General features: G+C 47.7%; 1 protein-coding gene across 1 annotated transcript; it reads left to right on the forward strand.

The window, feature by feature from the left end:
* Nucleotides 1–29,461: 29,461 nt before the first annotated feature.
* Nucleotides 29,462–454,709, forward strand: NOL11 (nucleolar protein 11). The gene is made up of 18 exons (XM_069199905.1): nucleotides 29,462–29,659; nucleotides 39,597–39,710; nucleotides 40,135–40,191; nucleotides 48,042–48,190; nucleotides 67,838–67,895; nucleotides 76,051–76,192; nucleotides 112,206–112,391; nucleotides 118,955–119,031; nucleotides 179,215–179,338; nucleotides 222,063–222,166; nucleotides 234,048–234,125; nucleotides 234,214–234,398; nucleotides 315,863–315,988; nucleotides 359,298–359,525; nucleotides 391,022–391,100; nucleotides 446,647–446,739; nucleotides 454,208–454,315; nucleotides 454,553–454,709. The coding sequence occupies exons 1-18, from the start codon at nucleotides 29,474–29,476 to the stop codon at nucleotides 454,667–454,669; spliced, it is 2,211 nt and encodes a 736-aa protein (XP_069056006.1). The 5' UTR covers nucleotides 29,462–29,473; the 3' UTR covers nucleotides 454,670–454,709.
* Nucleotides 454,710–576,716: the final 122,007 nt, after the last annotated feature.

The raw sequence follows: 576,716 nt of genomic DNA on the forward strand, positions 1-576,716 counted from the left end.
GGCATTGGAAACTGGAGTGTCCACTGGTAAATCAGGGAGGTGTTGTTCAGCAAGTGAATGATGTCAATCCTTTCAGAATGTAAAAGGACAAAGAAAGAGAGGTCAAAATAAAAAAAATCAGAATAACGTAAATCCAATGCAGGGTTTCCAACCTTTACAGCCCATGCAAACTGTATAGCCATTACAAGTACAAATGCCCCAGGTTCAAATGGTGTCTGGACAACAAATTCAAATGCCTAGATAGCAAATGCAGATACCTCAAGCCCCTATGGATCAGCAGCAGGTGATGCTTTCTCAAACGGTCATAACTCAAAGAGTGAACCAGAGTAACAATACTGTACAACAATTTCCACTACACAGTGAGGATGAAATGATGCCTGGGTGTCTGAGAGTTCAGATGAGGAAGAATGTGTATTGGCTGCTTCTTTAGATGTGGATCAAAAAGGTCATTATGTCAAGGGAAAGTTGAACGTTCACAAAGTCTCGTTTTTGGTTGACACTGGAGCTTCACCCTCGACAGTTAGATCTACAGAGGAACCAGACCTGCCCTTATCAGGGAAGACAGTCAAGATTGTAGGAGTTGCTAATCAATATTTGACAAACCCGATTATGGAACCAGTCTTGGTTAAAATTGGCAATTTTAAGGGTTTGCACAAATTTGTAGTTGTGATTCAAGTCCTGTGTCCTTACTGGGAAGGTATTTATTGTACAAAAGAAGATGCTTAATTATCTGTTCAAATGAGGGCATTGAAATTCAACAAACAGTGATGATGAAGAAGACCCGATACTTACTGTTAACAATGAGTCAGTGACCGAAGAATTTCCTTTGATCAGTTTCGATGAGCCAGTGAATGAGGAAGCTCCTTTGATTATTTTATTTCCAGTTTTTGCAATGAAAGATTTTCCTCCTGATTTACAGAAAAGTGTCATGACTAATGTTTGGGATCTTTCAGGAAAGGACTTTGGGTTGATAAAAAGAGCTGAGCCAGTTAGTGTTGCTGGTAATCCGAATGCAGTTTTCTCCCAGACCACACAATATCTGATGGCAAAAGATATAATCGAGGGTGTGAAATGGTTAATAGGAGAGTTTGTGGAGAAAGGAATTTTAAAAGAAGTGTTGAGCAGCCCGTGCAATTCACCAATAATGGGATTGTGCAAGCCCTGCGGGAAAATTCGACTTTTGAGAAAAATGTAATTACATAGTGGTTAAGTGTGGCCCAGTAGTACCAAATTCAGCTATATGTTTCAGATCCCATGCGATACTGAATGGTTCACTGTGGTGGACCTATGTCAGGCATTCTTTTCTGTGCCTCTTCAGGAGGGCAGCAGATATCTCTTTTGTTTTAAGTTATTAAACAGGTTTTACTGTTGGTGTAGAATTCCACAAGGGTTTTCAGAGTCACCATCTATTTTCAATCAGATCTTGAAAAAGAATTTGGAATCATTAGTGATCCCATATCAGTCAACATTGGTCCAATACACTGATGATCTGCTGATCACATCCAGGACTAGAGAAGGGTGCAAGTATGAAACGATTGCATTGTTAAACTTTTGGGGAGACAATGGTCATAAAGTGTACCTGGCAAAATTGCAATATTGTCAGAAAGGAGTTAAATACTTGGGTCATTTGATTGAGAAAGGAACTAGGAAATTTCCAGAGAGAGGGTTGCAACTATTTTGCAAATGCCAGCACCAACTACTCAGAAAGATGTGAGAATGTTCTTGGGAATGGTGTGTTAATGTGGCCAGTAGATCCCAAATTTTTCAGTTCTCTCAAAGCCCTTAGAGAAGCTGACTCATAAGGATGTTTCCGATCCTATAGTCTCGATGAAGCCTGTGTGAAAGCATTTACAGATTTGAAAGAGAGTTTGTGCCAAGTTCAAGCTCTGGGAATGCCTGATTACACAAAACCTTTTCTGTTGTTCTGTCATGAACATGATGCATGTTCTTTGTCTATTTTGACTCAAACTCATGGCGGTGTGAATCGCTCGGTGGCATATTTTTGAGCCACTTTGGATCCGGTCGCAGCAGCTTTTCCAGGTTGTTTGCTGTTCGTTGCAGCAGTTGAGCAGAGCCTCGCTCAGAACGAGAGCACAGTATTGGGTTATCCCCTTACCATGAAGGTTCTCCATTCAATTGAGATTGTATCTGACCAGCTCTAGATTGACCAGATGTGAATCAGTAATCCTGGGATCACCTAATGTAACTATTAAGAGATGTACAGTGCTTAACCCAGCAACTTTACTTCCAAATGAGAATGTAGATATTGATAAATTGGATGACATTGAATATGACTGTCTGGAAATTACAGAATCATGGGCCAACCCCAGAGCCGATATTAGAGATACTTACCTGGAAGAGAATGACCAAATTATTTTTGTTGATGGTTCCTGTCTAAGAGATAATGTGGGCAAATTGAGAGCAGGATACCCAGTGTGCAGTATCGTGGGAATACTGGAAGCTTCATGGCTTCAAAGAGTGTTTTCTGCACAAGTGGCAGAACTGGTGGCTCCTACTAGAGCATGCCACATTTCAACTCAATTGAAAGTCACTATTTACACAGACAGTCAATATGGATTTGGCATTGTGCATGACTTTGGCCAATTGTGGTCACAGAGAGGTTTCCTGACCACTTCTGGCTCACCAATAAGAAATGGTGAAAGAATACATAATTTGTTAAAAGCCATTCAAATGCCTGACAAGATTGCTGTTGTGAAATGCAGTATACATCAGAGATAACAGGATTACATGTCAATGGGTAATGCATATGCGGACCAAGTCAGAACGTTTTGTGCCTTGAACGGCAAATCCTACAAAGGAGAATGGGAATAGTTACCTGAAAATGATGAGACCTATGCAAATTATGTGATGCATGTTATTGACACTTTGTAGGAGTTGAAAACTCTTCAAGATACTGTATCAAAGGATGAAAATGAAATGTGTCCAAATGGATGATGATGTGTGGGTTTCGGGAGAAGGGAAGGTAGCTCTGCCCAACAGTCTACTGACTCAGATGGCCACATACTATCATGGTCAGGCTCATGTGGGAAGAGATGCCATGGTCAGGCTGTTCAAGCAGTTTTGGTTCAATTCAAAATGTAGACAGGTTCTGAAACAGTTTGCCACAGATGCATCATCTGCCAGCAGATGAACATGAGCAAAGGAACAGTTGTCAATATGTGACATGTTGGCATGGCTGGAGGACCATTCAGCAGAATGCACATGGATTTCATTGAGATGCCTGCATGTGCTGGTTTGAAATATGTGTTGGTGATTGTGTGCATTTTCAGTCATTGGGTTGAGGCTTACCCTACAAGGAGAAATGACAGTCTCACAGAAGCAAAGTTACTGCTTAGGGAGTTAATTCCACCTTTCAGTTTCCTGGTCTCTTTAGAATCAGATAGAGGAAGCCACTTCAACAATGAGGTGATTAAGTTGCTATGTTCAGCTTTAAACATTGAGCAGAAGCTTCATTGTAGTTACCGCCTAGAAGCCTCAGGTCTTGTAGAACAGATGAATGGTACTTTGAAGTCGAGATTGGCAAAAATGTGTGCATCCAGAGTCTGAAATGGCCAGATGCCTTGCCATTGGTTCTAATGTCAATGAGAAGCATCCCTGACAAGAAAACAGGATTGTCACCCCATGAAATCATCATGGGAAAAGCAATGAGATAGACAGCTGTACCTGCCAATGCTCTTGTAAACATTACAGATGATATGGTATTGGGCAACTGCAACAGTCTAGCTGATGTGGTTCACTCTTTCTCTCATTAGGTGGAAGCTACGACACTACAACCGCCCAAGAGACAAAGACACAACCTGAAAGCAGCTGATTAGGTTGTGATTCGAAAGCACATGAGAAAATTGTTTGTGGAAGAGTCCTTACCAGGTGGTATTGATCACTACCTTGGCTGTGAAGTGTGCTGGACTTCCAAACTGGATCCACGAAAGCCCCACTAACGGTGAATAGTCCAACAGAACAAGAAGAGGAGCTGTTGAGATTACCACCACCTAGACGTATTCCAGGACAAGACAGAAGAAGAAGTAAGCTAGAGACAGAGCCTGAACATATTCCAGTTGACTTGCCCACTCCTGTGACAGACGACGTGGAAGGAATCCTGGAAGATGAGGTTGAGACATCCTCAATTGAAACAGTAAAAGAACCGGTTCAGACAGAACAGGAAGCAGAACCATCCAGAGGGAACCTGTTCAGAGAGGGCATCCTCAGAAGCAAATGGTCTGAGGAACCAAACTGAACAAGTGACTGCCCCCAGCGGGAAAGGAGTTGAGGCAGATCTAAGTGAAAAGGATTTGACTCCTCCTGAGCCGGTTGCGGGAACGTCAAAGGAGAAGAACCCATGTCCAATACTGAAAAGAGCATTAACAAGAAAACCTCTGAAAGGTGACAACTGGCCAGAAACAAGATCAAAAACAAAGAAGACAAATCTGGTGCCAACAATTCAGGAAGAATTCGATACCACCAGAAAAGAAGATCTGAGTGATGGTGAATCAAGTGATGGTCGGAGATTGAAAAGAAAGAGTATTGCCAATCAAAGATTTTCAGGTCCTGATTGGGCATATCTAGCTACCAAAGAATGGCAACATGAATTTTTTAATTTTTGTTTTGATAGAGACATTCTGGGTCTATATTTTGGCACATGAAGAAAATTGATGAAAATCTGTTTGAAAAATTGTGAATTTGAAAAATAAAATGAAAAAGACTCTGTTAAAAATATTTTTGAAAATACTTTGATAACATAATTTTGACAAGTTGCTAAACTGAACTTTACTGCTTTTTTACAGAGGGTCATGTGTGAATGAAGCTGAAGCTGAAACTTTAAAAAAGGAGGGATTGAAGTTTATTGAAGATTGAAGACTTAAAAATGTTTTGTTTTTTGTTTTTTTGAAGTTTTGATTTTTGCTGCATAGCCATATTTTTGTATTTGTTTCTACTCTCTGATTCTTTACAGACTATGGGTAACCACAACCAGCAGAACACTAAAAACAGATGCTGTAAATACATGGGTATAGGTTTGGTAATTGTTTGTGCAGTTGTATGTTTGTTATTGATTGTGGGTGTGATTGTCTTTGATAAGAATGGAGCCAACCATACCATAGCTGTAGAAACAACATCTTCAGAATTAGCACCTACTCTTTCAGCAATAGATAGATTTAAAAGAGATGAGAAATACTTTCATACACAGGGAGAAATTTCTTCTAATGTCTCTATCACTTATTCCATGAGTATGTTGATACAATCGATGCAAGAGCTTGTTATGTTTGCACACAGATTCCAGCCTCTGTTGAGGAGGGAATAGCCTATCACAGTCTGCCGCTAATGTATGGCATAAGTTGTAGTCTTTTACTAACAAGATTTTATAACCAAGTCCAGTATTTCTACTCAAATTGTTATGTAGTGTTTTCTTTTGTTCCTATAATTAGGCATCTTAATAAGGTAGCTAATGACAATAATATAGTAATAATAATAATGAGGGATTTCTTTGAGTCTACATTAACATTTGGGACCATTCATGCTCACATAAATAATTTAACCTGTTTACTTTCACCTTCCGAAAAGAGCTTTGTAGAAAACACATAAGAAAGGAGAAGGACAATGAAAGCTCATGTAGATAAGAGATTAGTTCTAAATAGACCTGGTAATTACTATGTATTTACTGACATTAGTAAACAAGGGAGACTAACTTTAGATGCACAACACGTAGGAAAGCTTTATATATATATGTATATATATATATATATATAGGCCACAAACTAAGGTTGATAAAATATTTATGGGAACGAGTGAATGCAGACATGTTTTTGTTTGAGTATAAATGGACATTTATGTTGAATGGTCAGGACCCACCAGTGCCTGGTATTTATTAAATTTGTGGGAAAAATGCATATTACCGTCTTCCTAAAGGATGGTATGGCACATGTTATTTGGGAATAGTTTTCCCGAGAATGTGCCAACTTGATGACTTGAGTAAATTTTCTAACATGACTGAATTACAACCAGAGAGACAAAAGCGAGAATCAGTTTCTAGCACTGTTGGAGACATATTTGGAGTAATAATTCCTTTAGTGGGATTTCTTCTGAATTCTATTAAAATTCAACGGTTGTCTACAGTTGTGGATAACATGCTGACAGGTTATTCAGGACCCATTATCATTTTGGATACTGAAATGGCTGCAGTAAAAGCTATGACTCTTCAGACCCGCCTTACGATGGACATTCTCTTAGCAAAAGAGTACAGAGTTTGTAAATTGCTAGGTCCGCGTCATTGTTGTCCATATATTCTGGACAACAGTAAAGCAGTTACAGGCTTGATTAACAATATAACAAAAGATGAAACTGAATAAAAAGAACTAACTGAGCTCACTGTTTGGGAAAAGGCTGGCAAAGGGATGACTGCTGTGGGAAACTGGATCGGCAATCTGGGAAAAGGGATGTTAATGAAAATAATGCAAGAGGTTTCGGTTACAGTGATTTGTCTAATTGGAATATGGGGATTGTGTAAATTGTAAAAGGTGCTCAAAAAGAGAAAATTAGAAAAGAACTGAGGAGGGTAGAATTTCAGTAAGAAAGATTATATAGGGAACATTTAGAAAAACTGTGTAATGAAATAAATAAATGTATTTGAGATGTAAGTGTGATGACATATATAGTCATCAGAGGAGGGATTGTGAGTGCTAAAATTAACACTAATAATGATTTTGCATTTGTTTGAATATATAAGATGTATTAACATTGAAATTAGTAACTTGTTACACATAGGCCATTATGACACTGGCGGTAAATCCCGCTTACTGCCACGCTGACGGCTGCCAACATACCACCGAAGTGGCGGATATTCATCCACCATATTATGACACACACACATCAATCTGACAGAATACAGCCACATACACTAATCGGCCAGACCAAAGGTGAGTGATAAAGTGGCGGTCCCAAAACCCATACCGTTACGCCAACAAAACAACGCCTATGACATTATGACCCACAAATCACCACGGGGGACATTCAACAGCAGTAAACCATTGGCGGTACGTACCGCTGAGTTCAAAATGGACAATCACATACAAAAGAACACTACATTGGCCAATATCAAAAACACACACTGACACCCACACACATACCACACCCATACATCCACACCACTAAAAAACACACACCCACATTACCCACAACTCCTTATGAACAATAATAGCCACCAGGAGACTGAGAAGAAGAGCACAGAGACAACTAGACACATACACCACTTACACCCATACACCCCTCACACACATCACACACACCCCCACATTACCCAACACATCCTCACCAACACACATCACACAACACCCATGGCACCACAAAGGCACTCCTGTTTCACTGAGGAGGAGTTAAGGGTCATGTGGAGGAAATTGTTAGGGTAGAGCCACAGCTCTTTGGAGCACAGGTACAGCAGATATCTAAAGCAAGGAAGATTGAGCTATGGTGGAGAATCGTGGACAGGGTCAATGCTGTGGGATAGCACCCAAGAACAAGCAATGACATCAGGAAGAGGTGGAATGACCTACGGGGAAGGTACGTTCCATAACAGCAAGCCACCAACTCGCCATACAGAGGACTAGCGGTGGATCCCCACTTCCTCCCCCACAGCTCACAGCATGGGAGGAGCAGGTACTGGCAATACTGCATCCTGAGGGACTCGCTGGGGTTGCCGGATGACTGGACACTGGTAAGTCAATATTTACTGCCTATCACACCCCCAATACCTGCATGCCATCTCACACCCACACCCTCACTCCCTTCACTCCACTCCATCCCACACACTGCACCAACACATCTCATTAACCCCAATGCCAAGCCCTGCATGCCATACCAATGCATGGACACCCCTCCCAGCCCTGCATGGACACCCATTGGGAAACTAACATAACCACAATACATCACCATACAAAAGCAAAAGCAGGCAGGGCAACACCAGCCATATAGGGGAAGCTAGGGAAGTACAAATGTCATAAACCTGAAGCAAAATGCATCATTTGCATCCCCACAGGTACCTCAGCCAATGTCAGTGGAGAGGAGGTGCCACCATTATCCAGTCCCCCAACAGGAGAGGCCCCCAATGATGACAGCAACTCAGGACTTCTGGATCTGGAGGACCTACCTGGCCCATCAGGGACCACTGGACAGTCGGTCAACCAAGCCCACTCACAGACCACCACAGAGCCTCCCCCATCAGGACCCAGCACCACAGCACCCACCCAGTGTAACCAAACCTCTGTCCCCAGGACACGTCAATCAGCAGTGTGCCCGCCTGTACAGGGACCCCAGGCCACACCTCACCCCCAAGACAATCAGGGACCTGGGGTCCGTGGCAGTGGGCACACCGTTCAGGGGACAGGGGCACAGGCCAACAGGGAAACTGGGAGGACTGCTGTGCGCCAGGGGGGTGACAGTAGCAGGGAGCCGACTCTCCAGGAGGCACTCTCCAAGATCCTGGGACCCTACCAACATTCCCAGGATACGATGGGGCAGATCCTAGACAGAGTGCAGGAGAACAGACAGCTGCAGGGGGGTCAGTATCAGGGGATCAGGGAGGACTTGCAGGCAATTAACAACACCCTGATCTCCATAGCAGGGGTGCTGGCAGACATGGCCAACATCATGTGGGAGGCATCAACACACCAGTGAGCCTCTACCACTAGCCAGCCAACTGAACAGCTCTCCACTGCTGCTAGTGGCCAGGAGGCCCTGCTACAGGACCCACAGGCCACCAGCATCCCCCCCCCCTGCAGAAGGTGAACCACCCCGCATTTGTTCCCCGTGAACCAGACAGAAGCCAGAGACACTTGCCAAGACCACTGCCAGAAAATGAGACTCTCCTGATTGTCCCCCTTGTGTCCCACTCAGTCACCTTGTCCACCTTGAACTGCCATTGCTCCCCATCCTATGCCCCCTTAGACACTGCACCTGTGCTACAAACAGACTGGAACAATACTCTGGACTTTCCTCCATCATCACCACATTCAATTGCACTTTCCCTTCTTTTTCTTAGCACTACAATAAACACCCTTGGGTAAAACTTGACTACTGGTATTTCATGTATTGCAAATTTGTATTGATTGAAACAGCTACATCCATTGCAAATGAACTGTACATAGTGAGAGCATAGAATGAATGACTAGTTGCTGGCTGTAGTGATCACATCAGGACATTGTTGTCATATCCCCATCTGTAAAATGATAATCCATAGGTGACAGTAAGTAGAGGTAACACGTGGGTAATGCCAGCATGCCACTGCCACACAGAATACAACAGTCATAGAAATGTGAAGTTGCACTGTCTCACCTGTGTGTCATAGGACGTACTGACAGATCACTGATTTTCTTTTGTCCACATCCTCATCCTCTGCCTCCTCTTCCTCACTGTCCTCAGGTTCCACTGCTGCCACAGGGGCATCTCCAGTCTCCTCCTCCTGCAGAAAAAGTACATGACGTCTGAGGGCCAGGTTGTGCAACATGCAGCATGCCACTACTATCTGGCAGACCTTCTCGGGTGAGTAGCACAGGGATTGTGACAGATCGAACAGTATAAAGGCAGCGGAGAGGCGGTGGTATTGCTCAGGTAAGTGGTTTATTTAAATTAAATGGGGAAAAAGAAATGTTTATAATGAAGGTGGGGTTCGTTTCCCGAATTTGTGGCCTTGTTCGTCTTCTTTTCCTGACTGGTGATTTCCTCTGTTTCTCTTGTTTTCTCTTTCAGGTGGATTGCCGATTTGTTCTCTCGGGTGGTTCCAGGGCGGTACCGGAAACAGAAGAACAGAAAACGCTATGGTAAGTATGGTGGTCTATGACGGGGCTTTCTCTCTCTCTATTATCACTGACTGGGAAAAAGGTAAGAACAAAAGGATGGGGTTGGTGTCAGTGAGGAGTTGGGGAATGACCTGACCATAGTCTAGGACTGGTGGGGGGGGGAAAAAAAGTGTCTCCCATGTGGTGGTCGCGGTGCCCCTTTTAATTCCTCCCTTTCCACCCCTCCTCTATATCCCCTCCCCAGTCCCCTTTAGAATTGTGCCCCTTTTCTGAGTCCAAAAGGACCGTACCTTGGTTAGCCACGACCCTCCGGGGTCGTGGCTGGCGTGGGGGCGGTCCTCCTGTTGATCTCTCCTGGCAGGGTTATCCAGTTCCGGTTCCTCGTTGTGCCCAGGATCTCCTCGTCCTCCCGTCCTCGTCGGTTCTTCTCTCTGGTTCTCCTCCTCCTTGGGTGTCTCCTCCGGGCTCCTCTCCTCTCCTCTCTCCACGGGGTTCTCCTCTTGCTCCGGCGCGTTCCTGCTTTCTACTCTGCCGTGCCGGAAAACCGCATTGGTTTCCCCGGCAACGGCATCCCGCTAGCCTCGTTCCAGTCGCGTTTCCCCGACAACAGGGAAACGCGGAGGTGACGTATCGGAGGGTTCCGATACGTCACTCGGAGTACTCTGTGCCGGAGTGAACGGGGACACCCGGTCACACACCTCTCCCCATGAACGGTCCTGTTCGAGGACCGTAGTAGTGTCCGGGAACCGGGACAAATAATCAGCCGGGGCCTGTTGGGGTCCTGGTATGTGGCGGACCTGAAAGGAAAATGGTTGGAGTTCAAGGAACCATCTCAGAATCCGGGAATTTGTATCTTTATGAGCGGACAACCAAGTGAGGGGAGCATGATCCGTAAAAAGAATAAAAGGTTGACCTAAAAGGTAATACTGTAAAGTGTCCACGGCCCATTTAATGGCCAAACATTCTCTTTCGATGGTAGGATAGTGACGTTCCCGGGGAAACAATTTCCTACTGACATATACTACGGGGTGATCCCTACCTTCCTCGTCAGGTTGGGCCAGAACTCCCCCCAATCCTACATCAGAGGCATCTGAGTATAGATGGAAAGGTTTCGAGAAATCCGGGCACTGTAGTATTAGGTCTTTGGTCAGATAGGACTTCAGTTGCTCAAAGATAGCCTTCTGGTGATCCGAAAAAGGTGCTAACCGGTTAGGATGGGATTTAGACAAAAGATCCGTGAGGGGTGCGGCAAGGGTGGAATATTCAGGTAGGAACCTTCGATAGTAGCCTACTAACCCTAGGAACGAGCGTAAATCTTTTTTTGTTTTAGGGTTAGGTGCATTTAGAATGGCGTCTACTTTCTTAATTTGAGGTTGTAGATTCCCTTGACCGATTTTGTATCCTAAGTATGATATGTCGGGTTTTCCTATAACGCACTTTTTGGGGTTGGCAGTTAAACCCGCGTTTGTGAGAGTATGGAAAATCTGTCGTAAATGGATTAGATGATCATCCCAGGTTTCACTAAAGATAACTACGTCATCTAGGTAGGCTGCTGCAAAAGTTTGAAATGGTTTTAAGAGCCTATCCATTAACCGTTTGGAACGTAGCTGGTGCTCCATGAAGTCCGAATGGTAGCACAGTGAAATGATAAAGACCGGACTGAGTGGCAAAAGCCGTTTTTTCTTTATCCTCTGGGGCTAATGGAATCTGCCAATACCCTTTAGTCAAGTCTAATGTGGACATATATTTTGCCTTTCCCAGCTTTTCTAGGACGTCATCTACTCTAGGGATTGGATATGTGTCAAACATTGAATTTTCGTTAAGCTTCCAGAAGTCAATACAGAATCTGATAGTACCGTCAGGTTTTGGCACCAGGACGACTGGGGAACACCAGGGACTAGTCGAAGGCTCCACCACCCCTAGTTCTAGCATTTTCTGTATTTCGTCCTCCATAATCTGTTTCCTTGCCTCGGGATACGATACGGCCGTAACCTAACAATTTTACCCGGTGTTGTCCTTATTTTATGGTTTATCAAGGTGGTTTTACCCGGCACTACTGAAAAGAAGTTTCGGAAGTGCTCTAGTAAGCTATATACCTGTTCCTTTTCTGGTGTCGTTAAGGCTTCATTTACTGCTGGTAGCTTCTCCCCATCTTTGTGTTCGGTTGGACAAAACTCGATATGCAGGTTTTTGCTAGGACATAGGAATCGACCCATTTCTCCGGAAACGTCGGAGTTGTCTGGTTCTTCCCATTTTTTAAAGAGATTTATATGATAAATCTGGGTTTTCTTAGGATTGACCGAGATTTCAATCAGATAGGTGATAGGAGAAACGGCTCGCAATACCCTATATGGACCCTGCCATCTTGCAATCAGTTTTTGTTCAGACGTGGGACGCATTATTAGTACCTGATCCCCTGGTTGTAAAACCCTTATCTTACTTCCTCTGTCATAATACTGTTTTTGGGTTTGTTGAGCTTGTTCCATATTTACTCTAACCGTTTCCCATAAACTTTGTAGCTGAGACCGTAAGTTGTGGGCATATTCTAATAATGGTCTTCCCCCTTCTTCCGCCTCTTCTTCCCATGTTTCAATGGCCATGTCTAAAAGGGATCGAGGCTGTCTTCCGAACACCAACTCAAAAGGGCTATGGCCTGTTGAGGCCTGTTCATGGGTTCGTATAGCGTACAACACTAATGGTAATTTTTGATCCCAGTCTCTTCCTGAGTCCTGTACTACTTTTCTCAATAGGGTTTTTATTGTTTGGTTGTACCGTTCCACTAATCCATCCGTCTGTGGATGGTACACTGAAGTTCGTATTTGGGAAATACCTAATGTCTTACACACCTGTTTCATGAGCGTAGACATAAAGGGGGTTCCCTGGTCGGTGAGTATTTCATGAGGAAACCCAACTCGAGAGAAGACGTTTATCATTGCTTGGGCAACTGTTTTGATTGTCATACTTTACAGAGGAATAGCCTCGGGGTATCCGGTGGCATAATCAACCATAACTAGGATATACGTGTGACCTTTCGTTGAGGGTACTATAGGTCCAATCAGATCCATCCCCATCCTACTAAAAGGGATGTCTATGATGGGTAGGGGCATTAGAGGGGCTTTCTTAGGTCTACCCGGTTCGGTAAGTTGGCACCTGGGACATTGGGAACAAAATTTTCGTATGTGGGCAAAAACTCCTGGCCAATAAAACCGCCTGAGAAGGTACTCTTCGTTTTTTTCCCTCCCATAATGATCCCCACCTGGTTGATTATGAGCCAGAGTTAGGACGTGATCTCTATAATGCTCGGGTACCAATAGTTGTTGTTTATGTTCCCCCGTACGAGTAGTGGTTATCCTGTATAAGAGGTTTTTCTTAATTAGGAAGTAAGGACCCACCTCCTCGGTTTCTTCAGATTTTGCGGACTTCCAAGCTTGCGCAAGAGAAGGATCTTCTCTCTGTTGCTGGGGAAAACTGACAGGTGCCTCATGGGTTTCGGCTATAATGCCCTGACCTTGACCTGGCGCCTCATTTCCCCGGTGATACTCTTTTCCTGCCCGTTTTTCTCTACGTGATAATTTCCTACGGGCTATCGGGCATTCAATAACACTGTCAGAAAAGGGAGCTTCCCTCCACCAGTCCTGTGTCAGTTTGGGTTTTCTAACATGATCCAGGATCTCATGAAAATGTTCATAATCAGTCCCGATGATACATTCCTCAATCAGTTCTGTCATTATTCCCATAGGTAGGACATCCCGGTAATTTCCCCACTCCATTGTTAGTTTATGCAAAGGGTATTGCTCTTTGTCTCCGTGAATACAGCAAATATTCACCCATCGCTCTACTTCCTTGTCTGCTAGGTTTACTATGGGGGTGATTCTAAGTCTGGCGGGCGGCGGAGGCCGCCCGCCAGACTTCCCCCACCAAAATACCGCTCCGCAGTCGAAAGACCGCTGAGGGTATTTTGGGATTTGCCCTGGGCTGGCGGGCGACCGCCAAAAGGCCGCCCGCCAGCCCAGGGCAAATCAACCTTCCCACGATGACGCCGGCTCAGAATTGAGCCAGCGTAGTGGGAAGGTGCGACGGGTGCAGTGGCACCCGTCGCGTATTTCAGTGTCTGCAAAGCAGACACTGAAATACAAAGTGGGGCCCTCTTACGGGTGCCCCTGCAGTGCCCATGCCACTGGCATGGGCACTGCAGGGGCCCCCAGGGGCCCCGCAGCACCCCCTACCGCCATCCTGTTCCTGGCGGGAGACCCGCCAGGAACAGGATGGCGGTAGGGGGTGTCAGAATCCCCATGGCGGCGGAGCGCGCTCCGCCGCCATGGAGGATTCACAGGGGCAGCGGAAAACCGGCGGGAGACCGCCGGTTTTCCTTGTCTGACCGCGGCCGAACCGCCGCGGTCAGAATGCCCTGCGGGGCACCGCCGGTCTGTCGGCGGTGCTCCCGCCGACCCTGCGCCGGGGTCAGAATGACCCCCTATATCTTTTCTCACTACAGATTGGCTACAACCTGAATCAATGACAGCCCATACCGCTCGTCCATTGATGTTCATGGTCTGTTTGAACTTCATGTTACCTCTTCCTGTACACAGTACCCTTCGCCGAGTTATTCCGATCTCCATCGGCTCACTACTATCATGTTTCCTCGGACACATGCGGGCTATGTGTCCCCATTCCCCACAGTTGTAACATTGGGGTCCTGGTACCGGTGGACTGTCGGTTAGTCTGCGAAGAACTGGCTCATCGGGAAGGGCTCTGGAAGCAATTTTTGGGTTGGATACCCCTGGTTTTATGCTGGGTCGGGTGGTACACTCCTTACATCCAACGAGCGATGATAGGCACATGCTAAATCGATCGCCATATCGGTATTCACTTTTGGATGTTGGCGGATCCAGTTTTTCGTAGCCGTAGGCAAGGCATCTAAATATTGTTCGAGAACGATTGTTTGTATCACTTCCTCCCGGCTATTCCCGGAAGGACCCAACCATTTCAAAGCCAAATCCTTTACACGGTAATAAAAGGTTCGGGGGTCTTCATTCGGTCCCCATTTGATTTTCCGGAATTTGACCCTATAGTATTCGGTTTCATGTCCCACACGTTCTAAGATACTAGTCTTTATCTCTTGGTATGGTGTGATACCCCCCGGGTTTGCTGCTTGATATGCTGCTTGTAATATCCCCGTAAGTAAGGGTGCGACATACTGACCCCATCTATCCTCAGGCCATTGGGCTGACGAAGCAACTCTCTCAAAGTTAGTGAAAAAAGATTCGGGGTCTTCGCCTTCTTGATATTTCTGCAACACAGAACTTGGGACATTGGGGTGGACCTTACTGACTGCAATGGTCTCGGTTAATTTCTTCATGGACGTCTCGTGAACCAGTTGATTGTTTGCAAGGATTGTTGCTTGGCTTTTCAAAGCCGACTGTAAGGCTTCCCTGTCCTCTTTTGCTTCTCGTTGGTGTGCCTCCCATACCAACTGCAGATGTCGCTGGCCTTCTGCCAGTTGTTTTATCATATCCTCCAACAATGGGGCGTCACTAATTATGTATACTGTTCGGTTGTCTGGGAGGGGTCCCAACAGATCCCACTTCTGACACCACTGTGACAGATCGAACAGTATAAAGGCAGCGGAGAGGCGGTGGTATTGCTCAGGTAAGTGGTTTATTTAAATTAAATGGGGAAAAAGAAATGTTTATAATGAAGGTGGGGTTCGTTTCCCGAATTTGTGGCCTTGTTCGTCTTCTTTTCCTGACTGGTGATTTCCTCTGTTTCTCTTGTTTTCTCTTTCAGGTGGATTGCCGATTTGTTCTCTCGGGTGGTTCCAGGGCGGTACCGGAAACAGAAGGACAGAAAACACTATGGTAAGTATGGTGGTCTATGACGGGGCTTTCTCTCTCTCTATTATCACTGACTGGGAAAAGGTAAGAACAAAAGGATGGGGTTGGTGTCAGTGAGGAGTTGGGGAATGACCTGACCATAGTCTAGGACTGGTGGGGGGGAAAAAAAAGTGTCTCCCATGTGGTGGTCGCGGTGCCCCTTTTAATTCCTCCCTTTCCACTCCTCCTCTATATCCCCTCCCCAGTCCCCTTTAGAATTGTGCCCCTTTTCTGAGTCCAAAAGGACCGTACCTTGGTTAGCCACGACCCTCCGGGGTCGTGGCTGGCATGGGGGCGGTCCTCCTGTTGATCTCTCCTGGCAGGGTTATCCAGTTCCGGTTCCTCGTTGTGCCCAGGATCTCCTCGTCCTCCCGTCCTCGTCGGTTCTTCTCTCTGGTTCTCCTCCTCCTTGGGTGTCTCCTCCGGGCTCCTCTCCTCTCCTCTCTCCACGGGGTTCTCCTCTTGCTCCGGCGCCTTCCTGCTTTCTACTCTGCCGTGCCGGAAAACCGCATTGGTTTCCCCGGCAACGGCATCCCGCCAGCCTCGTTCCAGTCGCGTTTCCCCAACAACGGGGAAACGCAGAGGTGACGTATCGGAGGGTTCCGATACGTCACTCGGAGTACTCTGTGCCGGAGTGAACGGGGACACCCGGTCACAGGGATCCACCTGTTAGATGGAGGTACCCGAACCTGGCCTTCAGGAGGCCGAAGGTCCTCTCAATGATCCTTCTGGTTCACCCATGTGCCTCATTATAACGTTCTTCAGCACTTGTCCTGGCATTCCTCACAGGGGTCAGCAGCCACGATAGGTTTGGGTAGCCAGAGTCACCTGCAAGTATAGAGGGACAACATTTAGCCACACACTATCCTATTTGGTTAACAGCAGAGGCATACTCTAACATACACTGGGTAGGGACCAAGGCTCACCTATAAGCCACACCCTCTGCCTCTGTAGTTGGCCCATCACATTTAGGATGCCGCTATTCCTCAGAACAAAGGCATCATGCACCGCCCCAGGATATTTGGCATTGACATGGGAGATGTACTGGTCCACCAGGCACACCATCTGCACATTCAAGGAATTCATTACGATTCCTGAACACCTGTTTAGTTTTCCGGGAGGGGATGCATGCAATATGTGTTCCATCAATCGCCCCAATAATATTGGGTATATGTTCTATTGCATAGAATCCGGCCTTCACTGTGGCCAAATCTTCCACCTGGGGGAAAGCAATGTAGCTGCACATGTGTTTTACCAGAGCAGACAACACTCTTGCCAGCACGATTGAGAGCATTGGCTGTGACATTCCTGCTTCCAAGCCCACTGTCAATTGGAAAGAACCAGTTGCCAGGAAATGGAGCACTGATAGAACCTGCACAAGAGGGGGGATCCCAGTCAGATGACGGATAGCTGAGATCAAGGCAGGCTCCAACTGGGCACACAGCTCTGTGATTGCGGTCCTGTCCAATTTATAGGTGAGTATAATGTGCCTGTCCTCCAGTGTAGCTAAGTCCACTAGGGGTCTCCATCTCCTATTCATCTGCAGCAGTAGGTACGTAAGGGGCACAAGAGTGAGTAGGCTGTCACAACTGGAACAGCTATACCACAACAGCAGTCCACATCGTGCAATTATGTATTGGGACAGTGTAATTTTCAAAGTTTGTGCCTATTTATCCTGTGACGTAGCAATTATTGATAGGCCTTTTCACTCACCCCTGAAATGGCGACCGCCTGTCCTGTGTGGAGGGACAGGTGGAAGGGAGGTAATTCCGCCGTCGTGGCGGTAGGCGGTCGTGAACAGCCATGCAATTCCTCATTGGCTAATATTGGGCCCTATGGGGTACAGTGGCCAATGGGGATGTATGCCAGCGGTGACGGTGTACACTGCTGCAGATGTGACCGCCATTTTCTAAATCATTCCTCACTTGTTTCCTGACCTCCTACAGGAGAAGACCTACACTGCATGTGCTGCTGTGACCTGTGTCTGGAACCTACCATGGCCCGTGTGACTGGGGAAAAGGGCCCCAGCCTTCACTTCGGAGGAGTTGGAGTGACTGGTGGATGGGGCCTACCCCAGTACAGACTGCTGTATGGGCCTCCAGACCAACACGTGAGTACACTGAGTGCACAATGCATGTGGCATGGATGCACTGGGATGTGTGCGAAGGCATTGTGTAAGGGGGGATTATTTGTTGGTGGTGTGCATGCCGTGCGCTGGGCAATGTGTGTGCCAATGGTGATGGAAACGGGCATGGTGGGTCATGTCTGTGACAGCCTAGACTGTTAGTTTAATGGTGTTTTCCTGTCTTTATTGCTTCTGCAGGCCAGCGCCCATCAAAAGAAGGGAATATGGCGTGCCATTGCCAAGGAGGTGCGGACCCTGGGGGTCTATGGCAGGCAGAGCACCCACTGTTGGAAACGGTGGGAGGACCTGAGATGCTGGGCACGGAAGACTGTGGAGGCCCAGCTGGGGATGGCCTCCCATTGAACCCTGACCCCCCTGATGGTCCGCATACTGGCGGTGGCATACCCTGAGCTGGATGGGCACTTGAGGGAATCCCAGCAGCCACAAGGGACTGAGTACTGTGGGTATCATTACAACTTTTGGCTGGTGGAGTGGCATCCGGGTGGTGGTTGTGTGTTAGTTGGTGCCCCTAAGGCCAGGCCAGGCCAGACATTGCAACGAGGGTCCTCTGAAGGGTAATGGTTGCATGGCAAATACAAGTAACCTAGCTTGTTTGTAGTCACTTCTAGGCAGGGCTGCGTGGGTCCCAGGAGTGCTGCAGTTGGCGGTGTGTGCTCCTCCTCAGGCCTTGGTGACTAGCCAGGTCACTGGTAGTGCAATGCATAGTGCATAGGCCTGTTCCCTGTGTGTAAGGGTGCTGTGTACTCCAACTTTGGTGTTGGCGCAGTCATTGATCCAGTGTATCTTTTGTCTCTCTCCCCCCTTTCTTGTTTTGTCATCCTGTCCTTGTGTGCATTAGCATCATCTGGCAGAGGAGCAGGGGCACCGGCGACAGAGGGAGCTGCATCCTACATGACCCTGGAGGCAGAGTCTACCGACGCCGAGGGAACCAGTGGGATAGAGGGCGAGGGGAGCACCACGGCGGAGACAGGAGGTGACAACACAGACTCAGATACCTCCTCCAATGGGAGCTCTATGGTGATGGCGGACACCTCTGTGACCACCCCAGCTGCAGGTACAGCCTCCACTCCCCTATACCAGCACTGCCCTCCCAGTAGCCCCTCAGCGAGTTGCCCGTGCCCGCTCACCCAGGAGGGTGGGCATGTCCTTCGTCACAGGCCCCTCAGGCCATGCCCCAGTGAGCCCTGCTGCCCTGAGTGAGGAGGCTATTGACCTCCTCAGATCCACCTCTGTAGGGCAGTCAACCATTGTGAATGCCATCCAGGGGCTGGCATCCCAGATGCAGCAATGAAATTCATTCCTGGAGGGCATTCACAGTGGATTGGCGCCCGAACAGAGATCGATTCAGGCTCTGGCCTCCTCTCTGATGTCAGCCATTGTCCCTGTTTCTACCGTCCCCCTCCAACTTCCACTTCCCAGTCCCATTCTCCTCAATCCCAACCCATCCCAAGCACACATACAGACGAGCATACACACAAGGCAACACACAAGAGTGGCACAGGCAAACACAAGCACCACACTTCATCCCACAGGCACTCACACAAACACCATACTGTTGCAGACACAACAACATCCACTGCCTCCACTGTCTCCCCTCCTCCTCCTCCACCTCCCTCCCAGTCACGTCTACACTCACACCTGCATGCACTACAGATTCATCCACTATCAGCATCACCACACCAAGCAGAACACATACCTCACTGGCAGACACCTCCACAACAGCCATGCATGCGTCCCCTGTGTCCTCTCCCACTGTGTCTGTCCCCCCCAAAGGACACAAACGCAAGCACTCAGACACCCAACAGCCATCCACCTCATCACATCAGCATACAGCCCATGCACCTGCACCCAAATCTAGCAGACAAACACCTCCAACAACCACTCCCTCATCCTCCCCTCCCATTACTCCTCCCTCCTCGCACCCCAACATCCCTAAAAAGCTTTTCCTTTCCCAAATTGACCTCTTCCCTATCCTTCCCCACCTGTCCTGCACATAAGGGCAGGGTACCAAGGACACAGCCCAGCACCTCAGCCAAACAGTCCACAGGGACAGTGGTAGCACCACTTACTTGTGGTGGTAAGGATGCCAGACCTATAACACAGACGGGGAAGGAGCCAGCACCACCAGGGGAGAAAGGGAAGAGTCCTGCACCAGCTGTGAAGAAGGGGAAGGGGCCTGCACCAGCTGTGAAGAAAGGGAAGGAGCCTGCACCAGCTGTGAAGAAGGGGAAGGACCCTGCAACAGCTGTGAAGAAGGAGAAGGAGCCTGCACCAGTTGTGAAGAAGGGGAAGGAGCTTGCACCACCAGACAGAGAGGGTAGGAGCCCATCCACCCCTGCCAGGAAGGGTAAGGGATCCACAACCCATGGACAGGAGGAGACGAGGCACTCTACACCAGCGGAAGCTGTCGGGCTAACACCGCCACCACCAGCTGTCACGGGACCCCCACCCCCAGCTGTGGAAGTGCAGCCATCAGGGAGTGCAGGGGCTGGCCAGGAGACTCTATCAACCACCACCACAATGCAGCCATCATTGAGAGCAGGGGCTGCCCAGGATGCTCCTCCAACCACCACCAAAGTGCAGCCGTCACCATCGGCGGATGCCATGTGGGCCACCCTCCAGGGGCTACTGTGCCAGCTGCCCCCTCCAGACCCAGTGGGCAAGTCACCCATTCCAGAGACTGTGGCCTTGCACTCCCCAGGACCAAGCAATGGGCATGTTGCCCCCTCCAGAACCAGTGGGCAAGTCACCCACCTGAGAGACTGTGGCCTTGCACTCCCCAGGACAAAGCAAAGGGCATGTTGCCCCATCCAGAACCAGTGGGGACGTTCCCGTATTCGGCTGAGGTGCTCCTCCATCCCCCTGAGGTGCCTTCCCACTTGCTAAATGATGTCTCTGCAGTATTCTCTCCGGCTGTGTCAGGAAACATGTTGGGCCTTGGACTGTGCCCTGTGGCCTTATGTGCCCTCATGACTTTGGACTGGGCATTGGCCCTTGATGGACATTTGTATATATTTGGTTCATGTGGTGGATTTTGCTATGCTAATACATTGTCGTTACTCCAGCATTATGGTCTGTGTTTTATTATGCCGTGTGTTTTGTGCGATTGGTTTAAGTGTGCAGCTGGTTGTGTGTATGGTGTGCATGTGTCTGGTGTGTGTTGTGCGTGTGTGTGTCACTCACTTTTTCCTCCCACCCTCCCCTGACTGCTAGGTGGGTATACTCACCCTCGTCGACTTCGTCGGCTTTGGTGTTTCAGGTGGAGCATGACGTAGAAGATCATCGGGAAAACTTGCAGTTCGGGTTCCATAGCGGCGTGGTTCTTCCCTGTGTCTCCAACGGTGAGTCCTTTCACTTCTGAGCTCTGTTTCCGCCAGGCTTTTGTTGGGGTTGGTAATGCCCCAGAAAAGGTGGCGGTTTGCAGTGTCATGAGATGATGGGCGGTACTTTGTCTCCCGTCTGGCTGTTGATGGCTACCACTGTGGTGACTGTTGTTTCCACCCTGGCGGTTGGTGTGGTACATTGGCTGTCTATGGGAGTTATCACCGCCAGGGTCATAATTTGGCGGTATTTACCGCCAGCCTGTTGGCGGTATTACCGCCACTTTATCACTCATCACCAGGGTCGTAATGAGGGCCATAATGGGCCTACTGGATTTGCCACCATCATATGAAAGTATATGGTCTTTTCACAAACTACTGTATTAATGTACTAATGTACTATATTGTATTGTATTGAGCATCATAATCGTTTTCAAAATGCCTTGCTTGGTTACATTAATGGTTAAAATAATGTGAGTTTTATTTTTACGAACTGCAGAGCCACAAGCAAGCATGTCTACTGTGAAAGTTATTTGCCTGCCAAAGTGCTAGAAGAAGTAACTTATGAAATCATTAGTTGTCCGTTGTATAACAGATTATATTGTTTCAGTTGCATATCTGTCTAGAAGCTTGCACTAATAAAATGTATTTTTGGGGGAACTGACGTGTTTTTGAAGCTTTCTGCAGTTTCTGTAACCATTGTCTAGCAGCATATTTGGAATGTGCCAAACAAAAGGGCCTACTGATCGCAGATGTAAGGAAGAGCACGAGGATACATTTAGTATAGTTTGGAGGTACGCAAATGGAGAAGACCTAATCATCATGCTGCCAATGTGCTGTAGTTGGATGTTCTTTCTTCACTTGATGTTTCTGACCAATAGCAAACGTGTGTTGGATTTGATTTAACAACTGTGTGCTGGGAGTTTTGGGGCTCTTATCATTCCGATTCTCATGGTGACCTGTCACTTTGACACTTCGTGACTTGCCAGTCAGTCTACTGACATTCTGGTACTTTATTATTTTCTGAGTTTACTATGCCTGTTCAATGCTGTACTAATGCTCTGATGGTTTAGTGATCTTAAAGTCCAAATTCTAAACCGCCCCCCTTTCCTTGTTCCTGACCTGCTGCTGATGCTGCTGTCCCCCTGATGAAGCTGAAGCTGTTTTACTGATTCCCTACTGATAGGTAATATGAATGATCTGTGCATTGTTGTTTCTCCTTTGTTTTTCAGGTACCAACTGCTACTATTTTGATACTGCTGCTGTTTTGATAGCAACGTAGCTAGATGCTTTCTAAATTAGTGTTACTAAAACTTTTGCATGAAGCCTAACATGCTAATGGTAATCTGAAGTTAGTGAGGTGTTTCCTCTATACCTATGAACTGACATCCTTCTAGTATTGAACAAATGTATGTTATTTCTCTTTCTCAAATATTGCTGCTATTAATGAGCGTTTCCGCTATTGGAATTATAATTCTTATTGCTTTAAGTTGAGATTCTTTAGAAGGTTTGGTCAACCTGTGTTGTTTCTTTACTTGTACCATTTGGTGTTGAGACTCATTTTTGTGACCCTGGCATTGTTAATATAGGGAAATAAACCTTTTAATTGTTACTAAAAGGTGTGGTTATTCATAGCCAAATGGGTCATGATGCGATTTTTACTGACTACCTAATGATTTGTATTGTTTGATACTATTGTGCCTTATAACTAACAAATTTTATGACAAGAACGTAGGCTCTTATTATGCTTTTCTTGTCTTGTTTATTTATATTGCAGCGCAGTCAAGAAACTACAAATCCCATAAGGTGAACAATGGGAAACAAAACGTAGTCCACAGAGTCCCACCAATCACCAACCAGACAACTCCCCTAGTAGATATTTTGTCCGTGAACAGCCCTCTTTTCTTGCTGCTTGCGGTCAAGATAAGTACTTTCATAACGTTTACAAACAATTTGTCTTATTGTTGGCATAATATTATTGTTGTTTGCATATTTGGGCTTAACTGCTGCTTTCTCTAATGCGCGCTCTCCTTCACAGTCGGCTTGTAGCCGCATGCTTGTTTCTTTGTTGCGCTTCGCTCGCACTCACAGTCCTGAATACGACATTCTCCTCAACTTACGCTTGCCATTTTGGATGACGGTTGAGGTAGACATCATGTTTTTTTTACCTGCTCCTGCTTATATTCTGGTTTCACGCAGCGTTTCATAGTTTCTTCAGCTGTTTTCCCTCGTGTGGGTTACGAAAAAGATCCTTCGTCTCTCAAGGGATTTCCAACTTCCTGGCTTCAAGTCACTTCTTTTTCCCTGCCCATAGACGAAGTTGAGCTCTTCTGTGCTCTCAAGCTCAAAAAATGAACCCCTTCTTTACCGTTTTTTCCAGACAGCATTTTCTAATCGTTTTTACAATGGAGATTGACAGTTCTCCTATTTCTCGCAATTTAGATGAGGAGGAAGAGTCCATCAAGGACAATTTGAGTGCCTTTATACAAGTCTCGGTGGAACAGCCAGTTTCTTCCTCTATGAACAAATTATTTAAAAAATTAGAAAAATCAGTGTTTAATCTGGTATCTAAGACGATTTCTGCCCAGTCTGCAGGGGATAGCAGAAAGCGCCTTTTCCTAAAAAAAGTCTCAAAGGTGGTGCTGTTGGTTGGTTAGAATTCCTCACAGCAGGCGGAGGACATGGCTCCTCACAGGCCTCCTTTAAGGGACGGGAATACAAACATCAAATCATCTCCTAAATGTACTACAAAGTCCAAACATATATCGTCCCCTATAATTATTTCAATGATACTAGACACTGATGATGACTTGGGTGATGCAGTTTCAGACACTGGTAAGTCCGATGATGACAATGGGGACCTTTTTGTCTCCCCTCCTCCAAAGAAATCCAAACTTTCATCTTAAGACATTTCCAAAATTGTCACAGTCTCCCTCTCTTAAGGGGTCCCCATGTTCGACCCGAATTAAATCCATCACCCTCACTCAATGGAACGGTTTCCAGCAGACCATGTTGGATAATATGTTGCCTCACGTCTGCACACTCCTCTGGATAAACAGACTTGGACGAAATTATGTTCTGAATGTCCTTGGCCCTCTCTTCAGTCCAAAATGACTGTAACACCTACTATTGACCCTTCACTCCTTACCTTTTCCACAAAATTTGGCAAAGATCCACACATAGGAGTGGATAAGGCATGGTCCACATGCCAGACAAGCTCTTAGATGTGGTGGGGCCATTAACACGCATCTTTGATTTAGCTGAGTCAGCCAGGCTGGAACATGTCTCTATTTTCCCAGATGAGTTATCTTTATAGGTCCAACATGCTGTCTGTCTGCTGGGCAATGCCAATGCTGCAATAACGCATGAGTACAGAAAGGGGCTCCTGTTCAAACTGGATCACAAGTTGGTGAACCTGGCGGACTCGGATCCAGGTATCAGGGCAGAAGGCATCTGTTTGCAGACTCTTTTATCAAGGAGCTTAGCAAATATGTAGCTACTTTCGCGTTACTAGGTAAGGCACAGCAATCTTTGAAAAATATATTTTCTAGTCGGGTTTTCTCCAGGGCCGGAAAAGGTAGGAACCGCTTTGTCAGCTGTTCATACAACGTCCACGGTTCCTGTGATGCTTCCCAATCCTCATTCCAGGAGTACAGACCTCAGTTTTATTTGGAGAGAAGTCGTGGATTTCGCAGCAGAGGAAATAGAAGTTCCAGATATACCTCTCAAGCAGGTCAGGCACTCTTCTGGCCTTCCTATTGTAGGAGGTCACCTATTGCATTTTCTTCCAAAATGCCAGTTGATTACTGCGGATCCATGGGTATTGAACACTGTTCAGGGTTATGTGATAAAACTCTATTCAGAACCTTTTCAGGCGATGCTTCCCCACCCTCCCCCAGTTTTCTGCAGAAATGACAAACCTAATCTCGTTGGAGGTCCAAGCTCTTCTTCAAAAACAGGCTATTGTCCCTTGTCATGTGGATTCTGCAGGTTTCCTCAGTTCGGTATTCCTAGCTCAAAAGAAAAACCAAAAAATGCATTCAGTTATCAATTTAAAACAGTTCAATCACTTTGTCATTTATCGCCATTTCAAAATGGAGACTATCTTCCACCTCAGAGATTCTCTCTTACAGGGAGATTGGATGGTTTGTTTGGATCTTCAGGATGGGTATCTCACCGTACCCACACATCCGCAATTCAGGAAACTCTTACAATTCCAGTGGCTAAACCAGACTTTTCATTTTTCCTCTTTTCCCTTTGGTCTATCTTGTGCGCCAAGGTGTTTTACAAAACTCCTGAAACCAGTAGTAGCTTTTCTCAAAGCTCAAGGAGTCAGACTGTTCATTTACTTGGACGACATTCTGATTATGAATCAAAATCTTCCCTCCCTTCAATTCCAGGTCCATTTAACTTGTTCTCTCCTATCAGACCTTAGTTTTATCATCAATCTAGAAAAATCTTCCTTAATTCCAGTACAGCAAATAGAATTTCTAGGCTTCCTCGTAGACTCCGTCTCCGCTTCTCTTCAGTTGTCCTCAGCAAACGTAAAGTCTATCAAATCCAAAATCCTTTATATTTTTTCGCACGGATCAGTTTTCTATCAGAACTCCAGCAAGGATAGAAGGTCTTCTGTCTTCTTCGATTCAAGCCATTTTTCCAGGCCCACTTCACTATCGGGCTTTTCAAAGACCAAAGATTGGACATCTACATAAAAAGGTCTTGTTTATTCAGACGTTATTTCCCTAGATCAAGAATCTCAAATAGAGTTACAATGGTGGATAGACCATTTGGACACTTGGAATGGCAGAACCCTTTTTGCATCTGCCCCAGCTCTTGTATTAGAATCGGACGCAAGTCGTTCGGGTTGGGGTGCCCGGTGTGGCCCGATTTCGACTGGAGCTACAAAGTCACTAGAGGAGTCCAGGTTGCATATCAATTGTTTAGAGATGCTTGCCGGCTCCTTTGCAATCAAAAGCTTTCAATTTGCAATCCTTTGCAATCAAAAGCCTCGCAAAAGACAGAGGGGGTCATTCCGACCCTGGCGGTCCATGACCGCCAAGGCCGTGGACCACGGAAGCACCGCCAACAGGCTGGCGGTGCTTCCTGGGCTATTCTGACCGCTGTGGTAAAGCCGCGGTCAGAAAAGGGGAACCGGCGGTTTCCCCCTGGCCCAGGGAATCCTCCATGGCGGCGCTGCTTGCAGCACCGCCATGGGAATTCCGACCCCCTTCCCGCCAGCCTATTTCTGGCGGTTTTCACCGCCAGAACCAGGATGGCGGGAACGGGTGTCGTGGGGCCCCTGGGGGCCCCTGCACTGCCCATGCCACTGGCATGGGCAGTGCAGGGGCCCCCTCACAGGGCCCCATACAGATTTTCACTGTCTGCTTTGCAGACAGTGAAAATCGCGACGGGTGCCACTGCACCTGTCGCACCCCTGCAACTCCGCCGGCTTCCTCGTTGCAGGGGCTTTCCCGCTGGGCCGGCGGGCGGCCTTTTAGCGGTCGCCCGCCGGCCCAGCGGGAAAGTTGGAATGGCCGCCGCGGTCTTTTGACCGCGGGCGGTCATTCGGCGGTAACCGCATGGCGGGCTGCGACCGCCGCCCGCCGCGGTCAGAATGACCGCCAGAGTTTGTTGTTCTATCCTTCTCAGAATGGACAATATTTCGGCGGTCTGTTACATCAACCATTTGGGAGGCACAAAATCCAAACCTTTGGCGGATCTAGCAAAGAGTTTCTGAGATTTTTGCCTCCAAAACAGAATCTCTGTACATGCAGAGTATTTACCGGGTGATCTAAACTCAGTGGCAGATTGGCACTCTCGCCATTCCAAGACTCAAACGATTGGAAGCTCCAACCCGACATATTCAACTCTATTCATCACAAATGGGGTCCTTTCCAAATAGATCTTTTTGCTTCTCGTCTCAATGCCCAACTTTCCCAATTCTTCAGTTGGCGCCCAGATCCATTAGCCTTGGCTTCTGATGCTTTTTCTCATGATTGGTCAACCTCTCTCAATTATGCTCTCCCTCTGTTCATTATGATCAGCAGATTACTAACCCAAGTAAGACGCCAAGGGGCAGTTGTGGTTCCCATAGCTCCCTTCTGGCAATCTCGGGTGTGGTTCCCTACTCTTCTGGAACTCTCAATAGAATCCCTGTTTCTTCTTCATTCATTCCCACATCTTCTTTTGAATCCTCAAGGTCTTCTACACAGCATGATCACAGAAAATGTTCTTACTCTCTCAGCTTGGAAAATCCTAGGGATTCCCATTCAATCCCGTTTATTTCGACAGAAGCTTCAAAACTCATTAACCAATCATGGGCTCCAGGAACAAAAAATGCATACAGATCAGCATGGCCCTTATGGGATAGCTGGCGCATGGGCAAACATATTGATTCCTTTTCAGCGGATGTAACCTCTATAGTTAATTTTCTGGCTGCAGAAGCTAGCAAAGGTAAAACTTACCGCACCATAAACTTATATAGGTCGGCCATCTCCTCTTGCCATCCTTACATCAAGGAAAAACCAGTGGGAGAACACCCTTTAGTCTGCCGTCTAATAAAGGGAGTCACATTTTGTAATCCTCCTTTACCAAGGTATAATTCTGTGTGGGATGTTAATTTGGTACTAAATCTATTTTTATTGTGGCCTGATAATACAGTTCTTTCATTGAAATATTGTCTGCAAAACTTACCATGTTGTTATGTCTTGTTTCTATCAAAAGACTTTCAGTTGTTAAAGCGCTCAACATTACCACTCGTCAATTGACTCCTTCAGGTGTTTTGTTTACAGTTCATAGACGTACCAAAACTAATTTGTCTACAGTGTTTTATCCCTATTTCCCTGACCTTCCTAAGTTATGTGTAGGTCAAAGCTTAAAGGTTTATAATCAAAGGACAGTCGATTTGAGATCATTCTCAGCATCCCAACTCCTCATTTCCTTCAGGAAAACTTTCAAGCCTGTATCATCTCCAACCCTCGTTCGTTGGGTTAAGTGGGTTATGTCCTTAGCGGGCATTGATACTTCCTCTTTTGGATTCATTCGGCCAGGGGAGGTATGGCTGTTAAGGCATTTTAAGCTGGTTCTCGGCTGGACGATATTCTCAAATCGGCTGATTGGTCAAACGATAATGTTTTTAAAGCATTTTATTGTAAGCCTGAACAACATGCTTCTTTAACGGTGATTAATTCCCTTTTAAAAAGATAATAAGAGCCTCTGTTCTTGTCAGAAAATGTAGACTTTCCTAGTAAGTTATGAAGGAAAGTCTTAATTTTCCCCAGGAACTTTTCTCGGTTCTAATGGCTTGTTGCATCATTTTCTCATTTGTTCCTATGTTCATTACTATTTGATCACTTGCACAAGAAAAGAGGGCTGTTCACTGACAAAATAACTACTGGGGGGTTGTCTGGTTGGTGATTGGTGGACTCTGTGGACTACGTTTTGTTTCCCATTGGCTGCCATTATTCGCCTTATGGGATTTGAAGTTTCTTGACTGCGCTGCTATTTAAATAAACAAGAAAAGAAAGGCATAATACTCGCCTCTGTGTCTTTAATAAAATTAAGACTTTCCTTCATAACTCACCAGGAAAATCTACATTATACATTATAACGAGTCAAATGGCAATCTTAAGGGATGAGTCTGCTTACTATTATCATAACAAAATAGATAAGTTGAGGGTGCCTTCATAACTGGAATTCTGACTCCGACTTCTGATGCTGCTTACACCTACCGTGGCCCTTTCATCATTTTGTAACATTAGAAAACATTCTCTGTACCCAGTTCTTTTCAAATATATGGCAATCTGTACGTGCCCATAATTTACACCTCCACGCCTCTAAGACCCAGCATTTCTGAAAATGATTTAAATTATCGTGCTTGGCGTACGAGTGGAGTTATTGCAAGTGGGATGGACCAATGTGCCAGGTCTGCTCCACGGTATATTTTCGCCATTCCAATTATGTTTACTCTGCATATTTGCCTCGCACTAAAGTATTGACAACTCCGCCCTCTAGTGCGCGCTTTCGGTACATTTTCAGTAGCACAGCACAGTCATCAAATTCGCCAAATGGAAGGTATTTATTTGCATTTTGCTGCTTTTAACAGAATGTCAGAAAAAATAGAGTTTATTCTTCTGCGCTGTGTTTTCACCAAATTGAAAGCAAAATGTCGCGTTTTAAAGGTAACGCCCAAGTTCTCTGCTTAAAAAGAAACTTTTCTGATTGTAATATTTACAGCTATGTCTTTTATTTCAAAGAACCCAGATCACTTCCTAGTTTGTCCACCTACAGTGTCTACCATTCTTTAAGTAACGTGCTGTACGTGTTGACGTCATGTTTTCGCTGTGGCTTGTGGGAGTCTATTCCAGCATGGCTTCCTTCGTGTCTGAGTTTTGCTTGTGCAGCCTTGTGTCAGGTCCAAACCGTAGACCCGATGTGGTCCTTGGGGTGGAAGCCGGTGGGGAGGAGGCCGATCGGCTCCTGGTGACGACCCAGGGTCGTACGGTGACCCTGTACAAGGTTAGTGGTTTGTAACAGGTCTGTTTGGATGGAGTGGAGATCCTTCTTCCCATCTTTTTCATCGACAACATTCTTCATTAGTTTGCTCTCAGTCAGTGTTTGCTTTGCAGATTTTTCATTTGTAATCATATTTTTCCTCTTGTTGCCGTGCTCCTCTTTCCAGAATATCCGTTAATGCGCGATGCCTTCATTTTAAGTTGCACTGCACCTCATTTGTAAGATGAGTACCTGGTTGTCCGATAATGTTACAAGATGAGTCTGTGTCACCAAGGTCCAGTGCTTCAGTTCTGTGTTTGCCTTTAGAAATTAGCTTAACTTCTAGAATCAACCTCACGAATGCTCAGTGTGATTGATATATATATCTTCATGCTTTGTGGATATACCGCGCGTTTTTTTTTGTAGCTTAATATATTGTTCTTTTTTACTTACCATCTCAAAATGGAATACCGTATCACGCCATATATTTTTCTTTTTTTGATTTTCTCTGCTCTAATAATTAAAGAAATGAAGAAATAAATGCTTTCGTGTGTGCCAGTTAAGTTAGTTACACTGAAGTGAACCAGAAGTTATAAAATACATCAAGTTGTGTATCGAAAACCGCGGATTGAATCTTGTGGTTCTTGCTGACCAGTTGATCTGGTAACCTTATTGACTGAGAGCAGTGCTGACTACTCTTGTGAATGAACTTCACTAACCAATCTAGTGTCTCGAGGGACCGTGTGGTAACTTTTGTGTGTGGGGTAAGGTTATGATGCTAATGCGTGGGCAGTGCCTATTCCCTGTGTGCTGAAAGCTTGTATTACTTCAAACTCGATGTCTGTTATGTGTTTGCAAGGGAAACTGTCATGCTAATGTACAGGTGGTACCTGTTATGTGCCATGGCAGGCCCACTTCTGTGTAGTTGTTGCTGGGTCAGGACAGTAATTCACTTCTAGTGAAGAGAAGCTTGTTCTTTAAGCTCCCCATTGAGCACTGTTTTCCCTTTCTATCTTATCCCACCTCACACTAGTTTTACTCATATAATGTTGTAAAGCACATGAGCTTCTCTAACACAAGTACCAGTTACAAGATGTGTCGCAGCAGTGTGTGTGCGCGCGCTTTGGCGTACACACATGTAATTTCTCATACTGTTAAATTAATTCTCTTTATATAGAATTAGAACTCCTACCAGTTCCATGATATAGTTGCCTATGATTGGTAATAAGGCAGATTCCCTTGCTGCAGTCTAGTCAACTGCAGAAAAGCAGGGAAGTTTGAACAATCGGTTGAAATATCTTCCTGTAACATGGGCAGTGGATCAGCTTTAACCAATTGCAAAAACAACAGATGATTGAAGCAATGCAGAACAAATCAAACATTGACTCCCAGTCACAGATCTGGATTAAATCCATCAGTTTTTTTTTTTGCTTGCCATGTGTAAAGAAATGGCTCCCTGTTGCAGTTACCCCCCACTTTTTGCCTGATACTGATGCTGACTTGACTGAGAAGTGTACTGGGACCCTGCTAACCAGGCCCCAGCACCAGTGTTCTTTCACCTAAAATGTACCATTGTCTCCACAATTGGCACAACCCTGGCACCTAGGTAAGTCCCTTGTAACTGGTACCCCTGGTACCAAGGGCCCTGATGCCAGGGAAGGTTTCTAAGGGCTGCAGCATGTCTTATGCCACCCTAGGGACCCCTCACTCAGCACAGACACACTGCTTGCCAGCTTGTGTGTGCTGGTGGGGAGAAAATGACTAAGTCGACATGACACTCCCCCCAGGGTGCCATGCCAACCTCACACTGCCTGTGGCATAGGTAAGTCACCCCTCTAGCAGGCCTTACAGCCCTAAGGCAGGGTGCAGTATACCACAGGTGAGGGCATATGTGCATGAGCACTATGCCCCTACAGTGTCTAAGCAAAACCTTAGACATTGTAAGTGCAGGGTAGCCATAAGAGTATATGGTCTGGGAGTCTGTCAAAAACGAACTCCACAGCTCCATAATGGCTACACTGAATACTGGGAAGTTTAGTATCAAACTTCTCAGAATAATAAACCCACACTGATGCCAGTGTTGGATTTATTAAAAAATGCACACAGAGGGCATCTTAGAAATGCCCCCTGTATTTTACCCAATTGTTCAGTGCAGGACTGACTAGTCTCTGCCAGCCTTCTGCTGAGAGACGAGTTTCTGACCCCATGCGGCGAGAGCCTTTGTGCTCTCTGAGGACAGAAACAAAGCCTGCTCTGGGTGGAGGTGCTTCACACCTCCCCCCTGCAGGAACTGTAACACCTAGCAGTGAGCTTCAAAGGCTCAAGCTTCGTGTTACAATGCCCCAGGGCACTCCAGCTAGTGGAGATGCCCGCCCCCTGGACCCAGCCCCCACTTTTAGCGGCAAGTCCAGGAGAGATAATGGGAAAAACAAGGAGTCGTCACTGGCCAGTCAGGACAGCCCCTAAGGTGTCCTGAGCTGAGGTGACTCTGACTTTTAGAAATCCTCCATCTTGTAGAAGAAGGATTCCCCCAATAGGAATAGGGATGTGCCCCCCTCCCCTCAGGGAGGCGGCACAAAGAGGGTGTACCCACCCTCAAGGACAGTAGCCATTGGCTACTGCCCTCACAGACCTAAACACACCCCTAAATTCACTATTTAGGGGCTCCCCAGAACCTAGGAACTCAGATTCCTGCAACCTAAGAAGAAGAGGACTGCTGAGCTGAAAAACCCTGCAAAGAAGACGGAGACACCAACTGCCTTGGCCCCAGCTCTACCGGCCTGTCTCCCCCCTTCGGAAGAAAACTGCTCCAGCGACGCTTTCCCCAGGACCAGTGACCTCTGAATCCTCAGAGGACTGCCCTGCTCTAAAAGGACCAAGAAACTCCCGAGAACAGCGGCCCTGTTCACCCAAGACTGCAACTTTGTTTCCAAAGGAGCAACTTAAAGACAACAGCGTTTCCCGCCAGAAGCGTGAGACTTGCAACCCGGCGACCCCAACTCGACTGGTGGAGAAACAACACTTCAGGGAGGACCCCCCGGTGACTCCGAGACTGTGAGTAACCAAAGTTGTCCCCCCCTGAGCCCCCACAGCGACGCCTGCAGAGGGAATCCCGAGGCTCCCCCTGACCGCGACTGCCTGACTCTCAGATCCCGACGCCTGGAAAAGACCCTGCACCCGCAGTCCTCAGGACCTAAAGGATCGGAACTCCAGTGCAGGAGTGAGCCCCCCCCCCCCTTGCCTGCCTGCATCGCTGAAGAGACCCCTTGGTCTCCCATTGATTTCAACGACAAACCCGACGCGTGTTTGCACACTGCACCCGGCCGCCCCCGTGCTGCTGAGGGTGTACTTTCTGTGCTAACTTGTTCCCCCCCCCCCCCGGTGCCCTACAAAACCCCCCTGGTCTGCCCTCCGAAGACGCGGGTACTTACCTGCTGGCAGACTGGAACCGGGGCACCCCCTTCTCCATTGAAGCCTATGCGTTTTGGGCACCACTTTGAACTCTGCACCTGACCGGCCCTGAGCTGCTGGTATGGTAACTTTGGGGTTGCTCTGAACCCCCAACGGTGGGCTACCTTGGACCCAAACTTGAACCCCGTAGGTGGTTTACTTACCCGCAAGAACTAACAATTACTTACCTCCCCTAGGAACTGTGAAAATTGCACTAAGTGTCTAGTTTTAAAATAGCTATATGTGTTTTATTTGAAAAGTATATATGCTATTGTGATTATTCAAAGTTCCTAAAGTACTTACCTGCAATACCTTTCATTCAAAGTATTACATGTAGAATTTGAACCTGTGGTTCTTAAAATAAACTAAGAAAAGATATGTTTCTTTACAAAAACCTATTGGCCTGGAATTGTCTCCGAGTGTGTGTTCCTCATTTATTGCCTGTGTGTATGTATAACAAATGCTTAACACTACTCCTTTGATAAGCCTACTGCTCGACCACACTACCACAAAATAGAGCATCAGTATTCTCTTTTTGCCACTATCTTACCTCTAAGGGGAACCCTTGGACCGTGTGCATACTATTCCTTACTTTGAAATAGTGCATACAGAGCCATCTTCCTACACCACGCCATTCCAGTTTGAACCCAGCCATAAGCAAATCAGTCTTGACCTTGTTCCCCATTGGACAGTCCAGCCCAAGCTGCCAGGCCAAGTCCTTCCTGGAGCAGAAACTAGGATCCTGGGACCGGTTTCAGGGTATACCCCTTCATTAGCCAGGCTAGCTTGAATCGGGTGGCATAACAAGCACAGGATTCTGTTTTACTTTTCACTAATGACCAAGCTGAAATACTCATACACTGACAAAAAAATATCTGGAATGCACTTCTTAGTCCAAAGAAGACATTCATTATTTCACTACGCAGGGTTCCTAAAAGGAGATTAGCATGTTGAAAGCGCACGTTTAAAAATAGTTGCAACAAGGAAATGAAAACATTCACGACTGATTCTCCACTGCAATATACATGGCAAATATATGTATCTATATTGTAATGCAAAGCAAATAATTAATAAAAATGCATCCCTGTAGGTCCTGTCAGGTGCTTCATCTTTCTCCTGCCAGCAAGCCGATGACCCCGTTTGACTGTGAAAGAGAAAGGGAGATCTCTACCCTCACGGGAAATCTATATCAGGCATCCGACGTCTGAATCCTGATTGAGGTCTTTGAATCTCCTACTGTCGAACTGGGCCTGTTTTATATCTTAAAAAAAAACAAAGAAGGAGCTTTATGGAAAAACCCCTCCTGTTGCACAAGAAGTATTCAAACATGCTGGCTAGTTTAGGTATGCTTTGAAAATAACAGGTTGGGATTTGGCCATAATCAAAGCAAGACCGTTCCCTGCCATCTGAGTACATTCTTATCAACCAAAGCCCTTGGTGAAAAAAAAAGCACGAAAACAGACAGACAACGTGGAAAATCACTGGCATCCTTCAACATGGCAGTGTCTAATGCTACGATAAAGTCAAGAGGCAGAATGAAGCTAGGGCTAAACTGAATACAAAATGGAGTCTGTAACTGGTGAACACCGGACAGCTAGGCCAGGTGCAGGGTGGCGCAACACGAAGTCAGTGGTCAAAACACATATTTAACTACAGGTCCACCTCTGGGCATACCCATCCCACTTAGGGTGACAGATGCAAAAACAACAGATGATGGATGGAATGCAGAACAAATCAAACATTCACCCCCCAGTAACAGATCTGGGTTTACTATATCAGTTTTCTTGCTGACCATGCCACTCCAGTTTGAACCCAGCCATGTGCAAATCAGTCTTGACTCTGTTCACCTTGAAAACAGTCCAGCTCCCACTGCCAGGCCAAGTCCTCCCTGGACCATAAGCAAGCATCCTGGGACCGATTTCAGGGTATCACCCTTCATCATTAAGGCTAGCTTGAATCTGGTTTCATAGCAAGCATGGGACCCACGCCTGGGCATACCCTTCCCACTTAGGCTGATAAGTGATTCAGCCAGTTATCGTAAATCATAATTTAAGTATTTAAAATTGTGAAGAGTTATCCCAGAGGGTGTAATCTACTTGCAAAAACTACCCATTAGTTTATTTTGGCTGGTATTCCTGAACATCTTGGACATGAGATAATTAAATGATCTACAAGAAGTTAGATGCTTTCTGTAAGTAAACAAAACATCTAGTGATGCATTAATTTAGATGTCTGTTGCATCTAAATTAATTTATGCAAATTATGGATGTTAGCACAACGAGACAACAATTTGAAACAATACATGGAGAGTTTTTGGGTTGTAGTGAATCCTAGTTTGTTTTAATGGGATTAAAGGAGTTAACTTTGCCTTTGGCTTGCAGACTCGTGCCCCCGTCACCTAGTGACTTTTAACCTACTTAGCTTGCTCTGTCTTAGCCCATTTAATTAATCTAAGATGGCTGCCTTGTTTATAGTTAGGCCACTTGTTATGCTTTGCATTATCAGTGCCACCATGCTAAGACGTCAAGATCAAGCAACAAAGACAAACGCACAGTAGGTGTTCACACTTATGGATTTTCCCTCTCTATACTTTCGAGGGATTTGTTTATAATTGCCGTCCCAAGCATGTCTGTTATCTATTGTTTGGGAACACGCCTACGTCAGGGGGCCTGGTAGATCTGTATAAATACATCGCACTTTAGACAGATAATCAGAGGGATTCCAACCAGAGGGCATCTCCACCATCGCTGATACCGATGCTGCACGTCGTCTTGACACTGACCCAGTCTTCGTGTCCCTGCGGAGTCTGAGATAGAGACCTCATTCAAAGGTAACAAGGGTTTGGGGCTCCTCTCATGGACATGGCATTGGCAGATTAGGTTTAGCAAACCCAGCTCTCCTTTAGGTAGGATGTTAGGCCTATCACATTAGGGTATTAGGGCATATTACATCTCATATTTCTTTTACATTCATTGCAAGATGGTGGGGGTCTTTGTAATAATGATTCTCGTCTTCACAATTCTGTTTCTTGCACTATTCATTATCCTAATCATTGCAGCCCATGCAACATGTCACAAATTGCAGTTGTGTTAAATAAAAACTACTGAAACTTTACTGCATCTTTGTCATTGCCTGTGTTTGTATGATGCATGATATGTCTGTGAGAAAGGGGTAATCTCCGTTTAACCACGACATTCCCTGAGATGTCTTATTCTCGAGTCCATGCGTAAAGGCTGCCGCAAATCACCTTTTACTATTGTGTTTCTGGTGAGGTACTGTTATTTTTGCAGTTTAGTTGGAAGATGTGGATTTAGAAGATATATAATGCGGTACAGTAGAAAAGAGTATTGCCTCCTAAGAAACAGTTAATAAACCTTGATATCTTAAAAAAAAAAAAAAAGTGCAATAAAATAAGCTTTAATGAACTAATAGAGCTCGATATTTTAAACAGTAAACATGAGGAAATACTGTGGTAGTGAGAGTGATCAAGTCTTGTAAGGAAATGCCTCCTTGGCATGGTTGCCCCCTGACTTTTTGCCTTTGCTGATGCTATGTTTACAATTGAAAGTGTGCTGAGGCCTGCTAACCAGGCCCCAGCACCAGTGTTCTTTCCCTAACCTGTACTTTTGTATCCACAATTGGCAGACCCTGGCATCCAGATAAGTCCCTTGTAACTGGTACTTCTAGTACCAAGGGCCCTGATGCCAAGGAAGGTCTCTAAGGGCTGCAGCATGTCTTATGCCACCCTGGAGACCTCTCACTCAGCACAGACACACTGCTTGCCAGCTTGTGTGTGCTAGTGAGAACAAAACGAGTAAGTCGACATGGCACTCCCCTCAGGGTGCCATGCCAGCCTCTCACTGCCTATGCAAGTATAGGTCAGTCACCCCTCTAGCAGGCCTTACAGCCCTAAGGCAGGGTGCACTATACCATAGGTGAGGGTACCAGTGCATGAGCACTGTGCCCCTACAGTGTCTAAGCAAAACCTTAGACATTGTAAGTGCAGGGTAGCCATAAGAGTATATGGTCTGGGAGTCTGTTTTACACGAACTCCACAGCACCATAATGGCTACACTGAAAACTGGGAAGTTTGGTATCAAACTTCTCAGCACAATAAATGCACACTGATGCCAGTGTACATTTTATTGTAAAATACACCACAGAGGGCACCTTAGAGGTGCCCCCTGAAACTTAACCGACTGTCTGTGTAGGCTGACTAGTTCCAGCAGCCTGCCACACTAGAGACATGTTGCTGGCCTCATGGGGAGAGTGCCTTTGTCACTCTGAGGCCAGTAACAAAGCCTGCACTGGGTGGAGATGCTAACACCTCCCCCAGGCAGGAGCTGTAACACCTGGCGGTGAGCCTCAAAGGCTCACCCCTTTGTCACAGCCCAGCAGGGCACTCCAGCTTAGTGGAGTTGCCCGCCCCCTCCGGCCACGGCCCCCACTTTTGGCGGCAAGGCTGGAGGGAACAAAGAAAGCTACAAGGAGGAGTCACTGGCCAGTCAGGACAGCCCCTAAGGTGTCCTGAGCTGAGGTGACTCTAACTTTTAGAAATCCTCCATCTTGCAGATGGAGGATTCCCCCAATAGGATTAGGGATGTGACCCCCTCCCCTTGGGAGGAGGCACAAAGAGGGTGTACCCACCCTCAGGGCTAGTAGCCATTGGCTACTAACCCCCCAGACCTAAACACGCCCTTAAATTTAGTATTTAAGGGCTACCCTGAACCCTAGAAAATTAGATTCCTGCAACAACAAGAAGAAGGACTGCCTAGCTGAAAACCCCTGCAGAGGAAGACCAGAAGACAACAACTGCCTTGGCTCCAGAAACTCACCGGCCTGTCTCCTGCCTTCCAAAGAACTCTGCTCCAGCGACGCCTTCCAAAGGGACCAGCGACCTCTGAATCCTCTGAGGACTGCCCTGCTTCGACGACGACAAGAAACTCCCGAGGACAGCGGACCTGCTCCAAAAAGACTGCAACTTTATCCAAAGGAGCAGCTTTAAAGACCCCTGCAATCTCCCCGCAAGAAGCGTGAGACTTGCAACACTGCACCCGGCGACCCCGACTCGGCTGGTGGAGAACCAACACCTCAGGGAGGACCCCCGGACTACTCTACGACTGTGAGTACCAAAACCTGTCCCCCCTGAGCCCCCCCAGCACCGCCTGCAGAGGGAATCCCGAGGCTTCCCCTGACCGCGACTCTCTGAAACCTAAGTCCCGACGCCTGCAAAAGACCCTGCACCCGCAGCCCCCAGGACCTGAAGGACCGGACTTTCACTGCAGAAGTGACCCCCAGGAGTCCCTCTCCCTTGCCCAAGTGGAGGTTTCCCCGAGGAAGCCCCCCCTTGCCTGCCTGCAGCGCTGAAGAGATCCCTTGATCTCTCATTGACTTCCATTGCGAACCCGACGCTTGTTCTAACACTGCACCCGGCCGCCCCGCGCCGCTGAGTGTGAAATTTCTGTGTGGGCTTGTGTTTCCCCCGGTGCCCTACAAAACCCCCCTGGTCTGCCCTCCGAAGACGCGGGTACTTACCTGCTGGCAGACTGGAACCGGGGCACCCTCTTCTCTCCATTGAAGCCTATGCGTTTTGGGCACCACTTTGAACTCTGCACCTGAGCTGCTGGTGTGGTAACTTTGGGGTTGCTCTGAACCCCCAACGGTGGGCTACCTTGGACCAAGAACTGAACCCTGTAAGTGTCGTACTTACCTGGTAAAACTAACAAAAACTTACCTCCCCCAGGAACTGTGAAAATTGCACTGTGTCCACTTTTAAAATAGCTATTTGTGAATAACATGAACAGTATACATGCAATTGAAATGATTCAAAGTTCCTAATGTACTTACCTGCAATACCTTTCAAACAAGATATTACATGTTAAATTTGAACCTGTGGTTCTTAAAATAAACTAAGAAAAGATATTTTTCTATAACAAAACCTATTGGCTGGATTTGTCTCTGAGTGTGTGTACCTCATTTATTGTCTATGTGTATGTACAACAAATGCTTAACACTACTCCTTGGATAAGCCTACTGCTCGACCACACTACCACAAAATAGAGCATTAGTATTATCTATTTTTACCACTATTTTACCTCTAAGGGGAACCCTTGGACTCTGTGCATGCTATTCCTTACTTTGAAATAGCACATACAGAGCCAACTTCCTACAAGTCTGCACTGGGCTGGAATTTCTAATAAGGAAGGAGTGTGTGCGCATTGAAGTGGCAGCGTGCAAAATGAAGTGGACCCCCAAGGAGAGTGCAACCTGAGCATGTGTGACTTGATTGAATATAGACTTGTTCCTAATGAAGGGCATTGCTGCTGAATGAATTTGTGGTTTTGTTGCTTCTTTTAAGTGACCCCTGGAGACACGTTATTACTTTGCAGTAGATTTTTATAGATTTGTTACTACAAAATGCAGTTTCCTTCCTTGTTTGCTATGTAAATTCATTTTGTGCTTCTTTTGGTGTAAAGTATTTTGAAAAAATATCTGTTTCTTGCTTACTTAGGTATCAGATCAAAAACCACTGGGCAGTTGGACAGTAAAACAAGGGCAGACCATAACGTCCCCTGCTGTATACAACTTTGCAACTGGAGAGTATGTTGCAGTTCATGATAACAAGGTGGTAATCTTTTTACTATTTTAAAATTAATGACGTGCTTTATGTGTGAATATTAAAAATGTCAGGGTTTTCATACCACATTAAGCTCAATATATTTGTATCCCTTAAAAAATGCAGTTATCATGTTTCAGAGTAATTTGCAAGTATGCAATTGAGATCTTGAATATCTTGCTACCTCTGAATTTTGTTGCTTGTATTGTGTGATAACCTCTAAGATATTCATACTTGCAGGAATAGCCTAAAGGGGGTTATAATATGACTAAAACAATCTGAAATTCGAATTGAGCTTCGTACTCTTTATATAAATAAATTCCTGTTTGTTGTAACATTCCTTCTAGTTTTGTTTGGCATTGTGTAAACTTGTGAACATCATCTTCTTCCCTTTTTTTTTGCAGTCAAGACTAAATTATTTTCCATTTTCCAGGTTCTAAGAATATGGAAAGATGACAATGTTAATTTAGAAAAAGTATTTAAATCAACGGTATGTCTTTTTCTAAATTTGTTTGCTTTTGAACATTTGTTTTGAATGTAATTTAAAAAAAAATGTTTTTTCTTCCTTTCTTTCTTTTGCTTACTCTTTTTATGCCGCTCCTCTGTGTCTTGAAATCAGTGTGTTTTTTAAATCACGCAACCACAAACCTCATGGTAGAACAAATGCACCACAATTTGCACAGTAGAATAAATGCATTTTATTAAGATGCTAGCAGCAATGTCCCGATATGCACGTGTGTTACTTAGTTTTTAATGTTGCTTGTTTTTAGCAAATGTGCAATATAAGATTTCCACCTCCATTTTATGAAGTTCGGAGACGCAAAGTTACTTAATTTAATTTCCATTTTCATTTTGATGTTTTTTATTTTTTTTATTAACAAGACCAGTTTTCACACCTGCTTGAGATTGTTTTGCAGACTTGTAGTATGTAATCGATAATGCACAATTTTAGTAGTAGTTGCCATGTTCTACCAAGTACTTTGAGAGTCTTCCAGAAGTTAGCAGGCATCTTACACTTTCTGCTGCTACTTTCACTACATCAAAATATGGGTTTGGCCATATATGTTTCTGAACATCCCTGTATGTTTTCCTAGTGCTTTCCATATTCGTTCAAGTGCTTTTCGAAATGCTCCATTTGATTCATGTTTTTGTTGACATCAGAAATTAACTTTGATGTCCGTGAGATAACCAAAATGTACATACTTCTTTTTGAGTCATAATGGCAACCGTTGTCTTTACCCACACTGTGGCAAATCATGGTTGTGGCAGCAAATTGTAGTCAAGGCAATGTCTTCTACCTGTACTCCTGTGATAAAGTTTTCTTCAAGCTCTCCCGTGGAACAAGTCCATTCACTCCCTATATAATTAATATTCATGGCATTCATCATGTATGAAGGATGCCTTTGCTATTTGTGTGTTTGTGTATGCATAGTGCAAATCTGGCGAGCATTAGAGTCCACGGGACCCCACATGTGTGCTTCACCAGATGGTGATCTTCTTTGTACAGGGTTGGTGATGCTCATTTCAGATATCCAAGTGTGCACATACACTCTTTTGCCCTCTGATCTAAAGAGATGTACCTGATGGATGGGGAAGATAGCCAGACCATTCCCTTTGCCTCTAGTGCAGGTTCACCCTATATGAGTGAAACCAACCCCTCTTCTTTTTACGATGCTGTGGCCATCTATTCTGACAACCACTCTCCAGATTGTGACCAATTCGCTTAGTTTGAATACCTATTAATTTGAGCAGCCATGAATTGTTGGTAAGGAGATTTTTGGTGGTGGGCTCCCCTTAATATTTCATTTCTTTGCCCCCTCCAGTGGAGCAAGTGGAGAGCTCTGGGGAGTTTGAATCAAACTGTAATCTTGAAAATAATCTTACATGGAGTCTTACATTTGTGTCCATGAAGATACATGTCATGAAAACTCTTGTTATGTGATGGAAGTCAGATGACATGGATTGTGTTCCAAAGATTTTGTTTGAACATAGTTGGGGAGAAAAAAAGAGGCCGTATTGCTGAATGCGCAATGGAGGAGACAATCTCATTGTTTAAAAAAAGAAGAGAGAAAAATAAGCTCCATACTTCAAGAAAAAAGTGTGGATGAGATTGTTGGTATTCTAAGTTTTTGTGTTAAGCTAGATAATTCACTTTAAGAGGTACTCCGAAAGAACATGCCTGAAAGTCACTAGTATGCCCATGTATCCTTGATCCAGGGAGCAAACAAATTAACAAAGTAGGCATAGTTAGACAGTGGAGCACCCGTAGTCCTTGATTACCTAAAGGGACATGTCACAATTCTCATATGTATTGGATCATGGTTTAATAGACCCTTTTGGAGGAGGCAACTCGAATTGACACTTCAGTCGATCATATTTCATAGGGTTAACGTTTATATGTAATTGGCTCTGTTAAAAAGACAGAAAAGACTTATTAAAAGCCTATCTTTCTATGAAATGCTTTTAAGAAAATAATATCTTATGCTGGTTTGTTTCAGATCCTGCCACAGTTGGATATATTATGTTTTTGACTGTCATAAAAATCTTAGATGGTGAAAAAGAAAATTTGGTGGAATACTCAGACACTGATTTTCAGTGTGTGAGTTTTGAACATTTTCTCAAGCTACTCTGCTGTGCATGATTGAAAAACTCTTGCACACCCCAAGCTATAAAATGCCAAGCTTCTGTTCGCTCTGCAGTTATCGAAGGGTGTCACTCTCCATTAGTTGGTTTTTCCAAGGCTTGGAAAATCATAGAGGGCTGGCTATAGATTGGCATAAACAGCACTGGCATAACTCTTTTGGTGACTGGCTCAAAACTGCAAAAGACTTTCAGTGAGGAGTGCCAGCTTGAAGATGCGGTTGATCCTAAATATTGAAAGTTTCACTTTTGTGCTTTGCTGAAGTTCCCCTGCATTTTTTTGCAATCTGTCAAATTTATTCTGTGACAAACACTCTTCTGTATTGTTTTCTGCTCACAGTCGGCAGTATATTTAACTTAAACTCATTAGGCACTGCTAGGAAGTCTGGCTTTGCTGACTAGTGTGCCGGTTGAAAAACCATGGTGGAGAGAGGCAGAGCTACGCAGCTAGTACTGCACTGCGATTTGCCACAAGACTGTTCTTAAGCAGGAAGGGTGTTTGAGTGGTGTGATGACAAAACACTCAGTCATTGTTCTAGATGGACTGAAGGCTGGCCACACAGCTCAGTTTTCATTTGCTTGTGAAATACTTTAATTTTAAATTATCAATGCTTGGTAATTTATTTTTACCTAGAATCACTTGAAGATATATCATCCTTTGATGGGTGTCACTTGGAATCTGTGCACTTGATGTTTTGTACAGTTTCAAATTAAATGCTTTTACCATAAATTCTGGTCGTCATCAGTGCTTCCTTTGATCCTAGCTTTGACAAATTTGAGATCTGTGTTAGGTTCTGAAGGAAACCATGATCTTAAACTGAGGGTGGGTTGAGATAATGCTGAAATATGTCAGCAAGCTACATCTGCCTCAAAGTTTATTTCTGCAGGTAACAAAGAACATAATACTAGTGAAAGTGTTGGGGGGGGGGGTTGAGGGGAGTGGAAGAGTGGTAATAGGGTGGCACTTGGTTGGGGGGGGAGGGGTGGTGTGTTGAATGAAGATGGCATTTCAATATGCACTGTAACTATACTCCTGAGCCACAACTTCTACACTGAATAAACTTGATGCTCAAGTAGAACTGCCGCAAATACGTGTAGGCTTCTTTTTGTCACTAGAGTGTCACTTGTGGCTGAGCATGAGTCAGACTGGCGTCAGCCCGTCGGTAACCATGTTCCTGGTGGACATGACAGTCTCCTGGCGGTCGAACCGCCAGCGTTGTTATGTGGCGGTTGGCCCGCCTGGAGTGCGTTGATCTGACTGCCACCACGAGGCTAGCAATGTCAAGACCGCCAGCCTCCTAATGAGGCCCTTAGTATCTTAATTCAGTAAATCATGCATTTGGCTAATTAAAATGTTGCATAAACCTGAGATGGGCAGTTTCTGGATGGCTGCAAGAATTATTGTATGTATACAGCGCTTACTACCCCAGACGAGACGCCGAAGCGATTTTCGGCGAGTAGCACACTACTCCAGAACCCAAAAGGATTAGTCGTGAATTAGTATGGGGAAATAGGAGTACAGTATTAGTATAGGGAGGTATGGGTTAATTTGAGCGGAGGGCCTGCAAATCTGTTAGACGGATTGAATAGAATAATGGAGGGATAGAGGAGGGAAGAATCCAAAAGTGTTAATTGGGAGATCATAGTAGTAAGATGAGGTTTGGGATGAGTCACAGGAGAGATAAATGAGGGAGAATTTAGTAGGGTTATTTGGGAGTTCATAATAGTAAACTGAGGTTTGGGTGAGCCAGGAGAGGTAGAAGAGTGAGGAGTCTAGGAAGGGTTATTTTGGAAATCACAGTAGTTGAATGATTTTGGGATTAGTCTTGAGAGTGGGGATAGAATATAGATTGATAGAGGGATAGGGTGATGGAGAGTGTGTAAAGCTTTCCGCAGAGTATTTTTTTTCTTCTCTTGTACAGTGGGCCTAAAATTATAAATGTATAGATGCATGATTGCATAGTAAGGGAATATACGTGTAAGAAATATAATAGATTGAGATTTAACACACACACTTTCAAGAGGCGCAGTATTTGAAGTTAATTTATTTGTGGACTTTTCTAACATTATTTTATCTTTCCTCAATATTTCAAGTAGTGAAATGCTTGTAGATAAAGATTTAAAATAATATTTACCTATTGTGATGGAGTAGTAACAGACTCATAAGTGTCTAATCAAACAAGTCATATAGAAACTATGAAATGACCTATTAACATGTTAAGTGTAGAATAACGTGTGTATGTGTATATATATATATGTGTGTGTGTGTGTGTATATATATATATATATATATATATATATATATATATATATATATATATATATATATTCATTCACTGGAAAAAAACAAAGGTCACAGGGATGCCACAGGTAGGTTCTGAATTTCCTCGCACAAAACCACAAACTCAGCTCAGTCCTGGTCAACTCACACCCCCGCCCTGCACAGTTTTCTCATCAATAATTTTATTGCAAATGTTGCAGTAATAAGATCAGTGATGCCATAGAAGGTGTCATCAGTGGTGTAATACGTGGAGTAATTAGCTGTGCATGACGAAGGCGCAAGTTATACTTACCTTAGTGCGTGAGCCATAGTTATTTGAGCCAACCAGAGCTGCAACTGCTGAATCTCCACGGCCATGTGCGTGGAAATCCAGAACCCAACCACAACATCCCTGCAAACTCTTGGCCTCTTCAGTGAACTTCTGTGTTTTTTTTATTTTTTTTTCTTTTGTTTTTTTTTTTAGTATGCACACACGTAAATATTAGCCTCACTGTGCACAGCCTTCAGCGCAGTGGGGGTTGGTCGCGGGGCTGGCCTATGGCCAACCCTCCTGCATGCACCCAAACCCAAGTTGCGCACAGCCTTCGCCGGTGCACATCGTGAGGTTGGATGCCGTGGGTGTTCAAATTTTTTATTTTCTGGATCTACCTGTGGTACTGCAGATCAAACAGAAAGAAAGGGCAATTTTGTGCCCACGAGGGGTCCCTGAGGGACCACTATGTATCCTATGGGGTTAGGATACCTGTATCCTTACACCTAATGTGTTTTTACTCTCTTTTCCCACTCCAGAGCCCATGTGACAAAATGGCACTTGCAACTTTTCTGTCTGGTTGTGGCCAGCCAGTCAAGGCCTTGCTTTTCACCTGGATCTGCGGATCCAAATTAATCTGAATCCGTGGAGGATCCGCTGCCCTATATATCTGTATTTTTAAAACTCTAATATCTCATAAACTACTGAACAGATTTTCACCAAATCATATTTAGGAGTAGGCCAGCAGCCGCTTTCTGAATGTGTTGTAGTTTTTTCGTAGTAGATAGAGATGATCCACGGTAGAGGCCGTTGGCGTAATCCAGTTACGATAGTAGCCTGCACTTTGTGTGGAAATCCGAGGTTTGGGAGGATGCGTTACAGAGTTTTTATGGTGATGAAGCTTGCTCTTGCTAATTTGCCCACTTCAGCATTCATTGTTAACTTGGAGTCCATGGTAATTCCAAGGTTTCTAACTTCCTTAGATACTTTGTGAGGTGGTTCCAGATCATCAGGCCATGTACACAGTGGGTCATAATTTTTTCAGTTGCCACGTGAGTATTTTCGTTGTGGAAGAATTCAGTTTGAGATGGCTCCATGTCATACACTGATCAATGACTCTGAGGCATCTGAAGATTGTGAGTTTCCAGCATCTTTGGGGGCGCTCCAGCTTAAGGAGTATTTGTGTTATCTGTATAGTTGTAGCATGTGAGTTGAAATTCATTGATAATTGCCAGTATTGACATCATACAGATATTGAAAAGCATGGGTGAGATTGAGCCTTGAGGTACCCCTGCTTTTGTGAAGTAGGGTTTGGACAAGAGAGAGGGAGTATGGATGACATTTGTTCTGTTTTGAAGGTAGGATGTGATCTAGTTAAGAGCAGTCCCCTCTATACTGACCTCATAGAGTCTTTGTATTAGGGTGTCATGGTCATCTGTGTCAAAAGCAGCTGAGAGGTCCATGAGAAGTAATGCAGCAACTCCAGTGCAGTCTATTGTGTATGAAGATCATCCCTGTTGGCGAAGTGGGCAGATTCAGTACCTCTTCCTGGGCGAGATCCAGTTTGGTAGTCTGAAAGTATGGCGTTATCTTCAACGAATTGTGACATTTGGGCGAATGCTGCTCTTTCCATCAGTTTGCCCAGGAAAGGTCCATTTGAAATTAGTCTGTAGTTGTTTGGGTCATGCGGGTCCAGGTTTGTTTTCTTCAATAATGGGTGTATGTATGCCTTTTCTTTCTATTTTTTTAAGGTCTTCAGGAAAGATTCCTGTAGTTAAAGAAATTGATGATCCTTTTTACAAGTGTGACAGTAGCGGTAGATATGAGAATATTCTTGAAGACGTGTGGTAGACAAGGCGTTAAAAAGGCCTGCTTGCTTTGACCAGATCCATTAATTCACTTAGTAATATTTGTTTGAAGGAGTGTAGAGACTGGGTTGGCTTACTCTTGAAGGGGATTTTTGGAAACGGGTTGGTGCTGGTAGTTCTCCTATGTTTTAAATAGGAGTCCAATGTGCCTGCCTTGGTTGTGTAATGATTTTCCAGTTTGTCAATGAATTCTTGAGTAATGGGATGAGTTCATTCCATGCATTTAGGTTTTCAAAATTCGTTGAGAATTGTATAAAATTATTTATTTGCAGTGATAGCATTTTTAATTTTGAGGAGTAACTTTTTTTTAGCTTTTTTGTTTGAAGATTTGTGTATTTTGTTAAGCTTGCCTAGGTGAATTTTGTCTTGAATGTTGATTGTTTTGTGCTAGATTTGTTGTAGCCTTCTGATTTGTTGTTTCATCTTTTTAGTTCTGTATTTCTACAAGGTGCTTGTTTTCTTTTGTCCTGTTTTGTTTTTTGGGGCGGTATTAGGATATTGAAAGCTTCTTGTAGCCGCTCTACCTCTGTTTGCTGTTGGTTGTGTTTCTAAATATTCAAAATTGAGTTTGTTCCTTGGTCAGTAGGTGGATGTATGAAAAGTGGTCTTGGGTGTATTGACTTGTGGTGTTTTATGTTGGTAAGTAACGAAAAGCTAAAATAGTTGAAGGCTAAACAGCTGAAAAGGGCTTGGTATAGCATATCTTTGTAAGAGTGTAGCTTTCCTCTTAGAAAGATATGCTATACCAAGCCTTTTTTTTTAGCCGTTTAGCCTTCAGAAGTATCAGTCAAACATCATGAATATAGCAATGAGAGTAAAACATAATTGCATGCGTGTTTTTTGCCATAGCCTAGTAAACATTTCAAAAGATTTAAGAGGAATTGGTAGGGAAATGCAAGCTGTGTTTAGAGCCTAGTGAAAATTTGTTAGACCTCTCTTTTTAGGGAATGAGTCACGCACGTGTCAAGAAGCGATAGAGTTGTGAGCTTTCAATTGTGTTGCAAAGGGTTGTCAAATATATTGAAATTGTTGCTAAAATGCCCATTTTAACTTTTTATGTAGATTTTAGATTTTTATAAATTTTTATTATAATGCAATTTGTCCTGACTAACTTAACTGTGATTAACTAGTGTTTTGCATTTTGTTCAGTTGTCCATGCGGGTAATTTTGAGTTATGAGGGAATTTTGTGTGATGATTTTAAATAGTTACATTTTTACTTACTGGAAAAAAGTAGACTCTCTTGAGCCTTGGTTGAAATTCGGACACACTTCTAACTAAAGATCGTACCCTTTTGTTGCAGCTGTCAGAGGATGTATACCATATACATTCAGTTCCTAACATTGAGCCATTGGTGCTGTTCAAGAAAGGAGCTATCCGATTTCTGGACACGTTATTGGCCTCACCCCAACAAGAAATTCCAGACACCATCTCGGAGGGAGAGGTCATTCGGTGAGTTGTAATAATTATTTTGAAAACAACTGGCCATGCTTAGTTTAGTAAAACTTTCTGCTGGAGAAACGAAATGCTGCTATGCATGTGTCTGTGTTTTGGGAATTTGCCTTTGAGGCAGCCTTTACCCAAATGTTGTTCATCTGTTAGTGTATACCATACTCCAGTTATGTCAAACTTTAGTCAGGCCAGTTGACCATTCCACTGGTTGACTTTACATTTAGAAAATGTCAGTCTTAGGTTGGATTTATTTGGTATGTCTTGTTTACACAACAAAATGCATAACCTTGAGAAATGTTTTCATATTGAAGATTTTTGCTTCTATCATGGTTCTAATCTTTTCCGTCTTCCTATAGAGGAGACTACCCCTTTTTATGGCAACCCACCCAAGTAGATTTCCATTTATCCTTGTGTTGAAGCATTTTTTAAACATTTACATTTTTGGTGCAAAATAAGTGATGTTGAAAAATGAATTTTATGATGGATCAAATACAGAAATGTAAAAAAAAATGAGTACACTTGAAATGAGTTTAGCAAGTGTGTTTATAAACATATTTGGATTAGGGCACTTTTTGCTGAAATCTCCATTTTATTTAATGTGGATGTTGCTTGCCTCTCACTCCTGTTTCTTCCCCCTCCCATTTTTCTTTGACATAGCTGCAGTAACTTTCCTAATATACACGTATTGTGAATGAACTTTTCAACGTTTCTAATCATGCAAAGTGCCCAAGGTTTCTTGTGCTGTTGTTCCACTGTTGGGTTTGTACTGGTGTGTAGTCCGATGTTTAGAAATGTTGCATATTAGCTGACAATACGGTGCTGAGGCTGTTCAATGCTTACTTAGAAATGGGATAGATTTATAGGCCTTTTGATGGCTACACAGTCTGTGATTTGTCTCATATTGTTTGCTTTTAGTGATGTCACAGTGAAACTGCAGATCTTTCTAATTTCCTATGCAGGAATTATGCATAGGGGGGTTAGCGAGACACTTTAACTTTTCTACCAGAAATGCTGGTGCATTTTTCTAATGATTTTGCTGTTCACTTGGGACTTAAAATAATTCTGACTTTTTATTATCTACTCTGCAATTGAGTCTTAGTGACTTTTAATCTAATTTCTGTACTGCTTGATTTTTGAGATTTTTAAGTAAAATCCTTTCTTTTTCCGGATATAGGACCCAGTTGTTGAGTGGTTCCAGTTACTTATTTGCTACTTTGCTAAATTTATGTTGAGTCTGTTAATGGGGAGGGTGCCTCTTAAAGCACGATCAACCCGGGAGAAGCAGAATTTGGGGTATTTTTGGTTCTTGGGGTGTCTAGAACCTGGGGTTCTGTGTTCCTCTCACTGTAGTCCTTTGTATCTCTTGTTTTTAACAATTTCAGGTGCAAAAGAACACACTCACTTTACTCTTTATCCAAGTGTATCCCAGTAAGAGAAATGCAGCATGTCTTTCATTTGCCAGATGTGCTGTTTTCTTCACAAGAACTTGTTTATCTGGAAGGACCTTAAAGTTTTTTTTCCACACTACTTGGCAGTTCTGTTTTTACTGGTGAAGATCCATAAAAAATTATGCAGTTGAAAAAATGGGACATAGGATTTACAGTGCCATATGCTGATCTTGTTTCTGCTGTCTTTTGTGTACATTACACTGTCATATTGTACATGAGCTTAGAACAGTCCCAGGTTTAGGGAGTAAACCATGCCTTTCTGAGGATCCAGGGGTTATTCCTCACCATCCCTATCATTTTCTTTGTCTCCATAAACTTCTCCTCCTACATAACTAGTAAGTTGGCTATAATGCTTCTGAAGCAAATTAAGGAGATGACTGCTAAAAGTAAATGCGGATTAATAAGACTGTATCTGCCACAATGCTGCTTGGTATTATTGAAGGCAGACGCTTATGAAAAGGGTATATCCTCAAAAGCTAAACAAAAACATCTAAAATAATTCTCAATTTATTATTTTTAAAGATGAATACCTGGAAAAAAGAACACTTCCCAAAGTATTTGTTCCCAAAGTAAATTGAAGTAAGAAAGGTTTGAAAGGGTTAGGGACATAGGGTGTAGGGCAGTGGTTCCCAACCTGTGGTCTGGGGACCCATGGGGGTCCGTGAAGCTTTCTCAGGGGGTCCACAACTGCTTAAAAATTTTAAAACTATTAACAGATTAGGTCCCCAGCTTTCAGTAAAGACTCATTTGGAGGTCCCCGGATTCCAATAATAAATCAGTGGGGGTCCCCGGGTTCTAGTAATGATAAAGTGGGGTTCACAGAAGTCAAAAGTTTGGGAACCACTGGTGTAGGTGTTAAGGATGTCAGTTTAGGAGTTTGAGGTAGAAAGGTCAAGAGTTTGTGGTTAAGGATTTGGAGTAGGTATGGTAAGGGTTAGAAGTAAATTACAGATTGATTTTAGTCATTCCTAAAGTGATCGTTGTATAATTTGTTTTTTTTGCAAAAAAAATTCTGCACATGCAGTTTTTGACTTCTGGTGTATGTGTTGCATTTTTTGGCTTATTTTACTTTTTTCTTGACAGTTAAAACTATATTGTATTATATTTATGATATGGTAAATTTAGGGACGAGGTCCAAGAGCTCTTTCGAAGGAAGCAGTCAATAACATGCGCTTGGTAGTAGTTGATTACAGATTATGGCAAATAAATTAAGAAACAGTCAACTAAAATCAAACAGTAATACAACACTGATGTGTATACAAAAATACAGATTAGCATATATGCAGACTATATGGTTTTCATACATGAGTGAAATAAAACATTCACATACATTTCAGTGTTAAGATTGGAACAAGGCTCAGAAATTAAGCAATGAGAAGAACAACATGGTTGGCTCTAGTATGCAGTTTAAATGGACATGAGTGAACAGATGAAGAACAGAGTTGCATTTTAGTGTCATTAGAAAAGAATACTTCTAGTATCCTTTTTGAAAGCAGAATAGGTAGTGTTAGTGTGGATAGGTCAAATAGTAAAATCCCATATCTCAGATGTGCTTGCTGAGAAGAGCTGAGTTGCCTTGTTTTTTCATGACAGAGTCATAATTCCAGTATATTGAACCATGCAATTTGGGTGCCGCAGCGAAGAGCTTTGTGTACAATACAGGTCATATCCTATACAGTTGCCCAAACAAGTGGTGCTTTGGCACATTGTATTTCAGGATAGCTTTTTATTGGGATGCACAGCACTATTTTCCATCTCGGGGTACATGCTTCCTCTCACACTCGTAGCCACCCATCCAAATGAAAAGAAAATGGTTGTTTTCAAAAGGAACTTTTAATGTTATTTTCACTCACTGTTCGGGAGTGGCGCCCTTAGACACTAAAAGCAATTTTACCATTGGTTCCAACAAGATTTTTCCAACTTGGAGTTTAAAGTTGGTTTCTGTTGTTTAGCAGTGTTTTTTCTATTTTATGTTATTGTTATCATAAACGCTTGTCCTTAAATATCTAGTGAAAACTTTATTTCCTGCGTTTGAGTGTTATAAAATGAAGAGTAAACTCTATTCAGTTGGTTGGAAACTTTGCATTTGATTCCAGTCACAATTTATCCTAAAAAATCTATTTGAAAATAAGCGTAACTTGATTACAGTTCTGCTCCATACTCTTGGAGGTTTCAAAAATGGTTTGCCTTGGGTTGCAGATTTGCATTTAGGGTATTAAGTAATGGCATTTTCAGAAGATGCCACTTCTGAACTAAACTTGAATACTTTTTTTAAACATCTTTATTTAATTTAAATATTTTAGGTTAATATCAGAGAAAGCACCAACTGTAAACACTTAACGAACATGGCTGTCTCAAGTCCTCTCCTTCCCCTGCCCCCACAGTACTCAAATAGGTGCAAGAAACGTCCACGATGTTGCACACTCCAGTTCTCTCAGCTGGATATCTCAGCCTGTATGTCCCCATGAAGGTGTTGCCAGTTAACCAGAGTACAATCTGCCTCCTTAAAAGAGGCATTACTACCATTGCCTCCCAGATCTTAGGCTGGTGTGCTCCAGCAGCATTGTACACTGACAATTCTCATTCCCCCTCAGGACTCCCTCCGTACCTGACGGAGGCAGCAAACTCAGAGGCCCAGCTGACTCTTCCCTCATACCTCCACTTGGCAGTAACCCAAAACTGAGTGCAAACGCCTTTCAGTCAGAGCCCTCTACTCCCAGCTGAGGAAATCATGAATGATCTGGGCCCAGGTCGCTAGGTCTTACTGTGGCTTATCGTCGTGCTTGGTCCCTTTGAGCTATAGTTTCTCAGTCAAGTCCCATTCCACCACGTCCCTTGTCTTTAACTTGCAACTAGGCTCCCTTGTCCTCAGCCACTGGCTTGAACTCATTTTTACTAAGAAAAAAGCAGTCTGGTTCCAAAAATGTTGTGCCTCTTGAAGCAAATGTAGTTAGCAAAATGTTTCCAGCCCCTAGTCTTCCACAAAAGGTGGGGTTGACTTTGAGGCTGCTGTGGCTTTGATGTAGAAAGCTAAAGTGTGTTTTCTTTTTGATTTGGCTTTTGGAGCTGTTGCTTTGAGTGCCTTGATCAGAGAACGTTTATGCTTGTATGAGTCTTATCTGAACCTCTTTTTCTCTTAGAACTGCTTTATTTTTTATTCAACTTTTGATCGTCCATATACTGGCACTGGTGGATTTGATGCAGCTATACTTTGAGCTGAGGGCATAGATGCAACATATTTTTCTGTTTATGCCTCCTTCTAGTCAAAGAAGGTAACACAAAGTTTGCATTATAGCCCCACAGAAAGTCGTTAGCAACTGTAAGGAAATGCCTCCTTGGCATGGTTGCCCCCTGACTTTTTGCCTTTGCTGATGCTATGTTTACAATTGAAAGTGTGCTGAGGCCTGCTAACCAGGCCCCAGCACCAGTGTTCTTTCCCTAACCTGTACTTTTGTATCCACAATTGGCAGACCCTGGCATCCAGATAAGTCCCTTGTAACTGGTACTTCTAGTACCAAGGGCCCTGATGCCAAGGAAGGTCTCTAAGGGCTGCAGCATGTCTTATGCCACCCTGGAGACCTCTCACTCAGCACAGACACACTGCTTGCCAGCTTGTGTGTGCTAGTGAGGACAAAACGAGTAAGTCGACATGGCACTCCCCTCAGGGTGCCATGCCATCCTCTCACTGCCTATGCAGTATAGGTAAGCCACCCCTCTAGCAGGCCTTACAGCCCTAAGGCAGGGTGCACTATACCATAGGTGAGGGTACCAGTGCATGAGCATGGTACCCCTACAGTGTCTAAACAAAACCTTAGACATTGTAAGTGCAGGGTAGCCATAAGAGTATATGGTCTGGGAGTCTGTCAAACACGAACTCCACAGCACCATAATGGCTACACTGAAAACTGGGAAGTTTGGTATCAAACTTCTCAGCACAATAAATGCACACTGATGCCAGTGTACATTTTATTGTAAAATACACCACAGAGGGCACCTTAGAGGTGCCCCCTGAAACTTAACCGACTGTCTGTGTAGGCTGACTAGTTCCAGCAGCCTGCCCCACTAGAGACATGTTGCTGGCCCCATGGGGAGAGTGCCTTTGTCACTCTGAGGCCAGTAACAAAGCCTGCACTGGGTGGAGATGCTAACACCTCCCCCAGGCAGGAGCTGTAACACCTGGCGGTGAGCCTCAAAGGCTCACCCCTTTGTCACAGCCCAGCAGGGCACTCCAGCTTAGTGGAGTTGCCCGCCCCCTCCGGCCACGGCCCCCACTTTTGGCGGCAAGGCTGGAGGGAACAAAGAAAGCAACAAGGAGGAGTCACTGGCCAGTCAGGACAGCCCCTAAGGTGTCCTGAGCTGAGGTGACTCTAACTTTTAGAAATCCTCCATCTTGCAGATGGAGGATTCCCCCAATAGGGTTAGGATTGTGACCCCCTCCCCTTGGGAGGAGGCACAAAGAGGGTGTACCCACCCTCAGGGCTAGTAGCCATTGGCTACTAACCCCCCAGACCTAAACACGCCCTTAAATTTAGTATTTAAGGGCTACCCTGAACCCTAGAAGATTGGATTCCTGCAACTACAAGAAGAAGGACTGCCTAGCTGAAAACCCCTGCAGAGGAAGACCAGAAGACGACAACTGCCTTGGCTCCAGAAACTCACCGGCCTGTCTCCTGCCTTCCAAAGATCCTGCTCCAGCGACGCCTTCCAAAGGGACCAGCGACCTCGACATCCTCTGAGGACTGCCCCTGCTTCGAAAAGATAAGAAACTCCCGAGGACAGCGGACCTGCTCCAAGAAAAGCTGCAACTTTGTTTCCAGCAGCTTTAAAGAACCCTGCAAGCTCCCCGCAAGAAGCGTGAGACTTGCAACACTGCACCCGGCGACCCCGACTCGGCTGGTGGCGATCCAACACCTCAGGAGGGACCCCAGGACTACTCTAAGACTGTGAGTACAAAAACCTGTCCCCCCTGAGCCCCCACAGCGCCGCCTGCAGAGGGAATCCCGAGGCTTCCCCTGACCGCGACTCTTTGAATCCAAAGTCCCGACACCTGGGAGAGACCCTGCACCCGCAGCCCCCAGGACCTGAAGGTCCGGACTTTCACTGGAGGAGTGACCCCCAGGAGTCCCTCTCCCTTGATCAAGTGGAGGTTTCCCCGAGGAACCCCCCCCCCTTGCCTGCCTGCAGCGCTGAAGAGATCCCGAGATCTCTCATAGACTAACATTGCGAACCCGACGCTTGTTTCTACACTGCACCCGGCCGCCCCCGCGCCGCTGAGGGTGAAATTTCTGTGTGGGCTTGTGTCCCCCCCGGTGCCCTACAAAACCCCCCTGGTCTGCCCTCCGAAGACGCGGGTACTTACCTGCAAGCAGACCGGAACCGGCCACCCCCTTCTCTCCATTCTAGCCTATGTGTTTTGGGCACCACTTTGAACTCTGCACCTGACCGGCCCTGAGCTGCTGGTGTGGTGACTTTGGGGTTGCTCTGAACCCCCAACGGTGGGCTACCTTGGACCAAGAACTAAGCCCTGTAAGTGTCTTACTTACCTGGTTAACCTAACAAATACTTACCTCCCCTAGGAACTGTGAAAATTGCACTAAGTGTCCACTTTTAAAACAGCTATTTGTGAATAACTTGAAAAGTATACATGCAATTTTGATGATTTGAAGTTCCTAAAGTACTTACCTGCAATACCTTTCGAATGAGATATTACATGTAGAATTTGAACCTGTGGTTCTTAAAATAAACTAAGAAAAGATATTTTTCTATATAAAAACCTATTGGCTGGATTTGTCTCTGAGTGTGTGTACCTCATTTATTGTCTATGTGTATGTACAACAAATGCTTAACACTACTCCTTGGATAAGCCTACTGCTCGACCACACTACCACAAAATAGAGCATTAGTATTATCTCTTTTTGCCACTATCTTACCTCTAAGGGGAACCCTTGGACTCTGTGCATGCTATTCCTTACTTTGAAATAGCACATACAGAGCCAACCTCCTACATCAACTACTTGCCCCCAGAATGCTAATCTTAGGGCTTTTCTGCAGGATATTTGTTTTTTATTTTAATTTTGGAAACTATGCCTCAAACAAAGACCAAATCTCCCAATGAAAACATAACAGTATTGTTAATGGAAAGAGGACTCTTCAAGAGTTAGCGTGATGTTTCTTGTTGTTAAAAGAATGGAAATTAAATTCACATCCCTGGTTCACAGGAGTATGCTTTTCATGTTCAGGTATTGATTTTTAAAAGAGTTTTCTTTGAGGGCCTCTAAATGTAGGTAACATGACCAACAAAGTACATTTATTTATTTATAAATATGTACAGCTTCCGGGCATCCCAGGTTCAGGTGAGATGCATTTTCTCTGAGGTATCCTTATCAGTGATGCAGCAGAACTTTCAGTAAAATTTTTTACTTTGGCTTGTACGAAAGCAGCCACAAATAATTTCACACCCAATGGCAGCAGTGAACATCTCATAGGGACCTATAAACACATCTGTTTGGAAAGTATACATACTGGTGCAATTTGAAGTATGTGACCTGCTCTTGTTCCTAAATTTACCATATCAGATGCACGATGAACAGCAGAAGTACTTGCAGTGCAGCAATATTGACTTAATGTTAAGTTCGAGAACTGGCTTCTGCCAACTCCCATCAAAGTTTTTCATCCATTGGAAAATAGATGCAAAGCGTAGGCTTTAGGATGGAAGCTCTCTGCATGGCTTTGCAAAACTGTGTCACCCAGTCATCGTCAGACCTGCCAACTTAGTATTCATTTTCATGTGCAGTGTTCTCAGAGAGGAGGAGGAGAGGCTTTGGAAGGGGTGCTATGTGAGAAAGGGCCAGAGCCTTAAAGCTCCAACTTCCAGAGCATCTTAGCTACCCTTTTCAACATCACAAATAAAAGCATCTTGGGCTGTCTTCCATGGAATTGGGGATACTGCAAAACTTGCAGTGGTGTAGGACACTGTAGTGCCTTCATACGCAAGTAAGACATTTTTTTCTGTATACATGAGTGCCAAAAACCATATGATACAGGTGGTCCAGCATCAATTGGCAGGTGTTTTTGAGTCGCTCTCTTTTTCTTTCCTCCGGTAAGCTTGGTAGCCGAGCAAGTCCAGTGGAGGGTTATTCAGGTAAATTTTAGGTCTCACATTACATTGTCTATTGTTGAAATATCTGTTGTGGACAATACCAATACGTACAGTTTTAAGTCAGCTTATTGCTTGCCATTGGTTGAGTTGCTTGTCAGTCTCTAATTCTAATCAGATTGTGTACTTCCTCTATATTTTATTGTTTCTCCCCTGGAGAATAGCTTTTTTACAGTGTTTCTGATTGGATGAGTTGTTTCCTTCCAATGCCTACATTCCGGGAACTACAGTTTTATTTTGCTTGCAGCACTCCATGGGAGTACGTGTGTTTTCTTCCTCTCTACACTCTACTTTCTTTGACCATTCCATGCCATAGCACACTTCTGCTTTTAACAAGTCTTTTCATGGAAATGTGTGTGCTTGGAATGCTGTTTATTGTTTACAAGTTAGCTCACATCTGTCATTGCCAAATCATAAACCATTTTCTAATAATATATTTAGCAAGAGCAAAGCTCTGTACTGACAATAGACTTATACTTGGGTGTGTGAATTGTACTTATTAAGGTAATGCCAGGCAGCCTCCAAGGATGCTCCAAAAGCGTTTCATAATATTATTTCATTTTATACAAGGGTTTATTTTTTGTGTTACTTGACCATGACTTTCCCTGTAATTGATGGCGCTACCTTAGTACCCTTAGGGAATTCAGCTTGTTGGATTTTGAACACCACCGGTGTAAGGAAATGCCTCCTTGGCATGGTTACCCCCTAACTTTTTGCCTTTGCTGATGCTAAGTTATTATTTGAAAGTGTGCTGGGACCCTGCTAACCAGGCCCCAGCACCAGTGTTATTTCCCTAAACTGTACCTTTGTCTCCACAATTGGCACAACCCTGGCACTCATGTAAGTCCCTTGTAACTGGTACCCCTGGTACCAAGGGCCCTGATGCCAGGGAAGGTCTCTAAAGGCTGCAGCATGTCTTATGCCACCCTGGGGACCACTCACTCAGCACATGCACACTGCCTCACAGCTTGTGTGTGCTAGTCTGGAGAAAATGACTAGTTGACATGGCACTCCCCTCAGAGTGCCATGCCAACCTCACACTGCCTGTGGCATAGGTAAGTCACCCCACTAGCAGGCCTTACAGCCCTAAGGCAGGGTGCACTATACCACAGGTGAGGGCATATGTGCATGAGCACTACGCCCCTACATTGTCTAAGCAAAACCTTAGGCATTGTAAGTGCAGGGTAGCCATAAGAGTATATGGGCTGGGAGTTTGTCAAACACCAACTCCACAGTTCTATAATGGCTACACTGAGAACTGGGAGGTTTGGTATCAAACTTCTCCGCACAATAAATGCACACTGATGCCAGTGTGCAATTGTAGGAAGTTGGCTCTGTATGTGCTATTTCAAAGTAAGGAATAGCATGCACAGAGTCCAAGGGTTCCCCTTAGAGGTAAAATAGTGGTAAAAAGAGATAATACTAATGCTCTATTTTGTGGTAGTGTGGTCGAGCAGTAGGCTTATCCAAGGAGTAGTGTTAAGCATTTGTTGTACATACACATAGACAATAAATGAGGTACTCGCACTCAGAGACAAATCCAGCCAATAGGTTTTTATATAGAAAAATATCTTTTCTTAGTTTATTTTAAGAACCACAGGTTCAAATTTAACATGTAATATCTTGTTTGAAAGGTATTGCAGGTAAGTACATTAGGAACTTTGAATCATTTCAATTGCATGTATACTTTTCAAGTTATTGACAAATAGCTACTTTAAAAGTGGACACTTAGTGCAATTTTCACAGTTCCTGGGGGAGGTAAGTTTTTGTTAGTTTTACCAGGTAAGTAAGACACTTACAGAGTTCAGTTCTTGGTCCAAGGTAGCCCACCGTTGGGGGTTCAGAGCAACCCCAAAGTCACCACACCAGCAGCTCAGGGCCGGTCAGGTGCAGAGTTCAAAGTGGTGCCCAAAACGCATAGGCTAGAATGGAGAGAAGGGGGTGCCCCGGTTCCGGTCTGCTTGCAGGTAAGTACCCGCGTCTTCGGAGGGCAGACCAGGGGGGTTTTGTAGGGCACCGGGGGGGACACAAGCCCACACCGAAATTTCACCCTCAGCAGCGCGGGGGCGGCCGGGTGCAGTGTAGAAACAAGCGTCGGTTTTGCAATGTTAGTCTATGAGAGATCAACGGATCTCTTCAGCGCTGCAGGCAGGTAAGGGGGGGCTTCCTCGGGGAAACCTCCACTTGGGCAAGGGAGAGGGACTCCTGGGGGTCACTTCTCCAGTGAAAGTCCGGTCCTTCAGGTCCTGGGGGCTGCGGGTGCAGGGTCTTTTCCAGGCGTCGGGACTTAGGTTTCAGAGAGTCGCGGTCAGGGGAAGCCTCGGGATTCCCTCTGCAGGCGGCGCTGTGGGGGCTCAGGGGGGACAGGGTTTGGTACTCACAGTCGGAGAGAAGTCCGGGGGTCCTCCCTGAGGTGTTGGTTCTCCACCAGCCGAGTCGGGGTCGCCGGGTGCAGTGTTGCAAGTCTCACGCTTCTTGCGGGGAGTTGCAGGGGTCTTTAAAGCTGCTCCTTGAAACAAAGTTGCAGTCTTTTTGGAGCAGGTCCGCTGTCCTCGGGAGTTTCTGGTCGTCGTCGAAGCAGGGCAGTCCTCAGAGGATTCAGAGGTCGCTGGTCCCTTTGGAAGGCGTCGCTGGAGCAGAGTTCTTTGGAAGGCAGGAGACAGGCCGGTGAGTTTCTGGAGCCAAGGCAGTTGTTGTCTTCTGGTCTTCCTCTGCAGGGGTTTTCAGCTGGGCAGTCCTTCTTCTTGTTGTCGCAGGAATCTAATTTTCTATGGTTCAGGGTAGCCCTTAAATACTAAATTTAAGGGCGTGTTTAGGTCTGGGGGGTTAGTAGCCAATGGCTACTAGCCCTGAGGGTGGGTACACCCTCTTTGTGCCTCCTCCCAAGGGGAGGGGGTCACAATCCTAACCCTATTGGGGGAATCCTCCATCTGCAAGATGGAGGATTTCTAAAAGTTAGAGTCACCTCAGCTCAGGACACCTTAGGGGCTGTCCTGACTGGCCAGTGACTCCTCCTTGTTATTCTCATTATTTTCTCCGGCCTTGCCGCCAAAAGTGGGGGCCGGGGCCGGAGGGGGCGGGCAACTCCACTAGCTGGAGTGTCCTGCGGTGCTGTGACAAAGGGGTGAGCCTTTGAGGCTCACCGCCAGGTGTTACAGCTCCTGCCTGGGGGAGGTGTTAGCATCTCCACCCAGTGCAGGCTTTGTTACTGGCCTCAGAGTGACAAAGGCATTCTCCCCATGGGGCCAGCAACATGTCTCTAGTGTGGCAGGCTGCTGGAACTAGTCAGCCTACACAGATAGTCGGTTAAGTTTCAGGGGGCACCTCTAAGGTGCCCTCTGGGGTGTATTTTGCAATAAAAGGTACACTGGCATCAGTGTGCATTTATTGTGCTGAGAAGTTTGATACCAAACTTCCCAGTTTTCAGTGTAGCCATTATGGTGCTGTGGAGTTCGTGTTTGACAAACTCCCAGACCATATACTCTTATGGCTACCCTGCACTTACAATGTCTAAGGTTTTGTTTAGACACTGTAGGGGTACCATGCTCATGCACTGGTACCCTCACCTATGGTATAGTGCACCCTGCCTTAGGGCTGTAAGGCCTGCTAGAGGGGTGTCTTACCTATACTGCATAGGCAGTGAGAGGCTGGCATGGCACCCTGAGGGGGGTGCCATGTCGACTTACTCGTTTTGTCCTCACTAGCACACACAAGCTGGCAAGCAGTGTGTCTGTGCTGAGTGAGAGGTCTCCAGGGTGGCATAAGACATGCTGCAGCCCTTAGAGACCTTCCTTGGCATCAGGGCCCTTGGTACTAGAAGTACCAGTTACAAGGGACTTATCTGGATGCCAGGGTCTGCCAATTGTGGATACAAAAGTACAGGTTAGGGAAAGAACACTGGTGCTGGGGCCTGGTTAGCAGGCCTCAGCACACTTTCAATTGTAAACATAGCATCAGCAAAGGCAAAAAGTCAGGGGGCAACCATGCCAAGGAGGCATTTCCTTACAGCAATGTATTGTAACATACACCCAGAGGGCATCTTAGAGGTTCCCCCTGAATACCTACCCGACTTCTAGTGTAGGCTGACCAGTTCCTGCCAGCCTGACACACACCAGACATGTTGCTGGCCACATGGGGAGAGTGCCTTTGTCACTCTGTGGCCAGGAACAAAGCCTGTACTGGGTGGAGGTGCTTCTCACCTCAACCTGCAGGAATTAGAACACCTGGCGGTGAGCCTCAAAGGCTCACCCCTTTTGTTACAGCGCCCCAGGGCATCCCAGCTAGTGGAGATGCTCGCCCCTCCGGCCACTGCCCCCACTTTTGGCTGCAAGGCTGGAGGAGATAATGAGAAAAACAAGGAGGAGTCACCCACCAGTCAGGACAGCCCCTAAGGTGTCCTGAGCTGAGGTGACCCCTACCTTTAGAAATCCTCCATCTCGAGTTTGGAGGATTCCCCCAATAGGATGAGGGATGTGCCCCCCTCCCCACAGGGAGGAGGCACAAAGAGGTTGTAGCCACCCTCAAGGACAGTAGCCATTGGCTACTGCCCTCCCAGACCTAAACACCCCCTAAATTCAGTATTTAGGAGCACCCCACAACCTAGGAAACTAGATTCCTGCAACCTGAAGAAACAAGAAGGACTGCTGACCTACAAGCCTGCAGAAAAGGAGGAAGACTACAACTGCTTTGACCCCAGCCCTACCGGCCTATCTCCATCTTCGAAAACCTGCTCCAGCGACGCATCCGACAGGGACCAACGACCTCTGAATCCTCAGAGGACTGCCCTGGACTAAAGGACCAAGAAACTCCTGTGAACAGCGGCCCTGTTCAAAACCAGCTACTTCTTTGCAACAAAGAAGCAACTTCCAAAGACTTCACGTTTCCCGCCGGAAGCGTGAGTCTTCCCACTCTGCACCGACGCCCCTGGCTCGAGATCCAGAGAACCAACACCTCAGGGAGGACTCCCCGGCGACTGCGAGCCCGTGAGTAACCAGAGACGACCCCCCTGAGCCCCGACAGTGATGCCTGCAGAGAGAATCCAGAGGCTCCCACTGACCGCGACTGCCTGTAACAAGGGACCCGAAGCCTGGAACCAACACTGCACCGCAGCCCCCAGGACCTGAAGGAACCGAACTTCAATGCAGGAGTGACCCCCAGGCGACCCTCTGCCTTGCCCAGGTGGTGGCTGTCCCGAGAACCCCCCCCCCACCCCCCCCAGTGCCTGCCTGCACTGCTAGAGTGACCCCCGGGTCCCTCCGTTGAAACCTATACAAAACCAGACGCCTGCTTTGCACACTGCACCCGGCTGCCCCTGTGCTGCTGAGGGTGTTTTTTCTGTGCCTACTTGTGTCCCCCCCGAGGATGCAGGTGCTTACCTGCTGGCAGACTGGAACCAGAACACCCCTGTTCTCCATAGGCACCTATGTGTTTTGGGCACCTCTTGGACCTCTGCACCTGACCGGCCCTGAGCTGCTGGTGTGGTAACTTTGGGTTTGCCTTGAACCCCCAACGGTGGGCTGCCTATGCCCCGGGACTGAGACTTGTAAGTGTTTTACTTACCTCCTAATCTAACCTTTACTTACCTTCCCCAGGAACTATTGATTTTTGCACTGTGTCCACTTTGAAAATAGCTTATTGCCATTTTTACAAAGACTGTATGTGATATTGCTTTCATTCAAAGTTCTAAAGTATCTAAGTGAAGTACCTTACATTTAAAGTATTAACTGTAAATCTTGAACCTGTGGTTCTTAAAATAAACTAAGAAAATATATTTTTCAATATAAAAACCTATTGGCCCGGACCACACTACCACAAAATAGAGCATTAGAATTATCTACTTTTGCCACTATCTTACCTCTAAGGGGAACCCTTGGACTCTGTGCACACTATTTCTTACTTTGAAATAGTATATACAGAGCCAACTTCCTACAGCCGGTATGTCTTTTTTCCACCCTCTGTGACCTCTTCACTTTGTATTGCACCTGGAGACGTGTGCTTTTTTTGCGGGTTGCAATACTTTAAGGTTAGATGTTGTAATCTACCTTTGGTTTTCATCATGTATTGCTTCCTCCCTGGCACATGGGATTACAGAATATTCTTCACTGCATATCTGTGTACATCCCTGGTCTGTTTTGTGATGCATTTTGTCTTCTCATGGACAGCGATGTTGTCATATACCAGCTGTGTCTGGACTCATTTTGACAGTTTTTATATAATTCTATGTAGGAAGTTGGCTCTGTATGTGCTATTTCAAAGTAAGGAATAGCATGCACAGAGTCCAAGGGTTCCCCTTAGAGGTAAGATAGTGGCAAAAAGAGATAATACTAATGCTCTATTTTGTGGTAGTGTGGTCGAGCAGTAGGCTTATCCAAGGAGTAGTGTTAAGCATTTGTTGTACATACACATAGACAATAAATGAGGTACACACACTCAGAGACAAATCCAGCCAATAGGTTTTTATATAGAAAAATATCTTTTCTTAGTTTATTTTAAGAACCACAGGTTCAAATTCTCCATGTAATATCTCATTCGAAAGGTATTGCAGGTAAGTACTTTAGGAACTTCAAATCATCACAATTGCATGTATACTTTTCAAGTTATTCACAAATAGCTGGTTTAAAAGTGGACACTTAGTGCAATTTTCACAGTTCCTAGGGGAGGTAAGTATTTGTTAGGTTAACCAGGTAAGTAAGACACTTACAGGGCTTAGTTCTTGGTCCAAGGTAGCCCACCGTTGGGGGTTCAGAGCAACCCCAAAGTCACCACACCAGCAGCTCAGGGCCGGTCAGGTGCAGAGATCAAAGTGGTGCCCAAAACGCATAGGCTAGAATGGAGAGAAGGGGGTGCCCCGGTTCCGGTCTGCTTGCAGGTAAGTACCCGCGTCTTCGGAGGGCAGACCAGGGGGGTTTTGTAGGGCACCGGGGGGGACACAAGTCCACACAGAAATTTCACCCTCAGCAGCGCGGGGGCGGCCGGGTGCAGTGTAGAAACAGGCGTCGGGTTCGCAATGTTAGTCTATGAGAGATCTCGGGATCTCTTCAGCGCTGCAGGCAGGCAAGGGGGGGATTCCTCGGAGAAACCTCCACTTGGGAGAGGGACTCCTGGGGGTCACTCCTCCAGTGAAAGTCCGGTCCTTCAGGTCCTGGGGGCTGCGGGTGCAGGGTCTCTCCCAGGCGTCGGGACTTTAAGTTCAAAGAGTCGCGGTCAGGGGAAGCCTCGGGATTCCCTCTGCAGGCGGCGCTGTGGGGGCTCAGGGGGGACAGGTTTTGGTACTCACAGTATCAGAGTAGTCCTGGGGTCCCTCCTGAGGTGTTGGATCGCCACCAGCCGAGTCGGGGTCGCCGGGTGCAGTGTTGCAAGTCTCACGCTTCTTGCGGGGAGCTTGCAGGGTTCTTTAAAGCTGCTGGAAACAAAGTTGCAGCTTTTCTTGGAGCAGGTCCGCTGTCCTCGGGAGTTTCTTGTCTTTTCGAAGCAGGGGCAGTCCTCAGAGGATGTCGAGGTCGCTGGTCCCTTTGGAAGGCGTCGCTGGAGCAGGATCTTTGGAAGGCAGGAGACAGGCCGGTGAGTTTCTGGAGCCAAGGCAGTTGTCGTCTTCTGGTCTTCCTCTGCAGGGGTTTTCAGCTAGGCAGTCCTTCTTCTTGTAGTTGCAGGAATCTAATTTTCTAGGGTTCAGGGTAGCCCTTAAATACTAAATTTAAGGGCGTGTTTAGGTCTGGGGGGGTTAGTAGCCAATGGCTACTAGCCCTGAGGGTGGGTACACCCTCTTTGTGCCTCCTCCCAAGGGGAGGGGGTCACAATCCTAACCCTATTGGGGGAATCCTCCATCTGCAAGATGGAGGATTTCTAAAAGTTAGAGTCACCTCAGCTCAGGACACCTTAGGGGCTGTCCTGACTGGCCAGTGACTCCTCCTTGTTGCTTTCTTTGTTCCCTCCAGCCTTGCCGCCAAAAGTGGGGGCCGTGGCCGGAGGGGGCGGGCAACTCCACTAAGCTGGAGTGCCCTGCTGGGCTGTGACAAAGGGGTGAGCCTTTGAGGCTCACCGCCAGGTGTCACAGCTCCTGCCTGGGGGAGGTGTTAGCATCTCCACCCAGTGCAGGCTTTGTTACTGGCCTCAGAGTGACAAAGGCACTCTCCCCATGGGGCCAGCAACATGTCTCTAGTGTGGCAGGCTGCTGGAACTAGTCAGCCTACACAGACAGTCGGTTAAGTTTCAGGGGGCACCTCTAAGGTGCCCTCTGGGGTGTATTTTGCAATAAAATGTACACTGGCATCAGTGTGCATTTATTGTGCTGAGAAGTTTGATACCAAACTTCCCAGTTTTCAGTGTAGCCATTATGGTGCTGTGGAGTTCGTGTTTGACAGACTCCCATACCATATACTCTTATGGCTACCCTGCACTTACAATGTCTAAGGTTTTGTTTAGACACTGTAGGGGCACCATGCTCATGCACTGGTACCCTCACCTATGGTATAGTGCACCCTGCCTTAGGGCTGTAAGGCCTGCTAGAGGGGTGTCTTACCTATACTGCATAGGCAGTGAGAGGCTGGCATGGCACCCTGAGGGGAGTGCCATGTCGACTTACTCGTTTTGTCCTCACTAGCACACACAAGCTGGCAAGCAGTGTGTCTGTGCTGAGTGAGAGGTCTCCAGGGTGGCATAAGACATGCTGCAGCCCTTAGAGACCTTCCTTGGCATCAGGGCCCTTGGTACTAGAAGTACCAGTTACAAGGGACTTATCTGGATGCCAGGGTCTGCCAATTGTGGATACAAAAGTACAGGTTAGGGAAAGAACACTGGTGCTGGGGCCTGGTTAGCAGGCCTCAGCACACTTTCAATTGTAAACATAGCATCAGCAAAGGCAAAAAGTCAGGGGGCAACCATGCCAAGGAGGCATTTCCTTACATTCTATAATAGCTTCCACACACACCACACCATCTCCAGGCTGTTTTGTAGTTTGCACACTTTTGCTTTGGTAATCCTGGGTTTTCTTACTATAGGTAAAATATTTCCCTTTATATGGCATTAGTCAGCCATTTTTGTTCTCTTGATAATGCATTGATACATGTTCCTTTATTGGTCAAGCATCATATGGCATATTCCACCTGAATTAAATTATTTTTCTCTATTTATTCTCTATTTCTTTGATCTTTTTCTGGGTTGCTACCAGTTTGTCCTGAGGAACATCTACATTAAGTGATTAAGGGACTGAAACTTCGACTTTTCAGTCTTAACCACTTTATTATTGGTTGCTGGACTTTGAGAAACCTATTAATTTTTTTTTTGAGGTTCTATTTCATATTTTTTTTCTGATGCTTAAGACATTTGGTGATTATGCGCACTGTTTGTTGTTCGAACATTGCTCACTTATTTTGGTATCTCACTGCCCCATCACCTTCTGCACCTTTTCACATCTAATAGTTCTTCAAACCTTTATTGCAATAGCAGGGTCATTGAATGTGATTAGTCCTGCAAATGTACTAAATACTCTTGAGTGTTTTCTATTGGAACATTGTTGTACATAAGGAGGTATACTGAGCATATTCGATTGACCTGATCTTGGGAATCTGTCTAGAAGGATCTGCGTAAGACACCTCTGTGAGTCAGTGTGCCCTGACCTCATCTTGTACCTTTATCCCTATTGTTTATTCCCAGATGAAATAAGAGCTAGTATGTTGTGCGGTCTGGTATCACTTACCTAAGGAGATGGTTCTCATTCCATGCCCATTGAAACAATCTTTTTAGTCATTAGTGTTTTAGGGATATCACTGGTAGAAAACACCTTGCCGAACCCTAAACTGACCAGTTGCTGATTGTGACTGGTTCCTTTGGTGATCAGTGGTTGCCCCTGATCCCCAAGGTGCCCTCTACACCTGAATTTGTTGATTACAACTGGCAGATTCGGAGAAGCAGGTTCCTAATGAAAATCCTCCCTTAAACTCAAGTGCGGCAAGTGCCATACTGTTTCTTCCATAAAAACCATAGGAACCACTTGACTGATTCCTGGACTTAAGTTGACTGAACACTATTACCAGGACATCACTTCCCAGAAGCACTAGGTACGCCAAAGAGGTTGTTGGGTGGGATCTTAGCTTTGTGACGTATTTTGGACTTAATGAGTGTACACCTTTTATTCTCTTCCCTAACTGTTTTTACAAGTGACATATCCCTGCACTCATTGATACCCAGGGACCAGGAGTTGTTTCGAATTCCATCAGAGTCTCATAAGAAAGTTTAGCTCCTGCTGAAAACCAGAGAACTGAGCTCTTCCCTGAGATGAGTTAAGCCAAGTATCATTGTATATCATTATTTTCACAGCCTGTTTACCAGAAATTGAGCCCCTGGAGCTAAGGAAGTATAATACAATTTGGGATGGTATGTTGGCCCTGGTTGGTGCTGGGGACTTCTACTACTGTATTTGAAATATAGTCTGTTAAATAACGTTATTTTAAAGAAAAGTAATGTCTAGATTGTGTTACTGCGTCCAAATGAGTTTGGTTTTTGAACATTTAAGAGTCTTAGCTAATCAACTTGTGTATATTGCTATTGTGGGCCTGGACCAAAAGTTGTAAACAGTACCGACACAAAAATATATCGTCTAGTAGCCTCTGGACTTACGACCCCAAGAACAGGCATTATGATAGATTTCCACTCCTTCGAGGGTAAGACGTTCTGTAAGATATTGTGATATTATTTGATACCCCAAAGATGGTTATAACTAAGGCTTTCAGACTTTTTTTTTTTTTTTCTTTTTTTCTTCAGCCACCAGTGGCTTGGTTTTGTTACCATTTTTGCTTTGGTCATGTCATGCACTGTTACGCTTGTGAAAGTAGCTGTAACAGCAAGAATATATATATATAATAAAAACAACTTATTTTTAGATTAATAATATTCATGTACAGTGAAAATGTCTTTCTAGTTAAGAATGAAATGGGTGTTTTTTATGTTTTATTTCAACTTAAGTTATCCTTAGTTGTGATTTAAATTGGAAATGTAGGTATACATTAGTTGTATACATTTAAGTTTTACTGTGATTTTTACTTCTAGGTGGTCTGAGGTGTTTGTGGATGGTGAACAGACGGTATTAATATTTATTGCAGAAATTGTAAGTAGACTGAAAACTTAACACGTTCTGTAAGCTAATCATGTTTACTATGTCACCTGCATTTACATTGTGCACATCTATCCTAGGTCTGTTGTGAACAAGTTTTTATGTTTATTGTGTCCTTGAGACAAGTAGGCCCATCCCCCTTGCAAGACAACCCCTTTGTCTGCCAGTTTACAGTACATTTTGTGTCTTTATGTTACTGCTGTTCGAACTTGTATTTATGGTTTAATAATGCAAAGTCATTATTAAGGTGTGCAGACAAAGGAAATACTGTAATCTCAGACTGCCCTTCTGACAGGAGTTCCAGCATAAAAATGTGTACTCACGTTTGCAAAGTTTAAAAATACGAAGCTATGTATAATGCTCCTAGAATGCTCTCTGTTTAGATGCAGATAGTAGAGAAGCTTGAAATTGAGACTGATGATTTGTTGCTTTCAAAGTAAAATGTTAAAAAAAAAATGCAACTGGGTAAACTACTGTGAAACTTTAGGTACTGTAGGAAGCTGGTTGGTGTGTGGTTGGTACCTAAGGTACTTACACCTTATATCAGGTCCAGGTATCCCCTATTAGTGTAGTGTAGTGTAGTGTATGCAGTGTCGAGAAGCCAATCTCTCTAGAGGTAGCTGTGGATGAGCAGCCAAGGCTTATCTAGGAGACATGCAAAGCTCATGCAATACCGCTGTAGTCACACATCACTTACACACATGAAAGAAAACACTTGGTGTTACAAAACTAAAGGTACTTTATTTTTTTTACACAATTACCAAAAAGTACTAGATAGGTAACCCTCCAAAGGGAGAAAAGTAATACACTAGCTATGTACACTAGTAATGAGAAATAGGCATAGATAGTAGAAAACAGTGCAATAGTAATAGACAACAGTGACCCTAGGAAGAGCCCAAATCATACACTAAAAAGAATTGAATGCGAATGCAGGAACCCCACCCAGGTAAGTGGAATCTGTAGAGGGAAGCTGGGGGAACTAGGAACCCCAAAGGGTAAGTACCACAGTGCCCCCCAGCGACCAGGAAGCAAGAAGTAAGTTACTGAATTTTCCCTAAACCAGCAAAAGGACTAACAAGAGGAATAATGCACCACCCAGACAAGACTGCTTTAAACCAGCGGTGGATTCCTGAAGAGGAAGACCTGAAAAAGAAGGGAACCAAGGCCTGAAGTTGCAGGAGTGTCCGGTGGTGGCAGGAGCCACTACCTACCCATCTGTGGTTGCAGGAGTTGGTCGACAGTAGGATGAAGACAGTTAGCAGTGCAGCCCTGGAGTCGGTGAAGAGTTCCTGGCGAATGCAGTTGACGTCCCACGCCGGGTGGGATAGCAGTCTGCCTCTGGGGTGGAAAAGCCACCAACAAGCCTTGGCAAAGGCAAGAGTTGCGGTAGAGGGAAAGTAAAGCTGCTGGGGACTAGCAAGGTCCAGGAGGACTCAACCCACGAAGAGGAGTCCCAGGGACCCTCAGCAATGCAGAGAGTCCACAGAAGAGGAGGCAAACCCCCCCCCCCACACACACACACACAGGATACCCACTGGAAGAGGACCCAGGAGTCGCAGAGGAGCGCATGCAGCACAACTGTAGAAGGGTCCCACGCCACAGGAAAAGCAGTCGGAGGGCTGTGCGTCACAGGGAGGAGTGATGTGGGCTGCGGCTACGCAAATCCTGAAGATCCCTTGAAGGAGCTGTCAACAAGCCTTGGTTAGCTGCAAGAAACGTAGTGCATGGGGGTACTGTCCTGGGTGGAAAGGCAAGGGCTTACCTTCACCAATGTTGGACAGCTGGCAGAGAGGACCCAGGGAACCACTCCAGACCACCACCCATAATGCTGAATTCACGCAGCTCAGGATGAGAGGAGATCCACGCAGCCGGTTGTCGTTGCAGTTGGTGCCTGTGGATGCAGGAGAGTGACTCCTTCACTCCAAGGGAGATTTCCTTCTTCCTTCTCATGCAGACTGAAGACTTGCCGTCATCAGGAGATGCACATCCAGGGAAATGTTGCAGAAGCTGGAAGGAGCCGTGCAAACAATGTTGCAAGCAGCGTCTTTATCAGGGATGCAGATTTTTGGTTCCTGGAGGGTCCAGTCACAGTTCCAGTGCCCAGAAGTCAAAGTAGAGGTTGCAGAGTAGTCCTGTTGGAATCCTGCAAGGCGAGTCTGAGGACCCACCCAAGAGAGAGACCCTAAATAGCCCTGGAAGGGGGATTGATCACCTAACCAGGTGACCACCTATCAGGAGGGGGCTCTGACGTCACCTGACTGACTTGGCCACTCAGATGCTCCCAGAGGCCTCTACCTACCTTGGATTCAAGATCACAGTATCTAGGGACCCTCTGGAGGAGCTCTGGGCACCACCCCTGGGGTGGTGATGGACAGGGGAGTGGTCACTCCCCTTTCCATTGCCCAGTTTTGCGCCAGATCGCGGACTGGAGGTCCCTGAACCAGTGGATACTAGTTTGTGCAAGGAGAGCACCGAATGTACCCTTCAAAGCATACCACTGGCTTGGGGAGGCTACCCCTCCCAAGCCATGTAACACCTATTTCCAAAGGGAAAGGGGGTCACTCCCCTCTCCCAGAGTAAATTATTTATTCTGCCTTCCTGCAGCAGGAAGGTAGAAACCTGTCTGAGGGGTGGCAGCAGCTTGGGCTGCCCGAAACACCCTAGAAAGCTGGTAGGAGCCCTGCTGGGGGTCCTCTAAGGTGCCCCCGTAATGCATGGAAACATACTTCCCATACTGGCAACAGTATTGGGGTATGATTCAGACATGTTTGATACCAAAGTTACCATTATGTAGCTGGACATAGGTGGTGACCTATGCCCTGTACACGCATAAAATGGTGTCCCCGCACTCACAAAGTCCACGACAATGGAACTGGAGTTCGTGGGTGCAACTCTGCTAGTGCAAGGGTGCCCTCACACACAGGTACTTGCCCTCTGGGCTAGGAGGGCTTACCATAGGGGTGACTTACAGTGTCCTGGTGCAGTGACCTGTAGTGAAAAGGGTGCATGCACCCTTTCATGCACGTTGCAATGGCAGGCCTGCAGATACACTTTGCATTAGCTCCCATGTGTGGCATAATACATGCTGCAGCCCATGGGGGATCCCTGGTACCCAAATGCCCTCGGTACCTGAGTAACATATACTAGGGACTTACAAGGGGGCACCAATATGCCAAATGTGGGGTGTGTGTGTTCCAAGCAATCAAGTTTAAACGGAGAGAGCATAGTCACTGGGGTCCTGGTTAGCAGGATCCCAGTGAACACAGTCAAAACATACTGACAGGCAAAAAGTGGGTGTAACCATGCCAGAAAGAGGGTACTTTCCTACAGGTTTTATTTCTTTGACACGCCATTTAGTAAAACGTGTTGATGCATGCTAGTATTTGCAGTAAACATTCATAATGGAAAATCAGTTTAACCAGTTTCAACAAGACAATAGGAAGCATGAAAATAAGCAAGCATTAGCAAAGCCAATAGGTCAACATTTGTGGTCAACCTTTTGTTTTGTCAATGCGTGTCTTGTTTTGCTTGTGAGAGCTGCCAGACCCTAACAATCATTAAAAAAAAAACATCTGCAAAAGAAAAAAAATATTTTTTGGGTCTCAAAAAGCATACATTTCCACAATAGGTCCCCGTACTGAACAGAATTACTGTGTGTGCTGATATGATTCTTGTGTAAGAGCAGAATGTTTTCACTCGCAGTGGAGCCCGCTGATAGACTGTTTTTTATTAAAATTCTAACTAAGGTCTTGGTTAATGCCAGGCGTAACTAGGGGCCCATTTCTTAAAGAAAATCACAAAAGTGCACACATAGTATATGTCCTTGAATTAGTGCAGATTGGTACCTGACCTGAATTCACACGAATTTACATAAGTTTGCAAGAAAATTGTACCTCTAGGACATACTTATGAACTGCATTTTAGGACAAGTAAATACAAACCTGTAAATTTGCTCACACGAAAATCTGTTCAGCGTTTACAAGTTCACTTTTCCTTTAACCAGTTTTTTCCTAATCCTGGAAGAAGTCTTAATTCTGCCCTTGGTCAGGAGTCAATTTCGAAACTTTCTCAGTATAGGAAAGGGTTAGAGAAGAGCTGGTGAAAACCCCTAAAACATACAAGTTAGGTTTGCATAGACTCAAAAGGGCATTCCAACCCTCAAACTATTATTTACCACTATTGCCAGCCCCAATATGTAGATCTGCTGAAAGGTGGTAAAATAATGGAACTGGTAATATTCAAACCTTACTATAGTATACGCCCATGCATAATCAGAGGGGCTACTATCAGAGCTCTTATATAATGAAATTGCTGCCATAATTTGTCGTTGCACTACGTAGCACCATAGGGACAAGTGGATTTGTTTTTTACAGGACTAATAGATTTATGACGCAATCTGCCCCATGGGCAAGTAGATACTTTATTAAATTCCACACCTCTGATGCTGGTATACAGCACATATCTGATTGGTAAATGGCTATCTTTTTCATTCTTAGCTGACTAGCAATTGTTGAAATTTAATTTGCATTGTTAACAGATTTATTGGCACTCTGACACACCAGTCTCTGAAATCCTACACTAAAATCACTACTTCATCATTGTGGCCTCCTGGAAGAGACATCAGTTTTATATATATATGTGAGTGCTGTGTAAAACGAAGACCTGCATTCAGAGGCTAGTTGATATTAAGGTCAAGACTAGAGCTAGACGATCCTCCAAACAGTTTTTGCAAGCAGAGTTGTAGAAATTCTTTAACGTTCAGCGGTAGCAAACTGTAGGAAGTTGGCTCTGTATGTGCTATTTCAAAGTAAGGAATAGCATGCACAGAGTCCAAGGGTTCCCCTTAGAGGTAAAATAGTGGTAAAAAGAGATAATACTAATGCTCTATTTTGTGGTAGTGTGGTCGAGCAGTAGGCTTATCCAAGGAGTAGTGTTAAGCATTTGTTGTACATACACATAGACAATAAATGAGGTACACACACTCAGAGACAAATCCAGCCAATAGGGTTTGTTATAGAAAAATATATTTTCTTAGTTTATTTTAAGAACCACAGGTTCAAATTTAACAGGTAATATCTTGTTTGAAAGGTATTGCAGGTAAGTACATTAGGAACTTTGAATCATTTCAATTGCATGTATACTTTTCAAGTTATTGACAAATAGCTATTTCAAAAGTGGACACAGTGCAATTTTCACAGTTCCTGGGGGAGGTAAGTTTTTGTTAGTTTTACCAGGTAAGTAAGACACTTACAGGGTTCAGTTCTTGGTCCAAGGTAGCCCACCGTTGGGGGTTCAGAGCAACCCCAAAGTCACCACACCAGCAGCTCAGGGCCGGTCAGGTGCAGAGTTCAAAGTGGTGCCCAAAACGCATAGGCTAGAATGGAGAGAAGGGGGTGCCCCGGTTCCGGTCTGCTTGCAGGTAAGTACCCGCGTCTTCGGAGGGCAGACCAGGGGGGTTTTGTAGGGCACCGGGGGGACACAAGCCCACACAGAAATTTCACCCTCAGCAGCGCGGGGGCGGCCGGGTGCAGTGTAGAAACAAGCGTCGGGTTTGCAATGTTAGTCTATGAGAGATGAACGGATCTCTTCAGCGCTGCAGGCAGGCAAGGGGGGGCTTCCTCGGGGAAACCTCCACTTGGGCAAGGGAGAGGGACTCCTGGGGGTCACTTCTCCAGTGAAAGTCCGGTCCTTCAGGTCCTGGGGGCTGCGGGTGCAGGGTCTTTTCCAGGCGTCGGGACTTAGGTTTCAGAGAGTCGCGGTCAGGGGAAGCCTCGGGATTCCCTCTGCAGGCGGCGCTGTGGGGGCTCAGGGGGGACAGGTTTTGGTACTCACAGTCGGAGAGTAGTCCGGGGGTCCTCCCTGAGGTGTTGGTTCTCCACCAGCCGAGTCGGGGTCGCCGGGTGCAGTGTTGCAAGTCTCACGCTTCTTGCGGGGAGTTGCAGGGTTCTTTAAAGCTGCTTCTTGAGACAAAGTTGCAGTCTTTTTGGAGCAGGTCCGCATGTCCTCGGGAGTTTCTTGTCGTCGTCGAAGCAGGGCAGTCCTCAGAGGATTCAGAGGTCGCTGGTCCCTTTGGAAGGCGTCGCTGGAGCAGAGTTCTTTGGAAGGCAGGAGACAGGCCGGTGAGTTTCTGGAGCCAAGGCAGTTGTTGTCTTCTGGTCTTCCTCTGCAGGGGTTTTCAGCTGGGCAGTCCTTCTTCTTGTTGTTGCAGGAATCTAATTTTCTAGGGTTCTGGGTAGCCCTTAAATACTAAATTTAAGGGCGTGTTTAGGTCTGGGGGGTTAGTAGCCAATGGCTACTAGCCCTGAGGGTGGGTACACCCTCTTTGTGCCTCCTCCCAAGGGGAGGGGGTCACAATCCTAACCCTATTGGGGGAATCCTCCATCTGCAAGATGGAGGATTTCTAAAAGTTAGTCACCTCAGCTCAGGACACCTTAGGGGCTGTCCTGACTGGCCAGTGACTCCTCCTTGTTATTCTCATTATTTTCTCCGGCCTTGCCGCCAAAAGTGGGGGCCGGGGCCGGAGGGGGCGGGCAACTCCACTAGCTGGAGTGTCCTGCGGTGCTGTGACAAAGGGGTGAGCCTTTGAGGCTCACCGCCAGGTGTTACAGCTCCTGCCTGGGGGAGGTGTTAGCATCTCCACCCAGTGCAGGCTTTGTTACTGGCCTCAGAGTGACAAAGGCACTCTCCCCATGGGGCCAGCAACATGTCTCTAGTGTGGCAGGCTGCTGGAACTAGTCAGCCTACACAGATAGTCGGTTAAGTTTCAGGGGGCACCTCTAAGGTGCCCTCTGGGGTGTATTTTGCAATAAAATGTACACTGGCATCAGTGTGCATTTATTGTGCTGAGAAGTTTGATACCAAACTTCCCAGTTTTCAGTGTAGCCATTATGGTGCTGTGGAGTTCGTGTTTGACAAACTCCCAGACCATATACTCTTATGGCTACCCTGCACTTACAATGTCTAAGGTTTTGTTTAGACACTGTAGGGGTACCATGCTCATGCACTGGTACCCTCACCTATGGTATAGTGCACCCTGCATTAGGGCTGTAAGGCCTGCTAGAGGGGTGTCTTACCTATACTGCATAGGCAGTGAGAGGCTGGCATGGCACCCTGAGGGGAGTGCCATGTCGACTTACTCGTTTTGTCCTCACTAGCACACACAAGCTGGCAAGCAGTGGGTCTGTGCTGAGTGAGAGGTCTCCAGGGTGGCATAAGATATGCTGCAGCCCTTAGAGACCTTCCTTGGCATCAGGGCCCTTGGTACTAGCAGTACCAGTTACAAGGGACTTATCTGGATGCCAGGGTCTGCCAATTGTGGATACAAAAGTACAGGTTAGGGAAAGAACACTGGTGCTGGGGCCTGGTTAGCAGGCCTCAGCACACTTTCAATTGTAAACATAGCATCAGCAAAGGCAAAAAGTCAGGGGGCAACCATGCCAAGGAGGCATTTCCTTACACAAACCCTGTTCACTATTTGACAGTCTCCTTTTGTCAGTTGGTAGGTTCTGAAGATGTGTGTGGAAAATAACATCTAAAAAGCACTGAATATTTGGTCAGTCCATAATCGTGAACATTTTGAAACACTGTGCATTATGGTAGGATGAAGTCTCTTAAGTTATGAGTTAACAAACAATTTATTGCATTTAGTGGGATGTTTCAAAGGTACCCTAACTCAGCCTTTGACAACAATCTATAAAAACGAGACCTCGCTCATCATTCTGTACCATGCCAGATGAATGCAGAAAGGTGTTACAGGGACTTTATGGAGTTTATTTTGTGCTAGGCTATAAACATATTGCATATATGCCTCTGCTTTGTATTTATCTTTATTTCAATTTGAACCATCCCTCCCTAAGTTAATCTTGATCCGTCCTGCTCTTCCACAATTTGTCTTGCTCCTTCCTTGTCTTTACTCAGCATCATTATTTTTTCACACCAATTTTATTTTTTTATTTTTCTTTTTGTCATACATCTTAAACTATGTTCTCAGAGTATTTAAGCGAAAATTGGTTAAGTTTAGTTCAATCTTAATCATTCTAACCCTTGGAGATTTGTTTACTTTCTGGACCTACATTTGAATCCTTGTTCTGCACTGCTATTGTCTGGACCTCGCAATATGATAAAGCCCAACCCTCTTTTTCTTTTTTAGGATGAGGATTTGTTCATTTATGTTAACAACTTGAAGTTGAACAGCCTGTTGAGGTTTAAACTCCTGCAGGAAAAAGAAACCTCTGTTCCCGTAAGCTACACTGCACATTTTGGAAATCCGTTCATCACACTGCTTTCATTGTGTAAGTTTATCTGGTTGGTCTGGGATCACTTTAAATGTATATTTTATGTTGAGCTAGATACTTGTTTTACAGCGTGTAGGAAGTTGGCTCTGTATGTGCTATTTCAAAGTAAGGAATAGCATGCACAGAGTCCAAGGGTTCCCCTTAGAGGTAAAATAGTGGTAAAAAGAGATAATACTAATGCTCTATTTTGTGGTAGTGTGGTCGAGCAGTAGGCTTATCCAAGGAGTAGTGTTAAGCATTTGTTGTACATACACATAGACAATAAATGAGGTACACACACTCGGAGACAAATCCAGCCAATAGGTTTTGTTATAGAAAAATATATTTTCTTAGTTTATTTTAAGAACCACAGGTTCAAATTTTACATGTAATATCTCATTTGAAAGGTATGCAGGTAAGTACTCTAGGAACTTTGAATCATTACTTTAGCATGTATACTTTTTACATAAAACACAATAAGCTGTTTTAAAAGTGGACACAGTGCAATTTTCACAGTTCCTGGGGGAGGTAAGTTATTGTTAGTTTCAACAGGTAAGTAAGTCACTTACAGGTTTCAGTTTTTGGTCCAAGGTAGCCCACCGTTGGGGGTTCAGAGCAACCCCAAAGTTATCACACCAGCAGCTCGGGGCCGGTCAGGTGCAAAGGTCAAAGAGGTGCCCAAAACGCATAGGCTTCAATGGAGAGAAGGGGGTGCCCCGGTTCCAGTCTGCCAGCAGGTAAGTACCCGCGTCTTCGGAGGGCAGACCAGGGGGGTTTTGTAGGGCACCTGGGGGGACACAAGTCAGCACAAAAAGTACACCCTCAGCAGCGCGGGGGCGGCCGGGTGCAGTGTGCAAACACGCGTCGGGTTTCCTTCAGTTTTCAATGGGAGACCAAGGGGTCTCTTCAGCGATGCAGGCAAGGGGGGGGGCTCCTCGGGGTAGCCACCACCTGGGCAAGGGAGAGGGCCTCCTGGGGGTCACTCCTGCACAGAAGTTCCGTTTCTTTAGGGGCTGGGGGCTGCGGGTGCAGGGTCTTTTCCAGCCGTCGGGAAATGGAGTTCAGACAGTCGCGGTCAGGGGGAGCCTGGGGATTCCCTCTGCAGGCGTCGCTGTGGGGGCTCAGGGGGGACAACTTTGGTTACTCACAGTCGTAGAGTCGCCGGAGGGTCCTCCCTGAGTTGGTTGTTCTCCACCAGTCGAGTCGGGGTCGCCGGGTGCAGTGTTGCAAGTCTCACGCTTCTTGCGGGGAGTTGCAGGGGTCTTTAAATCTGCTCCTTGTAACAAAGTTGCAGTTCTTTTGGAGCAGTGCCGCTGTCCTCGGGAGTTTCTTGTCTTTTTCGAAGCAGGGCAGTCCTCAGAGGATTCAAAGGTCGCAGGTCCCTTGGAAAGCGTCGCTGGAGCAGGTTTCTTTGGAAGGCAGGAGACAGGCCGGTAAGTCTGGGGCCAAGGCAGTTGGTGTCTTCTGTTCTTCCTCTGCAGGGGTTTGTCAGCTCAGCAGTCCTTCTTCTTGTAGTTGCAGGAATCTAAATTCTAGGTTCAGGGAAAGCCCTTAAATACTAAATTTAAGGGCGTGTTTAGGTCTGGGGGGTTAGTAGCCAATGGCTACTAGCCCTGAGGGTGGGTACACCCTCTTTGTGCCTCCTCCCAAGGGGAGGGGGTCACATCCCTAATCCTATTGGGGGAATCCTCCATCTGCAAGATGGAAGATTTCTAAAAGTTAGTCACCTCAGCTCAGGACACCTTAGGGGCTGTCCTGACTGGCCAGTGACTCCTCCTTGTTATTCTCATTATTTTCTCCGGCCTTGCCGCCAAAAGTGGGGGCCGGGGCCGGAGGGGGCGGGCAACTCCACTAGCTGGAGTGTCCTGCGGTGCTGTGACAAAGGGGTGAGCCTTTGAGGCTCACCGCCAGGTGTTACAGCTCCTGCCTGGGGGAGGTGTTAGCATCTCCACCCAGTGCAGGCTTTGTTACTGGCCTCAGAGTGACAAAGGCACTCTCCCCATGGGGCCAGCAACATGTCTCTAGTGTGGCAGGCTGCTGGAACCAGTCAGCCTACACAGATAGTCGGTTAAGTTTCAGGGGGCACCTCTAAGGTGCCCTCTGTGGTGTATTTTACAATAAAATGTACACTGGCATCAGTGTGCATTTATTGTGCTGAGAAGTTTGATACCAAACTTCCCAGTTTTCAGTGTAGCCATTATGGTGCTGTGGAGTTCGTGTTTGACAGACTCCCAGACCATATACTCTTATGGCTACCCTGCACTTACAATGTCTAAGGTATTGCTCAGACACTGTAGGGGCACAGTGCTCATGCACTGGTGCCCTCACCTATGGTATAGTGCACCCTGCCTTAGGGCTGTAAGGCCTGCTAGAGGGGTGTCTTACCTATACTGCATAGGCAGTGAGAGGCTGGCATGGCACCCTGAGGGGAGTGCCATGTCGATTTACTCATTTTGTTCTCACTAGCACACACAAGCTGGTAAGCAGTGTGTCTGTGCTGAGTGAGGGGTCTCTAGGGTGGCATAATACATTCTGCAGCCCTTAGAGACCTTCCCTGGCATCAGGGCCCTTGGTACCAGGGGTACCAGTTACAAGGGACTTATCTGGGTGCCAGGGTGTGCCAATTGTGGAATCAAAAGTACAGGTTAGGGAAAGAACACTGGTGCTGGGGCCTGGTTAGCAGGCCTCAGCACACTTTCAATTCAAAACATAGCATCAGCAAAGGCAAAAAGTCAGGGGGTAACCATGCCAAGGAGGCATTTCCTTACACAGCGAGATTAGTAAAACATACTGTAATACAATAAAATAACGTTTATAGATGCCTAGAATCATTGATTTATTTTAAGGCTGTGTTTTGGGATGTTGTCAGTCACAACAGGGCTTTGAATGTTAGTTAAGATTTGGATGTTCTATCTAGAAGAGCAATGTATTATTTCATTTTCTGGTGTGTGAGGAAAGAGGATTTTATAGGAGGACTTATTTTGACATTGCAACTTTAAACTAGGGTGTGTAAATCACAAAGTCGGTTGCTTTCGTAATGGTAATTACTATCTTGTCCTTCTTCTTTTTCCCCTGTCCTTAGATTTTGAGAGAATCAGACCTCACATCAGGTCCCTTTTAAAATTAGTAGACTTTAGTTGATGTTGTAGATTTACAAAAAAAATAAAAAAAAGACTTCCTGCAGGTATAATAGTAACACAAAGAAATATGAAGTCCTGCTTTTATTGCATATGAGACTTGGTTTGGTGAATGTAGTGTTGGTAAGTTACACATATTTTGGTTTTCAGTAGAAAGCTGCTATCTAATCATCTCCTTTAAAGAAAAACATATTCATACACTATTTTCCCTTTCTGAGTAAGGCCTTTTCCAAGTCCTAGTCATCCTGTGACTGCTCGATTCTCAGACTGCCTGTCTTTGGACTGTATCTCCGAAGTCCCTTTCACTTCGACTTTCAATCGATTGTGGAGGAGGGAGATTGTCTTGATATTCAAAGTGGTCTGTGTAGAAAAATGGCTCTGTACACTATACCAAAATGAGGTATAGTGTGCACAGAGGTCGGTGGTTCCCCAGAGGTTTAAAAGAGGCTAAAGTAGATAATACTAATGCTCTCTTTTGTGGTAGTGTGGTCGAGCAATTAGGCTAATCAGAGGGTAGGGCAAAGCATTTGTTGTTTACACACAGTCAAGAAATGAGGCACAGAGACACAGAAACACTCGCTAACTAAAGGCCAATGATTTTTATGTAGCAAAAATGTATTTTGTTACTTTATTACTAGAACCAGAAGAACTTTGTTGCAGGTAAGTACAGTTGTCAATAGGTATCAGGCATATGTATCAAATGTACTTTGATTTTTGTAAATGAAGCAGTTTATAAGTAAGTAGCAATTTTCTTTTTCAAAAGTTGAGACAGTGCAATTTCCCATCGAAGTCCATAGAGTCCTTTTGGGGGGGGGGAGAGGTGAGGGATGTTGGGTCCTATGAGGACTGGGGATGCTTGGGAAAGATCAGTTTGTGGGTAAGTACCCCTCAGCCCCAGTGGCGGCCGGGTGCGAACACAAGCCATGGCGCCCAATACTTTCCAATAGGGGGACCTCAGGGTCACAAAAGATGCTGAAGGCTGGGTCCAGGAGGTCAGTTCCAGAAAACCATCGTCTTGACCAGAGGGCCGCCGGCTGAATGCCCCTGGACCGTTGCTCAGATTCCGCAAGGCCTGGTGGTTACAGGTGCAGTGGTACCTTTAGGTGTTGGGAATCTTCGTCGGAACCGTTCATAGGTGGGGTGGGGGGTCCTCTGGTTTAGGCTGCATGCGTTGTTGTGTTGGCCACGAGGAGTCAACCCAGGGTGGACACAAGGTCATAATCACCTGTGGATCTGCTCTGGACCGGTGGGCCACCTGGACCCTGGCCGTGGGCGTCAGGTGCAGAGTGGACAGGGCTCGCACATCTGGGGTGGCTCTGGAGTTCTTTGTCCTCTTCTGGGCAGACATATCCTTTGGGGGTTTGTAGAGGTCGCTGGTTCTGCAGGGTACGCTGCCTTTTTGGTACAGGAGTCTTTGAAGCTGCAGACAGGCCGGTAGGGCTGGGGCCAACTCAGTTAGTCTCTGGGGTCCTCTCTGCTGGCTGGGCTTAGCAGTCCTTCTTCTTGCTTCTTTTCTTCTTGAGTTCACCAGGAATCCTAGATTTAGGGGTGTTACAGGGATCAGAGAGCAGTAGCCAATCGCTACTGTCCCTGACGGTGGCTACACCCTTCCTGTGCCCACTCCATTTGGGGGGGGGGGGGGCACATTCTGAACCCTATTGGCCCATGTCTTCCAAACAAAGATGGAGATTGTGCAGGGGGTGGGAGGGGGGTTACTCGAGGTCTGGACACCTTAGTGGGGGTTCTAGCTGGAGTGGTCACTCCTACCTGTTTTACCTCATTTTCTAGCCAGGCTTGCTGCCAAAAGTGGGGCTTGGTCCAGCATCTCCAGTAGCTGGAGTGCCCTGGGGGCACTGTAACTAGAGGCCTGAGCCTTTGAGGCTCACCTCCTAGTGTTGCATTTCCTGCAGGGTGAAGGTGTGAAGCACCTTCACCCAGAGCAGGCTTTGTTCCTGACTGCAGAGAGCACAAAGGCTCTCACCCCATGGGGTCAGAAACTTGTCTTTTATTGGCAGTCTGACACAGACTGGTCAGCCTTACACTAAAGGGTGCATTGTACAATAAATTCAACTCTGACATTAGTGTGGGTTTATTTTGCTGAGAAGTTTGATACCTGTAAGTAAGTAGCCTCTTTCTAGTTTGGTTACCCCCATGTAAGGAAATGCCTCCTTGGCATGGTTACCCCCTGACTTTTTGCCTTTGCTGATGCTATGTTTTGATTTGAAAGTGTGCTGAGGCCTGCTAACCAGGCCCCAGCACCAGTGTTCTTTCCCTAACCTGTACTTTTGTTTTACACAATTGGCACACCCTGTCATCCAGGTAAGTCCCTTGTAACTGGTACCCCTGGTACCAAGGGCCCTGATGCCAGGGACGGTCTCTAAGGGCTGCAGCATATCTTATGCCACCCTGGGGACCCCTCACTCAGCACAGACACACTGCTTGCCACCTCGTGTGTGCTGGTGAGAACAAAACGAGTAAGTCGACATGGCACTCCCCTCAGGGTGCCATGCCAACCTCACACTGCCTATGCAGTATAGATAAGTCACCCCTCTAGCAGGCCTTACAGCCCTAAGGCAGGGTGCACTATACCATAGGTGAGGGCACCAGGGCATGCGCACTGTGCCCCTACAGTGTCTAAGCAAAACCTTAGACATTGTAAGTGCAGGGTAGCCATAAGAGTATATGGTCTGGGAGTCTGTTTTACACGAACTCCACAGCTCCATAATGGCTACACTGAAAACTGGGAAGTTTGGTATCAAACTTCTCAGCACAATAAATGCACACTGATGCCAGTGTACATTTTATTGTAAAATACACCCCAGAGGGCACCTTAGAGGTGCCTTTGTCACTCTGAGGCCAGTAACAAAGCCTGCACTGGGTGGAGATGCTAACACCTCCCCCAGGCAGGAGCTGTAACACCTGGCGGTGAGCCTCAAAGACTCACCCCCTTTGTTCCAGGACCGCAGGGCACTCCAGCTAGTGGAGTTGCCCGCCCCTCCGGCCACGGCCCCACTTTTGGCGGCAAGGCCGGAGGAAATAATGAGAATAACAAGGAGGAGTCACTGGCCAGTCAGGACAGCCCCTAAGGTGTCCTGAGCTGAAGTGACTCTAACTTTTAGAAATCCTCCATCTTGCAGATGGAGGATTCCCCCAATAGGGATAGGATTGTGACCCCCTCCCCTTGGGAGGAGGCACAAAGAGGGTGTACCCACCCTCCGGGCTAGTAGCCATTGGCTACTAACCCCCCAGACCTAAACACGCCCTTAAATTTAGTATTTAAGGGCTTCCCTGAACCTAAGAATTTAGATTCCTGCAACTTACCGAAGAAGAAGACTGCTGAGCTGAAAACCCCTGCAGAAGAAGAAAGAAGACACCAACTGCTTTGGCCCCAGTCCTACCGGCCTGTCTCCTGCCTTCTAAAGAAACCTGCTCCAGCGACGCTTTCTCCAGGACCAGCGACCTCTGAATCCTCAGAGGACTGCCCTGCTTCAAGAGGAACAAGAAACTCCCGAGGACAGCGGCCCTGTTCCAAAAAGACTGCAGCTTGGTTTCAGAGGAGCAGATTTAGAGACCCCTGCAATCCCCACAAGAAGCGTGAGACTTGCAACACTGCACCCGGCGACCCCGACTCGACTGGTGGAGAACCAACACCTCAGGGAGGACCCTCCGGCGACCCCGAGACTGTGAGTAACCAAAGTTGTCCCCCCTGAGCCCCCACAGCGACGCCTACAGAGGGAATCCCCAGGCTCCCCCTGACCGCGACTGTCCGACTCTAAAATCCCAACGGCTGGGAAAGACCCTGCACACGCAGCCCCCAGCACCTGAAGGATCGGAACTCCAGCGCAGGAGTGACCCCCAGGAGGCCCTCTCCCTTGCCCAGGTGGTGGCTACCCCGAGGAGCCCCCCCCTTGCCTGCCTGCACTGCTGAAGAGACCCCTTGGTCTCCCATTGGAAACCCGACGCTTGTTTGCACACCGCGCTGCTGAGGGTGTACTTTTTGTGTGGACTTGTGTTCCCCCCCCCCCCCCCCCCCCCGGTGCCCTACAAACCCCTCCCCCCCCCCCCCGGTCTGCCCTCCGAAGACGCGGGTACTTACCTGCTGGCAGACTGGAACCGGGGCACCCCCTTCTCTCCATTGAAGCCTATGCGTTTTGGGCACCACTTTGAACTCTGCACCTGACCGGCCCTGAGCTGCTGGTGTGGTGACTTTGGGGTTGCTCTGAACCCCCAGCGGTGGGCTACCTTGGACCCCAATCTTAACCCCGTAGGTGGTTTACTTACCTGCAAAAACTAACATTACTTTACCTCCCCCAGGAACTGTGAAAATTGCACTGTGTCCACTTTTAAAACAGCTAAATGTGTTTTATGTAAAAAGTATATATGCTATTGTGATTATTCAAAGTTCCTAAAGTACTTACCTGCAATACCTTTCAAATGAGATATTACATGTAGAATTTGAACCTGTGGTTCTTAAAATAAACTAAGAAAAGATATCTTTCTATAACAAAAACCTATTGGCCTGGAATTGTTTCTGAGTGTGTGTTCCTGTAGGAAGTTGGCTCTGTATGTGCTATTTCAAAGTAAGGAATAGCATGCACAGAGTCCAAGGGTTCCCCTTAGAGGTAAAATAGTGGTAAAAATAGATAATACTAATGCTCTATTTTGTGGTAGTGTGGTCGAGCAGTAGGCTTATCCAAGGAGTAGTGTTAAGCATTTGTTGTACATACACATAGACAATAAATGAGGTACACACACTCAGAGACAAATCCAGCCAATAGGTTTTTATATAGAAAAATATCGTTTCTTAGTTTATTTTAAGAACCACAGGTTCAAACTCTACATGTAATATCTCATTCGAAAGGTATTGCAGGTAAGTACTTTAGGAACTTCAAATCATCAAAATTGCATGTATACTTTTCAAGTTATTCACAAATAGCTGTTTTAAAAGTGGACACTTAGTGCAATTTTCACAGTTCCTAGGGGAGGTAAGTATTTGTTAGGTTAACCAGGTAAGTAAGACACTTACAGGGCTTAGTTCTTGGTCCAAGGTAGCCCACCGTTGGGGGTTCAGAGCAACCCCAAAGTCACCACACCAGCAGCTCAGGGCCGGTCAGGTGCAGAGTTCAAAGTGGTGCCCAAAACACATAGGCTAGAATGGAGAGAAGGGGGTGCCCCGGTTCCGGTCTGCTTGCAGGTAAGTACCCGCGTCTTCGGAGGGCAGACCAGGGGGGTTTTGTAGGGCACCGGGGGGGACACAAGTCCACACAGAAATTTCACCCTCAGCAGCGCGGGGGCGGCCGGGTGCAGTGTAGAAACAAGCGTCGGGTTTTCAATGTTAGTCTATGAGAGATCTCTGGATCTCTTCAGCGCTGCAGGCAGGCAAGGGGGGGGTTCCTCGGGGAAACCTCCACTTGGGCAAGGGAGAGGGACTCCTGGGGGTCACTTCTCTAGTGAAAGTCCGGTCCTTCAGGTCCTGGGGGCTGCGGGTGCAGGGTCTCTCCCAGGCGTCGGGACTTTAGGTTCAAAGAGTCGCGGTCAGGGGAAGCCTCGGGATTCCCTCTGAAGGCGGCGCTGTGGGGGCTCAGGGGGGACAGGTTTTGGTACTCACAGTATCAGAGTAGTCCTGGGGTCCCTCCTGAGGTGTTGGATCGCCACCAGCCGAGTCGGGGTCGCCGGGTGCAGTGTTGCAAGTCTCACGCTTCTTGCGGGGAGCTTGCAGGGTTCTTTAAAGCTGCTGGAAACAAAGTTGCAGCTTTTCTTGGAGCAGGTCCGCTGTCCTCGGGAGTTTCTTGTCTTTTCGAAGCAGGGGCAGTCCTCAGAGGATGTCGAGGTCGCTGGTCCCTTTGGAAGGCGTCGCTGGAGCAGGATCTTTGGAAGGCAGGAGACAGGCCGGTGAGTTTCTGGAGCCAAGGCAGTTGTCGTCTTCTGGTCTTCCTCTGCAGGGGTTTTCAGCTAGGCAGTCCGTCTTCTTGTAGTTGCAGGAATCTAATTTTCTAGGGTTCAGGGTAGCCCTTAAATACTAAATTTAAGGGCGTGTTTAGGTCTGGGGGGGTTAGTAGCCAATGGCTACTAGCCCTGAGGGTGGGTACACCCTCTTTGTGCCTCCTCCCAAGGGGAGGGGGTCACAATCCTAACCCTATTGGGGGAATCCTCCATCTGCAAGATGGAGGATTTCTAAAAGTTAGAGTCACTTCAGCTCAGGACACCTTAGGGGCTGTCCTGACTGGCCAGTGACTCCTCCTTGTTGCTTTCTTTGTTCCCTCCAGCCTTGCCGCCAAAAGTGGGGGCCGTGGCCGGAGGGGGCGGGCAACTCCACTAAGCTGGAGTGCCCTGCTGGGCTGTGACAAAGGGGTGAGCCTTTGAGGCTCACCGCCAGGTGTCACAGCTCCTGCCTGGGGGAGGTGTTAGCATCTCCACCCAGTGCAGGCTTTGTTACTGGCCTCAGAGTGACAAAGGCACTCTCCCCATGGGGCCAGCAACATGTCTCTGGTGTGGCAGGCTGCTGGAACTAGTCAGCCTACACAGATAGTCGGTTAAGTTTCAGGGGGCACCTCTAAGGTGCCCTCTGGGGTGTATTTTACAATAAAATGTACACTGGCATCAGTGTGCATTTATTGTGCTGAGAAGTTTGATACCAAACTTCTCAGTTTTCAGTGTAGCCATTATGGTGCTGTGGAGTTCGTGTTTGACAAACTCCCAGACCATATACTCTTATGGCTACCCTGCACTTACAATGTCTAAGGTTTTGTTTAGACACTGTAGGGGTACCATGCTCATGCACTGGTACCCTCACCTATGGTATAGTGCACCCTGCCTTAGGGCTGTAAGGCCTGCTAGAGGGGTGTCTTACCTATACTGCATAGGCAGTGAGAGGCTGGCATGGCACCCTGAGGGGAGTGCCATGTCGACTTACTCGTTTTGTCCTCACTAGCACACACAAGCTGGCAAGCAGTGTGTCTGTGCTGAGTGAGAGGTCTCCAGGGTGGCATAAGACATGCTGCAGCCCTTAGAGACCTTCCTTGGCATCAGGGCCCTTGGTACTAGAAGTACCAGTTACAAGGGACTTATCTGGCTGCCAGGGTCTGCCAATTGTGGATACAAAAGTACAGGTTAGGGAAAGAACACTGGTGCTGGGGCCTGGTTAGCAGGCCTCAGCACACTTTCAATTGTAAACATAGCATCAGCAAAGGCAAAAAGTCAGGGGGCAACCATGCCAAGGAGGCATTTCCTTACACAACCCCCCCCCCCAAACGAAAGAGGATGAGACTAACCTTTCCCAAGAGAGTCTTCATTTTCTAAGTGGAAGAATCTGGAAAGGCCATCTGCATTGGCATGGGCAGTCCCAGGTCTGTGTTCCACTATAAAGTCCATTCCCTGTAGGGAGATGGACCACCTCAACAGTTTAGGATTTTCACCTTTCATTTGCATCAGCCATTTGAGAGGTCTGTGGTCAGTTTGAACTAGGAAGTGAGTCCCAAAGAGGTATGGTCTCAGCTTCTTCAGGGACCAAACCACAGCAAAGGCCTCCCTCTCAATGGCACTCCAACGCTGCTCCCTGGGGAGTAACCTCCTGCTAATGAAAGCAACAGGCTGGTCAAGGCCATCATCATTTGTTTGGGACAAAACTGCCCCTATCCCATGTTCAGAGGCATCAGTCTGCACAATGAACTGCTTAGAATAATCTGGAGCTTTGAGAACTGGTGCTGAGCACATTGCCTGTTTCAGGGTGTCAAAGGCCTGTTGGCATTCCACAGTCCAGTTCACTTTCTTGGGCATTTTCTTGGAGGTGAGTTCAGTGAGGGCTGTCACAATGGATCCATATCCCTTCACAAACCTCCTGTAATACCCAGTCAAGCCAAGGAATGCCCTGACTTGAGTCTGGGTTTTTGGAGCTACCCAGTCCAGAATAGTCTGGATCTTGGGTTGGAGTGGCTGAACTTGGCCTCCACCTACAAGGTGTCCCAAGTAAACCACAGTTCCCTGCCCTATCTGGCATTTGGATGCCTTGATAGAGAGGCCTGCAGATTGCAGAGCCTTCAAAACCTTCTTCAGGTGGACCAGGTGATCCTGCCAGGTGGAGCTAAAGACAGCAATATCATCAAGATAAGCTGTGCTAAAGGACTCCAAGCCAGCAAGGACTTGATTCACCAACCTTTGGAAGGTGGCAGGGGCATTCTTTAAACCAAAGGGCATAACAGTAAACTGATAATGCCCATCAGGTGTGGAGAATGCTGTTTTCTCTTTTGCTCCAGGTGCCATTTTTATTTGCCAGTACCCTGCTGTCAAGTCAAAGGTACTTAAGAATTTGGCAGCACCTAATTTGTCTATGAGCTCATCAGCTCTTGGAATTGGATGAGCATCTGTCTTGGTGACAGAATTGAGCCCTCTGTAGTCCACACAAAACCTCATCTCTTTCTTTCCATCTTTGGTGTGAGGTTTGGGGACTAAGACCACTGGGCTAGCCCAGGGGCTGTCAGACCGCTCAATTACTCCCAATTCCAGCATCTTGTGGACTTCCACCTTGATGCTTTCCTTAACATGGTCAGATTGTCTAAAGATTTTGTTCTTGACAGGCATGCTGTCTCCTGTGTCCACATCATGGGTACACAGGTGTGTCTGACCAGGGGTTAAGGAGAAGAGTTCAGGAAACTGTTGTAGGACTCTCCTACAATCAGCTTGCTGTTGGCCAGAGAGGGTGTCTGAGTAGATCACTCCATCTACTGTGCCATCTTTTGGGTCTGATGACAGAAGATCAGGGAGAGGTTCACTCTCTGCCTCCTGATCCTCATCTGTTACCATCAACAGATTCACATCAGCCCTGTCATGGAAGAGCTTAAGGCGGTTCACATGGATCACCCTCTTGGGGCTCCTGCTTGTGCCCAGGTCCACCAGGTAGGTGACCTGACTCTTCCTTTCTAGTACTGGGTAAGGGCCACTCCATTTGTCCTGGAGTGCCCTGGGAGCCACAGGCTCCAGAACCCAGACTTTCTGCCCTGGTTGGAACTCAACCAGTGCAGCCTTTTGGTCATACCAAAACTTCTGGAGCTGTTGGCTGGCCTCAAGGTTTTTGGTTGCCTTTTCCATGTACTCTGCCATTCTAGAGCGAAGGCCAAGTACATAGTCCACTATGTCTTGTTTAGGCTCATGGAGAGGTCTCTCCCAGCCTTCTTTAACAAGAGCAAGTGGTCCCCTTACAGGATGACCAAACAGAAGTTCAAAGGGTGAGAATCCTACTCCCTTCTGTGGCACCTCTCTGTAAGCGAAAAGCAGACATGGCAAGAGGACATCCCATCTCCTTTTGAGTTTTTCTGGGAGCCCCATGATCATGCCTTTTAATGTCTTGTTGAATCTCTCAACCAAGCCATTAGTTTGTGGATGGTATGGTGTAGTGAATTTATAAGTCACCCCACACTCATTCCACATGTGCTTTAGGTATGCTGACATGAAGTTGGTACCTCTGTCAGACACCACCTCCTTAGGGAAACCCACTCTGGTAAAGATACCAATGAGGGCCTTGGCTACTGCAGGGGCAGTAGTCGACCTAAGGGGAATAGCTTCAGGATACCTGGTAGCATGATCCACTACTACCAGGATATACATATTTCCTGAGGCTGTGGGAGGTTCTAGTGGACCAACTATGTCCACACCCACTCTTTCAAAGGGAACCCCCACCACTGGAAGTGGAATGAGGGGGGCCTTTGGGTGCCCACCTGTCTTACCACTGGCTTGACAGGTGGGGCAGGAGAGGCAAAACTCCTTAACCATGTTGGACATATTGGGCCAGTAGAAGTGGTTGACTAACCTCTCCCACGTCTTGGTTTGTCCCAAATGTCCAGCAAGGGGAATGTCATGGGCCAATGTTAGGATGAACTTCCTGAACAGCTGATTCACTACCACTCTCCTAGTGGCACCAGGTTTGGGGTCTCTGGCCTCAGTGTACAGGAGTCCATCTTCCCAATAGACCCTATGTGTTCCATTTTTCTTGCCTTTGGACTCTTCAGCAGCTTGCTGCCTAAGGCCTTCAAGAGAGGGACAGGTTTCTTGTCCCTTACACAGCTCCTCCCTTGAGGGTCCCCCTGGGCCCAAGAGCTCAACCTGGTAAGGTTCAAGCTCCAAAGGCTCAGTTCCCTCAGAGGGCAGAACTTCTTCCTGAGAAGAGAGGTTCCCTTTCTTTTGCTGTGTTGCAGTTGGTTTCCCAACTGACTTTCCTGTTCTCTTGGTAGGCTGGGCCATTCTTCCAGACTCCAGCTCTACTTGTTCACCCTGTGCCTTGCATTGTGCTCTTGTTTTCACACACACCAGTTCAGGGATACCCAGCATTGCTGCATGGGTTTTTAGTTCTACCTCAGCCCATGCTGAGGACTCCAGGTCATTTCCAAGCAGACAGTCCACTGGGATATTTGAGGAGACCACCACCTGTTTCAGGCCATTGACCCCTCCCCATTCTAAAGTAACCATTGCCATGGGATGTACTTTTCTCTGATTGTCAGCGTTGGTGACTGTGTAAGTTTTTCCAGTCAGGTATTGGCCAGGGGAAACCAGTTTCTCTGTCACCATGGTGACACTGGCACCTGTATCCCTCAGGCCCTCTATTCTAGTCCCATTAATTAAGAGTTGCTGTCTGTATTTTTGCATGTTAGGCGGCCAGACAGCTAGTGTGGCTAAATCCACCCCACCCTCAGAAACTAGAGTAGCTTCAGTGTGGACCCTGATTTGCTCTGGGCACACTGTTGATCCCACTTGGAGACTGGCCATACCAGTGTTACCTGGATGGGAGTTTGGAGTGGAACCTTTCTTGGGACAGGCCTTGTCTCCAGTTTGGTGTCCATGCTGTTTACAGCTATGACACCAGGCCTTTTTGGGATCAAAGTTTTTACCCTTGTACCCATTGTTTTGTGAAGAGGCTCTGGGCCCACCCTCCTGTGCAGGTTTTTGGGGGCCTGTAGAAGACTCTTTACTATTTTTAGTTTTGGTTGTCTCATCACCCTTCCCCTGGGGAGTCTTTGTGACCCCTTTCTTTTGGTCACCCCCTGTTGAAGTCTTGGACACCCTTGTCTTGACCCAATGGTCCGCCTTCTTTCCCAATTCTTGGGGAGAAATTGGTCCTAGGTCTACCAGATGCTGATGCAGTTTATCATTGAAACAATTACTTAACAGGTGTTCTTTCACAAATAAATTGTACAGCCCATCATAATTACTTACACCACTGCCTTGAATCCAACCATCTAGTGTTTTCACTGAGTAGTCAACAAAGTCAACCCAGGTCTGGCTCGAGGATTTTTGAGCCCCCCTGAACCTAATCCTGTACTCCTCAGTGGAGAATCCAAAGCCCTCAATCAGGGTACCCTTCATGAGGTCATAAGATTCTGCATCTTGTCCAGAGAGTGTGAGGAGTCTATCCCTACACTTTCCTGTGAACATTTCCCAAAGGAGAGCACCCCAGTGAGATCTGTTCACTTTTCTGGTTACACAAGCCCTCTCAAAAGCTGTGAACCATTTGGTGATGTCATCACCATCTTCATATTTAGTTACAATCCCTTTAGGGATTTTCAACATGTCAGGAGAATCTCTGACCCTATTTATGTTGCTGCCACCATTGATGGGTCCTAGGCCCATCTCTTGTCTTTCCCTCTCTATGGCTAGGATCTGTCTTTCCAAAGCCAATCTTTTGGCCATCCTGGCTAACTGGATGTCCTCTTCACTGGGGCTATCCTCAGTGATTTCAGAGGTGTTGGTCTCTCTTGTGAGGGAACCAGCATCTCTGACTATTATTTTTGGAGTCAGGGTTTGAGGGACCCTGTTCTCCCTAGATAGGACTGGTAGGGGGGAATTTTCCTCCAAGTCACTATCCTCTTCCTCTGAGTTGCCACCCTCAGAGGGGTTGGCCTTTTCAAACTCTGCCAAAAGCTCCTGGAGCTGTATTTTGGTAGGTTTGGGGCCCATTGTTATTTTCTTTATTTTACAGAGTGACCTTAGCTCCCTCATCTTAAGATGGAGGTAAGGTGTGGTGTCGAGTTCCACCACAGTCACATCTGTGCTAGACATTTTGCTTCTAAAAGTTGGAATACTTTTTAAGAATCTACAACTAGTTCTAGGTTCTAATTCAAACTTTTACAAACTTTTAAACTCTAAAAGAAATGCTAAACAGGATCTAACACAAGGCCCTAGCAGGTCTTTTAAGAATTTAGAAAACTTTTCAAATTGCAAAAATCAATTTCTAATGACAATTTTGGAATTTGTCGTGTGATCAGGTATTGGCTGAGTAGTCCAGCAAATGCAAAGTCTTGTACCCCACCGCTGATCCACCAATGTAGGAAGTTGGCTCTGTATGTGCTATTTCAAAGTAAGGAATAGCATGCACAGAGTCCAAGGGTTCCCCTTAGAGGTAAAATAGTGGTAATAATAGATAATACTAATGCTCTATTTTGTGGTAGTGTGGTCGAGCAGTAGGCTTATCCAAGGAGTAGTGTTAAGCATTTGTTGTACATACACATAGACAATAAATGAGGTACACACACTCAGAGACAAATCCAGCCAATAGGTTTTTATATAGAAAAATATCGTTTCTTAGTTTATTTTAAGAACCACAGGTTCAAACTCTACATGTAATATCTCATTCGAAAGGTATTGCAGGTAAGTACTTTAGGAACTTCAAATCATCAAAATTGCATGTATACTTTTCAAGTTATTCACAAATAGCTGTTTTAAAAGTGGACACTTAGTGCAATTTTCACAGTTCCTAGGGGAGGTAAGTATTTGTTAGGTTAACCAGGTAAGTAAGACACTTACAGGGCTTAGTTCTTGGTCCAAGGTAGCCCACCGTTGGGGGTTCAGAGCAACCCCAAAGTCACCACACCAGCAGCTCAGGGCCGGTCAGGTGCAGAGTTCAAAGTGGTGCCCAAAACACATAGGCTAGAATGGAGAGAAGGGGGTGCCCCGGTTCCGGTCTGCTTGCAGGTAAGTACCCGCGTCTTCGGAGGGCAGACCAGGGGGGTTTTGTAGGGCACCGGGGGGGACACAAGTCCACACAGAAATTTCACCCTCAGCAGCGCGGGGGCGGCCGGGTGCAGTGTAGAAACAAGCGTCGGGTTTTCAATGTTAGTCTATGAGAGATCTCGGGATCTCTTCAGCGCTGCAGGCAGGCAAGGGGGAGGTTCCTCGGGGAAACCTCCACTTGGGCAAGGGAGAGGGACTCCTGGGGGTCACTTCTCTAGTGAAAGTCCGGTCCTTCAGGTCCTGGGGGCTGCGGGTGCAGGGTCTCTCCCAGGCGTCGGGACTTTAGGTTCAAAGAGTCGCGGTCAGGGGAAGCCTCGGGATTCCCTCTGCAGGCGGCGCTGTGGGGGCTCAGGGGGGACAGGTTTTGGTACTCACAGTATCAGAGTAGTCCTGGGGTCCCTCCTGAGGTGTTGGATCGCCACCAGCCGAGTCGGGGTCGCCGGGTGCAGTGTTGCAAGTCTCACGCTTCTTGCGGGGAGCTTGCAGGGTTCTTTAAAGCTGCTGGAAACAAAGTTGCAGCTTTTCTTGGAGCAGGTCCGCTGTCCTCGGGAGTTTCTTGTCTTTTCGAAGCAGGGGCAGTCCTCAGAGGATGTCGAGGTCGCTGGTCCCTTTGGAAGGCGTCGCTGGAGCAGGATCTTTGGAAGGCAGGAGACAGGCCGGTGAGTTTCTGGAGCCAAGGCAGTTGTCGTCTTCTGGTCTTCCTCTGCAGGGGTTTTCAGCTAGGCAGTCCGTCTTCTTGTAGTTGCAGGAATCTAATTTTCTAGGGTTCAGGGTAGCCCTTAAATACTAAATTTAAGGGCGTGTTTAGGTCTGGGGGGTTAGTAGCCAATGGCTACTAGCCCTGAGGGTGGGTACACCCTCTTTGTGCCTCCTCCCAAGGGGAGGGGGTCACAATCCTAACCCTATTGGGGGAATCCTCCATCTGCAAGATGGAGGATTTCTAAAAGTTAGAGTCACTTCAGCTCAGGACACCTTAGGGGCTGTCCTGACTGGCCAGTGACTCCTCCTTGTTGCTTTCTTTGTTCCCTCCAGCCTTGCCGCCAAAAGTGGGGGCCGTGGCCGGAGGGGGCGGGCAACTCCACTAAGCTGGAGTGCCCTGCTGGGCTGTGACAAAGGGGTGAGCCTTTGAGGCTCACCGCCAGGTGTCACAGCTCCTGCCTGGGGGAGGTGTTAGCATCTCCACCCAGTGCAGGCTTTGTTACTGGCCTCAGAGTGACAAAGGCACTCTCCCCATGGGGCCAGCAACATGTCTCTGGTGTGGCAGGCTGCTGGAACTAGTCAGCCTACACAGATAGTCGGTTAAGTTTCAGGGGGCACCTCTAAGGTGCCCTCTGGGGTGTATTTTACAATAAAATGTACACTGGCATCAGTGTGCATTTATTGTGCTGAGAAGTTTGATACCAAACTTCTCAGTTTTCAGTGTAGCCATTATGGTGCTGTGGAGTTCGTGTTTGACAAACTCCCAGACCATATACTCTTATGGCTACCCTGCACTTACAATGTCTAAGGTTTTGTTTAGACACTGTAGGGGTACCATGCTCATGCACTGGTACCCTCACCTATGGTATAGTGCACCCTGCCTTAGGGCTGTAAGGCCTGCTAGAGGGGTGTCTTACCTATACTGCATAGGCAGTGAGAGGCTGGCATGGCACCCTGAGGGGAGTGCCATGTTGACTTACTCGTTTTGTCCTCACTAGCACACACAAGCTGGCAAGCAGTGTGTCTGTGCTGAGTGAGAGGTCTCCAGGGTGGCATAAGACATGCTGCAGCCCTTAGAGACCTTCCTTGGCATCAGGGCCCTTGGTACTAGAAGTACCAGTTACAAGGGACTTATCTGGCTGCCAGGGTCTGCCAATTGTGGATACAAAAGTACAGGTTAGGGAAAGAACACTGGTGCTGGGGCCTGGTTAGCAGGCCTCAGCACACTTTCAATTGTAAACATAGCATCAGCAAAGGCAAAAAGTCAGGGGGCAACCATGCCAAGGAGGCATTTCCTTACAGTTCCTCATTTATTGCCTGTGTGTTTGTACAACAAATGCTTAACACTACTCCTTTGATAAGCCTACTGCTCGACCACACTACCACAAAATAGAGTATTAGTATTATCTCTTTTTGCCACTATCTTACCTCTAAGGGGATCCCTTGGACTCTGTGCATACTATTCCTTACTTTGAAATAGTGCATACAGAGCCAACTTCCTACACCCCGCTTTTGGCCTGTTTGTCAGCGTGTTTGACTGTGTTCACTGGGATCCTGCTAAACAGGACCCCAGTAACTGTGCGCTCTCCTCCTCAATTTGTTTTCTGGTAACTTTTTATCATACTGGTTCCCCCATGTGTTTTGCTTTACTTTTGACTGAGCCAAAATATACACACTGAAAGAAGTCGAAAAGATTCTCTGGAATGCACTTCTTAATCTGAAGAAGATATTTATTATAGCTTTTCTAAGGGCTCGTGAAGGAAAGCTTGAATAGCCAAAAGTGTACTTTTAAAAAGTTTAACAATGAAGTAAGACCACGTATAAAGAATCTTCAATCTATAAATAGCAAATATATACATGCAAGGATACAAGCACTTCTATTGATATATGTATACTTATATTCATACACAATGCAAAGCAAATAATTAATAAAAATGCATCACTATAGGGCCTGTCAGGTGCTTCATCTTTCTCCTGCCAGAAAGCCGATGACCCCGTTCGACTGCGAGAAAGAGAGATCTCTACCCTCATAGGAAATATATCAGGCAATTCGATGTCTAAAATCCTAATTGAGGTCTCTGAATCTCCTACTGTCGATCTGGGTTTCTTTTATATCTTAAAAAAACGAAGAAGGGGCTTTCTGGAAAACCCTCCTGCTTGCGCAAGAAGTATTAAAAAAAAATATGCTGGCTATTTTAGGTCCGGGTTGGAAGAAACAGGTTGGAACTGGCCAGTTTCCCAAGGTGCCTCTCCCAAGCCTAAGCCGTTCCCTGTTGTACCACCCTTATCATTCTGACTGACTAACTTCTCCATATTATGTCCTAGCTCTTCAGTGAGAAAGGGAACACGCAGAATAGAAAACACGTTGCATAACATGTTTGTACGGAAAACTACTCGTACCCTTAACTTGGCAGTGAAGGTAAGGCTGAGCTGAATACAAAATGGAGTCTGTAACTGGTGATCACTAGTGTGACGGTGGACAGCCAAGCCAAGTGCAAAGCGGTGCGACACGTGGTAAAAATACAAATATGACTACACCATGTAAGTCCCTAGTATAGGGTACCTAGGTACCCAGGGCATTGGGGTTCCAGGGGATCCCTATGGGCTGCAGCAGTTATTCTGCCACCCATAGGGAGCCCATGCAAAGGGTTCTGCAGGCCTGCCATTGCAGTCTACGTGAACCGGGTGTACGCACCCAGTTTTCACTACAGGTCACTACTACAGGTCCCACTGTAAGTCATCCCTATGGTAGGCCCTCTCAGCCCAGAGGGCAGGGTGCAGGTACCTGCGGGTAAGGGCACCCCTGCATTAGCAGAGGTGCCCCCCACAACCTCCATTCCCATTTTTGTGAGTGTGGGGGACACCATTTTATATGTGTACATGACATAGGTCACTACCTATGTCCAGCTACATATTAGTAACTTCAAACCTGCGCATGTTTGGTATCAAACATGTCAGAATCATACCCTAATACTGTTTCAAGTATTGGAAGTATGATTCCATGCACTCTGGGGGCTCCTTAGAGGACCCCCAGCATTGCTAAAATCAGTCTTATAGGGTTTTCCGGGCAGCCCAACTGCTGCCACCCCTCAGACAGGTTTCTGCTCTTCTGTTGCTTGATCTGATCAAGCCCAGGAAGGCAGAACAAAGGGTTTCCTTTTGGAGAGGGAGGTAACACACTCTCCCTTTGGGAATAGGTGTGACTGACTTGGCACGGGTAGCCTCCCCAAGCCACTGGTTTGCTTTGGAGGGCACATTTGGTGCCCTCTGTGCATAAACCAGTCTACACCAGTTCAGGGTCCCCCAGCCTCTTCTCTGGCGCGAACCTGGACAATGGAAAGGGGAGTGACTGCTCTCCTGTCCATCACCACCCCTGGGGTGGTGCCTCAAGCTCCTCCAGAGGGTCCCTGGGTTTTGCCATCTTGTTTCCAAGGTTGGCAGGGAACTCTGGGAGCATCTGAGTGGCCAGGCCCGGCAGGTGACATCAGTGCCCCCCTCCTGATAGGTGCTTGCCTGGTTAGGTGACCAGTCCCCCTTCCAGGGCTATTTAGGGTCTCTCTCTTGGGTGGGTCCTCAGATTCGGCTTGCAAGATTCCAGCAGGACTCCCTCTGCAACCCTTACTTCGACTTCTGGAACTGCGGCTGGAACATCTAGGACCCAACAAGCTGCTTCCAAGAAGAAAGGACCCTTCAGCAACATTGTTTCCAGGGTCCCTGCGGGCTTTGCAACAATTTCCTTGCCCTGCTTTCTAAGAAGACTGCAACTCTCAGCCTGCACAAGAAGAAAAAGGAATCTCCCTTGGAGTGAAGGAGTCACTTCCCTGCAGCCACAGGCACCTACAACAAGCGATGACCACCTGCGTGGATCCCCCTCTCCTGCTGAGCTGCGTGGATCCTGCATCACAGGTGGTGGTCCAGAGTAGTCCTGTTCGTCCTCTCTGTCAGCTGTCTAACTATTGATGGAGGTAAGCCTTTACCTTCCCATGCACCACGTCTCATGCAGCTGCCAAGGCTTGTTTGCATCTTCTTCAAGGGATCTTCAGGCTACGTGTAGCTCCAGTCCCCAGCTCCATCCTGCAAAGCACAGCCTCCTGCGGCGTGGGATCCACTTCTGTAGTGCTGCGTGGGCTCTTTCTGCAACTCCTGTATCCCTGTCCTGTGGGACTCTTGCGGGTGCTGCCTCTGCTCCTGTGGCCCCTCTGCTACGGTGAGGGTCGCCTGTGAATCCCCCTCCTTGGTTGAGTCCTGCTGGGCCTGACTGAGCCCAGGCAGCACCTCTTTTCCACTAACCACAAGTTTGCCTTTGCCAAGGCTTGTTGGTGGGAATCCTGCACCGACTCCCATCTGCAATCTTCCTTCCGGCGTGGGACACCTTCTGCATCCATCTGGAACTCTTCTCTGGCTCCTGGGCTGCAGTGCTGGCCTGCTTTTCAGAACCGTCAACCAACTCCTGCATCCACAGTTGGGTGGGTAGTACCTCCTACTGCTCCTGGACTTCACTGTGACTCTTGAACTTGATCCGCTTTCTCCACAGGTCTTCTTTCTTCAGGAATCCACCACTGGTTTTCTTGCAGTCTTCTCTGGGTGTCTTCTTTTTCTTCCTTTCCTCCTTTTGTGTGGTTTGGGGAAAATCCAATGTTTTACTCTTGGATTCCTGGACACTGGAGTGGTACTGTGTTACTTACCTTTGTGGTTTTCTAGTACTCCCAGCTCCGCTCTACACATCTTACTTACTTAGGTGGGGGTACCTAGTTTGCATTCCACTTTTTTTTTTTTAGTAAATGGGTTTTGCTCCCCTAGGGTCACTCTTGCTTATTACTGTTTGCACTGTTTTCTAACCTTTTCTATGCCTATTTCTGATTGCTAGTGTATATATTTATTTAGTTATTACTTACCTCCTAAGGGTGGGTCATGTGTCTAGTAATTTGTGGTGATTTGTTCCAAAAATAAAGTACCTTTGTTTTTGTACAACTGAGTGTTATCTTTCATGTTTGTGAGTACTGTTTGACTACAGTGGTATTGCATGAGCTTTGCATGCCTTTGCTGCTCATCCACAGCTACCTCTAGAGAGCCTGGCTTCTAGGCACTGCCTACACTTCACTAAGAGGAGATGCGTGTGTAAGGAAATGCCTCCTTGGCATGGTTACCCCCTGACGTTTTGCCTTTGCTGATGCTAAGTTTTGATTTGAAAGTGCGCTGAGGCCTGCTAACGAGGCCCCAGCACCAGTGTTCTTTCCCTAACCTGTACTTGTGTTTCCACAATTGGCACCACCTGGCATCCAGGTAAGTCCCTTGTAACTGGTACCCCTGGTACCAAGGGCCCTGATGCCAGGGAAGGTCTCTAAGGGATGCAGCATGTCTTATGCCACCCTGGGGACCCCTCACTCAGCCCAGACAAACTGCTTGCCAGCTTGTGTGTGCTAGTGAGGACAAAACAACTAAGTTGACATGGCACTCCCCTCAGGGTGCCATGCCAACCTCACTCTGCCTACGAAGTATAGATAAGTCACCCCTCTAGCAGGCCTTACAGCCCTAAGGCAGGGTGCACTATACCATAGGTGAGGGCACAAGTGCATGAGCACTGTCCCCCTACAGTGTCTAAGCAAAACCTTAGACATTGTAAGTGCAGGGTAGCCAAAGAGTATATGGTCTGGGAGTCTGTCATGCACGAACTCCACAGCACCATAATGGCTACACTGAAAACTGTGAAGTTTGGTATTGTAAGGAAATGCCTCCTTGGCATGGTTGCCCCCTGACTTTTTGCCTTTGCTGATGCTATGTTTACAATTGAAAGTGTGCTGAGGCCTGCTAACCAGGCCCCAGCACCAGTGTTCTTTCCCTAACCTGTACTTTTGTATCCACAATTGGCAGACCCTGGCATCCAGATAAGTCCCTTGTAACTGGTACTTCTAGTACCAAGGGCCCTGATGCCAAGGAAGGTCTCTAAGGGCTGCAGCATGTCTTATGCCACCCTGGAGACCTCTCACTCAGCACAGACACCCTGCTTGCCAGCTTGTGTGTGCTAGTGAGAACAAAACGAGTAAGTCGACATGGCACTCCCCTCAGGGTGCCATGCCAGCCTCTCACTGCCTATGCAGTATAGGTAAGACACCCCTCTAGCAGGCCTTACAGCCCTAAGGCAGGGTGCACTATACCATAGGTGAGGGTACCAGTGCATGAGCACTGTACCCCTACAGTGTCTAAGCAAAACCTTAGACATTGTAAGTGCAGGGTAGCCATAAGAGTATATGGTCTGGGAGTCTGTTTTACACGAACTCCACAGCACCATAATGGCTACACTGAAAACTGGGAAGTTTGGTATCAAACTTCTCAGCACAATAAATGCACACTGATGCCAGTGTACATTTTATTGCAAAATACACCCCAGAGGGCACCTTAGAGGTGCCCCCTGAAACTTAACCGACTATCTGTGTAGGCTGACTAGTTCCAGCAGCCTGCCACACTAGAGAGATGTTGCTGGCCCCATGGGGAGAGTGCCTTTGTCACTCTGAGGCCAGTAACAAAGCCTGCACTGGGTGGAGATGCTAACACCTCCCCCAGGCAGGAGCTGTAACACCTGGCGGTGAGCCTCAAAGGCTCACCCCTTTGTCACAGCACCGCAGGACACTCCAGCTAGTGGAGTTGCCCGCCCCCTCCGGCCCGGCCCCCACTTTTGGCGGCAAGGCCGGAGAAAATAATGAGAATAACAAGGAGGAGTCACTGGCCAGTCAGGACAGCCCCTAAGGTGTCCTGAGCTGAGGTGACTCTAACTTTTAGAAATCCTCCATCTTGCAGATGGAGGATTCCCCCAATAGGGTTAGGATTGTGACCCCCTCCCCTTGGGAGGAGGCACAAAGAGGGTGTACCCACCCTCAGGGCTAGTAGCCATTGGCTACTAACCCCCCAGACCTAAACACGCCCTTAAATTTAGTATTTAAGGGCTACCCTGAACCCTAGAAAATTAGATTCCTGCAACAAGAAGAAGGACTGCCCAGCTGAAAACCCCTGCAGAGGAAGACCAGAAGACAACAACTGCCTTGGCTCCAGAAACTCACCGGCCTGTCTCCTGCCTTCCAAAGAACTCTGCTCCAGCGACGCCTTCCAAAGGGACCAGCGACCTCTGAATCCTCTGAGGACTGCCCTGCTTCGACGACGACAAGAAACTCCCGAGGACAGCGGACCTGCTCCAAAAAGACTGCGACTTTGTTTCAAGAAGCAGCTTTAAAGAACCCTGCAACTCCCCGCAAGAAGCGTGAGACTTGCAACACTGCACCCGGCGACCCCGACTCGGCTGGTGGAGAACCAACACCTCAGGGAGGACCCCCGGACTACTCTACGACTGTGAGTACCAAAACCTGTCCCCCCCTGAGCCCCCACAGCGCCGCCTGCAGAGGGAATCCCGAGGCTTCCCCTGACCGCGACTCTCTGAAACCTAAGTCCCGACGCCTGGAAAAGACCCTGCACCCGCAGCCCCCAGGACCTGAAGGACCGGACTTTCACTGCAGAAGTGACCCCCAGGATTCCCTCTCCCTTGCCCAAGTGGAGGTTTCCCCGAGGAAGCCCCCCCTTGCCTGCCTGCAGCGCTGAAGAGATCCTGTGATCTCTCATTGACTTACATTGCGAACCCGACGCTTGTTCTAACACTGCACCCGGCCGCCCCCGCGCCGCTGAGGGTGAAATTTCTGTGTGGGCTTGTGTCCCCCCCCGGTGCCCTACAAAACCTCCCTGGTCTGCCCTCCGAAGACGCGGGTACTTACCTGCAAGCAGACCGGAACCGGGGCACCCCCTTCTCTCCATTCTAGCCTATGCGTTTTGGGCACCACTTTGAACTCTACACCTGACCGGCCCTGAGCTGCTGGTGTGGTGACTTTGGGGTTGCTCTGAACCCCCAACGGTGGGCTACCTTGGACCAAGAACTGAACCCTGTAAGTGTCTTACTTACCTGGTAAAACTAGCAAAAACTTACCTCCCCCAGGAACTGTGAAAATTGCACTGTGTCCACTTTTAAAGTAGCTATTTGTGAATAACTTGAAAAGTATACATGCAATTGAAATGATTCAAAGTTCCTAATGTACTTACCTGCAATACCTTTCAAACAAGATATTACATGTTAAATTTGAACCTGTGGTTCTTAAAATAAACTAAGAAAATATATTTTTCTATAACAAAACCTATTGGCTGGATTTGTCTCTGAGTGTGTGTACCTCATTTATTGTCTATGTGTATGTACAACAAATGCTTAACACTACTCCTTGGATAAGCCTACTGCTCGACCACACTACCACAAAATAGAGCATTAGTATTATCTATTTCTACCACTATTTTACCTCTAAGGGGAACCCTTGGACTCTGTGCATGCTATTCCTTACTTTGAAATAGCACATACAGAGCCAACTTCCTACAGGTATCAAACTTCTCAGCACAATAAATGCACACTAATGCCAGTGTACATTTTATTGTAACATACACCCCAGAGGGCACCTTAGAGGTGCCCCCTGAAACCTTAACCGACTACCCGTGTAGGCTGACTGGTTTTTACAGCCTGCCACACACCAGACATGTTGCTTGCCACATGGGGAGAGTGCCTTTGTCACTCTGTGGCTAGTAACAAAGCCTGTACTGGGTGGAGGTGCTTCACACCTCCCCCCGCAGGAAATGTAACACCTGGCGGTGAGCCTCAAAGGCTCACCCCCTTCGTTACAGCACCACAGGGCACTCCAGCTAGTGGAGTTGGCCGCCCCCTCCGGCCACGGCCCCACTTTTAGTGGCAAGGCCGGAGGAGATAATGAGAAAAACAAGGAGGAGTCACTGGCCAGTCAGGACAGCCCCTAAGGTGTCCTGAGCTGAGGTGACTGACTTTTAGAAATCCTCCATCTTGCATATGGAGGATTCCCCCAATAGGATTAGGAATGTGCCCCCCTCCCCTCAGGGAGGAGGCACAAAGAGGGTGTAGCCACCCTCAGGGCTAGTAGCCATTGGCTACTCACCCCCCAGACCTAAACACACCCCTAAATTCAGTATTTAGGGGCTCCCCAGAACTTAGGAACTCCGATTCCTGCAACCTAAGAAGAAGAGGACTGCTAAGCTGAAAAACCCTGCAGAGAAGATGGAGACACCAACTGCTATGGCCCCAGCTCTACCGGCCTGTCTCCCCACTTCTAAAGACACTGCTCCAGCGACGCTCTCCACAGGGACCAGCGACCTCTGAAGCCTCAGAGGACTGCCCTGCATCTAGAAGGACCAAGAACTCCAAAGGATAGCGGCTCTGTTCACCAAAGACTGCAACTTTGCAACAAAGAAGCAACTTTGAAACAACTTGCGTTTCCCGCCGGAAGCGTGAGACTTGACACTCTGCACCCGACGCCCCCGGCTCAACTTGTGGAGAACAATCACTTCAGGGAGGACTCCCGGCGACTGCGAGACCGTGAGTAGCCAGAGTTGACCCCCCTGAGCCCCCACAGCGACGCCTGCAGAGGGAATCCAGAGGCTCCCACTGCACCCGGCCGCCCCGTGCTGCTGAGGATGTACTTTCTGTGTGGACTTGTGTCCCCCCCGGTGCCCTACAAAACCCCCTTGGTCTGCCCTCCGAAGACGCGGGTACTTACCTGCTGGCAGACTGGAACTGGGGCACCCCCTTCTCTCCATTGAAGCCTATGTGTTTTGGGCACCTCTTTGACCTTTGCACCTGACCGGCCCTGAGCTGCTGGTGTGATAACTTTGGGGTTGCTCTGAACCCCCAACGGTGGGCTACCTTGGACCAAAAACTGAAACCTGTAAGTGACTTACTTACCTGTTAAAACTAACATTACTTTACCTCCCCCAGGAACTGTGAAAATTGCACTGCGTCCACTTTTAAAACAGCTTATTGTGTTTTATGTAAAAAGTATACATGCTAATGAAATGATTCAAAGTTCCTAAAGTACTTACCTGCAATACCTTTCAAATGAGATATTACATGTAGAATTTGAACCTGTGGTTCTTAAAATAAACTAAGAAAATATATTTTTCTATAACAAAACCTATTGGCTGGATTTGTCTCTGAGTGTGTGTTCCTCATTTATTGCCTGTGTGTATGTACAACAAATGCTTAACACTACTCCTTTGATAAGCCTACTGCTCGACCACACTACCACAAAATAGAGCATTAGTATTATCTCTTTTTGCCACTATCTTACCTCTAAGGGGAACCCTTGGACTCTGTGCATACTATTCCTTACTTTGAAATAGTGCATACAGAGCCAACTTCTTACAATACAGAGCCAACTTCCTACAGCGTGGACCTGGTATAAGGTGTAAGTACCATAGGTACCCACCACACACCAGGCCAGCTTCCTACAATACTAAACTTGCCAGCCCTCAGTAAAGCCATCATGGAGCTGTGGCGTTCGTAATGTCAGACTCCCAGACCATGTACTTTAATATGGCCACACTGCACTTACAATGTCTAAGAATGTACGTAGACACTGTAGGGGCATATTGCTCATGCAGCTGTGACCTCACCTGTGGTATAGTGCACCCTGTGTTAGGGCTGTAAGGCCTGCTAGAGTGGTGACATACCTATGCCACAGGCAGTGGTTGTGGGCATGGCACTCTGAGAGGGATGCCAAGTCGACTTTACCTTTTTTCCCCCACCAGCACGCACAATCTGCCATGGCAGTGTGCATGTGCTTGGTGAGGGGTCCCTCAGAGTGACACAATACATGCTTCAGCCCTTAGGGACCCTCCCTAGTCATAGAGCCCTTGGTACCACTGGTACCTTTTACAAGGGACTTAGCTGTGTGCCCTGGTTGTGCCAGTTGTGGGAACAATCGTACAGTTCAGGGAAAGAACACTGGTGCTGGGGCCTAGTTAGCAGATTCCTAGCACACTCTGTCAAGTCAGCATCAATATCAGGCACAAAGTGGAGGGGTAACCATGCCAAAAGGGGCACATTCATACAGTCTGTTCCATGGTAAGTTAGTCTTCTGTTAAATTGTTTACCTTTTAAAAAAATATACATTTTTTTATTGAGTTTTTGCAACACATAAAAAAACCAGTGTGCATAAAAACATGCAGTTTTAACTCTGACACAAGACAACCGTAGTCGGATACAATAATGAAGATACAGTGATTGGCAACAAGAGCATCAAAACATCCAACAGAGGGAAATCACCCCTTTAGAAAGGGGTTGAGGGGCCCACAGTAAGATAAGCCACAACATATAGACAAAGTCAAGCAAGGTCTTCCCCTCCCAGATCAGTGTCCTCCACTCACAACAGGTGAGTACAAACAGCAACGAAACAGAGAGTTAAAGGCCGCAAAGGACGGTCAGCTAGAGCCGAACTCTGCGCCCCAGCATCTGAAATGGACACAGATCTGCCAGCAGAGGATCCATCCACAAGCACCTGGCCCCTTATCCATTTGCAGGCATGCCTATAGAATGGCGTCCTAGGCGGGCAACATTGGTACTTTCTGAACCCCCTGAGTTTTCTCCCCACTAATAGCTTCCCTTTTGCAGTCTTCCCAGTTCGTCAACTCCAACCACCAGCGATAAGCATCAGAGCCCTTGGCCGACGTGCAGCTCATGGACGGCTGCCTGCGAGCAAGGACCAAGGCTGTCCGCTGCCTGCGAGCAAGGACCAAGGCCAAATGTAAAAACTGATTGGTAGCCTTCCTAGCCGCCGAATGTTCATAGAGGCCAAGCAAGCAAAGGTGAGGGCTCAGGAAAGTCTGTGTCCGTGGCCTTCCGAAACACAAGGAGGACCGTTGTCTGATTGGGTAATAAGACCAGGCAAGAACAGACCAAGTGGAAAAAATCTGTGCCCTCAATGGTGCACCGGGGGCAATCTGAGGTCACTTCCGGGAATATGGCATGCATTCTTTGGGTGATCAAATAGGCCCAATGCAAAAAAAGAAAAATTGAATACTTTTGAAGTGGGCATTTTTAGGCACCTTAAAACAAGTTTCAAGTATCTTCCTTCAAGAGGAAACACACGGAGACGCCCACAAGACTGCCTCCGAATGGAACCAGAGGGTTATAAAAGCCTGTCGCGCCCCCTCCAGCAAAGCCCTCTAAAGCAATGTAATCACTTTTGTCTGGCCCATAATAAGAAAAGGCCCCAGCTCTCTCCCCCCCACAACCCGGGAATCCCCAAAGCCAAATTACCATTAGAGGGAGATAAGAGCAGTTCATAGTTGGCATACAAGTCCATTGTAAGGCCTGAGCCCAAACATAACACACAGTCCTAACCAAGGTATTCGAGGACAATACTCTGGAAGCAGGAGTGAGCTTCAGTAGAAAACCCAATAAGCAATCCTTGGAAGGAACGACACACTCAGCCGTCCCCTCACCATCCCATAGAAAGGCCCACTGTAAAGAAATGGCTCCCTGTTGCAGTTACCCCCCACTTTTTGCCTGATACTGATGCTGACTTGACTGAGAAGTGTGCTGGGACCCTGCTAACCAGGCCCCAGCACCAGTGTTCCTTCACCTAAAATGTACCATTGTGTCCACAATTGGCACACCCTGGCATTCAGATAAGTCCCTTGTAACTGGTACTTCTAGTACCAAGGGCCCTGATGCCAAGAAAGGTCTCTAAGGGCTGCAGCATGTCTTATGCCACCCTAGAGACCCCTCACTCAGCACAGACACACTGCTTACAAGCCTGTGTGTGCTAGTGAGAACAAAATGAGTAAGTCGACATGGCACTCCCCTCAGGGTGCCATGCCAGCCTCTCACTGCCTATGCAGTATAGGTAAGACACCCCTCTAGCAGGCCTTACAGCCCTAAGGCAGGGTGCACTATACCATAGGTGAGGGTACCAGTGCATGAGCATGGTACCCCTACAGTGTCTAAACAAAACCTTAGACATTGTAAGTGCAGGGTAGCCATAAGAGTATATGGTCTGGGAGTTTGTCAAACACGAACTCCACAGCACCATAATGGCTACACTGAAAACTGGGAAGTTTGGTATCAAACTTCTCAGCACAATAAATGCACACTGATGCCAGTGTACATTTTATTGTAAAATACACCCCAGAGGGCACCTTAGAGGTGCCCCCTGAAACTTAACCGACTATCTGTGTAGGCTGACTAGTTTTAGCAGCCTGCCACAAACCGAGACATGTTGCTGGCCCCATGGGGAGAGTGCCTTTGTCACTCTGAGGCCAGTAACAAAGCCTGCACTGGGTGGAGATGCTAACACCTCCCCCAGGCAGGAATTGTCACACCTGGCGGTGAGCCTCAAAGGCTCACCTCCTTTGTGCCAACCCAGCAGGACACTCCAGCTAGTGGAGTTGCCCGCCCCCTCCGGCCAGGCCCCACTTTTGGCGGCAAGGCCGGAGAAAATAATGAGAAAAACAAGGAGGAGTCACTGGCCAGTCAGGACAGCCCCTAAGGTGTCCTGAGCTGAAGTGACTCTAACTTTTAGAAATCCTCCATCTTGCAGATGGAGGATTCCCCAATAGGATTAGGGATGTGACCCCCTCCCTCTGGGAGGAGGCACAAAGAGGGTGTACCCACCCTCAGGGCTAGTAGCCATTGGCTACTAACCCCCCAGACCTAAACACGCCCTTAAATTTAGTATTTAAGGGCTTCCCTGAACCTAAAGATTTAGATTCCTGCAACTACAAGAAGAAGGACTGCCTAGCTGAAAACCCCTGCAGAGGAAGACCAGAAGACGACAACTGCCTTGGCTCCAGAAACTCACCGGCCTGTCTCCTGCCTTCCAAAGATCCTGCTCCAGCGACGCCTTCCAAAGGGACCAGCGACCTCGACATCCTCTGAGGACTGCCCCTGCTTCGAAGAGACAAGAAACTCCCGAGGACAGCGGACCTGCTCCAAGAAAAGCTGCAACTTTGTTTCCAGCAGCTTTAAAGAACCCTGCAAGCTCCCCGCAAGAAGCGTGAGACTTGCAACACTGCACCCGGCGACCCCGACTCGGCTGGTGGCGATCCAACACCTCAGGAGGGACCCCAGGACTACTCTAAGACTGTGAGTACCAAAACCTGTCCCCCCTGAGCCCCCACAGCGCCGCCTGCAGAGGGAATCCCGAGGCTTCCCCTGACCGCGACTCTTTGAACCTAAAGTCCCGACGCCTGGGAGAGACCCTGCACCCGCAGCCCCCAGGACCTGAAGGACCGGACTTTCACTGGAGAAGTGACCCCCAGGAGTCCCTCTCCCTTGCACAAGTGGAGGTTTCCCCGAGGAACCCCCCCTTGCCTGCCTGCAGCGCTGAAGAGATCCCGAGATCTCTCATAGACTAACATTGCGAACCCGACGCTTGTTTCTACACTGCACCCGGCCGCCCCCGCGCCGCTGAGGGTGAAATTTCTGTGTGGGCTTGTGTCCCCCCCGGTGCCCTACAAAACCCCCCTGGTCTGCCCTCCGAAGACGCGGGTACTTACCTGCAAGCAGACCGGAACCGGGGCACCCCCTTCTCTCCATTCTAGCCTATGTGTTTTGGGCACCACTTTGAACTCTGCACCTGACCGGCCCTGAGCTGCTGGTGTGGTGACTTTGGGGTTGCTCTGAACCCCCAACGGTGGGCTACCTTGGACCAAGAACTAAGCCCTGTAAGTGTCTTACTTACCTGGTTAACCTAACAAATACTTACCTCCCCTAGGAACTGTGAAAAGTGTCCACTTTTAAAACAGCTATTTGTGAATAACTTGAAAAGTATACATGCAATTTTGATGATTTGAAGTTCCTAAAGTACTTACCTGCAATACCTTTCGAATGAGATATTACATGTAGAATTTGAACCTGTGGTTCTTAAAATAAACTAAGAAAAGATATTTTTCTATATAAAAACCTATTGGCTGGATTTGTCCCTGAGTGTGTGTACCTCATTTATTGTCTATGTGTATGTGTATGTGTATGTACAACAAATGCTTAACACTACTCCTTGGATAAGCCTATTGCTCGACCACACTACCACAAAATAGAGCATTAGTATTATCTATTTTTACCACTATTTTACCTCTAAGGGGAACCCTTGGACTCTGTGCATGCTATTCCTTACTTTGAAATAGCACATACAGAGCCAACTTCCTACACCCACCAATGCGCTAGCCATTGAAGCTGTGCAGCTAAGTATTATAATTCCAAGTCAGAAGAAGCTACTCCCCCCTCGGTCACAGATAAAAGCAACTTCCAGAGGGCAATGCAAAACACCCCAGTAGAGTGAAAGAAGCAGGCTGTCCAGCTCCTGATTTTTTTGGGGGGTTAACTCCAAGAGTGGTGCTGCAAACAAATAGAGTAGACACGGTGATATAGTCATCTTAGAAGCCACCGACAGAGAGGAAAAGTAGTCCAGAAGGCATCGGACTGCCACAGGCCAGGCAACATACACCCAAAGTTTGCCTCCTACAACAATTTTGGGTACCGGTGAACAACCACTCCAAAATTCTAAACTGCATCATGTTTCCACCTCAGCTCTGGAGCTGTGGAGAGAATACCACACTCAGGGGTATCTCCTCTCACGGGTTAAATACATGACTTGCTCCAGTTGACCACAGGTCTGACAATGCTGCCACCGCCCCCAGGAGGTCAGCGCCCCTCCCCCTATGATACAATAACTGGTCATCCGCATACAGAGAAAGATAGATACAGTTAGAGACAAAGCTCAGGACTTGATAGAGTAATCCCCAGCGAACCGTGCAGGCAAAGGGCTCCGTAGCTAACACAAATAACAAAGAGAGGGGGGCATCCCTGATATCAAAGCACCAGTACGTTTCCTGGCTAGAGGGCCAGTGTAAAGAAGCTTCGTCCACTTGAGGAAGGGAAGACCCAAGCCCATCCTAAGCATCATAGCATATTGGAATTCCCAGTGGGCTTAGTCAAACACCTTCCTAATGTCTCCCGAGGTAACCAGGGTTTTCAGTGGGAGGTGCTCCAGTTGGTTTAGGGCTAGGAAAAACTGCTGGGATTTAGACATACTACTACATGTAGGAATGAAGCCTGTTAATCCGGATGGACCAAAGAGCACATATGTGGAAGTAACTGAATTGCCAAGATTTTACTTGAAAGTTTGTAATCTGCATTAAGCATAGATAGGGGTTGGTAAGAATCAAGAAAAAGAGGGAGTGACCCAGGTGCTGCATCCTACAGCAAGGGCCACAAGTCTAAGAACAAGATTAGATGCAAAGGCCACATAAAATTCTATAGGAAGCCAGTCGAGACCAGGCACCTTACTCCTCGCCGTCTCCTTAATTGTTTTACACACCTTCTGCTCTAAACCATCCATACCTAGCTGATCTGTCCCTGCCAACTCAAGGGACTCCCCAGAGGCATCTGCAACTTAATTTAGCATTTCCCTCTCATCACTTGCCACCTCAGACGAATACAACATAGTGCCACAGGAAAACTGCATTGATCTCCTCCTGCATAAATACATCATGCCCCGAGCGATCATGTATCTGACGCACAATGTGACCGCCCCCAACATCATTCAAAGCCAAGCCAGAATCCTACCCAACTTATCCTGTGCTTCATGTGCATTAACTGCAAATGCCTTATGACCAAAGCAGCAAAGGCACTCCAGGAGTTCAAGCTTCTCCCGCTCTTCCCCCTGCTATGTATGGTCCCTTCCAGCCTGCCTGGAAGTCCATCACAGCCGCCTCTTGTCTTTGAATATCTGTAAGCAGCTGGGTACGGAGCCCCCACTCTGCTAGCAATAAAATATCACTGCATCACAGCTTTCATAGCGTCCCATTCCATCCCCACCAGTGAAGGCGAACCAGTGTTATCAGTCCAGTACGTAGAGATGTGCTCCCCCAATAAAACGCAGAAGGCCTGGGTGTCAAGAAGCGCCAGATCAAAGCGGCAGGTAGTTTGATTAATTTGTGGTCTATTTCAGCAAATCCTACAACTGCGAGCTACCCGTCTTGAGTGCTTCATGAAATCGTCATCCGTAAGGTAGATATAATCTAACTAGGACAACTCCTGGTGGTTGTCAGAGATTGATGTTATATGTGCTGAGAACAGTCAAGGACAACAGAGGCAGTCTGATGAAGGCAGAGGAGTCGTCAGGTCTCAGCAGAAACATCAAGTTCAGCATGCAGCATACAATTGCAGTTGGCTGGAATTCCCCTCTATCATACAGGGGGTAGTGATGTTTTTAATAATAAAACATTTGACGTTCTGAGAAACTGCCCTGACGTGCCAACACGTGTATGAGGTGAGTATATAATGAACGCTTTGTGCCGGCAATAACTCGTAAACTTGTCACGTTCAGCCTTGAGTGATGCACCGAGTGAAAATGTGCACAGAAATGAAGAACAGAATTCTGCATGAAAGAGCAACTGATAAGATAACAAAAACATCTCCAATAAAATGAAGCTTTTGCTAAAATAATAAAGAATAAAATGCAATGTATCTAAGTAAAAGTGCAAAAGCTGTAGGCCTAAGCTAAAATAATGTGCATGTGTAAATGCTAAAGTAACCTCACATCACTCCCTCCCCTTAACCAAAAGAAAGGTGCTGAAGGTTGGGGTCCCTGGGGCCAAAGAGGATCGGAGAGGAAGGATGCATGACCTTTTCCCAAGTAAATATATAGTAATAGGCACCAAAATTAATAGGAACTGAGCATAAGGAGGTGTTGTTTTTAATTCTTCAGTTTATTTGCATTGCTCTCCAATAGGCAGCAGCATTATTGCCATAATACACTTTTTAGTGGGGGCTAATTTCCTTCGCGAAGGCTTGGTTTTTACCAAGATTACGGGTGAATAAAGGAGCAAGAGTACGTCTCATTTGTAGTTCTAGCTTTCATTAGCTATTCCACTAAGTCCATTTTAAATGATGCTTTTTTCAGTTGGAATAATTCTGTATTTGTGTTGGGGGGTGCATGTTTTATTGTCTTGGTTTGTTAATGGACTTTGCGTGTGTTTGTGTGCTTCATTAGTGCTGTTTCTACAGGTGCCTTTCAGCTGCAATAGAAGTTAACTGAATGATATGCTACTTTATTGCTGCTGTGATAAGCACATACATGGGTTTGGTGATAAGAGACATAATGAATTTAACATGTTCTGTTTTGTGAGTAATTGAGGAGGCATTTTCTGACCTGGACTTCCCTGATGAATCCTTCATCCATCATGGAACGCACTGAGAAATGAGGACAGTCCTTGGTCGGCTTTTCCTGACAGACTTCTGACTCTTTTCAGGAAACCCCTCCCTCCCCTACACTAGTCCATTCTAATGTATTCTGTATGTAGTGACGATGTCAAGTGCTCCATCCCACTATCTCCCACTCCCTCCCCCTCACCCCCCATCCTTCAGCAAACCCTCCTGTCTCCTGACCTCCTCACATACACTGGTTTACAGAAGTTTTTTGGGCACCTCATGGTGGCTAGGATTAGCTGTTAGCTAAGGGACAGAGCACTGTGATCTTCAGCTGGAGTGCAAGGCCCTCTTGCAGATGTTTTTAAGATTGCATTTTCTGGGCCAAAACATTTTAAAAGAAATCCTGGAGATAATTTAATGAAAAATTAAAAACAGTTTCTCCGACTATTTATTTTAACATTATTCACCCACAAAATGTAATGATTAAAATCTATATTTGAAGAAAGAGTGGCAGACATTTTTTTTAATTAAAACTTTATTAAAACATTATTAATAATAATCCGTATTAATAAACACTGCATGAATTACTGACGTATTCTTACAATTAAAAATATTCGGGATTTTTGTAGAAAGGTGATAGATCTACTTTATAAATACATGGAAATGCTCATCCCTTAGCAATAGGCTAGCTTTTTATATTGTGTGGTTGTGACTCTTTGACATTAAGTGTGGCTGAGTTCCAGTGGGCACGCGTATGAGGTTATGGTGTCAGTTAGTCAGGTTGGCGGACCTGCAAGACCAATCACATGCTGTGAATGCCAGAAGGCTGTGCATGACATAGAGTTGGCTGTTTGCAGGCCCTTCAGCCAACCTCTCCACGCTCAGAACTGCTCTCCTTGTCAACAACATGTTACTTGTACTTCAAATTATGGTAAAAGTGGTGTGATAATAGATGATGAACTTCAGACAACTTTTAAAAGACTACTAGATATGTAGCACAGAGTGTCCTGGTTTCCTGCATTGAACATCCCTCTAGAGTATAAGCCTAAGCGTTAGTTCCAATGATTTGGCTATGTGGAAGCAAAACCTAGAGAATCTCCACAGAGCACGAAAAAGGAATCAAGCTGTTTATTTTATTTTTACTTTTTTCGTTGAACAGATCCCAGTGGACACGTGTATGAGGTTACGGTGCCAGTTCATCAGGCTGAGTTGGCAGAAGAGCAGGTTCTGTCCATATCAATTCGACTAAAACTTCCAGCATCTAGTAACACAGCGGTCACCATCCTCGATAAAACCCATGTTGCTGTGTTAGGAGTATTGACTGCTGGACAAAATTCTGCAAAAGGTAAGTTTACCACTTCCTTCGCTTATTAGCTTGCTGCTGTAAGATAAGTTGTTCTGCATTACATTTTGTGTTTCTCAGCAAAAATGAAAAACTGGTCAGTAGAAAACTCTTAGGTGAGTTAACATTAGCTGGGCAATACACAGTGTTCTTGATATGATCCTTTCTACGTCTCCTTCCTGTCTTTTCCTGTACATGAATACGTGCTCCAGGCAGCACCACTCTGCTGGGGTGTGACATAACTGTCAGTGATGGCAGCTGTAACTTGATCTGCATAATCCTGCTTTGATGAGCTTAGTTGCTGTAGTTAAACTGCAAAATCCTGCTGTTTTGAGAGCTAGGTAGGCCTTTTCTTGCATTGTTGAAGTACCTCTGGAGCTGCAAGGCGCCATGGAGGCAAAGCATGCCACAGATGAGGGTCGCATAGCTTTGGTAGGCTTCAGCTGGGATACCTGGGCTCAATCGGAGCTTTGGAGGTTTGTTGTGGCTAGCCTTCAACTATGAGCGAGGCCACCCAGGGTTCAGTGGAGGGATGCTGGCAACCGCATAGCTAGGATGGCCATGTTTTGAGAATGGGTGAGGGTGCTGCTTTGCTACCACACAGAGTATTAAACAAAATCTCCTAACTGGGGTCTGTCAATCGGCCCCTCCCATCTTTCTGGATGTTGTGAGAGGGGGGTCAACCTTGCTCTGTGTAGTTAGGACCAAACAGATGGTCCCTGACATCACCTGTCATTTGTGCGATAGAAAAGCCCCACCAGTCTCCAGCGAGGGGTAGATCAGTTTAATTGGGCACACCCGGACTCGCAGCATAATGACTGGGTGGAAGATGGGCAAGGTAAAGTGTCTGGGTGCCCCTTAACCGGCCAAAAAAGAGAAGTACTCAAAACTGCCATTACCCATGTTCTCCCCCCAAAGGACAGGTTGCGCATCCCATAAAACCTGGGGAATATCCTAAGATGGGTGGGAAACCTTGAAGGATGGAGAGTGCTAGACCTGACAAGTTTTTAACACCTGGGCTTAAATCAGGGATTCCAGGCACCAACATGTCTATGATTTTGTGCTGGAAAGAACCCACAGAGCTTTAACTTCTAGGCCCACTCGGAGTTTCCCTCTGTGGCCTATAATTGTCAGGGACTTGAAAGATGTGGCTAAGACAGGCCTCTTCACAGTATCCTGGCAGAAACAGGACATTTGCTTTGAGCAAAATCTTAATTTTTCCCGACTATGTGGCAAAGGTGCAGTGTCAATAGTTTCCCTTCAATGAAGTGAAGTAGAAACTCGGAGCTATGTAACTTCAGTACATGTTATGCCTGGCCAAGTTAAAGATTCTCCACAAATCTTGCTGGTGGTCTCAAATTCACCAGAAACAGTAGGAGCCAGGGGGCCAGGCTCCCCTCTGAGTCTGGTGTAGGGAAACAAGGTCATAGTGTTTCTCCACTGTGCTGACGGTAACACACAATCCATGATATGACAGCTTACGGCGCAGTGTCCACAGTTGAGTTAGGTTCAGAAATGTAAAGTGGGTGGGAGTTGTGAATGGGAAATCATTGACAAACTACAACAGGACACATGGCACCAGGGTTCCACCATGGCAAGGCAGTTAGCATGTAAACCGATCGCCTGGATTGTGAATGGTATAAGTAACAAGTTTAAGCAAGGAGCACTCCTACAGTATGTTAGGCTTTCCCTGGTTGTGGTCCTCCTACAACTTCCTGAGCTGGCACGAGTACAGTAACTGTTCCATAAGTCCTTTGTTTAGGAAACTGGACTTCTTTGCAGATGTCCCCCACTTTTTGTCCCCAGTTGAACTGCTAGATTCTGGTTTTCGACTGACATTGCACTGAAGCCTGCTAACCAGGCTCCAGTGCCAGCGTTCTTTCCCCTAAAAGCAAACTACTCATTTGTAAAACAATTGGCAGGACTTTAGCACCCCTACAAGACCCTAGTAAATGGTACCCCGGTACCTAGGCCATGGGTACTAAATAGGGTCCCTAAGTGCTGCAGCTTGAGAATCCAAGTTCATTGTGCCCGTTTAGGGCTGCACACGGGGTCTGTACCTGAGACAGCTTTTTTTCCACTTGGGGAGACTTGCAAAATCAGTTAGAATAAGATCAAAACAACAAAAATCCAATCAATATTTCTCAAGTGATACTTAAAAGCAAGTATGCAAACGTAGCACTTTAAAAACATGCACTTCTCTTAGGTTGATTAAGATAGTTCTAGTCCCACATACACTGGGCTCCGCAAGGTGATCGGACAGCAGGACTGTTCCATGGTAAGTAGTGTTAGGAAAAGGGCCTTCCTGGCCGCCTGTGATACGCCGATCGGCAGTAAGAACCACACATTTTTACGGTACCTGAGCTATTGCTGGAGCACGAAGATGTCTGTCTCCTAAATCGGGGTTGGTGACATGGCAGTCCCCCTGAGTTGAGTTCTGACCTCATGGCAGTGGAGCAGATTAGCAGACGGAAGGCAAACAAGCCCATCAGCCCGAGCGAGTTGCAGGGTTTCAATGCAGCAGTCTTACTCACATTTGACCCCCCTCTCCTGAGTTTGGTGTCGGCAGGCACTCCGTCATGGTGAGAATCCCTGGTTGTCAAGGTGACTCTGGAGTCCGCGCACAAAGACTTCCCTCGGCACTGGGGTGTCAGCTCACACACAGAGTGGTTGCTATTGGTGCAGAGTGCAGGTTGTTGGAGCCCTTGGAGTTTTCTTGGGTAGCAAAAATGTTGTAGAAGGCAGTGTCGATCCTCCCTTACTGCCAATAGTAGCAGGCAACAGGCCAGCACAGCAGATCAAGTTGCAGAGCGGTACTCCCTCCTGGCAGCACAACAAACAGCCAGCAGTAGGCCAACACAGCAAATTGAGTAGCAAAGTGGCAGTCCCTCCTGGCAACACAGCTCCTCTTCTTGGCAGAGGCTCCTCAGGACCCAAAAGTGAACTGATTTGTTGGGGTTTGGGGTCCAGTACTTATACCAAAATGTGTCTTCGAAGTGGGGAGACTTCAAAGAGGGCTTTGAAGATCAGAGTCTCTTCTCTTTATACCCTGGCTCCAGACACTCTGCACGGAGATATGCAGCCCTTTGTGTTTGGAGAGTCACAGCCCTATTCAGGTATAGGTGTGAGCCCATCAGCCAGGTGGTAGGTAATCAGGATGCAAATGTCACACTCAGGCTCCATTTGTGTGACTGTCTAGAGGGAATCCACAAGGCCCAGCTGTCATCAACCCCAGCTATGTATTCAGAGACAGGCTGAGGGGCACAGAAAGATTAAAGTAATAACATTTCAACTTTTTAACAGTGACAGATTTAGAATTTAAAATCCAACTTCACCATAAGTTGTGATTTTATGTTGTGAGTTCAGAGATGCCAAGCTCCAAATTTCTATCTCTTCTCAATTGGAAGTTACACTTGAAGGATGCTCCAAGATAACTCAGAGTGGCCAGGCCCTTTAACACCTCTTTAAGTCCCTAGTAAATGGTACCCCTGGTACCTAAGGCATCGGTATGGAAGAGGGCCCCTAAGAGCTACAGCACAACTTGTGCCACTCTAAGGGACCCAACACCAACCTCATGCAGACTGCCATTGCAGGCTGTGGGAGAAGGTGTTCCCTAAAAGTGAAAACACAACACGGTTACAGCCTGTGTGCCATGCTCCCTAAACACTGCATGTACTCTTTGAGTCACCCCTACTGCTGGCCTTACAGCTCTAAGGCATGTTGCATTATATTACAGGTGTAGATATATCAACAAGTGTGGATATGCACCTGCTACTTTTTAGTCGATTCTCAGAAGTAATTTAACAGGGAAGCCATTTTAAATATATGTGCTGGACACTGTTCAATATGAGTTCCCCTGCTAGATGAAAGCTTCACTGAAAATAGGGATGTTTGGTATCAAACATCTCATCTTAATAAACCCTCACTGCTTCCAGTGAAAGATTTATTAATACATGCAACCAGAGAGCAACTTAGAGGTACCTCCTAAAAACCTACCAACTGCTGGTAAGCTCACTGATTAGTTCTAGATGTTCTTCTGCCAACAGTTGAGAGTCTAACCCCCGAAGGTGAGAGCCTTTGCTCTCTGGTTCTCAGACACAAAACACTGCTCTTGCAAGGGTGGTAACCCACCCCTCCCAACAGCATGACCTGCAAATCCTCATTCCTGGGCAGGAGGCTTTAAAGAAGCCCACCTCCCTTGGTATGCGGAACTGGCCTTCCTCGGAAGAAGATGCTGCCCAAACTCGCCCTTACCCCAAAAGGAAGATGCTGCCCAAAGCCCCACTCCCTCCCTCAGCAGGGGCCAGCTGGACAGACTGGGAGATTAAACTATACAGGAGGTGTTTTGCCTTTCCAGGCTGGATGCTCCTCTAGGGTGACCAGCCTGAAATGCACAAAGCCTTAGAAATTCTGCCATATTGTGTGTGGTAGAATTAGAAATTCTTGGACAGTGTGATTTCAATGCACAAAGGAACTGGCCATCTAGGGTGTAGTGACCCAAAAGGTAAGTATCCCATTGACTACAACCCTTCACTCCCCTTAAGGCACCCTAAATTGAGTATTTAGGGGACCCCTGATACCAGATCCTCAGATCATTGCTTGACACAAAAGGAGTGGGCAAGAAGCCTGCTGAACCCGAGGATCAAGGAGCACGACAGATTTGGCACCAACTCTGCTAGCCTGCCTACTGCACCCAAACCTCGAGGAGCAACTAACCTGTCCTGTCGCTGCAGCCTCCCAAGAAACCGGGAGAGCTGCCAGTGCTTTGCAAATCGCCAAGAGAAACTCCCTTGAATCAAAGGAGCTGCTTCCCTCCCACTGCAGTCACCCATGGAAAGAAGTGTGAGAATCAGGACAGCTGCTGGACAGCACCACTGCACCTGAGCCGCTTAGCCTGCGCTGAAGTGGCCCAACTATGCCAGTGTGGTTCCCAGGCCCTCCAGAGACAAAGACCACTCCGAGCTTGCCCTCTGTGAACTTCCTGATGACGTCTGAAGCCTCTTTATGCAGACTCCCCCAGCAACCGCTAGTGACCAAAAGACAAAGACCCGACACCTTGGGAAACCTCTGCACCCGTCCATCCTGAACCGAGAAGAGGACCAAGGTTGCCCCTACATCTCCCCGCCTTGTGAGACCTGAGCCCATTTGTTGGCTTGGTCAGACTGGGGACCCCAGGGAGAAGTGGACCAACGGTGTCCCTTCATGCCAGAGGACCTCAAGGGCCTGCTCACCCCGTCCCCCCCCCCCCCCCCCCCTCCCATGAGCTCCCCTGGACTGACCTTCCAGTCCCAACCTACAGCAACTTCTTGACAGCACCATTTCACATTGAAGTGAATGGGACACCTGACGCCGTAACACACCTCTGCACCTAGATGCCCTAAAGCCTCGTAAGGTGACCAGTTGGTAAGGCCTTGGACCCTGCCCCATACTCACCTTAAGTCCTGGAGAGCAGTCCCGTAAGCCGCTGTGAAGTGTACGAATGTAGTCCATGTTTTTCCCGATAGGATAACATTACAGCACCTAAAAACTGGAGAAAAAAAAATCCAACCTCGAATAGTACTCACCTAATTCTGATGATCTTGGTATCAAAGTTCATATAAAAATGTTATTTTTATAAATTGGTATCGGATTTCTTTGAGTGTGTCTCTCACTTATTGTAGGAGTGTGTGCCTTACATGCTTAGGACTACCCTCTGATATGCCTAACTGCTCGACCACACTACCACAGAAGAGAGCATTTGGGATGGCATTTGTGCCTCTGTGATACCTCTAGGGTTTGCCTGGACTCTTTGCACAGTGTACCTCATTTTGGCCCACTATATAAAGAGCCAGCTTTCTATACACTGCACCATGCCTTTGGAGCTGACTAGGGCCTACCTTAGGACTGACTTGTATGTAATAAAAAAGAAAACTGTGTGCCTAGCAAGTAGATACTCTTGCCAAGTCGACATAACTGCGTGCACACACAGGTTCTGTAGTGGCGGGCCTCTGACATGTTTGGGCTACTGTAGCGGGTGGCACAATCAGTGCTGCAGGCACAGGGGTAACTTTTAATTTACAGGCCCTGGGCACATATAGTGCACTTCACTAGGGACTCACTAGTAAATTAAACATTTCAGTTTTGGGTAAGCCAAAATTACCACAGTTTAGAGTACAGAGCACCTGCACTTTAGCACTGGTCAGCAGTGGTAAAGTGCCCAGAATCTTAAAAGCCAGCAAAAATGAAGTCAGAAAACAGGAGATGAGAGGACAAAAAGTTAAGGGAAACCACTCCAAGGATGCCAGGGATAACAGTGATCTACTGACCCTTCACGAGTTAAGTTCCACTTCATCTCGATAGACCCTTGTGCTAAGACATACTGAGCGTGTTGAGAACATGTATGTAGGATGGATTTGTAGCAAATGCTTGGTAACAAGATTCCGTGCATGTTGAGTGTCTGAGCGCTAGGACCCATGTTGTATACTGTAGTTGTTGCATACTGTTTGTTTCTAGTTAGTTGGTATGCTAATCATTGGCTGAGGTTAGTAACTTGCAGTATGAACTGCATTTCTTTTATTGCTTTGTAGAATACCTTTCCATATGGAACACAAAGTTTCAAACTCTTCAGAGTTCTAAAGAGCTGCCACAGGGAACCAGTGGTCAAGTAAGTATTGTCTTGAAAATGTTCTAGTTTGTAGACTATGTATACTTTTTCACCATCCATCTGGCCTTCTTTTTCAAATCTAATTTCAGGTGACAACCTCTAATGCATAATAATCTGTAAGATGTTGTAACCCCCCCTAACCCAAAGCAGATCATTAAGGGCTAATCGTCTTTAAAAACAAAAGTTTAATGCTGTTTTACAGCTCACAGATTAGTAGCTCAGTATTGTTCATGTTCTCACAATAGGAACTTTGTTGAAAGCCAGGACAAGTTGTAGTTATGTGAAAGGGTTCTTTTAGAGTTAACTTGCTTAGTTCATAAGTAAAGGTCTTCTCATCTGTAGGAAATTGGCTCTGTATATACTATCTCAAAGTGAGAGATAGAGTCCAAGGGTTGCCCTTAGAGCTTGATAGTGGCAAAATTAGACACTACTAATGCTCTATTTTGTGGTATTGTGGTCAAGCAGTAGGCTTATCAGAGGGTAGTGTTAAGCATTTGTTGCACACACACAGGCAATAAATGAGGAACACACACTCAAACACAACTCAAGGCCAATAGGTTTTTATATAGAAAAATATTATTTTCTTAATGTATTTTAGAACCACAAGATTCAGAATTCAAGTAAATACATAAATTGTAAGGTACTTGGCATAGGTAAGTATAGAAATTTGAAAGAAAACAGTAAGGTACACAGTTTTGACAAAAATGGCAATAAGCTATTTTAAAAGTGGACACTGCAAAAATCAACAGTTCCTGGGGGAGGTAAGTACTAGTTAGTTTATCAGATAAGGAAAGCACTTAAAAGTTCAGTCTCCGGGGCGTAGGCAGCCCACCGTTGGGGTTCAAGGCAATCCCAAACACCCAGCACCAGTAACTCAGGGCCGGTCAGGTGCAGAGGTCAAAGGAGGGCCCAAATAAAATAGGGACCTATGGAGACTAGGGGTGCTCCGGTTCCAGTCTGCTAGCAGGTAAGTGCAAGCGTCCTCGGGGAGCAGACCAGGGTTTTTTAGTTGAGCACTGGGGGCGGGGGGGTCATAAGCACACAAAATATTCCCTCAGCTGCACAAGGGCGGCCGGGTGCAGTGTGCAAAGTAGGTGTCTGGTTTTAGATAGGAATTAATACAGGGACCCAGGGGTCACTCTGGCGATGCAGGCAGGGCACAGGGGGGCTTCTCGGGCCAGCCACCGCCTGGGCAGCGATGAGGGCCGCCTGCTGGTCACTCCTGCACCGGTAGTTGGTTTCTCTCAGGCTTGGGGGCTGCGAGTGCAGTGCTTCTTCCAGGCGTTGGGTTCTTTGTTACTGGGAAGTCGCGGTCAGGGGGAGCCTCCGGGTTCTCTCTGCAAGCGTCGCCGTGGGGTTGCAAGGAGGTCATCTCAGGGTGTCCATGTCGTGGGAGTCACCTGGGGGTCCTCGCTGCAGTGTTGGTTTCTCTGGACACGAGCCAGGGGTGTCAGGTGCAGTGTTAGAGACTCGCGCTTCCGGAGTGAGACTCGAGTCCCTTAAAGATAGTTTCTTCCTGGATGTTCAGAGAGCCTCTGTCCTCAGAAGTTTCTTGGTTCTTTGGGTTGCAGAGCAATCCTCCGAGTTGGCAGAAGTCGCTGGTCCCGCTGTGTAAGGAAATGCCTCCTTGGCATGGTTGCCCCCTGACTTTTTGCCTTTGCTGATGCTATGTTTACAATTGAAAGTGTGCTGAGGCCTGCTAACCAGGCCCCAGCACCAGTGTTCTTTCCCTAACCTGTACTTTTGTATCCACAATTGGCAGACCCTGGCATCCAGATAAGTCCCTTGTAACTGGTACTTCTAGTACCAAGGGCCCTGATGCCAAGGAAGGTCTCTAAGGGCTGCAGCATGTCTTATGCCACCCTGGAGACCTCTCACTCAGCACAGACACACTGCTTACCAGCTTGTGTGTGCTAGTGAGGACAAAACGAGTAAGTCGACATGGCACTCCCCTCAGGGTGCCATGCCAGCCTCTCACTGCCTATGCAGTATAGGTAAGACACCCCTCTAGCAGGCCTTACAGCCCTAAGGCAGGGTGCACTATACCATAGGTGAGGGTACCAGTGCATGAGCATGGTACCCCTACAGTGTCTAAACAAAACCTTAGACATTGTAAGTGCAGAGTAGCCATAAGAGTATATGGTCTGGGAGTCTGTCAAACACGAACTCCACAGCACCATAATGGCTACACTGAAAACTGGGAAGTTTGGTATCAAACTTCTCAGCACAATAAATGCACACTGATGCCAGTGTACATTTTATTGTACAATACACCACAGAGGGCACCTTAGAGGTGCCCCCTGAAACTTAACCGACTATCTGTGTAGGCTGACTAGTTTTAGCAGCCTGCCACAAACCGAGACATGTTGCTGGCCCCATGGGGAGAGTGCCTTTGTCACTCTGAGGCCAGTAACAAAGCCTGCACTGGGTGGAGATGCTAACACCTCTCCCAGGCAGGAATTGTCACACCTGGCGGTGAGCCTCAAAGGCTCACCTCCTTTGTGCCAACCCAGCAGGACACTCCAGCTAGTGGAGTTGCCCGCCCCCTCCGGCCAGGCCCCACTTTTGGCGGCAAGGCCGGAGAAAATAATGAGAAAAACAAGGAGGAGTCACTGGCCAGTCAGGACAGCCCCTAAGGTGTCCTGAGCTGAGGTGACTCTAACTTTTAGAAATCCTCCATCTTGCAGATGGAGGATTCCCCCAATAGGGTTAGGATTGTGACCCCCTCCCCTTGGGAGGAGGCACAAAGAGGGTGTACCCACCCTCAGGGCTAGTAGCCATTGGCTACTAACCCCCCAGACCTAAACACGCCCTTAAATTTAGTATTTAAGGGCTACCCTGAACCCTAGAAAATTAGATTCCTGCAACTACAAGAAGAAGGACTGCCCAGCTGAAAACCCCTGCAGCGGAAGACCAGAAGACGACAACTGCCTTGGCTCCAGAAACTCACCGGCCTGTCTCCTGCCTTCCAAAGATCCTGCTCCAGCGACGCCTTCCAAAGGGACCAGCGACCTCGACATCCTCTGAGGACTGCCCCTGCTTCGAAAAGACAAGAAACTCCCGAGGACAGCGGACCTGCTCCAAGAAAAGCTGCAACTTTGTTTCCAGCAGCTTTAAAGAACCCTGCAAGCTCCCCGCAAGAAGCGTGAGACTGGCAACACTGCACCCGGCGACCCCGACTCGGCTGGTGGCGATCCAACACCTCAGGAGGGACCCCAGGACCACTCTGATACTGTGAGTACCAAAACCTGTCCCCCCTGAGCCCCCACAGCGCCGCCTGCAGAGGGAATCCCGAGGCTTCCCCTGACCGCGACTCTTTGAACCTAAAGTCCCGACGCCTGGGAGAGACCCTGCACCCGCAGCCCCCAGGGCCTGAAGGACCGGACTTTCACTGGAGAAGTGACCCCCAGGAGTCCCTCTCCCTTGCCCAAGTGGAGGTTTCCCCGAGGAATCCCCCCCTTGCCTGCCTGCAGCGCTGAAGAGATCCCGAGATCTCTCATAGACTAACATTGAAAACCCGACGCTTGTTTCTACACTGCACCCGGCCGCCCCCGCGCTGCTGAGGGTGAAATTTCTGTGTGGACTTGTGTCCCCTCCGGTGCCCTACAAAACCCCCCTGGTCTGCCCTCCGAAGACGCGGGTACTTACCTGCAAGCAGACCGGAACCGGGGCACCCCCTTCTCTCCATTCTAGCCTATGTGTTTTGGGCACCACTTTGAACTCTGCACCTGACCGGCCCTGAGCTGCTGGTGTGGTGACTTTGGGGTTGCTCTGAACCCCCAACGGTGGGCTACCTTGGACCCAGAACTGAACCCTGTAAGTGTCCTACTTACCTGGTAAAACTAACAAAGACTTACCTCCCCCAGGAACTGTGAAAATTGCACTAAGTGTCCACTTTTAAAACAGCTATTTGTCAATAACTTGAAAAGTATACATGCAATTTTGATGATTTGAAGTTCCTAAAGTACTTACCTGCAATACCCTTCGAATGAGATATTACATGTAGAATTTGAACCTGTGGTTCTTAAAATAAACTAAGAAAAGATATTTTTCTATATAAAAACCTATTGGCTGGATTTGTCTCTGAGTGTGTGTACCTCATTTATTGTCTTGTGTATGTACAACAAATGCTTAACACTACTCCTTGGATAAGCCTACTGCTCGACCACACTACCACAAAATAGAGCATTAGTATTATCTATTTTTACCACTATTTTACCTCTAAGGGGAACCCTTGGACTCTGTGCATGCTATTCCTTACTTTGAAATAGCACATACAGAGCCAACTTCCTACATTGGTGGATCAGCGGTGGGGTACAAGACTTTGCATTTGCTGGACTACTCAGCCAATACCTGATCACACGACAAATTCCAAAATTGTCATTAGAAATTGATTTTTGCAATTTGAAAAGTTTTCTAAATTCTTAAAAGTCCTGCTAGGGCCTTGTGTGTTAAGTCCCTGTTTAGCATTGTCCTTTAGAGTTTAAAAAGTTTGTAAAAGTTTGAATTAGATTCTAGAACCAGTTTTAGTTTCTTAAAAAGTATTCCAACTTTTAGAAGCATAATGTCTAGCACAGATGTGAATGTGGTGGAACTCGACACCACACCTTACCTCCATCTACAGATGAGAGAGCTAAGGTCACTCTGTAAACTAAAGAAAATAGCAATGGGCCCCAAACCTACCAAAGTACAGCTCCAGGAGCTTTTGGCAGAGTTTGAAAAGGCCAACCCCTCTGAGGATGGCAACTCAGAGGATGAAGATAGTGACTTGGAGGGAAATTCCCCCCCTCCAGTCCTACTTAGGGAGAGCAGGGCTTCTCAAGCCCTGACTCCACAAATAATAGTCAGAGATGCTGGTTCCCTCACAGGAGGGACCAACAACTCTGAAATCACTGAGGATAACTCCAGTGAAGAGGACATCCAGTTAGCCAGGATGGCCAAAAGATTGGCTTTGGAAAGACAGATCCTAGCCATAGAGAGGGAAAGACAAGAGATGGGCCTAGGACCCATCAATGGTGGCAGCAACATAAATAGGGTCAGAGATTCTCCTGACATGTTGAAAATCCCCAAAGGGATTGTAACTAAATATGAAGATGGTGATGACATCACCAAATGGTTCACAGCTTTTGAGAGGGCTTGTGTAACCAGAAAAGTGAACAGATCTCACTGGGGTGCTCTCCTTTGGGAAATGTTCACAGGAAAGTGTAGGGATAGACTCCTCACACTCTCTGGACAAGATGCAGAATCTTATGACCTCATGAAGGGTACCCTGATTGAGGGCTTTGGATTCTCCACTGAGGAGTACAGGATTAGGTTCAGGGGGGCTCAAAAATCCTCGAGCCAGACCTGGGTTGACTTTGTTGACTACTCAGTGAAAACACTAGATGGTTGGATTCAAGGCAGTGGTGTAAGTAATTATGATGGGCTGTACAATTTATTTGTGAAAGAACACCTGTTAAGTAATTGTGTCAATGATAAACTGCATCAGCATCTGGTAGACCTAGGACCAATTTCTCCCCAAGAATTGGGAAAGAAGGCGGACCATTGGGTCAAGACAAGGGTGTCCAAGACTTCAACAGGGGGTGACCAAAAGAAAGGGGTCACAAAGACTCCCCAGCAGAAGGGTGATGAGACAACCAAAACTAAAAATAGTAAAGAGTCTTCTACAGGCCCCCAAAAACCTGCACAGGAGGGTGGGCCCAGAGCCTCTTCACAAAACAATGGGTACAAGGGTAAAAACTTTGATCCCAAAAAGGCCTGGTGTCATAGCTGTAAACAGCATGGACACCAAACTGGAGACAAGGCCTGTCCCAAGAAAGGTTCCACTCCAAACTCCCATCCAGGTAACACTGGTATGGCTAGTCTCCAAGTGGGATCAACAGTGTGCCCAGAGCAAATCAGGGTTCACACTGAAGCTACTCTAGTTTCTGAGGGTGGGGTGGATTTAGCCACACTAGCTGTCTGGCCGCCTAACATGCAAAAATACAGACAACAACTCTTAATTAATGGGACTAGAATAGAGGGCCTGAGGGATACAGGTGCCAGTGTCACCATGGTGACAGAGAAACTGGTTTCCCCTGGCCAATACCTGACTGGAAAAACTTACACAGTCACCAACGCTGACAATCAGAGAAAAGTACATCCCATGGCAATGGTTACTTTAGAATGGGGAGGGGTCAATGGCCTGAAACAGGTGGTGGTCTCCTCAAATATCCCAGTGGACTGTCTGCTTGGAAATGACCTGGAGTCCTCAGCATGGGCTGAGGTAGAGCTAAAAACCCATGCAGCAATGCTGGGTATCCCTGAACTGGTGTGTGTGAAAACAAGAGCACAATGCAAGGCACAGGGTGAAAAAGTAGAGCTGGAGTCTGGAAAAATGGCCCAGCCTACCAAGAGAACAGGAAAGTCAGTTGGGAAACCAACTGCAACACAGCAAAAGAAAGGGAACCTCTCTTCTCAGGAAGAAGTTCTGCCCTCTGAGGGAACTGAGCCTTTGGAGCTTGAACCTTATCAGGTTGAGCTCTTAGGCCCAGGGGGACCCTCAAGGGAAGAGCTGTGTAAGGGACAAGAAACCTGTCCCTCTCTGGAAGGCCTTAGGCAGCAAGCTGCTGAAGAGTCCAAAGGCAAGAAAAATGGAACACATAGGGTCTATTGGGAAGATGGACTCCTGTACACTGAGGCCAGAGACCCCAAACCTGGTGCCACTAGGAGAGTGGTAGTGCCTCAGCTGTTCAGAGAGTTCATCCTAACATTGGCCCATGACATCCCCCTTGCTGGACATTTGGGACAAACCAAGACGTGGGAGAGGTTAGTCAACCACTTCTACTGGCCCAATATGTCCAACATGGTTAAGGAGTTTTGCCTCTCCTGCCCCACCTGTCAAGCCAGTGGTAAGACAGGTGGGCATCCAAAGGCCCCCCTCATTCCACTTCCAGTGGTGGGGGTGCCCTTTGAAAGAGTGGGTGTGGACATAGTTGGTCCACTGGAACCTCCCACAGCCTCAGGAAATATGTATATCCTGGTAGTAGTGGATCATGCTACCAGGTATCCTGAAGCTATTCCCCTTAGGTCGACTACTGCCCCTGCAGTAGCCAAGGCCCTCATTGGTATCTTTACCAGAGTGGGTTTCCCTAAGGAGGTGGTGTCTGACAGAGGTACCAACTTCATGTCAGCCTACCTAAAGCACATGTGGAATGAGTGTGGAGTGACTTATAAATTCACTACACCATACCATCCACAAACTAATGGCTTAGTTGAGAGATTCAACAAGACATTAAAAGGCATGATCATGGGGCTCCCAGAAAAACTCAAAAGGAGATGGGATGTCCTCCTGCCATGTCTGCTTTTCGCTTACAGGGAGGTACCACAGAAGGGAGTAGGGTTCTCACCCTTTGAACTTCTGTTTGGTCATCCTGTAAGGGGACCACTTGCCCTTGTTAAAGAAGGCTGGGAGAGACCTCCATGAGCCTAAACAGGACATAGTGGACTATGTACTTGGCCTTCGCTCTAGAATGGCAGAGTACATGGAAAAGGCAACCAAAAACCTTGAGGCCAGCCAACAGCTCCAGAAGTTTTGGTATGACCAAAAGGCTGCACTGGTTGAGTTCCAACCAGGGCAGAAAGTCTGGGTTCTGGAGCCTGTGGCTCCCAGGGCGCTCCAGGACAAATGGAGTGGCCCTTACCCAGTACTAGAGAGGAAGAGTCAGGTCACCTACTTGGTGGACCTGGGCACAAGCAGGAGCCCCAAAAGGGTGATCCATGTAAACCGCCTTAAGCTCTTCCACGACAGGGCTGATGTCAATCTGTTGATGGTAACAGATGAGGATCAGGAGGCAGAGAGTGAACCTCTCCCTGATCTTCTGTCATCAGACCCAAAAGATGGTACAGTAGATGGAGTGATCTACTCAGACACCCTCTCTGGCCAACAGCAAGCTGATTGTAGGAGAGTCCTACAACAGTTCCCTGAACTCTTCTCCTTAACCCCTGGTCAGACACACCTGTGTACCCATGATGTGGACACAGGAGACAGCATGCCTGTCAAGAACAAAATCTTTAGACAGTCTGACCATGTTAAGGAAAGCATCAAGGTGGAAGTCCACAAGATGCTGGAATTGGGAGTCATTGAGCGCTCTGACAGCCCCTGGGCTAGCCCAGTGGTCTTAGTCCCCAAACCTCACACCACAGATGGAAAGAAAGAGATGAGGTTTTGTGTGGACTACAGAGGGCTCAATTCTGTCACCAAGACAGATGCTCATCCAATTCCAAGAGCTGATGAGCTCATTGATAAATTAGGTGCTGCCAAATTTCTAAGTACCTTTGACTTGACAGCAGGGTACTGGCAAATAAAAATGGCACCTGGAGCAAAAGAAAAGACAGCATTCTCCACACCTGATGGGCATTATCAGTTTACTGTTATGCCCTTTGGTTTAAAGAATGCCCCTGCCACCTTCCAAAGGTTGGTGAATCAAGTCCTTGCTGGCTTGGAGTCCTTTAGCACAGCTTATCTTGATGATATTGCTGTCTTTAGCTCCACCTGGCAGGATCACCTGGTCCACCTGAGGAAGGTTTTGAAGGCTCTGCAATCTGCAGGCCTCTCTATCAAAGCATCCAAATGCCAGATAGGGCAGGGAACTGTGGTTTACTTGGGACACCTTGTAGGTGGAGGCCAAGTTCAGCCACTCCAACCCAAGATCCAGACTATTCTGGACTGGGTAGCTCCAAAAACCCAGACTCAAGTCAGGGCATTCCTTGGCTTGACTGGGTACTACAGGAGGTTTGTGAAGGGATATGGATCCATTGTGACAGCCCTCACTGAGCTCACCTCCAAGAAAATGCCCAAGAAAGTGAACTGGACTGTGGACTGCCAACAGGCCTTTGACACCCTGAAACAGGCAATGTGCTCAGCACCAGTTCTCAAAGCTCCAGATTATTCTAAGCAGTTCATTGTGCAGACTGATGCCTCTGAACATGGGATAGGGGCAGTTTTGTCCCAAACAAATGATGATGGCCTTGACCAGCCTGTTGCTTTCATTAGCAGGAGGTTACTCCCCAGGGAGCAGCGTTGGAGTGCCATTGAGAGGGAGGCCTTTGCTGTGGTTTGGTCCCTGAAGAAGCTGAGACCATACCTCTTTGGGACTCACTTCCTAGTTCAAACTGACCACAGACCTCTCAAATGGCTAATGCAAATGAAAGGTGAAAATCCTAAACTGTTGAGGTGGTCCATCTCCCTACAGGGAATGGACTTTATAGTGGAACACAGACCTGGGACTGCCCATGCCAATGCAGATGGCCTTTCCAGGTTCTTCCACTTAGAAAATGAAGACTCTCTTGGGAAAGGTTAGTCTCATCCTCTTTCGTTTGGGGGGGGGTTGTGTAAGGAAATGCCTCCTTGGCATGGTTGCCCCCTGACTTTTTGCCTTTGCTGATGCTATGTTTACAATTGAAAGTGTGCTGAGGCCTGCTAACCAGGCCCCAGCACCAGTGTTCTTTCCCTAACCTGTACTTTTGTATCCACAATTGGCAGACCCTGGCATCCAGATAAGTCCCTTGTAACTGGTACTTCTAGTACCAAGGGCCCTGATGCCAAGGAAGGTCTCTAAGGGCTGCAGCATGTCTTATGCCACCCTGGAGACCTCTCACTCAGCACAGACACACTGCTTACCAGCTTGTGTGTGCTAGTGAGGACAAAACGAGTAAGTCGACATGGCACTCCCCTCAGGGTGCCATGCCAGCCTCTCACTGCCTATGCAGTATAGGTAAGACACCCCTCTAGCAGGCCTTACAGCCCTAAGGCAGGGTGCACTATACCATAGGTGAGGGTACCAGTGCATGAGCATGGTACCCCTACAGTGTCTAAACAAAACCTTAGACATTGTAAGTGCAGAGTAGCCATAAGAGTATATGGTCTGGGAGTCTGTCAAACACGAACTCCACAGCACCATAATGGCTACACTGAAAACTGGGAAGTTTGGTATCAAACTTCTCAGCACAATAAATGCACACTGATGCCAGTGTACATTTTATTGTACAATACACCACAGAGGGCACCTTAGAGGTGCCCCCTGAAACTTAACCGACTATCTGTGTAGGCTGACTAGTTTTAGCAGCCTGCCACAAACCGAGACATGTTGCTGGCCCCATGGGGAGAGTGCCTTTGTCACTCTGAGGCCAGTAACAAAGCCTGCACTGGGTGGAGATGCTAACACCTCTCCCAGGCAGGAATTGTCACACCTGGCGGTGAGCCTCAAAGGCTCACCTCCTTTGTGCCAACCCAGCAGGACACTCCAGCTAGTGGAGTTGCCCGCCCCCTCCGGCCAGGCCCCACTTTTGGCGGCAAGGCCGGAGAAAATAATGAGAAAAACAAGGAGGAGTCACTGGCCAGTCAGGACAGCCCCTAAGGTGTCCTGAGCTGAGGTGACTCTAACTTTTAGAAATCCTCCATCTTGCAGATGGAGGATTCCCCCAATAGGGTTAGGATTGTGACCCCCTCCCCTTGGGAGGAGGCACAAAGAGGGTGTACCCACCCTCAGGGCTAGTAGCCATTGGCTACTAACCCCCCAGACCTAAACACGCCCTTAAATTTAGTATTTAAGGGCTACCCTGAACCCTAGAAAATTAGATTCCTGCAACTACAAGAAGAAGGACTGCCCAGCTGAAAACCCCTGCAGCGGAAGACCAGAAGACGACAACTGCCTTGGCTCCAGAAACTCACCGGCCTGTCTCCTGCCTTCCAAAGATCCTGCTCCAGCGACGCCTTCCAAAGGGACCAGCGACCTCGACATCCTCTGAGGACTGCCCCTGCTTCGAAAAGACAAGAAACTCCCGAGGACAGCGGACCTGCTCCAAGAAAAGCTGCAACTTTGTTTCCAGCAGCTTTAAAGAACCCTGCAAGCTCCCCGCAAGAAGCGTGAGACTGGCAACACTGCACCCGGCGACCCCGACTCGGCTGGTGGCGATCCAACACCTCAGGAGGGACCCCAGGACCACTCTGATACTGTGAGTACCAAAACCTGTCCCCCCTGAGCCCCCACAGCGCCGCCTGCAGAGGGAATCCCGAGGCTTCCCCTGACCGCGACTCTTTGAACCTAAAGTCCCGACGCCTGGGAGAGACCCTGCACCCGCAGCCCCCAGGGCCTGAAGGACCGGACTTTCACTGGAGAAGTGACCCCCAGGAGTCCCTCTCCCTTGCCCAAGTGGAGGTTTCCCCGAGGAATCCCCCCCTTGCCTGCCTGCAGCGCTGAAGAGATCCCGAGATCTCTCATAGACTAACATTGAAAACCCGACGCTTGTTTCTACACTGCACCCGGCCGCCCCCGCGCTGCTGAGGGTGAAATTTCTGTGTGGACTTGTGTCCCCTCCGGTGCCCTACAAAACCCCCCTGGTCTGCCCTCCGAAGACGCGGGTACTTACCTGCAAGCAGACCGGAACCGGGGCACCCCCTTCTCTCCATTCTAGCCTATGTGTTTTGGGCACCACTTTGAACTCTGCACCTGACCGGCCCTGAGCTGCTGGTGTGGTGACTTTGGGGTTGCTCTGAACCCCCAACGGTGGGCTACCTTGGACCCAGAACTGAACCCTGTAAGTGTCCTACTTACCTGGTAAAACTAACAAAGACTTACCTCCCCCAGGAACTGTGAAAATTGCACTAAGTGTCCACTTTTAAAACAGCTATTTGTCAATAACTTGAAAAGTATACATGCAATTTTGATGATTTGAAGTTCCTAAAGTACTTACCTGCAATACCCTTCGAATGAGATATTACATGTAGAATTTGAACCTGTGGTTCTTAAAATAAACTAAGAAAAGATATTTTTCTATATAAAAACCTATTGGCTGGATTTGTCTCTGAGTGTGTGTACCTCATTTATTGTCTTGTGTATGTACAACAAATGCTTAACACTACTCCTTGGATAAGCCTACTGCTCGACCACACTACCACAAAATAGAGCATTAGTATTATCTATTTTTACCACTATTTTACCTCTAAGGGGAACCCTTGGACTCTGTGCATGCTATTCCTTACTTTGAAATAGCACATACAGAGCCAACTTCCTACATTGGTGGATCAGCGGTGGGGTACAAGACTTTGCATTTGCTGGACTACTCAGCCAATACCTGATCACACGACAAATTCCAAAATTGTCATTAGAAATTGATTTTTGCAATTTGAAAAGTTTTCTAAATTCTTAAAAGTCCTGCTAGGGCCTTGTGTGTTAAGTCCCTGTTTAGCATTGTCCTTTAGAGTTTAAAAAGTTTGTAAAAGTTTGAATTAGATTCTAGAACCAGTTTTAGTTTCTTAAAAAGTATTCCAACTTTTAGAAGCATAATGTCTAGCACAGATGTGAATGTGGTGGAACTCGACACCACACCTTACCTCCATCTACAGATGAGAGAGCTAAGGTCACTCTGTAAACTAAAGAAAATAGCAATGGGCCCCAAACCTACCAAAGTACAGCTCCAGGAGCTTTTGGCAGAGTTTGAAAAGGCCAACCCCTCTGAGGATGGCAACTCAGAGGATGAAGATAGTGACTTGGAGGGAAATTCCCCCCCTCCAGTCCTACTTAGGGAGAGCAGGGCTTCTCAAGCCCTGACTCCACAAATAATAGTCAGAGATGCTGGTTCCCTCACAGGAGGGACCAACAACTCTGAAATCACTGAGGATAACTCCAGTGAAGAGGACATCCAGTTAGCCAGGATGGCCAAAAGATTGGCTTTGGAAAGACAGATCCTAGCCATAGAGAGGGAAAGACAAGAGATGGGCCTAGGACCCATCAATGGTGGCAGCAACATAAATAGGGTCAGAGATTCTCCTGACATGTTGAAAATCCCCAAAGGGATTGTAACTAAATATGAAGATGGTGATGACATCACCAAATGGTTCACAGCTTTTGAGAGGGCTTGTGTAACCAGAAAAGTGAACAGATCTCACTGGGGTGCTCTCCTTTGGGAAATGTTCACAGGAAAGTGTAGGGATAGACTCCTCACACTCTCTGGACAAGATGCAGAATCTTATGACCTCATGAAGGGTACCCTGATTGAGGGCTTTGGATTCTCCACTGAGGAGTACAGGATTAGGTTCAGGGGGGCTCAAAAATCCTCGAGCCAGACCTGGGTTGACTTTGTTGACTACTCAGTGAAAACACTAGATGGTTGGATTCAAGGCAGTGGTGTAAGTAATTATGATGGGCTGTACAATTTATTTGTGAAAGAACACCTGTTAAGTAATTGTGTCAATGATAAACTGCATCAGCATCTGGTAGACCTAGGACCAATTTCTCCCCAAGAATTGGGAAAGAAGGCGGACCATTGGGTCAAGACAAGGGTGTCCAAGACTTCAACAGGGGGTGACCAAAAGAAAGGGGTCACAAAGACTCCCCAGCAGAAGGGTGATGAGACAACCAAAACTAAAAATAGTAAAGAGTCTTCTACAGGCCCCCAAAAACCTGCACAGGAGGGTGGGCCCAGAGCCTCTTCACAAAACAATGGGTACAAGGGTAAAAACTTTGATCCCAAAAAGGCCTGGTGTCATAGCTGTAAACAGCATGGACACCAAACTGGAGACAAGGCCTGTCCCAAGAAAGGTTCCACTCCAAACTCCCATCCAGGTAACACTGGTATGGCTAGTCTCCAAGTGGGATCAACAGTGTGCCCAGAGCAAATCAGGGTTCACACTGAAGCTACTCTAGTTTCTGAGGGTGGGGTGGATTTAGCCACACTAGCTGTCTGGCCGCCTAACATGCAAAAATACAGACAACAACTCTTAATTAATGGGACTAGAATAGAGGGCCTGAGGGATACAGGTGCCAGTGTCACCATGGTGACAGAGAAACTGGTTTCCCCTGGCCAATACCTGACTGGAAAAACTTACACAGTCACCAACGCTGACAATCAGAGAAAAGTACATCCCATGGCAATGGTTACTTTAGAATGGGGAGGGGTCAATGGCCTGAAACAGGTGGTGGTCTCCTCAAATATCCCAGTGGACTGTCTGCTTGGAAATGACCTGGAGTCCTCAGCATGGGCTGAGGTAGAGCTAAAAACCCATGCAGCAATGCTGGGTATCCCTGAACTGGTGTGTGTGAAAACAAGAGCACAATGCAAGGCACAGGGTGAAAAAGTAGAGCTGGAGTCTGGAAAAATGGCCCAGCCTACCAAGAGAACAGGAAAGTCAGTTGGGAAACCAACTGCAACACAGCAAAAGAAAGGGAACCTCTCTTCTCAGGAAGAAGTTCTGCCCTCTGAGGGAACTGAGCCTTTGGAGCTTGAACCTTATCAGGTTGAGCTCTTAGGCCCAGGGGGACCCTCAAGGGAAGAGCTGTGTAAGGGACAAGAAACCTGTCCCTCTCTGGAAGGCCTTAGGCAGCAAGCTGCTGAAGAGTCCAAAGGCAAGAAAAATGGAACACATAGGGTCTATTGGGAAGATGGACTCCTGTACACTGAGGCCAGAGACCCCAAACCTGGTGCCACTAGGAGAGTGGTAGTGCCTCAGCTGTTCAGAGAGTTCATCCTAACATTGGCCCATGACATCCCCCTTGCTGGACATTTGGGACAAACCAAGACGTGGGAGAGGTTAGTCAACCACTTCTACTGGCCCAATATGTCCAACATGGTTAAGGAGTTTTGCCTCTCCTGCCCCACCTGTCAAGCCAGTGGTAAGACAGGTGGGCATCCAAAGGCCCCCCTCATTCCACTTCCAGTGGTGGGGGTGCCCTTTGAAAGAGTGGGTGTGGACATAGTTGGTCCACTGGAACCTCCCACAGCCTCAGGAAATATGTATATCCTGGTAGTAGTGGATCATGCTACCAGGTATCCTGAAGCTATTCCCCTTAGGTCGACTACTGCCCCTGCAGTAGCCAAGGCCCTCATTGGTATCTTTACCAGAGTGGGTTTCCCTAAGGAGGTGGTGTCTGACAGAGGTACCAACTTCATGTCAGCCTACCTAAAGCACATGTGGAATGAGTGTGGAGTGACTTATAAATTCACTACACCATACCATCCACAAACTAATGGCTTAGTTGAGAGATTCAACAAGACATTAAAAGGCATGATCATGGGGCTCCCAGAAAAACTCAAAAGGAGATGGGATGTCCTCCTGCCATGTCTGCTTTTCGCTTACAGGGAGGTACCACAGAAGGGAGTAGGGTTCTCACCCTTTGAACTTCTGTTTGGTCATCCTGTAAGGGGACCACTTGCCCTTGTTAAAGAAGGCTGGGAGAGACCTCCATGAGCCTAAACAGGACATAGTGGACTATGTACTTGGCCTTCGCTCTAGAATGGCAGAGTACATGGAAAAGGCAACCAAAAACCTTGAGGCCAGCCAACAGCTCCAGAAGTTTTGGTATGACCAAAAGGCTGCACTGGTTGAGTTCCAACCAGGGCAGAAAGTCTGGGTTCTGGAGCCTGTGGCTCCCAGGGCGCTCCAGGACAAATGGAGTGGCCCTTACCCAGTACTAGAGAGGAAGAGTCAGGTCACCTACTTGGTGGACCTGGGCACAAGCAGGAGCCCCAAAAGGGTGATCCATGTAAACCGCCTTAAGCTCTTCCACGACAGGGCTGATGTCAATCTGTTGATGGTAACAGATGAGGATCAGGAGGCAGAGAGTGAACCTCTCCCTGATCTTCTGTCATCAGACCCAAAAGATGGTACAGTAGATGGAGTGATCTACTCAGACACCCTCTCTGGCCAACAGCAAGCTGATTGTAGGAGAGTCCTACAACAGTTCCCTGAACTCTTCTCCTTAACCCCTGGTCAGACACACCTGTGTACCCATGATGTGGACACAGGAGACAGCATGCCTGTCAAGAACAAAATCTTTAGACAGTCTGACCATGTTAAGGAAAGCATCAAGGTGGAAGTCCACAAGATGCTGGAATTGGGAGTCATTGAGCGCTCTGACAGCCCCTGGGCTAGCCCAGTGGTCTTAGTCCCCAAACCTCACACCACAGATGGAAAGAAAGAGATGAGGTTTTGTGTGGACTACAGAGGGCTCAATTCTGTCACCAAGACAGATGCTCATCCAATTCCAAGAGCTGATGAGCTCATTGATAAATTAGGTGCTGCCAAATTTCTAAGTACCTTTGACTTGACAGCAGGGTACTGGCAAATAAAAATGGCACCTGGAGCAAAAGAAAAGACAGCATTCTCCACACCTGATGGGCATTATCAGTTTACTGTTATGCCCTTTGGTTTAAAGAATGCCCCTGCCACCTTCCAAAGGTTGGTGAATCAAGTCCTTGCTGGCTTGGAGTCCTTTAGCACAGCTTATCTTGATGATATTGCTGTCTTTAGCTCCACCTGGCAGGATCACCTGGTCCACCTGAGGAAGGTTTTGAAGGCTCTGCAATCTGCAGGCCTCTCTATCAAAGCATCCAAATGCCAGATAGGGCAGGGAACTGTGGTTTACTTGGGACACCTTGTAGGTGGAGGCCAAGTTCAGCCACTCCAACCCAAGATCCAGACTATTCTGGACTGGGTAGCTCCAAAAACCCAGACTCAAGTCAGGGCATTCCTTGGCTTGACTGGGTACTACAGGAGGTTTGTGAAGGGATATGGATCCATTGTGACAGCCCTCACTGAGCTCACCTCCAAGAAAATGCCCAAGAAAGTGAACTGGACTGTGGACTGCCAACAGGCCTTTGACACCCTGAAACAGGCAATGTGCTCAGCACCAGTTCTCAAAGCTCCAGATTATTCTAAGCAGTTCATTGTGCAGACTGATGCCTCTGAACATGGGATAGGGGCAGTTTTGTCCCAAACAAATGATGATGGCCTTGACCAGCCTGTTGCTTTCATTAGCAGGAGGTTACTCCCCAGGGAGCAGCGTTGGAGTGCCATTGAGAGGGAGGCCTTTGCTGTGGTTTGGTCCCTGAAGAAGCTGAGACCATACCTCTTTGGGACTCACTTCCTAGTTCAAACTGACCACAGACCTCTCAAATGGCTAATGCAAATGAAAGGTGAAAATCCTAAACTGTTGAGGTGGTCCATCTCCCTACAGGGAATGGACTTTATAGTGGAACACAGACCTGGGACTGCCCATGCCAATGCAGATGGCCTTTCCAGGTTCTTCCACTTAGAAAATGAAGACTCTCTTGGGAAAGGTTAGTCTCATCCTCTTTCGTTTGGGGGGGGGTTGTGTAAGGAAATGCCTCCTTGGCATGGTTGCCCCCTGACTTTTTGCCTTTGCTGATGCTATGTTTACAATTGAAAGTGTGCTGAGGCCTGCTAACCAGGCCCCAGCACCAGTGTTCTTTCCCTAACCTGTACTTTTGTATCCACAATTGGCAGACCCTGGCATCCAGATAAGTCCCTTGTAACTGGTACTTCTAGTACCAAGGGCCCTGATGCCAAGGAAGGTCTCTAAGGGCTGCAGCATGTCTTATGCCACCCTGGAGACCTCTCACTCAGCACAGACACACTGCTTACCAGCTTGTGTGTGCTAGTGAGGACAAAACGAGTAAGTCGACATGGCACTCCCCTCAGGGTGCCATGCCAGCCTCTCACTGCCTATGCAGTATAGGTAAGACACCCCTCTAGCAGGCCTTACAGCCCTAAGGCAGGGTGCACTATACCATAGGTGAGGGTACCAGTGCATGAGCATGGTACCCCTACAGTGTCTAAACAAAACCTTAGACATTGTAAGTGCAGAGTAGCCATAAGAGTATATGGTCTGGGAGTCTGTCAAACACGAACTCCACAGCACCATAATGGCTACACTGAAAACTGGGAAGTTTGGTATCAAACTTCTCAGCACAATAAATGCACACTGATGCCAGTGTACATTTTATTGTACAATACACCACAGAGGGCACCTTAGAGGTGCCCCCTGAAACTTAACCGACTATCTGTGTAGGCTGACTAGTTTTAGCAGCCTGCCACAAACCGAGACATGTTGCTGGCCCCATGGGGAGAGTGCCTTTGTCACTCTGAGGCCAGTAACAAAGCCTGCACTGGGTGGAGATGCTAACACCTCTCCCAGGCAGGAATTGTCACACCTGGCGGTGAGCCTCAAAGGCTCACCTCCTTTGTGCCAACCCAGCAGGACACTCCAGCTAGTGGAGTTGCCCGCCCCCTCCGGCCAGGCCCCACTTTTGGCGGCAAGGCCGGAGAAAATAATGAGAAAAACAAGGAGGAGTCACTGGCCAGTCAGGACAGCCCCTAAGGTGTCCTGAGCTGAGGTGACTCTAACTTTTAGAAATCCTCCATCTTGCAGATGGAGGATTCCCCCAATAGGGTTAGGATTGTGACCCCCTCCCCTTGGGAGGAGGCACAAAGAGGGTGTACCCACCCTCAGGGCTAGTAGCCATTGGCTACTAACCCCCCAGACCTAAACACGCCCTTAAATTTAGTATTTAAGGGCTACCCTGAACCCTAGAAAATTAGATTCCTGCAACTACAAGAAGAAGGACTGCCCAGCTGAAAACCCCTGCAGCGGAAGACCAGAAGACGACAACTGCCTTGGCTCCAGAAACTCACCGGCCTGTCTCCTGCCTTCCAAAGATCCTGCTCCAGCGACGCCTTCCAAAGGGACCAGCGACCTCGACATCCTCTGAGGACTGCCCCTGCTTCGAAAAGACAAGAAACTCCCGAGGACAGCGGACCTGCTCCAAGAAAAGCTGCAACTTTGTTTCCAGCAGCTTTAAAGAACCCTGCAAGCTCCCCGCAAGAAGCGTGAGACTGGCAACACTGCACCCGGCGACCCCGACTCGGCTGGTGGCGATCCAACACCTCAGGAGGGACCCCAGGACCACTCTGATACTGTGAGTACCAAAACCTGTCCCCCCTGAGCCCCCACAGCGCCGCCTGCAGAGGGAATCCCGAGGCTTCCCCTGACCGCGACTCTTTGAACCTAAAGTCCCGACGCCTGGGAGAGACCCTGCACCCGCAGCCCCCAGGGCCTGAAGGACCGGACTTTCACTGGAGAAGTGACCCCCAGGAGTCCCTCTCCCTTGCCCAAGTGGAGGTTTCCCCGAGGAATCCCCCCCTTGCCTGCCTGCAGCGCTGAAGAGATCCCGAGATCTCTCATAGACTAACATTGAAAACCCGACGCTTGTTTCTACACTGCACCCGGCCGCCCCCGCGCTGCTGAGGGTGAAATTTCTGTGTGGACTTGTGTCCCCCCCGGTGCCCTACAAAACCCCCCTGGTCTGCCCTCCGAAGACGCGGGTACTTACCTGCAAGCAGACCGGAACCGGGGCACCCCCTTCTCTCCATTCTAGCCTATGTGTTTTGGGCACCACTTTGAACTCTGCACCTGACCGGCCCTGAGCTGCTGGTGTGGTGACTTTGGGGTTGCTCTGAACCCCCAACGGTGGGCTACCTTGGACCCAGAACTGAACCCTGTAAGTGTCCTACTTACCTGGTAAAACTAACAAAGACTTACCTCCCCCAGGAACTGTGAAAATTGCACTAAGTGTCCACTTTTAAAACAGCTATTTGTCAATAACTTGAAAAGTATACATGCAATTTTGATGATTTGAAGTTCCTAAAGTACTTACCTGCAATACCCTTCGAATGAGATATTACATGTAGAATTTGAACCTGTGGTTCTTAAAATAAACTAAGAAAAGATATTTTTCTATATAAAAACCTATTGGCTGGATTTGTCTCTGAGTGTGTGTACCTCATTTATTGTCTTGTGTATGTACAACAAATGCTTAACACTACTCCTTGGATAAGCCTACTGCTCGACCACACTACCACAAAATAGAGCATTAGTATTATCTATTTTTACCACTATTTTACCTCTAAGGGGAACCCTTGGACTCTGTGCATGCTATTCCTTACTTTGAAATAGCACATACAGAGCCAACTTCCTACACGCTGGATGAGTCTCTTCTGGACGCAGTCCGGTAGGGCTGGGGCCAAGTCAGTTGTTGTCTCCGTCATTACTGTGGGAATTTCAGGTCGGCAGTCCTTCTTCTTGTTTCAGGTCGTCAGGAATCTGTTTTCCTGGGTTCGGGGTCGCCCTTAAATACTCAATTTAGGGGTGTTTCTGTCCCTGAAGGTGGCTACACCCTCCTTGTGCCCCCTCCCTGTGGGGAGGGGGCACATCCCTAACCCTATTGGGGGAAATCCTCCAAAGCAAGATGGAGGATTTTCTAAGGTAGGGGGTCACCTCAGCTTAGGACACCTTAGGGGCTGTCTGTACGGTGGTGACTCCTTGTTTTTCTCATTATCTCCTCCGGACTTGCTGCCAAAAGTGGGGTCTGCGTCCGTGGGGGGCGGGCATCTCCACTAGCTGGAGTGCCCTGGGGTGCTGTAACACCATGCTTGAGCTTTGAGGATCATCACCAGTTGTTACAGTTCCTGCAGGGTGAGGTGTGAAGCAGCTCCACCCTGTACAGGCTTTGTTCCTGGTAACGGAGTGCACAAAGGCACTCACCCCATGTGGCCAGAAACCCGTCTGGATGTGGCAGGCTGGCAGAAACTGGTCAGCCTAGCACTAGTAGTTGGGCTGGTATACAGAGGGCATCTCTAAGATGCCCTCTGTGTGCATTTCTCAATAAATCTCACACTGGCATCAGTGTGGATTTATTTTGCTGAAAAGTTTGATACCAAACTTTCCAGTATTCAGTGTAGCCATTATGGAACTGTGGAGTTCGTGTTTGACAGACTCCTAGACCATATACTCTTTATGGCTACCCTGCACTTACAATGTCTCTAAGAATTGACTTATACACTGTAGGGGCATAGTGTTCATGCAGCTATGCCCACACCTGTGGTATAGTGCACCCTGCCTTAGGGCTGTGAGGCCTGCTAGAGGGGTGACTTACCTATGCCACAGGCAGAGGGTTGTGGGCATGGCACCCTAAGGGGAGTGCCATATCGACTTAGTATTTTTCTCCCCACCAGCACACACAAGCTGTGAGGCAGTGTGCATGTGCTGAGTGAGGGGTCCCCAGTCTGGCATAATACATGCTGCAGCCCTTAGAGAAGTTCCCTGGCCACAGGGCCCTTGGTACCAGGGGTACCAGTTACAAGGGACTTATCTGAGTGCCAGGGCTGTGCCAATTGTGGAGACAAAGGTACAGTTTTAGGGAAAGAACACTGGTGCTGGGGCCTGGTTAGCAGGGTCCCAGTACACTTTCAATCATAACTAGCATCAACAAAAGGCAAGAAGTTATGAGGTAACCATGCCAACAGTGGCATTTTCCTACATCATCTTTGATCACTGTAATCATAATCTGTTGTATACATACTTGATATACAAGAATCTTTGCAGCTTAGAAAGGAACTACTTAATCGGTTGTTAAAAATAAAATACAAGACATGGGGAGGCTCACAAGTCTAACATCATGGGTGACTGGTGCATAGGTGTCCTTAGGTGTCTGGTTTTCTTCACTGCAGTGGTTGCTGTGAAGGGGGAGGGGGAGGTCTGCGTGCAGAGGCTGCAGGCGTCGTCGGCTAGTCCAGGAGGGGTGAAACCACAATGGGCTTGGACTGTGGAGGGCTGGGGAACCTTGTTGGCTCTGGTGGTCCACTTCAACTCTGGTCAGAGAAAGTGGATGCAGTGGTGACTTCAGGTGTTTGGTTTGGTGGTTCCAGAGCCTTCAGAGTCCTTCTTTTGGAGTTTGCTGAAGAAAAGGTCAGCTGCTCATGGGCTCTTGAGTCTTTATTGAAGGCAGGCAGTCCTCCTGGGTTTATGGGGTCACAGCTGCAGGACGAGTCAACTTTGGTTCAGATTTCAATGAGGGATGCATAAAGGCCGACAGGGTTGGTTCCAGTTCAACTGCTTCTTTTCTTCTACTTTTGCAGCACTTCTGTGCCCTTGGTTGTCTTCGGTCATCAGGATGTGGTTCTCTGGTGTCAGTGGCTCCCCTAAATACTGAATTTGGAGGTGTTAGGGGCGTGTAGGGAAGTAGTCAATGGGCTAGTCAATTAGCTTCCTCTCATGTGAGTCTGAACCAGATTTACATTTCTAAGGTGGCATCCCTTTTGAGGTTTGCTGCCTTAAGAAGGCTAATCAGCAGGTCATCCTGTGGGAGGGGGTGTTACACCATCTTCCCTGACAGGCTTTTGTTCCGGGCCTCCTGAAAGCCGAAGGCTCTCACTCTAGGGGGCCAAAACCTTGTCTTGGGTGGCTGGCTGGCAGAAACCAGTCAGCAAGCACACCAGAGGCTAGTAGCGTTTCAAGGGGCACCTCTAAGGTGCCCTCTGGGTGCATGTATTGGTAAATTCAACAATGGCATCAGTTTGGGTACACCAATATGAGATGTTTGAAACCAAACATCCCTATTGTAAGGAAATGCCTCCTTGGCATGGTTACCCCCTGACTTTTTTTGCCTTTGCTGATGCTATGTTTTGAATTGAAAGTGTGCTGAGGCCTGCTAACCAGACCCCAGCACCAGTGTTCTTTCCCTAACCTGTACTTTTGATTCCACAATTGGCACACCCTGGCATCCAGGTAAGTCCCTTGTAACTGGTACCCCTGGTACCAAGGGCCCTGATGCCAGGGAAGGTCTCTAAGGGCTGCAGCATATCTTAGGCCACCCTGGGGACCCCTCACTCAGTACAGACACACTGCTTGCCAGCTTGTGTGTGCTGGTGAGAACAAAACGAGTAAGTCGACATGGCACTCCCCTCAGGGTGCCATGCCAACCTCACACTGCCTATGCAGTATAGATAAGTCACCCCTCTAGTAGGCCTTACAGCCCTAAGGCAGGGTGCACTATACCATAGGTGAGGGCACCAGTACATGAGTACTGTGCCCCTACAGTGTCTAAGCCAAACCTTAGACATTGTAAGTGCAGGGTAGCCATGAGAGTATATGGTCTGGGAGTCTGTCAAACACAGACTCCACAGCACCATAATGGCTACACTGAAAACTGGGAAGTTTGGTACTAAACTTCTCAGCACAATAAATGCACACTGATGCCAGTGTACATTTTATTGTGAAATACACCCCAGAGGGCACCTTAGAGGTGCCCCCTGAAACCTTACCCGACTATCTGTGTAGGCTGACTGGTTCCAGCAGCCTGCCACAACCGAGACATGTTGCTGGCCCCATGGGGAGAGTGCCTTTGTCACTCTGAGGCCAGTAACAAAGCCTGCACTGGGTGGAGATGCTAACACCTCCCCCAGGCAGGAGCTGTCACACCTGGCGGTGAGCCTCAAAGGCTCACCCCTTTGTGCCAGCACCGCAGGACACTCCAGCTAGTGGAGTTGCCCGCCCCCTCCGGCCAAGGCCCCAGGCCCCACTTTTGGCGGCAAGGCCGGAGGAAATAATGAGAATAACAAGGAGGAGTCACTGGCCAGTCAGGACAGCCCCTAAGGTGTCCTGAGCTGAAGTGACTCTAACTTTTAGAAATCCTCCATCTTGCAGATGGAGGATTCCCCAATATGATTAGGGATGTGACCCCCTCCCCTTGGGAGGAGGCACAAAGAGGGTGTACCCACCCTCCGGGCTAGTAGCCATTGGCTACTAACCCCCCAGACCTAAACACGCCCTTAAATTTAGTATTTAAGGGCTCCCCTGAACCTAAGAATTTAGATTCCTGAAACTTACCGAAGAAGAAGACTGCTGAGCTGAAAACCCCTGCAGAAGAAGAAAGAAGACACCAACTGCTTTGGCCCCAGTCCTACCGGCCTGTCTCCTGCCTTCTAAAGAACCCTGCTCCAGCGACGCTTTCTCCAGGACCAGCGACCTCTGAATCCTCAGAGGACTGCCCTGCTTCCAAGAGACCAAGAAACTCCCGAGGACAGCGGCACTGCTCCAAAAGAACTGCAACTTTGTTTCAAGGAGCAGATTTAAAGACCCCTGCAACTCCCCGCAAGAAGCGTGAGACTTGCAACACTGCACCCGGCGACCCCGACTCGACTGGTGGAGAACCAACACCTCAGGGAGGATCCTCCGGCAACTCTTAGTCCGCGAGTAACCAAAGTTGTCCCCCCCCCCCCCCCCCCGAGTCCCCACAGCGACTCCTGCAGAGGGAATCCCGAGGCTCCCCCTGACCTGACCGCGACTGCCTGAACTCCATTTCCCGACGGCTGGAAAAGACCCTGCACCCGCAGCCCCCGGCACCTAAAGGAACGGAACTCCTGTGCAGGAGTGACCCCCAGGAAGCCCTCTCCCTTGCCCAGGTGGTGGCTACCCTGAGGAGCCCCCCCCCCTTGCCTGCCTGCACCGCTGAAGAGATCCCTTGATCTCTCATTGATTTCCATTGAAAACCCGACGCTTGTTTCTACACTGCACCCGGCCGCCCCAGGGCCGCTGAGGGTGTACTTTTTGTGTGGACTTGTGTCCCCCTGGTGCCCTACAAAACCCCCCTGGTCTGCCCTCCGAAGACGCGGGTACTTACCTGCTGGCAGACCGGAACCGGGGCACCCCCTTCTCTCCATTGAAGCCTATGCGTTTTGGGCACCACTTTGACCTCTGCACATAACCGGCCCTGAGCTGCTGGTGTGGTAACTTTGGGGTTGCTCTTAACCCCCAACGGTGGGCTACCTTGGACCCAAACCTGAGACTTGTAAGTGATTTACTTACCTGACAAAACTAACAAAAACTTACCTCCCCCAGGAACTGTGAAAATTGCACTAAGTGTCCACTTTTAAAACACTTATTGTGTTTTATGTAAAAAGTATACATGCTAATGTAATGATTCAAAGTTCCTAAAGTACTTACCTGCAATACCTTTCAAATGAGATATTACATGTAGAATTTGAACCTGTTGTTCTTAAAATAAACTAAGAAAAGATATTTTTCTATAACAAAACCTATTGGCTGGATTTGTCTCTGAGTGTGTGTTCCTCATTTATTGCCTGTGTGTATGTACAACAAATGCTTAACACTACTCCTTGGATAAGCCTACTGCTCGACCACACTACCACAAAATAGAGCATTAGTATTATCTCTTTTTGCCACTATCTTACCTCTAAGGGGAACCCTTGGACTCTGTGCATGCTATTCCTTACTTTGAAATAGCACATACAGAGCCAACTTCCTACACCTATCTTCAGTGAAGCCATCATGTAGCTGGGGAACTCATATTGACCAATGTCCAGCACAAGCATTTAAAATGGCTTCCCTGGCCACTTGCTATGTCTTACGGTTGACTAAGACATAACAGGGACATATCTGCTCTTGCAGCTATGCCCTCACATGTAATATAATGCGCACCCTACCTTAGGGCTGTCAGGCTTGCTGTAGGTGTGACTTACATATATTGAATACAGTGTTAGGGGACATGGCACACAGGCCATGTACCATGTCGTGTTCTCACTTTTGTCTGCACCAAGACGCGCAGCCTGCAATGGCAGCCTGTCATTCATCATGTGCTTGGTGAGGGGTTTCCTAGGGTGGCACAATTCATCCCTTAGGGACCCTCTTTAGCACCTCAAGCTCTGGGTACCAGGGGTACCATTTACTAGGGACTTAAAGTGCTAAAGGATTTGCCAATTGTGGAAACAATTGTACAGTTATGGAAATAGATCTGACACTGGGGACCGAAATTTCCCCATGCAGGGATGTACTTTGCCACTGGAGATGTAATTTCAATCGAAATTACATCGAATATCAGGCAACAAGTAGGGGATAACCATGTGAAAAGAAGAGCTTTCCTTCAGTAATAGTTACAGAAAAATGGATTATTATGTGGTGTGGTTTAGAGACCACTCACCATGTAATAATGTCTTAGTTCGATGGCATCTGTCGCTGTAGATACGCATGTTTTGCAATAGCTCGCCATCTGGTGTTGGGCCGGAGTGTTATTATTTATCAGGTCCAGTTAGGTTTCTATGATAAAACCTTTAGCTCAGTCATGGTTACTTGTGGCACTGATAAGTCAGGCTTAATCAAAGGAAAACGTGTAAACCATTTAGAAACACCAAAGCAGTCAGTAAGTAAGAAACTCAACCCAAAAATGTGATGCTAATTTATAAAAGCTTGCATTTTTAGCTCTTAATAGGTTTTTGTTGTTTTGTTGTCTATCAAGGGCAGTATGATTTTTCAAAGATCACTAAAATGACCTTAATGTAGCCTTTTTATGCCATAAGTTGTTGCAAGCGGTTTGTAACCACTGGATGAAATGCCTGTTAAAATTTACTGAGACTTGCCACAGTGAGTTGAGAGCCAGTCACAGGGACCATCCAGGTCCAGGAGTACAGTTACTTGACGCTTCTAGCAGCTTTAGGGCCCTCAGTGCGCTTTTCTCGTGTCGCACGGTCCAGCCAAGAACTGTTCCTGTGGCCCGGGATGCAGGATGTTGAGATGCTGGAGATAGAGGATGCTGGCAAGATGTGGTGAGCTTTCCTGGGGCCACTCTGAAGTCGGCTACTTTAGGGGTCATCTCTGGTTTCAGGACTCGATCTCCCATGATGCACTGTTCGACTCCAGTGCTGGCTCAGTCGACACTGGTTTACTGATCTCCCAGTCACAGCAGTTAATTACATGTGAGTAATTCTTTTTCTGGGGGAACCAGAGTGTGGACTTACGAGTACCTCGTGAATGACCGTGCTCACTCTCCCAGTAGGCACTTTCACGTCCAGTGGCAAACGGGTTCCTGGGCAGCTGTGCTCTCGAGTGCAGGCTTCCTGCAACTTTTGGGTCCTTGGTGCTGAGCATGGGGCCAGCCAACTATCCCTTGGAATCACTTCTTCAGTCCTGGCACCAGTGAAGCTCTTTTCCATGAGTGAGCACAGCAGGCACAGTCCTCTTTGCAGGTCTCTCTGATGCAACAGGTGCAGTCCAGTCTATGATGCAGCGCCTCTTTGCTTGGTTCATGGAGCAGCAGGGCAGTTCTTCTGTCTTCCTTCTAGTCTAGCAGTTATCTGAAGACATTGGGCCATGTTGCCCCTTATATTCCACCTTCGAGTTTGTGTAAGAGTGGGACTCACTGGCTGTTTGAGCAACAGTTGCGACAGGGCTACCTTCTCACTTCACATTACTTCCTAGGAGGTTGGTTAAAAGCTATCCTGGAATACCTTTTCTCACCTGAATTCAAGATGGCTCATGGCTTCTTCCCCTTTGAGGAGCTATGTGCAAACCCCTAAGATGCACAACAAGTCTTTACTGATGGAAAACTGCAATAGGTTTTCCCTTTCTGGAGGCAATGCCAGTCTGCCTACTGAGACAAAGGAGTGGGCAGGCATAGGTTTGATCGGCAATTGCTTCACTGAGGTGCCAGCCTGGTTTGAGCTGCGCAATCTGTGGCCACCACCAAACATTTTGTCCTGCTGGAGGAGGTCACTCCTCCTCCCATACCAACACATTGTTCCAAATAGTGCTTCCCACTTCGGGGTGGGGGTGGAGAGGGAATGTTGGAGTGTCATTGGAGCAGCTTGTTGTCTCTGACAACGGCTGCAGACGCATTCAGCAAAGGCTATCGGGGTTGGGCAACAAATGGGTGATCTTCTAAAGTCACTATGTTTTTAAAAGTTACTTTAATTCTGATTTCAGCAAAGAGCTGGGTTTAATGTAACAATTGCTTTGAATCCTTTTGTATGTGTCCATAGATGGCAGGAACAAGTACTTCATAAAGTCTGCCTTGTTATTCGGTGCCTTTAGTTGTTGAAACCACTATCGTAAATGTAGTAACTGAAGCATTGAAGGTTACATTTGTCCTTCAATAATTAAATTGTGAATGCAAATCATATAATAGTATAAGCAAAATGCTATTAAAACAAGATGATGGAATGTTCAAGAATCGATATAATGTGCAATAAGTGCAAGATACATTTAAAGCAAGGTTTATGCATTCATTTAATCACTTTATTTTCTCCCTGGTCTGTAGTTTGGGATTTATGTATTGATAACTTCAGCAAAAACATATTGTGAGGCTGGGAAGGTAGATTCAGAACCTGAGTAAGCCGGTGTGGGATATGGAAGCTAGGAAGTTGGTTGCTTTTCGTTCTGGCTGCCTTGGCAAGATTATTATGGACGTCCCACAATAACATCTTTCTGGTTCATCCTTTGGTCTGTAGATCGAGACACTTACACTCAGAAAGAGCTTATCCTCAATTCTACAGTAGAAGCTGAAATGAGCAGGTGTAAAAGAACTATCTTCCAATCAACAAATGCTATGCATGCTAACTTCAGCCATATGTACAAACCATCAGGCCACTTCCGACCACAAAAATGCTTTTACATATGTACAAAACACAAATTTAGATTTTGTAACACGTTACAGAATCGCAGTTTGTGTTTGCGATTAGGTATTTGGAAACTGAATGTTTAGGGTGTCCCTTCCACATATAGAATTGGAATGGAAAGTATGAGAATTTTGCGACCGAATTATAATTGCAGAACCTTCATATTTTACCGACTCCTTGAAAGAGGTGATAACCCATTCACAATGGGAAGTTGTCCTCAAGGGACCCCACCCCGTTTGAGAATGGAAATCAAATATTTTTTAAGAGCAGTCAGTGGTCCTGTGGACTACTGCCTACTCATCAAAACTGAAATTTAAAAGTTATATTTTTTTATTTTTAAACGCATGCTATTTTCCTTTGAGAAAAAAGGGCTGTGTTTAATAAAAAAAAAAAATAATAATAATAATAAGATTACCTTTAAATAAAGCAGTCACAGGCATGGTGGTCTACTGACCCCCGCAGGCTGCCATTCCTGAGATGGCTATGATTCCTAATGAGTCGCAAATTGTGGCGTATCTCATCAATATTTATGAGAGGTCTATTTGTGATCTACTAGTAATTGCAAATGAAACTTAAAAGCGTTTCATGCATGTGAAATAGCAATTTCCTAATTGCGATTCACAGGAAATCCGAATTAGGAAAAGGCTATTTCAGTATTTGTATATGTAGTCCTAACAATATTGATATGATGGTGAAAGCTGTGCAAGAAGAAGTGGAAAGCCTTTCGTCTTGGATGGTGCAGTAGGAAAGATTTGGTAACCACAACTAAGGGAGGGAGCGGAGAGCCAAAGAGACACTCCACTAAATGAATACCATTTGGAATTATGTGGAATTAACAATTTGCCAAAAAATACACATCTACCACTACTGAATCCTGTGGAGTTCATTTCAGATGTAGTTGGAAAATTGCTATACAAAGTTTTGCAACTTTAGGGAATGAATAACAAGAAATGTTTTATGAAGGCATAACATTTTTCCAGGAGTCCTTACATGACAGACTACTTCTGGTGGTGGGACTGTTAATAAACTGTGCAGTGTACTGATTTGTGAAGAAAATAATGTCTCTTGAAATACAAGGCAAAATAAGCTCTTTTCTCTGACTTGTGTTTCTTGTGAATGGACTTCTCTATACTGTTCTATTCTAGATTCACATTCTGTACATTATTCTGCCCTCTAGTGGTGAATGATCTTCTTTCAAGTCCATTTTAGTGCTCGGCTCTAGACTGCGCATGCCGCCCCTGCCCATTTTCTGCTCATTTCTTGCCATCTGTTTGTGTCTTTCTGCTCACTTCTTACCCTCTGTGTGCTTCTGCTCGTTTCCTCCCCTCTGTTTGTGCCTTTCTGCCCATTTTCTGCTCGTTGTTAAGTATGATTTCTGAAACCGGATGTCCCTTCCAGTTAAAACAAGCAATGGCAAAGCCAGTAGATCTTGGCAATCAGAGACCTGTAGAGGTTGGCAATGTAAATGCATTTGTGTACAGCAGTGGGGCTGTTTTTATTGCTATACACAACAGTGTCAACGTCTATAGCTCTCAGATTGCCAAGACCTATTGGCTTTGCCAATGCTTGTCTTTTGTGTGGGCATAGTTTTCAACCATATGGTGCTGTGTCTCTCATCACGCAATGTCAGACGTAAGCACAGGAAACCCCTCAGAGTATTCGCCATTGTTGTTTTGTTTTTTGTCCCCACCATTATGTGCAGAAGCAAAGTTTGGCTTCCCACAAAAGCTCATAGGAAATTGCAATGTACTGCTCAATAGCATGTACCATCAGCAGTGGAAGAAGCAGTGGCCATCAGCAGTGGAAGAAGATGGTGGGGATAATGCAGCACCTCCCCAGAGGTATATAAAAAGAGGGAAAAGCCTGTAAACAAGATGGAAAAAAAACCATCTCTGATACCTGCCTGAAGTCAGCACAGGATGCTTCAGATCGAGGCAGCAGACAGGTGTGTGTTGACAAAACAAAAAAAGAAGTCCCTTCTGGTGTGACTGAGTTTAAGTACGAGGTTCAGGCTGCAATAATAAAAATACCCTTCACGGGGAAACAGTTTTTAGAAAGGCAGTAATTTACCCAATCAGGAGGACAAAGAAGGACAATAACACCACTAAAGCAATAGAGACTATACTCTTCAGAGATTCATTCAGAGAGGAACTTCACTTAGCAAGAGAATCCCCACAAACAGAGGTTTCCAGTCCTCTACCCAGCATACCTCCTTTATAGCAGATCAGTGCAGAGAGCCACATTGGCAATACCCACTTCAAATAAGTAACTTGTTGAAGGATGCCCTCCCCCATATGACACCAGTAGAGAGTAGAATGGGATGATTGCTCCAAGAACGAAGAACAATTACCTCCAACAAATAGCTACTTATCATAATGTAATATGGCTACTGTACAGAATTTGTGCAAAGATCAAGGCCAAGAGTACAAGCCTTCAGCAAGGAAGAAACTACCTTCCTAAAGCATCAGGTCAAACGTCTTCTAAACAGGTAGGCAACAGAGAAAACACTAAAAAGGTGATCAACCAGTGAAGGTTACTGTGTAAGTGGGTTTTTTGTGTGCCAAAACTGGACAAGACCCGCCCGGAGTCCTATACAGAAGATTCAAGATGGCTTCACTAAAAGAAATCAGCCAACTCCCGCGAAGATGTCAACCATTGACTTTAAAAGTGCATAGCTGAATGTATGGATGAACAGTGTACATAAGAAGTTGCTCATGTTTGTCATGGACAGGCTGCATTATCCATTCCGGGTACTTCCTTTTGAGATAAAATCAACACCAAGGTTATTCACAAAGTGACATGAAGTGGCGAAAGGGCACTTGAAGGCCAGTGGTATAACTTTAGGGCCCGAAGCAATCTGGCATTGTGATATCCCAATGGGAATAAGTGTCTGTGCGTTAGAAATAACCTAAAATAAATTAGATTGGGTAAGGTAATTTTTCATACGCCTTCCTCCATCTCACTGACACCGCTGGTACTCAACAAGCCTGTAGCTCCACAGTGGGTCATGCAGAGATGGTACTTGAATTTTGTGGAGATATCACAGGGCAAGGTGGTGGTGTTGCCTTCCTTGCAGTACATGGTAATAATGCAGGAAGGACAGATATTGCATTCTGAGCCAGAAAGTTTCAACTTAGAAACACAACCCTTGAAGACCCAGAATTCAGGCATTTAAGACTCCCCTGAGGATGTATGGAAGTCCTGAGAGAGCCTAGAAAACTAACAAATACACAAGTGTTATACCGCTAAACAGAACAGATTCTTCCACTGGTGTAGTAGCTAAGGACTGCTAGACAGGACATGAAACACTACTATTGTCAAATACCTAAAGTACACCTCTCAGTGATAGTGGCATTCACAACTGGTACACTAGGAAGGTGTTTCTAAATAAAAAGTTTCTTGGAGGGATCAAAGAAGGTAGTGCCGCTGAGATTCCTACCCACTCCAAAATATGAGGCTACGTTTCAAACCCATCCGCAAAACAAGACTCACATTATTGACAATCAAAACAGGCGCTTAGTGCATTGGATTGTAGGCACTCAAAATACAAGAGACTTAACCACATCTTCATAATTATATGGTAGTTATGTTGACTAATCCACAGTTTCATCCAAAAGTAGTGTTACACTCCTATGAGAAGCAGACCATCCAGCTACTAGCCTTCTTCCACAACCTAAAACAGAGGCAGAAGCTCTCAACACACTTTGAAAATCAGAAATGAAGTTATTTATTAAATGCAGTAAATAAAACTGCTGGGGAAAGGAAACCAATTCCATATTGTAAGGAAATGCCTCCTTGGCATGGTTACCCCCTGACTTTTTGCCTTTGCTGATGCTATGTTTTGAATTGAAAGTGTGCTGAGGCCTGCTGACCAGGCCCCAGCACCAGTGTTCTTTCCCTAACCTGTACTTTTGATTCCACAATTGGCACACCCTGGCAACCAGATAAGTCCCTTGTAACTGGTACCTCTGGTACCAAGGGCCCTGATGCCAGGGAAGGTCTCTAAGGGCTGCAGCATGTATTATGCCACCCTAGAGACCCCTCACTCAGCACAGACACACTGCTTACCAGCTTGTGTGTGCTAGTGAGAACAAAATGAGTAAGTCGACATGGCACTCCCCTCAGGGTGCCATGCCAGCCTCTCACTGCCTATGCAGTATAGGTAAGACACCCCTCTAGCAGGCCTTACAGCCCTAAGGCAGGGTGCACTATACCATAGGTGAGGGTACCAGTGCATGAGCACTGTGCCCCTACAGTGTCTAAGCAAAACCTTAGACATTGTAAGTGCAGGGTAGCCATAAGAGTATATGGTCTGGGATCTGTTTTACACGAACTCCACAGCACCATAATGGCTGCACTGAAAACTGGGAAGTTTGGTATCAAACTTCTCAGCACAATAAATGCACACTGATGCCAGTGTACATTTTATTGTAAAATACACCACAGAGGGCACCTTAGAGGTGCCCCCTGAAACTTAACCGACCATCTGTGTAGGCTGACTGGTTCCAGCAGCCTGCCACACTAGAGACATGTTGCTGGCCCCATGAGGAGAGTGCCTTTGTCACTCTGAGGCCAGTAACAAAGCCTGCACTGGGTGGAGATGCTAACACCTCCCCCAGACAGGAGCTGTAACACCTGGCGGTGAGCCTCAAAGGCTCACCCCTTTGTCACAGCACCGCAGGACACTCCAGCTAGTGGAGTTGCCCGCCCCCTCCGGCCCCGGCCCCCACTTTTGGCGGCAAGGCCGGAGAAAATAATGAGAATAACAAGGAGGAGTCACTGGCCAGTCAGGACAGCCCCTAAGGTGTCCTGAGCTGAGGTGACTCTAACTTTTAGAAATCCTCCATCTTGCAGATGGAGGATTCCCCCAATAGGATTAGGGATGTGACCCCCTCCCCTTGGGAGGAGGCACAAAGAGGGTGTACTCACCCTCAGAGCTAGTAGCCATTGGCTACTAACCCCCCAGACCTAAACACGCCCTTACATTTAGTATTTAAGGGCTCTCCCTGAACCTAGAAACTAGATTCCTGAAACTACAAGAAGAAGAGGACTGCTGAGCTGAAAAACCCCTGCAGAGGAAGAACAGAAGACACCAACTGCCTTGGCCCCAGACTTACCGGCCTGTCTCCTGCCTTCCAAAGAAACCTTCTCCAGCGACGCTTTCCAAGGGACCAGCGACCTCTGAATCCTCTGAGGACTGCCCTGCTTCAAGAAAGACAAGAAACTCCCGAGGACAGCGGCACTGCTCCAAAAGAACTGCAACTTTGTATCAAGGAGCAGATTTAAAGACCCCTGCAACTCCCCGCAAGAAGCGTGAGACTTGCAACACTGCACCCAGCGACCCCGACTCGACTGGTGGAGAACCAACACCTCAGGGAGGACCCTCCGGCGACTCCAAGACTGTGAGTAACCAAAAGTTGTCCCCCCTGAGCCCCCACAGCGACGCCTGCAGAGGGAATCCCGAGGCTCCCCCTGACCGCGACTGCCTGAACTCCATTTCCCGACGGCTGGAAAAGACCCTGCACCCGCAGCCCCCAGCACCTGAAGGAACGGAACTCCTGTGCATTAGTGACCCCCAGGAGGCCCTCTCCCTTGCCCAGGTGGTGGCTATCCCGAGGAGCCCCCCCCTTGCCTGCCTGCATCACTGAAGAGACCCCTTGGTCTCCCATAGGAAACTATTGGAAACCCGACGCGTGTTTACACACTGCACCCGGCCGCCCCCGCGCTGCTGAGGGTGTACTTTTTGTGCTGACTCGTGTCCCCCCCCCCCCCCCCGGTGCCCTACAAAACCCCCCTGGTCTGCCCTCCGAAGACGCGGGTACTTACCTGCTGGCAGACTGGAACCGGGGCACCCCCTTCTCTCCATTGAAGCCTATGTGTTTTGGGCACCTCTTTGACCTTTGCACCTGACCGGCCCTGAGCTACTGGTGTGATAACTTTGGGGTTGCTCTGAACCCCCAACGGTGGGCTACTTTGGACCCCAATCTCAAACCTGTAGGTAATTTACTTACCTGCTAAAACTAACATTACTTTACCTCCCCCAGGAACTGTGAAAATTGCACTGTGTCCACTTTTAAAACAGCTAAATGTGTTTTATGTAAAAAGTATACATGCTAATGAAATGATTCAAAGTTCCTAAAGTACTTACCTGGAATACCTTTCAAACAAGATATTACATGTTAAATTTGAACCTGTGGTTCTTAAAATAAACTAAGAAAATATATTTTTCTATAACAAAACCTATTGGCTGGATTTGTCTCTGAGTGTGTGTACCTCATTTATTGTCTATGTGTATGTACAACAAATGCTTAACACTACTCCTTGGATAAGCCTACTGCTCGACCACACTACCACAAAATAGAGCATTAGTATTATCTCTTTTTACCACTATTTTACCTCTAAGGGGAACCCTTGGACTCTGTGCATGCTATTCCTTACTTTGAAATAGCACATACAGAGCCAACTTCCTACACATATCTTTTTTTTGCATCAGTGGCAACTAAGAGTTCGCCATTCACACAGAGGACCATTGCAAGATAGAACAAACAGTATTACCAAGTTAGCAGGGGGTGTTCCTTGGGTGGAAAATCCTAAAGCACTCTTAGAGGAAGCTGGCTATTTTTCTGATATATCACTAAGAGGTTATATCGTGCAGAGTCCAGAGACTCCCCCCGAAGTGTCCAGGGCCCATTGTAAACTTAAAGTGCTCTATTTGTAGTAGTGTGGTCGAGCATCCTAACACAGAGGAGTGTAAGACAGTTGTTATACTCACAGTGACTAATAAATGACACACTCCTCAAATTGGAGATCCACACCAGTTTTAGAAAAATAAGCTTCTTTCAAGATATATTTTAAGACCAAGAAATGTGTAAAAAGAGAAGTACTATTTTCAGGAAAAATACTTTTCACCTAGATAGGTGGACACAGTGCAAGTTTTAGTTCAGCAATGTTAACTATGGGAGGAAACAAGAATGTGGTTTTGTAGATTAAGTATACAACCCAGTCTCCAGGGTTTAAGGAAGCCCGGGGGTAAGGGAGAGGGGTCGGTCCACAAGGCATCACCAATCTTACACTCTCAGTGGCACTGGGGCGGCCGGGTGTAGAGTACCAACACAGCGTCGGACGCCAAGTGCAATCCAGTGGGGGGGAGAGAACAGTTTCAAAAACAGGCTGCAGGCTCTGGCTAGGAGGCTGGAAGAAGACAACCCACAGCTGCCCAGGTAACTAGAGATGCTGGGGGACTTAGGGCCACTGTTAATCATGCTCCCCAAGTTCCAGGGGCTTCGGTTGCAGGGGTGTCCTTAGGTTTCAGAAAAGTCACAGCAGGTCGTGGTGAGGGTGAGTCTTCAGGTTGAGGCTGCAAGCGTTCCTGTGGAGTCCGGCTGGGGTCAGCCTACAGTGGACGTTTGCTCAGAAGCGCTGGCGAACCTCCATAGGACTGATGAGCTACTTGGACTCTGGCCTCGCCGAGTGCAGATGTGGGTCTGGCGGTGGCTTCTCAATTTCTCAGAGCAGAGTTCTTCGTACTTTTAGGTTGGTTTCTTCTGGATAGGTCTGCTGTCCATAGGAGATCTTGGTCTTTGTCGAAGGCAGGCAGTCCTCCCAAGGCTTTGGAGGTCTATGGGCTGCAGGACAGGTCGTCTTTTGTTGCAGAATCCTCGAGGGCTGCAGACAGGCCGGTAGTGCTGGGGCCAAGTCAGTTGGTGTCTGCAGTCTTGTCTGCTTGTGCGACTCTGTAGGGTCAGGCTCTTCTTAGGTGTAGGAAGTTGGCTCTGTATGCACTATTTCAAAGTAAGGAATAGTATGCACAGAGTCCAAGGGTTCCCCTTAGAGGTAAGATAGTGGCAAAAAGAGATAATACTAATGCTCTATTTTGTGGTAGTGTGGTCGAGCAGTAGGCTTATCAGAGGAGTAGTGTTAAGCATTTGTTGTACATACACACAGGCAATAAATGAGGAACACACACTCGGAGACAAATCCAGCCAATAGGTTTTGTTATAGAAAAATATATTTTCTTAGTTTATTTTAAGAACCACAGGTTCAAATTCTACATGTAATACTTTGCATGAAAGGTATTGCAGGTAAGTACTTTAGGAACTTTGAATAATCACAATAGCATATATACTTTTCAAATAAAACACATATAGCTATTTTAAAACTAGACACAGTGCAATTTTCACAGTTCCTAGCGGGAGGTAAGTTATTGTTAGTTCTTGCAGGTAAGTAAACCACCTACGGGGTTCAAGTTTGGGTCCAAGGTAGCCCACCGTTGGGGGTTCTGAGCAACCCCAAAGTTACCACACCAGCAGCTCAGGGCCGGTCAGGTGCAGAGTTCAAAGTGGTGCCCAAAACACATAGGCTTCAATGGAGAAGGGGGTGCCCCGGTTCCAGTCTGCCAGCAGGTAAGTACCCGTGTCTTCGGAGGGCAGACCAGGGGGGTTTTGTAGGGCGCCGGGGGGGACACAAGTTAGCACAGAAAGTACACCCTCAGCAGCACGGGGGCAGCCAGGTGCAGTGTGCAAACACACGTCGGGTTTTCAATTGGAATCAATGGGAGACCAAGGGGTCTCTTCAGCGATGCAGGCAAGGGGGGGCTCCTCGGGGTAGCCACCACCTGGGCAAGGGAGAGGGCCTCCTGGGGGTCACTCCTGCACTGGAGTTCCGATCCTTCAGGCCCTGGGGGCTGGGGGTGCAGGGTCTTTTCCAGGCGTCGGGATCTGAGAGTCAGGCAGTCGCGGTCAGGGGGAGCCTCGGGATTCCCTCTGCAGGCGTCACTGTGGGGGATCAGGGGGGGGCAACTCTGGCTACTCACTGTCTCGTAGTCGCCGGGGAGTCCTCCCTGAAGTGTTGTTTCTCCACAAGTCGAGCCGGGGGCGTCGGGTGCAGAGTTGCAAGTCTCACGCTTCTGGTGGGAAACGCATTTTGTCTTTAAGTTGCTCCTTTGGAAACAAAGTTGCAGTCTTGGGTGAACAGGGCCGCTGTTCTCGGGAGTTTCTTGGTCCTTCTAGAGCAGGGCAGTCCTCTGAGGATTCAGAGGTCGCTGGTCCTGGAGAAAGCGTCGCTGTAGCAGTTTTCTTCCGAAGGGGGGAGACAGGCCGGTAGGGCTGGGACCAAAGCAGTTGGTGTCTCCGTCTTCTCTGCAGGGTTTTTCAGCTCAGCAGTCCTCTTCTTCTTTAGGTTGCAGGAATCTAAGTTCCTAGGTTCAGGGGAGCCCTTAAATACTAAATTTAAGGGCGTGTTTAGGTCTGGGGGGTTAGTAGCCAATGGCTACTAGCCCTGAGGGTGGGTACACCCTCTTTGTGCCTCCTCCCAAGGGGAGGGGGTCACATTCCTATCCCTATTGGGGGAATCCTCCATCTGCAAGATGGAGGATTTCTAAAAGTTAGTCACCTCAGCTCAGGACACCTTAGGGGCTGTCCTGACTGGCCAGTGACTCCTCCTTGTTTTTCTCATTATCTCCTCCGGCCTTGCCGCCAAAAGTGGGGCCGTGGCTGGAGGGGGCGGGCAACTCCACTAGCTGGAGTGCCCTGTGGTGCTTGAACAAAAGGGGGTGAGCCTTTGAGGCTCCCCGCCAGGTGTTACAGCTCCTGCCTGGGGGAGGTGATAGCATCTCCACCCAGTGCAGGCTTTGTTACTAGCCACAGAGTGACAAAGGCACTCTCCCCATGTGGCCAGCAACATGTCTCGAGTGTGGCAGGCTGCTTAAACCAGTCAGCCTACACAGGTAGTTGGTTAAGGTTTCAGGGGGCACCTCTAAGGTGCCCTCTGGGGTGTATTTTACAATAAAATGTACACTGGCATCAGTGTGCATTTATTGTGCTGAGAAGTTTGATACCAAACTTCCCAGTTTTCAGTGTAGCCATTATGGTGCTGTGGAGTTCGTGTTTGACAGACTCCCAGACCATATACTCTTATGGCTACCCTGCACTTACAATGTCTAAGGTTTTGCTTAGACACTGTAGGGGCACAGTGCTCATGCACTGGTGCCCTCACCTATGGTATAGTGCACCCTGCCTTAGGGCTGTAAGGCCTGCTAGAGGGGTGACTTATCTATACTGTATAGGCAGTGTGAGGTTGGCATGGCACCCTGAGGGGAGTGCCATGTCGACTTACTCCTTTTGTCCTCACCAGCACACACAAGCTGGCAAGCAGTGTGTCTGTGCTGAATGAGGGGTCCCCAGGGTGGCATAAGATATGCTGCAGCCCTTAGAGACCTTCCCTGGCATCAGGCCCCTTGGTACCAGAGGTACCAGTTAGAAGGGACTTACCTGGATGCCAGGGTGTGCCAATTGTGAAAACAAAAGTACAGGTTAGGGAAAGAACACTGGTGCTGGGCCTGGTTAGCAGGCCTCAGCACACTTTCAATTCAAAACATAGCATCAGCAAAGGCAAAAAGTCAGGGGGTAACCATGCCAAGGAGGCATTTCCTTACATTAGGTCATCAGGAATCTAGTTTCATGGTCTCAGGGAGCCACCTAAATACTAGATGTAGGGATGTTACAGGGGAGTAACAGTTAAGGACCAATGGATACCTTACCTGGGGTGTCTACACCCACTATTAGGCCACTTTCCTGTGTGTGGGGGGTGGAGGGGGTGGGGAGGAGATAGTCCTAGCCCTGAGTGGTTAAGTCCTACCATCTTCTAGATGGTGGGCACTGAAAAATGTGCTTCACTTTGCCTACAGCACTTGAGGGGTGGAGTTGGCGAAGGTGGGCAAAGGTGGATTTTGAACTGGGGCGGACATCTGCTGCTAGCAGCAGAGGCTGTGGTCTCATTACAAAGGAGGCAGGCCTTTGAAGCGTCCCCGTCATGCACTGTGCCTTCCTGGGGGGCTCTCCCCCCCCCCACCCCCACCATGATTCCAGAAACCAGTCTGTCTGTGGCAGACTGGCTACAACTGGGTCCAGTGTGGGTTTAATGAGAGCAGTTGTTTGGTACCAAACACTCAAGGGTTCAGTGAAGCCATCAAGGTGCTGGAGAACTCAAGTTGTCTGGTTTCCATCACATGTGCTCTCTATGGCTTCACTGGAACTTATAAATATTAAGAATAGGCTTAGATATTGCTCATGCAGATATGCTCTCACCTGAGATATGGTGCACCCTGCCTTGACTAGTAAGGCCTGCTACAGGGGTGACTTAGGCAGTGATGCTGGACAGGGCACACAGCCAGTGATGCCAGCTGGGGTGGCATGGCGTTGGTGAGGGGTTCCCTATGGGACTTTTTTCAGTCCCCATGCCCTAGGTACCAAAGGTACCATTTACTAGGGACGTATAGGGGTGTCTGAGGTTGTGCCCGTCGTGGTGCAGTTTTAGGGAAGAAGCACTGGCACAGGGGACCTGGTTGGCAGGGACCAGATGCACTCAATCAAAAGCACATCATTTGAAGGCAAAAAGTGGGGAGCTAACCATGTTAAAAGAGGCACTTTCTCACAACTCGCCGCAAGCAAAAAGGAGTATTTTTAGCATTCATTGCAAATTTTTCACTAAATGACCACTGCATGGCAACCACTTGATCATTTATACATACCTTCACAAAACACTGTGGACAAGAGCAGGAGGGATTGAAAGAAAAACACCTGCTTTCACATATACACTAGTTTCAACCGATTCTCTCAAAGAGATGGAATACAGCTGCAAAATCTGTGAATGGCTTGTGGATCCAGAAAAGATTAATGCTGAAAAACTAATTGATTACTTAATAGTAGGAGTAGTTTTGCAGCCGGAAGAAGTTTTTGAATTCACATGCACCCTTCCTGCCTCTTCAAAATGAGGTCAGTTGTAATACAGAGGTAGACTGAGTATGTGTCCAAGTAGCCCACAAGGGGGATTAAAAGAATCTGAAGATTGTGACCACACAGAGGTGCCTCTGGGGTGTCTATCTGACATCATATGAGGGGAGATGAAACACTAAATGGTTGACTACACCGCCCACAAGGAAAAGTAAGGACCAGAAAGAAGAGCATTTTGGACCTGACCACTAGGTAACAGAATTATGCACAACATGTAAATCCAGAAGGTTCTTTCAGCTGATAAACTATTCTTACAGGTGAGTAACCATTTAATTTTTCACCTCAACAGAAACTGTTGTTAAAAAGAACAAATAAACATCGGTGCCATCTCATGTAACTGTTCTTTAACACACAGTCATCTCCAGGTTTGTAACCGTAGCTCAACACCCCAGACTATTCTCCATCCTAAGTTAGCTCCTTTTGAAAATTATAGTCGCAGCATCTGCTTGAGTAATATCAAGCTGGTACTATTACTAGCTTGGTTGTCCTATCTTGTGGGCTGTTCCTGCAGTGATCATTTACACCTCTTTTCACATACCCTTGCTATTATCATTTGATATGGGTGAGGCTTTGACCTGGCACCCCTTTCCATGTGCAACCTTTATGACATCATCTTTTAAATCTGTTGCTCTCTCCGGCCAGTGACCGCCAGATCTTCCCTTGTTAAGACCTACTCCAGGCACCTTTGGCTGACTGACTTTCCGTTTTCCGAAACTCATGGATACAATCTCTCTAAAGAAGTCATCCATCTACCTTCACTCCCTTTATTGCCACCTGTGCTCGCTACCCTCTGCTCCAAATATACAAAACTATCACCTTACTTTCAATGCTGTCAAAACACTTAATTACTCCAATGTGTAGAAAGCAGAACTGCAACAGTCTCCATTTAGGCCCACAACATTACTTATTTACAACCTTTGAAGAAAAATGGCTTTGGCAACTCCAGTAGGTATGACATTGGCTGCTAGCCTTTTGGCTTTCCAATAATTGTTTTGTTATGATTTTTACAATTGTTATTGTTGTTGAAGTTGCCGGGCCCTCCTCCAACTACAAAAGAAGATTTATTGAAAGCAAAAATAGTTTTGGTCTTAAGAAAGTATATATTGCCATAGTATTCCTTAGCATTGTAGGGAACTACTTTGTGTGGCTGTGCTCCTTGTGAAAGGGCAATATACCGTCACTCACAGTGACGTTGGCCAATGGATATTGTGGGCTGACCGATTGCCCCAATCACAGAGCAGTAGAACAATGGATGGGGAGGGCTGGTTAACAGCCCCTTGATAAGTTTAAAATATATACATATATAGTGGCGACCACCACTAGGATGCACAGAGTCCAAGCCTTAGAGGTTGATAGTGGCAAAATTAAATAATACTAATGCTCTATTTTGTGGTAGTGTTGTCGAGCAGTAGACGTATCAGAGGGTAGTGTTAAGCATTTGTTGTACACACACAGGCAATAAATGAGGAACACCCACTCAGACTTAACTCCAAACCAATAGGTTTTTATATAGAAAAATACATTTTCTTTATTTTTAGAACCACAAGATTCAAATTTGAGGTAAGTACATAAATTGCAAGGTACTTCACACAAGTAAGTATAGAACATTGATTTAAAACAGTAGTACACACAGTTTTGGTTAAAATGACAAATAGCTATTTTAAAGGTGGACACTGCAAAAATCAACAGTTCCTGGGGGAGGTAAGTAAATGTTAGTTTCTCAGGTAAGTAAAGCACTTACACAGTCAGTCTCCTGGGCATAGGCAGCCCGCCGTTGGGGGTTCAAGGCAACCCCAAAGCCACAGCACTAGCAACACAGGGCCGGTCCGGTGCAGAGGTCAAAGGAGGGCCCAAAACTCATAGGCGCCCATGGAGAACAGGGGCGCTCCGGTTCCAGTCCGCTAGCAGGTAATAACCTGCGTCCTCAGGGAGCAGACCAGGGGGGTTTTGTAAAGCACTGGGGGCACCCTCAGCGGCACAGGTGCGGCCGGGTGCAGTGTGCAAAGTAGGTGTTGGGTTTTGCGTTGAAAGCAATAGAGGGACGCGGGGGTCACTCTGACAATGCAGGCAGGGCACAGGGGGGCTTCTCAGGCCATCTACTGACTGGGCTAGGATGAGGACTGCCTGCTGGTCACTCCTGCACTGTAAATTGGTGGTCCCTCTCAGTCCTGGGGGCTGCGGGTGCAGTGCTTGGTCCAGGCGTCGGGTTCCTTTGTTACCAGGCAGTCTCGGTCAGGGGGAGCCTCAGGATCGTCTCTGCAGGCATCGCTGTGGGGGTGCAGGGAGGTCGACTCAGGGTGTCCACGTGGTTGAAGTCGCCTGGGAGTCCTCTCTGCGGTGTTTGTTGTCCTGAACTCGAGCCGCGGGAGTTGGGTGCAGAGTGTGAAGACTCACGCTTCTGGCGGGAAGTGAGAGTCTCGTTAAAATTACTGTGTTGTTGCCGTTGCTGGACAGAGCCACTGTCCTCAGGAGGTTCTTGGTCCTTTAGGTGCAGGTCAGTCCTCTTGAGTCCTCAGAGGTCGCTGGATGCGTCGCTGAGCAGGTTCTTTGGAGACCGGCTGGCAGGGCTGGGGCCAAGTCAGTTTTAGTCTCCGTCATCTCTGCGGGGCTTTCAGGTCAGCAGTCCTTCTTGTTGTAGGTTGCAAGAATCTGATTTCCTGGGTTCAGGGTCGCCCCTAAATACTGAATTTAGGGCTGTGTTTAGGTCTGGGGGGGGCAGTAGCCAGTGGCTACTGCCCAGGAGGGTGGCAACACCCTCTTTGTGCTTCCTCCCTGAGGGGAGGGGGGCACATCCCTATTCCTATTGGGGGAATCCTCCAAGACGGAGGATTTCTTAAGGCAGGGGTCACCTCAGCTCCGGACACCTTGGGGGCTGTCCTGACTGGTGGGTGACTCCTCCTTGTTTTTCTCATTATCTCCTCCAGCCTTGCCGCCAAAAGTGGGGGCAGTGGCCGGAGGGTTTGTTCCTGGCCGCAGAGTGACAAAGGCACTCACCCCATGTGGCCAGAAACTCATCTGGTTGTGGCAGGCTAGCAGGAACTGGTCAGCCTAACAATAGGAAGTTTGACTGGTATACAGGGGGCATCGCTAAGATGCCCTCTGTGTGCGTTTTTCAATAAATCCCACACTAACATCAGTGTGCATTTATTGTGCTGAGAAGTTTGATACCAAACTTCCCAGATTTCAGTGTAGCCATTATGGAACTGTGGAGTTCGTAATTGACAGACTCCCAGACTGTAAGGAAATGCCTCCTTGGCATGGTTACCCCCTGACTTTTTGCCTTTGCTGATGCTATGTTTTGAATTGAAAGTGTGCTGAGGCCTGCTAACCAGGCCCCAGCACCAGTGTTCTTTCCCTAACCTGTACTTTTGATTCCACAATTGGCACACCCTGGCATCCAGATAAGTCCCTTGTAACTGGTACCTCTGGTACCAAGGGCCCTGATGCCAGGGAAGGTCTCTAAGGGCTGCAGCATGTATTATGCCACCCTAAGAGACCCCTCACTCAGCACAGACACACTGCTTACCAGCTTGTGTGTGCTAGTGAGAACAAAATGAGTAAGTCGACATGGCACTCCCCTCAGGGTGCCATGCCAGCCTCTCACTGCCTATGCAGTATAGGTAAGACACCCCTCTAGCAGGCCTTACAGCCCTAAGGCAGGGTGCACTATACCATAGGTGAGGGTACCAGTGCATGAGCACTGTGCCCCTACAGTGTCCAAGCAAAACCTTAGACATTGTAAGTGCAGGGTAGCCATAAGAGTATATGGTCTGGGAGTCTGTTTTACACGAACTCCACAGCACCATAATGGCTACACTGAAAACTGGGAAGTTTGGTATCAAACTTCTCAGCACAATAAATGCACACTGATGCCAGTGTACATTTTATTGTAAAATACCCCACAGAGGGCACCTTAGAGGTGCCCCCCTGAAACTTAACCAACTATCTGTGTAGGCTGACTGGTTCCAGCAGCCTGCCACACTAGAGACATGTTGCTGGCCCCATGGGGAGAGTGCCTTTGTCACTCTGAGGCCAGTAACAAAGCCTGCACTGGGTGGAGATGCTATCACCTCCCCCAGGCAGGAGCTGTAACACCTGGCGGTGAGCCTCAAAGGCTCACCCCTTTGTCACAGCACCGCAGGACACTCCAGCTAGTGGAGTTGCCCGCCCCCTCCGGCCCCGGCCCCCACTTTTGGCGGCAAGGCCGGAGAAAATAATGAGAATAACAAGGAGGAGTCACTGGCCAGTCAGGACAGCCCCTAAGGTGTCCTGAGCTGAGGTGACTCTAACTTTTAGAAATCCTCCATCTTGCAGATGGAGGATTCCCCCAATAGGATTAGGGATGTGACCCCCTCCCCTTGGGAGGAGGCACAAAGAGGGTGTACCCACCCTCAGGGCTAGTAGCCATTGGCTACTAACCCCCCAGACCTAAACACGCCCTTAAACTTAGTATTTAAGGGCTCTCCCTGAACCTAGAAACTAGATTCCTGCAACAACAAGAAGAAGGACTGCCTAGCTGAAAACCCCTGCAGAGGAAGACCAGAAGACAACAACTGCCTTGGCTCCAGAAACTCACCGGCCTGTCTCCTGCCTTCCAAAGAACTCTGCTCCAGCGACGCCTTCCAAAGGGACCAGAGACCTCTGCATCCTCTGAGGACTGCCCTGCTTCGACGACGACAAGAAACTCCCGAGGACAGCGGACCTGCTCCAAAAAGACTGCAACTTTATCCAAAGGAGCAGCTTTAAAGAACCCTGCAATCTCCCCGCAAGAAGCGTGAGACTTGCAACACTGCACCCGGCGACCCCGACTCGGCTGGTGGAGAACCAACACCTCAGGGAAGACCCCCGGACTAATCTACGACTGTGAGTACCAAAACCTGTCCCCCCTGAGCCCCCACAGCGCCGCCTGCAGAGGGAATCCCGAGGCTTCCCCTGACCGCGACTCTCTGAAACCTAAGTCCCGACGCCTGGAAAAGACCCTGCACCCGCAGCTCCCAGGACCTGAAGGACCGGACTTTCACTGCAGAAGTGACCCCCAGGAGTCCCTCTCCCTTGCCCAAGTGGAGGTTTCCCCGAGGAAGCCCCCCCCTTGCCTGCCTGCAGCGCTGAAGAGATCCCTTGATCTCTCATTGACTTCCATTGCGAACCCGACGCTTGTTCTAACACTGCACCCGGCCGCCCCCGCGCTGCTGAGGATGAAATTTCTGTGTGGGCTTGTGTCCCCCCCGGTGCCCTACAAAACCCCCCTGGTCTGCCCTCCGAAGACGCGGGTACTTACCTGCTGGCAGACTGGAACCGGGGCACCCCCTTCTCTCCATTGAAGCCTATGCGTTTTGGGCACCACTTTGAACTCTGCACCTGACCGGCCCTGAGCTGCTGGTGTGGTAACTTTGGGGTTGCTCTGAACCCCCAACGGTGGGCTACCTTGGACCAAGAACTGAACCCTGTAAGTGTCTTACTTACCTGGTAAAACTAAAAAAAACTTACCTCCCCCAGGAACTGTGAAAATTGCACTGTGTCCACTTTTAAAACCGCTTATTGTGTTTTATGACAAAAGTATTCATGCTAATGTAATGATCCAAAGTTCCTAGAGTACTTACCTGCAATACCTTCCAAACAAGCTATTACATGTGAAATTTGAACCTGTGGTTCTTAAAATAAACTAAGAAAAGATATTTTTCTATAACAAAACCTATTGGCTGGATTTGTCTCTGAGTGTGTGTACCTCATTTATTGTCTATGTGTATGTACAACAAATGCTTAACACTACTCCTTGGATAAGCCTACTGCTCGACCACACTACCACAAAATAGAGCATTAGTATTATCTCTTTTTGCCACTATCTTACCTCTAAGGGGAACCCTTGGACTCTGTGCATGCTATTCCTTACTTTGAAATAGCACATACAGAGCCAACTTCCTACATTGGTGGATCAGCGGTGGGGTACAAGACTTTGCATTTGCTGGACTACTCAGCCAATACCTGATCACACGACAAATTCCAAAATTGTCATTAGAAATTGTTTTTTGCAATTTGAAAAGTTTTCTAAATTCTTTAAAGTCCTGCTAGGGCCTTGTGTTAGTCCCTGTTAGCATTTCTTTTAGAGTTTAAAAGTTTGTAAAAGTTTGAATTAGATTCTAGAACCAGTTTAGTTTCTTAAAAAGTATTCCAACTTTTAGAAGCATAATGTCTAGCACAGATGTGAATGTGGTGGAACTCGACACCACACCTTACCTCCATCTCCAGATGAGAGAGCTAAGGTCACTCTGTAACATAAGAAAAATAACAATGGGCTCCAGACCTACCAAAGCACAGCTCCAGGAGCTGTTGGCAGAGTATGATAGAGCCAACCCCTCTGTGGATAACACAGAGGAGGATGATAGTGAACTGGAGGAAGAATCCCCTCCACCAGTCCTATCTAGGGAGAACAGGGCTTCTCAAGCCCTGACTCCAAAAATAATAGTCAGAGATGCTGGCTCCCTCACAGGAGGGTCCAGCCTCTCTGAAATCACTGAGGATAACTCCAGTGAAGAGGACATCCAGTTAGCCAGGATGGCCAAAAGATTGGCTTTGGAAAAACAGATCCTAGCCATAGAAAGGGAAAGACAAGAGATGGGCCTAGGACCCATCAATGGTGGCAGCAACATAACTAGGGTCAGAGATTCTCCTGACATGTTGAAAATCCCCAAAGGGATTGTAACTAAATATGAAGATGGTGATGATATCACCAAATGGTTCACAGCTTTTGAGAGGGCTTGTGAAACCAGAAAAGTGAACAAATCTCACTGGGGTGCTCTCCTTTGGGAAATGTTCACAGGAAAGTGTAGGGATAGACTCCTCACACTCTCTAAAAAAGATGCAGAATCTTATGACCTCATGAAGGGTACCCTGATTGAGGGCTTTGGATTCTCCACTGAGGAGTATAGGATTAGATTCAGGGGGGCTCAAAAATCCTCGAGCCAGACCTGGGTTGACTTTGTAGACTACTCAGTAAAAACACTAGATGGTTGGATTCAAGGAAATGGTGTGAATGATTATGATGGGCTGTACAATTTATTTGTGAAAGAACACCTATTAAGTAATTGTTTCAATGATAAACTGCATCAGCATCTGGTGGACCTAGGACCAATTTCTCCCCAAGAATTGGGAAAGAAGGCGGGCCATTGGGTCAAGACTAGGGTGTCCAAAACTTCCACAGGGGGTGACCAAAAGAAAGGGGTCACAAAACCTCCCCAGGGGAAAGGTGGTGAGACAGCCAAAAATAAAAATAGTAAAGAGTCTTCTACAGGCCCCCAAAAACCTGCACAGGAGGGTGGGCCCAGAGCCTCTTCACAAAACAATCCTGGATACAAGGGTAAAAACTTTGATCCCAAAAAGGCCTGGTGTCGAAACTGTAGTCAGTCTGGACACCAAACTGGAGACAAGGCCTGTCCCAAGAAAGATACCACTTCTAACTCCCATCCAGCTAAAACTGGAATGGCCAGTCTCCAAGTGGGATCAACAGTGTGCCCAGAGCAAATCAGGTGTCACACTGAAGCTACATTAGTCTCTGAGGGTGGGGTGGATTTAGCCACACTGGCTGCCTGGCCCCCTAACATGCAAAAATACAGGCAGCAGCTCTTAATTAATGGGACAAGTGTAGAGGGCCTGAGGGATACAGGTGCCAGTGTCACTATGGTGACAGAGAAACTGGTTTCCCCTGGCCAATACCTGACTGGACAAACTTATCCAGTCACCAACGCTGACAATCAGACTAAAGTACATCCCATGGCTATGGTAACTTTAGAGTGGGGAGGGGTCAATGGCCTGAAACAGGTGGTGTTCTCCTTAAATATCCCAGTAGACTGTTTGCTTGGAAATGACCTGGAGTCCTCAGCATGGGCTGAGGTAGAACTGAAAACCCATGCAGCCATGCTGGGTATCCCTGAACTGGTGTGTGTCAAGACTAGGGCACAGTGCAAGGCACAGGGTGAAAAAGTAGAGCTGGAGTCTGGAAAAATGGCCCAGCCTACCAAGAGACAAGGAAAGTCAGCTGGGAAACCAGCTGCAACACAACACCAAAAAGAGAACCTCTCTTCTCAGGAAGAAGTTCTGCCCTCTGAGGGAACTGAGCCTATGGAGCTGGAACCTTATCAGGTTGAGCTCTTGGGCCCAGGGGGATCCTCAAGAGAAGAGTTGTGTAAGGGACAAGAAACCGGTCCCTCTCTTGAAGGCCTTAGGCAGCAAGCTGCTGAAGAGTCCAAAGGCAAGAAAAATGGAACACATAGGGTCTATTGGGAAGATGGACTCCTGTACACTGAGGCAAGAGATCCCAAACCTGGTGCCACTAGGAGAGTGGTAGTGCCTCAGGGTTTCAGAGAGTTTATTCTGACCTTAGCCCATGATATTCCCCTTGCTGGGCATTTGGGACAAACCAAGACGTGGGAGAGGTTAGTCAACCACTTCTACTGGCCCAATATGTCCCAGAAGGTTAAGGAGTTTTGCCTCTCCTGCCCCACCTGTCAAGCCAGTGGTAAGACAGGTGGGCATCCAAAGGCCCCCCTCATTCCACTTCCAGTGGTGGGGGTCCCCTTTGAAAGAGTGGGTGTGGACATAGTTGGTCCACTAGAACCTCCCACAGCCTCAGGAAATATGTACATCCTAGTAGTAGTAGATCATGCTACTAGGTATCCTGAAGCTATTCCCCTTAGGTCGACTACTGCCCCTGCAGTAGCCAAGGCCCTCATTGGTATCTTTACCAGAGTGGGTTTCCCTAAGGAGGTGGTTTCTGACAGAGGTACCAACTTCATGTCAGCTTACCTAAAACACATGTGGAATGAGTGTGGAGTGACTTATAAATTCACTACACCATATCATCCACAAACTAATGGCCTTGTTGAGAGATTCAACAAGACATTAAAGGGCATGATCATGGGGCTCCCAGAAAAACTCAAAAGGAGATGGGATGTCCTCCTGCCATGTCTGCTTTTCGCTTACAGAGAGGTGCCTCAGAAGGGAGTAGGATTCTCACCCTTTGAACTTCTGTTTGGCCACCCTGTAAGGGGACCACTTGCTCTTGTTAAAGAAGGCTGGGAGAGACCTCTTCATGAGCCTAAACAAGACATAGTGGACTATGTACTTGGCCTTCGCTCAAGGATGGCAGAGTACATGGAAAAGGCAAGTAAAAACCTTGAGGCCAGCCAACAACTCCAGAAGTTGTGGTATGACCAAAAGGCTGCACTGGTTGAATTTCAACCAGGGCAGAAAGTCTGGGTTCTGGAGCCTGTGGCTCCCAGGGCACTCCAGGACAAATGGAGTGGCCCTTACCCAGTACTAGAGAGGAAGAGTCAGGTCACCTACCTGGTGGACCTGGGCACAAGCAGGAGCCCCAAGAGGGTGATCCATGTGAACCGCCTTAAGCTCTTCCATGACAGGGCTGATGTAAATCTGTTGATGGTAACAGATGAGGACCAGGAAGCCGAGAGTGAACCTCTCCCTGATCTCCTCTCATCAGACCCTAAAGATGGCTCAGTAGATGGAGTGATCTACTCAGACACCCTCTCTAGCCAACAGCAGTCTGTCTGCAGGAAGGTCCTGCAGCAGTTTGCTGAACTATTTTCCCTAACCCCTGGTCAGACACACCTGTGTACCCATGATGTGGACACAGGAGACAGCATGCCTGTCAAAAACAAAATATTTAGACAGTCTGACCAAGTTAAGGAAAGCATCAAGGTGGAAGTCCACAAGATGCTGGAATTGGGAGTAATTGAGTACTCTGACAGCCCCTGGGCTAGCCCAGTGGTCTTAGTCCCCAAACCTCACACCAAAGAAGGAAAGAGAGAGATGAGGTTTTGTGTGGACTACAGAGGTCTCAACTCTGTCACCAAGACAGATGCCCATCCCATTCCTAGAGCTGATGAGCTAATAGACAAATTAGGGGCTGCCAAATTCTTAAGTACCTTTGACTTAACAGCAGGGTACTGGCAAATCAAAATGGCCCCTGGAGCAAAAGAAAAGACAGCATTCTCCACACCGGATGGGCATTATCAGTTCACTGTTATGCCTTTTGGTTTAAAGAATGCCCCTGCCACCTTCCAAAGGTTGGTGAATCAAGTCCTTGCTGGGCTGGAATCCTTTAGTGCAGCTTATCTTGATGATATTGCTGTCTTCAGCTCCACCTGGCAGGATCACCTGATCCACCTGAAGAAGGTTTTGAAGGCTCTGCAATCTGCAGGCCTCTCTATCAAGGCATCCAAATGCCAGATAGGGCAGGGAACTGTGGTTTACTTGGGACACCTTGTAGGTGGAGGCCAAGTTCAGCCACTCCAGCCTAAGAGCCAGACTATTCTGGACTGGGCAGCTCCAAAAACCCAGACTCAAGTCAGGGCATTCCTTGGCTTGACTGGGTACTACAGGAGGTTTGTGAAGGGATATGGATCCATTGTGACAGCCCTCACAGAACTCACCTCCAAGAAAATGCCCAAGAAAGTAAACTGGACTGTAGAATGCCAACAGGCCTTTGACACCCTGAAACAAGCTATGTGCACAGCACCAGTTCTAAAAGCTCCAGATTACTCCAAGCAGTTCGTTGTTCAAACAGATGCCTCTGAACATGGGATAGGGGCAGTTTTGTCCCAAACAAATGATGATGGCCTTGACCAGCCTGTTCCTTTCATTAGCAGGAGGTTACTCCCCAGGGAGCAGCGTTGGAGTGCCATTGAGAGGGAGGCCTTTGCTGTGGTTTGGTCCCTGAAGAAGCTGAGACCATACCTCTTTGGTACTCACTTCCTAGTTCAGACTGACCACAGACCTCTCAGATGGCTGATGCAAATGAAAGGTGAAAATCCAAAACTGTTGAGGTGGTCCATCTCCCTACAGGGAATGGACTTTATAGTGGAACACAGACCTGGGACTGCCCATGTGTAGGAAGTTGGCTCTGTATGTGCTATTTCAAAGTAAGGAATAGCATGCACAGAGTCCAAGGGTTCCCCTTAGAGGTAAGATAGTGGCAAAAAGAGATAATACTAATGCTCTATTTTGTGGTAGTGTGGTCGAGCAGTAGGCTTATCCAAGGAGTAGTGTTAAGCATTTGTTGTACATACACATAGACAATAAATGAGGTACACACACTCAGAGACAAATCCAGCCAATAGGTTTTTGTATAGAAAAATATATTTTCTTAGTTTATTTTAAGAACCACAGGTTCAAATTTTACATGTAATATCTCATTCGAAAGGTATTGCAGGTAAGTACTTTAGGAACTTCAAATCATCGAAATTGCATGTATACTTTTCAAGTTATTCACAAATAGCTGTTTTAAAAGTGGACACAGTGCAATTTTCACAGTTCCTAGGGGAGGTAAGTATTTGTTAGGTTAACCAGGTAAGTAAGACACTTACAGGGCTTAGTTCTTGGTCCAAGGTAGCCCACCGTTGGGGGTTCAGAGCAACCCCAAAGTCACCACACCAGCAGCTCAGGGCCGGTCAGGTGCAGAGTTCAAAGTGGTGCCCAAAACGCATAGGCTAGAATGGAGAGAAGGGGGTGCCCCGGTTCCGGTCTGCTTGCAGGTAAGTACCCGCGTCTTCGGAGGGCAGACCAGGGGGGTTTTGTAGGGCACCGGGGGGGACACAAGTCCACACAGAAATTTCACCCTCAGCGGCGCGGGGGCGGCCGGGTGCAGTGTAGAAACAAGCGTCGGGTTCGCAATGTTAGTCTATGAGAGATCTCGGGATCTCTTCAGCGCTGCAGGCAGGCAAGGGGGGGATTCCTCGGGGAAACCTCCACTTGGGCAAGGGAGAGGGACTCCTGGGGGTCACTTCTCCAGTGAAAGTCCGGTCCTTCAGGTCCTGGGGGCTGCGGGTGCAGGGTCTCTCCCAGGCGTCGGGACTTTAGGTTCAAAGAGTCGCGGTCAGGGGAAGCCTCGGGATTCCCTCTGCAGGCGGCGCTGTGGGGGCTCAGGGGGGACAGGTTTTGGTACTCACAGTATCAGAGTAGTCCTGGGGTCCCTCCTGAGGTGTTGGATCGCCACCAGCCGAGTCGGGGTCGCCGGGTGCAGTGTTGCAAGTCTCACGCTTCTTGCGGGGAGCTTGCAGGGTTCTTTAAAGTTGCTGGAAACAAAGTTGCAGCTTTTCTTGGAGCAGGTCCGCTGTCCTCGGGAGTTTCTTGTCTTTTCGAAGCAGGGGCAGTCCTCAGAGGATGTCGAGGTCGCTGGTCCCTTTGGAAGGCGTCGCTGGAGCAGGATCTTTGGAAGGCAGGAGACAGGCCGGTGAGTTTCTGGAGCCAAGGCAGTTGTCGTCTTCTGGTCTTCCGCTGCAGGGGTTTTCAGCTGGGCAGTCCTTCTTCTTGTAGTTGCAGGAATCTAATTTTCTAGGGTTCAGGGTAGCCCTTAAATACTAAATTTAAGGGCGTGTTTAGGTCTGGGGTGTTAGTAGCCAATGGCTACTAGCCCTGAGGGTGGGTACACCCTCTTTGTGCCTCCTCCCAAGGGGAGGGGGTCACGATCCTAACCCTATTGGGGGAATCCTCCATCTGCAAGATGGAGGATTTCTAAAAGTTAGAGTCACTTCAGCTCAGGACACCTTAGGGGCTGTCCTGACTGGCCAGTGACTCCTCCTTGTTTTTCTCATTATTTTCTCCGGCCTTGCCGCCAAAAGTGGGGCCTGGCCGGAGGGGGCGGGCAACTCCACTAGCTGGAGTGTCCTGCTGGGTTGGCACAAAGGAGGTGAGCCTTTGAGGCTCACCGCCAGGTGTGACAATTCCTGCCTGGGGGAGGTGTTAGCATCTCCACCCAGTGCAGGCTTTGTTACTGGCCTCAGAGTGACAAAGGCACTCTCCCCATGGGGCCAGCAACATGTCTCGGTTTGTGGCAGGCTGCTAAAACTAGTCAGCCTACACAGATAGTCGGTTAAGTTTCAGGGGGCACCTCTAAGGTGCCCTCTGGGGTGTATTTGACAATAAAATGTACACTGGCATCAGTGTGCATTTATTGTGCTGAGAAGTTTGATACCAAACTTCCCAGTTTTCAGTGTAGCCATTATGGTGCTGTGGAGTTCGTGTTTGACAAACTCCCAGACCATATACTCTTATGGCTACCCTGCACTTACAATGTCTAAGGTTTTGTTTAGACACTGTAGGGGTACCATGCTCATGCACTGGTACCCTCACCTATGGTATAGTGCACCCTGCCTTAGGGCTGTAAGGCCTGCTAGAGGGGTGTCTTACCTATACTGCATAGGCAGTGAGAGGCTGGCATGGCACCCTGAGGGGAGTGCCATGTCGACTTACTCGTTTTGTCCTCACTAGCACACACAAGCTGGCAAGCAGTGTGTCTGTGCTGAGTGAGAGGTCTCCAGGGTGGCATAAGACATGCTGCAGCCCTTAGAGACCTTCCTTGGCATCAGGGCCCTTGGTACTAGAAGTACCAGTTACAAGGGACTTATCTGGATGCCAGGGTCTGCCAATTGTGGATACAAAAGTACAGGTTAGGGAAAGAACACTGGTGCTGGGGCCTGGTTAGCAGGCCTCAGCACACTTTCAATTGTAAACATAGCATCAGCAAAGGCAAAAAGTCAGGGGGCAACCATGCCAAGGAGGCATTTCCTTACACCATGCCAATGCAGATGGCCTTTCAAGGTTCTTCCACTTAGAAAATGAAGACTCTCTTGGGAAAGGTTAGTCTCATCCTCTTTCGTTTGGGGGGGGGGGGGGGGGGGTTGTGTAAGGAAATGCCTCCTTGGCATGGTTACCCCCTGACTTTTTGCCTTTGCTGATGCTATGTTTTGAATTGAAAGTGTGCTGAGGCCTGCTAACCAGGCCCCAGCACCAGTGTTCTTTGCCTAACCTGTACTTTTGATTCCACAATTGGCACACCCTGGCATCCAGATAAGTCCCTTGTAACTGGTACCTCTGGTACCAAGGGCCCTGATGCCAGGGAAGGTCTCTAAGGGCTGCAGCATGTATTATGCCACCCTAAGAGACCCCTCACTCAGCACAGACACACTGCTTACCAGCTTGTGTGTGCTAGTGAGAACAAAATGAGTAAGTCGACATGGCACTCCCCTCAGGGTGCCATGCCAGCCTCTCACTGCCTATGCAGTATAGGTAAGACACCCCTCTAGCAGGCCTTACAGCCCTAAGGCAGGGTGCACTATACCATAGGTGAGGGTACCAGTGCATGAGCACTGTGCCCCTACAGTGTCCAAGCAAAACCTTAGACATTGTAAGTGCAGGGTAGCCATAAGAGTATATGGTCTGGGAGTCTGTTTTACACGAACTCCACAGCACCATAATGGCTACACTGAAAACTGGGAAGTTTGGTATCAAACTTCTCAGCACAATAAATGCACACTGATGCCAGTGTACATTTTATTGTAAAATACACCACAGAGGGCACCTTAGAGGTGCCCCCTGAAACTTAACCGACTATCTGTGTAGGCTGACTGGTTCCAGCAGCCTGCCACACTAGAGACAGGTTGCTGGCCCCATGGGGAGAGTGCCTTTGTCACTCTGAGGCCAGTAACAAAGCCTGCACTGGGTGGAGATGCTAACACCTCCCCCAGGCAGGAGCTGTAACACCTGGCGGTGAGCCTCAAAGGCTCACCCCTTTGTCACAGCACCGCAGGACACTCCAGCTAGTGGAGTTGCCCGCCCCCTCCGGCCCCGGCCCCCACTTTTGGCGGCAAGGCCGGAGAAAATAATGAGAATAACAAGGAGGAGTCACTGGCCAGTCAGGACAGCCCCTAAGGTGTCCTGAGCTGAGGTGACTCTAACTTTTAGAAATCCTCCATCTTGCAGATGGAGGATTCCCCCAATAGGATTAGGGATGTGACCCCCTCCCCTTGGGAGGAGGCACAAAGAGGGTGTACCCACCCTCGGGGCTAGTAGCCATTGGCTACTAACCCCCCAGACCTAAACACGCCCTTAAACTTAGTATTTAAGGGCTCTCCCTGAACCTAGAAACTAGATTCCTGCAACAACAACAAGAAGGACTGCCTAGCTGAAAACCCCTGCAGAGGAAGACCAGAAGACAACAACTGCCTTGGCTCCAGAAACTCACCGGCCTGTCTCCTGCCTTCCAAAGAACTCTGCTCCAGCGACGCCTTCCAAAGGGACCAGCGACCTCTGCATCCTCTGAGGACTGCCCTGCTTCGACGACGACAAGAAACTCCAGAGGACAGCGGACCTGCTCCAAAAAGACTGTAACTTTATCCAAAGGAGCAGCTTTAAAGAACCCTGCAATCTCCCCGCAAGAAGCGTGAGACTTGCAACACTGCACCCGGCGACCCCGACTCGGCTGGTGGAGAACCAAACCTCAGGGAGGACCCCCGGACTACTCTACGACTGTGAGTACCAAAACCTGTCCCCCCTGACCCCCCACAGTGCCGCCTGCAGAGGGAATCCCGAGGCTTCCCCTGACCGCGACTCTCTGAAACCTAAGTCCCGACGCCTGGAAAAGACCCTGCACCCGCAGCCCCCAGGACCTGAAGGACCGGACTTTCACTGCAGAAGTGACCCCCAGGAGTCCCTCTCCCTTGCCCAAGTGGAGGTTTCCCCGAGGAAGCCCCCCCTTGCCTGCCTGCAGCGCTGAAGAGATCCCTTGATCTCTCATTGACTTCCATTGCGAACCCAACGCTTGTTCTAACACTGCACCCGGCCGCCCCCGCGCCGCTGAGGGTGAAATTTCTGTGTGGGCTTGTGTCCCCCCCGGTGCCCTACAAACCCCCCCTGGTCTGCCCTCCGAAGACGCGGGTACTTACCTGCTGGCAGACTGGAACCGGGGCACCCCCTTCTCTCCATTGAAGCCTATGCGTTTTGGGCACCAATTTGAACTCTGCACCTGACCGGCCCTGAGCTGCTGGTGTGGTAACTTTGGGGTTGCTCTGAACCCCCAACGGTGGGCTACCTTGGACCAAGAACTGAACCCTGTAAGTGTCGTACTTACCTGGTAAAACTAACAAAAACTTACCTCCCCCAGGAACTGTGAAAATTGCAGTGTCCACTTTTAAAATAGCTATTTGTGAATAACTTGAAAAGTATACATGCAATTGAAATGATTCAAAGTTCCTAATGTACTTACCTGCAATACCTTTCAAACAAGATATTACATGTTAAATTTGAACCTGTGGTTCTTAAAATAAACTAAGAAAAGATATTTTTCTATAACAAAACCTATTGGCTGGATTTGTCTCTGAGTGTGTGTACCTCATTTATTGTCTATGTGTATGTACAACAAATGCTTAACACTACTCCTTGGATAAGCCTACTGCTCGACCACACTACCACAAAATAGAGCATTAGTATTATCTCTTTTTACCACTATTTTACCTCTAAGGGGAACCCTTGGACTCTGTGCATGCTATTCCTTACTTTGAAATAGCACATACAGAGCCAACTTCCTACACAGACCATATACTCTTTATGGCTGCCCTGCACTTACAATGTCTAAGGTTTGTCTTAGACACTGTAGGGGCATAGTGATGCTGCAACTATGCCCTCACCTTTGGTATAGTGCACCCTGCCTTAGGGCTTGTAAGGCCTGCTAGAGGGGTGACTTACCTATGCCACAGGCAGTGGGTGGAGGGCATGGCACTCTGAGGGGAGTGCCATGTCGACTTAGTCATTTTCTCCCCACCAGCACACACAAGCTGTGAAGCAGTGTACGTGTGCTGAGTGAAGAGTCCACAGGGTGGCATAATACATGCTGCAGCCCGTAGAGACCTTCCCTGGCCACAGGGCCCTTGGTACCAGGGGTACCAGTTAAGAGGGACTTATCTGAGTGCCAGAAGCAAAGGCCAGTTTAGGGAAAGCACACTGGTGCTGGGGCCTGGTTAGCAGGGTCCCAGCACACTTTCAGTCAAAACTGTCAGGGGGGTGGGGGGGGTAACCATGCCAAGGAGGGATTTCCTTGCACTTTACATTTAAAAAACAGAAATTCACTGAAAAAAACAAAGGTTACAGGGATATTATAGTTAGGGTCTGAATTTACTTGTACAAAACCATAGAAACTCAGAAGTTATAGTTAGTTATTTCAAGTAACTATAACTTGCGCCCTAAAGTAACTATTATTCACAGCTACGGCATTCATAGCATATTACTCCACATATTAGATCATTAATGAGATCTTATGTGGCATCTTTGATATTATCACTGCCACATTTGGAATAAAATTATTGATAAGAAAACTGTTCATGCCAAGGGCGCGAGTTATAGTTACCCTAGGGCGCTAGTTATAGTTACTTGAAAGGGCTTTAACTATAACTGCTGAATTGCTATGGTTTTGTATAGGTAAATTCAGACCTTAACTATAATGTCCCTGTAACCTTTGTTGTTTTCCAGTGAATGAAGGAAGCTGGCCTCATGTTTGGTGGGTACCTAAGGTACTTACACCTTCTTCCAGGTATCTCCTATTAGTGTAGCGTAGGCAGTGTCTAGAAGCCAGGCTCTCTAGAGGTAGCTGTAGATGAGCAGCCAAGGCTCATCTAGGAGACATGCAAAGCTTATGCAATACCACTGTAGTCACACAGCACTCACACACATGAAAAAAACCACTCCGTTACAAAAATAAAGGTACTTTATTTTAGTGACGCAGTTACCAAAAAGTACTAAAGAGGCAACCTTCCAGTAGTAGGTTAGTAACACACTAGATATGAATCTAGTAATCCGAAATAGGCAACATAAAGTGATAGAAAACCGTGCAATAGCAAATAGGCAATAGTGACGCTAGGGGGAGCTTTAACCATATACTAAAAAAATTGAATGTGAATGCAGGACCCCACCTAGGTAAGTGGAATGTGTAGAGGGGAGCCTGGGGGAGTAGCAACCCCCAAAGGGAAGCACCACAGTGCCTCCCAGTGGCCAGGAAGAAAGGAGTAAGTTTCTGGATTTTCCCCAAACCACTCAAAAGGAAGAAAAATAAGAAAATGCAACACCCAGACAAGACTGCAAAAAAACAGCGGTGGATTCCTGAAGAGGAAGATCTGTGGAAGAAGGGGACCAAGTCCAGAAGTCACAGAAGAGGCCAGTGGGGTCAGGAGTCACTACCCACCCAGCTGTGGTTGCAGCAGGTGGTCGATGGTAGGATGAAGACGGTCAGGAAAGCAGCCCTGGAGCAGGTGAAGAGATCCTAGAGAATGCAGTTGACGGCCCACGGTGGACGGAAGATTTCAGTCGGTCAGTGGCATGGACAGGCCACCAACAAGCCTTGGCAAAGGCAGAAGGCACAGTGAAGTAAAAGTAGAGCTGCCAGGGAGTTGCAAGGTCTAGGAGGACTCAACTCACGGGGGCAGCCCTGAGGGGACCCTCAGTAAGACAGAGTTCACAGAATTAAAGGCAGCCCCCACAGGAGACCCACTGGAAGAGGAACCAGGACTGGCAGAAGAGCTCACACAGCACAACTGGAGAAGGGCCCCATGCCGCATGAGAAGCATGCGGAGGACTGTGCGTCGCAGGGAAGAGTGCTGGGGGCTAGGGCTACACGGAGCCTAAAGATCCCTTGGAGGAGATGCCAACAAGCTTTGGTAGCTGCAAGAGATGCAGTGCACGAGGGTATTGTCCTATGTGAGAATGCAAGGGCTTACCTCCACCAAAGTTGGAGAGCTGGCAGAGAGGACCAAGAGGACTACTTCGGATCACCTCGAGTGATGCAGGATCCAAGCAGTTTATGATGAGAGGAGATCCACGCAGCCAGTAGTCATTGCAGTTGGTGCCTGCTGATGCAGGAGACTGACTCCTTCACTCCAAGGGAGATTCCTTCTTCCTTCTTGTGCAGACTGAAGACTTGCTGCTTTCAAGGGATGCACAGCCGGGGAAATGTTGCAGAAGCTGGAAGAAGCAGTGGAAACAATGTTGCAAGTAGAGTCTTCGTCTTGGGTGCAGATTGCCGGTTCCTGGAGGGTCCAGTTGTGGTTCCAGTGGCTAGAAGTCGAAGTAGAGGTTGCAGAGGAGTCCTGCTGGAATCTTGCATGCTGAATCTGAGGACCCAACCAAGAACGAGACCCTAAATAGCCCTGAAAGGGAGATATTGGTCACCTACCAAGGTGCCACCTATCAGGTGGGGGGGGGGGGTCTGACATCACCTGCCTGACCTGGCCACTCAGATGCTCCCAGAGGCCCTTGCCCACCTTGGATTCAAGATGGCAGAATCGAGGGACCTTCTGGAGGAGGTCTGGGCACCACCCCTGGGGTGGTGATGGACAGGGGAGTGGTCACTCCCCTTTCCACTATCCAGTTTTGTGCCAGAGCAGGGACATAGGAAGGGGGTGGGGGGCGGGGGGGTGTATCTGAACCGGTGTAGACAGGCTTATGCACAGAACACACATAAATGGCGTCCCCGTACTCACAAAGTCCATGACAATGGAACTGGAGTTCATGGGGGCAACTCTGCTAGTGCAGGGGTGCCCTCACACCCGGGTACTTGCACCCTGCCCTCTGGGCTAGGAGGGCCTACCATAGGAGTGATTTACAGTGACCTGGTGCAGAGACCTGTAGTGAAAAGGGTGCATGCGCTCTTTCACGCAGGCTGCAATGGCAGGCCTGCAGATACACTTTCACTTTGCATGGGCTCCCCATGGGTGGCATAATACATGCTGCAACCATGGGGATCCCCTGGTACCCCAATGCCCTGGGTACCATATACTAGGGGCTTACATGGTGGCACCTGTATGCCAAATGTGGGGTGTATGTGGGTTAAGTAACCCAAGTTTAAAGGGACTCTGCAGCGTCTCATGCCATGAACAGATGTACACTGGGTAAGTGACATTTTCCATTTATATATATATATATATATATATATATATAACTTGGCTAATGCCAGACCTAAAATCCAAAACAAACCTACGCAGAACCACCAAATGTATTTTAACAGGCATCAAGCCACTGGGCTTTGTATAAATTCCTTGTTCTGCTATTGCCATCTTTTCAACTTTGACACCCTCCCAACCCACCCACCCACTCACTTACTTCCCTTACTTTGTACAGACCCTTTCTTTCTACACATCCCAAGCCTCACCACCGCTTATTCTTCTTGGATGCTTATATTTTATAATTTGATCTCCCTTAACTTCCACCCTGGAACACCCCCCGTTCTTAGACTGTTCTTCCAGACTCCCTCCTACTCTAATAATCATCAAAGTAGGCATTAAATATAGTCTTTTTTAAATCAAAGATTTCTTTCTGATACCACACTAATATTTATTTTTGAAACCTGTGATAGATTTTGTATAGCTTCCGAGAAATATGGAAAAGACTACATTTATTTTTGTTGCTCTTTTAGTGGGCCTTGTGTGTCCTGGATAACATGGTAACATATATGGCAACATCTTTTCCATTTTGCAGCTATGGTGTTCTGGTGGAAGACTGTACGTCCCACATGGGAAAGTGCTAGCTGTCATCCCTTATCATTGTGAAACATCATCTTTAGCCACGGCTCTTGGGAAGCTTAAGGATATCCAAGACTCTGGTAGGAACCTAATTATAAACTTCATTTGTCAAAAAAGGCCGTTACAAGTCTGAAAATCTAACCAATGATTCTAAATTACTGCACATGTTAAGGTTTTTTAATAATGTCTGCTGCACTGCTTGCCCTTACATGGTTACTAAAATAAGGCTATCTTATTGTAGATTTACTAGCAAGAAATGGATTAGTGCATTGGACAGTGTTCTACTTTTAATTATATATTTCATACGTTTGATTTATCCTATGTATTTTTGCATTTACGCACATTCACAAATTGTTGCCTGCTTTTCCTGTATTATTAGTCGTCCCATGTCTGAGCTATCTAATTATAGTGCAAACATTTCAATATGTTTGAAAAATACATAGGGTTGTTTTCAAGTGGTCCCTCTGGCAAGCAATCTAATTTTATAGGGTGAAGACTCCCAAAATGCAGCACCCCTGTGGGAAAATGTACCTCAAACACATTTGCATTGAACAGTTTGGACTGTTGAAAAAACTATAAACTTGACATGGTATTTTTGAGATGTGCTTGTGGGAAAAGAGGCCAGGATGGGAGCTCTAAGTGCATGTACAGGCAGATAAACATGATATATATGTGCACAGGACGGTGGTCCTGTTTCTCTTGTATTAAAAATAAGCAAACTAGGTTGCTACATACCAGTTAGTCTAGTTGACTTCAAAAAGAAAGTCTTTAAAAAAAAGAAAATTCTTAAGCACTTAAATGTGTGGGGTGAAGAAAAAAACGTTTTTATAACTGTATTTCTTATATTTTGATAAGACCTAAAACAAACGACTTCCACATTAATACAATAGAGCTCCACAGACCTATCTGTTGTGAGAGTCAATTAATCATCCTTTACCACCTCCCCCTTTAAAACAGCTGCTGGGATCACAATCTTTGGTAGGGTTGGGAGGCTCTTTGCTCCTCATTTATAACATTCTTCAGTGTATCCAAGGTAGTGCATGGTCATAGTGACCTGTTGCAGATGAGCCCATAGTGCGCTCTACATCCTCCCTTGATTTTGTTGAACTTCCCTGGGCATCTGCTTCCTGCACAGGTTGTTCTTTCTACTGCCTTGTATAAGATCATACCAGTGATAAATAGCTTTTTGGGTGGGTCCTGATGCTTTCCCCACAATTTGGTAGTATTCCTTTTTGCTACCATGAAACCCAAGGTTACAAAATATCAGTTTAGTAAGATCCACATCACTTTGTTTACCTAAAATAATGTAGTGAGGTTTGAAAGTAATTTTTGATTCTACTGTTTCTTCAAGCTACCTGATAATTGTGCACTAATACCATCCGATGACCAGGACTTCCCAGAGAGTATGTAGGGAAGTTCCTACAGCTGTGTTAAATTTTGAGGCAGGCCGAGTGTGGGGCCTTGCCCCTAGTAAAGAGGCTGCTCCTGTTACAACAAATTTTAATTGAATTAAATTCAGTTAGGATTTGACTGCCAACTCTCGAGGGAGCATCACTGCAACCTCGTAATCTTGATTTTCCATTGGACCGATGTCATTTTTCTCAAGTTTCCTGAAGATTTTATTTTGTATCTGGCTTGTTATTAATTATGGAATTGTGTTGCAGTATATTTGTGATAGTGCCTTCTCCTTGATTTGTTCTACAGGCCTACCTTTAGGAGGGCTACATTCGGGATCCTGCCCCCAATCTATCACCTGTACTTATAATTAGATATCAATTTCAACATGAATTAAATCTGTGAATGGGTCGGTGTTCATATTCGTTTTGGGTGATTTTAAAGGATTTAAGACCCCCAGGATTCACCTCTCCTTTTATGGTGAAAATGCCTGTCATCTTATTGCCGAAACCCCAACAGTTTCTCAACTTCTTTCAGTGTGTGCCCCTTCAACATGTATTTTGGGGGTCATTATGACCCTGGCGGTAGGCGGAGAAGCGGCTGTAAGACCGCCAACAGGCTGGCGGTCTTTTTTTTTTTTTTTGTATTATGACCATGGCGGTTACCGCCATGGTCATCCGCTGGTTCTCCTTTCCGCCCGCCAGGGCAGAGACGACCGCCGGGCTGGAGACCAGGGTCTCCAGCCCGGCGGCCGTCACTATAACGCCGGCGGTATTTGGACCCGGCTGACTGCAATGGATTTCATGGGGTTTGAAACCGCCATGAAATCCATGGCGGTAAGCACTATCAGTGCCAGGGAATTCCTTCCCTGGCACTGATAGGGGTCTCCCCCACCCCCCACCACCACCCCGACTCCTTCCCCTACCCCCCCACCACCCCTGCCACCCCCCAAAGATGGCAGGACCCCCCTCCCCACCCCAACCCCCAACATAACATCACTCATACACACAACACTCACGCAGGCACCACCAACACACATACACGCACACACACCGACATACATGCAAACATCCACACACAGTCAGATACGCACATCCACATTCAAACATACACGCACACATCCATACAGACATACCTACAGACATACACGCACTCATTCCCAAACACACAACACCCCCGCAAGCATACATGCACTCACACACCCCCTCTACATACACACACGCACACCCCCATGCACGCACACAACACACAACACCCCCCCTCCCCTCACGGACGATCGACTTACCTGGTCCGCCGATCCTCCGGGAGGGGACGGGAGCCATGGGGGCTGCTCCGCCGATACCACACCGCCAACAGAACACCGCCACGCCGAATCACAGGATGTGATTCGCTGGGCGGGGTTCTGTTGGCGTGGCGGTGGAGCAACCTCCACTTGCCTGCCAGTATGGCTGTTGTCGGCTCTCCGTCCGTAAAAGGACGGAGAGCTGCCAACGATCATAATAGGCCTAGCGGCAAACCGCCAACACTGGCGGTCTTCCGCACGGCGGTCCCTCGGCGGTCTTGGAAAAAGACCGCCGAGATCAAAATGACCCCCTTTGTGTCTTACACCAGGAGTCTTAAGGTGCCCCACGTGGGCTCCATCAACTGGCTTCTGTTGGTCCTGCCATACAAATAATGAATGTGTATATGTGTTTCCAATTTCAGTCTCTCTTATCTCCTTGCTATGTCGTCTTTTAGGGGAAGCCTCCTTGCCCCCAATTCAGTGACAATCTGGAGTTGAGAAGCCCACACATGTATGCTCTCACATCTGGGAGGACGATTCCTCCATTGTATACCATTCTTTGCAAGGATCGTAGTGCAATCCTGGGTATACCCTTTTTCATAATATGGTTTAGGAGTCCTTTCAGTCTTATCAGAGTAGAAAATCTGGTATTGTAAATGGGGTATTTTGCAACACACATAACGTGGGTAGTGCAACCCTTTTAATTAGTGCTGCCCTCCTCATTAGGTGCAACAAAAGCCTCCTCCATCTTTCAACGGCTAACTGAAATTACTTTTTTGTTGAAGATTTCTATTAGTTTAAAACCAACATGTAAACTTTAAACACAGGACCGCAGCATGCATAAACACCCCCAGCCTTACTGAAATTCTTGTAGGTCTAACCCTACGTTTTTATCCTGGAATTATGGATTGTAATCAGTCTCTTGAAACCAAGCGTTTAGGATAGGTGTCTCCTAAGTGCCCCACAAGTGCCCATTGTACAAAGCACTGACTTAGTCCAGATTATGCTGTGTACCCAATTCTGAGTCTGAGAGTTACTTAAGAAATTAGTACGCTTAAGTGCTCTGTTCACAAGACGATGAGCAAGGGAGAAGAGGGCATCCCTGCCTAGTTCACTTCCCCAATGGGAATGATCTTGACATCACTCTGCTTACTCTCAAAGTGACTGTTGGAGCCTTGTATAGTAGCGATACCCATGTACAAAAATTGGTACCAAACCTGAATGCTTTCAGCTTTTGTAGTAGGTAGACCCAGTCTATAGAGTCAAACATTTTTTCTGTGTCTAGTCACAGTATGACCAAAGGCTGCTGTGTGCCTCTCATGTCCTTAGCCAGTTGTGCAGTCTTCTGAGGCTTAGTCTGGTTTTTCTACCTGGCATAAACACAGTTTGGTCTGTGTGCACTAGGGTGCCAATTACCCCGGCGAGGCAGGTTGCCAGTAGTTTGGCCAGCAACTTTACAGCTGTATTGATGTATTGTATTGTATTGTAATCGTATTTATATAGCGCTTACTACCCCTGACGAGGCGTCGAAGCGCTTTTCGATGAGTAGCACGCTACTCCGGAACCCAACAAGAATTAGTGATGGATTAGTATCATTTAATAATGAGTACAGTTTTAGTATTATTATGAGTTAATTTGAGCCGCGGATATGAGAGTTTGTTAGTTAGATTGACTGGAGTTAGGGAGGGGTGGAGGAGGAAAGAAATCCAGAAGTGTTAATTGGGAGTATATCCTTCATTTACTCAACCCAAAGGCTTGGGATGAATAAAGGGGGTCGGAGGGGGAAGAGTGTGTGGAAGGGTTAGGGAGAGCATAGTAGCAGGGTGAGATGAGTGCAGGAGAATTTAGTAGGGTTGTGTGGGAGGTCACAGAGGTAGAGTGAGGTTCGTTGAGTTAGATGTGGAGGTGAAGGGAAGAGCTTAGGCAGAGATATTTAGGAGATAAAAGTGGTAGAAGGGATTTGGGATGAGACAGAGTGAGAATGGAGGATAGTTTGATAGAGACATGACATAATAGTGATGAGTAGATAAGTGTGATAAGATGAGAGCAGGAATTCATAGATATCTAGTATAACAACCCAAAAAAACCAGGAGCCATGCAATGATCCACAAACATGCCAAGCACAGAAACATATATATATATGCAGTGCAGTGGTTCTATAAGTAGTACAGGTATCTCTGGGTTTTCCTGATTTAGGTATGGCTACTATGGTTGTGTGACAGAGACTGACAGGGAACGCCACCTTTTCCCTAGTGGCCTTGAACTTATTTAGCATATGTGTCCCTAAGACAGGGAACTTTTCTGGTATAGTTCTACTGGAAACCCATTGGTTCCTGTTGCTTTTCTGTTGGGCTTAGACAAGTCTTTTCCTAAGCTCCACCATGGAGAGTTCCCCCTCCAGGATTGTTTCAACTTCCCTGGTCAACTGTGACTCTTGGGAGCCTGTCTCAAGGTAGAGTGGCTCTCTGTCTTTAAAGCTCCTCTTCCAGAGCTACTGATTTCTTTCACCTGCATCTTTTACATTGAACAATGAGGTTTTGGGCCCTGTTCCTAAGAACAGTCTTTTTACCCTCCCTCAATGTCACCTGTGATTTCACCAACCTGTTGTTTTCCTCAGATACAGCTTATAGTCACCTTATAGCCCCCTTACCACCTCTCTGTTCGGCAGCTCCCATGCATTTAATCTCCACATGTGTCCCCATTGCTCTTCTTTCATTTTCCCTTATATAATTTTCAAGGGTGAATGGTCTAAGATGCCTTCTGTACCACTTTAAGTATCCAAGGGTCCACTTTAGTCAAAGGGTAAAGGGAATCTTCATCTCTCCAACTAACTAAATACAACTTAAATCTCTGCTGATGTCATCAGCAGTAACTTTCCATAGTTCATGTACAGTTTGAAATGTGCAACTCCGTTAGCTTTTCATCTCTGTCCAAGCATCAGTATGACCTTTGATCACTCTGGTGTCCAGTAATCCAGAGGGGCGTTCTTCATAGCTTCTCGTTAACACTCCTCGTTCTTGGCAACCCATCTTCCCATACCCATTTTTCTGCAACTAACAATAAGGTCTTAATTAACTGAAGACTTGTGCAGCCGCACGTGCAAATAAAGAAATATACAACAAAAGTAAAACTCAATTTTGAAGATTAAACACAGAAAAAACATTTCAGGCCTCCACTCCAGTGAGCTTAACATAGAACCCAAAGCACATTAGAGTACATGATTATACGTGCTTCTCTCATAAGCACAATAAATGAAGAATATCTATGAAAATATAACTTAACTAAGCGTTCACAGTACCAACACATTAGAATAAAGTTGCATATATGTGACTTACATATAATTTTTCTGCATTTCTACTTATAACTCCACTTTAATTATATGACTTTCCACTGCACTATGTTTACATAAATACATTTGAACACTAAATATATATATATATATCTCATGAATAGATTTTCATTCACATTTCTGGAATGCATAATAGTGCAGCAGAGGTATACTTTCTCTGTACCAAATACTGCCTACCTGCTGCTGCCCCTCCAGTCACCCGGACCCGACTCGCCCTGCAATTGTGCACCTTCCAAAAGTCTCAGAAGGTTGCCAGCAGTTCGCCAGCCAGCCACCATTTCCCTTGGATTGGAGGAGTTACTTCAAGTGCCCGATGACATATTAAGTCTTCACGAACGTACTCCTTTCTTCAGTGAGACTCTCTAGAACTTTATCGTTTTCATCCAATTTTATCTACACTCATCCAGATGTTTCATATCATCACAATATTTACACTGACTATTCCCCAGCTCAAAATCCACTCTCTTTCTCTTGTATTTGCTTTCTCAGCCTTCGTTCCCTGCAACACTTTATATCCTATTATCAGAACTATTGCACATATGGCAATAACCAACATCTTTAAAATAAAACCTACAATTCCACTTTCTAAGTTTCCAAGCCCTCTGCCTTACTGCAGAAAACCCATTTCCTATTGTTTTCCATGCGCCTGTCGCTTCCAACTCTTTCAGGACCTTTATCAACCCAGAAATGTTCCAAATATACCTATCTTCCTCCCACTGCAGAAAAGTGCAAATGACTTTTAATAATCAGTCATTGCCAAAGCCGGGGCACAACAGAGACTTTCTCTCAGCTCTAGGAAGGCAATCAGACAATCGTTATCCCAGGGTACTAGATCAGAATATCCTCTGTAAAGGTTTGGCCACTATGGAAAAGTTGGGTATCCACCTGCGCCAGTAGCCCACTATTCCCAAAAACATCCTGACACCTCCCTGTGTGGTTGGCAGGCTTATTTTCAGAATGGCTGAAATTGTCTCTTTTGACACTTCCCTTGCTCCTTACTCAATGTGATGTCCAAGATATTGATTATCTTTCTGACAGCAACCTTCCTGGGGATACTTTATGTCCATTCTCAGATAGGTGGTTAAACAGTGCAACTGCATCTTGTTTGCAAGCGTCCTGAATGTTCAACGCCACTATAGATTGTCAATATATTGTATCAAAAGTGAGTTACAAAGTATGACCAGGGACTCCAGATTTTTCTTAAGAATCTGGTTGAAAACAGAAGGTCTTTCAGTATACCCTTGTGGGACTCGGCACCATGGCAGAACAAGATTTCCAAACCGAAATGTGAAAAGGAATTGGCTATCCTCGTGCAATAGAATAGAGAAAAATGTTTTAAATAAATCATTGATAGTGAACCGCTTAGCCGTACATGGTATCTGAAACAATATCACAGCTGGATCCGGCACCACGCAACACAAGGAACAACAATGTTGTTCACCCTTCGCAGGTCCTGTACAGTCCTGTTCTTTGCATGCGGCTTCTGCAAGCCCATAATGGGAGAATCACAAGTGTAGGAAAGTACCTTCTTTTTGGTATGGTTACCCCCACTTTTTGTCTGCTGACAGGATGTTTTTGACTTTGGATCATTGTAAGGAAATGCCTCCTTGGCATGGTTGCCCCCTGACTTTTTGCCTTTGCTGATGCTATGTTTACAATTGAAAGTGTGCTGAGGCCTGCTAACCAGGCCCCAGCACCAGTGTTCTTTCCCTAACCTGTACTTTTGTATCCACAATTGGCAGACCCTGGCATCCAGATAAGTCCCTTGTAACTGGTACTTCTAGTACCAAGGGCCCTGATGCCAAGGAAGGTCTCTAAGGGCTGCAGCATGTCTTATGCCACCCTAGAGACCTCTCACTCAGCACAGACACACTGCTTGCCAGCTTGTGTGTGCTAGTGAGGACAAAACGAGTAAGTCGACATGGCACTCCCCTCAGGGTGCCATGCCAGCCTCTCACTGCCTATGCAGTATAGGTAAGCCACCCCTCTAGCAGGCCTTACAGCCCTAAGGCAGGGTGCACTATACCATAGGTGAGGGTACCAGTGCATGAGCATGGTACCCCTACAGTGTCTAAACAAAACCTTAGACATTGTAAGTGCAGGGTAGCCATAAGAGTATATGGTCTGGGAGTCTGTCAAACACGAACTCCACAGCACCATAATGGCTACACTGAAAACTGGGAAGTTTGGTATCAAACTTCTCAGCACAATAAATGCACACTGATGCCAGTGTACATTTTATTGTAAAATACACCACAGAGGGCACCTTAGAGGTGCCCCCTGAAACTTAACCGACTGTCTGTGTAGGCTGACTAGTTCCAGTAGCCTGCCACACCAGAGACATGTTGCTGGCCCCATGGGGAGAGTGCCTTTGTCACTCTGAGGCCAGTAACAAAGCCTGCACTGGGTGGAGATGCTAACACCTCCCCCAGGCAGGAGCTGTGACACCTGGCGGTGAGCCTCAAAGGCTCACCCCTTTGTCACAGCCCAGCAGGGCACTCCAGCTTAGTGGAGTTGCCCGCCCCCTCCGGCCACGGCCCCCACTTTTGGCGGCAAGGCTGGAGGGAACAAAGAAAGCAACAAGGAGGAGTCACTGGCCAGTCAGGACAGCCCCTAAGGTGTCCTGAGCTGAGGTGACTCTGACTTTTAGAAATCCTCCATCTTGCAGATGGAGGATTCCCCCAATAGGGTTAGGATTGTGACCCCCTCCCCTTGGGAGGAGGCACAAAGAGGGTGTACCCACCCTCAGGGCTAGTAGCCATTGGCTACTAACCCCCCAGACCTAAACACGCCCTTAAATTTAGTATTTAAGGGCTACCCTGAACCCTAGAAAATTAGATTCCTGCAACTACAAGAAGAAGGACTGCCTAGCTGAAAACCCCTGCAGCGGAAGACCAGAAGACGACAACTGCCTTGGCTCCAGAAACTCACCTGCCTGTCTCCTGCCTTCCAAAGATCCTGCTCCAGCGACGCCTTCCAAAGGGACCAGCGACCTCGACATCCTCTGAGGACTGCCCCTGCTTCGAAAAGACAAGAAACTCCCGAGGACAGCGGACCTGCTCCAAGAAAAGCTGCAACTTTGTTTCCAGCAGCTTTAAAGAACCCTGCAAGCTCCCCGCAAGAAGCGTGAGACTTGCAACACTGCACCCGGCGACCCCGACTCGGCTGGTGGAGAACCGACACCTCAGGAGGGACCCCAGGACTACTCTGATACTGTGAGTACCAAAACCTGTCCCCCCTGAGCCCCCACAGCGCCGCCTGCAGAGGGAATCCCGAGGCTTCCCCTGACCGCGACTCTTTGAATCCAAAGTCCCGACACCTGGGAGAGACCCTGCACCCGCAGCCCCCAGGACCTGAAGGACCGGACTTTCACTGGAGAAGTGACCCCCAGGAGTCCCTCTCCCTTGCCCAAGTGGAGGTTTCCCCGAGGAACCCCCCCCCTTGCCTGCCTGCAGCGCTGAAGAGATCCCGAGATCTCTCATAGACTAACATTGCGAACCCGACGCTTGTTTCTACACTGCACCCGGCCGCCCCCGCGCCGCTGAGGGTGAAATTTCTGTGTGGGCTTGTGTCCCCCCCGGTGCCCTACAAAACCCCCCTGGTCTGCCCTCCGAAGACGCGGGTACTTACCTGCAAGCAGACCGGAACCGGGGCACCCCCTTCTCTCCATTCTAGCCTATGTGTTTTGGGCACCACTTTGAACTCTGCACCTGACCGGCCCTGAGCTGCTGGTGTGGTGACTTTGGGGTTGCTCTGAACCCCCAACGGTGGGCTACCTTGGACCAAGAACTGAGCCCTGTAAGTGTCTTACTTACCTGGTTAACCTAACAAATACTTACCTCCCCTAGGAACTGTGAAAATTGCACTAAGTGTCCACTTTTAAAACAGCTATTTGTGAATAACTTGAAAAGTATACATGCAATTTTGATGATTTGAAGTTCCTAAAGTACTTACCTGCAATACCTTTCGAATGAGATATTACATGTAGAATTTGAACCTGTGGTTCTTAAAATAAACTAAGAAAAGATATTTTTCTATACAAAAACCTATTGGCTGGATTTGTCTCTGAGTGTGTGTACCTCATTTATTGTCTATGTGTATGTACAACAAATGCTTAACACTACTCCTTGGATAAGCCTACTGCTCGACCACACTACCACAAAATAGAGCATTAGTATTATCTATTTTTACCACTATTTTACCTCTAAGGGGAACCCTTGGACTCTGTGCATGCTATTCCTTACTTTGAAATAGCACATACAGAGCCAACTTCCTACATTGGTGGATCAGCGGTGGGATACAAGACTTTGCATTTGCTGGACTACTCAGCCAATACCTGATCACACGACAAATTCCAAAATTGTCATTAGAAATTGATTTTTGCAATTTGAAAAGTTTTCTAAATTCTTAAAAGACCTGCTAGGGCCTTGTGTTAGATCCTGTTTAGCATTTCTTTTAGAGTTTAAAAGTTTGTAAAAGTTTGAATTAGATTCTAGAACCAGTTGTAGATTCTTAAAAAGTATTCCAACTTTTAGAAGCAAAATGTCTAGCACAGATGTGACTGTGGTGGAACTCGACACCACACCTTACCTCCATCTTAAGATGAGGGAGCTAAGGTCACTCTGTAAAATAAAGAAAATAACAATGGGCCCCAAACCTACCAAAATACAGCTCCAGGAGCTTTTGGCAGAGTTTGAAAAGGCCAACCCCTCTGAGGGTGGCAACTCAGAGGAAGAGGATAGTGACTTGGAGGAAAATTCCCCCCTACCAATCCTATCTAGGGAGAACAGGGTCCCTCAAACCCTGACTCCAAAAATAATAGTCAGAGATGCTGGTTCCCTCACAGGAGAGACCAACACCTCTGAAATCACTGAGGATAACCCCAGTGAAGAGGACATCCAGTTAGCCAGGATGGCCAAAAGATTGGCTTTGGAAAGACAGATCCTAGCCATAGAGAGGGAAAGACAAGAGATGGGCCTAGGACCCATCAATGGTGGCAGCAACATAAATAGGGTCAGAGATTCTCCTGACATGTTGAAAATCCCTAAAGGGATTGTAACTAAATATGAAGATGGTGATGACATCACCAAATGGTTCACAGCTTTTGAGAGGGCTTGTGTAACCAGAAAAGTGAACAGATCTCACTGGGGTGCTCTCCTTTGGGAAATGTTCACAGGAAAGTGTAGGGATAGACTCCTCACACTCTCTGGACAAGATGCAGAATCCTATGACCTCATGAAGGGTACCCTGATTGAGGGCTTTGGATTCTCCACTGAGGAGTATAGGATTAGATTCAGGGGGGCTCAAAAATCCTCGAGCCAGACCTGGGTTGACTTTGTAGACTACTCAGTGAAAACACTAGATGGTTGGATTCAAGGCAGTGGTGTAAGTAATTATGATGGGCTGTACAATTTATTTGTGAAAGAGCACCTATTGAGTAATTGTTTCAATGATAAACTGCATCAGCATCTGGTAGACCTAGGACCAATTTCTCCCCAAGAATTGGGAAAGAAGGCGGACCATTGGGTCAAGACAAGGGTGTCCAAGACTTCAACAGGGGGTGACCACAAGAAAGGGGTCACAAAGACTCCCCAGGGGAAGGGTGATGAGACAACCAAAACTAAAAATAGTAAAGAGTCTTCTACAGGCCCCCAAAAACCTGCACAGGAGGGTGGGCCCAGAGCCTCTTCACAAAACAATGGGTACAAGGGTAAAAACTTTGATCCCAAAAAGGCCTGGTGTCATAGCTGTAAACAGCATGGACACCAAACTGGAGACAAGGCCTGTCCCAAGAAAGGTTCCACTCCAAACTCCCATCCAGGTAACACTGGTATGGCTAGTCTCCAAGTGGGATCAACAGTGTGCCCAGAGCAAATCAGGGTCCACACTGAAGCTACTCTAGTTTCTGAGGGTGGGGTGGATTTAGCCACACTAGCTGTCTGGCCGCCTAACATGCAAAAATACAGACAGCAACTCTTAATTAATGGGACTAGAATAGAGGGCCTGAGGGATACAGGTGCCAGTGTCACCATGGTGACAGAGAAACTGGTTTCCCCTGGCCAATACCTGACTGGAAAAACTTACACAGTCACCAACGCTGACAATCAGAAAAAAGTACATCCCATGGCAATGGTTACTTCAGAATGGGGAGGGGTCAATGGCCTGAAACAGGTGGTGGTCTCCTCAAATATCCCAGTGGACTGTCTGCTTGGAAATGACCTGGAGTCCTCAGCATGGGCTGAGGTAGAACTAAAAACCCATGCAGCAATGCTGGGTATCCCTGAACTGGTGTGTGTGAAAACAAGAGCACAATGCAAGGCACAGGGTGAACAAGTAGAGCTGGAGTCTGGAAGAATGGCCCAGCCTACCAAGAGAACAGGAAAGTCAGCTGGGAAACCAACTGCAACACAGCAAAAGAAAGGGAACCTCTCTTCTCAGGAAGAAGTTCTGCCCTCTGAGGGAACTGAGCCTTTGGAGCTTGAACCTTATCAGGTTGAGCTCTTAGGCCCAGGGGGACCCTCAAGGGAGGAGCTGTGTAAGGGACAAGAAACCTGTCCCTCTCTTGAAGGCCTTAGGCAGCAAGCTGCTGAAGAGTCCAAAGGCAAGAAAAATGGAACGCATAGGGTCTATTGGGAAGATGGACTCCTGTACACTGAGGCCAGAGACCCCAAACCTGGTGCCACTAGGAGAGTGGTAGTGCCTCAGCTGTTCAGGAAGTTCATCCTAACATTGGCCCATGACATTCCCCTTGCTGGACATTTGGGACAAACCAAGACGTGGGAGAGGTTAGTCAACCACTTCTACTGGCCCAATATGTCCAACATGGTTAAGGAGTTTTGCCTCTCCTGCCCCACCTGTCAAGCCAGTGGTAAGACAGGTGGGCATCCAAAGGCCCCCCTCATTCCACTTCCAGTGGTGGGGGTGCCCTTTGAAAGAGTGGGTGTGGACATAGTTGGTCCACTAGAACCTCCCACAGCCTCAGGAAATATGTATATCCTGGTAGTAGTGGATCATGCTACCAGGTATCCTGAAGCTATTCCCCTTAGGTCGACTACTGCCCCTGCAGTAGCCAAGGCCCTCATTGGTATCTTTACCAGAGTGGGTTTCCCTAAGGAGGTGGTGTCTGACAGAGGTACCAACTTCATGTCAGCATACCTAAAGCACATGTGGAATGAGTGTGGGGTGACTTATAAATTCACTACACCATACCATCCACAAACTAATGGCTTAGTTGAGAGATTCAACAAGACATTAAAGGGCATGATCATGGGGCTCCCAGAAAAACTCAAAAGGAGATGGGATGTCCTCTTGCCATGTCTGCTTTTCGCTTACAGAGAGGTGCCACAGAAGGGAGTAGGATTCTCACCCTTTGAACTTCTGTTTGGTCATCCTGTAAGGGGACCACTTGCCCTTGTTAAAGAAGGCTGGGAGAGACCTCTCCATGAGCCTAAACAGGACATAGTGGACTATGTACTTGGCCTTCGCTCTAGAATGGCAGAGTACATGGAAAAGGCAACCAAAAACCTTGAGGCCAGCCAACAGCTCCAGAAGTTTTGGTATGACCAAAAGGCTGCACTGGTTGAGTTCCAACCAGGGCAGAAAGTCTGGGTTCTGGAGCCTGTGGCTCCCAGGGCACTCCAGGACAAATGGAGTGGCCCTTACCCAGTACTAGAAAGGAAGAGTCAGGTCACCTACCTGGTGGACCTGGGCACAAGCAGGAGCCCCAAGAGGGTGATCCATGTGAACCGCCTTAAGTTCTTCCATGACAGGGCTGATGTCAATCTGTTGATGGTAACAGATGAGGATCAGGAGGCAGAGAGTGAACCTCTCCCTGATCTTCTGTCATCAGACCCAAAAGATGGCACAGTAGATGGAGTGATCTACTCAGACACCCTCTCTGGCCAACAGCAAGCTGATTGTAGGAGAGTCCTACAACAGTTTCCTGAACTCTTCTCCTTAACCCCTGGTCAGACACACCTGTGTACCCATGATGTGGACACAGGAGACAGCATGCCTGTCAAGAACAAAATCTTTAGACAGTCTGACCATGTTAAGGAAAGCATCAAGGTGGAAGTCCACAAGATGCTGGAATTGGGAGTAATTGAGCGCTCTGACAGCCCCTGGGCTAGCCCAGTGGTCTTAGTCCCCAAACCTCACACCAAAGATGGAAAGAAAGAGATGAGGTTTTGTGTGGACTACAGAGGGCTCAATTCTGTCACCAAGACAGATGCCCATCCAATTCCAAGAGCTGATGAGCTCATTGATAAATTAGGTGCTGCCAAATTTCTAAGTACCTTTGACTTGACAGCAGGGTACTGGCAAATAAAAATGGCACCTGGAGCAAAAGAAAAGACAGCATTCTCCACACCTGATGGGCATTATCAGTTTACTGTTATGTCCTTTGGTTTAAAGAATGCCCCTGCCACCTTCCAAAGGTTGGTGAATCAAGTCCTTGCTGGCTTGGAGTCCTTTAGCACAGCTTATCTTGATGATATTGCTGTCTTTAGCTCCACCTGGCAGGATCACCTGGTCCACCTGAAGAAGGTTTTGAAGGCTCTGCAATCTGCAGGCCTCTCTATCAAGGCATCCAAATGCCAGATAGGGCAGGGAACTGTGGTTTACTTGGGACACCTTGTAGGTGGAGGCCAAGTTCAGCCACTCCAACCCAAGATCCAGACTATTCTGGACTGGGTAGCTCCAAAAACCCAGACTCAAGTCAGGGCATTCCTTGGCTTGACTGGGTATTACAGGAGGTTTGTGAAGGGATATGGATCCATTGTGACAGCCCTCACTGAACTCACCTCCAAGAAAATGTCCAAGAAAGTGAACTGGACTGTGGAATGCCAACAGGCCTTTGACACCCTGAAACAAGCAATGTGCTCAGCACCAGTTCTAAAAGCTCCAGATTATTCTAAGCAGTTCATTGTGCAGACTGATGCCTCTGAACATGGGATAGGGGCAGTTTTGTCCCAAACAAATGATGATGGCCTTGACCAGCCTGTTGCTTTCATTAGCAGGAGGTTACTCCCCAGGGAGCAGCATTGGAGTGCCATTGAGAGGGAGGCCTTTGCTGTGGTTTGGTCCCTGAAGAAGCTGAGACCATACCTCTTTGGGACTCACTTCCTAGTTCAAACTGACCACAGACCTCTCAAATGGCTGATGCAAATGAAAGGTGAAAATCCTAAACTGTTGAGGTGGTCCATCTCCCTACAGGGAATGGACTTTATAGTGGAACACAGACCTGGGACTGCCCATGCCAATGCAGATGGCCTTTCCAGGTTCTTCCACTTAGAAAATGAAGACTCTCTTGGGAAAGGTTAGTCTCATCCTCTTTCGTTTGGGGGGGGGTTGTGTAAGGAAATGCCTCCTTGGCATGGTTGCCCCCTGACTTTTTGCCTTTGCTGATGCTATGTTTACAATTGAAAGTGTGCTGAGGCCTGCTAACCAGGCCCCAGCACCAGTGTTCTTTCCCTAACCTGTACTTTTGTATCCACAATTGGCAGACCCTGGCATCCAGATAAGTCCCTTGTAACTGGTACTTCTAGTACCAAGGGCCCTGATGCCAAGGAAGGTCTCTAAGGGCTGCAGCATGTCTTATGCCACCCTAGAGACCTCTCACTCAGCACAGACACACTGCTTGCCAGCTTGTGTGTGCTAGTGAGGACAAAACGAGTAAGTCAACATGGCACTCCCCTCAGGGTGCCATGCCAGCCTCTCACTGCCTATGCAGTATAGGTAAGCCACCCCTCTAGCAGGCCTTACAGCCCTAAGGCAGGGTGCACTATACCATAGGTGAGGGTACCAGTGCATGAGCATGGTACCCCTACAGTGTCTAAACAAAACCTTAGACATTGTAAGTGCAGGGTAGCCATAAGAGTATATGGTCTGGGAGTCTGTCAAACACGAACTCCACAGCACCATAATGGCTACACTGAAAACTGGGAAGTTTGGTATCAAACTTCTCAGCACAATAAATGCACACTGATGCCAGTGTACATTTTATTGTAAAATACACCACAGAGGGCACCTTAGAGGTGCCCCCTGAAACTTAACCGACTGTCTGTGTAGGCTGACTAGTTCCAGCAGCCTGCCACACCAGAGACATGTTGCTGGCCCCATGGGGAGAGTGCCTTTGTCACTCTGAGGCCAGTAACAAAGCCTGCACTGGGTGGAGATGCTAACACCTCCCCCAGGCAGGAGCTGTGACACCTGGCGGTGAGCCTCAAAGGCTCACCCCTTTGTCACAGCCCAGCAGGGCACTCCAGCTTAGTGGAGTTGCCCGCCCCCTCCGGCCACGGCCCCCACTTTTGGCGGCAAGGCTGGAGGGAACAAAGAAAGCAACAAGGAGGAGTCACTGGCCAGTCAGGACAGCCCCTAAGGTGTCCTGAGCTGAGGTGACTCTGACTTTTAGAAATCCTCCATCTTGCAGATGGAGGATTCCCCCAATAGGGTTAGGATTGTGACCCCCTCCCCTTGGGAGGAGGCACAAAGAGGGTGTACCCACCCTCAGGGCTAGTAGCCATTGGCTACTAACCCCCCAGACCTAAACACGCCCTTAAATTTAGTATTTAAGGGCTACCCTGAACCCTAGAAAATTAGATTCCTGCAACTACAAGAAGAAGGACTGCCTAGCTGAAAACCCCTGCAGCGGAAGACCAGAAGACGACAACTGCCTTGGCTCCAGAAACTCACCGGCCTGTCTCCTGCCTTCCAAAGATCCTGCTCCAGCGACGCCTTCCAAAGGGACCAGCGACCTCGACATCCTCTGAGGACTGCCCCTGCTTCGAAAAGACAAGAAACTCCCGAGGACAGCGGACCTGCTCCAAGAAAAGCTGCAACTTTGTTTCCAGCAGCTTTAAAGAACCCTGCAAGCTCCCCGCAAGAAGCGTGAGACTTGCAACACTGCACCCGGCGACCCCGACTCGGCTGGTGGAGAACCGACACCTCAGGAGGGACCCCAGGACTACTCTGATACTGTGAGTACCAAAACCTGTCCCCCCTGAGCCCCCACAGCGCCGCCTGCAGAGGGAATCCCGAGGCTTCCCCTGACCGCGACTCTTTGAATCCAAAGTCCCGACACCTGGGAGAGACCCTGCACCCGCAGCCCCCAGGACCTGAAGGACCGGACTTTCACTGGAGAAGTGACCCCCAGGAGTCCCTCTCCCTTGCCCAAGTGGAGGTTTCCCCGAGGAACCCCCCCCTTGCCTGCCTGCAGCGCTGAAGAGATCCCGAGATCTCTCATAGACTAACATTGCGAACCCGACGCTTGTTTCTACACTGCACCCGGCCGCCCCCGCGCCGCTGAGGGTGAAATTTCTGTGTGGGCTTGTGTCCCCCCCGGTGCCCTACAAAACCCCCCTGGTCTGCCCTCCGAAGACGCGGGTACTTACCTGCAAGCAGACCGGAACCGGGGCACCCCCTTCTCTCCATTCTAGCCTATGTGTTTTGGGCACCACTTTGAACTCTGCACCTGACCGGCCCTGAGCTGCTGGTGTGGTGACTTTGGGGTTGCTCTGAACCCCCAACGGTGGGCTACCTTGGACCAAGAACTGAGCCCTGTAAGTGTCTTACTTACCTGGTTAACCTAACAAATACTTACCTCCCCTAGGAACTGTGAAAATTGCACTAAGTGTCCACTTTTAAAACAGCTATTTGTGAATAACTTGAAAAGTATACATGCAATTTTGATGATTTGAAGTTCCTAAAGTACTTACCTGCAATACCTTTCGAATGAGATATTACATGTAGAATTTGAACCTGTGGTTCTTAAAATAAACTAAGAAAAGATATTTTTCTATACAAAAACCTATTGGCTGGATTTGTCTCTGAGTGTGTGTACCTCATTTATTGTCTATGTGTATGTACAACAAATGCTTAACACTACTCCTTGGATAAGCCTACTGCTCGACCACACTACCACAAAATAGAGCATTAGTATTATCTATTTTTACCACTATTTTACCTCTAAGGGGAACCCTTGGACTCTGTGCATGCTATTCCTTACTTTGAAATAGCACATACAGAGCCAACTTCCTACAATCATGCTAACCAGTACTCTGCTCTCTCCCTCTTATTTTGGTTGTCTCTGACTTCCTGCACCCCACAATTGGCATGCTGGTGCCCCATGTTAGTCCCTAGTATATGGTACCTAGGTACCCAGGGCATTGGGGCACCAGAGGTTTCCCCATGGGCTGCAGCATGTGTTATGGCACCCATGGGAACCCATGCAAAATGTGTCTGCAGGCCTGCTGTTGCAGCCTGATTGAAAAGGTGCATTCACCCTTTCACTACAGGTCACTGCACCAGGCCACTGAAAGTCACCCCTCTGGCAGGCCTTCCTAGCCCAGAGGGCAGGGTGCAAGTGCTTGTGTGAGGACACCCCTGCGTGAGCAGAGGTGCCCCCACGAACTCCAGCTCCATTTTCCTGGACTTCGTGAGTGCAGAGAAGCCATTTTACCCGTGTACTGGACATAGGTCACTGCCTATGTCCAGGTTCATAATGGTAACTCCGAACCGATGCATGTTTGGTATCACACATGTCTGAATCATACCCTAATACTGTTGCCAGTATTAGTGGTATGATTCTACACTCTGGGAGCTCCGTAGAGGACCCCCAGCTTTGCTTTTACCAGTTTGCAGGGTTTTCCCGGCTAGCCCGCGCTGCTGCCATCCTGCAGACAGGTTTCTGCCCTCCTGCGGCTTGAAAAGCCCATGGCCAGGAAGGCAGAACAAAGAATTTCCTTTGGGAGAGGAAGGCAACACCCCTCTCCCTTTGGAAATAGGTGGTTCGATGGCATCTGTCGCTGTAGATACGCATGTTTTGCATAGCTCGCCATCTGGTGTTGGGTCGGAGTGTTACAAGTTGTTTTTCTTCGAAGAAGTCTTTCGAGTCACGGGACCGAGTGACTCATCCTTTTGTCTCCATTTCGCATGGGCGTCGACTCCATCTTCGATTGTTTTTTTTCCGCCATCGGGTTCGGACGTGTTCCTGTCGCTCCGAGTTTCGGAACGGAAAAACAGCTAAATTTCGGAAGATTTTCGTCGGTATTGTTGCGTTCGGGATAGGCGTAGTCAGAATCAACACCGCATCGAAGATCGAAGAGCTCCGGAGCCCTTCGGGGTAGTTTTCGATCCCCGTCGGGGCCTGCTCGGCCCGACCGCGTGTAGAAGAATGCCGATGGAACGGACCCCGTTCCGTTTCTGTCCCAAATGCCACAAAAAATACCCCTATTCAGACCAACACTTGGTCTGTAACCTGTGCCTATCACCTGAGCACAGTGAAGACACTTGCGAGGCCTGTCGTGCGTTCCGGTCCCGAAAAACACTCCGAGACCGTCGAGCAAGAATACTCCAAATGGCGTCCACGCCGACAGCGCACCGAGAGTTCGAGGTTCAGGAAGAGGAAGAAACCTTTTCGATACACGAATCGGACTCCGAGGAATTCGACGATCCACGAACCGTGAGTAAGACGTCGAAAAGCACTCATAAGAAGATTGTCAAGGCCCAGGGGACGCCACTGCCACCAGGCCATGGCTCCACCCATAAATTCGGTGACCGACCGTCGGCACCGAAAAAGGCCCAATCAGTGCCGAGACCGTCCGACTCCGGTCGAGACACCGGCACGCAGCCTTCTCGGGACCGAGAAAGTGCTGGAGACATACATCGACACCGAGATAGCGGTGTAGACACGGCTCGACGCCGAGACAGCGGCACCAATGAAGATCGACGCCGAGATGTTTCGACTCCGAAAAAGAAAAAAGCCACCTCGGAGCCGAAAAAAGATGCAGACAGGGTTTCGGTGCCGAAACAACCTGCAACCGACCCAGTTTCAGGCTCTTATACCGAAGAGCAATCAATGACCTCCCAAATGCGAAAGCATAGGTTTGAGGAAGACCTGCAATCCACCGATGTAGACCATACGCAAAAACGTATTTTTATACAGCAGGGGACAGGAAAGATAAGCACCCTTCCCCCTATTAGGAGAAAGAGAAGACTGGAATTTCAAACTGACCAAACACCACAAACAAAAATGGTGAAAAGGGTTACTCCGCCACCCTCTCCTCCACCTATAATTCACGTCTTGCCAGCACAAACTCCATCACATTCCCCGGCTCACACCACCATGAGCCAAGGTGACCAGGATCAGGACGCATGGGACTTATACGACGCCCCTGTGTCAGATAACAGTCCGGAGGCATACCCTACAAAGCCATCACCACCAGAGGACAGTACTGCATATTCTCAGGTGGTGGCTAGAGCAGCACAATTCCACAATGTAAGCCTCCACTCAGAACAAGTCGAGGATGACTTTCTATTCAACACCCTCTCTGCCACCCACAGCTCCTACCAAAGCCTGCCTATGCTCCCTGGTATGCTTCGGCACGCAAAAGACATCTTTAAGGAGCCGGTCAAAAGTAGGGCAATCACACCAAGGGTGGAAAAAAAGTATAAAGCGCCTCCTACAGACCCTATTTTAATAACTTCGCAGCTGCCACCAGATTCTGTCGTTGTAGGAGCAGCTAGGAAAAGGGCCAACTCCCACACATCTGGGGACGCACCACCCCCAGATAAGGAAAGCCGCAAGTTCGATGCAGCTGGAAAGAGAGTCGCAGCACAAGCTGCAAACCAGTGGCGCATCGCTAACTCACAGGCACTTCTTGCGCGCTATGACAGAGCCCATTGGGATGAGATGCAACATCTCATTGAACATCTACCCAAAGACCTACAAAAGAGGGCAAAGCAAGTGGTTGAAGAAGGACAGAACATTTCAAACAACCAGATACGCTCCTCCATGGACGCAGCAGACACAGCTGCAAGAACAATAAATACATCTGTGACCATCAGAAGGCATGCATGGCTACGAACGTCTGGGTTTAAACCAGAGATTCAGCAGGCAGTTCTCAATATGCCATTCAACGAAAAAGAACTGTTCGGTCCAGAAGTGGACACGGCGATTGAGAAACTTAAAAAGGACACGGACACTGCTAAAGCCATGGGCGCACTCTACTCCCCGCAAAGCAGAGGAAATTACAGCACTTTCCGCAAAACACCCTTTAGAGGGGGGTTTCGGGGTCTCAGGCCACACAAGCCAGCACCTCACAGGCAACACCATCCAGTTACCAGGGACAGTACAGGGGAGGCTTTCGGGGCCAATATAGAGGAGGGCAATTCCCTAGGAATAGGGGAAAATTTCAAAGCCCCAAAACCCCTACAACTAAGCAGTGACTCACATGTCACTCACCCCCTCCACACAACACCAGTGGGGGGAAGAATAGGTCATTATTACAATGCATGGGAGGAAATCACTACAGACACTTGGGTTCTAGCAATTATCCAAAATGGTTATTGCATAGAATTTCTACAATTCCCTCCAAACATACCACCAAGAGCACAAAATTTGTCAAAACATCATTCCGAGCTCCTGGAGATAGAAGTTCAAGCACTATTGCAAAAGAACGCAATCGAGTTAGTACCAAACACACAAATAAACACAGGAGTTTATTCACTGTACTTCTTAATACCAAAGAAGGACAAAACGCTAAGACCAGTCCTAGACCTAAGAATACTAAACACATACATCAAATCAGACCACTTTCACATGGTCACACTACAAGAAGTGTTACCATTGCTGAAACTACACGACTACATGACAACATTAGACCTCAAAGACGCGTATTTCCATATACCAATACATCCATCGCACAGGAAATACCTAAGGTTTGTATTCAAAGGAATACACTACCAATTCAAGGTACTGCCTTTCGATTTAACAACCGCACCAAGAGTCTTTACCAAATGTCTAGCAGTAGTCGCTGCACACATCAGAAGGCAGCAAATACATGTATTCCCGTATCTAGACGACTGGCTAATCAAGACCCATTCGTTAATAACGTGCTCACAACACACAAATCAAATCATACAAACCCTCTACAAACTAGGGTTCACAGTCAACTTCGCAAAATCCAACATTCTGCCGCGCAAGGTACAACAATACCTAGGAGCCATAATAAACACAACAATAGGAGTAGCCACTCCAAGCCCACAAAGAATTCAAAATTTCAACAACATCATACAACGCATGTATCCAACACAAAAAATACAAGCAAAGATGATATTACAACTCCTAGGCATGATGTCTTCATGCATAGCCATTGTACCAAACGCAAGACTGCACATGAGGCCCTTACAACAGTGCCTAGCATCACAGTGGTCACAAGCACAGGGTCACCTTACAGATCTGGTGTTAATAGACCGCCAAACTTATCTCTCGCTTCTATGGTGGAACAATATAAATTTAAACAAAGGACGGCCTTTCCAAGACCCAGTGCCACAATACGTAATAACAACAGATGCTTCCATGACAGGGTGGGGAGCACACCTCGATCAACACACCATACAAGGACAATGGAACGTACATCAAACAAAACTGCATATAAATCACCTAGAACTGCTAGCAGTTTTCCAAGCACTAAAGGCTTTTCAACCAATAATAGTTCACAAATACATTCTCGTCAAAACAGACAACATGACAACAATGTATTATCTAAACAAACAAGGGGGGACGCACTCAACGCAATTGAGCCTGCTGGCACAAAAGATATGGCGTTGGGCAATTCACAACCAAATTCGCCTAATAGCACAATTTATCCCAGGAATTCAGAATCAACTCGCAGACAATCTCTCTCGAGATCACCAACAGGTCCACGAATGGGAAATTCACCCCCAAATTCTGAACACTTACTTCACGCTCTGGGGAACACCTCAAATAGACTTGTTTGCGACAAAAGAGAACGCAAAATGCCAAAACTTCGCATCCAGATACCCACACAGGCAGTCCCACGGCAATGCCCTATGGATCAACTGGTCAGGGATATTTGCCTACGCTTTTCCTCCTCTCCCTCTCCTTCCTTATCTGGTAAACAAACTCATTCAAAACAAACTCAAACTCATATTAATAGCACCAACTTGGGCAAGGCAACCCTGGTACACAACGCTGCTAGACCTATCAGTAGTACCCCACATCAAACTGCCCAACAGGCCGGATCTGTTAACACAACACAACCAAACGATCAGACACCCAGATCCAGCATCGCTGAATCTAGCAATCTGGCTCCTGAAATCCTAGAATTCGGACACTTACAACTTACCCAAGAATGTATGGAAGTCATAAAGCAAGCCAGAAGGCCATCCGCCAGGCACTGCTATGCCAGTAAATGGAAAAGGTTTGTTTGCTACTGCCATATTAATCAAATCCAACCATTACACGCAACCCCAAAACATATAGTGGGTTACTTGCTTCACTTACAAAAATCTAACCTAGCTTTCTCTTCCATTAAAATACACCTTGCAGCAATATCTGCATACCTGCAGCCTACCTATTCAACTTCCCTATATAGGATACCAGTCATTAAAGCATTCATGGAGGGCCTTAAAAGAATTATTCCACCAAGAACACCACCTGTTCCTTCATGGAACCTAAATGTTGTCTTAACTAGACTTATGGGTCCACCTTTTGAACCCATGCACTCCTGCGAAATACAGTTCCTAACATGGAAGGTTGCATTTCTCATCGCCATTACCTCTCTAAGAAGAGTAAGCGAGATTCAGGCGTTTACAATACAAGAACCTTTTATACAACTACACAAAAATAGTTGTGTAAGGACTAATCCTAAATTTCTACCAAAAGTTATTTCACCGTTCCATCTAAATCAAACAGTGGAACTTCCAGTGTTCTTCCCACAGCCAGATTCCGTAGCTGAGAGGGCACTACATACTTTAGATGTCAAAAGAGCATTAATGTATTACATTGACAGAACAAAGAGCATCAGGAAAACTAAACAGCTATTTATTGCATTCCAAAAACCTCATGCAGGAAACCCAATATCAAAACAAGGTATAGCCAGATGGATAGTTAAATGCATCCAAATCTGCTACCTTAAAGCTAAACGACAACTGCCCATTACACCAAGGGCACACTCAACCAGAAAGAAAGGTGCTACCATGGCCTTTCTAGGAAACATCCCAATGCAAGAAATATGTAAGGCAGCCACATGGTCTACGCCTCACACATTCACCAAGCACTACTGTGTAGACGTGTTATCCGCACAACAAGCCACAGTAGGTCAAGCCGTATTAAGAACATTGTTTCAGACTACTCCCACTCCTACAGGCTGAGCCACCGCTTTGGGGAGATAACTGCTTACTAGTCTATGCAAAACATGCGTATCTACAGCTACAGATGCCATCGAACTGAAAATGTCACTTACCCAGTGTACATCTGTTCGTGGCATCAGTCGCTGTAGATTCGCATGTGCCCACCCGCCTCCCCGGGAGCCTGTAGCAGTTCGGAAGGTACCTTCAACTATTTGTATATATATTATCTTAACCTTAAATAGGTACATACTTAGTCACTCCATTGCATGGCCACTATTACTACAATACAACTCCTACCTCACCCTCTGCGGGGAAAAACAATCGAAGATGGAGTCGACGCCCATGCGCAATGGAGACAAAAGGAGGAGTCACTCGGTCCTGTGACTCGAAAGACTTCTTCGAAGAAAAACAACTTGTAACACTCCGACCCAACACCAGATGGCGAGCTATGCAAAACATGCGAATCTACAGCGACTGATGCCACGAACAGATGTACACTGGGTAAGTGACATTTTCATTACATGGCTAGGGAGGGTAGCCTCCCCAAGCCACTGGTATGCTTTGAAGGGCACATTTGGTGCCTTCCTTGCATAAATTGGTTTGCACCAGTCTAGGGACCCCCGGTCCCTGCTCTGGCGCAAAACTGGACAGTTAGAAGGGGAGTTACCACTCCCCTGTCCATCACCACCCCAGGGGTTGTGCCCAGAGCTCCTCCAGGAGGCCATTTGATTCTGCCATCTTGAATCCAAGGTTGGGCAGAGGCCTCAGGGAGCATCTGAGTGGCCAGGTCACGTAGATGACGTCACAGGCCCCTCTTGATAGGTGGTCACCCTCCTAGGTGACCTTTCCCCCTTTTAGGGCTATTTAGTGTCTCCCTCTTGGGTGGGTCCTCAGATTCGACGCATAAGATTCCAGCACAACTCCTCTGCAAAGTTTATTTCAACTTCTGGCCACTGGAACCGCAACTGGACTTTACATGAACTTACAATCTGCATCTCTAGCGACGACTTCACTCTGCAACATTGTTTTCCCGGCTCCTTCCAGCAACTGCAACATTTCCCCGGCTGTGCATCTTCTGAGGGCGGCAAGTCTTCAGTCTGCTCTAAGAAGCAAGAAGGAATCTCCCTTGGAGTGAAGGAGTCACTTCCCTGCATCCACAGGCACCAACTGCATTGATGATCGGCCTCGCCGATCCTCTCTCTCTTGCAACTTTGCGTGGATCCTGCAACACAGGTGGTGATCATGAGTGGTCCCCTCGGTCCATTATACCAGCTGTCCAACTTGGGAGGTTGTGAGTCTTTGCCTCTCCTTGCAGAACAGTACCCCTGTGCACCGCTACTCTTGCAGCTACCAAGGCTTGTTGGCTCTTCCAAGGGATCTTCAGGCTCCGTGTAGCCCTGGCCTCCAGCACTCTTCTCTGCAACGTGTAGGCTCCTGCCTGCTGCTCCAGCTACATGGGACTCCTTTACAGTTGTACTGAGCAGGCCTCACTGCAACTCCTGTGCCTGCTGCCTGTGAGTTGCCTGTGGGGCCTGCATCCTTGACTTCAGGCTCTCCTCACTGCTGAGGGTTGCCTTGGGACTCTCCTTCTTGGGTTGAATCCCCTCAGTCCTTCCTGGTCCCCAGCAGCTCTGCAAATCTTCTTTTGTTACTTTTGCCTTTGCCAAGGCTTGTTGGTGGTTTTTCCACATCACTGACGGACTGCAACTCTTCTTCCAATGTGGAACAATCAACTGCATCAGTTCTGTAACTCTTCTTCTGCTCCTGTGCTGAACAGCCAACTCCTGGTCTTCACATCGACTCAGCCTGCATCCCCAGAAGGGTGGATAGTGGCTTCTGCCCCAACCGGATATTCCAACTGGAACTGTACTTGGTCCCCTTCATTTGCAGGTCCTCTTCTGTCAGGATCCATCTTCTGTTTCTTTCAGTCTTGCTTGGGTCTTGCACAGTCCTTTTACAAAGTTTATCTGTGGGTTTGGGAAAGACCAGGTAGTTACCTCTTTCTCTCCTGGTCGCTGTGGGTCACTCTGGTAGTTCCTAGTTTCTCCAGCTCCTCTCCACAGATCGAACTTGCCTGGGTGGGGGTCTGCCTTTCGCATTCCTTTTTTAAAAATATATGGTTTGGTCTCCCCCCGGGTCTACATTGTTTACTGTAATTTCACTGTTCTCTATTGCTTTCTGGTTACTAAGGTATATAATGGTGTGTTTACTCACCTGCTAGTAGAGTACTGTCTATACAGTATTTGTGTTACCATAATAAAGTACCTTTATGTTCGATGGCATCTGTTGCTGCAGATACACATGTTGTGCACAGTCCGCCATCTGGTGTTGGGTCGGAGTGTTACAAGTTGTTTTTCTTCGAAGAAGTCTTTCGAGTCACTAGACCGAGGAACTCCTCCTCTTTGCTTCCATTGCGCATGGGCGTCGGCTCCATCTTAGATTGTTTTTTTTCCGCCCTCGGGTTCGGACGTGTTCCTTTTCGCTCCGGGTTTCGGGACGGAAAGATAGTGAAAACTTCGAAAAATTACGTCGGTATTGTTTCGCTCGGGATAGTTAGAATCGACACCGAATCGTGAAGAGCTCCGGTAGCCCTTCGGGGTAATTTCGATCCCCCGTCGGGGCCTGGTCGGCCCGACCGCGTGTAACATCGACACCGATGGAACGTACCCCGTTCCGATTCTGTCCTAAATGCCACAATAAATATCCATATACGGACCAACATTTGGTCTGTAACTTGTGCCTGTCGCTCGAGCACAAAGAAGAATCTTGTGAGGCCTGTCGTGCGTTCCGGTCCCGAAAAACGCTCCGTGACCGTCGAGCCAGAAGACTACAGATGGCGTCCACGCCGACAGAACACCGAGAGTTCGAGGAACAAGGAGAAGAGGAGGAAGCCTTCTCCATCCATGAAACGGACTCAGATGAATTCGACGTCGACGAAACTGTGAGTAAGACGTCGAAAAGCACACAGCACAAGAAAATAGACAAGGCCCAGGGGACGCCACTGCCAACTGGCCATGGCTCGACCCATAAAGGTGACCGTCCATCGGCACCGAAAAAGGCCGAACTGGTGCCCAGATCGTCCGACTCGGGTCGAGACACAGGCACGCAACACTCTCGGGACCGAGAAAGTGTTGCCGAAAAAGATTGACGCCGAGAAGGCGGAGCCGACGCTGCTCGACGCAGAGACAGCGGCACCGAGGATGATCGACGCCGAGAAGGCTCGACTCCGAAAAAGAAGAGATTCGCCTCGGAGCCGAAAACAAAAAAGGACAAAATTTTGGTGCCAAAACAACCAGCAACCGAAACCACTACCGGCTCATATTCAGAGGAACATTCATTGTCCTCTCAAATGCGTAAGCACAGGTTTGAAGAGGAGCTAAAGACTACTGATGTAGACCATACACAAAAGAGGATCTTAATCCAGAGTGGAACGGGGAAGATTAGCACTCTTCCACCAATCAAGAGAAAAAGGAGACTAGAGTTCCAAACTGAACAACTAACACCACAAGCAAAGGTGGCAAAGAAAGCAACTCCGCCACCCTCTCCTCCACCTGTAACTCCAATATCACCGGCACAAACTCCGTCACATTCACCGGCTCACACCACCATGAGCCAAGATGACCAAGATGCTTGGGACCTATACGACGCACCAGTGTCAGACAATAGCCCAGAGTCATACCCTACCAAGCCATCACCACCCGAGGACAGCACAGCGTATGCGCAGGTGGTAGCTAGGGCAGCAGAATTCCACAACATGGCGTTACACACAGAACCTGTCGAGGATGACTTCCTTTTTAACACCCTCTCCTCCACCCACAGCAACTACCAAAGCCTGCCTATGCTTCCGGGAATGCTAAGGGACGCGAAGCAAATCTTCAAAGACCCCGTCAAGAGTAGAGCAATCACTCCAAGGGTAGAGAAGAAATATAAAGCACCTCCCACAGACCCTGCTTTTATCACCTCTCAACTGCCACCAGACTCAGTCGTGGTAGGAGCAGCTCGCAAAAGAGCCAATTCACACACATCCGGCGATGCACCACCCCCGGATAAGGAAAGCCGAAAATTCGACGCAGCTGGGAAAAGAGTCGCTGTACAAGCTGCCAGCCAGTGGCGCATCGCCAACTCTCAGGCGCTCCTAGCGCGCTATGACAGAGCCCATTGGGATGAGATGCAGCATCTCATAGAGCATCTACCCAAGGAATTTCAGAAGCAGGCAAAACAAGTGGTTGAGGAGGGACAAAACATCTCCAATAACCAAATACGCTCCTCTATGGATGCAGCGGACACAGCTGCAAGAACAATAAACACTGCAGTTACCATCAGAAGGCACGCATGGTTGCGCACATCTGGCTTTAAGCCAGAAATACAGCAAGCGGTACTCAACATGCCTGTAGGAAGTTGGCTCTGTATGTGCTATTTCAAAGTAAGGAATAGCATGCACAGAGTCCAAGGGTTCCCCTTAGAGGTAAAATAGTGGTAAAAATAGATAATACTAATGCTCTATTTTGTGGTAGTGTGGTCGAGCAGTAGGCTTATCCAAGGAGTAGTGTTAAGCATTTGTTGTACATACACATAGACAATAAATGAGGTACACACACTCAGAGACAAATCCAGCCAATAGGTTTTTATATAGAAAAATATCTTTTCTTAGTTTATTTTAAGAACCACAGGTTCAAGTTCTACATGTAATAGCTCATTCGAAAGGTATTGCAGGTAAGTACTTTAGGAACTTCAAATCATCAAAATTGCATGTATACTTTTCAAGTTATTGACAAATAGCTGTTTTAAAAGTGGACACTTAGTGCAATTTTCACAGTTCCTAGGGGAGGTAAGTATTTGTTAGTTTTACCAGGTAAGTAAGACACTTACAGGGTTCAGTTCTTGGTCCAAGATAGCCCACCGTTGGGGGTTCAGAGCAACCCCAAAGTCACCACACCAGCAGCTCAGGGCCGGTCAGGTGCAGAGTTCAAAGTGGTGCCCAAAACACATAGGCTAGAATGGAGAGAAGGGGGTGCCCCGGTTCCGGTCTGCTTGCAGGTAAGTACCCGCGTCTTCGGAGGGCAGACCAGGGGGGTTTTGTAGGGCACCGGGGGGGACACAAGTCCACACAGAAATTTCACCCTCAGCAGCGCGGGGGCGGCCGGGTGCAGTGTAGAAACAAGCGTCGGGTTTGTAATGGAAGTCAATGGGAGATCTAGGGATCTCTTCAGCGCTGCAGGCAGGCAAGGGGGGGGTTCCTCGGGGAAACCTCCACTTGGGCAAGGGAGAGGGACTCCTGGGGGTCACTCCTCCAGTGAAAGTCCGGTCCTTCAGGTCCTGGGGGCTGCGGGTGCAGGGTCTCTCCCAGGTGTCGGGACTTTGGTTTCAAAGAGTCGCGGTCAGGGGAAGCCTCGGGATTCCCTCTGCAGGCGGCGCTGTGGGGGCTCAGGGGGGACAGGTTTTGGTACTCACAGTATCAGAGTAGTCCTGGGGTCCCTCCTGAGGTGTTGGATCGCCACCAGCCGAGTCGGGGTCGCCGGGTGCAGTGTTGCAAGTCTCACGCTTCTTGCGGGGAGCTTGCAGGGATCTTTAAAGTTGCTGGAAACAAAGTTGCAGCTTTTCTTGGAGCAGGTCCGCTGTCCTCGGGAGTTTCTTGTCTTTTCGAAGCAGGGGCAGTCCTCAGAGGATGTCGAGGTCGCTGGTCCCTTCGGAAGGCGTCGCTGGAGCAGGATCTTTGGAAGGCAGGAGACAGGCCGGTGAGTTTCTGGAGCCAAGGCAGTTGTCGTCTTCTGGTCTTCCGCTGCAGGGGTTTTCAGCTGGGCAGTCCTTCTTCTTGTTGCAGGAATCTAATTTTCTAGGGTTCAGGGTAGCCCTTAAATACTAAATTTAAGGGCGTGTTTAGGTCTGGGGGGTTAGTAGCCAATGGCTACTAGCCCTGAGGGTAGGTACACCCTCTTTGTGCCTCCTCCCAAGGGGAGGGGGTCACATTCCTATCCCTATTGGGGGAATCCTCCTTCTACAAGATGGAGGATTTCTAAAAGTTAGAGTCACCTCAGCTCAGGACACCTTAGGGGCTGTCCTGACTGGCCAGTGACTCCTCCTTGTTATTCTCATTATTTTCTCCGGCCTTGCCGCCAAAAAGTGGGGCCTGGCCGGAGGGGGCGGGCAACTCCACTAGCTGGAGTGTCCTGCTGGGTTGTCACAAAGGAGGTGAGCCTTTGAGGCTCACCGCCAGGTGTGACAATTCCTGCCTGGGAGAGGTGTTAGCATCTCCACCCAGTGCAGGCTTTGTTACTGGCCTCAGAGTGACAAAGGCACTCTCCCCATGGGGCCAGCAACATGTCTCGGTTTGTGGCAGGCTGCTAAAACTAGTCAGCCTACACAGATAGTCGGTTAAGTTTCAGGGGGCACCTCTAAGGTGCCCTCTGTGGTGTATTTTACAATAAAATGTACACTGGCATCAGTGTGCATTTATTGTGCTGAGAAGTTTGATACCAAACTTCCCAGTTTTCAGTGTAGCCATTATGGTGCTGTGGAGTTCGGGTTTGACAGACTCCCAGACCATATACTCTTATGGCTACCCTGCACTTACAATGTCTAAGGTTTTGTTTAGACACTGTAGGGGTACCATGCTCATGCACTGGTACCCTCACCTATGGTATAGTGCACCCTGCCTTAGGGCTGTAAGGCCTGCTAGAGGGGTGTCCTACCTATACTGCATAGGCAGTGAGAGGCTGGCATGGCACCCTGAGGGGAGTGCCATGTCGACTTACTCGTTTTGTCCTCACTAGCACACACAAGCTGGTAAGCAGTGTGTCTGTGCTGAGTGAGAGGTCTCCAGGGTGGCATAAGACATGCTGCAGCCCTTAGAGACCTTCCTTGGCATCAGGGCCCTTGGTACTAGAAGTACCAGTTACAAGGGACTTATCTGGATGCCAGGGTCTGCCAATTGTGGATACAAAAGTACAGGTTAGGGAAAGAACACTGGTGCTGGGGCCTGGTTAGCAGGCCTCAGCACACTTTCAATTGTAAACATAGCATCAGCAAAGGCAAAAAGTCAGGGGGCAACCATGTCAAGGAGGCATTTCCTTACACAACCCCCCCCCAAACGAAAGAGGATGAGACTAACCTTTCCCAAGAGAGTCTTCATTTTCTAAGTGGAAGAACCTGGAAAGGCCATCTGCATTGGCATGGGCAGTCCCAGGTCTGTGTTCCACTATAAAGTCCATTCCCTGTAGGGAGATGGACCACCTCAACAGTTTAGGATTTTCACCTTTCATTTGCATCAGCCATTTGAGAGGTCTGTGGTCAGTTTGAACTAGGAAGTGAGTCCCAAAGAGGTATGGTCTCAGCTTCTTCAGGGACCAGACCACAGCAAAGGCCTCCCTCTCAATGGCACTCCAACGCTGCTCCCTGGGGAGTAACCTCCTGCTAATGAAAGCAACAGGCTGGTCAATGCCATCATCATTTGTTTGGGACAAAACTGCCCCTATCCCATGTTCAGAGGCATCAGTCTGCACAATGAACTGCTTAGAATAATCTGGAGCTTTGAGAACTGGTGCTGAGCACATTGCCTGTTTCAGGGTGTCAAAGGCCTGTTGGCAGTCCACAGTCCAGTTTACTTTCTTGGGCATTTTCTTGGAGGTGAGTTCAGTGAGGGCTGTCACAATGGATCCATATCCCTTCACAAACCTCCTGTAATACCCAGTCAAGCCAAGGAATGCCCTGACTTGAGTCTGGGTTTTTGGAGCTACCCAGTCCAGAATAGTCTGGATCTTGGGTTGGAGTGGCTGAACTTGGCCTCCACCTACAAGGTGTCCCAAGTAAACCACAGTTCCCTGCCCTATCTGGCATTTGGATGCCTTGATAGAGAGGCCTGCAGATTGCAGAGCCTTCAAAACCTTCCTCAGGTGGACCAGGTGATCCTGCCAGGTGGAGCTAAAGACAGCAATATCATCAAGATAAGCTGTGCTAAAGGACTCCAAGCCAGCAAGGACTTGATTCACCAACCTTTGGAAGGTGGCAGGGGCATTCTTTAAACCAAAGGGCATAACAGTAAACTGATAATGCCCATCAGGTGTGGAGAATGCTGTCTTTTCTTTTGCTCCAGGTGCCATTTTTATTTGCCAGTACCCTGCTGTCAAGTCAAAGGTACTTAGAAATTTGGCAGCACCTAATTTATCAATGAGCTCATCAGCTCTTGGAATTGGATGGGCATCTGTCTTGGTGACAGAATTGAGCCCTCTGTAGTCCACACAAAACCTCATCTCTTTCTTTCCATCTTTGGTGTGAGGTTTGGGGACTAAGACCACTGGGCTAGCCCAGGGGCTGTCAGAGCGCTCAATGACTCCCAATTCCAGCATCTTGTGGACTTCCACCTTGATGCTTTCTTTAACATGGTCAGATTGTCTAAAGATTTTGTTCTTGACAGGCATGCTGTCTCCTGTGTCCACATCATGGGTACACAGGTGTGTCTGACCAGGGGTTAAGGAGAAGAGTTCAGGAAACTGTTGTAGGACTCTCCTACAATCAGCTTGCTGTTGGCCAGAGAGGGTGTCTGAGTAGATCACTCCATCTACTGTACCATCTTTTGGGTCTGATGACAGAAGATCAGGGAGAGGTTCACTCTCTGCCTCCTGATCCTCATCTGTTACCATCAACAGATTGACATCAGCCCTGTCGTGGAAGAGCTTAAGCCGGTTTACATGGATCACCCTTTTGGGGCTCCTGCTTGTGCCCAGGTCCACCAAGTAGGTGACCTGACTCTTCCTCTCTAGTACTGGGTAAGGGCCACTCCATTTGTCCTGGAGTGCCCTGGGAGCCACAGGCTCCAGAACCCAGACCTTCTGCCCTGGTTGGAACTCAACCAGTGCAGCCTTTTGGTCATACCAAAACCTCTGGAGCTGTTGGCTGGCCTCAAGGTTTTTGGTTGCCTTTTCCATGTACTCTGCCATTCTAGAGCGAAGGCCAAGTACATAGTCCACTATGTCCTGTTTAGGCTCATGGAGAGGTCTCTCCCAGCCTTCTTTAACAAGGGCAAGTGGTCCCCTTACAGGATGACCAAACAGAAGTTCAAAGGGTGAGAACCCTACTCCCTTCTGTGGTACCTCCCTGTAAGCGAAAAGCAGACATGGCAGGAGGACATCCCATCTCCTTTTGAGTTTTTCTGGGAGCCCCATGATCATGCCCTTTAATGTCTTGTTGAATCTCTCAACCAAGCCATTAGTTTGTGGATGGTATGGTGTAGTGAATTTATAAGTCACTCCACACTCATTCCACATGTGCTTTAGGTATGCTGACATGAAGTTGGTACCTCGGTCAGACACCACCTCCTTAGGGAAACCCACTCTGGTAAAGATACCAATGAGGGCCTTGGCTACTGCAGGGGCAGTAGTTGACCTAAGGGGAATAGCTTCAGGATACCTGGTAGCATGATCCACTACTACCAGGATATACATATTTCCTGAGGCTGTGGGAGGTTCCAGTGGACCAACTATGTCCACACCCACTCTTTCAAAGGGCACCCCCACCACTGGAAGTGGAATGAGGGGGGCCTTTGGATGCCCACCTGTCTTACCACTGGCTTGACAGGTGGGGCAGGAGAGGCAAAACTCCTTAACCATGCTGGACATATTGGGCCAGTAGAAGTGGTTGACTAACCTCTCCCACGTCTTGGTTTGTCCCAAATGTCCAGCAAGGGGAATGTCATGGGCCAATGTTAGGATGAACTCTCTGAACAGCTGAGGCACTACCACTCTCCTAGTGGCACCAGGTTTGGGGTCTCTGGCCTCAGTGTACAGGAGCCCATCTTCCCAATAGACCCTATGTGTTCCATTTTTCTTGCCTTTGGACTCTTCAGCAGCTTGCTGCCTAAGGCCTTCAAGAGAGGGACAGGTTTCTTGTCCCTTACACAGCTCTTCCCTTGAGGGTCCCCCTGGGCCTAAGAGCTCAACCTGATAAGGTTCAAGCTCCAAAGGCTCAGTTCCCTCAGAGGGCAGAACTTCTTCCTGAGAAGAGAGGTTCCCTTTCTTTTGCTGTGTTGCAGTTGGTTTCCCAACTGACTTTCCTGTTCTCTTGGTAGGCTGGGCCATCTTTCCAGACTCCAGCTCTACTTTTTCACCCTGTGCCTTGCACTGTGCTCTTGTTTTCACACACACCAGTTCAGGGATACCCAGCATTGCTGCATGGGTTTTTAGCTCTACCTCAGCCCATGCTGAGGACTCCAGGTCATTTCCAAGCAGACAGTCCACTGGGATATTTGAGGAGACCACCACCTGTTTCAGGCCATTGACCCCTCCCCATTCTAAAGTAACCATTGCCATGGGATGTACTTTTCTCTGATTGTCAGCGTTGGTGACTGTGTAAGTTTTTCCAGTCAGGTATTGGCCAGGGGAAACCAGTTTCTCTGTCACCATGGTGACACTGGCACCTGTATCCCTCAGGCCCTCTATTCTAGTCCCATTAATTAAGAGTTGCTGTCTGTATTTTTGCATGTTAGGCGGCCAGACAGCTAGTGTGGCTAAATCCACCCCACCCTCAGAAACTAGAGTAGCTTCAGTGTGAACCCTGATTTGCTCTGGGCACACTGTTGATCCCACTTGGAGACTAGCCATACCAGTGTTACCTGGATGGGAGTTTGGAGTGGAACCTTTCTTGGGACAGGCCTTGTCTCCAGTTTGGTGTCCATGCTGTTTACAGCTATGACACCAGGCCTTTTTGGGATCAAAGTTTTTACCCTTGTACCCATTGTTTTGTGAAGAGGCTCTGGGCCCACCCTCCTGTGCAGGTTTTTGGGGGCCTGTAGAAGACTCTTTACTATTTTTAGTTTTGGTTGTCTCATCACCCTTCTGCTGGGGAGTCTTTGTGACCCCTTTCTTTTGGTCACCCCCTGTTGAAGTCTTGGACACCCTTGTCTTGACCCAATGGTCCGCCTTCTTTCCCAATTCTTGGGGAGAAATTGGTCCTAGGTCTACCAGATGCTGATGCAGTTTATCATTGAAACAATTACTTAACAGGTGTTCTTTCACAAATAAATTGTACAGCCCATCATAATTACTTACACCACTGCCTTGAATCCAACCATCTAGTGTTTTCACTGAGTAGTCAACAAAGTCAACCCAGGTCTGGCTCGAGGATTTTTGAGCCCCCCTGAACCTAATCCTGTACTCCTCAGTGGAGAATCCAAAGCCCTCAATCAGGGTACCCTTCATGAGGTCATAAGATTCTGCATCTTGTCCAGAGAGTGTGAGGAGTCTATCCCTACACTTTCCTGTGAACATTTCCCAAATGAGAGCACCCCAGTGAGATCTGTTCACTTTTCTGGTTACACAAGCCCTCTCAAAAGCTGTGAACCATTTGGTGATGTCATCACCATCTTCATATTTAGTTACAATCCCTTTGGGGATTTTCAACATGTCAGGAGAATCTCTGACCCTATTTATGTTGCTGCCACCATTGATGGGTCCTAGGCCCATCTCTTGTCTTTCCCTCTCTATGGCTAGGATCTGTCTTTCCAAAGCCAACCTTTTGGCCATCCTGGCTAACTGGATGTCCTCTTCACTGGAGTTATCCTCAGTGATTTCAGAGTTGTGGGTCCCTCCTGTGAGGGAACCAGCATCCCTGACTATTATTTGTGGAGTCAGGGCTTGAGAAGCCCTGCTCTCCCTAAGTAGGACTGGAGGGGGGGAATTTCCCTCCAAGTCACTATCTTCATCCTCTGAGTTGCCATCCTCAGAGGGGTTGGCCTTTTCAAACTCTGCCAAAAGCTCCTGGAGCTGTACTTTGGTAGGTTTGGGGCCCATTGCTATTTTCTTTAGTTTACAGAGTGACCTTAGCTCTCTCATCTGTAGATGGAGGTAAGGTGTGGTGTCGAGTTCCACCACATTCACATCTGTGCTAGACATTATGCTTCTAAAAGTTGGAATACTTTTTAAGAAACTAAAACTGGTTCTAGAATCTAATTCAAACTTTTAACAAACTTTTAAACTCTAAAAGAAATGCTAAACAGGATCTAACACAAGGCCCTAGCAGGTCTTTTAAGAATTTAGAAAACTTTTCAAATTGCAAAAATCAATTTCTAATGACAATTTTGGAATTTGTCGTGTGATCAGGTATTGGCTGAGTAGTCCAGCAAATGCAAAGTCTTGTACCCCACCGCTGATCCACCAATGTAGGAAGTTGGCTCTGTATGTGCTATTTCAAAGTAAGGAATAGCATGCACAGAGTCCAAGGGTTCCCCTTAGAGGTAAAATAGTGGTAAAAATAGATAATACTAATGCTCTATTTTGTGGTAGTGTGGTCGAGCAGTAGGCTTATCCAAGGAGTAGTGTTAAGCATTTGTTGTACATACACATAGACAATAAATGAGGTACACACACTCAGAGACAAATCCAGCCAATAGGTTTTTATATAGAAAAATATCTTTTCTTAGTTTATTTTAAGAACCACAGGTTCAAGTTCTACATGTAATAGCTCATTCGAAAGGTATTGCAGGTAAGTACTTTAGGAACTTCAAATCATCAAAATTGCATGTATACTTTTCAAGTTATTGACAAATAGCTGTTTTAAAAGTGGACACTTAGTGCAATTTTCACAGTTCCTAGGGGAGGTAAGTATTTGTTAGTTTTACCAGGTAAGTAAGACACTTACAGGGTTCAGTTCTTGGTCCAAGATAGCCCACCGTTGGGGGTTCAGAGCAACCCCAAAGTCACCACACCAGCAGCTCAGGGCCGGTCAGGTGCAGAGTTCAAAGTGGTGCCCAAAACACATAGGCTAGAATGGAGAGAAGGGGGTGCCCCGGTTCCGGTCTGCTTGCAGGTAAGTACCCGCGTCTTCGGAGGGCAGACCAGGGGGGTTTTGTAGGGCACCGGGGGGGACACAAGTCCACACAGAAATTTCACCCTCAGCAGCGCGGGGGCGGCCGGGTGCAGTGTAGAAACAAGCGTCGGGTTTGTAATGGAAGTCAATGGGAGATCTAGGGATCTCTTCAGCGCTGCAGGCAGGCAAGGGGGGGGTTCCTCGGGGAAACCTCCACTTGGGCAAGGGAGAGGGACTCCTGGGGGTCACTCCTCCAGTGAAAGTCCGGTCCTTCAGGTCCTGGGGGCTGCGGGTGCAGGGTCTCTCCCAGGTGTCGGGACTTTGGTTTCAAAGAGTCGCGGTCAGGGGAAGCCTCGGGATTCCCTCTGCAGGCGGCGCTGTGGGGGCTCAGGGGGGACAGGTTTTGGTACTCACAGTATCAGAGTAGTCCTGGGGTCCCTCCTGAGGTGTTGGATCGCCACCAGCCGAGTCGGGGTCGCCGGGTGCAGTGTTGCAAGTCTCACGCTTCTTGCGGGGAGCTTGCAGGGATCTTTAAAGTTGCTGGAAACAAAGTTGCAGCTTTTCTTGGAGCAGGTCCGCTGTCCTCGGGAGTTTCTTGTCTTTTCGAAGCAGGGGCAGTCCTCAGAGGATGTCGAGGTCGCTGGTCCCTTCGGAAGGCGTCGCTGGAGCAGGATCTTTGGAAGGCAGGAGACAGGCCGGTGAGTTTCTGGAGCCAAGGCAGTTGTCGTCTTCTGGTCTTCCGCTGCAGGGGTTTTCAGCTGGGCAGTCCTTCTTCTTGTTGCAGGAATCTAATTTTCTAGGGTTCAGGGTAGCCCTTAAATACTAAATTTAAGGGCGTGTTTAGGTCTGGGGGGTTAGTAGCCAATGGCTACTAGCCCTGAGGGTAGGTACACCCTCTTTGTGCCTCCTCCCAAGGGGAGGGGGTCACATTCCTATCCCTATTGGGGGAATCCTCCTTCTACAAGATGGAGGATTTCTAAAAGTTAGAGTCACCTCAGCTCAGGACACCTTAGGGGCTGTCCTGACTGGCCAGTGACTCCTCCTTGTTATTCTCATTATTTTCTCCGGCCTTGCCGCCAAAAAGTGGGGCCTGGCCGGAGGGGGCGGGCAACTCCACTAGCTGGAGTGTCCTGCTGGGTTGTCACAAAGGAGGTGAGCCTTTGAGGCTCACCGCCAGGTGTGACAATTCCTGCCTGGGAGAGGTGTTAGCATCTCCACCCAGTGCAGGCTTTGTTACTGGCCTCAGAGTGACAAAGGCACTCTCCCCATGGGGCCAGCAACATGTCTCGGTTTGTGGCAGGCTGCTAAAACTAGTCAGCCTACACAGATAGTCGGTTAAGTTTCAGGGGGCACCTCTAAGGTGCCCTCTGTGGTGTATTTTACAATAAAATGTACACTGGCATCAGTGTGCATTTATTGTGCTGAGAAGTTTGATACCAAACTTCCCAGTTTTCAGTGTAGCCATTATGGTGCTGTGGAGTTCGGGTTTGACAGACTCCCAGACCATATACTCTTATGGCTACCCTGCACTTACAATGTCTAAGGTTTTGTTTAGACACTGTAGGGGTACCATGCTCATGCACTGGTACCCTCACCTATGGTATAGTGCACCCTGCCTTAGGGCTGTAAGGCCTGCTAGAGGGGTGTCCTACCTATACTGCATAGGCAGTGAGAGGCTGGCATGGCACCCTGAGGGGAGTGCCATGTCGACTTACTCGTTTTGTCCTCACTAGCACACACAAGCTGGTAAGCAGTGTGTCTGTGCTGAGTGAGAGGTCTCCAGGGTGGCATAAGACATGCTGCAGCCCTTAGAGACCTTCCTTGGCATCAGGGCCCTTGGTACTAGAAGTACCAGTTACAAGGGACTTATCTGGATGCCAGGGTCTGCCAATTGTGGATACAAAAGTACAGGTTAGGGAAAGAACACTGGTGCTGGGGCCTGGTTAGCAGGCCTCAGCACACTTTCAATTGTAAACATAGCATCAGCAAAGGCAAAAAGTCAGGGGGCAACCATGCCAAGGAGGCATTTCCTTACAATGCCGTTCAACGAACAACAATTGTTCGGACCAGAGGTTGACACGGTGTAGGAAGTTGGCTCTGTATGTGCTATTTCAAAGTAAGGAATAGCATGCACAGAGTCCAAGGGTTCCCCTTAGAGGTAAAATAGTGGTAAAAATAGATAATACTAATGCTCTATTTTGTGGTAGTGTGGTCGAGCAGTAGGCTTATCCAAGGAGTAGTGTTAAGCATTTGTTGTACATACACATAGACAATAAATGAGGTACACACACTCTGAGACAAATCCAGCCAATAGGTTTTGTATAGAAAAATATCTTTTCTTAGTTTATTTTAAGAACCACAGGTTCAAATTTAACATGTAATATCTTGTTTGAAAGGTATTGCAGGTAAGTACATTAGGAACTTTGAATCATTTCAATTGCATGTATACTTTTCAAGTTATTCACAAATAGCTACTTTAAAAGTGGACACTTAGTGCAATTTTCACAGTTCCTGGGGGAGGTAAGTTTTTGTTAGTTTTACCAGGTAAGTAAGACACTTACAGGGTTCAGTTCTTGGTCCAAGGTAGCCCACCGTTGGGGGTTCAGAGCAACCCCAAAGTCACCACACCAGCAGCTCAGGGCCGGTCAGGTGCAGAGTTCAAAGTGGTGCCCAAAACGCATAGGCTAGAATGGAGAGAAGGGGGTGCCCCGGTTCTGGTCTGCTTGCAGGTAAGTACCCGCGTCTTCGGAGGGCAGACCAGGGGGGTTTTGTAGGGCACCGGGGGGGACACAAGCCCACACAGAAATTTCACCCTCAGCAGCGCGGGGGCGGCCGGGTGCAGTGTAGAAACAAGCGTCGGGTTTTCAATGTTAGTCTATGAGAGATCAGGGGATCTCTTTAGCGCTGCAGGCAGGCAAGGGGGGGCTTCCTCGGGGAAACCTCCACTTGGGCAAGGGAGAGGGACTCCTGGGGGTCACTTCTCCAGTGAAAGTCCGGTCCTTCAGGTCCTGGGGGCTGCGGGTGCAGGGTCTTTTCCAGGCGTCGGGACTTAGGTTTCAGAGAGTCGCGGTCAGGGGAAGCCTCGGGATTCCCTCTGCAGGCGGCGCTGTGGGAGCTCAGGGGGGACAGGTTTTGGTACTCACAGTCGTAGAGTAGTCCGGGGGTCCTCCCTGAGGTGTTGGTTCTCCACCAGCCGAGTCGGGGTCGCCGGGTGCAGTGTTGCAAGTCTCACGCTTCTTGCAGGGAGTTGCAGGGTTCTTTAAAGCTGCTTCTGGAAACAAAGTTGCAGTCTTTTTGGAGCAGGTCCGCTGTCCTCAGGAGTTTCTTGTCGTCGTCGAAGCAGGGCAGTCCTCAGAGGATTCAGAGGTCGCTGGTCCCTTTGGAAGGCGTCGCTGGAGCAGAGTTCTTTGGAAGGCAGGAGACAGGCCGGTGAGTTTCTGGAGCCAAGGCAGTTGTTGTCTTCTGGTCTTCCTCTGCAGGGGTTTTCAGCTGGGCAGTCCTTCTTCTTGTAGTTGCAGGAATCTAATTTTCTAGGGTTCAGGGTAGCCCTTAAATACTAAATTTAAGGGCGTGTTTAGGTCTGGGGGGTTAGTAGCCAATGGCTACTAGCCCTGAGAGTGAGTACACCCTCTTTGTGCCTCCTCCCAAGGGGAGGGGGTCACAATCCTAACCCTATTGGGGGAATCCTCCATCTGCAAGATGGAGGATTTCTAAAAGTTAGAGTCACCTCAGCTCAGGACACCTTAGGGGCTGTCCTGACTGGCCAGTGACTCCTCCTTGTTATTCTCATTATTTTCTCCGGCCTTGCCGCCAAAAGTGGGGGCCGGGCCGGAGGGGGCGGGCAACTCCACTAGCTGGAGTGTCCTGCGGTGCTGTGACAAAGGGGTGAGCCTTTGAGGCTCACCGCCAGGTGTTACAGCTCCTGCCTGGGGGAGGTGTTAGCATCTCCACCCAGTGCAGGCTTTGTTACTGGCCTCAGAGTGACAAAGGCACTCTCCCCATGGGGCCAGCAACATGTCTCTAGTGTGGCAGGCTGCTGGAACTAGTCAGCCTACACAGATAGTCGGTTAAGTTTCAGGGGGCACCTCTAAGGTGCCCTCTGGGGTGTATTTTGCAATAAAATGTACACTGGCATCAGTGTGCATTTATTGTGCTGAGAAGTTTGATACCAAACTTCCCAGTTTTCAGTGTAGCCATTATGGTGCTGTGGAGTTCGTGTTTGACAAACTCCCAGACCATATACTCTTATGGCTACCCTGCACTTACAATGTCTAAGGTTTTGTTTAGACACTGTAGGGGTACCATGCTCATGCACTGGTACCCTCACCTATGGTATAGTGCACCCTGCCTTAGGGCTGTAAGGCCTGCTAGAGGGGTGTCTTACCTATACTGCATAGGCAGTGAGAGGCTGGCATGGCACCCTGAGGGGAGTGCCATGTCGACTTACTCGTTTTGTCCTCACTAGCACACACAAGCTGGCAAGCAGTGTGTCTGTGCTGAGTGAGAGGTCTCTAGGGTGGCATAAGACATGCTGCAGCCCTTAGAGACCTTCCTTGGCATCAGGGCCCTTGGTACTAACAGTACCAGTTACAAGGGACTTATCTGGATGCCAGGGTCTGCCAATTGTGGATACAAAAGTACAGGTTAGGGAAAGAACACTGGTGCTGGGGCCTGGTTAGCAGGCCTCAGCACACTTTCAATTGTAAACATAGCATCAGCAAAGGCAAAAAGTCAGGGGGCAACCATGCCAAGGAGGCATTTCCTTACATCAACCATAATACTTTCTTTTGTAGTTTGCCAGATCCTTGCTCCCGGTCGCACCAGAGAGTCCTCACTGACATTTTGATGTTTCCTGGTGTAATTGATTTGATTACGTAGTTAATCTGCTACGCTTCTTCCGCAGCCAAGTGCTTGCCCAGTATCTCCTGAGGATTGTCACAAAGGGTGTGTAATTCACAGCTGCCTTGATATCCTCCTTTCTGTTCTTGTTTCTTTCTCCACAAACCGCATCCTACATTTTTCTGGTATAGACTCGATAGAACCTGCGTCTAATGCTAGAGTGTTACGCAAGAGTGGTACACTCTATATTTAAATCCATCTTTTCCATCTAAGGATGCCCTGACAAACTTTGTAATACCATACAACCTGTCTCTGTTTTGCTCTTGTAATGACTGCTTTTCAGAAGCTCTCTCTTCAAGCTTTCAGTGGTTTCCCAGAGGGCAAAGGGCTTTGGGTTTGAAGTAAGTAGACAGGAGTGCCCTTGGGGGGGGGTAAACAAAAAAAAAATATGTAAATCTATCTACTGATCATTTAAAGGAAGTGGGGAATATAACCAAATGTGCAAAAACATCACTGTTGTGAGTAACGTACACTTCCACGGATCCAAAGAAAGCCCAAGAGGCAGTACCATGGGTGTGCAAAGATCCGTATATGTTGTATGTGTCCTTCTGTGGCATGTAGTGCATTAAATATTTTTTCATAAATCTCACCTAATCTTTTTCTCTGTCGCAACTCATCACTCGGACATATTTTATTAGTCACTTTTGTTATTTCTATTTTATTTTGCACATTACTTGTGATGACTGTGATGTTCAAATATGATTATTTTTCAGAGTGTTTATTCTTGTTTGTTTTTGTGTATTGCTTTTTTTATGCACTATTTACCCTTTGCTTAGTACATTTAGACACAGAAAGGTGGCTAGATCTAATCGGCTAATTATGACTTAGTTGAGATTTGTTTTAATGTATCTAGCCATAAGCCACTGAACTCAGAAAAAGGGCTAATTTCAGCAAAGAAACTGTTATTTTCTTCTTTTTTTCTTTTCTTTAGAGATTGAAACAGCCCCTGTTCTGAATTGGAGTTCATTTCTGGAAAATGTTTCAGGGCACCCATTGCAGCAGTCATCAGCAGCAAAAGGAGAGACAAGGAAAAGTGTAGGTGTCAAACTATGTCCATTTAAAATGTGAAGTCTCCATTCCCATGTCATGACCATATTGAGCTACATAAGTGTTTTTAACCTCTGTAGAGGTGATAACTTGACCGCCGTGCACTTCCAAACACTTGCCTGTTTCAGAATGTACATGTTTCGTGCAAGGCATGTGTCATTCTAAACAACCAACACCTGAAAGGCCTGTGTACCTCAGCAGCTAAACCTCAAAACGGCTGCTAAAACGTATGAATTTTGTATTTAAAAAAGAAATCTGCTTAACTGTTTTCAAACTTTGCTCACATTTGTCACTTTCAGGATACGTGCTTCGTGCGACTCGCGTGTCATTTAACCAACACTTGACAAGCCAGTAAACCTATACTGCTAAAACTCAAAATTCGCTGCTAACACATATGAATTGCATTTTAATTTGCGTCGCCATCTTTGGACATGTCCACATGTGGTACTGTTGGGTTACTTGATTGCCCCTCACAACCTGACGTTGCTGCACTAGTTGCTTGTGCTCAGTAGTGCGGAGTGCAAGGCGTGATCGCATCCAGCTTTATGTTTAGGCCCACATCAAAAATGCCCAGTGGGCGCACCAAAGGCAAGCCCTTCTGCAGCCACCCACTATGACCGAACCAATTCAGGTAAAGACCTGTCCCCCGAATTCATAAGATGTCTTATTAAAAAGCACTCACCTAATTGCCATGTCTGGGGCCCTACTCTCTTAATTGGCCCAGTATCTTGTATCGGCTGCTGGGGCCAGTTTGGTTGTACCTACGCGTTGTCTCCTGCCCTCCTACATACTCCTGTACAATCCCCCACATTCCTCTCTGGAGGGCTCATAAACTCACGCTCCTTGAGCAAACACACACAAAAAGTTATTGACCTAACCACAGACCTTCAGCTTGACTTCTTATTTATCACCGAAACCTGGCTTAAGCCTTGGTGTAATCCTGACATAATCACCCCGCTTCATTATTTTTAGTGATACTTTCCAATGTAGCTCCTTTGACTTAGATTCCTTTAAAGGAGCAGGAAGCCTAGGCTTCTGCCTAAAATTATCAACCCGTCCCAATCTTTCACTGACTGCCTACTTTGTCGACCTTCTGGCCCTGGGCCTAGCTTCCCAACCACTTTCGGGGAGGCACTCACCACCCCCTTTCTACTTAGCTATGCTAATTTCACCACCATGAGAGACTTAGTTTTCATTTTCACAACCCAGACAATTCAGAAACTAGTAACCTGCTAGAACACTCTAAAGATAATAGGGCTTCCTAGCTGCCTCCCCTCATTCAGTGGGACACACCCTAAATGGGATTTGTACCAACCATCCTGGGTTATCACCTGGTGCTCCTATTATCCAATCTTGGTCGGATCCCTGCTTAGTGCCCTTCAATTTGTCTATCAAGACTCAGGACCCCTCTCAGCACTCTAAAATAAACCCTACCGTGTGATGAAATCAACCCCAAACCTCAGCACTCGACTGTCCAACACTGCCCCAACTCTCAATGGAAGGCTAGTTAAAGATCTAAATTCCTTCAACACACCGATTACCCACACAGCCAACAAATTAGCACCTCTTGCCCGCCCCAATATTTGTTGTCAGAAGCAATCCACACCGTGGTTCACCCCGGCCCTAGTAGAATATGGCCACTCCAAAAAGCTTGTACCCAGATGGCTCCAGGCCTACTTGTCCCTCTTTAGAGAGGACCATAAATCTTATCACAAATCTATCAAGGATAAAAAAAAATCATATTTTTGCTACTAAAATCAAAGAGGCTCATCATGATCCAAATATATTTTCCAACATCTCCAAAGCTTTTCTTCAGCCTAAGACCTTTCAAGGGAAATTCCTCCATCCCAGGCACTCTGCGACCACAATCGACTCTGTTATCACCCCCTTAAAGACTTCCACAACACTACCAATGTGGGATTAACTGCATTCTGAGGAAATCCTCTTAACCCAATCTCAACAAACCATTCTCTTTTGCAAGTCCGGATCACCCTACAATCCCTGCCCGCCAGCCATATTGCATGAGGCCATAGACATTGTCAACCGGCTCATTAATCAGATTCTTAATATTTCCCTAACCACAGCAGAAGTCCCCTCAGACTGGAAACCTGTAGTGGTAAAATATTTACAAAAAAAAAACCTCTAGCAGATCCCACCACTTTGTCCAACCTAAGGCCATTTACTCTTCTACCTGCCTTTACCAAAATAACTGGAAGAAGTTGTAAACCAGCAACTCATCACCTTCCTAGAAAACTCCAATTCAGTTTACATCAGGCTATCGGGTATCTGACTTCAACATTCCACAGAATCCGCCCTACTTGAGGTCTCAGAAACCATTAAAATTACACTAGATGCAGGAAACAATGCAGTGCTGTTTTGATACCATCTCACATGCTGGCCTTCTCCAGCGGATCCAGGACATAGGAGTCTCTCACAAAGCCCCATCTTGGATTAAAACATTACTGACAGATAGAAGACAAATAATTGTCTTAGGAAATTCCTCATCAATAGAAAGACCAGTCACTATGGGAGTACTTCAGATGTTTCATCTCTTAGCCCTGTCTTTTTTAATATCTGTGGCTTCCTCATCTCCCTGATCACCTCCTACGGTATTGTTACCACTTCATACACAGATGATACACAGTTGATCCTCTCACTCACTGGACTGGACTCAACTTTCAACACTGTCTCTTCATCATTATCCTGTGGATGCAAAACAACCACCTCAAATGCAACTCAGAAAAAAACGAAATTCTACTTTTCAGTAAATCAAATGTATTCTCTCACACACAACGGTGGCCAAACTCCATCCCTCCACGCCCACCCAACCCATCCCCTGCCACTGTAAAGGTAACTAACAATATGGGGTTTAAATTCGACGTCAATCTACTTACTTTAGTACACAACTTTAGTCCACAAGCCTCTGCGGTGGCAGGCATGTGTTTCAATCTGGTTAAATCTCTAAAAACAATTCTTTAACTCCTTGTACCCCTCTGCCGCGAGGAAAACTATAGCTTTTGCTTTAATCACATTGAGACTTTAGTATTGCAATAGGCTTTATGCAGGTTTCTAATTCATAGAGTCCAGATGGTGCAACATGTGGCAGCTAGATTGGTGCTGCAACTTACAAAGCGGAGCTCCACTTCGACAGCCCTAAAAAAAAAACTCCACTGGCTACCCATCCATGAAAAAATTCTATTAAAGATACTATTGTTAGTCTTTAGAGCCTTCAAGTCCACTGGCGCTATATAGCTCACAAGCCGTTTTTGCCACTACAAGACCCACAGAACGTTGAGATCCTCCAAAGCAAATCTACTGAGGTCCCATTCCTTCAGGTTAAAAACTCAAGGTGGAAACTCCTTTATTGTCCTTGGCACAAATCATGGAGTCAACTCCCCAACTCTCTCTGATTGATAAAATCTGAAGCAACCTTAAAAAATATTTTAAGGCCTGGCTCTTTATTGGCATTGGCTCTCTGTGCCACTCTCTTATCTAACCTACACTAAGATTCCACATAGGGATTCCTGTTATTCCCTAGCATAGTGCCAGGATGCTCAATTTCGAGTGACAGTGCACTCTACAAGTGATATATTTATCCATTCATTGAACTATTGATGTACGACCACAATTTGTCTATATTGCTGTGACAGATGTATGTTTGTGCATTTTTTTGTCGTTGAATCTTTCCGTGTAAGAACAACAGACAGTTTAACAGAGTGACTGGGTTTGGGTAGTTGTGGATTAGAAAGATCGAGCATAGATTCAACAATTGTTTATCATATTGTAGGAAGTTGGCTCTGTATGCACTATTTCAAAGTAAGGAATAGTATGCACAGAGTCCAAGGGTTCCCCTTAGAGGTAAGATAGTGGCAAAAAGAGATAATACTAATGCTCTATTTTGTGGTAGTGTGGTCGAGCAGTAGGCTTATCAAAGGAGTAGTGTTAAGCATTTGTTGTACATACACACAGGCAATAAATGAGGAACACACACTCAGAGACAAATCCAGCCAATAGGTTTTGTTATAGAAAAATATCTTTTCTTAGTTTATTTTAAGAACCACAGGTTCAAATTCTACATGTAATATCTCATTTGAAAGGTATTGCAGGTAAGTACTTTAGGAACTTTGAATAATCACAGTAGCATATATACTTTTCACATAAAACACAAATAGCTGTTTTAAAAGTGGACACAGTGCAATTTTCACAGTTCCTGAGGGAGGTAAAGTATTGTTAGATTTAGCAGGTAAGTAAATTACCTACAGGGTTCAGTTTTGGGTCCAAGGTAGCCCACCGTTGGGGGTTCAGAGCAACCCCAAAGTTACCACACCAGCAGCTCAGGGCCGGTCAGGTGCAGAGGTCAAAGAGGTGCCCAAAACACATAGGCTTCAATGGAGAGAAGGGGGTGCCCCGGTTCCAGTCTGCCAGCAGGTAAGTACCCGCGTCTTCGGAGGGCAGACCAGGGGGGTTTTGTAGGGAACCGGGGGGGGACACAGGTCCACACAAAAAGTACACCCTCAGCAGCGCGGGGGCGGCCGGGTGCAGTGTGCAAACAAGCGTCAGGTTCTCTGTAGGTTTCAATGGGAGACCAAGGGGTCTCTTCAGCGGTGCAGGCAGGCAAGGGGGGGGTCCTCGGGGTAGCCACCACCTGGGCAAGGGAGAGGGCCTCCTGGGGGTCACTCCTGCACAGAAGTTCCGATCCTTCAGGTGCTGGGGGCTGCGGGTGCAGGGTCTTTTCCAGCCGTCGGGAAATTAGAGTTCAGGCAGTCGCGGTCAGGGGGAGCCTCGGGATTGTCGCTGTAGGGGCTCAGGGGGGACAACTTTGGTTACTCACGGTCTTTGAGTCGCCTCAGGGTCCTCCCTGAGGTGTTGGTTCTCCACCAGTCGAGTGGGGGTCGCCGGGTGCAGTGTTGCAATTCTCACGCTTCTTGCGGGGAGTTGCAGGGGTCTTTAAATCTGCTCCTTTGAAACAAAGTTGCAGTTCTTTTGGAGCAGTGCCGCTGTCCTCGGGAGTTTCTTGTCTTTCTTGAAGCAGGGCAGTCCTCTGAGGATTCAGAGGTCGCTGGTCCTTGGGAAAGCGTCGCTGGAGCAGGTTTCTTTGGAAGGCAGGAGACAGGCCGGTAGGTCTGGGGCCAAAGCAGTTGGAGTCTTCTTTTCTTCCTCTGCAGGGGTCTTTCAGCTCAGCAGTCCTCTTCTTCTTGTAAGTTGCAGGAATCTAAATTCTTAGGTTCAAGGGAGCCCTTAAATACTAAATTTAAGGGCGTGTTTAGGTCTGGGGGGTTAGTAGCCAATGGCTACTAGCCCTGAGGGTGGGTACACCCTCTTTGTGCCTCCTCCCAAGGGGAGGGGGCCACATTCCTATCCCTATTGGGGGAATCCTCCTTCTACAAGATGGAGGATTTCTAAAAGTCAGAGTCACCTCAGCTCAGGACACCTTAGGGGCTGTCCTGACTGGCCAGTGACTCCTCCTTGTTATTCTCATTATTTCTCCTGGACTTGCCGCCAAAAGTGGGGGCTGTGTCCAGGGGGCGGGCATCTCCACTAGCTGGAGTGCCCTGGGGCATTGTAACACAAAGCTTGAGCCTTTGAAGCTCACTGCTAGGTGTTACAGTTCCTGCAGGGGGGAGGTGTGAAGCACCTCCACCCAGAGCAGGCTTTGTTTCTGTCCTCAGAGCACAAAGGCTCTCACCGCATGAGGTCAGACACTCGTCTCTCAGCAGCAGGCTGGCACACACCAGTCAGTCCTGCACTGAACAATTGGGTAAAATACAGGGGGTATCTCTAAGATGCCCTCTGTGTGCATTTTTTTATAAATCCAACACTGGCATCAGTGTGGGTTTATTATTCTGAGAAGTTTGATACCAAACTTCCCAGTATTCAGTGTAGCCATTATGGTGCTGTGGAGTTCGTTTTTGACAGACTCCCAGACCATATATTCTTATGGTTACCCTGCACTTACAATGTCTAAGGTTTTGCTTAGACACTGTAGGGGCATAGTGCTCATGCACTGGTGCCCTCACCTATGGTATAGTGCACCCTGCCTTAGGGCTGTAAGGCCTACTAGAGGGGTGAATTATCTATACTGCATAGGCAGTGTGAGGTTGGCATGGCACCCTGAGGGGAGTGCCATGTCGACTTACTCGTTTTGTTCTCATCAGCACACACAAGCTGGCAAGCAGTGTGTCTGTGCTGGGTGAGGGGTCCCCAGGGTGGCATAAGATATGCTGCAGCCCTTAGAGACCTTCCCTGGCATCGGGGCCCTTGGTACCAGGGGTACCAGTTACAAGGGACTTACCTGGATGCCAGGGTGTGCCAATTGTGGAATCAAAAGTACATTTTAGGTGAAAGAACACTGGTGCTGGGGCCTGGTTAGCAGGGTCCCAGCACACTTCTCAGTCAAGTCAGTATCAGGCAAAAAGTGGGGGGTAACTGCAACAGGGAGCCATTTCTTTACAGGTAGCCACCTACAGCCAGGCAGAAGTAAAAGTACTGCCCACTATATTAGGACATCGCAAACAACCAGGATTTCCGGTGTGGTAGCAATGCTATCAAAAGCCTGGCGGAAACACATCACAGAAACAAAAGACTAATCTTCAGGAACAAAGAGGACTCCGCGGCCGATGCTCTACCACATCATGGCCATCCTGGAGCGCCGACGACGGTGAGTACAGCCGCCTAGCACACAAGGGAGGGAGGGAGGAAAAGGAGAGTGACACACACATGCACAAAAAACAACACACACACACACACACACACACACACACACACACACACACACACACACACACACACACACACACACACACACACACACACACACACACACACACACACACACACACACACACACACACACACACACACACACACACACACACACACACACACACACACACACACACACACGTTCCAGGACCCACGAGCAAATAATGCAAGGACAAAAACCTGAAGTACGAACACTGTAATTTGCTGCCAAGAGACACCATAATGAATAATGAAATCAAAATGTAGATGTCTGTAAGGAAATGCCTCTTTGGCATGGTTACCCCCTGACTTTTTGCCTTTGCTGATGCTATGTTTTGAATTGAAAGTGTGCTGAGGCCTGCTAACCAGGCCCCAGCACCAGTGTTCATTCCCTAACCTGTACTTTTGTTTTCACAATTGGCACACCCTGGTATCCAGGTAAGTCCCTTGTAACTGGTACCAAGGGCCCTGATGCCAGGGAAGGTCTCTAAGGGCTGCAGCATATCTTATGCCACCCTGGGGACCCCTCACTCTGCACAGACACACTGCTTGCCAGCTTGTGTGTGCTGGTGAGGACAAAACGAGTAAGTCGACATGGCACTCCCCTCAGGGTGCCATGCCAACCTCACACTGCCTATGCAGTATAGATAAGTCACCCCTCTAGCAGGCCTTACAGCCCTAAGGCATGGTGCACTATACCATAGGTGAGGGCACCAGTGCATGAGCACTGTGCCCCTACAGTGTCTAAGCAAAACCTTAGACATTGTAAGTGCAGGGTAGCCATAAGAGTATATGGTCTGGGAGTCTGTCAAACAAGAACTCCACAGCACCATAATGGCTACACTGAAAACTGGGAAGTTTGGTATCAAACTTCTCAGCACAATAAATGCACACTGATGCCAGTGTAAATTTTATTGTAAACTTTTTTATTGCCACTTTTGGCGGCAAGGCCGGGTGAAATAATGAGAATAACAAGGAGGAGTCACTGGCCAGTCAGGACAGACCCTAAGGTGTCCTGAGCTGAAGTGACTCTAACTTTTAGAAATCCTCCATCTTGCAGATGGAGGATTCCCCCAATAGGGATAGGAATGCGACCCCCTCCCCTTGGGAGGAGGCACAAAGAGGGTGTACCCACCCTCAGGGCTAGTAGCCATTGGCTACTAACCCCCCAGACCTAAACACGCCCTTAAATTTAGTATTTAAGGGCTCCCCTGAACCTAGGAACTTAGATTCCTGCTACTTACGAAGAGGACTGCTGAGCTGAAAAACCCCTGCAGAGAAGACGGAGACACCAACTGCTTTGGCCCCAGCCCTCCGGCCTGTCTCCCTCCTTCAGAAGAAAACTGCTCCAGCGACGCTTTCCCCAGGACCAGCGATCTCTGAATCCTCAGAGGACTGCCCTGCTTCCAAAAGACCAAGAAACTCCTGAGGACAGCCGCCCTGTTCAACAAAGACTGCAACTTTGTATCCAGAGGAGCAGATTTAAAGACCCCTGCAATCCCCGCAAGAAGCGTGAGACTTGCAACACTGCACCCGGCGACTCCCACTCGACTGGTGGAGAAACAACGCTACAGGGAGGACCCCCCGGCGACTCCGAGACTGTGAGTAGCCAAAGTTGTCCCCCCTGAGCGCCCACAGCAACACCTGCAGAGGGAATCCCGAGGCTCCCCCTGACCGCGACTGTCTGAATCCAAAATCCCGATGCCTGGAAAAGACCCTGCACCCGCAGCCCCCAGGACATGAAGGATCGGAACTCCAGTGCAGGAGTGACCCCCAGGAGGCCCTCTCCCTTGCCCAGGTGGTGGCTACCCCGAGGAGCCCCCCCCTTGCCTGCCTGCATAGCTAGAGAGACCCCTTGGTCTCCCATTGAAACCTATTGAAAACCCGCCGCGTGTTTGCACACTGCACCCGGCCGCCCCAGTGCCGCTGAGGGTGTACTTTCTGTGCTGACTTGTGTCCCCCCCGGTGCCCTACAAAACCCCCCTGGTCTGCCCTCCGAAGACGCGGGTACTTACCTGCTGGCAGACTGGAACCGGGGCACCCCCTTCTCTCCATTGAAGCCTATGCGTTTTGGGCACCACTTTGAACTCTGCACCTGACCGGCCCTGAGCTGCTGGTGTGGTAACTTTGGGGTTGCTCTGAACCCCCAACGGTGGGCTACCTTGGACTCCAATTTGAACCCCGTAGGTGGTTTACTTACCTGCAAGAACTAACATTACTTTACCTCCCCCAGTAACTGTGAAAAGTGCACTGTGTCCACTTTTAAAACAGCTAAATGTGTTTTATGTAAAAGGTATATATGCTATTGTGATTGTTCAAAGTTCCTAGAGTACTTACCTGCAATGCCTTTCAAATGAGATATTACATGTAGAATTTGAACCTGTGGTTCTTGAAATAAACTAAGAAAATATATTTTTCTATAACAAAAACCTATTGGCCTGGAATTGTCTCTGAGTGTGTGTTCCTCATTTTTTGCCTGTGTGTGTGTACAACAAATGCTTAACACTACTCCTTTGATAAGCCTACTGCTCGACCACACTACAACAAAATAGAGCATTAGAATTATCTCTTTTTGCCACTATCTTACCTCTAAGGGGAACCCTTGGACTCTGTGCATACTATTCCTTACTTTGAAATAGTGCATACAGAGCCAACTTCCTACACTCTGCCCTTGTTGCTTTAATTAAGCCTCAGTTGCTTGTGCTACAGGTACCCAGGACTGAACTAAAGATTTTCATAAAGAACCTAACTGGACCTGATAGAAATAGTAACAATATTACATGGTGAGGTCTCAGTCGCGCCACGTAATAATCCACTTTCCTACAATGACTAATGGAAACTCATCCAGAATTACACTGTATCCTTAGTTCAAAACATACATGCGCCCGGAAAACAAACCCAAACATTGGCTTAAATCCAGTCTGTCTTCTCATAGTAACTTTGGATGGCGGCCAAGGTATTCTAACAAGAACGACACAGTGGATGTATTTTTGTTCTAAAATATCAAACAGTAATTGTGTTAGCATGGTTGGTTAAGGCAGCCAAGACCACACAACCACTACCAGTACTACATTTTAAAACTACATGTATAAAATTGGTTGTTTAGGCTGCAATAGCTTTATCATGCGAATTTAAACTTTAGTGTGAGTTCACAGCACCTCTCTCTGAGCATTCTGTGCTCTCCCCACTTGCTCTCCTCCAAGTGTGCTACTTTCCATTTGACCACCTTTTAACTTGCTCCATGTTGTTCTGTCCTCCCCCTACCCTGACCATTTTTTCCTTCTCATTACCTTTTTTAATTCATTCTCCCCCACCAGTCTATCGCTCCCCCTGCCTTTTGCTTCCCTCCCACTGCCTCCTTCATTTCTTCCCTACCCCTTCTGGCCATTAAAAAAACAAAATATATAGTTTTTTGAGTGCCCAAAAGGTGCTGTGTGCCCAAGTATGTTTGCTTCTAAAAGGCAAGTTCGCAGAGGTGAATAATATTGGTTGTTTTTATTTACCCTCAAAGTGGGGTTCATCATCTGGGATCTGTAAATAATAATTTTAAAAAATGGCACCCATGCCTATAAGCTGGCCCACTCATGTATAGTAATACCTGTACATGCCTATTGAATGACTTGGCACCAGGGCATCATGTGACATATGCCTATATTGTATTTGGTTACTTTTTTTCTTTATTACAGTAAGAAGTATTCAGCTTATTACTAACACTATACCGGTTAGCCCAGCAACATTTGAATAGATAATGGGTAACAAAGGTGAGCCCTATTGGCATTGCCAGTGCTTGACTTTACCTAAAAAGTTCTTACCACTTAGGTATAAAACAAAACACGCAGCCTTTAAAGAAGTATCATGCCCTAAGAGACTCACATCACTAAACATAATAAAGAAATCTAAAATAGAGCTATATTATATAAGAAAAATACAAGAACAATATGCCAATTAATCTGTCTAGCCGGCAATACTGGAGCAAGAGATTTAGAAGGAAGGTTCAACCAGTGTATGTGTGTGGGTGGGGGATGCAGAGCTTGGATAGGAAATTCTGAAAAGGGGAGGGTGGAGGGAAGGAAGGCAGAGGTAGAGGTATTTTTGAAATATCTAATGTTTACTGCTATGAAATACAAATATAAATGTATTTAAAGTTAAGAAAGATAACACTAAAGCTGACAACATTATTCAGCCACAAAGCATGATTCATGGGTTAGTTTTTTCTAAACTATCCCAAACGCAACCATAAATTAGTCATTTTCAGATTACCTACCCTTCATTCCTGTAATCCTTAGGGAAATATCCTCAAAATCTACCTCTACTGCTCATACTACATGATAGAAACAGTACAGTTGATAGTACGTAATGACCATTATAACCCAGCTAGCAGATACATCCTGCTTCTGTTTACTACTTGACATTAGTGCCATTTAGTCCATGCTAGACTACTTGTCTCTGTAGAGACACTTAATGAGTAGCAGGGACAATTTAAATCTCACTTTACTTCCCAGCTTTTTTTTTATTTTTACCAAAAGTGGTTTAGTTTCCTGCCTAGTTCCACAAGGCCAAGTCAATCACAATCAAATGCAGATTGCTGCAGAATTGCATACTGTCCTTAATCTCATTCAGTACATACATGTGCACCTGCTCACCAACTATCTTAACATACCAGATGACTTCCACTGCATCCCAATTTAGTGAAATTAAATCAATTATATGTAATCATTTTAAATATTGCAATGAAATGAGGTACTTAGCCCACCAAACAGTCACAGTGGTACTTTTCTGTATCCACCAAATAGTAAATTATTTGTTTCTGGGTGGCCAGGATAAATCCCCCAAACATCTTGCCACATGTATGCATATAGCAGGCTCCTAGGAGAACATAAGTTTACTACTTACCCTAACTACCATGATGTCTAATGTTTAACCTAGCATTTGCAAAAAAAACGTTAGCTACCAATCTTGAGTGAAAAAATAAAGTATAGAAATTAGGTGTAAATTAATAAGGCGGTGTTGCTTCATCTTTGGTATTTACTAATTCCAGTCTTTTACAGTGCAAATTGTTTGAACACTTTGCTTTTCACCTTTTTTCACTGATGCCATTTTATTGAACAGTTTTTTTTTATTCAAATAGCTCAGAACAAAAAAGAACAACAATGTAATTGGAGAGCTACAGAAGACAGGAGTTGAAAAACTGCTTTATGATTGCAAGGTGAGTAAAAGTCTGAAATTGATTGATCCTAGACTTTGGATCATAAGTATTTGAGCACAGGGTATCTTATTTTTATTTTCCCTTACAGAATGCAGATCAACGTTGTGTCGAAGAGGAGTTAACAAGTTTTTTCTCAAGCAAGCCACCACCAGACTATCAGGTCACAATTGGAAAAATAGCCACAGCATTAGTCAGCAGATGTAAGACACAGTCACACTTTTACCCTCAAAGGGTCCTCATTCAAATGGTGCAAACAAGCAGGCTGTCTTACAGGTTTGTGTAGTTACATTATTTTATAATTGTTAAAAAAAAAGAATACAGGTTTACACATCTAAATCATGAGTGGTGTGATAACATTGCTACGTGCTTAGCATATTGAGATTAGCATATTGAGCATCATTGTGTTAATAGCTTGTCAAGTCATTCAGTTTTACAAGTAAGAATTTATATCCAAATCAACAGTAAATTTTTTATTGCTATAAATATGTATCTGTATGATCTTTTTTTGGACACCTAATATAGTACTATTTGCTTCTTTTGAACAACGTTTCAGTTTTAGTCTACTGTAAATATAAAGAACATTTGTGTACTCCATTTAAAAGGGCATAGGAAAACAAGAGGTGGAGGTGAACCACTAATACTTCTGTTACAGTTCACGTATATTAATGAACTTAGTTATTCATAGCTGGCAGGAATATTCCATTGCTAGTAGAGGAGTGAATGCTATGAGTCTAAGGGTAAACTATAAAAGCTCCAGTGAGTACTTGACCAAATTTCAGTACATTGTTTTTGTTCTCTGTGTCTCTACCGTCTCCTGGGACAGGGACCAATCTTGTGAAAATCCGCCTTGGTCCTACCCCAGTAGGAACAGTACATCCCCAAACTGCCAGGCCACTTCCATTCTAAATAGGTACTGGGGTGTGCAGAGTCACCCAGGCATCAACAGCTGGTAATGTAGCAACTCCATAACTTTGATGCTTTCCCTGCTTGCTCTTGCAGCTGGCATTCAGATCACCACACACGAGGATTAAATAGAGATAATGTAGATCCCTTATTTTGACTGGAATGTGGAATATTAGGTAAGGTGCTGGATGGCTTTGGTTTCTCTCCCCAAGATTTAAGATCTTCCTGCCTCTTATCCAAATATCAGATAATCGATTGTTATGTACCACAGGGGTTTGCATCGTCACTGACACTGTTCAGCATGTACGTGTTTCCTTTAATGTCCCTTTTAAAATGTTTTTGGTATAGGGTTTTATAACTTAACAGATAACACCCAATTGATTTTCATGTTTCAGCTGAGAGAATGTGGTGCCTACCTGGCAGTTTGGGTTTATTGGTTGTGTCACAACTAGTTAAATCCCAATCTGTAGAACACAGACATTATGATGGTTAGGTGCATTGTTAATATGCTAATCCAAATATTTCTGTATGGAAATACTGTATGGTGGTCTGTAATACAGATCGAGTTACCCAAAATCTCAAGTTTGATGCATTTAAAGTGAAACCCTATTTCTCCTACCTTAGTAGTACTCAGTTGACTGCCCATAGAAGAAATATTTTAAGTATTAATTGTAAGGAAATGCCTCCTTGGCATGGTTACCCCCTGACTTTTTGCCTTTGCTGATGCTAAGTTTTGATTTGAAAGTATGCTGAGGCCTGCTAACCAGGCCCCAGCACCAGTGTTCTTTCCCTAACCTGTACTTTTTGTAGGAAGTTGGCTCTGTATGCACTATTTCAAAGTAAGGAATAGTATGCACAGAGTCCAAGGGTTCCCCTTAGAGGTAAGATAGTGGCAAAAAGAGATAATACTAGTGCTCTATTTTGTGGTAGTGTGGTCGAGCAGTAGGCTTATCAAAGGAGTAGTGTTAAGCATTTGTTGTACATACACACAGGCAATAAATGAGGAACACACACTCAGAGACAATTCCAGGCCAATAGGGTTTTGTATGAAAAATATATTTTCTTAGTTTATTTTAAGAACCACCGGTTCAAATTCTACATGTAATACTTTGCATGAAAGGTAGTGCAGGTAAGTACTTTAGGAACTTTGAATAATCAGAATAGCATATATACTTTTCAAATAAAACACATATAGCTATTTTAAAACTAGACAGTGCAATTTTCACAGTTCCTAGGGGAGGTAATTAATTGTTAGTTTTTGTAGGTAAGTAAACCACCTACGAGGTTCAAGTTTGGGTCCAAGGTAGCCCACCGTTGGGGGTTCAGAGCAACCCCAAAGTTACCACACCAGCAGCTCAGGGCCGGTCAGGTGCAGAGTTCAAAGTGGTGCCCAAAACGCATAGGCTTCAATGGAGAAGGGGGTGCCCCGGTTCCAGTCTGCCAGCAGGTAAGTACCCGCGTCTTCGGAGGGCAGACCAGGGGGGTTTTGTAGGGCACCGGGGGGACACAAGTTAGCACAGGAAGTACACCCTCAGCAGCACGGGGGCGGCCGGGTGCAGTGTGCAAACACATGTCGGGTTTGTAATAGGAATCAATGGGAGACCAAGGGGTCTCTTCAGCGATGCAGGCAAGGGGGGGGCTCCTCGGGGTAGCCACCACCTGGGCAAGGGAGAGGGCCTCCTGGGGGTCACTCCTGCACTGGAGTTCCGATCCTTCAGGTCCTGGGGGCTGCGGGTGCAGGGTCTTTTCCAGGTGTCGGGATCTTAGAGTCAGGCAGTCGCGGTTAGGGGGAACCTCGGGATTCCCTCTGCAGGCGTCGCTGTTGGGGCTCAGGGGGGACAACTTTGGTTACTAACAGTCTCGGAGTCGCCGGGGGGATCCTCCCTGTAGCGTTGTTTCTCCACCAGTCGAGTCGGGGTCGGCGGGTGCAGTGTTGCAAGTATCGCGCTTCTTGCGGGGATTGCAGGGGTCTTTAAATCTGTTCCTCTGGAAACAAAGTTGCAGTCTTTGTTGAACAGGGCCGCTGTTCCCGGGAGTTTCTTGGTCTTTTGGAAGCAGGGCAGTCCTCTGAGGATTCAGAGGTCGCTAATCCTGGGGAAAGCGTCGCTGGAGCAGTTTTCTTCCGAAGGAGGGAGACAGGCCGGTAGGGCTGGGGCCAAAGCAGTTGGTGTCTCCGTCTTCTCTGCAGGGGTTTTTCAGCTCAGCAGTCCTCTTCTTCGTAAGTTGCAGGAATCTTCTTAGGTTCAGGGGAGCCCCTAAATACTGAATTTAGGGGTGTGTTTAGGTCTGGGAGGGCAGTAGCCAATGGCTACTGTCCTTGAGGGTGGGTACACCCTCTTTGTGCCTCCTCCCTGAGGGGAGGGGGCACATCCCTATTCCTATTGGGGGAATCCTCCATCTACAAGATGGAGGATTTCTAAAAGTCAGAGTCACCTCAGCTCAGGACACCTTAGGGGCTGTCCTGACTGGCCAGTGACTCCTCCTTGTTTTTCTCATTATCTCTCCTGGACTTGCCGCCAAAAGTGGGGGCTGGGTCCAGGGGGCGGGCATCTCCACTAGCTGGAGTGCCTGGGGCATTGTAACAGGAAGCTTGAGCCTTTGAAGCTCACTGCTAGGTGTTACAGTTCCTGCAGGGGGAGGTGTGAAGCGCCTCCACCCAGAGCAGGCTTTGTTTCTGTCCTCAGAGAGCACAAAGGCTCTCACCGCATGGGGTCAGAGACTCGTCTCTCAGCAGCAGGCTGGCAGAGACCAGTCAGTCCTGAACTGAACAATTGGGTAAAATACAGGGGGCATCTCTAAGATGCCCTCTGTGTGCATTTTTTAATAAATCCAACACTGGCATCAGTGTGGGTTTATTATTCTTAGAAGTTTGGTACCAAACTTCCCAGTATTCAGTGTAGCCATTATGGAGCTGTGGAGTTCGTTTTTGACAGACTCCCAGACCATATACTCTTATGGCTACCCTGCACTTACAATGTCTAAGGTTTTGAAAATGTTGAAAATTGTTGAAAATTGCACTAAGTGTCTAGTTTTAAAATAGCTATATGTCATTTATGTGAAAACCGTATATGCTATTTTACTAATTCAAAGTTCCTAAAGTACCTACCTGCAATACCTTTCATTTGAAGTATTACATGTAAATCTTGAACCTGTGGTTCTTAAAATAACACAAGAAAATATATTTTTCTATACAAAAACCTATTGGCCTGGAATTGTCTTTGAGTGTGTGTTCCTCATTTATTGCTTGTGTATGTACAACAAATGCTTAACACTACTCCTTTGATAAGCCTACTGCTCGAACACACTACCGCAAAATAGAGCATTAGTATTATCTCTTTTTGCCACTATCGTACCTCTAAGGGGAACCCTTGGACTCTGTGCATACTATTCCTTACTTTGAAATAGTGCATACAGAGCCAACTTCCTACATTGGTGGATCAGCGGTGGGGTACAAGACTTTGCATTTGCTGGACTACTCAGCCAATACCTGATCACACGACTAAATTCCCAAAATTGTCATTAGAAACTGATTTTTGCAATTTGAGCTATTTTTCTACATTTTTAAAAGTCCTGCTAGGGCCTTGTGTTAGTCCCTGTTAGCATTTCTTTTAGAGTTTAAAAGTTTTGTGAAAGTTTGAATTAAGTTCTAGAGATAGTTGTAGATTCTTAAAAACTATTCCAACTTTTAGAAACATAATGTCTAATGCAGCAGAGACAGTGATGGAACTCGACCTCACACTTTACCTCCATCTTAGAATGAGGGAGTTAAGGTCTCTCTGCAAATTAAAAAATATTAAAGCTGGTTTAAACCCTTCCAAAATACAGCTCCAGGAGCTGTTGGCAGAGTTTGCCAAAGCCAACCCCTCTGAGGATGACCTCCCAGAGGATGAAGCTAGTGATTTGGAGAATTCCCCCCCTCCAGTCCTAGTTAGGGAGAACTGGGTCCCTCAAACCCTGTCTCCAACTGTGATAGTCAGAGATGCTGTTTCCCTCACAGGAGGGTCCAGCACCTCTGGAGTCACTGAGGATAGCCTCAGTGAAGATGACCTCCTGCTAGCCAGGATGGCCAAAAGATTGGCTTTAGAGAGACAGCTCCTAGCCTTAGAAAGGGAAAGACAAGAAATGGGTTTTGGTCCCATCCATGGTGGCAGCAACATAAATAGGGTCAGAGATTCTCCTGACATGTTGAAAATCCCAAAAGGGATTGTAACTAAATATGAAGATGGTGATGACATCACCAAATGGTTCACAGCTTTTGAGAGGGCTTGTGCAACCAGAAAAGTAAACAGATCTCTCCTTTGGGAAATGTTCACTGGAAAGTGTAGGGATAGACTCCTCACACTCTCTGGAAAAGATGCAGAATCCTATGACCTCATGAAGGCTACCCTGATTGAGGGCTTTGGATTCTCCACTGAGGAGTATAGAATTAGGTTCAGGGGGGCTCAAAAATCTTCGAGCCAGACCTGGGTTGATTTTGTGGACTATTCAGTGAAAACACTGGATGGTTGGATTCAAAGCAGTGGTGTAAATGATTATGATGGGCTGTACAATTTATTTGTGAAAGAACACCTGTTAAGTAATTGTTCAAATGATAAACTGCATCAGCATCTGGTAGACCTAGGACCAATTTCTCCCCAAGAATTGGGAAAGAAGGCCGACCATTGGGTCAAGACTAGGGTGTCCAAAACTTCCTCAGGGGGTGACCAAAAGAAAGGGGTCACAAAGCCTCCCCAGGGGAAGAGTGTTGAGACATCCAAAGGGAAAAATAGTAAAGAGTCTTCTGCTGGCCCCCAAAAACCTGCACAGGAGGGTGGGCCCAGAGCCTCTTCACAATCCAATTTTGGGTACAAGGGTAAAAACTTTGATCCCAAAAAGGCCTGGTGTCGTAGCTGTAATCAGCCTGGACACCAAACTGGAGACCAGGCCTGTCCCAAGAAAAGTACCACTTCTAACTCCACTCCAGCTAACACTGGAATGGCTAGTCTCCACGTGGGATCAACAGTGTGCCCAGAGCAAATCAGGTGTCACACTGAAGCTACATTAGTCTCTGAGGGTGGGGTGGATTTAGCCACACTGGCTGCCTGGCCCCCTAACATGCAAAAATACAGGCAGCAGCTCTTAATTAATGGGACAAATGTAGAAGGCCTGAGGGATACAGGTGCCAGTGTCACCATGGTGACAGAGAAACTGTTTTCCCCTGGTCAATACCTGGCTGGACAAACTTATCCAGTCACCAATGCTGACAATCAGACTAAAGTACATCCCATGGCTATGGTAACTTTAGAGTGGGGAGGGGTCAATGGCCTGAAACAGGTGGTGGTCTCCTCAAATATGCCTGTAGACTGTTTGCTTGGAAATGACCTGGAGTCCTCAGCATGGGCTGAGGTAGAACTGAAAACCCATGCAGCCATGCTGGGTATCCCTGAACTGGTGTGTGTCAAGACAAGGGCACAGTGCAAGGCTCAGGGTGAAAAAGTGGTGTTGGAGCCTGGAAAAAGGGCCCAACCCTCCAAGAGAAAAGGAAAGACAACTGGGGAACCAGTTGCAACACAACAAGAAAAAGAGAACCTCTCTTCTCAGGAAGAAGTTCTGCCCTCTGAGGGAACTGAGCCTCTGGAGTTAGGACCTTATCAGGTTGAGCTCCTAGGCCCAGGGGCACCCTCAAGGGAGCAGTTGTGTAAGGGGCAAGAAACCTCTCCCTCTCTTGAAGGCCTTAGGCAGCAAGCTGCTGAAGAGTCCAATTGAAAGAAAACAGGAACACATAGGGTCTATTGGGAAGATGGACTCCTTTACACTGAGGCAAGAGATCCCAAACCTGGTGCCACTAGGAGGGTGGTAGTGCCTCAGGAGTTTAGGGAGTTCATACTGACCTTAGCCCATGATATTCCTCTTGCTGTGCATTTGGGACAGACCAAGCCGTGGGAGAGATTAGTCAACCACTTCTATTGGCCCAACATGTCCCAGAAGGTCAAGGAGTTTTTTGTCTCCTTTACCACCTGTCAAGCCAGTGGTAAGACAGGTGGACACCCAAAGGCCCCCCTCATTCCACTTCCAGTGGTGGGGGTCCCCTTTGAAAGAGTGGGTGTGGACATAGTGGGTCCACTTGAACCTCCCACAGCCTCAGGGAACCTATACATGCTAGTAGTAGTGGATCATGCTACTAGATACCCTGAAGCAATTCCCCTTAGGTCGACTACTGCCCCTGCAGTAGCCAAAGCACTCATTGGTATTTTTACCAGAGCGGGTTTTCCTAAGGAGGTGGTGTCTGACAGAGGTACCAACTTTGTCAGCATACCTGAAACACATGTGGAATGAGTGTGGGGTGACTTACAAATTCACCACACCATACCATCCACAAACCAATGGTCTTGTTGAGAGATTCAACAAAACATTGAAAGGCATGATCATGGGGCTCCCTGAAAAACTCAAAAGGAGATGGGATGTCCTCTTACCATGTCTGCTTTTCGCTTACAGAGAGGTACCTCAGAAGGGAGTAGGGTTTTCCCCCTTTGAACTTCTGTTTGGCCACCCTGTAAGGGGACCACTAGCTCTTGTGAAAGAAGGCGGGGAGAGACCTCTTCATGAGCCTAAGCAAGATATAGTGGACTATGTACTAGGCCTACGTTCAAGGATGGCAGAGTACATGGAAAAGGCAAGTAAAAACCTTGAGGCCAGCCAACAGCTCCAGAAATGTTGGTATGACCAAAAGGCTGCAATGGTTGAATTTCAGCCAGGGCTGAAAGTCTGGGTTTTGGAGCCTGTGGCTCCCATGGCACTTCAGGACAGATGGAGTGGCCCTTACCCAGTGCTAGAGAAGAAGAGTCAGGTCACCTACCTGGTTGACCTAGGCACTAGCAGGACCCCCAAGAGGGTGATCCATGTGAACCGCCTCAAGCTCTTCCATGACAGGGCTGATGTGAATCTGTTAATGGTAACAGATGAGGACCAGGAAGCTGAGAGTGAACCTCTCCCTGATCTCCTCTCCACAGACCCTAAAGATGGCTCAGTTGATGGAGTGATCTATTCAGACACCCTCTCTGGCCAACAGCAATCTGACTGTAGGAAGGTCCTGCAACAGTTTGCTGAGCTCTTTTCCCTAACCCCTGGTCAGACACACCTGTGTACCTATGATGTGGACACAGGAGACCGCATGACTGTCAAAAACAAAATATTCAGACAGTGTGACCAAGTTAAGGAAAGCATCAAGGTGGAAGTCCACAAGATGCTGGAATTGGGAGTCATTGAGCACTCTGACAGCCCCTGGGCTAGCCCAGTAGTTTTAGTCCCCAAACCTCAAACCAAAGATGGAAAGAGAGAGATGAGGTTTTGTGTGGACTACAGAGGACTTAATTCTGTCACCAAGACAGATGCCCATCCCATTCCAAGGGCAGATGAACTCATAGACAAACTAGGTGCTGCCAAATACTTAAGTACCTTTGACTTGACAGCAGGGTACTGGCAAATCAAAATGGCACCAGGAGCAAAAGAAAAGACAGCATTCTCCACACCTGATGGGCATTATCAGTTTACTGTTATGCCCTTTGGTTTAAAGAATGCCCCTGCCACCTTCCAAAGGTTGGTGAATCAAGTCCTTGCTGGCTTGGAGTCCTTTAGTGCAGCTTATCTTGACGATATTGCTGTCTTTAGCTCCAACAGGCAGGATCACCTGGTCCACCTGAAGAAGGTTTTGAAGGCTCTGCAATCATTAGGCCTCTCTATCAAGGCATCCAAATGCCAGATAGGGCAGGGAACTGTGGTTTACTTGGGTCACCTTGTAAAGAAATGGCTCCCTGTTGCAGTTACCCCCCACTTTTTGCCTGATACTGATGCTGACTTGACTGAGAAGTGTGCTGGGACCCTGCTAACCAGGCCCCATCACCAGTGTTCTTTCACCTAAAATGTACCATTGATCCCACAATTGGCACACCCTGGCATCCAGATAAGTCCCTTGTAACTGGTACCTCTGGTACCAAGGGCCCTGATGCCAGGGAAGGTCTCTAAGGGCTGCAGCATGTATTATGCCACCCTAGAGACCCCTCACTCAGCACAGACACACTGCTTACAAGCCTGTGTGTGCTAGTGAGAACAAAATGAGTAAGTCGACATGGCACTCCCCTCAGGGTGCCATGCCAGCCTCTCACTGCCTATGCAGTATAGGTAAGACACCCCTCTAGCAGGCCTTACAGCCCTAAGGCAGGGTGCACTATACCATAGGTGAGGGTACCAGTGCATGAGCACTGTGCCCCTACAGTGTCTAAGCAAAACCTTAGACATTGTAAGTGCAGGGTAGCCATAAGAGTATATGGTCTGGGAGTCTGTTTTACATGAACTCCACAGCACCATAATGGCTACACTGAAAACTGGGAAGTTTGGTATCAAACTTCTCAGCACAATAAATGCACACTGATGCCAGGGTACATTTTATTGTAAAATACACCACAGAGGGCACCTTAGAGGTGCCCCCTGAAACTTAACCAACTATCTGTGTAGGCTGACTGGTTCCAGCAGCCTGCCACACTAGAGACATGTTGCTGGCCCCATGGGAAGAGTGCCTTTGTCACTCTGAGGCCAGTAACAAAGCCTGCACTGGGTGGAGATGCTAACACCTCCCCCAGGCAGGAGCTGTGACACCTGGCGGTGAGCCTCAAAGGCTCACCCCTTTGTCACAGCCCAGCAGGGCACTCCAGCTTAGTGGAGTTGCCCGCCCCCTCCGGCCACGGCCCCCACTTTTGGCGGCAAGGCTGGAGGGAACAAAGAAAGCAACAAGGAGGAGTCACTGGCCAGTCAGGACAGCCCCTAAGGTGTCCTGAGCTGAAGTGACTCTAACTTTTAGAAATCCTCCATCTTGCAGATGGAGGATTCCCCCAATAGGGTTAGGATTGTGACCCCCTCCCCTTGGGAGGAGGCACAAAGAGGGTGTACCCACCCTCAGGGCTAGTAGCCATTGGCTACTAACCCCCCAGACCTAAACACGCCCTTAAATTTAGTATTTAAGGGCTACCCTGAACCCTAGAAAATTAGATTCCTGCGACAACAAGAAGAAGGACTGCCCAGCTGAAAACCCCTGCAGAGGAAGACCAGAAGACAACAACTGCCTTGGCTCCAGAAACTCACCGGCCTGTCTCCTGCCTTCCAAAGAACTCTGCTCCAGCGACGCCTTCCAAAGGGACCAGCGACCTCTGAATCCTCTGAGGACTGCCCTGCTTCGACGACGACCAGAAACTCCCGAGGACAGCGGACCTGCTCCAAAAAGACTGCAACTTTGTTTCAAGAAGCAGCTTTAAAGAACCCTGCAACTCCCCGCAAGAAGCGTGAGACTTGCAACACTGCACCCGGCGACCCCGACTCGGCTGGTGGAGAACCAACACCTCAGGGAGGACCCCCGGACTACTCTCCGACTGTGAGTACCAAAACCTGTCCCCCCTGAGCCCCCACAGCGCCGCCTGCAGAGGGAATCCCGAGGCTTCCCCTGACCGCGATTCTCTGAAACCTAAGTCCCGACGCCTGGAAAAGACCCTGCACCCGCAGCCCCCAGGACCTGAAGGACCGGACTTTCACTGGAGGAGTGACCCCCAGGAGTCCCTCTCCCTTGCCCAAGTGGAGGTTTCCCCGAGGAAGCCCCCCCTTGCCTGCCTGCAGCGCTGAAGAGATCCGTTGATCTCTCATAGACTAACATTGCAAACCCGACGCTTGTTTCTACACTGCACCCGGCCGCCCCCGCGCTGCTGAGGGTGAAATTTCTGTGTGGGCTTGTGTCCCCCCCGGTGCCCTACAAAACCCCCCTGGTCTGCCCTCCGAAGACGCGGGTACTTACCTGCAAGCAGACCGGAACCCGGGCACCCCCTTCTCTCCATTCTAGCCTATGCGTTTTGGGCACCACTTTGAACTCTGCACCTGACCGGCCCCTGAGCTGCTGGTGTGGTAACTTTGGGGTTGCTCTGAACCCCCAACGGTGGGCTACCTTGGACCAAGAACTGAACCCTGTAAGTGTCTTACTTACCTGGTAAAACTAACAAAAACTTACCTCCCCCAGGAACTGTGAAAATTGCACTAAGTGTCCACTTTTGAAATAGCTATTTGTCAATAACTTGAAAAGTATACATGCAATTGAAATGATTCAAAGTTCCTAATGTACTTACCTGCAATACCTTTCAAACAAGATATTACATGTTAAATTTGAACCTGTGGTTCTTAAAATAAACTAAGAAAAGATATTTTTCTATAACAAAACCTATTGGCTGGATTTGTCTCTGAGTGTGTGTACCTCATTTATTGTCTATGTGTATGTACAACAAATGCTTAACACTACTCCTTGGATAAGCCTACTGCTCGACCACACTACCACAAAATAGAGCATTAGTATTATCTCTTTTTACCACTATTTTACCTCTAAGGGGAACCCTTGGACTCTGTGCATGCTATTCCTTACTTTGAAATAGCACATACAGAGCCAACTTCCTACACACCTTGTAGGTGGAGGCCAAGTTCAGCCACTCCAGCCTAAGATCCAGACTATTCTGGACTGGGCAGCTCCAAAAACCCAGACTCAAGTCAGGGCATTCCTTGGCTTGACTGGGTACTACAGGAGGTTTGTGAAGGGATATGGATCCATAGTGACAGCCCTCACAGAACTTACCTCCAAGAAAATGCCCAAGAAAGGAAACTGGACTGTAGAATGCCAACAGGCCTTTGACACCCTGAAACAAGCAATGTGCACAGCACCAGTTCTAAAAGCTCCAGATTACTTCAAGCAGTTCATTGTGCAGACAGATGCCTCTGAACATCGGATAGGGGCAGTTTTGTCCCAAACAAATGAAGATGGCCTTGACCAGCCTGTTGCTTTCATTAGCAGGAGGTTACTCCCCAGGGAGCAGCGTTGGAGTGCCATTGAGAGGGAGGCCTTTGCTGTGGTTTGGTCCCTGAAGAAGCTGAGACCATACCTCTTTGGTACTCACTTTGTAGTTCAAACTGACCACAGACCTCTCAGATGGCTGATGCAAATGAAAGGTGAAAATCCAAAACTGTTGAGGTGGTCCATCTCCCTACAGTGAATGGACTTTATACTGGAGCACAGACCTGGGACTGCCCATGCCAATGCAGATGGCCTTTCCAGGTTCTTCCACTTAGAAAATGAAGACTCTCTTGGGAAAGGTTAGTCTCATTCTCTTTCGTTTGGGGGGGGGGGGGGTTGTGTAAGGAAATGCCTCCTTGGCATGGTTACCCCCTGACTTTTTGCCTTTGCTGATGCTAAGTTGTGATTTGAAAGTGTGCTGAGGCCTGCTAACCAGGCCCCAGCACCAGTGTTTTCCCTAACCTGTACTTTTGTTTCCACAATTGGCACACCCTGGCATCCAGGTAAGTCCCTTGTAACTGGTACCCCTGGTACCAAGGGCCCTGATGCCAGGGAAGGTCTCTAAGGGCTGCAGCATGTCTTATGCCACCCTGGGGACCACTCACTCAGCACAGACACACTGCTTGCCAGCTTGTGTGTGCTAGTGAGGACACAACGAGTAAGTCGACATGGCACTCCCCTCAGGGTGCCATGCCAACCTCACACTGCCTATGCAGTATAGATAAGTCACCCCTCTAGCAGGCCTTACAGCCCTAAGGCAGGGTGCACTATACCATAGGTGAGGGCACCAGTGCATGAGCACTGTGCCCCTACAGTGTCTAAGCAAAACCTTAGACATTGTAAGTTCAGGGTAGCTGTAGGAAGTTGGCTCTGTATGTGCTATTTCAAAGTAAGGAATAGCATGCACAGAGTCCAAGGGTTCCCCTTAGAGGTAAAATAGTGGTAAAAATAGATAATACTAATGCTCTATTTTGTGGTAGTGTGGTCGAGCAGTAGGCTTATCCAAGGAGTAGTGTTAAGCATTTGTTGTACATACACATAGACAATAAATGAGGTACACACACTCAGAGACAAATCCAGCCAATAGGTTTTTATATAGAAAAATATCTTTTCTTAGTTTATTTTAAGAACCACAGGTTCAAATTCTACATGTAATATCTCATTCGAAAGGTATTGCAGGTAAGTACTTTAGGAACTTCAAATCATAAAAATTGCATGTATACTTTTCAAGTTATTGACAAATAGCTGTTTTAAAAGTGGACACTTAGTGCAATTTTCACAGTTCCTGGGGGAGGTAAGTTTTTGTTAGTTTTACCAGGTAAGTAGGACACTTACAGGGTTCAGTTCTTGGTCCAAGGTAGCCCACCGTTGGGGGTTCAGAGCAACCCCAAAGTCACCACACCAGCAGCTCAGGGCCGGTCAGGTGCAGAGTTCAAAGGGGTGCCCAAAACACATAGGCTAGAATGGAGAGAAGGGGGTGCCCCGGTTCCGGTCTGCTTGCAGGTAAGTACCCGCGTCTTCGGAGGGCAGACCAGAGGGGTTTTGTAGGGCACCGGGGGGGACACAAGCCCACACAGAAATCTCACCCTCAGCAGCACGGGGGCGGCCGGGTGCAGTGTAGAAACAAGCGTCGGGTTCGCAATGTTAGTCTATGAGAGATCTCGGGATCTCTTCAGCGCTGCAGGCAGGCAAGGGGGGGATTCCTCGGGGAAACCTCCACTTGGGCAAGGGAGAGGGACTCCTGGGGGTCACTTCTCCAGTGAAAGTCCGGTCCTTCAGGTCCTGGGGGCTGCGGGTGCAGGGTCTCTCCCAGGCGTCGGGACTTTAGGTTCAAAGAGTCGCGGTCAGGGGAAGCCTCGGGATTCCCTCTGCAGGCGGCGCTGTGGGGGCTCAGGGGGGACAGGTTTTGGTACTCACAGTATCAGAGTAGTCCTGGGGTCCCTCCTGAGGTGTCGGTTCTCCACCAGCCGAGTCGGGGTCGCCGGGTGCAGTGTTGCAAGTCTCACGCTTCTTGCGGGGAGCTTGCAGGGTTCTTTAAAGCTGCTGGAAACAAAGTTGCAGCTTTTCTTGGAGCAGGTCCGCTGTCCTCGGGAGTTTCTTGTCTTTTCGAAGCAGGGGCAGTCCTCAGAGGATGTCGAGGTCGCTGGTCCCTTTGGAAGGCGTCGCTGGAGCAGGATCTTTGGAAGGCAGGAGACAGGCCGGTGAGTTTCTGGAGCCAAGGCAGTTGTCGTCTTCTGGTCTTCCGCTGCAGGGGTTTTCAACTGGGCAGTCCTTCTTCTTGTAGTTGCAGGAATCTAATTTTCTAGGGTTCAGGGTAGCCCTTAAATACTAAATTTAAGGGCGTGTTTAGGTCTGGGGGGTTAGTAGCCAATGGCTACTAGCCCTGAGGGTGGGTACACCCTCTTTGTGCCTCCTCCCAAGGGGAGGGGGACACAATCCTAACCCTATTGGGGGAATCCTCCATCTGCAAGATGGAGGATTTCTAAAAGTTAGAGTCACTTCAGCTCAGGGCACCTTAGGGGCTGTCCTGACTGGTCAGTGACTCCTCCTTGTTGCTTTCTTTGTTCCCTCCAGCCTTGCCGCCAAAAGTGGGGGCCGTGGCCGGAGGGGGCGGGCAACTCCACTAAGCTGGAGTGCCCTGCTGGGCTGTGACAAAGGGGTGAGCCTTTGAGGCTCACCGCCAGGTGTCACAGCTCCTGCCTGGGGGAGGTGTTAGCATCTCCACCCAGTGCAGGCTTTGTTACTGGCCTCAGAGTGACAAAGGCACTCTCCCCATGGGGCCAGCAACATGTCTCTAGTGTGGCAGGCTGCTGGAAACAGTCAGCCTACACAGCTAGTTGGTTAAGTTTCAGGGGGCACCTCTAAGGTGCCCTCTGTGGTGTATTTTACAATAAAATGTACACTGGCATCAGTGTGCATTTATTGTGCTGAGAAGTTTGATACCAAACTTCCCAGTTTTCAGTGTAGCCATTATGGTGCTGTGGAGTTCGTGCTTGACAGACTCCCAGACCATATACTCTTATGGCTACCCTGCACTTACAATGTCTAAGGTTTTGTTTAGACACTGTAGGGGTACCATGCTCAGGCACTGGTACCCTCACCTATGGTATAGTGCACCCTGCCTTAGGGCTGTAAGGCCTGCTAGAGGGGTGGCTTACCTATACTGCATAGGCAGTGAGAGGCTGGCATGGCACCCTGAGGGGAGTGCCATGTCGACTTACTCATTTTGTTCTCACCAGCACACACAGGCTTGTAAGCAGTGTGTCTGTGCTGAGTGAGGGGTCTCTAGGGTGGCATAATACATGCTACAGCCCTTAGAGACCTTCCCTGGCATCAGGGCCCTTGGTACCAGAGGTACCAGTTACAAGGGACTTATCTGGATGCCAGGGTGTGCCAATTGTGGAAACAATGGTACATTTTAGGTGAAAGAACACTGGTGCTGGGGCCTGGTTAGCAGGGTCCCAGCACACTTCTCAGTCAAGTCAGCATCAGTATCAGGCAAAAAGTGGGGGGTAACTGCAACAGGGAGCCATTTCTTTACACAAGCCCCCCCCAGCCCACAGGCCAGGAGACTCAGCCAACGCTGGAAGAGTCTTCCTAGTCTGTCAGGCGAGGAAGAGTAGAGGAAATGGCTGGTTTGTTGCAGGGCCTACTCTGCCTTACATCCTCCTGTTCAGGTCATTCCCTCTGGGGAACTGACCCACTTCCACAGTGATAGGACCTAGTCTGAACTGCCTCTTGTCTGTGCTTTTTATGTCTTCACCCATTCTCTCTATTTTGAGGTCAGAGGTATCCACCTCTGCTAATCTTATCTTAGCCAGGGTCACCCCTAGCTTACCCAAAGAGGTTACCCAGAGCTGGAGTAACCCCACCATGACCAACAGGGTCAGGGGGCCTAACTTGTTATTTGGCATGGGGTCAGACCACCAGGCCAAGGATAGTGCAGCCATAAAGGCTAACACCCAGCAGAGGCCACTGACAGCTGTCAGTGCCCAGAACCACACCTTTAGCTCTTCACCTACAAGGGAAGGGGCTAAGTTGCAGGCTTCTTTGGGGTCAGGGTGCCTGTCTGCTGTATTAGAGTGGGGGGTCACCACATCTTGTAGTAAACACCCTTCTTCCACTCTTTCTTCTGTTAGCTGAGGAGCCACCCACTCAGGCTTAACAGTTGCCTGACTAGCCAGGACTTCTTGTGGGTCAGGTTGGACTTTATCAGAGCCATTTTTGGAGTTCTCCCCTACTGGAGCAGAATCTCCTTGGCTTGCTGGAACCTTGGCTAAAGGTTGTCCACCTTTCCTACTCTGTTTCCTTTTCTTTTTCTTCTGGGGCCTACTTGCATTTACTGCAGAGGCAGGACTTCCAGAATCCTTGGGAGAGGACTGGCACTGGACCAGTCCCTCTCTTGGGCTCTGACTAACCTCTGGGTAGTCATTTCCAAGGAGACAATCAAGGGGGAGGTCTGTACTGACTACTACCCTTCTCCAGCTAAGAGTGCCACCCACTTCTATGGGTACTAAAGCCACAGGCCTCTTAGTGACCCTGTCTAGGCTAACTCTTACCCTGGCAGTCTCACCTGGGATGTACTGGTTTGAGAGCACCAGCCTGTCATGCACAATAGTGTGACTGGCACAAGTGTCTCTCAGGGCAGTGGTTGGGATTCCATTCACCAGTAGGTGGTGGAAGTGTCTACTTCCCTCTGGAATCTCCAACTCACCTGTTGGGCCCTGTTTCCAGTTGAAGGCTAGGAAGACCTCCTCATCTGAGGAGTCATCTCCCATGGCTACACTGGTTACCCCTGGAATTTTATTCTGGGGTTTGTTTTTGGGACAAGAAGTGTCCTTGGTGTGGTGCCCAGACTGTTTACAGTTGTGGCACCAGGCCTTAGTGGCATCCCAGTTCTTACCCTGGTACCCACCTTTGTTTTGGGTTGTGTCTTGGGGCCCACCCACCTGTTCTGGTTTTTGGGGGCCTACAGAGGACTCTTTTTCTTTGTTTCTAGTGTCACCCACTTTCTCCTGGGGAGTTTTTGTAACCCCTTTCTTTTGGTCACCCCCAGTGGAAGTTTTGGTTACCCTAGTCTTGACCCAGTGGTCTGCCTTCTTTCCCAATTCTTGGGGAGAAATTGGACCTAGGTCCACCAGATACTGATGCAACTTTTCATTGAAGCAGTTACTTAAAATGTGTTCTTTCATAAACAAATTATAAAGCCCAACATAGTCACACACTTCATTTCCAGTTAACCAACCATCTAGTGTTTTTACTGAGTAGTCTACAAAGTCAACCCAGGTCTGGCTCGAGGATTTTTGAGCCCCCCTGAATCTAATTCTATACTCCTCAGTGGAGAATCCAAAGCCCTCAATCAGGGTACCCTTCATGAGGTCATAAGATTCTGCATCTTTTCCAGAGAGTGTGAGGAGTCTATCCCTACACTTTCCAGTGAACATTTCCCAAAGGAGAGCACCCCAGTGAGATCTGTTTACTTTTCTGGTTACACAAGCCCTCTCAAAAGCTGTGAACCATTTGGTGATGTCATCACCATCTTCATATTTTGTTACAATCCCTTTGGGGATTTTTAGGATGTCAGGAGAATCTCTGACCCTATTTAAGTTGCTGCCACCATCGATGGGACCTAGGCCCATCTCTTTTCTTTCCCTTTCTATGGCTAGGAGCTGCTTTTCCAAAGCCAATCTTTTGACCATCCTGGCTAACAGGGGGTCATCTTCACTGGAGTTATCCTCAGTGATTTCAGAGGTGTTGGTCTCTCCTGTGAGGGAACCAGCATCTCTGACTATTATTTTTGGAGTCAGGGTTTGAGGGACCCTGTTCTCCCTAGATAGGACTGGTAGGGGGGAATTTTCCTCCAAGTCACTATCCTCTTCCTCTGAGTTGCCATCCTCAGAGGGGTTGGCCTTTTCAAACTCTGCCAAAAGCTCCTGGAGCTGTACTTTGGTAGGTTTGGGGCCCATTGCTATTTTCTTTAGTTTACAGAGTGACCTTAGCTCTCTCATCTGTAGATGGAGGTAAGGTGTGGTGTCGAGTTCCACCACATTCACATCTGTGCTAGACATTTTGCTTCTAAGAGTTGGAATACTTTTTAAGAATCTACAACTGGTTCTAGAATCTAATTCAAACTTTTACAAACTTTTAAACTCTAAAAGAAATGCTAAACAGGATCTAACACAAGGCCCTAGCAGGTCTTTTAAGAATTTAGAAAACTTTTCAAATTGCAAAAATCAATTTCTAATGACAATTTTGGAATTTGTCGTGTGATCAGGTATTGGCTGAGTAGTCCAGCAAATGCAAAGTCTTGTACCCCACCGCTGATCCACCAATGTAGGAAGTTGGCTCTGTATGTGCTATTTCAAAGTAAGGAATAGCATGCACAGAGTCCAAGGGTTCCCCTTAGAGGTAAAATAGTGGTAAAAATAGATAATACTAATGCTCTATTTTGTGGTAGTGTGGTCGAGCAGTAGGCTTATCCAAGGAGTAGTGTTAAGCATTTGTTGTACATACACATAGACAATAAATGAGGTACACACACTCAGAGACAAATCCAGCCAATAGGTTTTTATATAGAAAAATATCTTTTCTTAGTTTATTTTAAGAACCACAGGTTCAAATTCTACATGTAATATCTCATTCGAAAGGTATTGCAGGTAAGTACTTTAGGAACTTCAAATCATAAAAATTGCATGTATACTTTTCAAGTTATTGACAAATAGCTGTTTTAAAAGTGGACACTTAGTGCAATTTTCACAGTTCCTGGGGGAGGTAAGTTTTTGTTAGTTTTACCAGGTAAGTAGGACACTTACAGGGTTCAGTTCTTGGTCCAAGGTAGCCCACCGTTGGGGGTTCAGAGCAACCCCAAAGTCACCACACCAGCAGCTCAGGGCCGGTCAGGTGCAGAGTTCAAAGGGGTGCCCAAAACACATAGGCTAGAATGGAGAGAAGGGGGTGCCCCGGTTCCGGTCTGCTTGCAGGTAAGTACCCGCGTCTTCGGAGGGCAGACCAGAGGGGTTTTGTAGGGCACCGGGGGGGACACAAGCCCACACAGAAATCTCACCCTCAGCAGCACGGGGGCGGCCGGGTGCAGTGTAGAAACAAGCGTCGGGTTCGCAATGTTAGTCTATGAGAGATCTCGGGATCTCTTCAGCGCTGCAGGCAGGCAAGGGGGGGATTCCTCGGGGAAACCTCCACTTGGGCAAGGGAGAGGGACTCCTGGGGGTCACTTCTCCAGTGAAAGTCCGGTCCTTCAGGTCCTGGGGGCTGCGGGTGCAGGGTCTCTCCCAGGCGTCGGGACTTTAGGTTCAAAGAGTCGCGGTCAGGGGAAGCCTCGGGATTCCCTCTGCAGGCGGCGCTGTGGGGGCTCAGGGGGGACAGGTTTTGGTACTCACAGTATCAGAGTAGTCCTGGGGTCCCTCCTGAGGTGTCGGTTCTCCACCAGCCGAGTCGGGGTCGCCGGGTGCAGTGTTGCAAGTCTCACGCTTCTTGCGGGGAGCTTGCAGGGTTCTTTAAAGCTGCTGGAAACAAAGTTGCAGCTTTTCTTGGAGCAGGTCCGCTGTCCTCGGGAGTTTCTTGTCTTTTCGAAGCAGGGGCAGTCCTCAGAGGATGTCGAGGTCGCTGGTCCCTTTGGAAGGCGTCGCTGGAGCAGGATCTTTGGAAGGCAGGAGACAGGCCGGTGAGTTTCTGGAGCCAAGGCAGTTGTCGTCTTCTGGTCTTCCGCTGCAGGGGTTTTCAGCTGGGCAGTCCTTCTTCTTGTAGTTGCAGGAATCTAATTTTCTAGGGTTCAGGGTAGCCCTTAAATACTAAATTTAAGGGCGTGTTTAGGTCTGGGGGGTTAGTAGCCAATGGCTACTAGCCCTGAGGGTGGGTACACCCTCTTTGTGCCTCCTCCCAAGGGGAGGGGGACACAATCCTAACCCTATTGGGGGAATCCTCCATCTGCAAGATGGAGGATTTCTAAAAGTTAGAGTCACTTCAGCTCAGGGCACCTTAGGGGCTGTCCTGACTGGTCAGTGACTCCTCCTTGTTGCTTTCTTTGTTCCCTCCAGCCTTGCCGCCAAAAGTGGGGGCCGTGGCCGGAGGGGGCGGGCAACTCCACTAAGCTGGAGTGCCCTGCTGGGCTGTGACAAAGGGGTGAGCCTTTGAGGCTCACCGCCAGGTGTCACAGCTCCTGCCTGGGGGAGGTGTTAGCATCTCCACCCAGTGCAGGCTTTGTTACTGGCCTCAGAGTGACAAAGGCACTCTCCCCATGGGGCCAGCAACATGTCTCTAGTGTGGCAGGCTGCTGGAAACAGTCAGCCTACACAGCTAGTTGGTTAAGTTTCAGGGGGCACCTCTAAGGTGCCCTCTGTGGTGTATTTTACAATAAAATGTACACTGGCATCAGTGTGCATTTATTGTGCTGAGAAGTTTGATACCAAACTTCCCAGTTTTCAGTGTAGCCATTATGGTGCTGTGGAGTTCGTGCTTGACAGACTCCCAGACCATATACTCTTATGGCTACCCTGCACTTACAATGTCTAAGGTTTTGTTTAGACACTGTAGGGGTACCATGCTCAGGCACTGGTACCCTCACCTATGGTATAGTGCACCCTGCCTTAGGGCTGTAAGGCCTGCTAGAGGGGTGGCTTACCTATACTGCATAGGCAGTGAGAGGCTGGCATAGCACCCTGAGGGGAGTGCCATGTCGACTTACTCATTTTGTTCTCACCAGCACACACAGGCTTGTAAGCAGTGTGTCTGTGCTGAGTGAGGGGTCTCTAGGGTGGCATAATACATGCTACAGCCCTTAGAGACCTTCCCTGGCATCAGGGCCCTTGGTACCAGAGGTACCAGTTACAAGGGACTTATCTGGATGCCAGGGTGTGCCAATTGTGGAAACAATGGTACATTTTAGGTGAAAGAACACTGGTGCTGGGGCCTGGTTAGCAGGGTCCCAGCACACTTCTCAGTCAAGTCAGCATCAGTATCAGGCAAAAAGTGGGGGGTAACTGCAACAGGGAGCCATTTCTTTACAGTAGCCATAAGAGTATATGGTCTGGTAGTCTGTCATGCACAAACTCCACAGCACCATAATGGCTACACTGAAAACGGTGAAGTTTGGTATCAAACTTCTCAGCACAATAAATGCACACTGATGCCAGTGTACATTTTATTGTAACATACACCCCAGAGGGCACCTTAGAGGTGCCCCCTGAAACCTTACCCGACTACTGTAGGAAGTTGGCTCTGTATGTGCTATTTCAAAGTAAGGAATAGCATGCACGGAGTCCAAGGGTTCCCCTTAGAGGTAAAATAGTGGTAAAAAGAGATAATACTAATGCTCTATTTTGTGGTAGTGTGGTCGAGCAGTAGGCTTATCCAAGGAGTAGTGTTAAGCATTTGTTGTACATACACATAGACAATAAATGAGGTACACACACTCGGAGACAAATCCAGCCAATAGGTTTTGTATAGAAAAATATATTTTCTTAGTTTATTTTAAGAACCACAGGTTCAAATTTAACATGTAATATCTTGTTTGAAAGGTATTGCAGGTAAGTACATTAGGAACTTTGAATCATTTCAATTGCATGTATACTTTTCAAATTATGCACAAATAGCTATTTCAAAAGTGGACACAGTGCAATTTTCACAGTTCCTGGGGGAGGTAAGTTTTTGTTAGTTTTACCAGGTAAGTAAGACACTTACAGGGTTCAGTTCTTGGTCCAAGGTAGCCCACCGTTGGGGGTTCAGAGCAACCCCAAAGTTACCACACCAGCAGCTCAGGGCCGGTCAGGTGCAGAGTTCAAAGTGGTGCCCAAAACGCATAGGCTTCAATGGAGAGAAGGGGGTGCCCCGGTTCCAGTCTGCCAGCAGGTAAGTACCCGCGTCTTCGGAGGGCAGACCAGGGGGGTTTTGTAGGGCACCGGGGGGGACACAAGCCCACACAGAAATTTCACCCTCAGCGGCGCGAGGGCGGCCGGGTGCAGTGTTAGAACAAGCGTCGGGTTCGCAATGGAAGTCAATGAGAGATCAAGGGATCTCTTCAGCGCTGCAGGCAGGCAAGGTGGGGGCTTCCTCGGGGAAACCTCCACTTGGGCAAGGGAGAGGGACTCCTGGGGGTCACTTCTGCAGTGAAAGTCCGGTCCTTCAGGTCCTGGGGGCTGCGGGTGCAGGGTCTTTCCCAGGCGTCGGGACTTAGGTTTCAGAGAGTCGCGGTCAGGGGAAGCCTCGGGATTCCCTCTGCAGGCGGCACTGTGGGGGCTCAGGGGGGACAGGTTTTGGTACTCACAGTCGTAGAGTAGTCCGGGGGTCCTCCCTGAGGTGTTGGTTCTCCACCAGCTGAGTCGGGGTCGCCGGGTGCAGTGTTGCAAGTCTCACGCTTCTTGCGGGGAGATTGCAGGGTTCTTTAAAGCTGCTCCTTTGGATAAAGTTGCAGTCTTTTTGGAGCAGGTCCGCTGTCCTCGGGAGTTTCTTGTCGTCGTCGAAGCAGGGCAGTCCTCAGAGGATGCAGAGGTCGCTGGTCCCTTTGGAAGGCGTCGCTGGAGCAGAGTTCTTTGGAAGGCAGGAGACAGGCCGGTGAGTTTCTGGAGCCAAGGCAGTTGTTGTCTTCTGGTCTTCCTCTGCAGGGGTTTTCAGCTAGGCAGTCCTTCTTCTCGTTGTTGCAGGAATCTCGTTTCTAGGTTCAGGGAGAGCCCTTAAATACTAAATTTAAGGGCGTGTTTAGGTCTGGGGGGTTAGTAGCCAATGGCTACTAGCCCTGAGGGTGGGTACACCCTCTTTGTGCCTCCTCCCAAGGGGAGGTGGGCACATCCCTAATCCTATTGGGGGAATCCTCCATCTGCAAGATGGAGGATTTCTAAAAGTCAGAGTCACCTCAGCTCAGGACACCTTAGGGGCTGTCCTGACTGGCCAGTGACTCCTCCTTGTTTTTCTCATTATCTCTCCTGGACTTGCCGCCAAAAGTGGGGGCTGGGTCCAGGAGGCGGGCATCTCCACTAGCTGGAGTGCCCTGGGGCATTGTAACACGAAGCTTGAGCCTTTGAAGCTCACTGCTAGGTGTTACAGTTCCTGCAGGGGGGAGGTGTGAAGCACCTCCACCCAGAGCAGGCTTTGTTTCTGTCCTCAGAGAGCACAAAGGCTCTCACCGCATGAGGTAAAACCTTAGACATTGTAAGTGCAGGGTAGCCATAAGAGTATATGGTCTGGGAGTCTGTTTTACACGAACTCCACAGCACCATAATGGCTACACTGAAAACTGGGAAGTTTGGTATCAAACTTCTCAGCACAATAAATGCACACTGATGCCAGTGTACATTTTATTGTAAAATACACCACAGAGGGCACCTTAGAGGTGCCCCCTGAAACTTCACCGACTATCTGTGTAGGCTGACTGGTTCCAGCAGCCTGCCACACTAGAGACATGTTGCTGGCCCCATGGGGAGAGTGCCTTTGTCACTCTGAGGCCAGTAACAAAGCCTGCACTGGGTGGAGATGCTAACACCTCCCCCAGGCAGGAGCTGTAACACCTGGCGGTGAGCCTCAAAGGCTCACCCCTTTGTCACAGCACCGCAGGACACTCCAGCTAGTGGAGTTGCCCGCCCCCTCCGGCCCCGGCCCCCACTTTTGGCGGCAAGGCCGGAGAAAATAATGAGAATAACAAGGAGGAGTCACTGGCCAGTCAGGACAACCCCTAAGGTGTCCTGAGCTGAGGTGACTCTAACTTTTAGAAATCCTCCATCTTGCAGATGGAGGATTCCCCCAATAGGATTAGGGATGTGACCCCCTCCCCTTGGGAGGGGGCACAAAGAGGGTGTACTCACCCTCAGGGCTAGTAGCCATTGGCTACTAACCCCCAGACCTAAACACGCCCTTAAATTTAGTATTTAAGGGCTCTCCCTGAACCTAGAAACTAGATTCCTGCAACAACAAGAAGGAGGACTGCCTAGCTGAAAACCCCTGCAGAGGAAGACCAGAAGACAACAACTGCCTTGGCTCCAGAAACTCACCGGCCTGTCTCCTGCCTTCCAAAGAACTCTGCTCCAGCGACGCCTTCCAAAGGGACCAGCGACCTCTGCATCCGCTGAGGACTGCCCTGCTTCGACGACGACAAGAAACTCCCGAGGACAGCGGACCTGCTCCAAAAAGACTGCAACTTTATCCAAAGGAGCAGCTTTAAAGAACCCTGCAATCTCCCCGCAAGAAGCGTGAGACTTGCAACACTGCACCCGGCGACCCCGACTCGGCTGGTAGAGAACCAACACCTCAGGGAGGACCCCCGGACTACTCTACGACTGTGAGTACCAAAACCTGTCCCCCCTGAGCCCCCACAGCGCCGCCTGCAGAGGGAATCCTGAGGCTTCCCCTGACCGCGACTCTCTGAAACCTAAGTCCCGACGCCTGGGAAAGACCCTGCACCCGCAGCCCCCAGGACCTGAAGGACCGGACTTTCACTGCAGAAGTGACCCCCCAGGAGTCCCTCTCCCTTGCCCAAGTGGAGGTTTCCCCGAGGAAGCCCCCCCTTGCCTGCCTGCAGCGCTGAAGAGATCCCTTGATCTCTCATTGACTTCCATTGTGAACCCGACGCTTGTTCTAACACTGCACCCGGCCGCCCCCGCGCCGCTGAGGGTGAAATTTCTGTGTGGGCTTGTGTTCCCCCCGGTGCCCTACAAAACCCCCCTGGTCTGCCCTCCGAAGACGCGGGTACTTACCTGCTGGCAGACTGGAACCGGGGCACCCCCCTTCTCTCCATTGGAGCCTATGCGTTTTGGGCACCACTTTGAACTCTGCACCTGACCGGCCCTGAGCTGCTGGTGTGTTAACTTTGGGGTTGCTCTGAACCCCCAACGGTGGGCTACCTTGGACCAAGAACTGAACCCTGTAAGTGTCTTACTTACCTGGTAAAACTAACAAAAACTTACCTCCCCCAGGAACTGTGAAAATTGCACTGTGTCCACTTTTAAAATAGCTATTTGTGAATAACTTGAAAAGTATACATGCAATTGAAATAATTCAAAGTTCCTAATGTACTTACCTGCAATACCTTTCAAACAAGATATTACATGTTAAATTTGAACCTGTGGTTCTTAAAATAAACTAAGAAAAGATATTTTTCTATAACAAAACCTATTGGCTGGATTTGTCTCTGAGTGTGTGTACCTCATTTATTGTCTATGTGTATGTACAACAGATGCTTAACACTACTCCTTGGATAAGCCTACTGCTCGACCACACTACCACAAAATAGAGCATTAGTATTATCTCTTTTTACCACTATTTTACCTCTAAGGGGAACCCTTGGACTCTGTGCATGCTATTCCTTACTTTGAAATAGCACATACAGAGCCAACTTCCTAAAACGCTGTAGACACTTACCCATCTAGACAATGTTACCTGATGACATCACCATTTATGGGCAAATAGTAAAGAGGACAGCTGACAAATAAGGAGTTCAGATGGAGGAATTAAAAACACAGATCAAGCTTTCTTTTAGAAACTCTTTTACCATCTCAAACAAAAAAAAATCTATTTTTAGCCATGCTCCCTAGCATTCTTGATCAAGGGAGAGAAGCCTTTAAGGAGCCCGCAACGTGCAGGGCAATAACACAATGGGCAGAGAAAAAATATACGCACTATTCAAAGTCCCCAGCTTATATTATGGGTGCAATACCCTCAGATTCAATTATAGCAGCAACTACCAGGAAAAGGGCTATCCCGCCCTCCTCTGTGATATCAGGACCCCCCGTCAAAGATAGTAAAAAGATGGACTTGGAAGGAAGTTTGAAAAGGGTGCAGCTACCAGTGGAGGATAGCCAATTCAAATGCCCTCCTTAATAGATACGCCTATCAGCAGTGGGACGAAATTAGATATATCCCAGAACATTGCCGCAAAAGGGCAGCTTCAATTACATAAGAAGGAAAAAAAATGCCAATACATGTTTAAAATCAGAACTGGATGCAGCTGGCTCAGCAATTCAGCAGATGATGGCAGGAACCATACTCTAACATGCCATGCTTGGTTAAGAATATCCAGATTTAAGCCTGAGGTGCAAGCAAATATCGTAAACGCACCGTTCAATGGGGAGCAACTATTTGGCAGAACAGTAGATTGCAGACTGCAGTAAACTAAAAAAAAGATGATGCAGCAGAATGAATGGGGGGACTTACAATTTAGAATAAATGTAAGAAGAGCAACTCCTGTCACCAGAAGACCATCAGGCAGAGAGAGCTTCCTATCAGATTCATCTCATCAAGGTTTCCAAAGTACTCCCCAGACAGTCATTATCACATCAGCAATAGTTACAGGCATGGCAATCATTTCCAGGTCAAGCATGGGCAACAGCTCAACCACACAAAGGAGAAACAACCTCCTCCTCAAAGTGATAGTATTATTCCAAAAATCTGTCACACACACAACAGGAGTGGAGAAACATAACATCAGATCATTGGATTCTAAATATAATAAAATTTGGATTTAGCATAGAGTTGATAAAGGTGCCTCCAACAGAAAGACCAACGATAAAGAAACACTCAAGAGACTTCAAGACTAATCAAGGAAATAGAAGAGTTATTGCAAAAGGAGGCAATAGAAAAAGTACTAGAGAAATAGATCAACAAAGGAAACTAATCAACATATTTACTAATTCCAGAACCAGATTGAAGCCTTTGACCAATTCTGGATCTCAGGTTCATAAACAAATTCATCAAAAATTAAAAATGGCAACACTACACAAGGTCATTCCACAATTCGAAAAAGGGGACTTGTAGGAAGTTGGCTCTGTATGTGCTATTTCAAAGTAAGGAATAGCATGCACAGAGTCCAAGGGTTCCCCTTAGAGGTAAAATAGTGGTAAAAAGAGATAATACTAATGCTCTATTTTGTGGTAGTGTGGTCGAGCAGTAGGCTTATCCAAGGAGTAGTGTTAAGCATTTGTTGTACATACACATAGACAATAAATGAGGTACACACACTCAGAGACAAATCCAGCCAATAGGTTTTGTTATAGAAAAATATCTTTTCTTAGTTTATTTTAAGAACCACAGGTTCAAATTTAACATGTAATATCTTGTTTGAAAGGTATTGCAGGTAAGTACATTAGGAACTTTGAATCATTTCAATTGCATGTATACTTTTCAAGTTATTCACAAATAGCTATTTTAAAAGTGGACACTTAGTGCAATTTTCACAGTTCCTGGGGGAGGTAAGTTTTTGTTAGTTTTACCAGGTAAGTAAGACACTTACAGGGTTCAGTTCTTGGTCCAAGGTAGCCCACCGTTGGGGGTTCAGAGCAACCCCAAAGTTACCACACCAGCAGCTCAGGGCCGGTCAGGTGCAGAGTTCAAAGTGGTGCCCAAAACGCATAGGCTTCAATGGAGAGAAGGGGGTGCCCCGGTTCCAGTCTGCCAGCAGGTAAGTACCCGCGTCTTCGGAGGGCAGACCAGGGGGGTTTTGTAGGGCACCGGGGGGGACACAAGCCCACACAGAAATTTCACCCTCAGCGGCGCGGGGGCGGCCGGGTGCAGTGTTAGAACAAGCGTCGGGTTCGCAATGGAAGTCAATGAGAGATCAAGGGATCTCTTCAGCGCTGCAGGCAGGCAAGGGGGGGCTTCCTCGGGGAAACCTCCACTTGAGCAAGGGAGAGGGACTCCTGGGGGTCACTTCTGCAGTGAAAGTCCGGTCCTTCAGGTCCTAGGGGCTGCGGGTGCAGGGTCTTTTCCAGGCGTCGGGTCTTAGGTTTCAGAGAGTCGCGGTCAGGGGAAGCCTCGGGATTCCCTCTGCAGGCGACGCTGTGGGGGCTCAGGGGGGACAGGTTTTGGTACTCACAGTCGTAGAGTAGTCCGGGAGTCCTCCCTGAGGTGTTGGTTCTCCACCAGCCGAGTCAGGGTCGCCGGGTGCAGTGTTGCAAGTCTCACGCTTCTTGCGGGGAGATTGCAGGGTTCTTTAAAGCTGCTCCTTTGGATAAAGTTGCAGTCTTTTTGGAGCAGGTCCGCTGTCCTCGGGAGTTTCTTGTCGTCGTCGAAGCAGGGCAGTCCTCAGAGGATTCAGAGGTCGCTGGTCCCTTTGGAATGCGTCGCTGGAGCAGAGTTCTTTGGAAGGCAGGAGACAGGCCGGTGAGTTTCTGGAGCCAAGGCAGTTGTTGTCTTCTGGTCTTCCTCTGCAGGGGTTTTCAGCTAGGCAGTCTGTAGGAAGTTGGCTCTGTATGTGCTATTTCAAAGTAAGGAATAGCATGCACAGAGTCCAAGGGTTCCCCTTAGAGGTAAAATAGTGGTAAAAAGAGATAATACTAATGCTCTATTTTGTGGTAGTGTGGTCGAGCAGTAGGCTTATCCAAGTAGTAGTGTTAAGCATTTGTTGTACATACACATAGACAATAAATGAGGTACACACACTCAGAGACAAATCCAGCCAATAGGTTTTTATATAGAAAAATATCTTTTCTTAGTTTATTTTAAGAACCACAGGTTCAAATTCTACATGTAATATCTCATTCGAAAGGTATTGCAGGTAAGTACTTTAGGAACTTCAAATCATCAAAATTGCATGTATACTTTTCAAGTTATTCACAAATAGCTGTTTTAAAAGTGGACACTGCAATTTTCACAGTTCCTAGGGGAGGTAAGTATTTGTTAGGTTAACCAGGTAAGTAAGACACTTACAGGGCTTAGTTCTTGGTCCAAGGTAGCCCACCGTTGGGGGTTCAGAGCAACCCCAAAGTCACCACACCAGCAGCTCAGGGCCGGTCAGGTGCAGAGTTCAAAGTGGTGCCCAAAACACATAGGCTAGAATGGAGAGAAGGGGGTGCCCCGGTTCCGGTCTGCTTGCAGGTAAGTACCCGCGTCTTCGGAGGGCAGACCAGGGGGGGTTTTGTAGGGCACCGGGGGGGACACAAGTCCTCACAGAAATTTCACCCTCAGCAGCGCGGGGGCGGCCGGGTGCAGTGTAGAAACAAGCGTCGGGTTTTCAATGTTAGTCTATGAGAGATCTCGGGATCTCTTCAGCGCTGCAGGCAGGCAAGGGGGGGATTCCTCGGGGAAACCTCCACTTGGGCAAGGGAGAGGGACTCCTGGGGGTCACTTCTCCAGTGAAAGTCCGGTCCTTCAGGTCCTGGGGGCTGCGGGTGCAGGGTCTCTCCCAGGCGTCGGGACTTTAGGTTCAAAGAGTCGCGGTCAGGGGAAGCCTCGGGATTCCCTCTGCAGGCGGCGCTGTGGGGGCTCAGGGGGGACAGGTTTTGGTACTCACAGTATCAGAGTAGTCCTGGGGTCCCTCCTGAGGTGTTGGATCGCCACCAGCCGAGTCGGGGTCGCCGGGTGCAGTGTTGCAAGTCTCACGCTTCTTGCGGGGAGCTTGCAGGGTTCTTTAAAGTTGCTGGAAACAAAGTTGCAGCTTTTCTTGGAGCAGGTCCGCTGTCCTCGGGAGTTTCTTGTCTTTTCGAAGCAGGGGCAGTCCTCAGAGGATGTCGAGGTCGCTGGTCCCTTTGGAAGGCGTCGCTGGAGCAGGGTCTTTGGAAGGCAGGAGACAGGCCGGTGAGTTTCTGGAGCCAAGGCAGTTGTCGTCTTCTGGTCTTCCGCTGCAGGGGTTTTCAGCTGGGCAGTCCTTCTTCTTGTAGTTGCAGGAATCTAATTTTCTAGGGTTCAGGGTAGCCCTTAAATACTAAATTTAAGGGCGTGTTTAGGTCTGGGGGGTTAGTAGCCAATGGCTACTAGCCCTGAGGGTGGGTACACCCTCTTTGTGCCTCCTCCCAAGGGGAGGGGGTCACAATCCTAACCCTATTGGGGGAATCCTCCATCTGCAAGATGGAGGATTTCTAAAAGTCAGAGTCACCTCAGCTCAGGACACCTTAGGGGCTGTCCTGACTGGCCAGTGACTCCTCCTTGTTTTTCTCATTATTTTCTCCGGCCTTGCTGCCAAAAGTGGGGCCTGGCCGGAGGGGGCGGGCAACTCCACTAGCTGGAGTGTCCTGCTGGGTTGGCACAAAGGAGGTGAGCCTTTGAGGCTCACCGCCAGGTGTGACAATTCCTGCCTGGGGGAGGTGTTAGCATCTCCACCCAGTGCAGGCTTTGTTACTGGCCTCAGAGTGACAAAGGCACTCTCCCCATGGGGCCAGCAACCTGTCTCGGTTTGTGGCAGGCTGCTAAAACTAGTCAGCCTACACAGGTAGTCGGTTAAGTTTCAGGGGGCACCTCTAAGGTGCCCTCTGGGGTGTATTTTACAATAAAATGTACACTGGCATCAGTGTGCATTTATTGTGCTGAGAAGTTTGATACCAAACTTCCCAGTTTTCAGTGTAGCCATTATGGTGCTGTGGAGTTCGTGTTTGACAGACTCCCAGACCATATACTCTTATGGCTACCCTGCACTTACAATGTCTAAGGTTTTGTTTAGACACTGTAGGGGTACCATGCTCATGCACTGGTACCCTCACCTATGGTATAGTGCACCCTGCCTTAGGGCTGTAAGGCCTGCTAGAGGGGTGTCTTACCTATACTGCATAGGCAGTGAGAGGCTGGCATGGCACCCTGAGGGGAGTGCCATGTCGACTTACTCATTTTGTTCTCACTAGCACACACAGGCTTGTAAGCAGTGTGTCTGTGCTGAGTGAGGGGTCTCTAGGGTGGCATAAGACATGCTGCAGCCCTTAGAGACCTTCCTTGGCATCAGGGCCCTTGGTACTAGAAGTACCAGTTACAAGGGACGTATCTGAATGCCAGGGTGTGCCAATTGTGGATACAATGGTACATTTTAGGTGAAGGAACACTGGTGCTGGGGCCTGGTTAGCAGGGTCCCAGCACACTTCTCAGTCAAGTCAGCATCAGTATCAGGCAAAAAGTGGGGGGTAACTGCAACAGGGAGCCATTTCTTTACACAGTCCTTCTTCTTGTTGTTGCAGGAATCTAATTTCTAGGTTCAGGGAGAGCCCTTAAATACTAAATTTAAGGGCGTGTTTAGGTCTGGGGGGTTAGTAGCCAATGGCTACTAGCCCTGAGGGTGAGTACACCCTCTTTGTGCCTCCTCCCAAGGGGAGGGGGTCACATCCCTAATCCTATTGGGGGAATCCTCCATCTGCAAGATGGAGGATTTCTAAAAGGTAGAGTCACCTCAGCTCAGGACACCTTAGGGGCTGTCCTGACTGGCCAGTGACTCCTCCTTGTTATTCTCATTATTTTCTCCGGCCTTATCGCCAAAAGTGGGGGCCGGGTCCGGAGGGGGCGGGCAACTCCACTAGCTGGAGTGTCCTGCGGTGCTGTGACAAAGGGGTGAGCCTTTGAGGCTCACCGCCAGGTGTTACAGCTCCTGCCTGGGGGAGGTGTTAGCATCTCCACCCAGTGCAGGCTTTGTTACTGGCCTCAGAGTGACAAAGGCACTCTCCTCATGGGGCCAGCAACATGTCTCTAGTGTGGCAGGCTGCTGGAACCAGTCAGCCTACACAGATGGTCGGTTAAGTTTCAGGGGGCACCTCTAAGGTGCCCTCTGTGGTGTATTTTACAATAAAATGTACACTGGCATCAGTGTGCATTTATTGTGCTGAGAAGTTTGATACCAAACTTCCCAGTTTTCAGTGTAGCCATTATGGTGCTGTGGAGTTCGTGTAAAACAGACTCCCAGACCATATACTCTTATGGCTACCCTGCACTTACAATGTCTAAGGTTTTGCTTAGACACTGTAGCGGCACAGTGCTCATGCACTGGTACCCTCACCTATGGTATAGTGCACCCTGCCTTAGGGCTGTAAGGCCTGCTAGAGGGGTGTCTTACCTATACTGCATAGGCAGTGAGAGGCTGGCATGGCACCCTGAGGGGAGTGCCATGTCGACTTACTCGTTTTGTTGTCACTAGCACACACAAGCTGGTAAGCAGTGTGTCTGTGCTGACCGAGGGGTCTCTAGGGTGGCATAATACATGCTGCAGCCCTTAGAGACCTTCCCTGGCATCAGGGCCCTTGGTACCAGAGGTACCGGTTATAAGGGACTTATCTGGATGCCAGGGTGTGCCAATTGTGGAATCAAAAGTACAGGTTAGGGAAAGAACGCTGGGGCCTGGTTAGCAGGCCTCAGCACACTTTCAATTCAAAACATAGCATCAGCAAAGGCAAAAAGTCAGGGGGTAACCATGCCAAGGAGGCATTTCCTTACACAACCCCCCCCCCCCCCCAAACGAAAGAGGATGAGACTAACCTTTCCCAAGAGAGTCTTCATTTTCTAAGTGGAAGAACCTGGAAAGGCCATCTGCATTGGCATGGGCAGTCCCAGGTCTGTGTTCCACTATAAAGTCCATTCCCTGTAGGGAGATGGACCACCTCAACAGTTTTGGATTTTCACCTTTCATTTGCATCAGCCATCTGAGAGGTCTGTGGTCAGTCTGAACTAGGAAGTGAGTACCAAAGAGGTATGGTCTCAGCTTCTTCAGGGACCAAACCACAGCAAAGGCCTCCCTCTCAATGGCACTCCAACGCTGCTCCCTGGGGAGTAACCTCCTGCTAATGAAAGCAACAGGCTGGTCAAGGCCATCATCATTTGTTTGGGACAAAACTGTCCCTATCCCATGTTCAGAGGCATCTGTTTGCACAATGAACTGCTTGGAGTAATCTGGAGCTTTTAGAACTGGTGCTGTGCACATAGCTTGTTTCAGGGTGTCAAAGGCCTGTTGGCATTCTACAGTCCAGTTTACTTTCTTGGGCATTTTCTTGGAGGTGAGTTCTGTGAGGGCTGTCACAATGGATCCATATCCCTTCACAAACCTCCTGTAGTACCCAGTCAAGCCAAGGAATGCCCTGACTTGAGTCTGGGTTTTTGGAGCTGCCCAGTCCAGAATAGTCTGGATCTTAGGCTGGAGTGGCTGAACTTGGCCTCCACCTACAAGGTGTCCCAAGTAAACCACAGTTCCCTGCCCTATCTGGCATTTGGATGCCTTGATAGAGAGGCCTGCAGATTGCAGAGCCTTCAAAACCTTCTTCGGGTGGACCAGGTGATCCTGCCAGGTGGAGCTGAAGACAGCAATATCATCAAGATAAGCTGCACTAAAGGATTCCAGCCCAGCAAGGACTTGATTCACCAACCTTTGGAAGGTGGCAGGGGCATTCTTTAAACCAAAGGGCATAACAGTGAACTGATAATGCACATCAGGTGTGGAGAATGCTGTCTTTTCTTTTGCTCCAGGGGCCATTTTGATTTGCCAGTACCCTGCTGTTAAGTCAAAGGTACTTAAGAATTTGGCAGCCCCTAATTTGTCTATTAGCTCATCAGCTCTAGGAATGGGATGGGCATCTGTCTTGGTGACAGAGTTGAGACCTCTGTAGTCCACACAAAACCTCATCTCTCTCTTTCCTTCTTTGGTGTGAGGTTTGGGGACTAAGACCACTGGGCTAGCCCAGGGGCTGTCTGAGTACTCAATTACTCCCTATTCCAGCATCTTGTGGACTTCCACCTTGATGCTTTCCTTAACTTGGTCAGACTGTCTAAATATTTTGTTTTTGACAGGCATGCTGTCTCCTGTGTCCACATCATGGGTACACAGGTGTGTCTGACCAGGGGTTAGGGAAAAGAGTTCAGCAAACTGCTGCAGGACCTTCCTGCAGTCAGACTGCTGTTGGCTAGAGAGGGTGTCTGAGTAGATCACTCCATCTACTGAGCCATCTTTAGGGTCTGATGAGAGGAGATCAGGGAGAGGTTCACTCTCAGCTTCCTGGTCCTCATCTGTTACCATCAACAGATTTACATCAGCCCTGTCATGGAAGAGCTTAAGGCGGTTCACATGGATCACCCTCTTGGGGCTCCTGCTTGTGCCCAGGTCCACCAGGTAGGTGACCTGACTCTTCCTTTCTAGTACTGGGTAAGGGCCACTCCATTTGTCCTGGAGTGCCCTGGGAGCCACAGGCTCCAGAACCCAGACTTTCTGTCCTGGTTGGAACTCAACCAGTGCAGCCTTTTGGTCATACCACAACTTCTGGAGTTGTTGGCTGGCCTCAAGGTTTTTACTTGCCTTTTCCATGTACTCTGCCATTCTTGAGCGAAGGCCAAGTACATAGTCCACTATGTCTTGTTTAGGCTCATGAAGAGGTCTCTCCCAGCCTTCTTTAACAAGGGCAAGTGGTCCCCTTACAGGGTGGCCAAACAGAAGTTCAAAGGGTGAGAACCCTACTCCCTTCTGAGGCACCTCTCTGTAAGCGAAAAGCAGACATGGCAGGAGGACATCCCATCTCCTTTTGAGTTTTTCTGGGAGCCCCATGATCATGCCTTTTAATGTCTTGTTGAATCTCTCAACAAGGCCATTAGTTTGTGGATGATATGGTGTAGTGAATTTATAAGTCACTCCACACTCATTCCACATGTGTTTTAGGTAAGCTGACATGAAGTTGGTACCTCTGTCAGAAACCACCTCCTTAGGGAAACCCACTCTGGTAAAGATACCAATGAGGGCCTTGGCTACTGCAGGGGCAGTAGTCGACCTAAGGGGAATAGCTTCAGGATACCTAGTAGCATGATCCACTACTACTAGGATGTACATATTTCCTGAGGCTGTGGGAGGTTCTAGTGGACCAACTATGTCCACACCCACTCTTTCAAAGGGGACCCCCACCACTGGAAGTGGAATGAGGGGGGCCTTTGGATGCCCACCTGTCTTACCACTGGCTTGACAGGTGGGGCAGGAGAGGCAAAACTCCTTAACCTTCTGGGACATATTGGGCCAGTAGAAGTGGTTGACTAACCTCTCCCACGTCTTGGTTTGTCCCAAATGCCCAGCAAGGGGAATATCATGGGCTAAGGTCAGAATAAACTCTCTGAAACCCTGAGGCACTACCACTCTCCTAGTGGCACCAGGTTTGGGATCTCTTGCCTCAGTGTACAGGAGTCCATCTTCCCAATAGACCCTATGTGTTCCATTTTTCTTGCCTTTGGACTCTTCAGCAGCTTGCTGCCTAAGGCCTTCAAGAGAGGGACAGGTTTCTTGTCCCTTACACAACTCTTCCCTTGAGGGTCCCCCTGGGCCCAAGAGCTCAACCTGATAAGGTTCCAGCTCCATAGGCTCAGTTCCCTCAGAGGGCAGAACTTCTTCCTGAGAAGAGAGGTTCTCTTTTTGGTGTTGTGTTGCAGCTGGTTTCCCAGCTGACTTTCCTTTTCTCTTGGTAGGCTGGGCCATTCTTCCAGACTCCAGCTCTACTTTTTCACCATGTGCCTTGCACTGTGCCCTAGTCTTGACACACACCAGTTCAGGGATACCCAGCATGGCTGCATGGGTTTTTAGTTCTACCTCAGCCCATGCTGAGGACTCCAGGTCATTTCCAAGCAAACAGTCTACTGGGATATTCGAGGAGACCACCACCTGTTTCAGGCCATTGACCCCTCCCCACTCTAAAGTTACCATTGCCATGGGATGCACTTTAGTTTGATTGTCAGCATTGGTGACTGGATAGGTTTGCCCAGTCAGGTATTGGCCAGGGGAAACCAGTTTCTCTGTCACCATGGTGACACTGGCACCTGTATCCCTCAGGCCCTCTACACTTGTCCCATTAATTAAGAGCTGCTGCCTGTATTTTTGCATGTTAGGGGGCCAGGCAGCCAGTGTGGCTAAATCCACCCCACCCTCAGAGACTAATGTAGCTTCAGTGTGACACCTGATTTGCTCTGGGCACACTGTTGATCCCACTTGGAGACTGGCCATTCCAGTTTTAGCTGGATGGGAGTTAGAAGTGGTATCTTTCTTGGGACAGGCCTTGTCTCCAGTTTGGTGTTCAGACTGACTACAGTTTCGACACCAGGCCTTTTTGGGATCAAAGTTTTTACCCTTGTACCCAGGATTGTTTTGTGAAGAGGCTCTGGGCCCACCCTCCTGTGCAGGTTTTTGGGGGCCTGTAGAAGACTCTTTACTATTTTTATTTTTGGTTGTCTCACCACCTTTCCCCTGGGGAGGTTTTGTGACCCCTTTCTTTTGGTCACCCCCTGTGGAAGTTTTGGACACCCTAGTCTTGACCCAATGGTCCGCCTTCTTTCCCAATTCTTGGGGAGAAATTGGTCCTAGGTCCACCAGATGCTGATGCAGTTTGTCATTGAAACAATTACTTAACAGGTGTTCTTTCACAAATAAATTGTACAGCCCATCATAATTACTTACACCACTGCCTTGAATCCAACCATCTAGTGTTTTTACTGAGTAGTCTACAAAGTCAACCCAGGTCTGGCTCGAGGATTTTTGAGCCCCTCTGAATCTAATCCTATACTCCTCAGTGGAGAATCCAAAGCCCTCAATCAGGGTACCCTTCATGAGGTCATAAGATTCTGCATCTTTTCCAGAGAGTGTGAGGAGTCTATCCCTACACTTTCCTGTGAACATTTCCCAAAGGAGAGCACCCCAGTGAGATTTGTTCACTTTTCTGGTTACACAAGCCCTCTCAAAAGCTGTGAACCATTTGGTGATGTCATCACCATCTTCATATTTAGTTATAATCCCTTTAGGGATTTTCAACATGTCAGGAGAATCTCTGACCCTATTTATGTTGCTGCCACCATTGATGGGTCCTAGGCCCATCTCTTGTCTTTCCCTTTCTATGGCTAGGATCTGTCTTTCCAAAGCCAATCTTTTGGCCATCCTGGCTAACTGGATGTCCTCTTCACTGGAGTTATCCTCAGTGATTTCAGAGTTGTTGGTCCCTCCTGTGAGGGAACCTGCATCTCTGACTATTATTTGTGGAGTCAGGGCTTGAGAAGCCCTGTTCTCCCTAAGTAGGACTGGAGGGGGGGAATTTCCCTCCAAGTCACTATCTTCATCCTCTGTGTTGCCATCCTCAGAGGGGTTGGCTTTTTCAAACTCTGCCAAAAGCTCCTGGAGCTGTACTTTGGTAGGTTTGGAGCCCATTGCTATTTTCTTTAGTTTACAGAGTGACCTTAGCTCTCTCATCTGTAGATGGAGGCAAGGTGTGGTGTCGAGTTTCACCACATTCACATCTGTGCTAGACATTATGCTTCTAAAAGTTGGAATACTTTTTAAGAAACTAAACTGTTTCTAGAATCTAATTCAAACTTTTACCAAACTTTTAAACTCTAAAAGAAATGCTAACAGGGACTAACACAAGGCCCTAGCAGGACTTTTAAGAATTTAGAAAACTTTTCAAATTGCAAAAAATCAATTTCTAATGACAATTTTGGAATTTGTCGTGTGATCAGGTATTGGCTGAGTAGTCCAGCAAATGCAAAGTCTTGTACCCCACCGCTGATCCACCAATGTAGGAAGTTGGCTCTGTATGCAATATTTCAAAGTAAGGAATAGTATGCACAGAGTCCAAGGGTTCCCCTTAGAGGTAAGATAGTGGTAAAAAGAGATAATACTAATGCTCTATTTTGTGGTAGTGTGGTCGAGCAGTAGGCTTATCCAAGGAGTAGTGTTAAGCATTTGTTGTACATACACATAGACAATAAATGAGGTACACACACTCGGAGACAAATCCAGCCAATAGGTTTTGTTATAGAAAAATATCTTTTCTTAGTTTATTTTAAGAACCACAGGTTCAAATTTAACATGTAATATCTTGTTTGAAAGGTATTGCAGGTAAGTACATTAGGAACTTTGAATCATTTCAATTGCATGTATACTTTTCAAGTTATTCACAAATAGCTATTTTAAAAGTTGACACTTAGTGCAATTTTCACAGTTCCTGGGGGAGGTAAGTTTTTGTTAGTTTTACCAGGTAAGTAAGACACTTACAGGGTTCAGTTCTTGGTCCAAGGTAGCCCACCGTTGGGGGTTCAGAGCAACCCCAAAGTTACCACACCAGCAGCTCAGGGCCGGTCAGGTGCAGAGTTCAAAGTGGTGCCCAAAAAGCATAGGCTTCAATGGAGAGAAGGGGGTGCCCCGGTTCCAGTCTGCCAGCAGGTAAGTACCCGCGTCTTCGGAGGGCAGACCAGGGGGGTTTTGTAGGGCACCGGGGGGGACACAAGCCCACACAGAAATTTCACCCTCAGCGGCGCGGGGGCGGCCGGGTGCAGTGTTAGAACAAGCGTCGGGTTCGCAATGGAAGTCAGTGAGAGATCAAGGGATCTCTTCAGCGCTGCAGGCAGGCAAGGGGGGGCTTCCTCGGGGAAACCTCCACTTGGGCAAGGGAGAGGGACTCCTGGGGGTCACTTCTGCAGTGAAAGTCCGGTCCTTCAGGTCCTGGGGGCTGCGGGTGCAGGGTCTTTTCCAGGCGTCGGGACTTAGGTTTCAGAGAGTCGCGGTCAGGGGAAGCCTCGGGATTCCCTCTGCAGGCGGCGCTGTGGGGGCTCAGGGGGGACAGGTTTTGGTACTCACAGTCGTAGAGTAGTCCGGGGGTCCTCCCTGAGGTGTTGGTTCTCCACCAGCCGAGTCAGGGTCGCCGGGTGCAGTGTTGCAAGTCTCACGCTTCTTGCGGGGAGATTGCAGGGTTCTTTAAAGCTGCTCCTTTGGATAAAGTTGCAGTCTTTTTGGAGCAGGTCCGCTGTCCTCGGGAGTTTCTTGTCGTCGTCGAAGCAGGGCAGTCCTCAGAGGATTCAGAGGTCGCTGGTCCCTTTGGAAGGCGTCGCTGGAGCAGAGTTCTTTGGAAGGCAGGAGACAGGCCGGTGAGTTTCTGGAGCCAAGGCAGTTGTTGTCTTCTGGTCTTCCTCTGCAGGGGTTTTCAGCTAGGCAGTCCTTCTTCTTGTTGTTGCAGGAATCTAATTTCTAGGTTCAGGGAGAGCCCTTAAATACTAAATTTAAGGGCGTGTTTAGGTCTGGGGGGTTAGTAGCCAATGGCTACTAGCCCTGAGGGTGAGTACACCCTCTTTGTGCCTCCTCCCAAGGGGAGGGGGTCACATCCCTAATCCTATTGGGGGAATCCTCCATCTGCAAGATGGAGGATTTCTAAAAGTTAGTCACCTCAGCTCAGGACACCTTAGGGGCTGTCCTGACTGGCCAGTGACTCCTCCTTGTTATTCTCATTATTTTCTCCGGCCTTGCCGCCAAAAGTGGGGGCCGGGGCCGGAGGGGGCGGGCAACTCCACTAGCTGGAGTGTCCTGCGGTGCTGTGACAAAGGGGTGAGCCTTTGAGGCTCACCGCCAGGTGTTACAGCTCCTGCCTGGGGGAGGTGTTAGCATCTCCACCCAGTGCAGGCTTTGTTACTGGCCTCAGAGTGACAAAGGCACTCTCCTCATGGGGCCAGCAACATGTCTCTAGTGTGGCAGGCTGCTGGAACCAGTCAGCCTACACAGATGGTCGGTTAAGTTTCAGGGGGCACCTCTAAGGTGCCCTCTGTGGTGTATTTTACAATAAAATGTACACTGGCATCAGTGTGCATTTATTGTGCTGAGAAGTTTGATACCAAACTTCCCAGTTTTCAGTGTAGCCATTATGGTGCTGTGGAGTTCGTGTAAAACAGACTCCCAGACCATATACTCTTATGGCTACCCTGCACTTACAATGTCTAAGGTATTGCTTAGACACTGTAGGGGCACAGTGTTCATGCACTGGTGCCCTCACCTATGGTATAGTGCACCCTGCCTTAGGGCTGTAAGGCCTGCTAGAGGGGTGACTTATCTATACCTGCATAGGCAGTGAGAGGCTGGCATGGCACCCTGAGGGGAGTGCCATGTCGACTTACTCGTTTTGTCCTCACTAGCACACACAAGCTGGTAAGCAGTGTGTCTGTGCTGAGTGAGGGGTCTCTAGGGTGGCATAATACATGCTGCAGCCCTTAGAGACCTTCCCTGGCACCAGGGCCCTTGGTACCAGAGGTACCAGTTATAAGGGACTTATCTGGATGCCAGGGTGTGCCAATTGTGGAATCAAAAGTACAGGTTAGGGAAAGAACACTGGTGCTGGGGCCTGGTTAGCAGGCCTCAGCACACTTTCAATTCAAAACATAGCATCAGCAAAGGCAAAAAGTCAGGGGGTAACCATGCCAAGGAGGCATTTCCTTACAGGACTGTGTGGCAACAGTACATCTAAATGACACATACTTGCATATGCCAGTGAACTGCAATCACAAAAATAGATCTGCCATTTCTGGCAGAACAACAACCACTATCCTTTTAAGATTTTAGCTTTCCGCATTTGTAGGAAGTTGGCTCTGTATGTGCTATTTCAAAGTAAGGAATAGCATGCACAGAGTCCCAGGGTTCCCCTTAGAGGTAAAATAGTGGTAAAAAGAGATAATACTAATGCTCTATTTTGTGGTAGTGTGGTCGAGCAGTAGGCTTATCCAAGGAGTAGTGTTAAGCATTTGTTGTACATACACATAGACAATAAATGAGGTACTCACACTCGGAGACAAATCCAGCCAATAGGTTTTGTTATAGAAAAATATCTTTTCTTAGTTTGTTTTAAGAACCACAGGTTCAAATTTTACATGTAATAGCTCTTTTGAAAGGTATTGCAGGTAAGTACTCTAGGAACTTTGAATCATTACTTTAGCATGTATACTTTTTACATAAAACACAATAAGCTGTTTTAAAAGTGGACACAGTGCAATTTTCACAGTTCCTAGGGGAGGTAAGTTATTGTTAGTTTCAACAGGTAAGTAAGGCACTTACAGGTTTCAGTTTTTGGTCCAAGGTAGCCCACCGTTGGGGGTTCAGAGCAACCCCAAAGTTATCACACCAGCAGCTCAGGGCCGGTCAGGTGCAAAGGTCAAAGAGGTGCCCAAAACGCATAGGCTTCAATGGAGAGAAGGGGGTGCCCCGGTTCCAGTCTGCCAGCAGGTAAGTACCCGCGTCTTCGGAGGGCAGGCCAGGGGGGTTTTGTAGGGCACCGGGGGGGACACAAGTCAGCACAAAAAGTACACCCTCAGCAGCGCAGGGCGGCCGGGTGCAGTGTGCAAACACGCGTCGGGTTTTCAATGGAAGTCAATGAGAGATCAAGGGATATCTTCAGTGTCGCAGGCAGGCAAGGGGGGGGGCTCCTCGGGGTAGCCACCACCTGGGCAAGGGAGAGGGCCTCCTGGGGGTCACTCCTGCACAGAAGGTCCGTTTCTTTAGGGGCTGGGGGTGCAGGGTCTTTTCCAGCCGTCGGGAAATGGAGTTCAGACAGTCGCGGTCAGGGGGAGCCTGGGGATTCCCTCTGCAGGCGTCGCTGTGGGGGCTCAGGGGGGACAACTTTGGTTACTCACGTTCTCGGAGTCGCCGGAGGGTCCTCCCTGAGTTGGTTGTTCTCCACCAGTCGAGTCAGGGTCGCCGGGTGCAGTGTTGCAAGTCTCACGCTTCTTGCGGGGAGTTGCAGGGGTCTTTAAATCTGCTCCTTGTAACAAAGTTGCAGTTCTTTTGGAGCAGTGCCGCTGTCCTCGGGAGTTTCTTGTCTTTTTCGAAGCAGGGCAGTCCTCAGAGGATTCAGAGGTCGCTGGTCCCTTGGAAAGCGTCGCTGGAGCAGGTTTCTTTGGAAGGCAGGAGACAGGCCGGTAAGTCTGGGGCCAAGGCAGTTGGTGTCTTCTGTTCTTCCTCTGCAGGGGTTTTTCAGCTCAGCAGTCCTTCTTCTTGTAGTTGCAGGAATCTGATTTCTAGGTTCAGGGAAAGCCCTTAAATACTCAATTTAAGGGCGTGTTTAGGTCTGGGGGGTTAGTAGCCAATGGCTACTAGCCCTGAGGGTGAGTACACCCTCTTTGTGCCTCCTCCCAAGGGGAGGGGGTCACATCCCTAATCCTATTGGGGGAATCCTCCATCTGCAAGATGGAGGATTTCTAAAAGGTAGAGTCACCTCAGCTCAGGACACCTTAGGGGCTGTCCTGACTGGCCAGTGACTCCTCCTTGTTGTTTTCTTTGTTTCCTCCAGCCTTGCCGCCAAAAGTGGGGGCCGTGGCCGGAGGGGGCGGGCTACTCCACTAAGCTGGAGTGTCCTGCGGTGCTGTGACAAAGGGGTGAGCCTTTGAGGCTCACCGCCAGGTGTGACAGCTCCTTCCTGGGGGAGGTGTTAGCATCTCCACCCAGTGCAGGCTTTGTTACTGGCCTCAGAGTGACAAAGGCACTCTCCCCATGGGGCCAGCAACATGTCTCTAGTGTGGCAGGCTGCTGGAACCAGTCAGCCTACACAGATAGTCGGTTAGGTTTCAGGGGGCACCTCTAAGGTGCCCTCTGTGGTGTATTTTACAATAAAATGTACACTGGCATCAGTGTGCATTTATTGTGCTGAGAAGTTTGATACCAAACTTCCCAGTTTTCAGTGTAGCCATTATGGTGCTGTGGAGTTTGTGTAAAACAGACTCCCAGACCATATACTCTTATGGCTACCCTGCCCTTACAATGTCTAAGGTTTTGCTTAGACACTGTAGGGGCACAGTGCTCATGCACTGGTGCCCTCACCTATGGTATAGTGCACCCTGCCTTAGGGCTGTAAGGCCTGCTAGAGGGGTGTCTTACCTATACTGCATAGGCAGTGAGAGGCTGGCATGGCACCCTGAGGGGAGTGCCATGTCGACTTACTCATTTTGTTCTCACTAGCACACACAAGCTGGTAAGCAGTGTGTCTGTGCTGAGTGAGGGGTCTCTAGGGTGGCATAATACATGCTGCAGCCCTTAGAGACCTTCCCTGGCATCAGGGCCCTTGGTACCAGGGGTACCAGTTACAAGGGACTTATCTGGGTGCCAGGGTGTGCCAATTGTGGAATCAAAAGTACAGGTTAGGGAAAGAACACTGGTGCTGGGGCCTGGTTAGCAGGCCTCAGCACACTTTCAATTCAAAACATAGCATCAGCAAAGGCAAAAAGTCAGGGGGTAACCATGCCAAGGAGGCATTTCCTTACAGCATTAAATCAGCACCAAGGGTGTTAACAAAATGCCTGTCAGCAAAAGCAGCATATCTGAGAAGACAGGGTTTACATGTATATCCCTACCTAGAAAACTGGCTTATAAGAGCAAATTCTCACTAAAGTAAAATGCCTCTTTAGACATGGTCTCCTCCCCACTTTTTGCCTGGTTTCCGGTATGATTTCGACTGAAAGTGCACTAAGTCCTTGCTAACCAGGTCCCCAGTGCCAGCTATTTCCCTAAAACTGCACAGTCATTTTCCCCCCAATTGGCAAAACCTTTAGCACCCACTGTAAGTACTTAGTAAATGGCACCCCTGGTGCCTAGGGGCTGGAGTACTAAGCGGGTGCCTGAGGGCTGCAGCACAAATTGTGCCACCCTAAGGAGACCCTCACCGACCACATGACAGGCTGCCATTGCAGGCTGCATGCATTGGTACAGACAAAAGGGAAAACACGACACAGCACCCAGCGTGTGTGCCATGTCCCCTAACTGCATGCAATATATGTAAGTGAACCCTCTAGCAGGCCTCATAGCCCTAAGGCAGGTGTAGGAAGTTGGCTCTGTATGCACTATTTCAAAGTAAGGAATAGTATGCACAGAGTCCAAGGGTTCCCCTTAGAGGTAAGATAGTGGCAAAAAGAGATAATACTAATGCTCTATTTTGTGGTAGTGTGGTCGAGCAGTAGGCTTATCAAAGGAGTAGTGTTAAGCATTTGTTGTACATACACACAGGCAATAAATGAGGAGAACACACTCAGAGACAAATCCAGCCAATAGGTTTTGTTATAGAAAAATATCTTTTCTTAGTTTATTTTAAGAACCACTGTAGGAAGTTGGCTCTGTATGTGCTATTTCAAAGTAAGGAATAGCATGCACAGAGTCCAAGGGTTCCCCTTAGAGGTAAAATAGTGGTAAAAATAGATAATACTAATGCTCTATTTTGTGGTAGTGTGGTCGAGCAGTAGGCTTATCCAAGGAGTAGTGTTAAGCATTTGTTGTACATACACATAGACAATAAATGAGGTACACACACTCAGAGACAAATCCAGCCAATAGGTTTTGTTATAGAAAAATATCTTTTCTTAGTTTATTTTAAGAACCACAGGTTCAAATTTAACATGTAATATCTTGTTTGAAAGGTATTGCAGGTAAGTACATTAGGAACTTTGAATCATTTCAATTGCTTGTATACTTTTCAAGTTATTGACAAATAGCTACTTTAAAAGTGGACACAGTGCAATTTTCACAGTTCCTGGGGGAGGTAAGTTTTTGTTAGTTTTACTAGGTAAGTAAGACACTTACAGGGTTCAGTTCTTGGTCCAAGGTAGCCCACCGTTGGGGGTTCAGAGCAACCCCGAAGTCACCACACCAGCAGCTCAGGGCCGGTCAGGTGCAGAGTTCAAAGTGGTGCCCAAAACGCATAGGCTAGAATGGAGAGAAGGGGGTGCCCCGGTTCCGGTCTGCTTGCAGGTAAGTACCCGCGTCTTCGGAGGGCAGACCAGGGGGGTTTTGTAGGGCACCGGGGGGGACACAAGCCCACACAGAAATTTCACCCTCAGCAGCGCGGGGGCGGCCGGGTGCAGTGTAGAAACAAGCGTCGGGTTTCCAATGTTAGTCTATGAGAGATCAAGGGATCTCTTCAGCGCTACAGGCAGGAAAGGGGGGGCTTCCTCGGGGAAACCTCCACTTGGGCAAGGGAGAGGGACTCCTGGGGGTCACTTCTCCAGTGAAAGTCCGGTCCTTCAGGTCCTGGGGGCTGCGGGTGCAGGGTCTTTTCCAGGCGTCGGGACTTAGGTTTCAGAGAGTCGCGGTCAGGGGAAGCCTCGGGATTCCCTCTGCAGGCGGCGCTGTGGGGGCTCAGGGGGGACAGGTTTTGGTACTCACAGTCGTAGAGTAGTCCGGGGGTCCTCCCTGAGGTGTTGGTTCTCCACCAGCCGAGTCGGGGTCGCCGGGTGCAGTGTTGCAAGTCTCACGCTTCTTGCGGGGAGTTGCAGGGTTCTTTAAAGCTGCTTCTGGAAACAAAGTTGCAGTCTTTTTGGAGCAGGTCCGCTGTCCTCGGGAGTTTCTTGTCGTCGTCGAAGCAGGGCAGTCCTCAGAGGATTCAGAGGTCGCTGGTCCCTTGGAAAGCGTCGCTGGAGCAGGCTTCTTTGGAAGGCAGGAGACAGGCCGGTAAGTCTGGGGCCAAGGCAGTTGGTGTCTTCTGTTCTTCCTCTGCAGGGGTTTTTCAGCTCAGCAGTCCTTCTTCTTGTAGTTGCAGGAATCTGATTTCTAGGTTCAGGGAAAGCCCTTAAATACTCAATTTAAGGGCGTGTTTAGGTCTGGGGGGTTAGTAGCCAATGGCTACTAGCCCTGAGGGTGAGTACACCCTCTTTGTGCCTCCTCCCAAGGGGAGGGGGTCACATCCCTAATCCTATTGGGGGAATCCTCCATCTGCAAGATGGAGGATTTCTAAAAGGTAGAGTCACCTCAGCTCAGGACACCTTAGGGGCTGTCCTGACTGGCCAGTGACTCCTCCTTGTTGTTTTCTTTGTTTCCTCCAGCCTTGCCGCCAAAAGTGGGGGCCGTGGCCGGAGGGGGCGGGCTACTCCACTAAGCTGGAGTGTCCTGCGGTGCTGTGACAAAGGGGTGAGCCTTTGAGGCTCACCGCCAGGTGTGACAGCTCCTTCCTGGGGGAGGTGTTAGCATCTCCACCCAGTGCAGGCTTTGTTACTGGCCTCAGAGTGACAAAGGCACTCTCCCCATGGGGCCAGCAACATGTCTCTAGTGTGGCAGGCTGCTGGAACCAGTCAGCCTACACAGATAGTCGGTTAGGTTTCAGGGGGCACCTCTAAGGTGCCCTCTGTGGTGTATTTTACAATAAAATGTACACTGGCATCAGTGTGCATTTATTGTGCTGAGAAGTTTGATACCAAACTTCCCAGTTTTCAGTGTAGCCATTATGGTGCTGTGGAGTTTGTGTAAAACAGACTCCCAGACCATATACTCTTATGGCTACCCTGCCCTTACAATGTCTAAGGTTTTGCTTAGACACTGTAGGGGCACAGTGCTCATGCACTGGTGCCCTCACCTATGGTATAGTGCACCCTGCCTTAGGGCTGTAAGGCCTGCTAGAGGGGTGTCTTACCTATACTGCATAGGCAGTGAGAGGCTGGCATGGCACCCTGAGGGGAGTGCCATGTCGACTTACTCATTTTGTTCTCACTAGCACACACAAGCTGGTAAGCAGTGTGTCTGTGCTGAGTGAGGGGTCTCTAGGGTGGCATAATACATGCTGCAGCCCTTAGAGACCTTCCCTGGCATCAGGGCCCTTGGTACCAGGGGTACCAGTTACAAGGGACTTATCTGGGTGCCAGGGTGTGCCAATTGTGGAATCAAAAGTACAGGTTAGGGAAAGAACACTGGTGCTGGGGCCTGGTTAGCAGGCCTCAGCACACTTTCAATTCAAAACATAGCATCAGCAAAGGCAAAAAGTCAGGGGGTAACCATGCCAAGGAGGCATTTCCTTACAGCATTAAATCAGCACCAAGGGTGTTAACAAAATGCCTGTCAGCAAAAGCAGCATATCTGAGAAGACAGGGTTTACATGTATATCCCTACCTAGAAAACTGGCTTATAAGAGCAAATTCTCACTAAAGTAAAATGCCTCTTTAGACATGGTCTCCTCCCCACTTTTTGCCTGGTTTCCGGTATGATTTCGACTGAAAGTGCACTAAGTCCTTGCTAACCAGGTCCCCAGTGCCAGCTATTTCCCTAAAACTGCACAGTCATTTTCCCCCCAATTGGCAAAACCTTTAGCACCCACTGTAAGTACTTAGTAAATGGCACCCCTGGTGCCTAGGGGCTGGAGTACTAAGCGGGTGCCTGAGGGCTGCAGCACAAATTGTGCCACCCTAAGGAGACCCTCACCGACCACATGACAGGCTGCCATTGCAGGCTGCATGCATTGGTACAGACAAAAGGGAAAACACGACACAGCACCCAGCGTGTGTGCCATGTCCCCTAACTGCATGCAATATATGTAAGTGAACCCTCTAGCAGGCCTCATAGCCCTAAGGCAGGTGTAGGAAGTTGGCTCTGTATGCACTATTTCAAAGTAAGGAATAGTATGCACAGAGTCCAAGGGTTCCCCTTAGAGGTAAGATAGTGGCAAAAAGAGATAATACTAATGCTCTATTTTGTGGTAGTGTGGTCGAGCAGTAGGCTTATCAAAGGAGTAGTGTTAAGCATTTGTTGTACATACACACAGGCAATAAATGAGGAGAACACACTCAGAGACAAATCCAGCCAATAGGTTTTGTTATAGAAAAATATCTTTTCTTAGTTTATTTTAAGAACCACTGTAGGAAGTTGGCTCTGTATGTGCTATTTCAAAGTAAGGAATAGCATGCACAGAGTCCAAGGGTTCCCCTTAGAGGTAAAATAGTGGTAAAAATAGATAATACTAATGCTCTATTTTGTGGTAGTGTGGTCGAGCAGTAGGCTTATCAAAGGAGTAGTGTTAAGCATTTGTTGTACATACACACAGGCAATAAATGAGGAGAACACACTCAGAGACAAATCCAGCCAATAGGTTTTGTTATAGAAAAATATCTTTTCTTAGTTTATTTTAAGAACCACTGTAGGAAGTTGGCTCTGTATGTGCTATTTCAAAGTAAGGAATAGCATGCACAGAGTCCAAGGGTTCCCCTTAGAGGTAAAATAGTGGTAAAAATAGATAATACTAATGCTCTATTTTGTGGTAGTGTGGTCGAGCAGTAGGCTTATCCAAGGAGTAGTGTTAAGCATTTGTTGTACATACACATAGACAATAAATGAGGTACACACACTCAGAGACAAATCCAGCCAATAGGTTTTGTTATAGAAAAATATCTTTTCTTAGTTTATTTTAAGAACCACAGGTTCAAATTTAACATGTAATATCTTGTTTGAAAGGTATTGCAGGTAAGTACATTAGGAACTTTGAATCATTTCAATTGCTTGTATACTTTTCAAGTTATTGACAAATAGCTACTTTAAAAGTGGACACAGTGCAATTTTCACAGTTCCTGGGGGAGGTAAGTTTTTGTTAGTTTTACTAGGTAAGTAAGACACTTACAGGGTTCAGTTCTTGGTCCAAGGTAGCCCACCGTTGGGGGTTCAGAGCAACCCCGAAGTCACCACACCAGCAGCTCAGGGCCGGTCAGGTGCAGAGTTCAAAGTGGTGCCCAAAACGCATAGGCTAGAATGGAGAGAAGGGGGTGCCCCGGTTCCGGTCTGCTTGCAGGTAAGTACCCGCGTCTTCGGAGGGCAGACCAGGGGGGTTTTGTAGGGCACCGGGGGGGACACAAGCCCACACAGAAATTTCACCCTCAGCAGCGCGGGGGCGGCCGGGTGCAGTGTAGAAACAAGCGTCGGGTTTCCAATGTTAGTCTATGAGAGATCAAGGGATCTCTTCAGCGCTACAGGCAGGAAAGGGGGGGCTTCCTCGGGGAAACCTCCACTTGGGCAAGGGAGAGGGACTCCTGGGGGTCACTTCTCCAGTGAAAGTCCGGTCCTTCAGGTCCTGGGGGCTGCGGGTGCAGGGTCTTTTCCAGGCGTCGGGACTTAGGTTTCAGAGAGTCGCGGTCAGGGGAAGCCTCGGGATTCCCTCTGCAGGCGGCGCTGTGGGGGCTCAGGGGGGACAGGTTTTGGTACTCACAGTCGTAGAGTAGTCCGGGGGTCCTCCCTGAGGTGTTGGTTCTCCACCAGCCGAGTCGGGGTCGCCGGGTGCAGTGTTGCAAGTCTCACGCTTCTTGCGGGGAGTTGCAGGGTTCTTTAAAGCTGCTTCTGGAAACAAAGTTGCAGTCTTTTTGGAGCAGGTCCGCTGTCCTCGGGAGTTTCTTGTCGTCGTCGAAGCAGGGCAGTCCTCAGAGGATTCAGAGGTCGCTGGTCCCTTTGGAAGGCGTCGCTGGAGCAGAGTTCTTTGGAAGGCAGGAGACAGGCCGGTGAGTTTCTGGAGCCAAGGCAGTTGTTGTCTTCTGGTCTTCCTCTGCAGGGGTTTTCAGCTGGGCAGTCCTTCTTCTTGTAGTTGCAGGAATCTAATTTTCTAGGGTTCAGGGTAGCCCTTAAATACTAAATTTAAGGGCGTGTTTAGGTCTGGGGGGTTAGTAGCCAATGGCTACTAGCCCTGAGAGTGAGTACACCCTCTTTGTGCCTCCTCCCAAGGGGAGGGGGTCACAATCCTAACCCTATTGGGGGAATCCTCCATCTGCAAGATGGAGGATTTCTAAAAGTTAGAGTCACCTCAGCTCAGGACACCTTAGGGGCTGTCCTGACTGGCCAGTGACTCCTCCTTGTTATTGTCATTATTTTCTCCGGCCTTGCTGCCAAAAGTGGGGGCCGGGCCGAAGGGGGCGGGCAACTCCACTAGCTGGAGTGTCCTGCGGTGCTGTGACAAAGGGGTGAGCCTTTGAGGCTCACCGCCAGGTGTTACAGCTCCTGCCTGGGGGAGGTGTTAGCATCTCCACCCAGTGCAGGCTTTGTTACTGGCCTCAGAGTGACAAAGGCACTCTCCTCATGGGGCCAGCAACATGTCTCTAGTGTGGCAGGCTGCTGGAACTAGTCAGCCTACAGACTCGGCACTCAAGCTCTTTAAAGAGTCCCGAACTACGGCTGGGTCCTTAGGCCTCACAGCTGCCCATCACCCCCCTCAGTCTGCGTTTCTCCCCTTTCGTAACTACGGGAGGGGCACCCAACAACGTCCATTCCCCTCCAGCCACTATGCTACACATGATGTCTAGCCACTGCGTGGTGTAGGAAGGTGGCTCTATATAGTATATCAAAGTGAGGTATAGTGTACACAGTCGAGGGGTTCCCCAAAGGCTTCACAGAGGCTAAATTAGATAATACTAATGCTCTCTTTTGTGGGAGTGTGGTCGAGCAGTTAGGCTTATCTGAGGGTAGTGCTTAGCATTTGTTGTACACACACAGTCAAGAAATGAGGCACACACTCAATGACTAACTCCACGCCGATGTTTATGTATCAAAAAATATACTAATAAATAAAGTTTACTAAAGTTTCAATAATGTATCACTTTTATGTATTAAATGCACTTTGTTTGTAATTCACAGTTAAAACTGTTTTCAGGTAAGTCAAACTTTTCAATATCAAAAGTAGACACTTATCCATTGAAGGCAGTGCAGTTCTGTAGGGGAAAAAGTACATCCACAGTACTCAACTTACGGTCCCAGTCTTCAGGGGTTAAGGTGTCCGCAAAGTTTAGGAAGACTCTAAGGGTGCACCACTGGCAACAAAGGGCTGGCCGGGTGCAGAGGCCAAAGTTGGTGTCGGGCACCCAGTGGAATCCTATGGAGACTGGGGGCACTCAGAAGTGAACGGTTTGCAGGTAAGTACCTGTGGTCTCAGAGCATGGCCTCTGGGGAGATTGGGTCAACACCTGGGGAGGCCACAGGTCAGCACCAAATACACACCCTCAGTGGCGCGGGGGCAGCCGGGTTCATGGTGCAAACAGTGTTGGGTGCCTAAAACCTTTAATGGAAAACTCCAGCATCAGAAAGAGGCTGCAGGCTTGGTCCATGGGGTCGACTGAAGACCACCAATGGCTGAACAGGTAAGTTGAGGCTCCTCTGGATGTCGATGGACCGTCGACTGGGTTCTCCAAGGCCGAGGGGCTGCTGGTGCAGGGGTACCTTTAGGCATCGGGTATCTTCACTGGATCTGGTCGCGGTCATGGTGGGTCTCTGCATTGAGGCTGCAGGCGTTGTGGCGGCCAGGAAGGGGTCAACCCGGGGTAGACTTCAAGTCAGAAACACCTGGAGACACACTCTGGTCATGTGGGCCACCTGGTCTCAGGGTGTGGGCATTGAGTGGAGAGTGGGCAGGACTTGCGGATCTGGAGGGTTCTGGAATCCTGGTAAAGGTTTCTTTGTGGATGGGGCCACTGTCCTCAGGCGATCTGTCTTCAGGGAAGACAGGCAGTCCACTGGGGGTTTGTAGAGATCGCTGGCCCTGCAGGATGAGCAATCTTCTTGTAGCAGGAGTCTTGAAGCATCAGACATGCCGATAGAGCTGGGCCGAGTTAGTTGTCATCTGGAGTCTTCACTGCTGCTGAGGCTCTTCAGTCCTTCTGCTTTAGGTCGCCAGAATTCTGAAGAGCAAGGTTCAGGGGTGCCCATACATACTAGATTTAGGGGCATTACAGGGCTCAGAGGGCAGTAGCCAATGGCTACTGACACTGAGGGTGGCTACACCCTTCCTGTGACCACTCCCTTTGTGGTGGGGGACACATACCTAACCCTATTGGCTACCATCCTCCAAAACAAGATGGAGGACTCTGCCAGGAGAGGGTCACCTGAGCTCTGGGCGCCTTAGGGGTCCACTGGGATCCTAGGGGCCAGGTAGGGTGGACACTCCTCCTGGTGTTAACTAATTTCCCCGCCTGACCTGTCGCCAAAAGGGGGGGCGTGGTCTGGGGAGGCGGGCATCTCCAGTGACTGGAGTGCCCTGGTGCAGCGGAACAAAAGGCAGGAGTCTTTGAGGCTCACCGCCAAGTGTTGCTGTTCCTGCAGGGTTGAGGTGTGAAGCACCTCCACCCAGAGCAGGCTTTGTCCCTGAATCTTTAGAGCACAAAGGCTCCTACCCCTTGGAATCAGAAGCTCATCTGGTAGTGGCAGGCTAGTATAGACCAGTCAGCCACACACTAGAGATTAGAATGAATTTCAGGGGGCATCTCTAAGATGCCCTCTGTATGCATTTTACAATAAATCCAACAGTGGCATCAGTGCGGGTTTATTGAGCTGAGAAGTTTGATACCAAACTTCCAAGTCTTCAGTGACGCCATCATGGAGATGTGCAGTTTTTTATGACAGACTCTCAGCCCATGTACTCAACATGGCTACACTGCATTTACAGGGTCTAAGAATGGACTTGGATACCTTTACGGGCATTTTACTCATGCAGCTATGCCCTCACCTGTGGTGTAGTGCATCCTGCCTAAGGGCTGTAAGAGGGGTGACTTAACTATGCTACAGGCAGTGATTTGTGGACATGGCACCCAAGAAGGGATGCCATGTCGACTTTACCCTTTTCTCCCCACCAACACACACAAGCTGCAATGGCAGTGTGCATTTGTTTGGTGAGTGGTCCCTTAGGGTAGTACAATACAAGCTGCAGCCCTTAGGGACCCTCTCCGTCCACAGGGCGCCTGGTACCACTGGTACCTTTTTCAAGACACTTGGCTGTGTGCCAGAGGTGTGCCAGTTGTGGAAACAATGTTACAGTTTAGGGAAAGAACACAGGTGCTGGGGCCTGATCAGCAGGATCCCAGGACACACTCTGTCAAGTAAGCATCAGATATCAGGCGAAAAGTGTGTGGGTGGAGGGGGGGGGGTGGACAGCCATGCCAAAAGAGGCACTTTCCTGCATGTGGGATCTGATGTTCATGTGGCTTTGGGAGCCAGCAGTCTAGCCAGTACACCCTCTCCTCCTCTGCAGCCTCCAAACCTTCTTAGTCTGATGCTTTCCCATCAGAGCCCAGTTGGAGGTAGGATTTGCCATCACCTGCTCCGCTGGCATACCATCCTATCAGAAAGGTGGGTTTTGCATTTAGTCTGAAGGGGCTACTCCCTCTCATTGGAGACTACCCTTTGACCAAGGGAGCCATGAGAGGGTCCCTGTGCCACAAGTCAGTTGTGGTTGTTATTCCTGCTACTTCCTGGTACCCAAAAAGGACAAGGGCCTACACCCTATCCAGACCTCCAGTCCCTCAAACTCCTCCTCAGAAAGGAGAAGTCCAGAATGCCCATCCTGGCTAAGGTTCTATCTAGCCTAGACCCAGGAGACTGGATGGTAGCATTGGACTTGCAGGACGCCTATTTTTACATCCCAGTCCTCTAGGAAAGTCCCTTGTTTCTGGCATGGTTACTCCCACTTTTTGCCTGACAGTTTTCACTGGGGAGGGGGTGGGGAGATCCTGCTACCCAGGACATCTGGGATGATGCTCTCTCCTCCAAATTTGATTGCCTTGATACTTCTTACACCACACAATTGGCATACTGATGTACCCCTGTAAGTCCCTGGTAGATGGTACTTAGGGCATTGGTACACCAAGGGTCTCTCATGGGTTGCAGCATGTATTATGCCACCCGTGGGAGCCCATGCAAATTGTGTCAGCAGGCCTGCCATTCGCTGATTACGTGAAAAGATGCATGTACCCTTTCACTGCTGGTCACTAGACAAGGTAACTGTAAGTCACCCCTAGGGCTGGCCCTTTCAGCCCAAAGGTCAGGTTTCAGGTCCTTCTGTGTGTGGGGTGCCCCTACAAGCTCCAGTTAAAATTCCCTGGACTTCCTAAGTGTGGAGAAGCCATTTTAGCTATGTGCTGGCCACTACCTGTGGTCCAGCTACATAATGGTAACTCCGGGCCTGGGCAAGTTTGGCATCAAACATGTCTGAATCATACCCACCAGTATTGGTGGCATGATTCCATGCACTCTGGGGGTTCCTTAGAGGATCCTCCAGTTCTGATTCTATCCAATCTTCCAGGGTCTGCAGGCAGCCTGTGCTGCTGGAGCCCCTCAGACACGATTCTGCCCTCCTGCTGCTTGATAAGCTTGAGCAGGGGACAGCAGAACAATTCTTTTTTTATGCTTTTCCTAATTACTGTCCTGTGTATTTCTGGTTTGTGGTGTGTTCATACCTCCAAAAGGAGGTATACCAATGATGAAACAGTTTAGGGTGCCTATAATAAAGTAGCTTTATCTTTGCAACTCTGTGTGGTTTCTTTCACGTGTGATAAGCACTGTGTGACTACTGTGGTATTGCAAGTGCTTCACATGCCTCTATTAAGTCTTGGCTGCTCACCACAGCTACCCCCAGAAACCCCTGGCTGTAAAGACACTGCAACATTATCTAATTGGGGTTCACCTGAACCCAGTATAAGGTGTGACTCCATACGTGTCCATCACACACTGAGCCAGCTTCCTTCACGTCCTGCCTGCCCACAGGCTCTACTTACGGATTACGATGGCCCACAAGCACTTTCAGTTCACCGTGCTTAATTTTGGCCTTACCAGTGCCCCTCGGGTGTTCACCAAGATGATAGTGGTGGTTGCAGCTCATGTGCGCATGTTGGGGGTTTCAGTCTTCCCCTACCTCAACGACTGGCTGTTGAAGACTGGCTCTCCCCCACACTGTTGTCTTCCACTTTTAGACCATGGCAGACCTCTTGCATTCGCTCGGGTTCACTATAAGCATGTCGGTCACACCTGACTCCCTCTCAGGTGCTCCCTTTCATCAGAGCCGTTCTGGACACAGTGCAGTTTTGGGGTTATCCTCCCACGCGGTGAGTCCAGAGTACTTAGGCTGATACCTATGTTTCAGCCTCTATCCTGGATTTTGGTTAGAATGACTTTGAGGCTGCTGTACCTCATGGCCTCCTGCATCCTGCTGGTGGACAATGCCGGATGGCATATGTAGGCCCTGCATTGGGACCTGAAGTTTCAGTGGGTGCAGCATCAGGGGAATCTTTCCGACATGGTCCAGATCTCGGAGGGAACAGGGCAAGATCTGCAGTGGTGGCAAACAAAATGCAATGGGATCATAGGCAGATTCCTCTCCCTTCTTGAATCATAGCTGACAGTAGTGACAGATGCATCACTTCTGGGATCGGGTGGCCACATAGGAGAGGTGAAGATCAGAGGCGTCTGGTCTCTTGTGGAGTCCATATCAAACTTTTTGGACCTCAGGGTGATCACACTTGCATTGAAAACTTTCCTTGCCTCTCTCAAAGGGAAAGTGGTGTCTGTGGTCATGAGCATCACCACTACTATGTGGTTCTGCAACAAGCAGAGCGGTGTGGGGTTATGGACCATTTGTCAGGAGGCTCTGTACCTCTGAACATGGCTGGAACAACAGAGCATATCCCTGGGATTCAACATCTGGCGGGCTCTCTGTACGCCAGAGCAGACAAACTCAGTTGCCAATGCTTAGTCGATCACGAATGGAATCTCCATTGGAGGGTGGCGCAAGGTCTCTTTCAACAGTGGGGAGAACCTTGGTTAGATATGTCGCCTCTGCAGAGAATGCACAATGTCAGCAGTTTTGCTCATTGGAGTATCCAAGGCGGCACTCGCTCAACGTCTCGTTTAGTCTTGAGTGCAGCTCAGGCCTCCTATATTCCTTCCCGTCCATACCACTTCTTCTCAGAGTTCTCAGGAAAATCAAGAGCAACTGGGCCCAAGTAAACCTTGGGGCTCTGGACTGGGCACGAAGATTCTGATATCCCAAGCTGTTGAGCCTGGCCATCGATCCTCTGATCAGACTGCCTCTTCGGGAGGATCTTCTGTTGCAGCAGCTTAGGAAGGTTTTCCACCCGAACATGTCAGTCTCCATCTTCTTGCATGGAGATTGAACGGCAGCAGTTGACAACTTTTGACCTTCCACCTGAAGTCTGTGATGCTATCTTGGCCGCCATTCATCCTCTATTCAAAACGGTATACGCCTATCGATGAAACAAATTTGTGGCATGGTGTACAGACAAGTCTCTTGACCCCTTAAGGTTCTCACCCATAAGTTTTCTTCATCTCCGTTTATAATGCCTCAGTGGAATTTGAATGTGGTTATTTTTGAGCCACTTCACAATTGTCCTGTCAGTCTTTTAACTCTAAAAAAAAAAAAAACAGCCTTGCTTGTGGCCATTACATCTGCCCGCAGGGCGAGCAATCTGCAGGCATTGTCATCTAAGCCACCCTACCCTTCCATCTATCCTGACAAAGTGGTGCTTTGCACACATGCCCTCATTTCTTGCGAAAGTGGTTACGCCCTTCCATGTATGCCAATCCATCACCTTCCCTACTTTTTACATACCCCCCACATCCTTTTAAGGACAAGGAGAGACTCCACCGCCTGGACCCAAAGAGAGCATTGGAGTTCTACCTTGATTGTACCAAAGAGTTCTGGGTGGATGATCAACTCTTTGTTGGGGATGTGGGTGCAAAGAAAAGGTCGCGCAGTCCAGAAGAGGGCTATCTCTAGATGGAGCTGTCTCTGCATTAAAATGTGCTAAGCATTGCCATCCTTGCACATGTTCACCAAACACTACTTCTTGGACAGTCAGGTCAGAATGGACGGGTGTTTTGCCCGTTCGGTCCTGCAGGACTTCCCGGAATGATCTTGGTTTGCAGACCCTTCTCCAGGGATGGTATTGCTTAGGTAGTTATTCTAAGGTGAGGAATATTCAATTAGAAGTACCTTTGGTAACGCCTTATTTGATAGAGACATATTCTAGTTGCAGATTCCTTACTGACTCACCCATCCTCTCGGCTCTGCAAACTGATTACTGGGGACAGGAACTTTACTTTCAGGGCCCTAGTTTTGACTCACCAGTTGTCAGTGTTCTTCATGGTTCCGTGCTTCTGCCATGGAAAATTGTGAAAAGAAACATGTCAGCGCTCCGGGGTGGTGCCTAAATAGGTCATGCAACATCATATCCGGCACGCGCGATACTGACGCAGAGCCGACCAACGCCATAGGGGACATGGCACACAGGGTGTGTGCAGTGTTTTGTTTTCATTTTAGTTCTGCACCGAGACATGCATCCTGCGAAAGCAGCACTGTGTGCACTAGGTGAGAGGATCCCTGAGGGTGGCACGACTAGTGCTGCATCCCTTAGGGGCTTTCCTTTAGTACCCCATGCCCTAGGTACCAGGAGTACCATTTACCTGGTACTTACAGTGGTGTCCAGAGATTTTGCCAATTGTGCAAAACGACTGTGCAGTTTTGGGAAAAGAGATCTGCTACTGACAACCTGGTTAGCAGTGACCCAGTGCACTAACAATCAAAATCAGACCAGAAACCAGGCAAAAAGTGTGTGTTTGGCCATGTCGCAAAATCGCACTTTCCTACAAAGCTCATGAGCCATGCCTACAAAGCACTGCACAACCAAGGACCAGCCTACATCAACCGTTGCCTGAACTTCCACCACCCTACCAGACAACTTTGCTCCGCCTATCACTCCCCCACCCCTCCTGCATCCACCAGAGCAACAGCAGAGGATGCTCTGTGTCCTGTCTCACAGCGAAATCCTGGAACGACCTTCCTCTGCAGGTTCAGACCTTCACCTCTCTACTGGAATTCCGGTGAGCACTCAAGACATGGCTGTTCAACTGATATACCTGAACCATCATGACCCTTAAGTGCCGGTATACCCTCTCCGGTGATTAGTCACGCTGTATAAATCCACTTGATTGATTGACTGAATGGAAGCTTTTTTGTAGGGTGAGATGTGTAGGAAGTTGGCTCTGTATGTGCTATTTCAAAGTAAGGAATAGCATGCACAGAGTCCAAGGGTTCCCCTTAGAGGTAAAATAGTGGTAAAAAGAGATAATACTAATGCTCTATTTTGTGGTAGTGTGGTCGAGCAGTAGGCTTATCCAAGGAGTAGTGTTAAGCATTTGTTGTACATACACATAGACAATAAATGAGGTACACACACTCAGAGACAAATCCAGCCAATAGGTTTTTATATAGAAAAATATATTTTCTTAGTTTATTTTAAGAACCACAGGTTCAAATTCTACATGTAATATCTCATTCGAAAGGTATTGCAGGTAAGTACTTTAGGAACTTCAAATCATCAAAATTGCATGTATACTTTTCAAGTTATTCACAAATAGCTGTTTTAAAAGTGGACACTTAGTGCAATTTTCGCAGTTCCTAGGGGAGGTAAGTATTTGTTAGGTTAACCAGGTAAGTAAGACACTTACAGGGCTTAGTTCTTGGTCCAAGGTAGCCCACCGTTGGGGGTTCAGAGCAACCCCAAAGTCACCACACCAGCAGCTCAGGGCCGGTCAGGTGCAGAGTTCAAAGTGGTGCCCAAAACACATAGGCTAGAATGGAGAGAAGGGGGTGCCCCGGTTCCGGTCTGCTTGCAGGTAAGTACCCGCGTCTTCGGAGGGCAGACCAGGGGGGTTTTGTAGGGCACCGGGGGGGACACAAGTCCACACAGAAATTTCACCCTCAGCAGCGCGGGGGCGGCCGGGTGCAGTGTAGAAACAAGCGTCGGGTTCGCAATGTTAGTCTATGAGAGATCTCGGGATCTCTTCAGCGCTGCAGGCAGGCAAGGGGGGGGTTCCTCGGGGAAACCTCCACTTGGGAGAGGGACTCCTGGGGGTCACTTCTCCAGTGAAAGTCCGGTCCTTCAGGTCCTGGGGGCTGCGGGTGCAGGGTCTCTCCCAGGCGTCGGGACTTGGGATTCAAAGAGTCGCGGCCTCGGGATTCCCTCTGCAGGCGGCGCTGTGGGGGCTCAGGGGGGACAGGTTTTTGTACTCACAGTCTTAGAGTAGTCCTGGGGTCCCTCCTGAGGTGTTGGATCGCCACCAGCCGAGTCGGGGTCGCCGGGTGCAGTGTTGCAAGTCTCACGCTTCTTGCGGGGAGCTTGCAGGGTTCTTTAAAGCTGCTGGAAACAAAGTTGCAGCTTTTCTTGGAGCAGGTCCGCTGTCCTCGGGAGTTTCTTGTCTTTTCGAAGCAGGGGCAGTCCTCAGAGGATGTCGAGGTCGCTGGTCCCTTTGGAAGGCGTCGCTGGAGCAGGATCTTTGGAAGGCAGGAGACAGGCCGGTGAGTTTCTGGAGCCAAGGCAGTTGTCGTCTTCTGGTCTTCCTCTGCAGGGGTTTTCAGCTAGGCAGTCCTTCTTCTTGTAGTTGCAGGAATCTAATTTTCTAGGGTTCAGGGTAGCCCTTAAATACTAAATTTAAGGGCGTGTTTAGGTCTGGGGGGTTAGTAGCCAATGGCTACTAGCCCTGAGGGTGGGTACACCCTCTTTGTGCCTCCTCCCAAGGGGAGGGGGTCACCATCCTAACCCTATTGGGGGAATCCTCCATCTGCAAGATGGAGGATTTCTAAAAGTCAGAGTCACCTCAGCTCAGGACACCTTAGGGGCTGTCCTGACTGGCCAGTGACTCCTCCTTGTTGCTTTCTTTGTTCCCTCCAGCCTTGCCGCCAAAAGTGGGGGCCGTGGCCGGAGGGGGCGGGCAACTCCACTAAGCTGGAGTGCCCTGCTGGGCTGTGACAAAGGGGTGAGCCTTTGAGGCTCACCGCCAGGTGTCACAGCTCCTGCCTGGGGGAGGTGTTAGCATCTCCACCCAGTGCAGGCTTTGTTACTGGCCTCAGAGTGACAAAGGCACTCTCCCCATGGGGCCAGCAACATGTCTCTGGTGTGGCAGGCTGCTGGAACTAGTCAGCCTACACAGACAGTCGGTTAAGTTTCAGGGGGCACCTCTAAGGTGCCCTCTGGGGTGTATTTTGCAATAAAATGTACACTGGCATCAGTGTGCATTTATTGTGCTGAGAAGTTTGATACCAAACTTCCCAGTTTTCAGTGTAGCCATTATGGTGCTGTGGAGTTCGTGTTTGACAAACTCCCAGACCATATACTCTTATGGCTACCCTGCACTTACAATGTCTAAGGTTTTGTTTAGACACTGTAGGGGTACCATGTTCATGCACTGGTACCCTAACCTATGGTATAGTGCACCCTGCCTTAGGGCTGTAAGGCCTGCTAGAGGGGTGACTGACCTATACTTGCATAGGCAGTGAGAGGCTGGCATGGCACCCTGAGGGGAGTGCCATGTCGACTTACTCGTTTTGTCCTCACTAGCACACACAAGCTGGCAAGCAGTGTGTCTGTGCTGAGTGAGAGGTCTCCAGGGTGGCATAAGACATGCTGCAGCCCTTAGAGACCTTCCTTGGCATCAGGGCCCTTGGTACTAGAAGTACCAGTTACAAGGGACTTATCTGGATGCCAGGGTCTGCCAATTGTGGATACAAAAGTACAGGTTAGGGAAAGAACACTGGTGCTGGGGCCTGGTTAGCAGGCCTCAGCACACTTTCAATTGTAAACGTAGCATCAGCAAAGGCAAAAAGTCAGGGGGCAACCATGCCAAGGAGGCATTTCCTTACAAGATGGTTCCAAGAAAGGCAAGGCGGTACAGAAAATGACTCTTTAAAGATGGATCATCCTCTGCAGTAAGAGCTGTTATGTGTTTACCTAGAAGTAAACTCCAGAAGGAATCAGGCCCATCTACCGGGGCTACAGAGGAGTTCTGATTCCATACATGTGTAAGGTGACCACGTAGGAGTCTCTACACACATTTGCCAAGCATTACTGCCTGTATTCTGCAGTGCCTAGAGATGGTCACTTTGCCAAATCCGTCTTGCAGGATTTATTGGTTTAATAACCTATCAACCCTCCTCCTAAGTGCATATGGCTATGGAATCTACGGGTGTGGAATGTGCTGATAGAGGTATCCATCAGAAGAAAAAGTTACTAACCTGTAGTAAAAATCTATCTGGTGGCTACTCTAGCTGCCTGCAGATTTATCACCAACCTACTGGTCTCCTTGTTTGATGGACAGTAATAGGGAAAGGTAATAAGATCCCATATATTTTGCTGCTGCACTACTCTATTGATGTCAATCTGTCCTCTCTCCTTAAAGGCAGGGAGAAGAGGATGGAAACTGACATAGTTGTATCTTCCTTGATGTCATCTGATGCCCTTTCCGGCATCAATACGAAGCCAGCGCCCTCTACCTGCAACATGAGTTTTCAAGTTTCCGGATCCAGTCTGACACCTGGTATTATTCTACAGGTGAGGGATCTGCAGGTAGAGTATCCACCAGAAAGATTGTTAGCGCAGGTAAATAATTTTTTCTTATGTGCAAATAGTTCAAACTTGTATATATGATTCATTAATGCAAAGCTTTTAATATTGGGTCCAGTGCTGCAGGGATCTGCTTGCATTACTGACGGTGATTCCATTACAAAACCTTATACAGATTTTTGAAAATTTTAACAATTTGTGGCAATAAAATATACACAAGAGAATCTGCAACTTGAAAAAAATGCTTTCCTAAACTGTTGCACAACTTCAGAAACAATTTCTCTGAGGCACCTTTTAATAAAATGTTTGACATATGCCAATATGTTTAAGAGCTTTAGGGAGAATCAGTGTAAAATTGTTAGGAGAATCATGAAAAGAAGTTAGTGGACCACTTCTTAAAACAAGACACAAGCAGAACTGCAGATGCATCCTTGCATTAATGCAATTTTGCAACTTTCAGGAATTTGCAAATGTTTACAGAAGTACTCATAAAATCATACTGTAGGAAGTTGGCTCTGTATGTGCTATTTCAAAGTAAGGAATAGCATGCACAGAGTCCAAGGGTTCCCCTTAGAGGTAAGATAGTGGTAAAAAGAGATAATACTAATGCTCTATTTTGTGGTAGTGTGGTCGAGCAGTAGGCTTATCCAAGGAGAAGTGTTAAGCATTTGTTGTACATACACACAGGCAATAAATGAGGAACACACACTCAGAGACAAATCCAGCCAATAGGTTTTGTTATAGAAAAATATATTTTCTTAGTTTATTTTAAGAACCACAGGTTCAAATTCTACATGTAATATCTCATTTGAAAGGTATTGCAGGTAAGTACTTTAGGAACTTTGAATAATTACAGTAGCATATATACTTTTCACATAAAACACAAATGGCTGTTTTAAAAGTGGACACAGCAATTTTCACAGTTCCTGGGGGAGGTAAAGTATTGTAAAGTATTGTTATTTTTAGCAGGTAAGTAGCTTGCCCAAGTGGAGGTTTCCCCCGAGGAAGCCCCCCCTTGCCTGCCTGCAGCGCTGAAGAGATCCCTTGATCTCTCATTGACTTCCATTGCGAACCCGACGCTTGTTCTAACACTGCACCCGGCCGCCCCCGCGCCGCTGAGTGTGAAATTTCTGTGTGGGCTTGTGTCCCCCCCGGTGCCCTACAAAACCCCCCTGGTCTGCCCTCTGAAGACGCGGGTACTTACCTGCTGGCAGACTGGAACCGGGGCACCCCCTTCTCTCCATTGAAGCCTATGCGTTTTGGGCACCACTTTGAACTCTGCACCTGACCGGCCCTGAGCTGCTGGTGTGGTAACTTTGGGGTTGCTCTGAACCCCCAACGGTGGGCTACCTTGGACCAAGAACTGAACCCTGTAAGTGTCTTACTTACCTGGTAAAACTAACAAAAACTTACCTCCCCCAGGAACTGTGAAAATTGCACTAAGTGTCCACTTTTAAAATAGCTATTTGTGAATAACTTGAAAAGTATACATGCAATTGAAATGATTCAAAGTTCCTAATGTACTTACCTGCAATACCTTTCAAACAAGATATTACATGTTAAATTTGAACCTGTGGTTCTTAAAATAAACTAAGAAAAGATATTTTTCTATACAAAACCTATTGGCTGGATTTGTCTCTGAGTGTGTGTACCTCATTTATTGTCTATGTGTATGTACAACAAATGCTTAACACTACTCCTTGGATAAGCCTACTGCTCGACCACACTACCACAAAATAGAGCATTAGTATTATCTATTTTTACCACTATTTTACCTCTAAGGGGAACCCTTGGACTCTGTGCATGCTATTCCTTACTTTGAAATAGCACATACAGAGCCAACTTCCTACACTAACCTTTCCCAAGAGAGTCTTCATTTTCTAAGTGGAAGAACCTGGAAAGGCCATCTGCATTGGCATGGGCAGTCCCAGGTCTGTGTTCCACTATAAAGTCCATTCCCTGTAGGGAGATGGACCACCTCAACAGTTTTGGATTTTCACCTTTCATTTGCATCAGCCATCTGAGAGGTCTGTGGTCGGTTTGAACTACAAAGTGAGTACCAAAGAGGTATGGTCTCAGCTTTTTCAGGGACCAAACCACAGCAAAGGCCTCCCTCTCAATGGCACTCCAACGCTGCTCCCTGGGGAGTAACCTCCTGCTAATGAAAGCAACAGGCTGGTCAAGGCCATCATCATTTGTTTGGGACAAAACTGCCCCTATCCCATGTTCAGAGGCATCTGTTTGCACAATGAATTGCTTGGATTAATCTGGAGCTTATAGAACTGGTGCTGTGCACATAGCTTGTTTCAGGGTGTCAAAGGCCTGTTGGCATTCTACAGTCCAGTTTACTTTCTTGGGCATTTTCTTGGAGGTGAGTTCTGTGAGGGCTGTCACAATGGATCCATATCCCTTCACAAACCTCCTGTAGTACCCAGTCAAGCCAAGGAATGCCCTGACTTGAGTCTGGGTTTTTGGAGATGCCCAGTCCAGTATAGTCTGGATCTTAGGCTGGAGTGGCTGAACTTGGCCTCCACCTACAAGGTGTCCCAAGTAAACCACAGTTCCCTGCCCTATCTGGCATTTGGATGCCTTGATAGAGAGGCCTGCTGATTGCAGAGCCTTCAAAACCTTCTTCAGGTGGACCAAGTGATCCTGCCAGTTGGAGCTAAAGACAGCAATATCATCAAGATAAGCTGCACTAAAGGACTCTGTAAGGAAATGCCTCCTTGGCATGGTTACCCCCTGACTTTTTGCCTTTGCTGATGCTATGTTTTGAATTGAAAGTGTGCTGAGGCCTGCTAACCAGGCCCCAGCACCAGTGTTCTTTCCCTAACCTGTACTTTTGATTCCACAATTGGCACACCCTGGCATCCAGATAAGTCCCTTGTAACTGGTACCTCTGGTACCAAGGGCCCTGATGCCAGGGAAGGTCTCTAAGGGCTGCAGCATGTATTATGCCACCCTAAGAGACCCCTCACTCAGCACAGACACACTGCTTACCAGCTTGTGTGTGCTAGTGAGAACAAAATGAGTAAGTCGACATGGCACTCCCCTCAGGGTGCCATGCCAGCCTCTCACTGCCTATGCAGTATAGGTAAGACACCCCTCTAGCAGGCCTTACAGCCCTAAGGCAGGGTGCACTATACCATAGGTGAGGGTACCAGTGCATGAGCACTGTGCCCCTACAGTGGCTAAGCAAAACCTTAGACATTGTAAGTGCAGGGTAGCCATAAGAGTATATGGTCTGGGAGTCTGTTTTACACAAACTCCACAGCACCATAATGGCTACACTGAAAACTGGGAAGTTTGGTATCAAACTTCTCAGCACAATAAATGCACACTGATGCCAGGGTACATTTTATTGTAAAATACACCACAGAGGGCACCTTAGAGGTGCCCCCTGAAACTTAACCGACTATCTGTGTAGGCTGACTGGTTCCAGCAGCCTGCCACACTAGAGACATGTTGCTGGCCCCATGGGGAGAGTGCCTTTGTCACTCTGAGGCCAGTAACAAAGCCTGCACTGGGTGGAGATGCTAACACCTCCCCCAGGCAGGAGCTGTAACACCTGGCGGTGAGCCTCAAAGGCTCACCCCTTTGTCACAGCACCGCAGGACACTCCAGCTAGTGGAGTTGCCCGCCCCCTCCGGCCCCGGCCCCCACTTTTGGCGGCAAGGCCGGAGAAAATAATGAGAATAACAAGGAGTCGTCACTGGCCAGTCAGGACAGCCCCTAAGGTGTCCTGAGCTGAGGTGACTCTAACTTTTAGAAATCCTCCATCTTGCAAATGGAGGATTCCCCCAATAGGATTAGGGATGTGACCCCCTCCCCTTGAGAGGAGGCACAAAGAGGGTGTACTCACCCTCAGGGCTAGTAGCCATTGGCTACTAACCCCCCAGACCTAAAACACGCCCTTAAATTCAGTATTTAAGGGCTCTCCCTGAACCTAGAAACTAGATTCCTGCAACAACAAGAAGAAGGACTGCCTAGCTGAAAACCCCTGCAGAGGAAGACCAGAAGACAACAACTGCCTTGGCTCCAGAAACTCACCGGCCTGTCTCCTGCCTTCCAAAGGACTCTGCTCCAGCGACGCCTTCCAAAGGGACCAGCGACCTCTGAATCCTCTGAGGACTGCCCTGCTTCGACGACGACAAGAAACTCCCGAGGACAGCGGACCTGCTCCAAAAAGACTGCAACTTTATCCAAAGGAGCAGCTTTAAAGAACCCTGCAATCTCCCCGCAAGAAGCGTGAGACTTGCAACACTGCACCCGGCGACCCCGACTCGGCTGGTGGAGAACCAACACCTCAGGGAGGACCCCCGGACTACTCTACGACTGTGAGTACCAAAACCTGTCCCCCCTGAGCCCCCACAGCGCCGCCTGCAGAGGGAATCCCGAGGCTTCCCCTGACCGCGACTCTCTGAAACCTAAGTCCCGACGCCTGGGAAAGACCCTGCACCCGCAGCCCCCAGGACCTGAAGGACCGGACTTTCACTGCAGAAGTGACCCCCAGGAGTCCCTCTCCCTTGCCCAAGTGGAGGTTTCCCCGAGGAAGCCCCCCCTTGCCTGCCTGCAGCGCTGAAGAGATCCCTTGATCTCTCATTGACTTCCATTGCGAACCCGACGCTTGTTCTAACACTGCACCCGGCCGCCCCCGCGCCGCTGAGGGTGAAATTTCTGTGTGGGCTTGTGTCCCCCCCGGTGCCCTACAAAACCCCCTGGTCTGCCCCCCGAAGACGCGGGTACTTACCTGCTGGCAGACTGGAACCGGGGCACCCCCTTCTCTCCATTGGAGCCTATGCGTTTTGGGCACCACTTTGAACTCTGCACCTGACCGGCCCTGAGCTGCTGGTGTGGTAACTTTGGGGTTGCTCTGAACCCCCAACGGTGGGCTACCTTGGACCAAGAACTGAACTCTGTAAGTGTCTTACTTACCTGGTAAAACTAACCAAAACTTACCTCCCCCAGGAACTGTGAAAATTGCACTGTGTCCACTTTTAAAATAGCTATTTGTGAATAACTTGAAAAGTATACATGCAATTGAAATGATTCAAAGTTCCTAATGTACTTACATGCAATACCTTTCAAACAAGATATTACATGTTAAATTTGAACCTGTGGTTCTTAAAATAAACTAAGAAAAGATATTTTTCTATAACAAAACCTATTGGCTGGATTTGTCTCTGAGTGTGTGTACCTCATTTATTGTCTATGTGTATGTACAACAAATGCTTAACACTACTCCTTGGATAAGCCTACTGCTCGACCACACTACCACAAAATAGAGCATTAGTATTATCTCTTTTTACCACTATTTTACCTCTAAGGGGAACCCTTGGACTCTGTGCATGCTATTCCTTTCTTTGAAATAGCACATACAGAGCCAACTTCCTACAGACTCCAACCCAGCAAGGACTTGATTCACCAACCTTTGGAAGGTGGCAGGGGCATTCTTTAAACCAAAGGGCATAACAGTAAACTGATAATGCCCATCAGGTGTGGAGAATGCTGGTTCGGTGGCATGTGTAGCTGCAGATACACATGCTGTGCATAGTCCGCCGTCTGGTGTTGGGCTCGGAGTGTTACAAGTTGTTTTTCTTCGAAGAAGTCTTTTCGAGTCACGAGACCGAGGGACTCCTCCCACTTCGGTTCCATTGCGCATGGGCGTCGACTCCATCTTAGATTGTTTCCTTTCCGCCGTCGGGTTCGGACGTGTTCCTTTTCGCTCCGTGTTTCGGGTCGGAAAGTTAGTCAGAATCGCGGAAAAACTTGTCTGTATTGTTTCGTTCGGTATCGGGTTAGTTACAACAAATCGACACCGAATCTTGAAGAGCTCCGGTAGCCCTTCGGGGTAATTTCGATCATCCGTCGGGGCCTGGTCGGCCCGACCGCGTGCAACATCGAGACTGATGGAACGGACCCCGTTCCGATTCTGTCCTAAATGCCATAATAAATATCCTTATACGGATCAACATTTGGTCTGTAACTTGTGCCTGTCCCCCAAGCACAAGGAGGATACTTGTGAAGCCTGTCGCGCGTTTCGGTCGAGAGAAAACGCTCAGAGACCGAAGAGCCAGGAGGTTGCAGATTGCGTCCACGCCGACAGGACAACAACGGTTCGAGGAAGAGGAAGAAGAAACTTTCTCCATCCACGAGTCGGATTCCGAAGAATTCGACGTCGAAGAACAACCAACCGGGAGTAAGACGTCGAAACAAAAAACACAAGAAAAAACTGACAAAGCCCAGGGGACGCCACCGCCAACAGGCCATGGCTTAACCCGGAAAGTAGGTGACCGTCCATCGGCACCGAAAAAGGGCGAGCTGCTGTCGAAGTCATCCGACTCCGGTCGGGATACCGGCACGCAGCAATCTCGGGACCGAGAGAGTGACGTTGAAAAAATTCTGCACCGACACAGCGGCACCGAAGTTGGTCGGCACCGAGAAGGCACGACGCCGAAAAGAAAAAAGATCTTGTCGGAGCCGAAAAAATCCAGAGACACGGTTTCGGTGCCGAAACACCCGGCAACCGAACTGAAAACTAGTTCCTACTCAGAGGAACAGGGACTGTCCTCCCAACTAAAGAAACACAGATTTGAGGAGGAATTACAAACAATAGAGCCAGATCACACGCAAAAGCGGATCTTTATTCAAAAGGATACAGGGAAGATTAGCACTCTTCCCCCAATCAAAAGAAAGAGGAAACTTGACTTCCAGCAAGTAGACAGGCAACCACAAGCAAAGGTTGTAAAGAAGGTAACTCCACCACCATCAACTCATGCATCACCGGCACAAACTCCACCATTAACACACTCACCAGCTCATACCACAATGAGCCAGGATGATCCAGATGCATGGGACCTCTACGACGCTCCAGTATCGGACAATAGCCCGGAGTCGTACCCAACTAAACCGTCACCACCTGAGGACAGTACTTCATATGCACAGGTGGTAGCTAGGGCAGCCGAATTCCATAATGTCTAGCTACATTTGGAGCCTATTGAGGATGACTTCCTCTTTAACACCCTGTCCTCCACCCATAGCCATTATCAAAGCCTTCCCATGCTTCCAGGAATGCTAAGGCACTCGAAACAGATATTTCAGGAGCCAGTTAAAAGCAGAGCCATAACTCCAAGGGTGGAGAAAAAATACAAGGCTCCGCCCACAGACCCTGTTTTTCTTACATCACAACTGACACCAGACTCAGTAGTTGTGGGTGCAGCTCGTAAGAGAGCCAACTCGCATACATCAGGCGACGCACCACCTCCGGACAAGGAGAGCCGCAAATTTGATGCAGCGGGAAAAAGGGTTGCAGCGCAAGCGGCAAATCAGTGGCGCATCGCCAACTCGCAAGCACTCCTGGCGAGATACGACAGGGCTCATTGGGATGAGATGCAACATCTCATCGAACACCTCCCCAAAGAGCTCCAAAAACGTGCGCAACAAGTGGTGGAAGAGGGACAAAGTATCTCGAACAATCAGATACGGTCTTCCATGGATGCAGCAGATACAGCTGCAAGGACAATAAATACTGCAGTCACAATAAGAAGGCACGCATGGCTGCGCACATCTGGGTTCAAACCCGAAATACAACAGGCTGTGCTCAATATGCCGTTTAATGAACAGCAATTGTTTGGGCCGGAGGTAGACACTGCAATCGAAAAATTAAAAAAGGACACTGATACAGCCAAAGCCATGGGCGCACTCTACTCCCCGCAGGGAAGAGGCACATTTGACACATTTTGTAAAACAACTTTTAGGGGAGGGTTTCGAGGTCAAGCCACAGAAACCAGCACCTCACAAACAAGACCACCTACCTACCAGGGACAATATCAAAGGGGAGGTTTTCGGGGACAATACAGAGGGGGCCAATTCCCAAGAAACCGGGGAAAAATTCAAGGTCCCAAAACCCCTCAAAATAAACAGTGACTCACAAGTCACACAACCCCTTCACACAACACCAGTGGGGGGAAGACTAAGCCAGTTCTACAAATCTTGGGAGGAAATAACAACAGACACTTGGGTCTTAGCAATTATCCAACATGGTTATTGCATAGAATTTCTCCAACTCCCTCCAAACGTCCCACCGAAAACACACAATATGTCAAAACAGCATATAGACCTTCTAGGACTAGAAGTTCAAGCATTACTGCAAAAGGACGCTATAGAACTAGTACCACGTCAACAAAAGAACACAGGAGTTTACTCACTGTACTTTCTAATACCAAAAAAAGACAAAACTCTGAGACCAATACTAGATCTCAGAACACTAAACACCTACATCAAATCAGACCACTTTCACATGGTCACATTACAAGACGTAATCCCACTGCTCAAACAGCAAGACTACATGACAACATTAGATCTAAAAGATGCGTATTTCCATATACCAATACATCCTTCGCACAGGAAATACCTAAGGTTCGTATTCAAGGGAATACATTACCAATTCAAAGTGTTGCCATTCGGAATAACAACTGCGCCAAGAGTCTTTACAAAATGCCTAGCAGTAGTAGCTGCACATATCAGAAGGCAGCAAATACACGTGTTCCCTTACTTAGACGATTGGTTAATCAAGACCAACACGCTAACAAAGTGTTCACATCACACAAATTATGTTATACAAATCCTTCACAAGTTGGGTTTCTCCATCAACTATGCAAAGTCACACCTTTTGCCGTGTCAAACACAGCAATACTTAGGAGCGACTATCAACACAACAAAAGGGATAGCCACTCCAAGTCCACAAAGAGTTCAAACATTTCACAAGTTAATACAGGCCATGTATCCAACACAAAAGATACAAGCAAAAATGGTATTAAAACTCCTAGGCATGATATCTTCATGCATAGCAATTGTCCCATACGCAAGGTTGCACATGCGGCCCTTACAACAGTGCCTAGCATCACAATGGTCACAAGCACAGGGTCACCTTCTAGATCTGGTGTTGATAGACCGCCAAACATACATCTCGCTTCTATGGTGGAACAGTACAAATTTAAACAAAGGGCGGCCTTTCCAAGACCCAGTGCCAACATACGTTATAACAACAGATGCTTCCATGACAGGGTGGGGAGCACACCTCAATCAACACAGCATCCAAGGACAATGGGACATACATCAAAGGAAGTTTCACATAAATCACTTAGAACTGTTAGCAGTATTTCTAGCGTTGAAAGCATTCCAACCCATGATAACCCACAAATACATTCTTGTCAAAACAGACAACATGACGACAATGTATTATTTAAACAAACGGGGGGACACTCTCGACACAGTTGTGCCTCCTAACACAAAAAATATGGCATTGGGCAATTCACAACCATATTCGCCTAATAGCACAATTTATTCCAGGGATCCAGAACCAACTAGCAGACAATCTCTCTCGGGATAACCAACAAGTCCACGAATGGGAAATTCACCCCCAAATACTGAACACTTACTTTCAAATTTGGGGAACACCTCAAATAGATCTATTCGCAACAAAAGAAAACGCAAAATGCCAAAACTTCGCATCCAGGTACCCACACAGGTACTCCCAAGGCAATGCTCTATGGATGAACTGGTCAGGGATATTTGCGTACGCTTTTCCCCCTCTCCCTCTCCTTCCATATCTAGTAAACAGATTGAGTCAAAACAAACTCAAACTCATACTAATAGCACCAACATGGGCAAGACAACCTTGGTATACGACACTACTAGACCTGTCAGTAGTACCTCATGTCAAACTACCCAACAGACCAGATTTGTTAACACAACACAATCAACAGATCAGGCATCCAAACCCAGCATCGCTGAATCTAGCAATTTGGCTCCTGAAATCCTAGAATTTGGACACTTAGACCTCACACAAGAATGTATGGAGGTCATAAAACAAGCTAGAAAACCTTCCACTAGACACTGCTATGCAAGTAAATGGAAAAGATTTGTTTGTTACTGCCATAATAATCAAATTCATCCATTGCATGCGTCTCCAAAACATGTAGTAGGATATTTACTACATTTGCAAAAATCCAATCTAGCTTTCTCTTCCATAAAAATACATCTCGCCGCAATATCTGCTTACCTGCTGTAGGAAGTTGGCTCTGTATGTGCTATTTCAAAGTAAGGAATAGCATGCACAGAGTCCAAGGGTTCCCCTTAGAGGTAAAATAGTGGTAAAAAGAGATAATACTAATGCTCTATTTTGTGGTAGTGTGGTCGAGCAGTAGGCTTATCCAAGGAGTAGTGTTAAGCATTTGTTGTACATACACATAGACAATAAATGAGGTACACACACTCAGAGACAAATCCAGCCAATAGGTTTTGTATAGAAAAAAATATATTTTCTTAGTTTATTTTAAGAACCACAGGTTCAAATTTAACATGTAATATCTTGTTTGAAAGGTATTGCAGGTAAGTACATTAGGAACTTTGAATCATTTCAATTGCATGTATACTTTTCAAGTTATTCACAAATAGCTATTTTAAAAGTGGACACAGTGCAATTTTCACAGTTCCTGGGGGAGGTAAGTTTTTGTTAGTTTTACCAGGTAAGTAAGACACTTACAGGGTTCAGTTCTTGGTCCAAGGTAGCCCACCGTTGGGGGTTCAGAGCAACCCCAAAGTTACCACACCAGCAGCTCAGGGCCGGTCAGGTGCAGAGTTCAAAGTGGTGCCCAAAACGCATAGGCTTCAATGGAGAGAAGGGGGTGCCCCGGTTCCAGTCTGCCAGCAGGTAAGTACCCGCGTCTTCGGAGGGCAGACCAGGGGGGTTTTATAGGGCACCGGGGGGGACACAAGCCCACACAGAAATTTCACCCTCAGCGGCGCGGGGGCGGCCGGGTGCAGTGTTAGAACAAGCGTCGGGTTCGCAATGGAAGTCAATGAGAGATCAAGGGATCTCTTCAGCGCTGCAGGCAGGCAAGGGGGGGCTTCCTCGGGGAAACCTCCACTTGGGCAAGGGAGAGGGACTCCTGGGGGTCACTTCTGCAGTGAAAGTCCGGTCCTTCAGGTCCTGGGGGCTGCGGGTGCAGGGTCTTTTCCAGGCGTCGGGACTTAGGTTTCAGAGAGTCGCGGTCAGGGGAAGCCTCGGGATTCCCTCTGCAGGCAGCGCTGTGGGGGCTCAGGGGGGACAGGTTTTGGTACTCACAGTCGTAGAGTAGTCCGGGGGTCCTCCCTGAGGTGTTGGTTCTCCACCAGCCGAGTCGGGGTCGCCGGGTGCAGTGTTGCAAGTCTCACGCTTCTTGCGGGGAGATTGCAGGGTTCTTTAAAGCTGCTCCTTTGGATAAAGTTGCAGTCTTTTTGGAGCAGGTCCGCTGTCCTCGGGAGTTTCTTGTCGTCGTCGAAGCAGGGCAGTCCTCAGAGGATTCAGAGGTCGCTGGTCCCTTTGGAAGGCGTCGCTGGAGCAGAGTTCTTTGGAAGGCAGGAGACAGGCCGGTGAGTTTCTGGAGCCAAGGCAGTTGTTGTCTTCTGGTCTTCCTCTGCAGGGGTTTTCAGCTAGGCAGTCCTTCTTCTTGTAGTTGCAGGAATCTAAATTCTTAGGTTCAGGGGAGCCCTTAAATACTAAATTTAAGGGCGTGTTTAGATCTGGGGGGGTTAGTAGCCAATGGATACTAGCCCTGAGGGTGGGTACACCCTCTTTTTGCCTCCTCCCAAGGGGAGGGGGTCACATTTCTATCCCTATTGGGGGAATCCTCCATCTGCAAGATGGAGGATTTCTAAAAGTCAGAGTCACCTCAGCTCAGGACACCTTAGGGGCTGTCCTGACTGGCCAGTGACTCCTCCTTGTTTTTCTCATTATCTCTCCTGGACTTGCCGCCAAAAGTGGGGGCTGGGTCCTGGAGGCGGGCATCTCCACTAGCTGGAGTGCCCTGGGGCATTGTAACACGAAGCTTGAGCCTTTGAAGCTCACTGCTAGGTGTTACAGTTCCTGCAGGGGGGAGGTGTGAAGCACCTCCACCCAGAGCAGGCTTTGTTTCTGTCCTCAGAGAGCACAAAGGCTCTCACCGCATGAGGTCAGACACTCGTCTCTCAGCAGCAGGCTGGCAGAGACCAGTCAGTCCTGCACTGAACAATTGGGTAAAATACAGGGGGCATCTCTAAGGTGCCCTCTGTGTGCATTTTTTAATAAATCCAACACTGGCATCAGTGTGGGTTTATTATTCTGAGAAGTTTGATACCAAACTTCCCAGTTTTCAGTGTAGCCATTATGGAGCTGTGGAGTTCGTTTTTGACAGACTCCCAGCCCATATATTCTTATGGCTACCCTGCACTTACAATGTCTAAGGTTTTGCTTAGACACTGTAGGGGCATAGTGCTCATGCACATATGCCCTCACCTGTGGTATAGTGCACCCTGCCTTAGGGCTGTAAGGCCTGCTAGAGGGGTGACTTACCTATGCCACAGGCAGTGTGAGGTTGGCATGGCACCCTGAGGGGAGTGCCATGTCGACTTAGTCATTTTCTCCCCACAAGCACACACAAGCTGGCAAGCAGTGTGTCTGTGCTGAGTGAGGGGTCCCTAGGGTGGCATAAGACATGCTGCAGCCCTTAGAGACCTTCCCTGGCATCAGGGCCCTTGGTACCAGGGGTACCAGTTACAAGGGACTTACCTAGGTGTCAGGGTTGTGCCAATTGTGGAAACAATGGTACTTTTTAGGTGAAAGAACACTGGTGCTGGGGCCTGGTTAGCAGGGTCCCAGCACACTTCTCAGTCAAGTCAGCATCAGTATCAAGCAAAAAGTGGGGGGTAACTGCAACAGGAAGCCATTTCTTTACACCTGCAGATTACTCATTCAACTTCCCTGTTTAGAATACCTGTCATTAAAGCGTTTATGGAAGGCCTAAAGAGAATTATACCACCAAGGACACCACCTGTTCCTTCATGGAACCTCAACATTGTCTTAACAAGGCTCATGGGTCCACCTTTCGAACCCATACATTCTTGTGAAATGCAATACTTAACGTGGAAAGTTGCATTTCTCATTGCCATCACATCTCTAAGAAGAGTAAGTGAAATACAGGCGTTTACCATACAAGAACCATTTATTCAAATACACAAAAATAAAGTAGTTCTAAGAACAAATCCAAAAATCTTACCAAAGGTTATCTCACCGTTCCACTTAAATCAAACAGTAGAATTACCAGTGTTCTTCCCACAGCCAGATTCAATAGCTGAAAGAGCACTACATACATTAGACATCAAAAGAGCACTAATGTACTACATTGACAGAACAAAAGTAATTAGAAAGACAAAACAACTATTTATTGCCTTTCAAAAACCTCATACAGGAAATCCTATTTCAAAACAAGGTATTGCCAGATGGATAGTTAGGTGCATCCAAACCTGCTATCTTAAAGCAAAGAGAGAGCTGCCTATTACACCAAAGGCACACTCAACCAGAAAGAAAGGTGCTACTATGGCCTTTCTAGGAAATATTCCAATGAACGAAATATGTAAGGCAGCAACATGCTCTACGCCTCATACATTTACTAAACACTACTGTGTAGATGTGTTATCTGCACAACAAGCCACAGTAGGGCAAGCCGTACTAAGAACTTTATTTCAAACTACTTCCACTCCTACAGGCTGAACCACCGCTTTTGGGGAGATAACTGCTTACTAGTCTATGCACAGCATGTGTATCTGCAGCTACACATGCCACAGAACGGAAAATGTCACTTACCCAGTGTACATCTGTTCGTGGCATTAGTCGCTGCAGATTCACATGCGCCCACCCGCCTCCCCGGGAGCCTGTAGCCGTTTGGAAGTATATCTTCAACATTTGTTCATTTGTAAATATATTACTTTAACCTTCATTTGGTACATACGTATTCATTCCATTGCATGGGCACTATTACTAGCATACACAACTCCTACCTCACCCTCTGCGGGGAAAACAATCTAAGATGGAGTCGACGCCCATGCGCAATGGAACCGAAGTGGGAGGAGTCCCTCGGTCTCGTGACTCGAAAAGACTTCTTCGAAGAAAAACAACTTGTAACACTCCGAGCCCAACACCAGACGGCGGACTATGCACAGCATGTGAATCTGCAGCGACTAATGCCACGAACAGATGTACACTGGGTAAGTGACATTTTCCTTTTCTCTTTTGCTCCAGGTGCCATTTTGATTTGCCAGTACCCTGCTGTTAAGTCAAAGTTACTTAAGAATTTGGCAGCACCTAATTTGTCAATCAGCTCGTCAGCTCTAGGAATGGGATGGGCATCTGTCTTGGTGACAGAATTAAGACCTCTGTAGTCCACACAAAACCTCATCTCTCTCTTTCCATCTTTGGTGTGAGGTTTGGGGACTAAGACCACTGGGCTAGCCCAGGGGCTGTCAGAGTGCTCAATTACTCCCAATTCCAGCATCTTGTGGACTTCCACCTTGATGCTTTCCTTAACTTGATCAGACTGTCTGAAGATTTTGTTTTTGACAGGCATGCTGTCTCCTGTGTCCACATCATGGGTACACAGGTGTGTCTGACCAGGGGTTAAGGAGAAGAGTTCAGGAAACTGTTGCAGAACCTTCCTACAATCCGATTGCTGTTCGCCAGAGAGGGTGTCTGAATAGATCACTCCATCCACTGAGCCATCTTTAGGGTCTGATGAGAGGAGATCAGGGAGAGGCTCACTCTCAGCCTCCTGGTCCTCATCTGTTACCATCAACAGATTCACATCAGCCCTATCATGGAAGAGTTTTAGGCGGTTTACATGTATCACCCTCTTGGGGCTCCTGCTTGTGCCTAGGTCCACCAGGTAGGTGACCTGACTCTTCTTTTCCAGGATTGGGTAAGGGCCACTCCATCTGTCCTGAAGTGCCCTGGGAGCCACAGGCTCCAAAACCCAGACTTTCTGCCCTGGTTGAAATTCAACCATTGCAGCCTTTTGGTCATACCAAAACTTCTGGAGCTGTTGGCTGGCCTCAAGGTTTTTACTTGCCTTTTCCATGTACTCTGCCATTCTTGAGCGAAGGCCAAGTACATAGTCCACTATGTCTTGTTTAGGCTCATGAAGAGGTCTCTCCCAGCCTTCTTTAACAAGAGCAAGTGGTCCCCTTACAGGGTGGCCAAACAGAAGTTCAAAGGGTGAGAACCCTACTCCCTTCTGAGGCACCTCTCTGTAAGCGAAAAGCAGACATGGCAGGAGGACATCCCATCTCCTTTTGAGTTTTTCTGGGAGCCCCATGATCATGCCCTTTAATGTCTTGTTGAATCTCTCAACAAGGCCATTAGTTTGTGGATGATATGGTGTAGTGAATTTATAAGTCACTCCACACTCATTCCACATGTGTTTCAGGTATGCTGACATGAAGTTGGTACCTCTGTCAGACACCACCTCCTTAGGGAAGCCCACTCTGGTAAAGATACCAATGAGGGCCTTGGCTACTGCAGGGGCAGTAGTCGACCTAAGGGGAATAGCTTCAGGATACCTAGTAGCATGATCCACTACTACTAGGATGTACATATTTCCTGAGGCTGTGGGAGGTTCAAGTGGACCCACTATGTCCACACCCACTCTTTCAAAGGGGACCCCCACTACTGGAAGTGGAATGAGGGGGGCCTTTGGATGTCCACCTGTCTTACCACTGGCTTGACAGGTGGTACAGGAGATGCAAAACTCCTTAACCTTCTGGGACATGTTGGGCCAGTAGAAGTGGTTGGCTAACCTCTCCCACGTCTTGGTTTGTCCCAAATGCCCAGCAAGGGGAATATCATGGGCTAAGGTCAGAATAAACTCTCTGAACCCCTGAGGCACTACCACTCTCCTAGTGGCACCAGGTTTGGGATCTCTTGCCTCAGTGTACAGGAGTCCATCTTCCCAATAGACCCTATGTGTTCCATTTTTCTTGCCTTTGGACTCTTCAGCAGCTTGCTGCCTAAGGCCTTCAAGAGAGGGACAGGTTTCTTGCCCCTTACACAACTCTTCCCTTGAGGGTCCCCCTGGGCCTAAGAGCTCAACCTGGTAAGGTTCCAGCTCCATAGGCTCAGTTCCCTCAGAGGGCAGAACTTCTTCCTGAGAAGAGAGGCTCTCTTTTTCTTGTTGTGTTGCAGCTGGTTTCCCAGCTGACTTTCCTTTTCTCTTGGTAGGCTGGGCCTTTCTTCCAGACTCCAGCTCTACTTTTTCACCCTGTGCCTTGCACTGTGCCCTTGTCTTGACACACACCAGTTCAGGGATACCCAGCATGGCTGCATGGGTTTTCAGTTCTACCTCTGCCCATGCTGAGGACTCCAGGTCATTTCCAAGCAAACAGTCTACTGGGATATTTGAGGAGACCACCACCTGTTTCAGGCCATTGACCCCTCCCCACTCTCAAGTTACCATTGCCATGGGATGTACTTTAGTTTGATTGTCAGCATTGGTGACTGGATAAGTTTGTCCAGTCAGGTATTGGCCAGGGGAAACCAGTTTCTCTGTCACCATAGTGACACTGGCACCTCTACACTTGTCCCATTAATTAAGAGCTGCTGCCTGTATTTTTGCATGTTAGGGGGCCAGGCAGCCAGTGTGGCTAAATCCACCCCACCCTCAGAGACTAATGTAGCTTCAGTGTGACACCTGATTTGCTCTGGGCACACTGTTGATCCCACTTGGAGACTAGCCATTCCAGTGTTAGCTGGAGTGGAGTTTGAAGTGGTATTTTTCTTTTCTTGGGACAGGCCTTGACTCCAGTTTGGTGTTGGACACCAGGCCTTTTTGGGATCAAAGTTTTTACCCTTGTACCCAGAATTGTTTTGTGAAGAGGCTCTGGGCCCACCCTCCTGTGCAGGTTTTTGGGGGCCTGTAGAAGACTCTTTACTATTTTTGTTTTTGGCTGTCTCACCACCCTTCCCCTGGGGAGGTTTTGTGACCCCTTTCTTTTGGTCACCCCCTGTGGAAGTTTTGGACACCCTAGTCTTGACCCAATGGTCCGCCTTCTTTCCCAATTCTTGGGGAGAAATTGGTCCTAGGTCTACCAGATGCTGATGCAGTTTGTCATTGAAACAATTACTTAATAGGTGTTCTTTCACAAATAAATTGTACAGCCCATCATAATTACTTACACCAGTGCCTTGAATCCAACCATCTAGTGTTTTTACTGAGTAGTCTACAAAGTCAACCCAGGTCTGGCTCGAGGATTTTTGAGCCCCCCTGAATCTAATCTTATACTCCTCAGTGGAGAATCCAAAGCCCTCAATCAGGGTACCCTTCATGAGGTCATAAGATTCTGCATCTTTTCCAGAGAGTGTGAGGAGTCTATCCCTACACTTTCCTGTGAACATTTCCCAAAGGAGAGCACCCCAGTGAGATTTGTTCACTTTTCTGGTTACACAAGCCCTCTCAAAAGCTGTGAACCATTTGGTGATGTCATCACCATCTTCATATTTAGTTACAATCCCTTTAGGGATTTTCAACATGTCAGGAGAATCTCTGACCCTATTTATGTTGCTGCCACCATTGATGGGTCCTAGGCCCATCTCTTGTCTTTCCCTTTCTATGGCTAGGATCTGTCTTTCCAAAGCCAATCTTTTGGCCATCCTGGCTAACTGGATGTCCTCTTCACTGGAGTTATCCTCAGTGATTTCAGAGAGGTTGGTCCCTCCTGTGAGGGAGCCAGCATCTCTGACTATTATGCTTGGAGTCAGGGCTTGAGAGGCCCTGTCCTCCCTAGATAGGACTGGTAGGGGGGAATCATCCTCCAAGTCACTATCATCATCCTCTGTGTTGCCATCCTCAGAGGGATTGGCCTTTTCAAACTCTGCCAACAGCTCCTGGAGCTGTAGTTTGGAAGGTCTGGGGCCGATTGTTATTTTCTTTAATTTACAGAGTGACCTTAGCTCCCTCATCTTAAGATGGAGGTAAGGGGTGGTGTCGAGTTCCACCACATTCATCTCTGTACTAGACATTATGCTTCTAAAAGTTGGAATACTTTTTAAGAATCTAAAACTAGTTCTAGAATCTAATTCAAACTTTTACCAAACTTTTAAACTCTAAAAGTAATGCTAACAGGGACTAACACAAGGCCCTAGCAGGACTTTAAAGAATTTAGAAAAATTTCAGATTGCAAAAAATCAATTTCTAATGACTATTTTTGGAAATGGTTGTGTGATCAGGTATTGGCTGAGTAGTCCAGCAAATGCAAAGTCTTGTACCCCACCGCTGATCCACCAATGTAGGAAGTTGGCTCTGTATGTGCTATTTCAAAGTAAGGAATAGCATGCACAGAGTCCAAGGGTTCCCCTTAGAGGTAAGATAGTGGTAAAAAGAGATAATACTAATGCTCTATGTTGTGGTAGTGTGGTCGAGCAGTAGGCTTATCCAAGGAGTAGTGTTAAGCATTTGTTGCACATACACACAGGCAATAAATGAGGAATACACACTCAGAGACAAATCCAGCCAATAGGTTTTGTTATAGAAAAATATATTTTCTTAGTTTATTTTAAGAACCACAGGTTCAAATTCTACATGTAATATCTCATTTGAAAGGTATTGCAGGTAAGTACTTTAGGAACTTTGAACAATTACAGTAGCATATATACTTTTCACATAAAACACAAATAGCTGTTTTAAAAGTGGACACAGTGCAATTTTCACAGTTCCTGGGGGAGGTAAAGTATTGTCATTTTTAGCAGGTAAGTAAATCACTTACAGGTCTCAGTTTTGGGTCCAAGGTAGCCCACCGTTGGGGGTTCAGAGCAACCCCAAAGTTACCACACCAGCAGCTGAGGGCCGGTCAGGTGCGGAGGTCAAAGAGGTGCCCAAAACACATAGGCTTCAATGGAGAGAAGGGGGTGCCCCGGTTCCAGTCTGCCAGCAGGTAAGTACCCGCGTCTTCGGAGGGCAGACCAGGGGGGTTTTGTAGGGCACCTGGGGGGACACAAGTCAGCACAAAAAGTACACCCTCAGCAGCGCGGGGGCGGCCGGGTGCAGTGTGTAAACAAGCGTCGGGTTCTCTGTAGATTTCAATGGGAGACCAAGGGGTCTCTTCAGCGGTGCAGGCAGGCAAGGGGGGGGCTCCTAGGGGTAGCCACCACCTGGGCAAGGGAGAGGGCCTCCTGGGGGTCACTCCTGCACAGAAGTTCCGTTCCTTCAGGTGCTGGGGGCTGCGGGTGCTGGGTCTTTTCCAGCCGTCGGGACTTTAGGTTCAGGCAGTCGCTGTCAGGGGGAGCCTCGGGATTCCCTCTGCAGGCGTCGCTGTGGGGGCTCAGGGGGGACAACTTTGGTTACTCACGGTCTCGGAGTCGCCGGAGGGTCCTCCATGAGGTGTTGGTTCTCCACCAGTCGAGTCGGGGTCGCCGGGTGCAGTGTTGCAAGTCTCACGCTTCTTGCGGGGATTTGCAGGGGTCTTTAAATCTGCTCCTCTGTAACAAAGTTGCAGTTCTTTTGGAGCAGTGCCGCTGTCCTCGGGAGTTTCTTGTCTTTCTTGAAGCAGGGCAGTCCTCTGAGGATTCAGAGGTCGCTGGTCCTTTGGAAAGCGTCGCTGGAGCAGGTTTCTTTGGAAGGCAGGAGACAGGCCGGTAAGACTGGGGCCAAAGCAGTTGGTGTCTTCTGTTCTTCTTCTGCAGGGGTTTTTCAGCTCAGCAGTCCTCTTCTTCTTGTAGTTTCAGGAATCTAAATTCTTAGGTTCAGGGAAGCCCTTAAATACTAAATTTAAGGGCGTGTTTAGGTCTGGGGGGGTTAGTAGCCAATGTCTACTAGCCCTGAGGGTGGGTACACCCTCTTTGTGCCTCCTCCCAAGGGGAGGGGGTCACATCCCTAATCCTATTGGGGGAATCCTCCATCTGCAAGATGAAGGATTTCTAAAAGTTTGAGTCACTTCAGCTCAGGACACCTTAGGGGCTGTCCTGACTGGCCAGTGACTCCTCCTTGTTATTCTCATTATTTCCTCCGGCCTTGCCGCCAAAAGTGGGGGCCGTGGCCGGAGGGGGCGGGCAACTCCACTAGCTGGAGTGTCCTGCGGTGCTGGAACAAAGTGGTGAGCGTTTGAGGCTCACCGCCAGGTGTTACAGCTCCTGCCTGGGGGAGGTGTTAGCATCTCCACCCAGTGCAGGCTTTGTTACTGGCCTCAGAGTGACAAAGGCACTCCCCATGGGGCCAGCAACATGTCTCTAGTGTGGCAGGCTGCTGGAACCAGTCAGCCTACACAAATAGTTGGATACAGTTTCAGGGGGCACCTCTAAGGTGCCCTCTGGGGTGTGTTTCACAATAAAATGTACACTGGCATCAGTGTGCATTTATTGTGCTGAGAAGTTTGATACCAAACTTCTCAGTTTTCAGTGTAGCCATTATGGTGCTGTAGAGTTCGTGTAAAACAGACTCCCAGACCATATACTCTTATGGCTACCCTGCACTTACAATGTCTAAGGTTTGGCTTAGACACTGTAGGGGCACAGTGCTCATGCACTGGTGCCCTCACCTATGGTATAGTGCACCCTGCCTTAGGGCTGTAAGACCTGCTAGAGGTGTGACTTATCTATACTTGCATAGGCAGTGAGAGGCTGGCATGGCACCCTGAGGGGAGTGCCATGTCGACTTACTCATTTTGTTCTCACCAGCACACACAAGCTGGCAAGCAGTGTGTCTGTGCTGGGTGAGGGGTCTCCAGGGTGGCATAAGTCATGCTGCAGCCCTTAGAGACCTTCCCTGGCATCAGGGCCCTTAGTACCAGAGGTACCAGTTACAAGGGACTTACCTGGATGCCAGGGTGTGCCAATTGTGGATACAAAAGTACAGGTTAGGGAAAGAACACTGGTGCTGGGGCCTGGTTAGCAGGCCTCAGCACACTTTCAATTCAAAACATAGCATCAGCAAAGGCAAAAAGTCAGGGGGTAACCATGCCAAGGAGGCATTTCCTTACACATACTCCTAGCAAACTTGTGAAGGCTGTTTTCACATGAGCAGATATATATGGTCACAGGCTCGAATCTCTACTGCTACACTCAGCATTTCATCCTTCCTAAGCTCAATAAAATGAGGACCATTGAGTTGGGTAACAACAGACATCTGTTATTTTAGCACTAAGATACCCTAGGATGGATGTGTCTTTTACAAATATGCATCCTCTTTTATGTTGTATTTGTTCATACAGATATTTCCTGAGTCATTGCAAAATCACTTTTTCTACACTCCCCTTTTCCCACTGTTTGAAACAATCTACTCCTGCCCTTGCAACACATAAATACCACCTTTTTCTAGTGTTGGAAGATATTGAACAAGACTTGATGAATACCCTCCCACATGCAAGTGAATGGATGTATACAAGCTTGCAGTGCATTCCAACTCTGCCAGTGCAACTTTTCACCTTCTTTCAGACCCTGTGCGTAGATTTGCAGTAATGTGTGGGAATTAGAGCCTTAATAGAATCCAAACCCATGTAAAATATGAGCATAACTAGAGAGGCTGCCATAATTTGGCAACACACTGCATGTCACCAAAAGGAGCAAGTCGATGTTTTTAAAGGACAAATAGATTTCTGAAGCATTGTATCCCCTTGAAAAGTATTTGATAAAATCCCACACCTCCGAAGCACTATTGCAGTACATTAATGTATAATTTAAACCTGTATAAAATGGGCTGTGGTTTTAACCATTTAAGTATGCATTCATAACTTCATGCTAGCATTGAATTAACCACAACTGAAATGGGTATTCTTTCTTAACCACAACTGAAGTGGATATTCTTTCTTTCAGCTCGTGTCCTGACTTAATCACATTACTCTTGGACAAGGAAGATATGCACCTGTTACAATTTTGTCTACATCTTTTTCCCGATATTCCTGAATCAGTTACTTGTGCTTGCTTGAAGACAGTCCTAAAGTAAGTAATAGATTAGAAGCTATTCTTTTTTTACTTTCAATTTGTAGTAGAAGACTCGCCTAAAAAGGCTATTTCAGGTTAACTCCGTCAATGATTCACAAATCTATTAAACTTTTGCTACTCTGATTAGGAAAGCAACACAACCTATATGTAGCCCAAGCGTAAAGTATTACTTTGATTAATACAAATTCACAGAAATCAAATCCTTACAGATAGAAACATGATATAGATGCATCATTAAGTGAATATTTGAGCTAAATCATAAAAACACCCAATCAAATAAAAATATTTCAAGAAAAAGTTAAAATACGATTCAGTAAAGCTTTTGTCATATTTTGTGTTTTATTTTTTACATGTGTAGCTCTTTTACACTTTTATCACCACTTTTTCTGTAATAACTGGATCTATTGAAAACACTGTCTTTGCCACTCTATGCCAGTGCTCTTCATTATGTAAAAACCTGTTCTACCTTTTCCAAAACTCTACTAAAAGAAAAAAAGTTTGAATGTTTTTAAATGTTTACCTGCATTGTGTCTGTGAAGACTTTTTATATATATATTTGTTGCTGTATGTATCTTATGTAGGTTCCGATTGGATAATATCGACGGTATGCAGACTTTGTGCTGCTTTTTTTGCCAACTGCTGTTTCGCTCCCTCCATTGCAGTGCCAAATTAAGCAGTGCTGTCATTAGAGGTAGTGAAATGCCAGTGAGCTCGGTGTGGGACTCTCCTTGGAAAAAAAAACAGAATTACAGCAGGGCAAACACCGGTGTTGAGTGTGTCTGTTTGCCGTATGGTAAAATGTCAGCAAATCATCTACAACCTATGTTGGATAGTTCTAAAGTGTATCTATAATCACTCTTTTTTGTCTTTGAAAAGACTTAAACACTTTGCCTTTATATCAAGGCCTTCCATGAATTTCTTTATCCCCCAGGTGACCGGTTCAGAGTTCAAATATAATTTATTTTTGGATTAGATTTTCTTCTTTTCATTTGGAGAGGCTTCATTAGGAAAGAATTCCTTCCAATATTGAATCATTAATAGAATCACCCTGTTGTCGAGCTGGGAATCCAATTGTAGCCATAGAGAGAGGTGCATGTTAAAAAGACAGAAAAGCTTTAGCATTGTCAGTGAAGCAGCCTATTACCTTAATTTTAAAAAGGCCCAAACTTCAGCAGGTAGCAGTCTACAGCTGAGCCCTCCCCCCTTTACCAGGACACATAGCTCAGATTTCTACAGCACCCCTTGTGTGAAGGGAACCTTCCCTGAGCACTGTTTTGTCAGTCACAGATAAGTTGGCTATTTGTGCTTGATTTCTTTTTGTACAGCCATATGCCTTCTGGAAGTAGAGTTCAAGTTTGTTTGAAATAGCACACTGCCCTTTTATACTTGGTTCTTCCTCACATGGAGGCACCCGAACGGTGTGATGTGGAAAGTAAAGACATATTGCCTTTATAATGACTACAAGTCTGTTAACTCACCGTTTTCCACTACCATGCCCATTGCTTAATTTTGATTTGAATTGCAGATTTCTCCAGCTGTTAAGAAGTATTAGAAGCTGATATTAATGCCCTGGGTAACAGAAATAAGAGAGACTGAGGCAAGTTGATCTTTTCTGCAGCAATAACTAAATTTCTACTGTGCAGACAGTCCAGGGGTTCAGTTACTAGTGGGCAGGGCTTGCTCTAGCAGTCCAAAGGTGCTCTATTAGGGACTAGGATGGTCGAACAGCCTTAGGCGTATCAGAGAGGAGTGTTAGACTTTTACCATAGGCACACAGTCAGTAAATGAGACACACAACTCAATAAGTTAATCCGAACCAATTTACAAAAAAATATAAGTATATTTATATATATTTAGTGTAAGGAAATGCCTCCTTGGCATGGTTACCCCCTGACTTTTTGCCTTTGCTGATGCTATGTTTTGATTTGAAAGTGTGCTGAGGCCTGCTAACCAGGCCCCAGCACCAGTGTTCTTTCCCTAACCTGTACTTTTGTTTTACACAATTGGCACACCCTGGCATCCAGGTAAGTCCCTTGTAACTGATACCCCTGGTACCAAGGGCCCTGATGCCAGGGAAGGTCTCTAAGGGCTGCAGCATAGCTTATGCCACCCTGGGGACCCCTCACTCAGCACAGACACACTGCTTGCCAGCTTGTGTGTGCTGGTGAGGACAAAACGAGTAAGTCGACATGGCACTACCCTCAGGGTGCCATGCCAACCTCACACTGCCTATGCAGTATAGATAAGTCACCCCTCTAGCAGGCCTTACAGCCCTAAGGCAGGGTGCACTATACCATAGGTGAGGGCACCAGTGCATGAGCACTGTGCCCCTACAGTGTCTAAGCAAAACCTTAGACATTGTAAGTACAGGGTAGCCATAAGAGTATATGGTCTGGGAGTCTGTCATGCACGAACTCCACAGCACCATAATGGCTACACTGAAAACTGGGAAGTTTGGTGTAGGAAGTTGGCTCTGTATGTGCTATTTCAAAGTAAGGAATAGCATGCACAGAGTCCAAGGGTTCCCCTTAGAGGTAAAATAGTGGTAAAAATAGATAATACTAATGCTCTATTTTGTGGTAGTGTGGTCGAGCAGTAGGCTTATCCAAGGAGTAGTGTTAAGCATTTGTTGTACATACACATAGACAATAAATGAGGTACACACACTCAGAGACAAATCCAGCCAATAGGTTTTTGTATAGAAAAATATCTTTTCTTAGTTTATTTTAAGAACCTCAGGTTCAAATTCTACATGTAATATCTCATTCGAAAGGTATTGCAGGTAAGTACTTTAGGAACTTTAAATCATAAAAATTGCATGTATACTTTTCAAGTTATTGACAAATAGCTGTTTTAAAAGTGGACACTTAGTGCAATTTTCACAGTTCCTGGGGGAGGTAAGTTTCTGTTAGTTTTACCAGGTAAGTAAGTCACTTACAGGGTTCAGTTCTTGGTCCAAGGTAGACCACCGTTGGGGGTTCAGAGCAACCCCAAAGTCACCACACCAGCAGCTCAGGGCCGGTCAGGTGCAGAGTTCAAAGTGGTGCCCAAAACACATAGGCTAGAATGGAGAGAAGGGGGTGCCCCGGTTCCGGTCTGCTTGCAGGTAAGTACCCGCGTCTTCGGAGGGCAGACCAGGGGGGTTTTGTAGGGCACCGGGGGGGATACAAGCCCACACAGAAATTTCACCCTCAGCAGCGCGGGGGCGGCCGGGTGCAGTGTAGGAACAGGCGTCGGGTTCGCAATGTTAGTCTATGAGAGATCTCTGGATCTCTTCAGCGCTGCAGGCAGGCAAGAGGGGGATTCCTCGGGGAAACCTCCACTTGGGTAAGGGAGAGGGACTCCTGGGGGTCACTTCTCCAGTGAAAGTCCGGTCCTTCAGGTCCTGGGGGCTGCGGGTGCAGGGTCTCTCCCAGGTGTCGGGACTTAGGATTCAAAGAGTCGCGGTCAGGGGAAGCCTCGGGATTCCCTCTGCAGGCGGCGCTGTGGGGGCTCAGGGGGGACAGGTTTTGGTACTCACAGTATCAGAGTAGTCCTGGGGTCCCTCCTGAGGTGTTGGATCTCCACCAGCCGAGTCGGGGTCGCCGGGTGCAGTGTTGCAAGTCTCACGCTTCTTGCGGGGAGCTTGCAGGGTTCTTTCAAGGTTGCTGGAAACAAAGTTGCAGCCTTTCTTGGAGCAGGTCCGCTGTCCTCGGGAGTTTCTTGTCTTTTCGAAGCAGGGGCAGTCCTCAGAGGATGTCGAGGTCGCTGGTCCCTTTGGAAGGCGTCGCTGGAGCAGGATCTTTGGAAGGCAGGAGACAGGCCGGTGAGTTTCTGGAGCCAAGGCAGTTGTCGTCTTCTGGTCTTCCTCTGCAGGGGTTTTCAGCTAGGCAGTCCTTCTTCTTGTAGTTGCAGGAATCTAATTTTCTAGGGTTCAGGGTAGCCCTTAAATACTAAATTTAAGGGCGTGTTTAGGTCTGGGGGGTTAGTAGCCAATGGCTACTAGCCCTGAGGGTGGGTACACCCTCTTTGTGTCTCCTCCCAAGGGGAGGGGGTCACAATCCTAACCCTATTGGGGGAATCCTCCATCTGCAAGATGGAGGATTTCTAAAAGTTAGAGTCACTTCAGCTCAGGACACCTTAGGGGCTGTCCTGACTGGCCAGTGACTCCTCCTTGTTGCTTTCTTTGTTCCCTCCAGCCTTGCCGCCAAAAGTGGGGGCCGTGGCCGGAGGGGGCGGGCAACTCCACTCAGCTGGAGTGCCCTGCTGGGCTGTGACAAAGGGGTGAGCCTTTGAGGCTCACCGCCAGGTGTTACAGCTCCTGCCTGGGGGAGGTGTTAGCATCTCCACCCAGTGCAGGCTTTGTTACTGGCCTCAGAGTGACAAAGGCACTCTCCCCATGGGGCCAGCAACATGTCTCTGGTGTGGCAGGCTGCTGGAACTAGTCAGCCTACACAGACAGTCGGTTAAGTTTCAGGGGGCACCTCTAAGGTGCCCTCTGTGGTGTATTTTACAATAAAATGTACACTGGCATCAGTGTGCATTTATTGTGCTGAGAAGTTTGATACCAAACTTCCCAGTTTTCAGTGTAGCCATTATGGTGCTGTGGAGTTCGTGTTTGACAGACTCCCAGACCATATACTCTTATGGCTACCCTGCACTTACAATGTCTAAGGTTTTGTTTAGACACTGTAGGGGTACCATGCTCATGCACTGGTACCCTCACCTATGGTATAGTGCACCCTGCCTTAGGGCTGTAAGGCCTGCTAGAGGGGTGTCTTACCTATACTGCATAGGCAGTGAGAGGCTGGCATGGCACCCTGAGGGGAGTGCCATGTCGACTTACTCGTTTTGTCCTCACTAGCACACACAAGCTGGCAAGCAGTGTGTCTGTGCTGAGTGAGAGGTCTCCAGGGTGGCATAAGACATGCTGCAGCCCTTAGAGACCTTCCTTGGCATCAGGGCCCTTGGTACTAGAAGTACCAGTTACAAGGGACTTATCTGGATGCCAGGGTCTGCCAATTGTGGATACAAAAGTACAGGTTAGGGAAAGAACACTGGTGCTGGGGCCTGGTTAGCAGGCCTCAGCACACTTTCAATTGTAAACATAGCATCAGCAAAGGCAAAAAGTCAGGGGGCAACCATGCCAAGGAGGCATTTCCTTACACAACCCCCCCCCAAACGAAAGAGGATGAGACTAACCTTTCCCAAGAGAGTCTTCATTTTCTAAGTGGAAGAACCTGGAAAGGCCATCTGCATTGGCATGGGCAGTCCCAGGTCTGTGTTCCACTATAAAGTCCATTCCCTGTAGGGAGATGGACCACCTCAACAGTTTAGGATTTTCACCTTTCATTTGCATCAGCCATTTGAGAGGTCTGTGGTCAGTTTGAACTAGGAAGTGAGTCCCAAAGAGGTATGGTCTCAGCTTCTTCAGGGACCAAACCACAGCAAAGGCCTCCCTCTCAATGGCACTCCAACGCTGCTCCCTGGGGAGTAACCTCCTGCTAATGAAAGCAACAGGCTGGTCAAGGCCATCATCATTTGTTTGGGACAAAACTGCCCCTATCCCATGTTCAGAGGCATCAGTCTGCACAATGAACTGCTTAGAATAATCTGGAGCTTTTAGAACTGGTGCTGAGCACATTGCTTGTTTCAGGGTGTCAAAGGCCTGTTGGCATTCCACAGTCCAGTTCACTTTCTTGGGCATTTTCTTGGAGGTGAGTTCAGTGAGGGCTGTCACAATGGATCCATATCCCTTCACAAACCTCCTGTAATACCCAGTCAAGCCAAGGAATGCCCTGACTTGAGTCTGGGTTTTTGGAGCTACCCAGTCCAGAATAGTCTGGATCTTGGGTTGGAGTGGCTGAACTTGGCCTCCACCTACAAGGTGGCCCAGGTAAACCACAGTTCCCTGCCCTATCTGGCATTTGGATGCCTTGATAGAGAGGCCTGCAGATTGCAGAGCCTTCAAAACCTTCTTCAGGTGGACCAGGTGATCCTGCCAGGTGGAGCTAAAGACAGCAATATCATCAAGATAAGCTGTGCTAAAGGACTCCAAGCCAGCAAGGACTTGATTCACCAACCTTTGGAAGGTGGCAGGGGCATTCTTTAAACCAAAGGGCATAACAGTAAACTGATAATGCCCATCAGGTGTGGAGAATGCTGTTTTCTCTTTTGCTCCAGGTGCCATTTTTATTTGCCAGTACCCTGCTGTCAAGTCAAAGGTACTTAAGAATTTGGCAGCACCTAATTTGTCTATGAGCTCATCAGCTCTTGGAATTGGATGAGCATCTGTGTTGGTGACAGAATTGAGCCCTCTGTAGTCCACACAAAACCTCATCTCTTTCTTTCCATCTTTGGTGTGAGGTTTGGGGACTAAGACCACTGGGCTAGCCCAGGGGCTGTCAGAGCGCTCAATTACTCCCAATTCCAGCATCTTGTGGACTTCCACCTTGATGCTTTCCTTAACATGGTCAGACTGTCTAAAGATTTTGTTTTTGACAGGCATGCTGTCTCCTGTGTCCACATCATGGGTACACAGGTGTGTCTGACCAGGGGTTAAGGAGAAGAGTTCAGGAAACTGTTGTAGGACTCTCCTACAATCAGCTTGCTGTTGGCCAGAGAGGGTGTCTGAGTAGATCACTCCATCTACTGTGCCATCTTTTGGGTCTGATGACAGAAGATCAGGGAGAGGTTCACTCTCTGCCTCCTGATCCTCATCTGTTACCATCAACAGATTCACATCAGCCCTGTCATGGAAGAGTTTAAGGCGGTTCACATGGATCACCCTCTTGGGGCTCCTGCTTGTGCCCAGGTCCACCAGGTAGGTGACCTGACTCTTCCTTTCTAGCACTGGGTAAGGCCCACTCCATTTGTCCTGGAGTGCTCTGGGAGCCACAGGCTCCAGAACCCAGACTTTCTGCCCTGGTTGGAACTCAACCAGTGCAGCCTTTTGGTCATACCAAAACTTCTGGAGCTGTTGGCTGGCCTCAAGGTTTTTGGTTGCCTTTTCCATGTACTCTGCCATTCTAGAGCGAAGGCCAAGTACATAGTCCACTATGTCTTGTTTAGGCTCATGGAGAGGTCTCTCCCAGCCTTCTTTAACAAGAGCAAGTGGTCCCCTTACAGGATGACCAAACAGAAGTTCAAAGGGTGAGAATCCTACTCCCTTCTGTGGCACCTCTCTGTAAGCGAAAAGCAGACATGGCAAGAGGACATCCCATCTCCTTTTGAGTTTTTCTGGGAGCCCCATGATCATGCCTTTTAATGTCTTGTTGAATCTCTCAACCAAGCCATTAGTTTGTGGATGGTATGGTGTAGTGAATTTGTAAGTCACTCCACACTCATTCCACATGTGTTTTAGGTATGCTGACATGAAGTTGGTACCTCTGTCAGACACCACCTCCTTAGGGAAACCCGCTCTGGTAAAGATACCAATGAGGGCCTTGGCTACTGCAGGGGCAGTAGTCGACCTAAGGGGAATAGCTTCAGGATACCTGGTAGCATGATCCACTACTACCAGGATATACATATTTCCTGAGGCTGTGGGAGGTTCTAGTGGACCAACTATGTCCACACCCACTCTTTCAAAGGGAACCCCCACCACTGGAAGTGGAATGAGGGGGGCCTTTGGATGCCCACCTGTCTTACCACTGGCTTGACAGGTGGGGCAGGAGAGGCAAAACTCCTTAAGCATGTTGGACATATTGGGCCAGTAGAAGTGGTTGACTAACCTCTCCCACGTCTTGGTTTGTCCCAAATGTCCAGCAAGGGGAATGTCATGGGCCAATGTTAGGATGAACTCTCTGAACAGCTGAGGCACTACCACTCTCCTAGTGGCACCAGGTTTGGGGTCTCTGGCCTCAGTGTACAGGAGTCCATCTTCCCAATAGACCCTATGCGTTCCATTTTTCTTGCCTTTGGACTCTTCAGCAGCTTGCTGCCTAAGGCTTTCAAGAGAGGGACAGGTTTCTTGTCCCTTACACAGCTCCTCCCTTGAGGGTCCCCCTGGGCCTAAGAGCTCAACCTGATAAGGTTCGAGCTCCAAAGGCTCAGTTCCCTCAGAGGGCAGAACTTCTTCCTGAGAAGAGAGGTTCCCTTTCTTTTGCTGTGTTGCAGTTGGTTTCCCAACTGACTTTCCTGTTCTCTTGGTAGGCTGGGCCATTTTTCCAGACTCCCGCTCTACTTGTTCACCCTGTGCCTTGCATTGTGCTCTTGTTTTCAAACACACCAGTTCAGGGATACCCAGCATTGCTGCATGGGTTTTTAGTTCTACCTCAGCCCATGCTGAGGACTCCAGGTCATTTCCAAGCAGACAGTCCACTGGGATATTTGAGGAGACCACCACCTGTTTCAGGCCATTGACCCCTCCCCATTCTAAAGTAACCATTGCCATGGGATGTACTTTTCTCTGATTGTCAGCGTTGGTGACTGTGTAAGTTTTTCCAGTCAGGTATTGGCCAGGGGAAACCAGTTTCTCTGTCACCATGGTGACACTGGCACCTGTATCCCTCAGGCCCTCTATTCTAGTCCCATTAATTAAGAGTTGCTGTCTGTATTTTTGCATGTTAGGCGGCCAGACAGCTAGTGTGGCTAAATCCACCCCACCCTCAGAAACTAGAGTAGCTTCAGTGTGGACCCTGATTTGCTCTGGGCACACTGTTGATCCCACTTGGAGACTAGCCATACCAGTGTTACCTGGATGGGAGTTTGGAGTGGAACCTTTCTTGGGACAGGCCTTGTCTCCAGTTTGGTGTCCATGCTGTTTACAGCTATGACACCAGGCCTTCTTGGGATCAAAGTTTTTACCCTTGTACCCATTGTTTTGTGAAGAGGCTCTGGGCCCACCCTCCTGTGCAGGTTTTTGGGGGCCTGTAGAAGACTCTTTACTATTTTTAGTTTTGGTTGTCTCATCACCCTTCCCCTGGGGAGTCTTTGTGACCCCTTTCTTTTGGTCACCCCCTGTTGAAGTCTTGGACACCCTTGTCTTGACCCAATGGTCCGCCTTCTTTCCCAATTCTTGGGGAGAAAATGGTCCTAGGTCTACCAGATGCTGATGCAGTTTATCATTGAAACAATTACTTAACAGGTGTTCTTTCACAAATAAATTGTACAGCCCATCATAATTACTTACACCACTGCCTTGAATCCAACCATCTAGTGTTTTCACTGAGTAGTCTACAAAGTCAACCCAGGTCTGGCTCGAGGATTTTTGAGCCCCCCTGAATCTAATCCTATACTCCTCAGTGGAGAATCCAAAGCCCTCAATCAGGGTACCCTTCATGAGGTCATAAGATTCTGCATCTTGTCCAGAGAGTGTGAGGAGTCTATCCCTACACTTTCCTGTGAACATTTCCCAAAGGAGAGCACCCCAGTGAGATCTGTTCACTTTTCTGGTTACACAAGCCCTCTCAAAAGCTGTGAACCATTTGGTGATGTCATCACCATCTTCATATTTAGTTACAATCCCTTTAGGGATTTTCAACATGTCAGGAGAATCTCTGACCCTATTTATGTTGCTGCCACCATTGATGGGTCCTAGGCCCATCTCTTGTCTTTCCCTCTCTATGGCTAGGATCTGTCTTTCCAAAGCCAATCTTTTGGCCATCCTGGCTAACTGGATGTCCTCTTCACTGGGGCTATCCTCAGTGATTTCAGAGGTGTTGGTCTCTCCTGTGAGGGAACCAGCATCTCTGACTATTATTTTTGGAGTCAGGGTTTGAGGGACCCTGTTCTCCCTAGATAGGATTGGTAGGGGGGAATTGTCCTCCAAGTCACTATCCTCTTCCTCTGAGTTGCCACCCTCAGAGGGGTTGGCCTTTTCAAACTCTGCCAAAAGCTCCTGGAGCTGTATTTTGGTAGGTTTGGGGCCCATTGTTATTTTCTTTATTTTACAGAGTGACCTTAGCTCCCTCATCTTAAGATGGAGGTAAGGTGTGGTGTCGAGTTCCACCACGGTCACATCTGTGCTAGACATTTTGCTTCTAAAAGTTGGAATACTTTTTAAGAATCTACAACTGGTTCTAGAATCTAATTCAAACTTTTACAAACTTTTAAACTCTAAAAGAAATGCTAAACAGGATCTAACACAAGGCCCTAGCAGGTCTTTTAAGAATTTAGAAAACTTTTCAAATTGCAAAAATCAATTTCTAATGACAATTTTGGAATTTGTCGTGTGATCAGGTATTGGCTGAGTAGTCCAGCAAATGCAAAGTCTTGTACCCCACCGCTGATCCACCAATGTAGGAAGTTGGCTCTGTATGTGCTATTTCAAAGTAAGGAATAGCATGCACAGAGTCCAAGGGTTCCCCTTAGAGGTAAAATAGTGGTAAAAATAGATAATACTAATGCTCTATTTTGTGGTAGTGTGGTCGAGCAGTAGGCTTATCCAAGGAGTAGTGTTAAGCATTTGTTGTACATACACATAGACAATAAATGAGGTACACACACTCAGAGACAAATCCAGCCAATAGGTTTTTGTATAGAAAAATATCTTTTCTTAGTTTATTTTAAGAACCACAGGTTCAAATTCTACATGTAATATCTCATTTGAAAGGTATTGCAGGTAAGTACTTTAGGAACTTTAAATCATAAAAATTGCATGTATACTTTTCAAGTTATTGACAAATAGCTGTTTTAAAAGTGGACACTTAGTGCAATTTTCACAGTTCCTAGGGGAGGTAAGTTTTGGTTAGTTTTACCAGGTAAGTAAGACACTTACAGGGTTCAGTTCTTGGTCCAAGGTAGCCCACCGTTGGGGGTTCAGAGCAACCCCAAAGTCACCACACCAGCAGCTCAGGGCCGGTCAGGTGCAGAGTTCAAAGTGGTGCCCAAAACACATAGGCTAGAATGGAGAGAAGGGGGTGCCCCGGTTCCGGCCTGCTGGCAGGTAAGTACCCGCGTCTTCGGAGGGCAGACCAGGGGGGTTTTGTAGGGCACCGGGGGGGACACAAGTCCACACAGAAATTTCACCCTCAGCAGCGCGGGGGCGGCCGGGTGCAGTGTAGAAACAGGCGTCGAGTTCGCAATGTTAGTCTATGAGAGATCTCGGGATCTCTTCAGCGCTGCAGGCAGGCAAGGGGGGGATTCCTCGGGGAAACCTCCACTTGGGCAAGGGAGAGGGACTCCTGGGGGTCACTCCTCCAGTGAAAGTCCGGTCCTTCAGGTCCTGGGGGCTGCGGGTGCAGGGTCTCTCCCAGGCGTCGGGACTTTGGATTCAAAGAGTCGCGGTCAGGGGAAGCCTCTGGATTCCCTCTGCAGGCGGCGCTGTGGGGGCTCAGGGGGGACAGGTTTTGGTACTCACAGTATCAGAGTAGTCCTGGGGTCCCTCCTGAGGTGTTGGATCTCCACCAGCCGAGTCGGGGTCGCCGGGTGCAGTGTTGCAAGTCTCACGCTTCTTGCGGGGAGCTTGCAGGGTTCTTTCAAAGCTGCTGGAAACAAAGTTGCAGCCTTTCTTGGAGCAGGTCCGCTGTCCTCGGGAGTTTCTTGTCTTTTTGAAGCAGGGGCAGTCCTCAGAGGATGTCGAGGTCGCTGGTCCCTTTGGAAGGCGTCGCTGGAGCAGGATCTTTGGAAGGCAGGAGACAGGCCGGTGAGTTTCTGGAGCCAAGGCAGTTGTCGTCTTCTGGTCTTCCTCTGCAGGGGTTTTCAGCTAGGCAGTCCTTCTTCTTGTAGTTGCAGGAATCTAATTTTCTAGGGTTCAGGGTAGCCCTTAAATACTAAATTTAAGGGCGTGTTTAGGTCTGGGGGGTTAGTAGCCAATGGCTACTAGCCCTGAGGGTGGGTACACCCTCTTTGTGCCTCCTCCCAAGGGGAGGGGGTCACAATCCTAACCCTATTGGGGGAATCCTCCATCTGCAAGATGGAGGATTTCTAAAAGTTAGAGTCACTTCAGCTCAGGACACCTTAGGGGCTGTCCTGACTGGCCAGTGACTCCTCCTTGTTGCTTTCTTTGTTCCCTCCAGCCTTGCCGCCAAAAGTGGGGGCCGTGGCCGGAGGGGGCGGGCAACTCCACTAAGCTGGAGTGCCCTGCTGGGCTGTGACAAAGGGGTGAGCCTTTGAGGCTCACCGCCAGGTGTCACAGCTCCTGCCTGGGGGAGGTGTTAGCATCTCCACCCAGTGCAGGCTTTGTTACTGGCCTCAGAGTGACAAAGGCACTCTCCCCATGGGGCCAGCAACATGTCTCTGGTGTGGCAGGCTGCTGGAACTAGTCAGCCTACACAGACAGTCGGTTAAGTTTCAGGGGGCACCTCTAAGGTGCCCTCTGGGGTGTATTTTGCAATAAAATGTACACTGGCATCAGTGTGCATTTATTGTGCTGAGAAGTTTGATACCAAACTTCCCAGTTTTCAGTGTAGCCATTATGGTGCTGTGGAGTTCGTGTTTGACAGACTCCCAGACCATATACTCTTATGGCTACCCTGCACTTACAATGTCTAAGGTTTTGTTTAGACACTGTAGGGGTACCATGCTCATGCACTGGTACCCTCACCTATGGTATAGTGCACCCTGCCTTAGGGCTGTAAGGCCTGCTAGAGGGGTGTCTTACCTATACTGCATAGGCAGTGAGAGGCTGGCATGGCACCCTGAGGGGAGTGCCATGTCGACTTACTCGTTTTGTCCTCACTAGCACACACAAGCTGGCAAGCAGTGTGTCTGTGCTGAGTGAGAGGTCTCCAGGGTGGCATAAGACATGCTGCAGCCCTTAGAGACCTTCCTTGGCATCAGGGCCCTTGGTACTAGAAGTACCAGTTACAAGGGACTTATCTGGATGCCAGGGTCTGCCAATTGTGGATACAAAAGTACAGGTTAGGGAAAGCACACTGGTGCTGGGGCCTGGTTAGCAGGCCACAGCACACTTTCAATTGTAAACATAGCATCAGCAAAGGCAAAAAGTCAGGGGGCAACCATGCCAAGGAGGCATTTCCTTACACTGTGTGTATGTACAACAAATGCTTAACACTACTCCATTCATAAGCCTACTGCTCGACCACACTACCACAAAATAGAGCATTAGTATTATCTCTTTTTGCCACTATCTTACCTCTAAGGGGAACCCTTGGACTCTGTGCATACTATTCCTTACTTTGAAATATTGCATACAGAGCCAACTTCCTACATTGGTGGATCAGCGGTGGGGTACAAGACTTTGCATTTGCTGGACTACTCAGCCAATACCTGATCACACGACAAATATCCAAAAATTGTCATTAGAAATTGATTTTTGCAATTTGAAATTTTTCTAAATTCTTAAAAGTCCTGCTAGGGCCTTGTGTTAGTCCCTGTTAGCATTTCTTTTAGAGTTTAAAAGTTTTGTGAAAGTTTGAATTAGAACCTAGAACTAGTTTTAGATTCTTAAAAAGTATTCCAACTTTTAGAACCATAATGTCTAGTACAGATGTGAATGTGATGGAACTCGACATCACGCCTTACCTCCATCTTAAGATGAGGGAGCTAAGGTCACCCTGTAAAATAAAGAAAATAACAATGGGCCCCAGACCTTCCAAACTACAGCTCCAGGAGCTTTTGGCAGAGTTTGAAAAGGCCAACCCCTCTGAGGATGGCAACACAGAGGATGAAGATAGTGACTTGGAGGAAAATTCCCACCTACCAGTCCTAACTAGGGAGAACAGGGCTACTCCAGCCCTGTCTCCAAATATAGTAGTCAGAGATGCTGCTTCCCTCACAGGAGGGACCAACATCTCTGAAATCACTGAGGATAACTCCAGTGAAGAGGACATCCAGCTAGCCAGGATGGCCAAAAGATTGGCTTGGGAAAGACCAGAGATGGGCCTAGGACCCATCAATGGTGGCAGCAACATAACTAGGGTCAGAGATTCTCCTGACATGTTGAAAATCCCTAAAGGGATTGTAACTAAATATGAAGATGGTGATGACATCACCAAATGGTTCACAGCTTTTGAGAGGGCTTGTGTAGCCAGAAAAGTGAACAAATTTCACTGGGTGCTCTCCTTTGGGAAATGTTCACTGGAAAGTGTAGGGATAGACTCCTCACACTCTGGAAAAGATGCAGAATGTTATGACCTCATGAAGGGAACCCTGATTGAGGGCTTTGGATTCTCCACTGAGGAGTATAGGATTAGATTCAGGGGGGCTCAAAAAACCTCGAGCCAGACCTGGGTTGATTTTGTGGACTACTCAGTGAAAACACTGGATGGTTGGATTCAAGGCAGTGGTGTTAATAATTATGATGGGCTGTACAATTTATTTGTGAAAGAACACCTGTTAAGTAATTGTTCAAATGATAAACTGCATCAGCATCTGGTAGACCTAGGACCAATTTCTCCCCAAGAATTGGGAAAGAAGGCGGACCATTGGGTCAAGACTAGGGTGACCAAGACTACCACAGGGGGTGACCAAAAGAAAGGGGTCACAAAGCCTCCCCAGGGGAAGAGTGTTGAGACATCCAAAAACAAATATAGTAAAGAGTCTTCTTCAGGCCCCCAAAAACCTGCACAGGAGGGTGGGCCCAGAGCCTCTTCACAAAACAATTTTGGGTACAAGGGTAAAAACGTTGATCCCAAAAAGGCCTGGTGTCATAGCTGTAATCAGCCTGGACACCAAACTGGAGACAAGGCCTGTCCCAAAAAAAAAATCAACCACTTCTAACTTCACTCAGCTAACACTGGAATGGCTAGTCTCCAAGTGGGATCAACAGTGTGCCCAGAGCAAATCAGGTGTCACACTGAAGCTACATTAGTCTCTGAGGGTGGGGTGGATTTAGCCACACTGGCTGCCTGGCCTCCTAACATGCAAAAATACAGGTAGCAGCTCTTAATTAATGGGACAAGTGTAGAAGGCCTGAGGGATACAGGTGCCAGTGTCACAATGGTGACAGAGAAACTGGTTTCCCCTGGTCAATACCTGGCTGCACAAACTTATCCAGTCACCAACGCTGACAATCAGACTAAAGTACATCCCATGGTGTAGGAAGTTGGCTCTGTATGTACTATTTCAAAGTAAGGAATAGTATGCACAGAGTCCAAGGGTTCCCCTTAGAGGTAAGATAGTGGCAAAAGAGATAATACTAATGCTCTATTTTGTGGTAGTGTGGTCGAGCAGTAGGCTTATCAAAGGAGTAGTGTTAAGCATTTGTTGTACATACACACAGGCAATAAATGAGGAACACACACTCAGAAACAATTCCAGGCCAATAGGTTTTTGTTATAGAAAAATATATTTTCTTAGTTTATTTTAAGAACCACAGGTTCAAATTCTACATGTAATATCTCATTTGAAAGGTATTGCAGGTAAGTACTTTAGGAACTTTGAATAATTACAGTAGCATATATACTTTTTACATAAAACACATTTAGCTGTTTTGAAAGTGGACACAGTGCAATTTTCACAGTTCCTGGGGGAGGTAAAGTATTGTTAGGTTTTGCAGGTAAGTAAACCACCTACGGGGTTAAGATTGGGGTCCAAGGTAGCCCACCGTTGGGGGTTCAGAGCAACCCCAAAGTCACCACACCAGCAGCTCAGGGCCGGTCAGGTGCAGAGTTCAAAGTGGTGCCCAAAACGCATAGGCTTCAATGGAGAGAAGTGGGTGCCCCGGTTCCAGTCTGCCAGCAGGTAAGTACCCGAGTCTTCGGAGGGCAGACCAGCGGGGTTTTGTAGGGCACCGGGGGGGACACAAGCTCACACAAAAAGTACACCCTCAGCGGCACTGGGGCGGCCGGGTGCAGTGTGCAAACACGCGTCTGGTTTCCAATGGATTTCAATGAGAGACCAAGGGGTCTCGTCAGCGGTGCAGGCAGGCAAGGGGGGGGCTCCTCGGGGTAGCCACCACCTGGGCAAGGGAGAGGGCCTCCTGGAGGTCACTCCTGCACTGAAGTTCCGATCCTTCAGGTGCTGGGGGCTGCGGGTGCAGGGTCTTTTCCAGCCGTCGGGATTTTAGAGTCAGGCAGTCGCGGTCAGGGGGAGCCTCGGGATTCCCTCTGCAGGCGTCACTGTGGGGGCTCAGGGGGGGACAACTTTGGTTACTCACAGTTTCGGAGTCGCCGGAGGGTCCTCCCTGAGGTGTTGGTTCTCCACCAGTCGAGTCGGGGTCGCCGGCTGCAGTGTTGCAAGTCTCACGCTTCTTGCGGGGATTGCAGGGGTCTTTAAATCTGCTCCTCTGAAACAAAGTTGCAGTCTTTTTGGAACCGGGCCGATGTCCTCGGGAGTTTCTTGTTCCTCTTGAAGCAGGGCAGTCCTCTGAGGATTCAGAGGTCGCTGGTCCTGGAGAAAGCGTTGCTGGAGCAGGTTTCTTTAGAAGGCAGGAGACAGGCCGGTAGGACTGGGGCCAAAGCAGTTGGTGTCTTCTTTCTTCTTCTGCAGGGGTTTTCAGCTCAGCAGTCTTCTTCTTCGGTAAGTTGCAGGAATCTAAATTCTTAGGTTCAGGGAAGCCCTTAAATACTAAATTTAAGGGCGTGTTTAGGTCTGGGGGTTAGTAGCCAATGGCTACTAGCCCTGAGGGTGGGTACACCCTCTTTGCGCCTCCTCCCAAGGGGAGGGGGTCACATTCCTATCCCTATTGGGGGAATCCTCCATCTGCAAGATGGAGGATTTCTAAAAGTTAGAGTCACCTCAGCTCAGGACACCTTAGGGGCTGTCCTGACTGGCCAGTGACTCCTCCTTATTATTCTCATTATCTCCTCCGGCCTTGCCGCCAAAAGTGGGGCCGTGGCCGGAGGGGGCGGGCAACTCCACTAGCTGGAGTGCCCGGCGGTGCTGGAACAAAGGGGGTAAGCCTTTGAGGCTCACCGCCAGGTGTTACAGCTCCTGCCTGGGGTAGGTGATAGCATCTCCACCCAGTGCAGGCTTTGTTACTGGCCACAGAGTGACAAAGGCACTCTCCCATGTGGCCAGCAACATGTCTCGAGTGTGGCAGGCTGCTAGAACCAGTCAGCCTACACGGGTAGTTGGTTTAAGTTTCAGGGGGCACCTCTAAGGTGCCCTCTGGGGTGTATTTTACAATAAAATGTACACTGGCATCAGTGTGTATTTTTGTCCTGAGAAGTTTGATACCAAACTTACCAGTTTTCAGTGTAGCCATTATGGTGCTGTGGAGTTCGTGTTTGACAGACTCCCAGACCATAAACTCTTATGGCTACCCTGCACTTACAATGTCTAAGGTTTTGCTTAGACACTGTAGGGGCACAGTGCTCATGCACTGGTGCCCTCACCTATGGTATAGTGCACCCTGCCTTAGGGCTGTAAGGCCTGCTAGAGGGGTGACTTATCTATACTGCATAGGCAGTGTGAGGTTAGCATGGCACCCTGAGGGGAGTGCCATGTCGACTTACTCGTTTTGTCCTCACTAGCACACACAAGCTGGCAAGCAGTGTGTCTGTGCTGAGTGAGGGGTCCCCAGGGTGGCATAAGCTATGCTGCAGCCCTTAGAGACCTTCCCTGGCATCAGGGCCCTTGGTACCAGTTACAAGGGACTTACCTGGATGCCAGGGTGTGCCAATTGTGTAAAACAAAAGTACAGGTTACGGAAAGAAAACTGGTGCTGGGGCCTGGTTAGCAGGCCTCAGCACACTTTCAAATCAAAACATTTCCTGGTGCCAGGAGCTCACCTAAATACTGAATTTAGGGGCGATTAGGGGAGTGTAGGGTTGTAGCCAATGGGCAACATATTACTGGGGTCATAAACCCCTCCTTTATGACTACTTCCTGTGGGAATTTGGCCTAACCCTGTCCTAGAGTTTCTAGTTCTGCCATCACCAAGATGGCAGACTTTCAAAAGGTGTGTCCACAGCAGGCAGCTCACCTAGGGATGGGACTGACCTGAGAGGTGGGCACGCATCTCTAATTTTCGTGCCTGTCTAGGTGCCAAATGAGCCCAGGGGCAGAGGGGTCGGCATCTTATCATTTGAGGGAAGCAATATATACATACCAAGGACGGTGGGGTTCTTTGAACCCCCTGCCGTGAAATGCAGATTTGGAGATCATTCTTTTGGGAGGGGTGTGCTAACACCTCTGCCAGAGCAGCCTTTGTTCCTGTCGGCCCAGGAGCAAAGGCTCTCACCCTTGGGGATCAGAAACATGTCTGGTGGTTGCAGGCTGGTTAGAACTAGTCAGCCAGCACACAGGTAAATGGTAGGTTTTTCAGGGGGCACCTCTAAGATGGCTTCTGGGTGCATATATTAATACATCCATCAGTGAGGGTTTATTACTACTAGATGCTTGATACCAAACATCCATATTTTCAGTGAAGACAGCATGTAGTTGGGGAGCTTGTATTGACCAATGGCCAGTGCATGTACTTAAAAATGGCTTCCCTGTTCACTCACTATGTCTAGTATTTGACAAAGACATAGCAGGGGCATATCTGCTCTCTCAGATAAATCCTCACATGTCATATAATGCACCATACCTTGGGCTGTAAGGCCTGCTGGAGTAGTGACTTAAATATATTGAATGCACTGTTAGGGAACATGGGACATAGGCTGTGTGCCATTTCTTGTTTTCACTTTTAGCTGCACTAAGACATGCAGCCTGCAATGGCACTCTGCATGTGCCATGTGAGGGATCCCGGAGGGTGGCACAATGTATGCTGCCGCCCTTGGTGACCCTCTTTAGTACCCATGTCCTAGGTATGAGGGGTACCATTTACTAGGGACTTAAAGGATGCCAAAGGTATTGTCATTTGGGAAACAATTGCACAGTTTTAGGGAAAGAGATCTGGCTCTGGTGACATGGTTAGCAGTAACCCAGTGCACTTTAAGTCAAAATTGCATCAAATACCAGGTAAAAAGTGTGAGGGGTGACATGCAAAAAATGTGCACTTTCCCACACTAAATGTAAAAAGGAGACCATATGGTTAGCTAAGTGTGCCACAACCACCAGAAAGATAACCTTTGTTACTGCAGAACCTAAAGAATTAATAGCAGTCTTCCACCGGTTACGTCTTCTGACCCAGAGGCCTACTAAAACGTGTTTTTTGAAATGCAAGTTAATGTAGATAAAAAATTCTCCTCTTCATTTTTAGGTCGAGAGTAAGCGTACGATCTCTTGTATACTTTTAAGTATACTTCTTCTGCGGGCTTCCAGCTATTTCATTTGTTAGTTTCATTGTCATTTAAAAACCCTTGCTTGCTGGTGGTCGGTCATGCCTCTTTGTCCCTCCTTATGTATTGGAGCAGTGACCAACTACTGTATATTATGCTTTGTCCTGTTTATCTGGTATGAAGGCGACTTTTTTTTAAACTTTGTTTCCTACTCCTGTCCAGGGAAACCTCCCTTTTCATTTGCAGAGCATTCTTCCTCTTAGCTTAGCTGTAAACAAGGCAATAAATCAGGCTGTTATCTTGGTCACATTTGGTCTTTGTGGGCTCTCTGCACCCTCTCTTAGCTGCCTGGCTCCTGCCCTTCATTGTCTTGGAGTTTCTTTAACAAGTGTGCCTGCCTGTGTGCTGAGAGCAAGGGTGGAGGATCACTTGTAATTGCTTATAGTCTAGGAACCCAGCTCTACCAGGGGTCCGATATCCTTCGAGACAGTGCCCACTTCTGCTCCATACTGGGATCCCACTTGTAGCTCCATTAGTGCACCTCAGTTCACACACGCCAAGCCCTCAGCCGTGCCAGTGCCAGGAACCCCCCACACACGCTGTCTGCCTGAGCGCCTAAGTTCTTGCAGTCGGTACACTCTGCTGCTCCAGTACTTGGACCTCGGGCGCAGCTCCATCAGTGCACCTCAGTTCACACACTCCAAGCCCTCAGCCGTGCCTGTGCCAGGAACCCTACACACACTGTCTGCTAGAGCACCTCAGTTCTTACAGTCAGCACACTCTGCTGTTCCAGTACTAGGACCTCTGGTGCAGCTTCATCAGTGCACCTCAGTTCTACCCCTGCGAGGACACTTTCTTTCCCATACTGGGACCCTGCTCACATGCAGTTCCATTACATCAGCTCATTTCTAATATTCAGTCCCACTGCCAAGCCAAAACTGGACCCAAAAGAGCAATACACAGCTCAGTCAGTGCACCTCACGTCTAACATTTAACGCAACTGTTGATGGGAACCACCACAGCTCTGCCAGAATCCATCAATTCTAACTTTCAGTGCACATTTCTTCTCAGTACTAAGGCTCACACACACACACACCCTTCAGGACTCCTCGCTTCTGTGGTTCACAGGCAATGCCACTCCAATACTGGGCCCCACTGGCAGCTTCACCAGGGCACCTCTAGGCTAACACTTGGTAACACCAGCACACCAGCACACCAGTACTAGGTTCCACACATAGCTCCATTAATATATCTCACTTCTGACCCTGTGTGCCCATTACTATTCCAGTACTGCAGCCAACATACAACTTGTCAGTGCACCTCAACCCTAACCTGCAGCGCCCCATTATTTCAGTACCAGGAATTACACGGCACTGTTTCTCATTCCTCACAGGCTGCCTTTCTGTTATTCCAGCACTGGGCTATATCTATACCCCCAATCCTGATCTGAAGCGCCCCAATGTAGGAAAGTACCCTCTTTCTTGGCATGGTTACCCCCATTTTCTGCCTGTTGTCAGTGTGTTTGACTGTGTCTACTGGGATCCTACTAATCAGTATCCCCAGTAGTTTTGCTCTCTCTAAATTGTACCTTTTTCTTCCTACATTTGGCATACTGGTCCCCCCATGTAAGTCCCTAGTTTATGGTACCTAGGCACCCAGGACATTGGGGTTCCAGGGGATCTCTATAGGCTTCAGCAGTTATCCTGCCACCCATAGGGAGCCCATGCAAATGGTTCTGCAGGCCTGCCATTTGAGCCTGCGTGAAATGGGTGCATGCATCCGTTTTCACTACAGGTCACTATAAGTCACCCCTATGGTAGGCCCTCCCACCCCAGAGGGCAGGGTGCAGGTACTTGTGTGTGAGGATACCCCTGTACTAACAGAGGTGCCCCCCACAAACTCCAGATCCATTTTCCTGGACTTTGTGAGTGTGGGACAGCATTTTACGTGTGTACTGGACATAGGTCACTACCCATGTCCAGCTACATAATGGGAACTCCGAACCTCGGCATGTTTGTTATCAAACATGTCAGAATCATACCCCAATACTGTTGCAAGTATTGGAAGTATGATTCCATGCACTCTGGGGGCTCCTTAGAGGACCCCCAGCATTGCTACCACCAGTCGTACAGGGTTTTCTGAGCAGCCCATCTGCTGCCACCCCTCAGACAGGTTTCTGCCCTCCTGCTGCTTGATCTGATCAGGTTCAGGAAGGCAGAACAAAGGATTTCCTTTGGGAGAGGGAGAAAACACCCTCTCACTTTGATAATGGTGTAACTGGCTTGGGAGGAGTAGCCTCCCCAAGCCACTGGTTTGCTTTGAAGGGCACATTTGGTGCCCTTCATGCATAAACGAGCCCACACCGGTTCAGGAGCCCCCCAGTCCCTGCTCTGGCGCACAACTGGCCAGTGAAAAGCGGAGTGACCACTCCCCTGTCCATCACCACTCCAGGGGTGGTGATCAGAGCTCCTCCAGAGGGTCCCTGGTTTCTGCCATCTTATTTCCAAGGTTGACAGGGAACTCTGGGAGCATCTGAGTGGCCATTCCAGGCAGGTAATGTCACAGCCCCCTCCCGATAGGTGCTTACCTGGCTAGGTGACCGGTCCCCCTTTCAAGGCTATTTAGGGTCTCTCTCTTGGGTGGGTCCTCAGATTACGCTTGCAAGATTCTAGCAGGACTTCCCTGCAACCTCTCCTTTGGCTTCAGGCCTCCAGAACTTCGACTGGAACCTCCAGGACCCGACAAGCGGCTTACAAGAAGAACTACTCCTCTGCAACATTGTTTCCAGGGCTCCTGCCAGCAACTGCAACATTTCCACCGGCTGTGCATCCACTGAGGGCAGCGTGTCTTCAGACTGCACTAGAAGAAAGAAGGAATCTCTTTTGGAGTGAAGGAGTCACTCCCCTGCATCTGCAGGCACCTTCTGCAATGACGACCGTTGCGTGGATCTCCTCTCATTTTGAGCTGCATGCATCCTGCATCACAGGTGGTAGTCCACTTGGTCCTCTCTGCCAGCTGTCCAACTTTGGTGGAGGTAAGCCCTTGCCTTCCCACGCAGGACAGTACCCCGTGCACCGCGTCTCTTGCAGCTGCCAAGGCTTGTTTGCATCTCCTCCAGGGGCTCTTCAGGCGACGTGTAGCTCCAGTCCCCAGCACTCTTTCCTGCGACGCCCAGTCCTCTGCGTGGTTCTCCTGGGGCGTGTGATCCCTTTCTGCCGTGCTGCGTGAGATCCTTCTGCAACTTCCGTGTCCCCGTCCTGTGGAACTCCTGTGGGTGCTGTCTCTGCTTCTGTGGGTCCTCTGTGTCGTTGAGGGTCCCCTGTGAGTTCCCTTCCTGGATTGAGTCCTCCTGGGCCTAGCTGCACCACTTTTCCACTAACCGCGAGTTTGCCTTTGCCAAGGCTTGCTGGTGGAATTCCTGCACCGACACCCATCTGCAATCTTCACTCCAGTGTGGGACATCTTCTGCATCCATCAGGAACTCTTCTCTGGCTCCAGAGTTGCAATGCTGACCTGTTCTTCTTCATCGTCAACCAACTCCTGCAAGTACAGCTGGGTGGGTAGTAGCTCCTACTTCCCCTGGACTCCACTGTGACTTTTGGACTTGGTCCCCCCTCTCCACAGGACTTCTCTAGGAATCCACTGCTGGTTTCTTGCAATCTTGTCTGAGTGTCTTTTCTTCTTTTTCTTCTTTTTGGGTGGTTTGGGGAAATTCCAATGATTTACTCCTACTTCCCTAGTCGCTGGGGGATACTGTGTTACTTACCTCTAATACTCGCAGCTCCCCTCTACACATTCCACTTACCTAGGTGGTGGTCCTGTGTTCGCATTCCAGTTTTTTAGTATATGGTTTGGGCTCCCCCGAGGGTCAATGTTTCTTATTGCTATTTGCACTGTTTTCTAACATTTTCTATGCCTATTTCTGATTACTAGTGTACATATTTAGTGTGTTTACTTACCTCCTAAGGGAGTATTGCCTTTTTAGGAATTTTGGTATGGTCACTTAAATAAAGTACCTTTATTTTTGTAATACTGTATGGTTTCTTTCGTGTATGTAAGTGCCCTGTGACTACAATGGTATTTCATGAGCTTTGCTTGTCTCTCAGATAAGCCTTGGTTGTTCATCCACAGCTACCTCTTGAGAGCCTGGCTTCTAAACACTGCCTACACTTCCCTAAGAGGGGATACCTGTACCTGGTATAAGGTGTAAGTACCATAGGTACCCACCACACACTGGGCCAGCTTCCTGCAGTGTCATTCCCTACAGAGGGGAAAAACCTGTGGTAGAACCAGTTTTCTAGAAGGTGTTGCTTAATGAGATAGGCATCCCCCTGGGGTGTGTCTAGTGTTCTCCTCACAGGGGAAAACAACCTGAGCCAGCTTGTATTCAGACAGAGAAGGGTACTTTCAGATTGTTTTTGACCAAACACCCAGGAAGTGATGTAAAGTGGGAAGGGTTTCACTGTGGGAACTATCGCCCAAATGGCTGGTGAGTCCTATACCCCCCGCCTTCCCCCCCCCCACAAGCACAAAGATGGCAAAAAGTGACACCCTTGGCACTCAGTTTCAGATCACTACTGGACTGGAAGGATGGTTGCCCTGCTGCTCCTTGGACCCAGCAAAGGGAGGCTGCATCAAAGACTACCGTGCCTTCTGCAACTGAGGGACCCGCAAAGAGGGCTGTGCCCACTTGTGGAACAGAGCTCCATTTGTGCCGGACAGAAGAAGGGATGTTACAGGGTAGCTGGCTAGCCTCCTGTTAAGCTTCAAAACCCCTGAAAGCTAAGAAAAACTGCAAAAGCTCAGCTGGATGCTGAAGTGTCTGATGCGGAACAGAGTCTTGACCCTCCCAAGGTGCCCTCAAAACGGTTGAGCCCTTTACTGAAGTCAGAGTGGACTCCAGGCCCCCATAAAAGAGATTTACTTACATGCAAAGAAACACTGATACAGCTGTGATTGGGTGCACAACCCCCGGCCATGCATGGCCTTTTGTTGTGTATGACTTGGGCGTAGGACTCTGCACCCAACCTCCACATGGGTGCCTAACCTCCTCACTGCACTCAGCCTTTGGCCAGGGGTAGCGCGGGTTGGGTGTGGGAGTCTGGCTGCAGGCTACGCTCATAGGTCGTACAACTCTTTTTCTGTCGGGCCACCAAAGCAAAATGTTGAGCGTAAAGGTGTATAGCATCTCTTATCAAGTTCCAAAACTTAATGGCAAGGATTGGGGGAGCAGGAGGGGCAAGGCTGAGCACAGGAGCAGAGCTTGTGAGCTAATTTCATGGATACATTTTTTTTTTTTGTCACTCATCCCCAATAAATGTTAGTATGTCATAGAGACAACTTGCTGCAGATTCCTTATTTTAGAATTCTCCCCAGGCGTCAGACTGGTTCCGGAAATTTTTCCTCAGCAGTACCTCTGCGCGTCAGTAGAGGGGGTCGGGCGACTCCTCAGTGGCATCGTCCCTGGACATGATGTTGGACAATTCTAAGATATGGAATCTGCGACTAGTCTGTGTCTCTACCAAATAAGGCATTACCGAAGGTAAGTAACTTGACCTTTATAATAGGGCATATTCTTCAAACAGAAATTGAACGAAAAGAACTATGCACCCCATAATTTAGGTGCTGTGAGCCCCTCACGCTCCTGGGCCACAATGCAACAGCACCTGCTGCACTGATGATAGCTGTGGCCTTGGGTAGCACTCCATACCCTCTGCCTCTTTAAACCCTTCCCCACCATGGTTGAGCAACAATCTAGTCTTGGAATATGCTCTCTGTCCCGTTTTATTTTTTTTTGTTTTATGTAGCGCCGACTTGACCGCTGGCATTCGAACACTTTACATGAGCACCAGGTACATTACCCAAGGTCAGGTATCTTTCTTAAGACATCGGGCGATTGAGTGATTTGCCCAGAATCATAGGATTTTGAGCTGATGCCAGGACTTTACCTAGATCCCCAGTTTCAAAGTTGGCAGCTGTTGCCGTTAGACCACATCCCCTCCTTTTTATTTAAAAAAAAAAAAAAAAATCCCATGTGTTGCCTCCCTTTTTTCGGCAAAGATGCCATCAGCCCTAATGATACCACCCCCATACCCTTTTGTTAGAGAAAGAGCGCCATAATTGTGATCCAGTCAAGTGGGTCCCTTGGACCGAGTCATGCTGCACCTGCTTCAATAATAATAGCTATTGCCTTGCAAAGTGGGCTGTCCTTGCTGTTAAAAACATGAACTCCCATCTTCCCCCATCCCGGTCGCTCCCAGATCTCTGATGCCTAGAGTAAGGCGTGTTCTCTGCTTCAACGTTACCTTTACGTGGGTTTTTGCTCTGAAGTTCAAAGCAACACAGCAAGTCTGCTTCATGCAAGCAAGGAAGGATAGGAAAAAAACGGTAATAGGGGTTTATTCAAGACCAGTAGAATTATATTATTTTGTGTGTGCACTGTGTTTGCAGCATAATTATGGATTTGCCATACTTGCCACAGAGTCGGTCGTCTGCTGCATCATCTGTTCATATTAACAAAAAAGAATTTCGTTTCTAGCTCAGACAAAGAAGTTGCTAAAATCTCTGCAACATGTCTGCACATTAAGTGGCCCTTCGTGGTTAACTGGTCATTTTTCTGTTGCTTATTGCTGTATTTGATCATTAAACAGATACAAATGAGATGAAATCTATGCCCACAATGTTAACAAATGTAAAAATGACAAAATAATGAAGTAACACTATCACAAAATGTGCTACATTACACCATATAATTTGCCTTTTTTTATTGCATAATTTAATCAACCCTGCCACGTGATTTGGTCCTGCTGGGCCGCATAATTCCTGTGGTCCTGGGTTTAGTTGTCCCCTCATTTTGCTCAACCCTCTGGATTTGGTTAAGCACAAAGCATTAAGATACCTTGGGAGCTGGTATATGCTGTAATTGATGGAGTCACTTTTGAGTTCCACCCGGGCACAGACTTATTATTTAGCGGCAATTTATGAGTGTTATAAACTGAGTTCTAGAGTGTGCCCTATAATTGTAGAAACGCTTTGAGGTATATTAATATATCTATTACTAAAATATACACATATAAATGTATATAATCACTGCCCAAGCTTGGAAAAAACCTCCCTTTTGCAATTCATACTGAACCCAGTCTTAAGATTTCGCAAGTCCCTAAGATTCCCTTCTGTTTCAGTCCTAAGTCTCCCTCAGTCACATCATTATTCACCTTGTTGTTTCCATATTTGATGCCCACATTAGCCCAGGACACCTTCGGTTAAATGCATGCTTTATAAATCAAATCATATACATAATGATTTACAAATGCATTGTGAATTTTGCTTCAGGCTGGGACCTTGTGCTTGTGTATAGCACTATAAATCCACAAGTCACCATTCCCTACTGTGCCGATCAAGAGTCACCTTTTTTACTTTCTGGCCACGCACAGACAGTTGCACTGATAGCATTTGCTAACTGACTTCATGTAAGGAAATGCCTCCTTGGCATGGTTACCCCCTGACTTTTTGCCTTTGCTGATGCTATGTTTTGAATTGAAAGTGTGCTGAAGCCTGCTAACCAGGCCCCAGCACCAGTGTTCTTTCCCTAACCTGTACTTTTGATTCCACAATTGGCACACCCTGGCATCCAGATAAGTCCCTTGTAACTGGTACCTCTGGTACCAAGGGCCCTGATGCCAGGGAAGGTCTCTAAGGGCTGCAGCATGTATTATGCCACCCTAGAGACCCCTCACTCAGCACAGACACACTGCTTACCAGCTTGTGTGTGCTAGTGAGAACAAAATGAGTAAGTCGACATGGCACTCCCCTCAGGGTGCCATGCCAGCCTCTCACTGCCTATGCAGTATAGGTAAGACACCCCTCTAGCAGGCCTTACAGCCCTAAGGCAGGGTGCACTATACCATAGGTGAGGGTACCAGTGCATGAGCACTGTGCCCCTACAGTGTCTAAGCAAAACCTTAGACATTGTAAGTGCAGGGTAGCCATAAGAGTATATGGTCTGGGAGTCTGTTTTACACGAACTCCACAGCACCATAATGGCTACACTGAAAACTGGAAAGTTTGTGTAAAGAAATGGCTCCCTGTTGCAGTTACCCCCCACTTTTTGCCTGATACTGATGCTGACTTGACTAAGAAGTGTGCTGGGACCCTGCTAACCAGGCCCCAGCACCAGTGTTCCTTCACCTAAAATGTACCATTGTATCCACAATTGGCACACCCTGGCATTCAGATAAGTCCCTTGTAACTGGTACTTCTAGTACCAAGGGCCCTGATGCCAAGGAAGGTCTCTAAGGGCTGCAGCATGTCTTATGCCACCCTAGAGACCCCTCACTCAGCACAGACACACTGCTTACAAGCCTGTGTGTGCTAGTAAGAACAAAATGAGTAAGTCGACATGGCACTCCCCTCAGGGTGCCATGCCAGCCTCTCACTGCCTATGCAGTATAGGTAAGACACCCCTCTAGCAGGCCTTACAGCCCTAAGGCAGGGTGCACTATACCATAGGTGAGGGTACCAGTGCATGAGCACTGTGCCCCTACAGTGTCTAAACAAAACCTTAGACATTGTAAGTGCAGGGTAGCCATAAGAGTATATGGTCTGGGAGTCTGTTTTACACGAACTCCACAGCACCATAATGGCTACACTGAAAACTGGGAAGTTTGGTATCAAACTTCTCAGCACAATAAATGCACACTGATGCCAGTGTACATTTTATTGTAAAATACACCACAGAGGGCACCTTAGAGGTGCCCCCTGAAACTTAACCAACTAGCTGTGTAGGCTGACTGGTTCCAGCAGCCTGCCACACTAGACATGTTGCTGGCCCCATGGGGAGAGTGCCTTTGTCACTCTGAGGCCAGTAACAAAGCCTGCACTGGGTGGAGATGCTAACACCTCCCCCAGGCAGGAGCTGTGACACCTGGCGGTGAGCCTCAAAGGCTCACCCCTTTGTCACAGCCCAGCAGGGCACTCCAGCTTAGTGGAGTTGCCCGCCCCCTCCGGCCACGGCCCCCACTTTTGGCGGCAAGGCTGGAGGGAACAAAGAAAGCAACAAGGAGGAGTCACTGGCCAGTCAGGACAGCCCCTAAGGTGTCCTGAGCTGAAGTGACTCTAACTTTTAGAAATCCTCCATCTTGCAGATGGAGGATTCCCCCAATAGGGTTAGGATTGTGACCCCCTCCCCTTGGGAGGAGGCACAAAGAGGGTGTACCCACCCTCAGGGCTAGTAGCCATTGGCTACTAACCCCCCAGACCTAAACACGCCCTTAAATTTAGTATTTAAGGGCTACCCTGAACCCTAGAAAATTAGATTCCTGCAACTACAAGAAGAAGGACTGCCTAGCTTAAAAACCCCTGCAGAGGAAGACCAGAAGACGACAACTGCCTTGGCTCCAGAAACTCACCGGCCTGTCTCCTGCCTTCCAAAGATCCTGCTCCAGCGACGCCTTCCAAAGGGACCAGCGACCTCGACATCCTCTGAGGACTGCCCCTGCTTCGAAAAGACAAGAAACTCCCGAGGACAGCGGACCTGCTCCAAGAAAAGCTGCAACTTTGTTTCCAGCAGCTTTAAAGAACCCTGCAAGCTCCCCGCAAGAAGCGTGAGACTTGCAACACTGCACCCGGCGACCCCGACTCGGCTGGTGGCGACCCAACACCTCAGGAGGGACCCCAGGACTACTCTAAGACTGTGAGTACAAAAACCTGTCCCCCCTGAGCCCCCACAGCGCCGCCTGCAGAGGGAATCCCGAGGCTTCCCCTGACCGCGACTCTTTGAATCCTAAGTCCCGACACCTGGGAGAGACCCTGCACCCGCAGCCCCCAGGACCTGAAGGACCGGACTTTCACTGGAGGAGTGACCCCCAGGAGTCCCTCTCCCTTGACCAAGTGGAGGTTTCCCCGAGGAACCCCCCCCTTGCCTGCCTGCAGCGCTGAAGAGATCCCTAGATCTCCCATTGACTTCCATTACAAACCCGACGCTTGTTTCTACACTGCACCCGGCCGCCCCCGCGCTGCTGAGGGTGAAATTTCTGTGTGGGCTTGTGTCCCCCCCCCCGGTGCCCTACAAAACCCCCCTGGTCTGCCCTCCGAAGACGCGGGTACTTACCTGCAAGCAGACCGGAACCGGGGCACCCCCTTCTCTCCATTCTAGCCTATGTGTTTTGGGCACCACTTTGAACTCTGCACCTGACCGGCCCTGAGCTGCTGGTGTGGTGACTTTGGGGTTGCTCTGAACCCCCAACGGTGGGCTACCTTGGACCAAGAACTAAGCCCTGTAAGTGTCTTACTTACCTGGTTAACCTAACAAATACTTACCTCCCCTAGGAACTGTGAAAATTGCACTGTGTCCACTTTTAAAACGGCTATTTGTGAATAACTTGAAAAGTATACATGCAATTTTGATGATTTGAAGTTCCTAAAGTACTTACCTGCAATACCTTTCGAATGAGATATTACATGTAGAATTTGAACCTGTGGTTCTTAAAATAAACTAAGAAAAGATATTTTTCTATACAAAAAACCTATTGGCTGGATTTGTCTCTGAGTGTGTGTACCTCATTTATTGTCTATGTGTATGTACAACAAATGCTTAACACTACTCCTTGGATAAGCCTACTGCTCGACCACACTACCACAAAATAGAGCATTAGTATTATCTATTTTTACCACTATTTTACCTCTAAGGGGAACCCTTGGACTCTGTGCATGCTATTCCTTACTTTGAAATAGCACATACAGAGCCAACTTCCTACAGTTTGGTATCAAACTTCTCAGCACAATAAATGCACACTGATGCCAGTGTACATTTTATTGTAAAATACACCACAGAGGGCACCTTAGAGGTGCCCCCTGAAACTTAACCGACCATCTGTGTAGGCTGACTGGTTCCAACAGCCTGCCACACTAGAGACATGTTGCTGGCCCCATGAGGAGAGTGCCTTTGTCACTCTGAGGCCAGTAACAAAGCCTGCACTGGGTGGAGATGCTAACACCTCCCCCAGGCAGGAGCTGTAACACCTGGCGGTGAGCCTGAAAGGCTCACCCCTTTGTCACAGCACCGCAGGACACTCCAGCTAGTGGAGTTGCCCGCCCCCTCCGGCCCCGGCCCCCACTTTTGGCGGCAAGGCCGGAGAAAATAATGAGAATAACAAGGAGGAGTCACTGGCCAGTCAGGACAGCCCCTAAGGTGTCCTGAGCTGAGGTGACTCTAACTTTTAGAAATCCTCCATCTTGCAGATGGAGGATTCCCCCAATAGGATTAGGGATGTGACCCCCTCCCCTTGGGAGGAGGCACAAAGAGGGTGTACTCACCCTCAGGGCTAGTAGCCATTGGCTACTAACCCCCCAGACCTAAACACGCCCTTAAATTTAGTATTTAAGGGCTCTCCCTGAACCTAGAAACTAGATTCCTGCAACAAACAAGAAGAAGGACTGCCTAGCTGAAAACCCCTGCAGAGGAAGACCAGAAGACAACAACTGCCTTGGCTCCAGAAACTCACCGGCCTGTCTCCTGCCTTCCAAAGAACTCTGCTCCAGCGACGCCTTCCAAAGGGACCAGCGACCTCTGAATCCTCTGAGGACTGCCCTGCTTCGACGACGGCAAGAAACTCCAGAGGACAGCGGACCTGCTCCAAAAAGACTGCAACTTTATCCAAAGGAGCAGCTTTAAAGAACCCTGCAATCTCCCCGCAAGAAGCGTGAGACTTGCAACACTGCACCCGGTGACCCCGACTCGGCTGGTGGAGAACCAACACCTCAGGGAGGACCCCCGGACTACTCTACGATTGTGAGTACCAAAACCTGTCCCCCCTGAGCCCCCACCGCGCCGCCTGCAGAAGGAATCCCGAGGCTTCCCCTGACCGCGACTCTCTGAAACCTAAGTCCCGACGCCTGGAAAGGACCCTGCACCCGCAGCCCCCAGGACCTGAAGGACCGGACTTTCACTGCAGAAGTGACCCCCAGGAGTCCCTCTCCCTTGCCCAAGTGGAGGTTTCCCCGAGGAAGCCCCCCCCTTGCCTGCCTGCAGCGCGGAAGAGATCCCTTGATCTCTCATTGACTTCCATTGCGAACCCGACGCTTGTTCTAACACTGCACCCGGCTGCCCCTGCGCCGCTGAGGGTGAAATTTCTGTGTGGGCTTGTGTCCCCCCCGGTGCCCTACAAAACCCCCCTGGTCTGCCCTCCGAAGACGCGGGTACTTACCTGCTGGCAGACTGGAACCGGGGCACCCCCTTCTCTCCATTGGAGCCTATGCGTTTTGGGCACCACTTTGAACTCTGCACCTGACCGGCCCTGAGCTGCTGGTGTGGTAACTTTGGGGTTGCTCTGAACCCCCAACGGTGGGCTACCTTGGACCAAGAACTGAACCCTGTAAGTGTCTTACTTACCTGGTAAAACTAACAAAAACTTACCTCCCCCAGGAACTGTGAAAATTGCACTAAGTGTCCACTTTTAAAATAGCTATTTGTGAATAACTTGAAAAGTATACATGCAATTGAAATGATTCAAAGTTCCTAATGTACTTACCTGCAATACCTTTCAAACAAGATATTACATGTTAAATTTGAACCTGTGGTTCTTAAAATAAACTAAGAAAAGATATTTTTCTATTCAAAACCTATTGGCTGGATTTGTCTCTGAGTGTGTGTACCTCATTTATTGTCTATGTGTATGTACAACAAATGCTTAACACTACTCCTTGGATAAGCCTACTGCTCGACCACACTACCACAAAATAGAGCATTAGTATTATCTCTTTTTACCACTATTTTACCTCTAAGGGGAACCCTTGGACTCTGTGCATGCTATTCCTTACTTTGAAATAGCCCATACAGAGCCAACTTCCTACACTTCATTATATAAAAGAGTACATTATAAATGATTAGTTTAACTTGCTTTTATATTTTTATTTAAAGTTTGTGCATGTTTTTGTTGTATACAGTTTATTGAGAGTAAAAAAAGAAAAACATTTATTGAATAATCACATCTTTGACCCTGCCACCCCTGACTGTGCCACCCACCTCCCTGATTGGACCAACCCCAGGTAGATTACAGTTCAACACTTTTAATTTACTTCAACTTCTGCATATGAACAAAGACAGCCTAAAAATGTGCCACACAAACAAGGTTGTGCTTCTAAGCCAACTTCATTTACAAGTCCTTACAGAAGCATTTGCATTCCCCTCCTGGAAATGACACGACAGGCCCCAGGGGGGTGCACCCCACAGATTGAACACCTATGAAATAGAGGATGTCTTTTTCAGTAAGTCAGACCTGCTGGCTTTGTCAAGGTGTCAAAATACCAAAATAAAAAAAAACGGTTGGGCCTATTGGCTTTATCAAGGTGTCAGCACATCAACACATATAAAGGAAGAATTTATTGGCTTTGTCAAAAAGTCGCCATTAACTATAATCAAATGCATATTTCATAAATTCACACATTGCCATGTTTAAATAGTGGTTGTCTCAAATGATTTTTGATAATGCATTTTTTAAAAGGCATTAAACAAGAATTGAATTCTGTTTTTAAAAATTTTCAAACCACAAAGTGCTGCCATAGAACCAACTACAAGGAGCCCTGCACTAAAGCTGAGTGAATTTTCACAAGGGACCCCGCTTGCAGCAAACCTCTAGTCTATAATTTTCATAGGGTCATCCCATTTCAAGCTACTGCTAAAATATAATCCCTAAATGTAGGAAGTTGGCTCTGTATGCACTATTTCAAAGTAAGGAATAGTATGCACAGAGTCCAAGGGTTCCCCTTAGAGGTAAGATAGTGGCAAAAAGAGATAATACTAATGCTCTATTTTGTGGTAGTGTGGTCGAGCAATAGGCTTATCCAAGGAGTAGTGTTAAGCATTTGTTGTACATACACATAGACAATAAATGAGGTACACACACTCAGAGACAAATCCAGCCAATAGGTTTTTATATAGAAAAATATATTTTCTTAGTTTATTTTAAGAACCACAGGTTCAAATTCTACATGTAATATCTCATTCGAAAGGTATTGCAGGTAAGTACTTTAGGAACTTCAAATCATCAAAATTGCATGTATACTTTTCAAGTTATTCACAAATAGCTGTTTTAAAAGTGGACACTTAGTGCAATTTTCACAGTTCCTAGGGGAGGTAAGTATTTGTTAGGTTAACCAGGTAAGTAAGACACTTACAGGGCTTAGTTCTTGGTCCAAGGTAGCCCACCGTTGGGGGTTCAGAGCAACCCCAAAGTCACCACACCAGCAGCTCAGGGCCGGTCAGGTGCAGAGTTCAAAGTGGTGCCCAAAACACATAGGCTAGAATGGAGAGAAGGGGGTGCCCCGGTTCCGGTCTGCTTGCAGGTAAGTACCCGCGTCTTCGGAGGGCAGACCAGGGGGGTTTTGTAGGGCACCGGGGGGGACACAGGCCCACACAGAAATTTCACCCTCAGCAGCGCGGGGGCGGCCGGATGCAGTGTAGAAACCAGCGTCGGGTTTGTAATGGAAGTCAATGGGAGATCTAGGGATCTCTTCAGCGCTGCAGGCAGGCAAGGGGGGGGTTCCTCGGGGAAACCTCCACTTGGTCAAGGGAGAGAGGCTCCTGGGGGTCACTCCTCCAGTGAAAGTCCGGTCCTTCAGGTCCTGGGGGCTGCGGGTGCAGGGTCTCTCCCAGGTGTCGGGACTTAGGATTCAAAGAGTCGCGGTCAGGGGAAGCCTCGGGATTCCCTCTGCAGACGGCGCTGTGGGGGCTCAGGGGGGACAGGTTTTTGTACTCACAGTCTTAGAGTAGTCCTGGGGTCCCTCCTGAGGTGTTGGATCGCCACCAGCCGAGTCGGGGTCGCCGGGTGCAGTGTTGCAAGTCTCACGCTTCTTGCGGGGAGCTTGCAGGGTTCTTTAAAGCTGCTGGAAACAAAGTTGCAGCTTTTCTTGGAGCAGGTCCGCTGTCCTCGGGAGTTTCTTGTCTTTTCGAAGCCGGGGCAGTCCTCAGAGGATGTCGAGGTCGCTGGTCCCTTTGGAAGGCGTCGCTGGAGCAGGATCTTTGGAAGGCAGGAGACAGGCCGGTGAGTTTCTGGAGCCAAGGCAGTTGTCGTCTTCTGGTCTTCCTCTGCAGGGGTTTTTCAGCTAGGCAGTCCTTCTTCTTGTAGTTGCAGGAATCTAATTTTCTAGGGTTCAGGGTAGCCCTTAAATACTAAATTTAAGGGTGTGTTTAGGTCTGGGGGGTTAGTAGCCAATGGCTACTAGCCCTGAGGGTGGGTACACCCTCTTTGTGCCTCCTCCCAAGGGGAGGGGGTCACAATCCTAACCCTATTGGGGGAATCCTCCATCTGCAAGATGGAGGATTTCTAAAAGTCAGAGTCACCTCAGCTCAGGACACCTTAGGGGCTGTCCTGACTGGCCAGTGACTCCTCCTTGTTGCTTTCTTTGTTCCCTCCAGCCTTGCCGCCAAAAGTGGGGGCCGTGGCCGGAGGGGTCGGGCAACTCCACTAAGCTGGAGTGCCCTGCTGGGCTGTGACAAAGGGGTGAGCCTTTGAGGCTCACCGCCAGGTGTCACAGCTCCTGCCTGGGGGAGGTGTTAGCATCTCCACCCAGTGCAGGCTTTGTTACTGGCCTCAGAGTGACAAAGGCACTCTCCCCATGGGGCCAGCAACATGTCTCTGGTGTGGCAGGCTGCTGGAACTAGTCAGCCTACACAGACAGTCGGTTAAGTTTCAGGGGGCACCTCTAAGGTGCCCTCTGTGGTGTATTTTACAATAAAATGTACACTGGCATCAGTGTGCATTTATTGTGCTGAGAAGTTTGATACCAAACTTCCCAGTTTTCAGTGTAGCCATTATGGTGCTGTGGAGTTCGTGTTTGACAGACTCCCAGACCATATACTCTTATGGCTACCCTGCACTTACAATGTCTAAGGTTTTGTTTAGACACTGTAGGGGTACCATGCTCATGCACTGGTACCCTCACCTATGGTATAGTGCACCCTGCCTTAGGGCTGTAAGGCCTGCTAGAGGGGTGTCTTACCTATACTGCATAGGCAGTGAGAGGCTGGCATGGCACCCTGAGGGGAGTGCCATGTCGACTTACTCGTTTTGTCCTCACTAGCACACACAAGCTGGCAAGCAGTGTGTCTGTGCTGAGTGAGAGGTCTCCAGGGTGGCATAAGACATGCTGCAGCCCTTAGAGACCTTCCTTGGCATCAGGGCCCTTGGTACTAGAAGTACCAGTTACAAGGGACTTATCTGGATGCCAGGGTCTGCCAATTGTGGATACAAAAGTACAGGTTAGGGAAAGAACACTGGTGCTGGGGCCTGGTTAGCAGGCCTCAGCACACTTTCAATTGTAAACATAGCATCAGCAAAGGCAAAAAGTCAGGGGGCAACCATGCCAAGGAGGCATTTCCTTACACTAAATATATACAATAGTTTAGTATTTCAGTCCTGTTCACATCAGGTGACCATTGTAAATTTGAAACTCTGTTACAAAAACTTGTAATCTTCCAGGCTTATTTTTAAGACATTTTCCATATAGTATTTGGATAAAGCATACAGCTTCCTTTGGAGGCCTTTTGCCGTATAGTCTAAAAGTCAAATCATCTTATAGGGAAGACGAGGGATTTGTATGGAGCCCATTTAAGAAGAAAATAAAGTAATTAATTTTATGGTCACAGGCAAATTTGCCACCTATAAGCTAAGAAAGGAAGGCTCCAAGATGCATCCTTGGAGAAGGCCATTCATTATTGAAGATTTCTTAGAAAGACAACGCAAGTGATCAAATTTCACCTGCTCCCAGTTCGATGTATGAGAGACCTGTATTAAGGTTAAGAGACCACAGAGTATATTCCATCCTTTAATTTTCTATATCAAGCGGCCCCTTTCGACTGCATCAAAGGGTGTATGGATGTCAATAAAACAGCACATCCTTTGATTAAGCTCTAAAGATTTCATGGCAGTGGCCCACAAAGCCACTCAGTGGTCAACTGTCGGATGACCCTTCCATGTTTTCACCTCATCTAAATGATTGAACTTAATTTTTGAGAAAACTTTATTGAAAAGATTGTCCTGATAGTAGGAAAGGATGGGTTTTATCACATTCCTTTCCACATATCCGAAATTAAGCGATTTTTGACTGTCTGTTGAAATGGGTATGTGGAAATGTTTGCCCTCCGTTTGCTGTTGGACTTTATATTAACTGCTGGCGCGCTGTCAAGGAATTCAGCTCTGCTTAATTTTAGAACTGCAGTTGTGGATAGAATTTCCTTTAATAAAAACCAATTCACCTAGTCATCATCATTTAGAGCTGCCACAGGTGTTTAACATAAATGGCAAGTGAACCATATAATCTATCTAGCTATATAATCCAGGAGCCTTCTGCAGTTGTACAAATCAATACCACAGGATAGCAATTGGTAATGCTATTTACCAACAACTAATTTTTTCCTCTAATGTATTGATTGTGATTATTTTTTTTAAACTGATGACTACACCTTTATTAATATTTGGCGATTCTTGCCTTTATCTTTTTGTTGTGCCTTCTGCAGATTGCAATTCATTTTTTGACAGGAAGAAATATACAAAGACAGAGAGAAAATCTATGGTTTCTGCTTCTATCCCAATTGATAGTTTTACATAAACTTTATTACAGGCTAACACATTAATCATATGAAGAGTGTACCAAGTGGTTTTGTCCTCCTACAGCTCAGGGTCCATGTAGGAAGTTGGCTCTGTATGTGCTATTTCAAAGTAAGGAATAGCATGCACAGAGTCCAAGGGTTCCCCTTAGAGGTAAGATAGTGGCAAAAAGAGATAATACTAATGCTCTATTTTGTGGTAGTGTGGTCGAGCAGTAGGCTTATCAAAGGAGTAGTGTTAAGCATTTGTTGTACATACACACAGGCAATAAATGAGGAACACACACTCGGAGACAAATCCAGCCAATAGGTTTTGTTATAGAAAAATATATTTTCTTAGTTTATTTTAAGAACCACAGGTTCAAATTCTACATGTAATATCTCATTTGAAAGGTATTGCAGGTAAGTACTTTAGGAACTTTGAATAATTACAGTAGCATATATACTTTTCACATAAAACACAAATAGCTGTTTTAAAAGTGGACTGTAAGGAAATGCCTCCTTGGCATGGTTGCCCCCTGACTTTTTGCCTTTGCTGATGCTATGTTTACAATTGAAAGTGTGCTGAGGCCTGCTAACCAGGCCCCAGCACCAGTGTTCTTTCCCTAACCTGTACTTTTGTATCCACAATTGGCAGACCCTGGCACCCAGATAAGTCCCTTGTAACTGGTACTTCTAGTACCAAGGGCCCTGATGCCAAGGAAGGTCTCTAAGGGCTGCAGCATGTCTTATGCCACCCTGGAGACCTCTCACTCAGCACAGACACACTGCTTGCCAGCTTGTGTGTGCTAGTGAGAACAAAACGAGTAAGTCGACATGGCACTCCCCTCAGGGTGCCATGCCAGCCTCTCACTGCCTATGCAGTATAGGTCAGTCACCCCTCTAGCAGGCCTTACAGCCCTAAGGCAGGGTGCACTATACCATAGGTGAGGGTACCAGTGCATGAGCATGGTACCCCTACAGTGTCTAAACAAAACCTTAGATATTGTAAGTGCAGGGTAGCCATAAGAGTATATGGTCTGGGAGTTTGTCAAACACGAACTCCACAGCACCATAATGGCTACACTGAAAACTGGGAAGTTTGGTATCAAACTTCTCAGCACAATAAATGCACACTGATGCCAGTGTACATTTTATTGCAAAATACACCCCAGAGGGCACCTTAGAGGTGCCCCCTGAAACTTAACCGACTGTCTGTGTAGGCTGACTAGTTCCAGCAGCCTGCCACACTAGAGACATGTTGCTGGCCCCATGGGGAGAGTGCCTTTGTCACTCTGAGGCCAGTAACAAAGCCTGCACTGGGTGGAGATGCTAACACCTCCCCCAGGCAGGAGCTGTAACACCTGGCGGTGAGCCTCAAAGGCTCACCCCTTTGTCACAGCCCAGCAGGGCACTCCAGCTTAGTGGAGTTGCCCGCCCCCTCCGGCCACGGCCCCCACTTTTGGCGGCAAGGCTGGAGGGAACAAAGAAAGCAACAAGGAGGAGTCACTGGCCAGTCAGGACAGCCCCTAAGGTGTCCTGAGCTGAAGTGACTCTAACTTTTAGAAATCCTCCATCTTGCAGATGGAGGATTCCCCCAATAGGGTTAGGATTGTGACCCCCTCCCCTTGGGAGGAGGCACAAAGAGGGTGTACCCACCCTCAGGGCTAGTAGCCATTGGCTACTAACCCCCCAGACCTAAACACGCCCTTAAATTTAGTATTTAAGGGCTACCCTGAACCCTAGAAAATTAGATTCCTGCAACAACAAGAAGAAGGACTGCCTAGCTGAAAACCCCTGCAGAGGAAGACCAGAAGACAACAACTGCCTTGGCTCCAGAAACTCACCGGCCTGTCTCCTGCCTTCCAAAGAACTCTGCTCCAGCGACGCCTTCCAAAGGGACCAGCGACCTCTGCATCCTCTGAGGACTGCCCTGCTTCGACGACGACAAGAAACTCCCGAGGACAGCGGACGTGCTCCAAAAATACTGCAACTTTGTTTCAAGAAGCAGCTTTAAAGAACCCTGCAACTCCCCGCAAGAAGCGTGAGACTTGCAACACTGCACCCGGCGACCCCGACTCGGCTGGTGGAGAACCAACACCTCAGGGAGGACCCCCGGACTACTCTACGACTGTGAGTACCAAAACCTGTCCCCCCTGAGCCCCCACAGCGCTGCCTGCAGAGGGAATCCCGAGGCTTCCCCTGACCGCGACTCTCTGAAACCTAAGTCCCGACGCCTGGAAAAGACCCTGCACCCGCAGCCCCCAGGACCTGAAGGACCGGACTTTCACTGCAGAAGTGACCCCCAGGAGTCCCTCTCCCTTGCCCAAGTGGAGGTTTCCCCGAGGAAGCCCCCCCTTGCCTGCCTGCAGCGCTGAAGAGATCCCTTGATCTCTCATTGACTTACATTGCGAACCCGACGCTTGTTCTAACACTGCACCCGGCCGCCCCCGCGCCGCTGAGGGTGAAATTTCTGTGTGGGCTTGTGTCCCCCCCGGTGCCCTACAAAACCCCCCTGGTCTGCCCTCCGAAGACGCGGGTACTTACCTGCAAGCAGACCGGAACCGGGGCACCCCCTTCTCTCCATTATAGCCTATGCGTTTTGGGCACCACTTTGAACTCTGCACCTGACCGGCCCTGAGCTGCTGGTGTGGTAACTTTGGGGTTGCTCTGAACCCCCAACGGTGGGCTACCTTGGACCAAGAACTGAACCCTGTAAGTGTCTTACTTACCTGGTAAAACTAACAAAAACTTACCTCCCCCAGGAACTGTGAAAATTGCACTAAGTGTCCACTTTTGAAATAGCTATTTGTGAATAACTTGAAAAGTATACATGCAATTGAAATGATTCAAAGTTCCTAAGGTACTTACCTGCAATACCTTTCAAACAAGATATTACATGTTAAATTTGAACCTGTGGTTCTTAAAATAAACTAAGAAGAGATATTTTTCTATAACAAAACCTATTGGCTGGATTTGTCTCTGAGTGTGTGTACCTCATTTATTGTCTATGTGTATGTACAACAAATGCTTAACACTACTCCTTGGATAAGCCTACTGCTCGACCACACTACCACAAAATAGAGCATTAGTATTATCTATTTTTACCACTATTTTGCCTCTAAGGGGAACCCTTGGACTCTGTGCATGCTATTCCTTACTTTGAAATAGCACATACAGAGCCAACTTCCTACATGGACACAGTGCAATTTTCACAGTTCCTGGGAGAGGTAAAGTATTGTGATTTTTAGCAGGTAAGTAAATCACTTACAGGTCACAGTTTTGGGTCCAAGGTAGCCCACCGTTGGGGGTTCAGGGCGCAACCCCAAAGTTACAACACCAGCAGCTCGGGGCCGGTCAGGTGCAGAGGTCAAAGAGGTGCCCAAAACACATGGGCTTCAATGGAGAGAAGGGGGTGCCCCGGTTCCAGTCTGCCAGCAGGTAAGTACCCGTGTCTTCGGAGGGCAGACCAGGGGGGTTTTGTAGGGCACCGGGGGGGACACAAGTTAGCACAAAAAGTACACCCTCAGCAGCGCGGGGGCGGCCGGGTGCAGTGTGTAAACCAGCGTCGGGTTTTCTGTAGGTTTCAATGGGAGACTAAGGGGTCACTTCAGCGGTGCAGGCAAGGGGGGGGGGGCTCCTCGGGGTAGCCACCACCTGGGCAAGGGAGAGGGCCTCCTGGGGGTCACTCCTGCACAGAAGTTCCGTTCTTCAGGTGCTGGGGGCTGCTGGTGCAGGGTCTTTTCCAGCCGTCGGGACTTTAGGTTCAGGCAGTCGCGGTCAGGGGGAGCCTCGGGATTCCCTCTGCAGGCGTCGCTGTGGGGGCTCAGGGGGGACGACTTCGGTTACTCACGGTCTCGGAGTCGCCGGAGGGTCCTCCCTGAGGTGTTGGTTCTCCACCAGTCGAGTCGGGGTCGCCGGGTGCAGTGTTGCAAGTCTCACGCTTCTTGCGGGGATTTGCAGGGGTCTTTAAATCTGCTCCTCTGTAACAAAGTTGCAGTTCTTTTGGAGCAGTGCCGCTGTCCTCGGGAGTTTCTTGTCTTTCTTGAAGCAGGGCAGTCCTCTGAGGATTCAGAGTTCGCTGGTCCTTTTGGAAAGCGTCGCTGGAGCAGGTTTCTTTGGAAGGCAGGAGACAGGCCGGTAAGACTGGGGCCAAAGCAGTTGGTGTCTTCTGTTCTTCTTCTGCAGGGGTTTTTCAGCTCAGCAGTCCTCTTCTTCTTGTAGTTTCAGGAATCTAAATTCTTAGGTTCAGGGAAGCCCTTAAATACTAAATTTAAGGGCGTGTTTAGGTCTGGGGGTTAGTAGCCAATGGCTACTAGCCCTGACGGTGGGTACACCCTCTTTGTGCCTCCTCCCAAGTGGAGGGGGTCACATCCCTAATCCTATTGGGGGAATCCTCCATCTACAAGATGGAGGATTTCTAAAAGTTAGAGTCACTTCAGCTCAGGACACCTTAGGGGCTGTCCTGACTGGCCAGTGACTCCTCCTTGTTATTCTCATTAATTCCTCCGGCCTTGCCGCCAAAAGTGGGGGCCGTGGCCGGAGGGGGTGCTGGAGTTTGTGTTTGACAAACTCCCAGACCATATACTCTTATGGCTACCCTGCACTTACAATGTCTAAGGTTTTGCTTAGACACTGTAGGGGCACAGTGCTCATGCACTGGTGCCCTCACCTATGGTATAGTGCACCCTGCCTTAGGGCTGTAAGGCCTGCTAGAGGGGTGACTTACCTATACTGCATAGGCAGTGAGAGGCTGGCATGGCACCCTGAGGGGAGTGCCATGTCGTCTTACTCATTTTGTTCTCACTAGCACACACAAGCTGGTAAGCAGGGTGTCTGTGCTGAGTGAGGGGTCTCTAGGGTGGCATAAGACATGCTGCAGCCCTTAGAGACCTTCCCTGGCATCAGGGCCCTTGGTGCCAGAGGTACCAGTTACAAGGGACTTATCTGGATGCCAGGGTGTGCCAATTGTGGAATCAAAAGTACAGGTTAGGGAAAGAACACTGGTGCTGGGGCCTGGTTAGCAGGCCTCAGCACACTTTCAATTCAAAACATAGCATCAGCAAAGGCAAAAAGTCAGGGGGTAACCATGCCAAGGAGGCATTTCCTTACATTTGGTATCATACTTCTCAGCACACTGATGCCAGTGTACATTTTATTGTAAAATACACCCCAGAGGGCACCTTAGAGGTGCCCCCTCAATCCTTAACCGACTATCTGTGTAGGCTGACTGGTTCCAGCAGCCTGCCACAACCGAGACATGTTGCTGGCCCCATGGGGAGAGTGCCTTTGTTACTCTGAGGCCAGTAACAAAGCCTGCACTGGGTGGAGATGCTAACACCTCCCCCAGGCAGGAGCTGTAACACCTGGCGGTGAGCCTCAAAGGCTCACCCCCTTTGTTCCAGCACCACAGGGCACTCCAGCTAGTGGAGTTGCCCGCCCCCTCCGGCCACGGCCCCACTTTTGGCGGCAAGGCCGGGGGAAATAATGAGAATAACAAGGAGGAGTCACTGGCCAGTCAGGACAGCCCCTAAGGTGTCCTGAGCTGAAGTGACTCTAACTTTTAGAAATCCTCCATCTTGCAGATGGAGGATTCCCCAATAGGAATTGTGTTTTATGTAAAAAGTATACATGCTAAAGTAATGATTCAAAGTTCCTAGAGTACTTACCTGCAATACCTTTCAAATGAGATATTACATGTAGAATTTGAACCTGTGGTTCTTAAAATAAACTAAGAAAATATATTTTTCTATAACAAAACCTATTGGCTGGATTTGTCTCTGAGTGTGTGTTCCTCATTTATTGCCTGTGTGTATGTACAACAAATGCTTAACACTACTCCTTGGATAAGCCTACTGCTCGACCACACTACCACAAAATAGAGCATTAGTATTATCTCTTTTTGCCACTATCTTACCTCTCAGGGGAACCCTTGGACTCTGTGCATACTATTCCTTACTTTGAAATAGTGCATACAGAGCCAACTTCCTACAGCAGGCCTCAGCACACTTTCAATTTAAAACATAGCATCAGCAAAGGCAAAAAGTCAGGGGGTAACCATGCCAAGGAGGCATTTCCTTACAGTCCATGTTTTGAAAGTGTATAGCTTGTAAGGACAACAGCTTTTTAAGATGTAGAGGGTCCAACAACATAGTAAGTCTTCTGGAAAAGTTCACTGCAAAAGGGAGAACCGAGTCTGTTGGCAATATTTCTCCAATTAGAACTGTAACTTAATCATCCAGTGATAATTTTTCCTATAGGCCCTCACCCTAAAATATTTAGTAATATTGAATTTCCTATAAATATATAATCAATAGCTCAACAGTGGTGGCGTAATTGAAAGGTTTGAGGAGCCGGAATGGCCTTAGGAAAACAGTCATTCAAACAGATCAAACCATTGTTGGTCAAAAAAAAAATTTCAAAAAGGGCCACCTCCCTTGACCTTGTCCATCTGGGAAAGCCAGCTATTAGTATTAGGAAAAACAAAAGACCAGAAGAAGAGCTAGTGCGGTTTACGTCCATTATCCATGAATTAGGAGCCTGACGCACAGCTTCTCAAATCAGAGTTATAGTGAGACCTAATAGACAAAAATATTTCATGTGGGCAATGAAGGGTATAGAATTATTTTTGACTGCAAACAAATATTTCCTAACCATATGTAGTAAGCTTGACTAAAGAACACTTAATAGCAGAATTGACATACATGTGCTTTGTTCTTGTTTTTCCTTTTAGCATCAGTAATGCTTCTTTAGAAAATAAGAATGTGGATCTAGAATCTGTACTTTGTTACATTGATGTTGGCTCAGAAGATAACGTAGACAAACCAGCAGATATTGTACAGAATGGCTTTAGTCCAGCCCTTTTGGAGGAGGACAGCTGTGACGTTCAGTTGACACAGAAAGGCAACCCTACAGAAGCTTCATTAACTTGCCCTGTTGGCATGAAAAGAGCAGCATTGTTGTATCCTTTTACACATAAAGAAATGTTGTACTCTTCTCATCTTTAATGAACTTGAATGGTAAATTGTTGTAATTGGGTTAAGCATTCAGTAAGTTTGGTCAAGTGAATACAGTGGTCCTTATTGTGGTGCTGATTATGTTTTACATTTGCATTAGTTTATATCTTCTTCTATGGGGTATGTTAATCTACATGCTGCTATTTTCAGGTTAAGTTTTAAAATTGGCAGTGTGATGGAATTTGAACAGTAACCTTTCCATGTGGTGACAATTGAAGGTAATGAGAAGGTCAAGAAGTTTTGCAACATATATCTCCTTCTTGTCTGATTGTTGCCTATAATCACATTATTGTTCATCAGAATACGTATAGATTTACTTGTAAGCAGAACTTGTTTTTCCTTAAGAGTATTTTGAAGTAGGTTTGGGATAAACATTCCAATTAATGTTGTGTCTCATGCCTTTTGGTTTCAAGATGTGGAAATTATTTTTATAGCAGAGTCTCAAATATCAATATTAACCCTACAAATATGTGCTTCATTTCACATTAGTCACTATTGTGCCCAAACTCCTTCCACTCACGAGAACTTCAACATCCAGCATCAAATGAACTATGAGATAACAACCTAAATGCAGGTCAACATAGAAATACAGTGCCAATCAAATGGTATTTTGTAAACTGTTCCCAGCACCATAGTATCAGTTAAAAATAAAAATCTATAACCTGCTCTTACGCTTTCTCCTGTAATTGTGTGTCTGACCTGAACAGCAGCAAATCGCTGCTAGTGTAGACCTATGGGTTTTGTATGACCCAGACCCTATCATCTAATGCCCTGATCTATATCAGAGTAGACCATCTCCACCTGAAGATACCACAGCTTATAATCCGGTTATTACTAGAGCAGCCACATATCACAATGTGCAAATGCCCTCAGATCCTATAGAGGATGATGTTATGAGGTCCACCCACACGCCACATGGCTGAAGTACATGGTAATATGTAATAAGTACGTTGTGGATGGATGCAGAATGGGAAAGATCCGCACACACCTCCATGCTATTAATTAAACTAGCAATGCAGACTTGCATCTGGGTGAATGTTTCATACTTATCCATGCAACCAATCACAGGTGGCTCTAATAGCTACAGATTATAAACATCATCCCCCTCCCTCTAGTCACACCATATCTGCCAAGCATACAGCCTTGGAAACAGTTGCTTTGCAGCTGCTGTAGGATAGTACATTGTGGACAAAGAAAGGCTTGAGGTAAAAAGAGAAACTACACTGCTAGTAAAGGGAACAAGATCAATGAGAGAATGAAGGGGCAGTTCCAGACAGTGAGGCCTCTCTTTTGGCTTAACTTTTTCTCAGATGAATGCATCCTGTGAAGACAACCTTTATGCGGGGTCAGGCCCCGACTAGGACAACCTTCTGCAGTATTGTAGATATTACAGAGATTATAACACTTCTACTGACTCAGGAGTACTAGAGTGCTTAGGAGGGCTGCCTCAAGGTGATACAGACCCTCCTCTCTCAATTCCATACTACTACTTAGCTCGTGCCTTTATCTTGTGGAAGTTTTCCCTGACATTGCTGGCTGGATGTTTTAAAAGGCTGATTTTGTGATCAGTGAAATGTGAACCTTTCTTTGAAGCCTTGCCTCTATTTAAAAACCAGTGGAGGAAAGGCTATGCTGCCTGCCATACTTTTTCAACACAGAAAGTATAGAGCCTTAGATTCACTCCCACTGTCTCTAGAGCCCTGAAAAACCTCTATTCAAGATTTGTGATCCTAGCCTTGATCCCTGTAAGGAGGAAATGCAGTAAATGAGATAGAATTGAGCGTAAAGGTGTATAGCATCTCTTATCAACAGACCATGCATCATAAAGGATATCCTTTTGAACACTGATGGAATTTCCATAGTTAGCCTCGTCCTCTCAGTGATAAGTAAAGCAAGACAAATTAAACTTGTCTCTCCAGGCTTCCCTCATCCTCACCTCATTTGCAGCCTCCTTCTTCTGCTACAACTGCCACCAATATGTTTCGACTAGATTTGCAAGCTGTTTTCCTCAACACCCCCCTTATGTGTGGGAATTTGTTCGCCTGACATTGAAGGTAAGGTCAGATGTTAGTCCCTTCTTGGTTTAAGAGGTGGGTTTGCCATGGATAAATATTTAACTGTGCTCTATTACTGTTGCTTACTTCTTCCTCTATCCCATAGCTATAGTCAAAACTACCCCTACAAAAAAAGCAGGAGTTTAGATCAGCCCAGTGATGAGGGTGAGCAGAGATTCAATTTTTTTTAAGCTCCAGCCAAAATCACACCCCTAACAACACTTTTTTTTATATACATATATATGCATGTGTGTATTAATATATATCAATATATATGTTCGTGGCATGTGTAGCTGCAGATACACATGTTGTGCATTATCTCGCCATCTAGTGTTGGGCCCGGAGTGTTAAAAATAGTTTTTCTTCGAAGAAGTCCTTTGAGTCACAGGATTGAATGACTCCTCCTCTCAGTGATAGTGTGCATGGGCATCGACTCCTTTGTTAAATTGTTTTCTTTCCGCTGTCGGGTTCGGACATGTTTCCTCTCGCTCCGGTAGATTTCGGTTCAGTACTATCTGAACGTCTCTATCTATCCTTTTAACGTCGGTATCGTTTTTTTAATACGTTTTTTCTAACTACACTCAATCCGATTGTATCGTCGGGAACGACTAAATGCCCTTTCAGGCGAACGCGCTCCTCTCGGGCCTACTGCGTCACAGGCTCATGGATCAGACTCTGTTTCGATTCTGCCCTCCGTGCCACGCTAAGTTGCCCTACACCAACCAGCATTTGGTGTGAAATCTTTGCCTCTCTCCCAATCACAAGGAAGAAACCTGTGAGGCCTGCCGATCCTTCCGCTCCAAGAAAAAACTGCGGGATCGGAGAGCGCATCAGCTGGAGATGGCATCGAAGTCGACTGAACAAACGCCCAACATTTTCGATGAAGAACAAGCGCAGACTTTAGTTTCCATTTCAGACTCTGATTCCGACGTTGACTCTGATGGGGACAGCAAAATGATTCCTACGGTGCAGTACGAGAGTATGCCAGCCCCTTCCCATCAACAAAAACATTCCAAAAAGTCATCACAATTGGTCTTGGGTCCACCACTGATTGTCAGCCATTGTGGGGCCCGAAAGTTACATCTTGAAGACCGGCCCTCGGGTTCAACATCAAAGAAGACCAAAATGCTTTTGACCAAACAGACTGCCACACCTGTTTCGGGGTTGAACCGGAAAGTGGAAGCTTCCATTTGGGAAACGAAGCATTCATCTACTGCCTCGGAGCCGAAGCACCCAAGCTCTTCTTCTGAGCTGAAAAAACATCCATCTGCATCAGTCAACATTTTCGGCACAATTAAAGCAGTCGGTCACCAATCTTTTGGAGCACAAAACTGTGGGAAAGACATATGCTCCATCTGTAGAAGAATCAACCAACATTAGGCCCATACTTGAAGGGATGGACCATAAACAACGAAAGATCCAAATCCATAAGGATACTGGAAAAAATATTGCCTCTCCTCCTATAACTAAAAAGAAACTATCTTTCCAAGACAGTTTGGAAGCTGGACCTTCACCTGCCAAGATCTTCAAACACAAGGAGAAAGCAAAGGCAGTATATCAGCCTTCACCACCGCATTCTCCTTTGCTTCCCACTTCTCCACCACCTGATACTCTACCACCTTCACCTGCACAATGCAATTTCCTGGCTCCTCACATGAGGATTACATGGGTGACAATACTTATAGTGTAGACCTATGGGCTTTGTATGACCCAGACCCTATCTCATCTAATGCCCTGATCTATATACGAGTAGACCATCTCCACCTGAAGATACCACAGCTTATAATCAGGTTATTACTAGAGCAGCCACATACCACAATGTGCAACTGCACTCAGATCCTATAGAGGATGATTTTTTATTTAACACTCTATCCTCTACACACAGAGTAAGAACCTGTAAAAGCTAGGGTACTGACGCCAAGAGTGAATACAAAATATAAAGCTGTACCATCAGATCCACTCTTCATCAGTCAGCAATTGCCACCTGATTCTATTATTGTGAGTGAAGCGAGAAAGAGGGCAAATAGTCAATCCACCGGGGATGCCCCTCCCCGATAAGGAAAGCAGGAAATTTGGTGCAGCAGGCAAAAGTGGCCACTCAAGCTGCAAATCAATGGAGAATTGTCAACTCCCATTAGGACCAGATGCAGGAGTTCCTGCAATATCTCCCACCGGAACACCGAAAAAGGGCACAGCAGGTAGTTGCAGGACAGGCTAGCTCCAGATTAGGTCTGCCCTAGGAGCAGCAGTCACCACAGCTAGGAGTATAAACACTAGTGTAATAATCAGTAGGCATGCTTGGTTACGATCCTCAGGATTCAAACATGAGATACAGCAAGCGGTCCTTAATATGCTGTTAAACAAACAGCAGTTATTTGGACAAGAGGTGGATACCACCATCTAAAAATTAATAAAGAACTCGAACACAGCTAAGGCCATGGGTGCCCTTTACGCAACACCTGTTTGCGGTACTTTTCACAGGCCTCACTTCAGAGGGAGTTTTAAACCCCCTAACATCAGCAGCCTCTACGTTCCAACAAAAGGAGGGACAACAATATTATTCTAGAGGATCTTTCAAAGGGTCCTATAGAGAACACAACCTTATAGGCATGGGGAAGTCCACTGCCACAAGAGGTGCCTCCACCTCATCAAATCAGTGACTTTCTTAGCATCCCCACACAGCACACATCTCCTGTGGGAGGAAGACTGCAATATTTCTACCATCAATGACACAACATTACATCAGATCAATGGGTACTGCCAATTATCCACAATGGCTATTGTCTAGAACTCATCTCCACTCCACCAAATATTCCCCCTTGCTCACACAGGCTTTCTCCGGAACACCATGTTCAATTAAAACAAGAGGTACAGTCACTTCTACTAAGAGGTACAATAGAGGTCGTACCTATAACTCAACAAGGGACAGGAGAATATTTTCTGTACTTCCTCATACCAAAAAAGGTTGGCACTCTCAGACCAATCCTCAATCTCAGACCCCTCACTCAATTCATTCTTTCAGAGCACTTCCACATGATCACTCTTCAGGATGTCATTCCTTTACTACAAAAACAAGACTACATGACGGCATTAGATCTAAAAGATGCTTACTTCCATATTCCTAAAAATCCAGCACGCCGCAAATACTTAAGGTTTGTGATAGCAGGCATGCGCTACCAATTTAAAGTGCTACCCTTTGGAGTAACAACAGCACCAAGAGTATTCACCGAATGTCTAGCAGTGGTTGCAGCATACCTCAGAAGACAGTATGTGCATGTCTTTCCCTAGCTGGACAACTGGCTCATAAAAGACAGCACCATTCAAACCTGTTGTAAAGAAATGGCTCCCTGTTGCAGTTACCCCCCCACTTTTTGCTTGATACTGATGCTGACTTGACTGAGAAGTGTGCTGGGACCCTGCTAACCAGGCCCCAGCACCAGTGTTCTTTCACCTAAAATGTACCATTGTTTCCACAATTGGCACAACCCTGGCACCTAGGTAAGTCCCTTGTAACTGGTACCCCTGGTACCAAGGGCCCTGATGCCAGGGAAGGTCTCTAAGGGCTGCAGCATGTATTATGCCACCCTAGAGACCCCTCACTCAGCACAGACACACTGCTTACCAGCTTGTGTGTGCTAGTGAGAACAAAATGAGTAAGTCGACATGGCACTCCCCTCAGGGTGCCATGCCAGCCTCTCACTGCCTATGCAGTATAGGTAAGACACCCCTCTAGCAGGCCTTACAGCCCTAAGGCAGGGTGCACTATACCATAGGTGAGGGTACCAGTGCATGAGCACTGTGCCCCTACAGTGTCTAAGCAAAACCTTAGACATTGTAAGTGCAGGGTAGCCATAAGAGTATATGGTCTGGGAGTCTGTTTTACACGAACTCCACAGCACCATAATGGCTACACTGAAAACTGGGAAGTTTGGTATCAAACTTCTCAGCACAATAAATGCACACTGATGCCAGGGTACATTTTATTGTAAAATACACCACAGAGGGCACCTTAGAGGTGCCCCCTGAAACTTAACCGATTGTCTGTGTAGGCTGACTAGTTCCAGCAGCCTGCCACACCAGAGACATGTTGCTGGCCCCATGGGGAGAGTGCAGGTGTAAAGAAATGGCTTCCTGTTGCAGTTACCCCCCACTTTTTGCTTGATACTGATGCTGACTTGACTGAGAAGTGTGCTGGGACCCTGCTAACCAGGCCCCAGCAACAGTGTTCTTTCACCTAAAATGTACCATTGTCTCCACAATTGGCACAACCCTGGCACCCAGGTAAGTCCCTTCTAACTGGTACCAAGGGCCCTGATGCCAGGGAAGGTCTCTAAGGGCTGCAGCATGTCTTATGCCACCCTAGGGACCCCTCACTCAGCACAGACACACTGCTTGCTAGCTTGTGTGTGCTGGTGGGGAGAAAATGACTAAGTCGACATGGCACTCCCCTCAGGGTGCCATGCCGACCTCACACTGCCTGTGGCATAGGTAAGTCACCCCTCTAGCAGGCCTTACAGCCCTAAGGCAGGGGTGCACTATACCACAGGTGAGGGCATATGTGTATGAGCACTATGCCCCTACAGTGTCTAAGCAAAACCTTAGACATTGTAAGTGCAGGGTAGCCATAAGAGTATATGGGCTGGGAGTCTGTCAAAAACGAACTCCACAGCTCCATAATGGCTACACTGAATACTGGGGAGTTTGGTATCAAACTTCTCAGAATAATAAACCCACACTGATGCCAGTGTTGGATTTATTAAAAAATGCACACAGAGGGCATCTTAGAGATACCCCCTGTATTTTACCCAATTGTTCAGTGCAGGACTGACTGGTCTGTGCCAGTCTGCTGCTGAGAGACGAGTTTCTGGCCCCATGCGGTGAGAGCCTTTGTGCTCTCTGAGGACAGAAACAAAGCCTGCTCTGGGTGGAGGTGCTTCACACCTCCCCCCTGCAGGAACTGTAACACCTAGCAGTGAGCTTCAAAGGCTCAAGCTTTGTGTTACAATGCCCCAGGGCACTCCAGCTAGTGGAGATGCCCCCCCCCTGGACACAGCCCCCACTTTTGGCAGCAAGTCCAGGAGAGATAATGAGAAAAACAAGGAGTCGTCACTGGCCAGTCAGGACAGCCCCTAAGGTGTCCTGAGCTGAGGTGACTCTGACTTTTAAAAATCCTCCATCTTGTAGAAGGAGGATTCTCCCAATAGGAATAGGGATGTGCCCCCCTCCCCTCAGGGAGGAGACACAAGGAGGGTGTAGCCACCCTCAAGGACAGTAGCCATTGGCTACTGCCCTCCCAGTCCTAAACCCACCCCTAAATTCAGTATTTAGGAGCTCCCCAGAACCTAGGAAATCAGATTCCTGCAACCTAAGAAGAAGAGGACTGCTGAGCTGAAAAACCTGCAGAGAAGACGGAGACACCAACTGCTTTGGCCCAGCTCTACCGGCCTGTCTCCCCACTTCGAAAAGACACTGCTCCAGCGATGCTTTCCCCAGGACCAGCGACCTCTGAATCCTCAGAGGACTGCCCTGCTCTAGAAGGACCAAGAAACTCCCGAGGACAGCGGCTCTGTTCACCCAAGACTGCAACTTTGTTTCCAAAGAAGCAACTTAAAGACAACTGTGTTTCCCACCAGAAGCGTGAGACTTGCAACTCTGCACCCAACGCCCCCGGCTCGACTTGTGGAGAACAAACACTTTAGGGAGGACTCCCCGGCGACTACGAGAACGTGAGTAGCCAGAGTTGCCCCCCCTGACCTCCCACAGCGATGCCTGCAGAGGGAATCCCAGGGCTCCCCCTGACCGCGACTGCCTGACTCCCAGATCCCGACGCCTGGAAAAGACCCTGCACCCGCAGCCCCCAGGACCTGAAAGATCGGAACTCCAGTGCAGGAGTGGCCCCCAGGAGGCCCTCTCCCTTGCCCAGGTGGTGGCTACCCCGAGGAGCCCCCCCCCCCCCCTTGCCTGCCTGCATCGCTGAAGAGACCCCTTGGTCTCCCATTGATTCCAATTGAAAACCCGACGTGTGTTTGCACACTGCACCCGGCCGCCCCCGTGCTGCTGAGGGTGTACTTTCAGTGCTTACTTGTGTTTCTCCCGGTGCCCTACAAAACCCCCCTGGTCTGCCCTCCGAAGACGCGGGTACTTACCTGCTGGCAGACTGGAACCGGGGCACCCCCTTCTCCATTGAAGCCTATGCGTTTTGGCCACCACTTTGAACTCTGCACCTGACCGGCCCTGAGCTGCTGGTGTGGTAACTTTGGGGTTGCTCTGAACCCCCAACGGTGGGCTACCTTGGACCCAAATTTGAACCCCGTAGGTGGTTTACTTACCTGCAAGAACTAACAATTACTTACCTACCCTAGGAACTGTGAAAATTGCACTGTCTAGTTTTAAAATAGCTATATGTGTTTTATTTGAAAAGTATATATGCTATTGTGATTATTCAAAGTTCCTAAAGTACGTACCTGCAATACCTTTCATGCAAAGTATTACATGTAGAATTTGAACCTGTGGTTCTTAAAATAAACTAAGAAAATATATTTTTCTATACAAAAACCTATTGGCCTGGAATTGTCTCTGAGTGTGTGTTCCTCATTTATTGCCTGTGTGTGTACAACAAATGCTTAACACTACTCCTTTGATAAGCCTACTGCTCGACCACACTACCACAAAATAGAGCATTAGTATTATCTCTTTTTGCCACTATCTTACCTCTAAGGGGAACCCTTGGACTCTGTGCATACTATTCCTTACTTTGAAATAGTGCATACAGAGCCAACTTCCTACGCCTGTCAATAACACGAACAATACACAATCGATACCCTACACAGTCTAGGGTTCACAATCAATTACCAGAAGTCTCACCTTCATCCAGCGCAAATACAACCATATCTGGGAGCAACTCTGAACACTCAGTCAACATTAGCTTACCCAAACCCACAAAGAATTCAAGCGTTCCATAGTCTCAGATCTCAACTACAATGCAATCAAACTTACACAATAAGGTTTATTATGAAACTATTGGGAATGATGGCATCATGCTTCTCAGTAGTGCCCAATGCATTTCTAAACATGAGACCCCTACAAAAGTGTCTTTCACAGCAATGGTCTCGGGGACAGGGTCAACTTCACCATCTAGTGTTATTGGACAGCCTGACTTACAACTCTCTGCAATGGTGGAATCACCCCAACTTATCAAAAGGATGTCATTTCAGCACTCTTTGCCACAGACCATAATCACCACAGATGCATCAATGACAGGTTGGGGGAGCCCATCTCAACAATCTTACTATACAGGTAGAATGGGTCTCAATCCAGCAGACTTACCACATAAACCACTTGGAATGCACTCAAAGCATTCCGGTCACAGATCACACACAAGACAGTGTTAATAAGGACAGACAACATGACAACAATGCATTATCTGCAAAAACAGGGGGGGTGCACATTCATCCCAATTGTCCCTTCTAGCACAGACAATTTGGAAGTGGGCAATTCACAATTACATTCACCTATTAGCAGAGTATATCCCAGGGAGACACAACCAACTAGTGGACCTCTTAAGCAGGATGCAACAACAAATACACGAATGGAAGATTCACCCACAAGTAATTCAACAGTACTTTCACATGTGGGGAACACCAAACATAGACCTTTTCGCAACAAGCGAAAATGCAAAATGCCCAAACGTCGCATCCAGGTACCCACACCCTCGATCCAAGAGCAATGCTCCATGGATCAATTGGTCAGGGATATTTGCTTACGCCTTAACTCCTCTCCCACTAATTCTGTTTTTAGGCAACAAGATCCGTCACACTTCCCTCACTGATACTCATAGCTCCCACGTGGGTATATGAACACTGGTACACAACACTGTTTGATCTATCTATCTATAGTGCCACATCACAAGCTCCCAAACAGACCGGACCAATTGACTCAAAACAAAGGTCAAATTGGGCACCCCAATCCCAGTATGCTTAACCTGGTGATTTGGCTCCTGATTTCATAGAGTTTGGATATCTACAGCTTCCATCAGAATGTATGGACATTTTAAAGGAAGCAAGTAAACCTACAACCAGTCAATGCTGTGCAGCTAATTGGAAACGTTTTGTATATTACTGTCCTGCCTGGAATTTTAACATTGTGCTCACAAGGCTTATAGGTCCACCATTTGGACCCGTGCATTATTGCGCTCTTCAGTTTCTCTCATGGAAAGTTGCTTTCCTAGTAGCAATTACTTCCTTAAGGTAGGTGAAATTCAAGCATTCACTTTAGAAGAATCTCTCTTCCAAAGTGTAGGAAGTTGGCTCTGTATGCACTATTTCAAAGTAAGGAATAGTATGCACAGAGTCCACGGGTTCCCCTTAGAGGTAAGATAGTGGCAAAAAGAGAGAATTCTAATGCTCTATTTTGTGGTAGTGTGGTCGAGCAGTAGGCTTATCAAAGGAGTAGTGTTAAACATTTGTTGTACATACACAGGCAATAAATGAGGAACACACACTGAGACAATTCCAGGCCAATAGGTTTGTGTATAGAAAAATATCTTTTCTTAGTTTATTTTAAGAACCACAGGTTAAAGATTTACATGTAATACTTCAAATGAAAGGTATTGCAGGTAGGTACTTTAGGAATTTTGAATTAGCAAAATAGCATATACAGTTTTCACATAAATCATATTTAGCTATTTTAAAACTAGACAGTGCAATTTTCAACAGTTCCTGGGGGGAGTAAGTTTGTTAGTTTTTGCAGGTAAGTAAACCACCTATGGGGTTCAAGTTTGGGTCCAAGGTAGCCCACCGTTGGGGGTTCAGAGCAACCCCAAAGTTACCACACCAGCAACTCAGGGCCGGGCAGGTGCAGAGTTCAAAGTGGTGCCCAAAACACATAGGCTTCACTGGAGAAGGGGGTGCCCCGGTTCCAGTCTGCCAGCAGGTAAGTACCCGCGTCTTCGGCCGGCAGACCAGGGGGGTTTTGTAGGGCACCGGGGGGGACACAAGTCAGCACAGAAAGTACACCCTCAGCAGCGCAGGGGCGGGCGGGTGCAGTATGCAAACACGCGTCGGGTTTTCAATAGGTTTCAATGGGAGACCAAGCGGTCTCTTCAGCGATGCAGGCAAGGGGGGGGGCTCCTCGGGGTAGCCACCACCTGGGCAAGGGAGAGGGCCTCCTGGGGGTCATTCCTGCACTGGAGTTCCGATCTTTCAGGTCCTGGGGGCTGCGGGTGCAGAGTCTTTACCAGGCGTCTGGATCTGGGAAGCAGGCAGTCAGGGGGGAGCCTCGGGATTCCCTCTGCAGGCGTCGCTGTGGAGGCTCAGGGGGGGGGCAACTCTGGCTACTCACGGTCTCGCAGTCGCCGGGGGGGTCCTCCCTGAAGTGTTGTTTCTCCACAAGTCGAGCCGGGCGCATCGGGTGCAGAGTAGCAAGTCTCACGCTTCCGGCAGGAAACGCAGGTTGTTTTAAAGTTGCTCCTTTGTTACAAACTTGCAGTCTTGGGTGAACAGAGCCGCTGTCCTCGGGAGTTCTTGGTCCTTCTAGAGCAGGGCAGTCGTCTGGGGATTCAGAGGTCGCTGGGCCCTGGGGAAAGTGCCGCTGGAGCAGTGTCTTTAGAAGGGGGGGAGACAGGCCGGTAGAGCTGGGGCCAAAGCAGTTGGTGTCTCCATCTTCTCTGCAGGGTTTTTCAGCTTGGCAGTCCTCTTCTTCTTAGGTTGCAGGAATCTGAGTTCCTAGGTTCTGGGAAGCCCTTAAATACTAAATTTAGGGGTGTGTTTAGGTCTGGTTGGTTAGTAGCCAATGGCTACTAGCCAGCCCTGAGGGTGGGTACACCCTCTTTTTGCCTCCTCCCAAGGGGAGGGGGTCACATTTCTATCCCTATTGGGGGAATCCTCCATCTGCAAGATGGAGGATTTCTAAAAGTCAGAGTCACCTCAGCTCAGGACACCTTAGGGGCTGTCCTGACTGGCCAGTGACTCCTCCTTGTTATTCTCATTATTTCCTCCGGCCTTGCCGCCAAAAGTGGGGCCGTGGCCGGAGGGGGCAGGCAACTCCACTAGCTGGAGTGCCCTGCGGTGCTGTAACAAAGGGGGTGTGCCTTTGAGGCTCACCGCTAGGTGTTACAGTTCCTGCAGGGGGAGGTGTGAAGCACCTCCACCCAGTACAGGCTTTGTTACTAGCCACAGAGTGACAAAGGCGCTCTCCCCAGGCGGCCAGCAACATGTCTCGAGTGTGGCAGGCTGCTAGAACCAGTCCGCCTACACAGGTAGTTGGTTAAGGTTTCAGGGGGCACCTCTAAGGTGTCCTCTGGGGTGTATGTTACAATAAAATGTACACTGGCATCAGTGTGCATTTATTGTGCTGAGAATTTTGATACCAAACTTCCCAGTTTTCAGTGTAGCCATTATGGTGCTGTGGAGTTTGTGTTTGGCAGGCTCCCAGACCATATACTCTTATGGCTACCCTGCACTTACAATGTCTAAGGTTTTGCTTAGACACTGTAGGGGCACAGTACTCATGCACTGGTGCCCTCACCTATGGTATAGTGCACCCTGCCTTAGGGCTGTAAGGCCTACTAGAGGGGTGACTTATCTATACTGCATAGGCAGTTTGAGGTTGGCATGGCACCCTGAGGGGAGTGCCATGTCGACTTACTCGTTTTGTCCTCACCAGCACACACAAGCTGGCAAGCAGTGTGTCTGTGCTGAGTGAGGGGTCCCCAGGGTGGCATAAGACATGCTGCAGCCCTTAGAGACCTTCCCTGGCATCAGGGCCCTTGGTACCAGGGGTACCAGTTACAAGGGACTAACCTGGATGCCAGGGTGTGCCAATTGTGAAACAAAAGTACAGGTTAGGGAAAGAACACTAGTGCTGGGGCCTGGTTAGCAGGCCTCAGCACACTTTCAAATCAAAACTTAGCATCAGCAAAGGCAAAAAGTCAGGGGGTAACCGTGCCAAGGAGGCATTTCCTTACAATCTTCTACTCCAAAATCAAAGTGGACACCATTGAGTTCTTCCTCATTAATGCCTTCTTTGTAGCGTCCTATGGTTTGCTGTGGGATGCCGTCAAAGCCTACATCTGCGGGGCATGCATTATTAGGCAGCTAGGAGTGCTACATTACTGCATTGCCCGTATGGAGCAGGAATTGCACTCACTGTAAATGCAGTACTTTGACCTGAGGAACCCACAAATATTAGTTCAAATAAGTCACTAGCTCTTCGAGTACCAGGAGCAAGCAGAGCCGGAAACGCACTTTCCTACACATGGAGGCCATTGCTTGTACATATGAGAAGGGTGATAGAACCTTGCACCATTGCTCAGAAAAAAACATTGTAATTCGTGCATCACTGAACTCTTTGATGATGAGGGGCAATCTTGTTGTTCTGCTGAGGATATTATGCAGGTGAGGAGGACATATTACCCTACATTACATAGCTCTCACCATGATACTCCCTTAGACACAGTGGGCATCTACCTTTACACCATTCAGTTGCTGTAATTAGATGATGCCCACCAATGCTACCTAGAAGTTCCATTTGATGTGGTGGACATCATTGCAGCAATTAGGAGCATTCCTGGCGGCAAGACTACAGGACCGCATTGCCTCACCCCACAGTTCGGTAAAGAATACCCTTGTATATTGGCCCCACAAATGCAATCTGTCTCCCATGAAGCAAGTTCCACGGTTGTACTGCACCCTACTGGTAACAGAGGCGCTTCTGGTCAAACCTTACAAAGTCTCCCACCACTGTGATTCCTTTTGTCCGCCATCCCGACTAACATCGACAATAAAATCTTGGCTGGACTCCTTGCAAGCAGGTTACTTCCACTTATGCCTCATCTCGTCACACTGGACCAGTCTGGCTTTGTGCCGGGGCGTTCCATAGTGCTTAATTCACGCACCATGTTCCCAGTGATCCATTCCTTCCCTACAGACCTTACAGAGATTGGCGTCGTCCCTGGCACCATTACTGAGGCTTCCTGACATGGATTGAACTGTTATAAGCACAAGCCAAGATACGCTTACAAGTTAATGGTGGTGTATCTCCTGAGCTCCTCATAAGCAGAGGCAGTCAGCAGGTCTACCCACTTACCTCACTTATATGCCATAGCTGTGGAGCCCCTTGCAGCTAGGTTGCATCATCATCACACTGAACATGGACTAAATATTATCTCCAGAAGAGTTATAGTCTCGCTGTACGCGGATTACATCACTGTTCACATAAGGGAGACAGAAACTAACTTGGAGCTTGTGTTGCACGAGTTCCCCAGGTTTGATGGCCTCACCAGTGTCACCATCAATTGGACCAAATCTGTGGCTTCCCCTACCCACATCCACCCCCAAAATCATCCCAGATGCCTGCAATGTGGAGATGCTATATAGAATTCGCCCTGAAATGATCAGATTCCCCAGTTAAATATTTTGGAATTTGGATGATCCAAGCTTAGAGGACTGTGGTAGAGCTGTTGTTTGGCTTGAGCAACACATTCCAAACTGGGTAAAACTGCCCCTTTCAGTGGCAGGTAGGGTCGCCATTAACAAAATGGTGATACTACAGGAATTTCTATTTACTCCAGTATTGGAACTTTGATAGATTCACATGCTTGAATCATTCCCCGTCGTCGAGATGGGAGTCCCGGTATAAATTTTCATAAGTAATGTTAAAACATATTGAAGAGAAAAAGGCCCTAGGCCTCTTCAATTTGATAGTCTATCAGAGTCATTTTGTGAAAAGGACCAAACTTGATCCTCCACCAATCAGGCGACAGCACCCTTCAGAACCTCCTGAGAGAAGCTCTAGCACCTCAGATTTTCTACTGCACGTCGTGCTAGGGAGTCTCCTCCGAGCTCTGCTCTGTTTTCACACCTTTATTCAGCTCTTTTTCTCTTAGAGAAACTCAATTATTTTGATTTGTCAGCTATTTTTCAACTATGTCTGACAAGGAAAAGAAAAGTCTCTTTAGAGACTGCAAGACTTGTGGGAAGAAAAGACTTCATTCTGAAGATCCTCATCAAGACTGCATTTACTGCCTCTATCCAGATCATTCAGCCAAGGACTGTAAGATTTGCCGTACTTTTTCTTCTAAAACTTTAAAGGATAGAGAAGGCAGATTACTAATATGGCTGCAGAAACTGAGGCATAGGAAGGATCCAGTTTCTGATTCTGAGAGTGAGGAATCATCCACTTCCAAGAGATCAACTAAAAGAGCAAGATATCACGCTCTAGATCTCCCTCACAAACCTCAAGGAAAGCCCTCAAAAAGACTGCTTCAGGGTCTTATAAGGGTCGCAGCCCATCTTCTTCCCCAACTAGACTCTCAAGTAAAGAGGGGAAAAAACATTCTTCCAGTTCGGAGAGGCACAGGAAATCCTCATCTGTTCCACCATCTGTGCCTTTCAAAAAGCCATCTTCTGTGACTGGAAAAAAGGCCTCGTCGACGGATTCCCCGTCGACGGCACCGTCGGTGAGCGCATTGCCGACGACTCCAACTACTTTAGGTGTTCCGTCGTCCACGGCTCCGTCGGCGACATCGTCGATGAGTACACCACCGTCGACGAGAACTACAACGACGACTTCAGCGTCGACGACCGTCTACACCTCGTCATCGTCGACGCGCTGATGTCAGTATCAGCTTTACCGTCGACGAGGACTTCGTCGACGGTAGACTCGTAGGCGAAGCTTGCGGCTATTAAAATAACAGTGCGTCCAGCATCGACGGCACCGTCTACGACAAAGTCAGTTTACACGTCGTCGACGAGATCGTCGACGACACCGTCGACGAGGGAAAAATACCAAAAAAGAACAGAAACATTAACTCCAACCCACACTTCACCTAGTAAGGTATCCTCCCTGGTACCAGTACATCTTTTGGAGGGAGATGATGATTCAGACGAAGATGGGCCTTTTGGTACGGCCCACAGCCCCTCTGAATTGAATGTAAAATATCAGGAAGAGGAGGAATATGAGGAAGCTTATGATCCCCAGGCTTCCTTGGAGCATCAGCAGTATCAACAGGGAACGTATATCCCTTCCGACCTGCTTACTGGCCTTAGAGCCATGTTGGTGGATTATAACAGAAGGTTTCCTCCACAAGGAGAACAGCCTCATCCATCGCCCATTTCTGGTCCTTCTACTCCACATCAAAGACCGACGACTTTGCATCTCACAGATGTGGCTACCCCAGACATGACAATTCCCCAGGACACTGACATTTCAGATGGAGATCAAGAAGGAGAGCTCATAGATGCTCACTCAGAGTGGGACGAGTATATTATTCCTGCTCCATCTTCTCCTTCTCATTCGAAGGTTGAGTCCCCACCTGAAGACATTGGAGGTTTTCACAATCTCTTAGAGAGGGCAGCCAAGCGCTTTGCATTACCGCTACCTACAAAGCAAACAGATTGTTTCCTTTATGATTTTAAAGAGCCCTTCCAGAAGTCTGTGCGTTCCATCCCGGTGGTGAACTACTTGTGGGAAGAAGGCCTTAAAGTCATGACTAATCCAGCAACAGTCACAGCAGTTTTACCACGTCTGGATAAGAAATACAAAGCTCACGATGATGCCCCAACATGCTTGACAGGCCATCCTCCTCCAGATTCCGTAGTAGCTCAAGCGGCTCAAAGAAGATCAAAGAATCCTTCGGCTCCAATTTCTGCGCCCCCAGATAAGGAGGGTAGATGGCTAGACAACATAGGAAAAAGATTTTCTTCTATGGCCAGCTTAGTGCTTAGAGCTGCCAACTCCTTGGCTATTTTGTCTCGATACAACAGACAGCTTTGGGCAGATATTGCACCTTTCATTAGTCAACTGCCAGAAGACGTAAAATCAGAGGCAAATAAGACTGTGCAAGAGGGTCAACGTGCGTCTGCAGAGCTTATAGACTGCGCAATGGACATAGCGACCACTGCTTTCAGACAGCTTGCAGGCGCTGCTGTATTAAGAAGACAAAGCTGGCTCAAAGCCACCTCATTTCGTCCAGAAGTCCAGAATAAGATCCTAGACTTACCCTTTGATGGCCAAGCGTTATTTGGGGAAACATGTGGACGAAGCCCTACAGTCAATTAAAACGGACACGGACACTGCAAGGTCACTAGGGACCCTGCAATATCGGAAATCGTCCTTTCGCCCTAGGGGGCGCAGCCAGCCCTCTTAGAGAGGAGGGTATCAACAACAGAGATACTCTTCCTATCCCTCATCTTCACAACAATTTCGGCCATACTATTCCCAAAGACAACCGACTCAACCAGCCTATAATAGACCGGCAGGCCGTGGACGCTCAACCTGCCCTGCTAAGGATGCAGCTCGTAGAACCTGATGTCTTCAAGGCGCCGGCTACGCCCAGTCTTCCTCCTGTCACCCTGGGCGGAAGAATTTCCTTATTTCTCAGTCAATGGCAAACCATTACGTCAGACAAGTGGGTCCTACAATTAGTGGAACGGGGCCATACTTTAGAATTTGTCCAGAAACCTCCCCCCAACCCTCCCCGCAGGACTCCTTCAAGATACCCTCAACAACTCAAAGAAGAGGTCTACAAGCTCCTTCTCAAGGGAGCTATAGAGAAAGTGCCGCGGGTTCAAAGAGGAACAGGATTTTATTCCAGGTTCTTCATAATTCGAAAAAAGTGGAAGGATTGGAGACCGATCCTCGATTTAAGGCAACTAAATGTATACCTAAAGAAGCAATCGTTTCGAATGATCAGCCTGCAAGACGTCCTTCTGCGTCTCAATCAAAGAGATTTTATGTCATCGCTAGACCTCAAGGACGCATACTTCCACATACCAATCCACCCTGCCCACAGAAAGTATCTGAGATTTACCGTAGCTGGGAGCCATTATCAATATCGCGTCCTTCCCTTCGGGCTCAAATCAGCCCCAAGAATATTTACCAAATGCCTAGCACCAGTGGCAGCCTTTCTCAGGAGAAGAAAGCACCAGGTCTTTCCATACTTAGACGACTGGTTAATAAAGGCAAAGACTTACACAGGAGCACACAAGTCAACAAGAAAGTGCGTTTCCTTGCTGACCAATCTCGGATTCACGATCAACTGGGAGAAGTCCAACCCTCTACCAGGCCGCAGTATTACTTTTCTGGGAGCAAAACTGAACACGGAATCCGGCATCGCCTGTCCCACGTTAGAGAGACAACAAAGGTTACTAACCCTAGGGAGTTTCATACAAAGAAGACGAAAGGTTACAGTCCGTCTCTTCAAATCACTATTGGGCATGATGTCTTCATGCATACCTCTGATCCCTCTGTGTCGGCTAAAGATGCGCCCCTTGCAGGAGCAGCTAAACCGTCAATGGCTTCAAGTATCAGGAACTTTCGAAGACCAGATACAAATTACTCCGATAATGATCAAAACTCTCAAGTGGTGGTCTCAAAAGCATCATCTCTCAATCGGTCTCTCGTTTCTTCAACAGCCAGCCCCGTGGACCATAACAACAGATGCCTCACTGGAAGGCTGGGGCGCAGTATTACAGGACCTGAAAATAAGTGGCAGATGGTCAACTCATCTGGCATCAAGGCATATTGTAGGAAGTTGGCTCTGTATGTGCTATTTCAAAGTAAGGAATAGCATGCACAGAGTCCAAGGGTTCCCCTTAGAGGTAAAATAGTGGTAAAAATAGATAATACTAATGCTCTATTTTGTGGTAGTGTGGTCGAGCAGTAGGCTTATCCAAGGAGTAGTGTTAAGCATTTGTTGTACATACACATAGACAATAAATGAGGTACACACACTCAGAGACAAATCCAGCCAATAGGTTTTGTTATAGAAAAATATCTTTTCTTAGTTTATTTTAAGAACCACAGGTTCAAATTTAACATGTAATATCTTGTTTGAAAGGTATTGCAGGTAAGTAAATTAGGAACTTTGAATCATTTCAATTGCATGTATACTTTTCAAGTTATTCACAAATAGCTACTTTAAAAGTGGACACTTAGTGCAATTTTCACAGTTCCTGGGGGGAGGTAAGTTTTTGTTAGTTTTACCAGGTAAGTAAGACACTTACAGGGTTCAGTTCTTGGTCCAAGGTAGCCCACCGTTGGGGGTTCAGAGCAACCCCAAAGTTACCACACCAGCAGCTCAGGGCCGGTCAGGTGCAGAGCTCGAAGTGGTGCCCAAAACGCATAGGCTAGAATGGAGAGAAGGGGGTGCCCCGGTTCCGGTCTGCTTGCAGGTAAGTACCCGCGTCTTCGGAGGGCAGACCAGGGGGGTTTTGTAGGGCACCGGGGGGGACACAAGCCCACACAGAAATTTCACCCTCAGCAGCGCGGGGGCGGCCGGGTGCAGTGTAGAAACAAGCGTCGGGTTTTCAATGTTAGTCTATGAGAGATCAGGGGATCTCTTTAGCGCTGCAGGCAGGCAAGGGGGGGCTTCCTCGGGGAAACCTCCACTTGGGCAAGGGAGAGGGACTCCTGGGGGTCACTTCTCCAGTGAAAGTCCGGTCCTTCAGGTCCTGGGGGCTGCGGGTGCAGGGTCTTCTCCAGGCGTCGGGACTTAGGTTCCAGAGAGTCGCGGTCAGGGGAAGCCTCGGGATTCCCTCTGCAGGCGGCGCTGTGGGGGCTCAGGGGGGACAGGTTTTGGTACTCACAGTCGTAGAGTAGTCCGGGGGTCCTCCCTGAGGTGTTGGTTCTCCACCAGCCGAGTCGGGGTCGCCGGGTGCAGTGTTGCAAGTCTCACGCTTCTTGCGGGGAGATTGCAGGGTTCTTTAAAGCTGCTTCTTGAAACAAAGTTGCAGTCTTTTTGGAGCAGGTCCGCTGTCCTCGGGAGTTTCTTGTCGTCGTCGAAGCAGGGCAGTCCTCAGAGGATTCAGAGGTCGCTGGTCCCTTTGGAAGGCGTCGCTGGAGCAGAGTTCTTTGGAAGGCAGGAGACAGGCCGGTGAGTTTCTGGAGCCAAGGCAGTTGTTGTCTTCTGGTCTTCCTCTGCAGGGGTTTTCAGCTAGGCAGTCCTTCTTCTTGTTGTTGCAGGAATCTAATTTTCTAGGGTTCAGGGTAGCCCTTAAATACTAAATTTAAGGGCGTGTTTAGGTCTGGGGGGTTAGTAGCCAATGGCTACTAGCCCTGAGAGTGGGTACACCCTCTTTGTGCCTCCTCCCAAGGGGAGGGGGTCACAATCCTAACCCTATTGGGGGAATCCTCCATCTGCAAGATGGAGGATTTCTAAAAGTTAGAGTCACCTCAGCTCAGGACACCTTAGGGGCTGTCCTGACTGGCCAGTGACTCCTCCTTGTTATTCTCATTATTTTCTCCGGCCTTGCCGCCAAAAGTGGGGGCCGGGGCCGGAGGGGATGGGCAACTCCACTAGCTGGAGTGTCCTGCGGTGCTGTGACAAAGGGGTGAGCCTTTGAGGCTCACCGCCAGGTGTTACAGCTCCTGCCTGGGGGAGGTGTTAGCATCTCCACCCAGTGCAGGCTTTGTTACTGGCCTCAGAGTGACAAAGGCACTCTCCCCATGGGGCCAGCAACATGTCTCTAGTGTGGCAGGCTGCTGGAACCAGTCAGCCTACACAGATAGTCGGTTAAGTTTCAGGGGGCACCTCTAAGGTGCCCTCTGGGGTGTATTTTGCAATAAAATGTACACTGGCATCAGTGTGCATTTATTGTGCTGAGAAGTTTGATACCAAACTTCCCAGTTTTCAGTGTAGCCATTATGGTGCTGTGGAGTTCGTGTAAAACAGACTCCCAGACCATATACTCTTATGGCTACCCTGCACTTACAATGTCTAAGGTTTTGCTTAGATACTGTAGGGGTACAGTGCTCATGCACTGGTACCCTCACCTATGGTATAGTGCACCCTGCCTTAGGGCTGTAAGACCTGCTAGAGGGGTGTCTTACCTATACTGCATAGGCAGTGAGAGGCTGGCATGGCACCCTGAGGGGAGTGCCATGTCGACTTACTCGTTTTGTCCTCACTAGCACACACAAGCTGGCAAGCAGTGTGTCTGTGCTGAGTGAGAGGTCTCCAGGGTGGCATAAGACATGCTACAGCCCTTAGAGACCTTCCTTGGCATCAGGGCCCTTGGTACTAGAAGTACCAGTTACAAGGGACTTATCTGGATGCCAGGGTCTGCCAATTGTGGATACAAAAGTACAGGTTAGGGAAAGAACACTGGTGCTGGGGCCTGGTTAGCAGGCCTCAGCACACTTTCAATTGTAAACATAGCATCAGCAAAGGCAAAAAGTCAGGGGGCAACCATGCCAAGGAGGCATTTCCTTACACATATCAATTGGCTAGAACTCACGGCAGTGCACCTTGCTTTACAAGCGTTTCTCCCAAGAATCCATGGATCGCGAGTGGTGATAAGAACGGACAACACCACTACTATGCATTATCTCAACAAACAAGGAGGTACAAGATCTCTCACCCTCTCCAGGGAAGCCCAAGCGATCTGGAACTGGGCCTCGCAGCAAGGCGTCGCACTGTCGGCGGGGCACTTGCCGGGAATAAACAACAAAGCAGCAGATGCACTCAGCAGACAGAAATCGGAATGCCACGAGTGGGAATTAGACCAGACGGTACTCACCCAGTTTTTTTCCCAGTGGGGAACACCAACAGTGGATCTGTTTGCGAAGGAGGACAACGCCAAATGCCAGTTCTTTGCAAGTTGGCATCACCAAAAGGGATCTTGGGGGAATGTGTTTTCGATAGTCTAGTCAGACATCTTTGCTTACGCCTTTCCTCCCATTCCGTTGATCCCAAGGGTCCTCACGAAGATAAAAACAGAACCGTGCACTCTCATACTGATAGCCCCGTATTGGCCGCGCCTTCATTGGTTCACAGAGCTCCTCATTCTCTCAGTCAAACCTCATATTCCGCTGGAACCGTTACCTCATTTACTAACAATGAACAACGGCCAAGTTCGACACCCCGATCCACACTCAATGCGGTTAGCGGCATGGCTCCTCACCACAGAGAATTTGCGCATTTAAATATCCCGCAGGACTGCAGAGATATTTTGTCACAGGCCAGAGCGGATAGCACTAACAAAGCGTATCAGTGTAAATGGAGGAGATTCTGTGCCTGGTGTCATCAACGTCAAATTGACCCTTTTCTTTAACTACCAGAAGAGATTTTGCCGTATCTCTTAGAGTTAGCTCGATCTGGCCTAGCACACTCGTCCATTAAAGTTCATGTAGCAGCCATGGCTGCATACAGACGTTCAGAGGACACACCCTCGCTCTTCTCTTCTCGGCTGATTAAGAGATTTCTAAAGGGGCTGTTCAGGGTTTACCCTCCTTTCAGACCTCCACCTCCTTCGTGGAACCTGAACATTGTTTTTGGCACAACTGATGAAGCATCCTTTTGAACCGATCCACCGTGCTTCCCTCAAACATTTATCGTGGAAGGTTGCCTTATTGATAGCTCTTACATCAGCTAGGCGGGTCAGTGAGGTACAAGCGCTCTCCATCCAAGAGCCATTCCTACAGTTTAAACAAGATAGACTACTAATGCGCACTAACCCGCATTTTATTCCAAAGGTTCCGTCAGACTTTCACATTAACGAACCTTTGGTCTTCAAGTCTTTTTTCCCTCATCCATCTACTCCAGCAGAGAGGGCATTACACTCTCTAGATGTGAAAAGATGCGTTCAATTTTATTTGGACAGGACAAAAGCTTTTCGACGCTCTAATCAGATATTTGTGGCGTACAGTGCCCCTAGGAAGGGGTACCCGCTATCCAAGCAGAGTATTCCAAGATGGATCGCCTCTGCTATTCGCTTCTGCCATCAGGCAGCGGGCAAACCTTTGCAGTCATCTGTGCATGCTCACTCGACAAGAAAAGTCTCATCGTCAGCGGCACTGTTTGCCGGAGTGCCACTACAAGACATATGTAGGGCAGCAACATGGAAGAGCTGTCATACCTTTACTAAGCACTATTGCTTGGAGTCCCTCTCGCACGGAGAGGTAGCAGTGGGCCAAGCGGTTCTCAGGAATCTCTTCAGGTGAAGGTGAGCCATTTCTCCTACATCCCTCCATCCTAGAAAAGGTATGCACATAAAAAAAAAAAAAAGAAAAAAAAAAAAGAAATGTATCTAAAGATAATGGAACACTATCATAATCCCATAGTAAGCGGGTTATCAGATATTGATCAGCTTACATTACTGTCTTATGTTTTAATACTGGTTTGTTATTTAAATTTCAGCATGTATCTTCACAGGAATATACCTATTTATATTAGAGATAAAAACATACTGTTATTTATGTATATATACGTGTGTATAGATAGATGTGTATATATGTATATCTATATATAGATATATATGTAGGGACATATGTCAGTACACTTATATACTTCATCACTTTATACATGATGATGATAAGGTTTTGTGGTCTAAGATAACCTGTTTATTAAAAGGGTTGTCATTTTACAATGTGCATACTTATTGCTTTTTACTCTGATTCAAGCATGTGAATCTATGAAAGTTCCAATACTGGAGTAAGAAAATAAGTTACTTACCTGTAACTGTAGTTCTCCAGTTTTGGAATCTTTCATAGATTCACATGCGAGTCACCCACCTCCCCGGAGAAGCTCACTTCACCTCTTTCTTTCTAGTAGTACATATACTCATTGTAATATACGCACTTGTGCGTGGAAAATCTGAGGTGCTAGAGCTTCTCTCAGGAGGTTCTGAAGGGTGCTGTCGCCTGATTGGTGGAGGATCAAGTTTGGTCCTTTTCACAAAATGACTCTGATAGACTATCAAATTGAAGAGGCCTAGGGCCTTTTTCTCTTCAATATGTTTTAACATTACTTATGAAAATTTATACCGGGACTCCCATCTCGACGACGGGGAATGATTCAAGCATGTGAATCTATGAAAGATTCCAATACTGGAGAACTACAGTTACAGGTAAGTAACTTATTTTCATCTCTTCAGTCATCTTCTGTTGCTCCTTACAAGAGCATTTCTAGATTGAATGAGATCTTTTGATAAGTCTTGCATGGGGATGTTGGCAACCTCTACCAGCATGGGAGGTGTAACCTTGGCATTTGAACAGGATGGCATCTGTGGCCTGGACATGGAGCTCTGTTATTACTTCGTACAAGCGCAATAACTCCAACAGTTGCTCTACCCATTACTTTACCTCCCTCATGTGACAGTGGAGAATGAACAGTGTTTTTCACTGCCCCTTATGGACTGTTATCTGTTCCATCCCATCCCATCACACCAATGAGGTGAAGTCGACATGGTGTGAGCATACGATGGGCTTCGCCGCAGAGCCCACTTGCCTAACCTCTATTCTGCTCCTCTACATCTCGCACGAAATCCTGCCTTACCCACCTACATTAGATGAGCCGGTGTGACAGCATTTACAGCATATTAACCTTGTGGTAATGGTGGCCTTTACCTCAGAGGAGCCTTTGTAGAGCTGAGCATGTGCAGGTTACTGTGAACTACAGAAGCCTTACCGTCTGTAGGGAAAGCCTCTTTTTTTATCATCATCCCCAAAGTTTTGGAATGATGGTGCTGGTTTTCAACTGACATGACGTCAGTGCCTGTGCTCTAACCTTAAAATCTTCAATTTTGTTTGGTTTATATGCAATTGGCATAAACTAGCTAACTTGTAAGTTCCTTATTATATGGTAACTAGTAACATGTCACCCAGTCTGCTATTGCATCCCGGAAGAGCACCGCTAACTGCTGAATCAACTTTGCAGTTTAAAACAAGGGCAAAGCCCAAACCTCCCTTTGCACCCCCACAGCAAGCACACTGAGCCCCAAGGCAGGGTGCAATACATTGAAAGGCAGAACATGGGTTTTACATGCTTTGGCAGTAAAAATACAAAATTGTTGTTTTTACTGCAAAAGGGACCATTGGCAAGTACAGGGTTACACATTCACCCATCAGCTGTGCTAACTCCTCAATGGGGCTACCATTGCTTTAAACAACTGGTTACATTAAGCCCGATTTGGTGCCCAAGTCCAAATTTATGTAACTTGATAAGTTCAACGTATAAAAACTTGGCTTTTTTTTTTTTTTGCTCACAGTTTACTGTGCCTGACTACGGTTGAACAGAAGGCCTGCCCCCGATATGGGTTTCTTCCTGCCTGGGAAGATGTTAAATGACTCAAAGGAAAGTACATAATAAAAGTTGGTGGGGGTGGGGGGCAGGGGTGAGGGTGTTACCTCTCCCTGGCAGGAAACCACGCAGGTGTTAGCCCAAAAGGCAAGCTTCAAATAGGAAGCTGCCTTTGAATGGCAAACACTCGGGAGAGGGGCTGCTTTATTGTTTAAGTAGATTGGCACTTGGAACAACTGTAGTAAAACCAATTGGTGAGCAACTGTTGTAAAATTAGTTTGTAAACAACTGTTGTAAAACCGGTTTTTCAAGTGCATGTAGCCCCCCTGGAAGCCACACATCTGGGTGGTGCTAGGGTGCTCTGCACGCCAAGAGAAGAGTTCTACCATGTTAAAAGTAGGCTGAAGAGACCCTTGTGGGATAGCTTGTTGCCACACTTCACATGAAGAAGTCATCAGGAGGAAGGGGCCCTGGTAGCCCATTGGCTACTGACCTCGACCTCCCTGGCTAGCATTTTCAATACATAAAAAGGATACATCTGTCACCCAGAACTCAGATCTCTTTGGACTGGAAAAAAGGACCAAAGAAGGACTGCCCTGCTGCACCAGGGACCCGGCAACGAGAGGCTGTGCCAAAGTTTGACTGCCAAAGAAGAAGCAGATACCTGAGCCTAGACAGACACAAGGGGTTATTTGGATGACATGTTTGGAACCCCAGCCACAAAAGTTGAGGTAGCCTGCCTGGCGATTTAATAGCCAAGGTCACCAAATCATCTCATCTTGCCCTGGCTCAGCCTAAAGGATCAAGATCTGATGCTCAGAAATCGCTCCTGAGTCTGCTGGACCCAGGAGAGTCGTCGGAGTGTAACTGGGTCACCCAAAAGGCAATTTACTACCAAAAGAAGGAAACCGCTGTCCCCGGGTGACTGGACTTCTGCAGAGCCTAAGAGGACTTCAAGAGACGTTGACAGCTGTAGTTGGAATCACCTCCCCAAGCCCAAGGAATAGCCCCAGGAAGACTCCCGTTGACTGCACAGCGTGTTTAGCGTCCTTGAAAATCTTAAGCATCCTGTCTCCCTTGCACCAGGACCACTCCAATAGAAGTCAATGGCAAGGGACCACTCACAATGGAACTGGGTGGAAGCCTGTTTTTTTTTGTTGAAGCAACTGTTTCTTTATACCTTGCTTGTCCCCTTGACTGGCTCCTGGCTGGAGGTGGTCGCCCAACCGTACTATGGCTTGCCCAAGTTTTTCATGAGTGTCAAATTCATTGAATTTACCAATGCTTGTTCGTGGTTAAGTCAAAAGTTGTGATTTGCTATACCTTGTAAAATCTGTATCCCCTGAACCCACTATCTTGAGTGTCTTGTTTCTTTCTCCTACAGTTCTTTTTGTTTTGTTTAAATACTTAGTGCCACATGTACAAAGATCCGGTTTTGCGACTTGCAAACTGCGACTCGCAAAACCGGATGTACAACAGTGTTCTTTACACGGTTTGCGATTCGCATTGGGGTCGCAAATGACCTACCTTATGAATATTCATGAGGTAGGTCGCAATTTGCGACCCCATTGGGAATGGCTGCCCTCACAGGGATGGTGGCCTGCTGGAGACAGCAGACCAGCATGTCTGTGACTGCTTTTAAATAAAAGCAGTTTTGTTTTATTTTTTTAAATGCAGTTAATTTTCCTTAAAGGAAAACTCGATGCATTTCAAAAACAAAAATGCAAAGTTTTCTTATCAATTTTTCAGAGCAGGCAGTGGTCCTTGGGACCACTGCCTGCTCTGAAAAAATATTTTCGCTGCCTTTAATAAAGGGGAAGGGGTCCCAGGGGACCCCTTCCGTTTGCGAATGGGTTAGCACCAGTTCAAAACTGGTGCTAACTGCGATTGTTTTGTGACCGCATTCACAGTCACAAAGCAATGCTACATCGCGCTGCGACTCGCAGTTAGGAAGGGAACACCTTTCCTAATTGCGACTCACAAACGTATTCTGCGATTCAGTAAGTAGATTACCGAATCGCAAAATAGGCTCTGTACATACCAAAATGTTTTGTTCCTGTCGCAAACGGCCCAATTCTGCGAATCGGGCTGTTTGCGACAGGAAAAATGGTATGTACATGTCCCCCTAATTCCTTTGTGTACGCCTGACTGCTCAAACCCACAGCTACCCAGGGTTCAGCTAAAGGTTTGACAAACTAAACCGGATTGGCCCTAAATGGATGGTAGTGTATGACACAGTGAGGTTATACACCATAGAATACACACAATTTCCTCAGTCTTTCCTTACTACTGCATCCAAGGAACTTGTCACCGGGGCTATGCTGATTTCCCCCGAGAGTCTGGCAGCACTAGCCTTATTCCTGGTATCACGCTTTCTTATATAGCCGATCACAAAATTTTACGATGCCACGCAGGTTAAAGCTCCACTCACTCCAACTAGGGTGCTCGTGGAGTGGTAGAGGGAGCTAGGGTGGACTTTACTGATCAGCAGTGGAAGTACTGCTGTGCTCAGACAGGTGCACTACCTCCCAACTATATTCTGCAGCCCATACATATCTATTTCATATATAGAATCGACTGAATGCCTCTCCAGTTACATTAAATGGGCCTTTGGGAAGATGTGCTTTTCAGCAGATGTGGGAGCTGGGGCTCGCTGCTTGTATTTAGCCTGGTATTGCCCCAGGATAGTAGCACATTGCATGCATGAGCTTTTGACTGTATAGAGGAGGTACCTGCTAGGGCATTGCCTAGACAACTGTTGGCAACGCTGCTGGGATACGTTAAAGATCTCGCCCAGTGTTTGTAAGCTTACTACCATGATGCTGCTGCTAGCTAAATGCGGCATAGCTATGCACGGGGGCGAGCTGCTGTGCCTCAAATTGTCTGCTGGATAAAGCATCTAATTTACTATCGGGAACAACTGTCTATTAGCTTTTGATGTCTGAGCCCAGCTGGCCAAAGGACATCTGGACATAATTTGAGACCTGTACTGCACTATGTCCGAATAACAGGGAGATGAATAAAACTGATTCCCAAAGACCCTTGTGAAATGCCCGACTCACCTCTTCAACATTTTGTAATACCAATTATAATAAACTCTATTCCCCTATTCCCATATAGCAGCTTCACAGCCTATCGCCACAATGTCTGCACAATGATGTACAGTCGCTTTAACTGATATGTTGCTGAACATGGAGATGTAAGTGTTACTTGTTTGTAGGTGTTTGTAGGAAGTTGGCTCTGTATATGCTATTTCAAAGTAAGGAATAGCATGCACAGAGTCCAAGGGTTCCCCTTAGAGGTAAAATAGTGGTAAAAATAGATAATACTAATGCTCTATTTTGTGGTAGTGTGGTCGAGCAGTAGGCTTATCCAAGGAGTAGTGTTAAGCATTTGTTGTACATACACATAGACAATAAATGAGGTACACACACTCTGAGACAAATCCAGCCAATAGGTTTTGTATAGAAAAATATCTTTTCTTAGTTTATTTTAAGAACCACAGGTTCAAATTTAACATGTAATATCTTGTTTGAAAGGTATTGCAGGTAAGTACATTAGGAACTTTGAATCATTTCAATTGCATGTATACTTTTCAAGTTATTCACAAATAGCTACTTTAAAAGTGGACACAGTGCAATTTTCACAGTTCCTGGGGGAGGTAAGTTTTTGTTAGTTTTACCAGGTAAGTAAGACACTTACAGGGTTCAGTTCTTGGTCCAAGGTAGCCCACCGTTGGGGGTTCAGAGCAACCCCAAAGTCACCACACCAGCAGCTCAGGGCCGGTCAGGTGCAGAGTTCAAAGTGGTGCCCAAAACGCATAGGCTAGAATGGAGAGAAGGGGGTGCCCCGGTTCCGGTCTGCTTGCAGGTAAGTACCCGCGTCTTCGGAGGGCAGACCAGGGGGGTTTTGTAGGGCACCGGGGGGGACACAAGCCCGCACAGAAATTTCACCCTCAGCAGCGCGGGGGCGGCCGGGTGCAGTGTAGAAACAAGCGTCGGGTTTTCAATGTTAGTCTATGAGAGATCAAGGGATCTCTTCAGCGCTGCAGGCAGGAAAGGGGGGGCTTCCTCGGGGAAACCTCCACTTGGGCAAGGGAGAGGGACTCCTGGGGGTCACTTCTCCAGTGAAAGTCCGGTCCTTCAGGTCCTGGGGGCTGCGGGTGCAGGGTCTTTTCCAGGCGTCGGGACTTAGGTTTCAGAGAGTCGCGGTCAGGGGAAGCCTCGGGATTCCCTCTGCAGGCGGCGCTGTGGGGGCTCAGGGGGGACAGGTTTTGGTACTCACAGTCGTAGAGTAGTCCGGGGGTCCTCCCTGAGGTGTTGGTTCTCCACCAGCCGAGTCGGGGTCGCCGGGTGCAGTGTTGCAAGTCTCACGCTTCTTGCGGGGAGTTGCAGGGTTCTTTAAAGCTGCTTCTGGAAACAAAGTTGCAGTCTTTTTGGAGCAGGTCCGCTGTCCTCGGGAGTTTCTTGTCGTCGTCGAAGCAGGGCAGTCCTCAGAGGATTCAGAGGTCGCTGGTCCCTTTGGAAGGCGTCGCTGGAGCAGAGTTCTTTGGAAGGCAGGAGACAGGCCGGTGAGTTTCTGGAGCCAAGGCAGTTGTTGTCTTCTGGTCTTCCTCTGCAGGGGTTTTCAGCTGGGCAGTCCTTTTTCTTGTAGTTGCAGGAATCTAATTTTCTAGGGTTCAGGGTAGCCCTTAAATACTAAATTTAAGGGCGTGTTTAGGTCTGGGGGGTTAGTAGCCAATGGCTACTAGCCCTGAGAGTGAGTACACCCTCTTTGTGCCTCCTCCCAAGGGGAGGGGGTCACAATCCTAACCCTATTGGGGGAATCCTCCATCTGCAAGATGGAGGATTTCTAAAAGTTAGTCACCTCAGCTCAGGACACCTTAGGGGCTGTCCTGACTGGCCAGTGACTCCTCCTTGTTATTCTCATTATTTTCTCCGGCCTTGCCGCCAAAAGTGGGGGCCGGGCCGGAGGGGGCGGGCAACTCCACTAGCTGGAGTGTCCTGCGGTGCTGTGACAAAGGGGTGAGCCTTTGAGGCTCACCGCCAGGTGTTACAGCTCCTGCCTGGGGGAGGTGTTAGCATCTCCACCCAGTGCAGGCTTTGTTACTGGCCTCAGAGTGACAAAGGCACTCTCCCCATGGGGCCAGCAACATGTCTCTAGTGTGGCAGGCTGCTGGAACTAGTCAGCCTACACAGATAGTCGGTTAAGTTTCAGGGGGCACCTCTAAGGTGTCCTCTGGGGTGTATTTTGCAATAAAATGTACACTGGCATCAGTGTGCATTTATTGTGCTGAGAAGTTTGATACCAAACTTCCCAGTTTTCAGTGTAGCCATTATGGTGCTGTGGAGTTCGTGTTTGACAAACTCCCAGACCATATACTCTTATGGCTACCCTGCACTTACAATGTCTAAGGTTTTGTTTAGACACTGTAGGGGTACCATGCTCATGCACTGGTACCCTCACCTATGGTATAGTGCACCCTGCCTTAGGGCTGTAAGGCCTGCTAGAGGGGTGTCTTACCTATACTGCATAGGCAGTGAGAGGCTGGCATGGCACCCTGAGGGGAGTGCCATGTCGACTTACTCGTTTTGTCCTCACTAGCACACACAAGCTGGCAAGCAGTGTGTCTGTGCTGAGTGAGAGGTCTCTAGGGTGGCATAAGACATGCTGCAGCCCTTAGAGACCTTCCTTGGCATCAGGGCCCTTGGTACTAGCAGTACCAGTTACAAGGGACTTATCTGGATGCCAGGGTCTGCCAATTGTGGATACAAAAGTACAGGTTAGGGAAAGAACACTGGTGCTGGGGCCTGGTTAGCAGGCCTCAGCACACTTTCAATTGTAAACATAGCATCAGCAAAGGCAAAAAGTCAGGGGGCAACCATGCCAAGGAGGCATTTCCTTACAGTGTTCTTATTGCAAACAAAAAATTTTTAAAAAAATCTATTGGAGAAGTCAAAATAATCATTGTCTGAAATGCTAAGGGTGTCACTGTTGCCTTTGCTTTATCCAACCCACTATGTTTAATGAACATTTTTGCCACAATTATCATCATCCTGAAACCTGGTTTGTCCTGTGTTGGGTGAAAGGTGAAAAGGAATAAGTCGGCTAATACGGACTGGTTCAGAAATAACACACTTTCCCTCCTGAATATCACAGTGGTGTCCCCACGTTGGTTCTGGAAGAAAAGAAACACGTCATCCTGCCTGGTTCAGTGTAAGACACTATTTTATAACCCTAGATTGACTAAACAGTATGAAAAAGGTTGACATTGATGTTAAAACTGTATGCTTACCACATTACTGTACAGATGGTTTTATTGCAGATTGACATTTAGACAAACCTATGTTTACTTAACTGTTATACACAGAAATGCCGTCATCATTACAAAGTACAGTGAGACATTCCTTTTGCCTCATTTGAAAGACCTCTCCGCTCAGCAAGTTGTTGTAAGCATACATTATGAAAATATTTACATTTACATTTAGTTTGTAATTGCTCTTTTTTTTTGTTAATATTCTTTTAAGCAGGGTCAAGGAGCTCTGACCTTGTTTAAAATGTCTGTCAAGTTTGATAGTTTTGCCTCATTTGGTTTAAAATCCTTCAAGTGTGTTGTTGTAGGCGAGAACATATTTGGTAGTTTGTAACTTCATCATCACATTTGGCATGATTGTTTTTTAACAAGATTGGTCAGAGTTGCAGCAAAGGCAGCGAGCTTTTGCATTCTGTTCTGCATAGGAATCTGCAGAGGCTGCACAAAATGAAAGTAAAAAAACAAATCACATTCACCAATGCCATTTTGCATCTAATAGTCCAGTTTGTTTTCAGTGTTTTATGTAAAATTGAAACCTACTTCGTGTTGCTCCCATTTTTTAAAATTGTTTGTGGGTCTGTGGTTTGACTACTTTCAATGTATAGTTTGTTTGTGCAAGTAATTTCTGAAACGTGTATTTGTGAACTCTATAGAGATTAGCATCGCTTCAATATATAATGTTTTTTAAGGGCCACAACATTTTTGCATGCTCTGCAGTTAATTAAACTTGCAAGACTTGATTAGTCGATTTGTCTACTCTTGTTTAATCCGAATTCTCGTTCTTTACATGACCATGATCTTTTAGGCAGTAAAAATACATTTATCATCATTTTTACCTGACAAAATAATGTGTGGGGTAAAAGGTAGTGTCAAGCAAACAGTTACTAGCGAAGACAAAAAGTTGCTTGCAAATAGCCAGTTCATTATAAAAACAGGATCAATTCCTTTGCTGAATTTATCATTATACTTGGTTTCCTAGCAAAAACGTTAGCAATATAATCTTAAAATTAATAAATCTATAACATCTCGACCCGGACTGAAAAAATCCTGCTGCATCTTAGGACATCTGATTATTTAAGAGGCTGATTTGAGTAAGGAGAGAGTCTGAAATGATATTAGACTGTGGGTGCCTGCCCCAAGGGAGATACAGTGGGGAGAAAGCTGGTGGTGCTGGGCTCTTGGATCGGCCCTCGCAGACGTACCCTGGAGTGGAACATTCACAGACTGAGTTGTGCAGTGGGCTGCGAGAAGGGGCACCTGACAGTGGTAGCAGATGCTGCAGGTACAAGGAGGAGTGAGCCCCCAAGACAACGTGCAGCGCAGTTGGAGCATTTTCTTGGAGAAAGGACAATGTGAAATGTACTAGGCAGAAAATCGCGGCCTGCCTGGGCCATGAATAAAGGTCAGACGTGCCCGCCACAACCACGATTTTCCTCAGCCTGGGTGAAGTTGGTAGAGTGACATTAGTGGGAAAAGTGGCGGAGAGTGTTGGGGTGAGGGGGCACAACAAGACCTGTGAGTGAGATACAGTATATTGCACGATTGCTGGAGCGGGCGCCCTAAACACATTGTTCTGCTGTGTCAAGGCAGAGTTGAGGGGACATGCAGACTGTGTCAGTCCGACATTGCCAGGTGGTAGTGCTTGGGACAATGGCAGTAATCAATAGCCGCCTGCTGAGACACCCACCCTGCCTTGATGGGATGACAGGCTGGCCACGGACTCGGAGGCCTTGCAGCTGTGGAACACACCTGCTGTGAGGGGGCCTGTACGGGTCCGGCACTGTGGCTTATTTTACCACATTGATGCTAGTTAGATCTGACTAACATCCTACAGTGGATCTCAAAGGAATCCCTCAGCCGTCAGAATGTAGCACTCTGCAAGGTAAATTATTTGGGAATGGTAGCGGCAAGCCAGCAGTGACCCTTGACTGGGGAAGTATGCTTGGATTGTGCACCGTGGACTGGGAGATGAGGGCAGTGGTATGACCTACAACACTTAAATGCCCCTAGTGGCTAGCATGGGATCGAATGGCCCACAAACTCAAAGAATACTTAGAACTGACCTGGGCTGTGGAATAAGGGGCTCTGGCAGGGGACCCTCCAAATTCCCACTAAAGGTGAAACTATTGGTCACTTCCAGAAGGCCTCTTATGTTATGAGGTACTGGACACTGGAAACTGTGAGTGGAATTGAGGGCCCTACTGTGGCAGGAGGGCTGAACCCTATGTGGTGCGGTGGATGGGGCACAGGGGTTAATTACGGCCTTAATCCTTGAGCAGCAGTGCAGCTGCTCATGGGGTTGAAGACCCAGGGGATAACGCTGTGAGAGCCGCTTCCCTCACGGTGAACACCAGGGAGAGAAGGTGACCTGCTGGAGACAGGCTGTTCAGTGGGCACCACTTTAGAGAGCACGTAACTAGACAGTGTCATTCTGGCGTCACTGCCCTCTTGAACATAATCCAATATGGTAAAAATCAAACCCCAAGGAGGTACACAAGCCAAAAAAATACCCAACAGTATTGTGCAATACACAGTGCCTGCTCAAGGGCCCCAGGAGGAGTAACAAGGAGTTCAGGCAAACCAGGATCACGGAGAGAGACCCCAGAGCACTGCTGAAATACTGGAGGCCGTACAAATTTCCTGTGTTCCGCTGGAATGAAAATGGGAATAATGGCCGTAGACAATAATCATTTGAGGCTGGCCCTGCGTAAAGTGGCTGAAAGGGTCACGACCCCTGAGGAGGAAGTCGCCACTCTTTGTGCAAAGTTACATGAGCTACAGGTGATGGTGGAGGGACCTAAATGTAGTATGACACAGATAGACGAATGTCTGGAAGATGCTAAGGGATGTTCCAGGTAGAATAACTTATGATTTCATGGATTTCCGGGGCAGTGGGAGGGCCCCTTGGCAGTCTGGATTACCACTGCTCTACAGCCAGTGCGCTTCTTTTAATTCTTCACAATTGAGTGTGCTGATAGAGCATTGGGGCATGTGCCTTTTCCCAGTGCAGCACTTAGGGCCCTCATAGCCCATCTGTTCATTTATGGAGACAGAGACATAATCCTAGAACATTTCAGAGTCCATGCTCCCTTTCTATCCCCCCAATGCTTTGGAGATACCCCCCATACAGGCAGCTGGTTGGAGGGAATCCGTGGGCCTGAGACAGAAGGACCAGAATCCAAAGTGGCAAGAATCCATGTACCATGGCCCACAGTGCTGGAATTGTAATCTTGAAGCACCTGCGCAGCGGGGCAGGGCCTCCGAAGGACAGAAAGAGGAACAGATCCTATTCGGTACAGATGGTACGTGTAAGGAAATGCCTCCTTGGCATGGTTACCCCCTGACTTTTTGCCTTTGCTAAGTGCAGGGTAGCCATAAGAGTATATGGTCTGGGAGTCTGTTTTACACGAACTCCACAGCACCATAATGGCTACACTGAAAACTGGGAAGTTTGGTATCAAACTTCTCAGCACAATAAATGCACACTGATGCCAGTGTACATTTTATTGTAAAATACACCCCAGAGGGCACCTTAGAGGTGCCCCCTGAAACCTTCACCGACTATCTGTGTAGGCTGACTGGTTCCAGCAGCCTGCCACAACCGAGACATGTTGCTGGCCCCATGGGGAGAGTGCCTTTGTCACTCTGAGGCCAGTAACAAAGCCTGCACTGGGTGGAGATGCTAACACCTCCCCCAGGCAGGAGCTGTCACACCTGGCGGTGAGCCTCAAAGGCTCACCCCTTTGTGCCAGCACCGCAGGACACTCCAGCTAGTGGAGTTGCCAGCCCCCTCCGGCCACGGCCCCCACTTTTGGCGGCAAGGCCGGAGAAAATAATGAGAATAACAAGGAGTCGTCACTGGCCAGTCAGGACAGCCCCTAAGGTGTCCTGAGCTGAAGTGACTCTAACTTTTAGAAATCCTCCATCTTGCAGATGGAGGATTCCCCAATAGGATTAGGGATGTGACCCCCTCCCCTTGGGAGGAGGCACAAAGAGGGTGTACCCACCCTCAGGGCTAGTAGCCATTGGCTACTAACCCCCCAGACCTAAACACGCCCTTAAATTTAGTATTTAAGGGCTTCCCTGAACCTAAGAATTTAGATTCCTGAAACTACAAGAAGAAGAAGACTGCTGAGCTGAAAAACCCTTGCAGAGGAAGAACAGAAGACACCAACTGCTTTGGCCCCAGACTTTATACCTCCCTTAATTTTTGCCATGACGATTGAGCTGTTGGCATGTAGACTCCCATAGATTCTCATGGGCTGAGGCATAACGGTGGACAATACCGAGCACATAGTCTTATTATATGCAGACAACACCATAATCTACCTGTGACACCATAATCGACCTGTGACAACTTGACTTGTTTGGCCTGATATTGCTAAAGTAAGTACGTTTTTGGAACTCTGGATAAACGCAGCAAAATCCGTCCTGTTTCCGCTAGGTCGGCTTAGGGGACTACCCCAGAACGTCTGCCCGAGGCAGGTTTACCAAAGACGGTAGATAAGATAAAGTACTTGGTTATTCATATTACACATCATGAGAAACAGTTCTGTGAATATAATGTGGGGTGTGCACTAACTGGCATGCGACCCTCTATCTGGTTCTGGAACACCTTACACCTATGATTGATGGGGAAAATAGCACTCATAAAAACAGTGGTTTTGCCACAATGTTTATATGTCCTGCAGGGTGCCTTCTATGAACTACCAGGGAAGTGTTCTCTGGAGCTGGACACACTGTTGGTAGAGGTGCTATGGTAGGGCAAATGATGTAAAGTAAGGCTGCCACCTTTTGACATGAATGAGACAAAGATGGCATAGTGTCCCTGACCTAGAATTATATTACCTGGCAGCCCAATTGCAGCATGCAGTACATTGTTTGGATGGGGAGCCTAATTGGAAGAGGTCCCTACTGGCGGGAGCCCATGAGGATTACCAAATGGGGGCCTCTGTTGATGCATGGCACTGGATTACCTCGGGAGCTCTGCATTTGATTTATATGATGGGCAGGAATTGGGAACAGGTCGTACAGCAGGTAATGAAGAGGGTGCCTTATGCCCTATACCTAGATGTGTGGCTGATATACACCTTTGAGCAGATTGCTCAATTAATGTCAGTTGAGAAGTGGCAGGAAGGGAGGTGTCTTGTACTATGTGATGTGTACCCGGAGGGATGATTTATTACCCTACAAGATGCTGCAAAAGCATTCAACTTAGGCCCCGGACAGTTCCTTCAGTATTCTAAGATAGTTGCCATGGCACTTCAGCTGTTGCCAGCATTGCCTGAGGCACCCGAATCAACACACACTCAGCTGTTGATGGCAGGGGGTTGCAGGCTTATCACTCATTTATATTGCACGCTGTAACGAAGTGATAAACCCCTCTTCCCAAGGGACCATGCCCAGATACCTGCAGGGTTCCCCAACGCTGCAGTGAGCACTAGGTTCAAGCAGATTCAATATAACATAGTTTATGTAGGAAGTTGGCTCTGTATGCACTATTTCAAAGTAAGGAATAGTATGCACAGAGTCCAAGGGTTCCCCTTAGAGGTAAGATAGTGGCAAAAAGAGATAATACTAATGCTCTATTTTGTGGTAGTGTGGTCGAGCAGTAGGCTTATCAAAGGAGTAGTGTTAAGCATTTGTTGTACATACACACAGTCAATAAATGAGGAACACACACTCAGAGACAAATCCAGCCAATAGGTTTTGTTATAGAAAAATATATTTTCTTAGTTTATTTTAAGAACCACAGGTTCAAATTTTACATGTAATATCTAATTTGAAAGGTATTGCAGGTAAGTACTCTAGGAACTTTGAATCATTACTTTAGCATGTATACTTTTTACACAAAACACAATAAGCTGTTTTAAAAGTGGACACAGTGCAATTCTCACAGTTCCTGGGGGAGGTAAGTTATTGTTAGTTTTAACAGGTAAGCAAGTCACTTACAGGTTTCAGTTTTTGGTCCAAGGTAGCCCACCGTTGGGGGTTCAGAGCAACCCCAAAGTTATCACACCAGCAGCTCAGGGCCGGTCAGGTGCAAAGGTCAAAGAGGTGCCCAAAACACTTAGGCTTCAATGGAGAGAAGGGGGTGCCCCGGTTCCAGTCTGCCAGCAGGTAAGTACCTGCGTCTTCGGAGGGCAGACCAGGGGGGTTTTGTAGGGCACCGGGGGGGACACAAGTCAGCACAAAAAGTACACCCTCAGCAGCGTGGGGGCGGCCGGGTGCAGTGTGCAAACATGCGTCGGGTTTGTAATGGTTTTCAATGAGAGATCAAGGGGTCTCTTCAGCGTCGCAGGCAAGGGGGGGGCTCCTCGGGGTAGCCACCACCTGGGCAAGGGAGAGGGCCTCCTGGGGGTCACTCCTGCACAGAAGTTCCGATCCTTTAGGTGCTGGGGGCTGCGGGTGCAGGGTCTTTTCCAGCCGTTGGGAAATGGAGTTCAGACAGTCGCGGTCAGGGGGAGCCTGGGGATTCCCTCTGCAGGTGTCGCTGTGGGGGCTCAGGGGGGACAACTTTGGTTACTGACAGTCGTAGAGTCGCCGGAGGGTCCTCCCTGAGTTGTTTGTTCTCCACCAGTCGAGTCGGGGTCGCCGGGTGCAGTGTTGCAAGTCTCACGCTTCTTGCGGGGAGTTGCAGGGGTCTTTAAATCTGCTCCTTGTAACAAAGTTGCAGTTCTTTTGGAGCAGTGCCGCTGTCCTCGGGAGTTTCTTGTCTTTTTCGAAGCCGGGCAGTCCTCAGAGGATTCAGAGGTCGCTGGTCCCTTGGAAAGCGTCGCTGGAGCAGGTTTCTTTGGAAGGCAGGAGGCAGGCCGGTAAGTCTGGGGCCAAGGCAGTTGGTGTCTTCTGTTCTTCCTCTGCAGGGGTTTGTCAGCTCAGCAGTCCTTCTTCTTGTTAGTTGCAGGAATCTAAATTCTTAGGTTCAGGGAAGCCCTTAAATACTAAATTTAAGGGCGTGTTTAGGTCTGGGGGGTTAGTAGCCAATGGCTACTAGCCCTGAGGGTGGGTACACCCTCTTTGTGCCTCCTCCCAAGGGGAGGGGGTCAAATCCCTAATCCTATTGGGGGAATCCTCCATCTGCAAGATGGAGGATTTCTAAAAGTTAGAGTCCCCTCAGCTCAGGACCCTTAGGGGCTGTCCTGACTGGCCAGTGACTCCTCCTTGTTGTTTTCTTTGTTTCCTCCAGCCTTGCCGCCAAAAGTGGGGGCCGTGGCCGGAGGGGGCGGGCAACTCCACTAAGCTGGAGTGTCCTGCGGTGCTGTGACAAAGGTGTGAGCCTTTGAGGCTCACCGCCAGGTGTTACAGCTCCTGCCTGGGGGAGGTGTTAGCATCTCCACCCAGTGCAGGCTTTGTTACTGGCCTCAGAGTGACAAAGGCACTCTCCCCATGGGGCCAGCAACATGTCTCTAGTGTGGCAGGCTGCTGGAACCAGTCAGCCTACACAGATAGTCGGTTAAGGTTTCAGGGGGCACCTCTAAGGTGCCCTCTGGGGTGTAGTTTACAATAAAATGTACACTGGCATCAGTGTGCATTTATTGTGCTGAGAAGTTTGATACCAAACTTCCCAGTTTTCAGTGTAGCCATTATGGTGCTGTGGAGTTCGTGTAACACAGACTCCCAGACCATATACTCTTATGGCTACCCTGCACTTACAATGTCTAAGGTATTGCTCACACACTGTAGGGGCACAGTGCTCATGCACTGGTGCCCTCACCTATGGTATAGTGCACCCTGCCTTAGGGCTGTAAGGCCTACTAGAGGGGTGACTTATCTATACCTGCATAGGCAGTGAGAGGCTGGCATGGCACCCTGAGGGGAGTGCCATGTCGACTTACTCGTTTTGTTCTCACCAGCACACACAAGCTGGCAAGCAGTGTGTCTGTGCTGAGTGAGGGGTCTCCAGGGTGGCATAAGACATGCTGCAGCCCTTAGAGACCTTCCTTGGCATCAGGGCCCTTGGTACCAGGGGTACCACTTACAAGGGACTTATCTGGATGCCAGGGTGTGCCAATTGTGGAATCAAAAGTACAGGTTAGGGAAAGAACACTGGTGCTGGGGCCTGGTTAGCAGGCCTCAGCACACTTTCAATTCAAAACATAGCATCAGCAAAGGCAAAAAGTCAGGGGGTAACCATGCCAAGGAGGCATTTCCTTACAGTTTACATCACCTATCTATCTCCAAACCGACTACACTCCATATATCCTTCTAGAGAGCAGCAAAGCCCTAGGTGTTGACCCTTGGAGGTGGATTATATGCATATGTTCTGGCACTGTCCACTAATGATCTCCTATTGGCTTGAAATTTTAACTCCGCTTAGGAGAGTGACTGGGTGGGACATCCCTGGCACAGTTAAAAAATATTTACTAGGGCCTCTCCAGGAGACCCCAAAAATAGAAGTTACGCAGATGTAATGCAATACTAGGCCTCACGGTGGTGAAAAGATGCATAGCAATACATTGGTTAGGCCCAGGACTCCCAATAGGAGAAGATTGGGAAAAAGATCTGTTGGAATGGGCAGGTGTGGGAGGACTAGGAGAGATGAGAAAGCACAGAACGTCCTGATGGCTTGGGGCACAATGACACAGGCTCTGTTGGAACTCATGAATCCAAGCCGGCATACCACAGATCCAGTGCATGAGGTAGAAGAGTGACACCAAGGTGAGATAGGGTTTCTAGTAACTGAATCTACTGGAGTAAATGTATAGGGGTTTTCTAAAACCCCAAACTGGTAATGTGAAGAGGATTTCTTAAGTGTGGTTCATTGTTATTTCCATGAAAACTACAGAGGAGGGAATAGTTTGGAAGGGACCCTGGTTGTGCCAAACCTGTTGTCTGGATATTTTGTTAGTTGTGTAATGCAGATACATGGAGATTCATAAGTCTTCAATTCAAATGTTCGTGATTGTGTGATATGTTATACAGGATTCTTGTGTTGAACCAAAAGGTAATTAAAGAAATATTTATTTAAAAAGTAAATTTGGATAAGATATTCAACTGTTATCTTTCAGCTGAGTTATAATTAAATGGCTGGTTTTACACGCAGGCCAAATGCAAGCTGATACTTAAGGATACTGTATCCTGGAGAATTGGCAGACTACTTTTAAAGCAAAGAGAAAGAACATATCCACTTTCATTAACCATTATAGTCCTAAACAGAGGGTGCTTTCTGCTTCTTCGGGTACTATAATACATGGATTGGAAGAGAGGACATTATTGATCAGTTGCATGTAAATGTATTTGTCCATTTGGTGGTATGAGAACATAGGTGCAATTCTCACCCTAAACTGTTCAACCAGTTCCAGTTAAGGTGGATCAGCGGCTGACTTGCAAGGTTCTAAAGCAAGTAATGTCTAATCCTGGTGATCATTGGTCATTGAAGTAAGGAGTCCCTTTTCCAGCTCCATTGTTTTTGTTCTTTTGTCTTTTATGGCATCCATTAGCCTTCTATTAGCTTTGTTTGTAATCCATCATACTGCACAGCCTTAATACATATTTTGGATTCTAGAAACTCATTGCCCTCACAATTAAGCCATAATCTAACAGACTATCAGTGTGGCTTTAGTTCGGCTACATGCAGGATTTTATTTTAAATATAGAATTTCCTTGGGTCAATGGAGATATTATTGCATGGAGTGTAATAATATTCTTGTCTGTTTTCTAATATGCCTGTCAAATGGTAGTAGACTCTTTTTTTTTAAGGTAGCACAGTATTCACAATAAAATACATTTTATCTTTTCCGGTAACCTCATAAGTCTATTGATCCAGACCAAGTACACCATGGTATTACAGACTAGACACTCTTAAATGGAAGGGTTATAACTCTTCAGTCTCAAAGCACAAGACACTCAGAATGTGAAACAACGAAATAATACTATTAAAAGAATGAATAAACGCTGAAGAGGAACAGGGAGTAGGAGAATGTAATGTCAAGCATAGGAAGACGTGGACAGGAAACAAGCATCCTGAGGCCGGTTCCAGGGTATCACCCTTCATCAGCCAGGCTAGCTTGATTCCAGTGGCACAGTGAGCACGGGCTCCACGTCTGGGCATACCCTTCCCACTTAGGGCAACTTTAGCAACACAAAAGGATGATGGACGGAGTGCTGAACAATGCAAACACTCACCCCCAGTCACAACCATGGGGAACTGGCTGATGAAGGGTGATACCCTGGAACCGGTCTCAGGATGCTTGTTTACTGTCCAGGGCACCGAAAAAGGGCATGCTGGTGTCGAAGTCATCCGACTCCGGTCGAGATACCGCCACACAGCAACCTCGGACCCGAGACAGCGGCTCAGAGAAACTTCGGCACAGAGACAGCGGCACCGAAGAATTTCGGCACCGAGACACCACCACACCGAAAATTACAAAGGTTTCTTCGGAGCCTAAAAAGACCTCCGAAAAAGTTTCGGTTCCGAAACATCCAGCCTCGGAGCCGAGAACAGGTTCCTATACAGAGGAACAAGGATTAGCCTCACAAATGAAAAAACATAGATTTGGAGAGGAACTTCAAGCTGTAGAGCCAGACTATACTCAAAGAAGGCTCCACATTCATCAAGACACAGGGAAGATAACCACTCTTCCTCCAATTAAAACAAAAAGAAAACTTGCCTTTCACGAAAAGGACAAGGAGCCACAGGCAAAGGTGGCAAAGAAAACAACTCCACCACCTTCTCCACCACCATCAGTGCACACATCACCAGTAGCAACTCCTCCACTGATGCACTCACCGACTCATACTGCCATGAGTCAAGATGATCCCAATGCATGGGACCTTTACGATGCTCCAGTATCGGACAACAGCCCAGACTCGTACCCTACCAGGCCGTCCCCTCCTGAGGACAGTACATCTTACACACAGGTGATCGCAAGGGCAGCTGCTTTCCATAACGTCACCTTGCATTCAGAACCAATTGAGGGTGACTTCTTGTTTAACACGCTAACCTCCACTCATAGCCAGTACCAAAGACTACCTATGCTCCCAGGAATGCTAAAACATTCAAAACAAATCTTTCAAGATCCTGTTAAAGGCCGAGCCATAACTCCAAGGGTGGAGAAAAAGTACAAGCCACCGCCAACAGATCCTGTTTATATTACAACGCAGTTAACTCCAGACTCAGTAGTTGTCGGGGCAGCTCGTAAGAGAGCAAACTCTCATACCTCGGGAGACGCACCACCTCCAGACAAAGAGAGTCGTAAATTTGATGCTGCGGGCAAAAGGGTTGCAGCACAAGCAACAAACCAATGGCGCATTGCCAATTCACAAGCGCTTTTGGCAAGATATGACAGAGCTCACTGGGATGAGATGCAACATTTGATAGAACACTTACCCAAGGAGTTCCAAAAAAGAGCACAACAAGTGGTGGAAGAAGGACAAAGTATCTCGTATAATCAGATACGGTCTTCAATGGATGCAGCAGATACGGCTGCAAGGACAGTAAATACTGCAATAACAATAAGAAGGCACGCATGGCTCCGCACGTCAGGTTTCAAACCGGAAATTCAACAAGCCGTGCTAAATATGCCATTTAATGAACAGCAGTTGTTTGGGCCGGAAGTCGACACTGCTATTGAGAAACTCAAAAAAGACACTGATATGGCAAAAGCCATGGGCGCACTCTACTCCCCGCAGAGCAGAGGCACTGTAGGAAGTTGGCTCTGTATGTGCTATTTCAAAGTAAGGAATAGCATGCACAGAGTCCAAGGGTTCCCCTTAGAGGTAAAATAGTGGTAAAAAGAGATAATACTAATGCTCTATTTTGTGGTAGTGTGGTCGAGCAGTAGGCTTATCCAAGGAGTAGTGTTAAGCATTTGTTGTACATACACATAGACAATAAATGAGGTACACACACTCGGAGACAAATCCAGCCAATAGGTTTTGTTATAGAAAAATATATTTTCTTAGTTTATTTTAAGAACCACAGGTTCAAATTTTACATGTAATATCTCATTTGAACGGTATTGCAGGTTAAGTACTCTAGGAACTTTGAATCATTACTTTAGCATGTATACTTTTTACACAAAACACAATAAGCTGTTTTAAAAGTGGACACAGTGCAATTTTCACAGTTCCTGGGGGAGGTAAAGTTTTGTTAGATTTCACAGGTAAGTAAGTCACTTACAGGTTTCAGTTTTTGGTCCAAGGTAGCCCACCGTTGGGGGTTCAGAGCAACCCCAAAGTTATCACACCAGCAGCTCAGGGCCGGTCAGGTGCAGAGGTCAAAGAGGTGCCCAAAACACATAGGCTATAATGGAGAGAAGGGGGTGCCCCGGTTCCAGTCTGCCAGCAGGTAAGTACCCGCGTCTTCGGAGGGCAGACCAGGGGGGTTTTGTAGGGCACCGGGGGGGACACAAAGTAGCACAGAAAGTACACCCTCAGCAGCGCGGGGGCGGCCGGGTGCAGTGTGCAAACACGCGTCGGGTTTCCTTCAGTTTTCAATGGGAGACCAAGGGGTCTCTTCAGCGATGCAGGCAAGGGGGGGGGGCTCCTCGGGGTAGCCACCACCTGGGCAAGGGAGAGGGCCTCCTGGGGGTCACTCCTGCACAGAAGTTCCGTTTCTTTAGGGGCTGGGGGCTGCGGGTGCAGGGTCTTTTCCAGCTGTCGGGAAATGGAGTTCAGACAGTCGCGGTCAGGGGGGAGCCTGGGGATTCCCTCTGCAGGCGTCGCTGTGGGGGCTCAGGGGGGACAACTTTGGTTACTCAGTGTCGTAGAGTCGCCGGAGGGTCCTCCCTGAGTTGGTTGTTCTCCACCAGTCGGGGTCGCCGGGTGCAGTGTTGCAAGTCTCACGCTTCTTGCGGGGAGTTGCAGGGGTCTTTAAATCTGCTCCTTGTAACAAAGTTGCAGTTCTTTTGGAGCAGTGCCGCTGTCCTCGGGAGTTTCTTGTCTTTTTCGAAGCAGCGCAGTCCTCAGAGGATTCAGAGGTCGCTGGTCCCTTGGAAAGCGTCGCTGGAGCAGGTTTCTTTGGAAGGCAGGAGACAGGCCGGTAAGTCTGGGGCCAAGGCAGTTGGTGTCTTCTGTTCTTCCTCTGCAGGGGTTTGTCAGCTCAGCAGTCCTTCTTCTTGTAGTTGCAGGAATCTAAATTCTAGGTTCAGGGAAAGCCCTTAAATACTAAATTTAAGGGCGTGTTTAGGTCTGGGGGGTTAGTAGCCAATGGCTACTAGCCCTGAGGGTGAGTACACCCTCTTTGTGCCTCCTCCCAAGGGGAGGGGGTCACATCCCTAATCCTATTGGGGGAATCCTCCATCTGCAAGATGGAGGATTTCTAAAAGTTAGAGTCACTTCAGCTCAGGACACCTTAGGGGCTGTCCTGACTGGCCAGTGACTCCTCCTTGTTGTTTTCTTTGTTTCCTCCAGCCTTGCCGCCAAAAGTGGGGGCCGTGGCCAGAGGGGGCGGGCAACTCCACTAAGCTGGAGTGTCCTGCGGTGCTGTGACAAAGGGGTGAGCCTTTGAGGCTCACCGCCAGGTGTTACAGCTCCTGCCTGGGGGAGGTGTTAGCATCTCCACCCAGTGCAGGCTTTGTTACTGGCCTCAGAGTGACAAAGGCACTCTCCCCATGGGGCCAGCAACATGTCTCTAGTGTGGCAGGCTGCTGGAACCAGTCAGCCTACACAGATAGTCGGTTAAGTTTCAGGGGGCACCTCTAAGGTGCCCTCTGGGGTGTATTTTACAATAAAATGTACACTGGCATCAGTTTGCATTTATTGTGCTGAGAAGTTTGATACCAAACTTCCCAGTTTTCAGTGTAGCCATTATGGTGCTGTGGAGTTTGTGTAAAACAGACTCCCAGACCATATACTCTTATGGCTACCCTGCACTTACAATGTCTAAGGTTTTGCTTAGACACTGTAGGGGCACAGTGCTCATGCACTGGTGCCCTCACCTATGGTATAGTGCACCCTGCCTTAGGGCTGTAAGGCCTGCTAGAGGGGTGTCTTACCTATACTGCATAGGCAGTGAGAGGCTGGCATGGCACCCTGAGGGGAGTGTCATGTCGACTTACTCATTTTGTTCTCACTAGCACACACAAGCTGGTAAGCAGTGTGTCTGTGCTGAGTGAGGGGTCTCTAGGGTGGCATAATACATGCTGCAGCCCTTAGAGACCTTCCCTGGCATCAGGGCCCTTGGTACCAGGGGTACCAGTTACAAGGGACTTATCTGGGTGCCAGGGTGTGCCAATTGTGGAATCAAAAGTACAGGTTAGGGAAAGAACACTGGTGCTGGGGCCTGGTTAGCAGGCCTCAGCACACTTTAAATTCAAAACATAGCATCAGCAAAGGCAAAAAGTCAGGGGGTAACCATGCCAAGGAGGCATTTCCTTACACAACCCCCCCCCCCCCCAAACGAAAGAGGATGAGACTAACCTTTCCCAAGAGAGTCTTCATTTTCTAAGTGGAAGAACCTGGAAAGGCCATCTGCATTGGCATGGGCAGTCCCAGGTCTGTGTTCCACTATAAAGTCCATTCCCTGTAGGGAGATGGACCACCTCAACAGTTTTGGATTTTCACCTTTCATTTGCATCAGCCATCTAAGAGGTCTGTGGTCAGTCAGAACTAGGAAGTGAGTACCAAAGAGGTATGGTCTCAACTTCTTCAGGGACCAAACCACAGCAAAGGCCTCTGTAAAGAAATGGCTCCCTGTTGCAGTTACCCCCCACTTTTTGCCTGATACTGATGCTGACTTGACTGAGAAGAGTGCTGGGACCCTGCTAACCAGGCCCCAGCACCAGTGTTCCTTCACCTAAAATGTACCATTGTATCCACAATTGGCACACCCTGGCATTCAGATAAGTCCCTTGTAACTGGTACTTCTAGTACCAAGGGCCCTGATGCCAAGGAAGGTCTCTAAGGGCTGCAGCATGTCTTATGCCACCCTAGAGACCCCTCACTCAGCACAGACACACTGCTTACAAGCCTGTGTGTGCTAGTGAGAACAAAATGAGTAAGTCGACATGGCACTCCCCTCAGGGTGCCATGCCAGCCTCTCACTGCCTATGCAGTATAGGTAAGACACCCCTCTAGCAGGCCTTACAGCCCTAAGGCAGGGTGCACTATACCATAGGTGAGGGTACCAGTGCATGAGCATGGTACCCCGACAGTGTCTAAACAAAACCTTAGACATTGTAAGTGCAGGGTAGCCATAAGAGTATATGGTCTGGGAGTCTGTCAAACACGAACTCCACAGCACCATGATGGCTACACTGAAAACTGGGAAGTTTGGTATCAAACTTCTCAGCACAATAAATGCACACTGATGGCAGTGTACATTTTATTGTAAAATACACCACAGAGGGCACCTTAGAGGTGCCCCCTGAAACTTAACCAACTATCTGTGTAGGCTGACTGGTTCCAGCAGCCTGCCACACTAGAGACATGTTGCTGGCCCCATGGGGAGAGTGCCTTTGTCACTCTGAGGCCAGTAACAAAGCCTGCACTGGGTGGAGATGCTAACACCTCCCCCAGGCAGGAGCTGTGACACCTGGCGGTGAGCCTCAAAGGCTCACCCCTTTGTCACAGCCCAGCAGGGCACTCCAGCTTAGTGGAGTTGCCCGCCCCCTCCGGCCACGGCCCCCACTTTTGGCGGCAAGGCTGGAGGGAACAAAGAAAGCAACAAGGAGGAGTCACTGGCCAGTCAGGACAGCCCCTAAGGTGTCCTGAGCTGAAGTGACTCTAACTTTTAGAAATCCTCCATCTTGCAGATGGAGGATTCCCCCAATAGGGTTAGGATTGTGACCCCCTCCCCTTGGGAGGAGGCACAAAGAGGGTGTACCCACCCTCAGGGCTAGTAGCCATTGGCTACTAACCCCCCAGACCTAAACACGCCCTTAAATTTAGTATTTAAGGGCTACCCTGAACCCTAGAAAATTAGATTCCTGCAACTACAAGAAGAAGGACTGCCTAGCTGAAAACCCCTGCAGAGGAAGACCAGAAGACGACAACTGCCTTGGCTCCAGAAACTCACCGGCCTGTCTCCTGCCTTCCAAAGATCCTGCTCCAGCGACGCCTTCCAAAGGGACCAGCGACCTCGACATCCTCTGAGGACTGCCCCTGCTTCGAAAAGACAAGAAACTCCCGAGGACAGCGGACCTGCTCCAAGAAAGGCTGCAACTTTGTTTCCAGCAGCTTTGAAAGAACCCTGCAAGCTCCCCGCAAGAAGCGTGAGACTTGCAACACTGCACCCGGCGACCCCGACTCGGCTGGTGGAGATCCAACACCTCAGGAGGGACCCCAGGACTACTCTAAGACTGTGAGTACAAAAACCTGTCCCCCCTGAGCCCCCACAGCGCCGCCTGCAGAGGGAATCCCGAGGCTTCCCCTGACCGCGACTCTTTGAATCCTAAGTCCCGACACCTGGGAGAGACCCTGCACCCGCAGCCCCCAGGACCTGAAGGACCGGACTTTCACTGGAGGAGTGACCCCCAGGAGTCCCTCTCCCTTGCCCAAGTGGAGGTTTCCCCGAGGAACCCCCCCCTTGCCTGCCTGCAGCGCTGAAGAGATCCCTAGATCTCCCATTGACTTCCATTACAAACCCGACGCTTGTTTCTACACTGCACCCGGCCGCCCCCGCGCTGCTGAGGGTGAAATCTCTGTGTGGGCTTGTGTCCCCCCCGGTGCCCTACAAAACCCCCCTGGTCTGCCCTCCGAAGACGCGGGTACTTACCTGCAAGCAGACCGGAACCGGGGCACCCCCTTCTCTCCATTCTAGCCTATGCGTTTTGGGCACCACTTTGAACTCTGCACCTGACCGGCCCTGAGCTGCCGGTGTGGTGACTTTGGGGTTGCTCTGAACCCCCAACGGTGGGCTACCTTGGACCAAGAACTAAGCCCTGTAAGTGTCTTACTTACCTGGTTAACCTAACAAATACTTACCTCCCCTAGGAACTGTGAAAATTGCACTAAGTGTCCACTTTTAAAACAGCTATTTGTGAATAACTTGAAAAGTATACATGCAATTTTGCTTGGAGTAATCTGGAGCTTTTAGAACTGGTGCTGTGCACATAGCTTGCTTCAGGGTGTCAAAGGCCTGTTGGCATTCTACAGTCCAGTTTACTTTCTTGGGCATTTTCTTGGAGGTGAGTTCTGTGAGGGCTGTCACAATGGATCCATATCCCTTCACAAACCTCCTATAGTACCCAGTCAAGCCAAGGAATGCCCTGACTTGAGTCTGGGTTTTTGGAGCTGCCCAGTCCAGAATAGTCTCGATCTTAGGCTGGAGTGGCTGAACTTGGCCTCCACCTACAAGGTGTCCCAAGTAAACCACAGTTCCCTGCCCTATCTGGCATTTGGATGCCTTGATAGAGAGGCCTGCAGATTGCAGGGCCTTCAAAACCTTCTTCAGGTGGACCAGGTGATCCTGCCAGGTGGAGCTGAAGACAGCAATATCATCCAGATAAGCTGCACTAAAGGATTCCAACCCACCAAGGACTTGATTCACCAACCTTTGGAAGGTGGCAGGGGCATTCTTTAAACCAAAGGGCATAACAGTGAACTGATAATGCCCATCAGGTGTGGAGAATGCTGTCTTTTCTTTTGCTCCAGGGGCCATTTTGATTTGCCAGTACCCTGCTGTTAAGTCAAAGGTACTTAAGAATTTGGCAGCCCCTAATTTGTCTATTAGCTCATCAGCTCTAGGAATGGGATGAGCATCTGTCTTGGTGACAGAGTTGAGACCTCTGTAGTCCACACAAAACCTCATCTCTCTCTTTCCTTCTTTGGTGTGAAGTTTGGGGACTAAGACCACTGGGCTAGCCCAGGGGCTGTCAGAGTACTCAATTACTCCCAATTCCAGCATCTTGTGGACTTCCACCTTGATGCTTTCCTTAACTTGGTCAGACTGTCTAAATATTTTGTTTTTGACAGGCATGCTGTCTCCTGTGTCCACATCATGGGTACACATGTGTCTGACCAGGGGTTAGGGAAAAGAGTTCAGCAAACTGCTGCAGGACCTTCCTACAGTCAGACTGCTGTTGGCTAGAGAGGGTGTCTGAGTAGATCACTCCATCTACTGAGCCATCTTTAGGGTCTGATGAGAGGAGATCAGGGAGAGGTTCACTCTCAGCTTCCTGGTCCTCATCTGTCACCATCAACAGATTCACATCAGCCCTGTCATGGAAGAGCTTAAGGCGGTTTACATGGATCACCCTCTTGGGGCTCCTGCTTGTGCCCAGGTCTACCAGGTAGGTGACCTGACTCTTCCTTTCTAGTACTGGGTAAGGGCCACTCCATTTGTCCTGGAGTGCCCTGGGAGCCACAGGCTCCAGAACCCAGACTTTCTGCCCTGGTTGAAATTCAACCAGTGCAGCCTTTTGGTCATACCACAACTTCAGGAGTTGTTGGCTGGCCTCAAGGTTTTTACTTGCCTTTTCCATGTACTCTGCCATTCTTGAGCAAAGGCCAAGTACATAGTCCACTATGTCTTGTTTAGGCTCATGAAGAGGTCTCTCCCAGCCTTCTTTAACAAGAGCAAGTGGTCCCCTTACAGGGTGGCCAAACAGAAGTTCAAAGGGTGAGAATCCTACTCCCTTCTGAGGCACCTCTCTGTAAGCGAAAAGCAGACATGGTAGGAGGACATCCCATCTCCTTTTGAGTTTCTCTGGGAGCCCCATGATCATGCCCTTTAATGTCTTGTTGAATCTCTCAACAAGGCCATTAGTTTGTGGATGATATGGTGTAGTGAATTTATAAGTCACCCCACATTCATTCCACATGTGTTTTAGGTATGCTGACATGAAGTTGGTACCTCTGTCAGACACCACCTCCTTAGGGAAGCCCACTCTGGTAAAGATACCAATGAGGGCCTTGGCTACTGCAGGGGCAGTAGTTGACCTAAGGGGAATAGCTTCAGGATACCTAGTAGCATGATCCACTACTACTAGGATGTACATATTTCCTGAGGCTGTGGGAGGTTCTAGTGGACCAACTATGTCCACACCCACTCTTTCAAAGGGGACCCCCACCACTGGAAGTGGAATGAGGGGGGCCTTTGGATGCCCACCTGTCTTACCACTGGCTTGACAGGTGGGGCAGTAGAGGCAAAACTCCTTAACCTTCTGGGACATATTGGGCCAGTAGAAGTGGTTGACTAACCTCTCCCACGTCTTGGTTTGTCCCAAATGCCCAGCAAGGGGAATATCATGGGCTAAGGTCAGGATAAACTCTCTGAAACTCTGAGGCACTACCACTCTCCTAGTGGCACCAGGTTTGGGATCTCTTGCCTCAGTGTACAGGAGTCCATCTTCCCAATAGACCCTATGTGTTCCATTTTTCTTGCCTTTGGACTCTTCAGCAGCTTGCTGCCTAAGGCCTTCAAGAGAGGGACAGGTTTCTTGTCCCTTACACAACTCTTCCCTTGAGGGTCCCCCTGGGCCTAAGAGCTCAACCTGATAAGGTTCCAGTTCCATAGGCTCAGTTCCCTCAGAGGGCAGAACTTCTTCCTGAGAAGAGAGGTTCTCTTTTTGGTGTTGTATTGCAGCTGGTTTCCCAGCTGACTTTCCTTTCCTCTTGGTAGGCTGGGCCATTTTTCCAGACTCCAGCTCTACTTTTTCACCCTGTGCCTTGCACTGTGCCCTAGTCTTGACACACACCAGTTCAGGGATACCTAGCATGGCTGCATGGGTTTTTAGTTCTACCTCAGCCCATGCTGAGGACTCCAGGTCGTTTCCAAGCAAACAGTCTACTGGGATATTTGAGGAGACCACCACCTGTTTCAGGCCATTGACCCCTCCACACTCTAAAGTTACCATTGCCATGGGATGTACTTTAGTTTGATTGTCAGCATTGGTGACTGGATAAGTTTGTCCAGTCAGGTATTGGCCAGGGGAAACCAGTTTCTCTGTCACCATGGTGACACTGGCACCTGTATCCCTCAGGCCCTCTACACTTGTCCCATTAATTAAGAGCTGCTGCCTGTATTTTTGCATGTTAGGGGGCCAGGCAGCCAGTGTGGCTAAATCCACCCCACCCTCAGAGACTAATGTAGCTTCAGTGTGACACCTGATTTTCTCTGGGCACACTGTTGATCCCACTTGGAGACTGGCCATTCCAGTTTTAGCTGGATGGGAGTTAGAAGTGGTATCTTTCTTGGGACAGGCCTTGTCTCCAGTTTGGTGTCCAGACTGACTACAGCTACGACACCAGGCCTTTTTGGGATCAAAGTTTTTACCCTTGTACCCAGAATTGTTTTGTGAAGAGGCTCTGGGCCCACCCTCCTGTGCAGGTTTTTGGGGGCCTGTAGAAGATTCTTTACTATTTTAGTTTTTGGCTGTCTCACCACCTTTCCCCTGGGGAGGTTTTGTGACCCCTTTCTTTTGGTCACCCCCTGTGGAAGTTTTGGACACCCTAGTCTTGACCCAATGGTCCGCCTTCTTTCCCAATTCTTGGGGAGAAATTGGTCCTAGGTCCACCAGATGCTGATGCAGTTTATCATTGAAACAATTACTTAATAGGTGTTCTTTCACAAATAAATTGTACAGCCCATCATAATCACTTACACCACTGCCTTGAATCCAACCATCTAGTGTTTTTACTGAGTAGTCTACAAAGTCAACCCAGGTCTGGCTCGAGGATTTTTGAGCCCCCTGAATCCAATCCTATACTCCTCAGTGGAGAATCCAAAGCCCTCAATCAGGGTACCCTTCATGAGGTCATAAGATTCTGCATCTTTTCCAGAGAGTGTGAGGAGTCTATCCCTACACTTTCCTGTGAACATTTCCCAAAGGAGAGCACCCCAGTGAGATTTGTTCACTTTTCTGGTTACACAAGCCCTCTCAAAAGCTGTGAACCATTTGGTGATGTCATCACCATCTTCATATTTCAACATGTCAGGAGAATCTCTGACCCTATTTATGTTGCTGCCACCATTGATGGGTCCTAGGCCCATCTCTTGTCTTTCCCTTTCTATGGCTAGGATCTGTTTTTCCAAAGCCAATCTTTTGGCCATCCTGGCTAACTGGATGTCCTCTTCACTGGAGTTATCCTCAGTGATTTCAGAGAGGCTGGACCCTCCTGTGAGGGAGCCAGCATCTCTGACTATTATTTTTGGAGTCAGGGCTTGAGAAGCCCTGTTCTCCCTAGATAGGACTGGTGGGGGGGAATCACCCTCCAAGTCACTATCATCATCCTCTGTGTTGCCATCCACAGAGGGGTTGGCTCTATCATACTCTGCCAACAGCTCCTGGAGCTGTAGTTTGGTAGGTCTGGAGCCCATTGTTATTTTTCTTATTGTACAGAGTGACCTTAGCTCTTTCATCTGGAGATGGAGGTAAGGTGTGGTGTCGAGTTCCACCACATTCATATCTGTACTAGACATTATTCTTCTAAAAGTTGGAATACTTTTTAAGAAACTAAAACTAGTTCTAGAATCTAATTCAAACTTTTAACAAACTTTTAAACTCTAAAAGAAATGCTAACAGGGACTAACACAAGGCCCTAGCAGGACTTTAAAGAATTTAGAAAAATTTCAAATTGCAAAAATCAATTTCTAATGACAATTTTTGGAATTTGTCGTGTGATCAGTTATTGGCTGAGTAGTCCAGCAAATGCAAAGTCTTGTACCCCACCGCTGATCCACCAATGTAGGAAGTTGGCTCTGTATGTGCTATTTCAAAGTAAGGAATAGCATGCACAGAGTCCAAGGGTTCCCCTTAGAGGTAAAATAGTGGTAAAAATAGATAATACTAATGCTCTATTTTGTGGTAGTGTGGTCGAGCAGTAGGCTTATCCAAGGAGTAGTGTTAAGCATTTGTTGTACATACACATAGACAATAAATGAGGTACACACACTCAGAGACAAATCCAGCCAATAGGTTTTGTTATAGAAAAATATCTTTTCTTAGTTTATTTTAAGAACCACAGGTTCAAATTTTACATGTAATATCTCATTTGAAAGGTATTGCAGGTAAGTACTCTAGGAACTTTGAATCATTACTTTAGCATGTATACTTTTTACACAAAACACGATAAGCTGTTTTAAAAGTGGACACAGTGCAATTTTCACAGTTCCTGGGGGAGGTAAAGTTTTGTTAGATTTCACAGGTAAGTAAGTCACTTACAGGTTTCAGTTTTTGGTCCAAGGTAGCCCACCGTTGGGGGTTCAGAGCAACCCCAAAGTTATCACACCAGCAGCTCAGGGCCGGTCATGTGCAAAGGTCAAAGAGGTGCCCAAAACACATAGGCTATAATGGAGAGAAGGGGGTGCCCCGATTCCAGTCTGCCAGCAGGTAAGTAATCGCGTCTTCGGAGGGCAGACCAGGGGGGTTTTTTAGGGCACCGGGGGGGGGACACAAAGTAGCACAGAAAGTACACCCTCAGCAGCGCAGGGGCGGCCGGGTGCAGTGTGCAAACACGCGTCGGGTTTCCTTCAGTTTTCAATGGGAGACCAAGGGGTCTCTTCAGCGATGCAGGCAAGGGGGGGGGGGGCTCCTCGGGGTAGCCACCACCTGGGCAAGGGAGAGGGCCTCCTGGGGGTCACTCCTGCACAGAAGTTCCGTTTCTTTAGGGGCTGGGGGCTGCGGGTGCAGGGTCTTTTCCAGCCGTCGGGAAATGGAGTTCAGACAGTCGCGGTCAGGGGGAGCCTGGGGATTCCCTCTGCAGGCGTCGCTGTGGGGGCTCAGGGGGGACAACTTTGGTTACTCACAGTCGTAGAGTCGCCGGAGGGTCCTCCCTGAGTTGGTTGTTCTCCACCAGTCGAGTCGGGGTCGCCGGGTGCAGTGTTGCAAGTCTCACGCTTCTTGCGGGGAGTTGCAGGGGTCTTTAAATCTGCTCCTTGTAACAAAGTTGCAGTTCTTTTGGAGCAGTGCCGCTGTCCTCGGGAGTTTCTTGTCTTTTTCGAAGCAGGGCAGTCCTCAGAGGATTCAGAGGTCGCTGGTCCCTTGGAAAGCGTCGCTGGAGCAGGTTTCTTTGGAAGGCAGGAGACAGGCCGATAAGTCTGTGGCCAAGGCAGTTGGTGTCTTCTGTTCTTCCTCTGCAGGGGTTTGTCAGCTCAGCAGTCCTTCTTCTTGTAGTTGCAGGAATCTAAATTCTAGGTTCAGGGAAAGCCCTTAAATACTAAATTTAAGGGCGTGTTTAGGTCTGGGGGGTTAGTAGCCAATGGCTACTAGCCCTGAGGGTGAGTACACCCTCTTTGTGCCTCCTCCCAAGGGGAGGGGGTCACAATCCTAACCCTATTGGGGGAATCCTCCATCTGCAAGATGGAGGATTTCTAAAAGTTAGAGTCACCTCAGCTCAGGACACCTTAGGGTCTGTCCTGACTGGCCAGTGACTCCTCCTTGTTGTTTTCTTTGTTTCCTCCAGCCTTGCCGCCAAAAGTGGGGGCCGTGGCCGGAGGGGGCGGGCAACTCCACTAAGCTGGAGTGCCCTGCGGTGCTGTGACAAAGGGGTGAGCCTTTGAGGCTCACCGCCAGGTGTTACAGCTCCTGCCTGGGGGAGGTGTTAGCATCTCCACCCAGTGCAGGCTTTGTTACTGGCCTCAGAGTGACAAAGGCACTCTACCCATGGGGCCAGCAACATGTCTCTAGTGTGGCAGGCTGCTGGAACCAGTCAGCCTACACAGATAGTCGGTTAAGTTTCAGGGGGCACCTCTAAGGTGCCCTCTGGGGTGTATTTTACAATAAAATGTACACTGCCATCAGTGTGCATTTATTGTGCTGAGAAGTTTGATACCAAACTTCCCAGTTTTCAGTGTAGCCATTATGGTGCTGTGGAGTTCGTGTTTGACAGACTCCCAGACCATATACTCTTATGGCTACCCTGCACTTACAATGTCTAAGGTTTTGTTTAGACACTGTAGGGGCACAGTGCTCATGCACTGGTGCCCTCACCTATGGTATAGTGCACCCTGCCTTAGGGCTGTAAGGCCTGCTAGAGGGGTGTCTTACCTATACTGCATAGGCAGTGAGAGGCTGGCATGGCACCCTGAGGGGAGTGCCATGTCGACTTACTCGTTTTGTTCTCACTAGCACACACAAGCTGGTAAGCAGTGTGTCTGTGCTGAGTGAGAGGTCTCCAGGGTGGCATAAGACATGCTGCAGCCCTTAGAGACCTTCCTTGGCATCAGGGCCCTTGGTACTAGAAGTACCAGTTACAAGGGACTTATCTGGATGCCAGGGTCTGCCAATTGTGGATACAAAAGTACAGGTTAGGGAAAGAACACTGGTGCTGGGGCCTGGTTAGCAGGGTCCCAGCACACTTCTCAGTCAAGTCAGCATCAGTATCAGGCAAAAAGTGGGGGGTAACTGCAACAGGGAGCCATTTCTTTACAGAAGAAAAACAACTTGTAACACTCCGAGCCCAACACCAGATGGCGGGATGTGCACAGCATGTGAATCTGCAGCGACTAATGCCACGAACAGATGTACACTGGGTAAGTGACATTTTCCATATATATATATATGTAGACATAGACATCTCTTTTCTAGCCTGTAGCCGTTTGTTACACTTCAATTTGTACATATGTATATATCTCTCTAGTTTGATGGCATGTGTAGCTGCAGATACACATGCTGTGCATATCCCGCCATCTAGTGTTGGGCTCAGAGTGTTACGAGTTGTTTTTCTTCGAAGAAGTCTTTTCGAGTCACGAGATCGAGGGACTCCTCCCATTTCGGCTCCATTGCGCATGGGCGTCGACTCCATCTTAGATTGTTTTCTTTCCGCCATCGGGTTCGGACGTGTTCCTCTTCGCTCCGTGTTTCGGTTTGGAAAGTTAGTTAAATCTCGGAAAATGCGACGTTATTGTTTGCGTTCGGTATCGGGTTAGTTAACGCACATCGACACCGAATTAAAGAAGAGCTCCGGTAGCCCTTCGGGGCTTCTACCCCCCGGCGGGGCCTGGTCGGCCCGACCGTGTGCATCTTCAAGGCTCATGGAACGGACCCCATTCCGCTTCTGCCCCGAATGCCATAACAAGTATCCATACACAGATCAACATCTGGTCTGTAATTTGTGTTTGTCCCCCGAACACAAAGAGGATACTTGCGAGGCCTGTCGGGCATTTCGGTCGAAGAAAACGCTACGGGACCGGAGAGCACGAAGGCTTCAAATGGCGTCGCGCCGCCAGGACACCACGACGTCGAGGAAGAAGAGACTTTCTCCATTGCTGACTCGGACGAGCCCGAAACAGAGCAGACGCCGAAAACCGTGAGTAAACCAGCCCCGGCCAAAACTCATGCCAAAATCATGAAGGCCCAGGGGACACCACCACCGCCGGCAGGCCATGGCTTAACCCGTAAAATCGGTGACCGTCCATCGGCACCGAAAAAGGGCACACACGTGTCGAAGTCATCCGACTCCGGTCGAGATACCGGCACAGAACATACTCGACACCGAGACCCTGGTTTCGACCAAACTCGACATCGAGATACCGGCACCGAGATAAGTCGGCACCGAGAGATCGGAATACCGAAACCGAAAAAAGTGGCTTCGGAGCTGAAAAAGACTGTTGAAAAAGTTTTGGTACCGAAACATCCAGCTTCGGAGCCGAAATCAAGCTCCTACTCCGAAGAACAAGGCCTTTCAGCACAACTGCAAGGCCATAAATTTGGACAAGAGCTAGAAGCAGGGGAGCCAGATTATACACAAAGAAGGCTCCATATTCAAAAGGATACAGGGAAAATAAGAACTCTCCCTCCTATAAGGATGAAAAGGAAACTTGCTGTCCAAGACAAAGAAAAACAACCACAAGCAAAAGTGGCAAAAGCAGTAACTCCACTTCACTCTTCGCCACAACCATCACCACACCACTCACCGCAACCGTCACCAATTGCAACACCCCCTATGATGCAATCTCCAACGCACACAGGGATGAGCCAGGATGACCCAGATGCATGAGATCTCTATGATGCGCCTGTATCAGACAATAGTCCAGACTGCTACCCAGTAAGACCATCCCCACCTGAAGACAGTACTGCATACACGCAGGTGGTGTCCAGAGCAGCGGTTTTTCACAATGTGGCACTGCACGCTGAACCCATTGAGGATGACTTTTTATTTAATACTTTGTTGTCCACACAGTCAGTACCAAAGTCTCCCAATGTTACCAGGGATGTTAAAACACGCGAAACAAGTATTTCAAGAACCCGTCAAAGGCAGAGCCATCACACCTAGGGTGGAGAAAAAGTACAAGCCTCCCCCGACATACCCCGTGTACATCACACAACAACTGACACCTGACTCGGTAGTAGTGGGCGCAGCACGTAAAAGGGCTAATTCACACACCTCTGGAGATGCACCACCACCCGACAAAGAAAGTCGAAAGTTTGATGCAGCGGGAAAGAGAGTTGCAGCACAAGCGGCCAATCAATGGCGCATTGCCAATTCACAAGCTTTATTGTCAAGATATGACAGAGCTCATTGGGATGAAATGCAATACTTTATAGAACATTTGCCCAAGGAGTTCCAAAACCGTGCACAACAAGTGGTGGAAGAGGGCCAAAGTATCTCAAACAACCAGATACGATCGGCAATGGATGCAGCCGACACAGCCGCAAGAACTGTGAATACAGCGGTCACTATTCGGAGACACGCATGGCTACGCACCTCTGGGTTTAGACCAGATATTCAACCGGCTGTGCTTAATATGCCTTTTAATGGACAGCAGTTGTTTGGGCCGGAGGTGGACACAGCTATAGAGAAGCTGAAGAAGGACACTGATACGGCCAAGGCCATGGGCGCACTCTACTCCCCACAGAGCAGAGGCACATTTAGGAAGACACAATTTAGAGGGGGGTTTCGGGCCGGAAGCAGAGAACCCTCAACCTCACAAACCAGACCCACATACCAGGGCCAGTATCAAAGAGGAGGCTTTTGGGGACAATACAGAGGCGGACAGTTACCTAAAACTAGGGGAAAGTTCCAAAGACCCCTCAAACTAAACAGTGACTTCAGTGTCACAAATCCCCAACACATAACACCAGTGGGGGGGGAGACTCACAGATTATTACCAGATTTTGGAGGAAATAACAACAGACTTGTGGGTCCTAGCTATTATCCAACGTGGTTATTGCATAGAATTCCTACAATTACCACCAAATGTGCCTCCAAGAACATACAACATGTCCAAACAGCACTTAGATCTATTACAAATAGAAGTCCGAGCGTTGTTACAAAAAGACGCAATAGAATTAGTACCCAACCATCAGAAAGGAACAGGTGTTTATTCCCTGTATTTTCTAATGCCCAAAAAGGACAAAACTCTGAGACCCATCTTAGATCTCAGAACACTAAATCTTTACATCAAATCAGATCACTTTCACATGGTGACACTTCAAGACGTAATCCCCTTGCTCAAACAACAAGACTACATGTCAACTTTAGATCTCAAGGATGCGTACTTCCATATACATCCTTCACACAGGAAATACTTATGGTTTGTAATCCAAGGAGTACATTACCAGTTCAAAGTGTTACCATTCGGGATAACAACAGCACCAAGGGTATTTACAAAATGCCTTGCAGTAGTAGCTGCACATATCAGAAGACAGCACATACACGTATTCCCGTATCTAGACGATTGGTTAATCAAAACCAACACTCAAGAACAGTGTCTTCAACACACAAAATACGTCATAGAAACCCTTCACAAACTGGGTTTCTCACTAAACCACCAAAAATCACACCTACAGCCGTGTCATATACAACAATACTGAGGAGCAACAATCAACACAAAAAAAGGGATTGCCACTCCAAGTCCACAAAGGGTACAAGCATTCCAAAACGTTATACAAAGCATGCACCCAAACCAGAAGTATCAGGTAAAATTAGTGATGAAACTACTAGGCATGATGTCCTCATGCATAGCCATTGTCCCAAACGCAAGATTACACATGCGGCCCTTACAACAGTGCCTAGCAACACAATGGACAGAAGCACAGGGTCAACTTCAAGATCTAGTGTTGATAGACCGCCAAACACACACCTCGCTACAATGGTGGAATCATGTAAATTTAAATCAAGGGCGGCCTTTCCAGGACCCAGTACCTCAATACGTGATCACAACAGATGCTTCCATGGTAGGGTGGGGAGCACACCTCAACCAACACAGCATCCAGGGACAATGGGACACTCAGCAGAAACTTCATATAAATCAGCTAGAACTACTAGCAGTGTCTCTAGCGTTGAAAGCATTTCAACCGCTAATAGCCCACAAACACATTCTTGTCAAAACAGACAACATGACAACAATGTATTACTTAAACAAGCCGGAAGGCACACACTCATCACAACTGTGTCTCTTAGCACAGAAGATTTGGCATTGGGCAATTCACAATCACATTCGCCTAATAGCACAATACATCCCAGGAATTCAAAACCAGTTGGCCGACAACCTCAGTCGAGATCACCAACAGATCCACGAATGGGAGATCAATCTCCAGATACTACAAACCTACTTCCAAAACTGGGGAACACCGCAAATAGACCTATTCGCAACAAAAGAAAACGCAAAATGCCAAAACTTCGCATCCAGGTACCCACAGTGTAGGAAGTTGGCTCTGTATGTGCTATTTCAAAGTAAGGAATAGCATGCACAGAGTCCAAGGGTTCCTGTAAGGAAATGCCTCCTTGGCATGGTTGCCCCCTGACTTTTTGCCTTTGCTGATGCTATGTTTACAATTGAAAGTGTGCTGAGGCCTGCTAACCAGGCCCCAGCACCAGTGTTCTTTCCCTAACCTGTACTTTTGTATCCACAATTGGCAGACCCTGGCATCCAGATAAGTCCCTTGTAACTGGTACTTCTAGTACCAAGGGCCCTGATGCCAAGGAAGGTCTCTAAGGGCTGCAGCATGTCTTATGCCACCCTGGAGACCTCTCACTCAGCACAGACACACTGCTTGCCAGCTTGTGTGTGCTAGTGAGGACAAAACGAGTAAGTCGACATGGCACTCCCCTCAGGGTGCCATGCCAGCCTCTCACTGCCTATGCAGTATAGGTAAGACACCCCTCTAGCAGGCCTTACAGCCCTAAGGCAGGGTGCACTATACCATAGGTGAGGGTACCAGTGCATGAGCATGGTACCCCTACAGTGTCTAAACAAAACCTTAGACATTGTAAGTGCAGGGTAGCCATAAGAGTATATGGTCTGGGAGTTTGTCAAACACGAACTCCACAGCACCATAATGGCTACACTGAAAACTGGGAAGTTTGGTATCAAACTTCTCAGCACAATAAATGCACACTGATGCCAGTGTACATTTTATTGTAAAATACACCACAGAGGGCACCTTAGAGGTGCCCCCTGAAACTTAACCGACTATCTGTGTAGGCTGACTAGTTTTAGCAGCCTGCCACAAACCGAGACATGTTGCTGGCCCCATGGGGAGAGTGCCTTTGTCACTCTGAGGCCAGTAACAAAGCCTGCACTGGGTGGAGATGCTAACACCTCTCCCAGGCAGGAATTGTCACACCTGGCGGTGAGCCTCAAAGGCTCACCTCCTTTGTGCCAACCCAGCAGGACACTCCAGCTAGTGGAGTTGCCCGCCCCCTCCGGCCAGGCCCCACTTTTGGCGGCAAGGCCGGAGAAAATAATGAGAAAAACAAGGAGGAGTCACTGGCCAGTCAAGACAGCCCCTAAGGTGTCCTGAGCTGAGGTGACTCTAACTTTTAGAAATCCTCCATCTTGCAGATGGAGGATTCCCCCAATAGGGTTAGGATTGTGACCCCCTCCCCTTGGGAGGAGGCACAAAGAGGGTGTACCCACCCTCAGGGCTAGTAGCCATTGGCTACTAACCCCCCAGACCTAAACACGCCCTTAAATTTAGTATTTAAGGGCTACCCTGAACCCTAGAAAATTAGATTCCTGCAACTACAAGAAGAAGGACTGCCTAGCTGAAAACCCCTGCAGAGGAAGACCAGAAGACGACAACTGCCTTGGCTCCAGAAACTCACCGGCCTGTCTCCTGCCTTCCAAAGATCCTGCTCCAGCGACGCCTTCCAAAGGGACCAGCGACCTCGACATCCTCTGAGGACTGCCCCTGCTTCGAAAAGACAAGAAACTCCCGAGGACAGCGGACCTGCTCCAAGAAAAGCTGCAACTTTGTTTCCAGCAGCTTTAAAGATCCCTGCAAGCTCCCCGCAAGAAGCGTGAGACTTGCAACACTGCACCCGGCGACCCCGACTCGGCTGGTGGAGATCCGACACCTCAGGAGGGACCCCAGGACTACTCTGATACTGTGAGTACCAAAACCTGTCCCCCCTGAGCCCCCACAGCGCCGCCTGCAGAGGGAATCCCGAGGCTTCCCCTGACCGCGACTCTTTGAACCTAAAGTCCCGACGCCTGGGAGAGACCCTGCACCCGCAGCCCCCAGGACCTGAAGGACCGGACTTTCACTGGAGAAGTGACCCCCAGGAGTCCCTCTCCCTTGCCCAAGTGGAGGTTTCCCCGAGGAATCCCCCCCTTGCCTGCCTGCAGCGCTGAAGAGATCCCGAGATCTCTCATAGACTAACATTGAAAACCCGACGCTTGCTTCTACACTGCACCCGGCCGCCCCGCGCTGCTGAGGGTGAAATTTCTGTGTGGACTTGTGTCCCCCCCCGGTGCCCTACAAAACCCCCCTGGTCTGCCCTCCGACGACGCGGGTACTTACCTGCAAGCAGACCGGAACCGGGGCACCCCCTTCTCTCCATTCTAGCCTATGTGTTTTGGGCACCACTTTGAACTCTGCACCTGACCGGCCCTGAGCTGCTGGTGTGGTGACTTTGGGGTTGCTCTGAACCCCCAACGGTGGGCTACCTTGGACCAAGAACTGAACCCTGTAAGTGTCTTACTTACCTGGTAAAACTAACAAAAACTTACCTCCCCCAGGAACTGTGAAAATTGCACTGTGTCCACTTTTAAAACAGCTATTTGTGAATAACTTGAAAAGTATACATGCAATTTTGATGATTTGAAGTTCCTAAAGTACTTACCTGCAATACCTTTCGAATGAGATATTACATGTAGAATTTGAACCTGTGGTTCTTAAAATAAACTAAGAAAAGATATTTTTCTATATAAAAACCTATTGGCTGGATTTGTCTCTGAGTGTGTGTACTTCATTTATTGTCTGTGTGTATGTACAACAAATGCTTAACACTACTCCTTGGATAAGCCTACTGCTCGACCACACTACCACAAAATAGAGCATTAGTATTATCTCTTTTTGCCACTATCTTACCTCTAAGGGGAACCCTTGGACTCTGTGCATACTATTCCTTACTTTGAAATAGTGCATACAGAGCCAACTTCCTACAGTTCCCCTTAGAGGTAAGATAGTGGCAAAAAGAGATAATACTAATGCTCTATTTTGTGGTAGTGTGGTCGAGCAGTAGGCTTATCAAAGGAGTAGTGTTAAGCATTTGTTGTACATACACACAGGCAATAAATGAGGAACACACACTCGGAGACAAATCCAGCCAATAGGTTTTGTTATAGAAAAATATATTTTCTTAGTTTATTTTAAGAACCACAGGTTCGAATTCTACATGTAATATCTCATTTGAAAGGTATTGCAGGTAAGTACTTTAGGAACTTTTAATCATTTCATTAGCATGTATACTTTTCACATAAAACACAATAAGCTGTTTTAAAAGTGGACACAGTGCAATTTTCACAGTTCCTGGGGGAGGTAAGTTATTGTTAGTTTTAACAGGTAAGCAAGTCACTTACAGGTTTCAGTTTTTGGTCCAAGGTAGCCCACTGTTGGGGGTTCAGAGTAACCCCAAAGTTATCACACCAGCAGCTCAGGGCCGGTCAGGTGCAAAGGTCAAAGAGGTGCCCAAAACACATAGGCTTCAATAGAGAGAAGGGGGTGCCCCGGTTCCAGTCTGCCAGCAGGTAAGTACCCGCGTCTTCGGAGGGCAGACCAGGGGGGTTTTGTAGGGCACCGGGGGGGACACAAGTCAGCACAAAAAGTACACCCTCAGCAGCTCGGGGGCAGCCGGGTGCAGTGTGCAAACACGCGTCGGGTTTGTAATGGTTTTCAATGAGAGACCAAGGGGTCTCTTCAGCGATGCAGGCAAGGGGGGGGGGCTCCTCGGGGTAGCCACCACCTGGGCAAGGGAGAGGGCCTCCTGGGGGTCACTCCTGCACAGGAGTTCCGTTCCTTTAGGTGCTGGGGGCTGCGGGTGCAGGGTCTTTTCCAGCCGTCGGGAAATGAAGTTCAGGCAGTCGCGGTCAGGGGGAGCCTGGGTATTCCCTCTGCAGGCGTCGCTGTGGGATCTCAGGGGGAACAACTTTGGTTACTCACAGTCGTAGAGTCGCCGGAGGGTCCTCCCTGAAGCATTGTTTCTCCACCAGTCGAGTCGGGGTCGCCGGGTGCAGTGTTGCAAGTCTCACGCTTCTTCCGGGGAGTTGCAGCGGTCTTTAAATCTGCTCCTTGAAACAAAGTTGCAGTTCTTTTGGAGCAGTGCCGCGGTCCTCGGGAGTTTCTAGTCTTTCTTGAAGCAGGGCAGTCCTCAGATGATTCAGAGGTCGCTGGTCCCTTGGAAAGCGTCGCTGGAGTAGGTTTCTTTTGGAAGGCAGGAGACAGGCCGGTAGGACTGGGGCCAAAGCAGTTGGTGTCTTCTGTTCTTCCTCTGCAGGGGTTTTTCAGCTCAGCAGCCTTCTTCTTCAGGTAAGTTGCAGGAATCTAAATCTTTAGGTTCAGGGAAGCCCTTAAATACTAAATTTAAGGGCGTGTTTAGGTCTGGGGGGTTAGTAGCCAATGGCTACTAGCCCTGAGGGTGGGTACACCCTCTTTGTGCCTCCTCCCAAGGGGAGGGGGTCACATCCCTAATCCTATTGGGGGAATCCTCCATCTGCAAGATGGAGGATTTCTAAAAGTTAGTCACCTCAGCTCAGGACACCTTAGGGGCTGTCCTGACTGGCCAGTGGTGACTCCTTGTTATTCTCATTATTTTCTCCGGCCTTGCCGCCAAAAGTGGGGGCCGGAGGGGGCGGGCGACTCCACTAGCTGGAGTGTCCTGCGGTGCTGTGACAAAGGGGTGAGCCTTTGAGGCTCACCGCCAGGTGTTACAGCTCCTGCCTGGGGGAGGTGTTAGCATCTCCACCCAGTGCAGGCTTTGTTACTGGCCTCAGAGTGACAAAGGCACTCTCCCCATGGGGCCAGCAACATGTCTCTAGTGTGGCAGGCTGCTGGAACCAGTCAGCCTACACAGATAGTCGGTTAGGTTTCAGGGGGCACCTCTAAGGTGCCCTCTGTGGTGTATTTTACAATAAAATGTACACTGGCATCAGTGTGCATTTATTGTGCTGAGAAGTTTGATACCAAACTTCCCAGTTTCCAGTGTAGCCATTATGGTGCTGTGGAGTTCGTGTTTGACAGACTCCCAGACCATATACTCTTATGGCTACCCTGCACTTACAGTGTCTAAGGTTTTGCTTAGACACTGTAGGGGCACAGTGCTCATGCACTGGTGCCCTCACCTATGGTATAGTGCACCCTGCCTTAGGGCTGTAAGGCCTGCTAGAGGGGTGTCTTACCTATACTGCATAGGCAGTGAGAGGCTGGCATGGCACCCTGAGGGGAGTGCCATGTCGACTTACTCATTTTGTTCTTACTAGCACACACAAGCTGGTAAGCAGTGTGTCTGTGCTGAGTGAGGGGTCTCTAGGGTGGCATAATACATGCTGCAGCCCTTAGAGACCTTCCCTGGCATCAGGGCCCTTGTTAGCAGGGGTACCAGTTACAAGGGACTTATCTGGGTGCCAGGGTGTGCCAATTGTGGAATCAAAAGTACAGGTTAGGGAAAGAACACTGGTGCTGGGGCCTGTTAACAGGCCTCAGCACACTTTCAATTCAAAACATAGCATCAGCAAAGGCAAAAAGTCAGGGGGTAACCATGCCAAGGAGGCATTTCCTTACACACAGCCTCACTCCAAGGGCAATGCGTTATGGATGAGTTGGTCAGGGATATTTGCTTATGCTTTTCCCCCTCTCCCACTCCTTCCGTATCTAGTAAACAAATTGAGTCAAAACAAACTCAAACTAATACTAATAGCACCAACTTGAGCACGAAAACCTTGGTACACAACACTACTAGACCTGTCAGTAGTGCCTCATATCAAACTACCAAACAGACCAGATCTGTTAACTCAACACAAACAGCAGATCAGACACCCGAATCCAGCATCGCTCAATCTAGCGATCTGGCTTCTGAAGTCTTAGAATTCGGACACCTAGACTTTACACAAGAATGTATGGAGGTCATCAAACAGGCTAGAAAACCTACTACAAGACATTGCTACGCAAATAAATGGAAACTATTTGTTTATTACTGTCATAATAATCAAATTCAGCCATTACACGTGTCCGCTAAAGACATTGTAAGCTACTTACTACACTTACAAAAATCTAAGTTAGCTTTTTCATCCATTAAAATACATCTCACAGCAATTTCTGCTTATCTACAAATTACACATTCAACTTCACTATTTAGAAACCCAGTCATAAAAGCATTTATGGAGGGTCTAAAAAGGATCATTCCACCAAGAACACCACCAGTTCCTTCGTGGAACCTCAATATTGTATTAACGCGACTCATGGGTCCACCATTCGAACCCATGCACTCTTGTGAAATGCAATACTTAACTTGGAAAGTAGCCTTCCTAATAGCTATCACATCTCTCAGAAGAGTAAGTGAAATACAAGCCTTTACCATACAGGAACCCTTTATACAAATACACAAACATAAAGTGGTTCTACGCACAAATCCCAAATTTTTGCCAAAAGTTATATCACCGTTCCACTTAAGCCAAACTGTGGAACTCCCAGTGTTTTTTCCACAACCAGACTCTGTAGCTGAAAGAGCATTACATACATTAGACATAAAAAGAGCTCTAATGTACTACATTGATAGAACCAAACAGTTTCGCAAAACAAAACAATTGTTCGTAGCCTTCCAAAAACCTCATGCAGGTAATCCTATATCCAAACAAGGCATTGCCAGATGGATAGTTAAATGCATTCAGACCTGTTACCTTAAAGCTAAAAGAGAATTACCCATTACACCAAGGGCACATTCCACTAGAAAGAAAGGCGCCACTATGGCTTTTCTTGGAAATATACCAGTGACAGAAATCTGTAAGGCAGCCACATGGTCTACGCCTCATACATTCACTAAACATTACTGCGTGGATGTGTCAACAACACAACAAGCCACAGTAGGACAAGCAGTACTAAGAACATTATTTCAAGCAACTTCAACTCCTACAGGCTAAACCACCGCTTTTGGGGAGATAACTGCTTACTAGTCTACGCACAGCATGTGTATCTGCAGCTACACATGCCATCGAACGGAAAATGTCACTTACCAGTGTACATCTGTTCGTGGCATGAGACGCTGCAGATTCACATGCGCCCTCCCACCTCCCCGGGAGCCTGTAGCCGTTATAAGTTGATTAAAATTAAACTTGTACATTTGTAAATTTGTAAATATAACACTTTTAGTCACATTATGTACATACATACTTACTCCATTGCATGGACACTATTACTATATACACAACTCCTACCTCACCCTCTGCGGGGAAAACAATCTAAGATGAAGTCGACGCCCATGCGCAATGGAGCTGAAATGGGAGGAGTCCCTCGATCTCGTGACTCGAAAAGACTTCTTCGAAGAAAAACAACTCGTAACACTCCGAGCCCAACACTAGATGGTGGGATATGCACAGCATGTGAATCTGCAGGGTCTAATGCCACAAACAGATGTACACTGGGTAAGTGACATTTTCCTTCCATTGCATGGACATCTCTTTCTTTATACTCTATCACTCCTACCTTACCCTCTGCGGAAAAACAATCTAACATCGAGTCGATGCCCATGCGCAATGGAGCCGAAGAGGAGGAGTCACTCGATCCCGTGACTCGAAAACACTTCTTCAAAGAAAAACAACTTGTAACACTCCGAGCCCAACACTAGATGGCAGACGTATGCAAATCTGCAGCGGAACATGCCACAAACAGATGTACACTGGGTAAGTGACATTTTCCACACACACACACGCACTCACACTCACACTCTCACAAGGTCTATGGGTCAGGGTATCCCTACCCTGTCCCTTATGCCATTTCTTTTCTTTAGGCTGCGGTCAAATAATCAGAGCATGAGCTTCCTCAGAAGCAAGGTAGCCAACAGTGAAAAGGGACTGCTCGGCCAAACAGAATGCTTTATGATTTCTAATTCTCATGCCTGCAAGACTCCGGTGAGCCCAACTATCCTCATAAGTATACATTTTGAACCTTAATTTCTCAAAAAACTGTTGAACAGATGTTCACCAAATCACAAAACCCTCACTTTCTGGGTAAAGATCACCCCAATATGTTCCAAGAAGGAGCTGAAATGACTGGATTGTTTATTGTAAAGTTTTGTAAAGAATCATCAAACAATGAAACCTAAAAACAATTTCCTATGGTAACTAGGTCTTAACGAAAAACGGACACAGAGCACTCCCCTGTACCCCTCCCCCCATCCTTGCCACACCTTGCCAGATACTTATTTACTTTTTCCAAGACTGATCATCGATGTGTTGAACCTTGGGAAATCTCACAACTTAGACTCTTATGATGTGTGTCCAAATGTATCTTAAAGCCACCTAAGGGATGGTAGAAAAACTCTTATTACATTTTTAGGTCATAATCTCGGTCCAAATCAAGGACCGCTCGTTGAGCTATTTCCCGTGAGAAGAAGCAGAAGCAACATAGAATGCTCAAATAGAATTTTCCATTACTGAGGTAAAGAGAAAGACATAAACTGTTATGGGGAGTAGCAGCCTTGTCTCTGAAAGTATCCCACTCCTACAGAATTTGAAGCAGTAGTCAATAGATTCCACTTTGTCTGGAACCTTTTGTGTAGCCGATCTGGGCCTTCCAAAAAGGCATTCTTGTGTATCTTATCTACTAAAAATCTGCTCCCTCAAGTAAGTCATAAAAGTTCTCTTTTCGTTTTTGGTGCTGACTGTTTAAGATGGCACCAGCTCAGTTCTGTACCAGCTTTGGTCAACCTTACTGAGACACTCTTGGTACTGGGACCGTCAGTCTCAGGAAGACAATCAATTGCTGCTATAATGATAAAAAGGACATCATGGATTGATCCAATTCGGACCCCAGCTACCAGATTCTAAATCGTCTGTTAAGATTTGTGTGACTGACCTCATGTGGAATTTGGTGAGAAGTGAAAAGCTGACAATTTGTCTGAAAAAGAGATGTCAAGCATAATAAAGACTAGCAAGCCAAAATTGTGTGACTTTTTTTAATAAGATTTTGAAGCCCTCGGTCCTGCTGAGCCAGATCTGGATAAAGATGAAAATGATGATAGTGAAGAAAATGTAATACATGAATAGCATCCGGATCCACATTTGCACCTCGATCTCTAGAATGCCAATGCCTCAGATTTTCCAATTTTTGCTTTAAAAAAAAATATGATAGAAGGCTGAAATACCTCATGTAGTATATAACATATTGAGAATAATTCACATTAACCCACCTTAATGAAAAGTGAAAAATGTATATAAATATGTAAATTGCATTGAATTGCACCTAAAGACACATATACAAATTAGAAAACAGTGCAAGGTGCTGCAAGTGTCATAGCCACAACATTGACTAACAGAAATCACAAAATAAAATTGGGCTAATGTATTGGTGCAAACAACAGCATAGGATTCTCAAATTAATCCATATGGTCATTCCACGGGTTCCTTGTTTGTTGAACATGTTGAGGATGTTTCGACCCTCACATGAAATACTAGGGTCTCCTCAGGACAACGGATTTAAGGGTTCATCTGTAACAATTAAGGGAAAGGTTAGAAGATGGTGGTTGTCTATTTGCAATAAGTAATAAGAATTTCATAAACTGTTCCAAAATTGTACCTGAAAACCCTGTAAATATGGAAAAGAATTAGTGAGTCCATTATAGGGAGGCACACTTCAGTGCAGTAAATAATGAATGAATTTACTCAGTCAGGATGGGCCTGTGGTAGTTAAAAAGAAAACCGTATAAATTATAATAATTATCAACTCATAAATGAGGCAATGGGCAGCTGAAACAACCATTTCCATAATGCACCCTGATCATCAGTGCCTAAACTGGAAATTATATTATGAATCTACCAAAGCATCAGCTTCTCAGGCCACAATCAACTGGAAAGGTTCCCTCACTGTGGAGGACTCTGAGAAGAAACAATGCCTCGGTAGCGTGATGCGCAGTGTGGGAAGACTGTGACTGTCAGTTTGAAGCACATGCACGCTTGAGAAGCTGTAGGAAGTTGGCTCTGTATGCACTATTTCAAAGTAAGGAATAGTATGCACAGAGTCCAAGGGTTCCCCTTAGAGGTAAGATAGTGGCAAAAAGAGATAATACTAATGCTCTATTTTGTGGTAGTGTGGTCGAGCAGTAGGCTTATCAAAGGAGTAGTGTTAAGCATTTGTTGTACATACACACAGGCAATAAATGAGGAACACACACTCCGAGACAAATCCAGCCAATAGGTTTTGTTATAGAAAAATATCTTTTCTTAGTTTATTTTAAGAACCACAGGTTCAAATTCTACATGGAATATCTCATTTGAAAGGTATTGCAGGTAAGTACTGTAGGAACTTTGAATAATTACAGTAGCATATATACTTTTCACATAAAACACAAATAGCTGTTTTAAAAGTGGACACTTAGTGCAATTTTCACAGTTCCTGGGGGAGGTAAATGTAGGAAGTTGGCTCTGTATGTGCTATTTCAAAGTAAGGAATAGCATGCACAGAGTGCAAGGGTTCCCCTTAGAGGTAAAATAGTGGTAAAAAGAGATAATACTAATGCTCTATTTTGTGGTAGTGTGGTCGAGCAGTAGGCTTATCCAAGGAGTAGTGTTAAGCATTTGTTGTACATACACATAGACAATAAATGAGGTACACACACTCAGAGACAAATCCAGCCAATAGGTTTTGTTATAGAAAAATATATTTTCTTAGTTTATTTTAAGAACCACAGGTTCAAATTTAACATGTAATATCTTGTTTGAAAGGTATTGCAGGTAAGTACATTAGGAACTTTGAATCATTTCAATTGCATGTATACTTTTCAAGTTATTCACAAATAGCTACTTTAAAAGTGGACACAGTGCAATTTTCACAGTTCCTGGGGGAGGTAAGTTTTTGTTAGTTTTACCAGGTAAGTAGGACACTTACAGGGTTCAGTTCTTGGTCCAAGGTAGCCCACCGTTGGGGGTTCAGAGCAACCCCAAAGTCACCACACCAGCAGCTCAGGGCCGGTCAGGTGCAGAGTTCAAAGTGGTGCCCAAAACGCATAGGCTAGAATGGAGAGAAGGGGGTGCCCCGGTTCCGGTCTGCTTGCAGGTAAGCACCCGCGTCTTCGGAGGGCAGACCAGGGGGGTTTTGTAGGGCACCGGGGGGGACACAAGCCCACACAGAAATTTCACCCTCAGCAGCGCGGGGGCGTCCGGGTGCAGTGTAGAAACAAGCGTCGGGTTTGCAATGTTAGTCTATGGGAGATCAACGGATCTCTTCAGCGCTGCAGGCAGGCAAGGGGGGGCTTCCTCGGGGAAACCTCCACTTGGGCAAGGGAGAGGGACTCCTGGGGGTCACTTCTCCAGTGAAAGTCCGGTCCTTCAGGTCCTGGGGGCTGCGGGTGCAGGGTCTTTTCCAGGCGTCGGGACTTAGGTTTCAGAGAGTCGCGGTCAGGGGAAGCCTCGGGATTCCCTCTGCAGGCGGCGCTGGGGGGGCTCAGGGGGGACAGGTTTTGGTACTCACAGTCGTAGAGTAGTCCGGGGGTCCTCCCTGAGGTGTTGGTTCTCCACCAGCCGAGTCGGGGTCGCCGGGTGCAGTGTTGCAAGTCTCACGCTTCTTGCGGGGAGTTGCAGGGGTCTTTAAAGCTGCTCCTTGAAACAAAGTTGCAGTCTTTTTGGAGCAGGTCCGCTGTCCTCGGGAGTTTCTGGTCGTCGTCGAAGCAGGGCAGTCCTCAGAGGATTCAGAGGTCGCTGGTCCCTTTGGAAGGCGTCGCTGGAGCAGAGTTCTTTGGAAGGCAGGAGACAGGCCGGTGAGTTTCTGGAGCCAAGGCAGTTGTGGTCTTCTGGTCTTCCTCTGCAGGGGTTTTCAGCTGGGCAGTCCTTCTTCTTGTTGTTGCAGGAATCTGATTTTCTAGGGTTCAGGGTAGCCCTTAAATACTAAATTTAAGGGCGTGTTTAGGTCTGGGGGGTTAGTAGCCAATGGCTACTAGCCCTGAGGGTGGGTACACCCTGTTTGTGCCTCCTCCCAAGGGGAGGGGGTCACAATCCTAACCCTATTGGGGGAATCCTCCATTTGCAAGATGGAGGATTTCTAAAAGTTAGAGTCACTTCAGCTCAGGACACCTTAGGGGCTGTCCTGACTGGCCAGTGACTCCTCCTTGTTGCTTTCTTTGTTCCCTCCAGCCTTGCCGCCAAAAGTGGGGGCCGGAGGGGGCGGGCAACTCCACTAAGCTGGAGTGCCCTGCTGGGCTGTGACAAAGGGGTGAGCCTTTGAGGCTCACCGCCAGGTGTCACAGCTCCTGCCTGGGGGAGGTGTTAGCATCTCCACCCAGTGCAGGCTTTGTTACTGGCCTCAGAGTGACAAAGGCACTCTCCCCATGGGGCCAGCAACATGTCTCTAGTGTGGCAGGCTGCTGGAACTAGTCAGCCTACACAGACAGTCGGTTAAGTTTCAGGGGGCACCTCTAAGGTGCCCTCTGGGGTGTATTTTGCAATAAAATGTACACTGGCATCAGTGTGCATTTATTGTGCTGAGAAGTTTGATACCAAATGTAAAGAAATGGCTCCCTGTTGCAGTTACCCCCCACTTTTTGCCTGATACTGATGCTGACTTGACTGAGAAGTGTGCTGGGACCCTGCTAACCAGGCCCCAGCACCAGTGTTCCTTCACCTAAAATGTACCATTGTATCCACAATTGGCACACCCTGGCATTCAGATAAGTCCCTTGTAACTGGTACTTCTAGTACCAAGGGCCCTGATGCCAAGGAAGGTCTCTAAGGGCTGCAGCATGTCTTATGCCACCCTGGAGACCTCTCACTCAGCACAGACACCCTGCTTGCCAGCTTGTGTGTGCTAGTGAGGACAAAACGAGTAAGTCGACATGGCACTCCCCTCAGGGTGCCATGCCAGCCTCTCACTGCCTATGCAGTATAGGTAAGACACCCCTCTAGCAGGCCTTACAGCCCTAAGGCAGGGTGCACTATACCATAGGTGAGGGTACCAGTGCATGAGCATGGTACCCCTACAGTGTCTAAACAAAACCTTAGACATTGTAAGTGCAGGGTAGCCATAAGAGTATATGGTCTGGGAGTTTGTCAAGCACGAACTCCACAGCACCATAATGGCTACACTGAAAACTGGGAAGTTTGGTATCAAACTTCTCAGCACAATAAATGCACACTGATGCCAGTGTACATTTTATTGTAAAATACACCACAGAGGGCACCTTAGAGGTGCCCCCTGAAACTTAACCGACTATCTGTGTAGGCTGACTAGTTTTAGCAGCCTGCCACAAACCGAGACATGTTGCTGGCCCCATGGGGAGAGTGCCTTTGTCACTCTGAGGCCAGTAACAAAGCCTGCACTGGGTGGAGATGCTAACACCTCCCCCAGGCAGGAATTGTCACACCTGGCGGTGAGCCTCAAAGGCTCACCTCCTTTGTGCCAACCCAGCAGGACACTCCAGCTAGTGGAGTTGCCCGCCCCCTCCGGCCAGGCCCCACTTTTGGCGGCAAGGCCGGAGAAGATAATGAGAAAAACAAGGAGGAGTCACTGACCAGTCAGGACAGCCCCTAAGGTGTCCTGAGCTGAAGTGACTCTAACTTTTAGAAATCCTCCATCTTGCAGATGGAGGATTCCCCCAATAGGGTTAGGATTGTGACCCCCTCCCCTTGGGAGGAGGCACAAAGAGGGTGTACCCACCCTCAGGGCTAGTAGCCATTGGCTACTAACCCCCCAGACCTAAAACCGCCCTTAAATTTAGTATTTAAGGGCTACCCTGAACCCTAGAAAATTAGATTCCTGCAACTACAAGAAGAAGGACTGCCTAGCTGAAAATCCCTGCAGCGGAAGACCAGAAGACGACAACTGCCTTGGCTCCAGAAACTCACCGGCCTGTCTCCTGCCTTCCAAAGATCCTGCTCCAGCGACGCCTTCCAAAGGGACCAGCGACCTCGACATCCTCTGAGGACTGCCCCTGCTTCGAAAAGACAAGAAACTCCCGAGGAACAGCGGACCTGCTCCAAGAAAAGCTGCAACTTTGTTTCCAGCAGCTTTAAAGAACCCTGCAAGCTCCCCGCAAGAAGCGTGAGACTTGCAACACTGCACCCGGCGACCCCGACTCGGCTGGTGGCGATCCGACACCTCAGGAGGGACCCCAGGACTACTCTGATACTGTGAGTACCAAAACCTGTCCCCCCTGAGCCCCCACAGCGCCGCCTGCAGAGGGAATCCCGAGGCTTCCCCTGACCGCGACTCTTTGAATCCAAAGTCCCGACGCCTGGGAGAGACCCTGCACCCGCAGCCCCCAGGACCTGAAGGACCGGACTTTCACTGGAGAAGTGACCCCCAGGAGTCCCTCGCCCTTGCCCAAGTGGAGGTTTCCCCGAGGAATCCCCCCCTTGCCTGCCTGCAGCGCTGAAGAGATCCCGAGATCTCTCATAGACTAACATTGCGAACCCGACGCTTGTTTCTACACTGCACCCGGCCGCCCCCGCGCCGCTGAGGGTGAAATTTCTGTGTGGGCTTGTGTCCCCCCCGGTGCCCTACAAAACCCCCCTGGTCTGCCCTCCGAAGACGCGGGTACTTACCTGCAAGCAGACCGGAACCGGGGCACCCCCTTCTCTCCATTCTAGCCTATGTGTTTTGGGCACCACTTTGAACTCTGCACCTGACCGGCCCTGAGCTGCTGGTGTGGTGACTTTGGGGTTGCTCTGAACCCCCAACGGTGGGCTACCTTGGACCAAGAACTGAACCCTGTAAGTGTCCTACTTACCTGGTAAAACTAACAAAAACTTACCTCCCCCAGGAACTGTGAAAATTGCACTAAGTGTCCACTTTTAAAACAGCTATTTGTCAATAACTTGAAAAGTATACATGCAATTTTGATGATTTGAAGTTCCTAACGTACTTACCTGCAATACCTTTCGAATGAGATATTACATGTAGAATTTGAACCTGTGGTTCTTAAAATAAACTAAGAAAATATATTTTTCTATATAAAAACCTATTGGCTGGATTTGTCTCTGAGTGTGTGTACCTCATTTATTGTCTTGTGTATGTACAACAAATGCTTAACACTACTCCTTGGATAAGCCTACTGCTCGACCACACTACCACAAAATAGAGCATTAGTATTATCTCTTTTTGCCACTATCTTACCTCTAAGGGGAACCCTTGGACTCTGTGCATACTATTCCTTACTTTGAAATAGTGCATACAGAGCCAACTTCCTACATTGGTGGATCAGCGGTGGGGTACAAGACTTTGCATTTGCTGGACTACTCAGCCAATACCTGATCACACGACAAATTCCAAAATTGTCATTAGAAATTGATTTTTGCAATTTGAAAAGTTTTCTAAATTCTTAAAAGACCTGCTAGGGCCTTGTGTTAGATCCTGTTTAGCATTTCTTTTAGAGTTTAAAAGTTTGTAAAAGTTTGAATTAGATTCTAGAACCAGTTGTAGATTCTTAAAAAGTATTCCAACTTTTAGAAGCAAAATGTCTAGCACAGATGTGACTGTGGTGGAACTCGACACCACACCTTACCTCCATCTTAAGATGAGGGAGCTAAGGTCACTCTGTAAAATAAAGAAAATAACAATGGGCCCCAAACCTACCAAAATACAGCTCCAGGAGCTTTTGGCAGAGTTTGAAAAGGCCAACCCCTCTGAGGGTAGCAACTCAGAGGAAGAGGATAGTGACTTGGAGGAAAATTCCCCCCTACCAGTCCTATCTAGGGAGAACAGGGTCCCTCAAACCCTGACTCCAAAAATAATAGTCAGAGATGCTGGTTCCCTCACAGGAGAGACCAACACCTCTGAAATCACTGAGGATAACTCCAGTGAAGATGACCCCCTGTTAGCCAGGATGGTCAAAAGATTGGCTTTGGAAAAGCAGCTCCTAGCCATAGAAAGGGAAAGAAAAGAGATGGGCCTAGGTCCCATCGATGGTGGCAGCAACTTAAATAGGGTCAGAGATTCTCCTGACATCCTAAAAATCCCCAAAGGGATTGTAACAAAATATGAAGATGGTGATGACATCACCAAATGGTTCACAGCTTTTGAGAGGGCTTGTGTAACCAGAAAAGTAAACAGATCTCACTGGGGTGTTCTCTTTGGGAAATGTTCACTGGAAAGTGTAGGGATAGACTCCTCACACTCTCTGGAAAAGATGCAGAATCTTATGACCTCATGAAGGGTACCCTGATTGAGGGCTTTGGATTCTCCACTGAGGAGTATAGAATTAGATTCAGGGGGGCTCAAAAATCCTCGAGCCAGACCTGGGTTGATTTTGTAGACTACTCAGTAAAAACACTAGATGGTTGGTTAACTGGAAATGAAGTGTGTGACTATGTTGGGCTTTATAATTTGTTTATGAAAGAACACATTTTAAGTAACTGCTTCAATGAAAAGTTGCATCAGTATCTGGTAGACCTAGGTCCAATTTCTCCCCAAGAATTGGGAAAGAAGGCAGACCACTGGGTCAAGACTAGGGTAACCAAAACTTCCACTGGGGGTGACCAAAAGAAAGGGGTTACAAAAACTCCCCAGGAGAAAGTGGGTGACACTAGAAACAAAGAAAAAGAGTCCTCCGTAGGCCCCCAAAAACCAGAACAGGTGGGTGGGCCCCAAGACACAACCCAAAACAAAGGTGGGTACCAGGGTAAGAACTGGGATGCCACTAAGGCATGGTGCCACAACTGTAAACAGTCTGGGCACCACACCAAGGACACTTCTTGTCCCAAAAACAAACCCCAGAGCAAGATTCCAGGGGTAACCAGTGTAGCCATGGGAGATGACTCCTCAGATGAGGAGGTCTTCATAGCCTTCAACTGGAAACAGGGCCCAACAGGTGAGTTGGAGATTCCAGAGGGAAGTAGACACTTCCACCACCTACTGGTGAATGGAATCCCAACCACTGCCCTGAGAGACACTTGTGCCAGTCACACTATTGTGCATGACAGGCTGGTGCTCTCAAACCAGTACATCCCAGGTGAGACTGCCAGGGTAAGAGTTAGCCTAGACAGGGTCACTAAGAGGCCTGTGGCTTTAGTGCCCATAGAAGTGGGTGGCACTCTTAGCTGGAGAAGGGTAGTAGTCAGTACAGACCTCCCCCTTGATTGTCTCCTTGGAAATGACTACCCAGAGGTTAGTCAGAGCCCAAGAGAGGAACTGGTCCAGTGCCAGTCCTCTCCCAAGGATTCTGGAAGTCCTGCCTCTGCAGTAAATGCAAGCAGACCCCAGAAGAAGAAGAAAAGAAAACAGAGTAGGAAGGGTGGACAACCTTTAGCCAAGGTTACAGCAAGCCAAGGAGATTCTGCTCCAGTAGGGGAGAACTCCAAAAATGGCCCTGATAAAGTCCAACCTGACCCACAAGAAGTCCTGGCTAGTCAGGCAACTGTTAAACCTGAGTGGGTGGCTCCTCAGCTAACAGAAGAAAGAGTGGAAGAAGGGTGTTTACTACAAGATGTGGTAACCCCCCACTCTAATACAGCAGACAGGCAACCTGAACCCAAAGAAGCCTGTAACTTAGCCCCTTCCCTTTTAGGTGAAGAGCTAAAGGTGTGGTTCTGGGCACTGACAGCTGTCAGTGGCCTCTGCTGGGTGTTAGCCTTTATGGCTGCACTATCCTTGGCATGGTGGTCTGACCCCATGCCAAATAACAAGTTAGGCCCCCTGACCCTGTTGGTCATGGTGGGGTTACTCCAGCTCTGGGTAACCTCTTTGGGTAAGCTAGGGGTGACCCTGGCTAAGATAAGATTAGCAGAGGTGGATACCTCTGACCTCAAAATAGAGAGAATGGGTGAAGACATAAAAAGCACAGACAAGAGGCAGTTCAGACTAGGTCCTATCACTGTGGAAGTGGGTCAGTTCCCCAGAGGGAATGACCTGAACAGGAGGATGTAAGGCAGAGTAGGCCCTGCAACAAACCAGCCATTTCCTCTACTCTTCCTCGCCTGACAGACTAGGAAGACTCTTCCAGCGTTGGCTGAGTCTCCTGGCCTGTGGGCTGGGGGGGGCTTGTGTAAAGAAATGGCTCCCTGTTGCAGTTACCCCCCACTTTTTGCCTGATACTGATGCTGACTTGACTGAGAAGTGTGCTGGGACCCTGCTAACCAGGCCCCAGCACCAGTGTTCCTTCACCTAAAATGTACCATTGTATCCACAATTGGCACACCCTGGCATTCAGATAAGTCCCTTGTAACTGGTACTTCTAGTACCAAGGGCCCTGATGCCAAGGAAGGTCTCTAAGGGCTGCAGCATGTCTTATGCCACCCTGGAGACCTCTCACTCAGCACAGACACCCTGCTTGCCAGCTTGTGTGTGCTAGTGAGGACAAAACGAGTAAGTCGACATGGCACTCCCCTCAGGGTGCCATGCCAGCCTCTCACTGCCTATGCAGTATAGGTAAGACACCCCTCTAGCAGGCCTTACAGCCCTAAGGCAGGGTGCACTATACCATAGGTGAGGGTACCAGTGCATGAGCATGGTACCCCTACAGTGTCTAAACAAAACCTTAGACATTGTAAGTGCAGGGTAGCCATAAGAGTATATGGTCTGGGAGTTTGTCAAGCACGAACTCCACAGCACCATAATGGCTACACTGAAAACTGGGAAGTTTGGTATCAAACTTCTCAGCACAATAAATGCACACTGATGCCAGTGTACATTTTATTGTAAAATACACCACAGAGGGCACCTTAGAGGTGCCCCCTGAAACTTAACCGACTATCTGTGTAGGCTGACTAGTTTTAGCAGCCTGCCACAAACCGAGACATGTTGCTGGCCCCATGGGGAGAGTGCCTTTGTCACTCTGAGGCCAGTAACAAAGCCTGCACTGGGTGGAGATGCTAACACCTCCCCCAGGCAGGAATTGTCACACCTGGCGGTGAGCCTCAAAGGCTCACCTCCTTTGTGCCAACCCAGCAGGACACTCCAGCTAGTGGAGTTGCCCGCCCCCTCCGGCCAGGCCCCACTTTTGGCGGCAAGGCCGGAGAAGATAATGAGAAAAACAAGGAGGAGTCACTGACCAGTCAGGACAGCCCCTAAGGTGTCCTGAGCTGAAGTGACTCTAACTTTTAGAAATCCTCCATCTTGCAGATGGAGGATTCCCCCAATAGGGTTAGGATTGTGACCCCCTCCCCTTGGGAGGAGGCACAAAGAGGGTGTACCCACCCTCAGGGCTAGTAGCCATTGGCTACTAACCCCCCAGACCTAAAACCGCCCTTAAATTTAGTATTTAAGGGCTACCCTGAACCCTAGAAAATTAGATTCCTGCAACTACAAGAAGAAGGACTGCCTAGCTGAAAATCCCTGCAGCGGAAGACCAGAAGACGACAACTGCCTTGGCTCCAGAAACTCACCGGCCTGTCTCCTGCCTTCCAAAGATCCTGCTCCAGCGACGCCTTCCAAAGGGACCAGCGACCTCGACATCCTCTGAGGACTGCCCCTGCTTCGAAAAGACAAGAAACTCCCGAGGAACAGCGGACCTGCTCCAAGAAAAGCTGCAACTTTGTTTCCAGCAGCTTTAAAGAACCCTGCAAGCTCCCCGCAAGAAGCGTGAGACTTGCAACACTGCACCCGGCGACCCCGACTCGGCTGGTGGCGATCCGACACCTCAGGAGGGACCCCAGGACTACTCTGATACTGTGAGTACCAAAACCTGTCCCCCCTGAGCCCCCACAGCGCCGCCTGCAGAGGGAATCCCGAGGCTTCCCCTGACCGCGACTCTTTGAATCCAAAGTCCCGACGCCTGGGAGAGACCCTGCACCCGCAGCCCCCAGGACCTGAAGGACCGGACTTTCACTGGAGAAGTGACCCCCAGGAGTCCCTCGCCCTTGCCCAAGTGGAGGTTTCCCCGAGGAATCCCCCCCTTGCCTGCCTGCAGCGCTGAAGAGATCCCGAGATCTCTCATAGACTAACATTGCGAACCCGACGCTTGTTTCTACACTGCACCCGGCCGCCCCCGCGCCGCTGAGGGTGAAATTTCTGTGTGGGCTTGTGTCCCCCCCGGTGCCCTACAAAACCCCCCTGGTCTGCCCTCCGAAGACGCGGGTACTTACCTGCAAGCAGACCGGAACCGGGGCACCCCCTTCTCTCCATTCTAGCCTATGTGTTTTGGGCACCCCTTTGAACTCTGCACCTGACCGGCCCTGAGCTGCTGGTGTGGTGACTTTGGGGTTGCTCTGAACCCCCAACGGTGGGCTACCTTGGACCAAGAACTGAACCCTGTAAGTGTCCTACTTACCTGGTAAAACTAACAAAAACTTACCTCCCCCAGGAACTGTGAAAATTGCACTAAGTGTCCACTTTTAAAACAGCTATTTGTCAATAACTTGAAAAGTATACATGCAATTTTGATGATTTGAAGTTCCTAACGTACTTACCTGCAATACCTTTCGAATGAGATATTACATGTAGAATTTGAACCTGTGGTTCTTAAAATAAACTAAGAAAAGATATTTTTCTATATAAAAACCTATTGGCTGGATTTGTCTCTGAGTGTGTGTACCTCATTTATTGTCTTGTGTATGTACAACAAATGCTTAACACTACTCCTTGGATAAGCCTACTGCTCGACCACACTACCACAAAATAGAGCATTAGTATTATCTCTTTTTGCCACTATCTTACCTCTAAGGGGAACCCTTGGACTCTGTGCATACTATTCCTTACTTTGAAATAGTGCATACAGAGCCAACTTCCTACACCAAACTTCTCAGTTTTCAGTGTAGCCATTATGGTGCTGTGGAGTTCGTGTAAAACAGACTCCCAGACCATATACTCTTATGGCTACCCTGCACTTACAATGTCTAAGGTTTTGCTTAGACACTGTAGGGGCACAGTGCTCATGCACTGGTACCCTCACCTATGGTATAGTGCACCCTGCCTTAGGGCTGTAAGGCCTGCTAGAGGGGTGTCTTACCTATACTGCATAGGCAGTGAGAGGCTGGCATGGCACCCTGAGGGGAGTGCCATGTCGACTTACTCATTTTGTTCTCACTAGCACACACAAGCTGGTAAGCAGTGGGTCTGTGCTGAGTGAGGGGTCTCTAGTGTGGCATAATACATGCTGCAGCCCTTAGAGACCTTCCCTGGCATCAGGGCCCTTGGTACCAGAGGTACCAGTTACAAGGGACTTATCTGGATGCCAGGGTGTGCCAATTGTGGGATCAATGGTACATTTTAGGTGAAAGAACACTGGTGCTGAGGCCTGGTTAGCAGGGTCCCAGCACACTTCTCAGTCAAGTCAGCATCAGTATCAGGCAAAAAGTGGGGGGTAACTGCAACAGGGAGCCATTTCTTTACAGTAAAGTATTGTTAGTTTTTGCAGGTAAGTAACCCACCTACAGGGTTCAGATTTGGGTCCAAAGTAGCCCACCGTTGGGGGTTCAGAGCAACCCTAAAGTCACCACACCAGCAGCTCAGGGCCGGTCAGGAGCAGAGTTCAAAGTGGTGCCCAAAACACATAGGCTTCAATAGAGAGAAGGGGGTGCCCCGGTTCCAGTCTGCCAGCAGGTAAGTACCCGCGTCTTCGGAGGGCAGACCAGGGGGGTTTTGTAGGGTACCGGGGGGACACAAGTTCACACAAAAAGTACACCCTCAGCGGCACTGGGGCGGCCGGGTGCAGTGTAGAAACAAGCGTCGGTTTCCAATGTAAATCAATGGGAGACCAAGGGGTCTCTTCAGCGATGCAGGCAAGGGGGGGGCTCCTCGGGGTAGCCACCACCTGGGCAAGGGAGAGGGCCTCCTGGGGGTCACTTCTGCACTGAAGTTCCGATCCTTCTGGTGCTGGGGGCTGCGGGTGCAGGGTCTTTTCCAGCCGTCGGGATTTTAGAGTCAGGCAGTCGCGGTCAGGGGGAGCCTGGGGATTCCCTCTGCAGGCGTCGCTGTGGGGGCTCAGGGGGGACAACTTTGGTTACTCAGTCTCGGAGTCGCCGGAGGGTCCTCCCTGAGGTGTTGGTTCTCCACCAGTCGAGTCGGGGTCGCCGGGTGCAGTGTTGCAAGTCTCACGCTTCTTGCGGGGGTTGCAGGGGTCTTTAAATCTGCTCCTCTGTAACAAAGTTGCAGTCTTTTTGGAACAGGGCCGCTGTCCTCGGGAGTTTCTAGTCTTTCTTGAAGCAGGGCAGTCCTCTGAGGATTCAGAGGTCGCTGGTCCTGGGGAAAGCGTTGCTGGAGCAGGTTTCTTTGGAAGGCAGGAGACAGGCCGGTAGGACTGGGGCCAAAGCAGTTGGTGTCTTCTTTCTTCTTCTGCAGGGGTTTTCAGCTCAGCAGTCCTCTTCTTCTTGTAAGTTGCAGGAATCTAAATTCTTAGGTTCAGGGGAGCCCTTAAATACTAAATTTAAGGGTGTGTTTAGGTCTGGGGGGTTAGTAGCCAATGGCTACTAGCCCTGAGGGTGGGTACACCCTCTTTGTGCCTCCTCCCAAGGGGAGGGGGTCACATTCCTATCCCTATTGGGGGAATCCTCCTTCTACAAGATGGAGGATTTCTAAAAGTCAGAGTCACCTCAGCTCAGGACACCTTAGGGGCTGTCCTGACTGGCCAGTGACTCCTCCTTGTTTTTCTCATTATCTCTCCTGGACTTGCTGCCAAAAGTGGGGGCTGGGTCCAGGAGGCGGGCATCTCCACTAGCTGGAGTGCCCTGGGGCATTGTAACACGAAGCTTGAGCCTTTGAAGCTCACTGCTAGGTGTTACAGTTCCTGCAGGGGGAGGTGTGAAGCACCTCCACCCAGAGCAGGCTTTGTTTCTGTCCCCAGAGAGCACAAAGGCTCTCACCGCATGGGGTCAGAAACTCGTCTCTCAGCAGCAGGCTGGCAGAGACCAGTCAGTCCTGCACTGAACAATTGGGTAAAATACAGGGGGCATCTCTAAGCTGCCCTCTGTGTGCATTTTTTAATAAATCCAACACTGGCATCAGTGTGGGTTTATTATTCTGAGAAGTTTGATACTAAACTTCCCAGTATTCAGTGTAGCCATTATGGAGCTGTGGAGTTCGTTTTTGACAGACTCCCAGACCATATATTCTTATGGTTACCCTGCACTTACAATGTCTAAGGTTTTGCTTAGACACTGTAGGGGCATAGTGCTCATGCACATATGCCCTCACCTGTGGTATAGTGCACCCTGCCTTAGGGCTGTAAGGCCTACTAGAGGGGTGACTTACCTATGCCACAGGCAGTGGGAGGTTGGCATGGCACCCTGAGGGGAGTGCCATGTCGACTTAGTCCTTTTCTCCCCACCAGCACACACAAGCTGGCAAGCAGTGTCTGTGCTGAGTGAGGGGTCCCCAGGGTGGCATAAGACATGCTGCAGCTCTTAGAGACCTTCCCTGGCATCAGGGCCCTTGGTACCAGGGTTACCAGTTACAAGGGACTTACCTGGGTGCCAGGGTTGTGCCAATTGTGGAGACAATGGTACATTTTAGGTGAAAGAACACTGGTGCTGGGGCCTGGTTAGCAGGGTCCCAGCACACTTCTCAGTCAAGTCAGCATCAGTATCAGGCAAAAAGTGGGGGGTAACTGAAACAGGGAGCCATTTCTTTACAGAAGCTCTTTCAGGAAATTATTTGAAATTGAGGCTTTAACTTGGCCGTGTTATAAACCTCAGTGCGGGCAAGAGAGGTACAACTTACTCGGCAGAGGAAGGGAGGGAGGCATTGTCCAACAGTGGGGGAAAGGAATTAATATACAGAGGCGTACAATAAAGCAGACATACATGGGTAGATACTCATATATTCAGTGTTACCACAAACTGTCCCAGGAACATTTATCAGAACCTGACAATTCCTTATAGCGATTAATCAGTAATATGGACTTCATTGCAAGTAGCCTAATGAAGCAATAATTCACACACTGTGCCCAAGTATCACACATTTGCAATCAAAATGTACATAGAAGTATTATAGTAATCATAAGAGTACATAAATCAAGAGTCCATAATGCTTATATATCCAGTCCTTAAGTGCAAATTACAGTGCAAAATCATAACACTGTTAGATCAAAGGTGCATAACGGTCAGCGTCAAGTCCATTGTTGACAATTTACATTACTCTTGAAATAAGGAAACAAAACCTCTCCATTCCTTTCAAGAATTCAGTTCATTTGAAATTGAGTTGCACATAGTAATCCATTTACATTCCAGTCTTTGTAGGATGCTCCTAGCTACTTTGAGCACTTACCATCTGATGTCATCAGCCGTTAGCTGCTGCTCAGTGTAGTGCAAAACCAGGGGAGCTGTGGGAACTTCACGGTGGATTCTACTTCCATGCTGTCCATTGTGAGTCTTGACTTGTTATGTTGCCCACCCAATGTAAATTAAGAGACCCAGACATCAAATGCAATACACTACATTGGTGGTATTACAATTTGAAAAATATTTTATTTCTACATTGATTGAATCATGCTCAAACATAAACAGGCAAGCATACCTTTGTTTCCCACTGTATTTTATCAAATGTTGTCATATCTATCTGGGCTCTTTCCTGAAAGGCACCCGTATCTCCATGACTAAAGCATTGGTCCATTTCCAGACAAATGCCCAAAGACTGTGTTGTGTAAGGCAGCCTCTTGTATGATTCTACATGCTTTTCGCAAGAACTATTCCCTACTTCCTAGTTCATGACAAGTGGTCCATTTTGGTAGTGTGCGCTCCAGAACCTCTTAATCCAAGTTCATGTTAGATTCTTATGGCTTCATCCTCTTTGTATCTTACTTTGAGACATTCTCCTAAATTTAAGATACAAGTGAAGTCAATATTATTGACCTATTTATTAATGTATGCAGGTGTTACCCTTATGCTGCCTTACCCACCCTCCATCCCAGTAGCTCAGTTACAGTTTACTTTAGTCTTCTGGATCGGAGAGATGTTTAACAGATGTGTGGGATGAAGGCACATATGATAGGGAGGGGTCAGGTGTGTTGTTATGAGGATAGTGTTTGTGCACTTCCTGATAGCTGTGGCCAAGATGCACTTCTGGCCACAAATGCAGTGTTGTACCTAAAAGTTTTTAGGTCTTGCTTAGGCTGTGCTTGCGCTGTTTTGACAAGGCATATGTATCATATCTGTGGGTTTAGAACACGCCCTCCTCTTGCAATTTGTTTCTTTGTGTGCCCTTCAGAAATCCTCACTTTTCTGTGGGCAGTTGCTTACATTTGTGTCTCCTTTTGGTGTGCTGCTCACGTCCATGTAACTACCCCTGTTACTTGTAGGCTTACACCTCTGGGCCATTTGTCTTTCGTTTGTGCACTATTTTTTCTTTTGCAGCTCAGCTCAGCCTCGGGCAGCAACAGAAGTGCGGCGCAACCCTACCATACTGTGCGTTCTCCTCCATATGCTTTTCTCTTCCACCCGCGATGCAGATATTTCAGTGGGGGGGGGGGGGGGGGGGGGGTTCTAGATATCCGGTACTACTCTCATGCAGCCTGGAGTCTGAGTGCGGAAAGAAAGTTAAGCTGTGTTATGTTACAGTATTTGTTTAGACAAACTTTCCGTCACTCAGTTTTTTCCTTCCTGTTAAGCAGCTTTCTAAGTTGGCATCTTTGAGACAGTTAATGGCGCCTCAGAATGTCTGTGGTCAGAAGCAATAGTTATGTATTGTTTTTATCAGCACAACTTTAACTAAAATCAGCGTAGAGATGGCAAATGAACATGGGGGGTGACGCGGTGAACGTGAGTACATTGTTTTTGGAGACAAACTCGCCTTCGTTCCTTGCTTCCTATAAAAAGTGTATTTTGTGAAGTCCCCTTCTGTGGATCTACTTGCAACCTTTGCCCCAGTTGTAGCTCTACTGGGAGTGCGGGCGCCAGATTTCCATTAGCAACACGTGTTGAGCCATGCAAACCTAAGTCCTGCTTTTCAGGCCCATAATATGATTTCCTTGGGCTGCTGAAAACCTCCCCTGTCTGGCTCCAATCAAAAGATAACTCAGCGGGTTAATCTGCCTGCTGCCGAGAACTATGTGCAATCTTCAGCTCTAGAGTTTTTAGGATCCATCTTACTGTCATTCAGAGATCGGTGACCCGAGTACATCTTAAGACCCCTATCATATCTAAGGGTTAATTCCGTTTGTAATGAAAACTCAGTTGTGCTCGAAACTGGATTCCAAGACTGGATTTACACGTGTTATTTGCACCATGCACAATTTACACACCCCACACTATTCACCAGCACAGCAATTTTGCACCCGGGAACACATGGTGAGAACCTTCATGGCAATTGGTGTGAAATTCCGTTTTGCACACCTAGGTAGGTGAAGAAAACAGGATTTACATTAGCATGTAGCCATCTTATTGCGCTGCAAATTTTCCACTCGTTTCAGAGCTCGACACCTCAAAATGGAGAATGACATAAACAGCATGTTACTCCGCAATCAAGTGTGCACAAACACTGCAGCGCGCTGTCTGCTCCTGTGATTGTGACAATCTTGAGAGACAGCACCAGCAAGGAGTGCAACTTGTGCCGGGTTGGTCTTCTCGTTTTGGGTACAAATTGGAGTTAGCACCCAAAACTGCATTTGTAGTCCGACAGTTGGAATCCGTTTTGGAAATAAACAGGAGTTTATACCTACAGTGGAATTAGCCTCTTGATTGTAATCAGAGCCTTAGGTTATTAATAGGAGGACATTCACACGGTTGGACAGTTGCCAGCACTGTTGAAAATACACCTGGTTATTACTGTTATTCAAATATACTTCAGAGCACGGGGAAACTCGAGATAAAAAATCTGTTTCAATTTCAGAGGATGTGTTTTCTTATGCGTAATGTACTTGTGTTAATTGTCAGTATTTCTGTTTATCCAACAAAACCTATTAAACTCAATTAGATGAAAAAATTAGGCCAGAATGCCGCCCCACAGCAAACTTTGAGAGATTTTGCTGCAGCGTTCAGGTGCTGGTATGCTAAAACGTTTTACTGCGTGCCACAGCAAGTATTGCATACATTACATCCATTACACTCCAAACAAAAAGACATTGTCATTTACATTGCCAATATCTCTAACTCTCACAAATGCAAGACTTATTACATTGTAAATGCTTGTTACTAATCGGAGCTGAAAGTGTACGGCACTAAAATGACCCATGCACAGCCATCCCAGTAACTTTTTTCCAAATGCTTGACTTCTCCCAGAGGGTTACCCTTCTGTTTTTTATCTGCCTACATTGAAATTATTTTATTTAATTGACTAATGATGTCGGGACAATTACTTGATTTATCTACAATTTACTATTAGCTGCCACATGTTGAGGTTATTAAAGTGTAGAGTGGAAATTAGTAAATGTAGCTTGCTTTGAACATTTGAAGTTGCCCAAGCACTGAAAACCTTAGAAAAAAACAACCTTGGTTGTGAATTACACGTTTTAGGGATTTGTTTTATGAACGGCCCCTCACTTTGGTAAATTGAATAGTTGCAACAAATGTTTGCTTTTTTTGATAATTAATTTTCATCTTATTAACGTGCTTTCACTTTACCTTTTAGCTATTTCTCCGGTATTTGCAGTACCTTTATCTGAAATGCAGCGAAATTGTGGGTACAAATCTTCCTGGAGTGAAAGTTCCAAACATAAACCAGGTAAGAATAAGTTGTGAAGAACTTAAGACTTAACGTTTTGTGGAATTGAGTTGATGTTTGAATGTGGCATATAGTTGGCGACCTAAACAACTGACGGTCAAAATCGTTGATATTATTTGAATGTTTGTTGTTTGAGCTTTTATTATTTCTAAGGTGTTCATTGCTTTTACTATAGCAAAAATTATGTAGATGAAGGCTATGACTAATAGGCTTATTTTGAACACTCCTGTAAAAAGGGACAGTGCATTTTCTAACTGCAAAACATTACGATTGGGACCAAACTTCCAATAGCATACTGAGGTTCTCAAGAAATAACTATGGGATCCAATATCATTTGACAATTTATATTTTGTTGTTTCACCTGTTGCATGCTCGAGATCCCATCTTTACACTACTATGAGCCCATGAAAACAGTTAGAATATTCAGCTGCCTCCCAGGGATCCTTGAAGGTTATTGTTCTAGCCGTTAGAGCAATGTGGTTTTATTTACAAAAGCCACATAGAATGTTTTTCTAAGTGAATCTTTTCCTAATCCACATGCTTTGCATTATTCTGCCGTCTAGTGGTTGAGTCCAAAAATATCACTCTATTCTTTTTTTTCTTGTGGGCATTATCAAGTCATCTACCATTTGGTCTCTAATTCCTCTTTGAATGAGGTCATGCACACACAGTGGAAACTCTTCAACATATTCTCAATTTTTAGATATTTTTCTGTGGTTGGGTCTGGAAGCAGAGCTAGTCGCTCGGGGGGGGGGGCGGGGAGTCATTAACCAAAAACTGGACAAAATCTTCAAAGATTAAGCGACTTACAGGTGGCTTGCCAACAGACATCAGGGAAATAAAAAAAAACTGGAGAAAACCAAAAGAAAGGCACCAAGGTTTGGGTCTGGAAGCAGAGCCAGGCGCTCTGGAGCCAGAGAGGAAAAATATTTTCGTTATAACAAAAGGAGAATAGAGGCTACAAAGACCCAGAGTCTCCCTCTAAAAACATATAAAATCATGAAATGATGCAGTGACCTGGATAAGGAGGGGTAAATTGTGCCTACCCTTGTATGATGGTGTCTACCTGTCATAGGAACAAGCTCTAAATCCGAGCATTTTAAGAAATTGAATGAGGTGGTCTCCCCCACATCTTGTGGCATGCTTCATCATCCTGGGGCAATTCTCATACAAAACCAGGATGGTGTGGAGAATACGTTGGGCTCTGCCTTGAGGGTATTAGGAGGGGCTGAAATGAATTTCTCTCTGATTTTGAAATACATTTTGGCCTTTTGGTGGGCGATCAGGAAGTTCCATATCTATATCTGGGGGAAATCATTTTGTCCTGCGTACTGAACACAGTTCTTTAGTCTCAATTCTTTCAGGTGACCAGATCAAAGAGCATACCCCACAGATTGCTAGGTTGTCCACTAAGTTATTACAATGCGATTTAGAAGTTTTATATTTGCTGGGCAAAAAGAATGGCAGGGCTGATTCGTATCCAGATTTTCTGTTGCTGAAGTTGATTTAGGTGTGATTGGAGAACAAGATAGTGGCTTTATTGCATCCATTGATGTGGTGAACATGTGTGCCAGTAGTAAAATAGAGTGGAGGAGAGAGTTATCCAGGGATGAGTTACTGGTACAAGTGATGAAATTTGTGAAAGATGAATGGCCCAAGGAAAGCAAATTGTTTCGTACCAATTTCAAACGTTTGTTAGGGTTTCTTTTGGATTGTCTGTTGAAGATGGCATCCTGAAACGCGGTGGTGGATTGATACCTCCTGAAAGTTTAAGAACAAGAAGAATGTGTGGTGTGAATGAAGGACATTTGGGCAAGACTTTGACAAAATTGTAGAGTACACAAAGTTTTCTGTGTCCTCTCTTGGGCAAGTAGTGGATGATTTTGTTGGTGACTGTGTACTGTGTAGTAATGCAGAAAAGGGATTCAAAGTAAGGACTCCGCCCATGCAACCAACAGAATACCCGACTAGACCATGGGAAAAAGTGGGCATTGACCTAGTTGGTCCATTTAACTTGTTGCCTCCTGCAACCAGATTTGCAGTTGTGGTCGTTGACTATTATTCAGAGTGGCCTGAAGGTGGGGAAGACGTTGTAAGAAAGATTTCCCCAAAAATAATTTGATTCTAGAAAGAGATGTTCAACAACATGTTAAAGTGTGAGATTTGGTGTGAATACAAGTGTCTTTTCACGCAAAGAACAGTAACATGAAATATATAGAACCAATGGTGGTTGATAAGGTATGTGGACAAACAGACATTCGTGGAATACTTGTCAGAGTGATCAAGATTAGCAATTCTCTTGGGGTCAGTGTTGAGGATAATATGGCAACTTTTAATGAGAGGAATGAAGTCCTCAGCTCTGATGTCAGTATTGATGAGGTACCAACGAAGCACTGCTGGAGTAAACAGCAGCATTCAGTTCCATTTAGGTATCGCTGATTTTTCTTTGTACAGTTGATTAATGAATCTCTGTCATTCTGCTCACAATGATTATTTCAGTATTGTTCATGGTTAATAACTACATTGATTTTCACAAAAATGTTTATATCCAAGATTAGTGTTATAGTGTTCCATCTACAGGATAAGGTTGTTTTTGTTTAGTTAAGCTCTACGCTCTGTAGCGTCTGAGTGCATGGTTCATAATTTTTTAATTGTTCCATTTTTATGTTGTACACAATATTAGAGAGAGAGCGAGGATAATGTAGTAGTTAGTGCTGGGCTAAAGTTCTAGTCACCTGGCAGAATGTACAGGAGGCTTTATGATGTCAGTGTATTCTGCAGAGAATGTAAAGAGGGGTTTAGAAAAAAGTGACAGTTGTGTGGAGTTGTAGCCTTTTGACAGTGTTGCTACAGAGCATTCACCATAAATATACATTTGAAGTATGTAATTTGTAGCCATTTCATTACATGTTTTTTTTTACTAGTGGCTACTGTCCAGAATATCATTTGTTACGTCTTGAACCCACAAAAGTCAGGCTCGCCTACACTTCCATTTGGCTACACATAGTCGCTTTTGCCACCTACATGCAAAATCCAGGAACTTTATTAATTATCTAGGATCCCTGTTGTCAAAGCATTCATGTGGGGCCTCAAGCACATCCTATCTCCCTGGGTGCTTCCTTACCCTGCATGGAACCTTACTGTAGTGCTGACAAGTTGATGCCCCCCTCCCCCAGCCTTTAAACCTATAAGCTCTTGCCCTTAGCAGTTTCTCTTGTGGAAAGTGGCTTACCTCATAACCATAACTTCCATCCAACGCTTCAGTGAACTGCGGGCACCTACCCTGCAAGAGCCTTTCACTCAGGTTCATAGGGACAGGGTCGTTCTCAGAACGAATCCTAAATTCCTCTCCAAAGTAGTAGTATTTACTTTCCACCTTAGACTATAGAGCTCCCAGTCTTTTTATCACAGCCAGACCCCTTATCAGAGATAGCTCTTTATACCCTAGCCGTTAAATGGGCTATCATGTACGACAGTGGTTGGACCAAGCCCTTCTGCAAGTCAGACCAGCTCTTTGTAGCTTTTACAAAACCACACAAGGGCCATTTCATCACGAGGGCTGGCATACCTAGGTTAATAGTCCAGTGCATCCAGCCCTGCTATCACAGAGCTGAAAGGACCAACCATTGCTTTTTTTTGGGTGGGGTAATATACTGCTAGGTGATGTATGGAAAGCGGCCACCTGTCAAGCAACACATTCGCCAAACATTATTATGCGAATATCATTGCCTGCCAATAGGCTGTGATTTGGCTAGATAGCATTAAAAACTTCATTCAAGACATCTGCCCGGTCCACGAGTTAGCCAAAGCTTATAAAGTGTACTACTTTACAGTCTATACAGAGCATGTGCTTTTACAGCCACACGTTACAAACTGAAAATTTTACACTGTAAACATCTGTTCTTAGCGTGTAATGTAGATTCTAATGTAGATTCACATCTTCCCGCGGTAGGAAGTTGTCTCTGTGTGTATATATACTATACAAAAGTAGTGTATAGTGTGTGGAGAGTCCAGTGGATCCCCAGAGGGGGAAGTAGATAATACTACTGCTCTCTTTTGTGGTAGTGTGGTTGAACAGTTAGACTTATCAGAGTGTAATGCTAAGCATTTGTTGTACACACACTATCGAAATGAAGCACACACTCAATGACTAACTCCACGCCAATGTCTATGTATCAAAAAATATACTTTGTTACTTTATTTCTTGAACCAAAAGGATCCTTGTTACATGTAAGTACAGTTTCAAGAATGTATCACTTTTGACTATCAATCAAATGCACTTTGTTTAGGATTCACAGATAAAACGGATTTCAGGTAAGTAATACTTTTCAATATCAAAAGTAGACAGTGCAATTTTCATAGAAAACAATGCAGTCCTAGGGGAGGAAAAGTATCAACACAGTTTGCAGATAACTATTCGACTTATGATGCTAGTTTTCAGAGGTTAGGGTATCCACAGGGCACTGTAAAAGAAGGTGACCCCAACGGTGCACGACCAGCAACACGGAGCTGGCTGGGTGCAGAGATCAGAGTTGGTGTTGTGCGCCCAACGGAAACCAATGGAGACTGGGGGAACTCGGAAAGAAACAGCTAGTAGGTAAGTACTCGCGACTTCAGGACAGAGACCTGGGGGTTTAGATCAGACCCGGGGTTTGGGTGGGAGGGGCGGGGTAGCTCCACAGGCCGGCTCCAACCAGACACCCTCAGCGGCACAGGGGCGAACGGGTGCAGGGTGCAAACACAGTATCAGGCGCCCAATACCTTTCCATGGAGGAAATCCAGGGGGTCACAAAGAGGCCGCAGGCTTGGTCCAGGGAGTTGGCTGAAGAAGTCCAACAGCTGGACAGGTAAGTAGAGAGCCCACTGGATGTGGCTGGACCGTCGGTTGGGATTCCCAAGGCCAGGGGTCTGCGAGTGCAGGGGTACCTTTAGGTGTCCGGTATCTTCATCGGATCCGGTCACAGTCGGGTGCGGTCCTCTGGATTCAGGCTGCAGGCGTTGTTGTGTTGGTCAGGAGGGGTCGATCCCGGGTGGACTCGGACTGTGGGCGTCTGGTGCAGAGAGGGCAGGACTTGCAGATCCAGGAGGTTCTGGAGTCCTTCTTGGGGGTTTCTTTGTGGACAGGGCCGCTGTCCTCGAGAGTTCATGGTCCTTGGGTTGGCAGGCAGTCCTCTGGAGATTTGTAGAGGTCGCTGGTCCTACAGGATGTCTCGCCTTTTTGTTGCAGACTTGCCGGTAGGGCTGCGTCAAAGTCAGTTGTCGTCTAGAGTCTTCACTACTGGAGCGGCTCTTCAGTTGTTCTTCTTCTTCTTTCAGGTTGCCAGGATTATGAAGAGCAAGGTTCAGGGGTGCCCCTAAATACTAGATTTCGGTGTGTTACAGGGGTCAGAGGGCAGTGGATTCACCCTTCCTGTGCCCACTCCCTTTGGCGAGGGGGGCACATAGCTTACCCTATTGGATATCTCCCTCCAAAACAAGATGGAGGATTTTGCCAGGAGGGGTTCACCTCATCTCTGGGCACTGTAGCGGTGGTTCCTGCTGGGGTGGACACTCCTCCTGGTGTTTACAAATTTTCACGCTGGACTTGCCACCAAACGTGAGGCCTGGTCCTGGTAGTGGGCATCTCCACTAGCTGGAGTGCGCAGAGGCAGCAACACAAATGGCAGGAGCCTTTGAGGCTCACCGCCAAGTGTTGCTGTTCCTGCAGTGGGGGGAGGTGTGAAGGACTTCCACCCAGTGCAGACTTTGTCCCTCACTCCTGAGAGCAAAAAGGCTTTCACCTCATTGGGTCAGAAATTTGTCTGGTAGTGGCAGGCTGGCATAGACCAGTCAGCCACACTCTAGAGAGTTGGGGGCATCTCTAAGATGCCCTCTAGTGCATTGTACAATAAATCCAACATTGGCATCAGTGTGGGGTTATTGAGCTTAAAAGTTTGATACCAAACTTCCCAGTCTTCAGTGGAGCCATCCTGGAGCTGTCAATCAATCAATCAGGAATTTGTAAAGCGCACTACTCACCAGTGAGGGTCTCGAGGTGCTGAGGAGGGGAGGGTGGAGAAGGTGGAGGGGGATGTGCTGCTACTGCTCGAACAGCTAGGTCTTGAGAAGTTTCTTGAAGGTAAGGAGGTCTTTGGTCTGGCACAGGTGGGTGGGAAGAGTGTTTTTTATGTTTGGCGGCGAGGTGCGAGAATGATCTACTGCCGATTGTAGTTCTGCGGAGGCGTGTGACGGTTGCGAGGGCGAAGTCGGCGGAGCGGAGATGCCGGGTCGCGGTGTAGAAGGAGAGTAGTCTGTTGAAGTATGCTGGTCCGGTGTTGTGCAGTGCTTTGTGAGCGTGGGTGAGGAGTTTGAAGGTGATTCTTTTGTTGACTGGGAGCCAGTGCAGGTTTTCCAGGTGGTCTGTGATGTGGCGGGGGGATTTCCAGGATGAGGCGTGCGGAGGCGTTCTGGATGTGAAGTGTGTAATGACAAACTCCCAGCCCATGTACACAATAGGACTACACTGCACTTACAGGGCCTACAAATTGACTTAGAGACACTGTAGGGGCATATTGCTCATGCAGCTGTGCCCTCACCTGTGGTGTAGTGCACCCTGCTTTAAGGCTCTAAGGCCTGATAGAGAGGTGACTTGCCTATGCCACAGGCAGTGGTTTGTGGTCATAACACCTAGGGAGGGATGCCATGTCGGCTTTACCTTTTTCTCCCTACCAGCACACACAAGCTGCAATGGCAGTGTGCATGTGTTTGTTGAGGGGTTCCCTAGGGTGGCATAATACATGCTGCAGCCCTTGAGGACCCTCTCTGTCCACGGGCCCTTGGGTCCACTGGTACTTTTTACAAAGGACTTAGCTCTGTGCCAGAGGTGTGCCAATTGTGGAACACCTCTGTTCCCTGAAGCTGTAATGGTACAGTTTAGCAAAAGAACACAGGTGCTTGGGCCTGGTTAGCAGGATCCCAGTGCACACACTCAGTCAAGTTAGCATCAGATATCAGGCAAAAAGTGTGTTGGGGAGGGGGGGGGAATTAACCATGCCAAAAGGGGCACTTTCCTACACCCACCTTCCTTCATGAAAGCCTTTGTTCACTGCAGATCTTTCTCTTTTTATTTGTGACACACTGCACAATACACATGGTGCACCATGAGATGTTCACTCGCCACTCCATACATACTCACCCCCTGTGTGGAAAACAGTCTAACATGGAGTCAGTGCCCATGCACATTATCCACTAAGGGAGGAGTCGCACTACATCCCATTACTCAAAAGACTTCTAGAAAAATAACCTGCAAGTGTGCGATCCCAACATTAGATGGGACTATGCAGAGCTTGTAAATCCACAGAACTTTAGCCTGCAGACATGTATTATTGAAAATTAAAATGTTGTTGTTGTGTTTGTGGATTGCATTGTAAAATTTGTTGTACCTTAAATTCATGTTCCAAAAATGTATCCTCTGCCTTATTCCTTCCAGATAATCGATTGGATGAGTTTGTTACTTGATGCTCATTTTACTGTAGTAGTGATGCTACCAGAAGCCAAAGGACTTCTTGCCAACCTTCACAAATTTGTGAGGTCCCAAGTATGTATAGCATTTTACCCTGCATGTTTTTGTATACACTGGAAATATTTGGGCATTAGATATAGCAGTATCAGCGCTAATTCTTAGCAAGCCTTTTTAATTTTTTGAAGACAAAAAGGATGTTACTTTCGTAGATGAGTTTTAGCTTTCAAGTTGTAAAGAATGTTTTAATATAGTTTAAAATTCACTCCCTATATGATTTCTTGAAGTGTAAGCTAAAATGCCTCTCTTTTTCAGGTAAAGTTGTTCTCTGAACTTAACAAGATTGAAGGGAGCTTGCTAGAACTGCAGAAAACAAAACAACAAACGAAGGACCATGGACTGTATTCAATTGAAATCCTCGAACTTGTGTGATAGCCTGCATTGATCACCATAAATCTTTTTTTCTGTGAAACCATTTGTGTTCATCGATTACTTTGCCTTCTATAATTATAAGTTCAAAACCGTTAAGCTTAATTTACAAGCTAGAATAACTGAGGATGTCCTGAATCTTTGCTTTGCTCACTGGTATTTAAAAAAATCAAAAAAAACAGTTGATTGTTGTGTAGATGGAGTACACAGTTTGATCTGAAGGTAACTGATTCAGTACAGTCATATATGAAAGATTGTTAACGATCATTTGATGAAAGGGTAATGAAAACATCACTTTTAGATGTTGTTTTCTTTCATTTGTGAACAAATGTGATCATCATGGGCTCCAAGAAGAGTGAGATTCTGTGCAAGTGTCTGAACTATATTGAGACATATTGTTAAAGAAAACTGATCAAATGTTTTTTATAGTTTGTGTCGCAACAGTGTAGTGCTTACAGTGTATTACTTAATGGTTTTTTTTCTAGTTCTCTACGTGAACTCAATTTATTTTTTTATTATTTAAATAAGTTTGTTTCTTCCTTATAGTAAAACATGATATTTTTTGGAACCTATAATATTTACAAGCAAATTAATAATGGAGTACAAACTTTGTAACAATTTTTTATTTTAGATGTGAGCTGCACATCTCTGCTCTGAGTTATTAGTACAAATAATGCCTAGTGTTATTCTCGTACTTGGTCATCGGATCATCACTGATTTTGGTAAACACTAATTTCTATGTGTGTAACCACCAATCAGTTTGCAAGAACTAGCATCCCTTTTTTTTGCATTTTTTTTATTTGTGTATGTTTATCTGAAATACTTAATTTGGATATCCAGTTAAATCAATAACCCATAGGCTGCATTATATAAACATTACTAATGCTTCTTTTTAAACTGCCGCACTACATAAAAAACCTAAATAAAGGAATTACATGCTTAATGGCATGTGTGGCTCTAGATACACATGCTCTGCATATTCCTGCCATCTAGTGTGGGGTTGGAGTTATGCAAGTTTTTTTTCTTCAAAGAAGTCTTTCGAGTCTCAAGGTCACATGACTGTAGATACACAAGCTTTGCATAAGTCTGCCATCTAGTATTGGGCTCGCGTGTTGCAGGTTGTTTTTCTTTGAAGAATCTTTTCGAGTCACAAAATTGAGTGGCTCCTCCTCTCGGTGATACTGCACATGAGCGTCGAGTCCTTTATTAGATTGTTTTCTCTCTGCCGTCGTGTTCGAACGTGTATTCCTCTCGCTCCAGTATTCCTCGGCTGGGTCTATTCCGAACCCTTCATTTCCTTCTTTCTTTCAGCGACGGCATTGTATTGCGATTGCATTTTCACTAACACACTGGACCCGAATTTCAACGTCTGGAGTCGGTTAGCTGCCCTTCGGAGCACCAGCACCGACTCGGGCTTACTACTTCATGTGGTGTCAAGAAATGCAGGGCTGATGGAACGCATTCCATCTAGATTTTGCCCTCAATGCCATTCAAAATCCCCACACACCGATCATCACCTGCTGTGTAAAGAATGCTTGTCCCCAGACCACAAAGAAAAAACTTGTGATGCCTTTCGGTCTTTTAGTTCCAATGGAGACATCGGGGAAGAGCATGCGCAACAGAAGGTCCTTCAAGAACAGGCTTTCTCTATCGAAGATTCAAAGTCGGATGTTCAATTGGACATCAAAAGTCAGCCTCTTAACTCAGCTTAACCTTGGGTACATCAACCCCAAGCTCCCACGTGAAGACTTAAAAAAAAAAAACTACAAACAGGTTATCGGTCCACCACTTCCTTCTGTCCATGTTCGGATCTGAAAATTACATTTGGATGTCCCATCTTTGGGATCTGCACCAAAAATAGCCAAGAATAAAATGTCTTTGGCTCGACACCTTCTCAATCAGCCTTGGGATCGAGTTGAATTTTCGACCCCAGTGTTTCAGCGCAGAGCAAGAAACCATCTTTGTGTTCTTCGGAGCCAACGGCTTCCAGTCTACACAAGGCTTCTGCTCCGAAAGCTGCGGAACTGAAAATTCCACCTTCCAAAGACTCCAGTCTTTCTTCGGAAGCAGCATTAACAGTGGAGACAATTCTTCCAAATAATGGACGCTCGTCAATGCGAGCTCCATATTCAAAAAGGAACAGGATGAATTATTGCTTCTCCTCCAGTTCCAATAAAGAGGAAACTTTCCAAGAAAACTTGGACACTGCTTCTCCACCTAAAAAGGTTTCTAGAGACAAAGACAAGGCTCCAGTTCAACCTCTGCCTTCTCCACCGCACTCTCCTGTGCTTCCTCTTACACCTCAACAATTACCTCCACCTCAACCTTGTGCCTCAATTCTCTCCACAAGGTTCACCAACACCTTATGGAAATGACTTAGTGGATATTCCACAGATCATAGACCTATGGTAATCATGATACAGATCCCAAACTTCCAAATGACCCTGATTTATACCCTGCACGTCCATCACCTCCTGAAGATGTCACATCATATCAGCAGGTCATATCAAGGGGAGCTACATATCATAATGTACAAATACATGTGACCCAATTGAGGAAGATTTTCTTTTTGACACAGACTACCACCCATAAAGATGGTCAGTTTCTTCACATGCTATCAGGAATGCTCAGACATGCTACAGACATTTTTAAAGAGCCTGTTAGATCCTGAGTTATTACACCAAGGGTTGACACAAAAATAAGGTGGCTCCTACAGACCCTATATACATTCGAACACAATTGCCCCCTAATTCTATTGTTGTTAGTGCGGCACATAAACCTGCAAACAGTCAATCAATGGGAGATTCACCTCCCCTGACAAAGTAAAAACCTAATGCTGCGGGGGAAAAAGGGTAGCCGAACAAGCAGCCAATCATTGGGGTATCACTAATTCTCAGGCACTTCTAGCACGGTACTATAGGGCCCACTGGGATGAGATAGAAGACCTTCTCCAGTATCTTCCAGAAGAACAATGTAAAAGGGGACAAGAAGTTTCCTAGAGATAAACTATTTCCAATAATGCTATTAGGTGTGCCACTGATGCAGCTTGCACAGCTTACATGGACATTCTCATGGAAGCATGCAGACCCACCACTAGAGCCTGTTATGCAGAAAAATGGAAACAATTTGGGTGTTACTGTCAATCCAAACAAATTGATCCTATGAAAGCCACAGTGCAAGACATTGTCTGCTACCTGCTTCAATTTCAGAAGGCAGACTTAGCTTACACTTCTATACGGTTACACTTTGGTGCAAATGTGCCCTATTTCCAGAATAGACAACATCTCTCACTGTTCAAAATTCCAGTCAGCAAGGCTTTTGTGGAGGGACTCAAATGAGTTATTCCGCCTCAGGTTCCTTCAGCACCCTCCTGGAACCTTGACATTGTTCTCACTAGACTCATGGATCCACCATTTGAGCCTTTTCACTCATGCCTACTTCATTTTCTTTTATAGAAAGTGGCATTCTTAGTCACCATTACCTCACTCAGGCGTGTTAGTGAGCTCCAGGCTTTAACCTTATTAGAACCTTTTGCCAAAACACATAGAGACAAAGTAGTTCTCTGTACTAATCCGAAATTCCTATCTAAGGTAATTTCACAATTTCACCTCAATCAGTCCATTGAGCTCCCAGTTTTTACCTGCAACCAGATTCTGCTGCAGAAAGAGCTCTTCATACTTTAGATGTCAAGAGAGCACTCATGTTCTACATAGATAAAACTAAATCTTTCAGGAAAACTAAACAACTCTTTGGAGCCTCTTCTCCACCCAGGCAACCCAATATCCAAATCAGGCTTAGTCAGATAGCTAGTTAAATGCATTCAAACTTGTTACATTAAGGCCAAATGACCTTTACCTGTTCCCCCAGAGCACACTCGTAAAAAGGGAGCCAAAAGGTATTTTCTTGGAAACATTCCATAGCTGAAATTTGTAAGGCAGCTATGTGATCTACACCACACACCTTCACACAGTACTACTGTGTGGATGGTGTAGGTCAGGCAGAGCTCCGTACCCTTTTTCAGATTACTGCCACCCATAGGCTAGCCACCGCTTCTAAGGAGGGACTGCTTCACAGTCTATGCAGAGCATGTGTATCTACAGCCACACATACCACCAGATTGTTACTTACCCGATAGGCATCTGTTCATGGCCATTAGTGCTGTAGATTCACCTGCACCCTTCCTCCTTCCCAGACACCTGTGGCTGTTGTAGTTACATTATATATTTACATTTAGCATGGACATCTCTTGTGTGTGTTTTTTTTTTTTTTTTTTTTAGCCATCCGCAGTATAACCGAGAGGAGGAGTTCCTCGACCTCGTGACTTGAAAGACTTCCTCAAAGAAATTCAACTTGCACAACTTCAGACTAAACACTAGACGGTAGGAGCATGCAGAGCATGTAAACCTGCAGAACTACATGCCGCAAACAGATGCCTACAGAGTAAGAAGCATAATTCTTTAGGCAATACACTCGGAGCAAAACAAAATAGTAGACTGCTTGAATGCCCTTCAGGCTATAAGTTTGCACTCCGATAGGACACAGCATCAACAGTAGATTGACATTTAATTTATCCTCTTCATACTCTGTAATATGACTACATTTATTTTGGGGTGCTGCTTTGTATACTTAGCACCTGATGTTGAATGCTAACCTTGCTTCAGCGAGTTTCCAGTGAAAGTCTCTAATGTCAGGAAAGAGATGATGGAAGATCCTTTTGGAGGAGAAGTGTCCGGCAGTGAAATTAATGATAGCGCTCCGAGGTGGAAGCAGGATTTTTCGATTACTGACAATCAGGCTTTTCAAAGTCAAGGCTGAGAAATTACTTGAGCAAAAACGTTGGCTTTTATATGGGTCAGTGGCAGAAGGGGCTCAGTCATCTTTAGGCAAAGAAGATAAAATGTCCCTGACTGAACTAATCCATTAATGTATGGGGTGGGGAATGGAGTCTAATTTAAAACAAAGGGATTTAACTGTGAGAATTTAAAGCAATGGATAGATTCTGTCTTTGTGTTAGAGTAATAAAGACAAAAATGGTTATTAAAAAGTTGAGCAGCACAGAGAAGTCTGCCACCCACTGGAAATTATAGCCATTATCAAAGGATGAGGATGTCATCAATGGATAGATTTAGGTAACTGTAGGAAGTTGGCTCTGTATGTGCTATTTCAAAGTAAGGAATAGCATGCACAGAGTCCAAGGGTTCCCCTTAGAGGTAAAATAGTGGTAAAAATAGATAATACTAATGCTCTATTTTGTGGTAGTGTGGTCGAGCAGTAGGCTTATCCAAGGAGTAGTGTTAAGCATTTGTTGTACATACACATAGACAATAAATGAGGTACACACACTCAGAGACAAATCCAGCCAATAGGTTTTGTTATAGAAAAATATCTTTTCTTAGTTTATTTTAAGAACCACAGGTTCAAATTTAACATGTAATATCTTGTTTGAAAGGTATTGCAAGTAAGTACATTAGGAACTTTGAATCATTTCAATTGCATGTATACTTTTCAAGTTATTGACAAATAGCTACTTTAAAAGTGGACACTTAGTGCAATTTTCACAGTTCCTGGGGGAGGTAAGTTTTTGTTAGTTTTACCAGGTAAGTACGACACTTACAGGGTTCAGTTCTTGGTCCAAGGTAGCCCACCGTTGGGGGTTCAGAGCAACCCCAAAGTCGCCACACCAGCAGCTCAGGGCCGGTCAGGTGCAGAGTTCAAAGTGGTGCCCAAAACGCATAGGCTAGAATGGAGAGAAGGGGGTGCCCCGGTTCCGGTCTGCTTGCAGGTAAGTACCCGCGTCTTCGGAGGGCAGACCAGGGGGGTTTTGTAGGGCACCGGGGGGGACACAAGCCCACACAGAAATTTCACCCTCAGCAGCGCGGGGGCGACGGGGGGAGTGTAGAAACAAGCGTCGGGTTCGCAATGTTAGTCTATGAGAGATCAACGGATCTCTTCAGTGCTGCAGGCAGGCAAGGGGGGGGCTTCCTCGGGGAAACCTCCACTTGGGCAAGGGAGAGGGACTCCTGGGGGTCACTTCTCCAGTGAAAGTCCGGTCCTTCAGGTCCTGGGGGCTGCGGGTGCAGGGTCCTTTCCAGGCGTCGGGACTTAGGTTTCAGAGAGTCGCGGTCAGGGGAAGCCTCGGGATTCCCTCTGCAGGCGGCGCTGTGGGGGCTCAGGGGGGACAGGTTTTGGTACTCACAGTCGTAGAGTAGTCCGGGGGTCCTCCCTGAGGTGTTGGTTCTCCACCAGCCGAGTCGGGGTCGCCGGGTGCAGTGTTGCAAGTCTCACGCTTCTTGCGGGGAGATTGCAGGGTCTTTAAAGCTGCTCCTCTGGATAAAGTTGCAGTCTTTTTGGAGCAGGTCCGCTGTCCTCGGGAGTTTCTTGTCTTTTTCGAAGCAGGGCAGTCCTCAGAGGATTCAGAGGTCGCTGGTCCCTTGGAAGGCGTCGCTGGAGCAGAGTTCTTTGGAAGGCAGGAGACAGGCCGGTGAGTTTCTGGAGCCAAGGCAGTTGTCGTCTTCTGGTCTTCCTCTGCAGGGGTTTTCAGCTAGGCAGTCCTTCTTCTTGTAGTTTGCAGGAATCTAATTTTCTAGGGTTCAGGGTAGCCCTTAAATACTAAATTTAAGGGCGTGTTTAGGTCTGGGGGGTCAGTAGCCAATGGCCACTAGCCCTGAGGGTGGGTACACCCCCCCTGTGCCTCCTCCCAAGGGGAGGGGGTCACAATCCTAACCCTATTGGGAGAATCCTCCATCTGCAAGATGGAGGATTTCTAAAAGTTAGTCACCTCAGCTCAGGACACCTTAGGGGCTGTCCTGACTGGCCAGTGACTCCTCCTTGTTGCTTTCTTTGTTCCCTCCAGCCTTGCCGCCAAAAGTGGGGGCCGTGGCCGGAGGGGGCGGGCAACTCCACTAAGCTGGAGTGCCCTGCTGGGCTGTGACAAAGGGGTGAGCCTTTGAGGCTCACCGCCAGGTGTTACAGCTCCTGCCTGGGGGAGGTGTTAGCATCTCCACCCAGTGCAGGCTTTGTTACTGGCCTCAGAGTGACAAAGGCACTCTCCCCATGGGGCCAGCAACATGTCTCTAGTGTGGCAGGCTGCTGGAACTAGTCAGCCTACACAGACAGTCGGTTAAGTTTCAGGGGGGCACCTCTAAGGTGCCCTCTGGGGTGTATTTTGCAATGAAATGTACACTGGCATCAGTGTGCATTTATTGTGCTGAGAAGTTTGATACCAAACTTCCCAGTTTTCAGTGTAGCCATTATGGTGCTGTGGAGTTCGTGTTTGACAGACTCCCAGACCATATACTCTTATGGCTACCCTGCACTTACAATGTCTAAGGTTTTGTTTAGACACTGTAGGGGTACCATGCTCATGCACTGGTACCCTCACCTATGGTATAGTGCACCCTGCCTTAGGGCTGTAAGGCCTGCTAGAGGGGTGTCTTACTTATACTGCATAGGCAGTGAGAGGCTGGCATGGCACCCTGAGGGGAGTGCCATGTCGACTTACTCGTTTTGTCCTCACTAGCACACACAAGCTGGCAAGCAGTGTGTCTGTACTGAGTGAGAGGTCTCCAGGGTGGCATAAGACATGCTGCAGCCCTTAGCAACCTTCCTTGGCATCAGGGCCCTTGGTACTAGAAGTACCAGTTACAAGGGACTTATCTGGATGCCAGGGTCTGCCAATTGTGGATACAAAAGTACAGGTTAGGGAAAGAACACTGGTGCTGGGGCCTGGTTAGCAGGCCTCAGCACACTTTCAATTGTAAACATAGCATCAGCAAAGGCAAAAAGTCAGGGGGCAACCATGCCAAGGAGGCATTTCCTTACAGTAACTTTATATGCCACCTACATATTGGTGAATGTGTTTTGAGGATGTTTGAAAGAAGGATATACAAGAAGTGGCTGCTTGGTTTGAGCTGGTTTATCACCTTTTTGAGTTCTTCATTGGAAGGGATATGGTGGTCAGTGTGCTGTTGATTTATGGGTGTCAAATTATCCATCCTGATTTTCTCTTAAAGCTGTTTTTTGTTTTCAGCAAAATGGATGAGTTTATTGTGTTTGAGTACTATTGGTGGAATAGGCCAGCATTGTATTGATTAGGTTTGTAGTGTGTTGTATAGGAGAGCTTTTTTCTATCTTGCCAAGGTCCCAAACACTTTGCAGACAGTCAGTAGTTCTAATGCTGATATGCATGGTTTATACAGCAGTGATGGTAGCAAGATGATCTAGTTTTGTTAGGTTTTGCAGTATGAACCTTTTCTGGATTTATATGCTGTGCATTATTCCGCCATCTAGTGGTTGGTTCTGGAGTTCTCCTGTAGTAATCTTCCTCCTGTAGTCCTCTTTGTTTTCTGTTTATTTTGTTTTGTATTTCTTGTTGTTGGGCATCGTCTGTTGTTACATGTGGTGCCTTGTCCGTTCCTCCCCTGATGTCCGAAGCCTTTCCTGAAAGTCCCCTATGCATGGTACCTTCTTTATATTTCTCTTCCCTCCATTGGCTCTGGAAGCTTTGGCCGAAAACTCTTCGACAGTCGAAAGAAGAAAGTATAAAGCACAGACTGTCAATTTAAAAATTTCAACCTGCAATCAATATTGTCCAGCAAAGGAGATAACTGGTATCCACAGAGAAAACACTTAAGGCCAAGTGGGGAGCCAAGTGGGGAACTCTTAGATTGTGCAATCAGGGGGGCATTTTCACTAAGGCCTTTAGAGAACACAGACCTTAGAGTTTGCCCAGAGTGCCACTGCACGAATGTCCCGAGAAACAACCACCAGGCTTGCAATCTCTGCTTGCAGATGGACCACACCACAGAGGACTGTGAGGCATGCACCAAATTAAAACCAAAGGCATGTAAAGCCAGAGAGAAGCAGATGCAGGCACTACATTCCATGCTAGCACCGAAGAGCAGGTCATCACTCAGTGGCCTCTGTTGAGCTTGGAAGAGCAAAACGTCGCCAAAGGGACCAAAGAAAAAGGCTCTAATGCCAAGGTGGAGACCATCAACCAGAATACGACACAGGAAAAAACAATGGACATGTGGCACATAAAATCAGGTATTAGCTGAGGCCTTTGATTCCCAAATCCTCAAAGACACTGTCAGCGCTGAAGCACTCATCAGCCGAAGGCAAGTTGAATAAAGAACCCCTGCAGGTCTTACAACAAGGATACCACTGGGGGTGCTCCTCTGGTGGTTTTTCAATTTCAGCTGACTATAGACAGTGGGAGAGGATGAAGAAGCAGCAGGCAAAACACCGTCACCAAAGAAAAGGCTCTTGAGTAGGTTAGACTCTAACGAGAGAGCACTTGAGGTCGAGTGGAAAAAGAAGTGGTATAAGAGGCAGAGAATGAAGCAATCCTCCAAAAACAGGATTTCAATGCCTCCCTTCTGGAATTTCAAATTCCATTGAACATTTTGATGAAAAACAGCTATGAGGAGGTGGAGACGGCTGACCTGGAACCACCAATGACAACCGAGTCTCAAGAGGAAGAAGACAAAATGTTCTATGATGAATGTAAGGAAATGCCTCTTTTTGTATGGTCACCCCAAGTTTTTAGACTGATACTGCTGATTTTCTGACTGTGAAAGTGGACTGATACTTGCTAATCAGACCTCTGTGCCAGTGCCCTGACCCTAAACCGTATATGCCGAATTGGCATATACCCGATTGGCCTAGATGGACTTATTTGTAACCCACAGTTGGCATACTGGTGCCCCCCTGTAGGTCTCTTGTACGTGGTACCTAGTTACCCATGGCATTGGAGCACCATGTGTTCCCCATGGGCTGCAGCATGTATTGTGCCACACATGGGAGCCCATGCAAAATGTGTCTGCAGTCCTGCCATTGCAGCCTGCATGAAAAGGTGTATGCACCCTTTCACTACAGGCCACTGCACCAGGTCACTATAAGTCACCCCTTTGGTAGGCCCTCCTAGCCCAGAGGGCAGGATGCAGGTATCTGTGTGTGAGGGACCTGCATGAGCAGAGGTGCCCCTACAAACTCCACCTGCATTACACTGAACTTTGTAAGGGCAGGGAAACTATTTTACCCGTTTACTGGACGCAGGTCACTATCTGTGTCCAGCTACATAATGGTAATTCCAAACCCAGGCATGTTTGCTATCAAACATGTCGAAATCATACCTCAATACTGTTGCCAGTATTAATTGTAATGTTCCATGCACTCTGGTTGCTCCTTAGAGGAACCCCAGCCCGCCCTGCTGCCACTCCTCAGACAGGTTTCTGCCCTCCTGCTGCTTGATCAGCTCTAGCAGAGGAAGGCAGAACAAAGGATTTCCTGTGGGAGAGGAAGGCAACACCCTCTCCCTATAGAAATAGATGCGACATGGCTTGGGAGGGGTAGCTTCCCCAAGCCACCGGTATGCTTTGAAGGGCACTTTGGTGCCCTCCTTGCATAAACAGGTTTGCACCAGTACAGGGACCCCACATTCCTGCTCTGGCACGAAAATGGACAAAGGAAAGGGGAGTGACCACTCTCCTGTCCAGCACCACCCAGAGCTTCAAGTGGCCACTTGATTCTGCCATCTTGAATCCAAGGTGGGCAGAGGCCCCTGCGAGCTTCTGAGTAGGCAGGTCAGGTAGATGACATCACAGCCCCCTCCTGATAGGTGGTCATGCTGCTAGGTGACCAGTCTCCCTTCATGGGCTACTTAGGTCTCTCTCTTGGGTGAGTCCTCAGATTTGACATTCAAGATTCCATCAGGACACTTCTGCGTAGTTTACTTTATCTTCTGGCCACTGGGGCTTCAACTGGACCCTCCAGGAACTGACAATCTGCTACTCCAGCGATGACTCCCGCTTTGCAATATTGTTTCTCCGGCTCCTTCCAGCAACTGCAACATTTCTCTGGCTGTGCATCCTCTGAGGGCAACAAGTCTTCACCCTGTACAATTCGTAAGAAGGAATCTCCCTTGGGGTGTCACTCTCCTGCATCCACAGGCACCAATTGCAACGATGACCGGCTGTGTGGATCTTCTCTCCACGCAGCCGGTCGTTTACTTACCTCCAGTTGGGGTATTGCCTATACAGTATTTTAGTATTTGTGTGCCAAAATAAAGTACCCTTGTTTTCGTAACACTGTGAGGTTCTTTCATGTGTGTGAGTCCTGTGTTACTATAGTGGTATTGCATAAGCTTCGCATGCCTCCTAGATAAGTCTTGGCTGCTCATCCACAGCTACCTCTAGAGAGCCCTGACTTCTTAGACGCCGCCTACACTTCAATAATAGGGGATACTTGTACCTGGTGTAAGGTGATAACATAGGTGCTCACCACACACCAACCCAGCTTCCTACACCTAGTACACAGTACTAAGGGTACTCAGGGCATGTAAGTTAGGTCACACCAGGAATTGCAACACTGGGTGTGCCACCCTGGATGTGACACAAGTAAGAATACGTTTCCCAGTCCGCCATTGCAGACTGGAAGAGCAGTTTTGACCGTCTAGCCACACTTTTCATTTAAGCAATGGCAAAGCCAAACCTCATCATGTAATATGTTTAAATCACCCCTTTGGCACGCCTACTGAGCCCCAATGCAGGGTGCAGCATATTCCACTGGCAGAACATGTATTTTACATGCTCTGACAGTAAAAACTCAAAACTGACATTTTTACTGTTGAAAGATGTGGTCTCCTGATTGGTGAATGCAGGGTTACACGCTGACCCCCTCAGCTGTGCAAAATCCTGAACAGTGCAACGAAAGTTGATATTCCAGGGTATCAAACAACTCTACATTGAGTCAGACTAGATTTTCTATTCAAAATTACTGTAGTCACTTGTGATGTGCAACTTTCGCAAAGTTGCAACTGTTGGCTTTTGTCTTATGTGCCCTTAACTGTTGCATAAGAAGCCTGTCTCCAAGACAGCTTTCTGCCCTCCTTGGGAGACATTCTAACAAATCGCCAGAAAGTAGACAATAGAAGTCTGCACTGAAGAGAAGTGTTATCTCCTTCCTGCAGGAAGCCACACAAGTGTTTGCCCAAAAGGGGAGCTTCAAAGAAGAAGCCACCTTTGAAGTGCAAATGGGTAAGAATTGGGAGAAGAGTTGCTCTGTTGTTTAGGTAGAAAGACTGGCACTAGGGACAGACAGGAGAGGTCAACCCTGTTGTCAAACCTGTTTTTCAGGTGTGTAGCTCCCATGGTAGCCGTACCTCCGGTTTGGGTAGGTGACTCTGGACACCAAGAGAGGGACTCAGTATGTTGGGAGTGGACAGAATGGAGTATCCTGGGATAGCCAGATGCTACACTTCACAGGAAGTGGTCATTGGAAGGGAGAAAACATGCTAACTGTTAGGCTACCAACTGCATTGTACCCTAAGCTCACATCTCAACTGGGTTGGAAGAAGGACCAAAGGAGGACTGCCCTGCAGCACCATGGAACCAGCAGAGAAACTGCACGACTTGGACTGCACCTGCTGAACCTTGTGGCTAGCACAGGGGAGGGACTGTGCCTGCTGTGTCTTGCTCGTGGAGAAGTCATCTCCAGAGCGCCACCGAAGCAAGAGACTCTGGTCAATTGGCTGAACTAACAGCACAGGGCCACAACAGCTGAAAAAAGACTGTTGGGGAAAGTTGGTAGCCAAGAATGTTCACACCACCGCCTTGAAGCACCAGAGACCTGGACCCAATGTTCAATAGAAGCACTGAGTCTGCTGAACAAATTAAACCTAAAACTGGTCCCAAAGATAAGTGTGTTATACAGTGAGGTGGGACAGCCACACCATGTAATACACCCCATTTCCTCACACTGGTGCTTAGAGGTGGGATTGATATCTTGTGTTTATCAGCACCATACAGTTGTTGAAGTCTTGTGCCTGAATCTGCCAAAGTGGAAGCCTAGAAAAAAAGTTATTTTTTCTCCTAAGCATTTTTCAAGTTGTGTTGACTTCAAAGGAGTGTTCCCAAAAGGATTGCTAAAGCATTTCAGGCAGCTGGGAAACTTTTGAAAATATGATGGCAATGTTTCCTGCAAGTTCAAAAAGTTTCAGGAGCCAGTTTTTTCAGCAAGTAATCATGGAGCTGGACCTGGAAAACCTGTCCTCCCTCAAGAGATGAGTTGGACGGCACTTTGTTGAGACAGGAATATCAATATGAGGGGGAGGGGCAAAGTCAGGAAAAAAGTGTTAATTGGGGCCCTCTAACCTTGGGAAGAGACCCATAGAGTACTTCCACCACAGGAGAAGGAATTACCCAAAGACACTGGGGAAGAAGATGATGTGGATGACAACAGCAATACTGTAATTGGTGGGGCAGATGCAATTCTATCTCCCTACACAAGGCTAAGTGTAGCTTCCAGAGAAGGCTCTATTTCTAAATAGTGGTTCCATCACGAGGACATGGCAGTTCTGGATCTGAAGGAGAGTGCTATAGCCTTGGCTGCAAAAAGATTGGCCTTTGAAGAAAGAAAGGCTAGGTCGGGCATAGGGTAGCAGAAGTGTAATTGGAGGGTCTGACATGGGTGCCCAGGATATCAGATTGCCCAAAGGTATTGTCCCTAGTTATGTCCAGGGACATGACATAGATATGCGGCTGGCCTCGTATGAAAGGTCTCAAGATGATGAAGGTGGGAACATAGCACTGAAGAATACTACTATGTACTGTAGCTGGTAGGGAGCGATTGCTCACACTTGAGATTGGTGAGCCCTACCTACACATGAAGGCAGCCCTTGAAGAGCTCTTTGGTGTGACCACTGAATAGAATTGACAATTAGGATAGCAGGGAAGGGGCAGCACAAACCTGGGTTGACTTTGTTGACACTTCAGTTAAGGCACTAGATCAGTGGATTGAAGGCAACAAAGTCGACACATTTGAAGGGCTCTACAATGTAGTTAACGAACATCTTGACATTCAGAGAAGTTGCACCAGCATCCGGTGGACTCTAAGCTGTCTAGCCCCAGGGATCTGGGAAGGCAGCTGATGTATTTTTACCAGGGTCCCCATAAAGTCATTGGGAGGTGACAAAAAGAAAAGTAGTTAGGCCCTGCTTCAAGGGAAAAAGGGGGTATAGATAAAAAGGATAGCCCCAAAGAGTCTCCAAAAGAAGCCAAAAGGGGGAACTCAGAGCCACATGCCATTCCACGGGGAGAGGGCACCTGGGAAAGAAGTTTGACCTGATAAAAACTGGGATGTGTTTTGACTGCAGTTTGCCAGAACACAAGAGGGGAGATTCAGTGTACAGAAAGAAAGCATCCACTGGTGACTAGTCCAAAGTGTTGGCTAGTGTAGGGATAGGGTAGGAGATTGGCCCTAGAGATCCTAGAGGGGTGCACAGAGACTCAGTCAAGTACATGTCCCACTCTAGGGGAACTGCAACACTTAGCTGTTATTAAGACAGGACTTAAGGGATACAGCTGGTACACATAAGGTATATTGGAAGGAGGGCCTCTTGTACAGCGATGCAAGGGACCCCTACCCAGGGGCCACTCTCAGCAGTACATAGAGTTCCTCCTTAACTTGCCCTCTGATTTCACCTTAGTTGAACACTTCGGGCAGACCAAGACCTGGAAGAGGCTGGTCAGTCACTCCTATTGGCCCCAGCTGTCTGAAATGCTCAAGGATTTTTGTCGCTCCGGTGTCACCTGCCAGGCCAATGGCAAGGAAGGGGGCAAGCCAAAGGCTCCCTCGGTATGACTTCTAATGGTGAGGACTACCTTTGTGAGGGTCGGGATTAACATTGTTGGTCCCCTAGAGTGCCCCCTCCCGGCTCAGCCTCAGAGAATACATTTTTCCTGGTGACAGTAGACCATGCCACCGGGTATTCAGATGCTATTCCCCTTATGACAGCCATTACCCCTACCCCTGCAATGGCTAAAGCCCTCCTCGGAATCTTCACCAGGGATGAGTTCCCCAAGGAGATGACCTCAGAGGCACACATTTCATGTCTGCCTATCTGCAGTGTATGTGGGAAAAGTGTGGTGTGACTTATAAGTTCACCACTCCCTACCATCCCCAAGCTAATGGGCTAGTTGAGACATTCAACAAAAGCACGAAAGGCTTGATCCTGGTGTTACCTGAAAAGCTTAGGAGGCAATGGGATGTACTTCTACCATGCCTACTCTTCGCCTACAAGGAGGTCCCCCTAAAAGGATTTGACTTTAGTCCCTTTGAGCTACACTTTGGATATCCTGTAAGGAGTCCACTATGCTTGGCTAGGGAGGGTTGGAGATCCCCTCAAGGAACTAAAGCAGGACATAGTGTACTATGTGCTTGGCGTTCACTCCAGCATAGCTCAGTATATAAAGAGATGAATAAGAATTTGATGGCCAGCCAGGAGCTTGTAAACCACTGGTATGAGCATACGTTGAGTACCAACCAGGACAGTTGGTTTGGTTCTTGGAGCCTCTGGCTCTCAGAGTTCTACAAGACAAGTGAACTGGGCCTTACCCCCATCATAGAGAGGAAGTGGAAGTCACCTTCTTGTTGGACTTGAGTACCCCTGAGGGCCTTCACAGGGCAATCCATGCGAACAGGTTCAAGTTGCACCACAACAGGGCAGACATCACCATGTTGATGGTGACAAATGGAGGATAGGAAGAAAAAGGTGAACATCTCCCTAACCTCTTCTCCTCTGATGACCAACATGGAAGTGTGGAAAGCATGGTTCTTGTATCCACCTGAACAGAACAGCAACAAAGGGACTGCTATTATTCGTTGAAGGAGTTTGCTGGACTGTTTTCCTTGACCCAGTGTCTGACAACATGGTGTACCCATGATGTGGACACCAGTGACAATTTGCCTGTCAAGCAAGATATACCAACTGTCTGACCAGGTCAAGGACAGCATTCAGGTGGCTTAAGCAGCCATGATGTTGGAGCTGGGGATGATAGTAGTCTATAGGCCTATGCTCAAAGTTGCACCCAAGTCCGGAACAGTCATCGGAGTGCACTTTGGACAAATGAAAGATGAGGTATTGCCCTGGGAAAAATGTGGCTGTGACTACAGTGCTGGGTGACTGGGTAGTTCAGTGGCTAGAGGAATTTGAGGGATGTCCACCCCATGTCCAGGACCGCCTCACTGGACTGAGGAATAGCTGCAGGAACACCCCATTGACTGCATAAAATCCACAGAATCAGGTATCCCTTGCATCAGAGCAACTTCTATTGGAACCTACAGCAAAGGATAAAAGTGCCTGGAACTGACTGAAGACTCCTCCACCTGTTGATGTAACTGTTTTTGAGGGCCTAAGTGGCCTTCCAGACGGTCTCCCTGTTGGAGTTGTTTGCCCCAAGTAACTCTAACCAACCGCAGTACAAATAGCCAAAGGTTTTGCTAAAAAAATATCTCTGTTTAAGTTGTTGAATTTGCCAGTGCTTGTTCACTGTTAAGTAAAAGATGCATATTCACTGTACCTTGTAAAACCTATATCTCTGGAAACCAGTGGTGGATCTTTTTCTTTAGGTGTCTAAAAATAGAATATATTTTAGAAATTGGTGTTGTATTTCTTAAGTGTCTTGTGTATTTCTTCAGTTGTTTTGGTGCTTTTCAAATGATTTACACTTGTTTCTTTGTGTGAGCCTTGCTGCTTAGAGCCATAGCTAACCAAGGTGGTGATAAAGGGTTTAATAAATGACCCTGTAGCTCAGGGGCTATTCCTTGAGGCCGAGGCTATAAAAGATCAATGGTACCATCTCACACTGACACACCAGAGGAGGGAGTTAATGGAACATATCTGTCCAGGCCTTCACCTCCGGACGACATCGCCATGTTAAACACAGTGATGTAAAGAGTAGCAGACAAATCTTGGGCCCAGCTAGAGGAGGAAAGGGCATGAACATGATCCCTACTCAAAACCCTTCTCCTCTCACTACAATACCTACCAGTGCTACTCAGCATTTAGGGCCAGGGAGGAGAGGTGTTCAAGGAACCAGCAACTTGCAAACCAATAACAACAAGAGTGGAAAAGAAATACTCATCCTCTTTAAGGGGCCCTACCTACTTATGTGGAAGGGGAGAGTGGACTCAATCATTTTGGCCACTGCAAAGAAAAATGTCAAAGTACTAATGTCATCTGAACCACCTCCTGAAAAGAAGACCAAAAGATTGAGATGGAGGGGTGAAAGTTTGAAAGAGGAACCGCGACACAATGGAGCATCGCTGACTGCAAAGCCCTGCTAAAAGGTATGACCACCAGCACTTGGAAGAAGTGGGAGAATCGCACAAACACATGCCAGAACGGGCCCAACAAAAAGAGTAAACTCACTCAGAAGAGGACAGGTCTATAGTCAGCACATGTTTAAAACTGGCACTAGATGCAGCAGACTCAGCAACCTTGCAGCTACTGACTGGAACAATACTAAGGCGCGCCTGTCTGAAGGTGTCAGCTTTCAACAAGCATTGGCAAAGCCAAAAGGTCTCGTCTATGCAAAATCTTTTGACTTTGTCAATGTTTTGATGTTTTTTTTAACATGTTACACAGCAGTTGAGCTTCTGTGCCCCCGGAAACAATACTTGGTCCAAGCTACACAGCATGGATGAAGAATACAAAAAGTAGGAGAAGGCCGGAGGCCAGGAGGAGCTGCTTATGAATAGGAAACGACCTACACGAGAGCCAGCAGATTGGTAAAGAGGTGCTAACCATAGGAAGAAAGAAAATGAGACCCAGTGAGAGAGCCGACCAATGGTAAAGTGATGTGGGTGCCAGCCAGTGTTCAGCAGAGGTAAGTAATGGGTGGGCCTTAGATTAAAAATGTTTTAAAACAAAATACAATAGATTTTGCAAGCACTGTGCAGACGAAACCTAAAAATACGATCCAGACTAACATAATCAACACCTTCTTCAATGGGCAGCATCTCTTTGGCAGTGCAGTGGACGACACACTGCAGCAATTAAATAAGGGAAATGAGACAGCTAAGTCCAAGGGGCCTTTGCTGTTTAGGGGCCTTCAGAGGAGTGGGGCTGCCCCAACCCTTCCAACAATTAAGCCATCTGCAGGAAACAACACAGCAGTGGCAATACCAAGCACTACAAAAGAAGTCCTTTTGTGGGTGACCAAAATGTAGGGGACAACTGTCGAGAGGAGCAGGTCCTTCAAACAAGTGATTCCCCAAGGGAGGGCCCCAACCACATAACACCAGTAGGGGGTGGAGGGAAAAGGGGGAATATATACCTTTCTCCAGGAGTGGGGAGGGGTCATATCAGACAGATGTATTCTCAAGATCGTTAAACATGATTATTGCTTAGAACTGATATGACACACTGTAGGAAAATACCCTCTTTTTGGCATGGTTACCCCCTGCTGTCAGTGTGTTTTCACTGGGATTCTGCTAACCAGGACCCCAGTGATTGTGCTCTCTCCCACTAAATTTGGTTGTCTATGACTTTGCACACCCCACAATTGGCATACTGGTGCCCCCATGCACATCCCTAGTATATGGTACCTAAATACCCAGGGCATTGGGGCACCATTATGCCAGTTGTGGGGTGTGGGAAGCCCTAAGCAAGCAAATTTAGTGAGGGAGAGCACAATCACTGGGGTCCTGGGCTGCAGCATGTATTGTGCCACCCATGGGAGCCCATGCAAAATAAGTCTGCAGGCCTGCCATTGCCGCCTGCATGAAAAGGTGCATGCACTGCACCAGGTCACTGTAAGTCACCCCTATGGTAGGCCCTCCTAGCCAAGAGGGCAGGGTGTGGTAACCAGTGTTTGAGGGCACCCCTGCATGAGCAAAGGTTCCCCTACGAACTCCAGCTCCATTACACCGGACTTTATAAGTGCTGGGAAGCCATTTTATCTGTGTTCCAACAACGCTATCCGACTGCACCATGACTGCTGACTGGGATATCACTTGCATCACTTCTGGGACTCCTCTTCAGCTCCTGTGCTGCACTGCTGGCCTTCTTCATCCACTGTCGACCTGATACTGTATCCAATGAAGGGTGGATAGTGGCACCTGCTACAACCAGGCACTTCATCTGAACTGGACTTGGTGCCCTTCCTTTGCAGTTCCTCTTCTGTCAGGCTCTACCTTTGGGTTCTTCCAGTCTTGGTTGGGTCTTGCACAATCTGTTTCCAAAGTCCTCCTATTGGTTTTGGGGAAAGCCATGTACTTACCTCTGCTCTCCTGGACACTGGGGGTCACACTGATACTCACCTCTTGGGGATCCTAGTTCCTCCAGCTCCCTTCTACAGATGCCACTTCATTGGGTGGGGGACTTTCACATTCCATTTTTTTTTAGTGCATGGTTTGGCCCTCTCCTAGGGCCCTCACTATTTACTATTACTCTTACCAGTGCCAATTGCTTACTATCCTCTTTGCTGATTGCTAATGTGTATGTAATTGTGTGTTTACTTACCTCCAGTTGGGGGATTGCCTATTCAGTATACTAGTATTTGTGTTACTATAATAAAGATTCTTTATTTTTGTAACACTATGTGATAAGTCTTGGTTGCTCATCCACAGCCACCTCTAGAGAGCCCTGGCTTCCTAGACACTGCCCGCACTTCACTAATCGGGGATACCGGTACCTGGTATAAGGTGATACCACCATAGGTGCTCACCACTCACCAGGCCAGCTTTCTACACACACCCCAAAGGAAGTCCACATTCAAAAGAAGAAAAATCATATCTACGATGGAAGGTGAAAGAACCATTGCAGAAACGGGCAGTAAAAAGGGTGCCACAAAAAACAATCAGTCAGGGAAACCACTCAGTCTACATCCTGGTTCCCAACCTGGACAAGTCATGGCACTCAAGATTAGATCTCCATCTTCTAAATGTATTCATAAGGACAACACTACAAGAGGTCATCCCTCAACTGCAAGAGACAGACTACATGGCAGCTACAGATCTAAAAACACACTTATTTGCCCATACCCATGAGTCCCAGACACAAAATATTCCTAAGCTTTGTGGCGGATGAAAGACACTGCCAGTTCAGAGAACTACCATTTTAAATAAAATCAGTACCTTGGGTGTTTACAAAATGCGTAGCGGCATATTTGATAAAGGGGGATACAAGTGTACCCCTACCTAGGCAACTGGCTGTTAAGGTAAGCTTGTTCTCCAGGTGTGCAAGCTGCATCAAAACGGTGATGGAAGCACTTCATAGACTAGGTTTCTCAATAAACGGAGAAACATAGAAAATCGCCACCACCTTCTCTGGAGAAGGAGAGCATCTTATTAGGGGCTACAATAAATACATTGAAAGCCAAAGAATTCCCTGTAGTAAAGAGAATCCAAGCGATGAGACAGCAAACTCACAATACCGCAAGAGGCAGTCTCTGACAGTGACACAAGAGATAATGGCTTCGGGCATCCCACCAATTCGTATGTGACGGTACAAATGAGACCGATCCAGGAATGGATTCTGAGCCAATCGACACAAGCAACAAGGAGTTCCACAGATCTAATGATTGCTACACAGAAACCACAAGATAAAATGACATAGTGGAGCAAAGAGAAGATATCATTGGGCAGACTGTACTACCAACTCCGATGGTGACCATCACCATGGACACCTCGTACATAGGATGCAGAGCACACATAGGGCGACTCGGCATCAGAAGTCTGGAAACTGGAAGAAGTGGTGCAGTACATAAACATACTGGAAATGAAGACTGTTTTGCCTAACCCTAAAAACCTTTCAGACACAAGTATGGGGAATGTCAGCAGAGATGCAGACAGACAACACAACAAAGTCTTACCACAGGAAACCAGGAAATATGAAGTCTTTGGTCCTATCAAAACTGGCATTAGCAACCAGGAAGTGGGCCTTCTAAATTAAGATAACACATACTTAAGTACAGCTTCCAGGATTGTACAGCATGGAAGCGGACAAGCTTAGATGGGAAGCAACCATCTCCCACGAATGGGAACTAAAACGGGTGTGGGAGACACCACAGGTGGACCTATTCACAACACCGCAGAAAGCAAAATGCCAAAAATTCACATCCAGGCACTCTCGCATGACATATCCTGATTGCCTCCCAGTGGGCGAGGCAAACATGGTTTTCAAATTTAATAGCGGTAACACAGGGCAACAAAGCCTGCCAGTCTCACATGATCTGCTTTCCATGCAAACAGTGACGTTCTCCACCGAGAGCCCAGCATCCTGAGTAGCATGGGTCCCGAGGAGCTTCTGTAGAGAGCTATTGAAGTCCTAAGGGAATCGCAAATCCAGCTACAAGAAATTGCTACACCCCAAAGGAGTTGGCTAAGCGTCACCTAATCTTGCACTGGAAGGCTACATACACTGACCTTAACCCAATGATGAACTGCAGTGTCCAGTTGTGGGGGATGCCGAAAGTTTAGCATTGCATTGGGAGGAGGCCTAACGAATACAGCGTGGCATAGCTGATGCAGCATAATAATCTTACAGAGGAAGACTCCACCCACAACACTGACCATCTAAAGTAGGGGTGCGGGGTCCTGTGGACATCAGGGGTCGCACTAAATCGCTACCTGCGGGAGAGTACCTCTGGAGTACTGACCTGAGCCTCTCTTCACTCTCTCCTCACAATACCTCAGCTCCCTATCCCTCTTCACAAGGTCCTTCCCATGACATACCCACAAGCGTCAGCCCTAACCACTCAAACATTGCCTTCTTTCTCTCACTTTTCCTCCCCCCTTTCCCTCTGCCACCCCCCCCCAACTATTCCCCCCTTGTAGCAAATCCTTCAGATGTCCCCCATCCGTCCACATTTGGTTATCAACATCCCTCTCCAGCGAGGTAGAAACTCTCGTGTTGCCCAAGTTCCTTTACCCCCATCTCGGAGTTCAGTTTCTTTCCCCTTTTAGATTTTTCCCACAATTTTAGCTACAGGGAACCCTACACACCGGATGTAGGGCCTCAGCTGACTTGACCGACCGTAAAAGGTGGTTCATAAAAACTAGTACACAACTCAGGGAACTAGGCAACAGAGAGAGAGAGAGACACACCGTTTTCTACATCAGCCCACGCCCCTACCTAAAATCTCCAAGCTGACATGCTAGCGGACACAATGAACTAATAGTGCTATTGCATCTGATAGAGACTTCTAGTTGCAGATTCTTTACCTTAGAATTTCCCCAGGTGTCAGACTGGATCTGGAGATTTTTCTTTGAGCAGTTCCCTTGCGTGCCGTCAGGTGGCGTCGATCGACTTCACGTTCGTCGTAGGCACTGTGGTCGCCATGATGATGTTGCGGTCATACTTAAGTGCCACCCCGGTGTGGTAACGTCAGTTCTTTTCTTTCCGTACTAAGTGCAGATCTGGAAAAGAGCAACCCTGGTCAATTTTTGACCAACTTCGTCCTTTATGTCACCTTTTTGGACGTTTTGGTGCATCTAGGGATGTCTCGTAACACCGGCATAAAGTCTTGCGACACTTGTCACCGTATGATGTCGGTGACTGACCCACACCTGGTACATTTGTGGTGTCCGGAGCACGACCACAACCCAAAGTCGTGCCGGGCCATGAACCCGAAGGCTTTGAGGGAGCGGTCACTAAAGCTTATGGCGGCCTGGCGCACAACTCTACATTGCTCCCGGTCTTGCTCGAGAGGAAGGTCTCCAGACCACTCGCAGAGTCATCACTACTTCTCGTTTCATTCAAAATCGTCTGGACATTCAGGTCATAAGAAGACGAAGTCAAAATAGACTAAAACGTTCTTCGACTTCACCCCATCACTCAGCCAATGCAACGCGAGATGAGCATCAACACTCAAGACCTCCATCAGCGGAACCTACTTCTGGGTCCACTCCACTCTTCCCGGAGTTTCTGGGAGCCTGAGTCACCACTGCCTAACTTAAGGAGTTTTTATGAGGAATTGTGCCTCATTTTTAGGCAGACCAGACTCCCAGAGGCACCTTTGGTGCTTGTGGGTTTGAATGGGCGCCAGCTAAGATGTACACACTCCAAACGTCGGAACCATAATCAACGTCAACCCAATCCGGATCCCTGATGACACGGAGCCGGAACGGCATCAATTGATGTCGCTTCTGACTTTGACGGGCTTACTCATCCCAGGTTGTATTCGGACCCTTATTATTATGGGTATGAATATGAGGAAGGATTGGAGGGGTCACTGGACCCTTTAGAATACCAGCTAGGAAACCCTAACTTGAAGTGGCTACAGGAATCAGACGACAATAGTGACCTGGATACTTAAGATGTCATGCTACCATGGCGATGGCGGAGGGAGCGTCTTACTCCCATTAGGACAGCTGAGGTCCTTGGCCTGGAGCTTCCCACTGTGGCAGTCAGGACTAATCTTCTGACAGATGCTTCAGCCTGCGGCTTCTACTTTTGAGCCTCTACTTCCAGTTAATGTCCTTCTGGGCACTTTGTGCAGACCCAGCACAGGGGCTCCTGTGAATAGAACAATTGCCCGCTGCCATTAGCCCGCCCCAAACGACACTAAATTCCTGTCCCAACACCCCACGCCTGAAAGCCTTGTCATCCAGGTTTCCTCATCATCTTGCGCATTCCCATCTGCTCCACCGGATAGGGAATCAAAGAGACTGGACCAACTTGGAAAGAAAATCTTTTCTTTCTCCAGTCTGGCCTTGCGGTCTGTGAACACTGCATGCCTTTTGGGACGCTACACCCATTCACTGTGTCACATTGGTACTGCCGCAGGTTCTAGAGGAAGCCTGGGCTATCATCTCCCAAGCCCTTGCTGATGGAAGGGATGCAGCTAAATTCACAATTCGTTGTGGGCTGGACATGACCAACTCAGTGGCCATGGAAGAGGCTCCCTGTCACTTGCTTACCCTGCCAGCCACAGAGCTGCACATGCTTCTGAGCCACTGCACGGCCGTGCATGCAGAATCCCACTGGCGTGTGGGACAGGGAACCAGTGGTCTGCGCAGTCCACCCCAACTCCTGCAGCAGCCTCCCAGCCTTCCTAGTCCATCCTCCCATATCAGATCCTGGGTGTGCCTCGGGGCAGCTTAGACGCAGGCGGTGGGGCGGCCAGGGTTGAGGGCATGGAGATCTTTGGCATTGTAGTGACGTCTGTCGGCGTGGGGGGCGCGAGGGCCAGGGGGGTCTGGCGCTGGGCGCGGACGGGCTTGCCTCTGGCGCGCCACAAGCCACCATTAAGAAGAGGAGGAGCAGCTGGGAGGCAGGAGCGGTGGGCAAATGGGGGCGCGAGGGGGGCAGGGCCTCAGGGGTCACAGCGGCAGTAAAGGAGAGAGCGGCTGAAAGCCGCAAATAAGTGAAGGAAAGGGAAAAGAGGCAAAAAGCAGTAAAAAGGCAAAAACACGAGGAAAGAAGGCAGAAGCAAAAGGCACAAGCCAAAAAGGTACAAAAGGAAATACAATAACAGGACAGACACACAATACTTACGGCAACTATTCGACACAATGAGGTGCATGCGGGTGGTGGAGGGCCTCGAACTCGCAGCAGCAGCGAGGGTGGGGTCGGGGTCACGGAGGCAGTCAGGAGAAGCTGCGCGGCGTGAAGAGTGAAACCAGACCTAAAATCAGGTTGGTTGTGTGGGTGCCAAGAAAGGTCATGCAATGCAGTAGCGGACTATCTCTAGATGAGTAATTCTCTTTATTGAGATCTACTATTCACTGGCCAAGACGCAACTTCCTGAGGGTTTGCTTGCTCATTCTACCCGAGCTAACGCTGCAACCACTGTATTAGCACGCAGAGTTCGAGCCCTTGACATCTGTCAGGTGGCAACGTGGACGTCTCTGCAACACTTACCAAACACTACTCCCTGGACAGTCAGGTCCGTAGGGATGGGCACTTTGCCTGCTAGGTCCTGCAAGACTTTCTGTTATGAACTTGTTTTGCGGACCCACCTCAGGGAATGCTATTGCTTGGGTATCTATTCAGAGGTAAGGAAATACAACTAGAAGTCTCTTATCATATGAAAAACCCAATTACCTTTGGTAATGCCTTATCAGGTGGAGACAATATCTAGTTGTAGATTCCTTACCAACCCACCCACTCTGCTCTGTGAACTATTTTTTAGGGGCAGGGACTGCCCTTTCTGGGGCTTTAGTTTTGAAGCCTCAGTAGTCAGTTTCTTTATGGCTCTGCGCTTTGTCGTAGTTTGACTCTTCATCTAGGCAAGACTGCTGGTTTAAGGATGACAGTACTTATGTTTGTAGGCGACTATGCCAATCCTACTACAAGTCGCAACTGTCGTCCGAACCCTCCCGGCTCACAAGCAGTACCTCACCAAAAACCCAAACAGTAAAAGGTGATTTGTGGCAGCGTTTACGCATGGACTTAAGAGTGTGACATCTCGGGAGTGTTGTGGTTAAACGAAGATTACCCCTTTCTCACATTAACAACATGTCTAAAATCAAACACAGGCAATGAAGAAGATGCAGTAAAGTTTCAATAGGTTTTATTTAGCAAAACTGCAATCTGCGATAAATTGCATGGGCCGCAATGATTAGGATAATGAACAGTGCAAGGAACAGAATGGTAAAGACAAGAATCATTAATACAAATGCCCCCACCATCTTGCAGTAATATGAATGACATAAAGTATGAGATATGTCCTAATACCCTAGCATAATGAACCTTACCTCTAACCTAGAGAAGAGCTAGGTATGTTAAACCTAATCTGCCAATGCCGTGTCCATGAGAAGAGCCCCCAACTCTCACCTTGGAATGCGGTCTCTAGCTCAGACTCCATAGGGACACAAAGACTGGGTCAGCGTCAAGGCGACATGCAGCATGGATAGCAGCGATGGCATCTGGTTGGAATGCCTCTGACTATCTGTTTAAGTGAGAAGTATTTATACAGATCTGCCTGGACCCCTGATGTAGGTCTGTTCCCAAACAATAGATAACAAGGCATGCTTGGGACGGTAATTTATATAAACAATTTCCTCGAAAGCGTGAAGAGGGAAAGTACCTAATGTGAACACCTACAGTTTGTTTATCTTTGTTGCTTGATATTGACGTCTTAGCATGGTGGCACTGATAGCACAAACTAAAACATGGGCCTAACTAAAAACAAGGCAGCCATCTTTAAAGATTTAATTAAATAAATGTGTTAAAACAGAGCAAGCTAAATAGGGTAAAAGTCACTAGGTGACGGGGCGCGTGTCTGCAAGCCAAAGGCCAAGCTAACTCCTGTATCCCATTAAAAAAAACTAGATTCTCCATAACTTGACACCACTGAAGGTGAATGAAACCAAATGCTAAAAATGCTCTGGACTAAAAGCTAAAAGCATAAAAACTAGATGAAAAATCACATTTAAAAACGTGTTAAAATCAATAGCTAAAAACATACAAAGAGATATTTGAAGCCATCAACTGGAAAGGACCTCAGGAAAGAAGCCACATTCTCAGATGTTAGATCAATCACAGGATAGGCAGACAAATCCACGGAGCAGTATAGTAGTCTCTTGTGCAGGTCCACCTGCAGTAGTGGCATCCTCCATAGTGCAAAGAGCCCATTCGTTCAACAAGGAAGGCTCATAAGTGGCCTAGCGAATCAGCCTTAGTCTCAAGGGGCACGACCGTAAATGAACCCTCATCGGGGACATCTGCAGTTCTTGGTCCACAGGAGGCACTGGCGTAACAGCAAGACACACTGTAGGCAAGATTTCGAAGAGGCACCATACACAGCAAAAGACTGGTTGTACGCACAATAGGAATGGTCAAAATGACAGTGACCAATCACGCTCTAATTTCTCCAGCAAGGAAACATTGAAGATCTGAACCATGCGTTCATGACACAGTTGAGCTAGTGGCAGCGGCTCCATTGCTTTGCGTAGCTGGAAAGACACAACCACTGCTAATCAGAAGAAATAGCAGTAGTATTTTGCCAATCAATGCCACAATTATAGGAAAGCTTGAAAAGAGTGAATGGATGGCCGATGGGATGACTCCGAAGACAATCTGGAAGATGGACACGAATCCAGACCCAACAGCCTTAAAGCAGTGGACAATCCCAGTAGTGCTCGAGGCGTTAAAAATTCTGGATACCAGCTTTCCAAAGTGCTTGGGGAAGTTGGTATTTAATAGGGATTGTATCTTGGCTGATGATGACGCTATCTGGAGAGCATCCGTTTCTCTAGCTGATGTCAATGTGACTTGTTTTTTAAATAGTAGCGCCTTTAGTCTGCTCAGCTTGTCATAATTTACATTAACAGTATCAATATGAGGCCACATTTCTGATACTTTTGCCTCTCGTGTGGGGGGAAATAAAACTTGTCCAAAACGCGTAATAACCTTAGACACTGAAATTGCATAGGCAATTCCTGGTTGCATGCCGCAACAGCTTTGGTCACTCAGCACCACATAACTTCCATTTGAAAGTACATGAAATGCTGGTCGAATCAAAGGGACGGGAGTACCCTTTCAGAAAACAGGCCAAGTTCGCTTCCCCCGCATTGCAAAGGCCGTGAAGGGACACCTGCTTGCAGATCATTTAATGACTAACAGTAGTCTCACATTCACATCTTCTAAGAAAGACCTCTGTTTCGTCGTTCAGATATTTAGAATGAAAGGTCAACTCCCACTCTTCTTTAATATAGGTGTCACCAAGTTGTGCGTACCTGCCCTACATCAAGATGTTTCAGGCATTTAGAAAAACGAAAAGTGGAAATTGGTAGATTAATAATGCCATGTAGGAGCCATACTGTTAAAGGATTCTCTGCCACTGTGAAAGGCAACTTTTCTAACTCCTCTATAAGAAGCATGGTGAAACTCGCTTCCCTTTTAGCCATTGTCTGCTGTGCCCTGGATAAATTAAAGGTGGTGAACAATTCACTACCGTTAATGTACTTCCATGGAATTCGGCTATTTTTCAATGTCTGATATGTCCACCCTAACTGCATGATGGAATGCAGCTGACTTTGTCCATGATATAAAAGGGACATGTCTGTCTTAATAATATCAATTGCAGACAACACTATGTTTGTCAGGGAATAAATCCTTTTGGACAGAGTGTTCATGCTGTTATAGACAACTGCTAAAGCCTTTTCTATGTTTTCCTTATCTATTTGCCTTAAATGTGCAGCAGCTTCTATCTGAGAAAGCTTCCAGATCTCATAGCATGCATAGATGGATCTTTTAGAGCGTGGCTTTTTAGGACCTAGGAAAAAGTCCTTTAAATCTACATCTTCAGAAAGATTGTTAAGGTGTTCTTTAACTGCAGCTAATGTGTTAGTCTGTACCCATTGTTGGCACAGTTTACCCACACTGTATGTTGTAACTATACCTGTGTGTTGTGTTGACCAGAGATGAAGCGAGGGTCTGGCTGGCTAATCTTGAAACCCCCTGAGGAATTAAAAAAACATGCCTGACATCCATTGGTGTCTATTGGCCAAATCAACCACCCGCCAGGACTGGGAAGCGAAGAGTGATAGGTACCAGCCTGAACCTCTGCATCTAGCTCTTCCTCTGTGACATTCAGGAAGAATTGCCAATCATTAAGCTTTGCCGGTGTGGGGATACTGGGCGTGTTCATTTCTTTTATTTTTGCTAACCCCAGACAGGATGTCTGTTGAATGGTATCATTTAAAAAGATAATTTGCACAGGAATCAGGCATGCTCTAAATAAAACTTCCCTACCCTGTATTTACCAATCTTGTGTTCCCCATACACTTTTTAAATCAACAGTGTTCTTCCAGTATTCATAACCTTCAACTGCAAGATGGGAAACAAAGGAGTCGAAATGAATCAGTTTTGTATCAGTTAGCAAAATCTTCCTAATTTTAGAGGAAGGTAACTTGAAATAATTTGATTCAGGATCTTTTATGTCATGCCCAGAAAAATAAGTAAATTTATCTGTATAACGTTTTGGGCTTCCCACTGGTGATGTTGAACAGTGGTCTGTGTTGAGTGGCACAGTGCAGGTAGTAATGTCCCCCGTTATTGTAGCAGAACATTTCCTCATACTTCATTGTATGTTTGTATACATCATCACTTTCAAACACTGATTAGTCCATTTTTAGTAAACATGGAATCAACTTTCTGGACATCCCAATCATCAGATACAACACAAGGTGTAATTAAATGTCATAGAAATTTTGAATACATATAGAATTTGAATGACCTCAGTAGGCCCATATATATCAAATGTAATGTTGTCCCACAAAATCCCATCAAGAATTGGTATAACTGAAATGTTCACAAGGGACAAGTCTCTTCGGACCTTATGTGAGGAATGATATGCAGTTAAGACTTCATCCACAAGTTCAACTGAGAAGCGTTCAGGAAGGTAATGACCATTTATGAGTAAAAAGAAAACAGTCACAAAACCAATCCATAGCAACAAAGCAAAAAATGTCAAGCAGAACCATAAATAGTTCCATGGGTGAATTAAATAGTTATTTTTAAGCAATAGGCTCAGCTTACGTGTCTTTGAAATATTTTCAATTACTGGAGTGGATAAGACTGAAGAAAAGTCATCTATGTCGATGAAATAACCAGAGACAGTCTCTGCAAATGCAGGAGCAGGTACATTACTGGTGGATGGATCCACTTCGCGTGGAGACTCGTAGTAGACGGTGGCATCAGTCTGTGTAGTGCCATTGTAGAAAACAGCCAAATCTTGGACAGGTTGCGGTCGTTGAAGTGGTAACTGGAATCTGCAAGAGCTCATTTTCTGCCCTCCCCATGGTCGAGGAGGTATTTGTATCATCGTGGGACATGCTTGTGTAGTAAGAAGTAGTTATTTCTGCTTTGAAGAGGTATAGCCTGTTGGGTAGTGAGAGGGGACCGGAAATTACCCAAGGGACCTCTGGGTCTACTGTGCAGGTTCAGCCACATGGTGAAGTTTGACATCGTGAATTGAAATGAATCTTTTTCCTTTGGAACCAGGCAGCAGTGGTAGGATGACAATTCTGGTACCTTGTACTCTCAGGACTGAGACCGGTGCTCTGTAGGATGGACTGAATTCTTTCTTCACAGTGATCTTCTCACAAACCAGATCCCCAACTTTACGAATACAGCCAGTGGAAGTTTTTGGTAAATCCCTTATTCCTAAGGTGGCAGCACTGGGGGATGATTTATCATCACAAAATTGCTGAAGCTCCTGTAAAACAGTGCGACGTTAATTTATGTCAAAAGGTGTGTCTGCTGCCACCAAACCAGGGCCATCAAGATCTGGGACATACATAGATATCCGAAAGAGAACCTCATAAGGGAGTGCGTCCCCTAAGGACCGTCTTGACAGATTATTCAGTGCTCTCTGGACCCCATATAGGCGATGAAGCCAGCTGCGGCTAGAACCTAATACTCTAGCTGTTAAGGACTGCTTTAGATCACAGTTCCGCCTCTCCACGACCAAATTTCCCTCTGGATGGCATGGTGAGGAGTAATGGAGTTCCACACCCATTGTTCCCATGGTGTCCCTGAATGCCTTGGAGGCAAATGCAAGGCCCTGGTCCGAATGGAATGCTGCAACCGCATATGTACCGATAAAGATCAGCAAGTCTTTTATAACAGTTCGAGCATCAGTCGACCGCTGATGCCATACCCACAGGAATCTAGAACAAGAATGTATAACGACTAAGATGTACTTGTATGTACCATCACGTTGGAGTGGACCACAATGGTCCAGGTACGCACAGTGTAGTGGCCTGCTGGACACTATGAGGGATGTCTGTGGTGGGCTTTTGATGTTTGAACCCTTGATTTACTGGCAAATGTCACAACAAAGGATATATTGTTTTGTCTGTATGTATGGACCTGGCCATCAGAAGTGTTTCTGCAATCGTGTTACTGTGGCCAAGATACCAGCATGAGCAGAAGCGACACCCTCATGCACTGCTTTTATTAGATCTAATCTCTGGTCTTGATTGGGGATCGCTCGATCTCCAACCCCAGGAATTGTTGCGTAGGCAACATTCTGCGTACTGATGTGGTAAGAATATTTTGTAGGGTATGCTTTTGGGAGAGACTTGCCTTCAACCAAAGCTTTCACAGCAGTCAGAATTTAATTACCCAATCTCGTCTGGGAATGAGTCACTGCAGCCACAGAAGCCATAGGTACTGCAGATCTGGCTGCTTCATCAGCCAAAGTGTTGCCAATAACATGTACTCCTTCACGTTGGTGGTCCACTGTATGTACTACATGAACACACGGTAGCTTATCCTTAAGATCAGCCACCCTACCCCACAATGTTTTGTGTTTAATGGTGTTCCCTTTGGAGTCTCTAAACCCGTTCAGCTTCCAATGATTGAGGTAATCATTGTAGAACTGGACGCAGTAGTGTGAGTCACAGACAATTAAGGTCAGCAATCCTGGCTCTGTATGTTCTAGCGCTAGTATAAGGACTTTAAGTTCAGCCAGCTGAGCTGTGCTGTCATCTAGGGTCTGTGTGTAGGTATCGTGAGGGTGGAAAACTCCATCCTTCATCACTCGACTCATGGCTGCGCAAGCGGCTGAATATTGATGTTTGGTACCTACTGCTGAATGTGCTGAACCATCAGTGTAAATGACAGTATGGTATGGTATCTGTCAAGTACCAATATATCTAGAGGAGTGGGCACTCCTGTTCGTATTGGAGAAATTCTTGTGTCTGAAGTTTTAGATCAAAGATGTAGTCAACATCGGTGGCAGTCAGGGAGGTTGCCCACTGAATCCAGCGTGGATGTAATGCTTTAGCGTTAGGAACGCTTCTTTTGGTGACGGCCTCTACGGCTGGCACTGGGGAAACAACAATGATGCGTTTTCTTTGGGCAAGTGGCCTCTCCTAAATGACAGCCATCTGAACTTCAGTTAGAATTTTTTCTGTAGGTGCAAAATGTTGTTTTGCATTGGAGTATAAATGGGATTTATATGCGACGGGCACTGTGTCGCCTTCGTTAAAGGTGACATAAATTGCACCAGCAATTATTCTGATGACCAAATTTGATTTGTTGTCACAGGTGTGCAAGTGTTTGGCTTTTAACATGTCCTGCTGAAATTCCCTAAGGATGCGTGTGTGTTCAACTGCCCAGTGTTTGCTAGAAAAATCAGGGCGTTTTAAGTCATAGAGTGGCTTGATACGTTGTGCAAAGTCAGGAATGTAAGTTCTGCCAAAGTTAAAGAAAACAAGTAAAGACTGTAGTTTCTTGTGAATGTTAGGTGGGTGGAGTTGAGCACATTTCTCCAGAAAGTGTGGGGCCAGGCTCTTCCTCTCGTTTGATAGCTCGTATCCCAGGAACAGTACGCTAAGAAAGGCTATTTTAGTTTTTCTAAAATTGAATTTATAGCCAAGGGCTGCGAATCCTAAGACGATCCAATCGACCTTGGCAAGATGAATGTTGAGGTCGTCATCTGTGAGATAGATGTCATCCATATAGGACAACGCCTCCGAATCAATATCATGTAATATTGATGTTACACAGGCTGAGGACAGCCCTCGGCTGTTTTTGTAGCCTTGGAGCAAATGGCAAAAGCATTTCTGTGAGACAAATGAGAATGCACTCGGGTCCCGACTTTCGTGTGCTGTTTTGGCAGAAAAACCCGTTGGAAATATCCAATGTTGTTTTGTATGTTTTGCACACTATATTGTTAATTAGTGCTGTGCTATGTGAATTTTGTATGGCGTATGTATGTATACGACTGTTTAAGTGTCTGTAATCTAAGACTATTCTGTAGGAATGGTCTGGTTTTGCAACAGGGAATAACGGGTTATTCATTGCAGAGACACAGGGCTCTATTACTCCCTGGTACTCGAGCTGAGTGAGGATATCCCTCACTGCAGCTTTTGCTTCTTTTTTAACAGGATATTGTGGCTGAGGTTGGGGTGTAGACCTGATAGGTATAACATGACAAGGAGAATCCTTGTCCCAACCTACATGGTTGCGGTATAATGCAGGTGCCTGCGCCGAAGCCCAATTGACTGTGTAGGCTTGTTTTACTGCTTCTGGAACAAGATCAGAGAAAGAAGGCAAAATGACATATTCCCCATGTGGGAGCTTACGGACGTGCTCAGGTGGCCAGTCCCTTTCGGCCAGCAGGATATCACAACTAAGTTCATGCCAAAATATCACACCAATCCACATCTCTCTCAATTTGGATATTTAAATCATAAACCCTGTTGGGTGGGAGGACGCGGCCATCCGCTGTCTCAACTGCAATGAAATAGCTAGTTGCTGTCACATCCAGATGATCTTTCAGACTCTGGCGACATATCGTGACCTCTGCTGCGCTGTCTAACAGTGTCACTGCCCACATCTTGTTCTTCAGCAATGTTCTCAAGTGTACTGGCATTTTTAATTGACAGTGCTGCCACCTTTTTCTTTTTAAACTGTGGCTTTTGTTGTGGGGACTTTTTTTGTCTGAAGACTGTTGTGGTGAGTCTTTCTTCTGTTTACGTATTCAGGACCACGTTTAGGACGGACCCCTCCCTAGCGTCTATCCGGTGTATCCTGAAAGGAACGAGAGGGACATGAATCAGTATATCTGTCAGGAGCTTTTATACTTTCTTTATTTCTGAGGGTGTATCTCCTTTCCCAAACTATCCCGTCCTACACTCCTGTAGGTGTTGGAAATAATTTTCGGTAGATCTTTTTCCTGGTCCAAATGTGGAATCTCTTGGAGACGCTGGCATATAGCCAATGCTACCGCTTCCCTATTGATATTACTGAGTATTACTGAGGAGACTGCGTCAAAGTTACACATTAGTTTCATCCCCACATCTAGGGCTGGTGCAGCCCCATGCTCATTCTGTATTTGTTTTAACACTTCCGGTAAATTGGCAAGTGTCGGGGTACCATGTGTGGTAGTATACATTGCATCGAAGACTGTATCCTATGTGGCGCAGTCATCCACCAAGGGAACCATCCCGAAGGGCAAGCACATTGTGAGAATTCTATGTTTCTCCTGTGGTCCCACATGGGGAAACACAGCTTTCAGCTGATGTTTTTTCTGGGCTATCCAGAACGGGAGTTTCTCTTGTTCTGTGGGTGCCTTACCTATGATAGTATGTACTGTTTATGGATTAATCCCAGTAGCAAATTGGTATCCAGCAGGTGCTGGACGCGCTTGTGTAGTGTTCAAAGTTCGCATTACGAATTGAACAAGTCGTCTGTAAAGTGTTACTAATTCAAGATACAAATTTCGCAGGTCTGCTGCCTGTATATTTTGTATACCTGGGTGAGGTGTGTATGTGGTAAACATAGGCCACGTTGGTCCATGATTACCTAAGGGACCTAATCTCACAGGTTGTATTACATGTGGTAGGGTGCTATTAAACCAGTTCTGATGTTCTTGATAAGTAATCGGAATCTCAAGATACTAGTTTGCTTGATACCATTGAGGTATGTTTGCAATTCTGTATGTGTGAAATGTAATTTATCTTTGGTCTTCCTCAGGAAAGGTGATCCAAGAATAGAATGTTTCTGTTTGGTAAGCTTCACTAGCTTCTACTATGAATGTGACATCCCCGCCTTCACCTGTTAAGCCATGAGCTAATAGGTGTAGTATTAATGCTTGCCTAGCATTCTCTGGAATGTCTATGGCGTTAGCCATCTTGTACAATGGGTATAAAAGATGGAACACCAAATGGGGAGTAAAGTCCTTTTAAGAGTTCGAGCTCGAACAACCTACAGCCTTAACGTATTCCCTGTTCAGCTGAGGAGGATCTTGCCCAAGACCACGGACGTCTCTGTATAATGGTACTTCGGGTACCTGTTGTCTGTGAGACAGTGATAGTCGGGGTATCTGTAAATTAGTGCCTAAATACCATCGTTGGTGGCGCCATGTCATAGTTTTGACTCTTGCTCTAGGCAAGACTGCTGGTTTAAGGATGACAGTGCTTATGTTTGTAGGCGACTATGCCAATCCTACTACAAGTCTCAAATGTCGTCCCAACCCTTCCGGCTCACAAGCAGTACCTCACCAAAAACCCAAACAGTAAAAGGTGATTTGTGGCAGCCTTTACACATGGACTCAAGAGTGTGACATTTCAGGGAGTGTTGTGGTTAAACGGATATTACCCCTTTCTCACATTAACAACATGTCTTAATCGAACGCAGGCAATGAAGAAGATGCAGTAAAGTTTCAGTAAGTTTTATTTAGCAAAACTGCAATCTGCGATAAGTTGCATGGGCCGCAATTATTAGGACAATGAACCATGCAAGTAACAGAATGGTAAAGCAAGAGTCATTAATACAAAGACCCCCACCATCTAGCAAAAATATGTAATGACATGAGATGTGAAATATGTCCTAATACCCTAGCATAATGAACCTAACCTCTGACCTAGAAGAGAGCTAGGTATGTTAAACCTAATCTGCCAATGCCATGTCCATGAGAAGAGCCCCCAACCCTGGTTACCTTGGAATGAGGTCTCTAGCTCAGACTCTGTAGGGACTGGGTCAGCGTCAAGGTGACGTGCAACATCAATAGCAGCAATGGCATCTGGTCGAAATCTCTCTGACTATCTGTTCAAGTGAGGAGTATTTATACAGATCTGCCTGGACCCCTGACGTAGGTCTGTTCCCAAACAATAGATAACAACGGCAACAGTTAACAGCTTTCGACCTTCTGCCCGAAGTCTATGATGTTATCTTGGCAACCAGGCATCCCTCACTAAAATGGTATACACCTGTTGTTGGCATAAATATGTGGCATGGTGTACCAACAAGTCTGTTGACCCCCTTTCTGCACTTCTCTCTGAGGTTTTCTTGGACATCCTTTCTTTGGCCCAGCAGGGCTCTGCTTTGGGCACCCTTAGAGGTTATTTTTCGGCCATCTCTGCCTTTCTTAGATTGCCAGACCAACCTTCTTGTTCAAATCTCCCATTGTATTTGTTTCCTCCAACCCCGTTCATTAGGCCCCAATGGGACTTGAACCTGGTCCTGACATATCTCATGTATGCCCCTTTTGAGACGATTTACAGTTGTCCCTTGCGGCTCTTCACCATCAAGACTGTTTTTCTTATTGCCATCACCTCTGCTTACAGAGTGAGTGAGCTTCAAGCTATTTCTTCCAAGCCGCCATTTTTGTCTGACCACCTTGAAAAAGTGGTGCTTCGAACAAGGGCCTCCTTCCTAAGGTTGTTACCCCTTTTCATGTAGGCCAATCCATCACTTTACCTACTTTTTATGCACCCCTACATCCCTCTCATGAAGAGGAGAGACTCCAACGTCTGGATCCAAAAACAGCGTTGGTGTTATACCTCATACTAAGGATTTCCTGGTGGACGATCAACTCTGTTGGACATGTGGGTGTGAAGAAAGGGAAGGCAGTGAAGAAGCATATCATCTCACTATGGGTATTGCTCTGCATCAAAATGTGCTACGCTCTAGGAAAGAAGCAACCCCCTTGCGTGCTCACTCAGCCATAGCAACTGCTGCTACCACAGCGTTAGCTCGTGGAGTTCCTGTCCTAGATATCTACCAGGCAGCAACATGGGCATCTCTGCACACATTCACTAAACTTTAGTGCCTGGACAGTCAGGTCCGCACAGACAGCTACTTTGGTTATTCGGTCCTGCAGGATGTTTTAGTATGACCCTGGTTCGCTGCCCCTGCTGCGCGGATGGTATTGTTTGGGTCTCTATTGTAAGGTAAGGAATCTGCAACTAGAAGTCTATTAGATGAGGTGCCTTTATAAGACCGCACTGTCATCATGGTAACCACAACGCCTGCGGAGTCGACCGATGCCACCTGATGGCGCACAAGGGTACTGCTCGAAGAAAAATCTCTGGATCCAGTCTGACGCATGGGGAAATGCTAAGGTAAGGAATTTGCAACTAGAATATGTCTCTACCAGATAAATTGTTACCAAAGGTAAGTAACTTGTTCATTTTGCTAATGCTTTTAACTGAGAATACACAGGAAGCTTTCAGCTTGCAGTCCTCCTTGTTGAAGCAATCAAGTATCAGACGCTTGTGATCTCAGTCATTTGTTTCTCTTTCTATATTTCTGCATTAATGACAGATGTTTGTATGCACTAGAATGAAAAAAATCCAATGAAAATGGTTTATAAAAAAACTTGGTAGGGGCCAGTTAGAAGACCCACCTACGTCCGGGGAGAGAGTACACCTGTCGCTTCCAGCAGTCTCCGGGTCCTTAAGTGTCATTTCCTCCTGAACACGGCCCAGTCAAGAAGTGATCCTGATGCTGAGGTGGAGGATGCTAAGAGGCTGAAGTGACAGAAGAGATTTGTGTAGGAAGCTAGCGTGATGTGTGGTGAGCACCTATGGTGTTATCACCTTATACCAGGTCCAGGGATCCCATTTAGTGACGTATAGGCTGTGTCTAGGAAGCCAGGGCTCTCTAGAGGTAGCTGTGAATGAGCAGCCAAGACTTACCTAGGAGACATGCAAATCGTATGCAATACCACTTTCACACAGCAACTTATCACACATGAAAGAACCACACAGTTTTACAAACATAAAGGTACTTTATTATAGTAACACAGCACTAGAATACTTATAGGGAGTTCCCCCATCTGGTGGTCAGTACACACTAATTATATACACAATAGCCATCAATAAACAGCATAAAAACAACATGCATTGGCAATACTTAGTAAACATAGCAAGGGCCCTAGGGGAGGGCCAAACCATATACTAAGAAACTGAAATGCGAGATACAGTCCCCCACCCAAGGCTGTGCAGTTGTTAGAGGGGAGCTGGAAGAATTAGGAACGCCAAGAGGGGAGTACCTGAGTGACCCCCTAGGAACCAGGATTGCAGACGTAAGTACCTGGTCTTCCCAAGGATTAACAGGAGGACTTGGAAAAAGGATTGTACAAGAATAGGACCAGAAAAGAAGAAGAGCAAAGGTGGATTCCGGTCGAAGAGGACCTGCAAAAGAAGGGGACAGAGTCCAGTCCACAATGGAGTGTCCAGTGGGGGTAGGGGCTGCTACCCACCCTACTGTGGATGAAGAACCAGGTCCACAAGTGGAGAAGACCCGCTCTGGAGCCCAGGAGCTGAAGAGGGGTCCTTAAAGTAGTGCAGATGGTGCCCCATGCTGGTTGTCGGGTCGCAGATGGTCAGTGGTGCTGGAGAACCACCAACAAGCCTTGGCAAATGGAAGAGGAGCAAAAGAAGAGTTGCAAGGCTGAAGAGGACCAACAAGGCCCTGACGACTCGACCGAGGGAGTGGAGTCCAAGGTGACCCTCAGTCGTCGGGAGAGCCAACAGAAGCAGTTGCAGCCCCCACAGGCAACCCAGTGGCAACAGGCACAGTAAGTCACAGTGACGCCCAGTCAGCACACCTGAAGACGAGTCCCACATCGCTGGAGCAGCAGAGAGGAGACTCTGCTTGGCAGGATGGAATGTTGAGGGCCGAGGCTACTTGGAGCCTGAAGATACCTTGAAACAGCAGCAAACAAGCCTTGGTAGCTGCAAGAGTTGCGGTGCACAAGGGTACTGTCCTATAAGGAGAGGCAAGGGCTTATTGTCTCACAAGTTGGAGAGCTGGCAGAGAGGACCAATGGAACCACTCCAGACCACCACCTGTGATGCAGGATCCATGCAGTTGCAGAGGAAAGCAGATCCACGCAGCCGGACATCATTGCAAGTAGTGCCTGCATACGCGCAGGAGTGACTCCTTCGCACCAAGGGAGATTACTTCTTTCTTCTTGGTGCAGACTGAAGTATCGCCAACCTCAGAGGATGCACAGCTGGGGAAATGTTGCAGTTGATGGATGGAGCCAGAGAAACAATGTTGCAAAGCAAAGTTGTCACCAGGATTGCAGCGACTCGATTCCCGAAAAGTCCAGTTGCTGTTCCAGTGACCACAAGATGAAATTAATGATGCAGAAGAGTCGTTGTGGAATCTTGCATGTCGAATCTGGGGATCCACCCTTAAGGGAGTCTCTAAATAGCCCTAAAAGGGGGTTTGTTCACCTAGTAAGTTGACCACCTATCAGAAGGGGGCTGTGAAGTCACCTGCCTGACCTGGCCACTCAGATGCTCCCAGAGGCCTCTGCACATCTTGGTTTCAAGATAGCAGGATCAAGTGGCCACCCGGAGGAGCTCTGTGCACCACCCTTGGGGTGGTGATGGACTGGGGACTGGTCATTCCCCTTTCCTTTGTTCAGTTTCACACCAGAGCAGGGACCAGGGGTCCCTGGACTGGTGCAAACTGGTTTATGCAAGGAGGGCAACAAATGTGCCCTTCAGAGCAAACCGGTGGCTTGGGGAGGCTACCCCTCGCAAGCCTTCTAACAGCTGTTTCCAAGAAAGAGGGTGTTATCTCCCTCTCCCACAAGAAATACTTAGTTCTGCCTTCCCCTGTCTGAGCTGGTCAAGCAACAGGAGAGCAAAAACCTGTTTGAGGGGTGGTAGCAGCGCGGGCTGGCCAGAAAAGCCCAGAAGACTGATAGGAGCAATACTGGGGGTCCCCTAAGGAGCCCCCAGAGTGCATGGAATCCTACAACCAATACTGGAAACAGTATTGGGGTATGATTCTGACATGTTTCATACCAAACATGCTCAGGTTTGACGTTCAAATCCAGTTCGAAGTTCGAATCCAGAAGAACAGGTGCCCAGGCCCTCTTCAGCAGCCGCCTAGACTATGGCAATGCACTGTACGCCGGAACCACCACCAAGGCACGGAAAAGACTACAACGCATCCAGAACACCTCCGCCCATCTCATCAAGAACGCCCCCAGACACAGACACACCTCCGCCCTACTGAGAGACCTGCACTTGCTCCCAATAGACAAGAGAATAACATTCAAGCTTCTTACGCACACCTAAAAAAAGCCCTTCACAATGCCGGACCAGAATACCTCAACCACAGACTCCACTTCTACATGCCCACCAGACAGCTCTGCTCCACCGGCCTCACCATCGCCGCCATCCCATGCGTCCGGAAGACCACAGCCAGAGGACCTGGAACTCCCTTCCCATCCACCTCAGAAGATCTCCCACTCTATATTGCAATTCAGAAAAGACCTCAAAACCTGGCTCTTTGACTTATCCCCACTGATCATCGATAACTGTTCACTTGCTGCCCCCTCCCCAGCGCCTTGAGACCCTAACGGGTGACTAGTCGCACTCTATAAGTCTGTTGATTGATTGATTGATTACCATTGCGTAGCTGAACATAGGTAGAGACCTGTGTCCAGTACACGAGTAAAATAGCTTACCCGCACTTACAAAAGTCAAGTCCAATAGAACTGGAGTTCGTAGGGGCATCTCTCTCATGCAGGGGTGCCCTCACACACAGGCACCGACACCCTGCTGTCTGAGCTGGAAGGGCCTACCATAGGGGTGACTTATAGTGACCTGGTGCAGTGACCTGTGGTGAAAGGGTGCATGCACCATGCACCTTTTCACGTAGGCTGCAATGGCAGGCCTGCAGACACATTGTGCATGGGCTCCACAGGGTGATACAATACATGCTGCAGCCCATGGAAAACGTCTGGTACCCAATGCCCTGAGTACCTAAGTACCATATTCTAGAGACTTATAAGCGGGCACCAGTATGCCAATTGTGAGGAGTGCAAAGTCCTAGACAACCAAATTTAGAGGAAGAGAGCACAATCACTGGGGTCCTGGTTAGCAGGATCCCAGTGAAAAGAGTCTAAGCATTCTGATAGCAGACAGAAAGTGTGGGTAACCATGCCAAAAAGAGGGTACTTTCCTGCTCAACCCCCCTGAATGAGGGAAAATAAGACTGACCTTGCCCAGTTGAGTCTCCATTGAGTAAATGGAAATATCTGGAGAGTCCATCTGCATTTGAATGGTTACCCAGGTCTATATTCTACTGTATAGTCCATTCCATGTAGGGATATGGACCACCTCAGCAATTTGGGATTCACACCTTTCATTTGCTTAAGCCTTAAGAGGGGCTTATGGACTGTCTGAACAAGGAAGTAAGTGTCAAACAAGTATGACCTCAGCTTCTTCAAGGTCCAGACCACAGCAAAGGCCTCCCTTTCTATGGCTGACCAACGCTTTTCCCTGGGGGTCAACCTTTTGCTTATGAAAGCTACAGGTTGGTCCTGACCCTCATCATTTAGCTGAGAATGTACTGCCCCTATCTCTACCTCAGAATCATCTGTTTGTACAATAAATTGCTTGGATTAATTAGGGCTTTTTAGCATTGGAGCAGAGCTCATGGCCTGTTTGAGATCATCAAAAGCTTTTGGCAGCTAGCTGTCCATAAAACTTTCTTGGGTACCTTTTTGAATGTGAGGTTATTTAAAGGGGTACAATGGAGCCATAGTTCTTAATTAACCTCCTATAGTACCCTCTCAGGCCTAGGAAGGCTCAGACTTGGGTTTGTGTTGTAAGGGCAGTCCAATCCATGATTGTCTAGATATTACCCTGGAATGGTTGGATGTGGCCTTCACCTACCAGGTGGCCCAGATAAGCTACTTTTCTCTGCCCAATCTGGCATTTTGATACCTTAATAGTGAGGCCTGCTTTGCAAAGCTTCCAGTACATTCCCAAGGTTGACCAGGTGATCTTTCCAGGGGGAGATAAAGACAGCTATGCCATCAATATAAGCTGCACTGCAGCTTTCCAGGCCTTGGAGAACTTTGTTCACCAACCTCTGGAATGTTTCAAGGGCATTCTTTGGTCCAAAGGGTATCACTGTAAAGTGATAGTGCCCACTAGGAGTGGAGAATGCTGTTTTGGCTTTTGCATCCTCTGATAACTTGATCTGCCAGCAGTCAGATCAAAGGAGCTAAGATACTTGGCAGAAGCCAGAGTATCTATTAGCTCATCTGCCCTAAGGATAGGATGAGCATCAGTTCGTGTTACTGTATTAAGGCCTCTGTAATCCACACAGGACCTCATCTCTTTTTTGCCATTTTGAGAGTGAGGTTTTGGGACAGGGACTACAGGATTAGCCCAAGGGCTGTCTGAAGGCTCAGTAACTGCCAGGTCTAGCATCTTTTGCACCTGAGTTTTGATGCATTTCCTGACATGATCAGGCTGCCTGTATATTTTACTTTTGACAGGCAGGCTGTCACCTGTGTCAGTGGTCTGTTCACACCATGTTGTTTTACCAGGAGTCAACGAAAGCAGTTCAGAGAACTGACCTAGGAGATTTCTGCAAAGTTCCTTTTGTTGCTCAAAGAGGCAGTCAACAAGTACAATCCCCTCTACTAAGCCATCTACAGTATTGTGAGAGAAGAGGTCAGGGAGAGGGTCACTCTTTTCATACTGACCTTCATCAGTTGCCATGAGCAAAATCATGCTAGCCCTATTATAATAGGGTTTCAGGCGACTTGCATGAAGCACCCTTTGGGGGCTTCTAGGAGTGCCTAGGTCAACCAGGTAGGTGACCTCCCCTTTTCTCTCTACAATAGTGTCTTGGAATGCCCTGGGAGTCACAGGCTCCAGGACCCAACACCTTCTGTCCTGGCTGATAAACAGTTGGCACAGCCTTCTGGTCACGCCACTGCTTCTGTAGTTCTTGGCTGGCCTGAAAATGTTCAATGCCCTCTTCATGTATTCGGCCATTTTAGATCTGAGGCCCAGTACATAATCCACAGTGTCCTTTTAAGGAGGCTTGAGAGGTTGCTCCCAGTCTTAGGGCACAAGGGTAAGTGGACCCTTACAGGGTGTCCAGACAAAAGTTCAAAGGGGCTGTAGCCCACTCCCTTTTGAGGCATCTCCCTGTAGGCAAAGAGGAGGCAACGTAATAGGACATCCCACCTCCTACGTTTTTCTGAGAGTACCATTATAATGCCTTTGAGAGCTTTTTTGAACCTTTCAACTAACCCATTTTTTGAGGATGATAAGGAGTGCTGAATTTATACACCACTCTCCTTCCACATGGCTTTAAGGTAAGCAGACATGAACTTTGCAACTCTGTCTGATACCACCTCTTTAGGAAAACTCACCCTGGAGAAGATTCCCAGGAGGGCCTTGCCCACTGAAGGGCTGTAGTGGTCCTAAGAGGAATGGCCTCTGAATACCTGGTGGCATGGTCCACCACCACCAGTATGAATCTGTCTCCAGAGGTGAGGTTGTTGGAGGGCCCAGAGAGCAAACTATACCCACCCCAACCTTCTCAAAGGGTACCCCAACCACTGGTAGTGGAATAAAGGGGGCCTTTGGAGTGCCACCTGTCTTGCCACTAGCTTGACAGGTCAAACAGAATCAACAAAAATTTTCAGACATATGGGGCCAGTGAAAGTGAGGAACAAGCCTGTCCCAAGTCTTGCTTTGCCCCAACTGGCCTGCAAGGGGTGTATCATGTGCCCAAGTTAACAGGAACTCTCTACATTTCAGAGGAATGACCAGTCTCCCGGTGGGTACTGGGTTTAGGGTTCTTTGCTTCTGTATAAAGGAGGATGTGACTGCAGTATACTCTGATTACCACTGACAGCCCCTGCCCCTTATGCTGCAGCATGCTGCCTTAAACCTTCCGGTGTGGGACAGGTTTGCTGTTCCAAACTGAGTTCCTCTCTGGTGGGCCTGCCTTGCAACTAAGAGCTCAGCTGTGTCAGCATTGAGCTCCTCTGGTGTATGTTCAACCCAAGGAGTAATTTCCTCCCCCTCAGGATTAGAATCCTCACTGGAAGCTTGAGCAGGGGATAACTTTTTACCCGCCTGCCTCTCTTTTTAGGAACCTCTTGGGCCATTGTTCCAGGCTCCAGGGCTCCCTGTTCTCTTTGCTTTTTGTCCTATGCTCTGGTCAGGGCAAAGATAGTCACAGGAATGCCGAGCATTAGTTCATGGGTCTCCAATGCCACTTCAGCCCAAACTGAAGTCTCCAAGTCATTGTCCAGCAGACACTATACAGGTAGCTCAGAGGACACTACAATCTTTTTAGGGTCCGTAGCCCCTCTCCCAGCTAAAGTCAACAACTGCCATGGGGTGGCACACAGTGTTGTTGTGAGCATCACTCACGTGGTACAAGAAGGTGTTGTTCAGGTGACACCAGTTTTTTAGTCATCATAGCAACACTGGCACCTGTGTCCCTGTAGGCTTCAGCCGCAACATAATTTATTAAGGGATGCCTCCTGTACTTACCCATATTAAGGGGGCAATCAGCTAGGGTGGCAATAGCAATGCCACCCTCATAGACCAACACAGCCTAAGTGGTCTCCCTGACTAGCCCAGAGCCTACTACACAAGAGGTGTGGTCACCTGCTCTATTGGCAATTTGTTTACAGATATAGCACCAAGGCTTTTTGTAGGAAGAGGAAGAGGACTTAGACCCATACCCAGGAGAGTTTTGTGAGCCTGATGAGCACTCTTTTTCTTTGTTTTTGTCTCCTTCCTTGTCCTGATTCTTATCTCTCACATTCTCAATGTGAGTTTTCCTGGGGCCACCCTGTGGTCCACAAACTTCAGGGGTTGTTTCCAGTTGATATCCAGTGATGCACCAAGGGGATTCACAGATCCAATTGCCACTCAGGTTTCTTTAACAAATCCTTTAACTAAGTCCTTGGTAGCTGTGGCACAGAACAGTCAGGTGCATTCAAAGTAACAAGTGTAAAGCTTTTATAAGTACCAAAACAGTTAATAAGTAAGAAACACTACTTAACAAAAATTGAGAGAAAACAGGCAATATGATTTCTCAAATTTATGATAAATCACTATAGTTCAATTTTTAAAATGCAATAAATCATTGGGAGAAGCTTAGCGTTTTTGAGGCAATGGGCTGAATGTAGCTATTAAAACTCTCTTTGATGGACCACAATGAGTTGGAAGTCAGTCACAGGGACCACTTAGGTCTAGTGAGACAGTTACCTGTTGGATCCAGCAGCCTGAGTCCTCACTGTATTTTTATCACGGTCCAGCAAAGGAGTTGTCGTGATGCTAGGGATACAGGATGCTGAAGAGATGAAGGGAGTCTTCCTGCAGCCACCCTGATGTCCACAAATGTCAGTGCTCGTCTCCAGCCTCTGGGCTTGTTCTCCCACAGCGCACCAAGGGAGACCAGTGCAGGTCGGTTGCCTACTGGTCAACTGGTCTCATGGTTACAGCATTCTCAGAGGCTATTTGCAGATAAGTGAATGCTTCTTATTGGGGAACCAGGGCCCACTTTGATTTCATCCACCGGTCCCACGACCTAGAGGGTACCTCAGGTAGGACAGGACTCGGTCTCCCAGGGTGCACTTTGGCATCAAGTAGCGACCAGGTTTTTTTGGGCTACTGGGCTCTCAAGGGTGAAGGCTTCCTTAGCTTTTGTAGTCCTCTTTTCCACAAGTGAGTGCAGAAGGCACCGTCCTCTTTGTGGGCCCCTTGGGTCCGGCAGCTGCAGTACATTCTTTGGTGCAGCCTATTTTTGCTAGATCAGTCATCCTTTCCAGTCCAATAGTGATCTGAGAACTGTGTGCCGGGGTGCTACTTTTTATGCAATCTTCGTTTTTGCAATTCCCTAGTAAAGTGGTACTACTTATGCCCAGGGCCTGTAAATTAAATGCTATAGTGGACCTGTAACACTGATTGTGCCACCCACTTAAGTAGCCCTTTAAACATGTCTTGCAGATTGTGTGTGCAGTTTTAAACTGCTAGTTTGACCTGGCAAAATTAACGTTTGTGTAGGAAAGTACCCTCTTTTGGGCATGGTTACCCCTGCTTTTTACCTGCTATCACTGTGCTTAGACTGTTTTCACTAGGATCCTGCTAAGCAGGACCCTAGCGATTGTGCTATCTCCCTCTAACTTTGGTTGCCTAGGACCTTTGTGCACTCCACAATTGGCCTACTGGTGTCCCCTTATAAGTCCCTAGTATATTGTACTTAGGTAAGCAGGGCACTGGGACCCCTTGGGCTGCAGCATGTATTGTGCTACCCATGGGAGCCCATGCAAAATATGTCTGCAGGTCTGCCATTGCAGCCTGTGTGAAAAGGTGCATGCATCCTGTAGGAAGCTGGCCTGGTGTGTAGTGGGTACCTAAGGTGCTTACACCTTATGTCAGGTCCAGGTATCCCCTATTAGTGTAGAGTAGGAAGTGTCTAGAAGCCAGGCTCTCTACAGGCAGATGTGGATGAGCACCCAAGGCTTATCTAGGAGACATGCAAAGCTCATGCAATTCCACAGTAGTCACACACCACTTACACACATGAAATAAAACCCTGTGTTACACAAAATAAAGGGTCTTTATTTTAGTGACGCAATACTAAAATGTACTAGACAGGCAACCCTCCATTTAGAGGTAAGTAACACACTAGATACATACACTAGTTATCAGCAATAGGCATGGAACGTGATAGAAAACATTGCAAATGCAGAAATACAATAGTGACCCTAGCGGGAGCCCAAACCATATAATAACAAAATGAAATGCAAACAGGGGACCCCCACCTATGTAAGGGGAATGTGTAGAGGGGAGCTGCGGGTACTAGGAAACCCCAAAGTAAGTACCACAGTGCTCCCTAGTGACCAGGAGGAAATGAGGAAATTACTAGATTTTCCCAAAACCACCCAAAAGGAAGAAAATACAACACCCAGAGGAGACTGCAAGAAACCAGTGGTGAATTCCTGAAGAGGAAGACCTGTGGAAGAAGGGAACCAAGTTCAAAAGTCACAGAAGACTCACGCAGCCAGTCATTGTTGCAGTTGGTGCCTGCGGATGCAGAGGAGTAACTCTTTCGCTCCAAGGGAGATTTCTTCCTCCTTCTCATGCAGGCTGAAGACTTGCCGCCCTCAGAGGACGCACAGCCGGAGAAATGTTGCAGAAGCTGGAAGGAGCCATGGAAACAATGTTGCAAGTCAATGTCGTCTCAGGAGTTGCAGTGTTGTCAGTTCCTGAAGAGTCCAGTGGCCAGAAGTAGAAGTAAACAATGCCAAGGAGTCCTGGTGGAGTCCTACACGTCGAATCTGGGGACCCATCCGCAAGGAAGGCCCTAAGTATCCCTTAAAGGGGGTTTGGTCACCTTGCAAACAGGCCACCTATCAGGAGGGGTCTGTGGTCTCACCTGCCTGACCTCGCCACTCAGATGCCCCCAGGGCCCTTTGTACATCTTGATTTCAAGATGGCAAAATCGAGTGGCCACCTGGAGGAGCTCTGGGCACTACTCCTGGGGTGGTGATGGACAGGGGAGTGGTCACTCTCCTTTTCTTTGTCCAGTTTTACATCAGAGCAGGGCCTGGGGGTCCCTGGACTGGTGAAGACTGGTTTATGCAAGGGGGCACCAAAAGAGCCCTTCAAAGCAAACCAGTGGCTTGGGGAGGCTACTCCTCAGTAGACTGATTTGCATATGGCAGGGCCCAAACTGGGGTGATGTGGTGCGCAAAAATTATGATGAATTGGAGCCAGATCTGTGACTGACGGGTGAGTGTTTTAAAAAGGTTCAACACTCCGTCCATCCTTTTACATTTTGAAACTCACAGTTCAAAAACTAACCTCACCAAAAGATGCTAACTAGAATCCAGCGGTGCAGTGAGCAAGGGACCCATGTCTGGGCATACCCTAACTATGCCCTATGGTACGCCCAGATGTGGGTCCCTTGCTCATTGTGTCACTGGATTCAAGCTAGCCTGGCTGATTTGAGGTGATACCCAGACATTGGTCCCAAGATGCTTGTTACTGCTCGAGGGAAGAGCTGACCTGGCAGTTCGAGTATGGCTTTTCCCATGGGGAGCAGGGTCAAGACTGATTTGCATATGTCTGGGTCCAAACTGGGGTGGCATGGTGAGCAACATTATGATGGATTAAAAAAACATATCTGTGACTGGGGTGAATGTTTGAAAATGTTCGGAATTCCGTCCATCATCATTTTATGTTGCTACATTTTCTTGCTTAACCATTCTGTGCCTCTGCCTGTTTGTGGAATACACATCTGGGTCAGGATGACAGTTGGGCTGTTTGTGAATTCACTATAGACAGTCACACAAAATGAGCTGAAGTGTGCCCTTCATATCCTGATGGGTCTTCCTGAGTTAGAGTGGTGAGAGGAGCTGACACTTGCACCTGAATAGGGCTGTACCTGTCTTTACACAAAGCCGTCTCCAACCCCCTGAGTGTCTGGGGCAAGGGCAGGAAAGGCAGGGTCTTGTGCACTACAAAGACTTCTCTTTGAAGTTTGCCTATTTCAAAGACTGAAATGGATATAAGTACTGGACCTTTGACACCACATAGTTAGAATCCTTCTGGACTGAGGACATTCTGCCTGGAAGAAGAGCATGATGCTGTAGGAGTGTCTGCCACTCTGCCTGTTGCGTTGCTGTGCTGGCCTCCTGCTTGCTGCTTCTGTCCTGGGAGTGATAAAACTGGACTCTGCTTTCTACATCCTGCTTTCCGAGGTTCTCCAAGGGCTTGAACTGAGCTAGCCTCCTGTTAAGAAGTCTCAGGGACATCAAAGATGTCCTCTACCAGAGCCTGAGCTTTTCTGCTGAGAGTCATGACTTGCCAAGTGGTGCCAACTCCAGTCCCTAGGCCTTGGAAGTGGAAGCTGGTGACAAAGGAGAAAACCCATACACTGACGCACAGCAAAAGAAAAATCGATGCAGCCCTTCTCCTGCCGCAGAAGAATTGAGGCAGTGCCAGTCTCGCAGCGGCAGAATCAATGCAGCGCCTATTTCATCGCGATTCCATCTACTCAGTGCTTCTGGATTTTCCACACATCATCCCTGGGTGCCAATTTCTCATCAACCCCACACTGCAGTAAGGAACCGAGGCTGCGTGTCTGGAAATCAACACATAACATTTCCTGTGAGGAAAGAATTGATGCATCATCTCCTCCACCATTAAGGAACCACCACATCATTTCATCTGCGAGGAAAGAATCGATGCATCTCCTCCCCTGCGCATTAAGGAACCGATGCATTGCTTTGCTTTTCTGGCACCTCACCTCCCCTGCAGCCCGCATCATCTTTGATTTTGACACATCTCAGGTACAGTGTGTTAAAAGGATACACCATTGAGTTCTATGGATTAAGACTCATTTAAACCTTTAAAAAGTGATATATTTACTTGTGCATGTTGTTTTGTCGTTTTGGTTAGCTTGAAGCTGTAGGAGGTCTGCAGGATGCCTGTTGCTTTGCCTCTTGTTAAGAAATCTCAGGGACATTAAAGACGTCATCTACCAGTGCCTGGGCTGTTCTGCTGCGAGTCTTGACTTGCCAAGTGGTGTCACCTCCAATCCCGGGGCCCTTGGAAGTGGAAACTGGTGACCTGAAGGAAACAATCCATGCACTGATAACACTGCAGCAGAAAAATCGACACAGCGCTTGTCCTGCAGCTGAAGAATTGATGCAGCACTGGTCTCACATCTGCAGAATTGATGCGGTGCCTGATTCAGCATGATTCCATCTACTTAACGATTCTGGATTTTCCACGTATCGTTCATCTGTGCCAATTTCTCATCTACCCTGCACTGCAGTAAGAAACCGAGGCTGCGTGTCCAGAAATCAAAACATTGCTTTTCCTGTGAGGAAAGAATTGATGTATCACCTCCCCTGCCAGTAAGGAACCAACGCATCTTCTTACCTGCCAGAAAGAGTCAACGCATCACTTCCCCGGCAGAGTAAGAAACCAAGGCATTGCTTTGGTTTTCTGGTTCCACACTTCCCCTGTCTTGAACTGAGCTTGCCTCCTGTTAAGAAATCTCAGGAACATCAAAGACTTCATCTACCAGTGCCCGGGCTCTTCTGCTGCGAATCTTGACTTGCCAAGTGGTGTCAACTTCTGACTCTGGGCCCTTGGAAGTGCAAGCTGGTGACCTGAAAGAGAAAATCCAAGCACTCACCCGTCCTCAGCTCGGGAATGCTTTAAATTATTGCTGCAGAGCCACAGTTTGTTTATTTAGCATAGAGATAGCTTTCCCAACTCCTCCTGTCCGCTGCAGGAATTACATGGGAGAGAGAGCGAGGTGTTGAGGCGTGCCTCTTACGTGCAAAAGAACATCTCTGAGGCCCAAATATGCAGCACAGATAAAACTAAAAACTAATTGCCTTAGTTTTTCTGTGCTCAATTTTCTTGAGAGGGCTTGTCAGTGCATTCGAGTATAACCTGTTGTTCCTAATGGGTGGTGTTATGAGTTGGGCGCAGAAGTGCACTACAGAGCACTGATGGAGATGGAGTGCAGCTGCCAACATATCATTAATCTTTACCATAAACATATGAGAGACTTAACACTAAAATGCAACAAGGAACTGTCTGGTTAAGAAAATTCTAAAGCTTTTTGCAATCGTATCTAAAGGAATCAAGTTTGTTCTTTATTCCTTGCGAACTTTGAGATCTGCACGTTCACTATATACAAGTTATTTTTGGTTCACAGTTGCTATATACAGTTATTGTTCTGTTCACGCATGCACGTTTCTTTAGGACTTTTATAAAGCACTTCATGCCACATGTCACTGAGCTCACAAAAGAGGAATGTACATATTAGACTGTCCTCTATAGCTTGGTGGCCAGAATATTTGCAATGTCAGGGCTAGTGTTGAGCTGATAGAACCAAACAGCCCAGTGCAACATCCACACAGCCTCCTTTGCAACAAAGGACAGCACACACATAGTGATTACACAGTGCTTTTAGTGAATATGATAACCCATCGCAAACTACTTTTATTGTGTGTATGTGTGGTCATACACAATAAAACTAATTGGCAAGTAAAAGTGCTTACTGTTCTTTGTTGCAAAGAACACTGAGGTGATAGTTGTGTTCATGAATGTTGATTTAAGTGTGTGTCTTTAGTAGTAGTAGTAGACTGTGACCAATCCTACATCTTCTACCAACTATTATACTCATAGTCAGATCCGTCTGCTGTTTGTGATTTCACGAATCAAAATTTAGCTGCAAAATCCATGGATTACTGTGATGCCTGAAATTTTAAGGAAGCATGCCACAAAGACATGTCTCCATTGTGGTGTTAGTTAAATTATTTTGTTTCTTTGTATGTAAAAGGGCTGCCAGGCCATACGAGAGCAGGGAGGCTCATTCTAATTCTTTCATTCATGCCAAAAGCCCCGATTTAGGCGGCAAACTACCATTTTTTCAGCCACAAATTATTTTAGCAGTCTCTCACCTAAATTGCCTTTTCTTCCATGCAATTCAATGGGGGAGAATTAAATCTCCAGATTTTTGTTTCAAAATCTCCCTCTTTCTAGTGTCAAAATGTTGGCATGTGTGTTGTTTGTTATTCTGGAACAGGGAGGCCATGTGGTATAGCGAACAGATCTGCCATTTGGAACTCCGGGACAGGATCAAATCCCAGTGTGGCTCGACATCCTCTGATCCTGGGCAAACAACTTAATTTCCTTATCCCTAAAGGAAAAAAATACCATGTCCTTATGTAATTAGATCTGGTGGTCATGTAAAGTGCTGCAATTCCCTTGAGTCAGGTTCACACTGCTTAAAACTGCATAAAGAATGAAAATACAGCATTTCTGTCAAACGTAAGTGCATGTAGGAAAGTGCCATTGTTGGCATGGTTACCCCCACTTTTTGCCTAGTGTTGATGCCAACTTTGATTGAAAGTTTGCTGGGACCCTGCTAACCAGGCCCCAGCACCCGTGTTTCTAAAACTGTACCTTTGTTTCTACAAGTGGCACAGCCCTGGCACACAGTTTAGTCCCTTGTAAAAGGTACCCATGGTATCAAGGGCCCTATGGCCATGGGAGGACTCCAAGGGCTGCAGCATGTATTATGCCACCCTGGGGGACCCCTCACTCAGCTCATGCACACTGCCTTGCAGCTTGTGTGTGCTGATGGGGAGAAAAAGGCAAATTCGACATGACACCCCTCCCAGGGTGCCATGCCCACAAACCACTGTCTGGCATAGGTAAGTCACCCCATTAGCAGGCCTTACAGCCCTAAGGCACCATACCACAGGTGCGGGCATAGACACATGAGCAATATGCCCCTACAGTGTCCAAGTCCATTCTTAGACATTGTAAGTGCAGTGTAGCCATAGTGAGAATATGGTCTGGGAGTTTGTCATTACGGACTCCACAGCACCATCATGGCTTCACTGAATCCTTTGAAGTCTGGTATCAAACGTCACAGCACATTAAATCCACATTGATACCAGTGTGCGATTTATTGAAAAATGCACAAAGAGAGCATCTTAGAGAACCCCTCTATGTTAGCCCAACTGCTTGTGTAGGACTGACCGGTCTGTGCTAGCCTGCCACTTTCAGACGAGTTTCGGACCACATGGGGTGAGTGCCTTTGTGCACTCTGTGGCCAGAAACAAAGCCTGTCCTGTCTGGAGGTGCTTCACCCCTCCCCCTGCAAGATCTGTAACACCTGAAAGTGAGCCTCAATGGCTCAAGCCTCAGATTACAGTGCCCCAGGGCACTCCAGCTAGTGGAGATGCCCACCCCCGGACAAAGCGGCGGAAAGTCCGGCAGGAAAATTAGGGAAAATAGGGAGGCGTGACTACCCCAGCCAGGACCGCCTCTTAGGTGTCCAGAGCTGAGGTGACACCCACCCTGCAGAATCCTCCATCTTGGTTTGGAGGACAGGGACTGATAGGAATGTGCCCCCCTCTTCAAAGGGAGTGGGCACAAGGAGGGTGTAGCCACCCTCAGGGACAGTAGCCATTAGCTACTGCCCTCTGACCCCTAACACGCCCTTAAATCTATGATTCAAGGGCCTCCCTGAACCCAGCTCACCAGATTCCTGGCGACCTATGAGAAGAAGAAGGACTGCTAAGCTGAAAACCCCAGCAGAGAAGAAGGAAGATGGCAACTGCTTTGGCCCCAGCCCTACTGGCCTATCTCCTGCTTCATAGAACCTGCAAAAAGACCAGCAACTCGTCCAGTCGGCCCAGTGACCTCTGCCAACTCCAGAGGACTGCCCTGCACCCAAAAGGACAAAGAACTCCCGAGGAGAGCAGCGCTGTCTAAAGGAAACCTACAGCTAAAGACTCCCACCTCACTACAGGTGCGTGAGTCCTGACCCCTGTGCACCCAACGCCCACAGCCTGTGTCCTTGTGGTCCACCCAGCAAGAAAGGGTCCCCAGGCGATTGGGAGCAAGAGCCCAACCTGGGTGACCCCTCCAAACCTCCGCGACGAGGTCTGTAGAGGTAATCCAAAGGACCCCCCCTGACCGCGAGCTCCAGACGAAGATATCCGACGCCTAAAGGACACACTGCACCCGCAGCCCCCAGGCCTTGGAGAACCTGACCCCCAGTGCAGCATCGAACAGCAGACGGCCCTCTTCTGTGCCCAGCTGGTGGTTTGCCTGAGAAGACTCCCTGGACCTCTTCTGCAGCCTCAAAGTGACTCCCCGGGTCCCCTCATAGTGTTGCATCAAAAACCTGATGCCCTGTTTGCACCCTGCACTCGGCTGCCCTAGAGCCGCGGAGGGTGTGTGTTTGGTGCTTACTTAGGGCCCCTCCAGTGCTCTCTTGACCCCCCCAGTCTGCCCTCTGAGTTGCATATACTTACCTGCTGGCTGACCAGATTCCGAGAACCCCCCGTCTCCATAGGAGCCCACCTTAATTTGGTTCCTCTTTGACTTCTGCATCCGACCGGCCCCATGTTGCTGGTGGTGGGTGTTTGGGGTTAACTTGAACCCCAATGATGGACTACCTAAAATCCAGAGATAAGAACTGTAAGTTGAATACTTACCTGTAAAACTGTACTATCTTTTCTCCCCCCCAGGAACTGTCGAAAATTGCAGTGTCCACTTTTAAAATAGCTCTTTGCCATTTTAAAGAAAACTGTATACATTGTTGATTCTATTCAAAGTCCTGATTATACCTATGCAAACTGCCTGTCATTTTATGTACTGACCTGCAAACTGAATCTGTGGTTCTGGAAATAAATTAACAAAACATATTTTTCTATATAAAATCCTATTGGACTGGAGTTAAGTCATTGAGTGTGTGTTTCTTCTATTGCTTGTGTGTACAACAAATGCTTAACACTACCCCCTGATAATCCTAACTGCTCGACCACCCTACCACAAATAGAGCATTAGTATTATCTATTTTTGCCTCTGGGGAACCCTTGGACTCTGTGCACACTATGGCCCTCATTAGGACTCTAGCGGAGGGTGATAATGTGGCAGTAATACCGCCAACAGGCTGGCGGTAAATACTATGAGAAAGTAGCCTCTTTCTAGCATGGTTACCCCCACTTTTGGCTTGTTTGTCAGTGTGTTTTTACTGTATCTCTGGGATCCTGCTAGCCAGGACCACAGTGCTCATAGATAAAAACATATATGTCAGTATGTTTTGCCTGTCTCACTGGGATCCTGCTAGCCAGGACCCCAGTGCTCATAGTTTGTGGCCTAATGTGTATGCCTGTGTAGTGCCTAACTGTGTCACTGAGGCTCTGCTAATCAGAACCTCAGTGCTTATGCTCTCTCTGCTTTTAAATTTGTCACTGTAGGCCAGTGACTTCATTTACCAATTTCAATTGGCACACTGGACCCCCCTTATCAGTCCCTAGTATATGGTACGTAGATACCCAAGGCTTTCGGGTTCCAGGAGATCCATATGGGCTGCAGCATTTCTTTTGCCACCCATAGGGAGCTCAGACAAACCCTTACACAGGACTGGCATTTCACACGTTATTTCACAGCCATTTTCACTTCACTTAAGTAACTTATAAGTCACCTATATGTCTAACCTTCACTTGCTGAAGGTTAGGTGCAAAGTTACTAAGTGTAAGGGCACCCTTGCACTAGCAAAGGTGCCCCACATAGTTCAGGGGCATTTCCCCGGACTTTGTGAGTGCAGGGACACCATTACACGTGTGCACTACATACAGATCAATACCTATAGGTAGCTTCACAGTGGTAACTCCGAATATGGCCATGTAACATGTCTAAGATCATGGAATTGCCTCCCATTCCAAATCTGGTATTGGGGAGCCAATTCCATGCATCCTGGGGGCTCCACCATGGACCCCCAGTAGTGCCAAACCAGCTCTCTGAGGCTTGCACTGCAGCTACAGCTGCTGCCACCGCACAAACAGGGTTCTGCCCTCCTGTGGTCTGGGCAGCCCAGTCCCAGGAAGGCAGAACAAAGCATCTCCTCTGAGAGCAGAGGAAATAGTTGTTACAGGCTGGGGAGGGGTAGCCTCCCCCAGCCTCTGGAATGCTTAGAAGGGCACAGATGGTGCCCTCCTTGCATAAACCAGTCTCCACCGGTACTGGGACCCCTTCTTCTCTGCTCTGGCTGGAAACTGGACAAAGGAAAGGGGAATGACCACTCCCCTGTCCATCACCACTCCAGAGGTGGTGATCAGAGCTCCTCCAGTGTGTCCCAGACTTCAGCCAACTTGCTTTGTAAGGTGTGGGGCACTCTGGAGGGCTTTGAGTGGCCAGTGCCAGCAGGTGACGTCAGAGACCCCTCCAGATAGCTCCATACCTGATAAGGTAGCCAATCCCCCTATCAGGGCTATTTAGGGTCTCTCCTGTTGGTTCTCTTCAGATTCTGCTTGCAAGTTTCCTCCAGGAATCCTCTGCAACAACTTCAGACTCTTCTGACCTCAAATCAACCGCAGCCTGCTCCAGCAACCTTAGCTCCAAGTCAGCAACTGCAACAGTTTCCATGGTGTGCAGACTCCCTGTCTTCATCCTGCACCAGAAGGACCGAAGAAATCTCCTGTGGAGTGACGGGGTCACTCCCCTGCTCCAAACAGGCACCTTACAAGACGACGACCGGTACCCTGGGACTCCTCTCACAGCGACGAGCATGCTCCTAAGGACACAGAGGGTGTACATCATCGACATAGCCTGTCCTGAGGTCCTGCTGATGCAATTTGGAGGAGGTAAGACCTTGCCTTCCCCAAGAACGACAGTACCCCTTTGTACTGCGTCTTCTTCGCCTCCTGAGGCCTCTGTGCACTCTTTGCAAAATTCCTTCATGCACAAGTTGGCTTAGGTCCCCAGCACTCCATCCTGCGATGCACAACTTGCTGAGTTGTTCTTCGGCGGCATGGGACCTTCTTTTGTTGTGCTGCTTTAACCACATTTTGCACTTCCTTTGAACCCGGATCCTGCGACTCCTGGGGTTGCTGGCTGGTATCCTGAGGGCTCTCTAAAGTGCTGAGAGGCCCACAGGTCCCTTCTGGGTCCATCCAGCGCCATTTTGACGCAAAACGCACTTTTGTTGTAACCTAGGCTTGTTGGTGACTTCCAAAACGAAATCTCATCTGCAACAATCTTCACACCGTGGGACATCATTTGCATCATGCAGGATCCCGCTGGCATCTCCCTAGGGTGCAATTCTGCAGTCTTTGACTAACCTTAGACTCTTCTTTTGCACCCTCTTCTCGTCGGCAAGGGCTCCTGTCCTTCCTGGAACTTCTTTCAACTTCTGGACTTGGTCCCCTTCCTTTGCAGGTCTTCAGGTCCAATAATCCAGCAGTTGGTCTTTGCAGGCTTGGTTGGCTGCTGCAAAATCCCAAAAACGAGGTGTAGTGTGTCCTAAGGAAACTTGCAGTACCTTACTCCTGCTTTTCTGGGCTCTGGGGTGGGGTAATTTACTTACCTTCCCTATCTTGCTCTTTCAATCTCGCTCCTCTTCACTTGCTGAAAACGCGGTAGATGAACAAAGGCCTCTTGCCCTCTGCTTTGCCTCTTTTCCATCACTCGCTACCCTGGGAAATGGATCCAAAAACAAAAGAAAAACACTGCTGAAGATGCAGTCTTTTTTTACTGTATTCTTACTCTCCCAGCGACTCTGCACACACTACACTTGTCTAGGGGGGAATTTGTGATTCACATTCCACTTTCTTAGTATATGGTTTGTGTTGCCCCTAGACCTATTTTCTCCCATTTCATTCTAAAGGATTTTCTACTGTTTGCATTGTTCTATGACTATTTACTTGTCTAGTGTATATATTGTGTATACTACTTACCTCCAGAAGGAGTATTGTCTCTAAGATATTTTTGGTACTGTGTCACCCAAATAAATACCTTTATTTTTGGTAACACTGAGTATTGTCTTTACTTGTGAATACGTACTGTGTAACTATATGTGGTATTGTGTGAGCTTTGCATGACTCCTAGTTCAGCCTAAGCTGCTCTGCTATAGCTACCTCTATCAGCCTAAGATGCTAGAACACTACTACATTTCATTAATAAAGGATAACTGGACCTGGTATAAGGTCTAAGTACTCCAGGTACCCACTACAAACCAGGCCAGCCTCCTACAAATACCGCCTAATTATGACCATGGCGGTGATATCTCCCATAGACAGCCAATGTACCACACCAACCGCTAGGGCAGAAAAAACAGCCACCACGGCGGTAGCCGACAATAGCCAGGCAGAAGACAAGGTACTGCCCACCATATTTTGACACAGGAAACCCCCACCTTTTCCGGGGCGGTACCAATGCCAAAAAAACCCTGGCGGAAACAGAGCTCGGAATTGAAAGGACTCACCTTTGGAGACACAGGGAAGAACCATGTCGCCATGGAACCCGAACTGCAAGTATTCCCGATGATCTTCTACGTTTTGCTCCACCTGGAACACTAACGCCGACGAAGACGACGACGTTGAGTACAGCCGCCTAACACACAAGGGAGGGAAGGAGGAAAACGAGAGTGACACACACGCACAACACACACACACACACCATACACACAACCGGCTGCACAAGAAAAACAATTTATCCCCGAAAAATGGCAGAATAATGCAAGGACAACAGGAATGGACGAAAGTGATTGTAATCAGATCAACATCAAAATTAATCATTCGATTTGGCAATGAAACAGATATGTACACATGTACAAAAAAGGGTCACTGCCCAGTCCAAAGTTCAAAGAGCCCACATGGCCACAGGGCACAGTCTAAGGCCCAACTCGAATCCTGACCACATCCGGATAGAACACTGCAGGGGCATCAGTTTGAAAATAGGCAGGCACCTCATGGGGTGAGGGGGGCACCTCAGCCGGATTCGGGAACAAGCACACTAGTTCTGGAGGGGACAACATGCCAATTGCTTTATCCTGGGGAGTGCAAGGCCACAGTCTCTGTAATGGGTGTCTTTCCCACTGGTTCTGGAGGGGACAACATGCCTATTGCTTTATCTTGGGGAGTGCAAGGCCCCAGTCTCTGGAGTGGGTGTCTTTCACACTAGTTCCAGAGGGGGCAACATGCCCACTGCTTTATCCTGGGGTTTGCAAGGCGACAGTCTCTGGAGTAGGTGTCTTTCCCACTGGTTCTGGAATGGAGCAACATGCCCATTGCTTTGTCCTGGGGAGTGGAAGGTCACAGTCTCTGGTATGGGTGTCTTTCCCACTGGTTCTGGAGGGGACAACATGCCCATTGCTTTGTCCTGGAGGGGGCAAGGCCACAGTCCCTGGAGTGGGTGACTTGCCCACTGGTTCTGGAGGAGGCAACATGTCCATTGCTTTATCCTGGGGAGTGCAAGGCCACAGTCTCTCGAGTGGGTGTCTTTACCACTGGTTCTGGAAGGGGTAACATGCCCATTGCTTTATCCTGGGGAATGCAAGGCCACAGTTTCTGGAATGGGTGTCTTTCCCACTGCTTCTGGAGGGGGCAACATGCCCATTGCTTTATCCTGGGGAGTGCAAGGCCACAGTCTCTCAGGTGGGACACTACCCCACTGGTTCTGGAGGGGCAGCCCACACAGTAGCCCCTGGAGGGTGGATTGCATGGCGTCTGCCGGCGGTGGTGGCTGCATGGTGGTGGTTGTTGAGGGAGGCTCCTGGGCAGCCCCTGCACTCAGTGATGGCTGCATTGTGGTGGTGGTTGGGGGAGGCTCCTGGATTGCCCCTGCACTCACTGATGGGTGCACATCCACATCTGCGGGTTGGGGCCCGTGACAGGTGGTGGTGGTAGTGGTTTTAGCCTGACCGCTTCCGCTGGTGTAGAGTGCCTCTTCTCCTCCTGTTCATGGGTCGGGGAACCCTTACCCTTCCTGGCAGGGATAGATGGGCCCTTCCCCTCTCTGCCTGGTGGTGCAGGCTACTTCCCCTTCCTCACAGCTGGTGCAGGCCCCTTCCTCACAGCTGGTGCAGGACTCCTCCCTTTCATCCGTGGTGATGCTGGCTCCTTCCCTTTAGTGTCTTAGGTCTTGTATCCTTACCACCACGAGTAGATGGTGCTACCACTGTCTCCGTGGACTGTTTGGCTGAGGTGCTGGGCTGTGTCCTTGGTACCCTGCCCATACATGCATGACGGTGGGGAGGGGTAGGGAAGAGGTCAATCAGATTCCAAAGAAAAACTTGGAATCTTTGGTCATGTCTTGCTATTCAGTCATGATTCAGTACATGCATGACCTAATGGTGCTGTTGAATTCTCAAGAAACTTGCAAACAAAATACCATTGCATTACGGAACCACTTAGCTGTGAATGGACATAAAGGGGCATATTTAAGAGGCCCTAGTGCCACCGGAGCATCATTTTTTGTGATGCTCCGGTAGTGCTATGCCCTGTGCCATATTTACAAGGTGGCGTTAAGATACTTTTTGTGGCTTAACGCCACCTTGTAAATACGGCCCCTTCACACACAGCACTTTGCATGGAAGGGATGAGCAATGGGTGTTGCTGTGGGCGTGCCACAGCAACACCCATTGTATTTTGACGCTGCCTCAGATTTACAAGTTTTTGTAAACCTGAGGGAGCACCAAAATATAACCCCACCCAGAGGGTGGCGTTTGCATGGCACAACGAGGAGAAATGCTTTCATTTCTCCTCGTTTTTTGCTCTTTCTATGTGTGCTGCATTTTGCAGCACACATAGAAAGAGCATATCGCCATTTAAGATTGTTTTTGTACAGGAAGGTGTTCCATTCAACGTAGCCATCCTTGCACTATGGTGCACAGCATCAAATGTAGCGCCTGGCGCAGAGGGAAACAGAGGGGTGTGCCGTATTCTAGTAAATATGGCACATCCTTGCGTTTTGAAAATGACGGTGTGCAACGCTATCAAATTTGGCACAGCGCACCGTCATTTTCTATTAAATATGGCCCAAAGTATCCCCATGAAAGTTACAATAGTGTCAGAAAGAGGTATAATATATGAATATATGGGACACCACATTGAGAAATTAGTGAGGAAGGTGTCACAAGAGAGAATTTCAGCCATACTGAAAATGAGTCCGCCAACTACACAAAGGGAAGTTAGAATGTTTTTGGGAATGATGGGCTACTGTCGAGAGTGGCTATCCAACTTTTCCCTGGTGGCTAAGCCTTTACAGTGGCTGAGACACAAAGATGTGTCTGATTCAGTACGCTGGGACAACAATAGTCTTGTTGTGTTTCTAGAGCTGAGAGAATATCTCTGTTGTGCCCGGCTCTGGGGATGCCTGATTATAACAAATCTTTTAAACTTTTCTTCATTGAGATGGAGGGCTGCACTCTTTCAGTGCTGACTCAAATGCGTGGTAATGCTAAGAGACCCGTGGCATATTTTTCTGCCACATTAGATTCTGTTGCTTCTCCGTTGCCTGGATGTCTAAAATCAGTAGTTATGGTCAGCACTAGTAGAGAGAGGTGTGAAAATATTGTTATGGGTCATCCACTAACTGTGTACGCCCCCACTCAGTAGAACTCTTATTGACTAGAACAAGGACCCAACACCTAAAAGCAGTCGACTTACTAAATATGAGCAAGTGATCTTGGCTGCAGAGAATGTGACAATAAAATGTTGCAAGACTTTGAACCCTGCTACTGTTTTTCCAATAGTGGGTCAAGGAACCAATGAAGATTGTGAAGGGGACCATGATTGTCTTGATGTTACTTAACTATGCGCCAAGCTGAGACCAGACATACGAGAAGAACCATTACCCATATCTAAATATGGCCCTCATTATGACATTGGTGGTAAATCCCGCTTACTGCCATGCTGACGGGCGCCAACTTACCGCTGTGGTGGTGGATATCCATTCACCATATTATGACACACACACACCAATCCAACAGACCACAGCCTCATACACAAATCTACCAGCCCAAAGGTCAGTGCAAAAGTGGCGGTCCCAAAACCCACACTGTTATGCCAACAGGACGCTGTAGGAAAGTACCATCTTGCCTGGCATGTTACCCCCATTTTTCACTGTATATATGTTGTTTTAGTTGTATGTGTCACTGGGACCCTGGTAACCCAGGGCCCCAGTGCTCATAAGTGTGCCTGAATGTGTTACCTGTGTAGTGACTAACTGTCTCACTGAGGCTCTGCTAATCAGAACCTCAGTGGTTATGCTCTCTCATTTCTTTCCAAATTGTCACTAACAGGCTAGTGACCATTTTTACCAATTTACATTGGCTTACTGGAACACCCTTATAATTCCCTAGTATATGGTACCCAGGGTATTGGGGTTCCAGGAGATCCCTATGGGCTGCAGCATTTCTTTTGCCACCCATAGGGAGCTCTGACAATTCTTACACAGGCCTGCCACTGCAGCCTGAGTGAAATAACGTCCACGTTATTTCACAGCCATTTTACACTGCACTTAAGTAACTTATAAGTCACCTATATGTCTAACCTTTACCTGGTAAAGGTTAGGTGCAAAGTTACTTAGTGTGAGGGCACCCTGGCACTAGCCAAGGTGCCCCCACATTGTTCAGAGCCAATTCCCTGAACTTTGTGAGTGTGGGGACACCATTACACGCGTGCACTACATATAGGTCACTACCTATATGTAGCTTCACAATGGTAACTCCGAATATGGCCATGTAACATGTCTATGATCATGGAATTGCCCCCTCTATGCCATCCTGGCATAGTTGGCACAATCCCATGATCCCAGTGGTCTGTAGCACAGACCCTGGTACTGCCAAACTGCCCTTCCTGGGGTTTCACTGCAGCTGCTGCTGCTGCCAACCCCTCAGACAGGCATCTGCCCTCCTGGGGTCCAGCCAGGCCTGGCCCAGGATGGCAGAACAAAGAACTTCCTCTGAGAGAGGGTGTTACACCCTCTCCCTTTGGAAAATGGTGTGAAGGCAGGGGAGGAGTAGCCTCCCCCAGCCTCTGGAAATGCTTTGTTGGGCACAGATGTGCCCAATTCTGCATAAGCCAGTCTACACCGGTTCAGGGGACCCCTTAGCCCTGCTCTGGCGTGAAACTGGACAAAGGAAAGGGGAGTGACCACTCCCCCTGACCTGCACCTCCCCTGGGAGGTACCAGAGCTCCTCCAGTGTGCTCCAGACCTCTGCCATCTTGGAAACAGAGGTGCTGCTGGCACACTGGACTGCTCTGAGTGGCCAGTGCCACCAGGTGACGTCAGAGACTCCTTGTGATAGGCTCCTTCAGGTGTTGCTAGCCTATCCTCTCTCCTAGGTAGCCAAACCCTCTTTTCTGGCTATTTAGGGTCTCTGTCTCTGGGGAAACTTTAGATAACGAATGCAAGAGCTCATCCGAGTTCCTCTGCATCTCTCTCTTCACCTTCTGCCAAGGAATCGACTGCTGACCGCGCTGGAAGCCTGCAAACCTGCAACATAGTAGCAAAGACGACTACTGCAACTCTGTAACGCTGATCCTGCCGCCTTCTCGACTGTTTTCCTGCTTGTGCATGCTGTGGGGGTAGTCTGCCTCCTCTCTGCACCAGAAGCTCCGAAGAAATCTCCCGTGGGTCGACAGAATCTTCCCCCTGCAACCGCAGGCACCAAAAAGCTGCATTACCGGTCCCTTGGGTCTCCTCTCAGCACGACGAGCGAGGTCCCTCGAATCCAGCGACTCTGTCCAAGTGACCCCCACAGTCCAGTGACTCTTCAGTCCAAGTTTGGTGGAGGTAAGTCCTTGCCTCACCTCACTGGGCTGCTTTGCTGGGAACCGCGACTTTTGCAGCTACTCCGGCCCCTGTGCACTTCCGGCGGAAATCCTTTGTGCACAGCCAAGCCTGGGTCCACGGCACTCTAACCTGCATTGCACGACTTTCTAAATTGGTCTCCGGCGACGTGGGACTCCTTTGTACGACTTCGGGTGAGCACCGTTTCACGCATCCTTGTAGTGCCTGTTTCTGGCACTTCTCCGGGTGCTACCGGCTTCAGAGAGGGCTCCTTGTCTTGCTCGACGTCCCCTCTCTCTGCTGGTCCAATTTGCGACCTCCTGGTCCCTCCTGGGCCTCAGCAGCGTCCAAAAACGCTAACCGCACGATTTGAAACTAGCAAGGCTTGTTGGCGTTCTTTCGGCGGGAAAACACTTCTGTACGACTCTCCACGGCGAGAGGGATCCGTCCACCAAAGGGGAAGTCTCTAGCCCTTTTCGTTCCTGCAGAAACCTCAGCTTCTTCTGTCCAGTAGAAGCTTCTTTGCACCCGCAGCTGGCATTTCCTGGGCATCTGCCCATCTCCGACTTGCTTGTGACTTTTGGACTTGGTCCCCTTGTTCCACAGGTACCCGAGATTGGAAATCCACAGTTGTTGCATTGTTGATTTGTGTCTTTCCTGCATTATTCCTCTAACACGACTTCTTTGTCCTTAGGGGAACTTTAGTGCACTTTGCACTCACTTTTCAGGGTCTTGGGGAGGGTTATTTTTCTAACTCTCACTATTTTCTAATAGTCCCAGCGACCCTCTACAAGGTCACATAGTTTGGGGTCCATTCGTGGTTCACATTCCACTTTTGGAGTATATGGTTTGTGTTGCCCCTATCCCTATGTTTCCCCATTGCATCCTATTGTAACTATACATTGTTTGCACTGTTTTCTAAGACTATACTGCATATTTTTGCTATTGTGTATATATATCTTGTGTATATTTCCTATCCTCTCACTGAGGGTACACTCTAAGATACTTTGGCATATTGTCATAAAAATAAAGTACCTTTATTTTTAGTATAACTGTGTATTGTGTTTTCTTATGATATTGTGCATATGACACTAAGTGGTACTGTAGTAGCTTCACACGTCTCCTAGTTCAGCCTAAGCTGCTCTGCTAAGCTACCATTATCTATCAGCCTAAGCTGCTAGACACCCTATACACTAATAAGGGATAACTGGGCCTGGTGCAAGGTGCAAGTACCCCTTGGTACTCACTACAAGCCAGTCCAGCCTCCTACATTGGTTGTGCAGCGGTGGGATAAGTGTTTTGAGACTACTTACCACTCTTGTCATTGTACTTTTCATAAGAGAAAAATATACAAAACAAGGTCAGTGTATATACACATAGCCAAAAAGTTTTGCATTTCCTCTTTTCACTCTTTTCTAAGTGCTGAAAAGTACTTCTAACTTTCTAAAAAGTTCTAAAAAGTTTAAAAAGTTTTTTTCTCTGTCTTTCTAAAAGCTCTGACAAACTTTTTATCTTTTACTATCACTTTAACTCTCTCTAAAAAATGTCTGGCACAGGCCAAAATGTTGATCTGTCCAAACTTGCATATGATCACCTTAGCTGGAAAGGAGCAAGGAATCTCTGCATAGAGAGAGGTTTGAGTGTAGGGAAGAATCCTTCCTTAGAACTGTTAATTAACATGCTTAGAGTACAGGATAAGGCCATAAGTGCCCCATCTGTTGAAAAAGTAGCTAATGGTTCTCAATCTGATCCAGGGACTCCCCCAGGAAAAGATTCAGGAAAGAAACTTCCTAGCCTGCCCATTACTAGACAGTCTAGCATAGTTGGTAATGATGATGAGCCACACCATATAAATAGTGTTGTCTCACATCATAGCAAAAGCATGTATTCCCACCATACTGGTAGTGATGTTTCTGTTAGCCAAGCTGTTAGGGTGGCTTCTGTAAGGGACAGGTCTCCTTCTGTCCATTCTCACCATACTTCTGTTTCAAGGCATGTCCCTCCCACCCACCCTGATGACAGATTGTTAGAAAGGGAGCTCAATAGATTGAGAGTGGAACAAACCAGACTGAAGCTCAAGAAGCAACAGCTGGATTTGGATAGACAGACTTTAGAAGTAGAGAAGGAGAGACAGAAACTGGGTTTAGAAACCCATGGTGGCAGCAGCAGTATTCCCCATAGTCATCCTGCAAAAGAGCATGATTCCAGGAATCTGCACAAGATAGTTCCCCCTTACAAGGAGGGGGATGACATTAACAAGTGGTTTGCTGCACTTGAGAGGGCCTGTGTTGTACAAGATGTCCCTCAAAGGCAGTGGGCTGCTATCCTATGGCTGTCATTTAGTGGAAAAGGTAGGGATAGGCTCCTTACTGTGAAAGAAAATGATGCTAATAATATCCAAGTTCTTAAGAATGCACTCCTGGATGGTTATGGCTTAACCACTGAACAATACAGGATAAAGTTCAGAGAGACCAAAAAGGAGTCTTCACAAGACTGGGTTGATTTCATTGACCATTCAGTGAAGGCCTTGGAGGGGTGGTTACATGGCAGTAAAGTTACTGATTATGACAGCCTGTATAACTTGATCCTGAGAGAGCATATTCTTAATAATTGTGTGTCTGATTTGTTGCACCAGTACTTGGTGGACTCTGATCTGACCTCTCCCCAAGAATTGGGAAAGAAGGCAGACAAATGGGTCAGAACAAGGGTGAACAGAAAAGTTCATACAGGGGGTGACAAAGATGGCAACAAAAAGAAGGATGGTAAGTCTTCTGACAAGGGTGGGGACACATCTAAAAATGAGTCTTCATCAGGCCCACAAAAACACTCTGGTGGGGGTGGTGGGCCCAAATCCTCTTTTAATCAGAACAAGGAAAAGAAACCATGGTGCTATTTATGTAAAATAAAAGGCCATTGGACAACAGATCCCAGTTGTCCAAAGAAAGGCACCAAGCCTCCTACCACTACAACCCCTACTGCTACACCTAGTGTCCCTACTAATAGCAGTGGTGGTGGGAGCAAACCTACTAATAGCCAATCCAAGGGAGTAGCTGGGCTCACTATTGGTAACTTAGTTGGGGTTGGCCTTGTTAGGGAGGCCACAGAGGATGTGTTAGTCTCTGAGGGGGCTATTGATTTAGCCACCTTAGTTGCTTGTCCCCTTAATATGGATAAGTACAAGCAGCTACCCCTAATAAATGGTGTTGAGGTTCAGGCCTACAGGGACACTGGTGCCAGTGTGACTATGGTCATAGAGAAACTGGTCCACCCTGAACAACACCTACTTGGTCACCAGTACCAAGTAACCGATGCTCACAACAACACACTTAGCCACCCCATGGCTGTTGTTAATCTCAACTAGGGGGGGGTTACTGGTCCAAAGAAAGTTGTGGTAGCTTCAGATTTACCTGTAGACTGTCTATTAGGGAATGATTTGGAGACATCAGCTTGGTCAGATGTGGAGTTGGAGGCCCATGCAGCAATGCTGGGCATCCCAGGGCATATTTTTGCTTTGACAAGGGCTCAGGCCAAAAAGCAAAAAGGACAGGGAAGCTTGGATCCTGGAACAATGGACCAAGTGCTCCCTAAAGCTAGGGCTAGTAGAAGCAAACCACTTCCTACTATCCCTCCCTCTACAGTGGATTCAACTTCTGAGGAAGAAGAATTCCCTCCCTGTGCAGAACCTACACCAGAGGAGCTGGAAGCAGACACTGCTGAGCTTTTGGGTGAAGGGGGGCCTGCCAGAGAGGAGCTGAGTGTGGCACAGCAAACCTGTCCCACATTAGAGGGTCTCAAACAGCAAGCTGTCAAACAGGCTAATGGGGATGTCAGTGACTCTCACAGAGTTTACTGGGAGGACAACCTCTTGTACACTGAGCATAGAGATCCTAAACCTGGAGCTGCCAGGAGATTAGTGATTCCTCAGGAGTACAGAAAGTTCCTCCTAACACTGGCACATGACATTCCCTTAGCTGGGCATCTAGGACAAATGAAAACTTGGGACAGGCTTGTTCCCCTGTTTCATTGGCCTAGGATGTCTGAGGACACAAAGGAATTTTGTAAGTCCTGTGAAACCTGTCAAGCCAGTGGCAAGACAGGTGGCACCCCAAAGGCACCCCTTATTCCACTGCCTGTGGTTGGGGTTCCCTTTGAAAGGGTAGGGTGACATAGTTGGGCCCCTTGACCCTCCTACTGCTTCAGGCAATAGATTTATCTTGGTGGTAGTGGACCATGCCACAAGATATCCTGAAGCTATTCCTTTAAGGACCACTACAGCACCTGCAGTGGCAAAGGCCCTCCTGGGAATATTTTCCAGGGTGGGCTTCCCAAAGGAAGTGGTATCAGACAGAGGAAGCAATTTCATGTCTGCATACTTAAAGGCCATGTGGAAGGAGTGTGGTGTAACGTACAAGTTCACAACACCCTATCATCCACAAACAAATGGACTGGTGGAGAGATTTAATAAAACTCTCAAAGGCATGATTATGGGTCTCCCTGAAAAACTCCGCAGGAGATGGGATATCCTTCTACCATGCCTCCTTTTTGCCTACAGAGAGGTACCCCAGAAAGGAGTGGGCTTCAGCCCCTTTGAACTTCTTTTTGGACACCCTGTTAGGGGTCCACTCACACTTGTAAAGGAGGGTTGGGAACAACCTTTAAAAGTTCCTAAGCAGGATATTGTGGATTATGTACTTGGCCTCAGATCAAGGATGGCTGAGTACATGAAAAAGGCCAGTAAAAACCTTCAGGCCAGCCAAGAGCTCCAGAAGCAATGGCATGATCAGAAGGCTGTTTTGGTTCAGTACCAACCAGGGCAGAAAGTGTGGATCTTGGAGCCTGTGGCCCCAAGAGCACTCCAAGATAAATGGAGTGGTCCCCACACAATTGTTGAAAAGAAGGGAGAAGTCACCTATTTAGTTGACTTAGGCACTGCCAGGAGTCCCCTTAGGGTGCTCCATGTCAACCGCCTGAAACCCTACTATGACAGGGCTGATCTCACCCTGCTCATGGCAACTGATGAGGGACAGTAAGAAGACAGTGATCCTCTACCTGATCTCTTCTCTTCCACAGAACAAGATGCTCTTGTGGAAGGTGTAGTTTTAGCTGATTGTCTTACTGCTGAGCAGAAAGATAATTGCATAAATCTCCTAGATCAATTCTCTGAACTCTTCTCTACTGTGCCAGGTACCACTTCTTGGTGTGAGCACACTATAGATACTGGAGACAGTTTACCTGTCAAAAGTAAGATCTATAGGCAGCCTGACCATGTCAGGGACTGCATAAAGCAAGAGGTCCAGAAAATGTTAGAACTAGGAGTGGTTGAGCACTCTGACAGTCCATGGGCTTCTCCTGTGGTACTGGTACCAAAACCCCATTCCAAAGATGGAAAGAAGGAAATGCGGTTTTGTGTAGACTATAGAGGTCTCAACTTGGTAACCAAAACTGATGCTCACCCTATACCCAGGGCAGATGAGCTCATAGATACACTGGCATCTGCCAAGTATCTAAGCACTTTTGATTTGACTGCAGGGTATTGGCAGATCAAATTGGCAGAAGATGCTAAACCTAAGACTGCATTTTCAACCATTGGAGGACATTACCAGTTTACTGTAATGCCTTTTGGTTTGAAAAATGCACCTGCCACTTTTCAGAGGTTGGTGAACACAGTCCTGCAAGGGCTGGAAGCTTTCAGTGCAGCATATTTGGACGATATAGCTGTCTTTAGCTCCAGCTGGGATGATCACCTGGTCCACCTATGGAAAGTTTTGGAGGCCCTGCAAAAGGCAGGCCTCACTATCAAGGCTTCAAAGTGCCAGATAGGGCAGGGTAAGGTGGTTTATCTGGGACACCTTGTTGGTGGGGAACAGATTGCACCACTTCAGGGGAAAATCCAAACAATTATTGATTGGGTTCCCCCTACCACTCAGACTCAGGTGAGAGCCTTCCTAGGCCTCACTGGGTATTACAGGAGGTTCATTAAGAACTATGGCTCCATTGCAGCCCCTCTTAATGACCTCGCATCCAAGAAAATGCCTAAAAAGGTATTATGGACAGCAAACTGTCAGAAAGCTTTTGAGGAGCTGAAGCAGGCCATGTGCTCTGCACCTGTCCTGAAAAGCCCTTGTTACTCTAAAAAATTCTATGTCCAAACTGATGCATCTGAATTAGGAGTAGGGGCAGTCCTATCACAACTTAATTCTGAGGGCCAGGATCAACCTGTTGCTTTTATTAGTAGGAGGTTGACCCCTAGAGAAAAGCGTTGGTCTGCCATTGAGAGGGAGGCCTTTGCTGTGGTCTGGGCTCTGAAGAAGTTGAGGCCATACCTGTTTGGCACTCACTTCATTGTTCAGACAGACCACAAACCTCTACTTTGGCTAAAACAAATGAAAGGTGAAAATCCAAAATTGTTGAGGTGGTCCATATCCCTACAGGGAATGGACTACACAGTGGAACATAGACCTGGGAGTAGCCACTCCAATGCAGATGGACTCTCCAGATATTTCCACTTAGACAATGAAGACTCATCAGGTCATGGCTAGTCTTATTGTCCTTCGTTTGGGGGGGGGGTTGTGTAGGAAAGTACCATCTTGCCTGGCATGTTACCCCCATATGTGTCACTGGGACCCTGGTAACCCAGGGCCCCAGTGCTCATAAGTGTGCCTGAATGTGTTACCTGTGTAGTGACTAACTGTCTCACTGAGGCTCTGCTAATCAGAACCTCAGTGGTTATGCTCTCTCATTTCTTTCCAAATTGTCACTAACAGGCTAGTGACCATTTTTACCAATTTACATTGGCTTACTGGAACACCCTTATAATTCCCTAGTATATGGTACTGAGGTACCCATGGTATTGGGGTTCCAGGAGATCCCTATGGGCTGCAGCATTTCTTTTGCCACCCATAGGGAGCTCTGACAATTCTTACACAGGCCTGCCACTGCAGCCTGAGTGAAATAACGTCCACGTTATTTCACAGCCATTTTACACTGCACTTAAGTAACTTATAAGTCACCTATATGTCTAACCTTTACCTGGTAAAGGTTAGGTGCAAAGTTACTTAGTGTGAGGGCACCCTGGCACTAGCCAAGGTGCCCCCACATTGTTCAGAGCCAATTCCCTGAACTTTGTGAGTGCGGGGACACCATTACACGCGTGCACTACATATAGGTCACTACCTATATGTAGCTTCACAATGGTAACTCCGAATATGGCCATGTAACATGTCTATGATCATGGAATTGCCCCCTCTATGCCATCCTGGCATAGTTGGCACAATCCCATGATCCCAGTGGTCTGTAGCACAGACCCTGGTACTGCCAAACTGCCCTTCCTGGGGTTTCACTGCAGCTGCTGCTACTGCCAACCCCTCAGACAGGCATCTGCCCTCCTGGGGTCCAGCCAGGCCTGGCCCAGGATGGCAGAGTACATGAAAACCCATACATCACACCCATACATCACTCACACACCACACTTCACACATTCCAACACATTACCCAACACACATCACAGAACACCCATGGCACCACAAAGGTACCTCGTTTCACTGAGGAGGACTTAAGTGTCATGGTGGAGGAAATAGTCAGGGTAGAGCCACAGCTATTTGGAGCACAAGTGCAGCAAATATCAATAGCCAGGAAGATGGAGCTATGGCGGAGAATCGTGGACAAGGTCAAGGCCGCAGGACAGCACCCAAGAACAAGGGACGACATCAGGAAGAGCTGAAACGACCTACGGGGGAAGGTACGTTCCATGGCAGCAAGACACCAGCTTGCCATCCAGAGGACTGGCGGTGGACCCCTATCTCCTCCCTCACAACTCACAGAATGGGAGGAGCAAGTCTTGGCAATACTGCATCCTGAGGGCCTGGCCGGAGTCAGAGGAGGACTGGACTCTGGTAAGTCAAATTCCATCAATTATCACCCCAATACCTGCATGCCATCACATCCCCTCACCCTCACTCCCATCACTCCACTCCATCCCACACACCTCACCATCACATCCCAGTAAGCCCAATGCCAAGCCCTGCATGCTATACAAATGTATGAACACCCCTCACAGCCCTGCATGGACACTCATCACTAAAGCATGCACAGCATAGGGAAACTAACAATCCAACTATACACAAGTAAAAGCTGGCAGGGCAACACCAACCATAGAGGGGAAGCCAGTGATCTACAATATGTCAAACACATTAACCAGAACATATAATTTACATCCCCACAGGTACCCCTGCCAATGTCACTGGAGAGGAGGTGCCAGCAATATCCAGTTCCCCAACAGAAGAGGCCCACAGTGATGACAGTAACTCTGGTCTTCAGGATCTGGACAATCTACCTGGTCCATCATGGACCACTGGACAGCCGGTTACCCAAGCCCAGTCACAGACCACCACAGAGCCTCCCCCATCAGGAACCAACACAGCACCCACTCAGCGTACCCAAACCTCCTTCCCCAGGACACGTCAATCAGCAGTGTGCCTACCTGTACAAGGACCCTAGGCTACACCTCGCCCCCAAGACAATCAAGGACCTGGGGTCAGTGGGCACACGGTTCAGGGGACAGAGGCACAGGCCAACAGGGAAACTGGGAGTAGTGCTGTGTGCGTGGGGGAGGACAGGACCAGGGAACCGACTCTTCAGGAGGCGCTCTCAGAGATCCTGGGAGCCTATCAACATTCCCAGGTCACGATGGACCTGATCCTAAACAACGTGCAGGAGAATAGGCGGCTGCACGAGGGACAGCATTAGGGGATCAGGGAGGACTTGCAGGCCATCAACACCCTGATCTCCATAGCAGGGGTGCTGGCAGACATGGCCAACATTATGAGGGAGGCAGTGTCACACCAGCGGGCCCCTGCCATTAGCCAGTCATCTGAAGATCCTTCCACTTCCGCTGCTGCTAGTGGCCAGGAGGCCACGCCACAGGACACACAGGCCACCAGCACCCTTCCCCCTGCAGAAGGTGAAACATCCCGCAAACTTTCCCCGCGATCCAGACAGAAGACAGAGACCCTTGCCAAGACCCCCACCAGGAAATTAGACTCATTCTGATTGTCCCCCTTGTGTCCCACTCAGTCACCCTGTCCACCTTGAATTGCCATTGCTCCCCTTCCTATGTCCCCTTGGACAATGCACCTGTGCTACGAAGAGACTGGAACAATACCCTGGACTTTTCTCCATCATCACCCCATCCCATTTCACTTTCCCCTCTATATATTAGCACTACAATAAACACCCTTTGATATTAATTGATTTCGAGTATGTCATGTATTTCAAATATGTATTGATTGAAACAGGTACAACCATTGTAAATGAACTGTACATAGAAGGAGCATAGAATCAATGATCTGTAGCTGGCTGTTGTGATCACACCAGGAGTATTTGTCAAATCACCAACACCTGCAAAATGAATAGCCAGAGTGTAGGAAGCTGGCTCTGTATATACTATTTCAAAGTAAGAAATAGTGTACACAGAGTCCAGGGGTTCCCCTTAGAGATAGTGACAAAAGTAGATCATTTTAATGCTCTATTTTGTGGTAGTGTGGTCGAGCAGTAGGCTTATCAGAGGGTAGTGTTAAACATTTGTTGTACACACACAGGCAATAAATGAGGAACACACACTCAAAGACTTACTCCAGGCCAATAGGTTTTTATATTGAAAAATATTTTTTCTTAGTTTATTTTAAGAACCACAGGTTCAAGATTTACATCAAACACTTTGAATGTAAGGTACTTCACTTAGATACTTTAGGAACTTTGAATGAAAACAATATCATGTACAGTCTTTGTACAAATGGCAATAAGCTATTTTCAAAGTGGACACAGTGCAAAAATCAACAGTTCATGGGGAAGGTAAGTAAAGGTTAGATTAGGAGGTAAGTAAAACACTTACAAGTCTCAGTTCTGGGGCATTGGCAGCCCACCATTGGGGGTTCAAGGCAACATCAAAGTTACCACACCAGCAGCTCAGGGCCGGTCAGGTGCAGAGGTCAAAGAGGTGCCCAAAACACATAGGTGCCTATGGAGAACAGGGGTGCTCCGGTTCCAGTCTGCCAGCAGGTAAGTACCTGCGTCCTCGGGGGCAGACCAGGGGGTTTTTGTAGAGCACTGGGGGGACACAAGTAGGCACACAAGTGGGCACACAAAACACACCCACAGGGGCGGCCGGGTGCAGTGTGCAAAGCAGGCGTCGGGTTTCAGGTAGGAAACAATGGAGGGACCCGGGGGTCGCTTTAGCGGTGCAAGCAGGCACAGGGGGGCTTCTCGGGACAGCCACCACCTGGGTTAGGCAGAGGGTCGCCTGGGGTTCACTCCTGCATTGAAGTTCGTTTCCTTCAGGTCCTAGGGGCTGTGGGTGCTGTGTTAGTTCCAGGTGTCGGGTCCCTTGTTACAGGCAGTCGCGGTCAGGGGGAGCCTCTGGATTCTCTCTGCAGGCGTCGCTGTGGGGGCTCATGGGGATCATCTCTGGTTTCTCACGGGCTCGCAGTCGCCGGGGAGTCCTCCCTGAGGTGTTTGTTCTCTGGATCTCGAGCCGGGGAAGTCGGGTGCAGAGTGTGAAGTCTCACGCTTCCGGCAGGAAACGTGAAGTCTTTAGAAGTTGCTTCTTTGTTGCAAAGAAGTAGCTGGTTTTGAACAGAGACGCTGTTCACAGGAGTTTCTTGGTCCTGTAGTCCAGGGCAGTCCTCTGAGGCTTCAGAGGTCGCTGGTCCCTGTCGGATGCGTCGCTGGAGCAGGTTTGCGAAGTTGGAGACAGGCCGGCAGGGTGGGGCCAAAGCAGTTGTCGTCTTCCTCCTTCTCTGCAGACTTGTAAGTCAGCAGTCCTTCTTCTTTCTTCAGGTTGCAGGAATCAGATTTCCTGGGATCTGGGGAGCCCCTAAATACTGAATTTAGGGGTGTGTTTAGGTCTTTGAGGGCAGTAGCCAATGGCTACTGTCCTTGAGGGTGGCTACACCCTCTTTGTGCCTCCTCCCTGTGGGGAGGAGGGCACATCCCTAATCCTATTGGGGGAATCCTCCAAACTCAAGATGGAGGATTTCTCAAGGCAGGGGTCACCTCAGCTCAGGACACCTTAGGGGTTGTCCTCACTGGTGGGTGACTCCTTGTTTTTCTCATTATCTCCTCCAGCCTTGCCGGCAAAAGTGGGGGCAGTGGCCGGAGGGGCGGGCATCTCCACTAGCTGGGATGCCCTGGGGCACTGTAACAAAAGGGGTGAGCCTTTGAGGCTCACCACCAGGTGTTACAGTTCCTGCAGGGGGAGGTGAGAAGCACCTCCACCCAGTACAGGCTTTGTTCCTGGCCACAGAGTGACAAAGGCACTCTCCCCATGTGGCCAGCAACATGTCTGGTGTGTGGCAGGCTGGCAGAAACTGGTCAGCCTACACTAGAAGTCGGGTAGGTATTCAGGGGGCATCTCTAAGATGCCCTCTGGGTGTATGTTACAATAAATTGCACACTGGCATCAGTGTGCATTTATTGTGCTGAGACGTTTGATACCAAACTTCCCAGTTTTCAGTGTAGCCATTATGGAACTGTGGAGTTTGTGTTTGACAAACTCCCAGACCATATACTCTTATGGCTACCCTGCACTTACAATGTCTAAGGTTTTGCTTAGACACTGTAGGGGCATAGTGCTCATGGACATATGCCCTCACCTGTGGTTTAGTGCACCCTGCCTTAGGGCTGTAAGGCCTGCTAGAGGTGTGACGTACCTATGCCACAGGCAGTGTGAGGTTGGCATGGCACTCTGAGGGGAGTGCCATGTCGACTTAGTAATTTTCTCCCCACGAGCACACACAAGCTGTGCTGAGTGAGGGGTCCCTAGGGTGGCATAAGAAATGCTGCAGCCCTTAGAGACCTTCCCTGGCATCAGGGCCCTTGGTACCAGGGGTACCAGTTACAAGGGACTTACCTGAGTGCCAGGGTTGTGCCAATTCTGGAGACAAAGGTACAGTTTAGGGAAAGAACACTGGTGCTGGGGCCTGGTTAGCAGGGTCCCGGCACACTTGCAAATCATAACTTAGCATCAGCAAAGGCAAAAAGTTAGGGGGTAACCATGCCAAGGAGGCATTTCCTTACACAAAGGTAACAGTGAGTGGGCATAGAAGTGGGAAATACCAGCATGCCAATGCCACACAGAATACAACCAAAGTCATAGAAATGTAAAGTTGCACTGTCTCACCTGTGTGTCATTGGAAGTACTGATGGATCACAGATGTTCTGTTGTCCACATCCTCATCCTCTGCCTTTTCATCCTCACTGTCCACAGGGTCCACTGCTGCCACAGGGGCATCTCCACTCTCCTCCTCCTGCAGAAAAGGCACATGTCGTCTGAGGGCCAGGTTGTGTAACATGCAGCATGCCCCTACTATCTGGCAGGCCTTCTTGGGTGAGTAGCACAGGGATCCACCTGTTAGATGGAGGCACCGGAACCTGGCCTTCAGTAGGCCCTAGGTCCTTTCAATAATCCTTCTGGTTCGCCCATGTGCCTCATTATAACGTTCTTCTGCCCTTGTCCTGGCATTCCTCACAGGGGTCATCAGCCATGATAGGTTTGGGTAACCAGAGTCACCTGCAAATATTGAGGGACAACATTCAGCCACACACTATCCTATATGGCCAAAACTATAGGCATACACCAACATATATTGGGTGGGAACCAGGGCTCACCTATTAGCCACACCCTGTGCCTCTGGAGTTGGGACATCACATTTGGGATGCTGCTTTTCCTTAAGATAAAGGCATCATGCACCGACCCAGGATACTTAGTATTGACGTGGGAGATGTACTGGTCTGCCAAGCACACCATCTGCACATTCATGGAGTGGAAACTCTTACGATTCCTGAACAACTGTTCATTCTGGCAGGGGGAGACAAATGCTATATGTGTGCCGTTAATTGCCCCAATTATATTGGGGATATGTCCCATTGCATAAAACCCAGCCTTCACAGTGGCCAAATCCTCAACCTGAGGGGGATGCCATGTAGCTGCACATGTGTTTTATCAGGACAGACAACACTCTTGTCAGCACTATTGAGAATATTGGCTGTGACATTCCTGCTGCCAAGCTCACTGTCACTTGGAATGAACCAGTTGCAACGAAATGGAGAACTGATAGCACATGCACGAGAGGGGGGGATCCCAGTGGGATGACGGATAGCAGATATCAGGTCAGGCTCCAATTGGGCACACAGCTCTGTGATTGTGGCCCTGTCCAGTCTATAGATGAGGATAATGTGCTTGTCCTCCAGTGTAGCCAAGTCCACCAGGGGTCTGTACACTGGGATATGTCTCCATCTCCTATTCATCCGTAGCGGTAGGTATCTAAGCGACAAAAGAGTGAGGAGTCTGTCATAAACTGAACAATGGAGCCACAACAGTAGTCCGCAATCTGTAAACATGTAATTTGTCATGTATGTGCCTATTTATTTATCCTGCGATGCAGCATTATTCCATAGGCCTGTTCACCCCCCCTGAAATGGCATCTGCCTGTCCTGTGTGGAGGGACAGGTGGAAGTGAGGTAATGCCGCTGACATTGTGCGCCATGGTGGTAGGTGGTCGGGACCCGCCGCGCAACTCCTCATAGGTTATTATTGGGCCCTATGGGGTAAAGTGGCCAATGGTGTTCTACGCCGGCGGTGTCGGTATGCACAGCCGCGGATGTGAACGCCATTTTCTATCTGATTCCTCACTTGTTTCCTAACCTTCCATAGAAGAGCACCTACACTGCATGTGCTGCTGTGAACTGTGTCTGGAACCTACCATGGCCCGTGTGACCGGGGAAAGAGCCCCAGCCTTCACTTCTGAGGAGTTGGAGAGACTGGTGGATGGGGTCCTACCCCAGTACAGATAGCTGTATGGCCAACAGGTGAGTACACTGTGGGCACGATGCATGTGGCATGAATGCATGGAGTTGTGTTTGAAGGCATCGTGTAAGGGGGGAGAGATGTCCTGTTGGCTGGGTACATGTTGTGTGCTGGACTATGTGTGCCAATGGTGATGGAAACGGGTATGGTGGGCCATTCGTGTTACTGGCTGGACTGTTTGTCTAAAGATGTTCTCCTGTCTGTATTGCCTCTGCAGGTCAGTGCCCATCAAAAGAAGGGATTATGGCGTGCCATCGCCAAGGAGGTGCGGACCCTGGGGGTCTATGGCAGGCGGAGCACCCACTGTCACATATGGTGGGAGGACCTGAGACGCTGGGCACAGAAGACCGCAGAGGCCCTGCTGGGGATGCAAAGTCAAAAAGAGGTAAAGTCCCACTCAAGAGTTCTTGAAAATATCAAATTCGAAGTTTCTTGCAATACTTATTCCAACATTTTGCTTCCAAACATTCCAAGAAAGTCACTTCATTTCCTTATGCGAAAGCATTTCCTTTTTACAAAAGCAGCATCCAATCAAATGGCGCAAGAAGAGAGAAGGAAAAAGCCAAGCCAACACGTGTTTCGCCCCCTCTGGCATTATAAGCCGGGGCTTTTTCAAGGCTGAAACACCGGGTAGGAGTGGATTACGCGAGGGGTTTCCATACAAGTTGAGTCTTATGAAAGCTACAGGGACCAAGAGATGATGGAGGGATCTGAGGATGGTGAGGGAGTCGCGTAATCCAAAATGTTGGAATAAGTATTGCAATAAACTTTGAATTTGATATTTCCAAGAACTCTTGAGTGGGACTTTACCTCTTTTTGACTTTGCATTCTCTTCTTTAGAGGACGTTTGGGTCCTTGTCCTCTGGCTAAGTCCCCCATTTTATAATCAAGGCATTTACACAGGAGAATAGCAAAATTGGACCCTCTCCAACTTTGGAGTTTTGCCATTCTGGGGATGGCCTCCCAATGAGGAAGGGGTGCCCGTCAGACCCTGACCCCCCTGATGGCCCGCACACTGGCAGTGGCCTATCCAGAGCTGGATGGGCACTTGAGGGAATCACAGCAGCCACAGGGGGGTGGGTACAGTGGCCATAATTGAAGCTCACAACTGGAGGGGTGGTATCCGGATGGTGGTTGTGTGTCAGTGGGTGCCCCTAGGCCAGGCCAGACATAGCAGCGTAGGTCCTCTGGTGACTAGGGTCTGAAGGGCAAATACTGCCTAAATAGCGTGTTAGCATCTGCTACTGGTCAGGATTGCTTGGGTCCCAGGTGTGCTCCAGTTGACGGTGTGTGCTCCCCCTCATGCCTTGGTGGCTAGGAATATCACTGGTAGTGCAATGCATAGTGGGTAGGCCTGTACCCTGTGTGTGAGAGTGCTGTGTACGCCAACGGTGGTGTTGGTGCAGTCATTGACCCAGTGTAACCTTTGTCTCTCTCTCTCTCTCCCACTTTCTTGTTTTGTCATCCTGTCCTTATATGTATTAGCATAATTTGGCAGAGGAGCAGAGGCACCAGCGACAGAGGGAGCTGCATCCCACAGGACCCAGGAGGCAGAGTCCACCGATGCAGAGGGCACCAGTGGGACGGAGGGCGAGGGGAGCACTACGGCGGAGACTGGAAGAGACAGCACAGACTCTGATACCTCCTCCGATGGGGGCTCCCTGGTGGTGGCAGACACTTCTGTGACCACCCCACCCCAGCGAGTTGCCCGTGCCCGCTCACCCAGGAGGGTGGGCATCTTCTTCGCCCCAGGCACCTCAGGCCCTGCCCCAGTGAGCCCTGCTGCCCTGAGTGAGGAGGCTATTGACCTCCTGAGATCCATCTCTGTAGGGCAGTCAACCATTGTGAATGCCATCTAGGGGCTGTCAGCCCAGAAGCAGCAATCTAACGCATCCCTGGGGTGGATTGGCGACCCAACAGAGATCGATTCAGGCTTTGGCCTCCTCTCTGATGGCAGCTATTGTCCCTGTTTCTACCGTCCCCCCTCCAACTACCACTTCCCAATCCCTTTCTCCTCAACCCCAACCCATCCCAAGCACACAGGCAGACAAGCATGCACACAAGACAATACCCCAGAGTGTCACAGGCAAACACAAGCACCACACTACATCCCAAATGCACTCACACAAACACAATCCAGTTGCACACACAACGAACATCCACTATTTCCACTGTCTCCCCCATCTTCCTCCTCCACCTCCCGCCCAGTTACGTCCACACTCACACCTGCATGCACTACATCATCATCCACTACCAACATCACCACACCAAGCAGAACACACACCTCACTGGCAATCACCGCCATAACATCCATGCACACGTCCCCTGTGTCCACTCCCACTGTGTCTATCCCCCCTCCTAAAGTGCACCAATGCAAGCACTCAGACACCCAACAGCCATCCACCTCACAACAGCATACAACTCTTGCACCTGCACCCAAATCCAGTAGACAAACATCTCCAACAAACACTCCCTCATCCTCCACTCCCATTACTCCTTCCTCTTCCCACCCCAATGTCCCTAAAAAGCTTTTCCTTTCCCAGAATGATCACTTTCCCTACCCCTACCCCCACCATGGCCAGGGTATCAAGGACCCAGCCAAGCACCTGAGCCGAACAGTCCACGGGCCCAGTTTATGCAGCACCTACTCGTGGTAGAAAGGATTGCAGGCCACAAATACTGAAGAGGAAGGAGCCTGCACCAGCCACCAGGAAGGGGAAGGGGCCTGCACCAGCCACCAAGAAGGGGAAGGAGCCTGCACCAGCCACCAGGAAGGGGAAGGATCCTGCACCAACCACCAAGAAGGGGAAAGAGTCTGCACCAGCAACAAAGAAGGGGAAGGAGCTTGCACCAGCAGCTGTCACAGATACCCCACCGCCAGCCGTGGTTGTGCAGCAGTCAGAGAATGCAGGGGCTGAGCAGGAGCCTCCCACAACCACCACCACAGTGCAGCCATCAGAGGGTGCAGGGGCTGCACAGGAGCCTCCCACAACGACCACCACAGTGCAGCCATCGTAGGGTGCAGGGGCTGAGTAGGAGCCTCCCACAACCACTACCACAGTGAAGCCATTGGAGGGTGCAGGGGCTGAGCAGGAGCCTCCAACAACCACCACCACAGTGCAGCCATTAAAGGGTGCAGGGGCTGAGCAGGAGCCTCCTACAACCACCACCACAGTGCAGCCATCGGAGGGTGCAGGAACTGAGCAGGAGTCTCCCACAACCACCACCACAGTGCAGCCATCACTGCCGGCAGACGCATATCTAGTCCAGCCTCCATGGGCTGCTGTGTGGCCTGCCCCCACAAGAACCAGTGGGCAAGTCACCCACCTGAGAAATTGTGGCCTTGCACACCCCAGGACAAAGAGCACAGGGCATGTTGCCCCCTCCAGAACCAGTGGGGTATCCACCCACTTCGAGAGACTGTGGCCTTGAACTCCCCCAGGACAAAGAGCACAGGGCATATTGCCCCTCCAGAACCAGTTGCCAAGTCATCCACTCGAGAGACTGTGGCCTTGCACTCCCCAGGACAAAGAGCTCAGGTCATGTTGCCCCCTCCAGAACCAGTGGGGTATCCACCCAATCGAGAGACTGTGGCCTTGCAGTCCCCAGGACAAAGAGCACAGGACATGTTGCCCTCTCCAGTACCAGTGGGCAAGTCACCCACCTGAGAGACTGTGGCCTTGCACTCCCCAGGACAAAGCATAGGGCATGTTGCCCCCTCCAGAACCAGTCGGCAAGTCACCCATCCGAGAGACTGTGGCCTTGCACTCCCCAGGACAAAGCACAGGGCATGTTGCCCCCCTCCAGAACCAGTGGTCTTGTTTCCTCATCCAGCTGAGATGCCCCCCTCCCCCTGAGGTGCCTGCCTATTTGCCAACTGACGCCCCTGCAGTGCTCTCTCCGTGTTGGTGCAGGAATCGAGTGTGGCCTTGGACTTTGACCTGTGGCCGTGTGGCCCCTATCAACTATGAACAGAGCAGTGTCCCTTTTTTTTATAAATTTGTACATATCTGTAGCATTGCCACATTGACTTATGATTTTTGATGTTGATCTTATTACAATCACTGTAGTCAATTCCTGTTGTCCTTGCATTATTTTGCAGATTATCGTGGACAAATTGATTATATTATGCAGCTTGTTATGTGCATGGTGTGTGTGTGTGGGGTGTGTGTTGTGCGTGCGTGTGTCACTGTTGTTTTCCTCCACCCTCCCTGGTGTGCTGTACTCACCGTCGTCGTCTTCGCCGGCGTTGGTGTTTGTGGTGGAGCATGACGTAGAAGATCATCGGGAAGACATACAGTTCTGATTCCATGGCGGCGTGGTTCTTCCAATGTCCAATGGTGAGTCCTTTGACTTTTGTGTTCTGTTTCTGCCAGGCTTTTGATGGTGTTGGTAACGCCCCGGAAATCCTGGTGGTTTCCTGTGTCATAATATGGTGGGCAGTACTTTGTCTTCTGCCTGGCTGTAGGCTGCTACTGCCGTGGTGACTGTTGTTTCCGCCCTGGCGGTCAGTGTGGTACATTGACTATCTATTGGAGATATCACCGCCATGGTAATAATTTGGCACTAGATACCGCCAGCCTGTTGGCTGTATTACTTGTATTAATTGTTGAGAGCAGCCTATGCCATCTGTACCCTTTCTGGAGTTGTTGACGCTTCCTGGTTTAAAGGAATATTCTTGGCCCCAGTAGCTGAATTGATTGCTCTTACTAGAGCATGTTGCATTTCCTATCAATTGAAAGTGACACTCTTTACCGATAGTCAAAACTGCTTTGGTGTTGTTCATGGCTTCGGACATCTGTGGTCTCAGCAAGGGTTTATGATTTCCTCTGGATCTCCAATCCAGAACAGGAAACAAGTTAGAAACCTCCTCGATGTTCTATTATTGCCTGAACAATTCGCACTGGTCAAGTGCCATGTACATTGTTCTGGAGATGACCATGTGACTTTGAGAAATTGGTACACCGATGAGGTTGCTAAGCACTGCGCTCATAATGTTTGTACATTTAATGATGAATTCACAAATGAGAGAATCGATGAGACTAACTTTACCCTCTTGTTGGCAACAGCTTATACTTGGGATGAGCTGAAAAGGCTTCAACAGGAAGTGCCTATAGAGGAACAACTAAATTGGGTTAGAGCAGGTTGTGTTAAAAGAGGTGATGACATTTGGGTTTCATTGGATGGTCGACCGTGTTGCCAAATAGCCTGTTACCTTCTATGGCTAGACATTTCCATGGGCCAGCCCATATTGGTAGTGATGCGATGGTGATGTTGTTTAGACAGACTTGGTTCAATCCTAAATTCAGATTGATACCATATGTTAACGTTGAAGATTGTCTTGCAGGTGTGTTGTGTGTCAACAGAACAATGTTGGAAAGAGAACTGCAGTCACATAAAAATTTCTGGAGGGCCTTTTAACAGTATAGAGATGGATTTAATTTAAATGTCTGTGTGCATTAGATTGAGGTATGTTTTGGTCGTTGTGTGTATCTTTTCCCATTGGGTTGAAGCGTACTCAACTAGGCGAAATTATAATTTTACTATAGACAACCTACTGTTGAGGGAACTCTTATCCAGATCTGGCTTTCCGACCTCTTTGGAGCCATATGGAGGAACTCATTTCAACAATAAAGTACTGAAATTCTTATGCGCAGCATTGCAAATGAAACAGCAATTGCATTGCAGTTATAGACCTGAGGCTTTGGGTCCTGTAGAGCAGGTGAATGGTATGCTAAAATCGAGACTGGCAATGTGTGTGCTTCAACATCTTTGAAATTGCCTGATGCGTTGTCCCTTGTGTTGATGAGTCTTCGGAATGTAGCTAATCGAAAGACTGGACTGTCCCTCCATGAAATCCTGAAGGGGAGGACGTTGAGACTGCTGGCGATTTCTGCGAATGCACTTGGGAATAAAACAGATGATATGGTCCTAGACTGTTGCAAGGGACTAGCTGATGTGGTGCTTTCTTTGTCTCATCAGGCCAGAGCAGTCACAATTCCCTCCAACAAGAACAGTGCCTTGACCTCAGTCCCAGAGGCTGGGTCTTGGTGAAGAAGCATGTTAGGAAAACATGTCTGGAACCCCGTTGATGTGGGCCATACCAGGTGATCCTGGTCACAATGGCTGATGTGAAGTGTGGAGGTCTTCCCAACTGGATGCACGCTTCCCATACTCGCAGGGTTCAATGTCCCCTTGATGCGACAGCACCTGTCCTAGAAGAACTAGTGGTACAAGAGAGACAACAGGGACAGGTTAGTCAAGCTGTCAGGGAGCAAACTGAGCCTGATATAGCACCCGAGCAAACTGAAGAGGGTCTTGAACAAGTCACAATTGACTCTGAAGCAGAAACAATCAAATCCTTTCCTGTGGGGAACAAGTCAGACTCAGAATCAGGCCCTGGAGAAAGAATGAGTGCTGGAAGAAAGCAAGTGGAAGCTGGAGACCGTTGGCCAAACAAGAAGGGCGAAAAGTGAGTTTGCCTAAAGAACATGTGCACAGATGATCATTGAAGAAAGCAAGAACTCTGACTTGAGCGAAAGTGGATATGAAGGTGTGACACTGAGAAGATCAAAAGAACAAGAGTGCCTAGTCGTAGGTATTCTTCAACGACATTGACCTATTTTACAAATGACACAGTCACCAATAAAGAGTTCTGGGAACATTGGGATCAATATACAAGCTCGGCTGAACCTCCATGAATGGCAGGGGCGGCTTCTCCGCTATGGCAGAGGACCGACGCCCCACCCCCCTCCGCCATCAGCAGCAGCTGCAAACTTTTAAAAATAAAACAATAATAAACTATGTTCTGAGCAGCATCATGATTGGCCGCAGGGTAGGCTTGGAGCCTGTTCCTGGAGTGCAGAGGAGAGCGGCGGTACTATTAAGGTAAGGTTTTTTTTTTTAAATATGTTTTTATTTTTGTTTTATTCCCCCCGCCCGCCACTTTGCCCATTCGCCATCCGCGACTGATGAATGGAACATTGTGGTTGAACTATATCTTGAATTTTAATTATCATCTATGAGCTTAGTTTGTGCGCACATAAGAGACATTTACATTGATTGAGATCAGGAATTTGGAAGATTTCCTGGGCTTCAGTAGAAGAAGAAACAGGGTTGTCACTCAGAAGAACATGGAGTAGGGCTAGGGAAATCTCACGAAGATTGCATTCTGTTGATAAATGTACTTTAAACTTTGAACTCTTGTAAGGAAATGCCTCCTTGGCATGGTTGCCCCCTGACTTTTTGCCTTTGCTGATGCTATGTTTACAATTGAAAGTGTGCTGAGACCTGCTAACCAGGTCCCAGCACCAGTGTTCTTTCCCTAACCTGTACTTTTGTATCCACAATTGGCAGACCCTGGCATCCAGATAAGTCCCTTGTAACTGGTACTCCTAGTACCAAGGGCCCTGATGCCAAGGAAGGTCTCTAAGGGCTGCAGCATGTCTTATGCCACCCTGGAGACCTCTCACTCAGCACAGACACACTGCTTGCCAGCTTGTGTGTGCTAGTGAGGACAAAACGAGTAAGTCGACATGGCACTCCCCTCAGGGTGCCATGCCAGCCTCTCACTGCCTATGCAGTATAGGTAAGACACCCCTCTAGCAGGCCTTACAGCCCTAAGGCAGGGTGCACTATACCATAGGTGAGGGTACCAGTGCATGAGCATGGTACCCCTACAGTGTCTAAACAAAACCTTAGACATTGTAAGTGCAGGGTAGCCATAAGAGTATATGGTATGGGAGTCTGTCAAACACGAACTCCACAGCACCATAATGGCTACACTGAAAACTGGGAAGTTTGGTATCAAACTTCTCAGCACAATAAATGCACACTGATGCCAGTGTACATTTTATTGCAAAATACACCCCAGAGGGCACCTTAGAGGTGCCCCCTGAAACTTAACCGACTGTCTGTGTAGGCTGACTAGTTCCAGCAGCCTGCCACACTAGAGACATGTTGCTGGCCCCATGGGGAGAGTGCCTTTGTCACTCTGAGGCCAGTAACAAAGCCTGCACTGGGTGGAGATGCTAACACCTCCCCCAGGCAGGAGCTGTGACACCTGGCGGTGAGCCTCAAAGGCTCACCCCTTTGTCACAGCCCAGCAGGGCACTCCAGCTTAGTGGAGTTGCCCGCCCCCTCCGGCCACGGCCCCCACTTTTGGCGGCAAAGCTGGAGGGAACCAAGAAAGCAACAAGGAGGAGTCACTGGCCAGTCAGGACAGCCCCTAAGGTGTCCTGAGCTGAAGTGACTCTAACTTTTAGAAATCCTCCATCTTGCAGATGGAGGATTCCCCCAATAGGGTTAGGATTGTGACCCCCTCCCCTTGGGAGGAGGCACAAAAAGGGTGTACCCACCCTCAGGGCTAGTAGCCATTGGCTACTAACCCCCCAGACCTAAACACGCCCTTAAATTTAGTATTTAAGGGCTACCCTGAACCCTAGAAAATTAGATTCCTGCGACAACAAGAAGAAGGACTGCCCAGCTGAAAACCCCTGCAGAGGAAGACCAGAAGACAACAACTGCCTTGGCTCCAGAAACTCACCGGCCTGTCTCCTGCCTTCCAAAGAACTCTGCTCCAGCGACGCCTTCCAAAGGGACCAGCGACCTCTGAATCCTCTGAGGACTGCCCTGCTTCGACGACGACCAGAAACTCCCGAGGACAGCGGACCTGCTCCAAAAAGACTGCAACTTTGTTTCAAGGAGCAGCTTTAAAGACCCCTGCAACTCCCCGCAAGAAGCGTGAGACTTGCAACACTGCACCCGGCGACCCCGACTCGGCTGGTGGAGAACCAACACCTCAGGGAGGACCCCCGGACTACTCTCCGACTGTGAGTACCAAAACCTGTCCCCCCTGAGCCCCCACAGCGCCGCCTGCAGAGGGAATCCCGAGGCTTCCCCTGACCGCGACTCTCTGAAACCTAAGTCCCGACGCCTGGAAAAGACCCTGCACCCGCAGCCCCCAGGACCTGAAGGACCGGACTTTCACTGGAGAAGTGACCCCCAGGAGTCCCTCTCCCTTGCCCAAGTGGAGGTTTCCCCGAGGAAGCCCCCCCTTGCCTGCCTGCAGCGCTGAAGAGATCCGTTGATCTCTCATAGACTAACATTGCAAACCCGACGCTTGTTTCTACACTGCACCCGGCCGCCCCCGCGCTGCTGAGGGTGAAATTTCTGTGTGGGCTTGTGTCCCCCCCGGTGCCCTACAAAACCCCCCTGGTCTGCCCTCCGAAGACGCAGGTACTTACCTGCAAGCAGACCGGAACCGGGGCACCCCCTTCTCTCCATTCTAGCCTATGCGTTTTGGGCACCACATTGAACTCTGCACCTGACCGGCCCTGAGCTGCTGGTGTGGTGACTTTGGGGTTGCTCTGAACCCCCAACGGTGGGCTACCTTGGACCAAGAACTGAACCCTGTAAGTGTCTTACTTACCTGGTAAAACTAACAAAAACTTACCTCCCCCAGGAACTGTGAAAATTGCACTGTGTCCACTTTTAAAGTAGCTATTTGTGAATAACTTGAAAAGTATACATGCAATTGAAATGATTCAAAGTTCCTAATGTACTTACCTGCAATACCTTTCAAACAAGATATTACATGTTAAATTTGAACCTGTGGTTCTTAAAATAAACTAAGAAAAGATATTTTTCTATAACAAAACCTATTGGCTGGATTTGTCTCTGAGTGTGTGTACCTCATTTATTGTCTATGTGTATGTACAACAAATGCTTAACACTACTCCTTGGATAAGCCTACTGCTCGACCACACTACCACAAAATAGAGCATTAGTATTATCTATTTTTACCACTATTTTACCTCTAAGGGGAACCCTTGGACTCTGTGCATGCTATTCCTTACTTTGAAATAGCACATACAGAGCCAACTTCCTACAACTCTCTTTGCTGTTTGCATTGGTGAAATCAACATAGGCGTATTTTGCTGCTGTTGTACTTGTCTGATAATAGATCTGATTACAAAGACAAAATGGAGCCAAATCCGACGTTTAGATGCAAATACATAATAGGTGTGTTGTTGCTTATTTCCTTTGTAATACTAGTAGTGTTGCTAATAGGAGCTTTTTCCTCTACATGTTCTGAAGAGAAGGAGTTACCCTCCAGTGTTTCCCCTTTAACTCTTATATGATAATCATTATATGTTAAATGAGAAAACATTACATTTAGATGTTTCTAGGGGAGATTATTCAGCAAATACATATTTTAAACTGCTATATGAATATATCAATACAATGGATGCAAGGGACTGCTATGTCTGTACACAGTTGCCTGCTTCTGGATCAGAGGGTATCACTTATCACATTCCGTTAACATATGGTATTTCTTGCAGTTTGCTATTGAGTATATTTGATAATGCGGGAAGTGTTCAATATTATTTTTCAAATTATGGCCTAGTGTTGACAGACATTCCCTTGTTTCAGTATCTGAATAAGAATCTTGATTTTAAAGGTGCAGAAATTGCAGGGAAATATTTTGCATCATTAAAGCCTTTAGACACTGCATGGGCACATAGACATAATTTGACCTGTTCAATGACTGAGATAGAAAAGAAATTCCTAAAATTGGTAGAAGATCGAAGGAGAGAATTAGAAGCCAAATCCAAAACAGATAAAGTTCTTAGAGCACAACACAAATGGAAGAAGAAAGAAATAGAACATCAAGTGCAAGGGAATTTACCAGCTTTGACTTTAGACTGGCAACATAAAGGGAAACTGTGCATACACATTCATCAGAGTTATATAGATCCATGGTTTATAGGGAAGAGTGATTGTGAGCATGCTTTTCATGTCAGAGTAATCTTTTTGAATGGAAATGATCCCCTGATCCCTGGAGTGTATTTTATTTGTGGACAGCATGTATTTTAAGTTGCCAAAAGGTTGGCATGGTGTGTGCTATCTAGCTAAAGTGTTTCCAAAGACCTGTATTGTGGAACAGCCTGAAGATCCTGTGTGAAAGATGAAATCTAGAACTAGACGAGCAGCAAGTGCTTCTCAAATAGTATTGGATGTACTTGGTGCATTGATTTAATCAGTAGGAGTGATTCTAAATGACTTGAAGATCAGAAAGTTGTCTACAATAGTGTATAAGTTAGTTATTAGCACTGCAAATTCATTGTTGTTGGTAAACACGGAGATGGTAGGGATAAGACCAATGGTTTTGCAAAATCGACTGGTGCTAGATTTGTTGCTCGCAAAAGAGAGTGGAGTCTGTCGGGTGCTGAAGGCCCAACAATGTTGTACCTATATTCCGGATAAGAGTAAGGTTTTGCGGTAGTATATCCAGAATATTTCAGGGTTGACGAAAGATTTGAAAGAGTTGGAAGCAACTCGTGCATGGGAAGCGATTGGGGATGTATTTTCCGCTATAGGCTGATGATTTGGAAATTTGGGAATTGGAATTGTGGACTTTTGATTATTTCAACAGTGGGTATAGTTCTGTTGGTTGGATACAAGGTTTTCCAGAGGATGAAGATTCAAAAAGTTAGAAAGAGAGCAGAGATTGAGATGGAAGATAGTCAGTATAAATATTATGATGCTATGAAACGTTTGGAGAAGTCTAGACAAAGATTCTTTAAAACAACCAGGTTTTAGAAAGTCTCATTCAAGAATGAAATGGGTATATGATGACTCTAAAAGTCATCTGAGGGAGGGTTCAGAAAGCATAACTTGGCTGTGCCATTATCTCTCTTAAAGCATGAACAGAAGGGATGATTATTTGTCTGTGTAACATGAGAAATGTTTTCCATTTCAACATGGTGCACTGAAATGCATACAAGTGAAGTGCACAGATAAATATAATGATTCATGCATGCCACATTTATACATCGTTTATGCCATAGTATTTTGGAAATATTATTCTTTATAATCATTTTATTTTCGACATGAGAGACATGTAGAAATCATTTACACTGAAAGTATATTTATGTTCATTTAGCTTGGGCACAGTGAAGGCCCACATGTTTCCTGTGTTCTAACCTTCAATGTGAAATTTGCCTTTTTCATGTTTTTCTAGAGCTGCAGGTGTTGATGTTAATAAGGAGCCTATTATGTGTGAAAGATAAGAGAGCCTGAGAGAAGCGCTACAAGGATGGAGGAAGTATCCTGAATTGGAAGTTATCACTTTGAAATTTGTGAGTGCGAGGTTGCACCAAGGCCACATAGAAGAGACTTGAAGGAGATCTATTGTCAGTTAAATGCTTGATTTACGATTTTGTTTTTCAGTGGAGGAGTTTGGCAATGACATAATTTTGGAAGGATTGAGATTTAAGTATGGTTTAGTTAGTAAAAGACTCAGACCCCCATTATTCCTTTGTGCAGAGCAGACTTCTCTGAGGTACAGACCTCTAATTCTTAAATATATAGCGGCATTATGCTGCACACACTTCCGTTGATGGAATCTTCTACAGAAGCTCTGTTATACTGACCTTTTCTCTGAACCCCTCTAATATTAGAATAATTAGGAATTTAGATTCAATGGTTAGGCAGGAGAATTTGATTTTGGATTTCAAACATCAAATGCTTTTCTTGAATTTCAGCATTGTCGCCCTTGAAATATTGGTATTTCATATGTTAATTAGGTTCAATATTGTGCAACGTTTGAACTCTCCTTTAGTGATTCTGTATATCTATAATATGGTTTTGAGACTCATGTATATAAGTTTGACTTTGAGTCTGTAATAAAGCCCTTTGATACTTTAAGTTGGTCTCCGAGATTGAATGTGTGACCATTTGGTTGCACTGTAATTAATTTAAATAATTTGATGTGAGTCTCCTCACCTCTTGGAACAGAGAATGAAACAATTCATCTGAGTTAAGAATTGGAGATAGAGTCCAGATTGGATCAGGAGCAAAGAAGATTAGGGCCATGGTAGGTGAGACTGAATGACAAATAAAGCATTTTGTAGAGTTTTAATAAATGTACTTCTTCAGTGCATGCTCCTCTTTCTGTGTAAAAGCATACATCCTGTCATGTGGCATCTTAATTCCTGGAGCAAGATCATTGGGCCATTTCTTTGGACGATGAGGAGAAAGCTGATTTGCCCCTTTCTCACAAAAGATGTGACACAATAAATTACGGGAGAACAGTTTTGCTTGCAATACGATGAGGCATAACACATTCTTTCTTGGACCCACTCAATTTGCAGTCTATGGGCCTTACTTAGAGTATGACAGATAGGTACTCCATAAAAAATGTGACCAATAACTCATCCGCTTAATTACAAGAGCATTAGGATACAATGCATCCATAATAAGGCAGACAGTATATTTGTCACATTTGGAACAGAGTACCCATCCACCAAACTCTAAATTAGGCCCTATGCTTTTGGAACCATAGAGTACTTAGAACAATAGAACATAAAGGGGCATCAATAACATCAAAAGTGAGATTTCCAAATGTCTGTAAAATAACATAACAATAATAAGTGACACCATCTCTTGTACCACATCTCCAGATATAAGTGGCTATCAATCCACCACTCTAATGAGTTCTGCTGTAGGGTTCTGTACTATAGGAATATGATTTTGCTGTACGAACACAAGATCAATAAAGTTCCCAGTGTTGAATAATAATCAGTCTTGCCAGAGACTCTAGGAATACGTTTCATATGTGGGTTGTTCTAAATCATTTTCCCAAAGATGAATACATACATAAAATCTACATTATTGTTTAAAAGTCTTATTCAGGATTTGACAGACAATACTCCATCCATCAGGGGTGGTGGAGGATATTACTTCACCATCCTTACAGACCACTGTTCATCAAAGTTAGAGATGACCATCATCCCATCCAGGCCACCATGGTGGTCCCTTTCAGTATACAAAATGTTTGGTGGTTGGACACTGTCGGTTTTGACGGCTTTCTCCAAACGTTTCCCAAATTGTTTTGTGTTTCTGAAACAAGCTCCCAAAGAGGTTTGTTTCAGAAAAAAAAAAATGTATGACACTTACACAGCAGGAGTTTTCTTCCATGTTGTGGGGATCAATTATTTTTTTCTCTTCCCTCACTGCCAATTTTTTCCTGGTGGTGATGGACAGGAAAAAAAAACATTACACCACCCTCCATAAATACAGCAGATGCCGTAATGTCCTTCCTCTGACGTCCCCTACTCCATTGAGCTGTCAGTGGATATTTTCCATTTACAAAGCCAAGGGGGGGTCTCCATTGATGAAAACTCAAAGTCCCCCTGTCTCTAAATGAGGTGGGAAGACTGTGGGTTAGCATTTGCGATGGAGAGCCCTGTCCAGATATCAAAATTGTGGTGAACAGAATAAATGCAATAAATTAAAGAAAGAGAAAAAATGCCAGCATATTGGATGGCAATCTAGAGGTCATCAATCTATGATTGACTCCTCTCTTTCTTTGCCCGTAGCTAAACTATACATTAGTGCCAGTATGCCATGAGTAGGAGTTTCTTAATTGATGTGGCATGCACATATCTCTCATAATCTAATCTTCTTTCAGCCTGCAATCTGCTTGGGAAGCACAGCCAGTCTTTGCAATGTTGTGTTGCTGTTCTTTCAAGATGCAGATAGCTAACCAGTCAGCTAGTCTAGGTCAGCAAGCACCTTCAAGCAGAGTGTTTATGAATTTAATGCAGCTTATGAATTTGCAGAATACTAAAGCTTCATTCGCGCTAACAGGCGCTTGCTCTGATATGGTGTTTCTCAACATTATTTTTTTAGAAAAAGGAGCCTCGTACTTGTGCTGTAAGATGTGAAAAGAAATCTGAATTATCTTATGCCTTAGTCTACGGCTACTGCATAAATTTCTAAATATGATAGTGTGCTACCACATATCTTATGAAAGAGTAATGTGCTATCAAACTATGTCAAACATCGTTATATTGTACATACATGTAAATGAAATATAAAACAAAGTCATGCACTTTAAGATCCACGTAAATGATTATATACACATGAATAAATGTATGCAATGAGCATTAGAAAAGAAGGAAAGGGCAGAGTACGTGACATAGGGATCCCATAAGCAAGGACAGTTTCAGATCCAAGAAAACATTTACCTTATTTTCTGCAGGTTCAACTATATTTAATTGTAGTTCAGGGACGATCAGAGTAGATTTCCAGCTTCTGTGAACAGGTGCATTCAAAATATTCTTTTGACCACAATATAACCATTGGTGGTCTCAACATCTCCACTCCTTTTTCTCATTTGGTTTTACCAAGTACAGAACAGATTTGCATCGACTTCTCCAATACAGTATTGCTGGATCAGTTTGGGAGCAGAGAGACTGACTCTCATACACAGTCTTTCTGTGTGTCTCTGATTGTCTTTCTCTCTTTTGAATAGTTTGTTGGTTGTCTATTCGCAACACCAGATCGATCAAATCATTCGTAGTGATACTGCATTTTTGATTTCCTGTAATAAGCTATAATAAAAGACTGCTGCTGAAACCTCATCAGTCCATGCAGCCGCATCTAGGTGTCTCTGGAACTGGGCTCTGTAAGACATTAATTCTTGAGACCATTGTTTTAGTTTAAGAAGAGCCACATGTGCTTCTTTGTTAACTGTCTGTATTCAAATATGGATGGGAATATAGATTTTCCTAGTAATTTATGAAGGAAAGTCTTAATTTTTAAAAAGACACGGAAGCCAGTAGTATGCTTCTCTGATCTTGCTTTTAATCGAATAGCAGTAGTCAAGAACTTAAAAAAATGACAAATCCCATGATGCTTGGGAACAACTAGTTAATGGGACAATAAGCGTAGCACATATACAGTAATGACCAATAGCATCCCAGTCACACCTATAATACTTGCTTGACTGCAAACAGTCCTCTTTCTTGTACAAAAAGTTAGCGATAAGCATTAAACAAAGGGAAAATAGATAAAGTATACATGAACAAATCTTGGCAAAAGTCTATAAATCTGGGTCCAAAACAGACAAACATAGAGTATGTAAATTTAGGAACTCAAGGAAAATCCGTAGATGGAGGACTTGCCAGCGAAGAGCCAGGGCATGTTGAAGTTTCCTTACGTGGAAGAAGGCGGTGGTGCTGAAGCCACTGTCAGGGTAGGAAACAAACATCAGGTTAAAACTGTGTTGGGTGGGATAATACCACCTCTTTGTCTTTAATAAAATTGAGACTTTCCTTCATAAATTATTAGGAAAATCTACATTTTTGTGCAAAACCCGAGGCTCATATTACGTTTGTTTAAAGCATGTTAAGTACCACAGAAGAAGCAGTATGTATGGGTTTACAATAGAATGTACGGAAAACAGAATCATTAGACCAATCAGCTGATCCCAGAATATGCTATAGACAGGTGCCGGCTCAGAAAGCTTTGGAAGCCCTGGCTTCTCTGGAAGAATTGGCACCAAAATTGGAAGTATCAATACCCACCAGGGACATAACCCACTTAACCCAGAAAATGACAGTAGGAGTAGCTACTGGTTTGTGTGGTTTTCTGAAGGAGATGAGAAATTGGTTATTAGAGGGCATTTTGAGATCAACTTTGTTCTGTTCTTACACTTTGAGATATTGTCCAACACAAAGTTTAGGTTGATGGGGAAAATAAGGATAAAAGACAGAAGTTAAATTTGTTTTACTACGTTTGCGAATTGTAGAAAGCACACCTTTAGGAGTAAACTGCCCAGAGGAAATACCGCAGACATTTAATAGAAATAAGACATAATAACATGGTAAGTTTTGTTGATAACATTTTTAGTGAAAGGTTAGCATTATCCGGCCATGAAAGGAACAATTTTAATACAACATTTACTTCCCACAATGTACTGTACTTTGGAGTAGGAGGATTGCAAAATGTTACTCACTTTAACAGTCAACAAATGCGCGGATGCACTTCCACCGTTTTTCCGTAGATGCAGGGATAATTGATAGAGATGGCAAATCTGTAAAGATTTAGGCCCTCATTACAACCCTGGCAGTCGGTGTTAAAGCGGCGGTAATACCGCCAACAGGCCGGCAGTAAAAAAAATGGAATCACGACCATGGCAGAAACCGCCAACATAGACAGCCACTTTAACACTCCGACCAGAAACAAACACCGCAGCGGTAACCGCCAACAGACAGGTGGAAGACAAGGTTCCGCCCACTGTATTACAACAGGGCTATCCGCCACCTTTTCCGAGGGTGGTACCAATGACATCAAAAGCACAGTGGAAACAGTGTTCTGAAGGGAAACCACTCACCTCTCAACACTCAAGGAAGAACCAGGACACCATGGAGCCCGAGTTACAGGTCCTGCCCATGTTGCTTTACGTCCTCTTGTATCAGGAGCAGCAAAGACGCCGGCGACGACCACGGTGAGTACTGCACCTAGCACACAGGGGAGTGGGGGAGGGAAAAGAGAGTGACACACACATACGCAACACCCCCACTCCCACCCTCACCCACAACACCATACACACAAATACATGCAGCAACATTACATATACACCCGCCACCCCCTGGAAGAACGCAAGTACAAAATGAAATGATTGTAACGAGCGTAATCATCGAAAAATCAGATAGGGCAAATTAAAATATCACTATATACAGATATGTACACCAACTACACAAGTCCGGATATGAATTAAATCATTGTCCATGGATCAGTGTCCCAAAATGCATGGACGAAGCCTACACAAGATACCTGACTTGAAACGGAGAGAACACTACAGGGGCATCAGATGGAAAATAAACAGGCACCTCAGGAGGAGGGGGAGAGGGGGCACCTCAGCTGGATAAACGGACGACACCACTGCTCCACAAGGGGGCTCAATGCCCACTGATTGGTCCTGGGGAGTGCAAAGCCACAATCTCAAGTCTCTCAAGTGGGTGGTTTGCCCACTGCTTTATCCTGGGGAGTGCTAAGCCACAGTCTCTCAAGTCTCTCCAGTGGGTGGTTTGCCCACTGCTTTATCCTGGGGAGTGCAAAGCCACAGTCTCTCAAGTCTCTCCACTGGGTGGTTTGCCCACTGCTTTATCCTGGGGAGTGCAAAGCCACAGTCTCTCAAGTCTCACAAGTGGGTGGGTTGCCCACTGCTTTATCCTGGGGAGTGCAAAGCCACAGTCTCCCAAGTCTCTCAAGTAGGTGGGTTGACCACTGCTTTATCCTGGGGAGTGCAAAGCCACGGTCTCTCAAGTGGATGTGATTCTCCACTGGTTCTGGAGGGGGCATTGTGCCCAGAGTGCTTCATCCTGCCAAGGACTGAGGTAGTGGATGAGATTCTCCACTGGTTCTGGATGTGGCATTGTGCCCAGAGTGCTCCATCCTGCCAAGGACTGAGATGGTTTTGGAGGGGGCATTGTGCCCAGAGTGCTTCACATGCAGTGTGGCAGGTCCCATTCCCTCACCTGTGTGTGTGTGCCATGAGATTGCCTGGGAACAGGTAGCATGATATTCCATGGAGGCAGAGACACACTCCACCCTGCTGCAACTTCGCCTGCCACATGCAGGTACAAACAGTACTGGGTATCGTGCCTCATGTACCCTGTGCAGGGTCCATGACATCTTCTGCAGCCTCGGACGGCTGCCCACTGGGGATGATAGCCATGTCAGCTGTGGTGGTACTGTCTGAGCACGTTGCGGGGCTGGTGGCGGTGGTTGCGGCGGTGTCTGTGGTGGAGGTGCTGGAGGTGGTGCATGTGTCTGCACCTGTGGAGGGACACAGCAGGACGTCTCCTGCAGCCTCGGATGGCTGCCCACTGGGGATGATGCTGGGGACTGTTGGTGAGGCAGCAGACATGCAGGTGGCGGTGCAGGTGGCGGTGTCCACAGCCGTTCAGGTTGATGTTCTGGTTGACAGAAGGGGTGACTCTGGTCCCTTAGCCGGAGCCTCCGTGCCCTGTCCTGACCTGCTCTTCGCCTTGTGTCCCTTCCCCACCTTTGATGTCGCTGCTGGTCCCTTGCACTGTCCCCTTTTGGCTTGGAGGAGCCCTTGCTTGGTGTTTGGTTCGGCTTCTCCCTCCGGCATGTGGGCACCTTCTTCACCTTGGCAGGTGGCGGAATGGCCTGCTCCTTGGCCTCGCTAGGTGGCACACTGTCAGTCCTGATAGGTGCCGGCAGCGATGTGACCGGACTTGCTGAGACCACTGTGCTGGATGATTTGGTGGCTGAGGTGCTGGGCTGGGACCTGGACATCCTAGCCCTAGGGGAAGGACGTGGGGAGGTGTAAGGAAGAGGTAAATGTTAGCCAGGAAGAGTTTCTTAGACACACTGGGACGGGAAGATAGAGGGGGTTTGGGAGTGGAGGAAGAGGTAGTGGTTGTAGGAGGTGTACGTCTGCTGAATTTGGGTGAAGGTGCATGGGCCGGGGGCTGTTGTGAGGTGGATGGCTGTTGGGTGGGTGTGTGCCTGCATTTGTGTGCTTTGGGAGGAGGGCTCACAGGCACACTGGGAGAGGACACAGGGGACGTGTGCATGGTAGTGGGGGTGGTGAGTGCACGTGAGCAGTGTGTGGTGATGGGCGTGCTGGTGATGGAGGTAGTGGCTGAGGATGTAGTGCATGCAGGTGTGAGTGGAGACGAGACGGGGAGGTGGAGGACGTGCAGGAGGGGGACACAGTGGAGGCAGTGGATGTTGGTGTGTCTGCATGGGTATGGAGCTTGTGTGAGCACCTGTGGGATGTGTGGTGCTTATGTTTGCCATGTCCACTCTTGTGTGTTGATGAGTGTGCATGCTGGTCTGATGGTGTGCTTAGGATAGGCTGAGGTACAGGGGATTGGGTCTGGGTGGAGGAAGTTGGAGGGGGGAGGCTGGACACAGGGACAATGGCTGCCATCAGTGCTGAGGCCAGAGCCTGAAATGCTCTCTGTAGGGCCGCCACGCCAGAATGAATGCCCTCCAGGTATGCATTTGTTTGCTGCAAATGCCTCTCAACACCCTGGATGGCATTCAAAATGGTTGATAACCCAATGGTGAGGGATCTCAGGAGGTCAATAGCCTCCTCACTGAGGGCAGCAGGGCTGACTGGGGCAGGGCCTGAGGTGCCTGGGGTGAAGAAGATGCCCACCCTCCTGGGTGAGCGGGCACGGGAAACTCAATGAGGGGCTGCTGGGAGGGCGGTGCTGGTAGGGGGTTGGTGGCTGTACCTGTTGATGCAGTGGGCACAGAGGTGCCCGCCACCGCAAGGGAGCTCCCTTCAGAGAAGGAGTAGCTGTCGCTGGTATCTCATCCTGTCCCTGTCGGTCGTGGAGCTCCCCTCGCCCTCCGTCCCACTGGTGCCTTCGGACTCCGTTACTTCACCCTCCAGGGCCATGTGGGATGCTGCTCCCTCCTGCTCCAGTGCCACTGCTCCTCTGCCAGATGATGCTAATGCACACAAGGACAGGGTGACAAAACAAAAAGGGGGGGAAAGACAGAGGAGACACATGGTCAATGCCTGCAACACCACTACTGTTGGCGGACACAACACACAGGGAGCAGCCTATGCACTAAGCCATGTACTAACAGGGCAGGGGAAAAGCACCCTTCTTCTGGTGGGCGCTGATCTAGAGGAATAGTGAGGTAAAAATGTATGTTACTCCCTGTACATTTCTTCTCACACATTGGCCACAAGCCTCCCACCCTGACCCAGAGAAACATACACACACCATCCTCACATGCTGGCCTGTCCCACCCCCCTGTCTCTTCCATCCATGACACTCCATACAATCATGTGCCATCCACCATGCACACAGTTTACTCACCTGTTTGTCTGGAAGACCGTAGAGTTGCGTGTACTGGGGGATGACTCCATCCACCAGTTTCTCCAACTCCTCCGCAGTGAAGGCAGGGGCCCTTTCCCCAGATACTGTAGCCATTGTAGCTTCCAGGCGCAGGCCACCGCAGCACTTGCAGTGTAGGTCCTCTCCTGTTGAAGGTCAGGTATCAAGTGAGGGAACAGATAGAAAATGGCGGCCACGTCCGCGGCGGTGCGTACTGTCACCGCCGGCGTACATCGTCATTGGCTCCTGGAACCCATAGGGCCCAATGATAACCAATGCTGAATTGCACAGCGGTCTTCGACCGCCTACCACAACGCTGCACAACGCCAACGCAGTTACCTCATTTCCTCTTGTCCCACCTTACAGGTCAGGCAGCCTCCAGTTCAGGGGGGCACATGGCAGGCCAACTAACTGCGTCACACCTATTTAGGCCAGGAATACAGACAGACAAAGGCACATAGAGAAAATGTTACGATTGTGCTAAACAGCCTTGTGAACGCTATGTGGTGTATGACCCTCTGCTCACCGTTTTCCTCCATAGGGGCACGTCCGCTGGGGCAGGTGATGAGATGGCGGTGTACAGACCCCTGGTGGACCTGTCGACAATGGAAGACAGACACATCATTATCACTTACAGACTTGATCGTGCAACAATCCAGGAACTGTATGCCCAGTTGGAGCCAGACCTGATGTCAGCTATCCACCATCCCACAGGAATCCCCCCTCTAGTGCAGGTCCTGTCAGTGCTCCGTTTCCTGGCAAGTGGGTCTTTTCAGACAACAGAAGCCATGGCATCAGGGATGTCACAACCAGTGTTCTCTAATGTGTTCTCCAGAGTGTTATCTGCCCTGCTGAAACACATGCACAGCTTCATCGTTTTCCCTCAGGTGGAGGATCTGCCCACAGTGAAAGGTGACTTTTATGCCCTAGGACATATCCCCAACATTATTGGTGTCATTGATGGTACACATGTGGCATTTGTTCCCCCCCGCAGGAATGAACAGGTGTGCAGAAACCGGAAAAGCTACCATTCAATGAATGTGCAAATGGTGTGTTTGGCAGACCAATACATCTCCCATGTGAATGCGAAGTATCCAGGCTCTGTGCATGACGCTTACATTTTGAGGAATAGCAGCATCCCTTATGTGATGGGGCAACTCCAGAGGCACCGTGTGTGGCTAATAGGTGAGCCCGAGGTCCCCACACAGTTTAATTTGCTATCTGGGTATGGGAGATTCCCTAATGTTTGGAGGATGTGTAACAGTTGTCCCTTGATATTTGCAGGTGACTCTGGTTACCCCAACCTGTCATGGCTAATGACCCCAGTGAGGAATCCCAGGACAAGGGCAGAGGAACGCTACAATGAGGCACATGGGCGAACTAGGAGGATAATAGAGCGCACCTTCGGCCTCTCCAGTGCCTCAATCTGACAGGTGGATCCCTATACTACTCACCGAAGAAGGTGTGCCAGATCATCGTATCCTACTTTATGTTGCACAACCTGGCTTTGCGACGCCAGGTGCCCTTTCAGCAGGAGGATGGGCCTGATGGTGGTCTTGTGGCAGCTGTGGAGCCTGTGGACAGTGAAGAAGAGGAGGCAGAAGAAGATGTAGATAACCGTAACAACATCATCATGCAATACTTCCAATGAGACGCAGGTAAGAGGATGGCACTGCTTCCCACATCTCATACTATTGTAGGACCTAGCATTAATCTGCCTGTGTATGGACCCTGACTTGCCACTTTGGCTTTCCATTTCACAGACCCGGGTCCCACTTTGTGCCCTCTGCTATGTTTACTTCTGGCCAACAACTGTGTAACATTGGTATGTGAACAAGTACATTGACATTGCCATATTTCAGAGAGGTTGCAATTACACATTTGTGAAAGTAGAGACTGACTCCAGATTGATTTGTGATTCAAGGGTGTTTATTTCTGTGCTAATAAGTGGAGGGGGGTGTGAAATGGGCTGGGGTGATGGTGAAGGAATGTCAATGGTAGATTCCAGTCTCTTGGTCTCACAGGTGCATTGTCCAATGGGGCATAGGAAGGGGAGCAATGGCAGTTTTATGGTGGAAAGGATAACAAAGTGGGACAGAAGGGAGACATTCAGGAGGGTCTTATTTCCTGGCGGGGGTCTTGGCAATGTTCTCTGTCTTGTTCCTGGATCTCAGGGACCGTTTGCGGGGTGGTTCTCCTTCTGCAGGGGGTGGGGTGCTGGTGGCCTGTTGTTCCTGTGGCGGTGCCTCCTGTCCACTAGCGCCGGCGGAGGTGAGGGCTATTCATCGTCCAGGCTAGTGTCAAGGGTCCGTTTGTGTCCCACTGTGTCCCTCATGATGTTGACTCGGTCTGCCAGCACCCATGCAATGGTGACCAGGGTGTTGTTAATGGACTTCAAGTCCTCCCTGATCCCAAGGTAGTGTTCCTGCTGCAGCCGCTGAGTCTCCTGAAACTTGGCCAGTACCGTGTCCATGGTCTCCTGGGAATGGTGGTATGCTCCCATGCTGTTGGAGAGTGCCTCGTGGAGTGTCGGTTCCCTGGGCCTGTCCTCCCCCTGTCGCACAGCAGTCCTCCCTGCTTCCCTGGTATCCTGTGCTTCTGTCCCCTGAACCGTGTGCCTACTGCCACTGACCCCAGGTCCCTGATTGTCTTGGGTTGGTGGGTTTGCCTGCTGATTGACGTGTCCTGGGGACAGTGGCATGGGCCCGCTGGGTGGGTGCTGTGGTGGTGTTTCTTGAGGGGGGAGGGTCTGTGGTGGCTTGTGACAGTGGCAGGGGAACCGACTGTCCAGAGGTCCCTGATGGGCCGGGCTGGTCATCTTGATCCAGTTGTGCAGAGCTGCTGTCATCACTGTGGGCCTCTTCTGTGGGGGGACTGGATATGTCTGGCACCTCCTGTCCGGCGACGTTGGACATGGGTCCTGTTGGGGTGTAAATGCATAGTTTTAGTATCTGTGTGTGCCATCTTGTGCATTGGGTGAGGTACCCTCTACTCCTGTGCTTGCATTATTGTGTTTGCCCTTTTGTTATAGTTGGTTTGGGGTCTGTGTGGGTATCTGTACTTGACATGCTTTGGTGATGGGGGTCCATGCATAGGTGTTGCATGCAGGGCCTTGGTATTGGGATGTGTGGGTTGTGATAGTGGGGCATATGTGAGGTTTTGGAGTGATGAGGGTGAGGGTGGGGGTATGTGATGGCACGCAGGTGGGGTGGGGGGATTTGGTAAATAAGATATGACTTACCAGAGTCCAGTCCTCCTGATACTCCTGCGAGGCCCTCAGGATGCAGTATTGCCAAGACTTGCTACTCCCATGTTGTTAGTTGTGGGGGTGAAGGTGGGGGTCCACCGCCAGTCCTCTGTACAGCAATCTGGTGTCTTGAAACCACAGAACACACCTTCCCCTTAGGTCATTCCACCTCTTCCTGACGTCATCCCATGTTCTTGGATGCTGTCCCACTGCGTTGACCTTGTCGACGATTCTCCGCCATAGCTCCATCTTCCTAGCAATGGAGGTGTGCTGCACCTGTGATCCAAAAAGCTGTGGCTCTACCCAGATGATTTCCTCCACCATGACCCTGAGCTCCTCCTCTGAAAACCTGGGGTGTCTTTGAGGTGCCATGATGTTGTGTGGGTGATGTGTGAGGTGCTGTTTATTGTATTGTGTGACGTGTTGTGTTGGTGTGTGTTGTTTGAGGTGTGTGGATGTTGTATGAGTGATGGTGTTCTGTGCCTGCGGATGCTGGTGTTGTGTTTGCTATTCTCTCTCTCTCAGCTTTTTAAAAAACAATTCGTTATAAGGGTTTGTGGGTGATGTGGGTGTGTGTTTTATAGTGTTGTGAGTGTGTGTAGGAGTATCAGGTGTGTGTATTTGGAATTGTCTAATGTGGTTGTGTTTTGTAAATGTGTGTGTATTTTGAGCACGGCGGTGTGTACCGCCAATGGATTCGTGGGTCGTGATAGTATGGGCGAACTCTTGTTGGCTTGTTTGCAGTCTTTCTGTGTGGAAACAACTCTGCATCCTCCAGCACACCGTGGGACATCTTCTGTGCAAAGGAGAAGTTCCTGGCATCTTCCGTTGTTGCAGAATCTTCAGCTTCTTCCACCCAGAGGCAGCCCTTTTGCACCTTCATCCGGGGTTTAGTGGGCTCCTGCCCCCCCCCGGATTCTCGCATGACTCTTGGACTTTGTCTCCTTCCTTTACAGGTCCTCAGGTCCAGGAATCTGTCTTCAGTGCTTTGCAGTCAGTTGTTGCCTGTGTTTCTGGGGAAGTAGGCCAACTTTACTCCTACTTTTCAGGGTCTTGGGGTGGGGTATCTTGGACACCCTTAGTGTTTTCTTACACTCCCAGCGACGCTCTACACATTACACTAGGCCTGGGGTCCATTTGTGGTTCGCATTCCACTTTTAGAGTATATGGTTTGTGTTGCCCCTAGGCCTATTGCATCCTATTGTATTCTACAGCGTTTACACTACTTTTCTAACTGTTTACTTACCTGATTTTGGTTTGTGTGCGTCAACACCAGAGCATTACGTGCTCTATTGGCGACTAGAATGCAAAAACCCAGCATTTTCAAAACACCGTAATTTATGCATTTTGCTGATATGTTGTGGTTTAACCTTTTGCATTGCAGAGTTCAATTTACTGTTCCTTTGCAATGTATTGTTGCAGGTTTTCAAAGTGTGTTAGGGTGTGGCCCTTTCCAGGGTCTTCCAGAGACTTTCCCTGCAGCATGCCTGGGCGTGGTTGTGGGCTGGGCCAAGACTCTATAAAAGAAGAGCCAGCCCAAATCCCAGTGCTCACTATTCAGAGGTCCCGGTGCAGAACAGCAGCTATTTTCAGAGTTCCTGTCCCAGTGGCCTCTTTGATTTTCCAGTCCTCTGCTTTTCATGCTTCATTGGTGAATCTTGTTCTTGGGCGGTAAGACCGTAGTTAGGTTTATTCCCAACACCGTTTATTTTCATATCTATCGTATTCTATGGTCAAATTATTTATTTGATTAACATATTGCTTTGAGCTCATTAAAAGTGCACTTGAGTGTTTTCTAGTGTTTACATGGGAGTTTGGGAATCGGCAAGACGCGCAATTCGTTTTGTGGAAGTTTTGAAATTGTGTTTCATTGCGCGCTGTCATTTTTTAGCATATACATGGACGCTTACGAATCGGCAAGAGATGCGATTCGTTTTATGAAAATTTAGAACTTGTGTTTCATTACGCGCTGCCATCTATTGACATTTACATGGAGGCTACGAATCGGCAAGACGTGCAATTCGATTCAAGATCATTTGAAAGCTTGGTGTTTATTGTGCGGAACCATTTCTTGACATTTACATGAAGGTTTACGAATCGGAAAGCACACAATTCGGTTCATGATGATTTAAACCTTGTTGTTTATCACGCGCTACCATTTCTTGACATTTTGCATGGTGGCATTCGAGTCAGTAGGACGTGTGATTTTCTCCTCAAGTTTATTTTATATTGTTCATTGTACACTACTATTCTAGGACATTTGTTTGGTAGTATTCGAGTTGGCAAGTGTGTGATTTATTTCTTGAACTCATATAGTATTAAGTCATTGAAACACAATTCTTGATTCCATTACAGGTATCCAACCATCTTGAAATCTAGTCATTTTAAACTTCATTCTTAGATTGCTCATGTTTTCAGAATGACTATGCTTAAAACCTTAGTCTAGTATTGATTTCAGGTCATATTATGTGTTCTAACCTTTTTTCTTACTATAGGTCTCCTTCCCAGCTGTTCCCTTCCTAATCCCCTCTTCCCCTCTCGAACTCTCTCACTCTCTGTGATTTATCTATCAGAGTCTTGGAGCTGTTCAGTGGTGGACGTGTTGGGAACATGCGCAGACCCCGAGGATCTGGTGACTCTGACAGAATAGTGAGCCCACAAATTATTATCCTCCTGGTTCATGTATTTTCTCAGCATGGCCACGTTGGACGAGTTAGTCAAGGCTATCACCCAGCTCCAGGCAGAGGTGGTATCATCCAAAGAATTAACAACTAGCTTAGCTGCGAAAGTGAGTCAGTTGCAAGATAAGGTAGAGAAGAAGGAACAGAGTCCCACAGGTGTGTTTTGGCCAGGTACTTCTTCTCAGGCTTATGGAAGTAATCCGACAAACATTTCTCTAAATGTTCCTTCCGCAATTCCTTTAGCTCCTCCAGAACGTTGTTCAGGTGACCCTTCGAAAGCGCAATCTTTCCTGGTTCAAGTGGGACTACATTTCACCTGCAGACCACAAACTTTCCCCGATGCCCAGTCCAAAGTAGCTTTCTTGTTATCATATTTGGCTGGGGATGCAGCTACTTGGGCAATTCCTCTTGTGCGTAAAGATAGTCCCTTGTTGTACAACTGGAGACATTTTGTTCGTGAGTTTGAGAGAGTTTTTGATCGTAGAACTGTAACACAGACAGCAGATCGTGAATTATTAGATTTACGCCAAGGGAATCAAGATCTAGAATCGTATTTAGCCAATTTTAATCAGTTGGTTGCCGAGACATCCTGGCCTGAAGAAAAACAAGCGGTTTTGTTTTACAAGGGACTCAAAGAAGAATTAAAAGATATCTTAGCGCAAATTGACCCACAACCGACAGACTGTCAAGAATTAATAAACCTTGTTTTGAGGCTTGATCATCGTTTAGCAGAACGTAAAGGAACGCGCAACAAGATTGAAAAATATTCATGGCGTATTCATTATAACAGAGACTCAAGAATTCCAAAAGAGAGAACGCCGGAACCAATGGAAATTGGAACCATCAGAAGACCTTTGACCAAAGAGGAAAAGGATTTACGCAGAAAAAATTGACAATGTCTTTATTGTGGGCAGAAGGGTCATTTTGCCAAAGATTGTCCAATCAAACCAAAGAACAAGCAAGGTCCGGTTCAGAAGGTCGCAGACAATACACCAGTCGAGTTGGGAAACTAAAACACCCGAGATGCCGAGAAGGGTTGCTCTTGGGTGTCACCGTGGACCCTTCACAATCTAGACATCTTAAACTGGAAATAAGAGTTCAGGTCAAGAAAAAGAGTTATTTCAAAAAGGCTCTAGTCGATTCTGGGGCTACTGGGAACTTTGTTGATATCCAATTGGTTCGTGCATGGGGGATCCCATGTATTGAAAAGAAAACCCCAGAAATCATCCAGGCAGTCGATGGAAAACTCTTGACTGGAGGCCCAGTAACTCTGCAGACTATCCCCTTGTCAATGATTTGTGAAGATAAGAATCAAAGAAAGAAACGTAATGAGAAAATCATCTTAGACGTGATTCATGCTCCCCAATATGGGATTATCCTCGGCTTGCTATGGTTAACTCATCACAATCCAGAGATCAATTGGGCAGAACGAAAAATCATGTTCTCATCTGCGCTATGTAACAAACAATGTCTCCAAAAGATTCAAGTACCAAAAATTTGCAAATCTTCCATAGCTACTGCCGCGGAGAAAGAAATTCAATTGCCCAAACAGTATTCAACTGACAAAGATGTATTTGATGAGAAAGGAGCAGAGAATCTACCTCCTCATAGATCTTATGACTGCCAAATTGATCTAGCCCCAGGTGCGATACTTCCCAACTGTCGTGTATATGCCCTGTCAGAACATGAAAACCAACATTTACGAAACTACCTAGATCAATTTTTGGAGAATGGCTTCACTCGTCCCTCTAAGTCTCCCACTGCTTCGCCTTTGTTTTTTGTTCCAAAAGCTAATGGAGAACTTCGAGCTTGCATCGATTATACGGGCTTGAACAAAGTCACCATCAAGAATAAATATCCTTTACTCCTAATTCCGGTTTTATTGGAACAAGTAAAGAGAGACAAAATCTACACAAAGCTTGACCTTTGAGGTGCTTATCATTTGGTCAGAATGAGAGAGGGTGACGAATGGAAAACAGCATTCAAGACAATATATGGCCTTTTTGAATACACCTTCATGCCTCTTGGTCTGTGTAATGCTCCAGGAGTATTTCAATTTTTTCTTGAATGACGTTCTTAGAGAGTACCTTGACATATTTGCCATAGTCTACATCAATGACATCTTGCTCTACTCAGACAATGAAAACTAACATGTCCAACATGTCGAGAAAATTCTCGGTGCCCTTCGAAAGCATCACTTATATTGCAAACTAACCAAGTGTGAGTTTCATGTTACCACAGTTGAGTTTCTAGGGGTTATTCTTACCCCTCAAGGTATGGTGATGGCAGAAAAGAAAGTGAAAGTAGTATCTGATTGGCCCACCCCAAAGAATGTTCGTGATGTACAATGTTTTCTGGGGTTTGCAAATTTTTATCGGAGGTTCATAAATCATTTCTCCCAGACAGTGGCTCCAATCACTAAGCTACTAAGAAAGAAAGAAAAATGTGTATGGTCCCCAGAAGCTGATCAAGCCTTCTCGACTTTGAAGGAAGCTTTCTCCACTGCCCCAGTCTTGATTCATCCTGATGCAAATCAACCTTTCATAGTGGAAGCTGATGCTTCAGATGTAGCAATAGGAGCCGTCTTATCACAACGAAATAAAGACACTGGTCAACTTCATCCTGTAGCTTATATATCTCGAAAGTTAAACGAAGCCGAACAGAACTATGTCATTGCTGAAAAAGAACTTCTGGCGATTCGTGACACCTTTAAAGAATGGAGACATCATTTGTTGGGTGCCAAATACACGGTTACAGTATATACTGATCATTGTAATCTTCAATTCATGAGTTCCGCCAGACTTCTGACCCCTTGGCAATTACGCTGGATGCTGTTTTTTGCCGAATTTGATTTTGTAGTAACTTTCCGGCCTGGTAAAGATAATCGCAAAGCCGACGCCTTGTCCCGTCAAGACTCTACCATGTTGCCTGCATTTCAAGCCTCCAGAGCTATCATTGCTCCTGACAAGGTTCTATGTATCATAAAAACTGAAGATTTCTTTGAAGAAATTCGCAGTTCTTTCACTGTTGAAAAAAGGCAAAAATGGGCCCAAGCAGATCCCAAAAGGTCAATCAAGCAAGGACTACCCTTTCATAACGCTCGTTTGTTTGTACCCACTACCAAACTTTGCAAGATAGTGTTTCATTGGTTGCATGTTATACCTACGGCAGTTCACCCAGGTACTCCTAAAACTCTTGAACTGATCCAACGTTATTTTTGGTGGCCTACCCTAACAAAAGATGTAAAAGCAATGGTAAACAACTGCGAAGTGTGTGCTCGCATTAAAACAAGTCATTCAAAACCAAAAGGGTTGTTACATCCACTTCCAACCCCAAGTCGTCCATGGGAGCACATTTCTTTAGACTTTATTACCGGTTTGCCAGTGGTTCAACAGCATTCAGTAATTCTGGTGGTAGTAGATAGTCTCACGAAATATGGACATTTCATTGCCTGTAAAAAACTGCCCACTTCTAGTGAACTGGCAACTATTTTACTGAACAGAGTAATTCGTTATCATGGACTGCCAAAGGTTATCCTCTCCGATCGAGGGTCGAAATTTACCTCCAATTTCTGGAAGACATGGTGTAAAACACTCCAAGTGACATCTACGCTATCTACTAGTCACCATCCTCAAACAGATGGTCAAACAGAGAGACTAAATCAGACTTTGAAACAATACCTACGTGCCTACGCTGAAAAGGCACTTCATTCTTGGACATCTATGCTCTGGTTAGCTGAGTTAGCTTATAATAATTCATTCCACACTTCTATTGGCATTACACCCTTTTTTGGTTTATTTGGCTATCATCCTGACACTTTGCCCATCACAATTCCTAAAGATAGTTATCTTACTCCAGCTGTGTCAGAAACCTTTCAGCATATGCATCAAACCCAGAAACTGATTCAACAGCATTTAGAAAAAGCCAAACAAAAATACAAAAGGCATTATGATAAGAAACATTGAGAGGAACCGCAATATCAACCAGGTGACAAAGTGTGGCTTTCCACAAAACATATAGGGGGTCATTCTGACCCTGGCGGTCTCGGACCTCCAGGGCGCAGAACGACAGAAGCACCGCCAACAGGCTGGCGGTGCTTCAATGCCCATTCCGACCGCGGCGGAAAAGCCGCGGTCGGAAAACCGGAGCCAGCGGTTTCCCGCCGTTTTTGCCCCGGCTGGGCGAATCCGCCAGGGCAGCTCTGCAAGCAGCGCTGCCCTGGGGATTCCGACCCCCTTCCCGCCAGCCTGTTTCTCGCGGTGTACACTGCCAGGAAGAGGCTGGCGGGAACGGGTATCCAGGGGCCCCCTAACAGGGCCCCAGCCTGCTTTTCACTGTCTGCCTAGCAGACAGTGAAAAGCGCGACGGGTGCAACTGCACCCGTCGCACACCTGCAACACCGCCGGCTCCATTCGGAGCCGGCTTCAGCGTTGCAGGTCGCCTTCCCACTGGGCCGGCGGGAAGGTCGGAATGGCCCCAGCGGTCTTTTGACCGCGGAGCGGCCAAATGGCGGTTCCCGCCTGGCGGGCGGCGACCATAGACCAGGGCCATAGACTTCAAGAAGAAGCACATGTTTAACCCCAAATTCATAGGTCCTTATACTGTCCTTCAGCAAATCAGTCCGGTGACCTATAAACTAAAATTACCCAGCTCCCTAGTGATTCATCCAGTGTTCCACACTTCCCTCTTCAAAAAGGCAGTCCAAAAGATCCACCCTCATCCAGCTCCTGTTCTAGTACAAGGGGAAGAAGAATACGAAGTCAAGAAAGTGTTGGATTCCAAACGGAGAGGGCGTAATCTATGGTACTTAATCTCATGGAAAGGTTATGGTCCTGAAAGTAACTCATGGGTTTCTGCCTCTGATGTTTATGCTCCAGTACTTGTGAGACACTTTCGTCGTCTTAATCCAGGCAAACCAGGGAGAGGGGAGTACTGTCAACACCAGAGCATTACGCGCTCTATTGGCGACTAGAATGCAAAAACCCAGCATTTTCAAAACACTGTAATTTATGCATTTTGCTGATATGTTGTGGTTTATCCTTTTGCATTGCAGAGTTCAATCCTGAAGACTGATTTTGAATATGCTTACAAATACTGTTCCTTTGCAATGTATTGTTGCAGGTTTTCAAAGTGTGTTAGGGTGTGGCCCTTTCCAGGGTCTTCCAGAGACTTTCCCTGCAGCATGCCTGGGCATGGTTGTGGGCTGGGCCAAGACTCTATAAAAGAAGAGCCAGCCCAAATCCCAGTGCTCACTATTAAGAGGTCCTGGTGCAGAACAGCAGCTATTTTCCAGAGTTCCTGTCCCGGTGGCCTATTTGATTTTCCAGTCCTCTGCTTTTCATGCTTCATTGGTGAATCTTGTTCTTGGGCGGTAAGACGGTAGTTTGGTTTATTCCCAACACCATTTATTTTCAGAAATATCGTATTCTAGGTTCAAATTATTTATTTGATTAACATATTGCTCTGAGCTCAGAAAAAGTGCACTTGAGTGTTTTCTAGTGTTTACATGGGAGTTTGTGAATCAGCAAGACGTGCGATTCGTTTTGTGGAAGTTTTAAAATTATGTTTCATTGCGCGCTGTCATTTTTTAGCATATACATGGACGCTTACGAATCGGCAAGAGGCGCGATTCGTTTTATGAAAATTTAGAACTTGTGTTTCATTACGCGCTACCATCTATTGACATTTACATGGAGGCTACGAATTGGCAAGACGCGCGATTCGTTTTATGAAGCTTTAAAACTTGTGTTTCATTACACGCTACCATCTATTGACATTTACGAATCGGCAAGACGTGCGATTCGATTCAAGATCATTTTAAAGCTTGGTGTTTATTGTGCGCAACCATTTCTTGACATTTACATGAAGGTTTACGAATCGGAAAACACACGATTCATTTCATGATGATTTAAACCTTGTTGTTTATCACGCGCTACCATTTCTTGACATTTTGCATGGTGGCATTCAAGTCAGTAGGACGTGTGATTTTCTCCTCACGTTTATTTTATATTGTTCATGGAACACTACTATTCTAGGACATTTGTTTGGTGGTATTCGAGTTGACAATTGTGTGATTTATTTCTTAAACTCATATAGTATTAAGTCATTGAAACACAATTCTTCCATAGTGTTTACTATATATATATATATATATCTGTAAAGAGTGTAATCTGTGTTGAAAACATTTCAGGGAAACATTTCAAGAAAACACAAAAGGTCAGAGTTTCTAAATGTAATATTGTATGCTTCTATTATGCATGTTCTTTTTTCTGATTCATGCTTGAATAAGAACGTTTTCTTTTAATTCATCTTGATTCCATTACAGGTATCTGACCATCTTGAAACCTAGTCATTTTAAACTTCATTCTTAGATTGCTCATGTTTTCAGAATGATTATGCTTAAAACCTTATTCTAGTATTGATTTCAGGTCATATTATGTGTTCTAACCTTTTTTCTTACTATAGGTCTCCTTCCCAGCTGTTCCCTTCCTAATCCCCTCTTCCCCTCTTGAACTCTCTCAGTCTCTGTGATTTATCTATCAGAGTCTTGGAGCTGTTCAGTGGTGGACGTGTTGGGAACGTGCGCAGACCCCGAGGATCTGGTGACTCTGACAGTGTGTATATGTTGTGTATTTTACTTACCTCCTAAGGGAGTAGATCCTCTGAAATATTTCTGAAACATTGTCACTAAAATAAAGTACCTTTATTTTTAGTAACCCTGAGTATTGTGATTCTTATGATGTAGTGCTATATGATATGAGTGGTATAGTAGGAGCTTTGCATGTCTCCTAGTTCAGTCTAAGCTGCTATGCTATAGCTCCCTCTATCAGCCTAAGTTGCTAGAACACTACTAATCTACTAAAAAGGGATAACTGGTGTAAGTACCATCAGGTACCCACTATAAGCCAGGCCAGCCTCCTACAAGGATAGATTGGCAAAATTGGCCATATGTTGCATCCCCAAGTCTAGGGATGGGGCAGCCCCGTATTCATCTTGAATTTGTTTAAACACTTTTGTAAGATTGGCAATTGTCGGTGTACCGTGTGTGGTAGGATAGTGCAAGGCAAATACCATGCCCCAAGAATTGCAGTTATCTACTGTGGTAACCATCCCAAATGGCAAGCGCATAGTTAATATTCTATGCTTATCCTGAGGTCCCATATGGGGAAATAGTGCTTCCAGTGCATTTATTTCTTGAGTTAACCAAAACGGAATCTCTTCCCGTTTGGCGGGTACCTTACCCATAATCCGATGTACAGCCGCAGGATTAATACCTGGCGTTGCTGCATGTGGTTGGGTTTGTATTTAATGTTTGCATTACAAGCTGTACTAATAGTCTGTATTTTGCTGTAAGTGCAGTATATAAGTGGTGAACCTCAGCTATCGCCAAGTTTGCTGCATCGGGGTGCGGAGTATATGTGGCCAATAAAGGCCAGGTAGGACCATCATTACTTACAGGACGTAACCTAACATGTAGGATTGTATGTGGTAGGGCGCCATCAAGTCAATTATTATGGTCTTGATAAGATAGAGGTATTTCTAAATATGCATGTGCTCTGTATTGTGCAGGTATGTTTGCAGGTATATAGTGGTGAAATGTATTTGTGTTCCCATCAGGCGCTGGAAATGTGACCCAAGAATAGAAACTTACTGTTCTGTATGCTGCATGAGCTTCAACAACAAATGTAACTGGACCCCCCTGGGCTGTGAGGCCATGTGCCAATAAACGTGCACTAAGGGGTGGTCTCATATTAACTGCAATTACTACCCGTTGCGGGTTCGCCATGGTAACTCGTAATATTTGTTCAGAGATAAGCACCCCAAATGGGGATTATCCTTTTAGGGTTCAAGCTTGAACAACCTGCAGCGTTAGTTAGGTACTCCCTACTTAACTGAGGAGGAAAAGTCCTCAATACCACGGACGTCTCTGTAAATAGTACTGAGGTGTCTTTGCATGTAGTGAGACAAAGAGACTCGGGAGGACCCGAAAATTAGTATCTGACCAAACTTTGCCGGCGCCATGTTGCGTAGGTTCTCATTATCCTAATGAGACTACTGGATTCGGGAAGCAGAATCACTTGTACTACGGGGAACTGAGTCTGATCCCACACCATGTGACACCTGCCCGCCTAATTCAGGTTTGTTCCAGCAAACTAGCAGTGACTCATCTCCACCCAAGAGCAGCGATGATTGGGGCAACCAAGCGCATGACATACATAACTCCTCAGGGGAATCGTAGTCACTCAGATCTCTTCCGTCTCTCTCAGTTACATTAGTCTCACATTTGCAAGGACAAATCAGAGGCAGAGTAAAGTTCAATAAGGTTTTATTGAAGTAACTGCATCTTAGATAATAAAGCATGTATTGCATTAACTAGGACGATGAAGCACAATAAGGTTAAAATTGTGACAAGGAGAGTACACAAAAATAATGCCACCATACTGTCACTAAGGTTTGTAGGGATAGTTCCTACCTAAGCTATGTTAGAGCACAGCATGTTAAGCTCCAATTCTGCCTTTCAAGTTCCCCCTGGGAAGACATCATCACTCATACCTGAGCAAGAGGCCTGTAGTCTACATAAGCAGCTGTAGCAAAGAAATCGTTAATCAGCATACAGTCGTGGTCGTCTGGCTGGAATCTCCCTCTAATGTACATGGGTCAAAGTCGTTTTTTTTAGAATGAAACATCTGATGTTCCAAGAAAAGATCCCCAAATAAGAGTGTGTATGTTTCTGTGAACATGGGAGTCAAAGCGTACCACTTTTGCCGGCAACCTGTCTTACTGCAGCCTTGAGAAAAGCACAGAGTAAAAGAAATGTCTTGTTTAAGAATGCAGTGTTAACCTAGGCGAAGAACAGCTAGATAGAAAAAAATACAACAAAACTGCAAATGTGGCTAATTTTAAAATAATAAAACAAAGCCGTAAAAAATCTATCTAGGTTAAAGTGCACAGCGACAGGCCTAGTATGCTAAAATAACATGTATAAAATTATAGCAAAAATGGCTACACAGCAATGTGAGACACTCGAGCTGTCTGACCAGACAGACTAGATTGACCAGGCATGTCCACATCCTCCAGTCTTGCAGGGGTGGTGTCCTCACTGAAGGCTTGATCCTGGTTTGGAGTGGAGGTGTCTTCTTTTGCAGATTGTGGTCCACTGGCCCTGGGTGTTGGACCTAATGTGAATTACAAATAAAATGACATTCATTTACACAGATGCAAACTTCAGTAATAATGATGGAGAGATGTCCTGAACTGTTAAATGTACATTAGATAGTGTACAGTACATGTACCAGACATGCAACTCAATACAGTGGAAAGGAGATTTGAGAGCTGAGCCATTTCAAAGCCTAGCACCCTTAAAAACAAACTATGGCACAACTTATTCGAATTAATGGCATTGGTCATCATACGAATACTGCAAAGTAAATTGTGTATCAATGCTACTTACATTCAGCATCCCACAGAACATGATTGGAAACCTTTGCATCAAAAAACTATGATTTATGCAAGCAGGTATATCAATTCAATGGAGTAACAAGAAGGTGACAACATTCTGGATCAACAATGCAGATTACACTTTCAAACATACCATGAAATGGTGAAAGACAGATACATAAAACGTTGATATTTATGCATATATATCGAAGAAAAGGGAGGTTGAGCAACATTACATTGCACTATTGTTTTACAGAGACAAAGACAGGGCATCATGGTAGTTGTAGTCCTTTGTTAAAAATTTACAATATGTACACACATATATGTATAATAATGTGATTAGGTGAAAATACCACTTGCAAGCATTATACCTTCATGTGCACATAGATGGAGTTTGGAACCTGTTTTTGGAGTACAACAACCTACATTGAAATAAAGCAAGGGATCATCCATTGAGAACAACACACAATCTGCCAGTAAATATTGATCATTGTCAAAAAGAGAGATACAACCCTGATGCTAGTAATGTGGATAAAACAAGATGTTTTGGAGACTCAAGTTTAGATATATATGTTTTGATAAGGGTCTTGCAACATTCTGAACAGCTAATGTGAGGGCATGAACTCCATTTGTGATTAGTGAGACATTGCTAAGTCCAACTTACCAGTCTCCACTCCACCATGGGATCCTGGCTTGGAGAACCACCACCAGTTCTCTGGGCCTCCAGGTGACGCTTGAAGGCCAGGGAATGCACTTTCCCCCACAGGTCATTTCACTTCTTCCTAATGTCCTCCTGTGTGTGAAGATTGTTAGCTGCAGCATTTACTATGTTTGCTATTCTGATCCACATTTCCCTTTTCTGAGATGTGGTTGTATTTTGTACTTGTGCTCCAAACTCTAACAATTTCATCTACCAGGACAGACAATTCTCCCTCTGTGAAACATGGATTCCTCCTCTCTGCCAAATTGACTGTTAAAAAAAAAATCTAGTGTCCCAAAAGTTTGTGAAAAAACAATGAAATCAAAGGACAGGAAAAAAAACACAGAGGGTGACAAAACATGTGCAAATACTTGACTTATGGCTTCAAAATCTGCATCAAAATGCTCTGATGCAGTGGAAAGGCAGAGAATCATGGTCTGAAATGGAGTATGTTGTATAGTGTGGTTTGCAGGTGTTCACAATTGTCCAATATACATCGGGTGTGGACTGCTAGCATTTATCCAATAGCAACAACCATAGTTCAATGCTAAATGGGTTCCGCTATGGACTCCCGCCGTCATGGGACTATCGCTGGTACATCGCTAGCACGACTGTGTTATCTAAATATGGTCAGTGCAATCCCACCATCCCTAGGGTGACAGAGTAATAAGTGCCAGCATTGTAGACCGCCACGTCAGCTGCAGGATACAGCTCGCGCGACAGAACACACCCCATCGATGCTGACGGTGGTTGAGCCACGATAGATCTAAATACGCAGGCGGAACTCTGTCATCTTGACTGATTACTTAGAAATGCTGCTGTGGCAGGACAGAGGTATTACCGTCAAGTTCTAAATCAGGCCCCACGTCTTTGAATGGTTTCAGATCCCAATCCTGTAGATCCCTGGAGGAGGGCAAACATCTAAGGACTCTGGAGATTGTCTCAATCCCACCACCCTACCAAACTCCTCTAGGTATGCCATTAATGTAAGAACACAGGCCCTCATTACAACCCTGGCGGTCGGTGTTAAAGCGGTGGTAAGACCGCCAACAGGCCGGCGGTAAAAAAATTGAATCACGACCATGGCGGAAACCGCCAACATAGACAGCCACTTTAACACTATGCCCGCCACGGCGGTAGAAACCAACACCGCAGCGGTAAGCGCCAACAGACAGGCAGAACACAATGTGCTGCCCACTGTATTACAAGGCACCAGTCTGCCAGCTTTTCCGGGGCGGTACCAACGCCATCAAAAGCACGGCAGAAACAGTCTGTCGAACGGAAACCACTCACCTCCCAACACCCAACGAGGAACCAGGACGCCATGGAGCCCGAGTTACAGGTCCTGCCCATGTTGGTTTACCTCCTCTTCTATCAGGAGCAGCAAAGACGCCGGCGACGACCACGTGAGTACTGCACCTAGCACACAGGGGAGGGGAGGAGGGAAAAGAGAGTGACACACACATGCAACACGCAACTCCCCCACCCACAACACCATACACACAAATATATGCATCAACATTACATTTACACCCCGTCAGCCCCTGGAATAACGCAAGGACCAAATGAAATGATTGTAACAAGTGTAATCATCGAAAAATCAGATAGGCCAAAGTTAAAATCATCAGTATATACAAATATGTACACCAACTACACAGGTCCGGATAGTAATGAAATCATTGTCCGTGAACAAGTGGTCCAGTGGTCTCAAAATTCATGGGCGAAGCCCACACATGATACCTGACTTGAAACGGAGAGAACACTGCTGGGGCATCAGATCGAAAATAAACAGGCACCTCAGGGGGAGGAGGGAGCACCTCAGCCGGATGAACAGACGACGCCACTGCTCCACGAGGGGGCTCCATGCCCACAGTTTGGTCCTGGGGAGTGAAAGCCATAGTCTCTCAAGTCTCTCAAGTGGGTGGTTTGCCCACTGCTTTATCCTGGGGAATGGAAAGCCACAGTCTCTCGAGTCTCTCCAGTGGGTGGTTTGCCCACAGATGGTCCTGGGGAGTGCAAAGCCACAGTCCCTCAAGTGGATGCCAGTCTCCACTGGTTCTGGAGGGGGCATTGTGTCCAGAGTGCTTCATCCTGCCAAGGACTGGGGTAGTGGATGCTTTTCTCCACTGGTTCTGGAGGGGTAATTGTGCCCAGAGTGCTTCATCCTGCTAAGGATAGGGTGAGTGGATGCTTTTCTCCACTGGTTCTGGAGGGGGCTTTGTGCCCAGAGTGCTTCACATGCAGTGTGGCAGGTCCCATTCCCTCACCTGGGTTTGTGTGCCACGAGATTGCCTGGGAACAGGTAGCATGATACTCCATGGAGGCAGAGACACACTCCACCTTGCTGCGACTTCGCCTGCCACCTGCAGGTACAAACAGTGCTGGGTGTCGTGCCTCATGTATGCTGTGCAGAGTCCAGGACGTCTCCTGCAGCCTCAGATGGCCGGCCACTGGGGATGATAGCCAGGTCAGCTGTGGTGGCACTGTCTGAGCACATGGCGGGGCTGGTGGTGGTGGTTGCGGCGGTGTCTGTGGCGGAGATGCTGGCAGTGATGAATGTGTCAGCACCTGTGGTTGACACAGCAGGACGTCTCCTGCAGCCTCGGGTGGCTGCCCAATGGGGATGATCCTGGGGACTGTTGCTGAGGCAGCAGGCGTGCATGTGGCCGTGCAGGTGGCGGTGTCCACTGCCGTACAGGTTGCTGTTCTGGTTGCCAGAAGGGGTGACTCTGGTCCCTCAGCCGGAGGCTCCGTGCCCTGTCCTGACTTGCCCTTTGCCTTGTGTCCCTTCCCCACCTTTGATGTCGCTGCTATTCCCTTGGCACTGTCCCCTTTTGGCTTGGAGGAGCCCTTGCTGGGTGGTTTGTGCGGCTTCTCCCTATGGCATGTGAGCACCTTCTTCACCTTGGCAGGTGGCGGAATGGGCTGATCCTTGGCCTCACTAGGTGGCACACTGGCAGCACTGATGGTTGCCGCCTGCGATGTGACAGGACTTGCTGAGACCACAGTACTGGAGGATTTGGTGGCTGAGGTGCTGGACTGGGACCTGGACATCCTGGCCCTAGTGGAAGTACGGGGGGAGGTGCAGGGAAGAGGTCAATGTTAGCCAGGAAGAGTTTGTCAGACACACTGGGACGGGAAGATGGAGGAGGTTTGGGAGTGGAGGAAGAGGTAGTGGTTGTAGGCGGTGTACGTCTGCTGAATTTGGGTGAAGGTGCATGGGCCGGAGGCTGTTGTGAGGTGGATGGCTGTTGGGTGGGTGTGTGCCTGCCTTTGTGTGCTTTGGGAGGAGGGCTCACAGACACACTGGGAGAGGACACAGGGGATGTGTGAATGGTAGTGGGGTGGTGATTGCACATGAGCGGTGTGTGGTGATGGGCGTGCTGGTGATGGAGGTAGTGGCTGAGGATGTAGTGCATGCAGGTATGAGTGGAGACGAGACAGGGAGGGAGGAGGAGGACGTGGAGGAGGGGGACACAGTGGAGGCAGTGGATGTTGGTGTGTCTGCATGGGGATGGTGCTTGTGTGAGTGCCTGTGGGATGTGTGGTGCTTATGTTTGCCATGTCCACTCTTGTGTGTTGATGAGTGTGCATGCTGGTCTGATGGTGTGCTTGGGATAGGCTGAGGTACAGGGGATTGGGTTTCGGTAGAAAAAATTGGAAGGGGGAGGCTGGACAGAGGGACAATGGCTGCAATCAGTGCTGAGGCCAGAGCCTGAAATGCTCTCCATTGGGTCGCCACATCAGAATGAATGCCCTCCAGGTATGCATTTGTTTGCTGCAAATGCCTCTCAACGCCCTAGATGGCATTCAAAATGGTTGATTGCCCAACAGTGAGGGATCCCAGGAGGTCAATGGCCTCCTCAGTGAGGGCAGCAGGGCTGACTGAGGCAGGGCCTGAGATGCCTGGGGCGAAGGAGATGCCTGGGGTGAAGGAGATGCCCACCCTGCTCGGTGAGCAGGCCGGGGAAACTCGATGAGGGGCTGATGGCGGGGCGGTGCTGGTAGGGGGGTGGCGGCTGTATCTGTTGTAGCGGTGGCCACAGAGGTGCCCGCCAACGCAAGGGAGCTCCCATCAGAGGAGGAGTCCCTGGTGTCTGCTCCCGTCCCCGTAGTGGAGCTCCCCTCGCTCTCCGTCCCACTAGTGCCTTCTGACTCTGTAAATTCACCCTCCAGGGCCATGTGGGTTGCAGCTCCCTCCGTCTCTGGTGCCAATGCTCCTCCGCCAGATGATGCTAATGCACACAAGGACAGGGTGACAAAACAAAAAGGGGAGGAAGACAGAGGAGACACATGGTCAATGCCTGCAACACCACTACCGTTGGCGGACACAACACACAGGGAACAGCTTTATGCACTAAGCCATGCACTAACAGTGCAGGGGAAAAGCACATGCCCATGGCGGACTCTGTCTAGACCCATTTCATGCACAGCTGGAACCCATAGGAGCCTGGCTAGGTGTGGAGGGCAAATCCCACCTTTGGCGTTGGAGTGGGACTGAGCCTGCAAATCTATGGATCTACCTTTGCGCGTCTGCCCTAGCCTAGGGGAAACCACAGCCCACCTCCCCCACCCAGACACCTCGTCAAGCGCGTAGTCAGCTGAATGAGAGTGTACTCACCCCCTTGTGGCTGCTGTGATGCCCTCAAGTGCCCATCCAACTCAGGATATGCCACTGCCAGGATCCGGTACATCAGGGGGGTCATGGTGCGATGGGCACCCCTTCCACGTTGAGAGGCCATCCCCAGCTGAGCCCCTGCCGTCTTCTTGCCCAGCGGCGCAAAGGTCCTCCCAAATTTTCCGGCAGTGGGTGCTCCATCCATTGTAGACCCCCAGGGTCCTCACTCCCTTGGCGATGGCACGCCAAATACCCTTCTTCTGGTGGGCGCTGGCCTAGAGGAATAGTGAAGTAAAAATGGATGTTACTCCCCCGTACAGTTCTTCTCACACATTGGCCACAAATCTCCCACCCTGTCCTAGAAAAACATACACTCACCATCCTCACATGCTGGTCTGTCCCCCCCGTCTCTTCCATCCACGACACTCCATACAATCATGTCCCATCCACCATGCACACGGTTCACTCACCTGTTTGTCTGGGGGACCGTAGAGTAGTGTGTACTGGGGGAGGACCCCATCCACCAGTTTCTCCAACTCCTCCGCAGTGAAGGCAGGGGCCCTTTCCCCAGACACTGTAGCCATTGTCGCTTCCATACACAGGTCACAGCAGCACTTGCAGTGTAGGTCCTCTCCTGTTGAAGATCAGGTATCAAGATAGGGAACTGATAGAAAATGGCGGTCACGTCCGCGGCGGTGCGTACCGTCACCGCCGTCGTACATCGTCATTGGCTCCTGGAACCGATAGGGCCTAATGATAACCAATGCTTAATTGCGCAGCAGTCTTTGACCGCCTACCGCGAAGCTGCACAACGCCAACGCAGTTACCTCATTTACTCCTTACAGGTCAGGCAGCCGCCATTTCAGGGGGCCACATGGCAGGCCAACTAACTGCGTCACAGCTATTTTGGCCAGGAATACGGACAAAGGCACACAGAGATAATTTCACGATTGTGCTAAACAGCCTTGTGAAACCTCTGTGGTGCATGACCCTCTGCTCACCCTTCTCCTCCATAGGGCACATCCGCTGGGGCAGGTGATGAGATGGCGGCATCCTCCGATGTACAGACCCCTGGTGGATGTGTCGACAATAGAAGACACACACATCATTATCACTTACAGACTTGATCGTGCCACAATCCATTAACTGTGTGCCCAGTTGGAGCCAGACCTGATGTCAGCTATCTGCCATCCGACAGGAATCCCCCCTTTAGTGCAGGTCCTGTCAGTGCTCCATTTCCTAGCAAGTCGTTCCTTTCAAACAACAGTGGCCATGGCATCAGGGATGTCACAGCCAATGTTCTCTAACGTGTTGTCCATAGTGTTATCTGCCCTGCTGAAAAACATGAGCAGCTACATCGTTTTCCCTCAGGTGGAGGATCTGCCCAGAGTGAAAGGTGACTTTTATGCCTTGGGACATATCCCCAACATTGATGGTACACATGTGGCATTTGCCCCCCCCCCCTGCAGGAATGAACAAGTGTATAGAAACCGTAAAAGCTACCATTCTATGAATGTGCAGATGGTGTGTTTGGCAGACCAGTACATCTCTCATGTGAATGCCAAGTATCCTGGCTCAGTGCATGACGCTTACATTTTGAGGAATAGCAGCATCCCTTATTTGATGGGGCAACTCCAGAGGCACCATGTGTAGCTAATAGGTGAGCCCAAGGTCCCCACACATTTTAAATAGGTGTCTCGGTATGGGAGATTCCATACTGTTTGGAGGATGTCTAACAGTTGTCCCTAGATATTTGCAGGTGACTCTGATTACCCCAACCTGTCATGGCTACTGACTCCAGTGCGAAATCCCAGGACAAGGGCAGACGAACGCTACAATGAGGCACATGGGCGAACTAGGAGGATAATAGAGTGCACCTTCGGCCTCCTGAAGGCCAGATTCCGGTGCCTCCATCTGACAGGTGGATCCCTGTACTACTCACCGAAGAAGCTGTGCCAGATAATCGTGGCATGCTGTATGTTGCACAACCTGGCTTTACGACACCAGGTGTCTTTTCTGCAGGAGGATGGGCCTGATGCTGGTCTTGTGGCAGCTGTGGAGCCTGTGGACAGTGAAGAAGAGGTGGCAGAAGAAGAAGATATAGACAACCGAAACAACATCATCATACAATATTTCCAGTGAGACACAGGTAAGAGGATAGCACTGCTTTACACATCTCATACTACTGTAGGACATAGCATAAATCTGCCTTTTTACCTCTGTGTATGGACCCTGACATGTCACTTTGCCTTTCCATTTCACAGATCTGGGTCCCAGTTTGTGCCCTCTGCTATGTTTACTGCTGTCCAACAACTTTGTAACATTGGTATGTGAACATTGACATTGCTAGATTTCAGAGAGGTTGAAATTACACATTTGTGAAAGTACAGATTGATTTGTGATTCAAGGGTGTTTATTTCTGTGCTAATAAGAGGAAGGGGTGTGCAATGGGCTGGGATGATGGTGGAGGAATGTCCATGGTAGAGTTCAGTTTCTTGGTCTCACAAGTGCATTGTCCATGGGGCCAAAGGAAGTGGGGCAATGGCAGTTGAAGGTGGACAGGGTGACACAGTGGGACAAAAGGGCGAGAATCAGGAGGGTCTTATTTCCTGGCAGGGGTCTTGGCAATGTTCTCTGTCTTGTTCCTGGATCTCAGGGACCGCTTGCGAGTGGTTCTCCTTCTGTAGGGGATGGGGTGCTGGTGGCCTGTTGTTCCTGTGGCGGTGCCTCCCGTCCACTAGCGCCGGCGGAGGTGGAGGGCTGTTCATCGTCCAGGCTAGTGTCAGGGGCCCGATTGTGTCCCACTGTGTCCCTCATGGTGTTGGCCAGGTCTGCCAGCACCCTTGCAATGGTGACCAGGGTGTTGTTAATGGACTTCAAGTCCTCCCTGATCCCAAGGTAGTGTTACTCCTGCAGCCGCTGGGGCTCCTGAAACTTGGCAAGTACCGTGCCCATGGTCTCCTGGGAATGGTGGTATGCTCCCATGATGTTGGAGAGTGCCTCGTGGAGAGTGGGTTCCCTGGGCCTGTCCTCCCCCTATCGCACAGCAGTCCTCCCAGCTTCTCTGTTGGCCTGTGCCTCTGTCCCGTGAACCGTGTGGCCACTGCCACTGACCCCAGGTCCCTGATTGTCTTGGGTTGGTGGGTTTGCCTGGGGTCCCTGTAGTGGTTGGGCCACTGGGTGGGTACTGTGGTGGTGTTTCCTGAGGGGGGAGGGTCTGTGGTGGCTTGTGACTGTGGCAGGGGAACTGACTGTCCAGTGATCCCTGATGGGCCGGAGTGGTCATCTTGATCCAGGTGTGCAGAGCTGCTGTCATCACTATGGGCCTCTTCTGTGGGGGTACTGGATATGTAAATGCAGAGTTTTAGTATCGGTGTGTGCCATCTTGTGCATTGGGTGAGTTACCCTCTACTCCTGTGCTTGCATTATTGTGTTTGCCCTTGTGTGATTAGTGTTTTGGGGTCTGTGTGGGTATCTGTACTGGACATGCTTTGTCAATGGGTGTCCATGCTTTGGTGTTGCATGCAGGGCCTGGTATTGGGATGTGTGTGTTGTGATTATGGGGCATATGTGAGGTGTTGTAGTGATGGGGGTTAGGGGTGAGTGGGGTTATGTGATGGCATGCAGGAAGGGTGTAAGGGATATAGTAGTACAGATTTGACTTACCAGAGTCCAGTCCTCCTGCGAGGCCCTCAGGATGCAGTATTGCCAAGACTTGCTCCTCCCATGTTGTTAGTTGTGGGGGAGGAGGTGGGGGTCCACTGCCAGTCCTCTGTACAGCAATCTGATGTCTGGATACCACTGAACGCACCTTCCCCTGTAGGTCGTTCCACCTCTTCCTGATGTCATCCCATGTTCTTGGATGCTGTCCCACCGCGTTGACCCTGTCGATGATTCTCCGCCATAGCTCCATCTTCCTAGGAAGGGAGGTGTGCTGCACCTGTGATCCAAATAGTTGTGGGTCTACCCGGATGATTTCCTCCACCATGATCCTGAGCTCCTCCTCAGAAAACCTGGGGTGACTTTGAGTTACCATAGTGTGGTGTGGGTGATGTGTGAGGTGATGTTTGTTGTGCTGTGTGATGTGTTGTGTTGGGGTGTGTTGTTTGAGGTGTGTGGATATTGTATGAGTGATGTTGTGGTGTGCCTGTGGATGCTGGTGTTGAGTTTGCTATTCTCTCTCTCTCTGCTTTTTAAAACAAATGTCATTGTAAGGGTTTGTGGGTAATGTGGGTGTGTGTTTCATAGTGGTGTGAGTGTGTGGGTGTGGTGTGTGTATGTGTATCAGGTGTGTGTATTTCGATGTATCCAATGTTGTTGTGTTTTGTAAGTGTGTGTGTATTTTGAGCGCAGTGGTGTGTACCGCCAATGGATTACTGTGGTTGAAAGACCGCCACGTTGATTCGTGGGTCGTGATAGTGTGGGAGTAT

This window comes from Pleurodeles waltl, chromosome 7 (genome assembly GCF_031143425.1).
Source record: "Pleurodeles waltl isolate 20211129_DDA chromosome 7, aPleWal1.hap1.20221129, whole genome shotgun sequence".
Lineage (NCBI taxonomy): Eukaryota > Metazoa > Chordata > Amphibia > Caudata > Salamandridae > Pleurodeles > Pleurodeles waltl.

Bases quoted from the DNA above. Each gene is read 5' to 3' on its own strand.
- NOL11 (XM_069199905.1), top strand. From the start codon at position 29,474: ATGTTTTCGCTGTGGCTTGTGGGAGTCTATTCCAGCATGGCTTCCTTC. The intron at 234,126-234,213 runs GTGAGTAAAAGT...TTTCCCTTACAG, and splicing joins AACTGCTTTATGATTGCAAG to AATGCAGATCAACGTTGTGT. The intron at 359,526-391,021 runs GTATCCTTTTAC...TGTTATACACAG, and splicing joins ATGAAAAGAGCAGCATTGTT to AAATGCCGTCATCATTACAA.